We start from the raw sequence: 576,716 nt of genomic DNA on the forward strand, positions 1-576,716 counted from the left end.
AGAGGCAATGACTGACCCAAGGTCACCCAGTGGGCTTCATGGCTGAGTGGGGATTTGAACCCTGGTCTCCCAGGTTCTAGTCCAACACTCTAACCACTATACCACACTGGCTCTCTTTGTGCTGTCCTTGCAACCACCCTATGTGGTATCTTAAGCAGAGAGTGAGCGTGATCCAATCTCGCCCTGTCCCCCCAATATTCTTAGCCACTAACACATTCCTTGCCACGCTTTGTCCACACAGAGGCTTCAAGCGGCAAAGGCCTAAAGGGAAGGTGATGCATCTGATTCACTAGGGAAAGTACTGGTAATCTCCAGCTCTCTTATTCAAGCCACATTGAAATAAATAGATCTGCAAGAGCAGGCCCATGGGGATTATGCTCTAGGTGCTTTAACCGAGGTTCTTTTAAAAATGAATGTATAGTTCAAAGTGGTGTGTTCGTGCCTGTGTTTTCTTTAAAGAACGTTTTGTAGAGAAATTCAGAAGTCACAGCCAAAGCAATTCTTTAAAAGGTTGGGAAAAGCTAAGGAACACTGTTGTTTGTCAAAGTTAGACAAGCCAAAATAGCAAGCATTTGTTCCTTTCAGAATTGCAGCCATCAATATTACTTTCCTCTGTTCCTAAAGCTGGGCTCCATTGGCTGTAAAAAAAAAGTATAGTTTCTTCAAGGAGGCTTGATAAGCTAATGTTTTGTTAAATGTGATCAGCAGGGCAATGTCAGTGAAAAGGAGCGATGCGTGCATATGGGGGAGCGTGCTGCCAAAATAGGTAGCAGGTAGTGCCAAACATCTGGTCTCTGATTCCTCCAAACATAGCTCCATTCACTTGGAAGGTGATATCAAGTATTTATTAAAACACAGAGTGTCTCGAGAGCCCCCGCTTTTCACAGCACCTGAGCGCCCTTTGCTCCTGTGTATTCTCCTTCCTGTATTTGATTGCAAATATGCCGAGCAAAGCAAGAACAATGAAGTGCACTGGTGCTGAATTATTTGTTCAAAGCTTTCTTTCTTTCTTTCTTTCTTTCTTTCTTTCTTTCTTTCTTTCTTTCTTTTGGAAATATGATTTAAATAAAAACCTGCATGGACATGTTTAGGAAAGAATTGTCTTGCAGCCGTTGTGGATTTCAGTAATGCATTTGGTAAATGTAAATGAGCACATTGATATTATCCTTATTCTCATTGTACTGGTTTTCTCAAAAGAAGCAATGCATTGAAATGTTTCACCGGCTCCAGGCAAAAGGAAATTCTTTGATAAGCAAGTTCCTTACGTGCACATAGGTTGCACAGATCTGATTTTTACATGTGTGCTTTTCTACCTATTCATCCACACACAAATACTTTCAACTGAACTCTGTCTCAGCATTCCTGTCTTTACTAGAAGTTGCTGCCTAATGGGATATATTCACCAATCAACTGTGCGCTGTTGTCGCTTTTCATTAATTAGGACATTCCCATCCTCCCTGAATTCCAGAAACCTGAGGTCTACTGTGGGTATGTTCACAGGGGGTCTTGTTGTCTAGGCAGTCCAGGACCTCCATATATGCTGCCCAGGCTTGCACCCCAGGGAGGTCACCTCAGTGCTCGGGGTGCCAGCTTGGCCCCACGATTGTGGGTGCCTGGGGCTGTAGGTGCCATGCAGTGTGCATGACCCTGGCACCAAAATGTGTGGGGGACCAGCCCCTTCATAGGGAATTTTGTGGATGCTCGGGCACCCAGGGCCCCAGCAGCTATGTTGGTGCTGCTAATATACCAGTTTGATTTCAACCCTGGAGGCACATTCCTTTGTCTCTCAAAACAAACAGATGCCAGCAACAATGTATATTGAGATAAAAACCGGTATGTTGCCCAGAAATCCACGTAGGATGAAAAACACCATACAAATATTATAAGTAACTCACAAATGTATTTCTGTTAGACACTGCTTTGCTGTTAATGCTTGGGTGCAAGGCGAAGAGGTAGTAACATCTGTACTGTCCTTAACTTGATTGTAGTTATGTAATTTCCATCATTTCTTTGGAGAAACCTCCTACAGGAAATTAGGACAATCTTACTGGGTTTCACTCCTAAATGTATTTTATTTCAGACCATTGTCTCCTACTTCTTGTACAATATTAAGCAAGTCAATCCATTCCCCCAAGATTGTAGGCATAAGATATCTGTAGAAGGTCACTGCATTATCTCTTAGCCATGTTTATAACCACTTTTCCTCTCTTCTCTATCCTTCCAGTCACCTAATTGCTATTCTGTTCTCTCAGCTTTCTTCAATTTGTCTTCATTTCTCTGATATCGATATGTTCATAGCTGAATACAGTTGTGTGCATGGATTCCACCCCCCCAAAGTTCAATGGGAAGAGGTTATCATCCACTCCATACTTTCATGATGGCATGCTTTTGCTTTGGAGGCCTTAAAATTGCATTGACCTTTGCAGTAGCATTGCAAAGTCATAGATGATTTTGTCTTCCACTATCATCTCTAAATGTTTCTTATTGTCACCACTGATTAACCATATGGGGTCTTGCTTTCTTAGCTTCCTTTACAGACTGGTTTGCTTTTGGCATGAAATTCAAGCTGTAATGCTTCCTGTGTGTGTGAACAGCTCTGCACACTTACTGGAGAGCACTGGTTATTGGTGCCCTTTGGGAGTGGAAGGCAGAGAGCCCATCATCATCATCATCATTAATTTTTTTTACCTGCCCATCACTCAAAGGACCCAGGACGGATCAGAACAATATAAAATGCAACATTAAAAATGGCTTAAAACAAATTGTAATCGTAAGAATAGAGTGGTTTCTAAAAATATGTCTCTCAAGTGTCAAAGACCAAGGGTGTATCTTCACCATACAACACAAACCTGATCAGTTGTAAGTAAGAAGGCAAGCAGGTACGTGGGGCAGCCCAAGGTTGGTGGGGCACTGCCCCATTTGCCCTAGTAGACCAGGGAACTTTGGATGAGCAAGTGGAAGTTGGTTCCACTCACATATGGCTGCTGCTGGAAACAACCCTTTTGTTTTTCAATGATTTGATACATGAGTCTCAGCAAGAATCATTTTAGAAAGGGCATTTCCCCCTCTCTTTCAATATGGTATTTGTCAACTGCACTGGCATTTGTGTAAGTACTAGTACAGGTGGTGATCATTTCACGCAGGAGTTCCATTCCCGCCCTCCAGGTGTAAAAGGAGGTAAAGGACCCCTGGATGATTAAGTCCAGTCAAAGGCAACAATGGGGTGTGGCGCTCATCTCACTTTCAGGCCAAGGGAGCCGGTGTTTGTCCACAGACAGCTTTCAAGGTCACATGGAAGTCAGAGCGCATGGAAATGCTCTTTACCTTCCCACTACAGCAGTACCTAATTATCTACTTGCACTGGTGTGATTTCGAACTGCTAGGTTGGCAGAAGCTGGGACAAGCAATGAGAGCTCACCCCGTTGTGCGGATTTGAACCGCTGACCTTCTGATCGGCAGGCCCAAGAGGCTCAGTGGTTTAGACCACAGTGCCACCTTCGGCAGAGCATGCATAAGCAAACCCTACCCCATTCTACCCCCCCTCTGTTTTGTCCCATTCCACCCCCATTCTACACTCTTCCTGGTCCAGAAAGATCTATGTGTTGGGGATCCTGTGTCAACTGGATGTACCTAAAATGGTTGCCTCCTGTACTAAATTTAAAAGGAGGAAAATCTGATTTATCAGGGGAATGTGTTTAGTTGATGAAAATGCTTTAAATGGATATAAATGACTACAGGTGTAATCCTATATCCACTTGTCTTGGAGTAAGTTCTATTCAACTCATTGATATTTACTTCAGAGAAGACAGTTTTAGGATTGCACATCCTTACTGAAAATCAGTTCCGCATCCCCTTGTCCCAGCCCTGGTCCCTTGTGCTTCACTCTGAAGTGACTTCCCCGGAGTCAGTCTGCTCATCTAGCCAAAAGTTGTTCCTACATACCCTACAGTTTCTTAAGGCAATGGTGTGCTTCTTTTACAGTGGTTATTCAAGCATCCCCATTTCTGACTAGATCAAAACACGCACAAGCTACAGCATTAGGCATATTCCAAACACATCTCAGCCTTCAGACCATCTCTCTGAAATACACATTCTGGATGCAGCTGTCCTTTTATGGTGTGATCAATTGATACCCCTGGCTTTCCTTTCCTCTGTGCATTGGGGACCAGAAGCCATCCGCCAGTCTCTCTTGCATGATTTGTGTATGAATATGAAGCCTTGAATGGCAGAGTGCAGGCTACATATGATTTATCGCTCGCTGACATATATGAATACTGTCAAAGACTGCAAGGACTGCATTTTGATTCTGATGCTGAGGTGTTTGTTTTTTTCCCATGGAGCCTAGGATCTAGACATGTACAAATATTCAAGCAACTGGATGAAATATTAAACTTTACTGGAACATTTCTGCTAACTCCTCACTTGCATTTTCAGCGGCTGTTAGCAGTGCAATTTCAAAAGGGAGCTTTAATTCTTCGGATGTGTTTATTGTACGTGGCATCCATTGTGTTTTGTACTAAATGGTGAATTGTACAAGTGCGTCTCTAAAATTCTGCAGGCCTGTCCACCCATGGGCTTATCTATATCCACATGTGTGAAATTGTAATGATGAATGTGAAGTAGACACAGATTTGGGAGCTAGTTAAATATAATCTATCCTTCTCATTGCCGCTATATAACTGTATCCTCTTACAGTCTGCTCAAGGCATTTCCCCTGAACCAGAACTTACAGTTTAATGAGCGAGGCATTTCCTCTCCAAACTTTTTATACATATGCAAATAGAAATCTGTCCAAATCCTGCCCACACTACATCACACAAGCTTGTCAATGCCTCTGATGACTTATGAACTCTTCTCCCACTCACCACGTAGGAAGGGACACATCTTATACAATAAGCTCAGGCAGAATTGGAGAGTTTTCCGTGATTAGTGGAGTTTTCTTGAACTTTCAAGTCGTGGGAACATCTATCTTTTCTGAAATTTAAAATATAAATTCTATGAAAATAGATGGAATTGGATCACAACACAGAAGCTGAGAGTCAAATGGTAAAGCAATTAAAAAAGGTTTTTAATTATCTATATCCACATGTGTGAAATTGCCATACAACAGATATTTGCTTGCTTATTTGTAGCTTTTTTTAGCAAGTACTAATACATATTTCAAATTCATGCAAATCCACAAGAGACCTGACCCAAAGACCCTTATGTATATCTGTGGGTTGCTGCATGACAGGATATCCTTGCCAAACAGATGCTCATGACTTTCAGCATTGACAGCACTTATTGCCCACTGGTGGAGAGGCAGAGCCCACCCGCATCCTTATACTGGTGTCTGGACTTACAGTACCCTGATGGTATCAATTATGTGTGGTAGTCATTGCACTTGTTCTGTTAGTGCAAGGATTTATGCTTGCACAACAGAACTTCCCCCTCTCCTCCCACCACTGTTTTTCTAGTTTATTTAGTGATATATATATATGTATATATATATATATATATATATATATATATATATATATATATATATGTATGTATATATGTGTGTGTGTATATATATATATATATATATATATATATATGTATGTATGTATGTAAAGGTAAAGGGACCCCTGACCATTAGGTCCAGTCGTGACCGACTCTGGGGTTGCGGCACTCGTCTCGCTTTATTGGCCAAGGGAGCTGGCGTACTGCTTCCGGGTCATGTGGCCAGCATGACTAAGCCGCTTCTGGCGAACCAGAGCAGCGCACAGAAACGCCGTTTACCTTCCCGCTGGAGTGGTACCTATTTATCTACTTGCACTTTGACGTGCTTTCAAACTGCTAGGTTGGCAGGAGCAGGGACCGAGCAACGGGAGCTCACCCCGTCGCGGGGATTTGAACCGCCGAGCTTCTGATCGGCAAGTCCTAGGCTCTGTGGTTTAACCCACAGCCCCACCTGCGTCCATATATATATATATATATATATATATATATATATATCCACTTAATTTAAGAAAAAGCTCTAAGCAGCTTCCATGAAAACATTCACTAAAATGTCTTAAAAATTAGATAAAAACAAAACACAACTTTATCTCAGAAATAGACTGAGCAGTGTATGAAACAACAACTATAAACAGTTAAGAATCAGCGTTCAAGAAAGCACAGAAGCTTTTAAGAGGCATTTGAAGCCCATTTCTGTCTCTGCCACACAAATTACCTGAGGGAAGGCATTCAGGTGGGTGGGCAGTATCACTGAGAAGGCCAGCTTCCGTGCTGTCACCAAGTAAAACTCCTCTGATTGTGGAACAACCAACGGGGTCTCCTCAGAAGGTCACAAAGATTAACTTGGTCTGTAATGAGAGAGGTGGTCTACTGTTTCACTCTCTGTCAAGCTCGGCATGCACTTTTAAAAACGTTAATTTGGTTTACTGTAGCTTGTCAGCATTACATATAACACATGAATTCATTTGTTTGCAATTTCTCCCTAAATTATATGCTCCTAGTAACTTTTCAGCAGTTCCTCTCTCTGTCTGTACCAAATTAGTGTCAGTGTCTTTAATCTCCGTGATAATTGACAGGCAGATGCTTACAAAAGTCCCAGAAAATGCTCCATAATTGAATAGTATCTAGTTATGATACATGTCTTGCTGCACGATGATAGCTTGAAGGTGGGGATATAGAAAGAAAGCAGGGGATTTGGATATAATGCTTCTCAATGAATCACAAACCATCTTTTGCAAATAAGGGATTGGTTTTATGGCAGTCATTGACTTGGCATTTCATATCTTAAAATGTCCCATGCTGCCTCTCAGTAAAAGAAGAGGATAAGAAGGCTGACCCTTTTTCATTGTGCTGAAAGGACAGAGACATCTGAATAAGATGTGATGATCATGAGGATAAAGCAAACAAGTTTCTCCCCGCTCTGTACCAGCATGATAGTGGCTGTCCCAGGGCACTGTGGTCCCTCCTGAGGACATGAGTCCTTGGCAAGTGCCTCACCTGGTTGGCCGGTGCCACCAACCATGGTAACAACAACAACAACATCCTAGGAAGGGAGGCTAAGCTGAGACTACCAGTGAGTGAACTGAGGCTTTAAAAAAGGATAAGGTTATATTCTTCCTCCACTGTTGGAGGTAGTATGCCTGTGAATACCAGTTGGTGGGAATTGCAGATGGAGAGACTCCTCTTGCAGTCAGCTTCCTGTGGGTATCTGGTTGGCCACAGTGAGAACATGATGCTGGACTAGATGGGCCTTTGACCTGATCCAGGAGGCTCTTCCAATGTTCTTATGCATTCACGCTGTGTGGAAGAGCTGATGAATACAGTGGTACCTCGGGTTACAGACGCTTCAGGTTACAGATGCTTCAGGTTACAGACTCCGCTAACCCTAAAATGGTACCTCGGGTTAAGAACTTTGCTTCAGGATGAGAACAGAAATTGTGTGGCAGCAGCGGGAGGCCCCGTTAGCTAAAGTGGTACCTCAGGTTAAGAACAGTTTCAGGTTAAGAACGGACCTCCAGAACGAATTAAGTTCTTAACCCGAGGTACCACTGTATATGGAGGTCTTGGGCCGGCTTGTTACCATAATTCCCCTCCCCTCCACCATGTGTATAGAATATTCTGTTAGTCATGCAACAAGGGCAGTTGGTGGGCTTTCTTGGTGCAATTGGCTAGATTGCTGAGCTCTTTTGACTCTCACATTTCTTAATGTATTGCTGTTCCAAAGATTTTTATAAGCATAAAATTATAATAATATAATTAATAATTATATTAATATTGTTAATAAGTAAGCTAATAGGATGACACCCCCAATTCACAAAGGCTCTTATTACTGGACGGCAATAGCCTCGAAGGTATCATTTCTATAATAAAGTGGATTTGGATGTGGTGCCACAGATCTGAGAGAAGTGGGTTTATTAAACACTGAGAAACTGTATGGGAGACACCCGCACTGATTGGAAAAAAATGGTAATGTATAAAAAGCACAATACCAAGTAGTTAATGTAATAATTATCAATTAAATTAGCATATGCCCTATAGAGATGGATAACAGAGTACTTAGACTAATTTATCGCCAGCCATTTACAAAATTATCTGTATGGCTATTCTCCAAGTGCATGGAAGAAGCTAAAGAAAGAAAGAAAGAAAGAAAGAAAGAAAGAAAGAAAGAAATCTGTGGGAAATATCAAAGGTTGAACATTGCATTTGTAGTGAGTGGACTTTTGTTGTCCATTCGCATAGGTCCACTAATATGAAATTGCAAATTCATTCTCTCTCTCTCTCTCTCTTACAGAGAATCTGATTTGCACTTTGGAAAAGCGATGGTTTAGAGAGAACCTTACTATGTTGTAGTTTTTTCCAGCTGCTTACCTATGTAAGTGTAAAACTGTGGACCAGCAGTAGTAGCTGGAACAGCAATGAATGGAAATGGCATAAGCTTCAATAGCTTGGTGTAGAATTTGATTATGGGAGACCTTTATAAAGCAATCTGATAAAACTTGAGCTCTATTAAATTTTATTTGATTGAGGTCAGGGCTTTTTTTCCAGCTGGAACTTGCCGGAACTCAGTTCTGGCACCTCACAGGTGGGCGCCATTGCCATTATTATAAGAAAACAAGGGAGGCACTCCTGGTGAATTTTGGCGCCTATTTTTCTAGAAAAATAGCACTGAATGAGGTAGCATATAGTGTGTGTGTAAATGTATCTGTATATATCTATTTCCGCATATACTCATACTGGCTCACCAACAACCATAAATACTCCATTGGTACTCCATTCCCTCAATTTGCACTTAGACTAACTTAGTCATGCTCATTAATTTCAGTGGGTCTACTTTGAGTAAAACTGAGGTCTCCTTGCTCAGTCCTACTTTAAACCATATCATTATTTTGTAAATTCAACTTAAATTAATGAAAATAAATATTGCAGATAAGTTTAATTCAGTATGCCTAAACCTAGCCATTTGAAGCTCAACATCAAAAAAACTAAAATTATGGCCACTGGTCCCATCACCTCCTGGCAAACAGAAGGAGAAGAAATGGAGGCAGTGACAGATTTTACCTTCTTGGGCTCCATGATCACAGCAGATGTTGACAGCAGTCACGAAATTAAAACACGCCTGCTTCATGGGAGAAAAGTGATGATAAACCTAGACAGCATCTCAATAAGCAGAGACATCACCTTGTCGACAAAGATCCATATAGTTAAAGCTATGGTTTTCCCAGTAGTGATGTATGGAAGTGAGAGCTGGACCATAAAGGAGGCTGATCACCAGAGAATTGATGCTTTTGAATTGTGGTGCTGGAGGAGACTCTTGAGAGTCCCATGGACTGCAAAAAGATCAAACGTATCCATTCTGAAGGAAATCAGCCCTGAGTGCTCACTGGAAGGACAGATCCTGAAGCTGAGGCTCAAATACTTTGGCCACCTCATGAGAAGAGAAGACTCTCTGGAGAAGACTCTGATGTTGGGAAAGATGGAGGGCACAAGGAGAAGGGGGCGACAGAGATGGTTGGATAGTGTTTTCGAGGTTACCAGCATGAGTTTGACCAAACTGCGGGAGGCAGTGGAGGACAGAGGTGCCTGGCGTGCTCTGGTCCATGGGGTCACGAAGAGTCGGACACGACTAAATGACTAAACAACAACAACAAACTTGATAGTATGGCTCACTGAATTCAGCTGTGCTTACTCCCAGGTAAGAGTGGCTAGGATTGCAAGACAATCTTGGGAATATGCCTAATTGAACTCCATAGGACTTATTTCTGAGTAGACATGTACAGGATTGGACTGTCAGTCTCAGAGGAGAGTTTGGTCAGGCACAGAATATCTACATTCAGTAAGAAAGAAAAGAGCTTTTAATTAGAGCCTTACCTCAAGCTATTGTTGCAAGGAATGATCCACAGGTATCCCCAAATACCCCAAGATGCTGCTGACTTTTGTTGGTACCACTTCAGTTAAGATACACAGTTGTTGATTGGCTGATGGAACCCCAGAGGCAAAATGTTGATTATTAATTGTATTTAATGGCTTAGCAACGTGAGATTCATGCACTTGATATTTGTAGTCTCCAAGTTGTGCTTTAATTTCTGTGTACGCTGAAAAAAATGTCCTTGGAAATGCTTTGACATTTAGTATTGTTGTTATACGGTTTTAAATAGGTGAATGACATCTCATGAAAGTATTTTCAAGAACCCAAAAACATACTTGCAGTAGGGAGAGCTACTCTTTTGACTGTTAAAATAGAGCAAATTCAATTCAATTACCATTTTCATTGTCAAATTACAGTATTGCGTGCCAGTTGTCAGGAATGTAAGAGTAAAGAACTGTCAAACCCTCAGAGAACATTCACAGAGTTTGTGAGAAATTAGATATACTGTAAGTGCAATTATGTTTCCCAACATAGAAGCTCTTCCTTGTTTTCTGGGAGTGGGTCATCTCAGGGATGATTAAAACATTCATTTTCCCCATATAATCTCTCCAGAATAGGGGTTATAGTATGGAAATCTCCTATCTATCAAGTTGCATGCCAGGAGCAACATCCACAGCCATAGTATTACTTGAATCTGTAGATGAGGGGTTACATGTTTTAATGCTTCCTCACATAAAAATATTCCTTGCATGGGGAAGTCTAGAACATCAGGGAGATAGTTTGACGTAAAGCCTTATTCTTGCAATCTTACATGTGCAGGAAATCTGGAAGAGAGAGAGAGAGAGAGAGAGAGAGTACACACATACACATGCACATACATCTATGATACTCCCTGGGAAGGCTGCAGCATGCATTGTTTTTTTACCTTTGAATTGTCTGTTATTGTTGGTGAATTAATTAAATGGAAGATTCCTAGTTCCAGTCAGTGACAGACCTACATTGGGCCCCCCTGAAGTTTGAACTGTTATGGTGGCCCCTTCGCAACCAGTAATGGTAACCAGTGGGTAACCACTGTTATCTTCTTTAATGGGGTTGTTCCACAACAGATTGGGATGCAGGTGGTGCTGTGCGTTAAACCACAGAGCCTAGGGCTTGCCGATCAGAAGGTCGGCAGTTCAAATCCCCGAGATGGGGTGAGCTCCCGCTGCTCGGTCCCTGCTTCTGCCAACCTAGCAGTTCAAAAGCATGTCAAAGTGCAAGTAGATAAACAGGCACCGCTCCAGCGGGAAGGTAAACGGTGTTTCCGTGCACTGCTCGGGTTTGCCAGAAGCGGCTTAGTCATGCTCCCTCGGCCAATAAAGCGAGATGAGCACCGCAACCCCAGAGTCGGTCACGACTGGTCCTAATGGTCAGGGGTCCCTTTACCTTTACCCACCACAAAAGATCACCAGATATCTATATATTTAATTAACCATTACATCTCAGATTTTGATTAAAATTGCCATGCTGGATTATCTCACATGTTAAAGTCAATAAAGTGAATAAGAAATCCCTGCACCTTACAGTTTTCAAGTTATGTGGGGGGATACAAAGAAGGGAAATGTTATGTACATGCATGATTCCTCATAGAATGAAGAAATTGGGACTACTAGACCAAAGTTTTTCAAGCAAGATGGTCTAAAGTTTCTAGAGGCCATCTGGGATTAGGGACCCTGAAGCTTAAACTTCATTAGTTTCATGGGAGATCCAGCTCTGTTCCCATCAGTTTATTTTTGATTCAATCAGGGGTTTTTTCATCTGGAACTCAACAGGACTCAGTTCTGGCACCTCTCAGCTGGGCACCATTCATGGTGAATTCCAGCACCTATTTTTCTAGAAAATAGCACTGGATTTAATGCATTTCCTTTCTATTGGATTGTACCCAATAACTAAGGAAAACTCCATAAGATAGGAGGTCCCCTGCCGCTAGGCATTTTGTCCGCTAGGCATTCTGAAATGACATGTTAATTTTGACTTCCGGGACAATGTGAAATACTGTGATAAAGGTGGTTGTGTGAGGAAACAACAAATGCTGGCAGCAAAGTCAATGGGATAGTGGCAAACCAAGTAATTTGTTTAATTCAAGGAGACATGCAGATAGAGTAACCTGCAATAAAAAGGCACCATGTGGCTTGGATCTATCATATAACATATTGCTTATTTATAGGATTTGTAGTTGCATCATGGCATTTTACACCAAACCGAGCTATGCCTCCAGTTCTTCATCAGTAAAATGGTATGTTGTACCATGTGTGATATAATCAGTGGCTCACCAAAAACTTCATGGTATTTTCATGAAGTTGATCTCACCAGCTTGTTGATGATACACATGTCTTACTTCCAAACTTGATGGGAAGGACATCTCACAGTGGAAACAGGAGTCTGAATGCCATCCTTTGCTGGGGAGATGGTGTAGCTTAAGATTTCCTTAGTGACTTTAATACGTATAAAAAAGCTCGTGGCAATGTTTGGCACTTCTCCCTGGGGACTGTGGTTTAGCAATAGAATCCAGGTCTTGCTTACAGCAGGTTCAGTCCCTGGCACCTCTTGCCAAAAGGATGTCAGGCAGCAATTAAATGAGTTCTGTAGAAGCAATTCCATATCTCTGTAGATGTAATTCCTGGGCAGTCGCTTCCTAGCATAGTAACACGATTAATTTCACATATATCACAATTCCATTTCCAAAGCTGCTAAAGGGCAGGGATGGCAGCAGAGCACATGATTTGCACACAGAAGGGCCCAGGTTCAGTCCTTGATGCCATTGGTTAAAAGAATCCAGTAGCAAATGGTGTGAAAGATCTCTGTCTGAGATCCCAGAGAGCTGCTGGCAGTCAGTGCAGACAACATTGGTCTAGATGGATAGATAGTTTGACCTGGCATAGAGCTTATGTTGACCCTCAAAGCTGGATTCTGCTCATAATCTGGAGAATTTCTCCACCTGAAGCATCCCAAATGTCCTCAGGGATGTTGCCGCATGGAGTCATTGTATAAAGACACAGCCCAGCAGGGCGAAAACCCTACAAGAGGGTGCAAAGCAGATCCAGGAAAATGTGTAGGTGGTCTTTGGCTGGGAAGGGAACATGGCCTGAGACAGAGAAGCCTGGAGGGCTGTGTTTGGCCCCAAATCTGAGGTCCCCTCCCCTTTTAAGGTAATCATCAAGTCTCTCTTCTGTGGAAGCTCTGCGCCAGCTACTCTGTGGTGTGAGCATCATCCAGCAAAAAGTGTATACTTTAGTTATTATTCTTATTCTTATTTAACCCCAATGTTTTGTCTTGTTTTGGGGAAGTTTGCAAAATATAATGGATTTCACTCAAACGCTTGATGCTGCTGCCTAGGCAAGATGCACTCAGTCACTGGACTCTGTTAGGGTAAATTGCTCTTCTTCTACTCAGGCAGTAATTACCATCACATCATGCTTGTTCTGTTTGCTCCGAAGTGTGACTCAGCTAATCATTACTGTTCTCCAGTCATGTCTCTTCCGTCACTTCTCTGGACTGACTACCTGACATCATTGATCTGATAAGTGCTCTGCTGGATCAGGGCCTAAGTATGAGAGTAACTGTAAGGGCATCATTTTACAAGCTCCTGGTGACTTCAAGTAGGCTTTGAGTCAGCCCCATTGATCTCCATGAAGCTACATGTGTGCTTAAATTTATGCACATACTTGAGTGTTTTGTTGGCTTGAAGCCATGCTATCTGCTTACTGGCACTTGAAAGGCTTTTCATTTCCAAAGGAGGATATTTCCAGGGAAATGTGTAAAGGGTATAGTGAAAACTCCGAAGCAGTTTCAGCAAAAAGTTCTAATTCTGTTTTATTTATTAATTGCATTTATATCGTGCTTTCCTCCTGTGGAGCTCAGGTGAGCACACATCATTTCCTTTTAGAAAAAATACAGAAAGGTAGAATAGGATCCTACAAAACGTGCCACAAAATCAATTGTTTAGTAATAGCAACATTAATAAGCTGTGAAAGACACATACAAAATGTCATTCACGAGAAACCAGCAAACTGAAAGCTTACACCTTTTGAATTTTGAGTATACAAGAGCACAAGAAGAGATTGCTGGATCAGGCCAGGGCCCAGCGACCTCCCTGTTGAGTTGTGCAAAGGCAACACTAACAGTAAGGAGGAGGTGGAGGAAGAAGCAGCCAGTTCACCTGCTGGGCTGTTGGTAAGGAGGAAGGCAGATAAGTGGGGTCTGGCTGAGGGCAGACTGAGGTTGGCCGTATAGCGGCCCATTTGTCCAAATGGACCAGCCTTCACTGTCTTAATCAATTTGCTACCAATTGCCTCATTAATGAAAATGACAAATTTCTGCCCTCATTTTGGCAAATTATGTTTTTTCCATCATAACTTGCTATGAGCATAGCCAGGCACTCCAAACGGTCTAGGAGGTGAATAAATGACAACCATAAAAATATGAAAGATCACATAATTTTAGTTCAGTGGTAGAAATGGCATTGCGAAAGTGACTAACATGTTAACGTGGGTTCCCAATTCTTGTGATTTGTTCATGCACTGAACACCTGTATATTCCAAATCTATTGCTCAGTGGAAACTGGTAAATACAGGAGATGGCTTTTCCTTTGTTGGCTGTTAGAACTGCCAAGCTTCTGCCGTATCAACAGGAATAAGCCTTTTGCTTTTGGTGATTCAGCCAAGCCCCTTCAAAGCTTTATTAGAATTTATTAGAATTGGACTGTGTACATAGGAGGACTAGAAAACTGGCAACCTAACCAATATATTAGCTATATATTTAATAAATTATAGCTCAGCAATGCTGAACAGAAATGACTTTAAACATATCGTAAAGTGCAGTGATAAAATATTAACTTTCCCATAATTTTTATATTCTTGTATTTATATTTATTGAGGGCGTGAAAATATCATTTTAATTACGTCTCCAGTGAACATTTTTCAGTGAAAATGTTAAAAGGTCTCCCTTAGTGAAAGAAAATGGACATGCTACTTAATGCACATAACTGCACATTATACCCTTTGTTTGTCCGTTTATGGTGTACATCCTTTACATCCTTTTAAAAGTTGAAAGCATTATGACCCCCAAGAGGAAACTTATTTCCTTGGCCTGGCACTAATCTAGAATACTTCAAATGGATTATTTTATTATTAAGAAGACCCCTGTGAATTGCGATGAGGAGTTTTTAGCTATTTAAAAATCGTAGACTTTTCCTAAGGTCTCTTAAGTGCTTCCGCTGCCTATGAAATATGCAGGCTTTAATGAAAAGCGAGTTTCATTCTAGTCTCATTTCTTACAATAAAAATATATATCAAGGAGAACACTCGCAAGTTCAGGCTTCTTTTCAAAGAAGGTCGAAATGCACAATAAGGTGCAGCTGATTAATTGATTTTGCCACAGCCTATTGAACTCAATGGTTCTTGCTTCTAAGCACACATCTATAGGATTGCCTGCACCATTGGAGAACTAACTAGGGAGGTGTCAACCTTTTTGTGTCCGGACAAACTTTGCTGTTTTCTTTTTGGCGAGATTGTACAGTAGCAGAAAGAGAGTTTGGAGGAACTGGATTCTTTTTCTAAGACCTTTTTTTAAGTGTCATTGTTTTTTGTACTATTGCACTCTTCTCTCAATGGCTCAGAGCAAAGGGTACTGAAAATAAAAATGCATGGAAATGTCAATTACATTTATAAGATTATGGCAAAGCTTGGGAGGGAGATACATCAATAAGGCCAGTTTGCTTTTCTTGAGTGGAAGCCTATTGTGAATAATTGACATGGCCTAGCAGGAAGCAGCTGCTATGATTTCTGCCCCAACGGAAACGATGGAAGGACTGACAGCTGTGCTTTTGAAAGCAACATTTCATAAAAGGAAAAACAGAGAGGACTTTAATTCCTACCATAGCAATTTAGTGCATATGTTAACTTAGACTCTAGGAGCCTGGCTACATGTTACATTTACCATTAGGGATTAGCTCCCTGCAATATGAGACAATTCTACAGGCTCCCCCACTAACAAGCAGAGGAAGTTGGAAGGGATAGTAAACATGCAGCGAAAGGCTACCTTTCTCTATTCATTGCATATCTCCCCTTATTTATCTTCTCTCTTGGAGAAGGGATTGGTGGTGGTGAGGACCAACAGGGAAAATTATCCACTAAGTGAAGCGATAAGGGAAGATAAACAACGTACAGAGAAAAATAACTAGCCGTTTCTTCATTGGTATAAGTAGTGATTTCTATCCCATTTGGCTTTCTGAGCCTGTTGGTGAGAGTCTTCATAACTCTCTCATGGTGGGCACTGAATTGTCATGAAGAGTATAATATGTAGCCAGGCTCTTATTTTATTGGGCTGCATCATATCATACAAATACAAAACCATTCAGGGCCGGACCAAGAAATTTTGACACCTGAGGCAGATTCCAAAATGGTGTTTCTCCCCTGCCCCCCCCCCCGGGAAGAAGGGGTCAGGAAAGATCTACATCAGGAACTGGGAGGGGGGGAGCAGGGAATATTGGCATCGGGATCTTCCTCCCCAGGTGGACCCTACTGCCTGAGGTAGTTGACGCACTTTGCCTCATGGGTGGGCCGGTCCTAAAACGATTCCATGAATCTGTTGTAGTTTTGGCTGCCAGCTCCTGCCAACCTAGCAGTTTGAAAGCACATCAAAGTACAAGTAAATAAATAGGTACCGCTCCAGCGGGAAGGTAAACGGCATTTCTGTGCGCTGCTCTGGTTCGCCAGAAGCAGCTTAGTCATGCTGGCCACAGTATGCTGGCTCCCTCGGCCTGTAAAGTGAGATGAGCACCGCAACCCCAGAGTCATCCGTGACTGGACCTAACAGTCATGGGTCCCTTTACCTTTATGTTGTCAAGGATTAGCTTTGCAAAATTTTGCTTGCAAAAGTACTAGCTTCTTGAGGAGGCTCAGAACAGGCAGTGTCCCATCAGGACCTGGTGGATTGTGGGTAGAGCCTGAAGGTATCTGGTGGGTGAACATCAGGGCCAGCTACAGGTTTGAAGTGTCCCACATTGTGGGGCCCCTTGATGTCCTCAATGTATGTGGGCAACCTCTCCTCTTCCTCCATGGGGTCAGGTAGGTGGTTTTACCATTGCAGGAGCAGTAAGTGTCAGCACTCCTCTTATGAGCATGAGGCATCTACCATTGGGATTTCCTACATAGCATTGCTTCAGGGCATTGTGGGAAATTGAAATGGTGGCTGCCTAGTGCTAATTAGAGCTCCATAAACTGGGGTCCATGGCAGTGCCACCAAGCACCAGCTCATTCTCCTCCTTAAGCTCAGCAGCGGCAGCACTGGTGGGGGAAACAAGGGCATTCCAGGATCAAATCAGAAGCCAGGATGGTTTTCATAATTCTGGGACTGTCCTTGGAAAATCAGGACACTTGGAGAGTTTGTAACCATGTCTACTGAGAAGTAAACCCCATTGAATCCAATGAGGCTGACCCCTAGGTAGGTGGGTTTAGGACTGCAACTATAGTGTGCAGAGGAACTGTGGCCATATGCATACTGACCTGGGAGTAAATTCCATTGAACACAAGGGGACATCTAAGTGTAGGGTTGCATTGCCTGCCACATATTAGCCTATTATAGCCTCTCATTGAGAGGAGCCTACACCAATACGTTACTGCCAGAAACATCACATCTTCATAAAGCCTTTATGAAATGATGGGCCACAACATAAAGTCACTTCACACTAAATCTCCAGAGTAGTTAAACCACTGGCAATATACCCACTCTCTTGTTATTGCGACCACAGCTGACAGACTGTCTTGTAAACTCTGGGAAATATTCATCTGCAAGAAATAATGATTGCTTCATTTGTAAGAGTCACATTATCTACGGAATGCTATTTGTCAAATTTCTATTATCATGTTCTCTAACAGAAATGGGCAATGTAATGAATATATTGTAGTCCAGAAAGCCCCAGGTGACACAGACTTATATAAAAAAGCTTCATAATTTTTCAGTTCAGCTTCGTAATAAGAGATAGAAATGAAAAATTATCTCATTGTTACTGGGAACTGTGTTAGTCTCCAGTTCAGACAGCATCTAATGTAGGACTCCAATCTTCAGAACACAGAAATCTGAAAGTCCTCCAGACAAGTTATGCTAGCAGGTGACATGGCAATAGAGAAGTCCACCCTAACACTAGCAGTATCTTTACTCAACTATCCTTGAACTTTGCTAGTCAGTTACTTTTGTATTGATTCTCAGTCTATCATCTATCTATGCCTGTCTGTCTGTTTACCTATAAACCTATATACTGCTTTTCTTTTCTAAATTTATAAATTCACAAAGCAGTTCACAATATACATAAAACCATTAAAATCAATAAATGGCAGGAAGGAAGGAGCTGAGTGAGGTAACAAGGAGATCTGTACTGTGTGGGTGCACTAGTAGAGCCAATGGCACTCACAGTCATGTGCCAGCATAATGCTGGCTTCCCTAGTGACTCGCTGCTCCGTCTCCCAGTAAGCTGCAGTGATAGTGCATCTCCTAGCTGGCTGCACCTGTCAACATACAAATAATCATAAATTTCAACAGTGACAGCAACCAAACAGAGCCAGTACATAAATAACATTCATGAAATGCCAGTGCAAACAGAAAGGTTTTTAGCTTTTTGTAAAAGCACCCAGTTGTCAGTGGTTTCCTCATCTCCATGGGGAGCTCATTCCACTAAATGGGTGCCACAACTGGAAAGGCCAGTTACCTTGCAACTATCAACGTATTTTTGATCACACCCTGTGGTTAAACCAAGCACAGACCCTTCTGAAGGACAAACTATGGTAGAAAATATTAATAATAATTGCTTAATTGTACATTGAAATGGGAAATGATTCTGTATGTGTATGGAAATGTCCATTGTAGCTAAGTAAGAGCTTTTAGAGTGCCTGACAGGTTGATAATTAACTGTTGATGTATCTCTGCTGCTCTCTCATGTAGTGCTTAACCTTAGATCACACAAGTAAGGTATTCAGTTGCAAATCTCCATTTTGAGGGTATCGTCTTTGTTCTCAAGCCTCCGTAGAAGAAAGGTGTGCTAATGCTTTCTCTAAAGGAGAGAACAGCCTCAGGTTGGAATGCAGCCTAGTGGAGTCTGCGTGTGGATAGAAAGACCTTTGATTTTAGGTCTGTTTGAAGTAATTTAATATTACTAAGAAGATGTACCTATACTTGGACAAGCATATGATTTTATGTAACTATTTGATGTATCCTAATTGTTATAGGTCTGTCTTGGAACAACTTCTGTTAGCAAAGCTTTGAAACCATATTTTTGGTCTGTGCAATATTAATAACCGCAATAAGAAATCCTTGAAAAGAAAGATTCTGACAAAACAGATGAGAGTAGCAATTCTGTAGAAAAATGGGCCACTAACCTACTAATAGTAAATGCCCTTTAGGTGGATGGCTTGCAGATAATTCCATATTAGTTTGCCCTGAAACACAAGGACATCCTGTGAAATAGGGGGTCTGTTCACACTATTCTCTGAGCCACTGCATTTGCCAACTGAGCATATCCAGTCCTGGGTAAAAACAGCTTCAACAAACAACCAGATTTAAAGGACCAGCAAGCAGGCAACACTTGTCATCAACCTTCATGATGGCAATGATTATCTCATATCTTCTGAGGGGAACAGGGGAGTGAATAGTGCACTCCAGCACATTGACAGATAGGCTCAGTTCACACCAACTCTTCTGATGAGGAAATTGCCACCAACATGATGAGACTGGAAGGTGGTTAAAGTGGAGGCATTTGTTGACTGAATGTATCGTGAGAGACTGCAATTTTCACTGAGCATAACAAAGAAGGTAGTGAAGTAAAAAATGGCAAAAATATCATTCATTATCATTAGTATTTGGACTCAGTGGCTACTGCACAAAGGCAGATATGAAGTGGCTATCATATGAGCTTGCCTGCACATTATGATGCTCTCCAAAGGGCTTGCTCTATGTGCCCATGCCGTCTGAAATACAGCAGTAGAGCCTGGTTGGTGGTGGTGCCAATATTGTGGAAGTCCCTCTCCAGGGATGCATAACTTGCTTCCGCCTGGCTGCCCTTTCACTGAGGCTATGGGCTCATCCAAACTTCATTTTCTAGGCAGAGGTTCAGGCTTTAAAGCTCCATGTCCAAATGCTTTTTGTTTGTGTGTGTGTCCCAGTACTTTCCCTGGGAAAACCCGCATTTTACCACTGAATTGCAGCAAATGACAATCCATGAAAAATCCAGTTGCTGTTTGCTGGGCTTCAGTGGTAAAATGTAGGTTTTTTTCAGGAAAAACACCACGGCAAACAAACAAACAAACAAACAAACAAACAAACACAAACAAAGTTCAGACACAGAGCTTTAAAGCATAAACCTGTTCCTAGAAACATGGCAATGCACACTTGGTTATTCACTCAGTGCATTTGTGGGCATATTTGGGGCACGTTGTGTGCATGTTCAGCATAATCCTTTACTTCCAATGTGTGAATCAGACAGTTTTATAAAACAAACAGTCCTTGGATTACAAAGGGGTTTGGTAGATACACTTATTGCCCTGCGGTTTACAGTCCTGGCATGTTATTTACGCAGTTTGGTGGTTTCAAATCACTGCGGCAGTTTCCCTGCCCTTCCAACATTAATAGTAGAATCACTCTTTTTCATCAATGCAGACTCAGAGAGGTTAGATCACAAACTTACTGAAGCACAAAATATATTTTGTGAGGCCTAGGAAAGAGGGATCAATATCTGAAGTGTCTGAAACGAAAAACATGGCTAGCTTTTCCTAAAACATCTTTACTCATAACCAGGGAGTGCTGTTACTCAGTTGTGTGTATATATAACAAATACTGGATGCTTGTGGATGTGAATAATTGATTTTTCATTTTGGGAGAAGCAATGTCAAGTGAGGTTTATACTAACCCCGCTTGTGGCTTCAGCTTTACACATAAACATATTTCAGGAAAGGTGGAGCATAGAGAGTCTCAGACGCCTCTTGCCTTAAATCTCCCCTGTCTGTCTTCAAATAGGCTGCTGCTGCACTAAAGTCATTTTCCTGTTGGAAGGACCCAGGGTTGCTACTAGGGTGTAATTTTAAGAACACAGTTCTGCAAGCAGGGGCTCATTTGTATCCCTGTTATATTCTCCTTCATAATAATATCTCAGCACAGACCTTTTCTGGTTTTTCATTTATCTGTGTTAGTGACAATTGCTACCTCAAAGTATTGGAGAAATGCTGTGGAGAAGAAGTAAACATTGCTGCTGCTGAGCAAGGTGTGTTGTTTGTTGTTTACTCTTCCTCTGTGAAGTTTGCCACCTTTATCTGTACAAAGGAAGGAGCACACATGGCACAATAGCTTTGTTCAAGCTTTGCCTTTTCACAACATAGCCCATTTTTTCTGTGAAAGCAAGGAACATGCTGCAGTGTGATTTTTAGCTAGTTACAACATGCTGTCAGAGCTGGGTGGTCACATGTCCTACTTTATGGAATACAGTCCCCTGTTTGAAGGTGTCCTCTGTTTCAGTCTGTCCAGTCTAAAAATAAAAGAAGTGAGAGCCTGGGCCATCCACACCTGGGCTGAGCAGGCAAACCTGGTCACACTTCCCACTATGGGGAAATGCATTATAGTTCCCTTTTAATTATAGTAATTATTTCTAAATTTGCATCCAGACATATACATTAGCACATGCTAATTCGATGCAAATCAGCATCCCCTTTATTGGCAAGACACTTCCTCCTTTGGGTGATGCGTTGACCCAGCACACATTTCTTTTCCATTTCTTTATTTAATTTCTGTCCCACCCTTCCTTCCAAAAATGCCCAGAATGGCAAACAACAATCAAGAACCCTTCACACATTACATATATTGTGTATGCACCCAGTGCTTTTTTTCTCTAAAAAAAATGTTTAGGGGTACTCTCAATTTCCTACTCATATTGAAATACTGCCCCTCAATGAGGTCAAACTTAGATTCACAAAACGTTTAGGGCTATGCGTTCCCCCAGAAAAAAGGCACTGTATGCACCTAAGGTTTTTAAATGCACATACAAAGTAAAGGGTAGAGCAACTGCAAAATGGTCGCCACCCCCAATTAGTTCTCCAGTTTATGGGCAGCAGCTTTGGGCACCCTTTTTGGCAACCCTTTGGGAAGGCAGTGCAATCTCTCTAGTTTTTTTTGCTGGGAGGGTAGTAGCATTGGCAAGCTGCAGTAGATGCCACAAATCTCTTGTATGGTTTAGTGACTAAAGAGACTGCGCTATAATTCAGGCAGTCCCTGGTTCCAATTTCACCTCTGTCATTAACCCACTAGGCGGCATTTGGTGAACCCACCGAGGCCAGCGTGGTGTAGTGGTTAAGAGCGGTGGACTCATGATCTGGTGAACCGGGTTCGCTTCCCCTCTCCTCCACCTGCAGCTGCTGGGTGACCTTGGGCCAGTCACACTTCTCAGAAATCTCTCAGCCTCACTCACCTCACAGAGTGTTTGTTGTGGGGAAGGAAGGGGAAGGAGATTGTGAGCTGCTTTGAGACTCCTTAGGGTAGAGATAAAGTGATAAATCAAATCCAAACTCCTCCTCCTCCTCTCAAATTCAATCCCCTCGATCTCCAATATGGGGTCATCACGGTCTAAGAATACTGTTGTATCTTACAGAGTTGATGTACTAGATAATACATGATGTGGAGGGCTTTGAACTCTTGGAAGCATTGTATAAATATTGAGAATTATTATCAAATATTAAAGTAACTACAAATGGTGCCTGCACCTAATTTTTGCAGTGTGGCATGTTTATGTTCAGGGTGCCAGATAGCCATTTCCTTCTCCAGGACACTCAGTTTTGTCCCCAATAGTTATCCATTCCCCCCCCCCCCCAAGAGTCAGCCAGCATTCCTTGGGCACTGAGCATAGTTGATCCTCACTGGACTGTTTTGGGGTTTCTCTCCCTTGAGGGTTTTTGCTAGAATAAAATTGTACTTCTGCAACCCTTGGGGTTCCTTCAAGCTTCCTAATAACTCCCTTATAAATGCGGGTGGTGACGTTTTGGCTACACAAGGGCCAACACATCATGACTTGAGTTTGCTCTTTGTATATATATAGCTTCGTGTTTGTGCTGTCACTGAGATGGCATCAGCAGAACTCTTTGAAGGCATCTGTGGGCTTGCACCCTCCATTTCTCCTTCCCCAAATATCCTGGATGCAACATAATTAAGAGGCATTCTGGAGTGGGGTGGGGTGCGGAAAATGGTATCTGTCACATACTGTATACTCTTTATGAAGAATGCTCTGGATGTAGCATTGTTCTGGGGAATTAATCTGGGGAAAAGAATTTGTGTGGAAGTGCCATTTCCTTCCCAGAATGCTCCTTAGTGATGCTACATGCAGGCACTGGGGGAGAAAATGGCAGCCATACATCAGCAGCAGCCTTAAGTTGCTCTCTATCGCTGCTGCCTTCCTGGCAGGAAAAAGAAATTAAATTAAAAAAATTAAGAGACTCTGTTACGGCTGCTGCCTTCCAATGATAAGCCCCTGCCCTCCAAAAATACTTTAAAAAGAAATTTTGCCACCCCACCTTGATTTATCAAGCTAAAAGGTCTTGTTTGAGAATTTTTGCTCAGCTGAATATATGACACAGATACATTGGACAGTGTACAGCTGCAGGTCCTTGTTGCATGTGTATTCAGTGACATACCCGGGTTTATTTTTGTATAATGTGTGAAATGGTGGCCAAACTTCTTTTAAGTGTAATTCCTATACCTAATGGAATCATTGTAACTGTTGTTCTGTACAAGATGGATAGGAATATCTAACAAAACATTCTCTGCGTTCTCACTAAAATACAATTCCTAGGGAAGCCAAGACATTACAGCCACATTTGTAATGCAGACAGACAATGGGTTGCTCCAGCCACTCTGGGTGGCTTCCAATAAATATAAAAGCATAATAAAACATCAAACACTAAAAACTTCCCTACACAGGGCTGCCTTCAGATGTCTTCTAAAAGTTGTATAGTTATTTATCTCCTTGACATCTGATGGGAGGGCATTCCACAGGGTGGGTGCCACCACCGAGAAGGACCTCTGCTTGGTTCTCTGTAAGTTCTCTTCTCGCAGTGAGCGAACAATGCTCAGAATATTGACCAGTAAGTTTAGACAACACTGAGCTAGATTGATTGAATGACCCAACTAGGTTTAAAGTATGTTCCTGTGACAAATTAACTTTGTTAAGTGTTGGAACATCTCCCGCTCCCAAATTTCATACACAGGAAAGGAAGCAGAATAGCTGGATTTCCTTGCCACCACTATTTATTGTGCTCCTAAATGAAATGTGGAATGAAAACCTTGTCAACAAAACAAACCTTCTCCAGGTCCACAAGGTCATTGTGTTTCTCTTCAATTTCCCCCCCAATGGGATGCTTAGAATCATAATGCTGAAGTTGCTTTGGAAATGGCTTGGAAGACTTACCATTTCCAGAAAGACTTGAGGAAAGCAGGAATGGCAAATATTCCTGAATATGTGCAATATGGTATTCATTTTATCTTCAGAATACTGAGTTTTACAAAGAAGCCCATAAACCAATAGACAGGCCCTTATGAAGCAAACAGGCACACCCATTCACATACTATTTCAAAGTATCTGCTGTCGATCTTTAAAAGGCAAAGATGGTAAAGACAACTGGAAGCAACTACAGAACAAACACCCACTGGTTGTATTTGGAGATAATAAAATGTATCTTTTGTTCCAGAAGTCAAGCGCACGCCTTCAGCAATCTGCACCTGGCAAATGTTATTGTTCATAGTCCTTCAGAGAGTCCTTTGAGTATAGAGCCCATTCAAAGCTAACATTTCAATTCGTTGCCCTTTGCTGCATAAATGCAAGTGATTTAAGTGAAAGTCAAACATACACCCACTGGGATTTAATAATGTTTAATTATTATAATTCTCTTAGTGGTGGGCAAAATGGGACAGAACAGCACTCAGAGGAGTCTAGTATTCTCAGAGCAGTTGTACAAATGTGGATAGAAGCAAAATATCAAACCGGTAGACATCCAGCTCTGCAGAGAAATGCACAGTGATTGATGTTCTTGAGGAGAAGAAAAGTAAAGTCATCACATGCCACCCAGGAAGATATTTGTCTGTGGTTTGAATGGCTTACAGGAAAGTGGTGGGTGTTTTTTTTACTGAATTGTATATTTTGCAAAGGAAGATAGGGGTTGAGAATTGTTTGGGCAAGCATATTACTAATAAATTATGATTAAATAATCACATTTTAAGATACCAAAAAAAGTTAAATTGCTTCCTTTCCATTTTTTAAAAAGTAAAAAAAATATACAGTCCCCTCCCACCATCTTCTATGCTGAATGTTGCATCTTTCCCCAAGTACAGTGCTTTCTGCAGTTTCTGAAATGGTCCCACAATTCTTGGAAGACCACACAGTGTAGTCCAGCCCACTATAACACAGGTGCCATACCCTGATCGAAAAACGTGAGCTGCTGTGTGGATGTTTGCAAAATCTAAACGTTTCCATAACTCAGAATGTGAATGCTGACAGTAAGGAACAGAAATCACACATTAGAGACAAGAGTGGTTGGGCTACATTCTGTAGTCCAGCATCGTTCTCTATGTGGCTACTCCCTTAGCACCGATGTACAGAACCAAGAAAATTCAAAATTGCACAGATTTAAGTATCAGGCTGTCTTTGGATTGGTTCACATGGTTAAATTCCCTCACATATACATACACATACAGAAGTACATACTGTATGCCAAAATACAAATGGGAATTAAATGGTACATATAGGGAGATCTTAAGTCATTGCCATGCATAGTTGGTTAACGTCAAGACCACTGCCCTGAGCAATAACCCGAGGTCTGACACTGATCTGGAGGGAGCAGGCTGATCTCTCACTACAATGGCACAGGAAGATAAGATTGGCTAAAAACACTACAAGGTGGGAACAACCACACTGGCTCATTTCATAGAAATTGCATAGAAGTTATCTGCACATTTTGGTTGGTAACTTTCTTTTTAGGTGGCCTGGTACATCTGTACCCCCTGTTCCCGCCATTTGGCAGCCCTGCAAGAAACTAGACAGAATAATAGCTTATATGACACTTAATGTGGCTATCTTGAAATCCAAGGTCGATGAGTTTAGGATGCTTGGCAAGGAAAGAATGTAGGTATAGTGGGCCTATGATTGTGATGATTTACTATTTGTAGTCAAAGTTGTGTTGTCATATGTGCCAAAGAAGGTGAGAAAAGTTGAATAAATGAAACATCTAAAAAGATATAGGCTTATTCACACAGTCAGCAGTGATGGCTGATTCTCCCTCTCTTCCAATTCAGAATTCATCTGTTATTCCTTCACATACATTAATGAAAAACAGATAATCTTATGAAACTGCTTGGCAATAGGTCAAGAACTAGAAAAAATTGTACTTGTTCATGTATCACACAACACATAATAAGCAGTGCTTTTTTCTAAAAAAAATATGTTTAGAGTTACTCTCATATTGACTCAAGAAAATCACTGTTTTATAGTTCAAATCAGTAAAAATAAATACAGTAAATGGACAAAAGTACAAAGATTCACCAAATGTTTAGGGGTATGCATATCCCTTCATCCCCCCAGAAAAAAGCACTGATAATAAGTAACTTTTTTTTACAACTATACACAATCCTTGGGGTGCTTATGTAGCACCCTGCTTGTGGTTAACGCTTAGCTGGAATGAAATATTCAACGCAGCAATAGAGAAATTAAAATAATAATTTATTTGTCAGACAAATAAATGAGAGGCACAGTGGTATATGGTTACCAAGCTCTGGCCTGCCTTCCTGCCCTTATGGCCAGCACTTATATTCCCTCAGCTCAGCCCCCTTGCTCCTCCTTTGGCTGCCTCTGTCCAATCAGCCTGGTTAAAATTCCTATTGGCTGTTTGCTAGAACCAATCATAAAAGATACACCCATTTCCTATTACCTTTTATGGGAGACAAAGAGCTATATTTCCTTCTATTTATAATTGGCAAATAAATAGCCATTAACCTCTACAAGGCACCTTAATTACCAAATAACCTTTTGCCCTAGACTAGGCGCCTTAACTAACATTTCATCTTTTGCCCTATTGCCCTATTCACTCCAAAACAGATGGTGGCTAATTTTATCTTTGGAGGTCATTAAGCAGAGGCTTGACAACCATATATCAGGAGTGCTCCGATGGCGTCTCTCTGTCTGGCAGGGGTCCGGACTCAATGGCCCTCATGGTCTATTCCAACTTCTTCTATGATTCTATGATTCTATGAAATAAGAATCTTACTTTCTAAATCCTTTGCATAATTACATTTAAGCCAATATTTCATACATATAACATATATAGATTTTTAGAAGCAAAGATCTTGTTTAAGTAAAAAGGAACTTAGTAAAAGCTAAGTTCTATAAGTTTTCTAAATTCTCTGAAGCTTCAAAGCAGTTTCACAGAGAGAGAGAGAGAGAGGCCTCTTCCCTTGGCCAGCTGCTGTTTGTATTAGCTCTTGCCCTTTTAACCTTAGGAAGATGTGGCTCAAGTTTAATGGGAGGCACAATAATTATTACTATTTAATTGTGTTTTTGCAACCTTGATTGTCTTCTATCATTTGTATGGTCAGTGTGACCTTTTGTTCCCAGGCTTTAATTTCCTTTTACAACCCTGAGACACTGCTATAAATCAGGGGGCCCTTGATCAAGAAGATAAACAGCTGCCAGAGTATGGTTTCTGCCTGGCATGAGAGATACAAACATTTACAAATATATATTTCTTTAAGGTCATTTTTAGAATACAGGAATCTGATCAAAATATAAGCCTTGATTAAAAATGCAGGCTATGATCAGATGCCTCATTCCCCCCTTTCAAGCTCAAGGACCTTCCCAAGTGTCCTTGATAGCTTGATCTTCATCATATTCCTGAGGTAAAGCTCTGTATAGGGCCATGATATGAGGTAAAGTTTCATTTGAAATCATCTTGCTAATTGTACTTCTAAAACATGAAATGATACATGGCACCATACACAAAACCATTACTACTACCGTCAAGAAAAACAAGCAAGACAATAGTATCCCTTTGAGTCCTGCGACATTTGGTAACCAGTTGGTGAGCCATCCCATATCCCATCCTTCCCATGTTTGTACTGGGACATGTGCTATATTCTCCATCTTTGTGGCCAACACACGGATTGCCTCACCATTATCAGAAATGTTAAAGCAACAGGCATTCCCTGTCAAGTTCAAGACTCCACATAGGCCTCCCTGCCTGGCAAGTACATAATCCATTCCCATTTTCAGCTGCAAAATGGCGGCTCTACTTTCATCCAACTGTTGTGCAATAAGTCTCAAACTCTGGGCCGTTGCATTGGTTACAAGTTCCACTACTGCTTGCAATCGAATTATTCTGTTTAGATTATAAATAGGATCTCGAGCCCCTTGTATGAGCTCATCAGGATTCCAGGAGGCAGGTTCATAATAGGCTATAATGCGCTCTGGTGGCCAATCATCAGTATCGCTCCAACTTTGGGTACTTCCTCCTGCTATATGAGAAATATCAGCGTTTCTTCGTGTACGCTTGGCTGAACTAGTGGGCATAATCCACATTGGTGGTAATACCCATCCCAGGAAACAAGTCCCACTCCATTTGGAAGGGAGTTTCTTGTATGCCCATTCTCCACATATCCACCACAACCATCGGGTCTGAGGTTTTTGGTACGTGGAGTGCATAAGGCGAAATATCAAAAGGGGCATAGAGCTCACAGTGCAGTATGTTAGATTGCCTTTTTCTGTCATAGTTATGTTCCACACCATTTTCCATGCATGAATAAAAGGAGGTGCACAGGGCAAGGTATTCCGAGTTCGATAGGTAGTACCGTTTGCCCAGGTTTGACTATTCTTAATATAATCCCAAGTATAGTGGCAATGAGAAGAGCCTATCATGGTAGAATCAGCTGCCTCTGATGATTTATGTACACAGAATTCCCCTTGTACAGGTATAACTCGTATTGGTTTAGTTGAGTTCCATCCGGGGAAATTCTGTACTTCTGTTTGGTGTGGCATTTCGCTTACCATACCAATGGCATTTAATGGTATTGGTAATAAGGGCATACCTCCCTCTGAATCATCTGGCCCAAGAGAGCAAACAAGGCAATTGGTCCTATTTGTAACATTGGCTACCATCTCAGCTAAGCCTACCCACATATTGTGGTCATGGCGGAATCCATATTTAGCAAATTTGCTCAAATTCAAGGACCCTTCCCCTTCCCAAGGGATCAGGATTAATAATAAAATCATGTTGATGTCTAGTATATGCATTCCTTCCACAAAAGATTACCTTATTGTGATAACAAAAAAATATTAGTCCCAATATAATTCCCCCAGTGACAGAAATGGGGAACCACCAAGACCAAAACATATGTCCCAAGGATCCCCAATGAGTAATATCTCTGATAATTGTTCCACAGGGGGGGGCAGTCAATCAATTGTATAAGAGAATCTTCCCGTTCACAATCGCTGGTTCAGACGCTCCTCAAGCTTCAGGCGTGCGCAGGTCAGCCAGCTTCCAGGTTGTGGCTGCAGCAGGCCGGTCGTCTGATGTTGCCCGTGACCTAGCCCGTTCCCCGTAGGGCTAGATACAGGGGTTTTTGGAGAGAGTCAGTTTTAAAGGATTAGAGGGGTCACCTTTGCACGTCCAACTGCCTTCGGACTTCTTCAAACGGGAGTGATGAATCCAGGGGGTCACCTCAGCTACCTTCACCGCTGTTGGAGTAGAGAGCAAGATGGTGTAAGGTCCACGCCACTTAGGTGCAAGTGGATCGCGTTTCCACTCTTTCACCCATACGCTATCGCCAGCCTGGAACTGATGAATCGGCTCGGCAATGCTGCACGGCGTGCGCTCGAGGGCCCACCTGTTAAGAGAAACAAAAACACGGGAGAGAGATTGCACTTGTCCCTGTGTCACATAGTCTCCTATTTGTTTGAGGTCAGCTGGAATATCCTGAACAAAGGAGGGCGGCCTCCCATACAGGAGCTCAAAAGGTGACAACTTAAGTCTTTTTGTGGGTGCGCACCGAACACGAAACAGTGTTATGGGTAACACATCTACCCATCCCAATCCTGTTTCCTGGGTTAATTTTGCCAATTGGGTTTTCAGAGTCCGATTCATTCTTTCAGTTTTCCCTGAACTCTGAGGCCTATATGCTGCATGCAGTCTCCACTTCACTTGTAGGACTCGACATACTTCTTGTACTACTTGATCAATGAACGCTGGCCCATTATCACTTCCAATGCATCTAGGTAATCCAAACCTTGGGATCAATTCAGTGAGGAGTCTCTTAGTTACCTCTCGCGCCTTTTCAGTTCTGGTGGGAAAAGCTTCAACCCATCCGGTAAGAGTATCTACAAACACAAGGAGATACTTGAATCCCTTAGAAGGGACCAGCTCTGTGAAGTCCACAATTAGGCTTTCCATGGGGACGTATCCCACATGTTGGATTCCAGGAGGTTGTACCGGTCCCTGCCTGGGATTGTTTTTAGCACAAAGAACACATTTCTGGGAAATGCAAGTTGCTAATTGTGATAGGTTAATAATATACAACTTCCGACTGAGACTCTCTCTGGTTGCAGTACCGCCAAGGTGAGTAGATTCATGATAATTTCTTACAATTGTACCTGCTAGGTGATGAGGTACATAAATCCTATTGTCTGGCAGGATCATCCAACCGTCCTTCACAATCGCCCCTTCCTGTTCAGCCCACTTCCTCTCTTCTGGGGTATAGTGAGGTTTAACTTCTTCTGGAACTACCTCTGGTATGAGGGCTGCTATAAATCCTCCCACAGGCTTTTGGGCTGCCTCTCGGGCTGCTTTGTCAGCAGCATGATTTCCTCTGGTTATTGGATCCCTTCCACGTCCATGACCTTTGCAGTGCATTACAGCAATCTGTTCTGGAGCCCATACTGCTTCCAACAGGATTTCTACTTCAGGTCCATATTTCAAGGCCTTCCCGTGGGCTCCTATTAGACCTCTTTCTTTCCATAGAGCTCCATGTGCATGCAGGGTTAAGAAGGCATATTTAGAATCAGTATAGATGTTTGCCTTACATCCGGCTGCCAATTGCAGAGCTCTAGTTAAACCTATAAGTTCAGCCTTTTGTGCTGAGGTGCCAGCAGGCAAAGCTTCAGCTTCCACAACTTCCTCATTGGTGACCACAGCATATCCTGCTCGTCTGGCACCCTCATGCAGGTAACTGCTACCATCAGTATAATATACAACATCTGGATTTTTCAATGGTTCATCTTTCAGATCGGGTCTACTGGAATAAACTTCATCCATTATTTGGAGACAATCATGTGATTCTTCATCATCTACCTCTGGTAGGGGCAGCAAAGTTGCTGGATTGAGCATATTCACTACTCGTAGATGAATCCTGGGATTTTCACACAATAGGCCTTGGTATCTAGCCATCCTTGGGTTTGTTAGCCAATAACTACCCTTATATTCCATAAGTGTCAGAACAGCATGAGGTACATTCACATACATCGTCTGGCCAAAGGTAAATTTATCAGCTTCTTTGACAAGGCTTGCAGTGGCCGCTACTGCCCTTAGGCATGGAGGCCATCCTTTTGCTACTGAGTCCAATTGTTTTGACAAATAAGCTACTGGACGGTTCCAACTTCCTAATCTCTGGGTCAGGACTGCCGCTGCAATCCCATTCTGTTCATGTACATACAGCTGAAAGGGTTTTTCCGAATTAGGCAGTCCAAGGGCTGGGGCCTCCATAAGTCGTTGTTTGATAGCTAAAAAGGCTTGTTGCTGCTCAGGTCCCCATACGAATGGGTCCTTTTCTGCACCTCGAGTGCTTTCATGTAAGGGCTTGGCCAGACTGCTGAAATCAGGTATCCATAGTCTACAAAACCCTGCTGTTCCCAGGAATCCTCTGAGTTGTTTCCTTGTGGTAGGTTCCTTAATAAGGCAAATAGCTTCTTTCCTCTCTGGTCTCAATGCTCGTTGTTGGTGTGAGATGTCAAAGCCCAAATATTTGACCTTTTCTAAACATAACTGTGCCTTTTTCTGGGAAACTCGGTAGCCAGCTTCCCAGAGCAAGTGGAGCAGTTCCTCTGTCCCTTCTTTACAGGTATCAAAATCCTTTGCCGCTAGTATAAGGTCATCTACATATTGCAGAACCACCTTTTCTCCAGGTATTGAGGGGTATCTTGTTAAATCTTTCGCCAAGGCAGTACCAAATAAAGTTGGGGAATTTTTGAATCCCTGGGGCAATCTTGTCCAGGTTAGCTGGCCTTTTGTTCCTGTCAAAGGGTCTTCCCACTGGAAGGCAAATATAGGTTGGCTCTGTGGTGCCAGCCGGCAACAGAAGAATGCATCTTTCAAATCCAATACAGTAAAAAATGTTGCTTCTGGTGGGATCAAACTCAGCAGGGTATATGGGTTTGGTACATTTGGGTGCAAGGTCTCGATAGCCTGGTTTACGAGCCTCAAGTCCTGTACTGGCCTGTATTCATCTGTCCCAGGTTTCCGAACAGGCAAAAGGGGTGTGTTCCATTCTGATTGGCAGGGCTTAAGCAGACCATATTTTAATAGGCGGTCCAAATGTTTCTGGATGCCCTCTGCTGCTCGCCGGGGTAAAGGATATTGTTTTACAGATACAGGGGTAGCCATAGGTTTTAGGGTTACTACAATTGGAGCTATATTCTTAGCCATTCCTGGTGGGCTATTTTCGGCCCATACTCCTGGTGGCACCTGTAGGGTTTGGAGGAGCTTGTTTAATTCTGTATCCAATGTGGGTTGGACTTGCAGGGCTGACATTAGGCGCCATGATTGTTCCTTAGGTACTGAGAGGGTAATTATTCCTGCTGCCTTTGATGGCAGTTTCATTTCTGGACCTTGAGGAGTGAAGGTGATTTGGGCCTGCAATTTGGACAGCATATCTCTACCTAAGAGAGGTATTGGACACTCAGGTATATACAAAAACTGATGGGTTAAACGATGTCCCCCAATCTGGCATTCCAAAGGTTGAAGGAAAGACCTCTTAGCTGACTGACCAGTGGCACTTTTAATGACTACACTTTTGGATGCCTTTTTCTGCAATAGTTCTGGGAGTACTGAGTATTCAGCCCCAGTATCAATCATAAAGTCTATTAAATGGCTCCCTAATTGAATCGTGACCGTGGGCTCCTGGAAGCCTAACTTTATGGAGTCCGGTCGTTCCTAGTCTTGGGTAAAATCCTCCTCTGCCAGTCCAATGAAATTGTCTCTACTCTGTCCTTGTCCAGGTCTCTGATATCTTCCATTTCGGATCATTCCCCGTCCCCGTCCCTGGTTTCTTGGGCCGGAGCCTGGGCCTGGGCCTGGGCGTACTTCTTCCAACCTCAGGGGTTCAGGACACTCCCGCTTCCAATGACCCTCCTTCTTGCAATTCGCACATTGATTCCTTCCCAGTGGTGGATTCCTTCCCCGCCCTCTCCCTCCATTTAAAGGGCGGTAGTCTTGCTTCACTGCTGTGGCTAGCATCACCATCTTTTCCTTCTGCCACTTCTTCTTCTCTTGTTTCTCAGCCTCATCCCTATTCCGATAAACTCGGCGTGCAATGGCCATAATTTGGCTCATCAGCATCCCTTCCCATCCTTCTGATTTCTGAATTTTCTTACGAATATCAGAAGCACACTGGGCCACAAATGTAGCAGTAATCATTCTGCTGTTTTCAGGGGCTTCAGGGTCAAAAGGAGTCCATATACGATAGGCTTCCTGCAGCCTCTCTAAAAAGTCTCCCGGACTCTCATTTGGTTTCTGTTCTACTTCTGAGACTTTAGACATATTAGTGGGCTTCTGGCATGCCCTGCGGATACCTTGCACAAGCGTCTGGCGGTAGGTGGTAAGCCTGGCCAGGTGAATTGCATTGTTTGGATCCCAATTAGGATCTTCCAAAGGAAAGTTATCCTGGAGATGACGGTCAATATTAAAAATATTTCCCACTCTGGCCTGCTCACGCAAATATATCTGTGCCTTTTCAATTATGTCTCTTCTTTCCTCAGTGGTGAACAGAGTATTCAGGAGTTGGCGGCAATCTGTCCAAGTAGGACTATGAGTATTTACTATTGAAGTCACCAAGTCCATCATAGCCTGAGGTTTTTCTGCGAAAGATGGGGTGTGTGTTTTCCAATTCATTAGATCCGTAGTTGTGAATGGAATGTACTGGAGGGTCGAAGTTCGAGGTGGCCGTGGTCCGGGTTGCCCGTTAACCAGCACAGGCTCCTCAAGTGCATCAAATACTCTTCTAAGAGGGGCTACTACGTGACCTTTCTCTTCGCTTTGCTCTAGGGGCCTCAAATCATAGGGGATGGTATCTGTCCCAAGGCGTTCTTTTAGCAGCTTTATACGCCTTGCTGTATTGCTTGCTGACCGATCAAGGTCTTCCTGTAACTTCTGTAATAGTTCTCTAGGATTTGGATGTACAGGGGTTTGGGGTGGGCAATTAGTTGGTCCACTAAAGGAGACTGTAGATGGAGTTCTACTGGGACTCACAGGTGGAATAACCACTTCTGCTTGGGCTTTATTATAGGACTCCAAGGCCTCCTGAAGATATTTATCATAATCTATCAAGGAATCAAGTTCTGTGACTCCACCCCCATTATTCGTTCCACTTTCTTGCCTTGGGGTTACAACTGGTGGAGTATTTGGATTAGGCTCCCTTCGATGTGGAGCATAGGGTGGAGGTGGAAGCACCTCTTCCTCTGGTCCCTCAAAAATGGGTTTGAGTTTATTTGGCAAGATTCCTTTCCTAGCTTCGGCTTTTACAGCCAATAATTTGCATCGTTGGACTTTGCATTCCCTTATCCATGGAGGATTTTTATTTAATGTGCTCAGCCAAGAATCTATATATGAAAATTGTTCTGGGCATCCTCCCGTTTCTTTGGCGATATTAGTCCAAAGTTTGCTTACTAAATTTATATCAAAGGTTCCCTGAGATGGCCATTCAGTATTTTGTTTCGGCCACTCTAATTCACATAACGTTCTCAAGCGCTCTGGCGTCATTTTGACTCCATATGCCCCTGAGAAGGCTTTCTTAAAATTATTTAACATACATTCAAGAGGTGTATTTTCCCCCTTTGAACCCCCAACTCCCATTGTATGGCCCTGTGAAGTATCCACTCAGTCACTTACACACTCGCTTCGTGGGGTTCCTTGCCCAGTGAAGTCGCCTTACTGGGAACCGAAGTACTACCCACTCCACACTCAGGTTGTACTTTCTCACACATACAATGCGCTGGATACTTCACCACACTCTACCTCCCAACCTTTCCCTTTTCCCTACACCAGATCACCATCTGATGTACCCAGTCATGTAGCGTACTCAGTTTCCCCCTTACTGAGACGCAGAAGTTTGATCAAGACTTCTCTTCCTCCCAATTAATTGGAGGGCCAAAACCCCTTTGTGCACTTACCCTTAGCGGATCCCTCTTTATTTCTCTGGTTCCCCCCGGTCCGTCGCCGTCGGTGAGCAGGGTATCAGACAGACGAGACTTCTGCGTTCCCCTGGAAAAAATGTTCCAGTGCGCGCTGGGTAAGCAGTTAGTGGTCCTCCCTCTTGTACCCTGCCCAGTAAGGCGAAGGGGCTGCGTTCCAGCAGACCACTTATCCGAGTCACAGAGGCACCATAAAATGTAGCACCCTGCTTGTGGTTAACGCTTAGCTGGAATGAAATATTCAACGCAGCAATAGAGAAATTAAAATAATAATTTATTTGTCAGACAAATAAATGAGAGGCACAGTGGTATATGGTTACCAAGCTCTGGCCTGCCTTCCTGCCCTTATGGCCAGCACTTATATTCCCTCAGCTCAGCCCCCTTGCTCCTCCTTTGGCTGCCTCTGTCCAATCAGCCTGGTTAAAATTCCTATTGGCTGTTTGCTAGAACCAATCATAAAAGATACACCCATTTCCTATTACCTTTTATGGGAGACAAAGAGCTATATTTCCTTCTATTTATAATTGGCAAATAAATAGCCATTAACCTCTACAAGGCACCTTAATTACCAAATAACCTTTTGCCCTAGACTAGGCGCCTTAACTAACATTTCATCTTTTGCCCTATTGCCCTATTCACTCCAAAACAGATGGTGGCTAATTTTATCTTTGGAGGTCATTAAGCAGAGGCTTGACAACCATATATCAGGAGTGCTCCGATGGCGTCTCTCTGTCTGGCAGGGGTCCGGACTCAATGGCCCTCATGGTCTATTCCAACTTCTTCTATGATTCTATGATTCTATGAAATAAGAATCTTACTTTCTAAATCCTTTGCATAATTACATTTAAGCCAATATTTCATACATATAACATATATAGATTTTTAGAAGCAAAGATCTTGTTTAAGTAAAAAGGAACTTAGTAAAAGCTAAGTTCTATAAGTTTTCTAAATTCTCTGAAGCTTCAAAGCAGTTTCACAGAGAGAGAGAGAGAGAGGCCTCTTCCCTTGGCCAGCTGCTGTTTGTATTAGCTCTTGCCCTTTTAACCTTAGGAAGATGTGGCTCAAGTTTAATGGGAGGCACAATAATTATTACTATTTAATTGTGTTTTTGCAACCTTGATTGTCTTCTATCATTTGTATGGTCAGTGTGACCTTTTGTTCCCAGGCTTTAATTTCCTTTTACAACCCTGAGACACTGCTATAAATCAGGGGGCCCTTGATCAAGAAGATAAACAGCTGCCAGAGTATGGTTTCTGCCTGGCATGAGAGATACAAACATTTACAAATATATATTTCTTTAAGGTCATTTTTAGAATACAGGAATCTGATCAAAATATAAGCCTTGATTAAAAATGCAGGCTATGATCAGATGCCTCACTTAAACCCATTGATTTCATGTGCTTAGCAGCATGAGGCTGTTCGCTTTTCTGCAACCTAACCTGTAGAGTCACAGAGCATGTAGCTTAGAAAAGATTTTAGGTGTGATACTCACCAAAATCATGAATGTAATTGTATCTTCAAAAATTCACCAAATCCCATGTAGTATGCCTAGTGAAGAAGCATTTGCTACTAAGCATTGGTCTTCAACTGGTGGGTTGCGAGCAAAAAGTGTGTCTCCCACCAACAAGGGTGTATTGCACCACTAACCTCACCATCATTGGGTGATATACCAAAAAAAAGAAAAGAAAAGAAAGAAAAGAAAAGAAGAATTACAACAGAGAGAGAAACCAAATGCGAAAGAGCAAGGAACTCATTTGGTCTTCATAACTGTGCAGATGCAGGGATTTCAGCATTACAAGCTGCACCTATCAAAATTTCCTCTTCTGTGCAAATGTCAAAGCTACAGGAGCCCTGTTTGTCATTTTACCTAGTGAGAAAAAGATGGGCATAGAAAATGGCAAGTGGGTTCCATCTTGTAGGCTTTAATTGTCTGTGGGCCCTAGACCTGAAAAACTTGAAAGCGTCTTTCCATGAAGGCATAGTCAGTCAGTCCTTGGCTTCCCCTGTTTCTGTCCTGCGTTTTTTCTATCTTTTACTCTATTCTCACCTCACAATCTCATTTTAGAGCTTGCTAATTAGAAAACATTCAATCCTTTTGTGTTCTACATGGCTTGACACTGCCTTACGCTACCAATTGCTCTGTGAAAGAGAAATGGGAGTGGGCGTTACTTTTCACAAGTGATAATTGAACATGTATTCGTTTCCTTCACGGTGTTAAAGATCAGATGAGTGAAGCTGGTTTCTTTTTTTTTTGACTGACAGGGGTTGTTTTTGCAAAAGAATTCTCCGTGTTCTTGGTTCGGTGTTGTAGGTACAAAACAGAAATGCAGGGAGCAGCATGCAGAAGAAGGTGTCACAGAAGCTTTCGTGCATCCTTCACACAGATAAATCTCACTTATGAACACTGACTCAGCAACTCTACCCATAATCTCCCCTCTCCCTGTCTGCAACATGGCTAACTTGGTGGAACAACCTGGCAAGAGACTGGGGGAATATATTTTTTTTAACTAAACAGACACTTTAGAGTCCCAAAAAATGTTTGTTGGGAGGCATACCCAAACAAGAGCTTCAGAGGTGGTTCATCAAAGTTTAAACATGTGAATAAGAACACTGATTATTAGCATGCAACTCTTTTAGAGTTTGTTATTAAAGCTGTATGGTTGAAAAATCCTCGAACACAGTTTTTTGTTATCATATGCATGCTTTCTAAATCTCAAAAAACCCATGAAATCTGTGTTCAAAGTATAATCATTTCTTGCCATTATAATCGCTTGTAATTATCTATTACAAAATTCAGTAAACAGGAACAGTTTCTCATAAGATCTTCATCATCTTCCTTTTCCACATAGACCTAATTTGTGATTTTTAGTCCACACTGTTTACTGCTACATTCTGAAGCAGTCCCCACCCCCAATGAAGATCTTCTAATAGGCAGGTTCTGGTCAGTTGATTCATTCATTTATGGCAAAAGTCAACCATCCCTACTCCACTGCAATGAATGGGCAAACAACCCACTGAGGAAGATCCAAAATATTCTGACCATGTTAGAAGACCTTCAGAGTGAACAAAAGATAGCCTAAGTGTCTCTTATTTTGTCTGTTCTATGAACTAATGCTTTCCTTTTTCACGAGATGGTTTTTCACTTAGGGAGCCACTGTAGTGACACCTACTGGCAGGTTACAAACATTACATGCATTGTAAGCAATTATTAATGTGTTCCATTCCAGAGATGGAACACTTAAGCCACATATAGGGAACCTTGTTCAGCTCAAGGAACAGATTCTTTTCTAGATATTCTTCTGGGTGCCACATGTCAGTGTTGAGCAGAGCCAGAAACAAAAGTGGGTCTGTTTAGTGGCAAAAATGCACAGAACAAATGCGATCTTTACTTTTGTAGAGTAGGCTAGTTTTGTCACACTCTCGCACCCCCTCTATAAAACCCCTGCTTGGAGGTTTCGTTTACAATTAAGTAGCATACACGTTCTATTGAATAAACAAATATTTCACATCCAGGGAGATAAGAAGCATTATCAGAGTCCAAGAGCACATTCCAGCCAAGCAAAACTACTCAAGGAGGGTGAAAAGCAGGGCTGGTGGGGCGTGTGGTTCAGCAGGGTATATGACTGGGAAAGAGTCCTGAAGGCCAAGCAGAGAGGCCTGGAGGGCTACAAAGGACCTCCAGGCCTAAGGCTCCCCATACCTGGTTTAGGCATAACTCTGTGCCCTAATCCAGGTGATAACATCAGGAAAGAAACTCAGCCGTAGGCAACCATGCTCAATTTCCACATTTGTCTCTTTTTCTGACACGATGAGAGGGCTCTTGCAGTATTTTAATGTTAAAATGCATTAATGGGTTTTGCTCAGGCAGTAAGCCACTTTGATTGCACACTGAGAAGATGCTGTTGAGGTTAATGATTAAATGATTAATTGCAGGAAGCACCTTGCAGTCAAACGCGGCACAGTGACTGAAGGTACAAGAATGAACTTTGTTCTGCCTCAGTTTTGTACTTCAGCACATCATGGGATTGACTGACATTTCTAGTACAGTGGTACCTCGGGTTACAGATGCTTCAGGTTACAGACGCTTCAGGTTACAGACTCCGCTAACACAGAAATAGTACCTTGGGTTAAGAACTTTGCTTCAGGATGAGAACAGAAATGGCGTGGTAGCAGCATGGCGGCACCGAGAGGCTCCATTAGCTAAAGTGGTACCTCAGGTTAAGAACAGTTTCAGGTTAAGAACGGACCTCCAGAATGAATTAAGTTCTTAACCCAAGGTACCACTGTAAAGTCATGACTAGTTGTTAAACAACTGGGTCTTTAACGCAATAAATGCCTGCTATATGTCATATCAATTTAGGAGGTAAATTAACCAGTGTTTCAGTTACAATGAAGAGTCAACCAGCATAAGAGAAGCCATAGTATTTCAGAGGGAGATGGGCCAGAAGTACAGCACAGGGGTCGCATTCTGACGCACCACACACATTGGTGGGGTGTGTGTAAGCCTGCCCCGTTCTGCTCTTTTCTCTTTTCGGGCTGAAAACTGTGTGTGTGGTCACACATAAATGGGGAATAGAATAGCCAAATGAGTGAAAGTTTACTGACTTTCCATGGCACCTCAAAATGTGCCTTAGGTGGGCTGCTGCATATTGCCTAATGGAAGAGCCTATGCATAATCGCTGCTGCATTTGCTGCTTCCATGTAACCCTGTCTTCAGCACACTATGTGGGTTGGTGAGGCCTATTCCACATGGGTTACAGTTGCCTATATTATTACTGCACTGCAGCCAGTTGCCAAATGCAGAGAAAGAGGCTGTGTAACGCTCCCATGAATGGTGATGCAAGGCCCTTTCTAATACCAATCAATACATTGATATATTAACAAACTGACTTTATTCAGAGGAAAAAGGTCTGTATCATGATTTTTTGTTTATTTAATTTATATACCACTTAAGACTTTTAGCAAAAAGAAAATCTCTAGGTGGTTTACAAGTTTTATTAAAATGCTACAAATAAAAATTGCAAACACCAGTGCCAGAATTTAGGAAGACAATGGGAGTGGGGTGAAAATTATTGAACTAATGAGTCTTTTTCACATGATCTTCCAACTGTGTAGTCGGCATGTGTAGAGGGGGAGTGAGACCACACTGCTGTCTTTTCTATGTTTCTTGTAGGCTGCATTTGCCATAGAGACTATGTGCAGACAAGCTATGCTCATGTCGGGATGTGCAAATCTATCCATTCTGATTTCTCTCTGTTCCTCACTTTTCCTATATTAAATTCAGTTTGTGAACTTAAAAAAAGTCACGAAAATTCAGCAGCATTTTAATGTGAATTTCTCTGAATACACACTTATGTATTTTTGCCTAATATACGCATTTTGTAAAGCAGTTTCTTCTGCAATTGGGGTGTTATTTTTACTAATATATTTATTTTTATGGGCATTTTATACCAGTATTTGCATTCTTGTATGGGTTTCTCAGCCGAAGAACTGCATTGCAAAATTCGGAAAAGTGTGAATTTTGCTGCATGGTTCTGATTTGGTTCTCCTATTATTTCAGAAAGTATGAAGTAACTGGGCTTGCTGGTAAATGGGAATTAAATTGAATTAGGACACATATGTAACACAGGTAAGTTCTTAGCAGGTAGGCATGGTCAACATGTGGAGTGCTGTCCCGCTCTCGCTCCACATGGTCATCTGACATGTGAAAAGGATGTTGTGAAAAGTGCCTTGAGGGTTTCACCTGTCAGCAGGGACTAGTAATCTGACACCTGGCTTCACAGGTATTGTGTCATCTGCTGTCTGAGACCAAGCTGAGAGGCGCAATAGGAAAGCAAACAGAGTCCAATGGAAGATAGACTCGAAAGGGGGTAATCTCCAAGGCATTTAAAGATTACTGCCTATATTTTAAATCATATCATTAAAGAGGCCTTTTAAAGGCTAATCCCTTATCCCCATCATGAGCCTGCCAAGAGAACACTTGGGGTTGGGGGCGGAAGTGAATTGCTTTTAAAGAGGCTGTTAAAATATTTTGCAACCATGTTATTTAACAACATTTATAACATCTTAAACAGACTGTCTGTGGTTGCCAGCGAATGGTGCATGTTGCAAAAGAATGCTATTCTTCATGAGCCTAAAGTATCATTGATAGCTGTGTGCATACTACACACATGCACAAAACAAACACAATACTACTCCTCCTCCTCCGAACTTAAAAATGGAAAGTGTAATGCTGGTGGTCAACAAAAGAGGTTCAAAGACTCTCTCAAGGCAAATCTTAAAAAATGTTGTACGAACACCGACAACAGGAAGACACTGTTCTGCAAGCGCTCCAGTTGGAGAACAGCCTTTACCAAAGGTGTCATGGGTTTTGAAGACGTGAGAACTCAGAACGAAAGGGAGAAACATGCTAAGAGGAAGGCATGCTTGGCAAACCCTCACCATGATAAACTCCTGCCCAGAAACCTATGTCCCCACAGTGGAAGGACCTGTGGATTCAGAAATGGCCTCCACAGTCAATTACAGACTCACTGTTAAAACCGTATTTATGGAAGACAATATTATTTGGGTATGAGTGATCGCCAAAGAAGAAGAAGAACTACTGGTATGGGCAGAGAACCATAGCCCAAAGTGGTAAAAGATCTGAAGCTTAAATCTCCAGGAACTATCATTAAGAAAGATCTCAGGAACAATGCTGAGAAAGTGCAATCTTTTTTAAAACAACAACAACAACAACAACAACAACAACACACACAAACATCCAAATTGGTGGCCATTGCAACCTCTTGTGGGGACAAATGCCACAGTTTGTGCAATCTGTGAAGAAGTACTTTGCCCTGAATCTTCCCACATTCAGCTTCTTCAGATGGGCCCGGTTCTAGTATTATCAATATTATCTCCACTCCATGTATAATCTTATACACCTCCCTCATCTCCCCCACCCCTTACTTCCCTTGGTGCTACTATGTTCTGCCATTGCAAACTGCATATCTCACCCAGTGGGTGTAAGGATTATACTTTTAGACAGGAAACATTAGATGAATGTGTAGTGGCAGGGAAAAATGATTAATTAGTCAGGAAACATCCTCTTAAAGCTGCTGACTCAACAGACTTCCCACCAAGCAAAAACCCTAATGTTTTAAATTTCAGCATTTGAAGCTTAATTTCAAGCATTCAGTTCTGGTGTTGTTCGAAGCGGTGTTCCAGTTGTTGACTGCAACTATCCCACTTAAATACAAACTAGTTGGCATCCTATACACCAGCATAGGTGAGGTGGTTGGGCTCAAACTCCCAAATGTGCCAACCAGCATGGTCAAATGGTCAGGGCTGATGGGAGTTGTAGTCCAACAGCATCTACAGAGCCACAGGTTCCTCACCCCTGTATAATAAGCTCATGTTTTGCAGAAGTAGAAAAGATTTTTTTTGGGGGGGGGAGGGGACTTAAAGGGAGAAAACCCCAAAACAGTCCAGTAAGGACTGAGCATGCTTAGTGTGCACATAATGCTGTCAGACTATTGGTGTGATAGTGGAAAACTGGATGATGGTGGAGGAATGGGATTTACTGGAAAGGGCTGGAATCTTGAACATGAGCACTTCACACTGCAATGTCTTGTTGTATGCCCCACTTGTTTTCTTTAATAGCATAGCACTTAAGATGTTTGCTATTATATTCCTGGTCTCTCGTTCCAGCACTGAAATACAAATGGTCATTTGCTAAGTCTTTGCTAATGCCATTGTCTGCATTGAGGTGGTATACTTCTAGATTAGCACAGCTCTGTGCAATAGTTCCTGATGGAACGCTGTGTATTAAACTCTAGTCGTTCTCTAGTAGTTCTGCTTGTGTGTCTGACTGGGGACAGTTAAGGGAGCCTGTAGCCCTTCTGATAACTGCTATCCTTGCAATGTCAATGACATTTTGCTAGTCTTGCTAGTCTGGGAAATTATTACTATTGCTAATTAGTGTTCATGTGATCTAGTCTAAGACATGCATACAACATCTGCATAGATAGGTGACTGCAAGAAGATTCATCGTACTTTAATTAACCCTTTATCTGACAAAATTACCTATACTTGCACAAAAATTTGCATTTTTGTGCTTTAAGTGAAGCAAAAATCACCTATAATATCATTCTTCTAAAGTCAAGACAATAACATTTACAGTCATCTATGGGTGGACACTGTAACCTGGTTGATGTGTGGCCTGGAGGTAACCAATAATATGTTTTAGTATATGTGCTGCCGAAGCGAGCACTCCCAATAATATGTTTTAAAAGAGAGGATACAAAGTCAGAATCAAAGGTATATTGCAGCTGACAAACTGTGTAGGAAAGAGATAAATCACTACTAGTTTTGTTTAGAGAACATAAGAGGACCTGTTTCCCATACTGCAATTTTCATCAGTGGAAGTGTTTCAGCAAGCTGCTGCCACATTAAAATCTGCAATGAGTTAAGCACTGACAGCTACAGCTACTCACAATTTTGAAAAGAGAATGCCAAGAATCCAGAACATTATCCAAATAATCATGCCCGAGTCCCACGTTTACCCTTCTCATAATGTTTATTTGTAACCAATTATAGCCCTGCGAATGAGAGCAATGATGGACAGAGTTGGAGGAAGAGGCATTGCCCCACCCTTTCACCTTTGACTGTTTTCCAGCTCAAAAATCACAAATGCCCCCATGTAGATAGAGTTCCTTTCTTCACATAGGGGGAAATATCTTGGTAATTCTAAGTACTCACAGAGATAAATAGCTCCTTTGTTATGCTATGTTTTCCACCACAGGGGTGATTTGCACCACAGTGAATGGAAAGTGTAAGAAGTGGTCATAATATAGAAATGTTAATGTCTTGAAGAATGACTTAAGAACAAAGTCAGTCTGATTTAATGAAGAAGGGCAGGTATAAATATCTTCAGCAAGGAAATTCTTCCTTCTGTTCTCATCCATTTATTGAAATTGAATCCACCTTGAAACTCAGTTTGTGATGGTAGCCACCAGTCACTAGTCACCCTTAGGTTAACCTTCACACAGGTTGTTGCGATTGTAAAACAGTCCTCTGGTTGCTGTTGGACTCCCAACACCCATCAGCCCAGCCAATGCTCAGGGTTTATGTGAGTTGTGGTCTTGTAATATCACCTTCTGCATCTTCTTTACGGCTGCTTAAGACCTGTGTGACCCAAGGGAAGGCAGACATCAGGAGGTCCAGGCCAGGGAGCTTGTGCCATCAGCCCCCAGATGCCCTAAGAGGACTCGATCAACATTTTATATCATTTATTTGTTTTAGTATATTGAAATTATGAACTGCTCTGGGGGCCTTGGCAGAAAGGCAGTATACAAATCCTCATCTAATTTTAGCTTCTCAACTGCCCTGTTTGGTAGGCGTTGCTGTGAAAGTGACTTGTTTCCCAAATGAAATCCATGGCTGATCAGAGAGAACGTTCTACAGGCATTGTCTTTTTCTGTCCAATACCATAACATAGCTGCTATGTCAAGCTGCTAGAACTAAAACCAGGCACCTTTAGTTCTCTATGTTAGTGCCCCATTTAGGGAACTGCCAGAACTGCAACTTGGAATATCTTCCAGGGTGCAAAGCTGGGTATTTTTTGCGACTGGCACTCTCACCCAGGCAGGCTGTCCATTGGGCCCTTCTTGACAGGAATGAGTGTAGATGCAGGGATTTGTAGACTAGGATCTTACATGAGCCACAAGGCTTTTCTAGCTTTGGTGGTTGTTGGTTCATCTCATGACATCTGCCTATGGCTCAGTCACAATAGGCTTCCACTTAAACTTACTATTTAAAACCTGAGATTTGTTAGATTTGACATAATTAACAAATTTTCACATTTGAATTCAATGTTCATAATTGCAAGACACTTGGCATTCCCCAAATTCTTGCAGTTTTGATTCCCCTGTGCTATTGTGGTAGACACAGGGATCTCCAGTTTGGGGAATGAGTAGAATGGATGCACTCTGAACATTTCTAGTTTCTATCCATAACTGACACTGGAAAATCAAATGAGATCCCAGACTTTAAAGGGGGGGGATACTACACATGTAAAACAAATGCTTCCTAATTATGTTCACATTAATCATTATTATACATTTGTTAATTTATTGGAATTCCTAACCTGCTTCTCAGCTGAACAAAGTGACTTTCAAGCTACTGATCTCCTAAACTAAAAGCAAAACTGGATAATTTAGCATCCAGCCCAGCTGCGCAGAGTGGGAACACTGAAGACTCAGATTCTGTGTGGGTTGTACACAGAAAGGGAATGTAACAGAACCTGACAAGAGATTTAGCGTTAAACAATACAAGAAGACAGGATCTGCATCCACAAGAGCTCACTGAGTCACAGAAGCATTAAAAGGAACACCTAATACAGCCTGACGTATGCAGTATCCTAATTGTTTTTGTCATTTTCTCATACTGCTTTCATGAATAGCTGGTAAGAAAGATTGGAGTTTAGAAGAAGGGAAAAATAAGAGCTAGGCCTGTCAGCAGTGATAGCCCTAATACAGTGGTACCTCGGGTTAAGTACTTAATTCGTTCCAGAGGTCCGTTCTTAACCTGAAACTGTTCTTAATCTGAAGCACCACTTTAGCTAATGGGGCCTCCTGCTGCTGCCGCACCACTGGAGCACGATTTCTGTTCTCATCCTGAAGCAAAGTTCTAAACCTGAGGTACTATTTCTGGTTTAGCGGAGTCTGTAACCTGAAGTGTATGTAACCCGAAGCGTATGTAACCCGAGGTACCACTGCACTATGTAATCCATCTCAACATCCAAGGGCCTCAACACCCAAGATAAGTAGGGTGGTGTCTTCTAGTTTCAGATTACAATTTATTGACAATCTCCCAGAAAACCCCATCCTAATGAGGCCTTTTATGCCAACATTTGCCACAAAGATGGACTACAAGCCATTAGGAATAGCAGACCTGGCTACCAAAGTCTGCCACTTTGTAGTTACTCACAGTTACTTCAGACATGGGTTTAACTTGCATCTTCAGATCAATGGCTCTGTCTTGAACACTTGTACGTGGTTCCAAAATACGCCAACATCTTCATGGCTGACACAGAGCAATGCTTTCTCAGCTCCTGTCTCCAAAAGCCTCTCCTCAGCTTGAGATACATTGATGACATATTTATCATCTAGAGTTATGGACAGGAGATACTTGAGGAGTTTCAACAGTACTTCAATAATTTTCACCCACCATGAACTTGAGCCTAGACCAATCCATGCAAGAGGTTCACTTTCTGGACACATTCGTACAACTATATCATGAACCACCTTATGCAGAAAAAAACTACAGACCACTACATTTGCTGACAAGTTTCCAGTTTCTGCCCAGAACACATGACAGCTGAGGCCTATGAGACTTCTGCATCTGTTCAGATTCATTGAATAGAGATTCACAGCTTAAAAACGTAAGGCATTCCTCAGCATGCCTGGCATTCTCCAAACTACAGTGGCCACCCCATGAAATGAAAGCATCAACAACAGATAATCAGGGCTAGATTTATATGCAGGAACAATTTACTTTAGAGGGGGAAATGACTAGCCACCACTTGTCACTTACAGCTCCTAGCTGGAACCACTCAAATATATTATCATCAATGATCTTCAGCTCAACTTTTCACAGGATTTGGGTCACAGGCCTGTACTTGCTTACAGACAGCACCCCCGCCCCCCGGCCTAAAACACTCACTGGTAATAACAGACCACATAATAGAGATCTGGACAAAGGAACTGGCCAACACTATTACAGGATCTAATAATGTCATCCTCTACATCAGGGATTCAGTTCACCTGCTCATCCATCAATGTGATAAATGTCATTGTCTGCCAGCAGTGCCCTTCTGCATCCTATATAGGAGAAAAAGGCCGGTCTCTACCCAAAAGAATAAATGGACATGGATCTGACATAAAAATGGCAACATCCGAAATCCAGTGGGGGAAAATTTCAACCTTCCAGGACACACTGAAAAGTATTATAAAGTTGCTACCCTAGAACAAAGGCACTTCAAAGGAAGGCTTCAGTATGAAACTGCTGGATTATAGTATATCAAGTGTTTCAGTGCTTTCGTGTATGGATTGAGCTGAGACAAAGAATTTTTAGGATGCTGTATGTGTTAATTGCCTCACCAGTGCCTGGATGCCTGTTTCCTCAAGAACTGTTTTGTGAATTACCACTGTTCAGGATGTAATTATTACTGTACTTTTCTGCATCTTGTTTCCTTCCAACCTCACCTTCTAGACACCCCCAAGTTTGTGTGTGTGTGCACACACCCTCCCGAAAAGAAAGTTTTGAGAACACCATGCACCTGATGAAGTAGATTACTGTTGGTCTTTAAGATACCACTAGATTCCTTGGTTTTGCTGCAAAAGACAAATATAACCACTGTTCTGGAAATTGTATGAGATAATGTACACAGACCTGTGCTCTGAATTAGATTAGAGGCTGTCACTATGAATGAGATACTCTGATCCAGTATGACTAGAATGTTTGAGACCTAGGCTCAAATGTATGGGCTAGTTTGGACTATATTCCCCTAGGTCATTGTTTTCTGTTCTTGGGTTCCCTGTGTTTAGTACCCAGTTTGACTTGATCCAGCTTCACCGTGAGCACCCTGTAGCCCTGTTCTCCTGCCGAGCTTCACTAGTAGGTCTTGGCCAGGGAAGTAATGGAAGTAATTGTGCTAAGATTCTTGACACAGCATTTATTTCTATTGGGATCCAAATGATTTAGCACACAGCCCCAGGAGAATAAGTATGAAAGCATTTCTTTTGGCCAAGTGAAATGCAGGTAAACAGTGAATCAAAGCATTGTAGTAATCTTGAATGGGAACCTGTGATTTCACAGCAGCTGGGGGCAAAAGCTACTGTAAATAAAATAAAATGAGCCATCTTTTGTTTTATACGCTCTTCACACAGGAGCCGAAAGCAAGCTGAGCAAAAAATTACACAGTCTAAAGGAAAATCTAGATGAGTTAATATTACAATAAAATGACTGTGATGATAGTTAAGAATCAGTGGGAAGTTCTTTCAATAATCAATCTGTAATAAAATAAGGCAGAAGGAAATAAAGAGCAATTGACAGGAGCAATTATCAGCGATTGACAGGTGGAAATAAACAGGGAGGGTTCTATAGGTTCATGGGGCCAGATGGCTCTTATGTCTTTGTCATATTATATGGACCTTAGACAAACCTATAGGAAAATGCTGTGAGGATACTGCTGTCTAACAGAAGGCAATGATTATTTTCTTCTTGTTTTGGTTACTGATATTATTTACATGTTTTTTTTTAACAAAACGCTTACCAATAAACAATAGAAACATAAAAATAAAATTACTTTCTCACAAAACAATTAAATCATGAATTCATCACATTTCACCTCATTCAAATATCATTGACAAATGTAATCAATAATAAATTGATTAATTTATTTAAATACTCTTGCCTTCTTAGGTTTCTTAACTGAATCATTACATACTTGGATTATCCATCAGATCTGTCCCTAATACATATTTTTCATAAACTTCTAAATTTCTAAAAGGCAGAGTTTAAATCCAGAAGGTAAAATAACACTAACACAGACCTCTGTGGGTGCCATGGTGCCTGAGTCCAGAATTGGACACGGTATTCCAGGTGTGGTCAGACCAAGGAAGAATAAAGTGGCACTATTAATTCCCTTGATTGGGACACTATACTCATCGGCTCTCTTATCTTCTGCTGTGAGGTAGAATTTTTTTTAAGCAGAGAGGCCCCAGAGCTCAGTCTGTTTTGGAGTTTGGATTGATTCCTAGTGCAGCTAATAAACTGTGCACATTCTCCTTAATTATACTCCGGCCGCTCCATTTCCTCTCATCTGTGAAAGAGATCCTTTGCAGGCCTGTGTTAGGTGCCCTGCCAGGGAGCTGTATATAACCACGTAAAATAAATCACTTATATTACGGGCATACAATAGTCAAGGTTCAATCAGCATGAGAGGCTTTCTAACTCATATGGAAGCCTGGCCCCCCTCACATCTCAGATATGTGGTGGGATTAGGTAGGGGGGAAGCTGTGGTTAGCCTGTGGTGAGGTAAAATCAGTTAATATGTTCAGAAGCATTCTTACTATATCATACATTCCAAGGATGCCTAGTTGCCCTTGCTAATTTGCTCCTACCACCACATTCTCTCACACCCCGAAAAAAAGGAGGGTTCGGGAACCTGTGGCCCTCCAGTGTTGTTGGACTTGGGATGACAAGAATTGCAGATCAACATAATGTTGGCTTAATAATAATAGTAATAGTAATAATAATAATAATAATAATAATAATAATAATAATAATAATTTATTATTTCTACCCCGCCCATCTGACTGGGTTTCCCCAGCCACTCTGGGCAGCTTCCAACTGAATATTAAAAACAATACAGCATCAGACATTAAAAACTTCCCTAAACAGGACCGCCTGCAGTTGTCTTTTAAAAGTAAAATAGTTTTTTATTGCCTCAACATCTGCTGGGAGGGCATTCCACAGGGTGGGTGCCACTACCAAGAAGGCCCTCTGCCTGGTTCCCTGTAACCTCACTTCTCGCAGCGAGGGATCTGCCAGAAGGCCCTCGGTGCTGGACCTCAGTGTCCAGGCTGAATGATGGGGGGTGGAGACGCTCCTTCAGGTATACAGGACCGAGGTCGTTTAGGGTTTTTAATGTCAGCACCAACACTTTGAATTGTGCTCAGAAACGTACTGGGAGCCAATGAAGATCTTTCAGAACTGGTGTTATATGGTCTTGGCGGCCACTCCTAGTTACCAGTCTAGCTGCCGCATTCTGGATTAATTGCAGTTTCCAAGTCACCTTCAAAGGTAGCCCCACGTAGAGCGCATTGCAGTAGTCCAAGCGGGAGATAACTAGAGATAACCCTGGAGTAGAGTTTCTCTTTGGTGAACCAATGCCAAAACTGCACTTAAAGATGTTTGACAAGAGTCACCTAATAGCTGAAATTATAACAATCACATAGATGTAAAACTGTGGAAAGTTGGAGTTGGAGTTAAATAGCAATGGATTGCAAAAAGTGCAGTCTGTGACTTCTGAGCTGCTTCTGTACTGCTTGTTGTCTTCAACCATCCCCAATCTAGGCTGAGAATAAATGTCTAGCTAAATCTGCCCCTAAAATAGTCCATTTGTGCACAAGCCTCAATTCCTTTCATTTGCTTGAAACGCTTCCTGTAATACTCTTTAGTTAGCCTTTCTCACTCAGACTATATGTAGCAAAGGACCCGCTAATCTTCCTCTTGCCCAGCTGATATCAGTTAGTCCCAGAGCAGTAGAGACAGAAAACTGCATTATTTGGGGTTGGCTGGTCAGAAACCTGCCCTTTTAACCCTTTTGGTGACAAATGTGAGATTAGCACAAAAACGTATAGGCAGGACAGTTCCTTCTCCAAACGGGACTGCTTTTAAAAGAAACCTTCTAGACTTTTCTTTGCCATTGCTGCAATTCTGGCGACATATTATTACACTGGAGAAATCGTTTTGAAAGATCTCTCTGTGTGATCTCTTCCTAATAGATGCCATAGCTAAGGGGGTTCCCTCTTGCTAGAGTCGTGTGTGTACTTCATGGCTCATTTGCAGTACCTACAAAAGGGATATCCCCTCCTATTACATTTTAGGCAGCAAGAAACCACCCATTCGTTAACTGGAGAGCTGTGCTTCCTATTCTTTCATTGATCAATGAATCATCGTTCATAATAGCTGCTTGTTCCAGGAACCACAGCCTTCCCATTTGCCACGAATACCCTCCATTCAGAAAGATAATGCTCACTTTTGAGTAGGTCAGAGTTTTCTTTTTTTTTACTGTACAGAAAAACACAGATTGTTTGTCAATAGCTTCATAAGGCTCAAATCTCCACCTGATTGCTGAGGCAATTGAATTTATTTCTTTTTGCCAGTGTGTGACATGATCCTTTTGTTGTTGCTCCTAGCCACAGTTTATGCTTGATTTACAGAAGAAGGGGAGAGGCGGACAGCTTAGACATGAATCCGAAACACTAATCAACAGCTATCATTGACAATATCTCCCCTCTATTATACGTTTGTTTTCCCTACAATAAAATCACTGAATACACGCACACAGATATATCTCATGAGGCTCTCATCATTTTTTCTAACGGGTTTTGAATAACCTTTGGCCATTCTGTAGAAATCCAGCTGAGAAAGAAGAATATAGACACATAGATATTGTAGAATTGTAGAATTGGAAGGAAGCATGAGGGTCACCTAGTCCAACTCCCTCCAATGCAGGCAGGAATCTTTTGCACAACATGGGGCTCAAACCCACAACCCAGAAGCTTACTGAGACTTCCTCCCAGTTTGAGTACAAGACTGCCACTTCAGGAAACCAATAGACCAGGTTATCCTCCGCATCACTGGTTAAGAAGTTTATTCCTGCCTGGGTAGTTCAGAGATTGCAATACACAAGTAACAATCATATTTTACTTACTTACTTACTTACTTACTTACTTACTTACTTACTTACTTACGTAGTGATGCATGGAAGTGAGAGCTGGACCATAAAGAAGGCTGATTGCCGAAGAATTGATGCTTTTGAATTATGGTGCTGGAGGAGACTCTTGAGAGTCCCATGGACTGCAAGAAGATCAAACCTATCCATTCTGAAGGAAATCAGCCCTGAGTGCTCACTGGAAGGACGGATCGTGAAGCTGAGGCTCCAATACTTTGGCCACCTCATAAGAAGAGAAGACTCCCTGGAAAAGACCCTGATGTTGGGAAAGATGGAGGGCACAAGGAGAAGGGGACGACACAGGATGAGATGGTTGGACAGTGTTCTCAAAGCTACTAACATGAGTTTGACCAAGCTGCAGGAGGCAGTGAAAGACAGGAGTGCCTGGTGTGCTCTGGTCCATGGGGTCACGAAGAGTCGGACACGACTAAACAACAACTCACTCACTCACTCACTCATGTACTTACTCCTTAAAAAAAACCTAATACCCTGCCTTTTCTATTTAAAAACTCACAATGTTATTAGACATTTTGTAAAATTGTGGAGTTTCTGCTTTAAATCCACACAAACACATATGTCCTTTATGGCAGCTAGGGATGGATCAATCTACCATGTTTGGTTTTACCTAGTTTCTCATTTCCCCCATGTTATATTTATTTCACCACATTTCTACATCAGTTTCTGATTTTTTAAAAGAGTGATTGGAGATCTCTTGCTGGTGTAGTGGACACAATTCCTATGACAGAAAGAGAAGGCCGTGGGAGAATTGGTAGGGAATATGCCCGGCAGTTGTCAAAGGGCAGTGTGCCCTTGCCCTGGGTATTGGAGAAATGAAACCTGCCACCCAGCTGCTGTCTCTATAAAAATAAAGGCACAAGAGGAAAGCTGACATGTTGTGGTTTTGAATGCCAGTTGTTTGGATAGTTTCGTTTCTAAAGTTAACTTGAAAACTCTTGAGAGCCAATAAATGCAAATACAACAGCAGTAGTTTTTCCTCTCAGGAAAGCAGCACCCCTGTTTCTTTGGATTCTTTGATAGGATAATAGATCATTTTTGCTCTCCAGGTCATTAAGCATGTGAGCAGTGGGTTTTCTAATGCAGCTGTTCTTTAAAAATAATAATACATTTTTTGAGTTTTATAAATAACACACACACACACACACACACACACGGTATTAACTCAATAAAAAGCATCACTTAGAAACTGCAGTGTTAGGTGACATATAAATTCTGAAAAGAAATACATAAAAAAGTTTCGGCTACATATTTGTGAATATACTTTTAAAGAAGCAAACTTTGTGTGAAAATATATGCTTCAACCATGAGCAAAAACTGTGTGTAGGGATGGAGAAAAGTCCTGCTGGATGAGACCAAATGGGTCCATCTACATTCCAGTTACAAAGTGTGTGGTTGACCACGTGCATCTACCAGTAGACATGACTCACTTGTAACATCGGAAGCCAATCAGAACCTTTTCTGTGTCTGTGCATCAGCATCACTTGGAATGCCATTATGTCTCAGGGTCCTGTTTACTTGATAGCTGCTGAATCACAATCGAACATGTGTTTTGCAGTCACAGGTTTCCAACCTCAGGAAGGTGAGGTATCTAAGCTCTTGACTCCACCCCAGGAATTGGGATCAGGAAGAAATATGGGGCACATTTCAATGTGAAATCACCTAAGGGCTTATATCCAATCTTGGCCTTTGCTCTGCTCTTTCCAGGCAGAGGTCTGCACTGCAATGCTCTATATTAGAGCATTTTTTTTAAAAAAATTGCCCTGAGTTTTCCCTTCGAAACCCCACTGCCTAAAACTGAATCAGAGCAAATGTCAATTTGGATTTTCCGCAGATTGACATTTGCTCCAACTGAGCTTTAAAGAGTGGGGTTTTGCAAGGAAAGCTCCGGAGCAAAGGGAAAAAAATTAGGACTCAGACACGGAGCTTTAAATTGCGGACTGTAAGAGTGTGAATAAGCCCCAATCCACACTCCTAGCCATGTGAACCGAAATGCAGCTGTTTGTTTGACATTTGCACTTCCCTGAGTTTAGTGTTGCTGTTCTCCAACCAAAATAATGTGTACAAAAATGTATAGATGAGGGGAAAGTGTGTATGAAAATGTGTCTACTGTGAAAATAGCATATGTAAATGTTATGTTATTGTTAGGTGAAATTGCCTGCATAATTTATATTTTGTTGTTGTTTAGTCATTTAGTCATGAGCCCATGGACCAGAGCACGCCAGGCATTCCTGTCTTCCACTGCCTCCTGCAGCTTGGTCAAACTCATGTTGGTAGCTTCGAGAACACTATCCAACCATCTCGTCCTCTGTCGTCCCCTTCTCCTTGTGCCCTCCATCTTTCCCAACATCAGGGTCTTTTCCAGGGAGTCTTCTCTTCTCATGAGGTGGCCAAAGAATTGGAGCCTCAGCTTCACGATCTGTCCTTCCAGTGAGCACTCCGGGCTGATTTCCTTCAGAATGGATAGGTTTGATCTTCTTGCAGTCCATGGGACTCTCAAGAGTCTCCTCCAGCACCATAATTCAAAAGCATCAATTCTTCGGCAATCAGCCTTCTTTATATTATATTAGAATAAGAAGTGTATATGTAGAGAGAAATGCATACAAAAATGTGTCTCTTGGGAAATATGCACTTTAAATGGCTGTTCAATTTTCATTATATATATATATATATTTAAATAATAAAATTAAAATCCAAGTTGATGTAGAAATGTGGCAAATTCGTCTTAAGATTGAAAAACTGGGTAAAATGGAGCTGGTCGGATTCATTTATCCCTATCTGTATCACTGTTTACACAAGGGAGCACAGTGTTTTGTCACCAGAAAGTGAAATCCAAAGAAAACATGACATCCTGCCTTTCTGCATCCTTTTAAGTGCCTACAAAGAAACTATCCGTAGTCAATGGGGAAAATACAGGAGCAAGCAGTGGCAGGGGCTGTGGTTGGGTGGCAGTGCTCACTTGACCTCTCAGTAGCTGAATCCATGCTGCTTAGAAGGAAGGCGAGAGGAGTCAATTGAGAGTTTGGTGTGGTGCAAACAACCTCCCTTCCATCTTGCCACCATGTCGTCCATTACTAGGAGTGGGAGATAAAGCCCCTCCAGAGTTATTAAAATCGAGTTCCTAAAGTGGAATATAAATAAATAAACCACAACTCTTCAGATAGCAAAGCAGGTGGGAATAGATCTAAGGGAATCTAAATTTCCGAGAGAAACGGTTCTGATGATTGTGACAGCCATTTAATTAGGGGATAAATGCCGAGCCTTCAGTTTAAAAATGTCTTTCCGAAACAGCAGTTTGTAGAACAAGCATTCTTCCTCCCTCAGCAGGGGAGAAACTGTATGCCAATACATTTTGAATTAGGTCATATAATCTCTCAGGTCCAGCTAGTCCACAGAGTCTATTCTGCATAGGCAGTGAGCTGAGTGTTTTACATTTAACTAAAGATCAGCCAATGTGTGTGTGTGGGGGAAACCTTAGCAGTTGGATACATGTTTCAGTAATGAGGTTTATTCTACTACCACTATTTAAAATTACAAAAAGCTTGTGTATACACACACACACACACACACACACACGGTGGATACACACTCACATATCTACACACACACACACACACACACACACACACACACACACACACACAGTGAGATTCAAAGAAGAAGAATGCTAATTTGTTGTTGTTGTTGTTTAGTCGTTTAGTCGTGTCCGACTCTTCGTGACCCCATGGACCAGAGCACGCCAGGCACCTCTGTCCTCCACTACCTCCCGCAGTTTGGTCAAACTCATGCTGGTAACCTCAAAAACACTATCCAATTTATGAACAGCTAGTTGATCCAAATTTTCATAAGTTTTGGGTCAAAATCTATCCAGTATATCCAGTATCGGAGAATCTTTTGGTAAAAACCGTTAAGCTGTTCCCCCAAATACAACTGTTTTTAAATCAAAGTTTTATCGGTTTCTGAAGGACCTACAAGGTAAGGTCCAATACTTGTAGGCCTTAATATCTCAATAGTGACCCAGATACTTTATTCTTTGATTTTTAGGTTGGTTTTTTCATGGTTCCAGTCTGGCCCTTCCCGCTTCCTCAGTTCAAAATCAAGACCAGGTAGGCTGGTGTTTTATTATTCTTTATTTATCAGTATTGAATTTATATCCATCCCGCTTTTCCTCCAAGCAGGTCAAAGTAACATTCATGTTACTTTGCCCCATGTTATCCTCTCAGTAACCCTGTGAGGTAGGTTAGGTTGAGAGACAGTGACTCACTCAAGGTGATACTGTGGGCTTTCTGACAGGGTAAAGTGTTAAAACAGGGATGCTCCAGTCCTAGTACACCCAATAGCCCTCCATCTTATTCCACATTCTGAAAAAAAGGCATATAAGTAGGTAATATAGGGAAGGGAAGTAATCTTTTTCCTTAGGTCTGGAAATTTATGGGAGCCCTTGTTAACAGTTCTGTGTGGCACTTTTAAGATTAACTAGTTCAAGTTGCATTCCTGTACACATTTATCAGGAAACAATCCATATGAAATTCCTTAATAAACATACAAAACCTCCAGCCGCAGATATATTTTCTGATTATTTTTTATTATTTGTTATCATACAGAAATAGGTGTAACTTACAAATATCACACTATTGCATTTTTTTTGTTGTCTCCTCCCTCGACATTACCTATGGCAACGGCTCTTGACTGTTTTGAAAACTCAGATCCCACACACAAAACATACCAGAAAAAGTTGATGAGTTTTATTCATTATTACGACAATATTTGAACATGGGCAGGATTAAGAAATCTCTTTTGGTGCAAAAATAATCAGCAATTAAATTAATGTAAAAATCTTCAAATGGCCAAATCTTCTATAAAGCATTGTTTCAAAAATCAGAAAAGCCAGGAATAATATTATACCTGTGGGCTACAATCCTGCATGTAGTTACAGGCTCTTAGTTCCACAGATCTGTATAGGAAGGGTTCAAGAGCACTGCAAGGATATAAAAGATGACTGGCTATTTTCATTTCTGACAGTAGGCCAATGAACATGAACTTATCATGGGCACTTATCTTCATAATGCTTTTTGAACATTGGTGTGCTACACTTTTTAGAGGTTATGTTTGCCTTTATTAACTAGTTTCACAGGTGGCAGTTTGACACATTTTTTCATTGCCATCAGTGGATGTACTGGATTTTACGGAGTAAGACTTAGAATTGTCAGTCTATTCCTGCTTTATGTCCTTGAATTATACTCGCCCCCTGCATGCTGCTAGTTAATCATTCTTTCTGCCTAAGTTCTGAGCAAGTCGTCTGCCACTCTCTGCCTCTAGTAAAGCAGGTGTGGTGGTGGCTGGTACTAAACCGTTGTCGAACTCTAAAATTTGTATCCAAACTGGTACAAAGTAGACAAGGAGAAAGCTCTTTAGAGAAGGCATTGAAACTCACCATTTAGTGTGTGACAACCACGCACCCAAAATAAATACCATGATACAGAATAGTATGGAAGAGCCCTGTGTGGGGGCTTCATGCAGGTGCAAATTTTGACACTTGCAATATGGGAAAGGCGATAGTCCTAATTGTAAAAGTAGGACAGTAAGTATGATGGACTTAAATCCAGAGGAATCCACACTGAAAGGAAAGATGCTAAGCCAGGCCAGCATAGAAATGATTAGCAAGAGCTATACTTAATGCTGCAATCCTACACAGATGTCACAGGCATTACATAAAAAAAAAGAAACCAAGTCAAAATGTTGATGAGGAGTTTCTGTATTAACCCAGCAAGAGCAATGTATGTGCAGTGATATAGATTTCTGTAGAAGAACCGCCCTTTCAGCTTGATTCTTGCAAATAAATTTTTAAAAACCCACTGGGAAAGAAAACCTTAGTCTCTCCGTTCAGGCCTGAACGCTTGGTGTAGTTTTGTGATTCCATGACACGACCCTCCTCCCAGTTAGCAAGGTTTGCTCCATGGGGAGATCTTGAATGCAGCAAAGTGTGTGCAGCCCCACTGCTGTACACATGGATCTCTGGAGCACAGAGACACTCAGGAATGAGTCTAGCAGAACAAGTGGCAGTTACCCAAGCCCCAAGATGAGAAGATGACATACCTTCCAGAACTTTAAAGCCCAAATCCAGGATGCAATATTCCCGTTTTTTATCATGAGAGCATGACTGCAGTTCCCACCCCCAAAAGTACTTTTTTGGGCACGGCGCCTCAAAGCTCTGCAAGATCATGGCAACCAAAAAGATCGTCGTTATCTTGCAAAAAACCGGGATGTACCTTTCTTCCCAGGATACTTCCAGGGTATGAGATAGACAATCTTAGCCTTGGAGGTTTCTGGTCTTACGCCATATATGTGTATCTCTTTCCAAAAGGCAGTGGAGCACATTGGTGAACTTAATCCTTCAAACTGGGTTTTGGGTGAAAGGTTCAGAACACAAGCAATACAGATACTGTTAGCTGTATTCAGATCTAAAATCTATCAGCAGAGATTATGATGTTGACGTCAGTTAAGGCTGTGCACAGGAACATCTTTATATGTAAGATATATGCGCACTTTTAAATTCAATTCAAATGGTTTTTAAAACAGTGTGGCCCAGTTTTCACAGGCTCAGCAGGAAATCCTCGATGCTTTGACACCATCACCTTTTCTGCCTCAGTGAGCAGAGAAATTGTTCAGTTCTTCATACAGTAACATTTGAAAGATAGAAGCACATCACATTACAATGTAAATGAGGTATTCTGGACCTATTGTTGACAAGAGATATCCAACACAGACCATTTCAAAAGCCTGCCAAGTGGGAACAGGATTCTAGCTGGAAAACATTTTACAAGAGTACAATTGCAAAAAAAATTATAACATTAGAAACCGGTTCCTCCCCCTCGCACTACCAAATTCAATGTTCATTACCTGGAGAGTATTTCAAAATGGCTTTAATTAGGTGCACAAAAAGGGCACAGTGGACAAATTACACATCCTCTTGTAACAGACGAAGTGAACAAATGTTAATTGCTTATACCATGCAACAAATGACTTCTCGCATGGCAGCATATATTAGGTGCAAATAGTGTAATTGCAAATTATTGTTTAACAGCACAAAAAAGGGGAGGAAAGAGGATGAAATGAAATGATAAAATATAAGCTACATCACTCTGATTGTTTCGATACATTATGTCTGGAGACAAAATGATTGATAGTTGTTCACTAATGAATTTTTTGTGTATTTCATGACATAACTAGTGAATTTTGGTTAGATTCAGTGGGTGAAATCCCATATTGGGCATACTCAGAGTACATTAAGTTACTTAAGTTCATTGATTTCAGTGAATATACTCTGAGTATGAGTTAGCTGGCTATCACTCAGGGTGCATGTCTGAATAGAAGGGACACAGCCATGAACCAGTAGCTCTAAAATGTGTGCCGAGCCCCATTTGCTTTCCTGAACAGGGAAAATCCCAGTAAACTTTGTTTTGTATGTAAAAGGAAACAGGCAGCATCAGTTTGTGGTAGAGCTTGATGCTGTGGTCATTGAAGGCCAATGCTCAGTTAAAACCACAGAAGAATATTTGCTTCAGTTCTCCAGTGTATGAATTCTAATTCCACATGAACCACCTTAATATCTTGGGGGAAATACTGTGCTTGTTTCAGTCTCCAAAGAATGGTGTTTACATGCGAATATATTCCTTGCATAATGCCAGTTTTCTTGTGTGAATTTGAAACAACTGTAAACTTTTGGACATAACAATAACAAATAATTCAAATTCAGTTTATTCTTTTTAAAGTCTGGAAATGAAGTATTTCTGTCCAAAATCTGATACAAGTCTCATAGAGGAGAGTGTTGATATTTGCTCTTACATGGTTCCTTTATTTGCACATGGTACTTAAATGCAAAAGCTTAATTGTGAGCATAGATGTGTCTCATATAATATTTTGTTGTTGTGTGAATTACTGATTAGAATTCCGTAGTATGAACTAGGAAACAACTATAACAACAGCTCTTGTTCTCATCCTATCCATGTGCTGAAAATTATTAATGAAAGAGACTTAAGTTGCCCGGAGTGGCTGAAGCAATCCAGTCAGATGGGCGGCATATAAATAATAAAATTATTATACTACTTTTTATTAAGTACATGCTTAACTCTTCCATTGACATGAATGGGACAAAGAGGGCTTGCTTTGGTTGGGACATGACCTTACATGAATATAAGGGATCAATATGCATTTAAAAGCACCATTCCATGATGCAAAGGCCTTTGTATGCTCTGCATATATGGACTGTTATGCACATGAGAAATATGTGCAAAGAATGTGCCACTGAATGGGGAAGCTCCTGAAGGAAAACAATTCTGTGAGGATATCAAGCCTGCAGTGTCTACAAGGAAGAGTTATCTAGCTGTATCTTACCCTTTGACCCTAAACACATATGTTTTCAAGAATTGGTGCACTAGACTGAGCATAAGCAAATCAAACTGCTGAAGTCAATGTTTTTACACACATATATCACACACAAATCAAAGGCAATATTTTACATTATATCTTATAAAACTGTACATTGTAATATTCTGTGTTATGAAAACTACTATTCAGTTATGCGAACGACTGGCTTTGTTTAGTAAATATAAATCAGAGGCAAAAGTGACTGTTACAATTGTTAATTCGACTCAGATTGTATTGTATAGATTTTCAATGGCACTGTAAAAAGAGTTGTCAAAAATACATGTATTTGCCCTCTCCCATCTAATGGTGGTATTGTAACATCTTGTCAAGCTGTCAAACACATCAGTTTCATTTTGTAACTGAAAAGCCCTCATTACAATAACAAAAAGAAAAAAGAAAACATGTATTAGAGAACAAGAAGAAAATAATGTATTTATTATTCTAGGTTGATGTTTCTTTCATATTTATTATTTTCTATCATAGCACAATAAAACATTAATTGTAATTAAACGGAAAACTATGGGAAACACTGTTCTTCATAGCTCTGTAGAGCATCAATATCTATTTTGAGATAAAAGGTAATAACTTCTGGTAGCTAGATGGAAACATTTGCTCCAATTCAGCAAGAGCGATTCATGCACCAGTCCTCTGCTGGATCATGCCCCACACGAGTAAGACGATGTGGTTACCCAGAGAAGAGGGACTGAGATCATGCACAAACCAACAAAACTGGCAGTGGTTGGCTCTGCCATCTTTAGCAATGCTGACCAGTTGTTTGTGATGGGAATTTAGGGATTGATTCCCTTCCTGCTCCCTCTAACAAAGGGGAGGGGAACCTGTCACACTCTAGAAATTGCTGGGCTACAGCTCCCATCATTCCTGACCTTCGGCCATGATGGTTGGGGCTGATGAGAGTTGTAGAACCATAACATCTCTAGGGCCACAGGTTTCCCACCTCTCTTCTGATAGCTATGTAGCACCATGTGAGGATCTGTGGACCAGGGCTTTTGTTATCTCTATGGCTATACCATACAGGAACTGTAGAGGAATTTAAATAAGTGACTGTTTACGTCTCAGCAATCAATTGCTGCTCCTCTCCCTTTCATGTTTGTCAGATATTCACAACACAGTCAAGTCTTAAGCATATGGTAATGAAGTGCATGGGCAATGAAACACTTCTATATGTTTCAAAATAACTTGAGAAGTGTCTCTACGTGTTGCTAACAGTTAAGGCAGCTATACTGATACATTAAACACAGCATATGGTTCTTATATTGCTTTCTACATCCTAAACATTATGAAAGAAAATAAGAGATTTGAACATGCTATGATTTTCCTGACCGCCTCAGAATTTCATCCAATGGTAGATAGCGCTGTACTTTGCTTATAATATATAGTGGCTGATCCCAAAAGATATACTGTGTTATTGACCTATATCTGAAAACCAATTATGCAGTGAAACTCACAAAAAAGATCAAACAAATAGGCAGCCTGTCCATTACTCAATGAGTAAAAAAAAATGGGGAGGGGGGCGTTGCCAACATATTAATTTACAACTTTAACATTCTTAATTGTGTCTGCCACAATAACTTAATCTACTCAGGTTTCCCGTCTTCATCCTTTTATTTTTATTTTTTTTACATCTTGAGTAGATGAGATGTTATCAAGAGCCATCTCCAGATACCGACAGCTACGGAGACGCTTGCTGTTAACCAGTCCCAGACTAATGTTTAGTACTTACACTAACATACCACATAATGCTAGAGTGCACCATTGAGAGAGCCATTAAACTTGGTTTTTACTTGGATAAGGCTGTAGGTATAAATGACAGTGAGCAGAAACTGCCCAGTTACCGCCGCATAACGCAGCTACAACAAAGAGTGCCACACAACTGCAAGGGCTGTAATAATAAAGAGTAAGGAACTTGAAGCTCTGTTTCCCATATTGCTGTCCACTTTATGTTTAGGAGATGATTTTACAGAAGCTGTGGTTGTGGTGTCCACCTTTCTCACAGTTGGCTTCGGTTCATTCCTGTCTTCTGGACCAGCTCCAAGAACATCTGAAGGAGGTAAACACATCAGAATTAAAAAAAGGCAATGTTAGTTTCTTACTTGACACAAAATGTTGAATGCAAAATGAAACCCCGTTATCAATGAGTTAGAAATAAGGCATTCAGCAGAATCTTAAACATGTGCACTGAAAAGCAAGTCTCGCTAGACTCCAGAGAATTTATTTCCTAACAAGCATTCTTAGAATTGCATTTTTAGTGCTAGACTAGGACCTTGGAAAACGGGGTGCAAATCTACACTCAGTCATGAAGCTCAATGGGTGACCTTGGGCCAGCCACAATCTCTTAGTCTAACCTACCTTGCAAGGTTGTTGTGAAATGGGGAAGGGAGATAACCCCTTTGAGCTCCTCAAAGGGTGGGATATAAACACAAGTAACAATTTTTTTAAAAAAATATTAGTCTATCAATGGCTATGTTCCACTTTCACAGTTCAGGCAGCATGCCTCTGGATGGCAATTGCTGAGAGTCTCAGGTGGAGAGAGTGTGGTTCAACTCATGCCTAGGACCCACGTACCTATGGGACCGCCTCTCCTGGTATGCCCCGCGGAGAACCTTAAGGTCCACAAATGACAACATTTTGGAGGTCCCAGGTCGCAAGGTGGTTAGATTGGTCTCAACTAGGGGGCCAGGGCCTTTTCAGTACTGGCCCCGACTTGGTGGAACGCTCTGTCACAAGAGACTAGGGCCCTGCGGGACTTGACATCTTTCCGCAGGACCTGCAAGACAGAGTTGTTCCGCCTGGCCTTTGGTTTGGACTCAGCCTGACCCTTATGTTTCCCCTCCCCTTATGGTCTTGATTTATTGGCTACCTTAAAATGAGGCTGCATTTTAAATTGCATTTTAACCTGTATTTTAAATTGGTCCCCCCCTTTTATGTTTTTACTGTGATTTTATTGGTGTTAGCTGCCCTGAGCCCGGCTCTGGCCAGGGCGGGTGGGGTAAAAATAAAATTTATTATTTATTATGATTATTATTATGCCCTGCTTGTAAGAGTCTCATAGACACTTGGTTAGTGGCTGCAGGAAGTCAAATGCTTGATTAGATAGGCCTATGGTCTGATCTCGCACAAGTCTTCATAGGTTCTTAACGCATGAGGACAAACTTCTGAACAGTGCTTGGCATGAACTAGTTTGGTTAAATTCACTGACTTAGTTCAAAAATATCTGAACAAAACTTGAAAGTATTTCCCATAATTGCCAGGCAATTGCCAGTTTCATTTTGGGGTAGAATTCTGAATGACTAGTTCATCTCAAGTTCTTACTCTTTAGCCTCTTTAGGCCTTTAAGCGGAAATAGCATAATTGCTGGGGAAATGAACCAAACAGTTCCCATTCCGCTCTGTGTGCATGTTTATCTTTTCTTGGTCTTCTTAAGTATATTCTATACATCAGCACAGCAGCTTGTAACATTCTGAATGTTGATTTTTGTTGTGGTTGAGGATCATTTGGATGAACATGAATCAAACAAGTTTGTTTTTGTAAAGGGATAAATGTGAACTGGAATTAGTTCCTTTTTGGAGATATTGAACTTGAAACAGACCTGGTTACTTTTTGAAATGAACTTTCAAAGCTCAGCTTCTGAGCTTTGTGTAAGACAAGACTGTCAGGTCTGTGATCCAAGTGATCTATGTTCTGTTTAAGGTTGTCTTGCTTGATTTGATAGCTGAAGTTCCATGGAGTGCAACCACACCCTATTAAAGGCAGAGGCAAAATATGCACTGATTTCTGGATTGTAGTCAGTCATTAAACCAGTTTTATTTAAACGAGTAAGATCGTCTAGCTAACGGAGTTGTCTTCAGGACTCAAGTCCAAAGTTGACTCATGGAAAAAAGAATAGCTAAAAACGTTACATTTGGGTGATTATTTGTCAGAGTGTATTCATCAACTGTTCAGCCAAAGCTTAATGACAATAATCTCATTTGCTAAAGTTAATAGAGCTTTTCCACACCTGTAAATATTTGAACATTCATCTTTGACAGTTAAATCTGAATAATTTCAGAAGTTTGCTTTCAGCTAATTCAAGTGCCAATCCTCTTTACTTAGAAGTAAGAAACCAAGCTTTCTACAACTTTGAAGCAAGTCCATGTATAACTGAAAAATCATTTGTTGTTCTGAATATAAACCTAACATGATTTCCAAAGTCTAAAGCCATAAATCAGCCATCTTTTAAATCAATGCCTGATAATAATAATAAGCACATTTTGCAAATATGGCAGGATGTCCAATTTGCATGTGGTACTTTCGTGAAATTCAAACTTTGCTTTGCCTGATCGTTTCATTTATTTATTTTTTAAATCAGCTGTGACAAATAAGGCAGTGGATTCTTATATGACATTTCCTTGGTCTGAATCTGACACTTAGTTGGTGCTCCTGGGGATGAGATTTGAAATGATATGACCGAAATTCAGGGAAACGTTATTTAGTGTGACAAAGTGACAGCTCTGCCACAGAGCTGGGGTCAAGCTTTGATAACCAGACAGATTTTGTCAAATAAGCCTGTGCGAAATTTTCAGTAGAAACTTAGGGTGATGATATCAGAATCCTTCAGGAAAAGCTTACATGGAAAACCAGTTCCAATGTACAGTAAGAATTTACTATGCACACTATCATTGGATGATTTTGAAAAGTGATTCAAATATTGCCAAATCAAGTTGATCACCAAGGAATGTTTATTTATGTATACATGTCTTTTCCATGGTTCTTGCAAAGAGTTCAAGTAGCATACATGGCTCTTCCCTCATTTTATCCTCAAAACAGTCCTATGGGGCAGGCTAGGCTTAGGGTTAGTGACTAACAAAGCTTGAAGAAACTGCTCTTTGCAAATTCTGAAATGAACTGACCTGATTCACCCCCGCTGGACTAATGTGGAACAGAAAGTAATTATTGTTCACTTCTCCAATTTTTGTGATATTATTGCAAAGTTTTATGCAGATTTTTGGGGGTGGGGTGGGGGAGAGAAACACAGATGTATATGAAAATGGAACCAGATGGACTTAGGAATGGAACACATGTGAAAAGGACATTGGTCCAGAAATAGACTGATCTACCCATCCCTAATAGTGATTGGCCCAAGATGACCCAGTAAGCTTCATGAGTGGAATTCCTAGCCTGGTATTCTATAACCACTACACCACACTGATTCCAGCACTCTGAGAAAAAAAGAACAGTTCAGCCATTGTAATATTGGTACAGCTTTTACTTCCAGTTCTGTTGAAGAGTACAGGTATTGACATCCCTATTATACAGAATGATATGTAATGATATGTAAGTGGTGGTTCTGTATAAGCTGATTACACACTACAACTGCAAAGATGTAAAGCACAGCAAAGTGTACTTTACACATCCTTACTTGTTAGTTTGGTCACATACTGGACTTAATAAGACAATAAGCTAGAAGATGTATTTCCCACAGGATATGCACTTCTAGAGAATTTTCAGTGTTAAGAGGAAAGTTCTTTTGTGCTTTAGCTGGAATTCCCATTTTATCAACATATTTTCACTGAGCCAGAGACAAACTTGGCTTTGCATTTGTACACAAAACACCCAGGCACCACTGCAATAATGACAACCAACAATTGCTACCTGAAACTGCTTACTAAACTAAAGCATAAATGTGTCATTAAAAAAGAAGACTATCAGTGAAGGGAGAAGGAAGGGTTAAACTCAATATTTTCTGCACCCAAGCTAACTTCTGCAGTTTTGTGGTAAAGCAGCTAGCAAAAACCGCAATTGCTTCAGTTTTGCAAGCCAGAAGCTACTTCTTGTTTTATGCTTTCTGCTTGAGTAATGCAAGAGAAGAGGAACACACAAACAAGAAAGGGAGGGGGGCTTAGCTAGCCATATAGCTGTATGCCATATAAGGTCATAAGCATAACCTTGCCAGCTGATTGAGGGAATTGGGAAGGTGGGTATATGCTCTCAGGTATAAGAATGCTTGTTTACGTGTATTGGTGTGGCCAGTCTTTGGAAAGGATTCCACTGGTTACCTCTGTGTGCAGATCTCAATAAAACTTTTTTCTCTGAAGAGGAACTTCCCTGGTGTGTTTGTTCTCTCCTCGGTCCTGGGGCAAGCGGGCAAAATGAATCCCCAGGAGACTAAGGCTTCATCAGCTCTATTATACAGCTAAAAACCATGTCTTTGGATTTTAGAAATACAGTAGATTCCTGGAAGAGCAAGCTTGTTAGGTGACATAGATTCCAGAAATGGAAATGTAATCTGAGATCACTGTCTGCAGGCCAGTGGCTTTGGAGAACTATCAGTAAACTCTCCCTGCATCATAAGAATGAGTTGATGCTGTGTGTTTCCCTCGGCTTCATCATAACATCAACATTCATTTGGGGAGACTAATGGCTTTGAGAATGTACTTAAGGTTGGCTGCAGGTAATGGCTGCATAAGAGGAAAGGACAACTGCCATCCCATCGTGTCATTGTTGAAAATACAGTTTCAGACTCAGTGCCTTTTCTTTGATATCCTGTACTGGGGCTTACACAAAGGGATGGGGGAAGCAAAAAAACAAAAAACAGAGCGGGCAGGAGCTATTTACGGGGAAAGAACAGAAATATGAGAACACTGAAATAGACATCCTTTTGGCTGCCCTTAAAGTAAATGAATGGAACCTGAAACAAATTACTGCAATGTGGAGTGTACTTGCTCCCTTTTCCATGCATGTCATCCATTATGTTTCATTCTCTCTCCCCTCTGGTTTTCTAGTCCCCCAATATGTTAGTTAGCATTCTGTGACCATTGAGGATATTCAGTCCTCTTTGGACTGCTTCAGTTTGTGCTAAACATTTTCTTGTACAGGCAACGACCAATTTGCACACACCCAATTGCTGCGTTTGCAACATGCATTGTACTGAACCCGAAGTGATTTTAGAAATGGCAAGAAGGGCCTAGAAAGAGCCCTGAAAGGGGAAAAAAGGCACGAAAACAGCCCCTAACAAACTCTGACCATTCAGGCCTGTGGGGAGTTGGGAGTTTGAGGAAGGATGTCTGGAGGGAGCGATTGTGGTGGAGTTAGGCAGAGTTTGGTGTCTGGTAACTGCGACTGGTTTTTTAAAGGTTTTCTCAAGGGGTTCCAGAGGTTTAGAGGGTGTTTGCAGACTTTTTAGATGGTGTTTCAAATGTACATGATTTCACGTAAATATGCGGTACCTTGTACTTGTGCAAACCTTGGCCTGGGCCTGTTGATTTCACCCCACCCCCATGCATTGGCTGTGCCATTTTGGATACATATTGGCACTCCTGCCTGAGTATCAGTAATAGAGGGAATTATTAAGAATAAATCATGAGAAGAGGTGCTTTTCTGACAGCACCTGGGCCCTCTTTCCATCATTGTCATTCTCCCTTTCGACAGCGGTAAAGGCACAATTTCTCCATTGCCTCTTATATCATCTTGGCCTGCTGACTTCAGCTCTCTTGAGCCAGCTGATTAAATAAAGACCTCACTAAGTCAAATCTATCCCCCACTTTCACTTGGCTATATCCAGCATTGTAACTTGATTGGCCTCTATAAATTGGCCAGGTTGGAATGTATTAATTCATTTATTTTCCGTATATTGACTTAACCAAAACATCTGAGGTAAGATTGAATGCTATCAACAAAAGAGCTGTTGGCTTTTAAAAGCCTCCCCCTCAGCACTGACTGCTTAATGCACTACATAACAAGCATTAAATAATACATTAGGAAAATCTGTCTTTAACCTTTCTAAGGAAAGGACTTCAACATTAATTTTCTCGTTCACTGTGGTTTCATAGCAAAGATTATTCCACAGGATGGTATGCATGACTATTTAGAATCGAAAAGTTAGAAGGTTAGATGTGCAAACAGGGCATTTTGTAAATTTCTCTTTAAAAATTAAATACATGGTGTTTGATAAAGTATTGTAATCAGCCAGGGCCATCCTTTCGTTGGAGAAACCTCAGCACAGAGGCTGTGCAATGTTTTATTCATTCTTGATGGGAATTATCTCTGAGATGAAAGTAGAGAAGGAGCTTCCTCTTAAATATTGGACGTACCAAGAGCAAATACCTGGGAGAATGCAATACTGAATCTTAGACACTCCCCATGTGATTAGACGTAACTTGTAAATGCTATCTTTGGCTATAATGCAGTCTCAGTGGCAAGAATGAATTTAGTAAATCTATGTCAATGTATGTGAGAATGTGGGGAAGAGAGAACAAGCAACAATTTCAGGCCCCACCACAGGGATGAGCAAATCTATTTATTTCTAGTTCCTCTCACTTTTACATGTCTTCACCCATAATTCCATTTCATTTATGCATTAATCTGCAATTCTAAAATATCTTCAGAAAATAGGTATTTTAAATTTAACATGTATTTTTAAAATACATGTTTAAATGCATTTTTTTTCTGTTAAAAGTCAACTTTAAATGCATACTTGGATAGTAAACTAATGAGAACTGTGTTGCAAAAGAAATTCCAAATCTGACTGATAGCTAAACTCTAATATATACATTAGATTGAGTGGTGTGGATTGAGTCATTTCATACAGGAATTGTAAAAGGGTGAAGTCTCACCTGAACACACCCACCCACCCACACAAATCTTATATATAAGATTCCTGCCCCACAGGAATCTGCTGCCTGTGTGGGCCACACTTGTCCAAATAACTTGTCCATGCCCTCATATTTCAACAACTGAAAATCATCCAGTAGCCAGGACATAGGCACAAACATCTAGCAGTATCTGGGTCATAGCATTTATGAGCAATTTTACCCTCAAATTCCATAGGAAACATGAGATCGTGTGCCTCCAAGGATTCTGTGATGGTTTGGACAAAAACCCAGGTTCTTTACCTGTAACTGGTGTTCTGCAGTCACACATACGTGTTTCTAGTTTTGGACCTCTAACCTCCCCAGGAAAGAGGAAGACAGTTGTGGAAAGGAGGGCAACACCTGTCCTCTTGAGGGGTGTGTGACCTTCACTAAGAGGGAATCAACTGGATTTTAATCTGCCTGTGTACTCCGAGTTTACAGAAAGATGTTGAATTCGCTTAGGGTGCTTCTATATACCTTCACTCATTATGATGGACCTTTTGCTAGTCAATTAATACATTTAAAAGCATTGGTAAATAATTTCAGAACAAATAAAGACATTTCCAAATAGAATTTGGTATTGCAGTCTTAGCATTATGTAGTATACTACATAATAAAACTCAGCATCTCCTTTATAAAGACAAGTGTTTAGCTAGATATCTGGTATCAGAAAACTTTTCTGACTCAGGATTACACAAAGCATGTGGTTCTCTCATCACCTAGAGATACTGTCAAAGTACTAAGGACAGTCAAGATGTTATCTTAAGCACAGCCAATTATTAAATATATAAAGTCAAAGGAAAGACTTCATCAAAAGTTTAATATAGAGGAAACTGTGCCAAGGTTACAGAAGCTCACGTAACCACATTCAAAAGCAAAAGCCTCAGGATCTAGGGATCACACGGAATTAATTCTTCCACAAATGCTGAGATTCATAAAAAACTTCAGCAGTTCCTAATCTTAAAAGTCAATCATAAAGTAAGGTGGGAATACGCTGGATATGTGTTAAGGATGAAGAAGAACATCTGCCGCAGCTAGTGAAGAACAAACATATAAATGATGGATAAATGAAAGATTTTACCCCTCCACAGCGTCTAGGGATGAGAAATCTGTGGACCATAACAATAGAAATAATATAAAAGTATCCAAATTGGAATTGAGATCCTAGTATCCCAGTTCTAGAATTCACACACAGCCCAGCTGAAACTGACCAGCTCAAGGGTACTTCAGGGATCATATTATCCCATATGAATCTCCTGGAATGTTGAAGCCATAACTTGAATATGATGACAAGAAACAGGGAATAGGGAGTAGCAGCAGCCTCATTGCAGAACCCCTTGCCTAAACAGGCCCACCAAGGAAGTATTCTCATTGTTTTTATGTAGTTGGTGTCAACGTTTCATTTGATTAGCTGTCAACATGAGCACTATTTTAGCTGAATGAATGAATATTTCAGAAGGTATTTGAAGGTCTTCTCTGAAGGCTGTTTCAATCCTATTGCGATCTTTTAGTAGGTCTGTTGGTCTAGTTTTATGTATTTTATTTATCGATATGTGTTTTATACTAACATTATTGTTCTTTATGTAATTTATAGGCTGTCTTGAGTGCTCCTTTGGGGATAGTAGGTGGGTTAAAATACTACTAATAAATCAACAATGTAGTGTTCAGTGCAACCCAAGAGATGAGCATTGCTCACTCTAATCTTTGTTGCAGTTCAGAAACACATGTACACCCATAACCAGAGATGTTACTTGAGATGCTGATGTACATCTACTGGATGAAGATCTAGCTGCCAATTCAGTCAGGGACATACATGCACAGAAGTCTTTTCCTGCATGAACATAGTCCATGCTGGATGGCAGCAATCAAGTGTGGTCTGCCAGAGTTAACAGGAAGAATAGTTATCACTCAAGAGAAGACCTGATTTATCTTTTGCATGCCAGAATTAAAAGACTTTCTTGGAATAACATGCTCATACAACACTTCTTTCATTGCCTGATAGTTCAACTAAGAAGGCGCAACTGTGACTAGTATCACTAAACCTTATGTTCCTAGAGAAGAAAGGTCACCATGACTTATGATCTCTATTCCTTATGCAGCATATGTGCACTTAGCTGACAACCAAGGTGTTCGTATACATAAGGAGTGATGGATCATTATGCTAGACAAACAGACTGGCCCTGTGGGGTTTGAAGAGAGAATCCAATTTTGTTTGGAATACAAGCAAGCAGAGACTAATTACAGACGCCTTGAGCCAACTCAAACATTCACTGGCTGAAGTGGTTTAGAAGGAAACAAAACACCACATCCAAGTTTTGCCTCTGAGGTTTGGACACGACACATAATTTTCATGTCGGGACACTTTTTCCCAACTGAAAACTGAGATAGCGAAGGCCTGTGCGAGCACTTCATGATTTGTGATGGGCCTGTAATTCAGCGGTAGCAGGAGCACAGGCTTGCCTCCACTATTGAGGGGGCCAATGTCTGATGACATGCATCACGTCGCGCAATGTGATGATGTAGCATGTGCCACTGACATAGTGTATGCCACGTCACTGCTCAATACTAAGGGGGAGGGGCAAAGAGCCTCGGCCTCTCCAGCTGGCATGCCTGAGTGGTAGAGTACCTCCCTCCCTTGCAGGCAGAATGTTCCAGGTGCAATCCCCAGCATCCCCAAGTAGGACTGGGAAACACTCATGCCTGAGATCCTAGACAGTCTATTTCAGTCAGTGCAGACAATAGTGACCAAGTCAGTATAAGGCAATTTCCTATGTTCACTTGAGTAACAGTTCACTTGAGTAACACAAGAGAGACTGGGCCAAACTAATGGGCCAGGACATGAAGAAGTTGAGGAGAGCAGCAAAGCATAAATAGTGCATAAAAGGTAAAGCTAAAGGTAACCCTGATAGTTAAGTCCAGTCACAAACAACTCTGGGGTTGCGGCACTCATCTCGCTTTACAGGCCAGGGAAGCCAGCGTATGTCCGCTTCTACAGACAGTTTTTCCGGGTCATGTGGCCAGCATGACTAAGCTGCTTCTGGCGAAGCCAGAGGATGTCGTTTACCTTCCCGCTGGAGTGGTACCTATTTATCTACTTGCATTGCGTGCTTTCAAACTGCTAGGTTGGCAGGAGCTGGGACTGAGCAACGGGAGCTCACCCCATCACAGGGCCTCAAACCGCAACCTTCTGATCGGCAAGTCCAAGCGGCGCAGTGGTTTAAACATATAAGGGCACAAATATTTGAGAACTTGAAATCTGTCACCTTTTCTGGTCTTAGCATCCTCATATAAATTGCAAAATGCTCAAGCCTGTTAGCGTCTTCAAATATTTCCTTCAAAAGTCACATAACTATCTGTGGTCAGAAGTCAGGTATCTGGGTGATTTGCAATAGACTGGAAAGGGTTTCTTTCTGCTAATTGAGTAACAATGGCAACAAAATGACCTTCTTAAATTGCACCACTGAAACAGGGTGGAAGGTCTGTGGACTCAGTTTTAGTACCTGAAACAAATTTCTGAGCTGGATAGCTCAGTTGGTTAGAGCATGGTGCTGACAACACCAAGGTTGCAGGTTCAATCCCCGTATGGAATAGCTGCATTTTCCTGCATTGCAGGGGGTTGGACTAGATGATAATGATAATAATTTTTTATTGATACCCTGCCCTTCCCAGTTCAAAATACCGGGCTCAGAGCAGCTAACAACAAATTTAAAACACTTAACTGATGCAACAAAAACAGTATAAAATACAGTATAAAACGTGAATAACAATAAATTCAAAAATAAATTTAGGGGGAAAATCCATCCAATAAACATTAGATGATCACCAGGGCTAGCTGGCTAAATTAGTCCTATTTGGGTCAGCGAGGAGACCAGGGGAGAATTAGCTGTGGGATCCCAGAGCGGGTAATCTTCATAAAAAGGGGAGAGGGAGGGAAAGAAGGGGAATAAAAGATCAGGCTAAGTTCAAACTGAAAGCCGGGTGGAATAGCTCTGTCTTACAGGCCCTGTGGAAGGAAGTTAAATCCTGCAGGGCCCTGGTCTCATGGGACAGAGCATTCCACCAGGTCGGAGCCATCACTGAGAAGGCCCTGGCCCTGGTGGAGGATAATCTGACTTCCTTAGGGCCCGGGACCTCTAAACTATGATTATTATTCATGGACCTTAAGGTCCTCTGCAGGGCATACCAGGAGAGGCGGTCCCTTAAATATGAGGTCCCTAAGCCACAAAGGTGGTACCCAACACTATGATTCTATTAATTCTCTAATTAATTATTTCAATCCAAATATATATGTTTCACACCTAGTTCCTATTATGGGATCTTTGACTTCTGGCTAAAAACAAAGTAGATCTCACTTGTTTAAAATCTGCCCTACCCTGAACTATATAATCACAGCTGTCACAACAATGACTTTTAGCAGGACATTTATGGAGTAAGTGGCTTGTGAATATGTTATTCCCAAACTTATTTCCTGGGAAATACAATGAATTGATTTCATTGTGGCTTATTTTCAACTTAAATGCATTTAAGGCTAAAGTGTAGGTCTCTAAGGCTGCAGTCTGTGCACACTTACTTGGGAGTAGGCCCACTGAATACAGTGGGAAATTACTTCCAAGTAAGCATGCATAGGATCAGACTGCATGAGTTTGAGCTTTGGCCTTGGCAAGTTATCACAAGGAGAATAAAAAGTCATATGGCATCCATCTCGAGGAAAATGCAAGCATGTTTATAGTGATATTCAGTAAGTTGATGAGCTCTCGTCTGATCAAAGAGACTGTTTTGGTTGACAGCTTTGTGAGAAAATTAAAGAAAAGTGCAACCTGGTGGAACAGGCTCTTAAATTACAGTAGATGCTGCACTACTGTTATTACATTTTTATCACCTTTGGTATCACTAGCTGAAATTGCTTTTACATATCCAAAACAAGGAGCCCTCAAAACAAGGTAATAACCATGAAATGTGCAGTTTTCCAAGAGCACCAAACAATTTCCAAATGATGCATTATCCTGACATCATGACCAATACTAATTATTTTCAAATGTGGCTGTAGCAGACAAATGAGAGAAATGAAAGATTATGCCTCTTAGAATGAAAGTGGAAATTAGAGAACCCTCAAACTGTCATGCCTGTAGAATTCATAATGCAGATCTGGGGTCCTAATGAATTCTTTTCTGCCAAAGAACTGGTTGAGGTAGTCAATTGATATTTATTCATGCAGTAGAATGCATGATTAATAAGCCTGCTTTGGATGCTGCTTCTGCTGGTTGCCAGCACTTTTTGTCTCTGAAATTAAAAACAGGACAGTCCCAAGGCTTGCTTCTGTACTAGTTACTCATTTTTACCAACATATGGAAAGAGCAAGATATAAATATAATAAATACGTAAATATGGACTGGAATGAATGAGAGCTCCCACGGCTAAAGGCAAATAAAAACTAGGGATAGATGAATCAGTTAATTTCTGCTGTGCCACTTCTACATGTGTTCACTCTGCTCCATCCTATTTCCTGATTAATATTTTTAAATAAAAAAATGTGAATAATCACACTTTTTTTTAATACTACATTTCCCCTCAAAATGCACATTTTAAAAGGCATTTGAATGCTTTCCCTTTTTTAAAAAAGTTGAACTGCTTTGCTACGTTCCAATGATCACATTAGTGCATGAGCTGCAGATTGGGTCAGCCTGAACCAGAATGTACAAAGTCTACTGTTATGTACTGAGTTGAATAGGATCCAAACTGCAGCATTCTGATTGGTCCTAGAACAATAGGATCCAAAATGCAGCAGTCTGATTGGTCCTAGAACAATGCAGCACTATGATTGGTTGGCAGGAACCACCCAATCATGCTCCAGATAGAAGTGAATCCACAACCTGATTGGTTTACAGTAGAATTCCGGAATTAGCCAATCATGTGCAGCCCATTGTGTAAATAATGTATATAAAGCAGATGCTTTGAGGGGACTTTCATTCATTCCTCCTCACCACTATGAGCTGAATAAAGAGCATGAAATCACTTTGCGACTCTGAGTATATTTCACCTACATTCCCCATTCTCTTGGCCCATGGGCAAAGTTCACAGCTTGCTTAGGGGCTGTCAACCTTTTGCTTATTCTTACTGGCTCAAACTCCCATCCAGATAATCCAGGAGCAGATAGCCCCTTCACATTTCTAAACATTAATGTCAAGCAAAAGTGTTCAAGTAATAAAAGGGAATATCACTCTGAATAGGGCAGCTTTAGTGAACATTAATATATGGGTTAGAATTTCTTTTGTTAAATATTAGCCATGACTTTCCCCAGTTCTAGGGAGAATATTAGATTTCCCCAAAGTATAAAAAAATCGGAGTCAAAATGGTTCATTCTTCATTAACGGGAACAGAGGGCTGTGCTTATTCTTTTCATTTGCCAGATTACAGCAACTGTGATGTTTCTTTAAAATCACGAAAAGAAGAGCAGCTGACTAAAAAAACCATAATCACACTTCCCTTTTAAACAAATGTTGTGTGAGCTGCAATGATGGCTCTAGATTGATAATTTTCTCACAAAGAAAATCAAGTCCTATTCTTTGGGCTCCCCTTGAAAACTATCCCAAAGCTTTGTTTCTCTAACTTTTTTTTAATAAACAATTTCGTTTATTAAAAAAAAAATCACACAATTTTTACACCCCCAAACCGCAGCATAGCTTAAATGCCAACATTATTTTGTCGGAAGAGAAAGGGGAAGTAACATTGTGTGTCGAGCTCCCCAAGCCACCCTCAAATAAAACACAATTCACACAGAATCTTAGTTTAAGGTTTTTGGCAGAATTTTGACCACAACTTTATTAAAATACAAAAAATGTGAGTGGTTGCTTAGGCATTGGTTGTGACTATCTGTCCCCGCCCCGGGACAGACTGACATCCGCACGCCCGCGAAAGTCAGAAAGGGAAAACAATTTGGGGAGAAAATGGAGCTGGGTGCCAGGTCCTCACCTCTCCCCAAATGCTCCCAAGGGCTCTTGCGTGGCCTGAGCCCCTTGACAGGGGTTCGGACAAGAGCATGGCAAGCCCCTGGATTCCTTTAATGGAATACCCTTGCAGCAGCAACATTGGAGGGGCAGGCACAGCCAACCACATCCCCTCCACCAAGCAAAAATTAACCAATGCCTAACCGCAACCTTACAAGTTGTGACGATTTGCTACGCAGTAGGCAAAAACCAAATGGCAACAGCCAATCAGCCAAATGGACAAAATTTGCCTACCAGGCCCCTGCCCCAAAAGCAGACGACCCCATGACAGGCATAGCAAGGTCAATGCAACAACCCCTTACTCAAGGGCGGGTGGGCGGGTGATCCTATGCGCGCTGCGAAAAGAGGAAGCTCAACGCTGCACGCAGGGAACATAAAGCTAATAGGCTGTCAATCAGGAATAGCAACATTAAAATCTCCCAACAACATAGAGGAGCCCAATCGCAAACGTGGCCATCTAATCTTACCCGCCCAGCAACAGAGGGATGACTTGCTAGATCCCCCCCCCCCCCGCAACACGTGCTCTCCATGAAGGAGAATATGCTTTAACTTAAAAGGTATACATAAAATAAGATGGAAAGAAAATCTACAACAGGGATGGATGACAAAAAACAAAAAACAGGGACAAAACTGAGGATGAAGCAAACCGTGGATCAAAGATCAAAAATAGTGTGACCCTATGGTCCCTGTGAAAGTGTCACAGGGACCATAGAATTTCACATATCTCCCTTTCTGTCCTCAGAACCTTCATCCCTGAAGCTTGCCTACTAGATAAACGTAAAAAACAAAAGCATTTCCTGTTTCCTCTCTTTGGGCCCTGCCTGCATTCTGGAGGGGGGGAGAGCCCCTGGCCCTCTCTCACTTGGCCCACCTTGCCTGTGGGCTGTGGCTCTGCCTGCCGCTAGCATGTGACTCCAGTTTAGGTGGCCCAGAAGGAAATGCAGCTTTTGGGGTGAAAAAAGGTCAATTATCCCACACTGACTTGGGAATAAGTCCCATTGAACTCAATGGGGCTTAGTTTTGAGTAGACACACATGAGATTCCACTGCTAATGACTGAAGCCCTGGTAACTAGAAACTTCCCATATTTAGCTCTGCCAAGTGCTTTTTTCCTAAAAAAAATGTTTAGGGGTACTCTCATTTTCCTACTCATATTGAAATACTACCCCTCAATGAGGCCAAACTTAGATTCACATAATGTTTTAGGGATATGCGTACCCCTGCGTACCCCCAGAAAAAAAGCACTGGTTCTGCCCAAACTGATTTCAGTTTGGTACAGCATCTTCAGCAACAGGAATATCCCACCCTTTGACAACTAATGATTTTGAACTTCTCTCCCCGCTCTCTTCTGATGTCACCTCCCCAATATAGCAGGAGTGGGGAACCTCGGGTCGAGGGCCCAAACAATGTTGTTCAGCCCTCTCTACCTATGACTCTCCCCAGGCTACACTCTTCTCTGAGTGCTTTTGTGTGGCTGGATGGAAAAATGTGTATGTGTGTAGAAAGAACCTCTGACTTTTGTGTGGGTGGATTACAGCCTAATGTACAAGGCTGCATTCCCTGCTGTCCCGTCTTGTGCCTCTGGCCCAGCCTACCACACTGGCATGCGGCCCATCAAACAGTTATCAGTAAGAAAATGTGGCCCTCAAACTGAAAAAGGTTCTCTGCCTTTGCAATACAGTGGTACCTCTGGTTGCGAACGGGATCCGTTCTGGAGGCCCGTTCGAAACATGAAAAGAGCTCAACCCGCAGCAGCGTGTCTGCGCACACGCGGGTTGTGATTTGCTGCTTCTGCGCATGCGCATGACATTATTTTGCACTTCTGTGCATGTGCGAGCGGCGAAACCCGGAAGTAACCCTTTCTGGTACTTCCGGGTCGCCACGGGACGTAACCTGAAAGAACGTAACATGAAGCGGACGCAACATGAGGTATGACTGTACAGGGCCTCTGCTATCCCCAGTTACTGCAGTTGTTAGCTGCACAAACAAAACTACAAATACAAAAGAATGGGGTCAGTTGTCTTCAGGAAAGCAGTGTGCAGAACTTATGCATCATTTACAATGCTGTATTTTCCTCTCGTTCGACATAACTGAAAGCAGTTTCATTGTATGCCTATGCTGAATATTATATCTTCTTTGAGGTGGCATTGCAAGACAGCCTGCCTGTTTTTTTTTTAATGTTTCCACTGATATACAACTGCCAGAGCAAAGGATGGTGATTTTCATGAGGAACAATAAAATCCTATTGCTGGCGGGCGGGGAAGCAAGCAAAGAAAAGAAAGCAAACCGACATAGATAACTGTTGTGTGATAAAAACGCCAGTTTATTTCTTTTGGAACAAATAATTGGAAGACACAACCAAGAGGCAGATAATATGCCAAACTAGGCATGCATGCACACACACACACACACACACACACACACACACACACGCACACATTAAGAGTTTCTGTTTGTATTGTACAAAGCCTGTTTGAAGAACATCCTAAAATGAACGGGTCCAGAAGAAAGAATGCAGGCTTAGGGTGTGTTGAAACATCTGTTTTTCTGTTTATAACACAGGTTACCTAAAGTTTTGGATTTTAGATGTGTAAAGCCTGAATGGTGTATCTTGCACAAACATGAGAGTATATATTGTAAACCAGTAGGCGTTACGGCAAAACTTGACACACAACTTGGGAGTCCTCGTAAAACATAAAGTTTCTAGTCCCTGTAATGTAAATTTCATTGTAACCAAGGAAGCAATTAAAGATAGCAATATAAACAAACTCCCAGCATTGCTGCAATCCCTAGTTAAGGCTCAAAATTCTGTTCTTCACAAGGAAAGGCAATGACCCTAATCTAGAGTGCACTTGGCCACTCAGAAAGTCCATTAAATTTAACGAGCATTTGCGGGATGCCAGGAATGCAGGAGTGGCTTCTGTGGCTACACAGAAATGACTGCTACTAGCTTCAAAGGCCAGGTATCCCTGCCACTCTGAGTTCTTAGAAGTGATTGCAGGCAGAGCACTGGAGACATCTGCTAAATATCACTCCACAGCTAGGAGATGCAATTAAGAAGGAAAAATATTAGTAATAATTTAAAATGCTACGGCTGTTGACTTCATCCAGATGATCTCATTAGCTCTGGGCCAAAATAACAGGCTTCCCTTCAGCTGAAGTGGGGTGAACTGCACTTGGGTGTTTGCTATGAACACATTTTCCCCTTGATTTTTTGTTGCATAATGCAATAGGTCATCTTATGGAAACGGTTTTGACTGGGGAAGACACCCTGCTTCACTCAATTTCCTCTCCTGTGTTCTTCGGTATTTGAGGGTTAGAGACCAAAATTTACATTTGATGTAAATTAATCCCTTGCAGATAATAATCGTAGAGGAAAAGAAGGGTCAGCAAGTTTAACCTCATTTATAAACTTTTCACGGTTATCATTTCAGTTAAATACAGTTCTGAAGAGACTCCAAGTGCCAATTATTTGTGAAACATATTCTGTCACAAAAAATAAACAAACTTTCAGGATCATTGAACTCTTCTAGCTTAAAAAAAGCAGCAAAGAAGCACAAAGAACATCAAATCTTGCGCATAATTGACAGTGTAGGTTTTTGTGGTAAAGGATATCATAATTGCTGCTCAGTCAGGCCCAGGGTTAACTAGTCTAGTATTTTGTTTCCATATGTAGCTGGTCAGATGTTTACAACAAGCTCTGAAACAGAGCATGATCCATTGTATTCTCCCCTGCAATTGCCTCTGAAAATTAGAACTTGGAGTCACCTTATATAATTGAATGGCACTAGATTCAAGACAGAAAAAGAGTTATTGACAGAATTTACCGCCATGTGGCATTGGCCACAAATTTAGATGGCTTTAAAGGGCAGAGGGGGGAGGCTAAGACAATTGCATGCAATACGACGGCAAGAGGTCTTGGCTGGGGACAGGCATTATGAACATATTACATGGGTCCTTTGGCACTTTCACTGGCTTCCAGTTTCCTTCTGGGCCCAATAAAGCCTTTTATGGCTTGGTATCTTGGTACCTGAAGGAATACCTCTTCCCATATGCACCTAGCTGTGTATAGGGATCAGGGAGAAGGAGGGATCAGTTCATTTTGATGGTTGGTTAGATTTCCAGTGTGGCTTTATCTCTTCACATGTGTAAAATGAGTTGTGTAGGACCATGTTTTACTCTGTTGTTCTCCTTTGACTTTTAGTGTGAATCTGTATTAATGGTAAATTTTAAAATTATTTGATTTAACTTATTGTACATCACCTAGAGAATCTATATCATGAGTGGTCAGGGACTGGACATCAGAGGAGGAATGGTGGGGCCGCCTCCCCCTCCTGATCCTTCCCGAGGAGGACAGTATAGATTTACAAACGTGGTTTGCAGTGGGTCACAGCTCAGAGATAGAAGAGGGGCAAATCTGGGAGATAATGGGAGAAGCAGAGCAGGAGCAGCTGGCTGACACATTATCACTAGAGAGCATTCCAGACCCACCTTCTCCCAGGACCCAGCAAGCAGTGAAAGTAGGAGAGCAGAGAGTTCAGAGGCAATTGTCCCTAAGCAGACACCGTAAGGGGGTAGGTGGGGCTGTTGACGGATGAGAAGGGAAGGGGGGAGGAGCATACTTGGAGCAACGCCATTAATGAGAGACAACGTAAGAACTTCTTGTCTATCTATTACTGGCAGCCAGCTGTGGGGCGGGGGGGGGGGCGGGATTGGATTCCCTGAAGCTTGACATGAGCCAGCAAAGAAGCAAGCAAACAAAGACTGATCTGTCAATGGCCAGTAGTTCTGATGGTTAAATGGAATCACTGTCGGCCACGGGGGGCAAGACTGGGGCGGGGGGCTGTCACTTTCATGCCTTACTGGAGGCCTTTGTGGAAGCATCTGTTTGGCCACTGTGGGAATAATAATAATAATAATAATAATAATAATAATAATAATAATAATAAATAAATTTTATTTATACCCCACCCTCCCTGGCCAGAGCCGGGCTCAGGGCAGCTAACACCAGTAAAATTACAGTAAAAACATAATAGGGAAAAAACCAATTTAAAATACAGGTTAAAATGCAATTTAAAATGCAGCCTCATTTTAAAAGTAGCCCATAGATCAAAACCATAAGGGGAGGGAAACATAAGGGTCAGACTGAGTCCAAACCAAAGGCTAGGCGGAACAGCTCTGTCTTGCAGGCCCTGTGGAAAGATGTCAAGTCCCACAGGGCCCTAGTCTCTTGTGACAGAGCGTTCCACCAGTCGGGGCCAGTACTGAAAAGGCCCTGGGCCTAGTTGAGACCAATCTAACCACCTTGCGACCTGGGACCTCCAAAATGCTGTGATTTGTGGACCTTAATGTCCTCCATGGGGCATACCAGGAGAGGTGGTCCTGTAGGTACGTGGGTCCTAGGCCGCATAGGTCTTTAAAGGTCAAAACCAGCACCTTAAACCTGACCCTGTACTCCACCGGGAGTCAGTGCAGTTGGTAAAGCACTGGATGAATGTGATCCCGTGGCAAGGACCCCGTAAGGAGCCTCGCCGCGGCATTCTGCACCCGCTGGAGTTTCTGGGAAGAAAAATGCTAGACTGCATGGACCTTTGATCTGATCCAGCATGGCTCTTATGTTCTTCAGCTTTCTAGACCACATTTATATTAAGGATTTACATGGGGGAAACACCACATCTGAACTCTCTATTGTATCCGTTAAATGAGATGGCAGAAATATTAACCATTAAGTCAAAATAAGAGCTTGCTCCCTAAGTATGGATTGTGGTCACCTTCAGAGAGAGGGATATGAAATGATCAAAGAAAACTTCAGGGGGATAATATTTTTGCATAAGCCATTTCAGTGCTTGAGATAAACAAGTGAAAAGAAAGCATCAAGCAGAATCGAGAAGGCTCCGGCACAAGACATTTAGCTGCAATTTTTCTCAGGCATTGGCAAATATTCAGCGTACATCCCCCCCCCCATTTCACGTTGACAGGTTTATCCAGCCAACCAGAACCTTAGCTCTATCACAGTTGACAGTTATTGACGGCAGGCTTGATTAGCACCATCAGTCTGTTGAATATCTGTATTGAAAAGAGAGCATTTCATGTAGACACACCAAACTGGTTAGAAACATTATCTTATTAATAGCATGCTGTGAAACCAATGAACGCTTATCTCATCCAGCCGGATGAAGAATACCCACATTGACACAGATGTAATGGAGGTAAACAAGCAAGAATGAAAAATAAACTTTCAGAATGCTTCGCAGAATAAACCTGCATGCAATACACTGCTATGTTGAACAAGTTGGTGTTCTTGAACAATGTTTAGTTGTGCCCATGACAGGTGTGTCAGGGGAAAAACTCATTTGGGGAAACACTAAAGTGTGGAGGGTAGACCAGGCCTCTGAGAAACCTATCTACCTCTCTGCTGGTTCTCAGTGGGTAGATCTGCTAGCCATCTATAGATGTACCTGCCATCTTTCTTCTCACCTCTGAAACCTTCAGTTGTTTTCCTGACTCCTTTCGCCTCCTCCAGCCCTTAACTAATTGCATTGCTCCTTCCATGAGCTTCACCTTCCTTCTCCTTGTTCCAAAACAAAGCTCCTAAAAATGGCCAGGTTAACAACAGTGGACTACACTAGAAGGGAAATACACAATTTCCCTTCAGCAAAATGGGCATAGCAACACTGGGCTACTTTGTAGGGCTGCCATAACCCACATTCTCTTAACCATAGTCCTGTCCCCTACAATATGGTAAAATAATGATGGACTTTATCTGCATTGGCATTTTTAATTTTTTTATGAACTCAGAAGAATTCCCCCTCCTGTGAAAGAAGACCTGAGTTATAAAGATCATGAATACCTATCTTATGTCTACTTTTTATTTTATTTTTGCAACAGTAATCCCCAATCACAGCTTCTCTAAAATCCTGACTACCTAAATTGTTTGGTTTTTTTAATGGGGCTTCAATCACTTCATCAAGCAGAAAAGGCCTGACACCAAACCAAGAGTCTAGATAATCGTTATTTCACTCCAGCCCTCTCTTTATTTAATTGGCTAGATCTTCTCCCATGAATGTCAGTCATTGCTATGACACTGAAAGCTGGAAACAGGCTAATTTATCAGAAATGGAACGAGAATAGTGCCTGCACATTTCCCCTCATATCTCAGGTTCTACAGCTTATGGTCCAACCAGGAGGGCAGCTTAAAATCAGAGAATTGTAGAACTGGAGGGATCCCAAGGGTCATCTAGTTCAACCCCTTGCAACGCAGAAATATCAACACGCAGTCCCCCTTCCAATTTGAAATCACACTGGGCCCTGCTTAGCTTTGCAAATGTGCTAACAGACTGTCCCCCATTGCACCAGCATGCTTGCTTGTTCATGATGGTAAACCATGGTTAGCCATACTGTTATGTGTGAATGTGGCCAGTATAACAAAATTGTCATTGGGTTGTGGCAGTGAAGACATCATAATATTTGGGGACAAGGCTTTCTGCAATTCTATGCTCATGGCTAAAGTCTTGAGGTATGACACTGACAACAGCAAATTCCCCCCCCCCCCCAGCTCTGTATGCAAAGGGAGATGTTGGGTGCCTAAATCCCACAGAAGCAAATCAGAGTTAGGCTTCAATCCTAAATTCAATGACCCACTTCAGGTTTGGTTTTGGTTTAGAGATTGTTTGTGGATGCAAAGTTGATGTGACTGCACCCAAAATGGTTTGTTAGGAAATGTAAGTATAGAATGATGTTTCTCCTAACATTGTTCCGAGATAGAAGATGACGCTGTGCCTTTAATATCTTTAAATTCAATCAGTGATTGATTACTAATTCCCATGTATTAGATAGAGGAAAGCCATAAGGAACTTTACAAGACCTGACAATCTGCTGTGCTGGGTGCTGCCCTTGTGTTTTATTATGCAAAGTGCATGAACGGACAACTCAAGACATAAATTATGCAAATATCTATTAAGAGACTTTGAAAAATGCAGATTACTCACCAAATACATGGAACAAAAAAAGAAAAGTTAGCTGGCTTGTGAACTTGGGGGTAAAGTTCCATACGCTCTGAAGTCTATTCTACCCCTAGGAATGCCACATTAATACAACCCTGGAATTTATGTTGCAGAAATTAGCTGCTATGAACTGCTAAAGAGACTAATGGCATAGCTGAATTCTCCACAACATCTGCTCTAGTGAGTCTCTCACTGCCCATAAAAGCAGCCTAAAATATTTTAAAATTAATCAATTAATTAAACTTAAATAACAAGCCTGGTGTCGGGAGAAGACACTTCCCAGGAGAGGATGAGCACAAGCTCTTCTCTGTAGAGTAGGAAGGGGAACCTGTGGCCTTGCTGGACTCCAGTTCCCATCAGCCCCAACCAGCATGGCTAATGGGAGTTGCAGTCCTGCAGTGTCTAAAAGGCTGCAGGTTCCTTACCCCTGCTGTAGGGTTATGTGGAGTCATTGGGTAAATGCAAGCTCGTCCCAGAAGCACCTAGATAACTGAAAAGGCTTCTAGGTAAACTCTCATTCCCACAAGGGCAACAATTCACACCCTGCTCTCTTTGCTACAACGTGGGGCTCTTTCCAGTATACTATAGAAAATAATCTCCCAAACCTGTGGTAGTCTCTTGTCTAGTGACCCACTTAAAGCTGGAGCCAGCCATGGGCAATTATATACCTTCTAAGACTTTTAAAACAAACAGAAATGGACAAATTAGAAGTGATATTTGTGGTCGTAGCTAGCACAAGGATGTGGTCCTCCAGGAGTTGGACTGCAACTCCCATAATCCCTGAGTTTTTTCTTTGCTGGTTGGGGTGGAGTTGCAGCAACCCATGGACAGCCACAGGTTCCCCATCTCTAGGGTCATAGAAGTATGAGCAGTAGTAGGTATGTTGTATGATTAGCAAGTCTGGAGATACTGGGTGTAGCCACCTGGAAAAAGTGTCATAAAACACATGCTTATTTTAATAGCTCACTCAAAATGAAGGAAGACATTTTATTAGTTTCATGATTCATTGAGCAAACTGGTGTTTTATTAGCCTCAGAGAAAGGTGAGGGAAGAGGCAATTTGATATCTAAGACTTTCCAAGCCTGATGAACTTTGCTGTCAAGGCTGCTCTCTTATAGGTATGCCAAGCTGTCTGGCATGATAAAAGAGATGCAGCTTTCTCAGTCCTTCCAGACTGATCGACTGATAAGGCAGGAAACCAAATTTGGCTGAGAGCAGAGCAAACTAATGAATTGTTAAGAGTGGGTCTGCATGCATTATGGATATGAGCAAATAAACTGTTGCTCAGTTACTAGGTTGATAGTAAAAGTTGTAAAAGAAAGACTTGGCCGTTTTATTAGATCAGTCCTCACTCCCAATTTGGGGTTATCTTTGGATGTGTGATATAGCTCTAAGAAATCTTTACTTAGAGAAACAGCTCTGTGCAAGAAAATGAAGGGAATGTTCTTCACCCACTCTGTGGATGTCAAAGCAACAGGTAAAATATCCTCATTAAGCCCACCCCATGGAATTGAGGCAGTTAGTTGCTATTATGTTAAGATTAATTCTCCTGGTATTGACAGGAAAAAAAGAATGAAAGTTGTTTCCTTGTGCTTTATTATACGGAGAGCATCAATTGACCTCTGAAAAGACAAATTATGTCAATATCTATTAAGGGACTTTGTAAAATGTAGATTATTCATAGAAAGTACAATAAATTGTCCGGTTAGCCAGTTTTTAGACATCATAGTCAGGTTAGAAAAATTGTATGCCAGAAAAAAGAATTAAGTGAGGGTGTGAACTAATCCATATGGACTAGAGATAATTGGTTTAAACTCAAATTGTTGGCTATTATAGCCATACGTGTCTTGCCATTTTCTGCATGGCATTTTGAGTTTAAAATGGAAGAGATAAAATATTCTTGATCCCAATCTGATTGTAAGAAATGCATTATTGGGATTTAAAAACTTACTAGACCATTTCTTATATTAACACATCTTTTGGTAGTATGGCCTTCCATTTATACTTTTAAAATGTATCCTGGGTTTACGGGAATTAAACAGTTTAGTTTATAGCTAAAAGAATAGAGACAAATCACTTAACTTTGCATTGAACTGTCCTAATTATTGGTGATAGTTTTTAAGCTGTCTCCTTCTGAGACCTCAGCAGCAATTTCTGGGGGGCTTGCACTTGCTGATTGGCCTTGGAAGTGCTTTTTGTTGTAATTTCCTGCTCTGTGTTGGGAGATTATTCATTAGCTAGGTCTTTTGATTTGGACAGTTAGGTCCTAACTAGATGTAAGAACAATTGCACACAGTGTTTGAGTTGGATGGAAAATTATAGGACTTCCTTCCCCAACCTGGTGCTCACCAATGTTGTTGGACTATAATTCCCACAAGCCACAGCCAGCGTGGTCAAGGACCAGGGATGATGAGAGTTGTAGTCCAACACCTGGAGGCACTAGGATGAGGGACGAACTAGGGCTGGCCTAAGAGGCAGAGGACAAACAGCTGATTGGAATGTCAGTTGAATCTTAATGGGAAACAGGATGCAGCCCCTGAGAGATACTCTGACAGGTGGCCTGAGCCCGATTGCTCCTTTGCAAGTGTGGTTGCATGCCTAGGTTCCCATACACCAGGCCAGGAAAATGCTGAATGCACTACAGAAGACTAGGCATTCTATTTGGACTAACCCTCACATATGGCTTTGTGCATCTGTAAAAAAAACCTAAGCAAAAAAAGAAGTTATTTCTCACTGCTAACTGCGACTTCTATATCAGTGTGAATGACAAAGATAAAACGTTTTATACCTTCCATTTGTCTCTTATCTTCACAGCTATTGTACTAGGAACACCTTTACTGGTTCTTTAATGTGAGAAGTGAAACGTAAATGGATTAGAATGCAGCTCCTGCTTCTGGATCTTATTCATTTAAATTATTTTGTCCCAGATGAAACAAGAAGGATAATTGTGCTAGGAGTACAGGAATACCACTAATCAGTTACATCAGAGAGAATCATACCATCAAGATAGGTGTCAAAACAAGCCAAAAAGCAAAAGCAAAAGATGTTAGGGAAGGTATTATTACTAACAGCAGTATATGAGAATATCCCTCTGAGGCAGCACCCTGCCTAGGGAGTGGCCAGAAGCAGCACAGCCTGCAATATTGCAAAGGAAGGGCTTTAGCTCAGCGGCAGGAGCACAGCCATAAAAGACCTTCTGCCTAAGATGATGGCAAACCACTGCCAGTCACGAGTAGACAACAAAGTAAGGCTATTGGGATTAATGTTTGGACAAAGCACAAGGCATTATAACAGGAATGCAGAAACACAGAAAACGGCCTTCTGTCTCCATAAGGCATCTCCATCAGACCTTTCCAGCTCAGTATCGTCTACACTGCCTGGAAGTGGTTCTCCAGGGTTTCAGATGCAAGTCTTTAGCAGCCATACCTGGAGATGGCTAGAGACTGTGTGGAGGTAACGCTCCGCTTTGCGAAGGCAAACCTTGCAACCAGACATGCAACAGTACGTCAAGGAGCATTGCGCCTGCTCTTCCTGACCTTTTGCCTTCTTGGCTAGAAAACAGGGTTTCCCCCCTGACCGTTTGTATTCTCACAGATTTGTTTACTAGACATAATGCTTGGCTGGAACATGACCGGGGATGCAGACGTAATCAAGTATCAGGGAACATTTTAGGGAAACACCTGCTGACATGTGTATTTGCTAATGCTAGAAATGTGCTTAGATGGAAATACGTCATGTTCAGAGTGGTTTCACTCCTGCTTCCAATTGTTGACTTCTGCTAATAAAAGGAGCCTCGACAGAGCTAGCTGGCAGCTTGCTTGGAGCATGCTTGCCAGCTTGCTCCTGAAGAGCTCACCTGCATCCAACCTCCTGTCGTCCTCGTTATTCCTACAGACTGAACTTGGGGTATTCTGCACGCCATAGCATTTTACCTCTGGTCAGGGTAGACTGAAGGCCTGGCTAGACAACAATGAAATCGAATATATTCCATGTATATGCTTTTGTCTCTCAACTATGGCCATGGTGGGAGGGGGCATGTAATCAGGGTCATGATACACAGAGAGGGATGTATTCTAACCATTTCTCCAAACAATGTGGACTCAATAGAAATTACTCCCCGCCTTCTTAAGCCTAGGAGTAAAGCTGTCATTTGGGGCTAGTTGTAGCCTCTCTTCCAGGGAAACAGCAACTCAGGGTGTGCATGGATGTGACTTTTACAGGACCTGCGCAGTTGGGGATATAAGTTTAATCCCTTCTTTATGCACGGCCCCAATCCTGATTACCCCTGGCAAGGCAAAATGGAGGCACTGCCCAGTTACCGTATTGGACTGAATATAAGCCACACTCCCCCCCATTCTGATTGTGAAAAATTAAATTGTGGCTTATATTGTGACCTTATGGTATCGCTGATGAAACAGCTGCCCAGGAGGGCCATTGGGGGTGGGGGACAATGGTGCGCCGCCTGTGACTCCCAAGCCTCCCCTGACCTGTCAAAACAAGGGGGAAGGGGGAGAGGCCACCGACAAAGCCCCCGTTCAGGACGGTAGAGGTGGGAGGTGGACCGCACCCACAAATAAGCCTTGACTTTTAAAGGTGCAGCTTTATTTGCGGGTGCATCTTATATTCGGGCAAATACAGTATTTAGTTTCAGTCTTTCTACAGTGCTTTTATCCAAAACAACTGAAATAATGCGTACAGTGGTACCTCGGGTTACAGACGCTTCAGGTTATAGACGTTTCAGGTTACAGACTCCGCTAACCCAGAAATAGTACCTTGGGTTAAGAACTTTGCTTCAGGATGAGAACAGAAATCACGCAGCAGTGGCATGACAGCAGCGGGAGGCCCCATTAGCTAAAGTGGTGCTTCAGGTTAAGAACAGTTTCAGGTTAAGAACGGACCTCCAGAACGAATTAAGTTCTTAATCAGAGGTACCACTGTACTATGTTTTGGCCCTGATTTCTTATAGTATTGCTTTAAGGTGTGTGTGTGGGGGGGGTTAATTTGGAATCATGCCTCTTTGTCTTCTGCATCATTGCCACGATCCATTGATCACTGCTTTGTACTGTTTTGCTATACAGTTACTTCTGTGTAATGATAACCTGCAATTCACATGCAGCTAATCATGTACAATAGCTATGGTGGAGTGTATTTTGTGGTATGGAAATGGGGTCATGGGCGGCGGTGATCGACGTGTGCAGATTGTACTGTAGGTTTCCTGCTTCCATGGAAGTGCATTCCATGTAAGGAAGTGCAATGTGTGAAGCTACTCTCAGAGAGAGGGAGAGGGAATTTGTGTTTCCAAGTCAGCTGGCCCAGAGTCTTCCAGCTCTGCGCTTCCTGAAAACTTCCCCAGGGGATGGTGCAGGCAATATCAGCTGCTCTGTATTTGCAGGAAATATTTTTCTCTTTAATCTCTGCATAACAGACTTTCTCACCTATGTATCCCCTGACGGAAAAGCTACGCAGCCGCAGCCGCTACTCGCTGACATTTCCAACAGTTAACTCGTAATAACTCAGTAAGAGCAGGGAGGGAAATGTACAGAAACACCTATGCTTCTCAGTGAGGAAAATGGCATAAAATGACTAATGTTTCCACTTCTTATATTAAACATTTTTTCCTACTATGGGAATCCAATCCAGATTACAGTTTCCTGTATAGCCAGTGGGTTCTTGTGGATAGAGTCTAATCCCCACTCAGCCATGAAGCTCAGGGGGCAAACTTGGACCAGTCACCATCTCTCAGCTCAACTGACCTCATTGGCTTGTTGTGAGGATAAAATGAGGACAGGAAGAACCATGTACACCATCTTGACCACTTTGGGAATATATAAATGTAAAACATACATAAATATGAGAGTGCCTTTTATCAAATGTAGCAGTGATGGCTTTATAGGCATCACGAACTACTCCATGAAGTAGCAGTCAATGTTTGTAAAAGGCTCCACCTGCCTCCTTCACCTTCTAGTAAGGTAAAGGTAAAGGGACCCCTGACAATTAAGTCTGGTCGTGAGTGACTCTGGGGTTGCAGCGCTAATCTCGCTTTACAGGCCGAGGGAGCCTGTGTTTGTCCGCTTTCGCAGGCGGTTTTTCCGGGTCATGTGGCCAGCATGACTAAGCCGCTTCTGGGGAAACCAGAGCAGCACATGGAAATGCCGTTTACCTTCCCACCGGAGCGGTACCTATTTATCTACTTGCACTTTTGGGGCGTGCTTTCGAACTGCTAGGTTGGCAGGAGCAGGGACTGAGCAACGGGAGCTCACCCCATCGGATTCAAACAGCCGGCCTTTCGATCAGCAAGCCCAGGCGGCACAGTGGTTTAACCCACAGCACCACCCGTGTCTTCCCCAGCTTCTAGTAGTGCTAAACAAATCTGCAAAGGTGTTATCAGAGTGTCCAATTGCTAACATTATAGTAAAATTAAGATTTTTCTGGCTAGAAGTTACAACACACCACAATCACAGGAAGTATGTGACATTTGGACCTTGTGGTGTTAGTGATTTTCTTTCTGAAGAACTCACAGAAACAAATTTGCAATGTCAGACAAGGGCATTAGTCATCTGTTGTCTTCTCAGGGGCATATATATCTTTTCCTTTAGTTGTTTATTTTTATTTTCCTCCTTTTCTCTAAAAATTCCTTCCCCTGCTGCAGAATAACAGATGCCAGGAACGTCACTTTGAATCTAGGTTAATTTGCTAGGAGATTACTTGCTACAATTAAGCACTTTTTTCTTTGGCCAGAAAGTTTTTACCATTTACCATCAAGCCAAATTGCACTGACATGTCTCTGCCACAAGCTTGTAGGAAATATTCCTAGATTTACCCTAGGTAACGCTGAAAGGACAATTTAGTTCACAGTTCTGAAGGGAGTCTGCAAAATTAAAACAGATGGGGGGAGTTATTTTGGGTTTGCTTTGGATACCCATGAGAAAATTCCCAGACTTTGCAGGAAGTCTGTATTCCACGATCAGAGATGTGACTCCTTTTAACCAGGTTTGAGATGCTCTGAATAACTTTGAATGTTCCTTGAAGCCATGTGTAATTGAAAGCAAAGGTTTGCTTGTAATTCCTTTAAAAAACAACAAGCAAGAAAAGGCAGAGGTAAAAAGAGGAAGTGAGGCAATTAAGGCTGCAATCTTATACAGTTAACTGGGTGTAATTTCCATTGAAGTCAATGGGGCTTCTGGGGAGGCAGGTAAAGGATATGCTTTTGCTGTATTAACATAGTGTCACAAATGTGCTAGTTACTTTATAGAACATAAATGTGGCATGGCCCAGAGGACTTGTGTTCCACATTAAATAGACAAATCAGGAAAGGGGGAAGCTGCCTTATACCGAGTCAGACCACTGGTCCATTTAGCTCAGTATTTTCTACGCTGACTGACAGGACCTTTCCAGAACTTGTGACAGGAGTCTCTTCTGGCCATACTTGGAGCTGCTAGGGACTGAACTTGGGCCCTTCTGCATGCAATTTCTACTACTGAAATAAGACCAAAAGATAAATATTATCATTGACCTTAGCTCATTTAAAATATGTGAAAGTGAAACAGATGATGGAACCAACACACTCCTTACAGAGTATTGAGCTCTGGGGCACAACATATTACTTGAACATTCATATATATACCGTGGTACCTCGGGTTACATACGCTTCAGGTTACATACACTTCAGGTTACACACTCCACTAACCCAGAAATAGTACTTCAGGTTAAGAACTTTGCTTCAGGATAAGAACAGAAATCGTGCTCCGGTGGCGCGGCGGCAGCAGGAGGCCCCGTTAGCTAAAGTGGTGCTTCAGGTTAAGAACAGTTTCAGGTTAAGTACGGACCTCCGGAATGAATTAAGTACTTAACCCGAGGTACCACTGTGTGTGTGTGTGTGTATACACACACACACACACACACACACAGTCATACCTTGGGCCTCTGGTTGAATGCGCTTCAGGTTGAGTGCATTTGAGTTGCGCTCCGCGGCAACCTGGAAGTAACGGAGCGCGTTACTTCCGGGTTTCGCCGCTTGCGCAGACACTCAAAATGACGTCACGCGCATGTGCAGGAGTGACGAAAAGCGACGCGTGTGTGCACAGACGTGCTGTCCCTAGTTATGTTTGCTTCTAGATGGGAACGGGGCTTGGAATGGATCCTGTTCTTATCTAGAGGTACCACTGTATATGTATATATGTGTGTGCATGTGTGTGTGCGCGCCACTGGAAAAAGTATAGCTAGCAACATATAACAACATGATGATATTAGCAGATTTATTTTCAAATCTTTGCCTGACAATTCATTCCTTGAAATCTCTCTCTCCCCCCCCACTTGCCCCTAACCTTCCTTGCAAGGGGGAGGAGGGAAATTGACATTAGGGAAGTCTGGGGACATTAGTAACTTAAATGCCAGGCATGGTTGTCTTTTTACATTTAATGATGTGTTTTTGGCAAATGCTGTAAATAAAATCTAATGCTCTGACCTTAAACAAGCTTCAGTGCTTCCCAGGTAAGTTTGCTTAGTTTCAAGATCTACATCTAGCTGATTAAGTTAATATATATGAGCCTTAGTTTACATAAACTGCCTTTAGCATATGGATTGTTTATAATTATGTCCTGGTAACAGCATTTAAGCTGCTGCGATTAAAAATGTAAGCTTGTTTTATAGCTACTGAAATTTATTTCTTTTAATGGTGCTTGTGTTTAGATCATTTTTTTAAAAGGCCTGTCAGAAAATAAAACCAAAGCAAGCAATAAAGTCAGAATGAAACACTGGAGAAAAATTGTGTGCCCCAACTAGAGTCTCTAATTCAATTTGGGCACATTCTAAGGCACAGCAGTTAAGTAAGCTTCAGATGAAATGAGCGTTGCAGAGATTCCCCCCCCCCCGCAAAAAGGTCAGTATTCAGCACATCAATTGTCTCTGTAGGTTTAGGTTGGCTGTGCAAATCAATTTCCTTTTGTCTTTGTACAATCATAATATTTTTTTTTACACACAGTGATATTAGCACCTTGTTCCCAAGTTCCAGTCTGTTACCCTCACAATCTGACCAGGCTCCCACAAGGCACTTGTCTGGATACAGGTGCAACCAACAGAGAGTGGCAAGAAGGCCATGATCCACATCTTTGTAGGAATGCCTTTGTTTCTTAAGCCCTGCTCAAACACATTTAGATGACTTATCAACGCAAAGCCTGCTCAGATATGCGCTGGGTCTGTTCTCCACTTACTGCTCTTGGAAGTTCTTTCTGAAGAACTTAATCTTAAATGCATGAAGCACCTTTTACACGTGCCACATGATTTACAGACATAGTATAAAACAGTGAAAAATAATTTTTAAAACAGTACAAAAAATTAACTTAAGACAGGTGTTTATTTTGTATTGGTTTTTATACTTCAGGCAGAGACCTTTTCATCAAGCTGGAAAAGCTTGTCAAAACCAAGGTGTCTTCAAGTTGTTTCTGAAATGTGCAGATAGTGGGAGCCTGTCATATATCGACAGGGATGTGGTTCCACAGAACGGGGCAGGTACACTGAAAACCCTGCTCTTGAGTTACTGTGGACCATGCTTCTGATATTTTAAAGTTATTTAATATGCTAGTCATTTAGTTTGTTGTTGTATTTCAATCACTGGGAAGGGGGAGAAGTGTTTTCTGCCTCAGGTGCCAAAATAACTCGTCTGGCCTTGAGAACTGCATACCTTCAACTGGGGTGAGGGCTTTTGATGCTCTACCTCAGGCAACAAAACGTCCTGGGCCCAGCCCTGTAATTAAAGAATGTGCCTGGAGGAAGGAGTCCCATTAATTTCAATTAGTATAAAAAGCACAGCAAGATCCAGCTGAAAACAATTTGTAAAACTTTATGATCCTGATTTAATGGTTGCTGTTGTTGTTTTTGTTGTTGTTAACTATAAGTCTTTAAAAGCACGGAATGGCATGCCATTTCTACGCCTGTTCAGTAGCTAAGTCTAAGCTAGAACATGCTATTTTGCTCCTGCTGTCCAGAACCGAGTGAGACTGGCTATTATGCAACTACTTTTCCATGTTATTAAGCACATGTTCCCTTTTGAACGGTATATTCAATAACAGATGGTGCCTCAAAGGCTCATTTCAGTGATGAGGCCAAGCCACAGCATCTCTCCACAAGGAGCCAAAGGAATGTACATATGGCATTGCGTCACTCTTTAGGGCAGTGGCACACCTTTTTTCACAGCTGGTGGCTGGGATTTGCATGCATAACATCCTATATGAAGCTGCCTTGTACTAAGTCAGATCATCGCCCCATCCGCTTCCGTAGACTGGCTAGCAGTGGCTCTCTAGGGTAGGTCTTCCCTGGACATTCACGGTAGAATGTAGAATGCTCTACTGCTTGGCCTGGGCTCCATCCCGTAACTGGAAGCACATGAGAGAGGTTTCTGCAGCCCATCAGGGAACACTCAAACTGTTGGCAAATAAATTATGAATGTTCATGATAAAAACGAAACAAAACAGAAGGGACGTTAATGCAATATGTTACAGCCTGTTGCAGATCAGGAAACAATGGGCAGAGAAGTCCCTCTGAGGAACTTGTGCTGCATTGCAGACAGGGATCCATGTTATTTGGGCAACAAGGAGGTAAGATCTCCTGCCTAGAAAGTGTCATTGGATAGTTAAGATAGGCTTGGGAACCAATGGTTCCCAACCTTTTTTTGGCCATGCCCCACCCAAGCATCCCTAAAATCCTGACACCCCCAGTGACATACAGCAGTACCTCGGGTTATATATGCTTCAGGTTACAGACGCTTCAGGTTACAGACTCCGCTAACCCAGAAATAGTGCTTCAGGTTAAGAACTTTGCTTCAGGATGAGAACAGAAATCATGCTCCAGCGGCGCGGCAGCAGCAGGAGGCCCCATTAACTAAAGTGGTGCTTCAGGTTAAGAACAGTTTCAGGTTAAGAACAGACCTCCAGAACAAATTAAGTTCTTAACCCGAGGTAAAGATAAAGGTAAAGGGACCCCTGACCATTAGGTCCAGTCGCGGACGACTCTGGGGTTGCGGTGCTCATCTCACTTTACGGGCTGAGGGAGCCGGTGTTTGTCCGCAGACAGCTTCCGGGTCATGTGGCCAGCATGACTAAGCCACTTCTGGTGAACCAGAGCAGCACACGGAAACGCTGTTTACCTTCCCACCAGAGCGGTACCTATTTATCTACTTGCACTTTGACGTGCTTTTGAACTGCTAGCTTGGTAGGAGCTGGGACTGAACAACGGGAGGTCACCCCGTCACAGGGATTCGAACTACCGACGTTCCGATCGGCAAGCCCTAGGCTCAGTGGTTTAGACCGCAGCGCCACCCGCGTCCCACATTGAGAGTTGTTAGGAGATTTCTCTTCCATTCACAGAGCTACAGTTACCATATTTCCATGGGAAGGGGGATTGGTTCTTAAACCACTCTGGCAATCGTAGCTTTATGAGAGGAATAGGGGTCCCCTAATAGAGCCAGTGTGGTGTAGTGGTTAAGAGCGGTAGTCACGTAATCTGGGTAACCGGGTTCGCGTCTCCGCTCCTCCACATGCAGCTGCTGGATGACCTTGGGCCAGTCATACTTCTTTGAAGTCTCTCAGCCCCACTCACCTCACAGAGTGTTTGTTGTGGGGGAGGAAGGGAAAGGAGAATGTTAGCCGCTTTGAGACTCCTTAAAGGGAGTGAAAGGCGGGATATCAAATCCAAACTCTTCTTCTTCTTCTTCTTCTTCTAATGCTCAGCACGCTTCACAAACTACAGCTCCCAGGATTTTTTTGCCCAGGGGGGGGGGCGGGGGGAGAGTCATAACTGTTAAAAGTGGTATAATAGTGCTTTAAATGTTTGGTTTGGATGTGACCCAGACTAGCACCAGTGATGGGACTTTTGATTCTAGCAGGCAGAAGCAACCTTATCCTGCCTTGTCTCCTGGGCTGCCCAGCTTGTTACACAACAAGAGCAAGTGAGATGACAAGTATGTGAAAGGAGGGGCTTCAGTGTGAACATGCCCTGCTGAAATATGGCAGTCCCAATTTAAACTAGGCACGTGGAAGCTACATTGGGCCTTGCAGCTCACCTGTACCACTGTCATGCTATTCTTGGTAATATCATTACCCTCAAACAAAAACATCCCCTAATTGTGAGAAAGAGGGTTTAGTAATTCAGAGCAGGGCTCCCATAGACACTAAGAAGAACTTTCCTTAGTAGTAAATGGTGCTAGTTCCTGTAAGTGGTTACAGGAACCACTCCTCTCTTCATCACGTTGTGAGTTTCCATGCTCCCCTTGGGAGCACCTGAGGGGGCAGGGAATCTCACAGTGCAGCTATGTTGCATCATGCAGATTGTGTTGCCAAGGGACACAGTGGAGGCTGCTAAGTTGGGATGCTTGTTGTAAGGATGGGGTTGAAAGGGCCAAATATTTTTTAAAAAAGAGTGCCCAGATTTCAGTTGAGAAAGAAGCTTGATTCTCCAACACTGTACTGTTCCAACATGCCACCTCAACCTTGGAGTGTGCTAAGAGTAATGCACAATTGTCATATGCACTCAGCTAAATTGGTAAAGAAAAAGTGTTGTATATGTGTTGTATATGCATTATAACATTGTGGCACCAAATGGCGCTGTGGAGTTCTCATACAAAGTTTACAACACATTTAACAGAAACGCTTCTTTGGTGTGTCTAGATCCATCGTTCCCAACATGGGGCACATGCCCCACAGTGGGGCAATTTGAGAATGAGTTATTAACAGTGAATGGCCTTTTAGGCTTCCTCCACATGAATAGGAGTTCACTTTTTGAATAATAAGAATTATACAGTGGTACCTCGGGTTAAGAACATGGGTGGCGCTGTGGGTTAAACCACAGAGCCTAGGACTTGCCGATCAGAAGGTCGGCGGTTCGAATCCCTGCGATGGCGTGAGCTCCCGTTGCTTGGCCCCTGCTCCTGCCAACCTAGCAGTTCGAAAGCACGAAAAAGTGCAAGTAGATAAATAGGTACTACTCCGGCGGGAAGGTAAACGGCGTTTCCGTGCCCTGCTCTGGTTCGCCAGAAGCGGCTTAGTCATGCTGGCTATATGACCTGGAAGCTGTACGCTGGCTCCCTCGGCCATTAAAGCGAGATGAACGACGCAACCCCAGAGTCGGTCACGACTGGACCTAATGGTCAGGGGTCCTTTTACCTTTACCTCAGGTTAAGAACTTAATTCGTTCTGGAGGTCTGTTCTTAACCTGAAGCACCACTTTAGCTAATGGGGCCTCCTGCTGCTTAACAGTAGAATGTTAACAGTAGATCAGTTCTTTTCTATCCACAACACACATTATTTGCCATGCTTCGTGTGCATACAGTGAGATGGAATGGTACAGCACTGGAAGCAACAGGTCAGAATGGGATGGAGTGGACTTATATCTATGTATCATTGAAGCGAAACCTGGAAAGAATTGGCTGCTCAGCCCAACTGTATTAATTCCTCAGGTTTTATCACTTAATATTGTTACTCCTAATGCAGGAGACCACAGATGGTCCACAAGTTTTATCCAGGTGGTCCACAGCATGCCTGTAGACATACAATTTAAAACATGCGGCATCTACATAGTGCTTTAAAATGGCTACAACATACAGAAAAAATATTGTGGTCCATCAAGATCCTCAGCAATTTTCAAGTGCTCCATGGGGCAAAGAGTTTGAGGACCAGTGTCCTGATGTTTTACCTGCTTCCAAAGGGACCTAATATCCCCATCAATAGTGTGGATGTCCAGTCACGTTTTGTAGCTAGAGAAAGGTTGCAGAACATCACCACCTGTATCTCCATCCAAAGAAACAGGAGGTTGAATTTCTCGTGCCTTTAGAGACTGTGATATTGCTTCTACTATATTATGCATTGTCCTGTAATTGCTGACAACGAGAACAGGCAGGTACTTGTGAATATAATTACCATTTGATAACAGGGATTATATTTTGCCCTTTATCTACAGTTTCTCTCTAGAGCAAACCAGGTTGGATGAGTAGTATTCATTTGGAATGAACTTATCAGTGTTTTGCCCCGACACCAATTGTTCCCTCTGTAGCTCCTTTTCATTTTAAACGGAACAATGATTCACATTAGAAGTAGCAATAATTCCGTCGCTACACCCTGGAGATTAAAGGGACGTGATTCGTGTTGCAGTCAGAGAACACGAGGTACACTTTGCTAATTGCCGATTACCAAAACAGTGCAGGCATGATCCGTAAACGGGAAATAGCATTAGCATCAATACTACATCAATAGAGAAAATGAAACGGCAAACAGAGCTACAGCTGTAGCTGATGAGCCCCACTGTGACATTCATTATTTATTGCAGCAATGAGAGTTTGATTTTATTAAAATAGCTCAGTCGGCTCCTTTGCTTTTCTGGTATACTATATATATATATATATACATATATATATACATATATATATATATATATGTATGTATGTATCTGGGGGGAAAGGAAAGGAGCAAAATACACAGGGAATGCACCCACCATGCACAAAAACACACCATAACAAGGCTATTCCTTGAATAGTCCAGGCCTGCATCTCCTTAAGCATGTTGGCTTAATGTCATGAGAAACAATGGAGTGCACCTCCAGGGGTTAAGTCAAACCATTGCATTGGCAGCACCAAAGTGACCTCCTCGGGGCACATGCCTGGACAGTGTGTATGGAAGTCTCTTGTTGTCAAGGAAAACAAGGAAAATCAGAGCAATACATTGGCCCTGCCCCACTTAATCAATCACAAGATGTGGCGGGTGCACGCTATTTGATGGCAATCCCCATCAACTTTGAGTTGTTGCAAAGATACTTGAATCAGGAAACTCTACCCAAAAGGAAAGCCAGGCAGTTTCTGATCCCGTGAACTGGCCCTACCAGCCCATTCACATCTTATATTCCCCTCCTTATTTTCTCTTTCGTGCAGCTCATGCAAGGGGCCCACTTGTGTGAGTCATGTAATATACAACCTGGGAATTGATGTATGGCAGCAGCAATTTTCTTGATTTATTAGGCCCAGTTTGGAGCTCTTCTTATCACAGAGGCTGCCGCTGTTCGGTCGCGTTAGTTCCTGGCTGCACTGCTAACCCAAAGTGATTGCTCGCCTGAGCACTGGAACACATATAAGTGGCACAAAACCACAAAATGGCTCCCCCCCCCCAACAGGGAAGAAGGGGTGTGTGAAGATCTACTTTGGGAATAATAATAATAATAATAATAATAATAATAATAATAATAATAAAAAATTATTTATATCCCGCCCTCCCCAGCCGAAGCTGGGCTCAGGGCGGCTAACAACAATAAAACAATACAAAAGTACAACACAAACAACACTCTAAAACCATTCATTATAAAATTAATTAAATTCAAGCCAAGGGCCACCATTGGGCCAGAGCTCTGCGAAGATTGCCGAGGGAGGGAGTCAGGCTGTGTCCTGGCCAAAGGCCTGGCGGAACAGCTCTGTCTTGCAGGCCCTGCGGAAAGATGTCAAGTCCCGCAGGGCCCTAGTCTCTTGTGACAGAGTGTTCCACCAGGTCGGAGCCACAGTCAAAAAAGCCCTGGCTCTAGTTGAGGCCAGCCTAACTTCTCTGTGGCATGGGACCTTCAAGATGTTTTTATTTGAAGACCGTAAGTTTCTCTGTGGGGCATACCAGGAGAGGCGGTCCCGTAGGTACGAGGGTCCTAGGCCGTATAGGGCTTTAAAGGTTAAAACCAGCACAAGGAGGGGATCCAATCAACCTTACCTGGTGGTTAAAGTGGGAAGCAAAGCCTGTTGCAGGAGGGAAAGCAGCCCACTCTGAATCATGCTGGGTGGGTGCAAAACCATGTCCTCCCTGGGGTGGGAGGAGACCAGCAGAGCCTCCTATTCACCGAGAAGCTGTTGTGGATGTGGCATTGGGCGAGGGCTGCTGAGGAGGTGGCACATCAGGCTTCCAAGGAGTGTGCCACAGCTGTTGCTGCCACCATGGCAGCAGCAGTAGGTAATGCATTCCTTGGAGGTCAAAAATGCTGCCCCTATGCATCCTGCCACCTGAAGCAGTCATTTCCCCTTGCCTCAGTTGACCAGCCCTGATACTAACCCCTAAATAGAACATAAAAAAGGTTAAAGGATCCCTGACAGTTAAGTCCAGTCGCAGACGACTCTGAGGTTGTGGCACTCATCTCGCTTTACAGGCTGAGGCAGCCGGCGTTTGTCCGCAGACAGCTTTCCGGGTCATGTGGCCAGCATGACTAAGCCGCTTCTGGCGAACCCGAGCAGCGCACGGAAACACCGTTTACCTTCCTGCCGGAGCGGTACCTATTTATCTACTTGAACTTTGACGTGCTTTTGAACTGCTAGGTTGGCAGGAGCAGGGACCGAGCAACGGGAGCTCACCCCAACGCGGGGATTCAAACCACCGACCTTTCGATTGGGAAGCCCAAGAGGCTCAGTGGTTTAGACTACAGCGCCACCCGCATCCCAAAATAGAACATACCCTACCAAAAATACAGCTGTGTTTGTAAAACACCTGCTCCTCCAAACCCTCAAGGTATATATTAGAGATGGTAAAGAGTGTCAAAAAGCTAACCTTCTCATGACTGCCCTCCCTTTTCAGTCAAGAGAGAATGAGGTCTTTTCAAATAGGAAGAGAGAGATGGCATGCCATAATTTGTACTTTTCATTTGTAATCTGCTGAGCTAAATGAATGGTAATCATGATCTGAGTGTGTTGCTGTTGAAGAGTAGACTGCCCACAAGATTGTTCTGTGTGCTGCATTAGGCACAAATGGGAATTTGGAAATGAAAGCAGATTATACATGACTACTGTTTCTGCAGAAAAATGGACTGGTCCTGGATACGTGTGTAATCAAAGCCTGGATAACTTTCTGAAGCTCCATCCTCTCGTGGTGGGGATAAGATGTTTAAAGTGCAGACCTTGTGATTGAAGCTTTTCATTCCAGCACTGTTTAGTTATGTCTTCTCACTTTTAGTATGTGTGAGTATGAGCTTGCAAGGTCAATGAGAGAAAGAATTGGGGTCGTCTGTAGGGGCTTCTGGCCCAGGGATTTCTGCCTTGTTGGGTTCCACCTCAACAGGCTCTGTGTGACTAGGTCCTGGAGGAGTGTCAGGGTCAGTGTCTGATGCCTCCATAACCCACACCAGGGGACCCCAGGGCTCCCTATAGCTTTGGGATGCCTCCTCTTTTAAACCTATTTCTTCATTACTTCTGAAGGTATACCCTTGTGCAACTGAGAGTTTGAATAAGAGCAGCAACAGAGCCTCTGGGCATGACACCCTCTTCTTAGACTTTTGGGTGGTACCCAATATGTGTTTTGCTATTGCTATACAGCAAGCTCACAACTTACGTGGGGGTTACGTTCTGGGAATCACACCAAAAGCCAAAATCACATATAGTCAAAACCCATTGGGTTCAATGGTGAGGGGGATTGCCAATGTCATTTCCCCCAGAACACCATCCCTCCACTATTAATTAATTATTGCCACACATGTAAAGTTGAATGTGCACAGGTTAAATGCATGTTAAGTTGCAGGCTTACCGTATTTCTTTGTTTAAGAATGTGTTGTTCCTATATTTAGTACACATGAGACCTGCCAGCTTAAATATCTTATCTGTCGAATAGTAATTATTGTACCAGAAACAGAGATATCTCAATAAACCAGAAGTCTCATGTATCTGACTGTTGCATAACATTTCAAAGAAGAAGTAAATATAAAGCAGTGGAGATGACTTTTGGAAATAAACTTACAGGGTTGATGGAAACTAAAAATGGTTAAACCGTTTTGGGGAAGAATGCAGAGATTCTTGCTCTTGTCTACCCACTCATTTAAATTAGCCATATTTGGCCATTATCATCTTTGTGACCGGGTCCTCTACACACCCTGGCATCCATATGCTGAGAAAAGAAGGGAGACTTCTCTACACATATAAGCTTCCCCCATGATTTAGATTCTAAAGTTTAGAACCTTGTAATGAATATAGAGCAGGATCCAGTGTATGTCCGCAGACAGTTTTTCCGGGTCATGTGGCCAGCATGACTAAAACCAGAGCAGTGCACAGAAATGCTGTTTACCTTCCCACCAGAGCAGTACCTATTTATCTACCTGTACTTTGATGTGCTTTCGAACTGCTAGGTTGGCAGGAGCTGGGACCAAGCAACGGGAGCTCACCCCGTTGCGGGGATTCAAACCGCCGACCTTCTGATTGGCAAGCCCTAGGCTCAGTGGTTTAGGCCACCCGCGTCCCAACTTCGGATTACAGTGTGCATATTCTCCTGGGTTCTCAAGTCAGTTTTGAGGACTACTAAGCAGTCCCCTGTTTTGATATTTTAAATTGAATAATGCAAATAAACATTTCCCCTGTTTTTACTCTCTGAACAAGAAAGCAGTAGCAGGGGAAGTTATCTCTTTGTAAACTTCACCAGCATTATAAACTTGGAAGAACAAATTATTGGACTGTATCATTTGTTTTGAAATTTACCGATAAGCTGGACAACATACACAGTACATGGCTCAACAGATTGCCTTTGCTATTGCTTTGGTTTTTAGAAGGCTACACACATAGCTTAAGCAGACAAGTATGCAGGGGAAGGCAGAACTATTTATGTGACCTAAATTAAAGTAGAAATGCAGCCTCATTTCAAAAGGTTCTGCTGAAGACCCCAATAATCGTTTCTGTATCAGTTACCTTTTGTCTAAATGTATCCTTTGACATTTAACTGCACGGCATGGCGCAAAATAATCTACAGTTACTTGAAAAGCCTTCTGATAAGGAAAAGTTATCTCGGATTCCTAGCACTGTCCTTGTCTCTAGAATTGTTAAAGGCCTATACAGCGTGTTTGTCTCATTCTGGTAAAAACACATGAGAGAATGGTTTAGTGAAGATTAATTGCATTCCTTTTGACGTGGGATTCTTCACTAAATGTGTTTGTTCCCATCATTCTGTCTTACCAAAATGACAAGTCTTCTGATAAACATGCAGACTTTGTATAATTCATCAGGAATTTAAACAAACACTGTCTCAAACTTCTAATTCCCTCCCCTTTAACCCCACAGGCATGCTCAAAAATAACAGCTTCTGACATGAAAACGCAAGGCCATTTGGGGGGACGTTGAGCTTCAATAAAGCTCTTTGGAAACATAGACATCTTTAATACGCACAGCCGCAGAAAAGCAGAGTGCATCTGGGTTTAATGGCTGAGTCCATGACTAAAGGACAAGAGACTGTGGTTTATATGACCTATCCATTTGTTTATCAGAATATATAACGGGCTAATTTTACAATTGTAATGGTAAGGAGGAGATGGAGATTGGGTAGGGTGAAGGTCAGCTGGAATCAAGTGAACAATGGTGGCTGAGATAGCAGCAGAGCATTAATTTAAGCACAAGACTTACACATCAGTACTGTTGAGCCTCTCTTCATTCAGAGAATGCTGAAGATTGTTTGTAGAACTGCTTGTGATTCAGATTCATCACCACCAGGGTTGGGATTAAGGAGGAACCTGTAGGGGAGCTCTTTGTGAAGCTCACAAGCCCCATTCCATCTCCCCCTATTTTTCATATCATGTTTTTCCCCCATATCCCTTTTTAAAAGCCATCACAAAACGTATGGTGATACCTACCTATAATGTGATGCATTCCTTCTCAGAACACAAGTACAGTATTCCAAAGCACACCCAAAACTACAATGTGAGCAGGCCTCTCTGTTTAATTCAATGGAATCACTTCCATTACTCCCAACAAAAGTAATCAACCAGGGCAGCCAAGCCTGCTTTGAAACCAGATTGAAAGAAGTCTAGATAGTCAGTTTTCTGCAAGCATGCCTGAAGCTGGGTCCCACCCCGTTTTGAGCTCCTATACACATTTTTGCAAACAGTCTTCCCTAATATAATGCATTTCTGCATGTAATTTTCACTTATATATACATTTTTATGTACACTTTCCCGTAAGATACACATTTTTTTTGTTAAGATTTCTGCATCACAAAATTTAGAGAAGTGCAGATTTCAAAGAATAACTGTTGTTTTTTGTTGGCATACTGTTTTGGGAAGTGTAAATTGGGTAAGGTAAAGGGACCCCTGACCATTACGTCCAGTCGTGACCAACTCTGGGGTTGCGGCGCTCATCTCGCTTTATTGGCTGAGGGAGCCGGCGTACAGCTTCCAGGTCATGTGCCCAGCATGACTAAGCCGCTTCTGGCGAACCAGAGCAGCGCACGGAAATGCCGTTTACCTTCCTGCTGAAGCGGTACCTATTTATCTACTTGCACTTTGACGTGCTTTCGAACTGCTAGGTTGGCAGGAGCAGGGACCGAGCAACGGGAGCTCAGCCCGTGGCAGATTCAAACCGTTGACCTTCTGATCGGCAAGTCTAGGCTCTGTGGTTTAACCCACAGCGCCACCCGTGTCCCGTAAATTGGGTAGGTTTACATTAAATCTGAATCTCACTGCCATTCCTATTGTCATCCTGTGATGACTGCTTTCGTAACTTGCATTATTGTTAAGGAATACTTGCTAATATTGTTTCTGGGAAATTCATACCCACAAAGATATAGCTCATTAGGCTCCTCGCAGTCTTTTTGTCTACATTTCTTGAATACTTTGTATATCATTTGAAAGCCCAGGGAATGCAGCCTTATGAACCTTAACCATTATTGTTGGCATAAAATTATTTTCAAGATCTAAAGCAGAGTAGAGGACTACTGCAATTCAGCTCACTTTACACAGTCAATACCATGAAAAATGTCATTCTTGTTTTAGCAAATGGCAGCAGATATGCAATACAAGGAGCAGAAACACTAATATAGAAATCAATATCTATTACAGTTTAAATCACATTTTGGTCCTTTAGCAATCCTTTAAAAGCTATTGCTGATCCTGTTTGTATTAGAAATCATTTCAGTACCTTTCAGGATTTTAATTCTTTCACTAAAAAAATTACCACTTAAAAGCACACTCACCCACGTTATGTGATCATTCCCCTGTCCTCACCCTCCAAACACAACACAACAAACAAATATGAAATCATTGCTTTTGCTACATTCCTAAGGTTTAGCAGATAAGCCTATTGTGAGTGACCACTGGTATGCAGACCCCCACTCAAAGGTTATGATTTCACATAGTTTTTGTTAGGGTTCAGTCCTGCCCAGACCATCTCAGGTGAGCAGCAAGGTAATCCGGACTCTCCAGCAGCTCTCAACACTATCAATGATCCTAAGAGCCACTGAATCTGGACACCCCCCGCTGCAGAGCTGAACGTCACCACAACAGCTGCTTGGGTTCCTGGTGGGCTCTAAGCCCCACACATCTCATCCAGTTTCACAGGAGCAGAGGAGATAGCGGCCCAGGCTGGAGCTTCAGAGCCAGTCTTGAAATGCTCAGTCAGCTGTCCATGGGGCTGCTGAGGGAAGGATATGGAGACATTTACTTGAATTAGAGAAGGAAGGGGCGGAGTCTCCCAGTGGCGTAGCATGGGTTGTCAGCACCCGGGGCAAGGCAAGTAATCTGCGCCCTCTAGCCCATGGATTTGCGCCCCCTAACCCGTGGATTTGCGCCCCCTAACCCTAACCCCCAGATGTTGCGCCCGGTGCGGCCGGCCCCCCCTGCACCCCCCACGCTACGCCACTGGAGTCTCCAGCACCTATATAAGCTCCCGGTTTAATCTACCTCATTGCTAAAACAGCAGCTCTCACCTAAGCCTCAGCCTTCCTCACCAGGAGGAAGCAAACACTTTTATTGTCAATTAGCACCATTCCTGTTTGAAATGTCAACTGCAGACCTGATGGAAACCCTGGAGTCCAACAGGAATGTTTTCCAGTCAGCTACCATGAATATAAGACTGAAGACAATTCCTAAATTTCTAGAATGCACAGTCTCAATTGTACATTAATATTTTGCTTTTTCTGGTATAACCCAGACTAAAAGCCAATTCTAGCACCATTTTTGAACAAATAAGCTAATCTTTTATGTGTTGTGTTGTGGGTTTTTAGGGGCTAGTAAAATGTAGGAAACATTTATGCTAAATTTTATCATGAGCTTTCCAACTTGACTTCCTGAGGTTTTGACTGTACCCATTAATAAGAATGCCTTCAAGAAACATTAGCAAATAATATCCAATTAAAACAAAAAGACCGGTTAATAGATTGTATACATCAACCAGTGCAATAAACCTCTTATGATTGATTATGTGTTTTTAATTCTTATAATCTCCATGACGTTAAATTAATCATTACTATGGAAGCGTATTAATATAGGACTCTAGTGACATATCTCTGCTGTTCAGTATGCCTTGAGGAATCGTAAAAAATGATTATTAAAACAACCAGAGCTGGCTCAGATCATAAGCACACTGTGATGAAAAGAAGATGAGCTTCACATTGGGAAGAAAGATATTCTTTAAAATGCATATTAATATTTATTAGAAAATTACATTTACTTTAAGTCTGTAAGCAGTGGAAGCCAAAAATACAGCAATATGCAAATACAGTGTTGCCCTACCATAAACAAACAGGCTAGCCCCACTTAAGTCAATCAATTGTATTTCCAAAAGAGCTCCAGATGTAACCATTTGGTAGCTGTGCTATTTAATTTGGGTTTGATCCAGTGAAGTAGAGCCCAGCCTACCCCCTCCTGTCCTGGCAAGCCCTCTCAGGAAATCAGGCGTTAAAGGTGTGTCTTCCATTTTCTGTGGCCAAGCTAGAAGCGGCAAGCTAAACAGGCATGAGGTATAGGTGGCCTGCACAGGCCTCCCATTCCCAGGAATGATCTGGGGTTATATCTGTGAATATACACCAAGAACGGGAAAACAGAACTCTGTTGTGTCCTTTGGGGGATCCCTCCATGCTCAGAGGCTGAAGTTGCAGTAGACGGGCTCGATTCCTTTGTGTAGTGAAATGATACCTTTCACTAATGAATATATCCGAAATAACAAATAAATATTATCTGATGGCTCCGAGTATGTGAGCAGTTGGTGTTTGCTCTGTTTTTTATCTAACCAGAATTTGTTTACCGTTTACAAACACACTGGTGTTAAACTAATATTAGAAATACGTGTAGGCAGCGAGCCACCTGCTGTTTTCAGGTACTGCTTCCTTCCAATTAATTACCCACAATGTTTTTTGAGCTCATGAGTTACTGTGGTTATGGGAAGGTCCAATGTGACAAGCTCTTTCAGAGTCTCAGGCTGGGGAGGCAAGAGGGAAAGATTTGGCCAAAATTGCTTTCGTAACTTAGAGTACACATAATAGTTTTAGGAATATGGAACAGCCCCCGCCTCATTTTATTCCTAGTGTTTAGACCAGTGGTTCTCAACCGGTGGGCTGCGGACCCCAAGGGCTCTGTGTAATCCACCCTGGGGATCCATGGCCCCATTCACATAACAAAAGCTACCATAGAGATAGCAATATTTTGCAAATTAGGAGGTCCCTGGCTTGGCTTTTGAAAACAGGGGGTCTGCAGTACTTAGTTAATTGGGAACCACTGGTTTAGACCATTACACAGAATTATGAAGAGCAAAATTACTGAGCACTTTCCCAATCCAGGGAATTTAACAAGAAACAACTGGTCACGAACGACAGCTTCCTACCCACACTCACTATGGGGCTCTGCTCTGGACATGCTAATGATCTATTAGGAAGAGAGCATGTAGTGATGTTACTGCTCCTATTTGTAATTACCTTGTTAGGTGATTTCTAGTAACACTCGGTTGTATTATGAATCATTTCCCTAAGGAGTTCTTCTCTAGGTTGGAAAGGAAAATGAGATGCAGCACATGAGATGAATGTGTGAGAAGTCCTGCCACATCCTACCAAATGCCTATCTAGTGCAGCCTTCTGCTCCCACAGTGGCCGACCCAAAGCCTATGGGAAGCGCACAAAGCATGAGCGTGATAGACCACATGCATGGGCAGAGAGACTGGCAAAACATAGTAGCACACAGTGCTATTAGAGAAGGCAGCATGTGCAGTACTAGCCTATGTCCCAGTCAAGTCTGCACTAGAACTAAAATGCTTGGGAAGTGGCATTAAGGCTGATTTACAAGAGGCAATATGTAGGCTTACAATGGCTGATGGGAAGGATATAACATTTAACTGCATCTCTAATTCCAATTCCATTCCCACTGGTTCAACTTCTGACTGATGTGACTGACCTCTCACATAGGCAAAAGCTGTCGTGTATAGGCTTGTCTAGGTGATAGAAAACCCTGCAGAGTCATGTGCACAAAGCATGGGGCCTGTTGTCACAGTCTGCTGAATACATGTAGACTAGGTCAATGTGCTTGCTACCACAACCCAGTGCTTTTTTTCTGCGCATACTAAAGGGTACGCAGTACCGGCACCTTTTTTTCCCTAGAAGAAAAGCACCCCCACAACCCTGCTCCACCCTTGCACATCCAGTAAGCCCAGATTTCTTTTCTTGAAAAGGGGCTGCAAAGTCTTTGTATTTCTAGAGGCAAACTACCTTGGTGGCCAATCTGTGGCTACAGTATCTGGATTGTCTAGACCAGTGATATTCAACTCTTTCCAGGGTTGAGGAACGACTGTATCCTGTTGTGACATCCTGCAAAACCCCAACCTCCTCTTACTGTTGCCCCCTGTTGTTTATTTAACAATTATAAAATGCCACCCCTCGAACATATACAAAGTAAAAACCACGAAGAATATTGGTAGTAAGAAATCTATTTCATTATTACAAAACTTCATGGAATCCTGGGGGAGGGGGGAGTTCACAAAACCCAAGGGTTCCATGGAGCCCTGGTTGAAAGACATTGATGGGTTGTCTCCAATGGTACCACTCTGCTGATGGCAAGGAAGTAATTGCCCATGATTCTTCCTTCTTCCACCCTAAGCCTCCCATACTCATAAATTTGCTCCAGAGGATTGGGAAACCCTTCAGAAGAAGAAGAAGAAAAAGAAGAGTTTGGATTTGATATCCCGCTTTATCACTACCCGAAGGAGTCTCAAAGTGGCTAACATTCTCCTTTCCCTTCCTCCCCCACAACAAACACCCTGTGAGGTGAGTGGGGCTGAGAGACTTCAAAGAAGTGTGACTGGCCCAAGGTTACCCAGCAGCTGCATGTGGAGGAGCAGAGACGCGAACCCGGTTCCCCAGATTACGAGTCTACCACTCTTAACCACTACACCACACTGGCTCTCAGAGTATGTTTAGGGGAAACGGGTGGGGTGAGGAGGAATAACTGAAAATGGCTTCTCTCCTCATTCTGATGCTTGAAGGCTTATTGCCAGGTGCCAGCTGAGTGACCTCACTGAATACAACCTTTAAAGCTACCATATTTTTCGCCCTATAGGACACATTTCCCCCCCTCCAAAAATGAAGGGGAAATGTGTGTTCGTCCTATGGGGCGAATGCAGGTACCGGCCCCTCTTGCTCTCCAGGCTTCAGGAAGCTCTGCGCAGCCCTCGGGAGCCCGCGTGAAGTCGCGCTGGGCTCCCGACGGTTGCGCAGAGGTGCCTGCAGCCCCGGGCTTCGGCCAGCTCCGCGCAGCCATCCGGAGCCCGGTGCGAAGTCGCGCTGGACTCCCAACGGCTGCGCGGAGGTGTCTGCAGCCCCGGGCTACGGCCAGCTCCATGCAGCCATCCGGAGCCCGGCGCGAAGTCGCGCTGGGCTCCCGACAGTTGCGCGGAGCTGCCTGCATTCCGAAGCCTGGGACGCACTGAAGAGCGCGCCCGGGCTTCGCGCACCTCTCCGCCAGCTCGGCCTTCCCCCACGCTAGCCCCACGCCGGGGGAGGGGGGGAATAATTATTTTTCCTTTATTTCCCCCCCAAAAACCTAGGTGCGTCCTATGGAGTGGTGCGCCCTATGGGGCAAAAAATACAGTAATATTCACACCAAACATGTAGGTAACTGGAGCCTACATTATCATAATAGGTCAACATCTGTTTTTGATGTCTGACTGACACTCCAGTGTTCAGAAAGTCTTTAGGTAGACCTTTGTCTAGCACTGGCCCAAATACATTTTCACAGCTCCCAAGGTTTGCAGTAATGTTCAACTAGGATGGCACATGCTACTAATTTCCAGTTGGGGTGTGTGTGTGCTTATCATTATTTGTGATGAGTTAGCCAAGTGGCAGAACTGCAGCCTGTGCACATTGCCTACAATCCCATTTGCCACAGAATGGCCCAGTGGGAACCAGACCTCACTCACCCCTTGTATAGAGCATTTCCTGTGTGCAAAATAAGCCTCCACGATCTGTTCAGCTGTGCTTTTGGGCTCTCATGCAGATTTGTCCAGGCAATCATGGCTAATGACTGAACTGTAGTATTCCTACCATCACCAAAGCTCCGTTCAGCTTTTCTGCATCCACCAAAACCTACTTGTGGAGAAAGAGACAGCAAGGCTGTTTGCTTCTGCCTCCAACCTTGTACATGACGTTAGCCCCACCCCTGGACATCTATGATTTATTTTATCTTACTTACTGAATTTATATACCGCCCTTTACCCTGGGGTCCAATGCGGTTCACAGGATAAAATCAAGATATAAAACCACAAAATACATAATAAAAATAAAAACAACAATCCAATAGCCCCCTCAAAAAACTTAAAAGGGTGTCAATCAGATCAACCAAATGTTTGGTTAAAAAGGAAGCTTTTTCCTGGTGACTAAAGGTGTATAATGAAGGTGAACCTCCCCGGGGACAGCATTCCACAGATGGGGAGTCACTGCAGAGAAGGCCCGTTCGCGGGTTGCCACCCTCCGGACCTCTTGAGGAGGAGGCACACAAAGGAGGGCCTCAGAAGATGATCTCAGGGTCTGGGAAGGTTCATATGAAAAGAGGCGGTCCTTGAGGTATCGCGGTCCTGAGCCGTTTAAGGCTTTATAGCTTAAAAGCAGCACTTTGAATTGGGCATGATGCATTGGATGTCTGCAAACAGAAAGCCTATGTTTGAGCAGCTGCTCAGATGTCAGATCTTTCCATGCAAATGTCCGTATCAAAGGAAGGATATCTGCTGGGTGGGGTGAGCTGCCTCCTTCTCCGTGAGTACGCTCCGTGCTTGAAGGATGTCTATGGTAGCGATGACATTACTACAGTTCTGTTGTTCGCCATGATCACCTGAGTGAATATACTTTCAAGCGCACAAGCACTGCAGGCCTGATACTGACTGCTACTGCAGGCCTATTCCCCTCTCAGGAAATACTGAATACAAGGGATTAGCCAGGTCACAGAACGCAGCGTGACAGGAAGTCTGATCAAGGAGACAGACACATCTGCTTAATGAGCGTGCTCTATGAGAGGAGATGCCAATACCCTGTGCAGCAGGCAACCGAGAAGAGATACGCAGGTATTGATTGGCGCCTTCAGGGGGTGAGGAGAAGCCTGATTATAGTTCTCATGAGAACATAGGCTGCATGTCGTCTTTGAATGGGCAGGAGCTGCCAATAATAACCTTCTCCTGATGCCAGCAGCACAGATTCCACCCCACCCCAGTGCAGCACTGCAAAAGTGACAAAGGCTTTTCCACAGCATTTTGTGGTGTGTGTGTTTTTTTTAAAGCCGTGTTAAAAACGGATCATTTAAATTAAATCCCAATTCCACATTTTGTGGCAGGTGGGCCTTTGTGCAAAAGAAACAAGAAGGAAAATGCCAGGGTGACTCCTCATCACCAGAGCTGCCTGTTAAGAAACGCAGAAGCTACCTCTTCCTGACGTCTTAAATGCCACTTAGTCACAATGTGTGATATTCCCTCCTTGCATGTGAAATAAACAGATTGAGCAGCTACAGACATTTTGTACTACACACACACACACACACTTCAGTTCTTGAAAGAATAGGGCAGTGATTCCAAGTATGTAGGAAGGAAAGGAGGACAAAGCCCTCTTCGCACAGTAATAATAGCTTTCACAATCAGACTTAAAATAACCACAACGTTATTTTTTGTAAGCAAAACACCACTAATGCAATACTTGTTTTATAAACAGAACTACAAGGCAGACACGCTGCGTGAGCATTTCTGTATACAGCTTCCATATTCCATCCCTCTCACCACTACTGAGTTTTCTGTGACGGTGCAGAGATCAGAAGACATTGTGGTGCCAAAGATGCAGTCACTGTCAAAGGACAGTAAGAAAGCTTCCTAGAGAGGCATTACATTACATAAATACTAAATTAACACCGCTGTCATCACCATGCTTTGGATATAGTAAAGCTTTCCATGTTCACTCAGGTTTCAAAATGTAGGGGAATTACAGCTGTTAAGGCCACACCCTTAACAGACGTATTATCAAGGCACACCATGTTGATATGGTATGGTATCCTATCCTATGGTTAGTTCCAGCTTCACCAATACCTTGTGCGTGGTAGAGTGATGGAGTTCCCTGTGTACACATGGCCTCAATGCAACTGAAGCTACCACTACACATTACAAACACAAGTCAATTTCTTATTGTAATGGTGAAATGCGAGTCAGCCACCTCACCTTTAGCAGCAGAGAGAATTGTGCTTTATAATTGATATCTAACTCTTTTAATAACTTAAGTAGTCCAAATGGTTGGAGGCGTAAGACAGACACAGGACAGATTTCTAGCACACTGGAAGTTTCCCCCAATACAGTAAAAAATAGTGCTGGTGACAACAGATCATCAAGGGCAAAGGAAACCATTTGCATCAAGACACAACAGAATCAGTGTAAATAATGATCAAATAAGACAAAAGGAAAATGTATTAAAAATCACCAAATAAAACATGATACAGTTGTAAACTTAATCATGCGAAGCTAATCATTTAGTTCTGAGACTGAATAAAAGAAGATATTTTGAGAAACATGTTATTAAACCACTTTGTGAATAAACAAAATATATCACAAGTGCTCACTGGAAGGACAGATCGTGAAGCTGAGGCTCCAATACTTTGGCCACCTCATGAGAAGAGAAGACTCCATGGAAAAGACCCTGATGTTGGGAAAGATGGAGGGCACAAGGAGAAGGAGACGACAGAGGATGAGATGGTTGGAAAGTGTCTTCGAAGCTACAAACATGAGTCTGACGAAACTGCGGGAGGCAGTGGAAGACAGAAGTGCCTGGCGTGCTCTGGTCCATGGGGTCACAAAGAGTCGGACACGACTAAACGACAACAACAACAACAAGGGCACATTGCACAACGAATCAAGATAAGGTAGTGGTGGAACTATTAAAGTGTTTAGCCTAGGACTTTTTTCCATAAAGAGGTATGTATTGATAGGGGAAGGTTCCAGTCATGTTCTTAGTTCAAAATTATATATGGAAGCATTGAACCTGTATATACATATTTTACATTAATATAATCCACTATATAAATATATATATTTCACAGTATGAACTGACATTTGACATGGAGATTATTATCTTGGGAAATGATGTAAGTGAGGTACTGATCAGTAATCTTTTATTAGCTGCAATTTCTGGCACACTTTTTTTAAAAAAAGTAAGAGCTGTTTTTGATATTTGAGCCTCGGTTGCTAACTTTTTAAAATTATACTGTTTTTACTGCTAGCATATTTACTGCACTTGTTTTAAGGTGTGATTTATTTATTTATTTTTGGTAAGATGCCTTGAGTCTGATTTTCTCTTAGAAAGCCATCATACAAATATCAAATTTCAAATGAAATATCTCACTTGCTAAGCAGAAGATCAGGTTTTTCCTCCAGTGATACAAGTCAGAGCTCAGCTAGGTGTGTTTGTTGCTGTTTCATGCTACTGTGATTCCCCTTCACTTTGCCTTTGATGCCAAATGTATTTTGTTAGAAAGGAAGCAATACCAGATACGAAATATGCATGCCATACTGCAATATTTGAAATGATGAAGAAGCGACTTAAGATAAGGAGGAACAGCAGCATTTTTAACGTTAGCAATTATTTTTCCTGGATTTGACTGTAAGATAATAGAATTGCTGGGGACTTTCCAGGTGGAAGCAGCAAAAGGGCGTGGGAAATACAGAAGGCATTGGAATTACAGTGGAGTAGAACAAGGTTTCGGACTAATGTCTCTGTACTTCAGGGACAGAGGAACACTGCCAGCAAGGGGGATAAAGATGTTTGTGGTTTGGTGGGGTCAGAAAGAGTGCAATAATGTTCACAAGTCCTTTGACCTCCACTGGGAAGGTGAACAACAGTGGAGATGACTTAAGTCGCTAAACAACTTGAAATCCTGCTGCCATTTAATAAACCCATTTGGCAAAGCAACACAGTGGTTTCCTTAATTCATGGCAAGCTTTGTTATGGATGACTGTCACAGATATGAAAATATGTCAGAACTTGACATACGTTTTGGGTACGGCTGTTCCAGTGATTTCAGCTGCAGGGTTTGTTTGTGTGTTTCTTTGCTATTTCCAGGGAAGAGGTGCAAAAGCAATCGCCCTAAGAAGTGGAGAAGATAAACAAGATTTTCTGGTGAAATTTTAAGGTCAGTCACTAACTTTAATAATTTGTGTTACAAGGTGGCTGAGGGCTGTGTGTGTTCTTGCCTTGAACTTCAAAAATAATAATATTCACACTGCTCTCTGGTCCTCTGCAGCTTTCCCTGGGAAGGTTGTTTCCTGGAATACCTCTGGGAGGTAATAATCATGTAATCTAATATACAAAGTAATGATGTAAAATCATGATGTAGCGTATTCCAAGAAATGAAATGGTTGGGGGAGTTGTAGATCGCTAGAAAATATTATGATTTTTTTTAATTAAAAAAAGAGGAGTTAAAAGCAACCCCCCCAGCACCCTTCAGTGATCTTGTCACATTAATGTAAGTGAGCAACCTTGAATTTCAGCAAGATTATCCATTTTCCAAGAAAGAGACAGGAAAAAAACGTCTGCTTCTTTCAAGGGGCAAAAATTTCAATAAAATATACAGGTGGGATTTGGAACAGGATTAGTTCAGAGAGCAAAACAAATATTAACAATAGAGAAAAACTACCAGAAAAGGTACTTCTTGCTACGACTCTGTCAGTTGTTATGATCTACATCCATTCTTTGCAATAGGAGCAAGTTCTTCCCCTGGGTTTTTATCCCTTTTCATTTATGTTCAGTTCTCAACCAGAATTCAACTTTAAATCTCCCTATGTAACACATGCCACCTCTGCCACCACTATCTGATGTGAAAAATATGATGAAGAATCCAGCATGATATTTCATTCTTTGGAAGTTAAGGTACAATTTTATATTTACAGAAAACCAATAATTATAAAGACACAATAAAAAGGACATTCTAAGGTATTAATAGTCACTCGGACTGTGGCCCTAAAAGAGCAACTTGAGAATGCTCACTGACGTACTCTTTTGCATTAAGCATTATCTCTGATAGTAACCAATTTGCTAAATAGAAGCCTTAATGATTCAGTAAATTGTAACAGTTCCTATCATTACACGCTGGCATTTATGAGACACATATTGATGTATTTTTGCTTCCCAGTGTGTTAGAGATACCTGCCTGCTAATATTATTCATGCTCAAATGTGACTCATGAATAACAGTTAACAATCACAACATCACTGATTAGGGGCAATTCACAATTTGCAGCATTTGCCTTCTTTATGCCAATTAACCCAAACAAAATCATACAGTAAAGCAAGGCAGCTTTCCTAGCATACATGCTAAGGGGAAAAAAATGTATTGAGTTCCGGGGTGGCTAACCTATGACTCTCCAGATGATGTAATCCAGACCAAATTATCCCTGACCATTCCTGGCCATGCTGGTTGGGAATGATTGGAGTTGCAGTCCAACAACATCTGGAAGACTATGGGTTAGCCAGGTCTTGCATTTTTTACTTGTCACTAAATATTTCAAAAATAAAGATGTTTGGTTCAAAAATGTTGCAAGGATACTGAAAGTATCGCACACAAAAATAAAAAACCAGCATGATAATGCAGCAAATCAAATAATAAGACCTGATGGTAAGCATATGAGTCTGTACCAAATTAATATCTGGCAGATTCATGAAGTGTAATGAATTTTGTCATGCTACCAGAATTTTCAGATAAGGATTTGGCACAGCTGAAACCACAGTACTTGCCATGCATTCCATTGCTTAATTAAATTTTTATAGACAAATCTAATTTTTCCGCACACCATCTTTTGTTATGTTATACTTCCAAATCACCATTGCTGACATTGGCTAACTGGAGACTAGTAGGTATTTAATAGGAATGAAGATGGATGAATAACTAGGAAGCATAACTATCTGAAATGACTGCATAGAAGAGCTATATTTATCTTGAAATTCAGTGACTGGGCAGTTCTTTTATTCCTAGGAAATCTCCTCTCTGGCAGAATGAATCAGCTGCTGGGAAGAACCATAAGTCTCAAACTATCGAGTTGTTCAAGTAGTGCGCAATAAAGAGACAAAAATTGAAAATAAAGCACATGGTATCCTAGAATATATTTGCCTTTTGCTCTGGATAGATTTTCATGGAAATCTTTGAAATCTGTTAAAAGCATGCCACCTATATGAATGCTGGTGGACATATCACAATGCAAATACAGATAGATAAACCCAAGGATTTTAGGTAGCTATCATGCAAACCATTCAACATGAAATACAGACAACCGCATATAGAAAGCTGCACCTTCGGTTGCTGCCTTCAAACCCTTACCAGAGAGTAAAATTCCCCTAAATAGTCCTACACAACTTCAGAGTAGTCCCATAAGATTGCCAGGGACTGGCAGTGCTCTGATGAGTACATAGCTGTCAACTTTAAGATTTGAAAATAAGTGATCAGCAGCCTCGAAAATAAGGGACCAGCAGCCTCACCTGTCCCGGGGGCTGTCTACGGGATATCTAACAATCTGGGATAGCAGCGGGAAATACTGGAATAAGGGAATTTCCCGGGGGGGGGGGAATGGGAAGGTTGACAGCTATGGATGAGTGTGTGGCAGAGGCAGGAGACCAGGGGATAGTTCCAGAAGAGGAGGCCAGTAATTTATGGGGTTTTGTGAGAAAGGGGCCAGGGTTATGATCATAGCCATCAGAGACAGAGATGGATGCACAGAGCACATTGGAGGAAGTTGTTGTTCAGGTGAGGGATGGGCCAGACTATTCCTCACCACCCCTGCCCCACTGTCTCCTACAACCAGAAGGGGCTTGAAGAGGGAAGCAGCAGCAATGGCCTCAGGTTGTGCACACACACACATCAGATAAGGGTACATAAGCTGGAGGGGCATAGTCCCACTGTTCCACAGGGCACAGACCTGGGGACTATCAGGCGTGCACCTTTCTTGTCTGGGGGTGCCTAAGATAGAAATTCACTTTATTAATCTCTCATGTCTCATTATAATTTAATCTGAGACCCAGATCATTTTTCTTTAGGATTGTTTTTCAGCCTCTGCAGTGAGGGATCATTTACCTATATGACATTTCATTTCATTTTTACAATTGTAATCAGCAAACTAATGGAATTATTTTAGAGAGCGTGGATTCAGGAGCACCTGTAACAGAAGTAGCACTTGGTTTGCTGACGGCATTAAAAGAGGTGAGTGTGTGTGATAATTTTAGCAAATTGTGGTAGAAATTCTCCAGATTAAATTGGAAAGCCATCAGAGCCGAACATGTGGCAAATTCAACTCATGAAACAATAGTGAAACAGAAAAGAGAGCATCCTCTAATCCCTAATTGTTAGTTACTACCAGGGATTTTGGGACGTGGGTGGCACTGTGGGTTAAACCCCAGAGCCTAAGACTTGCCGATCAGAAGGTCAGCAGTTCGAATTCTCGTGACGGAGTGAGCTCCCTGCTCCTGCCAACCTAGCAGTTCGAAAGCACGTCAAAGTGCAAGTAGATAAATAGGTACCACTCTGGCGGGAAGGTAAACGGCGTTTCCGTGCGCTGCTCTGGTTTGCCAGAAGCGGCTTAGTCATGCTGGCCAAATGACCCGGAAGCTGTACGCCGGCTCCCTCGGCCAATAAAGCGAGATGAGCACCCCAACCCCAGAGTCAGCCACGACTGGACCTAATGGTCAGGGGTCCCTTTAACTTACCAGGATTTCAAGAAGGCATGAGAGGGGTTGCAGGACTATGGAAAGCCAGGAGACAGTTAAAAGGGTGCTGCTGTATTAGATTCAGAACCAGAAAGGTCCAGACGATGAGTTTTCTATTCTGTCAAGACTCTAGATCCTTTAGAATGAAAGTTAGGACACAAAATGTGCAGGCACTATTCAAAGCGACTGTAAGAGTTGTTAGCCAACTGAGTGACGTCACACCTGTGAATGACAACTGTCAAGAGTCATACAAACCCAAGCAAAGACCACCCCTCAAATGGTTTCAAAAGGACCCAGGAGGTACCTTCTCTAGGCAAATGAGACATTTCAAGCTGGTTTCACTCTTGAGTTTTCTCTGTAGATTCATTTTGAAAGAGCTTCCTGCTTCATTTTGCTTTTTTTTTTGTCTTCCCTAGCAGGGGAGTGATTGTTGAGTGATAATCGAGAAAATGAGGGTGTTAGTGTACTTGTGGCTGGGTGGTAGGTTGCCCACCCAAAAGCAAAAGGTAGCTACAAAGATAGGCTCTTTACAGTGCCGGTATAATTTTATGCAAAAAATAATAATGCTATTTTTCTTCTGAGTATGTGCACATTAAGAATTAATATAACATTAACATTGTATTGCAGGGCGGCAGCCTTGTGGACGAGAAACTGCAGGTTACATCTAAGTAGTCTAGTGCTGTTATACTAACATTTGTAGGTGTGGGGACTGAGGGACAGAGAGAGGCAGAGCAGGACATGAAAACCTGTAGTGCACTCCAATATTGTTATTCAACTATTTGTAGTGTTTTGTTGTTTTTTAAGGGGGAAATTGTTGGTTGGGACTGTAGGTTGGGATTATTGCAGCAATAACATGGGTGGTGGTTGGAGGAGATTAATTGCTTTCCTATCCATGGACTAAAAATAAGGCGATTCTTGGGATGGGGGTTGTTGTTGTTGCTGTGGCTATAAATACTTAAATGGGTATATTCATTTCAAAGGCTGACATCGTTTATGTTCAAATAAAAGAAAGAGAAAAAGAAAAGGGTGGCTGTTTGACCTGTGCCAATGCCATTGCTGTAGTTATTATGAGGTATAAATAATAAATAATCACAACAAATGTTCTTAGAACGCACTGCTTGCTTTAGAAACAATTCATCCAAGCATGGATAACTGAACCTTAGTTGCTGTGAATCTTAAATCTCTTCTGACTGATCTGCCCCTCCGCCCACCTGCCAATGCCATCTGAAATTACGTCTTGCACTGACTATAGTATTGTCAGCCCAGGATCAATTGATGTAAGCTCTATAGTGACAACACTGGTTTACAACTCATGATCTAGGGTTGGTGCTTGGGGTGACCAGGTCTGTTGTCCCTTTAAGCAGGCAGGAATTCATCTGGTTAAGCCTTTTCTAGTATAAAAATATTATTATGGGGAAACTTATTTGTTGTGGTAGCCCCTCATTTATTTTTTGGCCCTCTATCCTTCCTGCCAATGATAATAGGAATTTGAATGTGACACAAAATCTATGCAAATGCCAAGCAAATTTACTTCATTTTCTGGTGGACACAATCCATGTATCATGGATGAAGTCTATGTATGTACATAGTTATATGTATGTACATACATATAAGCCCTTCTATTGGCAAATGGTGTCTGGCTGCTGCATGGCTCATCACAGGGGGGAAGAGCTATCAAGCGTTGACCCAAGATGGCCAGGAATGGAAGGATATTCAGCAACTGGCAATGAGGACTGGGGCTGGTTTGGTGGGGGTTAACTCTCCTGGTGTAGTGCCCTTCTTCAGTCATTGGACTACAACTCCCATCAGCACCATCAACTGATGAGGCAGTTGTCGCAACAGAGAGGCGCTGCCCTCAACCTTGGCTTATATATCTCCCCTACTGGGAGACAGTGGAGCAGGAGAGGTAGGTGCAGGAGTGGAAACACCCTCCCCAAATCTGCTCTGTTTCTGCCTCTCATCTCCCAGGGGTTATAGGTTCCCCCAGGCAGGGGTGTACGAAGGGGGGTGCAGTGGGGGTGGGCTGCACTGGGTGCCATCCTAGAGGGGGTGTGACAAAATCCCCGCTGGGTGGATCGCGCTGCCGTGCCACGATCACCCCCTGCCAGATCACACAGCTGCATCGCAATCGGGCCCCCTGGTGGGATCATGTCACTGTGCTGCAAGCGGACCCCCTGGGAGGATCACACTACCATGCCACGATCGGACCCCCCCACAAGGATTGCCCCGCTTGCCCTGTGGGCGGATCGCCCCACCCTGCTGCTTCGGATGCAGGAGCAGCTAGCTCCGCCACTGCCCCCAGTTCACTGATCCTTTCTTCCAAGTCAGTCTCCAACACCCGCTTCACCCAGTGCCCGCTCATCTGTATCCAGCCACCACTCCTCAGGGTCCAGTCAGTCCCTGACAATGGCGCTGACAACAGCCAAGGATGATGGGAATTGTAGTTCAGCAACATTTGGAAGCCTTCATGCCGGCTAACTCTGCAGTAGGAAAGGACATAAGGTGAGCCTACGATGGAGCAAGGCAGACATTATTAAAGATATAAGGAAAGCCATGAAAGAAAAGGAGGAAGTGGCTGGAGGAACAAAGAATACAAGGCTCTTCTAGGTACAAGGAGGACCATGAAGATCAGAGTAGGAAAGGTTAAAAAAAAAGAAAAGTTGACAGCAGACAACGATCTTCTGCAGAGTGGAGGAAACCAAAGGAGGCACAAAGGAACAGCAGTGGAGAATTGCAGTATGGGAGATGGAGAAGTGAAGAGCTTTAAGATCGTAGAAACTGATGTGGACCAACAGGGAGGTGACGTAAGGAGTTTGGTAAATGATCATAGCCATGAAAGAGAGAAATGACCATGGCTGCCCTTCTAATCAGCATTTCATATGTGCTCTTCTCTTCTCACTGCCCTTGTTTGACTGGAAATAGAATTATCAGCATGGGTCTAGCATTCTTATAACCAGTCACATGAGGCAGTGGAATAATTGACTAAAAAGCTTAGCCTTTCTTTATTAGACTTCAAACAAATTAGAATTCAAGTGTCTGTGCGGGCCCATACTGGAAATATTTCTAACCCAGAGAATAATGAATTAACAGTCTAATAATTTAATTAGAAAACCCGATGAGTCATTGGAGTGAAGAGGGCTGAAAAACAGCTGGACCTTAAATATAATGGCCTTTTCTATCTGGTTGTTCATCAGAGGTCACACATGAAGCTTTAAATGAAAGCCCTAAAGAAATCCTACACACCACATACAACTGGCCATCAGATACTTTCCCTAGTAACTCACCAAGGGTTAGAGCTTTGTTTGCTAGAAACTTGCTTGAGTGTGAGTGTGTGTGTGTGTGTGTGTTTATCTATATTATATATATATTAATTTATAGGGAAACACATATGACTATAGAGGTCTACCTAGGGCTGTTTTAAGTATTAAACTTCTGTTTTATACACTCTGGTTCCGAATTCTTGAAGGGAGTTGGGCCTCAGTCGGCAATAGTTTCTGTGGAACATCCCTACAGAACCACCCTCTGAATTAATTTTTGAGTCAGATATAGAAGATGGAGGCTGTGTTCACCAAGGAAGAAGCATATTAAAGGTTTTTTTCCCTTGGTTAACACTGTGGTGCAGTACTTCTCCCCTGACAAAGCCCACCTGGTCAGACTCAAACATTTTCTGAAGCTTTTCTTGTAGTGTCTTTGCCAGAATTCTGCCCACACACCTGCTGTGAGCATTAATGAAGGACACCAGCCTAACCCCTGCAGGTCTATTACGCTTGTCAGCTTTATGAATTAATTGTTACAGCGGGGATCTGGCTCGTAAAGTCTTCTAGGATCAAAGGGTCCAGCTGCTTATAGTGGCTACAGAATTTACACCAGCTCTGGTCCTTTCCAGGAGAGCTGCCCTTACTAGCTCTCTCTTAGAGAAAGCTCAGCTTCCACTTTTGTGACTGGATTATTCATGTATTTCTTTACCATCCAAGTGCAGCGGTTTGATACCGTTCATGAAGTCCCCAGTCACTGTTGGCTTACAAAGAGGATGAGACACATGGTTTTTGATGAAAGTCCATGAAAGCCTGGCTTATTTCTTTTGGATCCTTACTTACCGTTTCCCTGGGTAGAATCTTTGTATATCGAATTACAAATAAAGAAAGTAGGGCTGTTGCAGAATACTCAATTTAAGTCTTCTCTAAAGCTCCATCATATTATGGTACAGCCCAGCAATGCCAGAAAAAAGGTTGCAATTTGATTATTAAATGTTTTCTGAAAGCATGATGGATTTTCCTTTGAGGCTTTTTGATAGGCTCTTTCCTTGTACATTTCTTACACATGGCGAGTTCTTCATCCCCCCAACTCACTACCACTACAAAGCCTTTGATGCTCCACTGTCTGGTCTTGTTTGTTCTGATTATGCAACCTACCCCACAGAGTTCACCTACCCTCGAGACTTTTGTCTCTTCCTCTGCCCACCTTCTTCTTTCTTCCTTCTCTTTCACCCCTCGGTCTCTTTCCTAGTTTTTCAGTCTTGGTGTCAAGCATGCTTAAAACTACTTCATCCTCAATAAAGTACCATTGAACCGTATCCAGTTCTGTGAAGTTTGCACGCAACAACTCTGCAAAGGTAAGTGCTTGCCATGCTCTTTGTCTTTTAAACTCTGCCACCACTTTCCTATCTACTGAGCAGTCTAATGCAATTACAGCACAGTCCTGCTGCTACTCATCTGTTCCATTGTGTGGATTCTTTTAGAAAGAACACAGGAAAAGTCCACATTTAAATTCTGTGCATTTGTTATGCACTTTTGACTTTATAAACAGACTTTTCAATGTTTTTCAACATATTTGAATGTAAAATATGGATTGCGCACACATCTTTAATGCATGACATTTACATTTTTGGCCCAGTATACCTGAAGGAGCATCTCTACCCCCATCGTTCAGCCCAGACACTCAGGTCCAGCTCCGAGGGCCTTCTGGCGGTTCCCTCACTGTGAGAAGCAAAGCTACAGGGAACCAGGCAGAGGGCCTTCTCGGTTGTGGCGCCCGCCCTGTGGAAGCCCTTCCCATCAGATGTCAAGGAAATAAACAGCTATTTGACTTTTAGAAAACATCTGAAGGCAGCCCTGTTTAGGTAAGTTTTAAATGTCTGATGTTTTATTGTATTTTAAATATTTTGCTGGAAGGCGCCCAGAGTGGCTGGAGAAACCCAGCCAGATGGACAGGGTATAAACAATAAATTATTATTATTATTATTATTATTATTATTATTATTATTATTATTCACTGAAACTTCATTTTAAAATCTGGCGAAGTTGCATTCCAGTCTTACTAGGTGTTGTGTTCCAACCCACAGGCACATTTGGGAGCATAGGATTAGATCAGCTCCTGCAAAAAGCAGACCAAATTCCTTCCCAATCCTACAATCTACTCTTACCCAGAAGTCCAAACTTGCAGGAGCATCCACTACCCCTGTCCACTGTCATCAAAAACTCCACAGATGCCACTCTACAAGATTCAGCCCATGCTTCCCTTACCTCCCTGCTCCCAGTTCAAGGTTGGGGAGCCTTTTTCAATCCATGGGCCCCATTTCCTTCTGGGCAATTTTCTAAGGGCCACCTGCTGTGGTGGGAGCTAGAGGCCAAGGTATACAGTAGGTTAGTTTCTAGACACACTCACACAACCCTCTTCATTCAGACAATCGAGAGGCTCAAGGGACATATCCCAGCCTGCCAAATGCAGGGTCACTGAGGTGTCAGTGAGGGCTGTGCCTTGGGGAGAATTCCAAGGGTCAGATAAAGAGTGCTTGAATGCATATTCAGTCTCCCGGCCTGAAATTCCCTGCCACTGCTTTAGGCCAATGGATGTAGGGTAAAACAAAGCAACTTGGGCAAGTGGAAGATTACTTTTTGGGTTCTTAAAGCAGGCAGCCAATTCCTAATATCCAATCTAGAAATACTTTATTAAGTTAAAAAAAAGGAGAGTCCAGAGAGCAATCAAACAAGGTGCAAGATGAAAAATAAAGGTATTTCTACCAAGCCCATGGACGCGGTGGCGCTGTGGGTAAAACCTCAGTGCCTAGGGCTTGCCGATCGCATGGTCGGCAGTTCGAATCCCCGCGGCGGGATGAGCTCCCGTCTTTCGGTCCCAGCTCCTGCCCACCTAGCAGTTCGAAAGCACCCTTAAGTGCAAGTAGATAAATAGGTACCGCTTTATAGCGGGAAGGTAAACGGCATTTCCGTGTGCTGCACCGGTGCTGGCTCGCCAGAGCAGCTTCGTCACGCTGGCCACGTGACCCGGAAGTGTCTCCGGACAGCGCTGGCCCCCGGCCTCTTAAGTGAGATGGGCGCACAACCCTAGAGTCGGACACGACTGGCCCATACGGGCAGGGGTACCTTTACCAAGCCCATACTGAGCAACTAGCAAGCAAAGTTCCCAAAACTTTCATGCAAAACAGCAAGAGTCTTCATGGGTGTCTGGAAGAGGAGAATTTCAGAGAAAAATCCAACACCACTAATTTCCATCTAATGAAACTTGGACCCTGCTGGGTTGACTACGTTCAACATGTATGCACACAAATGACAGTTACCGTGTTTCATCTCAGGGAAAACAAAATAAAAATGTGTTAAACTGAGGGGATTCTCTTCCTTTCCTGCCAGACAGATATAACAAAGGAAACCTCATCCTGTGGATTTGGTAAAAAGGTATGTGCACTGACAGTTTCTCTAAAATGAAGAAGCTACTCTCTCAACAGGCTTAGGGATTCTTAAAGGGCAGCTCTGTTAGGTCTCCAGCTTATTCTTCACAACCTCAAGGTTCCTAATACACTCAACTGAAATCTGAAACTGCTCTCAGTAGCAGGTAAAATAGTAATAGTGGCAAATTTTGGAGGAGACATGGACATGACACTTGAAACTCTGCTGAGGCAAAATTCTGTAGCATTCTGGAACATTTTGTTTCTCTTGTCCCCAGTTAAATTTGAGTGAAAGGGAAGGAAGAGCTGTGGGTTTGGTTTCAACAGTGGAGACTGATAACAACAATACAGTTGATCAGAAGAACACCTGATAGAACAAATTATTATTTTATATAGGGAGAAGGGAAGCCTGGACTACACATGAAAATCATTCTGCAATGGTGCCTTCCCAACATGAACCAATCCAATAATTAAACTGTTTGAGAATTTATTAATGTAAGGAAAAATCCCACAACTGCTTAGTTATGTAGATTATATGCACTCAGAAATCTCTGTTGGAAAAGTGCCCATCATGTATTAAAAACCTAAAATATTGTTTTGCATTCTCAACATTAATACGGAGGGGCTGCCACAGTGCACAATGCCAAGGGGGACAATTGTTGTGTAACGCATTCAACAACAGGATTAAATATGCTTTGAAAATTAGCATCGGGAATCAAGACTGGAATTTTGATCTTCGTGTTATTTCTAGATTAAATTTCACATTTTCCCTTCAAATGGCTCCTGCAATTGTTTTGATTTGAATTATATGTACAAGTTAAATTATTCATTGCATACGCAAGTAGTAAAATGCATTCTTTTCTCCTGAATGCATATAAAGTGCATCTTTTTATGTCATTTGAAATAAATATTAGGGAACTAGATGCAATATAACAGCTGGAAAAGCTTCTTCGTTTTCAAACAACTTTTACGCTGAAAGTTTGATTTCTTTTATAACTCTTGTTGGGTCTCTCCCTGCACATGCACAATTTAGGAAACAGTCCCTGTTTAAGGAAAAATCAAAATGTGGACATGAAAAAACAATGACATCCACATGACGAAAGCCTTCTTATTTATATGCTGTTTGCATGGTTCCTACCCACTAACCTAGAAAAATAAATAGCATCCTAAAGCACTCAGGGAGAAGAACAGCAAAATGCCATTAACTGAAAGAAACCCTAACAGCTGCCTTGAGAGACATTCTGGTATCCATTACCTTCCTCTCATCCAGTGCAATTCTTGTTGGTTGTAATTAGGTGCACTTCAGATTTATGCAAGAGTGCTTTCCAGGACAAGAGCACATCCTCATTCTTGTGTAGATGGTGCAGCCAATATACGCACCACCAAATTAGGATGGGCCTTCTCGACCCCAGTAGATACTTTATGATTGTACAGTTCCTTGAGTAGAAAGGCAGCCATCTGGCTCCCCAGAATATCGAAAGCCAGGATGCTTTCAGCTGAGTATTTTCAGCTTCATGACGACTTAAAAACATAGAGCAAGAAATGTTACTGCTGAAGCTTTGTTGAAAGGAATGAATGCGAGCTGTGGCAGAGCAATGGGCTCTTGCAGAACTTCCCAGTGGAATGCGTCCTCATTATATTGCAGCTGTAATGTAGCCTATCCACAGAATCCAGCAATATAGTAGAGTAAGAGCCAATTATCAGTTTTGACAAAAAAAGACGCACTATGATGCTACTCAGTAGTTCAGTCTTCTTGGAAAAAATGGTTCTCTCCTCTGGAGTGCCATGAAGATTTGAGCTTCATCTTCCACAAAGACTATGGGATTCAGCTGCTGTTTGTGGAAGTGAATGGGGATGCCAAACTCATCACGATCTGTGTCTGTGCCACTTTTAAATGTAACAAACTTTCAACTGGGTTATTTCCTCATAATAAGGAAGCTACATTTCATCCAGAGGCTGCATCATAAACCAGGATGTCAGAGCTCTATTCGCAGATTTTTCTTTTATGAGCTCCCAGCGCCAAATTCAGCACTAGGAGGCAACATGGGCTTGGCAACCTATGCCAAGGCAGACATTGGCTCACTATGAAAGCTTAGCAAGAGAGGTAAATTCACCTTTGTTGCTTCATAAAAGAGAATTAGATGTCAACTTCTAATTGCCAGTTAATCAATGTGTTGCAAAATAAATGAACTATATTAATTCCACTTAGCTCTGGTACAATTTAAAATAGCATGGAAATTATATGCTCATTTTTCCCAGTGAGCTCAGCAGTTGCAGTCCATATCAAGAAGAAACGATTTGCCCAGAACCCTTTATTTCAACATAATCACAAGCCCACAGTAGACTATGAAATGGAATATAAAGAACTGAAACTGGGTGATGACTTACTTTCCCAGTGTATTTTATATTACCAGGATTCCTGCGCAATAATAGATTGCTGAAAAGATTTAATGCACACCAACTCTTTTTTTAAAGAGCTGCCCTGTTTGTTTGCTGTCACATGACCTTTTATTGCAGTTTGAACATGTAAATCTTCCATTTATACTGTGCTGTCAACTCCCTTTGATGAAGCACTGTTATATAAATGTATTTCTTTAGACTGTTGTCCTACATTATCTCAAGGACGTTTCCATTATTTTTGTAACTTTATTGTGGTTAAATTCAAATGAGACCCCCAACTCAACCTATTCTTCAAAGTGCATGATTATCACACATATGATCATGTTTTGTTTCCATATGCTGTAACACCAACTGACCCTTTCGGGTGGTACTTTTGGAAAACCAGCACAAATCACAGTGAATCAGATCTCTTATAGTTAAAAAGAGAGATGGAGAGATAGATTGGTGGAACTCTGCATTTCTATCTTTGTTGATCACACGTGATACAACTAACTGGATAGTTAGACCTAAACCCCATGCATTCAAATGAGGGATTAATAATATAACACACCCCCACTTATAGCAGGGGCATGTTGGCTCCCACCACCTTTCTCAAAAAGGAGTTGTGAGAGTGGCTCTTAAAGCCAGGGGGTTGAGAAGACCAAGTGCGTTCTGATGGCCTACTGGGAGTGGGGTAGGTGCGGCTCTATAAGCCAGCTCCTTTCTGAGCTCATCCTTATGCTTTTACTGTACCCATCCTTCCTACCTATATGCAGTGTAGGCTTTTGCTAGTTGCCTGCTAGAAGGGGCTGAGTAGGATTTTCTCCTCCTTGGCCAATTTCACATTGCTTGATAGAATTAGATTGACAGTTGGAAGTGGTACAACTTGGTTGTTCTTTGGGCCATGAGTCTGGGCAGGTGAGGAAGTTGGGAAGAGAAACATTAGGTATACTGAGGCATTACTGGATAAAGGGGACCCATTTGGGACTTCCTAGTACATTGTGCCTGGTGAGACTGAGGCCCAACATGTGCATTTCAGGGAAACATTTGTCTCTTGAGTTTTCTTTGAAGGTGTGGGGACAACACCATGCATTTCTGCATATTCCATTACGCATATGTCCTGATGTGCTCAGTGTAGCTTACTCCATGGTGCACATGGTTCTACTGATGTGCAGCATACTGCTACTACTAGTGTTACTACTACTAGGATGTACCCAACAGTGTACATAAGGAAGAAGAGTAGAACTTCCTCTTCCTTTCCTTCTCTATGCACCCCCGAAATCTACTCCAGAGGGTTGAGGGACCATTTGGAACAGACTGGGGGGTGGGTGCAGGGGAGGAGATGAAGGGAGAAGTTCTGTTATGTGAGTGGACACCTGTCTTAGGTATGGGGGAGAAATCTAGTTCACTTGGCATTTACATGTGACTCTACGTAATTCACACTTCATGGAAGGATATGCAGCCTGAAAACTCAGCTATCCTTTGAAATTCACACTTCTCTGAATTATGCAATGCACTTCTCCAACCAAATAATGTGTGTGATGATGTGTATATGTGTGTATTATTGGAAAGGTGTGCTTAACAATGCATATAGGAGTGAAAACAGAGAAATTGAGAGTAACAGAATTCACAGCTTCGTCCATCCCAGCATTGGCTACAAGCCCATAATAATGATTTAAACGTTTTTTGAGCTAGAAAATTGATTTCCACAGAAAACAAAAGTAAAGTTATGCCTTCAATTTCAGAGGAACTAACTTTCCATTGCCTGAGGTGAGAAAACAGCAAGCATGCTTCCCTTAATATACATGCCGCATACATTAGCTCCAACTGCTTAAAAAAGGGGTGGGATGCTTGTACTTTCCATGTAACACACTTTTTGCCAGCTAGGTAGTGTTTGGGTGTGGTAGAAGTGACAATTGCCTCAGGCTTCTCCACTCTAGACAGTCAAATAGAGGCAGCATTTGAATGATTTAAATGAGGAGTGTAAGTTAGGTTTGCCCTTCCTGCTGTTTCATTATATTTCAGTAATAAATCATCGTTAAACTCATGTACATTCTTCCTTTTCACTCACCAGCTTTTACTTAGACAACTCCTTCTTTATAAAGATAAAACTTCTACTTAAGGCAATACTGAAATATTGTGCCAGAAAAACAGTGAGAACTTGCTTTGCCTAGGATTATAAGATCAAAATTAAAGCAGAACAGGGAGGAGGAGGAGAAAGAGGGCACAACCCTTGAGCAGTAGCGTCTAAAATGTGTTTGAAAGTGTATGCGAACTCTGAAGCAAGCAATAATCCTTTAGGAACCTCAGAGAATTCCAGCAGTCTTTCCTTATCAGGGCAAAACCCTCCCAACAATAATCCTACAATGTAATCAGTCTGTAGGCTAATGGTTGTAATGGTTGATGCTCAGGAGTAAGAGCAAAGAAGCCTTCCATCCTGTTTGTAGACTTTCTGGGGTAATCTGGGTAATCTGTAGGAACTGGGCTGCTGGACTAGATGAACCTTTCATCTGATCAAGGAGGATTCTTTTTTAAAATCCATGTATATGTGACATTTGCATGCTGTTCCATAGCAAAGTTCTCTAATGATCTTATCATTATGAGCCCAGAACATGAATGAGCCCAAAACATGACTGGGCTGTTCGACAGTGGAATTTGCTGCCAAGGAGTGTGGTGGAGTCTCCTTCTTTGGAGGTCTTTAAGCAAAGGCTTGACAACCATATGTCAGGAGTGCTCTGATGGTGTTTCCTGCTTGGCAGGGGGTTGGACTCGATGGCCCTTGTGGTCTCTTCCAACTCTATGATTCTATGATTCTATGAAAAGGGTATGTGGTACTTGTGTATCTCACCAACCCACCTTCTGCTTTATGTGAATGTTGCGCAAGTACATTCATGCAATCTAAGAATGCACAAAACCCCTTCCGTCAGGTGTCAACATGCTGTTCAGCAGTGGAAAGGGCAGGGCAGGGCAGTAAAACACAGGAACAAGGGTTGTTTGTTTTTAAACCAGGGAAGATTGCATTTTGAGTTCCCCAATTGCAAATCTGCTCATATAACTAATTAAGTCCAAAATTGAAAGTATGAAAGACTGGAAGCCAAGGATGCATCCTTGCCATCGATTCCAGAGGTAGGCAGTGGTGGACTTTGGGCTCTCAAATTTCAGTGGCACCTTGTGTGATGCTAAAATTCTGCGCCACTTGCCTCTCCGGCTCCATTTTATGGCATTGTTTCAATGTGCACTGGGCATGCCACCCTAAGACCGCCTCTGAGGTGGGTAGCTAGAAGCAAACTCCGATCTGCAACATTCAGTTGCATCACAAATTTCCTCATCTTTTTACCTTGTAGTGTTTGTTTCTCAGCACTCCCTTGCAGCACTAAAATGGGCTGCCCTAGTAGTGCAAAGCCGGGGTTGGGCAGAAATCATCTCTTCTGCTCAGCATGCCTGATAGCACATAAATAAAACATCCTCTGTGTGGGCCTTGCCCCTTGTGAATTGTCTGATCTCCCCCCACTTAAGATATGAATACGATGTCTTAATTTAGGCTATTGCAAATCCTCTCTGCAAAGGTCTGTAAAATGCAAATGCAAGCCCTTTAATTCAGTGGTTTTACCACTGTGAAACGGAACACTATGAATTACATCCCTTTATGAATGGAAACAATAATGAGCTGTCGCCAAAGGCCTCATTTTCATGCAAACAATGTGGAGGATAGCTTATTGCAGAGATATGTGTGTGTGTGTATATTGGCTCCAGTCCAAAGACACCCATTCATAGTAGCACAGAATCACTGTCCAATAGACAGTTGGCCACACTTTCCACTCTATTAAAGTGGGGTGCTGCCCTCTGGTTCTGATCCATCACTCAGAAAGAGATGTGCAATCTTGATCCCTAGATGCAGGGATCCACCTGTCAGAATTTCACTTGCAACATTGGTGTGCGCACACATGCGTGTGTGCCTGTCTGTGTATCCGTTGCAGGATCCACACTGGCTTTCTTATGCGGATTGTTCTGATTGGATCTAGGTTGATGTTTCTGTGTCTGCTTGTTCCACTGAAATAGCATCCAGTTTCATAAGAAAGATCATCTTGTTAGGAGGTTCTAGAAGGGAAGCTCAGCTATAGTGCAGGGTCAGGCCTGCACAGGGCTTGTCTGAGGCCTGGGGTGGGAATCTTGTTAGAATAAAGTTATAAACAGCCGGTCCCCAGCAGCAGTCCCCTAGTTGCCTTAGCTCTCTGAAACCCGGGGCAAGTGTACCCAGCTATAACCTGCCCCCCTCTGCACGCGCCTGTCTGAGATGGTCATCCTCTTCCATTGATCATGCATCTTTGGAAGGGATGCACAGGAAGCAGTGAGGGAAGAAGGGGGCATTCATCTAGGCAGCCAGATCAGCTGAATCAACCCAGCTGTTCAACAGAGTGAAAGATCCCTCTCACATTCTTCATAACAGAGATTATGTCAAAGAACCCTTTGGACAGACTGCCTAAGGTATAATGTAGCCTTTTGTTTGTTACAGGTACTTGTGTGATAGGGGGGAAGTGGTACTTATTCACCTAGTCATGTTTCATGCAGTAGCTAGCTAGTCTACTTCCACACTATTGTAGTCCATGACAAAATGATGTTTTACAAGTCCACACATTCGGTTAGTCCAGCCTGAGAAAGTTAGATGGATATGTAGTGTATGCAATACCCAGCACAACACAACAGTAAATGGTGAAATGTATCCCAAACTTTCTGTATATGTATTCCAGGACAGAAAACAGAGCCCAAGATATCCCCCAAAAGTGAAGGATGTAAATCAATAACATGGGATGTAGCCAAGGTTCATTTTATTCAGAGTGGATCCACTGAAATTAATAGCCATGACTAACTTAGGTCCATTAATTTCATTGGGTCTACTCTTAGTTGCATGCAACTCCACATTCTTAGCTGTGACAGAGGAGGGCACCTGCCATTGGGATCAAAACTTTCTTTTATCCAAAAGCCCCTGTGGGACTTCATAGCTAAGAAGGCTGCAGCAGAATGAAGTTTACAAGGAGGAAAAAAACAAATTAAAGGGGACACCAGTTTTATCTGTACAAGATGAGGTTCGCATATAAGATTCTCTCATCTCACACAAACATGTTCACACAAACACAACACATGTATCTGGAGTGCTCAAATCAATCCTACATGAGTTGTGGGGATGGATGAATAACACACCTTTATGGGCTGCAAGGTTTAAAATAATATTTAAAAACACATGTACTCAAAAAACCCCAAAAGAATGTGCCAGTGTGGCCAAATGAGTATTATTTTACTTATTATAACTGCAGGTACTATAGAGGCAGTATTTTATGACATTAAATCAAACCACAATGCAACTTGAAATATACAGTAAGTACCACCTAGAAATAGTATGTTTTTGTTCACTGGAATTTTTGTTATATACATCAAGAAGCTTTTACTCTTGACTAGCTCAACCAAGGCAGCTCTTTAAAAAAAACTGTGCACGCACAAAATGGAACAAGGCTTTTAGTGCTTTACAGCTGTCTACATGGGGGCATATCTATAATTTCTCTCACACTATGTTGCCTTCTTGGTTCTTTGCTTGTTTAAAAGCAGTATGTCTCCTAACCTGTAGATTGTAATTCCAGAGCTAAGCAACAAAAATGCTCTTGAAATACATTATCTTTGTAGGTGAGCAACCAAAGCTTTTAAATAACTCTGACATGTGTTACTTGCAAGAGAACAACACGTTTTCCCCTATACCTTCCCTGGAGCTCCTTTGGGAGAAAGGGTGGGATATAAGTTGAATAAATAATAATAATGCATATGTAAGGATCAATAGTGTTGACTGTCATGTCTTCAGGACTTCATATAGTAAAAAAAAGAAAACTAAATGAAAACAGAGTCAGTTTCAGGAGCTACATATTATTATTATTATTATTATTATTGTTATTGTTATTATTATTATTATTATTATTTGTATACTGCCCTTCACCTTAAGATCTCAGAATGGTTCACAGCGTAAAAATACAATATAAGTCATGTGAAAAGAAGAAAATTCTCATATCTATTTAATTTGAGGAACTGGAACGATGGTACCCACAGGAGCAGACCTTGGTAATATGCCGCCCTGTGCAAGGCCAACATTTGACACCCTCCCCACAGCACTCACAGTGCTGGCTTCAGTAGGGTAAATAAGGTGCCAGACTTTGGGAAGGAGGAAGGAGGACTCTAGGACCTTGTCAGAACCCTCACACCTCCTTCCTGAAGCCAGGCAAGTGCTTACCAGGCTTTGAGAAGCCACCCGCCTCAGTTGTGTACCCAGTGCCCCTCCACAGCTTGCACTGTCCTAAATCCACCTCTGGTACCTATTCCCTATGACTACACTGTTCACATCCCTGTGAAAGTCTCTCCATTTGGTAATCTTAGCCAACCACAAACCATCTAGTCCAGAACAATCTCACAGAAGCCAGTAGCTCTAAGTAGACAGGCTGAAGAATTAATTGAAAGAACCCAAGAGACATGTGGTTTGAGAATTACACCTGAGAATAATCAGGCACTAATCAATTTTGTTCAGTAGAATTGTACGACAGATGATAAAAGTATGACCCTTGTCTTACAAGGCCTTTATCAGGATTCTAGATGCCTTAGCAGTGGTAAAAATCTACATTATAGAAATACAAATGGCTTTCAAAACACAATGTAGTTATGTACTTGTTCCAAAATAAGGGATAATAATAATAATAATAATAATAATAATAATAATAATAATAATAATAATAATATAATATTACTTATACCCTGCCCATCTGGCTGGGTCGTCCAAGCCACTCTGGGCGGCTCCCAACATAATAGTAAAAACACGATAAAAGATTAACGATTAAAAACTTCCCTAAACAGAGCTGCTTTCAGATGTCTTCTAAAAGTCAGATAGTTGTTTATTTCCTTGACATCTGATGGGAAGGGCGTTCCACAGGGCTGGTGCCACTACTGAGAAGGCCCTCTGCCTGCTTCCCTGTAACCTAACTTCTCACTGTGAGGGAACAGCCAGAAGGCCCTCGGAGCTGGACCTCAGTGTCTGGGCTGAACGGTGGGGATGGAGACACTCCTTCAGGTATACTGGGCCGAGCCTTTCATAAGAGCAATTTGTTTTCTCCTTTCTACCTGCTGTTCCAGATGCCAGAATGCAAACCAATGGGTTAAATTACATGTAAGGAGATTCCAACCAAACATTAGGAAGAACTTTCTGATGGTAAGATCTGTTTGAGAGTGGAACAGACCACCTCCGAGGATGGTGGAGTCTCCTTCATTGGAGGTTTTTAAACAAAAGTTGGTTGACCATCTGTCAGTGATTCCTTAGCTGTGATTCCTGCATTGTAGGGAGTTAGACTAAGTCCCTTCCAATTCAACAATTCTAAGTTCTATTATTCTATCAATGAGTAGAATGTCCAAATACAACTTATGTGGCAGTAAAGTACCATATTGTTAAGTGAGTGTGGTATGTAGCAAATACCTGATTCACACATCAAATCATTGCAGAAAGGACAGTGGTGGCAGCCGTCATATGAATCAATTCAAAGCAGCATACATATGGCAGCCATACAATTATCTCAAACAATCCCCTGAATCAAAAGGAAAGTGCATATGCTGCATTAAACAAGGAGTAAAGCCCAAAGTAAAATATTCACAGGTGCTAAAAACATGCTCATCAAAACAGAAAAAGATAGAAATTATAGTGTCACATCCCAACCTGATTAAAAGCAGCGATCACATTTGCTTTCAGATGGATTTAGAAATTGGGTAGTTCTATTAAACAGATATTTGCATAAGCCTGTAAGGTTTTATACAAATCCTACAGAAAGAGAAGGTTTTTTTGGTTTTGTTTTTTAAAAAATAAACCTTCTTTAAAGCGAAGCCTGCAAATTATTTAGCCCCGGTTTCAAAACTGTGGTTTCAGTGGATACAAATAAAAGATGACACAACAGCAAGATACAACTGTGTCACATTATCCACAACTTTCCAGGATGTCAGCAAAATAACAATAGGAGGAACCTTCTATCAGAAGCCAGAGGTTATTTTGCTATCTGGAAACCATCTTGAAGGTTTAGGACTGGTTCTTCCCAGTGACTGAATCCATGCAGAGCGCTTGTGAACAGATATCTATTAAGAAGATGCTCACTGTGGTCCACAGGATATTTTATAATAAGCTATTTCAAAGCTGCTGTGTCAAATCCTGTTCTTGTGGGCCAGCTGATATCAAACTACCTTAAAGGTATAAATGATCTGAAGTTTGCATTCACTAGAACATTTTCCTAATATAATCTACAATGTCAAAGAAACAGAGTATTAATCTGTCCTCCTCCATGATATGCCACTTCAACGATAGCATCAGTTGGCATACCAAGCTACAGACAAGTGCAATCAAAATCTCAGGTGAGGTTAGATTTATGCTTTAACATCTATCAGGAAGGAGTGCAAATGCTTGATTTACCTTTGCCTACATGGTGCAAGTCATTCTCAAGTTTATGACTTTATTGTTCTAGCCAAAGATCATGACAAATTTGTATTAGGCTATAGTATTAATAAAATAATACAGAACATACATCCGTAACATAAAAATCCATAATCTAAAGAAGGAAAACTTTCCCAAGTTCCCTTATGCGTCTCTGACAGCTCCAATTCTAAAACTATTTGCCTTTAAAAAATCCAATTTGCCAACATTTATGATGTAAGAGAGAGACACCAAAGACACCAACAAACTCAAATTCAGCTTGATTTCAGATTAAACCTCTGAGTCACAACCATTTATAGCAATTTTACCTAACTCAATTTTCCTGGTTGTTGTTTTGCAGCCAGTGCATAGAGGGTCACTGTGTGTACTACAAAGCTATTGGTATTATTGTCACTCAAAAGAAACCAAAGCATTTCTGCCAGGGTGTGCCTGCTTGCTTGCGTGAACAAAGGTTTTAGAAAGTGATCTCTTGGACAAGGGGCAGGCTAACAGATAATGAGTGATGTCTTCCACCGGAGGTTGACCACAAATACCAAGTCTGTTTCTGTATGGGACCTTGTTGTAGTGACCATCCAAGATTGCAGTTGGCATCACTTGGAAATGCAGCTCAATAAAGTCATTTCTTAAGGAAACTGGTGAGAGTTTGGTCAGATAAAGAGCTCTAAGATGCTTTGTTCTCAAGTGTGGATACCAAAGGAAAAGTTGGTGTTTCTAATTACTTGTAGGTCCTTTCTGGATTCTATCAAGAAGAGTCAATCCCTTAGTTGACACTAATTCAAAGGCAACACAGAGCTCAATCCTGGAAAATAATAATAGTTTAATACATATTGACAAGCTTCTTTCCAGAGTTGGTTATGACCCAATTCCACATAGCACAGCAGAGGAAAGAAGAAGAAGAAGAGTTTGGATTTGATATCCCGCTTTATCACTACCGGAAGGAGTCTCAAAGCGGCTAACATTCTCCTTTCCCTTCCTCCCCCACAACAAACACTCTGTGAGGTGAGTGGGGCTGAGAGACTTCAGAGAAGTGTGACTAGCCCAAGGTCACCCAGCAGCTGCATGTGGAGGAGCGGGGAAGCGAACCCGGTTCACCAGATTACGAGTCTACCACTCTTAACCACTACACCACACTGGCAGAGGAAAGGCATCAATAGGCTTAATAGCAATTTTAAAAATATACTTTAAACTGAGCTCAGTCCACTCTGGTCTTAATTGTTGGCTACCCAGATTCTGTATGAAGAAGAGCTGCTATTCTTGATGGTTTATTTCAAAAAATAAACAAATCATTCTGCAGTTTCCAAAACTTGAATGAAGTTCAAATCCCAGATTTGAACACCACAGAGCATTTGAGTAAATACTTTGCCAGCAAATATCTTCATGGCAGGTTCAATCAGCTGCCCTCTTTATTGTAATAGAAATTCATCAATGCCCCAATGGTTTTCTGTGTTTTGACTTTCACTGCTCCATATGACACTTCCAAGAGAGGGTTTCACATGTATGTAAATGAGTGAGTTTGTTCTATAGCTTGCTGATCTAAGCATCTAGGACTGTGTTTGCCAAAAATCATAATCTCAGTCTTAGAGTAATTTATAGATAGGCTTTCCTGTTTACAGTATGTGCTGAACACCTTCAAGCAAGTCATTATCAACACTAGCCATTTATTTGCATGTCACTTTCCCACGAGATTGTGCCCAAAGCAGTTGGCAACATGTCAAATGAGCAACAAATAAATAACAATCAATACATAAATGCAGAACAAAAGCATAAATCCATATAACTTTAAATAAGACATTACAATAAACTCACATGATGCAAAACAAAACAGGAAAGAGAATAAAACTGAACACAGAAATAAAAGCACACAACGTCCAAGTCCAAATGGATTGCCAAAATCTTTCAGAGTGTTCCATAATAATTTTATTGGCTTCCTTGCCACCTGTCAAATCTTATCATGGTTTCTTCCACTGCATTAATCTTAAGGTATATCTTGAGGGCTTCTTTCCATACTGTTAAGGTGACAGCATACAAGTGGAGGTGTGGGAAACATGTCCAGAAAAGGAAGGGACTGAAACCCGTGTAGGTACTGCAATTATTCACAGTATCCAAGGGGAGAGGCTGTAAGGGGCCATCACAAGTGCATGGGGACTTCAGAGACTGTAGAACAGTGGTGCAGAATCTGTTGTCCACTTGCATGTTCCTGGACTCCAGCTCCCATCGGCCACAGCCAGCAAAGGTCAGGGATGATGGGGGTTATAGTCCAGCAACATCTTCTAGAGAGTCACAACCTCCCCATCCCCGCTGCAGAAATTGGTTGCACTGCGTGAGTGCATCTCATCCTTGAAATAAACACTGCTATGATGGATCTGTCCCTTCAGAAGGGATTTAACTGGAAAAAGAACCAACAATTATAGATAGGAAGCAAATGCAATGTGAGGAAGAGAGCAGAAATCTGCTCACATACTCTGTGCCTTATCTCACAAGTGACGAAAAGTTTTAAGGCAATATTGCATATCACACAGCAGATTATTTACCGGTAAGTAATGCTTCATTTGGGCTGAAAATAATTTGTTTGTTTATATTACTCATTTTTGCAGCATGCTACAACATCAGCTTTTGTGGTGTAGTGGTTAAGAGTCTCGTAATCTGGGGAACCGGGTTCGCGTCCCCGCTCCTCTACATGCAGCTGCTGGGTGACCTTGGGCTAGTCACACTTCTCTGAAGTCTCTCAGCCCCACTCACCTCACAGAGTGTTTGTTGTGGGGGAGGAAGGGAAAGGAGAATGTTAGCCGATTTGAGACTCCTTCGGGTAGTGATAAAGCAGTATATCAAATCCAAACTCTTCTTCTTTTTCTTCTTCTTTGCAGAGACACCTGAAAGGATTTTTGTGTCTCTTCTGTTTACCTATCTGGACCTAGCAATGTAATTATGGCTTGGCTGAGCATCTAATTCCATCCCAGCCTGGTCTTGCTGCTACTCAGTCATAGGTCTGCTCCATCCCATTGCATACCATCACATGCCATTCCATTTCATTCAGTCTCATTGTATGCATTTCGTGCATGCTTTAAAATAATAAAAATAGGAATTTTCAGGGTATTCACCAGCAAAATACGCATTTTGCATGCATCATTTATATAAAATATGTATTTTATGTGTACTTTTATACACAAAAATGCAAAATCCAGAGAAGTGAGCCACCAGACTGGGAGTTTCATTCTGATCTGCAAGCAGTTTTGGGAGAGTTGGAGCCAGTTATGAAAAGCAGACCAAAAAAATCTCCCTCACACCCCCCAGTTATAAGGCTGTCTTGCTGTTCTGCAAGTGCTGATTTCCTTGCCATGTCTGTTTTCAGCCAACATCTATGCCCTTACTATGGGGCCGCCATTGCTGCCATCCACCACTTACTTGCTCAGGAGCAACTGCTACTTTTTCCATCCAAGAGGACATATCGCTGATTACAAGGCTGTCCTAAACCAATCACATTGCATTATCCCATGGGAGCAAGTTACTCCACTTGTTGATCCATTTATGCCTTGAAGCACAAAGATTAATAGCCTTGGCTGACGTTAACGGTGGTGCCTGCAAGGGACATCTTTGCTTCGCTTCCATTTATTTTACCTGACAATATCGAATTTCTTATTTGTTCCAGACAGCTCATTTGAGTGGAGCCATACTTTTTTTGTGAAAGGTATTAATGCTCTCAGTAACTACATATTTCAAATCCTTCTGCCTACTTTCCAGCCTGATGTTCCAAAGAGGTGAAGGCTGTTATGATGGATTCTTTGTCTCAGAAATCTGCAGCTTAGAAGAAGGAATCTAACTTTCCGGAGGCCACACGAGATTTCCTATCATTTAATGATAAGGAGTAACTGTCCCCGATTCAAGGAGAGAAGCAGCTAAGTTGGCATCATGCTAGGTAACTACCTATGTCTGGACCAGTAAGAAACAGTGATGAAGTATAGGAAGCAAGGGCATGAAACCCTAACTAGAGGACCTGCACTTCCCAGATGGAATGACATCTTCCATCATCCCAGAATTTCCCTCTGGTTTTCTCATATACTTTGGCAACTCTGGACCCCTGACAGTTAAGTCCAGTCTCAGATGACTCTGGGGTTGCAGCGCTCATCTCGCTTTACAGGCTGAGGGAGCCGGCGTTTGTCTGCAGGCAGTTTTTCCTGGTCATGTGGCCAGCATCACTAAGCTGCTTCTGGGGCAACGGAACACCCAAACCAGAGCAGTGCACAGAAACAGTGTTTACCTTCCTGCCGGAACAGTTCCTATTTATCTACTTGCACTTTGACGTGCTTTCGAACTGCTAGGTTGGCAGTAGCAGGGGCTGAGCAATGGGAGCTCACCCCGTCGCGGGGATTCGAACCGTCGACCTTCCGATCAGCAAGCTCTAGGCTCAGTGGTTTAGATCACAGCACCATCCTCATCCCTATTATGTTATGTTACCAAAATGTAATTTGTAAGGCTAAACCAATTGGCATAAGACCTTGGTAGTTTGGTCCCAAGTCCCTGTCTGCAAAGCCTGGGTTTCACTGCATACATTACTGTGAATTGAAGTCATGCTACAAAGTGGCAGGATTGTGTTGGCATCCACACATACACTAGTTTATTAAGGTTGCCTTCACAGTTTTCTTTACATTCTTCCCTCACCGTCCCACACAAGGACAGAATGGAGCATGTGCAAGGGACACAAACAATATCTTGACACTGGTTGGCCCCACCTATTTTTCAGAGCCTTTTCCTCAGTGCAGCTACTCACCCACCATCCTAGGTTGATAGTGAAGGCTGAGGCAGGTGCCAAGGGAGAATTTTTTGGGTGTCCCTAAATTGACACTTTTCATTTACTACTCACTGTTGTTATTTTCAATTGTGGGTGATGTTACTTTATCTCTTTAGGGTGGGCAGTATGGGCCACAGATGTGAAGTGAAGATGATTTGGTGAACTGCTCGAGTCATTTGCGGGGTGAATGGGTGCTAACCCAGCCTCCTTCTTATTCCTGGCTGGCTTGAGAGAATGGGAGCACACTTTGGCCCAGAAAATCCATTAGTTGAATGCTGACCAGAAGTTATAGATAGGGCATGCACAGATTCCTTGGCCTGGCTTTATGGGAGGGTGTTTATGACAGATGTTGATCCACTCTGCTGGGTCGGTACCTTGAGTCAGATGGAGGCAAAGTAGATTAGTTCAATAGTGGCCATACTTGTCCTTGTTTGCTATTGCCTTGCTGCAGATTCTGATTTGAATGAATAACGGGACTTATTCAAATAAGTTTCTGTGTTGTGGCATCAGTCTGGTGGGGAGGAGGGGAGATGGCATGGTAAGCAGTGCTCCATTCCCCCCAATTATTCATTTATATGTTGTACATAGCAATATTTATTCGTTACTTAGAAGGTGAAATGGTTTGAAAGATGGATGGATGTTAATTAAGGAAGCCACACTCTGGACAAGTTCCAAGAGCCTTCCAATGACCAATTATGGAAATGAAATCATAAAAAAAAAATTCCTGCCATCTAATTTTTTCTTGTCAGAAGTTGGGTGGCCGGCCGAAAAAGATGCCTCAAGTAAGACATGATAGTCCAAAGTAACTCAGCCATGCTGCCCTCCCATTGGTCAGGTTGCATGAAGTAGGATGATGTTTCTTCCTCCATGAAGGAGGGGCAAAGCACTCTCCTGCACAAAAGCACACGGGGAGTCAGAATCTGATTGGCTTTGTGGTATGTGACATCATGTTCATTACATAACTGGCTGTGAGAGTTCAGGGAAGTAAAGAAGATGGGGAAATGGCCCTGAAACACAGAGGAGAGGGAGGAAAACTACTGTGAACACTAACAAACAGAAGTGATAAGAGGCACAGAATGATTTGGGGAGATTGGAAACATTTTTGGAAACACAAGAGAGGCGGGATATAAGAACCCGGCTGGATCAGACTAATGGCCCAACTAATCCATCAACCTGAACTCACAGTAGCCCACCAGATGCCTATGGGAAAGCCCACAAGCAACAGTGATCTCTCTACTTATGATCTCCCAGTAACTGGAATTCAGAGGCATACTGCCTCTGACAGTGGAGTCAGAATATAGCCATTTTGGCTAGTAGCCCATGATAGTCTTATCCTCCATGAATTTGTCTAATCCTCTTTCCAAGCCATCAAACTTGGTGGCTATCTCTACATCTTGTGGGACTGTATTCCACAGTTTAACTATGTGCTGAGTGAAGAGATAATTCCTTTTGTCTTTTGTGAGCCTTCCAACAATTGCCTTCATTGAAAGTCCCTAACAGTCCCCTTTTAGTCCCCCAAATGTTTGTGAATGAACATTTTGCACTGGTCTAGTTAAAACATTATGAGAACGGCAGTTCACAGAGTTCACTGAATCATGGGGCACCTCCAAAATTAGGAAATGCTGCTAAGGTCAATTTGATGGGACTTTACCAAATGCAACCCCCCCCCCCCGTATATTATGATTATTTCTTTTTCCACCCTTCATAATTTCATTATTCATAAGGCAATTGGAACCTTAGGAATATTCCGCTTTGCTGCTTCAAAGCAAAAAAGTGCCATAAAATAGTGAAGCCTCTTCAGAGTACATAAGGTGGTAATTCAAAACAGCCTGAAGATAACACAAGGTTGGCTTGAAAAGCAATAGCACAAAAATGAAAAATGAGAAGTGAACACACTGTTTATTTCATACGTTTAACTCAAAAAACGAGGTTCACACCTTAGACTGTAAATATATGTGTATTCATGAGGGGCTTACTCTTGAAACTACAGGCCTGCAGCCGTTTTAAATTACAAAGCAGTGGCATATATTGAGGGACAGGTGAAAGAATGTGAGGTTTCAACAGAATGAACTCATTCTGCTCCACCAAAATGTCAGTGTGAATCAGTAAAGCTTCTGCAATTCTCTACTGTCATGTTCTAATCAGCTAAGGGGAAGTTAAAAAAACAGTCCACTCTCATACTAATTCAAAGAGCTGCAACACAGGCAATGTGCTAGGCCCACCACACCATCAGAAGGTCTCTTATTCAGAAACAGAATGATGCGCTGCTGTTTTTATGTTGTTGTTTTTTGACCCTCAGTGGGTCAAAACCTTCCCTCATCAGGTGTAGAACCCAGTATACAGTCTGTTAGGGAAAGTCTCTGAGGGAGCAAGGACAAAGCACCATCCTTTCACTGCCTTGGATGAAAGTGCCTTGGAAGATAAAAGAAGGCAAAAACATACCCCCTTCCTTTCCCTAGGGATCTCCCTTTAATAACATAGCAGGTATAGCACCTACCAGAAGGCCGTGAGTGCTGTGCCTATTTTGTAGATGCTTCCATCCTCGTTGGAAGAAACTGTTCTGGGCTAGTTTTCTGTCCTCCTTTTTTGGTGATCACTTGTAGCCAGGTAAGATTGTCTTCCATAAATACGGTTTTAACAATGAGTCTGTAAGTGACTATGGAGGCCAATTCTGGATCCACACGTCCTTCCACAGTGGGGACATTGGTTTTTGGGCAGGAGTTGATCACGGTGTGGATTTGCCAAGCGTGCCTTCCTCCTAGCACATTTCTCCCTTGCGTCCTGAGTTCAAGTGTCTTCAAAGCCCATGACACCTTTGGTAAAGGCTGTTCTCCAACTGGAGCGCTTGCAGGCCAGTGTTTCCCAGTTGTCAGTGTTTATAGTACTTTTTTTATATTTGTCTTGAGACAGTCTTTAAGCCTCTTTTGTTGACCACCTGCATTACGCTTTCCAATTTTAAGTTCAGAATAGAGTAGTTGCTTTGGAAGACAATCATCAGGCATCAGGACAACATGACCAGTCCAATGAAGTTGATGTTGAGGAAACATTGCTTCAACACTGGTGATCTTTTTCTGTTTTCTGTAAGGGGAAGATCTGCCTTATTCAAGCTGTTTTCCTTGGCATTCATGCTGCATGAGACATTCAACTGCTGAAAGTGCTGTCATTGCCACTGGCCAGTGTAATTGGCCATTCCCCTCCTGACATAGAGTTGAGCTCATGGGGCATTCTGTTTCAGCTTAGAAGGGAACACTGAATCCTCCATGGCAGGACATCTTCACTACCACTTGAAGTGGTGACAAATCTTTTGTTTTCCTTGTAAAATAGAACAACTTGGCCCCCTCATCTTTAAAGCTAAGCCCATACCTGCCTGAAAATGACAAGACTTTCTCCCATCCCCTGAAAGTCCTCATATCCCCTCTTAGGTCTTTGCCAGAGCTAAAGTACTCTGGTGTAGAGCTAAATTGCGAGGAGGATTGGAGAGTCAAACAACAAACTGAGACATTCAAACTACAGATTTGGAGATCCCAGTTTCGGAAAATATTCAAAACATGACAGGGGGGATCTCTCTCTTTCTCTGGATACACACTTCTACTATAGTTCAGCGTAGTGGGCTGAATACATGTGAATAGTACCACAACAGCAGCAAGAGTACTTATTGCAAAGTACTGGAAGACACAAGATCTACCCACCCGGGAAGAATGGCAGATGAAGGTGATGGACTACATGGAACTGGCGGAAATGACTGGCAGAATCCGAGACCAGGGAGAAGAGTCGGTGGAGGAAGATTGGAAGAAATTTAAAGACTATTTACAGAAACATTGTAAAATTAATGAATGTTAGAAGGATGTTGGAATGATGTTATGTGACTTTAGCAGGAAGGATATAAAGGATTTGGGAAAAACTGACTGTTAATTGGTGAAAGGAGGGAAAGTAAAGCTACATTATACTAAGATAAATTACAGGACTAAAATTTGAAAAGATGGAAAGGATTTGCTGAAATAGATAATCGATCTAGAATACAAAAAAGGGAGGTGTGAGGAGGTCAAGGAAATAAGCTAATGAAAGATAAGTAATGGGAAGATTTGTTGTATTTTTCTTTGTTTTTTCTTTACTGTTTAATGGATTTTATTTTTCTGTTTTTTTCCTTTGTATTTTTTCCTTTTTTCTTTACCTATTGTGATGTGTTGTATTGTTTTTTGTTTAAAATGATGTTTGTTACTTTTTCTTTTTGTACCCCTTAAAACTTTAATAAATATTTTTTTAAAAAAAAAGAATACATGTGAATAGTAGCCCAGAAATACGAACGAGCACATGTTATGCTTGCAAAACATTTCCAGCTCATTCCCATTCAAAAGAAGCTCAGTTAACAAAGGTAGGGACTGAGCAGGTTCTCACTGGCATATTGGAAAGGCTCTATCATTCCAAGTAGGCAAAACTGAGCTAGAGAGGTCAGTAGTGTGACTCAATATATGGGAACCCAGAGCCCATTTGGCATTCTGAAGTCTCTGAGAGAGTAAACATTTCCCAATCTTTCCCCTTAAAATAGTGCTAAAAAATGCATCAAACTCATCCTGTTTGCAGGTGATGCAGTAAAGCACCAATGGGTGTCAACAGTATTTGATAAAGACATGAAAGAAACATTCATGATGTCGAGGCTGCATTCACACCTTTGCCTCTCCCAGATGTATACTCAAAGTTAGCACATCACAGTAATGTCAATGGTCCTATTCAGGCACCATGTCTGAATATGGAATATAAACATTTGTAGGGGCTGCCAGGCAGAGAACTCAGACATGCCAACCTACCTTCAATATCCCTTCATGTGCTAGCCAGAGGGAGAATGGGCAATTCAAAGGCCACAAAATGCTTCCAATGAGTACTTTATAAAAATGCAGAGAAAACCCTGAAGCTGGTTAAGTTTCCCTGTAAGTCAAGGTGAACCAGTGCATTATTGTTCCTTTGGAAATCTGCCCAGTTTTCCTAAAATGCAACATGGAGCCAGGAAAATGCATTGCTTTAGAAAGTGACTTCAGATACGATAAAACTTGGCACTCAGAAATGGGTATACTGAACATAAAAGTGTCATGCAGCCGAGTTCATAGTATGTGAATAGTCACTGGGTCAGCAAGGCTATTTAAATAACGAGAATGCACTGTAAAGGGCACATATAAGACCTCTCCCTACAATCCACTCACTACATAAGAAATCTATATTTGCTTCTATTTTGTTGTGCATCATTGTCCATTTGCCCCTTGAGATTGCACTTCAAGATTGGATTGATGAAGAAAATTGTGTTCCGGGGTGATCACATTTTCTCAGCAAAGTATAATGTGTTGTATCTTGGGAAACTGACACACACTAGGAGTTGTGAGAGTGACCTGGCCCTGGAGGGTTCAGTGTATGTGTGAAGCAATTAGTGAAGAGCAACACAACCTTCCCCTAGTATCTGTGCGACATTTATTTAAGAAACTTTTTTTTTTGAAAGATGGAGCACACATGGTCCTTGCTGGACAACTTCAGCTCTCACTGAGCAAAGCCAGAAATACCACACCATTTCATGGTCCTTTTGTTTAGCAGGATCTAGGAACACAAGAAAGTGCCTTAAGACAGGCCAATTGGTCAGTCTAGCTCAGTATTCTCTACAGCAGGTGGCAATGGCTCTCTGGGATGGAGTTTCTCTCAGCTCTACCAAGAGATGCTAGAGCAGGCATAGGCAAACTTGGCCCTCCAGATGTTTTAGGACTACAACGCCCATCATCCCTAGCTAACAGGACCAATGGTCAGGGATGATGGGAATTGTAGTCTCAAAACATCTGGAGGGCCAAGTTTGCCTATGCCTGTGCTAGAGATTGAGGCTGGGACCTTCTGTATGCAATGCAGATGCTCTTCTGCTGTGCAAGAGACCCACTTGTGTGAGTAGTGCAATATATAACCTGGGAATTTATATTTGGCAGCAGCAATTTCCTTGATTTATTCGGCACAGTTTGGTGGTCCCCTTATAAAAACTGTATTGTCTACACTGCCTGGGATTTCTCCCAACCCTACAAAGAGATGCAAGGGATTGAACCTTGAACCTCCTGCATGCAGAACATACTTTCCACTTCTAATCTATGACTCTTCCCCACATGCCCATGTGTTTTCTAGTTCTTTGGAAGGGGTTGACTTGTCTTGTCCTGTCCGTCTAGCAAGCTTAAGAGAATGTGATAAACAGAACTTTATATTCTCCCTGCTTGCCTTATGTACAGATGAGATACTATGTTATTGTCACTGGAAAATGTGAGTGACTCTACAGAGAGGCCCTAAGTTCTATTCAACCAAGAGAGCTGCCATTTTTTTGCAGCAGCAGATGTTCTGTTCTTTATTATGCTGCTATTTCGCTATCTTGCTGCCATATAAAGGAGGAAGAAAAACAGGTTCTACTTAGGGACATCTATTGTTACAACATATATGCTGCAGCAAAGGCCATTAAAAAGAGATTTGCCCCCCTAACTGAATGGGGGGGGCAGATTCCTGTTTACAACAGGAAGGCCATAACAAAACCTTAAAACTGGGGTTGTCTTTGTTCTTCCTGTTTTCTGCTTGTGATAAATTGAAAAACAAATTGGGCATTTGCTGTACTGTTTGATCAGATTTTTAGGTTGCAGTGGAGTAGTGGGGAACCCAGTAGCCAAGCTAGAGATTAAATTGAGTGAAAAGGAGGGAGGAGCTCCAATTAACAGTGGGTGGAAGTCCTCATTTCTTAAAGTGGCACCATGGATGATTGGAGTCATAGAGGTTTCAAGTTCCTATGATTAATCTTCCCCATAGTTAATGGAAGTGCTCTAGTGCTAAATTCATGCACCAAAGGTTTTCTAGTTTGGGTCTTATTATAGACAGACATCTGTCTGATTGGTATAGATCAGCACACTATACACCTGACTAATTTCACTCTCATCCATTAAATATTTGCAACAATTGGGTATTTCCATATCCCTTCCCCACACTTTTGGGAGGCCATTTCACTTCACTTCCATTCATCTTCATTAACTTAAATTACTACAATAAAAGGAAAGTTATAGGAAAATCTCATTTGTACTAGGCAGATTAAACTTGCATCAATTTAAATTTGCTGCAATAATCAGTTCCTTATGATGGTGCTGTACTCTGGGGCCTTCGGCAGGTTTAGGAATGTTGTGAGTTGGGTCAGGAAAAAATGGTGGAGTTGGAAGGAAGTGCTGTTGACTAGAGAATTTGGTATGTTGCTGATGCAAGTTTGAAATAATCAAAAAGATGGAAACTCTTGAAGAGACAAAGAGGACAGCAAGAAGAGGACATCTCAGATATATTGATGACACCTGACATTTGGAAAGTAGAGCAGCAGGGTGTAAATATAGAGTTGTCTGTGGTGAAATATATTCTTTATTATTCATTTTGATCCCTAGCTTGTCCTGCCCCATCTCAACCCTGCTTTAAAGGGGGGAAATGGGCATTAGGCTGCTGTCAGCAAGAACTCAGCCCCACAGAAGCTCTTGAAGCTAGATCTTAAGAGTGTCAGGTAGGGTTACTGCTTTGTAGCTGGTATCACCTAATGCCAATCAAAGGAGTAAAGTACAATGAAACCAGCCAAACTATCAAGTCACAATCCTTGACAACAATAGTCATGTGGTACTCCATGACTCCTGTGTAAAAGCTTGCAGGCTAGACTTGCTCACACCTTTGAGAGCAAGAGTTCTGTTGCTCCTGTGAGAGAATACTATCACTTTGGACTCCAACTTGACAGGACAAGAGAGAGCACATCATTTACACTGCATAGATTGACAGCACAGATTGATTCAGATGTTATGGAAAAGTAGAGCTGTGTGTCATCAGCATACTGATGGCACCACGCTCCAAAATTCCTAATGATAACTCCCAGTGGCTTCATATAGATGTTAAATAGCATTGGAGACAAAGTCGTCCCCATAGGGCAGTTGCTAGGGTGTCGAAGAGCACTCCCCTAATGCTACTTTCTTGACTTGACCATGCTGTTATACCATCATCTTTACTATTTGATCCCTGACTGGCTGAGATCATACAATTCCTGCAGCCAAGCTGGCGCCAACTGTACTGTTTTGCTTTCCTTTGGACTACACCAGCAAGGCCAACAGGGGGGTCTTGTTGTCTGGGCAGTCCAGGACTTCCATATACACTGCACCCAGGCTTGTGTCCCAGAGAGATCACTGCGGTGCTGCTAAAACAGCAAAACCAACACAGGAGCTAGCAGTTATAAGAGCAACCAGTTTGGCATAAAGTACAAGCATTATGTTTGCCTTTGTTGGTGGGAGAGATCATTGTGTCTTCCTGGTGCCCCCAGTCAATAAGCTGCTGACCCACCACTGTCTGCCTGCTTCAATGGGTGCTTGGAACTCAGAGTATCACTCGACAAGCAGACTGAACCACTGTACCAGGCAACAAAGACAAGAAACAAACCTCCTTGTGCCTAGCAAGCTAGAATGTCAGAACCATGTCTGCTGGCTGTCAACTTCTCATGGAAGACGGCTATCACAGAAAATATGTCTTTTCGTATTGGTCTCTACAGCCACAACAGTTGCCCTAACGCTCCAATGGTTCGAGTTTACCCCAGTGGTACACTCTTCCATTGTTTCTCGAGACAGACAGATGCCAGCAACAAAATACAATGAAAAATAAGTACAGAAAGCAACAGCACTTGCATATTTGGACTGAGGCTACAAATTGCAACAGAAATGCTGCAAATTATTATGGGAAACCAGTTTATATAGAACTCCTTAAGTATTAACAATGCACTTTCCATAATGACAGTAGCCTGAATGGCTTTTGCAAAGTCACTATTCTCCATAGTATCTAAATTCACAGGTATAAAGAGTACCGTATGTTGAAACCCAGGCTGAGCCCCTGAAAGAAGGCTATAAATTAACAAATGTCCAATTTCATAATAGCAATAACATCCAGGAAACCTACTAGTGTATTAAAACAGAAGGTCTTATTGGCTAACATAGAATCGATACAACATTATGAAATGGCAGATGTTAATGTTATAGCTTTGTGTAAATATATGTACTTTTATTAATTTTACAAAAGAAACACTATTGCCTGTTTCAATATATCTGTTCTGATTCGTAACTGTATCTCTTCAAATGTTCAAATGCACAGAGGCAAACAAAAAGTTCAACAAAATGTATTTTGCTACAATTTTGCTAGTTTGTACTGCTTTAATTGACATGTGTTTACATTTCTTTAAAAAGATAAAAATGGAAATATGCAAAAGTATTTATGTTGTAATCCTAAACACACTCTTATGGCAAAAAGCACCTGCGGCAATCAAGGGGGCATACTTCTAAATAAATGTGTTTAGAGCTGAGATGTCAAACCATATGCAGAATAACTGTAATGTGCCTTTCCTAAAAGGTGCCTGCAGTACTTCAGGCTAATGAATCAATCTTTAATAATATTAATGTCAAAATGTAATTTTAGAAGCAAGGTGGGAGTGCCTCTCTGGCTCATCCATTAGTATTTTTCCTTGCTGAATATTACTTAAGAACCTAGCAGTCACACAGCTGATGTGGGGTATTTAACAGCATTAGCACTGCCAAATTTCTCTAATTTCTTTTCAGTATAAATCTCCTTAAGTGTCTACATCTTAACACTTCAGAAGACTAAAGACCTTGCATCCTGAGACTTTAATGGAAAACATTAACAGGCAGCGTGATATCTTCTGTTGTTACTGCACCTTGTACATCAACCTCAAGAGTAATTATATTATTATTTATTAAATTTGTATATTGCCCTTCATCTGAAGATCACAGGGCAGTTTACAACATAAAAATAAAAAACGAGAACTCGAAAAACGTAACAAAAAACAAACATACCAATAATCCCCAATCACATTTAAAAGTCAATAGATCATTTAATAAGCCAAAGGTCTGGTTATATAGAAACATTTTTACTTAGCACCTAAACATATGTAATGAAGGTACCAGGCAAGCCTCACAAGGGACAGCATTCCACAAATAGGGAGCCACCACAGAAAAAGCCTGTTCTCATGTCACTGCCCTCCAGACTTCTCATGAAGAAGGGCCTCAGAGGATGACTGCAGGGTCTGGGTCAGTAAATATGGAGATAGGTGGCCCTTGAGGTATTGTGGTCCTGAGGCTTTATAGGTCAAAACCAGCACTTTGAATTGGGCCCAGAAACTGATTGGCAACCAGTGCAGTCAGGCCAGGATCAGAGTTATATGCTCAAACCATTTTGCCCCACTGAACAAGCTGGCCCCTAAGTGCCTCAGTCTTATCTGGAGTGAGCTTCAGTTTGTTGGCTCTCATCCAGACCATTACTGAGGCAAGACAATGTCTCATCCACTGCCACACCTGCAGATATAATGGAGAATTAGAGCTGTGTGTCATCAGCATACTTACTTCAAAACTCCAGATGACCTCACTCAGTGGTTTCATGTAGATGTTAAACAGCAGAGGGGATAAAACTCAACCCTGATGAAACCCACATTGAAGGCTCCACAGGGCCAAAAAGTATTACCCTCTGGAAATGACCATCCAAGTAGGACTGGAACTACTGCAAAGGGGTGCAACCCAACCCCAACTTGGACAGCCAGAAGGATATGATAGTTGACGATATTGAAAGCTGCTGAGAGGTTGAGGAAAAAATTAACAGGGACACATTTCTCCTGTTTCTTTCCTGACAGAGGTCATCATACAGGGTGACAAAAGCAGTTTCTGTGCCAAAACTGGGCCTAGAATATTTTATATCAGACAAGTGTCTATTAACTAATGTTTAGATTACCCAACCACATTGGCAGTAGCCAGTTCCATGGGTTTTCCCATAGAACAGTTACCTCTTCTGTTCCTGAGGTGCTGGAACTCTGCAGATGCCCTGAAACTTCATGATTTCTTTAGCTTCACTCAGGTGACTGTGAAATTAGTGTACCCTTGGTGTAAACACAACACAGAGAGCAACTCTTGGCATATTACTACTGCTACTGCTACTATTTATTATATTTCTCACTCACCCTTCACTATGAGGCCCCAGGTAGGACACAACAAATAAAAAATATAATATTTTAAAAAAATACTGAAACATATCTCAGGTGTCGAAGACCAGGCTATAGAGATGCATCTTCAGCATCTGATGATAACAGTCTTTCATTTATTGGGGGCTTAAGTTATTTAAGGTTTTAAACACTAATGTGAATTAGGCCCAGAGATCTCACAAGGTTGTTGTGAAGAGAAATGGCATATCGTTCAACCACAGCCATAATACATGTTACAAATAGCAGCAGAACCATCCATAAGTAAATATAGTAGTCTTTTAAGCTAGTTTCTTTTACCAGCACTGTGTGGGGAATTTTTAATTTTATGATTTGCTATTTAACAAGATGCAGAGAGTTTGCACATGGTTAGCCAATAGTTTAGTACTTTACATAAATGCTTTACAAATGGTGACAGTAATTACAATTCCAGCAAATGGTTATTATCTGTCTCTTTGAAATTTTCCAGACTAAATAGAAATTTCATGCATACTGAGTACATTTGCACTAGTTCAATTCTCTCTTTCCTCCCCCCCTCAAAAATGCTTTATAAGGTAAGAATAATATTAATTTCAAATTACTATTCAAATATTATATGCACCCATTCATCACAAGTTGCATTTTAAAGGAAGTGAGGTTGCACTGTAAGCACATTCAGTGTTTGCATAATCCCTTGGAGAAATTTATCCCACCAATTTGTTTTTTGCATATTTCTTACAAACCTTCATTTGATGTAATCTGTGCATTGATTTCCCCCCTGAAACATGTCTATGTATTCATTTGCACACATTTTAATGTTTATCTTTGCCAATAAGCACTTTTTATCACTTGCAATATTTTTCTTTACACATTTTGCAAAATAAGTCTTGCTACCGAGCTGCAGTTTATAAAAGTAAGTCACCACGAGTACAAAGTACTACACAAGTTTTTATTTTACGAAAAATAAAAATGGCATGGCAAATTTGCTAACCCACTTTAAAGGAATGATTGGGCTGTGAAGCTCAGATGACTGTACTCTGTGTACTAAAACACACCGACTCTTTCACTCCTATGTGAGCTGAGATGACTCATCTTTAGCATCCAATGTGGCATCTCCCACTAGACCCATCTCAGTTATGCATCAAGTGCAGGACTGAAAAACAGGCATGCCTCTATTCGAGGGGGCTGTTGGGAGAGAAAATGTTGTAGTGGGGGATGCTAAGTTGTCACCATTGTGGAAGTAAGAGTCAACTGCCAAATCCAGTTAGCTTTTGTACATGGAATGTGTCATGTGTCATCTGTCCTTTGCCCTAGGTAGCAAAATGTCTTGGGCCATGTAAGAATGGCAGAGGACAGGAAAATCTGGGCTCTCAGGTTTTTTGGTAGTTTTCTTAGCTTTGACCTTGAGAGAATGAACCAGACATCCCACAGATCCCTGGCTGCAAGTCTCCGATTCTCATTTCCCTGCCTTGTTGTGTTGTACCTTGCCGGAACTCCCTGCGATAATGACCTTGGGCTGTTGCTTGACTTTGTCTCAAGGTCACATTTGGATCTAGACCAATTCTGTTTCTTGACCTTGGTTTGTTTGGACTGTGCTGCATCTGCCACCCTGCCCTCATCAGAGAGTATTTTTCGTGAAGGCTCACATTCTTCTGTAACTGGGATACAAGCCCCAGAGGGCATCTCCTGGAGCATGGGCAGGAAAACTAAAAGTCTCAGCCCTTTTGCTGGGTTCTGGTTACAGATAAATTGTAGGTTCTGCCAAGGAAGTAGTGGGGTCTAGGCCAGGCGTAAAATGCCTTTGTTAGTAGGAAGGGATTTATAGATCAATGACATTTTATTTGAGAGGTGTGGGCTACTTGATTGTTTTTCCTCTTATCTGCAAGGCTGTTGTAAAAAGACACAGGCTTTGGGGTAGATTATATGAGTTTTCTATCCTCACATTCATTATTATTTTTTTATGATGTGCAATAAAAATATTCTAGCTGTTTCTGGCAACAGACCAAAATGTCGTAACAGTATAGTTTCCTGATTGTGTGCTTTTTCTGTGGCTAACAGCTCATCTTTAAACTATGCTGCAAACTCAATTTGTTTATCGTGCATGCCATAAAGATACAGCATAAAATGCAATCCAAGTTTTTAAAGAGACCAAGGGTGGGGTCCACAAAAAACCGTGCAGGCAGGTATCTGAAACTCTGCAAAATCCAGGCATCTTGAGTTTCTGTGCAACACCTACTACCGCTACAAGCCCACAGAGCAGCTGGAGTTAGGTGCCTTTTGTGGGAGCCACAGATATGCAGCTCATTGCTGGCATGTAGAATATAATAACAGAACACTGGAGTTGGAGGGGACCCAAGGGTCATCTAGTCTAACCCCCTGCAGTATAGGAATCTCAACTAAAGCATCCATAACAGATGGTCATCCAACCTCTGCTTAAAAAAACTCCATCACTTCCTGAGGGAGATGCACTTATTAGGGATGTTCCCAAAATTTTTGTCATCATTAGAATGGAATGCAGGGAAAAGCAACTCATGTTAACAATAAAGGAGTGGGATGAAGATAATTGGCTCATCCTTAGGCCTAAGAGCAACTAAAATGGCAGCATTGCAACAGTGGCAGAGCTAGCTGCTCCGGCACCTGGAGTGGTGGGGGTGGGGCTAGGCACCCATGGGGGCGGGGCTAGGTGCCCGTGGGGGCCAGGTGAGCATCCCAGGCGTGCGCCACCTGTGTTGAGCGTCCCAGGGGGGCGGCACAGTGATGTCACCCCCCCAGGGGCGACACCCGGGGTGGATCACACCCACCGCACTCACCTTCCTCCGCCAGTGCATTGCAAGGAACTCAGGTATAACTGGGTTTGGTCAGACTTGAGCTGCTTTTGTTGGTGCCAAGGAAAAGAAGGGAGTAGTACAGCACAACAGTTTGTGGTCAGTGTCCTAATGTTCAAAGCATCAAAGATTCTGGTCTGAGGCCACATACTTCAGATAATTTCAACAGCTGTTATCTCAAGTATAAGAATATGGGGCCAGCTCAAGACATTTTACCGCCTCAAGCAAAGGACCAGATGGTGATCTCCCTACTTCATGTGATTTCTAAATGACTGGACCAACAGTGACATCTTAGTTCGACAATGCATCCTCTATTGCACCTGAGGTCCGCAGGCTACCTTATAGAGTGTAGGGCAGACACACAGCTCTGTCCTCCAACACCTTGCTGCCATTTCCTCTCCCCCTCCCCAAGCATTTGCTTCCTAAGATGGCCATTTCGCCTATCTCTGACAAATAATAAAGCCAGCCTTACAGATATAAGCAGCAGATCATTCTCGTAAAACAATGAACATGGACTATTATAGTATGAGGTTCATTTCACTTGCTCACACAAGAGTAATGGCTTAAAATTACCATTCATACCAATATTTGTTATGGTGATGCCCACTAATCGCAACGCAAAGCTGAACACCACAGAAGCGTATTGAGAAGCCTGGTACTGAAATTACTGGGATAAAACATCTTTCTGTTAAAATTAAAAGATAAATCCCCATTGACCTCATCACAGTCAGCTTTCTCACAACGTACTATGCAAAATAGACTTAAATATTCATGTACTGAAAAACAATGTGAAAACAAAACCTTACTTGGCTGGTGAAAATAAATCCGCACAATAATAGCAATTTTTGGCATGTTGATGCCATGAATCTGTAAAAAGCTAGCCTTCTGAAAAGTGATAAACAGAGCTTTACACAAAATAAGCACTTCACAGCTCATGAGCTATACATATTGCTCAATAACTGATCTGCTTTGTTTACATGTGGGGTTGGGCAGAGTATTCCCCCCTGCCTGTGATTGGTTTAGAAATTCTGATATCACAGAAGGCATAGGCAGGTCAGGGAGATCTTTTTTTGCGAGGCTGGGGGCAACCATAGAATTCTAAGGGCCATGGAAGTATCATTACCTCCATGCACATTGGGTGGGTTCTCCTGGATCCATGCAGCAAACAGTTATCATCCACCGAGAAGACCCCCAAAGTTCTATTTTCAAGAGTGAAGATCCAGAACATGGAAAGCAAAATACAGGCTGTGGGTTTGGTTTTTTCCCTCCCTGTGAATCCATTGGTTTCAATTCAGCTACTTCCAGCTTACAAATTAAATGATTATCAATATCTGATATAACCCTCCTTATCTGCCAACTGAGAAGAGCAATTCTGTGAAAAGGGGGCTAAACTTCTCCTTTTTTTGAGAGTGCTTAATGTTTTTTAAGGAACTAATTGGAAGGAAATTAAGGATCAATTATTACTTGTGTATGCTTCCAAGAACATCATTGCTTAACATTCATGCCACAAAGTTATTGTATCACTGAAAACACCTGGACACAACTTCAAATACATGCTTAAGATGGAAGAGCTGCAAGAAATAATACCCTATACAGTGGTACCTCTTGTTACGTACTTAATTCGTTCTGGAGGTCTGTTCTTAACCTGAAACTGTTCTTAACCTGAAGCACCATTTTAGCTAATGGGGCCTCCCGCTGCTTCCGTGCCATCGCCGCGCGATTTCTGTTCTCACCCTGAAGCAAAATTCTTAACCCAAGGTACTATTTCTGGGTTAGCGGAGTCTGTAACCTGAAGTGTATGTAACCTGAAGCGTATGTAACCCGAGGTACCACTGTACTGTTCAATAGTTGAAATATCTATTACATTTACAGTTCTCACAGTTGAAAGCTTTCTATATTCATTTGTTTTTAAAGCCCAAATCTAGGGGTACACATTTCATTCTGCGTAGAAAAGCTAACCAGGTACTATTTGCTTGGTTCTTTTTTTTTAACCCCACAACCCACCCTTCCCCCATGTGCCTTGATCAAGAAAAATATGCTACACTTTCAGGAAGCACAACATCAGGAAATGGGAATTTATTTACCTGAAATGAAAAACAGATTGTAGACTTCAGGGATATATCCATTTGGAAGATGAACAAACTGTAGAGTTGACACTGGGCACTTGGGTATAACAAAGAAAGAATTTATCTTCAGTTTTGAGATGTAATTCAATCAAAGTGTCTTCCCTGCAGGCTTTTTTTATGTCCCCGCATGATTCCCACATGATTTCAGTTTTATTGGCCAATAGGAACAAACTCAGGAAACAGAAACAAAATAGTTCAGAGGACTGGGGCAAATGAACAGTGAAGACGCGCCGGTGTTACATGTCTCAAATCAATTACGATGGAATTGAATTCTGAAGGCCCAGTCAGATGAAAGCAGTTTCAGCTTTCGAGACTGGAGACTCATAGACCCACCCTAACTATGTTCATTGGGGAGTTTTGTTTATGACAAAGGCAGTGGTGTAGTGGTAAATATTGACACACAGGAACTTACCATGGCAGCCTCATCCCCAGAGCCGCATCTCGAAGGAGCTTCAAAAGATGCAAGGAGCTGTGCTATTCCACTGACATATTTTTGTATCAGCTGACAATGAGAGACTTCTAAGTTGGGGTTGTGGCCAACTTAGAGTAAACCCACTGAAATTACTTAATATTGTCTATTAACTTCAGTGGTTGCAGGGAGAAGAGAACAGGTTCAATTTTCCACCCTTCGACATCTCTGATGCTCCATCAAACTGGCTAACAGAATGCTGGGGGGTTAAGACAGATGTAATTCCCCCACAGATTTTAATTTACCTTTTGAGAATGATAGTTTTAGTTTGCCTTTTAGCTTTAAGATAAACTTGCCATGGCAATGATCTTCTATGAATTTTGAACTTGACAGCCACCTAAGCAAAATTAAATCTTTCTGAATTAAAAATAACTCTGAAAAGTATGATGGCGGCATTATTTTGAACAGTTCATTTCACTGCCGTGAAGGAATGTTGATCCAAACTGAAATGTTTCCATTTCTCAATATAGTACCAGAATTTTCATCGCAAGTTTTCATTTTCCCATGACAAACCACTGATGGCAATATTTTTCCAAGCAGAAAATGGAAGGCTTTTTGTTGCGACTTCTGCAAAATAATTCAGTGGACTCAGAGATAATTGATTCATGCCAAGAGGGAATTTGGCTGTTTATGGTTTGTTAGATTATTTTAATATTGAGTTTGAATTTCACATCTTTTGCTTATTGACTTCTATTAAATTTCTATGCCTCATTGGTACTGTTCCCTACTGTTCTATACAAAGCTCTATGGGAAAGTAACTTTTTTATTCTGCAAATGTATGTAGGCTGGCAGGGGTGTAGAATCCAGGACTCAGAAATGAGCAAGCATCCATTTATAATGCTTACAAGCTACTGTTTTAAAATACTAAAATCACCTATCACTATAGTTATGTACCTAGTACTGTATACGGGATGAAAAACATTTGCTGCAGTGATGAAAATCGATCTTTAAAACATGTTGCTTATTAATCCTCCCTATATTTCCTGCCTTTTTCTATCACAGAACCCAAGAAGGTAAACATGTGTTTCTCAGGCAACAACCCAACCAGGCACTAACCAAAGCCAGAACTACTTACTTTCAGCACAATGGCAGCCTTGTGTTCAAGAGCTCCTGTGTTCCACATCTTCCTATCTGTGTGGGCAACAGCTGCCATGGAAGCCAGAGCTGGAGATGCCACAGGACTAGCAAGGTGCCAGCAGCAGTTGAAGCAACTAATACTTCTAGAGCAGGGATGGGGAACCTGTAGCACTCCAACTGTGGATGTGTCATTCATCAGCCTCAGTCAGCACTGACAATGATTCACTGACTCCTATCAGGGATGATAGGAGTTGTAGTCCAGTGATGACCAAACTTGCCCCTCCAGCTGTTTTGGGACTATAATTCCCATCATCCCTGACCACTGGTCCTGTCAGCTAGGGATGATGGGAGTTGTAGTCCTAAAACAGCTGGCGGGCCAAGTTTGGCCATCACTGTTGTAGTCCAACAACATCTGGAGACATCTGCTGGTATGCACTATTACTGCAGTGTACAAGGATCAAACCATTGTATATGAACTCAGACATCTCTCACGTGTGTGATGTGAGGACACCTTCCTGCAAGATGGATTATCCACCTCATGAAGCAAGCATAGTGACTCAGACCTGACAGAGCACTCTGAAGCCTGGGTGCTACCAAGTAATAGATATGTCTACTGGATTAACGTGGGATGCTGTGGTTGCCACTGCTTGTGCTGTAACATCTGTAGCAGGGGGCAGGATTGAGAAGTTAGACTGCAAGCCAGGCCCATGCAGCTTGTCTAAGGCCTGGGGTGGTGGAATCTTGTTAGAATAAGGTAAAAGGTAAGGCTAAAGGACCCCTGGGTGGCTAAGTCCAGTCAAAAGTGACTATGGGGTTGTGGTGCTCATCTTGCTTTCAGGCTGAGGGAGCCAGCGTTTGTCCGCAGACAGCTTTCCGGGTCATGTGGCCAGCATGACTAAACCACTTCTGGCACAATGGAACACCGTGACAGAAACCAGAGCGCACGGAAACGCCGTTTACCTTTCCGCAACAGCGGTACCTATTTATCTACTTGCACTGGTGTGCTTTCAAACTGTTAGGTTGGCAGGAGCTGGGACAGAGCAAAGGGTGCTCATTCCATCGCTGGGATTCAAACTGCTGACCTTCTGATCAGCAAGCCCAAGTGCCTCAGTGGTTTAGAGCACAGTGCCACCTGCATCCACTTTTCAGAATAAAGTTATAAACTCAAACAAAGAAGCAGTTTGTCCCTAGCAGGCCCCCTCCCCAACTAGCTTAGCCCTCCGAGGCCTGCCGCAAGGGTACCCAACTGCCCCCCCCTTCTGAACGGGCCTACTGCAAGCTGTCTATGTAGAGCCCTGCCCTGTTATGCCTGTTCAGTCAAGAAACAGAGTGCATTGCGCAAGTTAGATTTGGGTATCAGCCACAATAGTGTAACATAGGTCTGGGCAAATCTGTCCCTTTTGGTTTAATTCAGTTTCTCATTTTCCCAATCTCAAGTTCAATACTCCACATTTCTTCATTGTCAGAAATTTAGTGCATGATTTCTCTAAAATCCACATTTTTATTCCTCCAAATATAAAGCTTTGTTGTGTACTGCTTTTGCTAATATGCACATTTTTCTTCACCCTTTTCCCCAATATAATTTTTTGTATGCATTACTTGGTTGGAGAACTACATTGCAAAATTCAGAGAAGTGTGAATTCTGAAGGATAGCTGCGTTTTAGCTCATGTATAGTTTTGTAAAGTACAAATTAGGTAGTTTCACGTTGAAAGGCTAACCAAACCAAATTTACCTCCCATCCCTAGCATGGCATCCCTTCGTTAATGCTGCAATGGACTGGGTACGATACGCCGTTTTGTCATTTTATTTCTGTCATTTCCTTCCCGGCTTTCATTTGTGCGCCATCCTCAGCAGCTCTGCTAAGCCATTTGATTTCCCATAAACTGTGAAGAAAGTCGGCCCACTGTGTTGATAATGGGTCTTGATTAAGCTGTAGCTGGGACAGACAGTAATCCTTCCACGCAAGAACCTAAGGCACCAAATAAGTTGGATGTCAAGGACGTTTTAAGCTAAAGTAGGCCATTAAGCTCTTCCTGAACAGAATGAACCATTTACAGTGGTACAACACTGAAATCATTTGTAAGGATTGTAAAGATGGAATCGGAAACAAAACACCTCATGAAACACAGGATACCGGGGGAGGGGGGGAGAGGCTGCACTTTCAGAATGATGTGAGATGTGAAGAATTCAGATGACAGGAGCAGAGAGGGAAAATATTGAGAAAATTCAGTAATATGGTCATCTGCTAGGAGGTGGGAGACCTGTGGAGATGAAGATCTAGTACCTCTGGCACGTTGCCAGCAGACGTTCTACCCTTGGAATATTGATGAAATAATCATCGCTTAAAAAATAATATCACCAGCTGTACAATTACATATTTAGATACATGCAAGCTTTAGCGCAACCTGAGAACGCGACACATGGGGCAGGAAGACTGATTAAGATGGCAATTTATACAGCACATTGGTGTGGAGCAGCAGCATAGAAATGTTAGCAGATAAGAACATAATGAGGGCTAAAAGGTTCTTGACATGTGAAAACGGCGCCTAGTGATAGCATTTGTGCTCAATGAGAGAAATACATTAGTTCTGAACAGCTGTTGAGATGTGATAGAAATCAAGCAGGGAGATGTCATTAAAATATATATTAAATCATCTGCCTATCAGTGCAGAGGGGGAAATAATATATACTCATAGCAAGCTCATTCTCTGAATGTAAGTCCTTCTGGAGATGAAATAGTACCACATGTATGCACAGGAAGTAAGTCAGGTGGGGGTTGCAGTAATACAATTTTAAAAAACTCTAATGGGGAAGAAAACACAAAACCACAAAGTAAGGGTTAAACACACTCAGTTAGCACAGACTGCTGCAGGGACAGGACAGAAAACTGGGAATGGGAGTGAAAGGCAATATCCTGAAAAAGGGCTTGGCTTGTAGGGTTGAATCCTGTAGAGGAGCTCTTCACACTACACAGGTGCCACTTCTTTCCTTCTTGGCAATTACATGCATGCAAGGCAGCTTTTAATCCTTGTTTTTATTTATAGATAAAAACGATTCATCAAGTCCCCACATTTCTGACTTGTAACTATGGTTTAATAAGAAAGGAGGGGGAAAGTCCTAGAGTGTGCAGAATCCCCAGAGCAAATGTCACTACACTTTTATTTCTGACTCCCTTGAAAATCCTCAGATCTTCCAGCTTGACAAAGAACTCCAAATGAACCACAACATTTCATTTTAGCTGAAACCAACGGCTGGGTTGTAAAACATCACTAGCGGGTCCGTTTGTCTTTTGTTTGAAGTGAAGCAGCCACACAACAGGGAAAGGGAGCAGTGGCAACTGTCCTGGTAGGTAGGACTGCAGGGGCTGCTCACTTCCCGTTAGGCCTGGCTGGCTGACCAGACTCGACAGCAGCCGCTAGGATTATGAGACCAGGCTATATGGAAAGAGGGCCTCGTATAGGCCTCCGCCTCAAGTCTTGCAAAATGTCACGTGAGATTTCCTGAGCGCTAGTGGCATCTTTGACACAGGTTCGGTGAAGTCCTGTGGGACTTGGGCGAAGCCACACAAAGCTTCTCTGCAGCATGTGCAGTTGCATGTTGAGCTCCCCAAGCCACCCCAATAAAAACACAATTCACGCAGAATTTTAAAGATTTTTTGGCATAATTTTGGCCACAACTTTATTAAAATACAAAAAATGTGAGTGGTTGCTTAGGCATTGGTTGTGACTATCTGACCCCGCATGGGGACAGACTGACATTTGCACGCCCGAGATAGTCAGAAAGGGAAAACATTTTGGGGAGAAAGATGGAGCTGGGAACCATGCCCTCACCTCTCCCCAAATGCTCCCAGGGGCTCTTGCGTGGCCCTAGCCCCTTGACAGGGCTTTGGACAAAAGCATGGTGAGCCCTTGGATTCCTTTAATGGAATACCCTTGCAGCAGCAGCATTGGAGGGGCAGGCACAGCCAATCCATGCCCCTCCACCAACCAATTCATAAAACCAATGCCTAACCGCAACCTTACAAGTTGTGACGATTTGCTACGCAGTAGGCAAAAACCAAATGGCAACAGCCAATCAGCCAAATGGACAAAATTCCTACCAGGTCCCTGCCCCAAGAGCAGACAACCCCATGACAGGCATAGCAAGGTCAAGTGAACAACCCTGAAAATAGGGAGGGTGGGCGGTTGATCCAATGCACGTAGTAAAAAGAGGAAGCTCAACGCTGCACACAGGGAATATAAATCTTCTGGCTGTCAATCACAAAATGGCAACATCAAATTCTCTCCAACGACAAGAGAAGCCCAATCGCAACAGTGGCCAACTATCTTCACCCGCCCAGCAAAAGTGGGATGTCTTGTTAGACCCCACCGCAACACGTGCTCTCCATGAAGGAGAACACTCTTAAGTAGCTGGTGGAATGTGATGGGACTCAGGATGGCAGAATGGAGTGACAGCGGCAGCAGTTCCACCACTTTACCTCAGGTGGCGAAAAGACTCTCCTCCCTGCAAGAGAGGGGAGTGGTTGTGGCCGGGAGCCGGACTCCGCCTCAAGCAGGGGGCGTTTGCCCCCTGCCTCCCACTCACCTGGCTGGCGCCCACGCCCTCGGCCAGGCACCCAACCAGGTGCCTTCAAGGGTGTGTGTACTGCAGCCTAAATTGTTGCGGCGCCAGCCTCCAGCCCTCACTTTTTGTCGTCCCGTCGCGAGTCACCCACCCTCCACTCCCTTAGAGCAGGGCTTCCAGTTTTCTTTTGGCCTTGCTATGGACCTTAGGTTGGTCGCCCTGGTTGTCCGGGGGGCCTGGTAGGAATTTTTCCATTTGGCATTAGGCTTTTTGGTTTTTTCGCCTACCTCGTAGCAATCGTCACAACTTTCGTGGTATTGGTGGGTAGGTTAGGCATTGGAATAATGTGTTGTGGTGTCGAAGGGCTAGGTGTGGCCATCGCCTGCGCCTTCAATTTTTGGGTATTCCGTTAAAGGAATCCGGCGGTCGTGTATTCTGTCCGATGCCTGCTTGGCGGGAGGCCATGGCACAACCCTCGGTGACATCAGGGGAGAGCTTATAGTTGGATTAGCATCAACAGGCTCCACCTACTGGTGAATAAACCCCCTTTGTTTTTTAGACTCACCCCTCTCCGAGTGGGTGGAGTCAGCTGACGTAATCCAATGCCTAAGCCAATACCTTTTCACTTGCTGTAATCGATAAAGTTGTGGCCTTTTCTTGCCCATTAACCTTATATCATGTGTCCTTGTGTTTCATTCCACTGCGCGGGGTTCGGGTCCTCGAACCACAAGGAGGCACATTTCACAGAGAGCGAAAATATCCAGGAAAAGGGGCCCCCGATTTGGCTCAGCAGGACTATTACCAAACATTTATTTACTGCCTAGAAAGCCTGACAAATTGTGGAATACTTGAGAATGTGTTTAGCTCTGCTAGGTGGATTCGTATTGAATACGCTCATGTGGGTCTGTAGATGTAATTAAATACATTGTGCTTAAATATTTAAATGGGTTTTTTAAGAGCTAATAATAGCTTTTGCTATAAAAATGCTTATTTGCAATTATACTAAACAAAACACTGGATATTTTTTTTTAAAAAAACAACTTTTAATGGAAGAGTTTAAGGAACGCAGTTAATAATACGTTGAAGTTTCGTGGTTTTAAGAAAAATGCTCAGTAGGTGGAGTTTGCCAGAAGCATGAACATTTGCTGACCTGTCCATTAATTTTGGAACCAGTTTGATGGTAAAACTGGATTTGTGGGCCGTTGATTAAGAGGCTGTCAGTGAATCAACCTTGCTGGTCCCACTTTGACCCTGGAGATGTGAACATGAAAACAATGCCCTCGAGAATGTACCTAGTGCTTTCCATTACCATTGCATTACTGCAGCTAGCCTTAAAACATTAGGGTGCTGGGTTTCTAGGAAAATGGCTATTTCTTCCAGGTTGCACTTCTCTCCTCTCATTTCAAATGTTTATGAAGTTTCTGGTCGTGGTTCACACAAAAGATTTCTGTCACTACGGTGAATAGGAGGTCAGAGACTCTCCTGCATGTGTGTAGAATCAAGGAAGATGACGACTGCAGTAATAAATGGTGGCTATTCAAGACACCTGAGCTCTGGCAACTGCCCAGTCCAGCCCAACTCAATGATGACATCGGCCAGGACTGTGAGAACCTGCATAGGTTGTGCTTCCATTACAGAGTATATCTTCCTGGGTTTGCTTATTATTTTACAATTTTGCTTGCGCATCTTTAAGGTCTGAAAACATCTCCGGCAGTTCACTTTCTCTCTTGCTCATCCCCCCATAAAATCAGGCGCAAACTGTAGGCTGGCTCTGCCTGGGACAGGCGTGCAGTGCTGCCATGGCTGGTGCACCACAACTGAGAAGGGCAGGCAGCAGCAATGCCACAACTCTCCTCTCTCCGTCCCAGGCTGCCCCCTGCTACGCCACTGGCAACGCTGGACTTTTTGCCCTGTATTCATCCCTTTCCTTTACAGTGGTACCTCGGGTTAAGTACTTAATTCGTTCCGGAGGTCTGTTCTTAACCTGAAACTGTTCTTAACCTGAAGAACCACTTTAGCTAATGGGGCCTCCTGCTGCTGCCGCGCCGCCGGAGCCCAATTTCTGTTCTTATCCTGAAGCAAAGTTCTTAACCTGAAGCACTATTTCTGGGTTAGCAGAGTGTGTAACCTGAAACGTATGTAACCTGAAGCGTATGTAACCTGAGGTACTACTGTACTCTGAAAACTTGTCAATCCATGGTGGTGTCACCATTTAGACCAACATGGTGTTACCAGGTGGCCAATCCCCCCCCAAAAGAGGGCAGTTAAGTAGCAGAAGCATAAAAGAAATGGTAAAAAATAAATTCCAGCTACCCAAAAGGAGGTACATTTATTGTCATTCAATTTGTTCCGTTGAACGCAATGCAGTACTCATTTCTTTCTATAATATGCTTGGAACATTTGCTCATTGACTACTAAATATTTTATCCACTGTAGAGAAAGCTACACAGGATCCAAACAATGAAAGGAACTCATCCACTTGATGCTTTAGCACGCGCTTCTTTAAATACTGGCTATTATTTAAGGGGAAGTGTCTCATATCACACTGAATTGCTTGGAGAAGCTTAATTGTAAGATACGCAAGGAATTATCACTTTTTGCTAACTGAACATAGCATATGCATGTAATGAATCGTTCTCCATTTCCTCTTCCCCTCAACATCTGGGCACTATTTACCCTGCCCCCATCCCACCCCCCAAATGAGGGGAATTTTGGAAGTGGAGGGCACACCATCTTGCCAAATCAGGTGAGACTATTTACCTTAGGGGCAGACACGTCCTCCTCTTTTTATCTTTGTAATGCTACTGCTTGTGAGGTGGGCAGGTAACTTCTCCCCTTCCCCACCACATTCCCTTCAACTCTTAAAGTCACAGTGATGGGAGCTTTTTGCACTGTGTGCAGCTGCTTTCCTCCACTTCCAGTATCTGGAGCCATGACATTTGCTTAAAGAACCAGGAGAAGCTGGAATCAGCAGAGAGGGCGCATGACTGCAAAAGCTTTTCATTCCCTGCAACTAAAATAAATGCCCCCTCTAAAACGAATCCAAGCAATTTGATTCCATCCCCCACATCTTTGTAAACAATTGACCTTCCTTTCCAGTTAACCCTATTCAGATGGCCATGGCAATTTGGGGGTGGCCAATCACGAACAAACATTCTATGTGCTAGCACTGCCGCACCAAATTCTGCATTAGATTAGAGTGGCTGCTAAGAGAGGGCAGACAGAAAGCTCAAACTAGTGCTAACAATATAAATGGAACAATTATTCTGGGTATGTCTCAAGCTGTGAAATACACACATCCACACTATGGTACCAATTTAAATAGACCAAGGTTTACGGCATTATACAAAACTGACAATGGATTGAAATTACTAGGATTCTGAAAAATCATACTACTGTAAAAGCAAAGGAGCCCTTTAATTAGATGACTCCCACTCTCTCTCTTAATTGCATCGGAATATGCAAAACAGATTTACAGCTAGCGGCCTAAACACATAACACTACTTTAGAGTTAATTACAAAATACCATTATAATTTTTTTCAAGGTGGAATTGCTGCTGTTAATGCTATAAATATAAAGCATGTGCAACACTTTATATGAACTATATGTTTGGAATATATGGTTTCTACCAAATAATTTCATCACTAGTTATGAAAAAACATTTTTCTCCCTTTCTCACTTCCATCTGTGGCAATATCAGGGGGAGGGGGGCATGCAGATTTCACATATTGTGTAGATGAGCCAACTATTGGACAAGTTTTCTATGCTTTTCATTTTACATTACTGAGTGTCTGAGAGACAATAGAGCCTTGGTAGATTCTGGCACAGCTATAGCATTCAAATAGTTTAATAGTCAATTAAAAAATACTTAGTAGCACCTGGCTGCTGTTTAATTTGCACCGCTTTGAAGAGAAAACATGTTACTTAAAGCACTTAACAAGTCTAAAATCCTGGCTGGAAAACACAGGAAGGAAAACATTGCACAGGGTTTTCTAGAATGCACATTAACGTAGAAACAATGGCTTTAAATTAGAAGTCACCACTGCAGTATGGCCTAAGGCGAAGAACCTATAATCACGGATGAAACATAGCTCCTATCCTATAAAGCAGCACACTGCCTTAGGCTTAGACGTTTACTCCATCAACATTATCCATAACGCATGCCCTGCCCCGCAAACAACTCACCATTCCTTTACAGAAACACCAGAGAAGACAATGAACTGTGGATGAGCAGACAAGCAATACACCTTTAGTAAAATACCATAATCAAATGGCAAAACTTTGGTTCAAGTGCTATGCTTGCTTATTTCAACTATGTTCAAGTCAAAAGAACTAGCAGTTGTTATTTTAAAATTTGTGGAGCCACGGTACTATCCAAGAAAGGCTTAAGTCACAGTGGTTGTGTGGTTAGACTTCACGCTGAACCATGGCTTAGTGCTACGTGAAGGAGCCTAGCTTCCTCCTGGGCATGCGTGCTTACCATTCGTGCGGCTGAAAGAAGCAGTTTGGAAGCGTCATGCCTTCCTGCCGTGCCCAAACTAGTTCCAGCACGCCCGATTCACAGCCCGTGGTTTGAAGCTGGCTTGTTTTGAATCTCACAGCTAATGTTAAGCAACAATAGCTGGCTCACACAACACAAGAAGATGCTAAAATGGAAGAAAAATGTTTTTGAAGGCCACATAAGAAGATGGGGCAGTAGTGGTGGCAGGGAGTCCAGGAGGAGATTAGGTTCGTTCCCATAGCATCAAATCATTGTTTTGCACAGAAACGGGGAGCCTGCGGCTCTCCAGATGTTGCTGCACTACACCACCCACCCATTGGTCATGTTGGAGTCTTAGCAACATCTGGAAGGCTACAGGTTACCTATCCAAGGGTTAGTGTAGTACCTGGATGAGATAAAAGTCAAACACAGCTTAGTGAATCTATGCAAAACTATTGGACCTACCTTTCGTGAGGCTCCTCTCACCAGATCCTTGACATCCGTCCTCATCATCACATTCTCCGCTGGATCCCACCTCTTCATTCATTCCATTCCCACTGCCGCCGTCCCTGATAGCCATTCTTTCCGACTTTAAGTTTGTTTTCTCCGTCGCCCCCTAAAACGTAAAATAAAATGTTGGCTATCGTTTTAGTGATTTTCTACAGTTCGGTCTTCAGAGGAAAGGTGCTGGGGGCTTCCTTATTTCATTGGCCCGTTTCCCCATTGGAAGCCACGTTCTTGCAATTTCATATCAGCCCATATCAAACAGCACAGAGTCACCGAATGGAAGGTGGGACGTTATTGAAGAGCTCATAAATGAGACCCTGGGCATTTGAGGTCCTGGAACGCACATATGGCTGAGTGAAATCTCCAACGTCAATCTTTCACTTTACAGCATCTTTCACTTGCAGCTTCTTTGATGTTAGGTTGAGCAGGGGGCTGTCATTTTTCAACCACTTCCTTTCCCCACTTTCCTGAAGTCAGTAATTGCATTGGCTAGGAGCTGGAATATGACACAATGAATGTTCAGTGAAAACCCCCAGGGATAAGGCTAGCTATAGAAGTGGCTCATAAGAACAGAATAAGGACCCTACTGGATCATAACAAAAACCTATCCGGTCCAGTATCCTGGTCCCATAACAGACAACCAGATTCCTATGGGAGTGGAAGAGCACTCTTCCTGCTTGCGTTCCCCAGCAACTGGTATTCAGAGACCTACCGCCTTGGATCCTGGAGGTAATACAACCATCACTACTACTAGTAGGCATTAGCAACCTTATTCACCATTCTTTTAAAGCTGTTCAAGTTGCTGGCCATCACATAAAACCGAATTCTGGAGCCTAAACATACACTATATGTACTTCCTTTTGGTCCTTTTTACAGGACACACACCACCATCTTGAGGTCAAAGACTTATGGGAAAACTGCCACATATGTTGATTTTTACTTGTTTTCCTCAAGTAGAGATTCTGGACTCTAAAGCCTCAAGGCTCCTGTACTGCTGCAGGATGCACCACATACACAAAAATTCTTTTTGGGAGGAGGGGTAGTAGTAGAGGCAGGCTGACTATCAGAATGCTGGAAGGCTACTGATGGGACCATAGTAGTCCTCTTTTTTTTTTTTTGTTCTTTTGTTTGCCAAGACCTCCCTCCTTAAGCTGGAGGCAGAGGAAATGAAGATCGGGTTGCAAAGAAAGACTTCTGGGTATTTTTCTTAGGACAGGGTGAGGAACTACATAGTGCTGCTCCAGATGTTGTTAGACTATAGTTCCCAGGCAATATAGGCCGATGTTGGTGCTGATGGGAGTTGGAGTTCAACACTGACCCTTGGAGTCCCTCTCAACTCTACAATACAATCATACAGAGGGCCACAATGCAATCAACCTATTTGCAATCAGTATAACATTTTTTTTTTGTTATGCAAATATCAGCCAGAGAGAAGTATTGGGACCACGGCAGGTAGGGAGGGAGAATTTAGCTCTTCCTCTTCTATAGTTCTGACAAGCCTTTCTGAAGCTGTTGTTTGCTTTTCAAGGCCTCCACTAGTGCAAGTGGGATGAAAAGCATAAACATCACTGAAAATTTTGAGGGGTTTTTTTCTACCTTTAGTCTCAAAACTTCAGCTTCCCTTTGTATGATCATTTACAACAATCATCATTTTGCTGGGGCTGCTTTCATTTTCAATGGTTTGAAACGTCAGTATTGTATAGCTGTTCTAGTTACGGGGTGTATAGCAGGAATTAGAAAGGATTATCAGTTTTCCCCATAACATCTCCTCCCCCTTTTTTCATCAAAAGAGACTGTGTAGTTACTAAATACTCCCCCTCCCACTGTTCATTTTTTTATTATTATTACTCCTAGGTGACCCACTAGCTGTCTCCCTGAAGACTGGACAATGGTGAACACTGCAAGAAATGGACAATTGCTTTCTTATGCTCACAGCATTCAAACAATGGAGGAGGTAGGTGGTAAGACTAGACGCATACTGAGTATGTTGACATATACTTACATTACACACCATTCAGTGATTTATCACAATCTTTCATGGGAGGCAACAAAAGCATGTATCATCAACAAATGCTCCTTTCTTTTGGAGAAACACAGGGTAATTATTCAGCCCTATTGCAAGAAGTTCACGGTGTCACACTTTTTACAGATGGGCATCAGAGACATGATTTGTGTCCACATGACAATATCCAATTGTAGTTCAGTTTTATTTTTAAACAAGCAGCTTGATGTTCATCATTACTATTATTCATTATCTGAAAGCCTGATGTCATTCCGACATGGTAGAACGAGCTTGCTTTTAAAAGTCTTTTTATACATGATGAAGGATTGCTTCATTGTCTCATAGATTTCTGTTGTGTTTTGGCTGTAAGATAACTAGACACAGTCAGCTTTCTACGGCCTTCCTGTTGAATAAATGCTTATGTTTTACGGAGCCAATGTATAATTAAATACAGGCTTATATGACTGCTTGCCACTGAAAGAAGTCATATTTACTCTCTATGAAAGGCAGAAAATCCTGTTAAGAGTTATTCAGCACTAATAGCTCATTTCTGGCCATGGCAAGAGGCTGATTCTGACTATGCTCCCTACTGAATTCAATGGGACATATTTTCATGTCATTCCACATAGTCTGGCAATTTGAATGGGCTTCGCGTAATAACTGGCAATTTGTGTGCATCGCGTAATAACTGAGCACAGCTGCTTTTCTTGTGCAATTTTTTTACTGCGCTCTTTTCAGGAGAAGAAAACCAGTTTTGTCCCACCTCTGCAACCTGTTTTGTAGTGCTGGTATTGCATTAATTCTAATAACCATCTCATACTGTATGGAAATGCTCCCAGCCTGCCTGTTTAGTTTGACAAGATCAACTGTACTACCACATACAGATTTTACCTCCCAACCTGTAACTTCCTTTTTGCTCTGATCACCTTCACCTGCAGAGTTCAAAATGTTTCACTTTCTCTACTGAGATTTCTGAAAGGTTTCTGGCAAAAGGGATAAGCAAGTTAAGCTTTGCAAGAACAAAACCATTTAGTAAAAGGTTCCATATGCTGATTCCTCTGTTGGATCAAGAGCTGTAAGCGCAAATGAGATGCTAGGAAAGACATCCAATGCAATTCTAGCCCGTGTGGTATCTTGAAGACAGGATACGTTTCCCTACTTGCTGTCTCAGGCCTTACTGTGTATGACTTTGCGCGGAACCACAACGCACCCATCATTTAGGAAAACTCTGAGAGGGTATGCCAAACAACACTGTAGGATTGGAAATGAAGAACAATCATATGGAAGAAGATCTGGGAGCTTGCCAGCATACCTTAAGGGCTAGTTTATTGTCTGTCCTTCTGTGAAAGGATACAGGATTACACCCAGAGACCACAGCTTCAGTTTCTTAACCCTACACTGTTAGAAACAGGGACCATGACAACAACCTAAGTGTGTCTGTTTTCTAGTGTAAAAAGGAGACAGAAGTGAAACTTTACTAATCAAGCCAAAATTGAATTGATATATGGGGCTGGATAGAATGCACACAACCTGCAGATAAATATAAATATGAACAGAACTTATCTAATTTACTCCTTCCCCCCTCATATAGTGTTAGATTTATTCTAGCAAGCCAGAAGGATACGGTGTAACAACATTAATGACCCTTACAGAGAAGATTCATAGTAATAAAAGTAATCCATCATCAATTCCTGAACCCAGCTCTCCACAGCCTTGTCTGATATGCTTTCCACTATGCCACACTTGTCTTACAAGGATCCCATTCAAATAAAGCTGACTAATAGTGCGTGCTTGGAATATAGAGGCCTGAATTCTGTACGGCAATTGCATTCCAAAATGCCTCTTCACTTGATTGTTGTGGTAACCTTCAGCAAACCTTTGCATTCAAATCCCCCCAGTAGGCAATCACTGCAAAACAACAGAAACATCCAGAACTGTCCTGCTTCCCCCCACTTTAATCATCTACAAAGATTGAGAGTGGAATCCTGGCTCTCACTTGCTGTTGCTTTCCTGAAGGCCAGAAAGACATTTGGCATGGATCATTTACTAACCAAAAGCATGATCTTTCAGCAAGACTTTGGCAGTTAATTTCCTTTTTTAATATGCCGTAGCAAATTATGTATTGGCGTCTAATGGGATGAGCAAATGCCATTGCTGACTTTTGCACAAATGATGCAATAAAGCGTCCTTATGCAAATGACTTAAAAGTGTGATCTTTGCTTAGAGACATATAGGAAGCAACCTTAGCCAATTTGTCTGTATCATTTGTCTATCGACCTGGTATACAGTACAGTACAAGTACTCTGACCAGCAGTGGCTGCCTGGATCTCAAGTACAGTGGTACCTTGGGTTAAGTACTTAATTTGTTCCGGAGGTGCGTACTTAACCTGAAACTGTTCTTAACCTGAAGCACCACTTTAGCTAATGGGGCCTCCTGCTGCTGCTGCGCCGCCAGAGAATGATTTCTGTTCTCATCCTGAAGCAAAAATCCTGAAGCACTATTTCTGGGTTAGTAGAGTATGTAACCAGAAGCATGTGTAACCTGAAGCATATGTAACCTGAGGTACCACTGTATATCATCTTTTGAAAACAGATATGCTAGGGATCTGGGGCTCTCTATATGCCAAGTCTGTGCTCTACCACTGAGTTATAGCCGCTACCCTGACATGCTAATAGTTTCTTGACATTAATTTCAATAGACTTCTAATACAGTTAAATAACATTCTCTTAATATGTTTGGATTTCTTTTTTCAATTTTTAAATAAAATTGTACTTTGAATAGTTTCGGTATTCTCAGTAAAGCCCATGGCATGCATTGTTCTAAAAACCATTCATGCCATTCCCCATCTAATTCTTTTTATCATTTCATGGTTTAAGGCTGCAATCCTAGGCATGCTTGCCAGGAAGTAAGGCCCACTGAACTCTGCAGGGACTTAAATTTGAGTAAACATGCATTTGTTCTGGCTGTTAATCTTTTCATCATCTTTCGGACTTTCAAGTCTTTTACTTCACAGGTTCTGTACCTATAATGTGAAGATATTTTAGAAGCAAGGGATCAAACAAAAGAAAGTTTTAGAAGCAAGGGATCAAATAAAAGCTAGTCATCTATGCCAGCTTTAGTGCCTACAGGATTCCTAAAGCTGTGTTTTAGCCTGGATTTCTATATAGCACATGGCTATTTTAAATGGATGCCTTCCTGGAATGATGGGCAATATTATCAAAATTATATTAAGGAAACTAAATATTTTCAGGGTTGTTTTTTTAAGTAAACAAGTACCGTAACTGTGTATTATCATAACCATCATCATCTTTATTATATTTTAATTTTTATCTTTATTACTCATCCTTCACCAGCAGGTCTGGAGGGGGGGGGTTTACTATCAACTCCACCTCCTCCAGCCCAAGGACGTTGTGTGGGGCCTTTCAGAGGAGAAAAGGGGGGAGATGGTAGCTTTGGGCACCAATGAATGTTTCGTGTTTGAAAGATGGGATTGAAATACTAATAAATTAGTAGGGATAGAGAAGAAATTTTGTTTGTTTGGCACCTTAATGCAAATCTGCACAATTCACATTCCTGAAACAGTATAGAAACAAAAAATGCACCTATCCTCTAATTCACACTTTTCCAAATTTTGTACTGCAAGAAATTATGTACAACAATGTGAATATTATGGAGAAGTGTGCATAAAAACACATATATTAGTGAAAAGTGTACACAAAAGATTGTTATTGTCTTCCACATGTGACTCAGGGTGATATACAAAATATACTGAAACAGTATATTTAAAAAGCAATACAAAATGGACACCCATGGCAGTCCGCTAAATGCATTATGGGGAAAACCACTTGCAAAAATTCACGTATTCTGCAAAAACGCATCCCAAAATGTACATATTTGGAGAAATGCTGACAAATTTTTAGGAAGGGTTTTTATACAAAAATAACAATCCAATGCGGAAATCTAGTTAACCAAACTCAAAATGGGGAGAAAAAAAATATAACTGAGGTACACCAGCACTGAAAGATTTGTCCATCTGCAACAGTCAGCCAGCAGTTCACTGCCATATAAATGTCCTCATTACACCTTAGCGGTGGGTTGTGTTTTTATTTATTTATTTTGCACTTCTGCAAATCTCATGGTTTCCCTAGGTATGCTGATACCTCCCCCTCTGGTACACAGGTGGTATGAAGTTGGCTACATAAGTGATGGTACTCTCCCTCTGAAGAACAGATATAGTGGAATAGTCTCCATGGTGACATGCAGTATATCTGTGAGTATCAGAGACTGGGGGTATACAATGAGGAAGATGGTTGCTTCCCTGCCCAGTTGTGTACTTCCTGGAAGACCTTTGGTCCGATCTAGCAGGACTGTTACTTATTTTGAAAATTTATACGTTGCTTCATCTTCGGTGAACCCAATCACAACAAATCACTGAAACAAGCCAATAAGCTACTAATCACTTCTTATACTCTTACCAAATTCATCAGAAAACTTTTTACGCAGTGTGGTTTTCAGCAGGGCTGTGCAGATATGAGGGAAAACTCTTTCCGAGATAAATTTGTGGAATTAATGACTGATCAGCATGAACCTGTGATAGAACTGTCCTGCTTAAACATTTGCACCTGCCAGCTTTGAGGCTAGTAATAACAGGGCAAGAACATTCTGTTTGATCAGACCTAGGAAGTGTGAAATGAGACGTGTCTGCAATCCGGAAGCTTGTCTCACTCCATCAGCCCTTGAATGGCACCATTTTGAGGAAGCATGTTCTGATGGGTTAAGCGAATAAACAGTGCTCCCCCCAAATTGTCAGATAGACGTGAACAAAACCCTTTTTTTCCTGCTTTGTACTCCGACAGCAATTACCTTGCTTGTTTGCTAAAGGAAATGTTCATGACATGCTCTAGTGCATGTTAATTCTGTTTCATGTTGTCAGATAATTATTTGTTTCCAAGCTCTGCATTAGTTTGGATTATTCTCATGACAACATGAAAAGTTTGACATTTCTCCATGAAGACTGGAGAACATTCTCGCCATTTATAACAGCAAGGTCTCAGGCAGTGTCAAATTAGTAAAATCACATACATAGTTATATGCAAAGCTACTAAGAAAATGGATGACTTTACTTGAACCCTCCAATAGTGAGAATATAAATTATATTTAAAGAATATGATCAAACAAATTAGCACTGAGCTAACTTCTTTGGTCTTGATCTGAAAAAAATAAATCCCAAACTACCTAGTTTATTTGGCTACTGTAGGTTTGAGTTGCATATATACGTCGGATTACAGACGCTTCAGGTTACAGACTACAGAAATAGTACCTTGGGTTAAGAACTTTGCTTCAGGATGAGAACAGAAATCGCACGGTGGCGGCGCAGCGGCAGTGGGAGGCCCCATTAGCTAAAGTGGTACCTCAGGTTAAGAACAGTTTCAGGTTAAGAACGGACCTCCAGAACGAATTAAGTTCTTAACCCGAGGTACCACTGTATAGGTATAACTCTATCCTGTTTCTACACAATTTATCAGTGAAACAGGGTTGATGTGTACATTATGATTGGCTTTTTCCTTTCTTTTTACAGCTCATGTATGAGGAATATAACATGAAGAGTATAATGCAGAAACCAACAGAGCACTGCAACATCTGTCAAGGTGGTTGGAGGTCCAACTGAACATCCCTGATAATGGAAATGGGTGCTGCAGTTGACATAACAGTTCTTGTGCAAACTGAGAAAAGAGAAAATGAGAAGGCAACTATAACATGATTCAATGGTTGCAGAATCCCTTTTAATTCACACCTTCCTCATGCCCATGGAAGGGACAGACCACAGCTGTTGGGGCCACACCCTACGGGCATTGAATTCTACGTTTCCGAGCACAATTCAAAGTGTTGGTGTTGACCTTTAAAGCCTTAAACAGCCTTGGCACAGTATACCTGAAGGAGCATCTCCACCTCCATTGTTCGGCCCGGATGCTGAGGTCCAGCACCAAGGGCCTTCTGGTGGTTCCCTCACTGCAAGAAGCAAAGCTACAGGGAACCAGGCAGAGGGCCTTCTCAGTAGTGGCACCTGCCCTGTGGAACGCCCTCCCATCAGATGTCAAAGAGATAAAAACTACCTGATATTTAGAAGATATCTGAAGACAACCCTGTTCAGGGAAGTTTTTAATGTGTGACATTTTAATGTATTTTTAATCTTTGTTGGAAGCCACCCAGAGTGGCTGGGGAGACCCAGCCAGATGGGCAGGGTATGAATGAATGAATGAATGAATGAATGAATAAATAAATAAATAAATAAATAAATAAATACTACTCGCTCCACCGCTGGTATCTGTGCTTTCAGTGGGACATATGAAAAGGGGAACCTAAGTGCATTCAGCTATATGTGTATAGATGCCTCTTTTCAGACATCTTGTCAGATAGAAGTGAACAAAACCCTTACTGAATGTACCAATCAGGGCGAGCCCAGCAGGGCCCCTCCCCCTATTTACATGGTGGGATTGCACAAAAGAGCAACACAGATTTTCCAAATCAAGCATTTTTAGCACCCAGAGGCACCAAATGTGTGCATTTGTCTCTGCTGCGCAAGTGCCTACCCACACCCTCTTCAGAGCCAAAGAATGTACAGTCAAGGCATCTCCCAAATCAAAGTGAATAGAGAGGAGAGGCTGTTGCTTGTGAAACTGTCTATGAGCCTTAGAGTGAGTGGGGGGGTGGGTGAATCTGTCCATTCTGGTTTCTCTCAGTTTCCCATCCTTCCAGTCTTAAATTCAGTTTTCCATGTTTCCACATCAGTTTGTGTGGGTATTTTTTAAAATCCTTGCCAAAATTCACCAGTGAGTTTATTCTAATATACATATGTTTGTATGCAATTGTGCCTATTAGACACATTTTTTTTGCAAAGCTATTTACCCTAGTAAAATGCATTTTTGTATGTTGTGTTCATAAATGCATGCATTCTTATGCACACTGCAGCGCAGTACATGCTTTTTTGCACCCATGGTTTCTCTGGAAAAGTGCACTGAGAAATATGGAGAAGTATGAAATTTGAAGGATGGCTGGGTTTCAGTTTATGTATTGTTTCAGAAAGTGACAACTAGGTCAGTTCACCTCTAAAAGCAAACTGAATGAAATTTCTCCTCCATCCCTAATATTAGTGAGTAATACTGTTGGTCCATATAGCCAAGTACTGTGCATTATGCCTGGCAAAGGATCCAAACCATTATGCACATGTATATCCCAGCCCTGCTGCCAGAAGTCCTTTCACAACGCAATCCCAACCATGGTTAATCAGAAGTAAGTAAGTAGGGTTGCAATGGTAGCCTAAAATGCTGGAGATTGAAGCTGTGCCATTATGCACACAAAGTATGCATTCTTCGACCAGGATAGATAGATGATAGATGATCGATAGATAGATAGATAGATGATAGATAGATGATAGATAGATAAATAGATGATAGATAGATAGATATAAATATATATATAGTATATAAAGTCTGCAACTGTAAACACACATCTAAATTGTGCATGTTTACATATTGCCACATTTTACTGGTACTAAAAATGCCGGATTGTACAAAATTATCATGCTACATACTTAATATGTAGATGAAAGTTTAATATCTAGCTAATATGCAGGGATATATTATTGTAAGCAGAAAAATTAGTCAGTATGAGCACATTCAGGGCAGGCACAGCTATCCTGCAATTCCCCCCCCCCAAGACAACCTTACTCTAGTAGGAACAACAACAACAACAAAACATGTTCAGTTCTATGAAATAGCTGTGTTTGTGGGGAAAGTATGATAGGTTGCTGTTGGAATGATTTTTTTAAATAAGCAGTTTATTAAAATGGAGAAATAATGCAGTCTTAATCATCACTGCAATTAAAACAAATTTACATTATTTATCCCATTTATTTAAATATCCACAAATATCACATTATACACGAACACTACAGATGGATACACAGCTTGTATGGGAAATCACGATTATTTGTTAAAACAAAGGATCATTTATGCAAACAAGATGAAGACTTCTATGCAGTTAGCTTGTCAGAAATATTAATGATCCACTTGTATGTTAGGCTGCCTTGATTTAGCCTCAGGCGATTCTCTCACAGCTACTCATTAAATACCAAGAAAGAGACGGCACACAGAGATTATGTGTTAATTTTTTTAAAAACAGTACTTCATATTTCTATTGTTCTCCTGCAAGCAGGGGCGGATTTAGGTTTGATGAGGCCCTAAGCTACTGAATGTAATGGGGCCCTTTATATGTCCAGCTGTCCCTTGTCAACAACAAATTGCCACTGTTTTTTGTGTTGAATACATGCTATGTGGTAATTTATGGACCTTATAGGTATCTAAAGCCATTTGCACATGTTGCCATGCAACCAGTCCAGGCAGAATGTAGGCACCCTATATATAGAAATGAGCAAACCAGTGATATTTTAGGGAGTAGACTAGCAGACGGGGCCCATTACTTACATCATAGGAGCTTACACAACACAAAACACAGTTGCTATATGTAGGTTGTATTTTATTTATTTTTTATCTTATATTTTGGAAACGTACATCCAGTTTTTCCCTCTTTAATTCCCCCCCCCCAAGAGAGTGGGGCCCTAAGCTATAGCTTGTTTAGCTTATATGTAAATCCGGCACTGCCTGAAAGTAATAGGCTTCAGCACGGACCTCTATTCTACAACATGCTAAGAACACAGGTGTGTTAAAACATATGTGTCGCTATGGATACATGCCTGACAAGTGCAATTCTATGCATGTTGACTCAGACACAAGTCTCACTGATTTCACTGGGACTTTCTCTCAGGTAAGGGGGGGGTACAGGATAGCGAGTTCAACCATTTTGGTTTCCCGTCTCCAACTACATTATAGGACTTTGCTTAGCTACAGGAAAATGCCACAGCGACTCGTGATTAGTTTGGGCTCCTGGGGGAATAAATGTGTTTCACCCTCATATGTATGAAGCAAGCATTTCTGCCTTGTTTCCACCTGTTTCCCCAGGGTCAGTGGAACACTGGATTTCTTGGGCCTATTATGAGATGGTTTTTCCAAAGCGTGTTCACCTTCATGCAGAGCACGTGTTGTGGTGGGGTCTGGCAAGCCACCCCTCTGTTGCTGGGTGGGTCGTTTAGATGGCCATCTGCAGTGATTGGGCTGTTTGGGTTACTGGGGAAATTTTGATGCTGCCAATTAGTGGGATGGACCAAAGGTTTTATATTCAGGGCACGCAGCACTTACTGTGCTCTTTTGCTGTGTGCATCGGATCACCCACTCACCCTCCCTAATTTAGGGCTCTTGCGTTGACCTTGCTATGCCTGTCATGGGGTCGTCTGCTTTTGGGGCAGGGGCCTGGTAGGAATTTTGTCCATTTGGCTGGTGCCATTTGGTTTTTGCCTACTGCGTAGCAAATTGTCATAACTTGTAAGGTTGTGGTTAGGCATTGGTTAAAAAATTGGTTGGTGGAGGGGGTGCTTGCCCCTCCAATGCTGCTGCTGCTGCAAGGGAATTCCGTTAAAGGAATCCAGGGGCTTGCCATCCTTTCGTCCAAATCCCTGGTTGGGGCTTGGGCCGCGCAAGCCCCTGGGAGCATGCGGGGAGAGGTGAGGGTCTGATTCCCAGCTCCATCTTTCTCCCCAACATGTTTTCCCTTTCTGACTATCTCAGGCGTGCGAATGTCAGTTCTGTCCCGGGGCGGGGACAGATAGTCGGAACCAATGCCTAAGCAGCCACTCACATTTATGTACTTAAATAAAGTTGTGGCCAAAATTATGCCAAAAACCTTAAACAAGTATGCAACAACAGCAGCAAGAATACTTCTTGCCAAGTACTGGAAGACACAAGATCTACCCACCGTGGAGGAATGGCAGACGCAAGTGATCGACTACATGGAGATGGCTGAAATGACTGGCAGAATCCGTGATCAGGGAGAAGATTTGATTGAACAGGATTGGAAAAAGTTTAAGGACTATTTACAAAAATATTGCAAAATCTTTGAGTGTTAATATGATGTGGGAAGTGAAGGTAACAGGGTTTGTGTGACTTGGTTAAATGTGAATTAAAAGAAGAATGTTAAAAAGGATAGGGGGTTATGAACGGAACATTATTATGTCATAGTATATAAGATGAGGTATGGATTAAAATAATGGAAAATCGGGACATAATAATTAGAAGAATATAAAATTAAGTATGGTTTAAATAAGGTTTTGAATTTGCTGAATTGGATTGGAATAAAGAGGAACACAAAAAAGGGGGATGTGAGGAGGTCAAGACAGAGGGGTATGGAACTTTATAAATTTAAGAAAAAGGGTTTTTCTTTTTTCTTTTTTTCTATTTTTTTTTCCTGCTATATATTTTTGTTTTTCTGTTGTATTTGTTTTTTATATGAACTTTATGTATGGAAATGATACATTTTGAAATGATGAATCTTTTGTTTTGTAAAATCTTAATAAACATTTATTTAAAAAAAAACAAAAACCTTAAACAAAAATTCTATGTGAATTGTGATTTATTTGGGGATGGCTTGGGGGAGCTCGACACGCAACACATCCAGCCTTTGCATTTACCTGCACTATGGATGGAGGCCGAGGCAGTGGGAGCAGCATGGTCATTGCATCACTGCATATGCATTGCTACTACATTAAGAGCGTGTTCCATAAGGTTACTGAAGCACATAACAATTACAAAAAACCAACACTCACTGCAGATATTGTATTCTTATGCTAATTAAATGTTGTAAAAGCAAACAAACAAGGATAGGAAGCACACTCTGACACACTTTCCCTTTCATTCTTCAGGTTTAATTAAGGAACCTAGAATAATTCTTGCTGCCCTGGCTATCAAAAGAATAAAATGCATGAATGTTATTGGAATTAACTTTTATTTATTTTTTTAAAAAGATATTTATTGAGGTTTTACAAAGACATAGGTTATTGGAATTAACTTTTAAACATTATTACATTAGCAATAAGATTTTTTATTTTTATTTTTTAAAAGGAGTTACCATGAAGAACAATGACTTAATCATTTTCTTCACTCTAATATTGGTTTATTTATGGATTGCCATTTACATTTCTCTCAAGGCTATTTACAAGGCAATCTTGGATATATTTTCAGGGCAAATGGATGCTTATTCCCATGCACTGTTCCATGTAGTATTGAGTGAGAAGTAGTTCAAACATTTGAGTCCTTCTACCAATCAATTTGTTCAAATGGTGATGGTGTGTAAACTGCCAACCTCACCCTACACACGAGACAAACACTAGAAATATTTCTCTACCGGACAAATTCCCAGTGCATAAATTAGTTTAATCCCTATGCTAGGCCTTGCATGGATAAAATCACGTGGAGGACAATTATTACTGCCTGCTGAACCCTCTGAGCAGTTACTGAACACTTGAACCTTCAGAAGCTCTGTTTATCATTGTCCAGTCCTCCTATTCTCTGTTCCAGTTGGCAGCAACACACTAGACTTTGATAGGGTAAGGAATCTCCTGGTTGTACTACTATTTACATATATACCCAGGGGGAGCAAATCTAGGGATACCCATAACAAAAAGGAAAAGTCACATGGCCGAGAGCTCCATTTCAAAATACAGAGAAATGCAACTTTCAAAGCATGGCTGTATTCTGCTTCGTGGTTTCAGAAAGTGTGAATTACATAGGTTCGCCTGAAATGTGAACTGAATCAAATTTCAAGTTAGCTCAATACCTCTCCATGCAGCACATGGATTCAGGGAGGGCCCATGCCAACATCATGAGCCTTCTTTAAGAGGTCTGCTTTGCAAACCATCAACAAATGTCATCTTGATACTTGGAAGCTGCCCATCCTGAAATTTTGCACCACTGTAGGCCACTTAGCATTTGCATAATTTAATTAATCTTAATGCCTAAAAATGTGACATTTGCCCTTTACATAACATTGAATCAGACACTGCAATAAAAACAGAAGTGGCAGATGGTGGAAGCACTGGCTTATTTAAAATGTACTGGGAGGTTATCCTACATATTTTCTACTCCATTCCTGCAAAATAGTTAGGCCTCTAGCCAAGTATGCCAACTTTCATCCTTGCCTTGTGTTCCAAGACAACCTACCGGCTTTCTGGCTCCATCTGGTTCTTTCGCCCCACCATTTTCTTTCTCCACTCTTTCCTCTAGCTCTTTTGAACCTACATCACACATTTGATTCAGTAAATTCAGTCAACACTGCGCCTATTTTTCTGGCTCTGGATCTGCTTGGACTTGTCTCAAGACTCAGATCTGCATATATATGCAACCTGGATCTTACAAGTTGTCCAACTGAGTTCATAAACAGCAGCAGGGACTTGCAAATTATTGTGTGTGTGTGGGGGGGGGGAAATGTTTCTCTCAGCATGAGGGGCTACAGTGATGGCACAGGGTTTCAAGCAAATCCTGTTTGCCTGCTTCAAGACCATATATTAAAATAAAAATGTCATTTGCTGTCATTTCCCTATTGGAGTGCTCCAGTTACTTCATCATTCAATATATGGATACACGGAGAGATAGGCAGATTAAACAGATATTACATTGTCTATACAGCAGTTAATGAATCAGTGTATGCACAGACTAATTCTGCTCATTATGTACCTCAGGGTTTTCTTGCTGCTCTAATATGACAGCTTTTCTTCTAGAGGAATTATACTAAGATGCACATGTGCGTTATGTATTCTATTCTATTTTTATTTTTTATTTTGCTAGGGAAGCTGATAATGTGGAACCTTAATAAAAGACCTTCTGGTGTCAAGTTTTATCATTTGGAAGGTTTGGATTAATATGAAATGCACAGCTGAGGTACCTGTGGTCTGAAGTGCTTGAGAGACTCTTTTAATTGCCGCAATCTGTTGTTCCTCTCAGATCTATTTGGAAAGGTGTTCAGCAAGGCATGTGTTTTGCTGATGAGCTGCTCTACGTCTTGTAAAGCAGTAATATTTTGGCTTGTGTCAGATGTTGGCACTGCTGATACTTAAATGTTTAAGAAGAGGAAATGAAAGGATGAAGACTGAATGTTAAAGAGAGAGGCAGAGATATGTTAATGGATACTTGAAGTAATAGTGTGTGATAGGTTAAGTTGTTCTTCTCTTCTGTTGTGTTCCTTACAATAATCAGAACACGGAAATCAGCCGATAGGGAAGTATCGGCGTAAACATGATTCTAACAGAACACAGCAGTCCAAGTGAACTGCATCTCTACATCATGCCTGCTTGTTTTCATTGGCAATGGTGTTTTGTTTTGCTAGACTCCCCAAAATGGCCAACTTTGGTTCAAATTAAGTACTCTTTTAAAAAATAATTGCAGTGCATTAGAAGTAAGCTGGATGCATGATCCTTTATTGTGAAGTTATTCACCTTTGGAATTAAATATATGTATTAATCTTTTATTACATATATTTCCCTTGTTTGAATTGTTGGATAGCTACATGAATCAATAGTGCACAAAGCTGCATTACCATTTTGATTTTTGTGTGGTTTTATTGTATTGTAATCGTTGCATTGATATTTTCTATTAATTCTTAAAATATAAATAAATAACTAAAAATTTCTATAGGGCCTACAGCACTTGCCTTTTGCCTGCTCAAATTCTAGGTTTCCTTGTCAGATGTTGTTTATGAATGAGTCATGGAAACAACTCACAGGACTACCTAGTCTCAACTATTTTTTATTATTGTGCATCTTATGGAGCATCTTACCATTTTAATTTTAACATATAATTTTACGCACATCGCATAACATTTACATGTAACTAAGCACACTGCATACCCATAAACATTGTTTAATTCTGAAATAAATAATGATTGTGCAGCACTGCCCAATTGTCTTTCCCAACGTTATTAGGGATGAAAAATGTTAAAATCATATAACAACTACTGCCAAATGTTAATCCAATGGCGATCCCAGTGCAGGGTTGAATTCATTGCTCCTGGATGTACCCTAGGCAACACTGCTAGCTGAAGTAAAAGCTACTTGCAGCCTTAAAACTAGATTCTGGAGGATCATCCATATATCATTGCCTTCACAACAAGATGTTTCAGGTTGCTAAGCTTACCTATCTTCCTGTTTCTTGACAGACATGATGGAAAGGGCAATGCAAGGTGACAGCTAATGTTCTTTTTCAAACCTGCACTGAATATTTTGAAACTTCTGATAAGTATTTAATTTAGAATACCCCCATACTACCCCCCCACTGTATTTGATTGAACTTTTGCAGCTGTTTGGCATCTGTGAAATAGAAAGAATATAATAAAGGTCTGCTAATTTGAAAAGAAGAAGAAAAAGGATGCGGTTCTGGTAAGTATTCTGGGAAAGACATATTTAGTAACGCTAATAGAAACCTTCCACATCTCTGTTGAGATGTAATGCTGGTTTCTCACAATTACAGTTCTACTCTAATTCAGTTGTTCTTCTTATGATCTGTACACACATTTTAGCAACACTTCCAGGCATATTTTAATTCTTATTTGCAACGTTAGCTCTTCAGATTAAAATTAGACTATGCATAGAAAGAAGAGCCGTTTTCAATCGGCAAACTGATGTCTCCATAAAAGAAACCAAAATGTTGTCTACAAATATACCCCTCTGCTTCATTCCAGGGATCTTGTTAACACTGTACATTTGGGCAACACATTTCCAGTGCAAGCTCAAAATCTTCATAGAACATTTTCAAACCTTTGATCATTGAAGGGTGTCATGTGGCTTCAGACCACAGGCAGTAACCTTCTTTCACTGTTCCAAACTATTTTCAGCAAGTAGTTATACAAGGCTTAAACACCAGCAGAGCAATGATGGTGCAATGCCAGTACCCTATTCCTGGTTATTAGTGAGAACAATCTTCTGCACTCACATACCTGCCAAATTGTCTCTCCAAACTGGTGGTAAGGATTAAGTGGGAAATAGGGCGTGAGACAATATGATCATGTGGACAATATTAATGCCACCACAAATAAGAACATACTGCTGAGCTGAAATTTGGGGGCTATGCCCATTATATCTGAAGGAGCGTCTCCACCCCCATCGTTCTGCCTGGACACTGAGGTCCAGTGCCGAGGGCCTTCTGGCGGTTCCCTCGCTGCGAGAAGCCAAGTTACAGGGAACCAGGCAGAGGGCCTTCTCAGTAGTGGCACCTGCCCTGTGGAACGCCCTCCCACCAGATGTCAAAGAGAACAACAACTACCAGACTTTTAGAAGACATCTGAAGGCAGCCCTGTTTAGGGAAGCTTTTAATGTTTGATGTATTACGGTATTTTAATATTTTGTTGGAAGCCACCCAGAGTGGCTGGGGAATCCCAGCGAGATGGGTGGAATATAAATAATATTTATTATTTACCTCAGCTTGCACCTCAGCTTGCACCATGCCTAGAAACAAGGCTGTCTTTACCCAGGGGTGCAAGGGGTGCGGGGCACCCGGGCGTCGAATTCTGGGGGGCATCAGGTGCCCGCTGCTGAAGCCGCCTAAGCTCTTAACTGCGATCGGCTTTAAGATCCGTTCTCTTTTGCGGAAGAGCTGTGGAACCAATGTATCTGGTGCCGCCCCATAGTGGTATGTTTCATTTTCACATGATCGCAAAAATGGAAGGCGGAGCTACTGCTGCCACTTTTTTTTTATAGTTAGTGGATTTTGCTTTCCCCCTCCTTAAAAGCTGAACAGCTTAGACTTGTGCCCCTAAAAAAAGCTGAACAACTTTGGGCGCGCTGGGCGGATCTTTGCACCCCAGCGGCACATATGCTAAAGACAGCCCTGCCTAGAAATCACAGGTCCAAGAGGTTTCTTGCTTGTCCTATGTTTTTGAGGCACAGATCTAAGAAGTTTTCCATTTGCCCCGCTGCTTTTCTGAGGAAAATGCAATCTTTACTGCTGAATCGGACATTTACACATTCATATACTCTGTCCTCCATTTGACACTCCAGCAAGGCAAAAAAGACTTGCGAGGGGTAAAAGCAGGGCCAGTGAGGGGTATAGTCTGGGGAGATGAGAGTTACCAGGGCCAGAGAGAGAGGCATGAAGAGCTACATCTGGCCCCTGGGCTTCAAGTTCCCTACCAGTGACTACACTGATCAGGAACAGAAAATAAATTGGGTTAGAATAATAATTGTTTTCAAGGTGTGACTTAGTTTTTCTGTGGTGTTAGGAACAGTCTGAGCATTTTTTCTGCATTCAAAGAGCTCTGTTTGTGTCAGGATTTCTCCTGTCCATCACTTATAAATAAACAGGCAGCCCTGCTTAGGGAAGTTTTTAATATTTAATGCTGTATTGTTTTTAACATTCGATTGGGAGCCACCCAGAGTGGCTGGGGAAACTCAGAAACTGGGCGGGGTATAAATAATAATTTATTATTATTATTACTATTATTATTATTTAAGTTTCCACTGCTGACCTGTGTTCAAGTATATGACAAATTATGGCGAGTAGTGGCTGAAAAGGCAACTTGCACAGCAACAAAGGACACAAAATGAAATTCTCCCAGGCAACAATAAGATATGATCAGTATTTTCCCCATTGCTGAATGAATAATTCCACTAGCTACTAGACTTAAAAGTTTCCCTTTCCCAAAGAACCTGAAGCCAGCCCTCTAGGTTAATTAGCTTATTTGCAGCTTTTGGAAATGAGCCCCTTCAAGCAGAAAGGAGAATTATCAATATGGCTTAGACAAATGATCAAGTGTGCCGATACAGACGTAGCCAGCACCCTTTAAGTATAAGTCATTCCACCAGCACTCTGTGCCCTGGCCTTATCGCTGGAGACTGTCTTGGCAATACCTTCCACACTCGTGTCAGAATTACGTATGCTAATGCTATGCCTTCTTTTTAACTCTTCTTTGACTTTTACATAACCTTAAACATGGTCTCATTTCATCAAGGGCACACAAAATCCACTTTCCCCAGGATCAGTGGAAGTTTATCTTGTGCTCTTAGCAGGCACAACTCAAAGCTGTACGCAAAACGTTGCTCTGTTCTGTGCAGGAGACATGCCATTTTCCAGGGTGCTGATAACTAATACAAGACATCTAAAATATCCCAGATTTAGGATTATTAAGTACGTACCAGCCTCCTTGGGCCTGCCCATAAAAAGCAATTCTAGGATGAGAGGCTAAGATGGCACCCACTATTTCCAGGAACTCATCTGGTTGTGAGAATTTTTTGGATGAGCTGAGAGTTTGTTTCGACCCTGGGTGAGAACTGGAGACTGTCAGGGAGGGTGTGTCATAAGGAAAATCACCTGATACTGATTTTTATATATTAGTAACTTTGTATTCAGGTATTTTTTTAAAAATGTAGCCATGTTTTGTTGTAATATTGTGTTTTAAATTGTCTGTTGTTGCTTCAGTTTTTCTACACTGCTTAGATATATTTTTAATATACAGTGGTACCTCGGGTTACATACGCTTCAGGTCACAGACTCCACTAACCCAGAAATAGTGCTTCAGGTTAAGAACTTTGCTTCAGGATGAGAATAGAAATCGTGCTCCGGCGGCCCGGCAGCAACAGGAGGCCCCATTAGCTAAAGTGGTGCGTCAGGTTAAGAACAGTTTCAGGTTAAGAACGGGCCTCCAGAACGAATTAAGTACTTAACCCGAGGTACCACTGTATTAAGTGGTATAGAAATTAAATAAATGATCAATCAACTAAGTCCCACTAAACCCAGCAGAGCTTACTGTTGGAGTAAACTTGTTTAGCTTTGCAGTGCCTATGCAAAAAAAGAGAACTACTATGGAACGAACAGGGGCTATATTTCATCCTTATTGTGGGGGAGAGCCCACCCCATACATAATCTTTCAGGCACAAAGCTTATTGAACACAGCATATCTTTCCAAAGAAAAGCAACCACCTTTTGATTTATACTAGTAATATCATGTCCTCCCTGCATGAAATTCAAAGTACAAGATAATGTGCAATGCATCTCAGGAATAATGAAGGGAACCCCTGGTTAACTGGTTGTGTTTCAATAATACATGCAAGGACGAATAAAAGAAACTCAGGTGTGATTTTCCAGTTCCTCTTTTTGTATGGTTAAGAATGGGAAAGTCATCACCAGCAATTATTGTTGATTTATTTGCTTGATCCTCACCCTCTGAGTGGTTGCTCCCTTTAGTATCCACACTTACAGTGCAAATGTATGGAAAAGGGAGGAGGGAACCTTTGTGTATACAGATTTCCTGCTCTTTATCGAGGCAAATTGATTTATGCTAGAACCTTCATTTTGTTTCTATGGCATTCATCTTGGTTCCAATGTGCCCCAGTTCCATTTTGCACAACCCCCCCCCACCTGGTGCATTAATTCTGAATATGTTGGTGAGATATAAACATGAGGTGTTTCCTTAAGGCCACCAATGCTTTCCTGTTTGTGTCTCCAGGCTTTGTGAAGGAAACAAAGCAACATCTTTGAATTAAAAGCTCCAGAAGAACTGATTACCCTCTGGTCTTCTCCAAAACAAAAGCACACTGTTAAACTTCACCAGTTACTGATATATATTGGCCTGATATTTATTACAACATCGAAAACTAGGTTAATGAGCCATATGACCACTTTTGCACTCTACAGAAGTTGGTAATTAAAGTGCCTTTATTCTTCAGATTGTGAGAGGGTGAGTAGAAAATCAAGAAGAGTTCCCTTGGGGAAGCAAGAATGTTTTAATCGTTCTCACATCCCTAACAGGGGGGAAGATGTCATAGTAAAAGAGACTTTACTCTTCTCTAAGCAACCAGAGGGGTTGACCTGGAAAGCAAGGGACTAATCAGAAAAATAATTTTTAGAAAAGCGATGTTCAAATAATCGTTCCATTTGACTAATTTTGCATTGAATCTCTAACAAGATTACAGTTTCTGAGACAATGAGTGCTCTACAAAAAGTAGTCCTCATATTCTGGATCACAGGCCTGGCACCAGCGATCAGGTAAGTTGAGTATTGGCTCATCATCCTGACCCAATCATTCACCACAGCAGTGTGCTGCTGCTCCTTTTGAATGAGGGTAAAGTTCAGCTCTCTTCTACAGTGCATACCCTCTATTTTCATTTACCCTCAAAGCAATGTACCAGTCTATAGATATACAGGTTTTATAGATCTATGGGCTGGGACATAGCATTCTGCTTAATTTATTGGCAGGCAACCACCACAGCTGGCTGTCAAGCTTGCCTCACATTCAGAAGTGTCATGCAAGACCTCAATTTATAATCCTCAATTTGCTTCTGAGAAATTAAGGATCCCGCTTGTACTTCTTTTGGTTTCACATCAGCTTTCTCCTTTTCCTCCACCATTTGTCCGACCAAGATATGTTCCTGTGCCAAATCCTGAATTGTTTCTGTATTGGTACTCACTTTTTGACTCAAATTAGTCATTTTCTGTTCTAAGTTGTCAATTTTAAAGATCGTGTCATCTGTCTTTTTATGGAGCTGTTCCAGCGAGTAGTTTATAATACAGTCACAATAGCTTCTCCTATCAACATTTTGAATGGTCCAAGGTCAGTCTCTGGTTCTCAGAATGCTTATCTTGCAGCTGGAGATCTCCCTGTTACACTCCTGTAACAGTTTCACATGCTCCCTCTAGAGGGAAACAGTCTCCACTTGTATCAATTCTTTCAAGCACGACTCGAGCAAATAACAATAGTTTCAATTTTCGGTTACTTTCCCCTCCATTTTTAAATGCAGAAGAGGACAATGGAAACAGTACCTTTCTTATTTTAGCTAGCTGTCAAATCTGTTCTGTCAATGAACGTTCCCTGAACGTCATCTGGCAGCCCTTTTCCAGGTTCAGAGCAGTGGCAATTTGATTTTGACTCTCTCCTGCAGGCACACTAGATCCAAAACTTCCCCCCTCTTCTCCTGCTTCCAAGAGGGGTTATATATTTTTGTCCAGTGGAAATTTAATCCTTTGTCAAAAGCTTTCAAAGACTTTAGCTTGTAGCGTCTTTGCTTCAATCTATTTACAAAAGCAGAAGGCGGACTTCCTGTTTAGAATTTTCCCGCTTCGGTGCCAAATTAAAGTATTTCAAGATCCAATTTTCTGTTCTACTCACGGGTAGTCGTTTAAAATCCAATTGTCCACAGGAAAAAGTCAGCGCTCTCCGGCAACAGCAATGCGGCTTCACTCCGTGAAAGAAGCGGTCGATTCAAAGCACCGCGCCATTCACCCCACGTCGCTCCGGATCCCCAAAACAGGGTTTCCCCGCGAGTAGGGGAGGCGCAAAGGGTGCCAGCCGAATCCCAAGTTCACAGGCTTCTCCCGCCTGTGATTTCTATGGGTCTCCGCCTTCACCGTGGCGGTCAGACCCTGATTTTCACGGAGCAAGTTCCTCCTGATTGGAGGAGCTCTTCCATTTCCGGAGGCGCCAACCCGGAAGTCCCCAGGGCCCGGGCCTTTTCATTGATGGCTCCGACCTGGTGGAATGCTCTGTCCCATGAGACTAGGGCCCTTCAGGATTTAACCTCCTTCCGTCGGGCCTGTAAGACAGAGCTATTCTGCCTGGCCTTTAATTTGAATTTAGGCTGATCTTTTATTTCCCTTCCCTTCCCTCCCCCTCCCCTTTTATGAAGATCACCTGCTCTGAAACCCCACAGCTAATTCTCCTCTGGTCTCCTCACTGGCCCAAGTAGAACCAATTCAGCCAGCTAGCCCTGGGGATTATCTAATGCTTATTTCCCCTAAGTTGATTTTTGAATTTTATTGTTATTTGTGTTTTTATGCTGTATTTTATACTGCTTTTATAATTAAGTGTTTTAAATTTGTTGTTAGCCGCCCTGAGCCCGGTTTTTGAACCGGGAAGGGCTGGGTATAAATAAAAATTTATTATTATTATTATTCAACCTCCTCACACTCCAAGCAGGGCCAGTCCAAGAGAGTTTGCTGTGTGAGGCAAAGGACAAGATTCCACAGACAGATTTCCCATTCCACAAACAGAAGCCATCTGGACTGAACTGTGGTGATGGGATAGTGCAGCAGGTTGGTTTAGGGTGAAAGGAGAGACTGTGTGGCAACAGAAGGGAATGGCAAGGTGGGCTTAGTAGGACTAGCAGGGGGCTATTGCTGCTGTCCCCTAGCATCTGCCTCCTGATGGGTTGTCCCCCCTGTCTAATAGTAGGGCTGGCCCTGCCCCCAGCCATTGGTGCTATCCACCATGACCGCCAATTATATGTTTGGCAAGCAAAGGCACAGAGACTGTTGCACATAGCAGCATGTGTGCTGGCCTCTGCTGCTGATAAAGGTTTTGAGCGTGTGCCCACACCCATAATATGAAGTTATTTAGCAAGCTGCCGAGGGTCTCTAAATATTAAACATGCTTTACAGCGAGATATTTCACCAGCTGCCATACAGCTCTAAGTTTTAAATATTTCAAGAGCTTCCCTGCATAGCTGTTGAATGCCTACGTTTTAACTCTTTGTGAGGTTTTCCTTGAGCAAACTTCATCAGAACTCAGGGCGCAGTTGGAATAAAGCAAAAATTTCATTATGGCTTGCACATCTCAGCCTGCTCGGCTGGTATAATGAAGCAATGTCTAATAAGATGCGGAACAAAAGACATTTTGAAGTGCAGGCGGTGGGCAAGTCAGATAAGCAGAGATAAAGTCTTTTTGGAAACAGTGATCAATACTTATAAACAAACATTCCTAACTTATAAATCATAAAAATAATAGTCAGCTTTTTTGTGTGTGTTGGCATGTTACAATCTACATTCATTTTTATGTGCCCTGATTGATAGAACTCAACAATATTAAGAGTCATTCACATAAACTGGTATATTATGTAGAATCTTGCTTATTTCTGTTCCTCTTAGGGAGGGGCTGAAGTCTCTCACACCCAGCATGAAACCCATTAACGTTTTTTATTTACTCACAAGATGCTGGGGGGAGAGACAGAAACATTGCCCTCAGTCTAATTTGCCTCTATGACAATGTCACATAGACATGATTAGGTTATCTTTTGATGATTTGTGAAGCCAACCAAGAGTTTGGGGTGTGGGGAGGCTACCGCTGAAGATGGTTCAGAAACATCAGCTGGTGCAGAATTGAACAAACAGGTTGCTCACCGGGACAAGAGGGTTTGAGCATATTATAGTGAATGGTTTCTAACACATTAATTAAATCAGGTCCCATCTGCTCTATACATTTAAAGCAGGACAGTGGTACCTCAGGTTAGGAACTTAATTCATTCTGGAGGTCCATTCTTAACCTGAAACTGTTCTTAACCTGAGGTACCACTTTAGCTAATGGGGCCTCCTGCTGCCACTGTGCCGCTGCTGTGTGATTTCTGTTCTCATTCTGAAGCAAAGTTCTTAACCCAAGGTACTATTTCTGGGTTAGCGGAGTCTGTAACCTGAAGCGTCTGTAACCCGAGGTACCACTGTATCATACCACTTTAAAGAGTCCTGGCTCCCCCAAGGAATCCTGGGAAATGTGGTTTGTTGCTGGGAGACCCCCTAATCCCCTCAGAGAGCTACAATTTCCAGATTAACCTGCAAAGAAGTTTTTGATGGTCAAAAACATTCTGAATTGTAGCTCCCTGAGGGGAATGGGGTCTCCTAAACATATACTCCAAATGGGGCCTGATACAGAACTCCACTTTCGAGAAAGAAATTTTGTTGAGAAGAATTTTGGAAGCATCCCTAATACATGCACATTAAGGTTCTATTCATTTGAAGTGATTGACTGCATGTAGGACAGGAGTGGAGACAGTGGATTTAATCCTTCTCCCTGTTACACACATCCAGCCTACACCATGCTCACTATATGAAAAGGACTCTTGTAGAAGCCCTACATGGATCTTATGGCATAACTAGTGGAGAATCTGTTGGTTCGATTCTCCCAACATCCCTCGTAAAATGGAACTTACAAATATCTGCCTACAGAGGACTGGGCTGTGAGTCTCACAATCCTAGGATATTTTCACCACCACTTTCCCATCATTCCTTCTGCTTAATTCCATTTCAGGGCTTATGCACTGGTTGGTTAGTCATGCTATATCAGCCTATTATCAAGACATAGAAATTTCTGCAAAGAGGAAGAAAAATCAAATCAATGTTGCCGACTTGAGAAATAAGACTCTCTGCAGCAGGCGCAGATCTTCCCTCAAGTAATTCAAATATATAAAACCCAATTTATGCTTATGAAGTATAGTAGCAATACTAAAATATTGGCAAACGGATCAAGGAAAGACTCTGTCATTGTTAAAAATATATATTTATATGGTACTATAAAGGAGACGTTATTTGCCAGTGCAGATATCACCCGTCTCTCTCTTATGGAACAGTTTAGGGAAATGGGTTATAGATATCTGTTTTTCTCCTTTTTTCACTTTTGGCATCCTGCTTGTGCTAAAGGAAGAGGCAATATTATTACATTGCTTCATGCGGTCTGTTTATTCATTTCCATGCTGAGGAACAGGAGAATATGATAGGCAAGAAATATATTTCTTTCTCTGCCCAATAATCCTGTGGGATCCATCTTGCCTCTCTTTGAAATAAGCATTTGGCCAGGTCTAATATGGCTGGAAAAGGCCCAGTTAGAGTCTAGATTTAAGGTCAGACAAAGACAAAGACACAAATACACACACACACAAATACACACACACACAGACACACAGAGAGAAGAGGTATTCACAATGGGAGTCCAAGGTGGAAAATGCTTATATGAGGACCATATGATTTTTCAGCCCCCAGGAGAATGACTGTATGTGTCACAGAAAACCCCCCTGAAAATTCACAAATTTTATATTGCGTGGGAAGAGTACCCAGGATGCAATCAGAAACATTATCAGCACCCAGCCACCGAATGGGAGCTTCATCCAGTAGGCTTACCCAGTGGCACCTGAGAGCTTTTGTATGGAGCCAAGTACTTGACCAGGTCAAACCTGCCACCATTTTAAGTTTTCCATGACAGGATGTCATGGAGTATTGAACATTAGGTGCTCAAGGGAATGCATGTTGAAAAACTTATACTTCGCCAAACCTTTATTAGGCATCACAAGTACAGGCCATCATAAAACATTCATATATAACATTTTTAAATATATACAAATAAACAGCCATGTAAACTATGTAATAACTTGGATTTCCATTAGCTTCTTTCAGCTAAATAGTGCCATTCACCACTCTAAGAGATACTATTGACAAAAACTTAGCCACTCTTGCAGTTACTTCCGGGTTAATGCCAGACAGATAGAACCTGATATTTCCATTGTGCATGTTGAGAAACTAATACTGGTGGATTCAGTTCCTCACTCCTGTATTACACACTATCTGGGACTAAGGACCATTGAACTCAACAGGAATTACTTGTTTTAGTGGATATGGATAGGAATGCACAGAAGTGCGGCCCTAAAGTAAACTTGTTTAGGATTCAGCTGTAAATGTAATTTAGTACCTTTCTTCTTTTACAGCTTTTTACTTGTTTTTACTATAGATCATAATTCCTTGGAAAGATTTTTGGTGGGTAGAGGTGCTGGAATCCCTTCCTAGAAGATATTCCATTTCAATAAAAGAAATATTGCTGCAAAGCACATTGCAATTTCACAGCAATAAAGATGGGTCAATTGGAGTCATTTAGATTTGCAGCATCCACTGTTTCAATACCTTACGAGAGAATGTATTGGCTTAGAAAACGGCAGTCTTCCTTAATTTAGCATTCACAGTAGAAGCTAAATTACAGAATGTCAACTTGAAAGTACTAAACAAAGCGTTTGCCATTCTTGGGAGTCAAAAATGCCATGTTTGACATCAAAATTTCAAAAGCAGTAATGACATTTTTCACAAATATGACAATTTTTTTAAAAAAGGCTTTGAAAAACATGCATTAACTCCTGTACTTATTAATAAGTGACGCAGTTCTAAGCTCACAAAATTTGGCAGAGAGCGCAGAGTGGGGCAATAACTTGCCATTCATATTTATTGCCACGGGCCTGTGTCTCATTCTGAAAGCAGTGGGAAAGGAATTCACAAAAGCTTTTTATTTGTTCCTCACAATCCATGTGTGCCTAAATGAGAGGTGAGCCATGCTGTCAGGAGCCAGAATCAGGGGAAGGTCAGCAATAAAAAACCCACTGGTGTCAGTGAAGTTAACTCATTATTCAAAGAAACCAAAACAGTGCAGGCATAGTGAACCCAGCAACTCGTCCTAGTAGGAATGAAGCAGCTGTACCTTCCAACCATAGCTGTCAACTTTTCCCTTTTTTTAAGGGAAATTCCCTTATTCCGAATAGGATTCCTTGAATGAAAAGGGAAAAGTTGACAGCTGTGCTTCCAACAGCGGCCCAATTCCCTCTTCTCCAGATTTCCCCCACAAGCAATCAGAGACTGTGTCTGTGTGCAACCAATCTTTCCTCTGTTCTTTTCATTTCTCTATGTGTTCTAGGAGACCAGGGGAAAGGGAAGTTGGTCACAGCAGGAGGGGAGGACTCCCTGGATTTTTCAAGTAACATGACTCCTTTCTGTTTCCTGGCCCACCTCTGAATGAGGACTGCTCTCTGCCCCATCTTCTTCCTGCTCACAAATCCCTGTCGCCTCTTCAGCTTTCAACACCTCCTCCACCCCCTCTTCTCCCTCTGACTGCTCATCGCCATCCCACCACCAGTACCCTGGCTCTGAGCCTTCTTCCCCTGGAGGTTCTCTTGGGGCTTCCCCCAGCTGGTGCCTCCCACCACTCCTTCACATTCAGCCAGGCTTTTTCAGCCACTGCTTCATCAGCAGAGCTTTGTCTTCATTTCGCAGATAGGGAAACAAGATACTTCTGCGTCTTCAAAATTTGTGAATATATTACTTCAAGGATGGCCAACCTTTCAACATTAGGGCTAGCATTCTTTAGACAAGGAAAGCTTAGGTTTAGTGTGGCATGCAACAGTCTTTCTGGAGTGAAAACTATTGAAAGACCTAGCCCAGATTCAAAGAAGCTGTTATACACACAGTGGGACAAGGAGGGGTTTTGCTTGTGAAAGGAAATATTTGAAACTAGTGGATTGGTGCTCATTCCCCCAAATGAGCATTTGTACTCATTAATTGAAAATGGGGTCCTAGATAAAATAGGTTCGCCACCATTAATGAATCAGATCACTTGAAATTCATAAAAGCAAATAGGGCACACACTTTATTGTGCCATTATGAGTAATGGAACAAAGCACATATATGCTGCAGCCATCCATCTCCTCAATATCTTTATTCAAGACATTTCAAATTGGTTGTGCCATTTCAAAATTGGGTTTTGCCAGGTCCTTCCAAGCTTGCAATGAAACTATCTTTTCTGCCGTTATTAGGAGAAAGGAAGAGAGAAAGGAAATGGAAACTAGTAAGAATTCTTATGCCCCCTAATTTTAACACATAACCTATGAGGATTGGACAAAAAGGAGTTAACGAGTGTGGGGATTTAGCTAATCAATATTTTACAAGTATTTGGAAGTGGCTTGAGGTAGGGATTGTGAAAAGCCACCAAAGTAAGCCTATGAAAATTCCATTATTGTATTTAAAAGTGTGATTTGAAACTAACTACCTAACCATCAGACAGGCCAAGAAGGTGAGAATTTAAAGCTGACACCACTGCTAGGCAGATTGATCAAAAACTGGGAAAAAAATCCCCAAGACCAAATTAGAACACTTAATGAGGATTAGGCTGTGATTAGAAATTGGAGTGAGGGGGTGGATGATGGGCTTTGCACTTTAAGCAACAGAAAACTGGAATCCATAAAAGATATAGACTACAGTTACTGACTCCTCAGAATGGAATGTTGCCCTCTGTAAACCAGACACTCGTTATGTCAAACAAGCCAATATAACCCTGGGATTGAATGGGCTTTGTTGTGTGAACCTAGTACAAGGCTGGAGTTGCAGGAGCAGGTTGGTACACAGGTGTCAGAGACCGGCAGGGCTCAGAGGCCAACCCAGGAGAGAGGGCCAGCAATTTATGAGGTTATATGCCACCTGAAATGCAGAAGTCAGGTATCACAGATTGGTTGGACGCAGAGGAATGGTGGGAGGAACCAGCTGGGGAACCCCTAAGGCAGTGATGGCCAAACTTGGCCCTCCTGCTGTTTGAGGACTACAACTCCCATCATCCCTAGCTAGCAGGACCAGTGGTCAGGGATGATGGGAATTGTACTCCCAAAACAGCTGGAGAGCCAAGTTTGGCCATCACGGCCCTAAGGGAAGAGGGCTCAGTGCTAGGCGACTGGAGGCGAGACAATGATGAGTGGTCAGAGGGAGAAGGGGGGTGTGTGTCAGAAGCTGAAGAGGCAACAGGGCTTAGTGAGCAGGGGGAGTCTGTTGCAGAGAGAAGTCCAGAATCAGGAACAGAAACTGAAGCAGGAGAAGAGGGAGGCAAAGATGAGTCCAACTGGTGAACAGGCATAGCTTTCTCCCCCTCCTGCTGTAACAATTAAACTACTAGATGATCCTCAGGGTTCCCTCCAACCCTACAATTCTATGATTCCACTGACCGTTTGCCCTCCTTGGGGGACAAAGCTAACAATAAATATCTTGGATTTCAGAGGTTAATATGTCATTTCTTGCAGCAGGTGCTAATCTTGGTTTTGCTCCTGGCAGCATTTAGCTTTATAGTCAATATATCTTCTTGTTCTTCTCAATGTGAGTCAATATCTTCTTAATATTTCATGATATAGCTAACTGTTGAGCACCAAATAAATTTGCTTCTTGAGGCTCAGAGAAGCAAATAGGTGGTATTACAAACTACCTGTGAAAATATAGGGCACAACACATATTTCCATTGTATCCCAAATTATATCTTGGTGTTGCACATTATAAATAGGGAGCTATGCCCTAAATTCTATGTCTTCAGGAAATTATCTATGCACAAAGTCAGCTATGCAACAATTAATGTCTCTATGATCATGACCTGAACTTGCTAAAAGTCCGTTATTTATGCATGTAATATTGTACTTCCAATTTATTCTAGGAAGTTAATATTCCTTTGACCTTGAGTTCTTTGATTAATTTCTACTGGCCAGACAAATGATGAAGCTCAAATTAAACAGAACCACTGTACTAAAGTGGTTAATAACTTATGTTGGGGAGGGGACAGGGGCAAGAAGGCTTGTGGGCTTCATGGTTTTATATATTATATATATATATATATATATATATATATATATATATATATATATATATATTCTCCAGAAAAACCACCAACATTGAGCAAAAGTTGGGGTGCACCACATATTCCGAAATCAATTCAAAGTAAAAAATTTGGAGCTCAAAGATCTTGAGGTAAGACTAAGGAAAGTTCTTAAGGTAGTGGGTTGTGAATCCCTAAAAAAGCACAGCAGAGAATTATGAATGAATTAATGAAATGGCTATATTACAGCATTGTTTACCATGGATGTAGCTTTCTGAGAAGACTTCCTTCAAGCCTATGATTCTCTGCAAGTAGCCTCTGGTAAACACCCAGCGAAGGGAGAACTTCTTAGATCATGTCTTTTCCTCCAAATTTGGCCAGTCACCTCCTAATACTTAACAAACTATTCCCAGGGTAAGCTTTGGAAAATAAGCATCTGGGGCAAGGGCATTTAAGAACAGCAGTAACAGAAAGGAAAGTCTTGGATGGTATGTAGTATTGAAAATATCCATGTTTTTCCCCAGGGGCAGAAGCATTTGTTGCTTAATGAGTCCCATTACAAAAAATGATGCTTTAGTATTGGGCTGAAGGTACTTTGATTATGAAAGCACAAACAAAGCAAGACAGAGATCAATTGGCTTAGCATGTTACTAAATGGATGTGCTATGTTTTGTACATCTGGTTTTGAGGGACAACATCTTTGACAAAGCAGCAACTTAAAAGCAAAACTGTGCAATATTGTCAGCTTCTTTAAAAAAAGTCTGCAGGCAGCAGATTGATATATTCCAGACTGAGTATTCATTTTGCAGATACATGCAACTGTCATGTATTGAGGAAGAAAGTACAGTGGTACCTCAAGTTAAGTACTTAATTCGTTCCACAGGTCTGTTCTTAACCTGAAGCACCACTTTAGCTAATGGGGCCTCCCGCTGCTGCTGCGTCGCCGGAGCACGATTTCTGTTCTCATCCTGAAGCAAAGTTCTTAACCCGAGGTAATATTTCTGGGTTAGCGGAGTCTGTAACCTGAAGTGTATGTAACCTGAAGCGTATGTAACCCGAGGTACCACTGTACTGGGCATAGTTGAATTATTAGTCTATTTCCAAACTGTGTCAGTTTCACATGTGTTCACACTTAAATTTGTTTCATCCAATTTTAGCATTTGCAAATTTCTTTTTAAAATTCTACACAAATATTCACTTTTAAATACTTAATGTATTTTCTCTCAAAACACACACTTTAAAAACTGTGTTTGGTTGTTGTTGTTTTTTGAGCCAATAACTGTGTTGGCACATTTGGGAAGTACAAAAGCAATTAGATGACTTAGGTTCCGACCCACACAGGTCAGTTTGTACTTTCATGACCAATAAATTACCCAAGCAAGGCTACTAGGCTTCCAACTACAGTACACTCGTACCTTGGATCTCAAACAACTTGCAAGATGAATGTTTTGGGTTCCGAATGCTGCAAACGCAAAAGTGATTGTCCCGGTTTGTGAATGTTCTTTGGAACCCGAACATCCGTCACAACTTCCGCGGCTTCCGATTGACTGCAGGACCTTCCTGCAGCCAATCGGAAATCGCTCCTTGGTTTCCGAACCATTTTGGAAGTCGAACGGACTTCTGGAATGGATTACGTTTGACTTCCAAGGTACTACTGCATTTAAAAGAGAAACAAGGCCCATTGTTATCATGAACTTAAATGTCAAAGTTCTTAAATCTGAGGGTTGAGGGAAAATTAGTAAATGCAATTGCCAAAGTCGGGGGGCGGGGGGGCGGAGAGGACATCACCTTTCCCTAAACTGGTATGCTCCAGTTGTTTTGGACTAAAATTCCCACAAATCCTAACCAACATAGGAGTGTAGTCCAAAACATCTGGAGGGCACCAGGCAGGGGAAGGTTGAATTACACAACCTGAGAAGACAGATTATAACAGCATCCATAGAAACACTGTATGAGGTAAACCATTGCGCCAGAATTAGGACATAAACTTAAAAGTGATGTCCATTATTAAGGATTCATTCATATACCCTCATAAATATGGAGAAGGAATGAACAGAATCTTAACCTTACCCTTCCCATTTCATTCTCATGCTCCATTGTTTCCCCCTTTTTCAACTGGGCACTTGTTTCCCCTATAGTGAATAGAGATCTCCATTAAGTGGAAAGCTGCAGAATTTTAATGAATTGCAAAATATAGCTAATTATGAGGGGGGAAAGCATCCTTTGCACTTTCTCATGCAAATTAGATAAATTAATTGGTGTTCAGGGACTCTCTCTCCCTCTCTCTTTTTTAATGCATTAAGACCTTGGGGGGAACAGTGTGGGTGTGGGAAGGGGGTTGACATTTCAGGATCATGTTCGCAGTAAGTAAATAAATACAAACAGAAAAGGACATTTTTAATATGTTAGACAATTCTTATTTAGACCCCTGGGAAGCTTATTTGTTCTTAAAACAAACAAACCCAATTCATTCCATTTACAAATTGCTCATGTTGACAGATAAGGGCCTAGACACCCTCCCTTACAGAAGAAGAAGAAGAAGAAGAAGAAGAAGAAGAAGAAGAAGAAGAAGAAGAAGAAGAAGAAGAAGAAGAATTTGATATTCCTCTTTATCACTACCCAAAGGAGTCTCAAAGCGGCTAACATTCTCCTTTCCCTTCCTCCCCCACAACAAACACTCTGTGAGGTGAGTGGGGCTGAGAGACTTCAGAGAAGTGTGACTAGCCCAAGGTCACCCAGCAGCTGCATATGGAGGAGCGGAGATGCGAACCCGGTTCACCAGATTACGAGACTACCGCTCTTAACCACTACACCACACTGGCTCACCACAGAAGACAGCTGCTGACCCCCTGCCAATGTTGTCAGGGCTACCAGCTGCTGATAGGGGGTCAGCAGGACCATGCCCAAAACAAATATTACTTTTTTTAAAGGTTCATTCTAAAAATGGGTAGCATTTTTAAAATGGGTAGCATGTGGGAGGGAACACCAGGGAGCTCTTTGCTTTGGGACCACCTCTACGCTGTATCCACTTGCATTTACAGGTGAGGTGAAAACCAGAGTCACAGGTGAGAAAATTGAACATTGTATCAAGAATCACGGGCTTCTCTTCTCAACCTTTGTGCAAGCAATGGAACCAGTCTGTGGTTACATGCATACTATACATTTAAAGAACTCTTGAACAGTCATGTCTTCCCCCAAAGATTCCTGGGAACTGTAGTCTGTTAAGACTGATGTCACAGACCTACACTTCCCAGCCTTCTTAAACTACAGTTTCCAGGACTGTTGAAGTGGCATAAGAGTAGGAACATGGCTGATGCGTCTTCTGTTCAAGACTCATCTCAGCATCTAAAGAATGCTGGAGGCTGGTTAATATATTGCCCTCAAACTAATATATTAGCATTTAATGGCCCAGATACTAGGTGTAAGAGTACCATGAATGCATTATTATTATTTAACTATATGACTTTTAGAAGACATCTGAAGGCAGACCATACAGGGAAGTTTTTAGTGGTTGATGTTTTATTGTGTTTTTAATGTTTTGTTGGGAGCTGCCCAGAGTGACTGGGGCAACATACAAATACAGTGGTACCTTGGGTTAAGTACTTAATTCATTCCAGAGGTCCGTTCTTAACCTGAAACTGTTCTTAAGCTGAAGCACCACTTTAGCTAATGGGGCCTCCTGCTGCCACTGCGCCGCCACTGTGCGATTTCTGTTCTCATCCTGAAGCAAAGTTCTTAACCCAAGATACTATTTCTGGGTTAGCGGAGTAACCTGTAACCTGTAGCCTACGCTTCTGTAACCTGAAGCATATGCAACCTGAGGTACCACTGTAATAAAATTATTCTTATTCTTATCATCATCATCCACCATACCAAACTCTCTTCTTATGCTGTGATCCAAAATTATTTTCTTTTACCTCTCCACGTATACCTATGCAGCTCAGCACAGTTAAGAGGGTGCTTAACTACAATGTGATTTGGCGTCCTTTAATAAATTTCAGAAAGCGGGGCCCATTTATTTGCTGGATGAAATCTTATACATTGTATCTGCCCGTTTCTCTTGAGGAATTCTATAATCAATGACAGCAAGGACTCAAGCGCCCCATGGGTAATGTTCATATTTGCATTCAGGAAAACAGTAGCTTCTTTATATCTTAGCAAGAGAGCAGTGTGGGAAACGGCGCAAGAGCTGTGGCTCCTTGTGATTCAAAAGAGAGAAGAACAAGCCCACTAGCAATAAAGGCCTCTGTATTGTATTTCTTTCCATACATATAACTGTGAGGAGTCAAGGCTGAGGAGCTCAGAATCACACATGAAAGCACACCCCTTGTTTCTTATGGCTTATGAGAGGGTTGAAATCTGGGCAAACCAAGTGTGTGAGATCAGAATAAGGACTTTATGCTTTCCAGATGCTATTCTGATTAACTAATTCACTAATTAATCTTCATAGCATCCCCCACAAGGCAAGCACTGGAGGGGCCTTTTTCACATCTCAGGGAACAAGGAGAGCAAACTGTCAAGATGTCAAAAAAAAAAAAAGTCCAACATTTAAGGGAAAGAAAACCTTAAAATGAAAAATGAACATGAAAGTGATGGAAGAATGATAAATGCTACATTTTTATCAAGGTAACACAGTTCAAAGCAATGCAAACCACTGATGATATTAACTGAAGAGAAGAGAGAACGCCCTACGGATATTACAGCTGGCTTCAAAAAACTGATTGATTTGAAAGGTGCATTTAAAAGAAAAACCACACAAAATTGACTGACATGGAGGAGATCCCCCCCCCATGACAAACTGTGAATCATGAGTAGGTTGCACTGCGGTAATGACAAAGAAAACCTAAAGGAATGATGGTGCAACTCTGATGGAAACCATTAGCTAGCATACTGAGCCCTTGAATATACTTGCAAACCAGGCACCCTGACCTAGAGGGTGCTTACACTCTTGCAAGCTTGAATAATGTCATTAACTACAAAGATCTAAGCTACTACATCCTTGACAGTGAACCAGAGTTCTGGTGCATATACGGGACTGGGTGCAGAAAATTCATGAAAATTCACCTGCACTTTACAGTTTATATGCAGTTTTGACTAATGTACACATTTTTAGAGTAATTTCCCCTAATATACTGCATTTTTGTATTTTATGCTCACTAAAATATTCATTTTTACAAATACTTTCTCCTAATAAGGCATTTATTAAGGCACCCCCCCCAAAGTGCAAGTAGATAAATAGGTACCGCTCCGGCGGGAAGGTAAACAGCATTTCCATGCTCTGCTCTGGTTTCACCAGAAGCGGCTTAATCATGCTGGCCACATGACCCAGAAAAACTGTCTGCGGACAAACGCCGGCTCCCTCGGCCTGTAAAGTGAGATGAGCGCCGCAATCCCAGAGTCGTCAGCGACTGGACTTAACTGTCAGGGGGTCCTTTACCTTTTTATCAGCTTAAAACAATAAGGAAGAACATAGTCCGCCAAAAGAGCATGCTTCTGTTTGGCACATATAGAGGCCGAAAATACATCATATTTAAATAGTACTACCTTCCTCAAGATCAAGGTTTTCAATAATGTCATTGACAGGGCCGGCTGAAGCCATATTGCTGCCTGGGACAAAACCCAGGATGGCGCCTCTTCTCCCAGTTTGACATAGGGAAGCCAACAATGAATCTTTAACACTGGCAATGCATCCCCCACAACACCTGAGGACAGCAAGCTGGTTTAGAGAGTGTAGGTCAGAGGAACAGGCAGCTCAGTCTGCTTCATGCCCAACAGCATCTGCCACCTGAGGTGCCTGCCTCATTCTGCCTAATAGTAAGGCCGTCCCCGATTCTTGACCTCCAAATACCATAGCACCAAATAGCTATCCAGGATTGCTTTTCTGTGTGTGCTTCTTTAAATGTGCACATCTCTAATCTTCAGTGATTTGGTTATAGATGGCCTTACTTTAACTGAAGGGCGAGTGCCACCCTTTGCACAGAACACGTCAATCTTAAATGCCAGGCGAGCTTCCCTCGGCTATAATCAATCATAATGCTGTTGATTAAAAAGGTGCGTTGTTTCAGACCTCAGGCATGCACTACTGGGGTCAGTGTCATTGACTATAGTGGAAGCAGGATCAGTCCATCAGAGAAAATTAAACCATCCCAGGAATGATTATTACAAAGCTGATGTTGATTAAAGGAAACACCACAAAATTGCTTAGGTTTTGAATTTAAAATCATAACCTCTGGGGGAGCATATGAATGTCAAACAGATTATCCCGCAAGATGGGAATTTATGACAAATGTAATTCTCTCACTCAAAGTGTGCCCTCTTTGCAGGAGAAAAAATAATTGCAAGCCTTTTTGACTGTTAACAGAAAAGCTGCTCTGGAATCCAATGTGCTCCAGAGCAGGCCTCGAGTCATTTAAGCACCGTGGCAACATCCTAGAGAAAGCTAATTGGTATCTGCTGTTCATTGTTACTCCTCTGAAGAGGATTCTTGCTGTAGCACAGAAAGTGGGTTGATGCCCAACAGCATATCTACCTCATACTGCTGTTGTGCGGATTATAAAATTAATCACTGCAAAGTGCTTTGAACATGCAAAGCACTCTATAAATGGCAAGTTATAATCTTCTCCAATGAGAAAAAAGCCCAGGAGGTGAGAATTTTAAGCCTAGACAAAAATGTTGCAACTAATTAATGTTCCCAGACAAAGTTTATTGAGCACTGCATACTTTTGGCTAGACAGAAGATCAGTGTCCACCCCCTACCATCACAGCATTTGCTAAAATGAAATGTTAAAAGTCCTGACTTTCACTCCTTCAAGTGAGGCAAATGGATTTACTGCTACCACCAAGACAGCGGGCCTACGCAAATGTCTTGATCAAAAGCTCCATGGGACTCTGGAGTTACGCGCCTCCTGGTACAAGCAACAGCTTCACGTCCCCTTCAGTGAAAGGAAGAAGAGAGAGTACAATAGGAATGATCGTGTGCAGCCGTCCTCAACAATAAAATGAGGAACTCTGCTTTGTATGCATGACAGATTATGAGAGTACCTGGACTTGAGCAATAATAGGATTTGGGGTTTGCTTGCTTTTGGTACAGTGCTATACAATCAGTGAATCAATTCAGGAAACTCCCCTTGGTGTTGCAATATGTAGACTGGCCTCCAACATTTCTCCATTTTCCTATTTTATGCCAACCTTTTCCTCCTGAACCCCAGGCCTACCTGGCACTCAGCATGTCAACTCCCCAGTCCAGGGTCAATTCACATGTCCAAAGTCCAAACCAAAGCACAGCACAGTCCTACAGAGTTCCTGGAGCATCCAGGCTGAGGTTCATCAACACGGGCACTTGAGCAGACACAGCACCTGTGTTCTGCTGCCCTTTTATACTTTGCATGCTGATTGCAGGATCTGGGCTTGATGAGGCAAGTGACCCTCACCTGTCCCAAGCCTACTTCAGCTGAGGAATCACACCCTTCCTTCTAGAGACAGCAAGCCCCACCTGGCCAGCTAGGGAGCTGGGTTGTGGGCCCTAGCCTGCCTTAGCCTCCTGGAGCACCCTGCCCGCAGTGTCAGGAGTTCAGCCTACACTCAAGTAGGACTCTGGCAGAGACACATGCCCGACTGGCATGTTCCCTCCCTCCTGGTTGATTGTTCAGGAGCTTCATAAGCATTCTTCAGCTCGAACATCACAGCGACCGATGCCAACCGACACCGGCACACTTAGGGATCCAAAGAGTTTGCTCATCATGCGTGACAGACCTCAGCGACTCAGCATTTTGGCTAATCTACTTTATTTACATATATCACACACGGAGCACTGCAACATGGCTCCCTCTCTCTCTAGTATCAGACAGCAAAGAGAGAAAGACAAAGGACAATAGTCCCACTTCACGGAACACAGTAACACAACCATCCTGTCTCCGTCACTTCCCACTCTGTGGAGTCAAAACACATATCGTCATGTGAAAGACAACAATCCCATGAATGCAGTCATGGAGTAGGAATTCTAGCATGCAGTTCCCTATGCCTCAGAGCCCGCCGTGTTCATGGAGGCAGGGGCCCCTCTGGCTCTGGTGATGGGTCCTGCTGCTCTGGTTCCTGTGCACTGAACCCCATCCCCTCAACATCCTACATCACTCTGTGAGTACTTCCTACACCAACCTCTTCTTCCCCATCCCCAGCTTGCCCCAGTGTGTCTCAGTTCCAGCTACACCCCTTGCCGGGATCAACTTCTTCCGCTTCCCATTGTGCTGCCAGCAGTTCATGACACTTTTCAGCAGTGCTGGCTCAGGAGGGAAAGGGCTTTGGCTGGATCTTAAGCCCATTCAGCATGGTCACATCACCTGGGAACCCAGAAAAAATTAAGCCATCCAAAGGGTGGTGTAACTCAAACTTTGTTTTAAAGGATCATTTCCCCTCTGCCAGGCTGATGTCTATTCAGCTAGCAGTAGCCTCACTCCTAAATGGTCTTTGGAGCTGGGATACTTCATGCTGGGATAATTTAAATGCTAGCTTCCCATACTTAGTATTGTTTCCTTAGTGTCTCACCCAAGAGGAATAGTTTTAGCTTTTTCTTTATAGCTTTCTACTACGTTTCAGTACAATGCAACTGAGTGTTCAGAAGTATAAGGGGGGAGGGAGGAACAGATGGAGCTCGATCTTTTGTGGTGCCTCCATAGCTGCCGTTTTTTGAAGGCTATGGTGGAAGGAAGATTTGGCTAAAATTGGAAGGAGGAAAGAGGCTGCATGGCTATCTGTCAGGGATTCTGTAGTTTTGAATCCTGCATTAACAGGCCTTAGACTAGATGATGTTGGGATCTCTTACAACTCTACAGTTCTAGGAAGATGTGGGGCTTGGGGATCTCATCTTTTCTCCAATAGGTCAAGCCTTTCCCAATGGTGTCATCTGTGACTCAGCGGAAGTGTTCATCCAAGCCCTGGCCATGCTAGACAAAATGTCCCAGTCTCACTGTTTGCTTGACATGTACCACTTTCGAGACATGCCATCTCTCCCAGGGAACAGCAACAACAACCTGGCACTACTCTTGAAATTTTCATATCCCTTTGTTACTGTAAAAACTCATCACTCAAGAGAATTTATTCCCATAGATAATCGAGATCCTCAAGTTGATCCCCATTACACTTAAAATGAAAGATGTATATAAACTGGTATGCCTGCCCCAGTACAATAATTATTTCCAAGCCTCAAAACAGACATCTCTTTTGAAGGTTTGCAATAACCTGAATGCTTCTTGTTTTTTCATTTACTATATGCACCTGACTCATATTGTTACCTGGCCCACGTCCAGGAGCTGAAACAGAAGCAGAGGTGCCAAAGCACCAAAGAAGTGCTTGTTCTCACATGATAGCTATCATAATTTTGTAGATTCAAAAGAGAGAAAGCAATCAGATGCACACACCCCAAAGGTGCTTGCTTGTTTTCCTAGAGTCATGGGAATTTACAAGTCCATTAATCACAGCTGGAGGCAGAAAAGAACTACAGGCTTCCCTCATTCTGCCTTGGCTCACTTTCATTTGCCTGATTATAAGATTTCCCCCTCAATCTCTTTTATGACTTTCATTTTGTCTTTAGTCACAAGGACTCTAATTATAAGCAGACTTTAGCACCCCCCACCCACCCATTCATATATAGTTGTGGTGATAGTTTTAACGATTTTAGTGAAAACTATCAGTTTCATGTTTTGAAGTGAGTGTGTGTGTTGTGTGCGCGCGCCTGTAAATCCTGGGAGACCTGCTCTCTGCCTTGTAGATGTTTTCCCACCTGGCCTGGGAGAGTGGAGCCCTGACTTGACTCCAGCTACAAAAGCTGAGGTTGCGGAACCAACTTCAGGGTTGGGTGTTTCAGCTTTTTCATTGGCTGGGTATTGTTGTTTTTGTTGGTTATTTGTGTCTTTGTTTTAGGTTTTGTTGTGATTTATATGCAAATTGTTCAGTTTGGTTGTGTATTCTTTAATACTTTAGGGTTTACGACTACTTTTGTTATGTTGTAGTTATGTATTTTTTCATGTTTTCTGGCGTGCTCTGGTCCATGGGGTCACGAAGAGTCGGACACGACTAAACAACTAAACAACAACAACAACAACAACAAAGCTGCCTTGAGCATGGTTTGAACAGTGGAAAGGCAGCATACAAATAAAATTATGTATGTATGTTTAGGTATAGCAGCTTCTGCAGTTTCTATATCTAATAAGTATGCATAGTTAAACTTTGTGGCATGGGTAACAAGGATAATCACATTTCTACATAGTTTTAGATGTGCAATTGTATATGGATTCCATTTGCACATGATTGCTGTCTTGGACACAGAGGCAAGTGGTGTCCCCCCAACCATGCCAGCCCTTCCAAGCCACAGCCCTTGCCCATGATCTGAACACAGATTCTTCCTGTGCTCTATGTCCACTTCCTTCCACCTCCCCTTTGTAAATGAATGAAAGCAGACAGTGCCTTTTCACAAGTGTTCCGCCTGCTTCCAAAACCCATCTAACGCTAGTAAGAAAGCATACCTAATATTTAAATTTACAGATGCCAGTCAGTTTACAGATGCCAGTAATCATATTTGCCCCTCCAGACGCTTTAAGGACAAAGCCAAAGAATGAGAGAGGTGAAAAGGTAGGAAGCCAGTTCTAGCTAAGTGTTTGTTTTTTAAACATAATAATGTGTGCACACGGTAAGAGCTGTGATTGCTGAATAAGGCATTAACTTCTGAAAAGAAAGGTTAAACCAATTCTCAAGGCAAAAAGTGGAGCAGAAAGCCAGAGGTGCAATCAACCCTTGAATATTATTTAAGTATATACCACATTTGTATCCTGGTCTTTCTTCAAGGAGCTCAGGGCTATGCATCAATTTATTTTGTTCTCACTGTATTGTTATATAGCACCATAAGAACATAAGAGTGCTGCTGGATCCAAGCAAAGCACTGTTTTCACAGTGGCTAACCAGTTGCTTTTGGGAAACTCGCAAGCAGGACATGAGTGCAATAGCATCTGCCTGCTCATGAACCCCTGTGACTGATACTCAATGCATACTGCTCCTTGTAGCACAGAACTAATATAGCACAGAGGTAATCACAACTAGCAGCCATGGAAAGCCTGGCCCACCATGAATGGGTCTAATCTCAAGTTGAAACCAACCAAGTTGGTGGCCATCACTAATCTTGTGGCAGCACATTCTATTGTTTGAGTTGTGTGAAAGCAGTGCTTCATTTTGGCAGTCCTGAATCTCCCAACCAGCTGAACTGGATAGCCACCATCGGTGTACGTGAGACACAAAGGCAGGATGAACCAACCCTTGCCCCCTAGAGGAAGGGAAGAAGTGAGAATATGAAGATAAAGGGGATAAACCATATGGGCCATGGATAAAAGGCGGGTTTTGAGGAGGGACTTGAAGGAAGGGGAGAGGTGGCAATACATACATATTAATGTAGGCAGTTCCCCAATTAGGAGGCAGCAGAATGGTTAGAGTCATTTAAGGAAGCAGGATATCATTGGTCAGGTGAGGGTAATGGGGGAGTCACAGGTGGAGATAGAACAAGAATCAAAATATAGGGCACAACACCACCAAGAGATTGATTAGGCTGGAGACAGACTGGCTGGGCTACCCCTGCTCCCTGATTTTCAATCAGCACAAAATTAAAGTCAGATATCCTCCAAAATGTTTGCTGTGGCAACTTCTTCTTTTTTAAGTCATGGGGTGGGGAAATAAAAGCACGCATCCTTCTAAAGTAGTTTGCAGCTTGTAGGATGACGTAAGTGGACAAGTACCCCTTCTACTCTGATTGGCACTGGTCTGTTATACAGTGGTACCTTGGGTTAAGAACTTAATTCATTCTGGAGGTCTGTTCTTAACTTGAAACTGTTCTTAACCTGAAGCACCACTTTGGCTAATGGGGCCTCCCACAGCTGCCACCACACAATTTCTGTTATCATCCTGAAGCAAAGTTCTTAACCCGAGGTACTATTTCCGGGTTAGTAGAGTCTGTAACCTGAAGCATCTGTAACCCGAGGTACCACTGTAGTAACCATAGTCATGGGAAGAGGCACCTAATAAATGCTACAGCAGGACAAGAACAGCATAGAATAGAATCAAAACTTTATCTGTGTCAGTGTACAGGCATCACAGTTCCTCCATAAACCCCCCAAACATTTAAAGAATTCCAATTATAAACAAGCTGAGAGCTTCTTTGCTCTTATTGAGCCTCAATGGAGTCCTCATTTACCCCTTAAAAATGGGGCACACTAGCAAGACTACCCCCTTCATCTACAGCAGCTTGTTTTGTACTATAGCAGCCTCAGCTGGCATTGGTTACTGACAACTGTATTTATAGTCCCAAACACCAGAAGATGTGGAAGACTGCACTACACCAATGGCCGACAACTTTCAGAAGGATGTGCGTTCTCCATCTCCATTGCTAAAACCCACTTACCCCCCTGATTCTTTGAAAGTAGCAAACTAGAGTGTAGGTGTCTTTTCCCTGGAGACATAAGTGGAGAAATAATATCATAATATCATCCTAGTGATGTTTGACTGGTGCTAATGAGAATATATACAGGATATATGCAGAACATTTACCATCTGGGAATGCCTAACAGATTCTTGTATGTGACCCACAGGAAGAAGGCAAAGGAATGGTATTTCATGCTGTATTGAATCAGGGTGGCTGGATTCTGCAATTCCTTCAGCCCCCCGACCCCAACAATTTCTGCATGGCAACCTAATGACAGATATGAAAATATCAGAGAGAGACTAAAAATTAGGAGGTGAAATACAAATGAAGTTGAGCGGTACTCTGAAAACAGCTTTTGCAAATTTAATTTGGGTAATAAAAATCAATCTGATGTAACCTATCAGGGAGTATAACAGGTTGTTGCAGAAAATCTCAAGATTTTTAATTTTTCTGCTTGTGGCCTTCTTTAATTCTGGGGCTTTCTAGTACTTTAATATTAATAGAGACTATGCACAGTTGTTAGCTGTGATATTTTTAAATTGTTCCTGAAAGAACAACTGTCTTATGAGGTTGATAGAGGGGGCTCTAATGGGCTAAAATGCCTTTCATATATGAGGAATGATTAATTCTGAATGATCACATCCAAATAGACAATATGCAATAGACAGATGTCAACTCTGTGATTCAACCCTCAATTATACAATTTTACAGTTTATAATTTAATGATGTGTTCGGTAATAAAGTGAATAGTGCAAGATTAAATTAATGTTGAATGTGACATCTGATATAAATGACACTCCTGAGCTCTTAATTTATACTCACCAGAAACCCTGAATATCTGTAATTTGTAGCACAGCAAGGCTTATGGCATCATCTTCTAGAAACTAGTCAGTAAACAGGGGATGGTTCACAACTTCAGGGCTGGCAGATGGGCACATTCCATTAGTGCACCATGTCTCCTTTCCCAGAAATTGATTCTTGGAGTGTTTCATATAAAGATGAAGCTACCATAAATCTTAATGTTTCGCACAATACATCTGATACAAATTCTGGCAGAGTCAAAATAAATAGCCCATCGGTAAAGAGAATTGGCCTTGACTGTGTTGGGCACAAAGTAGTCTGGTTATGCCTAATAAGAAAATAAAAAATGAACCCAAGTTTGGTTTCATGGCATCCTTGTCCTGAAAGCAAACCTCTGCCAACATACTAGGGCACAGAAGGGTTTATATAAAGCCAGAGAGCAAGAGAGGGAGAAATACAGATATGCCAAGTTGATTCTGATATGCTTTGGATTATTTAACCTCCACCTCACTCTCCCTTTCAAGAGACATTGTTCCCAGGTGGAGTCTTCTCAGCCAGACAGCCTACTGGGCCAAAGCTGATTAACTTCAGAAATATAACTGCATCACTTATCTTCACTCAATTCTCTGGACCAATTTACAAGGTAAGAAACCCTGAGCTATTAAATTTTGGTATTTACTTTGGTTTGGTATTTACAGCTCTATTACGATACCAGATATTAAAGGAGGATACACTGTGAGCCCTTTAGTTCATTATGTGAAATTTACAACACCATATATTAATCAGTTTTATGGCTGGCTGATGAATTGCCTGATGCTGATGCCTTCATTCACACCCACAGTTTTCAGGCTAATATTTAATGCATCACACAGGGGATCAGCCTTGGTACCACTAAAATCTACAGTCCCAGGCTATCTGCAGTATTCTAGACATATTTCTTGGGCTCCTTGACTCTTTGATAAAGTTACTATTCATGGAGCCCTAAAAGTATGACGCTGGATGGCTTTTCTTATTCTTCAAAGTTGCACTAGAGATTTCACATAAATGTTTTTGATCACTTCTCTTAGTTTAAAGCATACCGTCTGTTTTAAAGCAATATATGCATTCACTATTTAGTAGCCATAGAGTTTATTTATAAATTTTCAGTAAATGGATCCATTATAGTTCCTGAATTTTTAAAATTAAGACTGTGCCATGAAATGAATGAGAAGTCTACAGAGCTATTTTTTTTAAAGATATTTATTGAGGTTTTCAAATTTAATACAATAAAAAAGAATCAAAAAGAAAAAAGCAAAAAAGTTTAAAAACACATAAAGTTCACAATACTTATTTTTCAATAACATATTTCCCTGACCTCCTCACACCTCCCCTTCTTGTATTCCAATTCAAATTGTTAGTTCAGCAAATCCTTATCCGTAATTTTTAACCTATTTCTATTTAGTTCATTTTAAAAAACCAATTTTGCCTTATCCAAACTTAAACATCAATACTTATACATCAATACTCATTCTTAAAACATTTTTTCTAAAGTCGACTCAAATTCCCTTCCGCGAATTCCCCAATTTTCATACAAATAACCAAACAAAATAAAAACAGAACATATTATGCTTATGTACCCTTTGGATTCCCAAACCCCACCCCCCCTTTCCCGGTTTCAGTCCCCAACAAATGTCCATCAGTCTTTATCTACTATCAGCCTGGAGATCTCACATCCGAGGCTCTTAATTCTCTCTCAATTCCTCTCTGCCGGTTTTTTTGATAGTCCTTAATATTGAACACCAAATCTCGGAGAAGCTCTGACCCCACAGGATCCATGTTTCTTCCAGCCAGACCTCCATACTTAAAAGTGGAGCCCAAATCTTGTTTCTTACTCCTTTCAAGTCCAAATGTCCCCAAAGCTCCAACTTCCACCTTAAGCAGATTTGTAATCCTTAGGTCTTCAGATCTCCACATAAGGAGATCTCTCCATTTTTCAATCTCCAATTCAAACCAGATTTTCCACATCAAGTTCTTATTTTCCTTTGTTGCCATTGTGTCAGGCCTCAAGCTCTCCTTTGTCATCTGCAATATTACAGCTCCTCCTTCCTTTTCTTCAGGGACAACATATATCTCCTTCTCCCAATTCTCAAAGCTCTCAAGTTTCTCTTTTTGTCCAGTTGAATAGACTTCCTGATTCAAATCCTTATCAAATTCAGTGATGTTGTTTACTGTTAAGTCCAGAGTTGTAACATTTGTAGCCAAAACATCAATTTGGCCTTGTAACTTTCCCAAGAGAACAAATACTCTGTCCAATTCAGCCTGAATTTTCCCTCCTCCAGCCATTCTTGTAATGTCCCAAAACCCCCTCTAGAGGGGTTTTGGTTCCTTAATATTCCTTCCAGCTCAAATCCAAAAATCAAGTTAGTTTGTATCAGCTCTTCCTTGTTTTCAACAAATTATAACCAAATTGTAACAAATATAACCAGCAGAAGCAACAGAAACAAAGTTCTCTTTTTCCATCTTGACAGCTAATTTGACAGCTGTCAAACTCTTCAATACCTCATCAACAGGCTCTCTCGCGGAGCACTCCCGGGTCCGGGGGGGTGGCACTTCAGCTCCCAAAATTAGCTCTTTATCCTCCAGTAAGATTTCTTATACTGCCAAACCGTGAAATTAAAGTCTTTTACCAAAGTAGGAAACAAGAAGTTCTCTTGACCTTAGTTAGCAGGTCCTTGCTTTAAATTATTTACAAGGAGGAGAGGCGGACTTCCTGTTTGCACCTTCCCCGATCGTGCCTAATTCAAAAAAAAAAATTTTCTTCACAGTTCCAATTTCCGTACTACTCACGGGTTGTTACTTTAAAGTCCAATTGCTCACAAGAAGAGGTCAGCGCTCTCCGACCATGGCAGTGCGGCTTCACTCCGCAGGAGAAGCAGTCGACTCTCAGCACCGCGCCGCTCACCCCGTCCCCCGTTCCGAAGCCTTTAAAAAGGCTCCTTCGCAGGTCGGGGGCGCAAATGGTGCCCTCCGAGTCACCAGGTTCACAGGCTTCACCGCCTGTGATTTTTAAGGGTCCCCGCGTCGCCGCAGCGGCAATACCCGATCCTGCGGAGCCGATTCCCTCCGGAGCTCAGAGGGAGTCCGCCATTAGTCGATGGCGCTAACCCGGAAGTCCTCGAGAAGTCTACAGACCTAAATTAAGACCTGTCATATCTAAAAGTAACAAACTTTTAAGAATAAGCTGGATGCACTGGCTCTGTTCAAATAATATACAATTTAAATGGTCATACCTTATTATTATTATTATTAGCTATGTAGTACTTGGCTTTCCAATCCAGAGGTTATGGTAGCTGTGTTGTTGTTTTTTCCTTCCAGTAGCACCTTAAAGACCAACTAAGTTAGTTCTTGGTATGAGCTTTCGTGTGCATGCACACTTCTTCAGATACACACTGAAGAAGTGTGCATGCACACGAAAGCTCATACCAAGAACTAACTTAGTTGGTCTTTAAGGTGCTACTGGATGGAAAAAAAGTTTTTGTTTTGACTATGGCAGACCAACACGGCTACCTTTCTGTAACTGTGTTGTTGTTGTTGTTGTTGTTGTTGTTGTTGTTGTTGTTGTTGTTGTTGTTGTTGTTGTTATATACTGCCCTATACCTGGGGGTCTGTTTGGTAGTTTTTCAGTTTACTACACAATGGACAATTATTGTCAAATCCAAATACAGAAAAAAAACCTTATAACTCCTAACAGATGTATTCTAACCAAAAATCAAGCCATATGAGAAGTAAACTATTTCACATTTTAAAACAAGCCATGAAAAGGGTTTTACAATAAAACACCAGTTACAACTATTTTATTATGCTATGCAAGTTTTAAAAATGAAATTGAAATTAATATTTCATTGACCAAAATCCATTAATATTAGCATTCTTAGATGTTTGTGGAGTATTCTATTGCTTCAAAAATTGCTGGTTCAGTAGAAGGAAGACTTTTTAAAGTGTTCTCTTTTGTTAAGATTCAGTCCTCAGCACCATGGACAGAGATGCAGGTTTCATGTTTTCAAAGCCTTGAGGTACACTCAGAAGAAACTTTCAAAACTGCAGTCTACCTTATACTCAGAAATTCAGACCACCAAGTCAAAGATTTGGCAACCACCCATCCTGCAACCACACAAAACAACTAAGATCCTCTTCCGCTCTTCTAAGCCACTTCAGACTATAAACTGGCATCACTCTCTAGAACAGAGTGAGTGTGTGCCTGACCCCCATGTGATCTCCATATGTAAAATCACACATATGTACACTTCAGTCACAAAGTCAACACCCGCCCCCCACAAGTATGCAGGAATCACCCATACTGGGTATTTCATAGATAAGCCATCTTTGGATATGCCATTTCATTCTGCTCCATGGAGAAGATGAAGGAGATAATCTTTTATTATTCCAATTTATTATTCCCCTCACTAAAATTTAATAATTTCCTCCTCTCCCCCAAATAACAACAGAAAATGACCCTCATCTCCATGTTTTGTGAATGGGGCTGTGCACAGGATACTTTCAACTTGGCTTTCATGATGACTCTTATTTAAGCACTCTCCATGCACTCTGCTAGCTCTGACCTTGCTAACTTAACATTTGACCTTGCTGCTTTCACTTTGTTGCGTCTAAGTCCTCAACCCTTCCATGTCTTTTGCTTGGGAAAGCAGGGCTGGGTGGGGGGGGGCAGGGTTTGCTAGCAGCAGAAGCAGGGTTTGCAGGAACACCATTAGGCATCAAGCCCAGCTTGAAGGGATCTGGATCCTAATCTAATTGGGACCACGCTTTTTGAACAAGGTTGAACTTTAACTATCATTTACTCCAAACTCTTGCACTGTCACTGCAAAAACATAGCAAGCAGCCTTATATTGAGTCATACCATTGGTCCATCTAGCTCAGGACTGTCTACACTGCCAGTCAGTGACATTCCAGGTTTTCGGGCAGAAGTCTTTCCCAGCCGCACCTGGAGATGCCAAGGATAGAATCTGGGCCCTTCTGCAGGCAAGCAGATGCTCTACCATTGAGAAGAAGAAGAGTTTGGATCTGATATCCCGCTTTATCACTACCCGAAGGAGTCTCAAAGCGGCTAACAATCTCCTTTCCCTTCCTCCCCTACAACAAACACCCTGTGAGGTGAGTGAGGCTGAGAGACTTCAAAGAAGTGTGACTAGCCCAAGGTCATCCAGCAGCTGCATGTGGAGGAGTGGGGAATCAAACCCGGTTCCCCAGATTACCAGTCTATCGCTCTTAACCACTACACCACACTGGCTCTCCATTGAGCCAATGAAGCTACGGTAGGATTGCGGTGGGAGGGCTTGGTGGGGCTGAGAGCAGCAAGTGGGAACTGTACACAGAAAAGCTAAAGTGGTCCATATCCCAAACTGATGAAGCAACATTTCCCCTCTTATTGTTTTCCCGATATTCAGGTGGACTATAAATTTGGGAGGCAGAAGGCAGGACTGTTTTATCTGAATTCAGATGCATTCAATAGAGTGTGCAAATTTGCTAGTCTGTGAGCTGCTCAAATGATACCAAAAGCACAAGTGACACAACTTGATAAGCATCATAACGTGGTGTCCGCGGAAGGTGATATTTTGCAATAATAAAGAGATTTGGTCCCCTGTTCGTAATTACCATACCTTCAAAAAGAGGCTCAAGCCCCACAGAGGAGCAAACTACATGTTTAGGACTTCATCCATGAACAATTCCACCATCAAGGCCAAATTCTGCCACTTACCATTTATCATTCGCTTTGATTAGGTTATCTTTCTCAAATGTCACATCAAATACAGCGTTACTGCAGTGAAGCACAAATCATGCTTTTCTATATTATCCAATTATTACCTTGCTTGTCTGCCAGATCACTCCCATAAATATGCCTTTTTGACAAATTCCACTGAGGAACGTTTCACATATAAAAGACCAAACAAATTAGGGTAACAGAACACCAAAATGACATTGAATACACTCTCATAGCAGAATGCTTCATATTCATGGAAATGTCTTGGTAATATTAAATTGTTATAAAACAAAAGGCCAATGATACTTCTGGATACGCAGGATCCATCAGCCGCCGCCTCCATCAACTGTGCACAACAGAGTCTATTTTGCGTCCCCCACAGTCTTTATCATCCAGGAGGACAGGAGAAGGACAGGACTCGAGGCAGGTTAAATAAACTGTTATGTGACCCGCATGGCATACCTCGCCTATTCCTGCTAAGCATGGTGCATACTAATCTGATTTAACTGGTTTTTATAGAAGATGGTGTTTATTTATAAAAGTATTTATACACTGCCCTCCCGCAAAACATCAGGTGCATATATATATATATATATGCATACACACACACACACACACACACAGTGGTACCTCGGGTTACATACGCTTCAGGTTACATACACTTCAAGTTACAGACTCCACTAACCCAGAAATATTACCTCAGGTTAAGAACTTTGCTTCAGGATGAGAACAGAAATCGTGCTCCGGAAGCGTGGTGGCAGCAGCAGGCCCCATTAGCTAAAGTGGTGCTTCAGGTTAAGAACAGTTTCAGGTTAAGAACAGACCTCCGGAACGAATTAAGTATGTAACCAGAGGTACCACTGTATATGCATGCAGATCATTAAAATGGTTGGATGCTCAAGGAAAATTTTAAACAGCTGCATAGGCATGTTGGCATAAAAGAAAGGTATTCAAGTGCCACATGAAAGTCATGAGTGATGATCCTCGAAGAATCTCTGCTACAAGAGTGTTCCACAGCATAGCACTGGCAACACTGAATGCCCAACCTCTGACTGAGGCCAGCCTCTGTTGCTTTTAAAAATCCAATTTGTTTCCAGCTCTAATTCTAGGTGCTCAACATTAGTGTTTATAGCCCCAGACAACTTGGCCCATCCCTGCCAGGTAGGATTGGTATGGAGTCCCTTTTTCTGTCTTCTCTTTTTTTTTTTACATGATGGCGTATGTGCTGCAAGGTGAACTGATGATCAAGGCTGCAAGGTCCAGAATTAATCTAAGGAAATGGAGATGGTGAGTGACTGCAGCCTGGCCAGCATTTCACAGCACACCCACCATTGAGTGAGAAGAAAAGGTGAGTGCTGACGTTGTTGCGACTGGCATCTGTCCTCCTGGGCCCTGACATTTGCCTGACCGTGATGGATGTAAACGCTGGACCAGTTCACAACTTATTTAAATAATGCACATTTTCAATCTTTCATCGGGGACATCAGCTAGAGCCATTTCTATGTAATGAAATCCTATTTTAACCTTGGCTAAAATTGGGGAGGGTGGCAGCAGAAAGTAAACAAGACTTTGAAAAGCAAGCATAGCTACTTTAAGATGCAGTTTTGGGTATCACCAACTACAAACGGGGAAAATTCCAAGCAAGAGCAAACTATATCATCAGCCATGCCCACAGCAGGTGTTGATGCTACCAGGAAAGTGGGAACACCTGCATGTTAATTTGGGGGCCTGGATGAGCTCCTGTAATGAATTTTGTAACCTGGCAGATGAAGCTGATGTATGTGACTTCAGGATTCCCAGGGTAAAATACACCTGCATTTTCCAGGAGCACTTTCAGTTGTGGACAGTGTAGGCCACTGCCACACATGGATGTGGCCTCAAGAGTTGCTTTTGCTGCTGCAATTGACATAGCAGCTTCTCCACCTCCATGTTTCAGACCACATGCAAGTAGGATTACCTGGGTCTCCGAACATCTCACTTGCCCTACACATGGCTTCCTTGTTATTAACCATTATCTGGTCCTTTGCACAAGATACAGATATCAAAGTACCTTTGCTTGAAAAACAAGCTGATTGTAGATTGAATATGTTGAGCGTTCTCCACGAGCACTTTCAGCAACAGCTAAAAAATGGCCCTCCTTTCTTCAGGAATGTGGAAAGGGGCAAAAGTGTGTGCGCTCATTTGGAGTGAGGGCAATGCTCTGTAAGCAGCATTGATCTCACTCTCAGTTGGCTGTTCTTACCCTGACTGGCATTTTCATGCAGCCAGATCTGATTGGCTATCATCTTATATTGGCTGAGATCATTCTAGGAAGGAGAGGAAGCCCCCAAATAAAAGACACTGTTTGCGGAGAAGGGAAGCTGGGTGAAAACAGTCAGGAAGGTACATTTAGTAGTGTAAACGTTTGGAGCAGCCTTTCTTAACCTATGGGTCCCCAGATGTTGTTGAATTACCACTCCCATCACCCCTAGCTAGCAAGGCCAGAGCTCAGGGATGATGGGAGTTGTAGTCCAACAACATCTGGGGACCCACAGGTTGAGAACTGCTGATTTAAAGGAACTCCAGAACTAAAACAGGTCAATATTTAAGATCTGAAATGCTGCTTCTGCCTGACCTACTTAGGATGCATTCAAAGGGTTAGAGTAACCAAGATATCCACCCTCTGTTTTCCTTAAAGATGAGCCATCCTTTCTTAAAGAAGTATGCAAAGCTCATCCTTGACTGACTCTCTCTCTCTCTCTCTCTCTCTCTCTCTCTCTCTCTCTCTCTTCATGGTCAGGTTTTTCAAACATAATCTAAAGATGAAGTAAGGAGCTTTGATGGAAGGAATCTGATCAATTATTCCTCTGATGCCTGCTCTTCTGACCCTTTTTCTCTCCTTTAGAGACTGTGCTATAAAAGCCAGGGAGCTTGTCTGACCTTTCTTTGCACTTACATCATAGTCATTCCCCCCTAAAAAGAATACATGATTTATTACATGCATATAAATGGCATCTCACTGCTTCACAGCTTCCAGTATCTTTGTACAATGCAATTACAGTTAGCATAATTCTTCAAGAATAGCTGAATGGACAAAGCATGATGACCAATTTTATTTGAAACAGTCACAAAAGCGATAGGGCTGAATATAGCTAAATATTTGGCTATCCTAACATGGTCCACAAAAATCATCTGGCTAACACAGGAGGGCCATATTTCCAAAAGCTGAACCACTGGGCATGAAAGTGAGCAACTACAGAGGCTTGTATATAGTTCTGTTTGATAGGTCGTGCCCACTGCCTGATTGGATGGTAAGGACCCTGGTTTGGTAAGGACCTATTACATCCCTGCTATGTCAGGCTTTTGCCCAGACAATGGTTCTGTGCTTTGTTGTCAACCTGTTTGAAGTCTTGGACTGTATCAGCTTTATGCAACCTGGTGCCCTGCAGATGTTTTGAACTTCAGCTCCCACCATTCTTGCCCAGTGGCCATGCTGGGTGGGGCTGATGGGAGTTGGAGTCCAAAAACATTTGAACAGCCACAGGTTCCCCATCCCTGGGCAATATAGAATGACCTTCATGACCTTCAGCTTTATTTCTGCATCTTATGTAGGGGTTTTGTTCTTGGCCCCAGCACGCATTGGCGGGGCATATATAAGCACCCTGCCCCATTTATTTTGCCCCAACCCCATTATGCACTCCAAAAGGATCTGCGTATCGGCGATCGCACATCAATTGGACGTATCTAAAATGCTCACTGCCTGTATATGTATATGTGTGTGTGTGGAGAGAGAGAGAGAGAGAGACTTCTAATGGAAAACAATAGCACTCTTTTTCCAATTTGGCTCATGTTGTTACTATGACTCAATATATGATTCTGATTTATTAAGATTAATTTTCCCTAATGAAAACAAAACAAAACATATATAACGGCCCATCTGGGTAAATAATTCTTGAAAGTGCTTGGAAGAGAAATGGCACCTGCATATCCAGAGACACAGCACATGAATCATAACCAGGCCTTTTAGGGTTATATATGTGCCAGCACGAAAAAATAAGAGACGTACAATTTACATAGTGATTCAGAACTTTTGTTTCAGAATGTTACATTCGTGTTTAATTATTTTACATGATCTATGTCTTTGGCAGAAACCCTCCTGCTGTTTTTAACGCTGAAGCACATTAGTAATCCTAAGTTTAATTATATCTGAAGTTGCTATATTTTCCTACAAACCAAACGGAACATCTGTAATTCTCAGGTACATAAAATTCCACTGACTGCTCTAGAAGGTGTAGACATTAAATACATTTTAGACCAGCTGTTAATTTAGAGTCTAAAGAGCTTTTAGATAATGCATCCATGGAAAAGAAACATGCATGTGTGTCTATAGATTTGTTTCCCTGTTGATGACAAATCTGTCTGGTATTGCAAAATATTATAAGATGTACATCTTTATCCAGAATTTCCCAAGTGGTTAGGTGACCCTTTGTGGGATGTTGCAGTTTGGCAGGGAGCAAGTCAAGAAATAATAAATGAACTGAGAGTGGCAGCTTTACCCCCCCTGATGGTTGGACCAAGCCTGTCATAGCTCTTCCATTTACCCAACATGTCCCTGGGGAAAAACACACTCCAATGGGGCAATAACAAAGGGAGGCACACCAGTTTTGTTTGAAAAGGAAAAAGCAAGTGCAAACACTGGTCCACCCTCCCTTCTGTCTTGTTCCTGTGTACCCAACAGGTCTTGGGGCATTCTGGAGTCTCTGCCCTAGATTCTCTCCTCCATGGGGATCTACCAGTAGGGTTGTTCAGCCTCGCTCCAATTCATGTACATTTTGGTCCCCGTGAGCCAATTGATGGATGGCTGCTCCTTATCTTCATCCATGGGAATAAAAATCTCAGCTACATAACAGCCCTGATTTCTTTATCGTTTTTATGATGCACAATATATATGTGCAGATTCAGAGAGATGTAATTCATTTTGTAATAATGCTTCTAAATACACGTCATATACTTGCATACAAATCAAATGACTTCATTCCTGTACTGGCAATAATCCCCCTGGTTACAATTAGTGCTAAAATGTTCATGGGGAACCTTCCTAGAAGGCAGACACACAAATTATTTCCCATTTCATAGTAATTAACATAGAGATTGAAGACGAGATGACTTTAAACTACATAGCTTCAATTCTCTAAGAAATAGTGGGGGCTTATAGTAAAAGGACAATGTGATAAATTATAGGTGTGGGACCATATTGTAGAAGGGGCAGGTTAAAGGCTTCAGGGTCTGTGATATCCGGGGGATGGATGGACCAGAAAAGCAAAGTGTAGTTACTCATGATTTCTTGAGCTTTCTATATAAATGCAGGATCAGACCCTAACTCCACCTGCTCTTTCCTGGCAGCACAACCACAATTTCCCAGTTGGTGCATCCCTATAGCCCTCTTCCCCAAGGCTTCAGAGCTTGAGGAGTGGAAGATCCAGGTCTTGTGATACCCTGGGGCCACTCCTAATGGCCAGGTCCTCCCAAATCCTAGTCCAATAGAGTTGGGAAAACCAGATAGGCACTTCTTAGGAGTCCCTCTGCCTCCCAACAGATAGGGGGAGAAGGTCCTGTAGAAGTGCCAAGAGGTGTTCTCTGCTCCTCTATCTCCAGGAAGCCCCTTTCCACACCTCTCATGTTTATGCTTCTGAAGCCTTCATTAGGCCTTGGGCTGGTGGTAGCAGCTGCTCCCTGCCTTGCTTCTTCCTGTACTGACTGAGCAGCAGCAGTCTTGGCTCCTGGATAGGTGAACTGGGGCCGCCTTGAAAGGAAAGTCACAGCAAAAGCTGTTCTACTCAAGACAGTGCACGGCAAATCCTCACAACAGTCAGATTATCCAGATAAACAACATCTAGTTGTACAGAATAAAGCTTTAGTTTTAGCTTCTTGCTACAAACTGATGATGTGCATACAACTAGTTTTGTTTTTGATAGACTTTCTCACTGTCTTTAAAGAGCAGTATTTTGAACTGAAGTCCAACAGGACAACTTCCTATGGCAGGGAGGGAGGACCTGGGACCTTTGGTGTGTTCTTAGACTCCAGCTCTTATCATCCCTGACTGCTGGTCTTTCCATCTTAGGCTGATGGGAGGAGGACTCCAACAACATCTGGACACTCACAGGTTCCTATCCCTGACTTTGGACTTATCTTCACACTAGGGATGAAATGATCAGTCTATTTCTGCTGTGTTGATTTCACACGTTCATTTGTAACACATGTCACTCTATCCTACTTCCACACTAATCTGCCTTTAAAAAAATCTGCATGAAAATTCATATTCAAATAGGCATTTTAATGCATTTTCTCACAAATAGGATCTATAAATTAATTTTCTTCCAAAAAAAGTACAGTGAAGTAAACATTTCTCAATATATTGTGAAACAATGCATTTTCGCCTTTTTTTGTTTAGTTGAGAACAGCACTGTAATATGTAGAAAATTGCAAAATCTGAATAATATTGACATTTTGGCCCACACATTAGTTTGAGAGGGAGGGATCGGGTGACTTCACATTGGAATTTGCCACGTTCAGATTCCTCAAGCATCCTTCCTCCACATGCAAGTTCTCCCATATTTTAAATCTTAGTAAAATGAACCCCAGGCTGCCTAGCTAGACCAATGGTGGTCTAGGACATAACTGTCAACTTTTCCTTTTTCTCATGAGAAATCCTATTCGGAATAAGGGAATTTCCCTTAAAAAAAGGGAACGTTGACAGCTATGGTCTAGGAACACATGACTATCTTAGAAGGCACGACTGAAAGTGAGAGTGGCTGTGTTATTTATTCTAAATTAAAATAAACTGGCTCAGAATATACACACACATCTTGGCGTGATTTCTCCAGTATAGTTTATACATCATTCTTAAGGAACCAAAATACAATAAAACGAGATGCAGGGAAACCCAAATATAAGCTTGGTCTCTGAAGATTTTTTAAATGAGTCACTTCAGTTTGAAGCAGCACATGATCATAACAAGAACCAAAGTGATCTCAAGACTGATGGCACTGAAGCCTGCAGGGCACGTTAGCAGAGAGACTGCCTACAGATCTAATTAAAATGCACCCAGGAATAAAGTAAGAGGAGGAATCTTTTCTGCCTAATTGGTAAGAGAGGAACTTACTCTGCTAAACTGCTGATGTAATTGGAAATGCCACATACTGGTTTAGCTGGACACAGTGATCAAGCAGACATTATTCTTTGCAGTGGCCGTGGAAATGGCTGTGTCACTTGTGGGGGTTAATGAAAGCGCAATCCTGAATGCAAACTTCTTCAAGTCATGAAACAAAGGCAACTGCTTTGCGCGTGGCAAAGCACACTTCTGACAGGGACTGGCATGGACATGACTTATTTACTTTGCACTGCTTTCATATAGCCTTGTTTTAGTAGTCTGTAATGGCCCATGCCCTGCAGAAGTAATTGTTCATCAAGGGCTCCTCCACTGTTCTTGGAGAAGTGATTGTTGAAGGTGATGAGGTGATTTAGAAATGAAAACCTCTGGTCAAATTAAAAACTTAAATATAGGGTCCCCAACTATGCCATCTTACTGTAAATAAAAAAACAGGTTCAATTTCATGGGCTGTTCTAGAGAAAGAGAGCAGGAGGTATGGGTGATTCCTGAATTCAGTGCCTAGAGGTAACAATGGGCTGGATGAAGGCCAATAAAATGCAGCTTAATCCAGACAAGACAGAAGTGCTTCAACTTTAGGAGAGCAGCCAATCTATTTTGAATAGGGTTTCCTTGAAGAAAGGTTCAGAGCCTAGGAGCACTCCAGGGTCCAAATAGCAGCTAAGGAGCCCCCTACTTGAATACATAGTAATTCTATCAGCCAATAAATAGCATTGCAACTTTGCTTTCATAATACGAATGTTGATAACAACAAAAAATGTATAGTGCTTTCACGTGTTCCAAGTGCTTCACATGGATTTTCTAATTATAGCCCTGTAAAGTTAAGGGACACGGGTGGCGCTGTGGGTTAAACCACACAGCCTTGGGCTTGCCGATCAGAAGGTCGGCGGTTCGAATCCCAGCCACGGGGTGAGCTCCTGTTGCTCGGTCCCTGCTCCTGCCAACCTAGCAGTTTGAAAGCACGTCAAAGTGCAAGTAGGTAAATAGGTACTGCTCCAGCAGGAAGGTAAACGGTGTTTCCGTGCACTGCTCTGGTTCGCCAGAAGCAGCTTAGTCATGCTGGCCACGTGACCTGGAAGCTGTACGCCGGCTCCCTCGGCCAATAAAGCAAGATGAGCGCCGCAACCCCAGAGTCGGCCACAACTGGACCTAATGGTCAGGGGTCCCTTTACCTTTACCTTTAAAGTTAAGTCAGTATTATCTCTCATTTTGCAGATGGGGTGGGGACTGAGGCAGAGAGACAGAGAAAGCAGCTCACTTTAATCCAGCTAGCGAGTTCATGGCAGAAGTGAGATTTGAACCACAGACTTCAGGGTTTGTACTTGAATAGCTTAGCCTGCTATGCTACACCAATGCCACATTCAACCATTAACCACAAGAGAGGGGAATATATTGTTCTTCCAAAACTGTTGAACTATCTTCAAAAACTGGGGGTATATGCCAGTATACGTCAAGTGTTTAATGGGGCTTCCTTCCCAGGTAAATGTGTACAAGGGTTGCAGCCATAATCATCTTCTGAGTGTGAGCTTTTTATTCATAAATTAATCCAACCTTAGATAAACACCCTAAGAAAACGGCAACACATGTTTGATGTTATGCTGAAAGCGTTAGAGAGAAATTTAACAACTTCTTTGATGCTTTGATCTCTGAAGAAATCTCACTAAAATTATGATCAAAGTAATTTATATTACTTAACAACAAATCATCTTAAGGCAATAATAAGCATTCTGTTTAATCCACGCAGTCAATTACCCACTACAAATCTCCATCTGTTGGGGGGAAGGACTTCACTTAAGGATCATTTTCTCTTAAAGGTCAACAGAAAGTCACAGAAAGAATCTCTCCTGCAAGGAGGTAACAAGTATTGGCGGCCATGATATATTGCACAGGATGTCATGTCATTTGTGGAATTTTTGTTTTGCGAAGAGAAGGTGCAGTTCTTAGTATACTAGTGCTGAAGAGACGAAATACAAAGAGTTACACAAGGGTCACTCAATGGCTTGGACCCAATGGGATGTCTGACGTTTTCCCACTTGTACGATAGGTCCCTATGTCATACTACAAGCAATCTTGGAAACTCCACTCATTTTTTTTTAATAAAAAAAAGGTTTACTGTGCGGCATGAGGTGGTTGTTGGTGCTTTGCCCACACTCCCCTGGCCATACAAAATTAATCATGTTGTTCTTTGTCATCACGAAGAACTCCTAGATGACCCTGTCTTACATCTCACAACTGGAAGAAAAAGTAGCTAATTTGAGCCATGGTTTTGCATGATATACACTATTCCTTTCCACACTAATCAGCGCAATCAATATTACAGCCAGTAGCAGTTGTCAAAAGTTATACCTATTCTCTAATGGTGAATGATTAGGGAGGAGATGCTACTCTGTCATTACAAACTCTGCAGATGCCATTATCCACGTTTCCTCAAATTGGACAAGAAAATATGCTTACATTAAATGAAAATCGATTGCTGTTAAATGTGGTAGGTAGCGCTGGCTAATTTGGATTGACACCATCTATGCGACTTGCAAAGCAGTGGATTGGAGGAAGAGTATTATGTAGCCATAATATATTCAGCACTGACTAGCTGAAGTTCTGTGTAGACAGCCATGCATAACCCACAGAGCTCAAGTGAATCACTTAAGCAGGCGCCCATTCATCATGTTTTTGGCATACCTACTGGCAGACTATCTTTTTCTTCTGGATTGGGAAAATTAAGAATCACTTTCAGCAAAACTTTACTGGCTACTTGTAGTGCCACAGGATCCAACGTGGCCCTGCTGTAATTCATGCAAGGTATTTCAGGTTGTTGTTTTTTAGGGCAATGAGCCTTTATAAACTTAGTGCAATTTTATAGAAACCTGCTCAGAAGTTAGAGAGTGATAAATGCAAAACTACTGGAATTATGGGTCATAAGCAACTGTGGGAATTTGTCATGGCTGGATGCAGCCTTGCCTGGTCAGCTGACATACACCAGGACATATTTAATTCTTTGCAGAATCCAGGTTCGTCAATATGTACAAGCTTCTTATAATTACTACAAATTTCTGTTTCAATTCCATATTTCCTTTTAGGTTGAATGTGAAACTTGAGTACTTACCTGATTAAATTGTTGCAGTTTAGCAATTAAGTTGCTGACGTGTGGGTCCATTCCTCTGACTTTCAATTCTGGGTTATTAATTTGTGCCTTCATCCCATTGGTAACCACTCTGCTTGTATAACTGCAATAGAAAAGGAAAGGAAGGCTTAACATTCAGGTAAACGTCCTTTACTTTTTAGATTCAGTAAACACTTTGGAAGAGTCTACCAAGCTAAATACATATAACTCCAGGAGAGTCATGACTAATATCCTGATTTTGTGTGTGTGTGTGTGTGAACAACAGACTTAAGAAGGAGCAGCACAGTTTCCGTAATCAGGTATGCAGCACCCTGAACCTGCATTTATCTAAAGACACCTCCCCTGCAAAAACAAAACACCAACAACCCAGAATATACAGTAGGATAATGCTTTTATTACAACTAAAAAGAGCAAGCAAGCTTTTCAGTTCTTCAGAATCTTGTCAGACTGAAGATTTCTGAAGAACCTGAAAATTTGCCCACCATTTTGCTACCTTTTGATTGATCCTAATAAAGCTACTGCCCTACTTTTTTATTTGTATTTTTTTATATAGAGCTGAATACTGGAATACTCAGTATAGGCAAAAGGAGGTACTTCTTCACCTAGCGCATTGTAAAACTTGCACTGCAACTTGGATGGCTTTGAACGTAGGCTAAAGAAGTTCATTGAGACTAAAGCTATCAATGGCTACTGGTCATGATGGCTGTGTACAACCTCCAGTAATGTCAAAAACAAAGCAGAAAATTGCATGATTATTTACATATTATCGACCCAAAAATCAGCAATAGTAATTACTGCTCATATGCACTCGTGTGAGTTTCATTCTTGACATGAAAATTGTGGCGATTTTGACTCCTATTTCCACTTATGGCAGAATTCTCTAACATCCCTAGTTAGAAGACAATTTGCAGACTCATATATATATATATATATAGAGAGAGAGAGAGAGAGAGAGAGAGAGAAAATTCAAAGCATCCGTAAACCCTCAGCTCAGAAATTCTCTCATTGATACATACTATAAATTGCTTTGATTGTAAATTATATTCTTTCATTAAATGAACTCATTTGATAAGATTCATCAGATGGTTGTGATCCTGTTCACCACATGCAGTGACCAACTCTTTTTCTAATTATGACCAAATACCTGAGACAGGTATTGTGTGCCCTTAACTTCTGTGACACCAGGGAGAAAAAAATGGTAAGAAATAGAAAAGGAAATAATGAGCCAATTAACAAGATATAAATTTCAGCTTGTTTGGTGAACAAGTGGTTGAAAGTGTGGCCTGTGCACAGTCAGCCTTGCCCGTATGCCCAGAAACATAGAAGCCATTAATTCAACAGATAACAGAGCACACCAAAAATGCTTGGCATGCCGGCTCCCTTTAATTCATGGAGAATAAATAGGTTTTAATCCAGGGAGGGCTGCAAATCATAATATTTGTTGGGCATTGATCATCATAACTCATCATTTTCTAGCACACATTGGAGAGCAGGCTTCTGTGAAGTTTAACAGCGCAACCTGCTCAAAAATAAATCTGACTGGGGCTCCTAAAGAATTGCAGTCTAAATAAAATAACTTCCTGGCTCTTTGCAATTACCTTGGCTGCAATCCTGATTATCCTGGGTACAGAATGCAGGGTGCAGAGTGATTTTATTAAAAGCCAGTATAGCTCACCCTTCTCTCACCATCTACCTTGGCACCCAAACACGAGTGGCTCTCCACAAAGCCCAGATGTTCATTTCAAGGAAAGTTCCTCCACCTTACACTTGATTTATTTATCACACTTAAATCCCACCTTTCTTCCATATATCCCAAGGAGGCGCACATGGGATTCTCAAGCCTGCTTAGTTTCAACGAGGACCATAGGCCTTCGGGTCATAGCCCAGGTACCGCACCTCCTTCTCAAGGTTCCAACACTCAGGCTACTCTCAGTGGAAGAAGCACTAAGTCATATTAAGGTGTTAAGGAGGAGCTGCTTGCCGAATGTGAGCCACAGAGGCCTTCTTCTTGAAGCGACTGCTTGGGCCATAACTGAGCATACACTGAAAAAAGCTGAGGCCAAGTGCTCAGGTGGAGCAGAAGAAGAAGAAGAAGAAGAAGAAGAAGAAGAAGAAGAAGAAGAAGAAGAAGAGTAGTAGTAGTAGTAGTAGTAGTAGTAGTAGTTTGGATTTGATATCCCACTTTATCACTACCCAAAGGAGTCTCAAAGCGGCTAACATTCTCCTTTCACTTCCTCCACCACAACAAACACTCTGTGAGGTGAGTGGGGCTGAGAGACTTCAGAGAAGTGTGACTGGCCCAAGGTCATCCAGCAGCTGCATATGGAAGAGTGGAGACGCGAACCCGGTTCACCAGATTACGAGTCTACCGCTCTTAACCACTACACCATACTGGCACCAAGAGTAGCAAGAGAGGACTACACAGATCTTTAATGCAGGGACAAGGAACTCTCTTTTTTTTCCTATTTAAGGCCACATTTCCTCAGGGGTAATCTATTGGGGGCTGGGTAGATCCAGAAACAAACATGGGTGGGGCCAGAGCCAAAGGTAGGTGGAGCTGACAGCATCACACCAGCCCATCTCCCTCTGTTGGTGCCTTCCTCCCCCTCCATCCATTCTGCCCCACTTGTCCATCGCCATTAATACAAGTCAGTCCTGATTGCCTGCAGGGGGCTTTTCACCTTCCTTCCATTGCTCCACCAACTTCCATCCCTTGTTCGCTACTTCTCTCCCCCATCCCACAGTTCGCAGCAAGGCTTTCCCCTGGGATGAAGAAGAAGAGTTTGGATTTGATATCCCGCTTTATCACTACCCTACGGAGTCTCAAAGTGGCTAACAATCTCCTTTCCCTTCCTCCCCCACAACAAACACTCTGTGAGGTGAGTGGGGCTGAGAGACTCCAAAGAAGTGTGACTAGCCCAAGGTCACACAGCAGCTGCATGTGGAAGAGCAGGGAATCGAACCCGGTTCACCAGAGTACGAGTCCACTGCTCTTAACCACTACACCACACTGTAGCAGCCACATCTCTCTCTCTCCTCAGAGGGAGGCCTGGAGAACAAGAGTGGACCTGGAGTATCCAGAGGGCAGCATGAGGAAGCCAACCTGCATCATGTGCACAGAACCACCAGGGCTGCAGTCATAGTATGCAGCGCTGGGTTGTGACCATGCCCAGGCCTAAGAACATGTGACTGAAACAGCCTTGTTTCCTTGCTTACCCCTTCACCTCCATTCTCGCCCTTTTGTTTCCCCTGTGCCTAACTGTAGATTGTATATGGGTGTTTCCTTAAAACTGCTGCAGCGCAAACGAGTCCTTTTTTTATCACCCCTTCCAAATGTTCTCACAATATTTAATGGGTTAAGTAATCTATCTGAGCATCATATTCATAAAACAGAATCACAGGCTTTTTCTTTTTATCTTTTTAAGCACAACTAAATAAGAGGCAATGTCCTTAAGTGCCTATTGAAGAGGATTCACTAATTTTCCAAATCAATGAACCTGTGAGGGATTTTCAGTATTTGACGGTACAAATCTCACCCTAATTTAATTATGTAACTTTTGCTAGATCAGCACCACCTTTCGCAAAATACTTAGGTTATGCCATATTGAATGTCTTCATATAAATTACTTGTGGTTGGCTGAGCCAAAATCTGAAAGGAAGAAAGAAAAATCAAGTGCTTTTTCTTTGTTTTGTAGGGGTCATTCCTAACGTTTGTTATTCCTGCTTGGTGTTAAAGAAGTAAAGAAGAGTATTCAATGCTTTTTATTCTTTAAAAAGGAGAGAGGGAGAAGCAGCTGGCAAAGGTGAAATATTAGGGAACCTAAGGGGGAGTTTGTCATGACAAACCTAGACAGCATCTTAAAAAGCAGAGACATCACCTTGCCAACAAAGGTCCTATAGTTAAAGCTATGGTTTCCCCAGTAGTGATGTATGGAAGTGAGAGCTGGACCATAAAGAAGGCTGATTGCCGAAGAATTGATGCTTTTGAATTATGGTGCTGGAGGAGACTCTTGAGAGTCCCATGGACTGCAAGAAGATCAAACCTATCCATTCTTAAGGAAATCAGCCCTGAGTGCTCACTGGAAGGACAGATCCTGAAGCTGAGGCTCCAATACTTTGGCCACCTCATGAGAAGAGAAGACTCCCTGGAAAAGACCCTGATTTTGGGAAAGATGGAGGGCACAAGGAGAAGGGGACGACAGAGGATGAGATGGTTGGACAGTGTTCTCGAAGCTACCAGCATGAGTTTGATCAAACTGCGGGAGGCAGTGGAAGACAGGAGTGCCTGGCATGCTCTGGTCCATGGGGTCACGAAGAGTCAGACACGACTAAACAACTAAACAACAACAAAGTGGGAGTTTATTTGTCAGACACTTGTACTTTGAGGAGATGAACTATAATTTAGCAATGTAAAAGGGAAGAGTCATTCTCAGACAATTAATTTAGCATACTGATACCGCAATGATTAAAGTTGGTTATCAAAACTGTTTCATAATATGCATTCCAGGGAGGGTTGCACTCTTTGTTTCTCTCTGACACACCCACCCCTTAAAAAATCTGATTGCCACTGTTCCTTCCATTATCACTGTAATTATTTATGATGCCTAATATGCATGCACAGGTTGGTGAATTTGATAAGTTGGTTCCTTCAGTCATCTGTGATCATCTGTTCATAATTCTACACAATATACAAGATTTTTAAACATAGTTTTAGGAAAGGGTAAGCTGTGTACAGCTGAAGGGAAAGTGGAAATTTTGCAAAGAAAGGAAAGGGCAAATCCTGTGTATAGAAGTGTATGTATGAGAGACGGTGGATGCTGCATATTTTTTCTCTGGTGACATTGGTTGCTTTTCCTTATTCCAACACAGCAGTGAACATTTAAAGAACATAAAGAGCACAAACTACTGGATCAGACCAAGCAAGTCTGTAATCCTGTTTCCTACAGTGGCCAACCAGATGCCTAGAGGAAGCCCTTAAGCAACAGGACTCTTCCAGTTGTGTTTCCCCACAACTGGTATAAAATGCAGTATAACATTAAGGACATTTCTGAACCACTGGATTTCGAAAGTATTACTCTGCTCAGGTTCTGAGATTTTTTTATGTCTCCTTTTAGTTATTTAGGGCACAATCCAACCACATGCTCATCTACAGGTGAAAGGGGATCCACATAGGGATCAATGGAGCCTCTTTCCCCTCCCTCAGCCTTTGCCATAGGCCTTTGGACAGACACTCACACATGCCAACAGAATCGCCATTATCAGCTACAGGAAGCCTAAACATTTCTCCCGTATATATTATATATCCCATGTATATTGACTGGGAAATGTGTATAATTTTCTCTTCATGAAAGAATGATGTGCACATTCTTCATGAGGCCTGGTGAATGCGTACAATGGCTGGTTATTGTGCACATTAACTGTACAACTTCCATTCCTCTTCACATATACACCTCCTATCTCCAGTCCTCCAGAGGGCAGCATGTGTGAGGGGAGAGATCATGCCCACTTTAACCTTGAAGGTCCAGGAGTGCAAACATATATTTAATATAAATTAGAATAAAATACACAGATTTCATCTATTTTCTTTGTATATGTATTTTTAATGATTCCATCGGCAAAGGAGACATATACAAAGTGGAACTAAGCAAGGTCAAGACACAATCCACTTCTCACATGTGGGATGGAACATGCCAATTGCAAATGGAAGCATCAAATACCCATATGCTCCTGTGTATACAGCACAGATTAACCCTACTGGATCCCTATCAATCAAAATGGAAAACTACATTATACGAAAAGCTAAAAGGCTTGGGGTTTTCGCCACAGGCACTGATAGTCGCAGTTTATGGGAAAGCCGGAGCAACAATTCGTCAACGAATCTGGGACGTAGAATTTCAGTGTCACGTGAGTGAGATGAATAAGCACCCAGCAATCAAAGACAACGGGAGAGGTTTTATCCCAGCAATATATATGTCAAAATTACAAATATCTAAATACAGACAATCGTTCACCTTTGCGAGATTCATTGTGCTGCCATCTGCCTTATTGCAGGGCAGATAGGTGGGTAAACTGTATGCGGAGCAAATCTGCCCCTGCGGCCTGACAGAGGTGGAAACCATCTCTCATGTCTTGCTCATGTCTTGCTCATGTCGTTTTTATGAGGATATACGCTCAGTCTTTATTACCCCTGTTATACATAAAATTCCAAGTGGGTCTGAACCTCAATGCTTAAAATCCCTCATAGAGGTAAGGGATCCAAAGATCATGCTAAAGGTGGCCAAATTTTGTGTGGCTGCCAAAAAACTCAGAGAACAAGCTGTGCTATTACAAAGACTAAGGCCTCAGATGCAAACTCTAGATAATATTTTAGAGACTAAGACCTAAACCACATTTCTAATGGCTGTCATATTCATATTGTTTATTGTCATAGTCAATTGTTAATTCAAACATAATTCTATTGTGTTTTATGTTCGCTTAGTACGGTATGTGAATCTGGTCTGGGACCGTAATAAATTTCATTCATATACAGCAGAGCAAAATCCTAACTTTGTCTTCTCAGAAGTAAATCCTGTTGAATTCAGTGGGGCTTATTCCCAGGTAATTGGGGTTAGAGTTGTAGCCCGAGAGACTTGCGATGAGCCCCAGTTCCCTACCACATGAAATACATGTGCAAAAGAGCTGCCAGTCACTGTAAATAGGCTATTACATCAACCCTTACTCCACAAATAGCCTGACTACTTACTTCCAAGAAATGAATTTTAAGATTTGCATCACAAAAGCCTTTGATTAGTTTTATTAAGTCTCTTGATTAATTGCCTCAGTGCCATTTTTTAAAAAAGCAACAACTAAGCCTACGAACAGAGCAATTTGAGGCATGGGTATATTTCAGCATGAACTCCAAGTATGTGGTTTTGTTTGAATCAGGATCATCTAGAGCAGGGGGCAGCAAACTTTTTCAGCAGGGGGCCAGTCCACTGTCCCTCAGACCTTGTGGGGGGCCAGACTATATTTTGGGAAAAAAGAAAAAGAACGAATTCCTATGGCCCACAAATAACTCAGAGATGCATTTTAAATAAAAGCACACATTCTACTCATGTAAAAACACACTGATTCCCGGACTGTCCATGGGCCGGATTTAGAAGGCGATTGGGCCAGATCTGACCCCCAGGCCTTAGTTTGCCTACCCATGATCTTGAGAACAGCATAATTTCTTTCAAGCTGCCTGCTCTTTCAAAAGGTACTGAAAAAGACTACCCATCCTTTTCCCTACACATATGCAGATTCACCTACTTAAATCCCCTTTTTGTGTGTGGAGGCACCGCTATTGACTGGAAAGGGAGAGACTGCTCTGGAATCAGTAATTTGAAAACTGCTATCCTGCGATATGTATAATTAGGGATCTAAGATAACAGCACTGAAGTATGCATAGGAAAAAGCTGAAGTGAAGCAGTGCAGTATCAAAATGCAAGTATAAAATGGTGGCTTTATATATACATATAAAATATTGAGCAAAACTCAAAGAAGCGACACAACTAATTTTCAGAGAAATATAAGACAAAAGGGAAAGGGAAGGCAAAACACACACACACACCTTTAAAACCACGTATTTGGCATCACAGCTGACAGAAATGTTCCAATATTTGAGTGTACACAATTCAGATGTGGAACTGACTTCAGAGTTCTAATAATGAAATTTAATTGCAATATTCTAAATGCTCACCCAACACATACAGCCAAACATGTTATAAAGTTTCTTGCAGCTACTGAAAAGGGTATCATTGTGTGGTGCTTAAATTCTGCTTAGCTTTATGACACATAAATGTCTGCATCTGATGAAGTGACTGTCAAAGCATTTGCTGGTTTGTTTGTTTTTTAAGACGTTAAGGTGTTCTGTTGGTTTTTTCTGCATTCGATGTTCTGTTGATTGACCAGCCTGGCTTCCCCTCTAGATGAAAATGTTTGAGCAATTAAGCATGGAATGCTCAGACAGAGAGATACTAGTGGGGCAGATTTTATAGCTCTTATGAGAAAATGAAGATCCCATTACAGCAGGTTGATAGGACAAGCATAAAGGATGTTCAAGGGTTTCATGTGGTCCACATTTTAAAGCTAACTAGCTTGATTCACACTTTCTGGACTGTAGTCCAGACAGTAATCGTTTGGTTTAGGGCATCTTTGAATCTGGGATACAGTTTTCGGCTTTTTTTTAAAAAAGAACCAAAATATGCATAAGAATGTATACACAAATGCATATTTTAGGATAAAATGCATAGAAAAAGGCACTGTTTTTACAGTAAAAGGCATACTAAAACTCCATAAATTTAAATACAGTTTAAAAATAATACAGTGGTACCTCGGGTTAAGAACTTAATTCATTCTGGAGGTCCGTTCTTAACCTGAAACTGTTCTTAACCTGAAGCACCACTTTAGCTAATGGGGCCTCCCACTGCCGCCACGCTGCTGGAGCATGATTTCTGTTCTCATCCTGAAGCAAAGTTCTTAACCTGAGGTACTATTTCTGGGTTAGCGGAGTCTGTAACCTGAGGCATCTGTAACCTGAAGCGTCTGTAACCCAAGGTACCACTGTAATCGCAAGAGGTTGCAGAAATGGAGCAAAAATAGACCGATCTACCTAACCCCAGTAGACATAAGGGGAACAGGTTCATTTTATATATTAAAAAACCTGCCGGATAAATGTTGAAATTACACACTACCGATAACGTATAATATACCGTTATAAATTCAGTCCTTTTAGGGAAGGACTGTAAGCTTAGTGACAGAGGTAAAAGGCAAAAAGGTCACATGCTTTGCATGCAAAAGGTCCCAGGTTCAATTCCTGGCATCTCCAGGCAGGGCTTGATATCATGGAGAGCTCAACCAGTCAGTGTTGTCAGTACAGTGGTACCTTGGTTGTCGAACGGCTTGGCTCCCAAATGCTACAAACCTGGAAGTGAGTGTTCTGGTCTGCGAATGTTTTTCAGAAGCCGAATGTCTGATGCAGCTTCCATGGCAGGAAGCTCCTGAAGCCAATTGGAATACGCATCTTGGTTTTTGAACTGTTTCAGAGGTCGAACGGACTCTCAGAACGGATTAAATTTGAGAACCAAGGTACCACTGTACTGGATTAGACAGAACACTAGTCGGACGCAGTATAAGGCAGCTTTGTATGTCATCCTGCTCCCATGAACTGCCTGTGCATCTATTTGGCCACTCTTGGATGTGCTCAGCTGGCTGGACGTCTGCTTGATCAGCAAGACAATCCTTATGTTGGGTGCCTGAAGCCACCAGGTCAAGCTGCAGTCAGCAGAAATAACAGATTTCATTGGAGATCCCTAAGTAGCCAGAGGTCAGCTTTTAAGTTCACCTACTGGGAATGCAGAGCATGCTGAGCGGTATCATTATTCTTCAGGTCATTTCTCATTAAGGAGCAGGAATTCCATCCTGTCCATCTTAGCCTCCATCCATTAGAGGTTTCTGTGTTGGCTTTTGCCCTGGCCATGAATGTAATTATTATCAAAAATTAATAGGCTCCAGGTACACGTGGACAATCAGCAATGCAAGGATCTGTAATCTTATTTCTCCAAAGAATTCTGGAAACCCTTAATGAAAGCTCATGAAGTAAATACAAGAAACTGCTTGTAGTGTGTGGGGTGGGGGCGCACGGAAACAAATGTAATCAATGTTTTGATGAGTGTCCATTTTGAAAAGAGCAGTGTGTTGCCCACATCCAAAGAGAAAGTGAAGAACAATGAGGAAACTGGAGATGGTTATATGAGCTTTGTGTCAAACTTAAGCATAGTAGGGGATCAAAGTTGTCTACACAGGGAAGGACAGGCAAGTTCAAACCTGCCTCCTGTAGAAATGGAATAAAGCAAATATATCTGAGACGTAGAGGCTGCGCTTTGTTAATACTGCACTGAAACACTTCTCTTGACAATCAGGCATCTATCAAGATGTTAACTGTGTTGCAGCTGATGAGAAATAGGTTTCCATCATCGCCATCAGCCAGCCAAATCACCGATCTGCTTCAAGCACAGGACTCAGGAGTCTGCAATCTGATCTCTGCAGACCTGTGCGGAGCCTCACTGTCTTTATGAAATTTCATAAAAGTGTAAGCACCCATCCTAATGGAGCCGAATGCAGGAGCCCTATGCCACCTCTAGTAATGTCTGCAACAAGGCTAAGCACTGTAATGCCATAAGCTCCCCCCCTCCATAATTCAGCCCCCTCTCCCTAAGTTTAGTAATATTTGGGCACCATTATCTACAGAATCAGGAGATGTGCAAATATGGCAAACTGGATCAAGCAAGGTGAAATTTCAGCTGAACAGCAACTGAGCTTTCGCTCTCTTTATCCAGTGGGAAAACCTTTACCAATCCAGTAATTTCTAGGGCTCCTCCTGTTTACTGAACATTTATCCAGATTTGATTGCTCAAAGCTTATGTGATAGTCACCGAGCGTTCATTCCAATTTGTTTGTGGGGAGGTTGCAAGACTATGAGCATTCATCCTCTTTTGTTTGCTTGGGGGTTATATGTCTTCCCTTCTATCTACCATTATCCCATACTTTTTCCCATCACTTTCCTAGCCACTAAAATGTTTTTTTTTTTTTAAAAAATAAAGTTATGCTAGAGGGATAGAGCACTTCAGTGCACCTTAATAGCACAAACTTACATTTATGATATATAACTGGATCCTTCCTGTAAAATACTGACAGTCTGGAGGCAAACCAAGACATAACACACCTAATCATAGAATTGCAGAGTTGGAAGGGATCCCTAAGGGCCATCTAGTCCAACCCCCTGCAATGCAGGAATCTCAGCTAAAGCTGTCAGAACCATGGGATGGAAAGCCAGCTGGCTTGGCCCTAGCTGGAGCATCTCCCTTCTCAGCCCTGCCACTGCAGAGATCCATCAGTCATCCTCCTCCAACATGCGTTCGCGACTCATGCTGCTGTGCATTCAAGAGCACACATTACTCAGCAGAGTAAACACACAACAGATCAGGCTCGAGGCGTGGATACTATACTAAACTACGCGTTTATTATGCATAAATCAGGACAAAGAAAAACATGGCCTCTCTCCTTGTCGTTCTTCTTGGAGAGAGAGAAAACAAACGCAATACAGAGCGGATGTTCTGCTCACGGGACTCCAGCAATCTGTGCTGGAATATAAACAGACATGTGGCATGTAACAATCCCACATATCTGCAGCAAAGGTGGAATGGAATTCCCAACAAAAGCATCCAAAACAGATGGTCATCCAACCTCTGCTTAAAAACCTCCAAGAAAGGAGAGTCCACAACTTCCTGGGCGAGCCCATTCCGCTGTCGAACAGCTCTTACTGTCAGAAAGTTCTTCCTGATGTTTAGCTGAAATTTCCTTTCTTGCAACTCGCAGCCAGTGGTTCGAGTCCTACCCTCACAAGCTTGTTCCTTCTGAAGATCCTTCAGGATATTTGAACTGGGACTGATCCTAAGAATTCCTTTATGCAAAGCATGTGCTCTGCCACTGAGCCATCGTCTCGTAATAAAAGAGATTCTGACCTTTGGTTCAATCCATTTGTGGCGTTTCATGTCTTCATTCTGCGATGCAGGAGCAAAGCAGCTTATCTGTGAACCTTGCAGCTGCTTTCACATAGTATACAGCAGCAAATCAGGACACCGTAGGCAATCCAAGTCGCCTCACGTGGTTGTACCCTTCATGCACAGCACTGCAAAACATGCATTTGTCCAGTGGACATAGCACATCTTTAAAGGTGCACATCAATCTTTGAATATCTAATCTTTAAAAAAGGAAAGATAATGTGTAAAGCAGCCCTGGGTGGCAGGGTGAAGACAGGAATTCCTAATGGTTCCTCCTTTGCTAGGCTGAATCTTGCCAACAAAAGAGAATTCATTCAGGACTTCCTTCTGTTCAATTGTTCTCACTAAGGACTCAAGACTCAAAGTGCCCTCTCTCTGATAAGCAGCAGTAATTAATCTCCCAGCTGTACAGTAAAAGAGTAGAAATGAAAAGTCTTTTATTGGCATTCTCATTATTTAATGATAATTAGGCCCTGGAGTGCCATAACTGCCCCCAATTTTTATTTTACAAATAGCAGTCAGAGTCATTGCTCTTCCTACAGCTGTCTTAAAAATCTGTTGCCAACCCCCAATTGAATAGGATATAATAATAAAAAAATAGGCAAGGGCACAGCAGTGGTTCATGCTATGCAGAAACACGCATGATCCAGGGACACACAAACATTTTACTATTTTCAGTTAAATTCTCTTCCCTGCAGATCTCATAGTTTCACTTGCAGAGGACAGCTCAAAACTCCTATATGGTGTCCTGGGCCCCACTGCCAGCACTGAGCTAATATCTGACCATCAAAGGATGGGAAATGGTCAAGATGACATAAACGACTTCATGTCACCACCCTAACACATTCTGAGTCCTCCAACAAGAGATCGACAATTATTTAAATGCACAGTGAGGACAAAACTCTGAAGTCCTCCCCTTACTGGTTCTTCCTGTCCGGGAGTTAAGCCAATCCCTTTTACCTGGACAATATCAGAACGCTGCATCTGGCTGAATGATGGCGGAAAGGTTAGTTACAGAAAGTAATACATACCAAGGCGCCACAACACTATTAATCCTCAGGATCTGCTCTTGGGGAAAAACTGGCTTCTGCTTCTACACTGGTCCTCTTCTAAAATTACCTTGTATATTCAGAGCATAAAGAGAAAGGGGCAAAAGGAACCACAGAAATGAAGATAAGATATTTTATTTAGCAAAAGGGAACCAGTCCCAGGGTGGTGGTGGAGAAGGAGAAGAAACCATAGTGAATGCTTTCTGAGCATGCATGGAGTAATTCATGACAGTCAGGAGCAAGCCCAAATCCTTGCATGGTGGCTGGTGATGGCAGATGCAGGGCTTTTTCTCAACTGGAACTCAGCAGAACTAGGTTCTCTAAGGTGGGCTCCATTGCCATTGTAAGGGAACAAGGGAGGTGTTCATGGTGAGTTCCAACACCTCTTTTTCCAGAAAAATATCACTGGGTGGAGGGGTAATGAGGACAGCATGGTTTGGTTGTGCTCAAAGAGCTAAAGCAGGCATAGGCAAACTTGGCTCTCCAGATGTTTTGAGACTACTATTCCCATCATCCCTGACCACTGGTCCTGCTAGCTAGGGATGATGGGAGTTGTAGTCCCAAAACATCTGGAGGGGCAAGTTTGCCTATGCCTATGCCTGAGCTGGAAGTGAGAGCTGGACCATAAAGAAGGCTGATCGCCGAAGAATTGATGCTTTTGAATTATGGTGCTGGAGGAGACTCTTGAGAGTCCCATGGACTGCAAGAAGATCAAACGCATCCATTCTTAAGGAAATTAGCCCTGAGTGCTCACTGGAAGGACAGATTGTGAAGCTGAGGCTTCAGTACTTTGGCCACCTCATGAGAAGAGAAGACTCCCTGGAAAAGACCCTGATTTTGGAAAAGATTGAGGGCACAAGGAGAAGGGGACGACAGAGGATGAGATGGTTGTACAGTGTTCTCGAAGCTACAAACATGAGTCTGACCAAACTGCGGGAAGACAGGAGTGGAAGACAGGAGTGCCTGGCATGCTCTGGGGTCACGAAGAGTCGGACACGACTAAACGACTAAACAACAACAATGCCTGAGCTAAAGCAAAACAAAACCTCCACTCTGCAATAAAGATGAGCAAGTTCAACTGGTCATTCAACTGGTTTATTCATTCTGATTTGTTCTCAGGGAGGTTTGATGACGTAGCATCAAAGCAAGTGCTATTTCACACTTTCCAGTACATTTTCCTGTCACTTTCCTTAAAGGAAATGGTTTCTTCTGCAAGGCTTCCTAAACAACTGTTATGCAAAATCTGAATCTGCCAGTCTGTGATTAAATCCCACCTCAATATAGTCTGGAGACAGAAACAGTTAAAAAAAATATATGAAACCAGTATTGTCATCCTAAAATAACTCACTTTCATTTTCTGAGTTGATCTGAGATGCGGAAAATAAACCCAGCCTTTCCTCCCCCAAACAGTATTTCTCCTTCTCCTTAAAGCCTTGCCTTGATGAGAAAGAATGGCGGGTACACAGCCCTGGCATTCAGGACTACATAGTAAAGCAATACTTTGAGAGCGACAGTATTTGGGTGAGCTATTTCCTCTGACCATTTGCTTTCGATTTATTTTATTTTAATTTTTTTAAAACATTACTTTATGGTCAGTCCTGTTCTTAAAAGCAAGGGAACATGCCTCTTGATAGAATGGGCGCAGAAGCTAAGTGGCTCTCACAGAAGTGTCCTCATACGAGAACAAAAGCAGAGCTGAATTCAGGAAATAAGCCTTTATCGGATTAGCATCCAGCATCCAGCAAACATCAGTTTAGCACACCTAGGCCCTAATTAGGATGCCAAAGAAACCTGCGTTAGTAGCCTTCGCTTCATATACTTCTGTCATTGCCGGAACAGCTCTATTATCACGATCCTTTGACCTTTTGCCAATAAATTGGTATTTCTACTAAATGACATACTTTTTAAAAAATGTAGAAAAGGGATAAACAATGGCTTTTTATTTCCATTGTAAAAGAACGTGAAATAATTTCCTGCCATTTCTATGCACTCTTTGACATACCAATCACAAAGGGGGTTCATTCACATTTCAGTTTTCCTACAATTTCTGTAATGGTGCAGCCATTGTTAAGAGCACAATTAACAGCAGACCACCATTAGGAGATAAGTGGTACAGTTCCAAAATGCATCCAAGGCAAAACGTTTTTCTAATCTCTCTCACTCACTTGTGTAAAAAATATAGGAGGATTTCTTCTTGGTCTCCTCATTCTGAGATGATACTCTCAATATGATCATGTTACTGTATTTTGAATTGACTTTTTTTAAAAAGCTTTTATATGTCCATTAATATAACTGAATTGTAAGAAATCTCAACAGATATCTGGGGCCGTTTCTGGGAAGGCACCAAAAAAGTCCAGTTGTTGCAGTCTGAAAAACAATAATAAAACTATATATATATTTAAAGTAGCTGATTCTAATCGAGGGGTGGTAGACAGAAATCTCCTTGCATAATGGAGTCTAATGCACCAGTTTAAACAAACAATATTTGTTGAATAAATTGCTCTTCTGTTAAACGCTGCTGTGAATATTTAGAATTACGCTGAACCTCGAGCTCCCCCTAGTGCTGAATAGCTTAATAACCAGTATGACCACTACATTTTCTTTCTCAGAAGAGACTGTGTGACCAACAGTCTCTTTTTCATAGGGGACATTCTTTTTGATGCTGGAAACAGAAAGGAGCGTGAATAGTTGCGTGGGGTAACTCAGGCTCCTTAGAGAGCATGGAGAAAGCTAAGTGTGCATCAATGAACCTGCAGTCAATCTTAGTCACAGCTAGAAGTGGGATGGGAAAAGGACTACTGAACAGGTAAAACAAGAGAGGAAAACCTTTCCTTGCATGCTGAGGCAGAGGTAGATAACCTGGTGCCATCGCAGTGTTGTTGGACTTCAACTACCGTCATTCCCAGCCAACATGGCCAATGGTCAGTAGGTCAACAACATCTGGAGGCGAGCACATAGCCTACCCCTGAGTAGAGGAATGGAAGTGGCGCTGTGGTCTAAACCACTGAGTCTCTTGGGCTTGCCGATCAGAAGGTCAGCGGTTCGAATCCGCACAATGGGGTAAGCTACTGTTGCTCTGTCCCAGCTCCTGCCTACCTAGCAGTTCAAGAGCATACCAGTGAAAGTAGATAAATAGGTACTGCTGTGGAAGGAAGGTAAATGGTGTTTCTGTGCACTCCGGCTTCCATCACGGTGTTCTGTTGCACCAGTAATGGTTTAGTCACGCTGGCGACATGGCCCAGAAAGCTGTCCGTGGACAAACACCGGCTCCCTCGGCCTGAAAGCGAGATGAGCGCTGCAACCCCATAATCGCCTTTGACTGGACTTAACAGTCCAGGGGTCCTTTACGTTTACCTTTTTTTTTTTTTACAGGAATGCATTCAAATCTTCACTCTCCACATCTTTCCATAGACATGCCCACACCTGAACCATTTTCTTTTCAGTGGTAATTCAGTCTGAAGGGCAGAGGCAAGTAAACAGTTGTGCTCCACATGCAAGAATTCAACTAGTGATTAATTTCACAGTTATTTCTCACTAGTGTGGTACCTCCAATGTCTATTTCAATACAGCACATGTCTTCTCAAGAAATTGCCATTCACTGATAGGTCAGACAGGGCCTCTCAAATGTCTATTCCCCCCATTGAAGATAAATACTGTCTGTGCCTTTCGGATGTTAGCCTCTCCAAAACAAAGGCAATCAAATGTAATTTAGCTAGCAAAATATCCAGTGACTTTTTCTTTAAACAGATAGAAGAAAATGGTGCAATGATAAGGCTGTAATGCTGATGCACTATGGAAGCAAACATGGCCAAAGAATCTGTATTTCCTTCTCAGGAAATGAGGACTTTACAGCAGAAAAAAAAAGAAAGATAACTTGTATTTGGTGGAGATGGTAACATTGTGTTTTTGCTGATGGCAATACAAATGCAGGCATTCTATATTCTAGTTCGTTGAAGCAAGCAGATTTCTGACTGTCCAGCTACAATTCGTGTACAGGTGTACCTTGGAAGTCAAACGGAATCCATTCCGGAAGTCCGTTTGACTTCCAAAATGTTCAGAAACCAAAGCACAGCTTCTGATTGGCTGCAGGAAGCCACGGAAGACCTGTTGGACGTTCAGCTTCCAAAAATAGTTCGAAAACCAGAACACTGACTTCTGGGTTTCAATTGTTCGGGAGCCAATTTGTTTGGGAGCCAAGGCATTTGAGATCCAAGGTACAACTGTAATCTGTAAAATATTTGTACAATTTTAATACTACAGCAGGAGTGGGAATATCCCCCTTTCAATGTACTTGAGTGTTGCATTCCCATGGGGGAAATCTCTCAAGGATTATATGGCAGTGGTGGGTGGAGTCAGACTTACACGGTCATGCCAAAAACCAGACTCCCACCTCAGACCTCAGATAAACTGCCCTAGAGCATGGAATCATGTGGGCTGGATGAGTCCTCCTGATTCAAGCTTTGACTGCACAGCAAGGCAGTCATTCAACACCTTAATTTATCAGTTTGATAGTTAGCATGCGGTGAAGGTGGGAAAAGACGTCTGACAAACTCAGCTGCATGTTGGCCTGTGAGCAGAGCAAGTGATGATCAGTCACTGCCAGATTGGCTAGCAAGGTTAAGGATTCCTTCAAGCCACAGAATGAAGTTCCTGTAAGCATACAAGCTCCTGAGACAAAGTTTTAACTGCTGCTGCTGCTGGGAGATAAGTATTTGCCGATACTTTGGGAAGAAAGAGGCAGCTTTTCATTACAGGGTGGAGTGGGAAAATATACTGAGGAAGCCACCGCAAAGCAAATCCCAGAGGTTTCTCCCTGCCCCATTTGGCCCCTGACTCAAGTGTTCAGTACAGAGTGGGTGGATCGGGGGCAGCGGCGGGAAGACACTATTGATTTTTTGCTATGGGGACATATGAGAGTAAAGCAAAGAGAAAAAAAAAATTATCTGAACAACTATGGTACTTGCAAACCACATGATTAAATTGACAGGTCTGTGCCGATGGAGGGAAAGAGTTGGTTTGTTAAGGGCTAGAAATGAGAATTTATTAAGTGCATGTAGACAACTCCCTGGTATACTCATTAAAGGTAGGACGAAGCTCCCTTAATGCCTTGCTGGAGGGTGCTGGGCTATTTCTAATCTGAAGAAACGCCATACAAAAGAGATGATAACCTGAAAAAGATTTGCCACTGTTCCTCTTATTTAGCATTCTCTCTTATTGTTTCCTTCAGTTATGAGCTTTGCTCTGCTAACAATTGCAGGCCGTGATAAGGTGGAGGCCTGCTCCCAGCTGATCTGTTGGCTCATAACGCAATCTCACTCATGAACAATCCCCAAAAGACAATCCATCAAAGGGAGAGTAAGCATTCCCCTCCTTTCCTGAGGGCACAGCCACGGTTTTATTAAAAATGGAGGAGGGGAGATACTGGTGGAATTTGCTTTGGAGAGGCTTCCTCACTGTTTTCTGTAGCAATTGAAAGAAAATCCTTCCTCTCCCCCACCCACTTCACTCCAGGAAAGTGGGAAATACTCAGAGTAGACCCACTAAAGTCAACCGACACAACCAACTTAAGTTTATACATTTCTGTGCCTACTAAGACTTAGCTGAATACAACCCTTTGAAAGGTGATGCATCATAATGAGGATGTCACTATTGGTACAGATGTTGCATTTCATGCCAAAATGCAAACACAGCAGTGCAGCATCCCATCAAAAGCATCCTGGAGATGCCATTCCCAGAGATTCCCATCCAGGTGATTTTTTCAGTGCAACCAAGTCCCACTTTTTTATGAACCAATTTACTCTCTTCCAGCCTTGCGCCTCTTCCTAGCTCCACAGCTGGAGACAGAAATTATCGTAGTTTAATGTTGTGTAGCATCTGTATAACTATGAATTAATCATTGTCAGAAAAGAATAAAGATAATTAGTTTCATCCTCTGTGGCTTTTTTACTTGGTAATTGTCCAAGCAGGGACCTGTGCCTTTCATAGAGTCAGCAGATCCACAGTGTTGAAATGTCATTATTCAGTTTCTCTCTTGCGCACAGAAAATAATATTTAAAATTTTTGATAAGATGTGTGAGCAGGCTTGGAAATTAATTGAATCATCCACATTTTATTCGTTTAGCTGAATGATATTCTGTGGCAACAGTCAGATTATTTAAATGCTATGTGGTAAACACAAGAAACATTCAAACTTCAAGGTAAGTCCTGGCGAATTCTTGACTTCAATAATAAAAAAGCCACTAACAATCCATGTTTGGCTGCAAGAAATAAACCCATGACAAAAGGAAGCCTATATCCATGTACTCTACAGACCTGGTGCCTGTCATGAACTGGCAGAACAACAGGGAAGAGCAAGAGGATACTGGCGAGAGGTATAGCCGGGACTGGGACACACCATGGCAAACAGGGCATGGGGAAAGAAATAATCACAGGGTGAAGGAGGAGGAGGAAGGGACAGGGTGCAGTGCACAGGAACCAGGGCAGTAGGACCCATCACCAGAGGGGGCCCTGAACCCACAAACACAGCAGGCTCTGAGGCCATGGGAGCAGCAGGAATAGCACTCTGGGAGGCTGAGGCAGGCAAAGGCCCACAGGTAGGGTTCACTAGCTCTGGGAGGAGGGGTGTGATTCCTCAGCTGGAGTAGGCTTGGGAAAGGTGATGGTTGTGTGCCTTGTCAAGCCCAGATGCCGTAATTAGCATGCAAAGTATTAAAGGGCAGCAGAGCTCAAATGGCCATGTTGATGGACCATGGCTTGGATGTTCCTGCGCCTCTACAGGACTGTCTTTTTGGTTTGACTTTGGACTGTATTCTGACTGCTGGACTTCTGACTTGGCTACTCAGATTGACCCTGGACTGTGTTTCCTGACCTCTGTATTTTGCTTTTTACTGGTATGGCTTGACCCCTAGACCTGGACTTTGGATTTGACATAATGACTTGCTGCCAGGCAGGCCATGGGTTTGGTACAGTGCCCTTTAGATGTTGGTGGATTCCAATCCCACCAGCCTCGGACTTCTGTATGGCGAACAATAAGGGAATATGGCACTTGTAGGCCAGAACTTGTAGGCCAGGTTTGCTTGGAACACCACTGCTGGCATGTTGTTCCTAGAGAGTTGACCACAAGGAAATACAGCCCTTGAGCTGAAAAGCGTTCCCCACCCGTGACGTTAACTAAGCCATTCTAATTTATATGTAACAATATAATGGTGCATTTCCTCTATACAGTAAATGCAAATTGGAACTTAAAATGTGAGACCAAGTTTTGCAATGCTGATTTCCCAGTTGGAAGAAAGGAGAAACATACCCATGAAATTTCTTTTTTACTTTTTACTTTTCTATGATTACTCCCTCCCCCCCCCCTTATTACCCAACTTACACCTATTCAGGCATTACAGAACCCGTATAGAGCAACAGCAGAGAAGGTGCAGAGACCACATGAAATAGCTACTCCCCATGGTTTCAGGGCCTATGGCGCCAACTTCTTCAGGGTGACAGCACTAGCAGGAAGGATTCCATGCAATCCAGCACTCCAATGGTGCAGGGTTCCAGTTCGTATGGAAGCCACCTCCCTGCAGATGTTCATGCTGTGTGCCCAGGCCCAGAGGGCAGGGCTGGTCAAGGCATTTGACACCAGAAATGTAGCTTCTTTATTTGACCTTGCTCTATTGCAGGACTACATGGGATCTGTTTGGGATACAAATTTGGCGGTGGGGATTATTTCAGTTCCAAACTTTGTTTGTTCTGCCTTTTTCTGTTTCAGCACTCTTCACAAATTCAGCAATACTTGAGAGAGGAAACAAATGGGGGAGAAAATGAGATTCTGTAGCAGTGATTTCAATGGCATGTTTTTGTAGGTCCCTGTTGTATACTCCCAGTTACAGCTCCCTTCCTCTAATTGAAAAGCAGTGTCTTAACTTATAGTAATAACAACCAGACAAATTTATGTTGTCCATGTTTAAACAGGCTCTTTGAAACTATTTTATTCTGGTCATCAGCTTTTTCTAGTCAAAACCACGGATGCTAATGATATATATATTATATTGTTCATTCGTACTTTGTTTTTCCTCTCTAAGTTTTAGGGGGTATGTGTGGGGCTGGAGAGTAGAACAGAGAAACCAGAAGCTCTACTGTGCAATCTGATTTCCACTGTACAATTGGATGGACATCATTAGTGTTGGTCACAAATATTATCTAATAGAGTATATGCAACTATAAGAATAAACAAACTATACTACTACTACTACTAATACTAATAATGCAGACAATAACATCTGCAGATAGCTATAAAATTATGAGGAAAAAATTGCTTCTTTACTAAAAATGGGAGCTTCCCACAAGCTGAGGAAGTAGCTCCACGTGCTGTATTCTCCCTTCTATAATGTATAGATCAACATTTTTACTTCTTTACCTGACTAACTTAATTGACTCCAGATGAATGAATCCTGATTTACAATGGAACCAATGAAGAAAGAATTGGGCCACAGGCCATTGCACAATCAGTAATAAAGATAAGGCTGATCATAATGTGTTCTTTTCCGGCTTATTGGTTCTACTTACTATTAACACATTTAATTGAGAATTGCTGATAGAAGATTAATGGCAGTGTTTTGATCTAGAATGAATTCATGCACCCACAGTACTCAGGAATTGGTGGTCACGGCTGTATTCTAGAAATAAAAAACACAATTTAAGTTAATTTAAAAGCCTGGTGCTAAACAGGCAATTTGTATGAAGGTGTCGTGAGTAAAGGTAGAATCACTTAGCTGAGCAGAAAATACAAAGATGAGGTACAACTGGCATTGGTTTGGCATCCAGGCCTCTCTTCTCTATTCAGATCTCCTTCATGTGTCAGTTTCCCTAAACAGAAGTATGCACATATGAAGGAAATAGTGCAAAGGTGTCATGGCCAACTCTCTGGGTAGCAAGTTCATGCCCTGAGGTTGGTAGGAAACTGAACAAAACCCTCGAAGGCACCAGACTTCAATGGCACTTTCAACCTTGGGACTAGTTTACTTGAAGAAGCACTGCATCCCATGTATGCTGACTTAATGCTTCAGTCTGTGGAACTTTTGCAAGTGCCACATAATGCTTCTTCCATTAGGAAGGCATTGATTCTTCAGACTGGCAGCAGACTAAAGTATCCTGACCACTTATATTAATAAGACATCGTCACTATATTGTTTTTGTGACTTCTATTTTAGACAAGTCTACCCAGATGTGCAATGTTAACATGTATTATTATTATTATTATTATTATTATTATTATTATTAACTGCTGCTGGTGCACTTTTGCCCATAGTACTCCTACGTATAGATGTCCCAAGGATGTCAGCTCTTTCCAGAATGCCCACATGTGGCTAACCAATTTCTGGCAAAATACCTCAGTACCTGTCCCTGACACATGAGAGATATATTTTAGGACCCACCCTACTCTCTTGAATGGAAATGTCTTAACTGGTTTGAATATTGAATTTTTCAGTTGTTGCAACCCAACCTGGATCCGTATGGGAAAGGGTAGGTAACAAACAATTAATCACCATCATCTTCAGATTCATCCAAGGCCTACTGGCAGGCTGAGGGTCAGTTACATTAGCAGCATCTCTTACATTACTCAGTATATTGAAGAAAAATGCTACACGGTCAATGGAATTCCAGGCAAAGACCTGCTTATAAAGTTGCCTTCCTTGAGAAGGTTTCTGTTACCAGGTCAGATTGTTTGTCCACTGACTGGCAGTTTCTTTGCAGGTAGAGGTCTTTCCTATAACTTGCTGTTGTAAAGGTAACGGTAAAGGGACCCCTGACCATTAGGTCCAGTCGTGGCTGACTCTGGGGTTGCGGCGCTCATCTTGCTTTATTGGCCAAGGGAGCCGGCATACAGCTTCCGGGTCACGTGGCCAGCATGACTAAGCCACTTCTGGCAAACCAGAGCAGCACATGGAAACGCCGTTTACCTTCCCGCCGGAGCGGTACCTATTTATCTACTTGCACTGTGTGCTTTCGAACTGCTAGGTTGGCAGGAGCAGGGACCGAGCAACGGGAGCTCACCCCGTGGCGGGGATTCAAACCACCAACCTTCTGATCGGCAAGTCCTAGGCTCTGTGGTTTAACCCACAGCGCCACCCACGTCCCAACTTGCTGTTGAGAGCCTTCTAAATGGAGATACTGGGAGTTGAGCTTGGAAGTTTCTGCTGGCAGTGCTTATGCTCTGCCATGGAGTTACAACCAGTGGTTTTTTTTTCTGGGGATACTCAAGAGTAAGCAGTACCAGCACCTTTTCTCTAGAAGAAAAGCGCTGGTTACAACCCCTTGTGAAGTTTTCATGCATAATGCCTCACCTTCAAATAACCTCACTTTATTTTTCACTTAGGAATCTCCCAATGCAAACTTTGCCAAGCATACACCGCAAAGGAACTGATGGTCTTTCTCTGGTCATTGCACTTCCTAACATTTGAAAACCTTCCCCTATCTGAGATCCCATCCAAATCCAATAATTATAGCAAACTTTAACTAATCAAGCGTTCAAGGGGAAAAATAGTAGAAGATTATAATTATTCTTCAGACAGGCACTTAATCTACTCTCCCTCTCAGTGGGCTGCCAGAGCTCTTGAAGAAACAATAATCGACAAAGATGAACTGCCTTCAAGCTCCGAGCCAGGATTCTGCCAGGCAGACGAGAGTTATTTGCTCGACTCATGGGCTTCCTGGGACCATCTGGTTAGTCACTGTGCAAAATAGCAGGCAGAACTCAATGTCCCTTTGGTCTGATCTAGGAAGGCTCTTCTTCTGTTCTTGTAGAACAAGAGTGGCTCAACTGTGGCCCTCCAAATACTGTTAAACTCCCATCAGCTCCAGCCAACATGGCCAGTAAGAGCATATGCTGAACCTCCTGGATCAGGCTAATGGCCCATCTAGTCCAGCATCCTGTTCTAATCCTCTTCTAAAGCCATCCAAGATCCAGCTCTGAAGGCCTTCTGGTGGTTCCCTCACTGCGAGAAGTGAGGTTACATCGAACCAGGCAGAGGGCCTCCTTGGTAGTGGCACCCATCCTGAGAATGCGCTCCTATCAGATGTCAAGGAAATAAAGAGCCATACAACTTTTAGAAGATATCTGAAGGCAGCCCTGTAAACAGAATTTTTTAATGTCTGATATTTTACTGAGTTTGTTTTAATTTGTTGGAAGCTGCCCAGAGTGGCTGGGATAACCCAGTCAGATGGGTAGCATATAACTAATTTATGATGATGATGGTGATGTTGGTGGCCATCACTGCCTACTGTGGGAGCATATGCCATAGTTTAAATGTGTGCTGCATCAATAAGTACTTTTTTACTCATCCTAAATCTTCCAACATTCCACTTCATTAGTTGCTCACAAGTTCTAGTGTTAGAACTTTCACCGTGCTATGCATAATTTTATCAACTTCTCAGGGAACTTCCCTTCTTTAGGGAAGTTTTTAATGTTTGATGTTTTATTGTGTTTTTAATATCCTGTTGGAAGCTGCCCAGAGTGACTGGGGAGGCCTGGCCAGATGGGCGGGGTATAAAGAATAAAATTTATTTTTAAATTTTATTTTATTTTATTTTATTAATAAGAGCCTTTTCTGAAAACTAAAAAGTCCCAAATGCTGTACCCTTTCCTCATGATCAAGGGTGATGGGAGCTGAAGTGCACTAACATCTGGAGAGTCACAGGTTAGCCACCCCAGAGGTAGGAGATACATCTAACTCTCTGCTACAGAAAAATAGCTTCCTTTTCGTACTCTCAGCCTTAAGACTCTTACCAGATCCAGATGGGTTGACCAACAACTGTTTCCCCCCTCTCCTCCTCATCTACGCACTTTTAATTATCTAATCTGATGGGAAACTCAAAAGCTTGTACCCTAATTTGTGACATTTTAAAGTCCAATAAAGGTATGGCCCTAATGTGGATTTGTTTTTCCTTTCTGGGCCAATGTTTTATGTAAGCTGCCTAGTTTATGTAAACAAAACAAGGGTGCTTTAATTTTCTGAGAGATTTTATTTTATATTTTTTTCATAGAAAACCGCAAATACTTGACAACAAAATTGTATCTAAGTCCCAAACACTGCCAAAACAAACTTGAGACCCGAGGATACTCGTTCATGTTTAGCAGCAATGTGTGCATTTGAAAGCATTTTAAAACTTACAATTGAGGATTTCCTCATACTTCAAAGAGAACAGCCAAGCCAATGAGTTGTGTTTGGAATTAAATGTCTCCAAAAGAAATCTGATGATTGGCAAAGAGAGGGGTGAAGCTGACAGCCAAAAAAATTCTGGGATTGTTTCAAAGTCGTCATATAGCACTTGGATTAAGAGTCCCTCTCAGGAATGGCTCTGTCACTGTTGATTAGCTTCTCAATATGATCCCTTTTATTACAGAAAAAGCCTAGTTAAACCTTGCTTTTGGTACATTTTCTTCTTAGTGCTTCCAGGATTTTAACTGCACTACTAGACTCTGATCATCTCCACATTGCACAATTATTATTCTACAGTACATGAAAATATGGAACATCACAAAAAGTCATTTGTCCAGTTTATCTCATGCATCCAGATTATCTATGGGGTTTCTTTTTCTTTTTTAGCAACATTGAATCATAGCTGTTCTGCTTTAAACTGGGAGTAGAATAGCACCTTCCAGACTGCTAAGAAACCCCAATAATCTTCTGTATTTAGTTCCACATATGATACAATAATCTTTATTGTCATTGTCCCATACAGAACAACGAAATTGAAAATCTACATCAGACATTCAGAAACCGACAAGCCTGCTATCCCAGCTATCCCAGTCTGGTTAGCACCCTAAAAAAACTCTGATACCCCATAATTAAATACAATTAAATTCCTCAGCTCCACAGTTGTTGTTGTTGTTGCTGGAGGGGTTATTGGGACCATTGTGGGGGGGGGGCAAAGGGTTAAATCCCTTCCCTCTCACTAAACTCCTGATCAGGGGAAGAGGTAGACTCAATTCCTCAAGAAGAGAGAATGATTTATATAGGCAGTGTTGTTGGTTTTTTCCTAGGGTAGGCAGTACCAGAACCCTTTTTTCTGGAAGAAAAGTACTGGTTAAAAATATGGAACTTACTGTAACAACTTCATGGTGAGTACTGGCACCTTTCTAGAAGAAAAGCACTGAGAATAGATGAGTGATGGACCATGGACACTGTCTTAAAAAATGAAAGTTGCATTTTCTGAGCTCTGAATCTGACCAATGAAAAGAGGGTTTATGTGAGGTTAAGTTCTGCCAGGCTCAGCTCACGGGCTGGACCATTGCTGAGCCAGGATGGGGGATTATCAGCACATCTTCAGCTAAACTGAGGTTGGGGATTTATGTCAGCCGAACCAGAGATCTGCCACATCCTAATTCACTCATCCCTACAGATCTAGAGTTAGGATTGCACCCTAAGTCAGGGTCTACAATGAATATGACTTAATTGGATACAACTCACTAGTGTGTGAAAGCAAACAAGTTTAAGCGAAAAGAACATTTCACACTTGTTGAACCTGCAAGTTTGTCATTTCTGGTTTTAACATGTTCAGTTATTCAGGAATAACAATGATGACTCATTCATGCAAGATAAACCAGGGTTTCCAAATGATGGTCTCATACAAATGAGTAAAGCAATAAACTGTTCCAAAAATATCCTTCTGATTTGTTTTTTTCAACAAGCTTTTAAACATGTATATCATTAAGCTTTGGTTTTTTTTAGTGTAACTGAACTAAATCGTATTCCAAATATAGTTGGATATGGACCATAAGCAAAAAGTTAATTATCTAATAATTAATAAATGCACCTCTAACAAAAATGTAGCAACTAAATTACAGATATGGTAAATTACATATTTAGATAAATACATAGCAACCAAGTCTGTTTATTTTTCATGTCACTAAGAAAAGAAATACAAATAAGGCATGCAACAGCTAAATTTAAAAGTAAATAATGAAATCAGCATGTGTACTGGCTGCTGTAACCTACAAGAGTGCACCCTCCCCAAGAAATATATGGGGGAGGGGCACACAATAAGGAAATGATATTCAACCCAACCTCTGAAGGGCTTTCAAGTATCGAGCCATTTTTACAGAGTGGTATAATCCAGTATATAAATTTCACAATACGTTTTCCATACTAAACAAATATGCATTGACTCACCTAATTGTGATTTGCTGTCGTACCCATGGACATGATGAAATGAGGCACAGGGCTTCAACATTCCTCTTTGCAGAAATCAATAGGCCTATGTACTTGAGGGATACCCATGTAGAAGCAGACTTCCTTCCACCCCATCTTCACTATTTGGTCCAGACTTCCCTTAATATCCCACACAGAATCTGCTGCTACCATCCATAGAGAAAAGGATTCTTCTTCTATTTACTCAGTTGTGTATCTTAGAATATTGACCGCCCCCATTTAACAACTAACAGAACTCCTGGGCTACCTCTCCCCATCTCATTCTCTCTCTCTCTCTCTCTCAACTGGATCATTCTCTCTGCTTTTCTTAACCAACTCTTTCTGTCTGACTCCACCAACAAGTCCATCGCACCCCGCTGCTGTGAATCATCCTTCTATGCGTTAATATGTTCTATCAGGTCATTTGTGCTTGCCTTACATCGCAGCAGTCATTGAAGAGAGCAATGTGCTGCTTAGCAGAGCTGAGGCTCTGTATCTCAGCCACTTGCCTGCCCCTCAGAGCTGGTGCATCACATGGGGCTGATCCTCGATGGCAGCAGCCTTTCTTCCTGCTCACCCACTCTCCAGCAGCCGCTATGAGCTGCCTAAGGGAGAGCCCATGGAGAGGTGACAGGATGTTCCCTTTCTGACACTGTTGCTCGGGATAAGCTCATCCTCCTCCCTGAGCTTGACAGCAGCAGCACTGGCAGAGAAAACAGGGACATTCCAGGATCAAATCAGAAGCCAGGGTGGTTTTCATAATTTCGGGACTGTCACTGTAAAATCGGGACACTTGGAGGCTATGTGACTAGTCACACTGGCTCTCTGGCTCCCCTTTGCCCACCCACTCCTTAGAGCAGGGGTCAGCAAACTTTTTCATCAGGGGCCTGGTCCACTGTCCCTCAGACCTTATGGGGAGCCGGACTATATTTTTTGGGGCGAAACAACGAATTCCTAAGCCCCACAAACAACCCAGAGATGCATTTTAAATAAAAGCACACATTCTACTCCTGTAAAAACACCAGGCAGGTCCCACAAATAACCCAGAGATGCATTTTAAATAAAAGGACACATTCTACTCATGTAAAAACACGCTGATTCCCAGACCGTCCACAGGCCGGAATGAGAAGGCAATTGGGCCGCATCTGGCCCCCGAGCCTTCGTTTGCCTACCCATGCCTTAGAGAAAAGAGTGGAATGTATCTGAATGAAAAAAACCAGAGATTTCTTCCAAGTCTGCCAAACAGGAGCTCTGCTTGGAAGCCATCTCCCTTTCCTAACATACCAGAGGCCTAGAATGCCAGCTTCGCTGTTTAATGAAGTGGCTGTTCAAATGAGGTCTGCCTGTGGATTCTGAAGCAAGTTGCTGCTGCTAAGGAATACGCAATGAGCTCTAACCCCTGGTGGAACAATTTCTAGACTACATATTTCCTTTTACAGGAAATGACAGTCAAGAGAAGACTTTATATATGAAGGGGAAACAGGTCAGTGATAATTTCAAGAGAGAGCTGAAGGCTATAGGACATGACTCTTGCACACGAGAGATGGAGAGTTAATTATATTTAATCAATGATCACTCCAAACATACAAATGGATTTGAAAGATAAGGACCTGAGTAATTTGAGGAGTCTGAAACAATTCATGTTGCAAGAGGAAATTAAAAAGCCAGGGTGACACATTATTTTAAAATGTTAAACCCAATCTACATTCCTACAGAGAGAATCTGCACATTCAAAATAGAGTTCAGGGCATGTATCTCAAAGTGCACATTTCTGTAGCAGGATATTTGCCAGGCAAAATACAATAAACAAACATACATATCTCAGCAATTTTTGACAGGAAAAGATATAATGACGGGGCATCTTGTTTCTTAATGAAATGACTGTGGGCAGAAAGGGCTTTGGAAACAAAATTAATGGATGGGTAACACAGGATCATAGGAAGCAAACCAGTGCTTGTCCATCATTTCACAAAGAGGGCTGCTGGCAAATCACATGGGCACAACCACCACTCCTCACATATGCTGCCCGACTTTGGGGTGGGAAGGGCAAAAATCCAAGTGGCAAGATTTTGACAAAGGACCGATACCTAATCTAAAATTTCTTAAATGCTACTATGACTGAAGGACAATGTGGATATTCACTATTTAGGTCATTATGGGTTACACCCCGAAGCAAATGTAATACTTTTCACTGTGCTGCTAAAACTGTCCTACTGTAGCCATGATCACACATACAACATAAACACCACTATGGAAGCTATTATTATGTGTTTTACAAAGGTGCAACATTCACTTCCTTGTCCAGAGGAAAAATTGTGGGCAGAGAAGGTGAAAATTACTTTGAAACCCACAAGTCATAATGTCACTCCTTGCAGTGAAAGCATTTTTCCTTCTGCAATGCTTGCATCAAGCTGCTAATTCTTGCTGCCCGAGTCCAAAAATTATTTTGCACATCCAATTTTACTTGTTTGTTTACAGTATCCAGCATTATTGAGCATTATCACTTTTGATTGACAGTGATTATATGTGCACTGGGACTCACGAGAGTAAAGAAGAAAGAGGTTCTTCCTCGCACCAGAATATAATCCCAGCTACCAGTCCCTTCCCCAAATCTGGAATGAGAGACTAGGGTTTCAATGAGGTGCCTGCGCTCCTTTTATCACTAAGAAGAAAACACGAGCAAAGTTTTTGTAGGGACTCAGTCAGCTCCACCCCCTGGGTGTGCCTACCCTTAAGCCCACTTGCCATTGGTCAGTCAGGAGTCCAATAACACCAGGAGGGCGTCACACTGGCTATTTTTACTCTGGCAGGTTACACTACATTGGTTCTACAGAATTTAGAGTTCATAAAGCCCATGTCATAATGTCATGAATAGAGCAGACGGGCAAACCCTGATTACCTTGAACTACAACAGAAACTGTCTCTCCGAGCTTTTCCAGAGAATTTGCAGACAGTGGTCAAGAAAAGCTCAGCCATTTCCTGATGGAGCTCACGGAGTTAAAAAATGATTCCCCACCATTAAGAATTAAGCCATTAAAAATCAAGGAGAAAAAAGCCTTTTTATGCAAGGTAAACATAATAAGTTCTTCCAGTCTCCACAGCTATCCTATTGTGCACCTGTTTTTAATTTTTTTTAATTATAGCAAAATTCTGGAACTGGTGAGCTTATTAAGCTCTCAGTGGGGCTGCCCATCATTAGAGAAGATGCCAATACAAACAGTCAGAAGAATAACAAAATTATCTCAAGATGCATTTCAGTTTTACTACCTAATAAAATGAGACGGGGATGAGGTTTGGCTGAAAATCACAGGTTTTATGTGAAAATGAGAAACTCCATTCCAATTCAGAATATGTACTGGAATGTTGAACTGCAAAGGCGACAATTTTGATGCACATAAAAATGGACTAAGCTTGTTTCTCCTACTCTGAAGGGTAGGACCCAAAGCAATGGATTCAAGTTACAAGAGAGCAGATACAGCTACTGGTGCAATGGGACACCAAGACGAGTGCCAGAGCGCACAGAAACACCATTTACTTTCCCACCATAGTGGTACCTATTTATCTACTTGCACTGGTGTACTTTCGAACTGCTAGGTTGGCAGAAGCTGGGACAGAGCAGAGGAGAGACTTTTAATTTTGTTCTGTGTGTATCGCAATGTTTTTCGTTGCTATGGCCGACGGTTGATGCAAACAAAGTTTCATTCATTCACTCATTCTTTTGGGACAGAGCAATGGGAGCTCACCCTGTCGCTCAGATTCAAACTGCCGACCTTCCGATTGGCAAGCTCAAGAGGCTCAGTGGTTTACGCAAGGTAACCCATGTCAGTGGGACCCATGTCCCAAATACTGGGAACATGCATATGCAAGTTTGAATGAACACAGTATCTTTTCTATATGCATATTCACAGAAACTGAGTTTGGCCACTCCTATGCTGTTAGGAAACTGTAATAAAACACCAGGAATAACCTGTACACAACACACAAACATGCACACATAGGTTTTCCCTGAGGGGTGATCCAGTTATGTTAATGCGTTAAGTTGATCTACTCATTGGCGATGTATTTTATACTTGTCTTATGAATGTAATTGTATTGTTGGTCTTATTTTTACATTTTTCACAATGTTAGTAGTACAGACATTTCTGCAAATCAATAATCAATAAATGTGTGTGTATAAAACTTACTTTCACATACTAAGCATATGGAAACCACAACAAAATGAAAAGCAAATGAGGTTTCCATGTACGCCTGATGCAGTCACCCTAAAGAACTGCAGATGCCAAAGTGAAAAAGAAGAAATGATGCAGCACATTTTAAGTACTCAAAGCACTTAATCCCCAGTATTCCTTACACTACTACTATCACCCTCATACTGCAGGACGGAAAGGTAGAAGCCAAGAGAATACCGGTTCCTTAAAGTGTCCTAGTGAGTTTATATCACAGCTGACATAAGATTGGAAGCAGAAATTCATTTACATTCGACTGAATGTAACATCTCCAGATATCAGTGCAGACCTATTTTCTTGTGCAAGATTTGTTCATTCTATAAAACCATTTAAACAAAATGTTCCAATTGCTTTCAGTTTTGTATAAGAACTGTAAGCAAACAGCACAGTTTAGATTCAGCAACAAGGAAAAGTATGTTCAGGGGTTTTTGTGTGTGTGAGAGAAAGTGTATTTTTGCGAAAAACAATTTTTCACTTTTCCTGTTTTTGTGCTTGTCAAATCTGTCCCTGCAGTTGTACCTCAGATTGTGTGTCATTATCAGTTTGGAAACTTCATTTCCCCATCTAGCCAGAATATCTGAAGGGAGTTCTCATTAGTAGCATGAGGCTTGCTGATTTCTCCCTTTGTCAGATCTCACTCGCTTCCTTCTTAGAGTTACAGAAATTACTTTTCTTTTGGGAACCGGCACATTATTAGCAACATATCATGCATAAAAGATTTTTTGATGAAATGGGATATTGCCTGCAGCATCCTTTTATTAAAAGGCTTAACCCTGCAGTATTCAGGTGTGTTAATAAAATACTACCCCGTAATTACACACACACACTTACGACTTCACAGTGTCTTTAATCTGCTGTAACGGCAAACAATTTCCAGTGACTAGAAGTATCTAAAATCTGAAAAGTATCCCATCTGTTGCTCTACAAAAGTTATTTACAGCAAACCCATGATTTTTTTTTTTTGCTTTAAAAAATGGACACTGAGAAAAAAGTGTTTTTGCTGAATTTTAAAGGAGGGGAGAGATTTTATCATTCAGAAGAAAATAAAGGAAATTGTAATCTAGTATAAAATGAAAGAAAAGCTATTCTTGTGATAGTGGCAGTGTCCCACCAAAGGTCTCAGAGTCCAGTTTCTTTTACAGATGGCCCAGTGCCAAGAACTCATGAATGTTAGCCAGATGTCTTCAACAAATGGTTTTAATGACAAAGCTCATATGACTATCACTTGACAAATTCCCACTGGGCATGCCTCACATTACACCCATGATGTAAATACTGTTAAGTCACATTTTACAGACATAGGGAAGGGAGGGGATGCAGACTAGCAAATTTTAGTGATTTAAGGCAAGGTGATGCAGCAGAGGGCCAAACCAGATGAGACATTAAAGGTACAATATAAATTACGTCAGCCTGAGTTAAGCTGTCGTAAAATATGCCAGATCCAAATGCTGTTCAGGAGCAGAGCTACTGCTGGTTGGGTTGGCCTAAACCTGCTGGTGTTCTCTGCTCTTTCACATGAGTGTTTAACCTTAGGCCACATGATTAAGGTATTCAATTGCAAATCACCATTTTGAGGGGAGTTGCTTTTGTCTTTTGTTCCCAACTATTTGGATACACCACTGATTTGTTTTTGTACCTGTTTTGAAGCTTTGAATAATATTTATGATTCTGGACATTTTTTATTTTAAAAGGGGTCAGTTATTATGCATCCAATTGCTTCAGGCTGTGCAATATTTAATTTAATTTAATATCCACACTACGCATCCAGTTGGCCATGGTGAAAACAGGATTATGGACTAGATAGGCCACTTCTGATCCAGTAGGATATGCATAAAGAAAGAAAAGTATTGTGCCTTTTAATGCAACACTGTTTCCCAGAAAGGATCCATTTTTGTGTAGTTAGTGCCAAGAGCAGTGATTCATGCCTTCCTGTAAGAAAAGGTGTGGATTGGGTTGCTGGCTGATGAAGACAGGGCAATAAAAAGCTTGGTGAGATCGCAATGCCATTTTTACCTGGCAATATATCGCCGCAGGTGGGGCTTACCTGACGGCTGGCAGCTCACCTTCCTTCTCTGGCCAAGTAGATGAGCTGTCTCCTTCCTCCATGTGCTGGACGCCTGAGGTTGCGGGAACAGTCACAGCTTCACCCTGGGGCCTCACAGGGCTGGGACTCCTCCCTCCACGCACTGGGCGCTGGCGGCAGCTTCACCCCATTGCTGCTTCCTTTTCAACATTGTGATGTATATATCGCAAAGTTTAGCTGGTGATACATCACTATGTTGAAAACCTAGTCCTAGGTAAAGGTAAAGGGACCCCTGGCATTAGGTCCAGTCGTGGCCGACTCTGGGGTTGTGGCACTCATCTCGCTTTATTGGCTGAGGGAGCCAGCGTACAGCTTCCGGGTCATGTGGCCAGCATGACCAAGCCGCTTCTGGCGAACCAGAGCAGTGCACGGAAACACCTTACCGCCGGAGCGGTACCTATTTATCTACTTGCACTTTGACATGCTTTTGAACTGCTAGCACATTTGAACAAAATCTATGCCATCTTTTTGTGATCTGCATACCGCATCTAAATTTGTAGTAAACACCCTGTTTGGGGAAGGGCAAGGTTTAATTCTTAATGCACAAGGTGAGATTTTCCACAGTTTCTCCCCCCCAAAAAAATCCTAAGTGCTTGTTCTTTTATCCCATGATTTATAAGCTACATCTCCCTCACAGGTGTCACTGTTAAATAAAAATAATGGAAATGTTTGCAAGGCCTCTTTGAGCGAAACGATCTATTACAAATCGACAGAGATGTGATGGAACAGAATGGCAAACATCTGTGCTGTTCTTGTGTCGCTGGGTGCAGCGCGGCTTACTCTGTGCCTGGCTTCCTCCTTGCCATCAGCATTTATAGAGTGGGAAAGGACCAGCAGGGTTCCTAAAAAAAAATCACTCAGCAGAATCCCAGCTGGAACTCCTAATACCCCTGCCTTTGAGAATGTGATTCTGCTAGCCAACAATTTAACAATAGAATTATGGTGTTCTTTTCTTATGTGTTAGCACAAAGGGGGTTTTCAGATGTGCGGCAAAGAGCTATCAGGCAGCATATTCTCCGCTTCAGGAGAGTCACAAACAACGATGAAAGAAACTGAGCTAAGGATGCTTTTAAAATCCAAAGTGCATTCAAGCAAACAGATGCATCAAACCCCGTCATCACTTCCCTAAGCTACTAGCTTGCGCCTTTGAAATCTGAGCATTTAGCAGATAACAATTCTGCCATTTATACAAGTCCTCTGCTATAATATCCATTGTCCATTGCTGCACAAAAGGAAGAACAGAACGGCTTTGCCGGATCAGACCAAAGGTCTGTCTAGGGACTCGCAAGCGCTCGGCAAGTGATTCAGAAAGTTCCTTTAAGCAAATATGCATCGTGATTTCCTCTCCAGGAGACACGTTGCTTTTGAAACTTTCAGAAGCAGCTTGTTCAAAGAGAAGGGGGGTGGGCAGAAACCGTTCGCTCTTAGACTTTGCTCCTAAGCTCCCTATATAAGACCAGCCAATGTCTCTTACAAGGCATTTTATCTGTACAAGCCTGTGTCCTATGACCCAGCTGCAGCCAAATGGGCAGATCCAAAGATGCAAAATCTTCCTTCTTTCTGTATATACCAGCCATGCACTGGATGCCACTGGGCATAGGTATGCTGACTGAGATGCACAGGCACTGATGTGGTTCCCCAGAGGTGCCTATGTATGGCCATACAGAGGACTTTTCCCAAATATTGCATCCAACAAGCACAATACAATCCTTAGCATCTATATGCATCATAAATTTACTGACACCCTCCCACTCATATCTAACTGAAGGTGGGAATGTTTACAGGGGTCAGCAAACTTTTTCAGCAGGGGGCCGGTCCACTGTCCCTCAGACCTTGTGGGAGGCCGGATTATATTTTGAAAAAAATGAACGAATTCCTATGCCCCACAAATAACCCAGAGATGCATTTTAAATAAAAACACACATTCTACTCATGTAAAAACACTAGGCAGGCCCCACAAATAACCCAGAGATGCATTTTTTTAAAAAAGGAAACGTTCTACTCATGTAAAAACACGCTGATTCCCAGACCGTCCGTGGGCTGGATTGAGAAGGCGATTGGACCACATCCAGCCCCTGAGCCTTAGTTTGCCTACGCATGGTACATACCCTAACTGGTTCCACTGCGAGTGGTTTTCCACAAAGGCAGCATCACTCAAGAGCACATCATCTTGTTGCACATCGCTTTGTGTGAATGAGTATCTCTAAATTGGAGTCATCATTTCTACGACTGCTGTGCTGAAAATTTACCTGCACCCCCACAAAGCATCTGCATCCCCCCAAACATTAATGACAGGCCTGGCCAATTGCATTTGTCAGAGGGGAAAACATTCAGTGCAATTCTCAGGGGAAGGATGCAGGTTCTTCTGCTCTGCTTCCTACATTTGAGGTGACCAAGGGGTGTATTGGAGTACCCTTTCTTTCATACTGCAAATCATCTCTCAAATGGTCTGCCCTCTGCCTGTGTCTCCTGAAAACTCTGTTACAACCTAGAGTGTCCTATGCAGGAAGTGCAGGCAGGCAGGGAGGCTACCTCATATATGACAGCTGCTTGTTATTATTTCTCTAAGTAAAGCCTCTTTACTTACAAAGAGATCATTGCAGAAAACAAAGTGAGCACACCAATCTTCGATCATCAATAGCTGAACTACTACCAGCGTCCCATACTTCAGCTGAAACCCAGGGAACAAAATCATGTGGCTACTCCTCCCATGAGGACTCTTCAGAGCAGGATGCTCAAGAAGTCAGGGAGGCAGCAGAGCTTGATAAATTTAAAGGAAAGGAAAGCACCCACCAACCGACAGCTACTTTGCACTGATAATTCTGCACTCATTGGAATTACAGAGACATTCCACAGTGCCCTGAAGATAAGGCAGAAAAAGGGAAACCTCTTTCACAAGTGAAGAAAACTTTCAGAAATTGAAGGGCAGGTTTTGGGACACAGCTTATTTTACCTATCGTGGTCTGTCCCTTTTTGTAGTATCAGTTCAATTAGTGTAAACCCTGTGGATGAGGATTCCATGTTATAAGACCGTCTCCTTGTTTACCATCAATAAAAGAAACCCAAAAAGTGCTATAACCTCACACAGTGACAGAATTATTGCAGTTAGTCCTCACATTCCTTCTGAACTTTTACTTCTGTCTTTCATTTTTCAGGCTGTGGCCTACAGTCACTGGACACTTTATTAAGACTGAACCTGTTCTCCTCAAAAATGCAAGAACAAAACTCTAAGTGTCAATGCAGTTACATTGGTATCAGTTGCCTTTATTCCATTGACAAGGATTCAGAAAGGCAGTATGAAATGCAGCAAAGATAGTTCGCACTTTATGGAAATAATATTATACATGCTTCAACTGCAACATGCACCTGTTGGGTGGAACATATGAAGAGATTTATGTTCAGCTTGCCATAACTTATGAAGGAATGAGGCTGGAAAGGGAATACTCTTCTGCTGAGAAACTTGATCTGTCCCAGATCAGATTCCAGTAATGAATGAAGTTTTAGTCAATTTAATGGTCTATTACTTTTGAATTTCTCATGTTCAAACAGGACTTTTCTTACAGTTGATTGAAGGAATGAAATAAAAACATAATATGTCATTATTATTTTCCCTTTCTAATAAGCTGGTGAACTAATTCAGTTGGAACATGCTGATTCCAGCTACACAAAACTTCTTTTTAGTAACCAAATGAGATGTGTAATCCTTAATAAGGGCTAAGATAATTGCATTACAACTGTTGGCACAGTTCAAAAATGGGGATTAGGGGAGATCGAGAGAGAGTGAGAGAGAAGAGAGCGAAACATTTTGCCATCTGGAGCAGTGACTTCCAGTGTCTAGAAATTCGAGTCACTCAAAATCAGTTATGTCTCCATTTAAAACAATATAATACAGGATGAAGTAGAGTATAAAATGTAGGATGCAGAATATTTTAAATATTTTAATGGATGATGCATTTAAAAATATCAGTCACTAGCAGCCCTGTTTCCTGTCATTGCTTGAGAATTCTAATGTGTTTTTTTTTAAAAAAACCACGCTATTCCAATCATTCATTTTAACTGAGTATATCTATACGCATAATCCTTTTTGAGTGCAGGTAGCTCTCTCCACCGAAACAAAGAGCTACAGGATAACAAACAGGATAGTTGTATTTGCTGAGAACTTTGTGTGTGCATCAAGATCACACAGAACTCTGAACCAGGGCGAATGATTATTCCTACTTTTATAGGGATAACTGAATTACAGTGGTACCTCGGGTTAAGTACTTAATTCGTTCTGGAGGTCCGTACTTAACCTGAAACTGTTCTTAACCTGAAGCACCACTTTAGCTCATGGGGCCTCCCGCTGCTGCCACGCCGCCGGAGCACGATTTCTGTTCTCAACCTGAAGCAAAGTTCTTAACCTGAAGCACTATTTCTGGGTTAGCGGAGTATGTAACCTGAAGCGTATGTAACCTGAGGTACCACTGTACAGTTATGAAGATGGGAGCAGAAAACAGCTTTTGAAAGTCCATGGGCAGGAGCACATACACAATGAGATTTAAATGTGGTCAACTTTGGCTGGACCAGGTCCAAAACACGTTTGCTTATTTATCCAGTGCATTTTTAGACTGACCTTTCAGCATTCTTTACACAAATAAAATAGAACAGTAAGATATGCAATGAATGAAATGAAACCAGAGGATAAAGCTAGCAGCAGAGATCTCATCACAATTAAAAGTTTAAAAAACGGAAAAGTAAAAAGAAGAAGAGGAGGAAGCTTTGCTCTGGGCTGGAAAGGCTGCAAAGTCAATGTCAGGTGATCCTCCCTGGAGATTTCTGCATTTCCTTTCCTTCTGATGTTACTGCTTACAATTCTCTCTCCCATACCAGGCAGGTCACTCTTAAGGTTTACATTGTTCCTCTCGCTGCAGTATGCTGCTCTGCTCACTGGGGAACAGCTGAGAGGTGAAAAGAAGGCTGGAAAAAAATCAACCTTTCATCTGGACTCCTCTTTTTCCTGCTGCTTAGTTGATCAGTGAGAGGGGATACCGTGGTTCGTGTAAGATTAGACAGCGGGCCAAAAGCAGCTCAGGGAGCACAAATTGCACACGTCTGAACAAGAAATGGGGTGGGGGAAGCATGTTTCATGGAGACTGTGCATACCGACTATAGAATGTACAAAAATCAGCCAAATATGATGACTGGAGAAAGTACAAAGTTCAGTTGATACATGCACATTTCATAAGGTCTGTTAGATTGTGCATAATGACCATAGAATGTGCAAAGTTTAGTCAAGAGACTTTATACATTTCTCAGAGACTTTAATTTCTGTAACAAGCAATTGTAACAAATGATATCAATATGCATAAACAAATCAGATCTACAAAATCCTGTCCTCTCATCTGGCACTATAGCGAGGTAAAAATAACCCAGTCCCAAAACTTGGTATTCAAAGAAATCCCACGGCTGCTGACAATGCCTGCACATTTCCTATACATTAAAAAAAGGAACAATTTATGGGTCTGAAATAATTCAGTGATCAGGTATTTGGATGGTATTTCCATTATGCTGGACCTGGAATACTTTGCTCTATCGCCTTAAAATATAGCTCTCTGAAGAATTCAAAGTGAGACATAGCAGACTCACTGTAAGGAAAAAGGGATAGGGATCAGAAGGAAACCATAGACGACCAACTTAGGATCAGAACAGACATGCTCTTTTAAAATGACTTAAGCCACTCAGGGACATATCTGTCAATAGAACCACATACACACTCGTGTAGCCATCTGCTATCAATTTTTCAGGAATGCTTACAGCTGTACCAAGGAACAGGACTTACTATATATGCTTCCCACTGCCTGCATGATATTGCAACATCTAATTTATCCTAAGAGACCTACATATCTCTGTCCATGTCAGACTGCAGTCACAAATGCATAGTTTATAGCCCACTACTGGAGCAGTGTATCAGCCAAATTAAGCCTTCCCCTTAGAATCTCTGTGGCTATTCCAGGCAGATGATGCTCAAAGATGGGACCTACAGTTATGGCTGAGCCGAGAGTGGCTTGTGCTACCTCACACAAAACTATACCATCTTCCTTAGCAAGCATGTTCTGTAATGCTGTCTTCAGGTATACTGTACTTTTCCGTCTAACCCCCCCCCCCAATTTTTAAGAAAATGAGGGGAGATGTCCCAAAGTTGTTAAGCTTCTCCCTCTACGCAGCTGCGGCCAGGAAACACTCCCTAGATCATTTCCCGCATGCAGCGGCATCGGGGGAACTTGTATTCCCGCCAGCCAGATGGTTGGTGGAGCACAACTTCCCCCAGTGCCGCTGCGTGCAGGAAACAATCTAGGGAGTGTTTGCCATGCGCAGCGGCATTGGGAGAAGCCAGCCAGCTGGTTGGCTGGAGCGCAACTTACCCCAATGCTGCTGTGTGCGGGATATGATCTAGGGAGTGTTTCCCGCGTACAGCGGCATCAGGGGAAGTTGCGCTCCAGCCAGCCAGCTGGCTGGCGGCGCGCAGCTTCTCCCCCCCCCCCATGCAGCTGCGGGGAGAAAATACTCCCTAGATCGTTTCCCGCTTGCTGGAGCATCAGGGGAAGTTGCGCTCCCACCAACCGGCTGGCTACCCGTGTATTGGATGATGCTAGTTTTTTTGACATGATTTTTAGTAAAAAAACTCCTTGTCTAATACACGAAAAAATACGGTTCTTGGTGCCAGAAGATTTTATAAAGAGTTTGGATTTGATATCCCGCTTTATCACTACCTGAAGGAGTCTCAAAGCGGCTAACATTCTCCTTTCCCTTCCTCCCCCACAACAAACACTCTGTGAGGTGAGTGAGGTGAGAGACTTCAAAGAAGTGTGACTAGCCCAAGGTCACCCAGCAGCTGCATGTGGAGGAGCGGAGACGCGAACCTGGTCCACCAGATTATGAGTCTACCGCTCTTAACCACTACACCACACTGGCTCTCATCTTATACATCTATAAGAGTAATTCTCAGTAGCAGATTGCTCTCCCTTCACTTACGCAGAAGCTACAAGGTACAAGAACATTACCAGGTTACAACCTTTGCCAATTTACTTGTCACCGGAGAGGCAAGGATAGGTATCTTACTGCACTCAAATGCACTACAGACTAGCTCCATCAGTTTCCAGGGATTTCCTTGCTGTAGGGGCACCATTCCCACTGCTCGTTCTAGATCCTTAAATATGCGGTGCACTGCATGAGTAGCCAGGATACAGTATTCTGTTCAGCAGTGGAGAAAGCAAGGCTACAGATCTGCATGTTCATTAACCCTCCTGACCACTGAAGCCCACAGGAGTTGAACTATCCATTCATTCAACAGCACTTGTAGGCTACTTTTCAACCATAATGGCTATCCAAATAAGTTCTCAGCTACAGCAGATTCATAAGAGGACAGTATTGTCCTCTTTTTCTCCTCTGTCTTTGGAAAACCAGATGCATATTGCTCTTCCCCTCAAAGGAAGTGATAGCAAAGCAAGTTTGGGGGGGGGGGGGAGATATTCTTCAAAGTCCTCTTTCCAGTTCATCAAGTGTCCAAGCTGTAGATGCAATGTTGCTGCTGCCCTAGGCAGGGAATATCAACAGCTCCCACCCCTTACAACTTTATGTGGCTACTGGGAGCACTTGAGGGCCTGTGATGTAAAGCATCTTCTGACACACCCTGCTGTTCCCTCACTAGGTCTTCAGCAGTGGCCAACAAGCAGATTCAACAAGGATGTCCAAACAAACAGTCCAAAATAGCTTTTTAAGGTTCCAGAGCCCAGTGGGAAAGTGCAGTGTCACTACTGCAAGCTGGTGGGCAAGAAGATGTGACGCTCTTGGGCCTATCAGAGTGTCAACTATGAGAAGCTTCCTAACCCAGTCAATAGCACAGGCCAGGCTTTGATTACAGGCTCTATGAGTGATCACTCTCAGTTATTTACCAACCCCCAATACACCTCATTCTTCAATGCTAATGATGATTTTATACAATGAAAACTGTTATGAAACTGCCTAAGTCTGCCAATTCAGATGGAACAACCAACTATGGTTTGACCAAACTTAGGAACTGACTGAACTGGAGTGCATGGGGAAGAAGGAGGCAGAGAGGACATTACCATAACACTCAGCCATGGTTTGGTTTTATATATGAGCCATCTCCGTGTTAGATGAAACATCGAAAGGTCTTTCCCAAAACAAATGGCCCTGTTTAATACAAACTGACTGTGAAGCCACAAACAAACACCTAAATTGCATGCAAACAAGAAAATACTAAGCACGTCTCCAAGTAGACTGTGGTAAATATGTCAATAACAGCAATTATGCGCACAGTGGAATGGCTAAGCTGATTGGATAAATGCTTTACCAAGTACATGAAAAGCACAGAATAATTTGGATGAGTAGTTTATTTCATTTCAGTTCTCATACTGTTATACTGAAGTCAGAAATTATTTCCAAACGGAGTTGAAATAACTACCTGTGAGCTGGTATGTAGAGCAGACCCGCCATTGTAAAAATATCCGAGGAATTTTGATGTGCCATTGATCTTTGTTAGTTCACTTCTACTAACTGACATGCTTTCCTCCTTTTGGGTTTATTTTTAAAATGCCAGTACTGAAATTCCTTTGAAATTCAAATTCATTTGTCCATTTGGATTTGGATTTACACAACAATACATCTTTCAAAGTAGATGTGTGTGAGGGGGGAGGAAGACAAGACAAATAGGGGTTTATCCCCACACAAGGAAGCAATGTCAAGTAGACTGAAACCATGGTAACCGTCAATTTAAACAATTTAAAGGAAAATGAATTGGTGCAACAGTCTCTCAACCATTTATGTCTTATCACCATTGTAAATAACATACTTCATATTTTAATGTGAGTTTCATTTCAGTGAAGGAAGCCACTGTCTATTATTTTAACCAGATATTCATGATCTACACTCAACAGTTCCCACAGGAAGTAAATCTATGCGAGAAGGGGAGTAAAAAGTGGAAATGTAGAGTTGAAGAATTTCTCTTCCAATAATACAGGCCAAATGTTGCCAGCAAGAGCAAATATTTTGGGTCCCTTTTTTAGAATAAAAATCAACTATAGATTTGCATGGCAGGAGGAATGACAGAAATATTGTGCTCCATTGTCATTTGAGCAACTGGAGCCTAATGAAACGCAGCAAAACTCTGAAAAGTAGGTTTGCCAAAGAAAATAACTTCCAAAAGTTTTAGAGCAGACTGTTAAGATGTACATCTGCAGCTATAAGTTCCAATGTGGGGAGAGCAGCGAAAGATCACATTATGTGTTACAATGTTGGTGGAATAAGTCAGACTTCCCTAGAGATTCAAAGGAAATAAATTAGTGACAGTTAAAAATGCATTTGTATTCTAATATCCGCAGAAATTAACTATAACAGTAAAAGTGGAAACAGCTCTTTACACCAGCCATTAATCTTTGCCTTTAATCATTTTCTATGGGCTATCTTGCTCATCAAAGGCATTTCTGCAATCACGTACTTCTAAGTGCCAAACTGCACATGACATCAATCGTATGAATGCAAGAGGCGTTCCAAAGAGTGCATAGAAATGGCTGGAAATCATTACACATTCTTCGAACATAGGCATAAGAAGTCATAGTTTCTCTTTTTCCTACATAAAAAAGAAAGGCATATAGGAGAAATATTATCAACGTCTCAAGTGACCCACCAATTTATTGCCAGAAGCTCAAGTGTCCTTACAATGGTCAGGGCCATTCTGGCAATGACAGAAGCGTATGAAACAAAGGCTAAGAATGCCTGTCGGCTTGGCATCAGAGTTAGGGCCTAGGTATGCTAAGCTGACAAAAGACCTTCAGGTAGTGGCAACAGGTTATGGAAAAGGCATTTGAATGCTAAATGTTCCAGGTTCAACTCCTGGCATCTCTAGGTAGGGCTGAGAAGGACTCCCTGTCTGAAACCCTGAGAAGATGTTGCAAGTTACTGTTGACAAAGTCATTTCCTTTCCCCAGGGAAATGAAGTTGTGGGCTGGCTCTTCTGCGTCATAGGGAGTCCTTGGCTGTGTCACTCCTGAAGGAGCGTCTCCACCCCCATCACTCTACCCGGACACTGAGGCCCAGCACCGAGGGCCTTCTGGTGGTTCCCTCACTGCGAGAAGCCAAGTTACAGGGAACCAGGCAGAGGGCCTTCTTGGCAGTGGCACCTGCCCTGTGGAACACCCTCCTACCAGATGTCAAAGAGAAAAACAACTACCAGACTTTTAGAAGACATCTGAAGGCAGCCCTGTTTAGGGAAGCTTTTAATGTTTGATAGATTACTGTATTTAAATATTTTGTTGGAAGCCGCCCAGAGTGGCTTGGGAAGCCCAGCCAGATGGGCAGGGTATAAATAATAAATTATTATTATTGGGCCAACCAATCCGTCATTTAAGCTGCTTGTGGCGGAAACTCGGCCCCTTTTGGTTCCTCCTCACACAGTTCTACCACACTCCCTCCCTATAATTAGGCTCTCAATCCTTTGACCTAACTACGGACCTCAGGATCTGAGCCTTTAGAGAGGAGATCATCCAGAGGCTCCAGCACCCTGAAGCCCCTGCCGCCCTACAGCCACAGTGCCACCCTGCAACCCCCTACCATGTATTAAAACATCAGCGGTGGTCATCATGTAACACTTGCCAGGAGTCCACGCACTGGTTGACGGAAGTGGACTGCCACACAACCATGGGCTTTCTACACAGGTAGTGTTTCTTTTAACCATCTGTGTATAAGGTGACCCCCAATTTTTGAAAACAAAACCCATCACCTCATACATGGAAAAATATGGTAAAAGTCTGGAAGAACTTTCTGATGGTAGGAGCTATTCTTGCAGAAGGTTGAGGACTCTCATTCATTGGAGGTATTTAAGCAGATGTTGTGATTGCCACCTGTCAGTGATGCTTAAGTTGAGATTCCTGCATTGAAAGTTTTGGACCAGATAGTGCCTGGGTCCCTTCAAACTATAATTCTATGATTCTATTACAAAGCAAAATATGCTGTTCATATTATAAGTTCTGAACGTACATCTTAATATCTGGATGAAATAATGTTTTTAACTGTAACTCTTTTTAAAATGTTTCAACTCTTCTAGATTTATTTATTTTTAATTGTGGATGTGTCTGCCACCCTGGGCTCTTTTGGAAGAAGAGTATAATAATAGTAATAATCCATATTCTTGTAATTAAAATCAGGGCTTTTTTCTAGCCAGAACTCGCCAGGACTCAGTTCCAGCACCTCTCAGGTGGATGCCATTGCCGTTACAAAAGAGAAAGGAAGGCGTTCCTGTGAGTTCCGGCACCTCTTTTGCTAGAAAAATAGCACTAATTAAAATTAACAAAAGATTTAAATGGTTTCCAATCATTCTAACTAATTTTTATCCAGACATTCCTTGCTCAAATTTCTGTTACTGTGTATTACTAGATGGTGAAGTCATACAGCAGATGTTTAAATTAGGCATTTTGATTTAGACAAGTCTAAAATAGCATCTTTCATATGCAACATAATGCAGGAAAAAAGAAAAGTCTTTTGTACTCAAGAATTCAGGAAAGCTTTGTATTGTGAAGTTGCTGGAAAGATGTGCCTGACAAGTCATTTTCTTTTTTCTTTATTTCTTTCTTTTTGTAATGAATTGCTGTTCTATATTTAACAGCAATTTTGCAAATAAATTGCTATTCTTTCAGTTCATGGTGAATATACACATTGCCAGAAACAAACAGATTCTCAGACCGGCCTACTAATAAATCCTATATTTAGTGTTGCTACATATATGGCTCTCAAGATTTGGATGCCAGGAAACATGGCTTACCTGTGGTCAGTTTTCCACATCCTGATGTAATGTTTAGAGGCTCTTGCTGCCTGAAACAGCCTCATTGTGTTGCAAGCAACCATGACTTCGTCCGTGGCCAGTAGGAGCATTGTGTGAGGTCATGGCCACTTACGATGTGATGAGGCTGATCTGTGTAAATAGGAACCCCTGCACTTTATAGCTTCAAATGGGGAGGTAGAAAAGTCATCATAAATATGTCAATTTGCACAGCACTGCCATGGTCAGGCCAAGTTGCGCTGAATTCTGAACTCAGTTGCAGTTTGCATGTGTATTTTGGCTTCAGATGCCTTGCAAAGACGTTTGAAGTATAATACAGCTAATTCAAAACAAAATCGGCTATACTTTCTTCATAGGCATTTGACTGTGCAGCTGAGCACTGCGCTGAGTGCTGCTTTAAGGGATCAGTGTCCTGCTAGTGTCCTGAAATCCAGCAGTCCTTTCAAGGCACATAACTGACATACGTCCCTAATTCCTCCTTTGAATGAACACTTCAGCACCACATTTGCAGCTAACCATAAATCTTTGCATATTTAATATGAATATCACACACACCTGACATTGGAAAGGCACACAGTTGGAAGTCCACAAAGAAATTCAGGCAGTATAGTAATAAAACTTGGACCAAGGATGCCATTGGTTTTATTTAGTTAGTTACAGATTCTTAATCACCCTTCATCCATTTGTACAAAATAAACCTTGAGGATCACTCATAGTGGCTGGCTTATGCTTGTATTCTTGAGCGTCTCACTAGGGTTTATTTATGCATTTGATATTTATATTGTTTCTCACCCACGGTCCACCACTGCCTATGGCTTCCCTTCTCCGCCCCCGCCCATGGCAATTAGGTTTAGGGAGGAAATCTCACATTCATGAGATAAGGACTATTTCTACCCCTTGCTCCTAATTTCTGTGCAGAAGTGATTGGGGGGCAGATGGAGATAGAAGGGTTAACCCTCCTCATGTGCAGTGATCCCCAGACTGACACACACACACACACACACACACACACAAACAAACACGGTAATTATTTTTTGGAGGGGAAAGGTCCCATTCCTAAAAACCTCTGGATTCAGATATGGTAGAAACCTTTTTTTAAAAAAAATGCCCTTTTTATTTTACATTTGAATAGATTTCAAACTAAGCTCATTGTCAATAATAAAAAGTAGGCGTACAGACCCATGAAATAATTCACATCAGCCTATGAGGAGGTGATAGGAAAATTGCATCTATAAGATAGACATCTCTTTGTACCTTCTACAAGTCTGTTTTCAATCATTTGCCTCTGCAGGCGATAAGAAACTTTTGGGTCTTTTGCCAAATCACAATGTGTGGCCGCCATATGAAACAAGCTAATGCAGCCTGCTTGGAAATTAAGAGGAAGCCTGGTTTAAAGTTGGAAGGGGAAGTATGTATGTACTTGCCTGATACTGAAAAAAGTATTTTTTAATAAAAAAAACACCACCACCTTATATTCTCACTGAGGTCCTGGGAGGCAAGAATCCACTTTGCATTTCTACTTATGAAAGAAGAAACTAGCAACATACAAAGGACTAGGGCTCTGAATCACATATAAGTTGGTGGTATTTTAGCTGGTATTTCAACATATGAGACTGCATCCTGGACTGCTAAAACACACAGTACTTAACTACATGGTTGTAGCTAGGGCCAGCACAGGCCAAGTGTAGCTAGGGGCCAAGTGTCCCAGCAAAGTCTGATGCTGATGCTGGACCAGTACAACTCATGGTGGCCGCTAGATCTGTCAGACACCTGTTAGAATGTTTTTCGTTTCTTGCTGCAGGGTTAATTGTTATTCCTAACATATACAATCACTTTGAATTTTGTGATTTTGCAATTTTATATATTTTTATTCATTTATCCTATTTTTACTGCATGTTTCTTTTGTATTAGAAGTGTTGTTTTTATCTGTTAATGCTTTGTTATCAAAGAAGGCTGCATGCCCCTCTTCGAAATTCCTCATGCCAGATTTGGTGATGATATCTCGAGGAGGCCAAACTCACGCCAAAAAACCTGGCAAAGTCATGACAAAATCACATTTCAGTCTGCCATCTTGATTCAAAATGGTGTCTGGCATCCAAACATTGGCGAAGACCACTGGCCCCACCTCAGGAACCTTCATGCTAAGTTTGGTGGTGCTAATTTGAGAGGAGGAGAAGAAGAAGAAGAAGAAGAAGAAGAGTTTGGATTTGATATCCCGCCTTTCACTCCCCTTCAGGAGTCTCAAAGCAGCTAACATTCTCCTTCCCTTTCTCCCCCACAACAAACACTCTGTGAGGTGAGTGGGGCTGAGAGACTTCAAAGAAGTATGACTAGCCCAAGGTCACCCAGCAGCTGCATGTGGAGGAGCGGAGACGCGAACCTGGTTCCCCAGATTACGAGACTACTGCTCTTAACCACTACACCGCACTGGCTCTCAAAGGAGGCTAAACTTACGCCAAAAAAATGGACAAAGTCATGCTGAAGTCATATTTCAGTCCACCATTTTGATTCAAAATGACACCTGGTGTCCAAATGGTGACAAAGCCTGCTGCCCCACCTCAGGAATCCTTGTGCCACATTTATTTCAAAAGGTAGCTGAACCTCTGCCAAGAGGCATGTCAGAAAACAGGTAAAGTCAATCCAGTCACATTTTGTCCACCATCTTGATTCAGAATGGCAGCCTGTGTTCACATGTCAATGAAGAGCCCCTTCCTCCACACACTTTGGTTATCCTCACACCAAGTTTGGTGATGATATCTTGAGAGGTGTCCAAATGTGTACAGAACAAACTACTTCTCAAAATACTGAACAGCCGATGAACCATTTGTGTTTTGTATCTATGACTTACACTTTAAACAAATGACAAACATGAACGGTATTAACCGGTTTGCATTCTTACAACAGAGAAGAAATGGTTTTTATATTCCATGAAATATATTTGTAGATGCACAGCCATCAAGTTGATGTTTGAAAAATGCAAGCTTATTCACGTTCATTCTGCAAGTCATGCCTCATCCAGCCACGTCTGCACAGAGGGAATATTTTCTTTCCTTTGCTCTTTAGGAGCAAGAACAGATTCCTGAAATCTGACAGGGCCATATTTATCCAAAAGTGGCTTTTAATTTTAGCTGCAATCAGATATTCAGACTCTAGCACCAGCACAAAGCTCATAGGAATATGCATGGCTTGTACCACTGGGGTACCATTGGGAGTGGGAATGAAGGAGTCACTAAAGCACAAGGCATACCATGAGCCAACTTCTCATAGCACCTTGATAATGTTTTGCCATGTTGCAGTAATTTTCAGGTATTTCAGAGGGAACGCCTTTAAATTTAAATGTCAAGGAGCACACAGACTTTCACCCCACAACTCCTGTGGGCTGCAAAAGATATTATTATTATTATTATTATTATTATTATTATTATTATTATTATTATTATACCGCCCTATACCCCCCAGGGGGTATGTCTCAGGGCAGTTCACAGAATTAAACCAAGATGTAAAACCACAAAATATCTAATAAAAACAAAAACAACCCAATAGCCCCCCCCAAAAAAACACATTTTAAAAGGGCATAGGATATAAATCAGATCAAAGGCCTGGTTAAAAAGGAACTTTTTGCCTAGCACCCAAAGGTATATAATGAAGGTGCCAGGCAAACTTCCCTGGGGAGAGCATTCCACAGATGGGGAGCCACTGCAGAGAAGGCCTGTTCTCGTGTTGCCACCCTTCGGACCACCCTCTCAATAGGAACATGTGAAGCCGTCATATACTGAGTCAGAGCATTGGTCCCAAAAATTCATCATTCATGCACTGACTGATGGCTGCTGTCCAGGGGTTTCACTCCCGGCCCTAGCTGGAGACGCCAGAGATCGCACCTGAAACCTTTTGCATGTTTACCACTGAGCTCAAGCCACAATTTCCCTTATTAGACCTCACTGAAAACCATCTATGGCTTTTTAAACTGGCGAGCACTGTTTTTACTTGTTATTATGGGATGTATTTCTGTGATTTTAGATTGCAAACTGTCCTGTGATCTTTGGGTGAAGCTTGGCATAGAAATTTAATAAAGAATAATCCTCAAGGAATCCGTATAATCTCCTTCTAACACCACCTAACCTGATGGCCATCACATCCATGGGTTAACTATGTGAGGTGTGAAGAAATCCTTCCTTTTGTCTGTCCTGAACTCCCCGTAATTCAGCTATGAAATTGAAAGTTAGTCCTTTTTAGGCATGCAGCCAGGAAACGAGTATTGACTACTATCTAAGAGAGCTTTGCTGGGAGGTGGTCAGGCAAAGCCACTTCCGAGCTGGAGAGGAGGTGGGGTTGCAGGCCCACTCCCTCCCACTCACGCAGGGGCTGGCTCTTAGCCCCCGCAAGAAGAGGGAATCCCCGGGCGTGCCTACGACCCGGCCCGCCAATCGGCGGGCTGGGGAGGCGTGGCCTAGCCCATTTAAGGCCAGGGCGCCCGGGGACCGCCCTCTTTGCCCCGTACCAGCTGCCCGGTACCTTGCCATAAAGTGCCATTGTGCATTATCCTTTATATATATATATTTTTTAAATATTTTTTATTAAACAGTTTTTATAATCACACAAACATAACATAAAAACAGCAAATACATAAACAAACAAAAACAAAAACAAAACAAAAAACAAGTATCATTTCATATCTTAATTTCATATACCTTTCTTCCCCGACTTCCTCATGCTTCCCTTTTCTGTATTCCAGATTCTAATCAATTATTCAGCAAATCTTCCCTTATTTTACTTTAATTTTAAGTTAATCTTCCTAATTCTCCTTGTCTTAACCATTACTAATAGTAACCATTTACTTTCCAGTCCAACATCATTCTAACTTTCATTAATTTTGTAATATTTCTTTAGATAGTCCTTGAACTTTTTCCATTCTTCTTCCGCTGCTTCTCTTCCCTGGTTTCGGATTCTGCTCGTCATTTCTGCCAAGCCCATATAGTCCATCACCTTCATCTGCCATTCTTCCAGTGTGGGTAGATCCTGTGTCTTCCAGTACTTTGCGATGAGTATTCTAGCTGCTGTTGTAGCATACATGAAGAAAGTTATATCCGTCTTTAACACCCCTTGGCCGACAATGCCCAAGAGAAAGGCCTCTGGTTTCTTAGGGAAGGTATATTTAAATACCTTTTTAAGTTCATTATAGATCATTTCCCAGAATGCCTTAATCTTCGGGCACGTCCACCAAAGGTGAAAAAATGTACCTTCCCTTTCTTTACATTTCCAACATTTATTATCAGGCAAATGGTAAACCTTTGCAAGCTTGACTGGGGTTATGTACCACCTATAAATCATTTTCATAATATTTTCTCTTAAGGCATTACATGCCGTGAATTTCATCCCGGTAGTCCACAACTTTTCCCAATCAGCAAACAAAATATTATGACCAATGTCCTGAGCCCATTTAATCATAGTTGATTTAACCGTTTCATCTTGTGTATTCCATTTCAGCAGCAAATTGTACATTTTTGACAAATTCTTAGTACTGGATTCTAACAATTCAGTCTCCAATTTTGATTTTTCCACCTGGAAACCAATTTTACTGTCCAATTTAAACACTTCATTTATTTGGTGATAGTGCAGCCAATCTCTCACCTTCCCTTTTAATTTCTCAAAACTCTGCAATCTCAGTTTGTCCCCTTCCTTTTCCAGAATTTCCCAATATCTTGGCCACTTCGACTCCATATTTAACTTTTTAACTGCCTTAGCTTCCATTGGCGACAGCCACCTTGGGGTTTTGTTTTCCAGCAAATCTTTATATCTGACCCAGACATTTAATAGTGCTTTTCTGACAATATGGTTTTTAAAACTTTTATGTGCTTTAACCTTGTCATACCACAAATATGCATGCCACCCAAAAATATTGTTAAAACCTTCCAAATCCAAAATGTCTGTATTTTCAAGAAGTAGCCAATCTTTTAGCCAGCAGAAAGCTGCCGCTTCATAGTACAGTTTAAAGTCTGGCAGGGCAAACCCCCCTCTTTCCTTTGAATCCGTTAATATCTTAAATTTAATTCTGGGCTTCTTGCCCTGCCAGACAAATTTAGATATATCTTTTTGCCACTTCTTGAAACAGTCCATTTTATCCATTATTTGTAATGCTTGGAACAAAAACAACATTCTTGGCAATACATTCATTTTTATAACTGCAATTCGACCTAACAAGGAAAGCTTCAAGTTTGACCAAATTTCCAAATCTTTTTTCACTTCTGTCCAAGTTTTTTCATAATTATCTTTAAATAGGTTCACATTCTTAGCTGTCATATTTATACCCAAATATTTCACTTTTTTAACCACAGTCAACCCCGTCTCATTCTGAAACCTTTCTTTTTCAACCTGTGTTAAATTTTTCTCCAATACCTTAGTCTTTAACTTATTCAATTTAAATCCTGCCATTTGACCAAACTCTTGAATTATTTCCAAAACTCTTTTCGTGCTAGCTTCTGGCTCTTGTAATGTAAGTACTAGGTCATCTGCAAATGCTCTCAGTTTGTATTGTTTAGCTCCGACCTGGATCCCTTTAACCAGCTGGTCCCTCCTAATCATATTAAGCAAAACCTCCAGGACCGATATAAAAAGTAGTGGGGAGATAGGGCACCCCTGACGTGTCCCTTTTTCAATCTTGAACTCTTCTGTAACCACATTATTTACAATTAATTTTGCTTTCTGTTCAGAGTATATTGCACCTATACCATTTTCAAACCCTTGGCCTACCCCCATCCCCCGGAGGTTCTTCAACATAAAACTCCAAGATATGTTGTCAAAGGCTTTCTCGGCGTCCACAAATATCAAAACAGCCTTAGTGTTTATATTCACTTCCAACTTCTCCAAAATGTCAATTATATTCCTTACGTTGTCCGACAAATGCCTTTTCGGGAGAAAGCCCGCTTGGTCCCCATGAATCTCCTCCATCAGAACTCTTTTCAATCTCTTTGCTAAAATATCAGCAAAGATTTTGTAATCCACATTTAGTAACGAGATGGGTCGGTAGTTCTTAAGTTGGGTCTTTTCAGTCTCTGTCTTTGGTATAAGTGTGATGTAGGCCTCCCTCCACGTATCGGGTGCCTTCCTCCCCTCCATGATCTCGTTGCAGACTTCCTTCAAAGGTTGTATCAACCCTTCCTTCAAAACTTTGTAATATTTGGAAGTCAGTCCATCCGGTCCAGGTGATTTGCCCAACGTCATGCTTTGAATGGCATCTTCTATTTCCTGTGCTGATATCTCCTGGTTCAAAATTGTCTTACTTTCCTGCGAAATCTTTTTCAGCCCATTTTTCTCGAGGAATTGTTGTATGTCCATTTCTTTCTGCGGCCCTTGTGTATACAGTTGTCTAAAGTAGCTCTGAAAACAGTTCCTAATTTCCACTGGGTTACATATGTTCTTTCCCTCCACTTCTATATTTGTTACCGTGTTGAGTTTTTGTCTCTTCTTTATTTGCCAAGCCAATAACTTGCCACATTTATCTGCAGATTCAAAAGTCTTCTGTCTCATTTGTTTAATTTTCCATTCTATTTCTTGATTCATCAGTTCCATATATTGTGTTTGATACAATTTAATTTCTCTTAAAATCTCTTGCGATTTTGGCTTCAATCTTAGTTTCCTTTCCCCTTCTTTTATCTTTTCCAAGATTTTCTCTTTCCTCTCATTTTGCTTTCTTTTCTTTAATGTATTTTGTTGTATCAAAAACCCTCTCATCACGGCTTTACTTGCGTCCCATACTATTCTTTTTTCTACTTTAGTCCTTAAGTTGATTTCAAAATAATCTTTCAGAGTTTTTTGGGCCTTCTTACAAATCTCCTCGTCTCTAAATAAGGTGTCATTCATTCTCCATCTGAAGGAGCCAGTTGTTGTTTGCTTCATCACCATCTTTACTGCGTTATGGTCGGAGAAGGTTTTTGGGCAGATTTCCACTTTCTTTATGTTCGACGCCATACTGCTAGTCACCCAAATTTGGTCAATCCTTGTCCATGTCATTTTGGCTTCAGAAAAGAAGGTTCCCTCTCTTTCTAATGGGTGTTTTGTTCTCCAAATGTCAATCAAGTCCATGTTGTCAGTCATTTCAAAAAAAGTTTTTGGTAGTCTTCCGTCTTTTGTGACTACCTGTCTTTGTGCTTTATCCATATTTGTTGAAACTACTCCATTCATGTCACCCATCATAATTAAATTGTAATCCATATAATCCATCAAAATCTCATGCAACTTCTTAAAGAATTCAGCTTTCCCTTCATTTGGTGCATAGATTCCCACTATCAAAAACTTTTCTCCTTGAAATTGAATTTCAATTGCCAAATATCTTCCTTGGTCGTCTTTAAAAATTTGTTTCGGTTGCAAATTTTCCTTTGCATAGATCACCACTCCTCTCTTTTTAACTCTGTCTGAAGATATAAATTCTTGTCCCAATCTTTTATTTATTAATAATTTTCTATGTGCTCTTGTCACATGAGTCTCTTGTAAGCAAATCAAGTCCAATTGGTCTTTCTTTAAAGCATGAAATATATTTTTTCTTTTTCTGGGAATGTTTAAACCGTTACAGTTCCAGGTTAGAAGTTGCAGAGCCATGATGGGGTTATTTACTTCCTCCTACAGCTCCCAGTTGTTGTTCGTCTTTTGTCGGTGGTTCCGTGTCCGTATCTAGTGGTCCCTTGCTTGAAGGGTGTCCTTGTCCTGGAAACGTCTCTTTCTGTAGGTCTTCTTCGTGTTCTCCTAAGAACTTGTCTTTATCACTCACTGTCTTTATTCTTCTTTTCTTCCCCTTGTATTTAAAAGACAAGCCTTGGGGAAACTCCCACCTGAATGGTATGTAGTTCCTTTTCAGGAGTGTCACCAAGTCCTTGTATGGACCTCTTGCATCCAAAATACTTTTGGGAATGTCTTTAAAAATCTCAATATGAAAATCTTCAATTTGAAGGGTTGTTTGATAATGCAGGTTCAGTATTTTGTCTCTCTCCTCCTTTGATCTTAAAGTTATTAAGCAGTCTCTGGGTCTGTTCTTCCTCTGCCTTGTTCCCAGTCTGAATGCACTCTCAATCTTAAATTTTTCTTTATCCAGCTCCTGCTTCCAAAAGTCAGAAAATTCTTTTGTCAAGTAGTCCACCAAGTTGTCTCCTTCCTTTTCCGGCACAAGTCTAATCCTTAGGTTCCTCTCCTTGCGTTGCATATCCTGCATAGAAAGTGCCAGCTCGTACTCATCTAGTTTCCTGTACACCGGTGGAAATTTTTCCTCGGCAGCAGTTGCAATTTCTTTAGCTTCCTCCGCTATCTTTCGTGTTGTAGATGAATCTTCAAGTAGTTTCCCAATTGCTTCTGCTTTTAGAGTTCACTTTGTTCCCAAGGTCAGTTATACTTTTTGTATTTAAATCGATTTTCCCAGAGATTTCTTCAATTTTCTTATTTGTTTCAGCGCCTTGCTTTTTTAATTCCTCCAAAGAATCATTTATTTTCCCCAATGCCTTAGCAAATGCTTCTTCTGAAGACATTATTTTCACTTTTGCCTTTGAGACAGCTGCAGTTCCAGAGGCTCCTGATACAGAAGCCCTTCTTTGCATAGAAAGATCGACTTTGTATTGTCTACCAGATCTCAAGGTTGTGTGCATTATCCTTTATAACAACTCTTTTGAAGGATGTACAATGCTAAGATGATGGATGGAAGAGGGAAGAAGTGCTTATTTTCCCCTTCTGCTGATTTCCTGCTAAAAAGGCCACCTTCTTTTACCCCTGCTGGGAAGAAGACACAGGCACCCATATCTTTTCAGCAGTGACAGTCAAAACAGATGGAAGGGGAGGATATTTTAAGCAGAAAAACAGTATGGGGGAGAGAGACCTTAGAAGCCCCTCTGCATGCACCTCCCAGGCCTTCCTTTTAAATTTTAATTTCTCCGGTGCTCAACAGCACACAAAAATGAAAAGATTTGCAGAAGAATTCAAAATGTGCAGTTCCACCCTGAGAGCAGGTCCTTGGAAACGCTGAACTCCCTCTAACAGCTGCACATTACAGGGCAATTGCGGTAATAATTGACAAACTGTCTTCCAGGGAAGTTTGTCCGCTATTTCTGCTCTCATTGAGAAACCCTTGATAAGCCTCCAAGGAACCCTAGGAGCACACTTGGAAAAACACTGCCTGACTGAAATGTGCAACCATTCACCCCCTCCCCAAAGCATCGAAGTTTGAAGCTGGCTCTTTTTAAAAGCACCTGTCAATGCTTCTGGAAGAGGTTAAGTACTGTGATTATCTCTCTCCGACTTCCCCGTGCCAGCAATAACACAACACCAGCACCAGCGCAATGTCTGAAGAGGGAGGGGGGCAGCAGAACACTCAAAATATCACCCCAGCATTACAGGAAAAGCATGCAGGCATTAGAAAACAGGCCTCCAAAAATAGATCAATTGGTTTCAAGTATCAAAAATGTTTTCTTTTATGCCAGATGTGTATCTGAATTATTTGCAAACAGACAAAGCCTTTTCTCTTCTAGGAAGGTTCCTCAAGTTGCTGAGCTGCTAAGACCTTTTCATTTAATCAAACTCATCAGGGTTGTTTTTTTAAATACTGAAATGCTTTATCTTGCTCTTGGTTTTAATATATGGAATTTGTTTTTTGTAGTCTGAACTATTTTTATTGCAACCTGAATTGCCTCTTTGCATTTTATGATTTGCCTGTAAGTTGCTTTGAGAATTACTTATAGAGAAAAGTGAGGTATGATTCCCCACCCCAGCTTCCCAAAATAAATGTCATGTACAGCTCACAGCCCAGCACAGGAAATATTCAGAGAAACTTTCACCATCCATTTAACTATTTGTGATAAATAGTGCAAAGGTCTTGCTGCACCCCAAATGTCTGCAAGTCTCAGTGAAATGTGTTTCTTTAAAATCTGGTCACTTTTCAAATGTTACAGCTGGTAATAAAGGCAAAATGCTAGGTGGGCATATGAGGAGAGGCCATAGCTTAGCTACACAAATTCTACATGCAGAAGTTCCTGGAATCTGCAGTTCAAAGAATCAGGCAGAAAGTGTTAGGAAAAGCATCTGTCCAACACAATATTGAGCTAGATGAACACATTTCCTAAGTTTTTTTAAATGCAAGCATGAAGGTAACATATCTCCCCAGTGTTTATGTTCAGCAGTAGACAAGCAAAATTTCCCAAAAGAGATTGTCATTTAATACGATGCAAAGAGAATCACAAATAAGATGCAAACAGAATCACAAATAACCATTTTGAACCAAACGTGAATATAGGTGCTTATAACAATACAAAGGGAGGTGGGATTCTACAAATATTCTCAAAGACAAAAAGTTTCAGGCAAAATACAAGTGCCGAAAGAAGCCCAACCACAGGCAGATCGCACAGCTGTTAAATTGCGATCAGCAACACTTGAGCAGCTTGCTCATCCAAAGCAATTTCCTTGTGGGCTAGTAACAACATCACAACTGGCAACACAACTGGCTCAAAGGAGAGATGAGACTGAAGGGGAGCGGAGGGAAAGAGAATTATGCATCATCGCAGAGCCCAGGTGGCAAAGCTGACAGAAAAATAGCTCTAAAGACCTGAGGATATCCATGCCCGGATGCAGTGCTTTTTTTCTGCGGATACATAGGGGTACACGGAACAGGCACCTCCCCCCCAAAAATGTTAAAATTGTGGCACTTACTGTAACAAATTGATGGTGAGTACTTGTACCTAGGAACCAGCAACCTACACTATGCTACTATGTGGTAGTACCCTTGCATATACAGTGGTACCTTGGGTTACAGAAGCCTCAGGTTACAGACGCTTCAGGTTACAGACTCCACTAACTCAGAAATAGTACCTCGGGTTAAGAACTTTGCTTCAGGATGAGAACAGAAATCACGTGGCAGCGGCACGGGAGGCCCCATTAGCTAAAGTGGTATCTCAGGTTAAGAACAGTTTCAGGTCAAGAACGGACCTCCAGAATGAATTAACTTCTTAACCTGAGGTACCACTGTACCATTTCCACCATTTAAAATTAGCCACAGTTCCAGGGCTAGATTAAGGCCTTTAGAGGCCCTAAGCACTTATTGGGTGCCCCCATATATATCTAATTCAAAATATAAACAATAATAAACCGTAAAAACATTATTTTTTGAAATGAAATGAAATATACAGTACAAAGGAAAATGTTTATTTTTGCATACTTCCACTTTATTAATATTTGGTATTTTTTTCTCCTTTTTCTAATTTCTGCGGTGCCCCCCTTCCTTCCCCGTGCTTATTTTGCTTAATGCTTAATCCAGTCCTGCACAGTTTCACGTCTCCAGAAGGTGGCAGGAGCTCAGCCATACAGCCTTGATGAGGGAGCCTGTTGTGGAGGCACCCAGTTGCACCACTCTCAGAATTTTGCACCTGGGACCACTGCCCCTCTGGCCCTGCCATGCTACACCACCACTGCCACAAATTCCATTGCATGGCATTGCAATGAAAAAATCCCACAACAGGATTGCAAATAGATTTCCCCCACTGGAAATAATTAACATGGAAATGAGCACCAAACTGTGAAAGATCACATAAATTGCAAAAATTCACAGGTAAGGAAATGTCAGGAAGACAGAATGAAGTACCATCTGAATGCAACCCTTAACTATCTTGACAGGTACTCAGATTCCTGTACTCAAATTCAGTAAAGCAGATTGGGAACCTCTGCACATTTACTCACAGTCTGAAAGTCAGTTTCCCACACACAGATGAGTCTCTGAGATGATCCCCCTTCTCTTTGCACCAGGTATGAAGGGTCCTTGGCAAAGCGCCCTTGGGTCGGACCTCCTCCTCCATTGGTGGGCCTTGATGAACTTCCTGTCAGTGGTGGGTGGAAGCAGCAGAGTGCTGGGCAGCTGCGAGCCACCATTTAAATTTCCCACAATGCCCTGGAACACATTGCATCAGGAGCATTTGGCAGGAATGAAAATGCTGTCTCCCAGACTTAGCTGTTGAGGATTTTTATTTTAAGGGACACCCAGGGAAGGCATGAGCTGAGGGCCCTGGCAGCTGCCTAAGGAGTACCAGCACACTGATGTGGAGCCTGTTTGCACATCAAGGCAACAGCATTTAACAGCAGGCTACATGAAGAACACAGCCATTTCAGACTGTGAACGCCATGCATATCACACCCTTACACATACAACTCCCAGTGGCTTGGCAACTGCACTTGTGGATTAAGAATGTAACCTGGGTGAACAGGAGGCAACACTGCCAGGGTTTACATGCCCTCGTAGCATACAGCTGACTGAGCCCCAGAGAGCTGAATAATCCACAGAAGCTGCTAGGTGGCATTGCACTACAGGAAAGGAAAGAATCAGCAGGCTGCTGTTCTCCCCATATCCTCTACAGAGTGATGATTAAAGAACAAACCTCTTCTTTTGTTCTTTCATCCTTTGCAGGGTTTATTTGGAATTAAACATCTTGTTGGCATTGGCCCTGTTTCCTTCAATTCATTGCTGTTTCATTCAATTCACCAATGCCGGTCACCAGGGTAGCTTTCTCATTTCATTGAGCTGAGATAAGTCTAGTGCTGTTGTTTGGGTTGTGAAGGCATAAAATGTAACTGTAGTCAGGTTTTTAATTTGGATCTGGGTGCCCTTTCAACAGCTAAAGCCGTTCCTTGGCTTCAATTAGCTAATGAGGCTTTTGCCGTCATGAATCAGCTTCTGAGCTACATCAGGCAACTGGCAGAAATAGCAAAGGTGGGTTGTACCTGCCCACATTCATCCTGTAAAAGAGCCATTGAGGGAAAAATGGGATGCAGTGCAGGGAAATTGTTCTTAGGATCTTCTGTGGGGAGCTGGAACTAGGAGTACAGGGGGAAGATCTGTATCTGTTATTAAATCACATGGCAAATGCTTTTGAATTTCTCCCCATTCATTTCACCATTTATAACTTGATATTTTGCTCCATGCAGCAGGAACCCTTAAACCTGGCTAAGGTTCTGTGCTGATAGTGGTACCTCAGGTTAAGTACTTAATTCGTTCCGGAGGTCCGTTCTTAACCTGAAACTGTTCTTCACCTGAAGCACCACTTTAGCTAATGGGGCCTCCCGCTGCCACTGCGCCACCAGAGCACGATTTCTGTTCTCATCCTGAAGCAAAGTTCTTAACCCGACGTACTATTTCTGGGTTAGCGGAGTCTGTAACCTGAAGCGTATGTAACCTGAAGCGTATGTAACCCAAGGTACCACTGTATATGTGACAAAAACCCAGCCCTAGAGCAGCCATCCCCTTCTTATATTTTCTTTGGATGGTACAGATGGGTTTTTCATAAGCATAAATGTTTGCATGTTGCAAGAAACAGACTACCTCAGAGCACAATAATTTATTAGATTTACATTCTGCCTTCCAATGTGACATATGGAGTAAACATTTTCCTGCACAAAAAGAACTCATGATGAAGATTTAAGTGCCCAGATAGTTTTCTTTTTGAAACCCCAAAAGAGTCTGGGACAAAACAATATCCCAATCAATGTATCCATTTTTTGTCAATGGATACGTTAACATTGGCATCCCAGCCAATGTTAATGTATTCCATTAGGTTTTATTTCTTTAAAGGGGGGAATTCTCTGCATTTGTGTGCCTTCTTTGGAAGATATTTGCTAGCTGTGCAAATTTTGCTTTTCAGATGACCAATGATTATTTGTAAGAGAGGAAGACTATAGGATGCATTTTAAAATTGTTTCATCCCAGCAAGATTTTGCTTGGTTTTTAGTGTGTTGTTTACTTTGAAAACATTTTGATGACCGTGGCAAACTAGAAACATTCAAAATACATTCCATGTTCCTCTCCCCCCCCCTTACAATCCACTGTGACTTGGTTTCTGAGGTAATGTATGCTGTAGGCTCAAGGAAACCACAATAATTCCTACAGCTGCACTCCTCCCTTTGATTTTGACATCAAACTTAATCAGCTCTTAAAAAAATAAAATCTCACAAACCCAAGCTATTGTTTTCATGTTATTCAAAAGTAGTTCTAAGATGATTCAGCTCCTAAGCATTCACATACCCTTCCCATGTAAAGTATGGGCCATGCAAAAGCAATTGGGCATCTCCATTGTGCTGTCATCAAAGTTCATTCAAAAATATTTGCCAGTGTCTGTATTGCACTGACTGATTGGACCTGGGAAGCTATCCTCCCCCTAAGTGCCTCTTCCTAGCACATCTGGAGGTCATATACAACAGAGAAAAACTCAGAAGAGGGAACCCAACCATGCACTGAACACGGGTTGAGTTTATGGTGGAAATAAGATTTAAATCAAAGCCTACTCTAAGCCACAACACTACATTAAGCTCTCCTGCTTAAGGTAACAAGATCTAAATATTTAGAGTGGAAAAGGTTGAAATACAAACGTTCCTTCCCATAAACTCTGTATTTTTCTTTTAAATTATTACTATTATTATGGCTTCAAAACCAGTCTCCCAGCTGCTTCTTTCACAGTAGCAGCTGCCACTCCTGATTTAATACAAAATTCTAATTCAATACACGAATTTGTTCTGCAAAACTTAAACCACCCTATTTAATGACTGACATATTTTTATTATTTATAAATATTCTATCGTAATATTTAATGTCATGTTTATGTGGTGCATTATTTATAAAGTCTACATTTGTTTTTCCTAAAGAGCTAAGTATCAATTAGTGGATGCCATAAATAAATATTACTCACCTTGCAGACAACTTCTTGAAATGCAAGAAGGGGTAGGGAAATTAAAACCAGGACCCTTGCCAGTGTGTATGCTTGAGGAATCTCAGGGCTGAGTTTACAAGCAACTCATCCAACCGGATTAACATGGATGATCTACTTTCTGATTCACTACAGTGGTACCTCGGGTTACAGACGCTTCAGGTTACAGACTCCGCTAACCCAGAAATAGTATCTCAGGTTAAGAACTTTGCTTCAGGGTGAGAACAGAAATCACGTGGTGGCAGCGGGAGGCCCCATTAGCTAAAGTGGTACCTCAGGTTAATAACAGTTTCAGGTTAAGAATGGACCTCCAGAACGAATTGAGTTCTTAACCAGATGTAATTCTGAATCCTGTATTGGATTCAGAATTACATCTACCAAATGCTACCAAACCCTCCACAGAGAATGCAGAAAACTGATGTTTTTTTAAGGGAGCAAAGGGTCCTCACGCTGCAAGCTTTGATTAAGCACTCAGTGTGCAGAACAGGTTCTAAAAGATGCCAAATCCCTCTAGTTCTCAGGTTAGGGCCCCAATCCAGATCAGTAGCTCAGTGCTGCTAATTTGTGAAAATAAGACCCTGCACTCAAATGCAGTACTACATAGCTAAGGTCATGCATAGCTTGGCCCAGACTGGACATTACTGGAGGAAGAATGGTGGACTAGATACCCCTTGGGTCAGATTCAATCTATATTGGCTCTTTATACAGTCCTATCCCCCTCATTTTTTTCATTTTTGGCTTTGCCTGAAACATGCTGTTATATTGTTTTCAGTGCTTTTTCACTAGGTGTCACTTTAGTGCTACTTGGATAGCACTAAACCAGCGGTACTTGGATAGCACTAAAGCAGCGGTACTTGGATAGCACTAAACCAGCGGTACTTGGATAGCACTAAAGCAGCGGTACTTGAAAACCTTGAACCCTAAAAGCAACTCTTCACAGATCCTCTAGCAGCATTCCCTCCAGATGTTTCACAGGAGATAATGGGCTGATCCAGGATAATTCAGAGTGCAATCGTGTAATTTATAGTACAATTCTGTTATCCAGTCAGCATCTTTACAGCAGAGGTGAGAAACCTCAAGTCTGGTGGCCAATTCTGTCATCAAACCCTTACTATCCAGCTCATGGGCAGCAGCATAGCGTTGTTTGCTGGTGCCCGGGGTGTTTGCCTGGTGGGGCAGGGTGTGGAGAGCGAACAGAACCCACTGCACTAGCTTAGCCCTTGCCACCCACGCTGCTGGGCAAATGCGTATGGAGGGTTCATGGAGCCTGCTGTGCCTGCCCAGCCCTCACCACAAGAGCCAAATGGGGCCATGCTGTGCCACCTGGCCACCCACCCACCAATGCGGGAAGGAGCCTGGCTGGCCACCGCAGCCCATGGTGGTTGAATCTCCTCAATGCTGGTTGGGTGGCCATTCCGCAAGGGGGACAGGGGCACGGCAGCATGGACAGGCCAGGCTCTGGGGTCCAGAGACCCTGGCAGCAGGCAGGGTGGAAAGTGGATCCCTGCGTTTGTACCCCCTCAAAATTGTGCACCCAGGGCTGTGCCCCTGCCCCCCACTACACCCCTCCTCGTAGGGCTCTCCTTGTGCCATACCCCATCTCCCCAGGCTACAACTCACAAGCCCTGCTCTGCACCATCCTTGAGAGCTTTTGTTCAGACAGAACAGGTCCTTGGACTCTCCCTTGCCTGGATGGAGGTATATGTTTTTGCATAAACCTCTGACTTTTGCTTGGCTGGAATGTAGCTTACTGTACAAAAGATAAGAATCAATTGTACCACCTTTAATCCTTGGTTTTTAATCAAAAGGCCTCAGCAAAATGCATCCCATCTCACTCTCCCCCAGCCAAATCACCTTTCATGAAAGAGACTTTTCTCTTGGTGAGACGCAGCTTCCTGCTAAGGTGAAAAGAACAATAAACGAATCTGAAGCAAACAAGCCTGCAAAGAATTCCTTAAGGATCTGTAAACAGAACACACAGCAAGAAAGCACACATAGAGAGTGCCAAGTACCAAGACTCAAAAGCTTTCCCCGCTGCGATGCCATCAGGGACAGAGATGATCTTTGCAAAAGTTGTGAAGGTCGCATAGTGTTTGCTACATTTATGTGGCTTATTTTATTGTGTTGGTACAGATTTGGAATCACACCAAGCCAAGAACAGTTTCAGCATGAACTTTCAAGACACAGTAATCATCCAGGTTGTTTTGTCCTACCCAGTGCCAGTACAGACACAGCATGACCTCTCAACTAGGGATAAGGAATGGGGTATCATGCTTGCTCCTCCAGAAGAGCACCAAGCATCTGAGTGAGCAGCTGGTTGAGGCCCTGTCACTCAGCAGGGTCCATCTGCCCTGGGTTCTTGCTTTAAAAATAAATAAATCAGGGCTGACCCTACATTGGGGAAGTGCAGGAAATGAGAATGTTGCTGACATTCAACCACCCAATTCTGTGTAGATCACTTGGAAAGCTGTCATTGCCGCCAGTGAATCTGTCAAGATCCACTGACAGAGGAGGGAGCCCAATCCTCCTTTGCTTCAATTTCCCTACCCTTCTGCTTCTGGATTAAACCAGAGTTAAGAGTTAGGTCTGCTTTAACTTTAAGTATGGTCAATATTAATCTGGTTCTCTTTTCGTTTGCTAGTCCATTGTGGCTTCAAATAACGGTCCATCAATAGCCATGCTTAAGGGATAGGCCATGTTGTTTCCTAGATGGTCTCTGCCGATGAACAATTTAAAGGGGCATGTTTACAGTCACTGACCCCTCTTCAGAACTATGGTTGACTGATTTGAGCCAGATGTAATTGTTGCTTATTTCTAGTAACATGTAGATTTTCAAACGTTTGTGAGCTACAGGGGTCCAATACCTATCACCACTTTGTTGTTGTTTAGTCGTTTAGTCGTGTCTGACTCTTTGTGACCCCATGGACCAGAGCACGCCAGGCACTCCTGTCTTTCACTGCCTCCCACAGTTTGGTCAAACTCATGCTGGTAGCTTCGAGAACACTATCCAACCATCTCGTCCTCTGTCCTCCCCTTCTCCTTGTGCCCTCCATCTTTCCCAACATCAGGGTCTTTTCCAGGGAGTCTTCTCTTCTCATGAGGTGGCCAAAGTATTGGAGCCTCAGCTTCAGGATCTGTCCTTACAGTGAGCACTCACCACTTTACTTAAGGTTTAACACTTCTGTTATAGCATTTTTTTAAAAAATATGCTGAATGTAGCCAAGAATCCAGGGCTGTCTGTGGAATCCCTGCCCAAGGAATACTACTTCTGCAATGGGGTTGTCCCCCTTCCACTCCCCCCATCCTTGAAATTAGCTGGAGAACTCTCTAAACAGTACACATGGGGAGGAGATGGAGCATCAACACTTGCGCAGATGGAAAGATTGGACGAGTGCAGCATTCAATTCCACCCCTTGTCAGAATTGCAAAATAATGTGCAAAGTAGCAATGGTAGAATGGATTAAAAAGATCAGAGTGGCGAGGAACCACAGTCAAATGTTTGTTCTCATCAAGCCTCTACACCAGAAATAATCAACACACAGACTGACCTCCACATGGCAGGTAAAATGTTCTTTCTAGCTCCAGTGCTATGATCCAAGAGGACTGGTAATGGCATGGCACCCAATATTAGATATTTAATCAACTATCAGAAGTTATATTGTACCTCTGTAAGGCAGTACAAACTAGGAAGGAATTAAGTGTCACCTACCCAAGCCAGAAAGGCCTGGTGACAGACTCAGAATGACAATTATGTATGTAAGTGCTTTTGCCCAGTCCTCAACACACCGGTTGAAAGAAACTGACCTATATAAAGGGTTTTGTCCCAGTCCAGTAAGAAACAATCAGTATGCAGAAACAAATTCCCTCCATTGTGTCCACTCAGAGAGAGAACATCCCTCTCACAGTTACCTTTCTACAACGTCCTCTCCGTTCCAGCAAGTCGAACTGTCTTTCATCACAAGATCACCATCACAGAGTCTTTCAGTTAAAGAGGCATAGAGTGTTCTGGATCGTTTCATGTAGTTGATGAATTCCCTAGAAATGAAAAACATAACGTTTGCAATGCAACACCAACAGGAGCACATTTAACATTCTAGGCAACTTCGTAATCTTAATCCGATGTTCATTCTTAAACTTCTGCCCAGCTCTGTCTAACTATTCTACTGAGTTAGCAATACATGAGCAAACGCATGTACTGAAATCCCAAAGGGTCATTCTTGTATGAATAGCAACTTGGTATGTGTGTGAAAGAGAGTAGTGGCAAAGCAGAGGAGAGGGTGATGCCTTCCCTTCCCTACCACTTTCCCCATTGAAAAGTTCCTGCTTCAAGTCAATTCCCTCAGTCACTAAGTTCCAAACCAAACCTTCCCCATTTTCAGGTGTGTCCTAGACAACACAGAAAAGACCCAGGTGGTGGTTACAGCAAGGTTTTTGCCTTTGGAATGGTTAATATTTCTGCTGAAGAGCCATCTAACGAAATTCTAAGAGTAGAGTCTAGTGTAGATTTGTATAAGATACCACCTATCAAAAATCTAGGCATCCTAGTACTTCTTTCATTTAAATTATGGTGCCCCAAACTTGGATCTCCAGCTGTTTTGGGATTACATCTCCCATCATCCCTAGCTAGAAGGACCAATGGTCAAGGATGACTGGGATTGTAATCCAAAAACAGTTGGAGACCCAAGTTTGAGAAACCCTGATTTTAATTCTAACATCAAGGAGAGAAACAACTGAATACTAGTTGCTGGAAACTTCAGGAGGAAAGAGTCCTCTTGGCCACTGTGAGAACAGGATGCCAGACTAAATGGGCCATTGACCTGGTGTCACGGAGCCAGCAGGGAAGGCTCCGGAGTTGGAGGAGGGAGAGAGCGGAGAGCCGGTAGAAGAGGCAGGATGGAGAGAGGGTGGAGCAGAAGGGGAGGCCACTCAGGCAGAGGCAAGTCTCCCTGATGTTAGAGAACAGCAACACCCCTCTACCAGCTCAGGCACGGAGGGAGAGGGAACACCAGTTCCGTCAGCCCAGGACAGGAGGGGGTTAAAACACAGAGAACAACGCAGACATTTGGGATTGTCCAAGCTGCTTTGCTGGAGGAGGAGCAGGAAGTTCCCACTCCTGCGATCTGCTATGGACCATTCGGACGTTTGAAGTGATGCTCTGTACCTTGTAAATAGTGTACAATAAAAACTGTAAATACAACTCTGATTGAGCAGGTGGATTTATTGCAAAGGGCTTATCAAACCTATCGCACCTGGTCTAGCAGTTTTTTTAATATTCTTATGTAACTGACTATTTCCAGAACACAAAAGTCCTAGGTATTTTCCAGACGCCTAGCCCTTACCATGAAGACAACAGCATTCTTAGCATACAGAGGATAATCCAGTCTCTGTGTGCCTCAATCTCACCATAGCTGCAAGAGGATTTCCATACCACTGACCTCATCTTGAGCCACTCTCCCTCCCTACAGGTCCAGGTGCAAGAACTACTGGACACGTAGGAGGAGGAGTTGGATCATGCACACAAGTGCAATTCTTGCATTTTCTCCAGATACAGATAAAAGGCCAATTCTAGCTTAGGAATGGCAGGCAAAAGTGAGATTTTAGTAGTGAAAAGTCTGCATGTTAGGATAGGAATGTACAAACTCCCTTTAAATACTGAACACAAAATTGAAATGCATGCTTTGTTTTGGAGAGTGAGATATAAATTTTCAGTATAGAAACAAAAAGGCTTGACTGAAAAATATGATTGAAACTTCAGAAGCTAAGAAGTATTGAAATTTCATTGTCTATGTTACCCATTGTCTATAAAATAGAGCAAGGAGAACATTTTCTGGTATGTCTTTAAACAGTAGACACCTTATTTTAAAATGATATCTGAGCCAAAAGTTTCAGTATTTCCCCCCTCTTAATAACACGGTCCTTCTAGATGGTTGCATTTGAGTTAAGAAATTAATATTAGAGGCATTTTATGGTAATGCTGAACAAAACCTTGTACTCTTCAAACGAAAGCAAGAGCCTTGAGGTTTGGACAGCTCATTTAAAATGAAGAGACAAAAACATGTCAGCTTCTTTTCATTCTTACCGGGCCATTTTTTTCAAACTTCTGGATTTGTCATTCTTTGAAGCTTTCAGAGGCAGAGAACTGGAGTGGGCCAGGGAGAATAGTCAGAAGGCGGGGAGGAGGAGTGGGGAAGCAGGAATTCAGGCAAAGAAAGAAAAAGAAATGAGAAACAAAAAGTAATAAATTATTTGAAAGAAAAGATAATCAAGAACATGCACAGGATTAAACCAGAGAAGCACAAATGCAAATAAAAAAATATGCTCCAGCAAATAAAATATGCTTCAACCTATATATTAAAATATAATAATAAAGGCACAGTCCACCCACAGTTTAGTTCTGGGTAGATTGTGCTCTGTGCTTGAGGATTTGAACTTTACTCTAAAACATGTTAAAAGAAATTTATCCTTTTTTTTTAATGGATACCATTACAAAATGAAGGTTCAAAATGCTGAAAATAAATCTCCTGAATTTATCTCCAAATGTCACATTAAGAAAAGTTATTGCATACATGTGAGAACAGAGCAGGACAAATGATTTGTAGATGAGAAGAAGCACATGTGAAAGTGCTTGAGATGGAAAAGCATTCCTTCTCAGGGGAACAAAACACTTATTTCCACAGGGAAAAGAAACAAAGAAAAGATCATTGCCCCTTCAGGGATATTGGAAGGGTAGGGTTAAGTGAGTAAATAAATCCATATCTGCTTGTTTTAGTTTATATCCTTTGCGAAGTGATGTAGCTCAGTGGAAGAGAACCTGCTTTGTATGCAAAAGGTCTCAGGTTCATTCCCAGGTGTATCCAGGTGAATTTTTGGAGAAAATATCTCTGTCTGAAACCTTGGAGAACCCCTACCCATCTCTGTAAACAATACTGAGGCAGATGGACCAATGTTTGTATATATTCCTTATATTCCTATGAAATCCCTATAAAGGAGTTTGGATTTGATATCCCGCCTTTCACTCCCTTTAAGGAGTCTCAAAGCGGCTAGCATTCTCCTTTCCCTTCCTCCCTCACAACAAACACTCTGTGAGGTGAGTGGGGCTGAGAGACTTCAAAAAAGTGTGACTAGCCCAAGGTCACCTAGCAGCTGCATGTGGAGGAGCGGAGACGCGAACCCAGTTCACCAGATTACGAGTCTACAGCTCTTAACCACTACACCACACTGGCTCTTAAGGGCTTCATTTGAGTTACAAGAACCTTCCTGAAACTTTAGATCACTGACATATTTTAACTCAGAAGGTCCTATGGGAAATCTTATGAAATGTGGGTGTTTGTAATGGTCTAGTGTATGTCCTTATATTGTTTAAGTTTAAAATAGAGCACCACAGGTAGTAGAAATACAGTAAAATCTTGACATCCTATTACCTCAGCTGTTTCCTTCTTCAATTAAAGTGCCAACCACTCTGCTTTTAAAAAGAGTGCATTTACAGACTGTGTTTAGTAGCAGAATTTATTAATGTGGATCCCAGATAGGATAGCCAATACCATCTATATGTAGGCTCCTTGTATGAGTGACTGCTCCTGCGATCCTAAAATGTTTCAGTACTGCTCATTTTGAGACTTCCAAGTTTAAAGAAAATTGTATTTCCAGGGTCCGTTCATTTCTGAGTTGTGTTTGGTAAAGAAAAACAAAAGAATACCACTAACATCTGCTGAATAGGCATAGCATCGCATGTACATGCAGAGATAAGAAGAACTGAAATACCATGCAGTTTTTGAGCAAGCTTTAGTCATGCCAGCGTCATCCACAAACAAGTTTCACAAAGTTCAAAAGATACGGGAAGAGGAAAATAAATTTAGATGGCGATAAAACAGAACACCATTACTTTGAGCAAACATCAGCTACAGGAAACAGAGTGGGGGGGAATGGGGTGGAAGGAAGAAATGCTTACCAATCTGGAATAGATTACATCACAATCTTGGTAGAAAAAGAAGGCTGTTCTAATATTTTATTCTATAGTTGTATGCTGGTCACCAGTTAGTCATTAGGACTGCCTACAGTGTCGGCTGATTTCAGCCCCAACTGGAATTTGTAGCTGCTCAACTATTTTATGTTACTCTAGATCTTGAATTTGCAAATGAGCATTCACAAGAGTTTGTTGCATTAAAAGGGAACTGCTTACAGGAACTTTGCAATAAAGGACATCATGTTGCTTGTTAAGGTATCTGAAGTTGGTTGGAGTATATTAGTCTAATAAGCTACAAATTAACACCTGAATTTCTGCACGAACTCATTATCATTTTAGACGGGTCTGATTCAGAGTTAGAATGAAGTAAGGCTGCTCACATGGGCTTTAGTGGTATACTGGTAATTGATATATTATTACCTCCAAACAGCTGAAGAACAATTTATTGTGCATTCAGGTATTCTTTTATCTGCTTGAATGCTAGAGACAAATAAGGCGTTTTGGTGCAGATTATATTGCTCTGCTCAGAAAATTCATATGACTATTTCTGGATTCCCTTATGGGTTAAATTAACCTGTTATGGAATAACAAAAAAACATAATAGGGGACCAGAGAATCTGCCTTATGTCTCAATTAATCAACTATTTCCATTAGTGAACAAAAGAGCAGAACTCAGTTCTAGGAATTGTTGGATCCATCCCAACAATGGCATATGGGTAAATGCTTCTTACTCACCAGCTATGATGTTAACATTTGGCCATATACCGCTGCAGGGCAAAGCACAACCTACTCTTTCTCTTCAGTTAGTTTGTAACAGTAAGCAAGTACTCAAGGTAAAGGTAAAGGGACCCCTGACTGTTAAGTCCAGTCGTGGACAACTCTGGGGTTGCAGCGCTCATCTCCCTTTAATGGCTGAGGGAGCTGGCGTTTGTCCGTGGACAGCTTCCGGGTCATGTGGCCAGCATGACTAAGTCGCCTCTGGTGAACCAGAGCAGTGCACAGAAATACCGTTTACCTTCCCGCCGGAGCTGTACCTATTTATCTACTTGCACTTTGGCATGCTTTTGAACTGCTAGGTTGGCAGGAGCTAGGCAGAGCAATGGGAGCTCACCCCGTCGTGGGGATTTGAACTGCCGACCTTCTGATTGGCAAGCCCTAGGATCTGTGGTTTAGACCACAGCGCCACCCACTTGCAAAGTACCGGTACATAATATTTACTAATACCAGGAGTGTGGAGCCTATAGCTCTCCAGAAGTTGTTGGCCTCCAATTTCCATCAGTCGCAGTCAGTATGGTCCATGGTTAGGGATGATGGGAGTTGTAGCCCTCCGTATGTTTTGAACTACAAGTTCCCCATGTGTAACTTGAAGCATTTAATCTAGATTTCTAAATAGGACCAGTTTTATATAAACATGCTTAGTGAATGGAAGTGAGTATTGGAAAGCACAATTCTGGCTTCAGAAGTATTGGATTGTTTCTTTTTTTATTTTTTAAAAATGGTGCATTTTGGGGAAACTCCAGTTTCAAATTAATGAGGAAAAATTGTTGCATCAGGGTTACCTCCTTTTACTGCTTAGAGTATTTGAGTGTGTCATTGTCAGAGCCTGTGTCTCAGTTACTTCCTTTGCGTGAAGTATGTTGTCTGGTAAAGGTCTCACTTCTTTTTCTTCAGGCTGTCCACACACTTTATCTACCTGTAATAAAAAGGAGGGAGAGATAATGATTACATGGTAAGAACTAGCAGGCATGCTTAGCATCAAAGCTCCAACGGTGGAGAATCTACATGAGAAGGACCATGGGATGGAGATGGAGTATCAGGCTAGCCATGCATCTGTTCAATTGTGTATTTATATGCATTATCTCTATGTGTCGTCCATATGAGGACACACATCCACCAGTGGTTTGTCTGCAACAAAAAAACAAGCACTTGCATGCGGCATGTGCAATGTAGGAATTGCAAGAGGCAATGACTGCATTTCCCTCAGATTGCGCAACACCTTTATCAGAGAGGGGTTTGTGTGAGTTGTAGGACCAGCTCCTACATGTAGCCATGGTGTGAAATGACCCTAAAGCAGGCATAGGCAAACTCGGCCCTCCAGATGTTTTGAGACTACAATTCCCATCATCCCAGACCACTGGTCCTGTTAGCTAGGGATGATGGGAGTTGTAGTCCCAAAACATCTGGAGGGCCGAGTTTGCCTATGCCTGCCCTAAAGGGTTGAATACAGATAGTACAGCAGTGACGAAATCTTTCCAATTCACTGTAAAGGAGCATACTTATATTTCCAGAATACTTCTGAAACTTAATAAGCTATTAAAATTTAGTATCAAAATAGAAAGTTGAAGTAGAGCAGTATTATAACAAACTATGTAATAACAACAACAACAACAACTATTATTATTGTTGTTGTTGTTAATTTATTTATTTATTTATACCCCGCCCATCTGGCTGGGTTTCCCCAGCTACTCTGGGCAGCTTCCATCAAAACATTAAAATACAATAATTCAACAAATATTAAAAACTTCCCTAAACAGGGCTGCCTTCAAATGTCTTCTAAAAGTCAAATAGTTGCTTATTTCCTTGACATCTGATGGGAGGGCAGGCACCACTACGAAGAAGGCCCTCTGCCTGGTTCCCTGTAACCTCACTTCTCGCAATGAGGGAACCACCAGAAGGCCCTCGCAGCTGGACCTCAGTGTCCAGGCAGAATGATGGGGGTGAAGAAACTCCTTCAGGTATACTGGGCCGAGGCCATTTAGGGCTTTAAAGGTCAGCACCAACACTGTGAATTGTGCCCGGAAACATACTGGGAACCAATGTAGGTCTTTCAGGACCAGTGTTATGTTGTCTCGGTGGCTGCTCCCAGTCACTAGTCTAGCTGCCTCATTCTGGATTAGTTGTAGTTTCTGGGTCACCTTCAAAGGTAGCCCCAAATTGAGCATTATGTTCTGGCTTGCAAGAGCAATCCTTTCATATCCATCACCTAGGGTTTTGAGATATCAGCCATGTGGGCTGGGGGAGGTACTCTTTTTTTAAAAGTGATTTTGATGTTGCAGTGGCACGCCTTTAGAAGTCCTGCAAGTTGTGCTAAGAATGCAAATGAATAAACATCATCATATACAGTGGTACCTTGGGATAAGTACTTAATTTGTTCTGGAGGTCCGTTCTTAACCTGAAACTGTTCTTAACCTGAAGCACCACTTTAGCTAATGGGGCCTCCTGCTGCTGCGACGCTGCTGGAGCATGATTTCTGTTCTCATCCTGAAGCAAAGTTCTTAACCCGAGGTACTATTTCTGGGTTAATGGAGTCTGTAACCTGAAGCGTATTTAACCTGAAGTGTATGTAACCCCAGGTACCACTGTATATCATGTATCAAAAATCAGGAATTTCAGGGGACCCCCAAGGCTTGATGAAGTACTGAAAAAACTGCTTGGAGAGAAATGGAAAATTGTGTGGGAGGCAAAACAAAACCAAAGTATTCAGTGCCTGCAATGATTCTATCTAGCTGAAAGGATGGAAGGCACCTGCAATTCAGTTAAAATTAAATACAAAACAAAAAAATAAAGCAATAAACAATGCAGCAATTCTAAAACTAAAGGCCAATGACAACCCCAATGAATACATTACACAACATGAACTGAATGGAAATGATCAGTAACACAAATGATTACAATTAAAGCTTAGCCAAGCCCTATTGCTACATACTAATTTGTTTACTTCTGCTTTTTTAGTTGAATTGCATGTGATTCCTTGAAACGCACATGACTAGTCCGTAAATTATTTATTATAAACACTTCAGTGTGCTGTTTTCTTCTTCGTATAACTTTCACAATAATAATGGTAATGTTATAAGGAGGTATGAAGCAGAAAGATCCCACTGTCCAAAAAGAAATACTTAATAATTTCTTAGAGATTATGGTGATGGACAACTCTCACCATCCCTGGCAGCTGGCCAGGCCTGATCTGGAAGGCCATAGGTTCCCTATTCCTCTGCCTTATCTTCCAAATAACATATAATTAAGAGTTGCAGAAACATTAGCTGAAACAAACAGAATGAGAGTTTTAGCTGGCTGACCTATTAATTAAATCTTGCAGCTGTACATTTTGCAGTGTGTTACTGAAATGATATACTACTGACCCCCCTTTTTATAATAATGATCAATAATTTGGCACCCACAGAGATGTGAATTCTAGTGTTGTGCATACACACCCCTTCTGATTTAGCTCCTGAGATATGGGACCTGATTTAACATCTCGTATTGGACCCAATCTAACCTGGGATGACCTGAACCAATCCAGGCCCCAACTTAAATTGGGGACCTTGCAAAGCACTCTAGTTTTTAACCTTAAAACTGGCATGGGGGGGCCCCAAAAAGGAGTCAAAAACAGGAACTCTCTCCTGCACTGTTTCCTTCTCCCCCCTCCAGACTGCATGTTTAATCAACGTTTTAAACACTAATTAAACATGTGGTCAGCTGTGGGCAGGGGGAAGTCACCAACCATGTATTTCTTTAGGGTTTAAAACCATGATTAAAGAGGTCCCTCCCCCAATTTAAATGAATAATGGTATGGAAATATTTCAAATAAATAAAGTGAGTGCAATGTATGAATAATAAAAGTGATAACTAATGGTGAAGTCTAAAGGTGAATGCAGCATTCCTATCATGGAATATTGTTTGACAGCACCATATATTTTCCTTGGTTATTTTGTTTCCCAATAGCTGGTTGATAACAGGTAAGTGTAGCCTATCAGTCTCAGTGGTACACCTGCCTTTCTTAATTCAAGAAGTTTACATACATGAAGCATTGTGCAATTATTACAAATAACCACCATTTCAACAGCTTCACACCAAAAAGGAGAAAAAAGATCCCCTCATTTGTCCTTTGAATTCTCATAGCTTGAGAGACCCAACATATTCAGATCATATTTAATATGTCTATAATCAAATACCTTCTAAACCTGGAAATCTCTTATCTCCCTAAATCTTCAGATCCTTTACTCTCTGCTCAGAGACATCTCCGATTTCTGAAAGGGAGGCATTTTTCAGGGGCGAATCTAGCTTGCAGAGAGTTGAAAAGGTATTTTAAATTATTGCAGACATTTTGCAAATACTCAATGTAATTCCAGGCGTGGTGTATTAAAAAAATAAATAAATCCCAGCAATGTGGCAATATGATCTTTTGAACTGAATCATTGCTTCGTGTGACCTGAAGAGGCTTAAAAGGATAATGGCTATCTGTGCAAAGATACCCTTAAGATCAAGTACTAATCATTCTTGACTGTCAACTCCTACCTTGTTAGCGGTGACGTTTGGCTTTGGATATTGACAATCAGCAAAGGTTTGTGCCTAAGGGTATAATTACCATAGTCCAGTAAATAAAAGGGGAATCTATTGGGAATCAATCCAATAAATCCTTTTAAAAGCTCTCAAAAATATTAGGTAACTCTTTAGAAAGATAGCATAAGAAGAAATCAATTTAAAAGATTTCCATTTTAATTCAATTTCCATTTTGGAAATTAATTATATTAGGCCAGAGATGTGCTGGGAGCTCATGTTCTCTTAGCTGGAATTAAAAAAAAAAATATTATCAAAGTATGGCTGAAGCTTTTTTCTTTCTTTCTAAGTCATGTCCTCTTGTAAAACACACATAAAGAAACATGAGAACAGTCTTCACAATACTGAGTAAAATAGTATTTAATCTAAACATGGCTAATAGAAAGCATGCACAACCAAAGCTCTTTAATTTAAAAAGGTTTTAAAAATCTATAGCTTTTCCCTATACAGGGAGAAGTCAGCCAAAACATTTTTATTTTTTTGGCAGGCATTTGTGGGTATTGTTTTCCAAATAGGATTTTGATCCCTACAGTCTGATTTAACTTTTTTAAATGATGTTTTAATGTGACTGTGATTATTTTTGTTTCCTTATTATAAAAATGTACAAATGTATGTTTGCTGCTTGAAGATTTTAACGGAAGGCTGGGGTAAAAATCCTGAAATTAATACATCCCACATATTTTACTTGGCACATTCTTCTGTGAATCATTTAATTTTGCAACACGGTATTTTGAAGCTGTGAAGTTGGATGAGAGGTAAATAAAATATTAACCGCTGTTGGTATTATGACTCTGTCTGGTTGTACACTACTCCATCCCACAACAAGATTTTTTTGCCTTACTCACTGCCTCATCACTTCCCCCAGCAGACATAGACCAATTTACAAGGTCAGTTGAGCTGAGTTTCTCTCTCATGACTTTGAGCCAGAATACGAAACCAGGATCAGAATTGGTTTTCGTATCCTGGTTTTACAAGATTAAACCACAGCTTCCCCGTTCATTTGCTATGGAAAGAAATGGCTTTGCAAATCCTAGAAGTTGTCTGTTATGGCATACAAGAGGAGGGAGGGGTTGTGGAAGCACAATGCTTGCATTAGACCAAAATAGTTATGCCTGAACTAACTCAGTATCGCTCTGTTACTTGATAGCTTGCCTAAACTGGCAGGTACCTCATTCAAACAACAGGAAAGCTTAATTGGCCAGCCAAGAAATCACATGCTAGCTATACTTATCAGTCTTCAACATGTCCAGCAAATGGCTTATTCCCAATTTGCCCATTTGAAAACCTAAATATCTAAGCGTGTAATTTGCCTATGACTCACACCCATTGTCATGAGGCTGCTTCAGAAGCAGACAGAGAGGTGACAATGATAATATTATTTTTACCTTAACTCTAATTCAAATGCATTTTTATTCATATGCACCTATTTTTTATTGTGTTTCATTATTTTATAACAATATTTTGTTATCTGTGGCATGGGTGAAGATGAAAATACTCCCTTACGATTAAGTCCTTATCTTCACAAGACACTGACTTACCGCTTGAGTAAACTACAGCCCAATTTAGAAAAATCTGAGACGTTTTAACTGCATTTATGTACACATTAGGTGCTCAGTTGATGACATATATGGTATTCAGTAGCAGTGTGCCTGTCTATGTTAACTGCAATAACTTATTGATTTGACCCAAAGGTCAGCATTTAGGAAACAAGAAAGATGACACCTTCTCTTTTCTTCTGAAGAACTTGTGGACTATGAATGCAGGCAATCTGTCCCTTCCTGTCATCATGCCATAAAATGTCATCCCTCCCTCCCCACTCTCTAAGTATGGATGCAAACAAAACCATCACAAGTCATCACATAAGGCTTTTAAACACCATTCAGTTCCCATGTGAATTGAAAACTACTTCATTTTGATTGAATTTCCCAGTCAATGCAGCTTATATTCTTAAACTATAGATTTCTTACTGTTTCTGAAATACATATACCCTTTGAAACCTTCTGCTGTCCACACCTTTCAACTCTGTCCCTTGTCACTCTCTACTGGAAGGCTGGTTAGTACTAATAGGAATATTTTAGGTAGCATTTCTACTGTTGCAGATGAAAATCTCCATTTTTTCAATAATTAAATTATCTTATGCTAGATTTCAGCCTCCAATGACTTGTGAAAGTATTCTCCACTTTTTAAATACTTCAAGCAATAGTCAAGTAATGATTTGGCATGACAACTTTTTTAAAATAAAAAAGGTACTTTCCCCACTAGGAACAAGCGAGTCATCACACAGACAATTAAATCTGGCTATGCAAAGATGCCCCTGGAGTGTCTGCCCAGCTCTGAACCTGCTGTTGCCTTCCCCATTTGTGACAGCAATGTTGCTGCTGCTGGTTATTGCCATAATAATAATATCATAATAATTTATTATTTATACCCCCCAAAAAAATCTGGCTGCATTTCCCCAGCCACTCCGGGCAGCTTCCAACAAAAGATTAAAAATACATTAAAACATCGGTCATTAAAAACTTCCCTAAACAGGGCTGCCTTCAGATGTTTTCTTAAGGTCAGGTAGTTGTTTATTTCTTTGACATCTGATGGGAGGGCATTCCACAGGGTGGGCACCACTACCAAGAAGGCAACATGCCTGGTTCCCTGTAACTTGCCTTCTCGCAGTAAGGGAACCACCAGAAGGCCCTTGGCTCTGGATCACAGTGTCCACATTGAACAATAGGAGTGGAGACGGTCCTTTGGGTATACTTGGCCGAGGCCATTTAGGGCTTTAAAGATCAGCACCAACACTTTGAATTGTGCTCACACCTGCCTCTGCCTCACTGTGTGAGCCACTGCTGAGTCAGTGTGAGGCCTCAGTGGCATGAATTAGGAAGTGTGAGGGTTCAGCCACTATGCTTGTGCTGCTGGCACACTACCGCGAGCTAAGCCATGGCTTGGCTTAGTGCTGCATCCAAACTCAGAAAGGAGTCAAACTCTTCTCAACATTCTGTGTACAGAGTTGGTATATTATGTGCTGATGCAGAACAGGCTTTCTCTGTTGTGGCACCCTGAATATAGAATGCTCTCTTCTTGGAAGTCTAGCTGGTACCAACTGTGGCATCTTTATAGCAGCAGCTTGAAGCCCATTTATTTTCCAAAGCTTTCTGCGACTGAAATAATTATTATGGAACCATCCCACAGCATTCAGTTTTTACCTGGGTTATATTACTGGTGTCTATCTGCTCGGTGTTTAGCATATTATTGAGACATGCTTTGCATATTTGATTTCATATGTTTGTAACCCACACTGGGGTTGGCAAAAAAGAGGGGTGAAGTAGAAATTTCCTAAATAAATATATAATATATTTAGAAACTGGTATTACCTGTTCCTGACTCCCTAACCCCCACCTTCAGTTGCTTCTACAGATTACTCTATGTATGCAAAGAGTCTCAACTAGCATAAATTCCAGGATAATTTAATTTTTTACCAGCTGGAAATACTGGCTCTTTGCTTGAATTAATACTAAAAAGCAATATACCACTAAAATGAATCATTCATCCCTATGCTGATGCACTTACACAAATGCACAAGCATAATATGCTGTTATCTGAATTACATTACTATAATATAGTTCACTATATAAATTAACTTAACAAGAACCAAGAGTGATTAGATCATGAATCTTAAATATTCTCATTCCGCAACAGCAGCACTAAGAGAAGATTGTCTCCATTCCGATCCTTTACTGATCTGCGGGCTTCACTTTCCAGCTTCCATACAGCCTTAGAGAGGCATGTTTCTCCTGGTGGGATGAGAGCGAGAACAGGGATATCCTAGCTAGCTCTCTCTGCCCTGTCCACCCCCACTACCTTCCATGAACTGGAAGGCAACCTTCTGCAGTGGGGAGAATGTTGTACTCATGGAAGCAGCACCACATGGTTTAAAGCTCTGTGTGATATCAGCTCTATATTGTGTAGAGAGCCTCTACAAGTATACAGGGTTCTTGCTCCAGACGTTTGCCCTCCCATGTGTGAAAGGCGAAGTTGGGAGGGCACAAATCTAGCAAACAATCTGGAACAAAAAGGGACGGACAGGTAAGAAACAGACAGTCAGGGTTTTATCAAGATTAGGATGACAGGAGACAAGGGAGTTTGGTAGTGGGTCTTTCAAGACTCTGGACAGAGCCCAGAAAGCGGACAACAACTTGTTCTGACTAGTGCTACTTCTCAACTGAGCTATTTTATAGTCCCTAAGCCTGACCACATGTCACAGGCTCCACCCACTTGCTGAGCAGCATGGAGACCTACATGTTTGGTCTTGAGTCTAGAATGAGCTTGTGCTGGGCAAGCTGCCTGTGTTTGTGTCTCAGCTCCATGGAGTATGAGCCTCTTAGAGGCGAATATGCTTGACTCTTGCTGGCTCAGGCCCAGTGCCTCCTCAATCAGTACCTCAGCCTCTGTGTTCAAGCTACTGCTGGACTCTGAGGTCATGACCAAAGGCAGTAGGACCAAGCAACAGGGAAACAACAGAAGTGGCAGAGATGGGTAGTGTTTCTCTGGTTTCCCTCATGTGATTCTATGGACATGGGAAGAACAGCTAGGATTTCTAGTTTCAAATGAATTTCTGAAACAAGAACTCCTCAGCACAGCTTCCAGTTGCTTGACATTATTTGAATCCGTTTCCTATCCAAATTATTAGAGCACATGTGTTTTAAGTGTTTGATATCATTGTGCTTAGTATTCTATCAAGCTTCTTTGTGTGAGGTGTTCTACTGACACATCCCTGCACTACTACAGGTTGGTAAAACAATACCAAAATCTAAAATAAAATATTGATGCAACCATATGTACAAACCACAAGATTTGTTTTCTGTGGTTTTCTTATCTATACACACAACTGCGCATGTGAATCAATAAAATGCTTCACAAAAAGTATTGTTATGCAAACATATATATGGCTGAAATGAAAGCAGCAACAAAAGGAACATGAACAAAAATTGGATTTTTATTGTTTTAAAGGAAATAATCAAGATTTCTAATGCATTTGACTTCACTTTAGAAATAAGGCCAGGTAATTCAGAACTCCAAACTTGAGGGAGGAAAATGTGATTTGGATAATGTCAGAACATCCCTCAAAAGGATTCCATGGAATTTTCTTTCCAAGACTCAAGGAATTATTGATTACTTGAAACTGAACAAAATCACAACTCATGTGAAAGTTCTAGAGATGAATAGATATTTAACTACCCATATTTTATATGCCCATCACAAACAGTCTTAAAGCATTACAACCTACCTAAGTTGATAGGTTGTAGGTTTGTCCTGTCCTGTTATCTAGTGCCTCTGATACATATGTATTAAGAATATTCCTGGAAACTTTCCTACTGCAAATAAATGATATGCATATTCATTTCATGCCCACAATAACAGACCGATGCATTTTAAGAGTGTCACAACAATCTGTAGCCTGTTGGATCTATGAAGATGTCTGACCTTCCAGAAATGGGCATGGAATTCTTGGCTTGTTGAGGAAGTAGACAGTGTGGCTGTGACATTTTCAACTACTGCAGTCCATTTCTGTTTGTCATGAGATAATCACAAGTCATCATCTCATGCCCAGGGTGGGTGAGACTGTTGTGTGACTGCATATAATATAGGAGTTTGCAGAAATCACATAAAATAACTTTACTTTCATTTTGGCATGAGAGGAGCAGCTCTCTCCAATAAATGACATTTCCTTTTCATTAAGCTGCAGAAAGGTGCCTTTTCTTTTCTTTTTTTTTAAAAAAAAGATAGCAAGAGTATGAATATTGTGTTACAATCCTTTGTACGCTGCCCGCCTTCCAACATGAAACCTTTAAAGCAAAGTGTAAGCATCTAGAAGTTATCCCACAATATGGGGACTGAAGAAACCACAGGATTCTGTGAGTTAAATTTGTTTTCAGAGAGCTTCAGGTCATCCTTTCTGACAATATTAACTTTCAGTGGAATGTTTTTCAGTGTATACCTTCCACCACTGCCACAAAGAGAGTTATCTGCTTTAAAAAATGAATAAGGGAGAGTGACAGAGACAGGGTAAAGTAGTTCTGAATCTAAAGCTCTTCAACAAAGCTTTTAGCTAGTTCATTGACCTGAAGTGAGATACCAGCAATGAGCAGTTGTAGAACATTTGGGTACAAGTGTCAACTTACACTATCTTACACTATCTCTTTTGGCTATTCCACATCAAACAGAAAGCAACTCTGATTTGTCTTCACAGGCCATTATTATGTTTCTCATTTTCCTACAGACCCACAAAAAACCTACATAAAAAGGAAGTGCAGATAAGCAAAACTGTGTCATATGGACCCAGTTGCACATGGACCTGCCTTTAAAAATGGTTTGCACTTAGTTCAGAAACTTTGCCCAACTTTGCCCACCCCCAAAACCCTTTTGTGTCCGGATTTTCACTTTTTTGAAATATGGCAATCCTACATACTATGCCAGAACGTTAGCTCCACTGGCTCAAAGTCTGTTGCTGCATAAAAAATAAAGTGTTCGTTTTAAGCTAGAAGGGAAATATTAACAGCTTAGGACCAGGCTACAAGGAGCATCATCTAGTTTCCTATTGTGCTCCCTGAACACTTAAGATGCTCTTTCGAGCTGCTGTTGCAGGTGCTTCTGCAAAGTAAAGTGAGATGGGTGTCTGCCAAAGCAGATCTTCCTAAATTGGCTGAAAACCTTTTTATTCACCCTGATTTTTCAAATCTGGTTTCTTTTTATGCTTTCTCTGTTATAAGAAAATTCTGTCTTTTATTGTTTGTTTTAATTGTTTGTTTTAATTATTGTATTGTATATTTGGGTACTTTGGGTACTATATTTGGGTATTGTACATTTGGGTATTATTGTATATTGGGTATATTGTATATTTGGGTACTATATTTGGGTATTGTATATTTTAACACTGTTTCATTTGCAGGTCACCCAGGGAATATTTCTTGATGGCAGCTGTATCATTTTTTATTATTTCATTCATTCATTCATTGAATTTATGTACCGCCCTATACATAAAGGTCTCAAGACAGCTCACAGAACAAAAGCAGAATATAAAACCACAAAATAGATAATCAAAATAAAAACAACAACCCAATAACCTCCCCCCCAAAAACCCCCCACATTTTAAAAGGGCATAGGATGTCAATCAAATCAATCAAAGGCTTGGTTAAAAAGGAACGTTTTTGCTTGGTGTCTGAAGGTGTATAATGAAGGTGCCAAGCGAACTTCTCTGGGGAGAGCGTTCCACAGATGGGGAGCCACTGCAGAGAAGGCCCATTCTCGTGTTGCCACCCTTCGGACCTCTTGCGGAGGAGGCACACGAAGGAGGGTCTCAGAAGATGATTGCAGTGTCCACGTTGGTTCACATGGGGAGAACTGGTCCTTGAGGTATTATGGTCCCTTTAAAAAGAATCACTAAAAGTGATTCACTTTCACACAGGTGAAAAAACTTTCAAATGTGGTTGGACTACAACTCCCATTATCCATTACCATTGGTCATGCTGGCTGGGCCTGATGGAAGCTGAAAGCATCTGAAAAGCCACAAATTCTTTCAGACCGGGTTTAAAAGGAGCATAATGTCCAATGGCTCTGGTAAATGGCAGCCATACACCCTGATCTTGGCCATATTTACTCAAAATAAGTTTTGATGAGTTTCCATGAATTTACTCCCAGCCCATGTAAGTATGCTTGGGTTGCAGTCATGGGTGCCTAAGGCCAGAATGTAAGGGCTCTTGGGTAAGCAAAGTATATTTTTCCTCAGCATATATATTGCAATGGTAGCAATATTTTTTAAAACCCTAAGAAATATTTTAATATAGAATCCTTGTAATAATTGAAAAGAAGAGTAAATGTAAAACATGCCAAGCCTTGTTATTTTTTAAGTCTGAATTGCCTTTGGGGTAGCAAATGAAAACTCAGAAATGTAAAATATGAAAGTAATAAAACACACAATTGCTCAGAACTTGATAATGATCTTTTTTGGGGGGAAATCTGTGGATTTCTGGTGACCTTTGATGATGAATCTGAGCGCTGCATTTAGTTGAATGTATTTGAAATGAAACCTAAAATAAAAACAGCTGTTGGAAGAACATGCATGACAAACCTTTTCATTGGGAAAAAATGCTGCTTTGGAGCTATTTTGTTTTGGCTTATTCTAACTAGACTGGCATTCAGTGAATTTGATTCAATACCAGACCATTTACAGTAGCTGTTAGTGGCATCCAGTAAAGCCAACTGGATTGTCAAACATCTCAAAATGACATTGTCAGAGCCAATTCAACCCAAGCAAGACTTATATTCCCCAATAAGTTTGGAGTGCATTTTTAAAAATGCCATTTAGCTGTGTTGGCTCCCTAAAATGCCATTTAGCTGTGTTGGAGCCTAGGAGTTATGCAGTGGTTATAGACAGACAGTGTTTTCACCAATAACAATCCTTGCTATTCAAAGAGCAGAGACAACTCTGAGCCACTAAAGCTCTCTTCAGAAATTACAGTGGTACCTCGGGTTACATACGCTTCAGGTTACAGACTCTGCTAACCCAGAAATAGTACCTCAGGTTAAGAACTTTGCTTCAGGATGAGAACAGAAATCGCGCGGCAGCAGCGCAGCCGCAGTGGGAGGCTCCATTAGCTAAAGTGGTGCCTCAGGTTAAGAACAGTTTCAGGTTAAGAACGGACCTCCAGAACGAATTAAGTTCTTAACCTGAGGTACCACTGTAATTCAAAGAATGCACAGAGGGAAACAGGGCTGTGCAAGTTGGCCCCACCCACTCAGTCTTCTGGCTCCACCTCCAGACTTTCACACATTGAGCAGAAGGTCTGAGGAGGGAACTGAACCACATTCAGCTGGACATATGCAGGTTGTCTCTTTAGACCAAGAATGGGATAGTGCTATGTAGAAGTGGGCTCCAGGTGAACCTTGGAAGATGTGAGCAAGCTTTGAAGAAGGAGAGAGTTGACTTTATTAGATTCAGAGATGAGGAGGATGCTTACAATTGATTTCCAGTGCTGGAAATATCTAAATAACCTGACTAGAATGTGCTCTGACATCCTATAATTAGGATGAATTAGAGAATCCCAACAAAAATGGAAAAGGAAGCAGAAACTGCTGTGGTCTGGAACAGAAATCAGTCAAATGACTATGACTGGTCTTCATTCATATCACTGCCTTTTCAGTCAACAACTGATACCTACTGATTTTCCCCCACATTATCTTGACATTTCTTTTACACCGAAATGAATGTAAAATATGTAAGTTATGGAAATGGTGGCACAAGTGACTTAACTTATGTTAAATAGTGGACAGAAAGCTAAATGTCATGGTATTTGGCAGAAACCAAACTGCAGCAGAGCAGAAGCAGCACTGATTGGAAAGAATACAGATCAGAATAGAAAACGCTGCCTCCTTACACCCCCAGCTCAATATTTTAATGGGGGGGTGGGGTGGGGGGAGATCAGCAGCATAATGTGTCCTTTTGAAAACAAAACAAGTTTCTTTTCTGCAACCTTTTCGGTTTTAACAAAAACCTGAAACATCTGAGTGGTACATTTATAGTTTCTTGGATGACAGCTCCAAATTTAAACATTCCTTTGTTCAGGGCCTGTACAGAATCTTCCTTCAGCCCATATATCACTACCCCATTTCAGGAATTTATGGCACACGAAGATAGACTGTAGGGATTGCACAAATTACCTGAAATGCTTCCTTATGAGAACAATGAAAGAAAACTGCTATAAGGCCAAATCTTAAAGCAAGCACAACAGGGCAGCTGAATAATTGTGCCAGCGTTATTTTAACAACAGTAGTTACCCTTTTTTATTCAATATTTGCCCTGAAATGGACATTTCTGCATTGCTCAATAGCTGACTCAAATTCCTGGCCCCACAGTTGGCCTATAGTCGAGAACCCCTGGAAATCTCCTCCCTCCACAGTTACTGATAGTAAAAAAAGAGTTTCACTTGGTGCCTGCAATTGCCATAAGTGGAGAATCGGCTAGGTTTAAAGATGGATTAAAATTCTACTCTCCACACACGCTGTAGTCCCAATCCAGATCATGCCAGGATGCTTCCTTTTGCGTATGAAAAAGCACATATATAGCTAGAGGCTATGAATTAAACTGAATGTGTTTGACGCTGAATGTGTTTGACACTGAAGGCTCATTCACACTTGCATTTGTCTCTCTGCTTCCCCCAGGAAAAACTGCTCTTTACCACTGAATCAAACCAAATGTCAAGTCGGGCTTTCCACACATTTACATTTGCTACGATCCAGTGGTAAAGAGCAGGTTTTCCCAGGGAAAGTGGCAAGGCAAGTGGGAAGCATCTCAGGCCAGTGGCTAGAAAGTACGGGACAAGCAGAAAACTCTTCGACCCGCGCTTTCTAGACAAGCGATGAGCCCCAGGCCAATGGGATTGTGCCTGTTTCACTAGTATTGACAAGATGGCGCTTTCAAGTATCAGAACATGACTGCCCAAAGCAGGTCTCCTGAAGGTATTTCTAAGAGATTGGGCTTCTCCATTGGGATTTTGGACTTTTTTTTCTAGCTGTGCAATTGTTTAAATCTAGGCATGCACTTTTTTCAAACCTACCGTATTTTTCCATGTATAACAGACCACCATGTATAAGACCCACCCCTATTTTTGGGAACTCAAACTTAAGGAAATGGAGGGAGATTGCCCAGAGTTGTTCAGCGTTTTTTGTGAGGGATGGTTGAGCTTTTTTTAGGGGGGATATTGCCGTGAAAATTGCTCACCCTTCTAACCTGCGCTACCGCGCACACGCCCAAAAACCACCTATCAGCTGTTCCCTCACCGCCATAAGCCGCTAATCACCCCATTGATGCAGCAACAGCAAATAGACACCAGCCCTTGTCGCAGCCACCAGTAACACCACTGACAATCTCTAGCTAGCGGAACCAACCAATCCCACATCACCAATATGCACTGATCATTTTTTAATATTTTTTTTGGGGGGGGAACATCATCTAATACACAGAAAGGTATGGTATCTTCTGATCCCTCAGATATGGGCTCCCATTTCCTCCTTCATAACAGTCACAGCAGCCCTTGCCTGACACATACACTGGAACTGGAACAGGAATGTTTTGGAATGCAGAAATTTCTCGAGCAAACAAGGAGGTTGTAGCATTTTATTATCAAATTCACTGGACCATGTTTTCCTATTTGTTTCACTCAGTGTTGGCAAGCATCTTTCCAAGAAGTTAACACGGGATGTTCCTCATTTTCTGCTTTTCAGTTTAGCTGAGCATCTGAATATCTGGGAACCTCACCACAGCCCAGCAGAGAGCAAGACAAAGACTTGTCATTAACACAACAGCGGGAGACATACATCAAAGACTTGCAAAATATGGCCACTCATTTCCATCCACCTTGGCCCCAAAACAAAATGCTAAAGCAGTTCCAAATGTTTGAATCTGCTCTCTAGCGTGGAAAGCAAAACAACAACCAAGAAGAGTCTTCCTCTTGCTACAGTCTAAACACTGCCCATTTCTGACTAGACTGTGCACTGTGTTGCCTTTGCAGGCTTATCAGATCCAAATGGCACATGATAGTGGCAATTATGCAAAAACCATCTCAAGAAAATCTTCACTGTTATGCATCTTGGATTTATGAGCTCCCAATTGTAGATCAAGTGAGGTCATAAATCCCGCATGTTTATAAATAAAGTAATGGTACCCTTTAGTGAGCTATGTTTTTGAATTTACAAGCTTCAGTTTCTCCCTTAGGTCCCATTGCAATTTCTGTCCAGGAGTGTAATCCTGATTACAGATGGGCATCACGCTTCTATAAACTTGATGCTGGCAAAAGTATTCTCTTGGCAGACCTCGGCGCCTTGTTCTGATCCAACCATAAAGCTTTATGAAGAACATTGTGTTAAAATGGAATGGTGTGATGACAACTTGCATTCTCAGGGGGTGGGGAATGGATGTAGAAGAGTAATATAAAAAATATAGGAAAATGCTACATGTCTTCTCCTAAAATAATCCTGAAAACCATTCCACTAAGAGAACAAGAAATGTGTTAGAGATGTCCAGGCTTCTTAGGGTCACCTGATGAGCATAAATTATTATTACAGCTTTTTAAATTTTGGAATAAGTGTGCTTTAAGATTGTGAAGCCCTTTGGGGGATAAAGCTGACAAGATTGTTGCCATCTGCCCTGAGCACATGAGACAGGGCCTATCAATACATAATGAAATGTTTAGTGGAATGCTAAAACCCAAAGTAAATATTCTACCATTGTCGCTAAACAAAGCCTAATATTGCACTGAGAAATAAGAATTATCATTTTCTATAGATAAAATGCTGAGATGGGTAAAGCCATAGGAATAAAAATATTTTGAAGGCTGGTTATGTGACTTTCCACCTTTCTTTGCTACATTACACAACTATCCAAGATAATATATATATATATAAATCAGAGATGAGCCAAAATTTCTCAGAAGATTTTTTTTCTGAAAAAAATTCTGAGATTTTTCTTTTTTCTCACCTCCCCAAAAGAAGGTCATTATGCCTAATTTTTTTCTAATATTCTCTATCATATTTTTTTTTGCAGCAGCCACCATTTCTTCCTCTTTACACACACACACACACACACAGAGAGAGAGAGAGAGAGAGAGAGAGAGAGAGAGAGAGAGAGAGAGTACCCTGGAATGGCATTAGGCCTGGGGTACTGGAGGATGCAAAATTGTGGTCAGGGTGCAGGCATCAGTGCACCAGCAAAAGCCCTCAAACAAAACACCATCTTGGGGAGGGGAGGGGAAGAAAGAAGCTGTCTACTACCATTGCTGCTGGTGAGTCTCATCCCTGATAAACTGCTAGAGAAGTTCTCCTCACCATGGAGAAATCTGGTGTCCTCACAGAAGCATGAAGGACCTTGAGGGACAACTTGTACACCACTCTAATATAAATAGACGAAGCAAACTTGAAAGTGCAAACAGAAAGGAAACAAGGCCTGTTTTGGAAAATTTAGCAAAAGTGTCTTAAGTGTGAAATAAACAAGCTCATATCTCCTCAGAGGCATGACGTATTCAAGGAACTTGTTTTTCAAACATTTTGTTTGAGTTTCTTCAAAAAGCACCTTGACTTGGGTATGTGGTGTGGGTAGTAGGCTTCCTTTCAGATATTTTGCCAGTTTTTGTCATCTTAAAACATTTCCAAAACAATATGCTTCTGTACATCTGGAGCCTAATGTGCAAATCAAAGAACACAAATACTAGTGTAAGAATCAATGGGACTACAACAGCACAGTCAATGAAGTCAATAAAGCTACATCACTGAGCCTTTTTCTTAGTTCCATTTAGGTAATTCACCTCAATTATTTCAGTGGGAGTGGATGAGTCATCATTTTATAGAAGGTCACTCAGGGCAGACTAGCTTCTCACATTACCTTGGGGGGGGGGCACAATTCATGATATCCATTATAGTCATGGTGACATGCTGGATTGGCTCATCGAAAGCACTGGGGTGGAAGGGGGGGAGACTATCGTGTTAAATGGCCGTGTGTGTGTGTGTGTGTGTTTATTCAACAGCAGCAGCAACAACAACAGTAGTCTTATGTTTATCAGACCTACATGTATAAAAAGTCCCAAGCAAGTGAAAACAAAGCATGAATATTGCAAGCTATCTGACAGATCCCCAGTGCTCATGAGCAGGAACACAGCCAAAGGCAATACCAAGAGAACGAGCATATGAAATGTCAGTAATTAATAACAGCAGAAGGACCTGGGAAGGAATGCAAAGCACGGCTGAAAAACTATCAGTAGCGAATTTTTCTCTGCAAGCCCCATCAGAATGAGTGGGAGTTGTAGAAGACACAGTTGAGTTTGTGCGGCACTCCTACCCAGGCAGAGGGCCTTCTCAGTAGTCGTACCCGCCCTGTGGAACGCCCTCCCATCAGATGTGAAGGAAATAAACAACTATCTGACTTTTTGGAGACATCTGAAGGCAGCCCTGTTTAGGGAAGTTTTTAAAGTTTGATGACTTATCATGTTTTTAATATTTTGTTGGGGGCCACCCAGAGTGGCTGAGGAAACCTAGCCAGATGGGCGGGGTATAAATAATTGATGATGATGATGATGATGATGATGATTCCCATGTCAATAAGGTCTTATCCACACTTAACTTTCCTCCCCACTTTTGAAGCAGTCTACTCCAAGGGAGTCCATTCCACTGTTGAACAGCTCCTACTGTAAGAAAGTTTTTCATAGTGTTTAATGGGAATCTCCTTTCTTGTAACTTGAAGCCATTGGTTTGGGTCCTACCCTTCGGAGCAGGATAAAACAAGCTTGCTCCGTCTTCCATCTTCCATATGATATTTGATATGATATATGATATTTGACAGCTTTCATGCATCCCTTGTTAGCTGTTTACGCCTTCTTTTCCCTCCCTCCACAGTAGGGAGTTCCTCACACTTTCAAAATAACAGGTATGGAGGTTTATAAATAAATCCCGAAACTGAGTTTTAAAAGAAGCTAAAGAGAATAAAGGCAGCTTTGGAAATCCTGCATGGGCAATAAATTCCCCAATGTCGTAAATGAATCCAAGGTCCCAGAAGACATAATCCTAGGAAACAATGGATTTCTCACGTCCAAATGAGTAAGCAGACTGTTCAAATTTTAGAAGCAGCAAGGGACATACGCAACAGTATTTCTATATAGATCGTATATCTTCAGGTCTTTGGGGGCCTCTATTCTACTAAAGACCCTTATCGTACTAAGGCAGGAGTGTTTCAGGTAGTCTAGTACGTGAAATATACTGCCTGAATGAAGTATTCATAGAATTGTTTTTGTTAAAAAGAGAATTACACTTTAGGGCCAAACTAGAGGGTACATGGGAGGTGCATGAATCAGTCTCCAGGTGTGTGTGTGTTTAAAATAAAAAGCAGCTGTGGAGGTTGCAGTCAGAAAGATTAGGAGGCAGGATACTTACCCTCTCTGCCATTTGCCTGCCCCAAATTCCCCCCTTCCACGTGCTCAAACTACTTGGTGGTGAAAATGGCAAGACCCCTATAGCTTTTCCCATGCAGCTGGGGAAGTAGGGGAGGCAATTCTGAACCTGCCCACCTGCCTTTCTCCACTTCTGACTGCTGCCTCAGAATCTGCTTTTTCATTTTTTTTTAAAAAAAAACAAACCTGAGGAACAATTCGCATATCCCCCATGTACTGTCTAGTTTCACCCTTAATCCAACACTCAAAATATTATTATAAAAGGTGAAAAGGCGGGGAATGCAGTGGTGGGCTGGATGAGAGCTAATAAACTCAGAGCTGTTAGGAGACCTATCACAGAGCGACATTTCCCAAACCCTTAACAAACTATAATTTCCAGGATTTCTTGAAAGAAGCCATGACTCTTAAAGTGGTATGAGAGTGATTTAAATGTGCAATGTGAATAAGACCACTTTATTAAAACTTTATTAAAACTGTGCTACCTGTCTCCTAATTTTTTCAGGATGAACTGGTATGCTGGATTTTGAAGCTCCCTAGTTATCCCATTAGTAGCATAATATTCAAGCCCTAAGGAAGAAGCAAATGTGACAAAAGAAAGCAAGACCTGATGGATACAGGCATTCATCAGAAATGGATCCTGCAAGGCCAACAGAAAAGAATGACTAAAAATAAAAAAGCTCTTGGGAAAATGAACATCTATACTTTGCCAAATCTGGAAAAGATATTTGTCATAAGAATCTCTTCAATAATATACTCCATTTCCTCTGCTGCCATAGCAGGTCATCATGCTGCAGCTGTAGATGTTCACAAGTACCAATCTGTACACAGTGTTGTTATAACAATTTTTAGGTCTATATATATATATATATATATATATATATATATATATATATATATATATATAAATATAAATAATATGTGTGTGTGTAATAAATGTTCATAATTGTACCAAACAAACACATATATAAATATATAAACCACATGTCCAAAACCCACAGGAAAAGTTCTAAAGCCATTTTGACTCTTTCAGTCACCTCAAATATTTCTCTACAAGGTCGAAGGAAATGCAAAAACTTCCCCTTGTCCCCGTCCTCACAAATCCTGCCTTAAGGTCACATTTAAGGTGTGAATAGGGTGAGCCTGTGACCTGGCTCAGGAATTAAGTATTATCATTACAAAAGAATGGCCAGGCTCCGCAGGTAATCCAGTCAAGTGACCATTAACAGGTAACCTGGCAGACAGGGTAAAAACAACACACTCAGATTTCTGTTGTAGACGATCTTTTCTGTGATGTAAGTGTGATGTATCTGGGGGGGGTGTCTTGGGCTACACCCCTTCTGTGATGTATGTATGATGTTTTTGGGGGTGGTCTTGGACTCCAGGGAGGGGAAATTTAAAATGTCTATATAAGGGCTTGTACACATGGCTCTGGATCCTCCTCCTCTCTCCTGTGTGTGGGGGAGCACCCTGTTGCAACAGTTAATAAAGATCAGGCTTAGTAGCTGCTTTGCTTCTCAATATTCTCTGGTTGGTCTCTGTTATTTTCTCCTACTGATAGAGAAGCTACAAAATGGGCTCTTGGGTTACCCCATAAGGGGAAAGGAGCAAGTTAGTTTTTTTTACTCATATCAATGGTTTTTTGTTTGTTTGTTTGTTCACAATTTGCACTGAGGATGAGCACTAGCTTCGTATGGAAGTCTTGCCTTCCTATTACACAAATGGGGCTGGGGTAGCCAACGTGATGTTCTCTAGATGTCGCTGGAATACAATTCCCAGCAGCTCCAACATAGATGGCCAATGGTCAGGGATGATGGGAGTTGCACACTCCCCCAAGAGGAACAAGACCTTTGCCAGGGGCATTAGCCTTGCACAGGCCACTCGTTTTGCACCTCTGCTGCCATGGGGAAGGTCTGCGGCCGAGAGACAGAGCAACAGCAGGTCCAGGGGGCTCTCGTTTGTGGGCATACTTCTGACATGTGGGTCCTTGATAGGTGCCTGACCATGCTGCCCCTTGGTGCTGGCTATAATGGTAGAGCTTGTAACTTGTTGACACTCCCTTAGTATCAAGGACTTGGCAATTTGAGGACTTGCCCTGGGTAGCTCCTTAGTCGTTTAATTTCAGGGTCTTGGGTGCTCTTTCTATCAAACAATTCCTCATTCCTGGTACCTATTCTTGGACCCAGAAACATTACACTGGCCCTCCTTGTTTGCACTTTGTTTACAACACTTGACTGGTATAGTCACAAAAGTAAAGATGGGCTGTGTACACAGCATACATTTAAAGTAACCCCCTCCCCCCAAGAATCCTGGAAACTGTAATTTCCCACTTGCAGAGATAAAGTTCTTGGCACCCTTAACAGACTACAATTCTCAGGATTCTTGCTGGGAAGGGATGTGTTTTGCATGTGTTTTCAATGTATGATAGGTACACAGCCATAGGATACTCCCGCTCAGTAAAGTGCTAATTTAGGACTAAAGGACACAACTAATTAATAAGTGTTAAAAGTCATGATTGAAAACTAATTGCTGCACCACAAATGTGATAAAATCTGAGTTTTTCTAGGTAGACCTTTAAAAGGCTGTACAAATATAGAACAGCAGAATTCAAATCAGGAAGAGGAAGGCAGCACATTTAGAAAAAAACTCACTGTGGCAGAGGAACAAAAATAACTGGCACCTCTAGTGATATTTTTCCTATATCCCCTGCTCTTCTTTGTGCACATGGAACAAGTCAGAAACCATTATATAGTTTTGTTTGAACTCTATACAAATACTGAAGAGAATAGGGAGAATTTCTGACTCAGAAATTGGATAGTCACAGCTTGAAATGTACATAAATTACAAAAAATGTTTTTCATGGAGAACATTGCAGATAGTAGCTTGAAACTCAAATGAATTAAAAATATATATAGAAATGTACTTCAAAATTGTCTAAGGGTTTGGGGTAGTTTCTTTATTGATCTGTATCCTTCTAAAGCTTCTTGATAGACCATGAAGCATGTTTGAAATTCTTTGTGTGAACAAATACATTTTGTAGTCTATTCATAGACTGTTTCGATTGAGATTCCCAATCATAGCTCCCTGCCCTTAAGATCTGAAACAAGATGAAAGCTAAACCTTGAGCTGACATTATCCACGCAACCTGAGGACAGATTTACTGCGCTTTCTCCCTATATATAATGGTGGCTGATAAGGGATTTAAATGGACCTCTGCCGTTTAAGAGGCTTCATGCATTACACAACATCAAGAAACTGTGAGTGGCTCACAATTCCAATAGTCATACTTCCTGTGTGACTGCAAATGGCACCACAACAAGGTAGGAAAAATACACACATACACAATGAAAATTGGCAATGGTATAGGTCCATTTGTGCTTCTAACACCTTGAGTCTATAGACAATAGAGGTTTTAGAAGTGGGCTGTATTCCGGTGAAGTGAATTAACTCTGCATTTCCATCAAAGGAAGCCCAATCTCCAGCGTTCTACTTTATTTTTTCCCTTAAATTAAAAGCAGCTCTGCCAGAGCACTATAAATTCCCTCGCACAGATGCAACTGGCAACTTTGCTATGCAGTTTTCAATGAATGCTGAAGACGCACCTTTTAGCCCTGGCTTTTGAAACCTGAGATATGTATTTTTAGGACCCACACTATTTTTGTGCTTCTAAGTTGTTTCACACTATTTTTAACATTGTGTGTTAATTGCCCTATGTAATAAATTAGTAGAAGCAGGAGGAGGAGCAGGAGCATGAACCAAACCTAATTTCCCCCTCCCCTAGGACAGGCCCAGGAGCTGAGCAATTCCAGGCCAAAGATATCCTTAAACAGCAGTGGCTATAAAATATGGGTGTTATAGGGATGTTATACAGGGTTTATCACACACACTGGATGTAATCAGAAAACAAGGAGGTGACAGAGAAGGGGTGATGGAATTGTCAGCAGCTGCGGTGAAAGGTTGAAGAGGCAGGTGAAAGAGGTCAGATGGGAAAAGATAAGCAGAGATAATAAGAAAACAAATACGGGGTGCAGAAGATGGTTCATGTACAGAAACCTTTATCAAGAGTGACAGAGAACTCTATTATCTTGCATAATAGCTTCTCCAGGGAAGTGCCAGGAGACCACTTCTCGAAATGTTTAAAGCTACACAGGACGCAGCAGAAACAGAAATGACTCGTTTTAGAAACCTATCAATGGTTTTTAAATGACAAGACGGTATCTGCATAATGAAGGAGACAAATCGCTTTCTTCAATTATCTCCACTTCTATTATCTGCCTATGATATCCAGAATAACATAGTGTTATGCGTTTCTTGCTTCCCAACTGGTGAGAGGTTCCAGGGGCAGCACTACAAAGTTGTTTCCTTTGGCTGAGAGAACATGGGATCTTGATTGTAACAATTTGCTACACTTTGATCAGGAGTAGGCAACCTAAGGCCCATGGATGCGGCCCAATCGCCTTCTAAATCTGGCCCATGGACAGTCTGGGAATCAGCGTGTTTTTACATGAGTAGAATGTGTGCTTTTATTTAAAATGCATCTCTGGGTTATTTGTGGGGCATAGGAATTCGTTCTTTCCCCCCCAAAAAAATTATAGTCCGGCCCACCACATGGTCTGAGGGACGGTGGACTGGCCCACAGCTGAAAAAGGATGCTGACCCTTGCGTTTGACATTCCCATGGCAGGTAGCAAACTGAAACGAATTGGGCTCATTCGTTTAGTTTCTGATTTAGTTCTAAAACGAGCACACACTCCTCATACACACAAAAATTACTCCATGTTACATTGGTGCTAGAATGGGGGAGGTGAACATGATGCCTTACATATGTTTTGGACTATACAGTGGTACCTTGGGTTAAGTACTTAATTCGTTCCAGAGGTTCGTTCTTAACCTGAAACTGTTCTCAACCTGAAGCACCACTTTAGCTAATGGGGCCTCCCGCTGCCACCGGGCCGCCGGAGCACAATTTCTGTTCTCATCCTGAAGCAAAGTTCTTAACCTGAGGTAATATTTCTGGCTTAGCGGAGTCTGTAACCTGAAGTGTATGTAACCCGAGGTACCACTGTGGCTCCTTTCAGCCCCATCCTCAATCCATTGACCGAGGATGATGGGAGGTGTAGTCCAAACATGTGGAGGAATCTGTGCTGGGTACCACCGTGCTAGAAGCACAGAATAAGGGTGACTGCACTGACAGAAATATCATTCAGGGAGGTCAGCTTTAAAACCAGTTTCGCTTCATTTGACAAGTTCATTTAAGTGTGCTCCACAATATAAGCAACAACATATTTGGTATATTGAGCAGCAAATATAAACATTGGCAACCAAGGAGTTAAGAAGGTCCAAAAGCAGCAAGAGAATTAGCTGTTGCTAAAACAATTTTATGGTCTTTTCCACTTGACTGGAGGTAGTTTGTATGGCTGACTAGAATCTATTCAATGCTGTCAAACATCTAACACTCCCATAGCTAGGCGCCTTACAATGAATAACAAGCAGTCTAGCTGCCAATATGCTGGGGCTGCATTTTTCATCAGGGACTGGACCCTAACCCAGCAACACTCTAAATTCATTGTTTGATGCCTTGTTAATTTATGAGACCAACAATTTGCTGCAACAGACAGAAGTGCCAACTGAAATTCACTGGCTTACAGCCAACTAGGCCATACTCAGAGTAGACCTACTAAAAACAATGGTCCGTTGACTTCAATGGGTCTACTCCAAGTAGAACAAACACTGGCGTGTGTTATTTATATTATTTCCTTCTATTTTTGAGCCCACCATTCATTGTAAACAAGCCCAGCATTGGTTATAATGTAAAATCAACAGAAAACAAATTAACGACACAAAATACATTCTCTAAATAGAATCAAAACACTTTTAAACATCAGATAAAAATTTACTCAGACGTAATTATGCAGCAGCTGGGAGACGCTATAGCAAGCCACAGCAAAAATCCCAAACGCAGAATCCATTAGATACTCTAAACTTTCTGTTTGCATTTCGTTTGCCACTTGGCAGGCTGGAAAGGGATAGGGTGGGGGAGACATCTCACAAACAGTGCACTACATGTTCCTGGGAAACCTGGTGCTAAATCATCAGGTAAGAGCACCAGGAAGGAAGCACTCAGCCACCCATGTGATATAGGCCTTTTTGTTTTGGAGAATATTTATTTTGACAATCAAGTGACTTAAGGTCCAAGGGCAACACTGCTTCTTGTGTCCTGAATGGAGCCGGAAGGTAATAGTTTACCAGCCAAGATGATTTCCAGTGCATGCTGGGAATCCCCATCAGCAGGAGGAAAAGTATCTTTAATGGACTGGCCCTGCATCAAGCCTTCGACCAACATCCCTGGATTTTCTCAGCGCAGGGCTAGCCAAGGGAAAAAATGGCACATGGCCAAAGAATGCAACCGAAACACTCCAAGGAGAATGCATGCTGGAGTTCCGTTGCTAGCATATAATTCATTAAAACTATTATTTTCTCTAGCTGCAAATTCACGATGGATTGCGCTATTTTATTTGTAGCACCTCAAGAGTGATTGGCTACTACACTACTTGCTGACAGCACATGGTGATTATCTGAACTCTGTGAGCTTCAGGGAAAGAAGCGACTAAGCTTTGTTCTCAGCGTTCTCCCGAACTGTCCAGGAGTACTTTACAACGCTGTTCGGCCCACTTAATAAAGCTGTTCATTACCAGCTGGCAAGTACTGTGAATTCACTCTAAACAAAGTTACGTTCTTCACAGGGTGGCTATTTCCGTTTCAGATTTGGAAGATTTGCTGCGCATTAGTCTAAGGTTGTATGACCTGTCTGAAATTTCCAAGTACTCGAGCTATTCACCTTAGGATTTAGCAACTGACAATGCAATTTTGCTCTTGGAATTGCATCTTCCATTCTAGGTGCTCTCAAGAAACCACCTGAATTACCATCCTAGTCAGAACTGAGACTCTGAAAAACTCAGATTACCTTGTTTCTGGGAAAGATGTACAGGGCAGTGGACAGGGTCCTTGATTCACATGGAGGAAAGCCTGCTTAAATCCTTGCTCAGCCATAAACCAGACATGTCCAAAGTCTGTTTCGGGGGCCTAATGAGGCCCACCGGTCAGTTTAATCTGGCCCCTGTGGCAGTTTATTTCCTGGGGTAAAATCCTAAAAAACCCCTCAATAACTTCAATCCTTTGGTCGGCCCTCACAGCCCTTCACTTCATCAAATCTTGCCCTCTTTGAAAAAAGTTCGGACACCACTGGAATAAACCATTTTTGGGTGACCTTGAGCAAATAAATGTTAACCAAATCTGTATCATAGGGTTGTTATGTAGATGTCCATGCATCTTTAAGTGCTAAAAGAGGGGGTGACCAACCTGTAGCTCTTCAGACATTGCTGGACCACAACTCTTATTATCCTAATTAATTGTCATAATGGCCACGCTGGCTGGGGCTGATGGGAGATGGAGCTGAACAACACCTGGAATGCCACGGGTTACCTACCTCTGTGCTAAATAAATAAAGCTGAACTACTGATCAGTCTCAGACAGGTTTGGTGGATAGCTACATTTGTCAAACTTAAGCTTAGGACTTAGGCTGGGTCTCAAGCCCTTTCAGCTCCGTCACGTGACCCAGTAACCCAGTATAAGTTGAGGCGGCAAAAAAGGGTGGTGAAACATTTATTCTAAAGGCTTGTTTTCCTTCAGCCAGTCTTAGGCTGGTTCAGACAGCTGTAACCCTGCTCCTGAATGGAGTTTGTATCTGGAGTAATTTACGCTATCTTAACTTAAACTGGAATAATTTATGCTGGCTTCCCCTATTTAGGATTGTTGATGTATACTTTTTTATAAATGCTGATAGATGCCTGACCAACATTTCTTGGCACACCTCAAAAGAAGGCAACCTTCTGAAGCAGCTCCTTTGAAAGGGAAAGGAAAGAAGAACCTAGAAAAGGGATGGGACCTCTTTTTCTCCAGATGTTGTTGATCAGGACTGATAGTAATGACCCCACGCCACCTGGAAAAACAAAAGGTCCGCATCCCTGACATAAGGAGTTCAGAATCATGGCAGTGGTGAGATTGCTCCTGCTGACTCGCAAAACTGCACCAGGCCTCCTAATGCTGACCATCCCTACATTCATTTGGTTATGCAAGCATTTTGTTCTCACATCCAGTTATCTTCACTGGTGGCAATGGTAGGATTTGGGAGAAGGCTTTGTTATGGTCTTGACTTGATTCCCACAGTCCTCTTCTGCTGTCTGCTAATGCTATTGTCAGGTATGAAGAATATTAGAGGATAAAGATAGGGAGAAATATTATCATCTGTGCTTTTTTTGTGATGGTAGTCTTTCTTTTCTTTCCATGGTAGCCATTTTGTGCTGGCACCCATGACACTTTTATCAAGATATGAATACCAGCAGCTGAGTTTTTATAAAGAAAAATGCACTGATTTATAATAGTATAATATTTCATTAAAAAAGATACTCTGCATTGCCATAATAAATATCATCTATCTTACTTAATATCTTACTTAATTTTGAGTACTGTATCTCCTTAAGCTTCAAGAAATCCAAGCAAAGAATTACTATTCATACCACTTCTTAAAATTAACATATTTTAATAAAATGACTGAAAAGTCCATCTACTATATTATTTCTCCCTGCTGTAATTGGATGCAATATATTATTGATAATTTTGAATTGCTAGCCCGTCAGATGCCAAAGTATAGCAGACGTCTCCAGTGCAATTAATTTTTATTTTGTATATTTGTCAAGATCAATACTTATGGCTCGGCTTTCATTCTCGCAAAGTCATCTTAATCCCACTCTGCAAGGGTGTAATTCACTTTCTGTCCAGAGCTGATTGGCAGAGCCAAGCTATAATGAAGCCTCTGAACAAATGAACATGGAAATCTTGAAGGGATAATGGGACTCTCTTGGAGGCTAGTCTTTCAGTGAATTCATGGAGGGAGGGAATTGGAATGCCCTGCTCTCAGACTTTATGAATTTAACTGAAGGCAGAGTCAGGGCCGAGATGCATTCAACTATATAAGCATAACATGTGTGGCACCTGTAAGGATCACTGAGGACTTTGTTTTTTGCAGGGTCTCCTATATATGGCTATAACCTCTGCATATACACCATACAACTGGTATGAGTATAGGCTCTCTTCAGATCTTTGCCTGGACTAATTAGAGCTGAGCTAAAATTAGCTGGAAGACAATTTTCTGAGAATATTACTTAGATTTTTCTCACCTCGCCATAGAAAATGCCACTTTGCAAATTCTTCTCCAAATATTGTCCAACTTTTGGGAGAGTGGCGGCAGCAGCTGCCATTTCCCAACTAGAGGATTGTGGGAAATTGTGGCCAGTCCACCAACACAGTTTCAGCCACTTGTGGATGGAGATGGTGGGGCTTAGGAAAGAAAGAAAGAGCAACTGCCATTCCTAATAGTGAGCCCCAGCCCTGAGAAACTGTTGGGAGAATTTCTACTCCTCCTGGAGAAACGTAATGAAAAGTCACACACACACCAAATTCTTTCAAATTGGGTGGGTTTTGATAGGCCATTTCAGCACACCTCTAGAACATATAGAAGTTATGAGCTGGGCAAGAGATAGGGATGCTTGAAGAACTTTATCTTTGCAATTCTAAGTGAGGTCATCCTTACCTCCCAGACTAATGCACAGATCGTATCTTCCCAAACATATAAATAAATCAAATGACACTTTGAAAAGTGTATTTTGACAGAAAGTATTTTAATCATATATACTTAAACAGCGCTTTTCTGCAGTCGTGAGGATTTAACACATTGGGAGACAGAGTGTGAAAATGGACAGAATGCATGTAACATGTGCAAAAGTGACATAGAGTGGAAAGAAGAACCTAAGAAGAGACTACTAGATCAGGCCAATGGCCCATCTAGTTTAGCATCCTGTTCCCACAGTGGCCAACCAGATGTCTGTGGGAAACCAGGAAGCCAAATGCAAGCCCGAGAGCACTCTACCCTCCAGTGGCGTTGAGCAGCTGATATTCAGAAACATTACAGGCTCCAACAGTGGAGGCAGAGCACAGCCACCATGGCTAGCAGCCATTGATAACCTCATTCCCCATGAATATACTGATTTGCCAATCTTTCGTGCAAGATAGTGAGTGTAATCCCAGTCAGTTTCCCTCAGAGTGATTTCTGAATGTCTTAAAGCGATGGTTAGGTACACATATCCTTAACATCGATAACCCCAAATCAAATGAATATACAGAATATATGTTTAATGTCAGAAATCCTAGTCAGTTTTAGTGACAGTTCATTTAGATGATTAAAAGCATTGTCTTAAATGAGTGGGTAAATCATTCTGATGAATCTTTAATAAGCTGAAGCGTTCTGAATTTTGACATATCTTGAACAACTACTTCTGAAACTTAGCAGACCATTTGAATCACTAATTTTGGTCCCTAACTGGATAAGTGAAAAGTTCATAAAATGGGGGGGGGGATGCTGATGCAAAGTTTTTACAAATCAGCTCATTTAAAGGTTCAGGAAAACACAAGTTACAAACATTATTGCAGCTAAAATACATCATTTTAAGAAGCCACAACCTAAATGAAAGCCTCAAAAATGCAATTTCGTTATTCTGAGACAATTCAACAAAATGCACAAAGGAAATTTAGGATCCCTTTCCAGTATTTTCCCATCTCTAGGAATGGCTCCCCACCATCCCGTCTGAAGCCTGTAAGTTAGCCAAATGCCTCTTTGGAAAGTATGGGAGAGAAGGAGCATGGGGCCAGAGGCAAGAGATGGACTGGTAGTCAGGCAAATAAGAAGCAAAAGGCCAGAGGCCATTCCCCTGGCAGAAAAGTACATGGCGGTGGAGGGTTGAAGAGGGTGGAAGCAGAAGTGAAATCAAAGGCAACTAGGGTCATGATCCAAGGCAGTCATTAGGAAAAAGAGGCAAAAGTCCTCATGTCCAAGACAAGTTGCTTGGACTAATAAACTGACTTTCCCTTAAGGGCATTATAGGGCCAAGTGTATCCTGATAGGTGTGGGGAGTCAGGTGATGTTATGCAGACAAGTAGATGAATTAACTTATTTCCAGCTGGAACCAGAAGGACTTTGTGTTCCTTGAAACCGAGTCTACCTGACCTCCTGAGGCTCTAGCATGAAGACTTTCTCTAGCCTGGTCCTTTTCCTTGACCACTGCTTTAGATGTTCACTTTGGGCTGCCTTAGACTACATACCTGCTTCTGGATCTCCTGCCCTTTTGTTGCGGCCTTGAATCTAGACTTCTGCCTTACATTGACTACACACCTTTATCTGGCCCCAGTGATCCTGTTTTGCTGCTCTAGAGCTTGACTTTGAGCTACACACCTCCTTCTCACCAGATTCCAAGGTTCTGACATCTGATTGCCTAGAAAGCTTTGCCCCACTGAGGTCTGGCAAGTTCAGAGGCAGTGAAACATCACTTTTTATTGGAGCAAATGTATTGGACCTTCATGAGTTTCTTATTGAGACTCAAATGTTCTGACTGGGACAGCCCCACCCAAGCAAGCTGACCCAATCTAATGCACATCCCTAATTCTGACCAATGACAACCATTCTGGAGTTTTAGAAATACCATGATAAAAGAAATGCAATTCTATTATTCATCTGCTTTGTGTGAGAGAAATAAACATCCCACTGTATGACGGTACTTTACTCAAAGGTCTGCAACTGGTTTCTTCTCAGTTACTTCCATCCCTACTTTACGTCTGCTATTGTTTTAAAAGAGACATCACCTTGCCAACAAAGGTCCATATAGTAAAAGCTATGATTTTCCCAGTAGTGATATATGGAAGTCAGAGCTGGACCATCAAGAAGGCTGATCGCCAAAGAATTGATGCTTTTGAATTATGGTGCTGGAGGAGACTCTTGAGAGTCCCATGGACTGCAAGAAGATCAAACCTCTCCATTCTTAAGGAAATCAGCCCTGAGTGCTCACTGGAAGGACAGATCCTGAAGTTGAGGCTCCAATACTTTGGCCACCTCATGAGAAGAGAAGATTCCCTGGAAAAGACCCTGATGTTGGGAAAGATGGAGGGCACAAGGAGAAGGGGACGACAGAGGACGAGATGGTTGGACAGTGTTCTCGAAGCTACCAGCATGAGTTTGACCAAACTGCAGGAGGAAGTGGAAGACAGAAGTGCCTGGTGTGCTCTGGTCCATGGGGTCACAAAGAGTCAGACACGATTAAACAACTAAACAACAACAACAACAACATTGTTTTAAAACACTACTTTCCCCCTCTCAGTGTTCCTCTCTTCTTACTCCCATGCCATAAACATTTCTCCATTTTCTCTCCCCTACCTCACCCTTACTTCATGCAGTTCCGGGATTGTGATGTGGCACTGCAAATCATCCAGGAGTGACGACAGCCTTGGATTTTTATGCACATAGAAAGAAGATTATGATGCAGATAGGACAGAACATGTCTTGATTCTTTTACACCAATTATACATATAATTTACACATGTATAATTTTGATGACAGTGCATGATTGCCTCAGACATACGTGAGTGCTTAATTTAAAAAACCCAAGTGCGAGCGAAGCTCAGTTCAATTGGAACTGTCAAATTCCATGTATAATTCCATTTAAAATGGACTCTTCCTCCCTCCCTAGACAGGGAAGAGAACAATCAAAAAATAAAAAAATAAAACCAGATGGAGAATATTACATCAGTGCTCCAGCATCTGTAAGCTCCCTTGTCTTCCATGCAGAATTGAAAGTTTTGACTTTAAAGCCCCAAAAGTTTTAAGATTAACATGCAATAGAGATCAAATGCTTCTATGTGTCCTGTCACAATCTCCTAAAATCCAGAGCCGAGATCATCAAGAATACCCTCCGAATGATACCTTTGAATGATACTGAGCTAACTTTGGAGAGTTTGAGTTAGGCCTGATGAGCTGTTGGAGATTTCCCCCCCCCCTTTAATCCAATTTATTTTTATTCCGTGTAAATGTAGTCTCTAAACAGGACCTGGAGTGAACCAGCATGGATTTAAGGTGTATAGGCAAAGTCACTGAGAGAGACTGCATGCTAGCTTGACTCAGGAGCAGAATACTCTTAAGTGGAGCTACCACTCGCTCTCCTCCACAGCCATCTCCTTTTAGTTTTGCTCAACACAGTTCAAAAGCTTTACAACTGACTCTGTCCAATGCTGAAGAATGTTTATACATCTACTGGGAATAGAGCAGCTAGATTGCTGAGGCTGATGACATAATTATGTCAACCACAAAGAATTCTGGGATTACAGCTGTAAAGAAATGGGTCTGAAACCCTTTCTGAGAACATTCAATTTGGATGGGTGGAAGAACTAATGACTCCATTAAAACAGAAGTAATGCCGTCTATATATAAACTTGCTTATGCAGGATTTAAGGAAGCAAACAAACAATGCTGTTATTTGGAGTCAGTGTTTCGTGACCATCAGCTAGGCTAGAAAACTTGTCTCCAAGTCTGTCAACACAAAAATGTTAACAGCAGTAAATTTACCACTTGAAAAGCAAAGCAAAAGAAATGCCAAGGAATGATAACATAGCATCTATATCTAGGGAGGTTCTGCTTTTTTGGAAAAAGTGGATCACTGGAATTCCTACAGTGGGCCCCACCAGTACTGTGTTCACTCTGTCCATTCAGCTCCTACTTTGCTTTCCTTCTTAATCCCATCTCTAGTGGTTTTAACCTGTAAAATACCTGTCAATCTTCATTCAAACTCTGTGAGCTAAATCATTGTTATTATAGACTGAAGTGAAGCAATGAATTGCCAATGGCAGCCCAGTGAACTAGAGGCTGAGCAGGGATATGAAGCCCATCTACAGACACAAACTCTGTCTCATGAACTACACTCTTGCTGCTTCTTTCCTTGTTCCTCTGCTTAGAAACTAGTCACTGTCTCGTGACTGAATCAGGAGAGGCAACGACTGCCTTTCTTGCTGGACCCATATCCATAGCTGTCAACTTTCAGATTTGAAAATAAGGGAGCAGCAGCCTCGAAAATAAGGGATCAGCATCCTCACCTGTCCCGGGGACAGTCTATGGGATATCTAACAATCCGGGATAGCAGTGGGAAGCAGTGGGAAACGGCACTGGAATAAGGGAATTTCCCGCAAAAAAAAGGGAAGGTTGACAGCTATGCCCATATCTGCCATGCTTTACTCAGGTGTTCATAATCTTGAGGTCAGACCACTGTCAGACATTGTAGACAAAGCTGTCCCTGAAGACCGAACTAGCATGCAACGTCCCAGCTAGTTGTTGGTATTCCCAAAATGTAACCCCGTATAGCCTTCTTTGTACAAGACAAGGTGCAGCAGCTTCATCCATAGCTTCATCCTTAAGATCAACAAAGCCCTCTAGGCTACCCTACTTGGCCCTCAAGACTCTCCTCAAATGGCAACTCTGCTGCTCCATGCCCTCTCTGAGAACTTTTGCTTGGCTGGAATGTGTCCTTGAACTGTGATAATAGCTTTTATAAGTCTGGATGGAGAGGGGTGTGTGGAGAAATGTCTGATTCTCAGGAGGCTGCAATGTAGAAAGGTAAGAGTTTCCCCTGTTGCCCCACCTAATTTTACCTCTGGACGTACCCACTACTGCCATATGGCCCCCAAAACATTGCCTGTTCTTCATAGCCCATTGCAGAATTCCAAGATTGTTTTGGTTAAAGCAATCATTTCAAGAACATCTCCTATTAGCTGGTCGAGAAACCTGAAGCCAGACGCTGATCATTTGCTACACTCTTTCCTCTGGGCCTGTGACTCCCTATTTTCTATTTCAAAGTGAATGCCTCTCTCCTTTCCACTGCAACAACTTGTCTAAAGGGATCGAGGCTTCTTACATTCCCTCATCTCATACTTTGTTTGTCTGTCCTCAGATCCCTTCACCCCAAACAGCTGGTCGTTCCACACACTTTATGGGAGTGCAGCTTGCTGTTCAACTAAAAGGCAGCTGGAAATATTTTATATAGTGGGTGTTGTTTGTGGTGGAGGGGGGTGGAGAGTGATAGAGAGATTCTTGTTCTTCAGGCATTGCCTTGATTTGTGCTTAAATCAGTCAATAATGCGAACTGGTCAGAAGACACGAACTACTTTTTCTTTTCTACATTATTTCCCACACTATCAACATTTTTACACATGCCACAGCTTACACGAGAAGGGCTCAAATGCACTTTGAAATGCGAAAATGGTCTTATTAGTTTAGTGGGGGGGGGGGAATTGTCATCCATTCCTGAGCCTTTGGGAAAGGGCAAGATAATAAAACAATAGAACAAATGAAAAAAGGTGGACTAAGGTGTGTACTGCCGCAGAATAAAAAAACGAGGTGAGACACTATAACTCCATAGCACAGAGGAAGAGAAGTAAAAGTCTCAAAAAGCGATGGCAAGGGTCAACAAGCTAAGTCAACCTATCTGGCACCACAGAGCATGGGGGATTTCTTCCAGTAGGACACACAAATTAAGATTCTAGCCGACAAAACATAAAATAATGGCTGTGATTGCTGAGGTTGCAGACTGTAGAGGACCTACATTAGCTGAAGTAGTTGGGTAGAAGCCAGCGTCATTGAACAAATGGCATGGCACACTAAAGAGAAATGCACTGAGCCCAAGAGTGGTTTAATATCTTAATGGCAACCTTTCACACATACCACAAGCAGGTATTAAAACAATCTCCCTTGACTTCAATGGGAAAGATATTTCTGCAGTTCAACATAAAGCGCGTCTCCCCTTTTCCCCCCTTTGCCTGCAAGTGTGGTGAGCACTTCTGCTAAGTACAGTAAATGCTTTACTTAACCTTTTTCCCCAACAAAGTAAAAATAGCCAACTTTCCATTATTCACTGCCAAGTTCTCAATTAGCAAAAAAGGAATTCTTTATGTTAATGCATAGCCTTTGCCTAGCTATTTCAAAAATGTTAACAGTTTCCTAAAAAGTGAGCACGGCTGTTAATGAAAGCTGCCTCAGGGTAAATGAAAGCTACCAGCCTGGGTTGTTTTCTTTATTTGAAGATGTTTTCCATAACTACCATATTTCTCGTTGAATTATACCAGGTGCACAGTTGGTTGCAAAAGTGGATTTCATGGAAGAAAGGCACACAATTCCTGAAGCAGGAATGGAAATATATTAAAATACTTCTGAAAGATAAGTATTTTAATATATATATATATATATATTTGGTGCTGTCGACGGTGACCCTTTGCTGGCGGAGGAGCTTAACCTCTTCTTTGCTCGCTTCGAGAAGGAGCCACCTGAGACGCCGGTATTACAGCCACCAGCCCATAGGGGCCCCTCATTCACGGTAGAGGAGCATGAGGTGAGAAAGGTATTGAGGATGGTGAATCCGAGGAAGGCGGCTGGACCTGATGGCATCACTGGAAAGGTGTTGAAGGGCTGTGCGGATCAGCTGGCGAGGGTCTTTACTAAGATCTTCAACAAGTCCTTACACCAGTCTATTGTCCCACCCTGCCTGAAGTCGTCAACTATTGTCCCTCTGCCTAAAAAATCCACAATCAGTAGTTTGAACGACTACAGACCAGTTGCACTGACTCCAATCATCATGAAGTGTTTTGAGAAACTGATGCGCCGTCATATTATTTCCTGTCTTCCATCAACTTTTGACAACTACCAGTTTGCATACAGGGCAAATAGATCCACAGAGGACGCTATCACCACCACTCTCCATGCTGCTCTGTCCCATCTGGAGCAGCCGGGGAGTTATGTGAGGCTGCTGTTTGTGGACTTTAGCTCAGCTTTTAACACTATCCTCCCCCATAGACTGGTGTCCAAGCTAGAGGCGATTGGACTCTCCAACTCCACCTGTCTCTGGGTTTTGGATTTTTTGTCAGAACGTTCTCAGAGGGTTAGAGTAGGGTCACATATGTCCACAGCCCTTAGCCTTAACACCGGCTCACCACAGGGTTGTGTGTTGAGTCCCCTGCTCTATGCTCTCTATACGTATGACTGTACAGCCACCTATTCCAGCAACAAAATCATCAAGTTTGCTGATGACACTACGGTGGTAGGGCTCATTTCAGGAGGGGATGAGTCCGCCTATCGGGACGAGGTGGAGCGGCTCTGTGTTTGGTGTGGAGAGAACAATCTGGCTCTTAATACGGCTAAGACCAAGGAATTAGTGGTGGATTACAGGAAAAAAAAGGCGGACATTCAGCCCTTGCATATCAATGGGGAACGGGTGGAGAGGGTGGCGGAATTCAGGTTTTTGGGAGTAACTATCGATCAGGGCATGACTTGGAGCGCAAACACCACTGCTCTGGTGAAGAAGGCCCAGCAGAGAATTTATTTCCTCAGACTTTTAAAGAAGAACAATCTGAGTGAGAGACTGCTGGTGTCCTTCTACCGAGGCTCCATAGAGAGCATTCTTACATACTGTATTTGTGCTTGGTTCTCCAGTTGTACAGCTAGGGAGAGGAAGGTGCTCCAGAAGGTCATAACCACAGCACAAAGGATTATTGGTCAACCTCTCCCATCTTTGGAAGAATTGTACGGTTCCCGTTGTCTTAGGAAAGCAAACAACATCCTGCAGGATTCATCTCACCCGGGATACAGTCTGTTTGCACTACTGCCTTCTGGCAGGAGATATAGAAACATCAAGTCAAGGACAAATAGACTGAAAAACAGTTTTTACCCGAGAGCTGTGGCCCTTTTGAATGCTGTAACTCGATAGTGTGACCTGGGAGATTGATGGGTGTGGGTGTGGCTGGAATGTGGTTTGTTGGTTGTTGTTGTTGTTTTGCTTTTGTTGTTTTTAAGGGATGGCATCCAATTTCGTTGCACTTGTGCAATGTTGCACGTGTGTAATGACAATAAAGAATCTATCTATCTATCTATATTTAAAAATGCTAAAACTGAATAGAATGGAATTATGTGTAAAGACATGGGGAAATGGCTTAAATGGACAGATCTGCTCGTTTCTTAATTTAACTTAAATGTTAAACCAGCTATTCTATTCTGTGGGTACCAGTTTTTTCAACACCCCTTGCAAACCAGACAACTTATGAATTTAGCTCTTGGATTCTGCCAGCTGAAAGCTGTAAAATTATTTGGTCACAGTGACGAGCTGTTCAAGGCATACTCTCCAAGCCATGGCATAGGGAAAAGGCTGCCTCTCCTTGCTCCTGAGAGCTCTCAGAATGTGACAAGCTTCTTGGCTAGCTAGATGCAGCCAGCATCATGAGCTGAATTTAGCTTTTGACTCATCACTGCAAAGCAGCCTCGGTTAGAAATGAATTGCAGATTTATAGATTGTAGAATTGAAAGGGACCAAGAGGGTCATCTAGTCCAACCCCCTGCAATGCTTGAACCCACAACCCTGAGATTATGAGTCTCATGCTCTATCATCTGTGCTATCCCAGGCTAATGCTTTTCTAAAGTATTAATTCAGAGGGCTGTATCAAATTCTGACCTTGGATCTTTGTGTACAGCAGTGGACATGAGTGGGTGAGCCCTGAGTCCAACAGATAACATAAACATTGGGTCTAATGCACTAAGTTATGAATATTAAGAAGTGCCCTACAGGATCAAACCCAAGACTTATCTGTTCCAGCACTGGGATTCCTACAATGGCCAACCAGAAGGCTCTGGGAAGCCCACAGCAGGCTGTGAGGTGAACAGTATTTGCACAGTGTTGCTCCTGAACAATTGATGTCCCTGGAGAATATAGCCATTAATATCCAATGATAGCATTCTCAACCGTGAGTTTGTTTAATTCCCTTTTAAACCCATTTGTGTTGGTGATCAGTGCCACATCTGGTGGCAGAGAATGCCAAATTTTAACCGTGTGTGTGAGAGAGAGAGACAGAGAGAGAGAGAGAGAGAGAGAGAGAGAGAGAACTTCATTTTGTGTGACATGAATCAAAGTTAACAGTTAACTGAAGCTAACTAGGATAAGTTAAAATTTGTTAGGGGCTCAATCCCCCCCCAACCCATTAGATCAGAGGTAGGCAATATTTTGAGTTCCCACCTTGTGGGCCAACTCTGAGCCAGCTCAGGCTTTTAAAATAAGATTAAATCTCAGTCTATTATAGTGCGGTGGCTGGAGTGCCAGACTAGGATTTGTGATACCCAGCTTCAGATCCTCACTCAGCCACAAAGAACGCTGAGTGACCATGGCCTCAACCATTCAGCTGCGGCTGCCTCACATAGAGGGAAGAACCATGTATGTTACTGTGACTTCTTTGGAAGGAAGGTAGGATAATAATATACTAAATAAACACATACTGGTAGTATCTTTGCAAACTAAAGTGAGGGGTTTTTTATGAAAAGAAACAATGAAGCAGAGTATAAGTATTATGAAATAAATATGCTCTCTCTCTGAACTAGGAAATGGTTACATCTGACATGCCAGGTGGTGCAATAGGCACTGTGTCTGGCTGTTAACCAGAAGGTTGGTGGTTTGAGTCTTCCCAGGGCAGGATTCTTGCACTGCAGCGGGCTGGACTGTTCGGGGTCAAGTTTCGTCCGGGGGGTCCGGCACACTTCCCTTCGCAGCTCTGCTCTTCCCCCCGGGACCTTTGACTCAGCAGAGTAAACACAGCAGCAGCAGAAGCAGGAACGTTCTGTCGTGTGGTAATAACTCAGGCTGAAACACAGCAGTCTCCTTATCTTTAAAGTCTTTATTCCTTAGCAAAACACAACAGCTATAAATCTCCTGCCTGGAGACAGTTCACCCATCTTGCTTGCTCAACGGAGCAAACACGCAGACTGAAAAAACACAGAGAAACCACTCCCTTTCCGTGTTCTATGCCCGCCCTCAGAATGTGAGGCGTCATCACTCAGAACTCTTAACCCTGTAAGTTCTGAGCCTCTCCTATCACCCCCTCTCGAATCACGTTCTGAGAGGACCTCTGAGTGTTCAACACCTTCCCCATTGCCTTCCGCCCCTTCCTGGCATCGTTGTTAGGCACCTGTTGAACCTCACGAACCTCAGGTTCGCACTGTGCGAAACCAACCCATGCATTTGTGACCTGAAACCTCTCAGGTGGAATTCCCTTTGTAGCCCGCGATGACCGCCTGGGCACAAACTGGGGTGCTCCTTTTGACCCACTGGGGCCAGCATGTGCGTCTTCCTCATCAGAAGACTCCCCCTCTGACTTGACACTTCTGTGAGCTTTCTCCATTATGCGCACAGGAGATGAGGGCTCACTCTTGGACACTCTGCCACGCCACTCTCCTGAGGAGAAGTCACCTTGTGACGTATCCCCCTCTGGCGAAAGAAACCCTTTAGAGCAGACCCAGTGACCTCTGAACCTCGGTCACATTTGAACCCTTGCACCTTGGTGGAGAACCTCTGTTCCACCTCTGCAACCCAAACTTTGATCAGTTGCGCTGCTACCTCCTTAGCTTTCAGCGTGAAAGCCCATGCGTTCCTAGTATAATCATCTGTCAGCACCATCAGCCACTTGGCCTTGCCCAGACTTGGCTGTGGCATACCTAAAAGGTCTGCATGCACAAGCTCAAAAGGCCTTGTGGTTACTCTCTCTACCCTGGGATGGCTAAATCCCTTGTTTCTGGCTTTCCTGCAAGCCTTGCAATTCAAAGGTTTACCACATTCTTTTACCTTGCAACCTTTGGTGCACTCTGATAACATCTGGACGTCCTCACAGGACCCATGTGACATTCTCTTGTGCCACACGCAAGCACACGACACATGAGTGTGGTCAGTGGCTTTCCCAGCATTCCCCTCACCCTCGAGAGGTGATTCCAGAACAAAGAGGTTGTTCTGATTTTTCTCAACACTTACGAGCTCCTTCCCATCTCTGGAAATTGTACAAACATCTTTTTCAAAACTCACAGAATATCCCTCCTGTAAAAGGCACGGTACAGATAGCAGGCAATGTTTTATCTCAGGGAGAACATAAACCTTCAATTCAGCCTGTAAGAAAGAGACAAACATGTTAGAAACATGGGTTACACGTCCCTGTGAACCTGTAGCAAATCTAACTGTTTTCTCAGTTGAAACAGCCTTGCAGTTCCACATTTGTCCATCAGGTGGCGCTGTTACCAAATGGGCATTCGCAGCCGAGTCAACAACCCAACGTAGGACTCTCCCCCCTCTGGAGTTGTCCTTCTTTGTTGCCTTAGCAACTGACTTCCTGCTCCCCCCGACCTTGGGGCGTTCGCTGCAGGTGGTGTTTTCCACAATAGCCATCGAAGCAGTCAGCTGATAAGCTTTCTCACGCCTGCCTGCGCTGTTGCCATGGAAACCCGATTGGTTCCCATGGGAAATGTCCTTGGGACTTTCCTGCCCTTTGTCTCGCTGTGGACAGCTTCGGCGCAGGTGCTCCGGAGAACCGCAAACAAAACAGCAACGAATGGAAAACTTTTCAAACTTGCCTTTGGACGTCAGTGCCCCCCCAACCTTTCCAGCAGCCCTCCTCCTCGAGGCTTTTCTGCTGTTGGGAAAATGGCTTTTGGCTTCTGCTGTGGTTTCTCTGCAAACCCCCTCCAGCTCCTGCCAAACAGCCTGGGCACTCTCAAGACCCTTGGACCGGCCTTTCTGGCCTGCACCCCCAAACTCTGGTGCAAAGCTCCTCTCTTCTCTCAGCTGTTCTCCAGCACGCAGCTCACGTATTGGGGCATTCTGGCAGCCCTCCAACACAGTCCCAGCCCCCTCTGGGCCTTCTGGGCATTCCTCAGCCCCTCCTTGACTCTCTGGGCGTTCCCCAGCTTCTGTGCAGCATCTGGCCCCCTCTGGGCGTCCCTCAGGCTGGCGTCTAGCCCCCTCTGGTCTGGCTCCCACTCTCTTCAGTGCCTGCCAACCGACCCAGGGCTCCTTCCCGTCTGCCTCTTCAAAAGGGATTGACGACTCCTGGCTGTCTGCCATCTCTCCCCGGGGGCCCAGCATACTTACAGGTACCTCCCGGTCCGGCAGATCTCAGCTCCTCCCAGCGAACTCCTGGCTGGCACCAGCTACTCCTTAGCTGGCCTTTGGCTGCTGCTCAGCCTCTTTGCCTGCAGTTCACTCCCCAGCGTCTCATCAGCTGGCCTCTGGCTGCAGTCCTCTCACACGCACGAACGTTGCTTATCTTTATTGCTGATCGCCATAACCTGTTCGGGGTCAAGTTTCGTCCGGGGGGTCCGGCACACTTCCCTTCGCAGCTCTGCTCTTCCCCCCGGGACCTTTGACTCAGCAGAGTAAACACAGCAGCAGCAGAAGCAGGAACGTTCTGTCGTGTGGTAATAACTCAGGCTGAAACACAGCAGTCTCCTTATCTTTAAAGTCTTTATTCCTTAGCAAAACACAACAGCTATAAATCTCCTGCCTGGAGACAGTTCACCCATCTTGCTTGCTCAACGGAGCAAACACGCAGACTGAAAAAACACAGAGAAACCACTCCCTTTCCGTGTTCTATGCCCGCCCTCAGAATGTGAGGCGTCATCACTCAGAACTCTTAACCCTGTAAGTTCTGAGCCTCTCCTATCATGGACAAGATGACCCTCAGGGTCCCGTCCAACTCTATGATTCTCTTACTTCTATCATTGTTCTTTCAGCCGCAAGTCTATAGTAGAATATTGTCTATAGTAAAATATCATCCGGGTAGACCAACGGCAGTTTCCATCTTAATTTCTTTCTCTATCCCTTTGAGTCTTTTCCATATCCCAAACCAACAGAATAACCAAAGTTATGCAATGAAATTACCCTGTCCAAAGCCATGTGATTTATTTATATTTGCATTCTTCCAGATTAGCCTAATCCTTGTTTTGAGTCCAGTTGCCATGTTGCTATGTTGACAGTCATGCTGCACTTCATGTAAGAATAGCCAGCTGCCTCCTATAATTTCTGACCTATACTTCAATCTTTCATATAGGACTTTTCAGTTTATGGGCTCATGTATTATATATTGGCAATGTGGTTTTAAAAACAACAACAGCATGGTGGGGAAAAAAATGAATATCACACTGGAACAGTCTTATTTCTCAGGTAAAAATATTCTATAGAGCAAAAGTACATTTTCTATTTTGAGCGCTATCCTCATTTCCAGAACTGAGTTTCTGAAATCTTGATAGCTGGAATTAAAAGAACGTGTTTCACCTAAAAAAAAACTTTGGGCAAATGTCTTAAATGGTGGGGGGAGGGGAGGGGAATCACTCATGAAACAATCCCTCAGTGTGCCAATGGAAAGTTCTGGAAGTAAAGAGTTGAATCCAACAAATTTGTCCTGTTAGGCTTCTGCTTCTGCGATGGAACTTCCCCCCTCTCCCCTCCCTTCACACACCCCAAATCTGTTCTGCGTTTCCCAAAACAGTCTGGAGCAGATTTGGGAAGCGCACAGAGGATGCACAGGAAGAGGAGAGAGAAAAATAGTTTCATTGCACAAGGAGAAGCCCTTGGATGGGACAATCCCTTGGATGCAACCCAAGTTATCTACTTTAAGTAGTGACTGGTGATAAATATGAGTTTCTGTTACAGCTGTCAGCATACATTTTAGCTATTTATTTGCCATAAAAACAGTTGAGCAAATAAATAACTTTGTATATTGGATGCTTTTATATTGTAAACCGCCCTGTGAATGTTGGATGAAGAGTGTTATATTACCAGTATCTCAATGTAGGCACCTTTTTACATATACTGAAGGAAATGCAAAATAGCTTAACATTTAATATACAAAAGCTACTACTAATTGCTAGAAGAAATATTATTGTATTTGCCATTCTCCATTACAGTGAAACACTAGAAGCAAAAGAGAGAGCTTGACAATTACATAGTCATGCACTTAACATGCAGCTCGTTGATTAACATCCTGCTGCTCATGGTCACTTGATATTTTACTATTCACTTTATTGTTGATGGTTGACTTTTTCTTAAACTATTGTTCATGAGGTCATTAGGATGTGATTATAGGGGTTAATGTTTTTGTTTGCCATTATTCTTTTTATGTTTGTGTTTTTAATACTGTAAAATATATTTTTACATTTGTGTATGTGTGTGTGTGGTATTTCTTTTGTAAATGAAAAGCGGTATTAAAAATATATATGATCCATCAATCAAATCTAGGCCTTCCTTGGCCTTCTCACTGAACTCCAGTTTTTTCTGTGGAACCATAATGACTTCTAACATTCTGATTTACATATACTCCTCCTCAAGAAGTCTCTTCATTTCCTTTTGAAAGATTCCTCCTTGGGAGCTTTTTACCAATTGCCTAATATTGATAAGCATGTGAGAAAGGAAGAAGGCCCCATCAACAACTGATATTTGCCTAAGCAGTAGTAAACAATAGTTAGAGACAATGCACATACCAAAGGTTAAAAGTAGCAGCAGGAAGTTGAAAACAAATCTGAACACAATACTTACAGTTGCAGACAGGTGGGGTCCATTCAGCTGGGCATGCAAGATGGCGTCATTGATTGAATTCCGGATACCCAAAAGTGCCGCTTCTAGATCATGCGATCCAGCCATTTCGTTAGTGAGATACTCCAGGGTGTAGATATATTCCCTCCACTGAGAGTCCAGTTCAGATATGCTGGCAAAACAGCCCCTCATGACATTGAGACAATATCCTTCACAGGGTCTGATCAGAGTCAGACCTTGGCAATGTGGGCAATACTGCATCTTCACTAGGGCTCTGCTGCATTCCTTTGTCAACGTGGCATGTTCAGTAGCATTCAGCACTTCAATGCCTATACCCAGGGCCTGATTGAATGTCCTGCTTGCCCAAAGAGACTTTTCCAACTTTGTAACTGCTTCTTTAGAACAGAGTCCAAATGGATTTATATCTTGCCGCGTTAGCCGCAGGCACTCTGTATACTCCTCTGACAGACTCACCATGCCGGGGTTGATTAGGCGGCTGTAAACCAAAGGGAAGAGGCTGTCGAAGAACCGGAAAAGGACACTTTCCACTGTGGTCTGAGCGCCCAAGAGGTAGAGAGAGATGTCTGTAAAGAGCTCTTTGACAGGCTCTGCTGCTTCCTTTGACATGGATCTGTAGACAGTCTCAAATAGAGAAGTCGTATGGTTCTCAGCAAAGCGAAGCAAGGACTCAAAGGCCGCTGCAGGAAGAAGAAAAAAGAAACCTTAAAAAGGTGAAGAGAAAAATTGGCTCTTCCTTATCTCAGATCAACAACATGGATTATAAAATTATGCACTTAGTATATTATTACTCGGGTAGTTTCAGATTATTGCACTCAAAGGCAGAGATCCCAATGATTTCAGCTGGTTTTTCAAGATGGTTCAACAGTTGCTTGATGCACCCTACTCATGTGTCATTCATGTGCAAGGGATAAGCATGTGGATCAGGGGAGTGCGTTTAGCCCTTCCCCAACACCATGTCTTCTTTCATGTGGTTGTGTACAAAAGAAAGCCCAGCGTATGAGCTCCAAACTCATCAGTAAGGTCTAGGACACACACACAGCTCAGGCAGTGAGCCTTCCTAACACACAACCAGGCACAACATGTGGTTAATGTAAGAAGTTGACATGTTGGAGCAAGGCTGAAAGTGCAGCCAGCACGCCACATGCTTCTAACATGAATAACAGAAGATCAGGCAGTGAAATCTTGGAATGGCTAGAAAGGCTCCCTTGCAAGTGGAATACTGGGAGCATAACGTTAAGCCAGCACGATTCAAGACACTTATCACAATGGTAGAGTGCATGCTTCTCATGCAAACAGTCCCAGCTTCAATCCCTGTCATCTCCAGGCCAGTCAGTGTAGACAATATCAAGATAGTTGGACCCATGATCTGACTTGAAATAAGGCAGCTTTCTGTGTTCCTGATCATGTTCTTTCCCTAGACATTTTCAGAACCGTCAGTGGCAGGCTATTCCAAGAATAAAATGTCACACATCTGATGGAGATTCACATTGCCTGGGGGAAAATATCTATATAGACCCAAAAGTAATTTCTGAAATAGTCCTCAGTCACGTATCTATGTGGGTGTCTGGAGCAGTTAATTGATCAAGTGGGAAAATGGCTGTTTTCTCCATCACTTTGGGCATTGTTTTTTCAAAACACAAGCATGAGCACAAGGCTGACACTTGGCAACTCTACTGCCGCCCATGCAAACATCTCTAATACAGAAAACAATAGATATCTAAGTGATTCCAATGAAGTCACCTTGCAACCTGCACCACGCACTTACAATTAAATCCCCTCTACACATAACAGACGCGGGTGGCTCTGTGGGTTAAACCACTGAGCCTAGGACTTGCCAATCAGAAGGTCGGTGGTTCGAATCCCCACGACAGGGTGAGCTCCCATTGCTCGGTCCCTGCTCCTGCCAACCTAGCAGTTCGAAAGCATGTCAAAGTGCAAGTAGATAAATAGGTACCGCTCCGGCGGGAAGGTAAACGGCGTTTCCGTGCGCTGCTCTGGTTCGCCAGAAGCGGCTTAGTCATGCTGGCCACATGACCCGGAAGCTGTACGCCGGCTCCCTTGGCCAATAAAGCGAGATGAGCACCGCAACCCCAGAGTCGGTCACGACTGGACCTAATGGTCAGGGGTCCCTTTACCTTTACATATAACAGAAGTTAAGAGAAGGGAGAAGTGGTGCAAAGGCAGAGGGAATGGATGAGCAGAAACATGGCTGCTTTGTTTCCTGCTGAATTATGGGATTTAAAGTTATAGGTACCAAGTGTTCAGCCGGCAGTGTGGCATGCTATACCATTGATGAGAATGACCACAAATAAAGAATGTCACAGCATGCCAAGTCTGCCAGCTGAATATTGTTACAAAACTTCAAAGCAGCACTAACCATTGCTACTTTCATAACCCTTATGAGACTATAGTAATTTACAACGCTGAATGGTACCAAAATCCAAAGAGCCCTACCAAAAAAAACCCCCAAGAACCTCCAGAAAAACACAGATTCAAAAAACTCCATTCCCACACAGAGCCTTGGCTCGCCCATTTTCAACTTCAGACAGGCTTTTACAACCAAGCTGTAAAATTCTGAAAATGGGGTTTATAATGGAAAGACTGACACTGTGATAACTGTAATATCGTTAACAACACCGCTCTGCTCCAATAAAACAGTTGGTATTTGCCAAGACATCTCTATTTAAATTTTCCCCCAGTCTAAGCGAAGTCCAAAAACGTTTTATTTGACAGGGGAGGAAAGCAAGCTAATCATTTAAGGCAAATATGTCAATAAAATAAAAATAAAATTCACCAAAGTCTGAGCACTCCATCATATATACCCATCACATTCATCTTCCAGCTGTCATTTTCAAATATACTTAATAGAGACATGGGTTTGTTTGTTTTTTGACAGATACAAAGAAAGCATCACATTCTATGTTACAACTAATTCTGCACCTTCAGACTGTCAACACCAGGCATTATTTCAACCCACAGAACTTAAATAAGGATGATCCTAAATAAAGAATTGGTCAGGAACACGTGGAAGAAATGGGAGGATACCAGTGCAATGAATGGTTTACACATGTATGTAGGTGAATCAATTTATGACTGTATGTGTGAACTGTCACAGAAAGACTTGGAGTGATAGTTACCATGTCTCTGCAGCGCCCAGAGTCAGTGAGTGAGAAAAGTATGCCTCTGCTCAAATATTTCAATTTATTTGTTTCCCCTGACAATCTGTATACCACATACTTACAGTTTCTGTAAGTAGTGTACAGAAAAGCTCACTTCAATGGAGCTAAAAATGAGTGGACTGCATTAAATCAGAAATCAATTTTCTAGCTATTTAGCTAGTTATCTCCTTACCAAAAGAGAATTCCAGGACTACTGAAAGGGTTTTCCAATAGTACTTCTATGAATTCTCTCTTGTAAAATCTCCCCTTCTTACAACTTTGTGTGGAAGGTGAAAAAAGAAAAGAGCTCAGTGTGGCAAAGCTCATATGGAGCAGTGATGAGGCAGTGAATTAATTTAATGCAAATATTGTTTGCATTAAGTTAGAATTAATACAAACAACATTCATAGGCCCATTATTAATATTTGGGACATATTGGTTGGTCCAATTAAAGGTATTTATTTTCTAAGTAAGGATTATTCTCTGAGGATCTTTGTTGCTATCTATGGGAACCTCCAATCACATACTTTTTTCTCCTATAAAAAGATTATTATTACCATTATTATTTTATTTATTAAATTTGTATACCACCCTTCATCCAAAGATCACATTATGAGGCAAAAGTGAAAGGAAAATATCAACAAGCAGAAATTTTCAGCCATGTTATATATTGTTTTGTGCCATCAGAGGAAATAGTTTCTATTCTTCTAAACTATAAATTGAGGGAACTAAAATGAAATTGCAACATGTTTTGGAGAAGACAAGATTTACTCTTAAGCATGTGTACATACTTCAGAAAGCACCCCCTATTTGTTTGTAATAAGAAAAATGAGAACAGCCACATATTCACCATCTGTAGTCCTAAAGGCATTTTGTTTTTTCCATAGTTACAAGGCACCAAGAAACAGTTTCAGACAATCAAATTACTGGAATGATATTTCCATCCCTCTAATTAGGTATAATGGTGCTATGTGCAGATAAATAACTTCTGTCACATACAAAAGAATTCCGCTCTGATTTGTACAAAGGAGGCAACTTGCCATCTTGTTTTGGAGTTTTATTAATGATGCACTTTCAATATAGCTCCCAGAAACCTTGATAAGCAATTTATCAAACCAACAATCAACCTTGTTAGAAACAGAGGATTTCAGCTTTCATTGGCGAATGTAGAAACCCTTACAGCCATTGAAGAATGGCAAAATCACATGTATAAAATGACTAAACTGTGCACTTCTTTTAATTGGAAGGCCCTAAGATGTGCCCCCCCCGGACTTTTAATTATTAGACAGACTGTGCCCCATGGCCGACTCAAAATGTACACATTCCAACAACTGATAGTGCCAGCTTCTCTCAGTGCAGCACCTTAATCATAGCGAGGGATGAGTGAACATGTTGATTTTGGTTTCTCTCAGTTTCTTGTTTTTCCAATCTTAAATTCAGTTCTCAACATCAGCTTGTGGTTTGTCTTTTTTAGCTGGAGAGCTGCACTGTGAATTTCAGAGAAGTGTGAATGGTTATGCTTTGGTTTGTGAATTGTTATGAAAAGTGCAGATTCAGTAAATTCGCCTTCAAATGTGAACTGAATCAAATTTCTTCTTCAGCCTTAGACAGAACATTATATGATGTGATGAAACAAGAAGTCTCAGATTAAAATCTCGCTTCTGTCACCAAATGACTAAGCAATGATTGAGATCTTTTGGTCTCAATCCCCTATCTAAACTACTGAGATAATAAGGCTGATGTAATGTAATGCTGAGATAATGTAAATGATTTTATAAGGATTACTAATATTTCTTTTGAACGGTCAAAATAAACTACATAAATTTTATTCTGCATGCGTGTGTGTATTTCCTGCTGCTATTGGCTAAGTTATATATAAACTACACACTGGAAATCAAACAGTTCTTCTGGAAATACACTTTTCCATGAAAGGAATCTTATCTTTACAGCAAATGACTTTCCTCACCACAAGAAAGGTGGATTGCAGCCAAGTAGCTATAACAAGATGAAACCCACTTGGTGTTCTTCAAAAACAAAAGGAAACCAAAGGCAAAACCCTGCCCACAGACACATAGTTTAGGTCAGATGAAAGAAAGTTGGAATGGAAGGGAAGAAAATGTGAATTGTCAACTTTTGAGCTATGAAAAGAGAATCAAGAAACAATGAATAACCAAGAGGAATTTTTAGAAGAGTCTTGAGCGGGGAAGAGAAAATCAATTATTTTATTTATTATTTATTAAATTTATATCGTGTCCTCCTTCCCAAAGAAGCCCAGGCTGGAAAACACACAAGCAATAAAAAAATAATCTAAAAACCACTGCAGTGCAGATGCGGACTGGGAAGGATCTCAACTTAAAAGGCTTGTTGTAAAAGGAAGGTCTTCAGTAGGTGCCAAAACAACAACAGAGATTGCATGTGTCTGATATTCAGGGGGAGGGAATTCCAAAGGGCAGGGACCACAACATAAAATGCTCAATTCCTACATTGTGTGGAAATGACTTCCTGATAAGATGGTATCTGCAGGAGGCCCTTAATTGCAGAGTGCAATGATTGACTGCGTATATCAGGGGTGAGATGTTCTTTTAGGTATCACAGTATCAAGCTGTACAGGGGTTTATGCACCCAAACCAGCACCATGAACTTAGCCCAACAGCTAATTGACTGCCAGTGGACAAATATTAGGCAGGAGATAATGCCATATGAGACGCCCAGGGCCTACATGGTCTGTTGTGCTTTGTCTCCAGTTCTTTAGTATCTAACTTGTCACTGAAGTTCCCTTGAGTACACTCCCAAATTAATTTTGCTCACACTGTTTGTACAGTATACATATATAACGCGGCCAGGTGATCTTCCCTCCAGGCACTGACCACGAAACCCAGCAAGTTTGATCTAGCATATGCCATCAGACTATGGTATTTTATAGATATTATCTTGCAACTGTTTCCACTGGAGTAAATGCTAATATTTTCTCTGCTAATGCAAATAAAATGTTTTGCAAGACATCAGAGATCCACTCACAACAAAATACAACAAAATTTGGGAGACTTTTGGACCTTGAGTCTAATTTGTTTTCATTTGAATCATTTGGCTGTCTCTTTAACTTAAAACAGCTCAGGGCCACAATACCTCAATGATCACCTCTCTCCATATGAGCCAACCTGGACCCTGAAATCTGAGGCCCTTTTTCATATGCCCCCTCCATGAAAGGTCCAGAGGGGGGCAACAGGAGAACAGGCCTTTTCTGCAGTGGCTCCCCGTTTGTGGAATGTGCTTCCCAGGGAAGCTTGCCTGGCACCATCACTATACAGTGGTACCTCGGGTTAAGTACTTAATTCGTTCTGGAGGTCCGTTCTTAACCTGAAGCACCACTTTAGCTAAGTTCTTAACCTGAAGCACACTTCCGCTGCCACCGTGCCACCAGAGCACGATTTCTGTTCTCATCCTGAAGCAAAGTTTTTAACCCGAGGTACTATTTCTGGGTTAGTGGAGTCTGTAACCTGAAGCGTCTGTAACCTGAAGCGTATGTAACCCGAGGTACCACTGTATATACATAGGCACCAGGCAAAACCATCTGTGGCCTTTTAGTAGTGAGTGGGGCGTTTCTAATGTATTCCCCCACCCTGCTTGTTTTTAATTTCTCTAATGGGTTTTTGTTTGGTTGATTGTAAGTTGCTTCAGGTTGCCTTGGGCAAACAAAATGTTTTAATAATAATAATAATAATAATAATAATAATAATAATAATAATACAGTCATACCTTGGGTTACGGACGCTTCAGGTTGCGTTTTTTCGGGTTACGGACTGCCAAAACCCAGATGTACCGGAACGGATTACTTCCAGGTTTCCGCAGTCATGCATGCACAAAGCGCTAAATCGCGCTTTGCGCATGCGCAGAAGTGCCAAATCGCAACCCACGCATGCGCAGACGTGCAGTTGCGGGTTGCGAACGTGCATCCCGCATGGATCACGTTCGCAACCCGCGCGTCCACAATTATAATAATAATAATAATAACGGGAGAAATTAGCAGAGGTGCGCAACTTTTTCCTTTTGGAATGTAATATAAATATAAGAGGCTTTAAAGCCTTAGCCAAGCCTTTGAATTTTTAAAATATACATTCACACTGCTGAATATTTCATGAAAACAGGTCAAAGTCATCCTCCAAGGAGAGAATCCTGTTTAAACATTTTATCATGTGCTCACAGCATGCTTGACATCGCAGCTGATGTTGCGTCTGTGATGCCCAAACACAGCTGATCAAACACAGCTCACCTCTGGAAACTTCATGTCTCAACTGCTGGTCTTTTAAAATGAGCTTCTGGAGATGAGCCAAGTCATTACAAGATTCCACACTCTCTTTGACTATGCATTGGAGGTAGAGGGAACCTCCATGCTGAGCAGATAATGAGTTTGTACCTTGGGGAACTCAGCTGACTTCCAACATTAGCAGACAATAAAATTGAAACAATGCCTAATGCATGATGCAGAAAAGATTACCCCCAAATTACATACTTGTCTCCCACATAGCATGCTTATTCAGATTATTCAGAATACTTTAGCACAAAACATCACATTCTGATGAGATGGAGTCATTATGATAGAATGGGAAGGGGGAGCCTCTGCGTCAGAGTCCTTGCCTCAGCTAGGATGTAAATGGATTGAAGCGAGATTTATTTTGCCCTAAAAGGGGATAAAACTAGGCGTGTGTTTTGATTTTAGGTTTTCCGTTACCTAACTCCACTTGCTTTACACCTGTACAGATCAGAACCAGATGCCCAGCATTTCAGAAACCCAACTTTATAATATCCACAGCCCTGGGAAAGTGTAGTAGAAGATAAGAGAAAGGGCCCCTGGGTCAGGAAGAAAGTGTTATCATAAAGTCTACATATGACTTCCATATGATGTATGTAAAGAAAAGGGGAAACCATGCTTCAGTGGAGAAAGTAGATCTTGGCTCTGTTTGCATCAGGGGTTGGGAGCCTGTCACATCCCAGATGCTGCTGGAACATAACTCTCAGCATCCTTGACCGCGGCCCTTGATGGCTAAGTCTGACAGTCCAACACCTGGAGGGCCAAAGATTCCCCACCCCTGGTCTGCATGAAAAGAGTAGCTTCATAAAGTCTGTAGGAAGATGTAGCTTTTTAGATGTGGGGTGAGTTTTCCCAAGCATGCTGAGTGAAAAGTATTTTCCAAGAATACAATGGCAAATAACATGGGTAATCACAGTAGCCAGGAAACTCAGTATCTGCTGAAGGAAAGGGAACTGCAGTGATATGTGCAGCCACATAGGAAAAGAGACCCACAGTTTGATGGGATTAAAATCACATTAGCTGTCTATGTTTTCTCAGACTTAAAAAGGAGAGGGGGTAACAGTGATAAAGAAACCTACACCTGTCTACCTAGGTAGGTGGGCACAGGATTGCAACTTAAAGTACAGTATGCTAAAAGAAGAAGAAAACACTATATATTTAAGGAATGTCCTCTGAAGTGGGAAGTGGTGGTTTTAATTAGGTTTCTACCTTTGAATTTCAGAAATACAGGTGTCCTGGATTATGGGAGGGCAGGTGAAGAGACAGAATACTCAATGTCAGGTGCAACTCAGCACCTGTAGTTTAGTGTCTTTTCAGACCCTGAAACTGGGATCTGATACAATACCGTCTTCCTAGCTGGACCAGTAATATACTCTCTGGTTAGCAGCACTAACAATGTTAGAGACAGTGAAAACAAACATGTGCTCTTTGTTTCTTCACTGGGTTTTTTCTTAGTGAGAATGTGAGCATGTGAATATGCATCTCTATGCTCTTACAGAGAAGGAAAATGCGTGTGTGTGTGTGTGTGTGTGTGTACACACACTGTGCATGAGTTTAAATATGTGCATGTTATTATATACGTCTCATGCTGGTAATATGAAAATTGGCATGTTATTCTTCAATCTTTAAATTTAGCTATAGAAAGAACAAATATGTCCCAAATGTAAAAGCAGTATCAGGGCAAAAAAAAAAGAAAACAGAGCAAGCACCCTGATATTTTAAATCTCAGACTACACAGTGACTTTGAAAGAAGATGCAATGCCCAAAGACTATATTAATTACCGAAAAGAAAACAGAAAAAGAAAAGAAATAAGCGAGCACATTGATGTATTTGTTAAACATTTTCATTTCCCATAAAACCTCAAGACTACATTCTTTCCAGCTTTGTGACTGCTGACAGCAACAGATTTAAAACAAAGCAGGATTTTATTTTCACAATCCTCTCTTGTTATTATAGCTTACTATTGTAATACCCTTTAACATTAGCAGACCCTACTGTATGGTGCAGTTGCATGGAACTAGCAGGCAGCACAAGGTTGTTTTAAAGAACTGGGCAGAACGGCTTGAATGAAAATGCTCAGAACTAGGTGTCTTTCCAAACTCTTGGTCTACCAGAGTGGTTCACCAGAAAAAAATAGAGATCTGAGCTTGGCAAAGTAGGACCATTAAAGAAACACTTGGCACTGTTGACATTTTGATTTAGTAGCAGTATGGTACTTCATGGTACTTCACACACTATTGAATGAAATATGCTATGGAATTACAACTGCACTTGCCTTGGTTTTTTGGTTTTAATGAGAGAAATACAGTTGGTTGGAGTGTGTCCTTCTGTTTATTTCAAGAGAGACACTCTGGCTATAGTTGTCCATGCTCTGGTTGTGCTCACAGGATACTGCAGGAAGTAGGGGACGCAAGAATCCCTCAAACACTGGGAATGGGTTTAAATGACCTCACCTTTATGGGTTACAGCACTCAAAGTTCAGCATGGCTTAGGGTAGGAATGGTACAGTGGACAACCTAACTATGTGGTCACTCAGCTCATATGCTGGAAGCCAAGCTTGGGACCACTACAGTATGGACTGATACTGTGGCCCACCATCAACAACCTGGGAGAGTTGAGGGCATGCTAGCCTCCAAGCTAGGCATAATGCATTTTTGAACATTGTTTTCACTAACATCCATGGTGTCAGGCATACGTCCTCCTAATATATGTTCTCTCTCTCTTTACACATACTTATTTGCAGAACCACATCACGAAATTTGGAGAACTGCAAGTTTGGAAAGATCTTTCGGTTAGCCTGAAGAAATCACTCCCCTATTCCTATTTGAAAAGTAATGTGGGTAGCAAGTGGGGAAACAGCCTCTTCTGCGGTGCTGCCCTACACAGGTAACACCTTCTTCCCCAGAGAGGTTTGCTACTTTAGAAAGGTGGTGGATTAAAGCAATTCTTTTCTCCTGAACTTTTAAACTAAAAGAACAAGGGTGATGTTTTATAACCACATCAAAGTTTTTTTATGTTGTTGGATTTTATTGCTGCTTTTATCTTGTTTCATCTTGTTTGGCTTGTTTTATAATTCTGCTATTGCATTTTATGCTTTTTCTTTTTGTATTCTGCTTTACTTTTCTCTGTATCCTTGCCTTCTGAATTTATATTACTAAAATTGAAAGGCGGGGTGTTTATTTATCCAAACAAATACCGTATAAAAACAAAGAATGAAATACATAAAGAATGTTTTCTCATGGAAAACATTCTCATGGAAGATGAGCAGTGTTTGGGACATGGTACCTAAAGAGCAGGGAGTCCTTAGGAAGTCCAGCCCTCTGTGTATTTACTTGAAGACAAGGCCCCAGGCCTTGAGTGGGACATATTCCCAACTGAGCACATAGAACCACAAATTAAAGAAACAAATTGTCTTACCAACTTGATGTGTTTCCATGTAGTCTCTGTAGCAGTCTCTCTGTACAGCCTTTTATAATTGTGGTGGCCACTCGCAAATGTGTAGTGAGACTGCAATATTAATAATCTATGACGAGAAGGCTGGGGTTTCCCATAACAGGTTTGATTTAGTGATTTTAGCCTTACTTTGTGCCTCTCTATCCCCAGTGTCATTACCAAAACCATATTCTCAGACCTTTATCAGCTGAATGAATCCAGGACTAGTATAAAATATTTCCCATCTGATGAAGCCAATTTTGTGTCTAATTCCAGCCTGCTGCTGCATCAAAGTCAATTGACCGCGTAAGTGTCAGGAATCCAAATCTAGTGCTGGCATTGAGGCAGTGAGATTTGTTGTTCAGCAGAGATGTGAATGTGTGTGGGCTCGTCCATGTCAAAACATTCTCAGGCATAGTAATGCTAGGGAACAAAAAGGTCAGTGAAACTTGTGACTGGCTGACTTGGACTTCCAGGAGTGTGTGGGACTACAATTCTCCACCATGTGCCTCTTTTGGCACCCTTCAAATACCTGACCAATCGTGCATCTGTAAGTAAACAGTTGTATTACAAAGTCACTGCAAGTCTCCATTAGTCTCTTTCAGGAAAGAAATTGACGCGGCAAAATTGCTGTGAGCGTGTCCTAAGGCAGAAGGGGAGAAGAAAGCAATTCCCAGAGAACTAGCCCCCTTCCTTCCTTCTAGTCCTGTGATGAAATTTTCTCCCATTTTTCCCAGCGCATTTTCAATTCATGGAATAAGAAACTGCATTACAATTACCAAAAGAAATTTGTTTGGTGAAATGGTAACGGCTGGGGTATAGAGTTGTTATTGTCCTTACGTACTTTCAAGATGTGTGAAGTGTATCTGCAAGTAATACTTATTGGGTGCCTGTCCTCCAAAACCCCATGACATCCTTGGCTGGATTATCCTGTAAGTACACTTTGGTGGAGGGACGCGGGCGGCGCTGTGGTCTAAACCACTGAGCCTAGGGCCTGCCGATTGGAAGGTCAGCGGTTTGAATCCCCATGACGGGGTGAGCTCCCGTTACTCGGTCCCTGCTCCTGCCAACCTAGCAGTTCAAAAGCACGTCAAAATGCAAGTAGATAAATAGGTATCGCTCCGACGGTAAGGTAAACGGCGTTTCCGTGCGCTGCTCTGGTTTTGCCAGAAGCGGCGTAGTCATGCTGGCCACATGACCCGGAAAAACTGTCTGCGGCCAAATGTCGGCTCCCTCGGCCAGTAAAGCAAGATGAGTGCCGCAACCCCAGAGTCATTCGTGACTGGACTTATCTGTCAGGAGTTCTTTACCTTTACCTTTTTACACTTTGGTGGGGAGACTATCTCTTCTTCTTTGGTGATCACTCGTGGCCGAGTAAGATTGTCTTTCATGAACTTGGTCTTAACAGTGTGTCCTGCTGAGAGCCTGAGGGCCCTGCTCCTGCCTCTCTCCACCTGGCATAGGGCAGGGGCTGACGTCTTTAACCTATATCCTGTGCCCTTTTAAAATGTGTTGGGGAGATTATTGGCTTGTTGGTGTTCTTATTTGATTATGTATTTTGTGGTTTTATATTCTAATTTTATCCTGTGAACTGCCCTGAGACCTGCGGGTATAGGGTGGTATAGAAGTTCAAATAAGAATAAGAATAAGAATAAGAATGTCCATAAGTATATGTATGCGACAACAGCAGCAAGAGTACTTTTAGCAAAGTACTGGAAGACACAAGAACTACCCACACTGGAAGAATGGCAGACGAAGGTGATTGACTACATGGGACTGGCTGAGATGACCGGCAGAATCCGTGACCAAGGGAAAGAGACGGTGGAAGAAGATTGGAAGAAATTTAAAGTTTATCTTAAGAACTGTTGTAAAATTAATGAGTGTTAAAATGTTTTGAGTAATGCAAAATAGAATTGCAGCGATAAACAACTGGACATGAGAAAAAGGATTTAAAGGAAGTGTTATAAGTAATTAAAATCAGGGGTTGCTGGAAAGATTTAAAACAGGGATGCAGAAAAAGGAGGTATGGGGAAGTCGCTGAAAGAAGGCTTAAGGAAAAGAAGGTTAAGAAATTATACGTGTTTATATGTTTGTTTGTTTATGTATTGTTTTGTATTGTCTTTTAATATGTGTTGAAAAATTAATAAAAAATTTATTAAAAAAAAAAAGAATGTCCATAAGTAACTGTGGAGGCCAATTCTGGATCCACACGTCCTTCCACAGTGGGGACTACTCTGCACCTGGCAGGTATGTATGGTGTGATGGGAAGCACCTCAGCACAAAAATTTGTTAGCAGATATGCTTGTGCATCTATACACATGTGCACATGTTCAAAGAACCATTAATTTGGGCAGCACCTTTTCCCCCTAAAAAAAATGTTTAGGGGTATTCTCATTTTCTTAGTCATATTGAAATACTGCCCCTCAATAAGGCCAAACTTAGATTCACAAAATATTTAGGGGTATGTGTATCCCTGCATCCCCCCAGAAAAAAGCACTGAATTTGGGGGTCTTTACTGCAGACAATTGAATGCCACAGACATTTTTGCAAATGATAGGATTACCTGAGAGAGTTGCTGTATATTATCTGTCCTGGAAAAGTTAGCAGGGTATTAAACATTTAAAATAATTTCAAAAATTAAGACAGCAGAGAAATTGAATTCACATTTTCTAGAGATAAAAAAATATTGAGCAGAATGGTTTTTAAAGTTAAGTAATAGCCTGCATATATAAAATAGAAAGACTTGCACCACAGAAATAATCAAGCACCATTGGTTTTTATTTATCTATAGTTAAATTTATAGCCTGCTTTCCCCCTCTGGTGGAGATGCTCAGAGCAGCCAACAAAACATATTTTTAAAAACCTGTAATATCTATTTTAAAAACATCAGCACCACAACACTAAAGATAGCATGAAGAAATACTAAAACCAGCATTTAAAAAACCACTAAAACCAGTGTTAAGAACATTTAAAACAGCATTTAAAACCAAGAGAGCCAGGACTAGCACTTAATCTACAGAGCAGTAAAATGACTTGCTTAAAAAGCAATGTCTTCAAAATGCTGGCAGTACCCAGTTTTAGGCCTCAGGAGCCCTGGGCAAACAGCTTCCCTCTCCTGCATGCCCTGCCAGGAGGGCTTGATCTCAACGTGGTTTCTTGGTTTCCTGGTTTGTTAATGTACATTTAAGGTAGATCTACCCAGATCAGCTGTGACTGGGAACTCTGGCTAAGTACAAGGCAGGATCTTTATGCCCAAGTCAGCAAGCAGTGAGCCAAGAGGAGGGGAAAGAGTTCCCAGAAGTGGCGGTTAGGCACTGGAATCTGTTGTTGGTGTATGGAAGGGCAAGGTGTGGCCATCGCCTACCCCTTCCTTTATGGGTATTCCGTTAAAGGAATCCAGCGGTCGTGTATCCTGTCCAATGCCCTGCTGTGGCTAAGGGCCATGGCACGACCCCCGGTGACATCAGGGGAGAGCTAACAGTTGTATTTGCATCAACAGGCTCCCCCTACTGGTGGTTAACCCTTGTTAGACTCACCCCTCCCTGAGGGGTGGAGTCAAACTTTGTGGTTTTTTCCAATGCCTAAGCCAATACCTCTCACATGCTGTAATTAATAAAGCTGTGGCCTTTTGTAGCCCATTAACCTTAAATACTGTGTCCATGTGTCTTTCTTGTCCACAAGCGTGGGGGGAGGGTCCTCGAATCACAAGTGGCGGACCTTGGGGTCTCAAATTTCAGCAATGCCATCTGCAACACCAAAATTCACTGCCCCCTACCTCTTCCATTCTACATCATAGTTGCGGTGCCCCTACAACGCCCCTGAGACTCTGTGCCCAGTGCAACCAAACAATTCATGCTTCCCTAAATCCCTCTCTGTTCCTAGTCCTGACGCCCATTCCTGTTGTTTTAAACAGTGGCTTATGAATCCTCAAACAATTACCTGAACCAGGCCATCAACTTAGAAGTACTCTATGTGTTTAAAAACCAAACCACATGGAATAGCCTCATAAATGACTGGCTGCCCCACATGTCAGAAAACTCTCAGCAGATGGAAAACTATCATGTCATGGAGAAAACACTGAGCTTTCGGTGTGCACTTGGGGGTAACCTGAATTTAGTTACTAAATTGAACATATACTGGTGGTTTAAAAAATTCTTTGTTCCTGTTCTACTTTTATCTTCCAGTGTTTCTGCAGCTACATATGCTGGCTATGGTAGGTTATATAAACAAATAACTGATTCTGTTTATTATTCTCTATACTGTGTTTCAGCATAATTGTATATTATTTCATATACTGTAATTGGATAGCAGTGTTTATTCTTGTAAAAGTGAGCAGCTTAAAGCAAATTTGTAGGAGCAGAAAAAAGGCTGGAGTCCAGATGTGGCTCAATCTATGGCATGCAAGGTTTCTTCTATTGATGGGAGAGAGAGAGAGAGAGAGAGAGAGAGAGAGAGAGAGAGAGAGAAAGAAAGAAAGAAAGAAAGAAAGAAAGAAAGAAAGGAAGGAAGGAAGGAGAAAATGTTAGTGCAGCGCTTGCTAACTGGCTGTGGTTCCACGTGCAGGCCGGGGCTGATGGGAGTTGTAAAAACATCTTTAGGGCACCAAGTTGGCAAAGGCCGTGTTAGTATATAACTTCTGCAACAGGCAGAAACTTATCTCCTAGAGGGAGTGTGAATATAGACTGAATTCGAAGGTTCAGAAAATGAAATTTCCATGCATCCAGATGACCCTGCTGTGCATAAAATTCTTAGAGGCAGGACAGTATTTTTAGCTGATTTGGGTTTGGGACATTGATGGAAGAGTGAAAAACAAATGTATTTAAAGATTAAGGAACAGCAGGGCAAATTTTCACCGAAGGGGATTCAGCTGGAACTCACTGGAGCTCAGTTCTAGCACCTCTCATCTGGACGCCATTGCCGTTCTAGGAGAATGAGGGAGGTGTTCATGGTGAGTTCCGGCAGCTCTTTTTCTAGAAAAGTAGCACCCCCCTTCAGAGGGGCCAACCAATTCAACCTGGAAATTGTATCCAATTCAGTGAAAAAATTTAAAAGTTAGAAAAATATGTCAAGGTTCCCTGCACCAAATAAATCCTACAGTTTGGCTGGTCCCAGAAGAGCTCTGTTGCCTTCAAATTTCTGATTTCCCGCTATAGTCAATAGGCGAGAAACAGGCCTTTGGACTTAAGAGATATAATGCGGTCCTGAATAACAAGCCCAATCAGAAAGACAGTGGATCCCAAACAGCTCAAGTTGTTTCGTAACGCTACAAATACAATGTGAAGCCTGTGACTGGTGCACACCACTAGGAAGCTAGCAGTGCATAAGGGAAACAGGAATGCGATGAAATAGAAGGGGCAGCCTGGCAAAAATATAATGGAGCAGCCTGATTAACAGATCTGCTGGATCTTAAACCCACTCATTCCAGAAGATCTAACCTTAGGATTGTTCCCTATGTTGGTGGGGACAAATGAGTGAATTTCACCCCACTCTTTCGCAAAGGGGGCTTGGCTGGCATCCACTTCATCATCTTTTAGCCATCAAATTAAGACCTTCTTTAAAATCCCCTTAGGAATTTTAATGATTTCTTACTTTGAAATAGTATTGGGAGAATCCTATGTCTTAAAACAATAGAAGGAAAGTTCTTACTTTTCTGCTTCAACTGCAATTAAAAACAAAACAAAAAACCGTGCCAAATGCTGTTGCTTATAATTTTTAATTGGTTTACTGCGTCGATTGTTATTGTTTTGTTTTCAATTACATTGTAAATGGTGGTGGGGTAAATATTCTGAAGGGCACCATAAATAGAAATTTTAAAAAATTCATTGGTTCTGTGCACACCAAACACTTGTCCCGCTATGAGTACAGGATATCCAGCAGGATATTATGCATTTAGCTATCCACTGTATTTATCAGTTACTTTTTACGGTAAATAAAAACCCCATCAAAGCTACTTGACCCCTCCCCGAAAAAACATATAAAAAAATTTAAAACCAGAGAAAATGTAAAACACTCATTTCTCAAAACCCTTCCCTCTGCGAAAGCATCATAGACACATACAGATGTATGGGTAAATGTTCCACATTGCATTGTGTGCCCAAAGAATGATGGGCCACTATAGAAAACATGCCTGAAGTTAAAATGGGTTGCTGTATTACCAAACCTTGCTTTGGTTCCCAGCATCTACTGGCATCCATTCATATAAACATACCTCCCTGCGAGTGAACCTTCAGACAATTTTAACATTGAGACTGTAGAGAGCACAGTCTAACTGCAACAATGCACTTTTAAGAACATTTCAGAAATGCTGCCAAAAAGCTCAGCAAGGAATTTCAAGTTGGCAGCGCTGGGTTTAAGCATGTTAAGGGAGTTAAAACATTAATGCTGCTCTTGCTATAATACAACATGTAAAAACAATGAGATTATAAATATGGCATCATCACTGGGATACGCTACAAAACAATTGCCTCATTTGCTGTATGTTACTATGACAATTCTTCACCAGCAAGCATAGGCTGCCATAAATGTCAGCATGGCAAGGTGTCAGTGATGCTAATGTACCTCGATTCCTCATTAACCACTGAGAAATCTGGATCTTTCAGGACACACACAACTTTTTACAAGTAGTTACTTCAGAATACATGATGACAGCATGCAGTGTTCCAGTGTTTAACAGTATACAGGAAACTGGGTACTTGCATGCAGTTTCAGAAAGAAAGAAAGAAAGAAAGAAAGAAAGAAAGAAAGAAAGAAAGAAAGAAAGAACCCATTTCAGAAAGGAGTGTGTGCGTGTTTAACTCAAATGTGCACATTGCTAAAGAAAATTGTAGTCATCATGTTTGCAACGTCTACATGATGTGGAAAGGTTGCAGCATTTGGGGTCTTTTAGTTTAGAGAGAAGTCAAGTAAGAGGTGACCTGATAGGTAAAGGTAAAGGGACCCCTGACCATTAGGTCCAGTCATGGCCGACTCTGGGGTTGCAGCACTCATCTCGCTTTATTGGCCGAGGGAGCCGGCGTACAGCTTCTGGGTCATGTGGCCAGCATGACTAAGCCGCTTCTGGAGAAGTCAGAGCAGCTCACGAAAACAGAGTTTACTTTCCCACTGGAGCGGTACCTATTTATCTACTTGCACTTTGACGTGCTTTTGAACTGCTAGGTTGGCAGAAGCAGGGACCGAGCAACGGGAGCTCACCCCGTTGCGGGGACTCGAACTGCCAACCTTCTGATCGGCAAGTCCTAGGCTCTGTGGTTTAACCCACAGCGCCACCCTCATCCCAGGTGACCTGATAGAAGTGCATAAAAGAATGCATGACATGGAGAAAGTGTATAGAAAAGTTTTCTCCATCTTTCATAACACTAGAACACGTGGATATCCCATGAAGCTGAATTCATTGGACAGATAAAAGAAAGCCAGTCTTACATAGTGCAAGGTTAAACTATGGAACTTGCTCTCAACAGAAGGCAGTGATGGCCACCAGCTTGGATGGCTTTAGAAGAGGATTAGACAAATTCATAGAGGATAAGGCTATTGAACTGAAGGATGGGAGAGGGCTCTTGTGCTAAGGTCCTGCTTGCAGGCTTCCTATGGGCACACTGAACTCTAGGCTGATCCAGCAGGCTGTTCTTAGGTCCGGATCTCAAAATACAACACTCTGGCCTGGTTTATAAATGGCGTCTGTATATGAATGTGTGAGGTTGGGATGGGGAAAACAGTCATCTTGTCGTCCGTGTCACTTTTACATCGTTCCATTTCAGCATTAATCTGTGACTGTGGAAATTAATTTCAAATGGTCTAAGTAAAGGTTAGTTGAATGCACAACTCCTTACTTTGCCTTTATGTTCTATTGTTCTGTTTGCTGACTCAACATTTCCCCCCTAGTTCCTTGTTTCCATCAGTGTCATCAGTCTCTGAATGAAACTGCCTCTCTTACTAGTCTTGTTCCACAGCAGTCAAATGTTGCATCCTGGCCATCTTACTACAAGAAGTATAACCCTGTGAAGCATTGGATACTTTTCTTCTCCCCCTGAAAAGCCCCTACCCAACAAAGGGACACAACTCATAGAGTGCATGACATGGATGTTCACACAAGCATAGACTCTGCCCATGCAAATATGACCATGCCTTTATTGGCAGGGACTGATCACATGACCATAAGGCCTATGCTTGTGTGCTCTACATATGATGGGGCACTGGCATAAATAAAACTGAGCTATGTTTATTACATTTTCTTCTTACATATATGGGTGACACTAGAACTGTGAGTGAAATGACCATGACTTTTACTATGTCCAAATTTTACAGGGTTTTTCTGTACTCATAGTAAATATGGAGCACACAGTACAGTGGTACCTTGGTTTATGAACTTAATCTATTCCGAAGTCCGTTCTTAAACCAGAGCATTCTTAAACCAAGGTGTACTTTCGCATAGCAACAGGGGACTCAATTTACAAATGGAACACACTCAACAGGAAGCGGAACATGTTCTGCTTCCAAGGCAAAGTTCACAAACCAAAACACCTACTTCTGGGTTTGCAGCGTTCTTAATCCAAGTTGTTCATAAACTAAGCTGTTCTTAAACCAAGGTAACACTGTATGTCAAACAAATGGCGTAAGTAAGTCTCTGAGTTCAATGGGACTTACTCTCATGTAAGTGGACACAGCATCTTACACTCAGGATCTAACCCTATGCCCACTTGTCTTGAAGTAAGTCTAGATAGATGATAGATAGATATAGTTTTGTATATACAAACAGCTTCTAAACCACTAATATGAAAGATCTTCAGGATTTTCCCTACAACAATGCCTGTTTTCCCATGAGTATGTTAGCAACTCTCCCAACAATTTCCTGTATATTAAAGCTTACATGCATAATGCATATTGCAGATTTCAGACTTAAAAAAAATCCAAACATTTATTTAAAATGACATATAATTGCACACTCCAGGAGACTTGAGGATAACAAATTCTCAGTGCTAATGAATGTTCATCCCTCTTCTAGACAGAGTGAGAATGGAGATACGAGCACATTTCAATATTGCACATGGCATGCTGTACTTTGTATAGAGAACAAATTGGAAAAAATGACATTTTGCAAATCTTCCTGCTTTCCCAGAGAACAATTTCCCCCTAATTTTGAATGGGAATCCTGATAAGTGGAAGTTTGAATGAACAAATGAACCTATATTTTTTATTATTTATTATATTTGGAGACCACCCTTCAGCAAGAGTTCTCCAGGCGGTGAACCCTTGAGAATAAAATACAAAATATGCAATATATTAATGCATCCCTGTACACACAATCTCAATCAATCAAGATGGCATTGTAAATTGATCAAGGTGGCATTTTTTGAGTAAAGGCGGTTTATCATAATTGGATACCCCTCCCTCCCACAATGCATATTTACTGTAATCCCATATCCAGTAGTTAATGCACAGATCTCTTTGAAATCAGTAAGATTTAATAAGGTATAAGTGATGGCAGGATTTCACCAACACAGTATACAAGCTTTATTAAGCCATTTCTGGATATGAGCAAGTACAGTTTTAACTGTGTCTTCAGAAAACAGGAGAGGAGATTGATTTGACTCAGCCATTTGTGGGCAAAAGACACAGGCAACACATGAATGAACTACAACACATTCACTCCATCGTGAAGAAATATCATGATGGGAAATACTCCAAGTACCCAAAGCAAAAAATCCCAGATGCCAAAAATTTGCTTGTGCTACCTTCAGGCAACTAAAAGCTGTGGAAAGAAAGAAAGAAAGAAAGAAAGAAAGAAAGAAAGAAAGACAACTACACATGCTGCCAGATATTAATAGCAGTGTGGAACAGATGCCACTGTTGTGCAGGGGGCATTTAATGTTGGCAGAATGTTGCAGCTGAAAACAGATTGCAGATCACACACATTTGAGCTAGGAGAGAGATCATTGGGTTTTCCAGATGCACTACAAACTGCTCTCCGCTGCCCACTTCACAGAATGGCAATAACGATGGATGCAGAGGGCTATGTTTCGTTACAGTTGCATGTGGGTAACAGGAGCAACAGGGATGAAGGATGCTTCTCCAATGCAGTGCCATAGGACTGCCTAATTCATGCCAAGCCGGCCTCTGTCATGAATCTGCATTACATATTCATATTATTTTCTGGCAGAGTGACATTCTCCAGTTGGCAGTAACTTTGGGGCAAAGTATTTCATTTACATGCCTCAAGTGGGTTGCAAGCTATTAGGAAAGGGGAAAGGCATGGGTTGAGTTTGAAAAAGGAATTATTTTATTCTCTCTCTCTCTCTCCCCGCCCCCCCGGTCCCATCAAGATATAGCAATAGAGGAATATGATCTTGCGGAGATGCAAGGCTTTCTAAAGACTTCTGGGAACCTTTTCATTAACAGGGCAGCAAGCAGATGAAAGTCTCTGGAGACACACTGCTTGACCCTTTGATTATAGAGTTCAACTGGCAGTAAGGAAAGTAATAAGCTTGTTCCAGGAGGTCATGAACCATTTCATGATTTCCAGCTGAATTGGTTAGGTGGTCCATCACTGACCCGTTCCCAAACTCTAAGAGGAAAAGTAAAAACAAAAGAAGGCTCTGAACTTAATAAGGCCTCCCTCTCTGCACTCTGTTTATTTTGTCAATGCACAATATCCAGATACTTTTGAAATCTGTCTGAGAATTGGGGGGCGGGGAAAACAAATGTGGCCAAGGACGACAGTTATTCTTTTTTCTATAAAACTCTCAACAGCTTATAAAAAAGGGGAGTAAGTGCACATTTATCAACAAGCAAAATCTGAAGAATCCCATCTTTTCTGTAGAGAGCAGCAATAAGGCAATTCTGTGGGCCCCCCCAGAATTGAGAGCCATCTAACTCAGGACTGCCAGCTGGCTTGGAAAGCAAAACACCAAGTGCCCCATATGCCAAGATTCCACCTCCCAACTGCATGGAGAGGGAAAGGATCATCACTCACTCTGTCAGCCAAGTACTGAATGGGGCAATTTCCACGGTTGCTATGTTTCTAATTTCATCAAAATAGAAGGCCAAAAAGGCTCAGTGTTGTCTCTTGTGGTTCAGAGTGGGCTAATAGGAACTGTATTCCTGACACTTTCAAGGCCACTACAGTCGTACCTTGGAAGTCAAACGGAATCCGTTCCAGAAGTCCGTTCGACTTCCAAAACGTTCAGAAACCGAAGTGTGGCTTCTGATTGGCTGCAGGAGCTTTTGAGATCCAAGGTACGACTGTAGTTTCAACATACCACCCTTTCCTTCCCAATGCTTGCTTTGCAGCAGGCCAAACCAACACCATTAAAAGATTCGTTCATTCTGTTTCCATTGTTTTTTATTCCAAGACCCTGATCCAACCACTGATATAAGTGAATGGAAACTTCAACAAGAATGGGAGATTTTTTTATATCTGGGTTACAGTGCACTTGAGACAATGAACTCTCTCTTGCTGCTGTTTAGGTTAAAAGCAAGCATAACATTTGGAAATCTAATCAAATTGTTACAAAAATGAGAATAGTTCAAACAGTTGTGCCAAATAGCATGCTGCCATCTATGTCTAACCTGTGCTTTCTGATACCTGTTCTGGTTAAGGCAAACTCAAGGATCCTCTGTCAAAATTGGGCTCAGGAACTGACTGGGAGCAACTGCGCATGATAAAGTACTGACATAATCTGCTCAGTCCCAGCCACTACTCTTGCAGCCATACTGTGCTTTAACTGCCATTTCCAGACTGTTTTCAAAGGCAGCCTCATATGCAATGACATAAATGGGAGGCTACAAGGGTAAGAATCACCTAGTGAGCACAACTATAAAGGCAACTGTGTGGAAAATACTTCACATACTGCAGGTATGAATTGTTTTGCACCAGCAGAACGTTACTGGGTAAGAGAATGCAGAAGCAGGTTGCTAGTAGATTGCATGGTCTGCTACACAATGAGTTTTGTCTACTTGTAACTGTTGTGTTGTATTTCTCTGTTGTGCAACATTGAAACACACCCTCAGTCAAAGAATGTTGGATACAGTCCGGGGAGATTTGAGAACTATGTACCTAAGAATGGGTAGGGAAACTGTTACTGGTCACAGCAATCACACAAAAGAGAAGCACACACATGTCTTCTAGATCTAAATCAATCAAAAATATATGTTCTTCATTATTTCCTGCTTTGGCTTGCTAAGAATTATAACAGTGTGATTCAGAGAAGTTTCTAAGTCTCCAGCACTCTTGCAGGTGGAGCCAGCATTGAGACTCCTTTTTTTCACCTGAAGCAGCAGCAGCAGCAACAGTAGTCAAAATGGCACCGTGTCCATCATCTCACCCTTCCCTCTTGACTGGATTTCATTTTTACATATGCCACACAGAGGCAGAAACCCAAGGTGGGAAAATGGTTTCATCATTATACTCTGCTCCAGCTTTGTTCATCATCAGGTCGGTTCTGAATATAGGCTTTATAGAAAACCCTTAATCGAAAGAGTAGCACACTTTCTGAAAAGCCACTGTAATCACAGCCTAGAAGGATCACACCCACTGGCCCCACTCTACATACTGATCTAGACAGACCTCAGCACATTGATTGGGGCTTTCAAGTGAGGTCTATGGATATACAGTGGTACCTCGGGTTACATACGCTTCAGGTTACATACGCTTCAGGTTACACACTCCACTAACCCAGAAATGGTGCTTCAGGTTAAGAACTTTGCTTCAGGATGAGAACAGAAATTGTGCTCCAGTGGCGCAGCAGCAGCAGCAGGAGGCCCCATTAGTTAAAGTGGTGCTTCAGGTTAAGAACAGTTTCAGGTTAAGCACGGACCTCCGGAACGAATTACGGTAAGTACTTAACCCGAGGTACCACTGTACCTCGAGGTACCGAGGTACCATTTTGTGGGGTAGAAACAGCGCAGAGAGAGAGAGAGAGAGCACACAGGTGAACGCAGATTGTAGGCATGTAAACTCTGTGCGGAAGGTTCGGTCAAGGTGTGGGGTTGTGAGCAAAACAATCAGGCATGATCCTGTTCTCTCCTTCATGCACTGACTATCCCTACCTTCATGCTCTTCACAGGAGTTAGGATGAATGGGCAGTGATTCAAATGGCTTGAATACATCTGGATATAGTCCAAAAATATCAGTCTTGTTTAAAAAGAAAACAACAACACATTATTTTGATTAATTTCCATTAAAGATACATGTCAACAAGTACATGTACTTGAAGCAAAACAGGGAAATGGGCTGAACAAAAAAATGGGCCAATGAAACAAGGGCAATTATACCAGGATATAGGTATGTAGCTGCAGGAAAACACAGGTAGAAGTCTCTCTGATCAGCAATGTGTTCAATAAAGCATTAATCACTCTCAGTCAACATCCACTGTTGTCCTCCTTATTGAAGCTTGACCCTTCAGTGCATGCCAAACTAGAGGAGGCCAGCAAACTTATGCCGGGGTAAACAATGCTGGTTTAGCTTATCACCAAACTCCATTACTGTAGAGACATACTGCCAACTGAACCTTTCCAAGTCTGGCAGAGGGAAAACAGCAGAAGACTCAGCCAGAAGCCTGCCTATTCCAAACTCCACTCATCCCAGTGGCTCTTGGGTTTGGATTGCTCCCTTAATGCATTTACATATATTGCTTCAATATACACTTTTGCTACCTAACCCTTGTGACTACAAGAAGGTGGGAACCTCCAGCTTCAAACACTTTAATAGTCCAGTTGACTTATACAGTTGCAACACTTGGAGTATTTAGTTGGAAGCATGTTCCATTGGGATAAGTGAATAAACAGTAAAGATAAGTGACTTGGCAAAAAAAACCTTAATTAATTTGGTTCTAGAGCGGATCAGCATTTTTAAAAGCTTCACAAAATGTGCGTGTCTGGTTTTCTCCATTATTTTCAGCACAATGTTCATGCTGGTGTAATATCATCCAAAATTCCTCACCCCAACAGATATTTAACGAGACAGCCCTGCTACGCTCCATTTGGATGTTGTAATGCATATAACTGGAACACACCTGAGAAAGCAAACCCAGACCTGCCAACATTACTCTCTGGGTATATTCCATAGCTGTGGCAGGTCTGCTCTGCTTGTGCAAGTTCAGGGTCAAGTGCATATAACACTGCATTACAAACCCAGCAGTGGAGAAGAGTCGTATTCAGATGATGAATAACCTAAAACTTGCTAGACTGACCATTTCTATTTACCCCCAAAAGCCTTGCAAAGCAGATTCAGCTGAAGGATAGTACGTTCCTCAGGTTTGTTCAATAATCTTCATAACTAAGAATCAGGGTGTCACAGTATCCATACATTGTTTTTCAGAAGCCAGAATATTGGGAAAGAACATCATATTCCCTTTAATTAAATAAATGAGATCTATAATGTTAAGAAAAGTTAATAAATTTGATTATAATTATAATATTGTTTTTGAATAATGATATTGGAAAACTGCTACATCCAATTACAAGGAAATTCAGTTGGGAAGGATTAGAGGAAGTCAAGCAATAAGTTTATGATGTTGGAAGTTTAACTAATTAATCAATTTGTATTGTTTATATTTCTTTGTTATTATTTGTTGTATTTGTTTTATTTATTTCTTGTTCTTTTTTATTTTTGTTTCATTTGTTTTACAGTATGTGTTATATGTGTAAGAAACTCAATAAACATTATTGGGGGGGGGGAGAACATCATATTCCCTCACATATTCCACCCTACAACATAGAGAACCTTTTCAGTAGTGGCACCTTAGCTATGAAATACCCTCCTCAGAAAGATAAACTGTTTTATGTCATCTCTGCGGCAAAAAAGTCCCTGCCCTGCCTTTACAGATTTTTGTTTTAATTATTATTTATTGCGTTTTACTATTGACTTGTTTGTAGGGTTGGGGGCTAAATTTCACTCAGTTCACATTTAAAGACAAATCTACCCAATTCACAGCTTCCAAGACCATCTGTAAACTGAGACACCACCATCCTTTAATATTCACACTTCTCTGAATCTGACAATGCAGTTCTCCAACCAAGTCATGTATGCAAAAACGCTTATTCTGGGGTAAATTATGCATACAAACACATTTATTACTAAAAGTGATATCTGAATGTGACAATGCCGTTCTGAATCTGACAATGCAGTTCTCCAGCCAAGTCATGTATGCAAAAACGCTTATTCTGGGGTAAATTATGCATACAAACACATTTATTACTAAAAGTGATATACAAAAATGCATGGTATTAGGGGAAATTATTTGCAAAATTGTGTTTAATAGGGAAGATTGTAGACAAGAATATGCATATTAAGAAAACTTCACACTTAAAAGACTCGTTCCTGCTGCAATGCAAACTGATATGGAAGTGTGGAGAAGCAGATTTATATAGGGGGGAAATAAGAAACTGAAAAAACCCCAAAATTAATTGATTCACCCATCCCTACTTATTTGTAGATTGCACAGGAAATACTGATGGGCTGCTTATATACATTAAACAATAAATAAGAGGCTATTCTGTTCAAGAAATTTGTGTCTTTGCATTGTACCAGTAAAATGTGAATAGATGGGGAAAGTTTGGATATCTCCCTTGATAGCAAAAACTAATAATCTGAGAACTAAAAAGAGAGAAGAGATCAACAAGATACCTTTGTGGCAAATTGGAACTCTTTTTATTGAGGGCAGTAGAAAGAACTTATTACTCCCACAAACAAAAGCTGGGTTTTCAATGTTTTGAGACAGAAAGATAGTCTTATAATGACGGATATGTAATATGAATAGGTAATTTGATGGTTGTATCTAGGTGAAAGGTATGAAAAAAATGTTCTTTGTTTGTTATATATTGTATGTGGCAAGAAATAATTTCTTTTTAATTTAGTAGCTGCATGAAAACTGCAGAGGGGAAGAGAAGACAAGGAAGTTCTGTTGCACAAGCCGAAGTCTGCTATGCCAGTAGAACAGCAGTGCTGGATCTATCCCAGGTTAGTTTCAGCTGCAAAAGTGGCATGAACCAGGCAGAGGGCCTTCTCGATAGTGGCACCCGCCCTGTGGAACGTCCTCCCATCAGATGTCAAGGAAATAAACAACTACCTGACTTTTAGAAGACACCTGAAGGCAGCCCTGTTTAGGGAAGTTTTTAACGTTTGATGTTTTATTGTGCTTTTAATTTTCTGTTGGGAGACACCCAGAGGGGCTGGAGAAACCCAGCCAGATGGGCAGGGTATAAATAATAAATTATCATAGTGATTATGATCATAATTCACCTTCATTATATTCTTGGAGATATACTTAAGGATACAACAATGTTGGAAGCATAGGAGCCACCTCCTAAAGGCCGAGGTCCCTTTGCCTTCCCAATAAAACATTTGAGCCCCCACCCCACCGCAAAGTTTATGTACATTGTCGTTCAAATGGCATATGTGCACTGCATCTTGTGATCGATTATATGGGGCTGGGCTTACCTGCCTCCTCCAATATTTTATTCAAGCTGCCACCCCTGGTTGGGAGTCTGTGGCAGCATCCACCCCACAGGAAACATTAATCAATACCTAAATTAATCTGCTGATACTTGTAACAAAATAGGGAATTTGTTGATTAATCTGTTCCCAAACTTACATTAGAAGAGTCAGCAGGGTTGGTGTAGGTCTCGCTTATATTAATGGGGGGAGGAAAAGTGAAAAGTGGACCAAATGAGTTCCGCTCCCAATCCCATATATGTTCCCTGCATAAAGGTAAAGGTAAAGGGACCCCTGAGCAGTCCAGTCGCGGACGACTCTGGGGTTGCAGCACTAATCTCGCTTTATTGGCTGAGGGAGCCGGCGTACAGCTTCTGGGTTATGTGGCCAGCATGACTAAGCCACTTCTGGCGAACCAGAGCAGCGCACAGAAATGCAGTTTACCTTCCCACCGGAGCGGTACCTATTTATCTGCTTGCACTTTGACATGCTTTTGAACTGCTAGGTTGGCAGGAGCAGGGACAGAGCAACAGGAGCTCACTCCATCGTGGGGATTTGAACCACCGACCTTCTGATCAGCAAGCCTAGGCTCAGTGGTTTAGCCCACAGCGCCACCCACGTCCCTGCATAGTTATATCTACATAACAAAGAATGGTCTGGATTGTTCTAAATTTCTATTGAAAAGCTACTCAGTCAGTAATGAACTACCTGCTTTTCAATTACTTTAGCCGTCTGTAAAAAAAAACCCTAACTCTCCTAATACTTTGTTTTATTTTAAATGTGTTTAGGCTGCCTTTATGAGCAACACTCAGGACGACTTACACAACAGCAGTTCCGAAAATAATAAAAATAGAATACTGTACAAACCCTCCCATTCAACTCACAAATCAGCAATACGAACACATCTAGTATAAAGATGAAACACAATATTCTTCTTTGATGTTGTGTGCTATGGAGTCGACTCCTATGATAGGCTTTTATGGCACCACTTGGCTGAGAAGAGTATGGATACCTCTTCCCAATTCTTTTTTGGGTGGGGGTTAGGGTATGTCAACCATGCCCTATCCAAATTACAAGGGTTACAGTCTTGTTCCTTGCTCATAGGGATATATTTATACCAAGTTGCTAGCACGATTCCACCTTCTTCAAATAGCTTAAAGCAGCCCACAAATAACAAAATTAGCTCCACAGTGCAGCAGCTAAGCGTCTGCATGTGTACTGCACAAAGATAGGGAGCAGAAGGATTGCGCATAGGTGGTTTGAGGTTGAACACTGTAATTGGGTCGGGGGGGGAGAAGTAACTTCAACTGCTTAGTTATTTAGAAATCAAGAGGCTTTGAGACCCTGTAGTTATTCACTGCACACTCTGTGATGGGGCGATTCTGTGTCACTACCTTTTGAATTCTAGAGAGGCCCTTAGCACTCTAGAGCATGTGAACATGATATTGAGCTCCAATACTGAATTCCTATATGAGAGCCACATGCATAAGCTATTGAAATGTGGGAGGGGAGAGGGAGGGGGAAATAACAGGCGCTTTTTCACTGCTCACTATAAGCTTTTACAAGCACTCACACTAAACAATCACAAAGCCATTAACCCTTTGCAAGTGGTTTGCAACAGGTCTGTGTTTCTTGGGAAGAAGCAATAAAAAGGTAAAGGTACCCCTGCCCGTACGGGCCAGTCTTGACAGACTCTAGGGTTGTGCGCCCATCTCACTCAAGAGGCCGGGGGCCAGCGCTGTCTGGAGACACTTCCGGGTCACGTGGCCAGCGTGACATCGGTGCTCTGGCGAGCCAGAGCCGCACACGGAAACACCGTTTACCTTCCCGCTAGTAAGCGGTCCCTATTTATCTACTTGCACCCGGAGGTGCTTTCGAACTGCTAGGTTGGCAGGCGCTGGGACCGAGCAACGGGAGCGCAGCCCGCCGCGGGGATTCGAACCGCCGACCTTTCGATCGGCAAGCCCTAGGCACTGAGGCTTTTACCCACAGCGCCACCCGCGTCCCAAGGAAGAAGCAATAGGAAGTTTTAAAATCACTTATACACACAGAAAATTTGCATGAATACACACACACACACACACACACACACACACGTACGTTATATTCTACAGGTGGGAACTACTGTGTGATTTCCTGCATGTAAGTGCGCTCTGTGTATAAAAGAGCACAATGTGGACATCCTCAGGCTGTGAAAGATTCCACCAATGCTGCATATAATTAAGAGCTGCCACTATATATATGTGTGTGTGTGTGCGCGCGCGCTATTTTAACGTAGCTGGAAAGAATTTTTGGGGGATTCCTTACTCTCTTTTACTGAACAAAGAATAATCTACTATACACATAAAGTACTAACCTAGAAAGAATCAGGTTATCTGGACCAAAATGCAGTTACCGATCCTCAATGGCACTCAGTACCAGAGGCTTTCTGAAGAAGTAAATGGGTTATCCCTGCAATTGATCTTGTCAGAAGAAAATATCAGTATATCCCCCTGTTCCTTGTTTTCAGAGGCCTCTCTGGGCCTGTCTCAGCCAAGCTCTGAATCAATCTGGTCTTGTATTTCAGTCCAGTCCTCATGCTACTCCACCTCCTAGTTTCTTTATGTTGCTTTGCCTTGCCTATTTCATCGCTCATGTCATCAAGGTCTAGAGCAATCTCTACTACAAAAATTATGTCTCTCCATTCCCTCCCCTCTTTACTGTCCAATATTTTCAATTAAAACACAATCCTGGAATGAGTAACTCTTCACCATTTTCTGTTCAGAGATGACTGGGGAGATATGGTTTGACTATCAGACTCCTATTAAAATACAACAGATCTACTGTAGGTAAAAGAGATGTGAAGGGTTTTCATAATTTTATAGGAAGAAAAAGAGTGGCAGTTATACTAAGCTGCAACACTCCAGAGGGCAATCCTTAGCTGCAACATAATGCAAAAGAACAAAAGCAAAAGCTGCAACATAAGACAACATAAGGCATGTTATACACTTTATTAGTAAAAGCAAACAATAACCCCAGCAGTGTTTAAGGGGGAATCTACATAACAACAGCTTGATACTTCATTTTCACTACAATCTCATTCAAGCTAGCAAAGGCACACAGAGATAAACACAGAGCAAAGCTTCACGGTTAAATCTAGCACCCAATTTTCCTTCACTCATTTATTCTCATCAACAACCATTCACATCACCTCTGAAAATCAAATACTCTTGTAACCCAGCAATGTTTGCTTAATAATCAATCTCTTCTAAATAAAAGTGTGTAAGAAAGATGCTGATTGCTTACGCCAGTAGTGTCTGGTCCTTCAGTCCTGAATTATTACCTCAGGTGTAAGATCCATTTATTTCAATGGAAATTACTTTCCAGTAAGTATGCTTAGGATTACAGCACAGTTAGCCTTTATCCTTCAACAGCACAGATCAGCCCCTATGTGTCAATAACACAAATTAAACATGAATTTGGGAGCCATGCCACAATGCAAAACAGGCAAGAAAGCAAAGAGAAGTGCTTTCTAACCTCGTTTAGAAACACACTGAAATTGTGGACTTTGTTTTAATGGGTGCCTTCACAAGAGGCAATTATTTCAAGTCCTTCTGTATATAAAAAAGGAGGATTCAAAATGCTTTATTTGATACAATCTTAAAAAGCACCCATACATGTTGGAAGCACTTCTCTGATACAGGAAAACCTTCAGTGGGGAGAATGTTCCACAGGGCAAGGGCTGCTTTGCTGTGGTATAAACCACTGAGCCTCTTGGCAATCGGAAGGTCAGCAGTTCAAGTCCCCGTGACGGGGTGAGCTCCCATTGCTCTGTCCCTGCTCCTGCCAACCTAGCTGTTTGAAAGCATGCCAGTGCAAGTAGATAAATATGTACCACTGCGGTGGGAAGGTAAACGGCGTGTCTGTGGGCTCTGGCACACATCACGGTGTCCTGTTCTGCCAGAAGCTGCTCAGTCATGCTGGCCACATGACATGGAAAGCTGTCTGTGGACAAACACTGGCTCTCTTGGCCTGAAGTGAGATGAGCATCGCAACCCATAGTCAAGTTTGACTGAACTTAACCACCCAGGTTAAGTTTTTTGTTGTTTAATCGTTTAGTTGTGTCCGACTCTTCGTGACCCCACGCCAGGCACTCCTATCTTCCACTGCCTCCCGCAGTTTGGCCGGCAGGGAGGGAGGGAGAGGAGCTGCTTCCTTTGAAATTTAAGGGACATCATTTAAGGGACATTTAAGGGACATCCATCAATAAGGGACAGCAGCGGGACATGGCACCGGAATAAGGGACTGTCCCTTCAAATAAGGGACACTTGACAGCTATGCCTTAAAGGTCAGCACCAACATTTTGAATTGTGCTTGGAAACATACTGGGAGCCAGTGTAGAAGACCACAGTGAATGGGCAAAAATATAGAGAAGGAGAAGTCAATCCTGCAAATATCCTAGTCTGAAGGAAAGATGGGAAAGAAATTCAGTTCAGTTCACATTCAATGCATGCAGCACTCATCCTGTTCTGCTGCAGTCCATCTTCTATTACTCACTGTCTACCATAGCAAAATTACATCACTTAGATAATTTATGTGTTTAATTATGCAAATTACATAAATTATGCTGCCATTATCCTCTTCCATCTCATTAATTTCAATACAAAGGAAACAGAACGCTAAGAACAGGGAAAATGTAATCAATTACATATCATTTGCAGACCAAAAGCAACAACAACTGCAAATATCAATGGTATTCAGAAGATTGATTTTCATTCCAGACATGGGACCAATAACAAACACTGGCAATTTCCACTCCCATTTCTATTTTTGTCAAAATGCTCCAGGATCTCTATTGGGGAGTCATGTACACTTCCTTGGGCTCTTTGAAGTAAGGGTGGAATAAAAAAATGTAACACATAAATGTTATGCCCTTACCAGAAATTTTCTCATCTCCCTATAAATATGACAAGTGCTCTGAACTTTTCTTTCTTGCAGTCCTATTCCCTTAAGGAAAGTTCTTCAACATATGGGAATAAAAGACAATGTGTGTTCTTTTTACCATTAAGCTTAGCTGCCCTAAAAAAGGAGGAATAATGCAATAAAAGGAGGGCTAAAACAATAAAGTGTGAAGCATGAAAGATTCATCATAGGTGTCAAGGAAAATAATTTGTAATCCCAGTGTTTTCTCTAGCTTTGGTGTTTCTCAAACATATTTCAGTCTTTATCCTTTCTTTTTGTGATTGAGAAGAAAAAGGGTAATATGAATTCAAAAAACTTTGAAATGGAAAGTGCTATGTTTAGTTTTAAATACCATCTAAAATAAACACAGCCAACCATGTCATAGTGTTCTAAGAAGTTAAATGATTTATGACTCAGACTGAAATTTCATTCAGAATATATAACATACCATCTCATCCCTCAGCTCTTTGAACATGGACATAATATTTCTTGTAATACCTCCAAGTTGTTGTTGTTGGGGTGTGTGTGTGTGTGTTTGTTTAAAAAGCTCAAGCTCCCAATACGTTTCCAAGCACAATTCAAAGTGTTGGTGCTGACCTTTAAAGCCCTAAATGGCCTCGGCCCAGTATACCTGAAGGAGTGTCTCCACCCAGCACTGAGGGCCTTCTGGTGGTTCCCTCCCTGCGAGATGTGAGGTTACAGGGAACCAGGCAGAAGGCCTTCTCGGTGGTTGCACCCTCCCTGTGGAATGTCCTTCCATCAGATGTCAAGGAAATAAACAACGATCTGACTTTTAGAAGACATCTGAAGGCAGACGTTTTTAATGTTTGATATTTTATTCTGTTTTTAATCTGTTGGGAGCTGCCCAGAGTGGCTGAGGAAACCCAGCCGGATGGGTGGGGTATAAATAAATTATTATTATTATTATTGAGAGAGAAGCACCTTTATTATTTCTGAAGAAGCAATATAAAGCCATATTTATGTCCCTCTTGAGTGCTTTGTTCCAGTTCTCCCACCTACCACTTCAACCCTCTATAGACAAGCAGCATAGCCTACTCAACATGCCAGAGGCCACATCTCTGGAAACCCAAGAGACCCCATGTGACGGCTTCACATCAAACAACAAGGGCTAAACACCAAACGTTGATGCAATTGAAAGCAGTAAGTGGGACACTGAGCCCACCTCGCAGCTGAAATGGGGGCACCACCCTTGCGGTGGACAAAATATTATTAAGCAATGGAAGGCAATGTCTCGTGTGGTCTCAAGACAGACAGGAAAGCGAGAGGGTGGTGCCTTTTTAGAAGAAACCTCAGCCGATTTTACAACATTAGGCAAAAATCTTGCCTGGGAACTAGCTATTCACAGCTGTATATATATATATATCAGCATGCGGCCATCCCAGAGTCTCTGGACAATTCCCACTGACATTAACTGACGCTAAGAGCTTCATAGGTACAGAACACATCTGTTTGGACTATATTATATGATCAGTGGAGGGGAGGGAACTAAGGAACAAAGGTAATTACAGTGGTACAGACGCTTCAGGTTACAGACGCTTCAGGTTACAGACTCCGCTAGCCCAGAAATAGTACCTCCGGTTAAGAACTTTGCTTCAGGATGAGAACAGAAATCGTGCGGCAGTGGCGCAGTGGCAGTGGGAGGCCCCATTAGCTAAAGTGGAACCTCAGGTTAAGAACAGTTTCAGGTTAAGAATAGACCTCCAGAACGAATTAAGTTCTTAACCTGAGGTACCACTGTACTGAAAGTTCTTGCAGTAATCGATTGCCGGTGCTTCTATGCCTTGCATGAGGTAGCAGTGTAATAAACTATATCTGAAATGCATACGAAGTATTCATTTCTTCTTTTCTTCACAAGTAAACTGTAAGCTGCCCTAAATTAATAAAACCTCTCACAGATAAACCGAAGATTATCATCTTCAATACTGCTTCCAAAATAAAATAATAAAAACAGGAAGACAATGGTAACTCTCCCTATATTGTGACAAATTAAACCCAACTGTCTCTTAGAAATGTGAAAAAAGTTGGCAGAGATGTAGAAGATAGACTTCTGGGTAGGGAGGAAAAATCTCCAAGTCCCAAACAGAGAAGCACAAAAGGCTTAAAGTTAATTTGTCTGCATGCTGCAAATCTCCATCAAAGAGAAATGCAAGGAGGGTTTATGGTATGCATTAAACAGCTCCTTAGAAGTAGTTGTGTAGCAAAGCAGCTAAAAGACATGTATTAATTAGAGTACGAGTTACAATGTACTCAATACTTCTAAAAGTGCAAATAAAGCAGAGTGTATTACAGACATCAAGGTCTTTTTCTAACTCATGCAGGTTTCATCCTCAGCCCAAGGTCTTATCAGTACGTTAAATTATTCCGAGCATGCTCACATCTGCCAGCACATAGATCACACACCTCACCATCCCCCACCCCATACACTACAGCACTCCTTGCCTCTTAAGGCATTAAAGATGAAACCCAATCATAAAAAGCACATGTGTCAGATTTTACTATCATTCACTTGATTTTAATACTAATCACTCAGATCTCTACATTGAGTTGTGGATGTATTTTTTATGACTCCATTTGGCTTACGGGACACAGTTGTTCACTAATCTTAATCCCCTGCCTGTGAAAGAAACCATCATTCAGCTAGGCCCCAGTAATGGGATGATGTAACACTTCATTTTCTTAGTTATCTGCTTCTACGCTGCTCTTCACCACCTGGTTAAGTGTGCAACATATTAAAATACACAAATATACATTTCTAAAACCCATTAAAACGTCAGTACAAAAGGAGCTCAGCATAAACTAAAATGACAGAGAATAACATAAGACACCAATGGCTACCATTACAATTATGACACAGTGACCACATTCACACCATAAAGTAAAAGCACTGTGATCCCACTTCAAAAAGTCATGGCTTCCTTCAAAGTATTCTGGCAGCTGTAGTTTGTTAAGGGCGCTGTGAGTTGTTCGGAGACCTCTAGATTGTTCCCAGAGCTACAATTCCTGGAGTGATCTAGCAATCAATCCCTCTTCATGGAGAACTCTGGCATTTGTGGCTCCATGAGGGACATAGGGAGTGGGACCTCCCAACAACTCCCAGTGCCCTTAACAAACTACAGCTCCCAGAAATATTTGTGGAAAGCATGACTGTTTAAGGTGGCATCATTATGCTTCAGGTGTATGGTGTGGATTGGCTCTGCTGAGTTACCATAGGGGCATACAAAGTTGCCTTGCAGGAGGCTGGAATATTATCCCAGTCTCACACAGTCTCATACACAGAATGGCAGCTGCCCTCTGGGATCTCCAGTAAAGGTCTCTCACATTAGCTGCTTCTTTTAACAGGAGATGACAGGGAGTGAAGCTTCTGCATGCCAAGTCTGGCTATTTTCAGGCTCCACTCCAAGTGTGTGGCAGGTCTGTTTCCCCTTATCAATGAGTCCCCTTATATCCCAACAGCCTAGAGTGGCTGGGGCAACCCAGTCAGATGGGTGGATTCAAAAGCATCTTCTTCATCATCTTCATCATCCCAAACCAAAGAATAAAACCACCTGTAGCAGCAGTTCTCAACTTGTAGGTCCCCATATGTTGTTGGACTACAACTCCCATCCTCCCTGAGCTCTGGTCTTGCTAGCTAGGGGTGATGGAAGTTGTAGTCCAACAACATCTGGGGAGCCACAGGTTGAGAAAGGCTGAATTCTGGAGGTTTCAGAAGCCCAAATGGATTCACCTAGAAGTTGAGCATTTAACATTGCTCATCCCATGCTGTGGAATATTCGTCCACCAGAGATTCAGCAGGCATCCTTGCTATGAATTTCAGGCATCTCTTGGTGACTTTTTTTTTTATCCTGCCAGGCCTAGGTAGTTTTTAAAACTATTCCCAAAATGAGCCCATCATCTTTATGGTTATTCTGCACTGTTTGCATGGTATTTCATGTTTTATTGTACTTGAAAATTTGTTGGACACCGCCTTGCAAACCCCCAGTCTATAAATATTTTTTATAAAGAAACACATAAGTGATGTCAGTACACATGCGGTTGGGATTAGGCAGCAGGGCTCCCAGCAGGAGAAGAAGTGGTCAAAGTTGACAAAAGCAACCAGCTTAGACATTGTTTGGTCTAAGCTGGTGGCATAATCTTTTCTATTAATTATTAGAACAGACTGGATTAACCAAGCAAGCTGGGCTACGCCATTCACAAATGCAGCGGAAGGTGCTATAATATCAGCACCTCTTTTAATTTTGACAGTGACAGGTTGACTAAATGAGTGGGCCTGCTTCATAAATATATACTGCATAAAACAGCCAGCGTTTTAACATCATTCACACAGCACTACAGACCTCTTAGACTGCAGGAGTTCTACAGACATCCGTAATTCACCTTACAGTACTTGCTGTGCAACTCCACAGGAGCATATGGATTGCTCAAATCTGGGAAATCTTTCACCCTAAAAAACCTGAAGTGTGTGTGTGTGTGTGTGTGTGTGTGTGTGTGTGTCCTTTCTTCTGTGGATTATTTTGTTCAACTGTTTGCACTAAGTGAATACAGACCTGGGAGGACACCCTCAAGATATATACTGCAAGGGGCTTCGGAACTCAGTTTCCTTTTCATTTAATTCTTGCTGGGTTTGGCTGAGTGCATGGCAACTCAGGAAGGGAGGATCAGATCAAAAAATCTAATCAAAGGAATAAGAGGTACAAGAAACCATATTAGTCTGTAGTGCCAGGAAAAAAATGTCAGCGTAATCCAGGGACCAATTCATGGTAAGACAAGAGGCAGGTTAAATAAAAGTGTCCGTTAGATTACACAGAGCTACAAACAGGGAGCATTTTCCCATATGGAGAGAGGCTCAGAACTCACAGGGTTAAGAGTTCTGAGTGACGTCTCACATTTTGAGGCGGGGTTTAGAACACTGAGGGGAGTGGTTTACTGTGTTCTGTGTGTGTGTGTGTGTTTGCTCCGTGGAGAGAGCAGCAAGATGTGCGCTCTGTCGCTGGGAAATTTATAGCTGTTGTGTTTTGCTAAGGAATAAAGACTTTAAAGATAAGGAGACTGCTGCGTTTCAGCCTGAATTATTACCACACGACAGAACGTTCCTGCTTCTATTCCGCTGTGTTTACGTGCTGCTGAGTCAAAGGTCCCTGGGGGACGAGCAGAGCCGCGCAGAGAAGTGTGCCGGACGCCATTGGGCCCCATAGGTTATGGTTGATCAGCAATTAAGATAAGCAACGTTCGTGCGTGTGGGGGAAGTCGGCTGAGGAGCAGCCAAAGGCCAGCTAAGGAGTAGCTGGTGCCAGCCAGGAGTTCGCTGGGAGGAGCTGAGATCTGCCGGACCGGGAGGCACTACCGCTACCTGTAAGTAGGCTGGGCCCCGGGAGAACATGGCAGACAGCCAGAAGTCGTCAATCCCTTTCGATAAGGTGGACGGGAGCAAGCCCTGGGGAGACTGGCAGGCACTGAAGAAAGCAGTGGGAGCCAGGCCAGAGGGGGCTGAGAATTGCTCTGAGGAAGCACCAGGCCCAGGAGGGGCTGAGAGCTACTCAAAGGAGGCACCAAGCCCAAGAGGGGCTGAGGGACGCCCAGAAGGCCCAGAGGGGGCTGGGACTGTGTTGGAGGGCTGCCGGAATGCCCCTACATATGAGCTGCGTGCTGGAGAGCGGCTGAGAGAAGAGGAGAGAATTGCAGTGGCTATCTCTTCCACTGAGAACTTTGCACCAGAGAATGGGGGTGCAGGCCATTCCAAGGGTCTTGAGAGTGCCCAGGCTGTTTGGCAGGAGCTGGAGGGAGTTTGCAAAGAAACCACAGCAGAAGCCAAAGGCCATTTCCCCAACAGCAGAAAAGCCTCAAGGAGTGCTGCTGGAAAGGTTGGGGGGGCAGAGAAGACCAAAGGCAAGTTTGCAAAGTTTTCCACTCGGCGATGTTTTGTTTGTGCTTCTTCTGAACACCTGCGTCGCAGCTGCCCACAGAGAGCGAGGGAGACAGGGCAGGATGTTTCCAAGGTTGCTTCCCATGGGAACCAGCCGGGTTTCCATGACAACAGGCCCTGCAGAGCAGGCAGGCGTGGGAAACCGCAGAAAGTACGAGCTCCAGAGAAGGGAGGAAACGCTTATCAGCTGACTGCATCAATGGCAGTTTTGGAGAACACCTGCAACGAAGGCCCCAAGGTCGGGGGCAGCAGGAAGTCGGTTGCTAAGGCAACAAAGAAGGTCAACTCCAGAGTGCTACGTTGGGTTGTGGACTCGGCTGCTAATGGCCATCTGGTCACAGCGCCACCTGATGGACAAATGTGGAACTGCAAGGCTGTTTCAACTGAGAAAACAGTTAAATTTGCTACTGGTTCACAGGGACATGTAACCCATTTTGCTAATCTGTTTGTCTCTTTCTTGCAGGCTGAATTGAAGGTCTATTTCGTGCCTGAGATAAAACATTGCCTGTTATCTGTACCTTGCCTTTTACAGGAGGGATATTCAGTGAGTTTTGAGAAAAATGTTTGTACAATTTCCAGAGGTGGGAAACGGCTAATAAGTGTTGAGAGAAATCAGAACAACCTCTTTGTTCTGGAAACACCTCTGGAGGGTGAGGGGAGTACTGGGAAAGCCACTGATCACACTCATGTGTCGTGTGCTTGCGTGTGGCACAAGAGAATGTCACATGGGTCCTGTGAGGACATTCAGATGTTATCAGAGTGCACCAAAGGGTGCTGGGTAAAAGAATGTGGTCAACCTTTGAATTGCAGAGCTTGCAGAAAAGCAAGGAACAAGGGATTTAATCATCCCAGGGTGGAGAGAGTAACCACAAAGCCTTTTGAGCTTGTGCATGCAGACCTTTTTGATATGCCACAGCCAAGTCTGGGCAAGGCCAAGTGGCTGATGGTGCTGACAGATGATTATACGCGGAACGCATGGGCATTCACGCTGAAAACTAAGGAGGAGGCAACACAACTGATCAAAGATTGGGTTGCAGAGGTGGAACTAAGGTTCTCCACCAAGGTGCAGGGGTTCAAGTGTGACCGAAGTTCAGAGGTCACTGGGTCTGCTCTAAAGGGTTTCTTTCGCCAGAGGGGGATACGTCACAAGGTGACTTCTCCTCAGGAGGGTGGCGTGGCAGAGCTTAGGAGTAAAGCTCTGGTTCGAGCATCCGAGATTCTACTGGATGACTCTGGTTTGCCTCAAAGTTTTTTGGGGGAGGCGGTAAAGACAGCCAATTTCACGATGATCAGGTGCTACAATGCAGTGGTAGGTGACACCCCGTATTTCCTGCTTCATCGGCAGAAGCCGCTTGTGCATTTCTTTCGCACTTTTGGTAGCAGAGCCATGGTGCCTGTACCAAAGTTTCTGCAGCAGGAGGGTGGCCCAAGGTACCAGGAAATGATCTTCTGTGGATATGAGCCTGCGACAAAAGGGTGGAGACCAGGTCCCTGAACAGAGTAGGGCATCTCCACAGGTTGTTAAGAGAGAGTCCAAGAGTGAGCCCTCATCTCCTGTGCGCATAATGGAGAAAGCTCACAGACGTGTCAAGTCAGAGGGGGAGTCTTCTGATGAGGAAGACGCACATGCTGGCCCCAGTGGGTCAAAAGAAGCACCCCAGTTTGTGCCCAGGCGGTCATCGCGGGCTACAAAGGGAATTCCACCTGAGAGGTTTCAGGTCACAAATGCGTGGGTTGGTTTCGCACAGTGCGAACCTGAGGTTTGTGAGGTTCAACAGGTGCCTAACAATGATGCCAGGAAGGGGCGGAAGGCAATGGGAAAGGTGTTGAACACTCAGAAGTCCTCTCAAAATATGATTCGAGAGGGGGTATGGAGAGAGGCTCAGAACTCACAGGGTTAAGAGTTCTGAGTGACGTCTCACATTTTGAGGCGGGGTTTAGAACACTGAGGGGAGTGGTTTACTGTGTTCTGTGTGTGTGTGTGTTTGCTCCGTGGAGAGAGCAGCAAGATGTGCGCTCTGTCGCCGGGAAATTTATAGCTGTTGTGTTTTGCTAAGGAATAAAGACTTTAAAGATAAGGAGACTGCTGCGTTTCAGCGTGAATTATTACCACACGACAGAACGTTCCTGCTTCTATTCCGCTGTGTTTACGTGCTGCTGAGTCAAAGGTCCCTGGGGGACGAGCAGAGCCGCGCAGAGAAGTGTGCCGGACGCCACTGGGCCCCATATCCCATACCAAAGACTCTCATCAAGCCCCCATACCTATTACAAATTAGTAAAGGCTCTTAATATAAGAGCCATTCTGCAAATGTCAGACCAATAGTCTAGCATCCTCGTTCCCAACATGGCTAGTATACACCACACATTCAAGCTCTTGTCTCATTGCTTATTCCCTTTCCTGGAAATGCCAGTTTTTGCCATGTCACATCATGACTCTAGAGTAAAAGATTGGATGTGTTTATTGGGTGTAGCCATTGACAGGCTTATCCTTCATTAACATGTCTAGTTCCCTTTGTCTGTCATATTCTATATTCATGTTATCAACAGCTCAAAGGGATCCTCACCAGCATGTGGAATGACAGGAACCTTCACATTCATGCTTCTATACTAGAAAAAAATCCATCTACTCACCACACATAGAGATTTAGCTTCTAGAGACTTTGAGGAACCAATTGAAAACCAGCAAAATGAATGACAATGCTAACAACTCAGAATAGTAAAATGCTAGCATGACGCCTTGGGCTCCTTCAGAAGGAAGGGCAAGATAGAAATTCAATAAATTCCTATGAGGAAGCAAATAGGAATCGGAATTGAACAGCATCTTGTTTGTTTTGAGAATCTACCACTTCTTTTTTTTCTTTTTCTAACTGTTGCTTCAAAACTTGGCCTTTTGTGAATATATTGCAGTAAATCAGATAGGCTCAGAGAAAACGTCAAAATATATAATTGATTCAAGAAATGAGGGGGAAGAAGCAAGCAGAACAACCAGCCTAAACCAAAAATCACTGAAGACAAAAATCTGTGAACAGCTACAAGGACAGAATTTTTTACATAAAAAAGAGAAGGGGTGATAAAGGGCTGGAACATATTGAAGATCTTGAAGAAATATAGATTCAGTAATAGCAACTACTGGGGCCGGGTGCACAAAGCCACACAGTTCCAATGCATTCTTATGTCTTCATACCCTTTAACATTTCCCCAAGACTTTTCCCTGCTGTTCTGATCATTTCCATGTCGTGCCTCTACTCAGAAATGAAATATCGAGCATGTAACACTACGCCCTTTCATAAAGGGAGAAAACACTATTTTTCCTACTGTTCAAATACTTGAACTGCACTTTTGTAAAACTACCATATGAAATGCACGCTAAACGGTGATGCTAATTCAATGTTTGTGAAGAGAGCCAGTGCAATTATATGGCAAGCCACGGAGTGCAGGATTAAATTGTGCAAATGTTGTAGCATTAGCATTAAATCCTTTCTTGTTTGATCCTACACATAATTTCTTGGAAACTGAAGTTCTGTTCCTTTAAGTTGGTGGTTCACGGTTCCTACATGAATCAGGCTAGCCTCTAGCTTATTGGAAATCAGAGACAAAGTCCCACAGATCTGTGTGCCTGCGTGTATGTAGACATACTTCGCAAAAGATCAGACACAAGGTGTGTGAACTCTGGAGAAAGTCTGCAGCACTTTGACAGATGTGTGCCTCACACCTGAACTTTAAGTTGATGTTACACACCTGTGTGCCCCAGGCCACTTTGGGGCTAACTGCCAGAAAACAGGAGTATGGAACTGTAACTTCCAAAGGAGACATAGGCTGCAAAAGAATTCAAAAAGAATTATGAGGCACCCAAATCTGCGCTGAATTCTGTGTCAGCTGAAACCTGACACAGAACCTGTCAGGAGTGCTCTGATGGTGTTTCCTGCTTGGCAGGGGGTTGGACTCGATGGCCCTTGTGGTCTCTTCTAACACTATGATTCTATGATTCTATGAAACCTACTAAGAAAAGCTCACATTGCTGGAGATAATTGGTCTGCCCCATGAGCCCAAAGCCAGGCTAGCGTAGAGGTCTGGATCTGGGAGAACAAGGTTCAAATCCTCCCTCAGCCATTAAGCTCACTGGATGACTTGGACTAGTCGTGGTCTTTCAAATTTGTAGCAGATTGTGCACAGACCCTCTTAGTGTCTCTATTTTCCAGGGATAGTCCTGGATTTACAGAAGCCATCCTAGTTTCTGAATTGATCCCAGAACAGACCACTTTTCCTTAGGACGTCCCTATTTTCATCAGAGAAATGTTGGAGGATATGGAGTTATGTGGCCCTCGAGCCAAGTATACAACCTTTTTGAAGTCATCGGAAGGCAGCCCTGTATAGGGAAATTTTATAATGTTTAATGTTTTATTCTGTTTTTATACATGTTGGAAGCTACCCAGAGTGGCTAGGGCAACCCAGTCAGATGGGTGGGGTATAAATAATAAAAATTATTATTATTATTATTGAATAGAACATCCCTATTTTCATTGGAGAAATGTTGGAGGGTATGTATACATCATACCAGGTGTGAGGCTCTCTTCCTGGTCCTTTAGGACTCTCCTCACACAGAGAACTGAACCCCCTGTTTCCACCTTGCACTTTCCTTGAGGTATTTTTGTTTTGTTTTGTTTTTTGCCTAACTAGAAGGTGCCCTGGAACTCTATTAATGCCTTGTGCATACTTACATACAGAATAGAGAAAGATCTGAGAGGAAATTAGCCTCCTGTTAGCAACATCTGTTGCTTTTACCTCTGGCCCCTCCCACCACTGGCATGCGGCCCCCAGAGGATTGCCCAGAACAGAATGCATCCCTCAAGCAAAGAAATAGGTTCCCCACACCCCCTATATTGGATTTTCAGGGAATGTCATCTCTGCTAATTCTGAAAAGAGAATACACAGGTGAGAAATGGCAGCAGCGTTTAAAATGAGTGATTAATGAACTGTTCGTTATGGCTCTTTTGCAACCGGAACAAGTTGAGAAAAGCTGTTAAACACAGTCAGTCTCGAACCATGAAAAATACATGCCAAATCTTGCTATCTAAAAATGTTCATGTCTGCATGAGGAACGGATGTTTCCTTCTCGTGCCTGGATCGATAAAATAAGCGACAACGGTAGAAGCCATCATTTTAATGACAGTGCCCTTCCCAAATGCAATTGTACACGGTGGCTGATAATCTCTGCTAAGCCTCAGACACCTTTCCACGTAAGGAACAGCCCATTAATCTAGAAGTACTTGCTCCCATTTGAGAAGTAGCACATGCAGGAAGAACTGACAGAGCCTGTTTATCAACGTCTTTAAACAATTCATCTATAATTACTGATTTGCTGACCCATAACTTAATCATGTTGGAAGCCATGAATCTCTCACAGCCAAGCATGACTTGCTAGTCCCACAGCTCTGAGAGTTATGAAACTTGAGCTGCATTTAATCACACCTACGCTTTTGCTCAGGGATCACGGTAGATATGTCCTCTCCCTCACTGTAACTTTTTATAACGTAAAGCTTTTTGTTATTATGACAATGAGCCATATGGGTCATTAAGACTTGAACGTGTATGTATTTCCTGTACACCAACTTCAATAATTTAGAGCCCTGGTCTTCACTATAGGTTTGCTGTTCTCAGAAAGCGCAACATCTCTGTGGCTGCAATCTTATACCTGCTTACCTGAGCCAAGTCCTACTTAATTCAGCAGATATGCTGCAAGGGTAGTATTCAGGTTTTGCTCAAGAGTAGGCCCACTTATATTAATGGACGTTACTAAGTTAGAGTCATTCATTTTAATAGACATGCTCTGAGTATAACTTTGTTGAATAGCTGTTATTCCCGCACTGCAAGGGAATAGATGAGCCATGGGGTCCTTCCAACTCCATGCAGTCAGGCCTGGATCCAATATAGAACTTGTTGTTGTTGTTTAGTTGTGCCCAACTCTTCATGACCCCATGGACCAGAGCACGCCAGGCACTCCTGTCTTCCACTGCCTCCCGCAGTTTGGTCAAACTCATGCTGGTAGCTTCGAGAACACTGTCCAACCATCTCGTCCTCTGTCGTCCCCTTCTCCTTGTGCCCTCCATCTTTCCCAACATCAGGTCTTTTCCAGGAAGTCTTCTCTTCTCATGAGGTAGCCAAAGTATTGGAGCCTCAGCTTCACGATCTGTCCTTCCAGTGAGCACTCAGGGCTGATTTCCTTCAGAATGGAGAGGTTTGATCTTCTTGCAGTCCATGGGACTCTCAAGAGTCTCCTCCAGCACCATAATTCAAAAGCATCAATAATATAGAACTAATGAACCTTAAACTTCAGGGTCTCTAATCCCAGAGGGGCCCCAGAAGCGACTTTAGGTCATGTTGCTTTTTAAAAAATGGGTCTGGTAGAACCCAATTTGAGTCGCACAACTCAAATTGATCAACTTTTCGTTGTATATCTTTCAACAATCCCAAAATCTGAGAATCAGTAGCACTGATGTTATAAAGCTTGTTGTAAACATCATTGAAGAAGATAACAGTGGCTACCCAGATCTCGTTTTTGGATGTGAAGGGACCCTCCCTCATAACAGTTCAAGTTTCAGGGCTCCAAAAATGTAGGTCCAACCATCGCATACAGTTCTATGATTCTATGAATACCAATTAAGGTTCACTCTCCCATTGTCACCCATGGTTTCCTGAGACATATGGAAGCCAACAACTGTAGCAATCCTATGCAAGCTTACTGAGTAAGTCCCACTGAAATTAGTTTTGTTTACTTCTGACTAGCTCTGTTCTCGACATTTCCACATTTCCACATCATTCTGTGGCAATGTAGAGAATTGTTATCATTTTCAAGTACTCATAAGAATTCATTAGCATTTTAGTGCAAATTTCTCCTAATACACAATTTTGCCTATGACAGACATTTTAACAAAGCAATGTTCCCTAATATAATGCATTTTTATTCTTTTTTATATTACTCAATTTGGTTTGGACAAGGGGTAGGCAACCTAAGGCCAAGGAGCCGGATCTGGCCCAATTGCCTTCTCAATCTGGCCCGCGGGCAGTCCGGGAATAAGTGTGTTTTTACATGAGTAGAATGTGTCCTTTTATTTAAAATGCATCTTTGGGTTATTTGTATTTGTATGGCATAGGAATTTGTTCATATTTTTTTTCCAAAATATAGTCCGGCCCACCACATGGTCTGAGGGAAGGTGGACCGGCCCCCTGCTGAAAAAGGTTGCTGACCCCTGGTCTGGACCAATGCTACAACAGGGATGGGACTAATGGCAGGTCTCTGCAAGCCTGGTACTCCTCTGAGAGCTGGAGAAAAATTAAAATAAAGGAAACACAGCCATGGCTTGACAGAAGTCAGTGGTGATGAGGCCCTGGAACCCCAGGAGTGGCTTGATCACATCTAGCATTAACAGTGGATGACATCAACATACAGCTGATTTGATCTGACATTTGGACAGCATCACAAAGCCAAATAAAAGAAATGAAGCTTTGGCCGCACCTAAATATGCTTCTTCGCAACTCTACCTAGCCAATAAAGATTTACCTATATGAAGATGTCACAAAGCCGATTCAGGGTAAGGGCAATGCTACCTACCCTCACTCTGAATGGGAGACATTAATTGGATGAATACTTAACAGGGCAGGTAGTGGTGCATTTTTATCTACAACTAAGTCAAAAAACATTTCTGAATGGGGTATTTTAGTAAGCTGTAACTCCTTAGTGCAAGCACCACACACACACTTTCTTTCACCTGCAATATTATTAGTACTAGGATAAAGATTCTAAAGTAAGGTATGTGGCTAATTAGCCCTGTCACAATTTTTTCTTTTTGCATTCCAATATATATTAAGTTTTCTGTTTTACTGCACATCAAATTCGCTGAACCAAACAATAAACTTAAAATAAACTGTAAAATCTTTTTATGTCACCATAAATGAAATCTGTTTCATGTCACATATGAGGGATCTGCCCTCCATCCCTACTTGTCTTTCTGTGTGTGGTATTCTATAACTTTTTACTGTCTGGTTGTTGCTTAAACGCTCCCCATGCGAGACCAGAGAGCCAACTCTATGGCTTAAAAAAGAAAAGTTTTCCTATGTATATTCCATGGGCTGTTTTTAATCTTATTTTATCTGTAATTCGACTTGGCACTGCATTTGGAAAAGCAGTGCAGAAATTCTGAATGAATAGTGAGCCGCGTGCTCCCCTTTCTCCTGAAACCATGTGGAAATGCAGGGAAGCCAAGGCTACATTTGTGCCCAGTTCATGTGAAACTGCAGGGCTGGCTTTGAGAACTGATGAGGGTATTCATTGCAAAGCAACTGCCCATGTCGTTCCATGCTATCTCATTCTGTGTTTTAAATACAAATTTAAGTAAGATGGACCTGCTTAAATATACTGAGGGCTATGCTACACTTTGCACTAAGCATTCAGTTGGCAATTATGCATCCCCCCCCTTCACAAATAAATAGTGTGGGCCATTGATCAGAACCAGTATTACTGGGGAGGCTGGAATTTAACCCTTTGCTCTCCGCAGTCCTGCTCTGCATCTCTCCCCTCCTGCAGCTGCTATTGACTCCAGGAACAGAACTGCCAGTGGTGCCTACAGCTCCACTCATCTGCCTTTAATAACAGACCAGGCATGCAGAAATCAAGCAAGCTGAAGGTTTTTCCACCTGTTTATCATGCCAGAGAAAGCTTCACTTTCTAAATTTTTGGGAAGTGGTGTCGGGATGCAGCTAAAGTCTCAGGAATAGTCCCAGTAAAACGAGAGTAAATAAAGGCAGGCCCTGAAATGATCACACTGTTGTTATGATGATAAAGTCTGTATGAGGTTTCTTTAGTGAGAGATAAAAAAAAATAAGAGATATTCACTGTAGAACAATGGCAATGGAGTTGGAGTAGATGGAAGTCTCTAATATGGATGGGCTTAAATAAGTAATAAGACTGGTCAGAAAATTAGTAATTAGGGTTTCATATCTACAAATGGCATCCCTTAAAATGAGAACTTCCGTAACTTCTGACATTTTACATTTGGATTTTGAAGGTGCATTAAAATATGCAGTCGCATGTTGTATTTATCTTGGTAATGAGCTGCTAAATGATATTTGCCTCTCATTACGGTAAAGGATAATGAACTTTCAAGTTCCAAACTGCAACGAGACACTGATTTCCTCCCAAGTGCTGCCAGCAATGACCTAGCTAGATTCTTTAATTATATTAATCTGTAATTCTGGCATAATAATGGAAACCTTTCAAACTGAGATATTACTGCAGTAAGTGTTGTTCTCCATAGAGGGAGGAAACAGAATGATTTTAGCAGGAAATAAAAGGGTTCGAGAGGAGAGTTCAGTGAATCCAATACTGGTTCAAGGGCAATTGAACAGAAGGGGAGAAAACCTCCCTGGTCAGCTCCTCTGATTTTCATATAGTAGCCTGAAGGCTTTAATGGCAAGGATAGAGATAAGGCTAATCACCCCTTAGTGAGTACAGATCAATCTACAGTTAAAGACCAAGAACCTTTACCATAGGCTGTTAAAGAAAGTACCAAGTCTACCAATTCATATCAAAGCAAAAGTAAAAAAAAAAAAGGATGTCCAACAGTTCTGAACAATTACTTAGAGAAAGGCTGAAGTTCTTGAAAAATGCACTATTAAGTCCTACTCGGTGCATGGAACATACTGATGAACTTAAGAAGTTTAAAGGGAGAGCTGTTACATGGTAATCACTTATAAATACACTGTGTACTTTTAACATTACCACTTAAAGAGATTTTAAGTGGTCTACAGTAACTTTTAAATAAGCAAAGGCACATTTATTCCATACAAGTCACAATTTGAAAAACAAAAAAAAATCATTAAATTACTAGTTATGAAATACTTAATGGTGTGTATAAGTGTAACAGTTGCAACCAATAAGTTGATAAAATGGTCTAGACAAATCTAGTGACATGAGCCAAGATGACAAATGTTCAGTATTGGATGAAACTTTTAATAACAGCAAGACCAATAAAGACAATTATGTTTGCATGACTTTCTAGTGTTCAAAGTGCTTTATATGCATAATCTAGTTATAATCCTTACAACTCTGTAAGGTACAGTCAAATTATCTCCCATATTGCAAGCAGGAGGACTGAGTCAGAGAAAGAGGAACTTGCCTAAGGCCTCCTATTAAGTTTATAGCAGGGGAAAGATTTAACTCTTCCTTTACAGCTTCTAAGCCACTAAAGGTAAAGAACCCCTGACAGTTAAGTCCAGTTGCAGACAACTCTGGGGTTGTGGCTCTCATCTCACTTTACTGGCCGAGGGAGCCGACGTTTGTCCGCAGACAGTTTTTCTGGGTCATGTGGCCAGAATGACTAAGCCGCTTCTGGCGAAACCAGAGCAGCACACGGAAACCCCGTTTACCTTCCCACCGGAGCAGTACCTATTTATCTACTTGCACTTTGACGTGCTTTCGAACTGCTATGTTGGCAGGAGCAGGGACCAAGCAACAGGAGCTCACCCTATCACAGGGATTCGAACCACCGACCTTCTGATTGGCAAGCCCAAGAAGCTCAGTGGTTTAGAACACAGTGCCACTCACATCCCTTCTTAGCCACTACTGTTACTCTACTCTATTCTATTTTTATTATTGTACACAGTCTGGGAACCCATTTAGATGAAGAGTGGTTTATTTTTAAAAAAATAATAATAACAGCAACAGCAACCATTGCTATACCAAATCTCTTCCCACTTCCACCCCTTTCCTCTACATCCTGATACCTTACAAAGTGGCTGAGGTTGTTGCTTTCTTTTTGTAGCTACAAAAAAGCCTTGCCGTTCCTTGACGTGGCAGCAGAACTGCTCCAGATGCTCTCCTGGACTGTATGCTCCTGAGAAAAATGCCATGTCATCAAGTAGCAACATTTCCACAGGCATTTTTGGTGGGGAAAAGATGTCCACCTCCACAGGCCACATTTTTGTCTATATATTCCCTTTTTGTGATGGTGTTGACATGATTTGCTAAAGAATTCTTTCAGTCTGGTGAGATGATAAAATGTGCCATGTCTTTAATAACTGAATTATAGGCAAAAATTCCAAAGCACTGAATATTCTTCCTGGAGAAAGCTGTGCCAGTTGAAATATTAAAGGCCTATGTTTAAAGGCGAAGAGCAAGGGGGAAAGTTGGGAAGAAAGGCAACTTAAGATACTAGTACTGTCAGGTTCCAAACTGGTTTTCTCTCTAGGGAAAGTTAATGCAAGCTTTATTCACGTCAATCGCAGATATATTGAGCAAGGATTTTTTTAAGAGTTTGAGCAGCCATATAAAGCTACCTGTTGCTCATCTTGATTACACCTCCGCACAGGAAGGAAACCTGCATGACTCCCTCCAAATGCTGGAAATCTGCATTCTATGCAAAAAAGTCAGAATCAGCATTCCAGCAGGGGCCTTGACATTTACAGTGTAAGACACAAACATTTCAGCAAATACAGATATAATTTCATTAGCAAGAGCACAGATCAGTAGCCACACTCTAGATTTTAAGTCATAACCAAGATAAACCATGTGCAAATAACGCAAAAGGTTTTTACGCAAAAAACCCCCGAAAGGCCATTTCTGAAACTTAATTTCAGTCATCGGGCATGTGGATAAGAGAAAATGAATGTGGCAAAGATGAAGTTCATGACAAGGGCTGGAGCAACATCACTGCCTTCTGAGACTAGCCGCTTGCCGAAATAATCCCAATGGTTATTCCCTCCTAGGGCTGAGAGTAATTTCAGAGGAACTTTTATCAGGACTGCAATGGGGGGAAAGAGCGGCTCCTCTCCACTTCCTGGCACAACATAGACCTGATGCTGCTCACATCATCCTTTTCAAGGTGCTCACAGACCAACTGTTTAATTATCTGTTCTAGGACCTTTCTGGTATAGATGTCAAGCTGACCAGTCAATAGATACCTGAGACATCGTTTCCCCACTTTTTGAAGATAGGAACAAGATTTGCAGACCTCCAGTCCACAGGGACCTCATCTGTTCTCTAAGAATTCTCAAAGATTATAGTTTTCTAATTGTAAAATTGGCTGTAGATGAACCATTGCTTTGGGACTAAAGCCATTTGCAAAGAAGAAACTCTGAAGTATCTGGCTTGGTAGTGGATTAAAGTATATTGACTGTGAGTCCTGGAAGACCTGCTCCCTGCCTTGCAGGCCTTTTGCAACTGGCCTGGAAGGGTGGGGCTCTGACTGACTCCAGCTACAAAAGCTGGGGCTGCTGAATGGACTCTTGGGTTGGGGGTATTGGGGGGGCTTTGTTGTGGTTTCTGCTGTAGGTTTCTAGTAACTTTATTTTAGATCTTGTGATTTATGTGGAAACGGTTCAGTTTGGTTGTGTATTTTAAATGTCTTATTTATTGCCTATGAATACTTATGCTGTGACAAGGGACGCGGGTGGCGGTGTGGGTTAAACCACAGAGCCTAGGACTTGCTGATCAGAAGGTTGGTGGTTCGAATCCCCGCGACGGGGTGAGCTCCCGTTGCTCGGTCCCTGCACCTGCCAACCTAGCAGTTCAAAAGCACATCAAAGTGCAAGTAGATAAATAGGTAATGCTCCGGCGGGAGGGTAAACAGCGTTACCGTGCGCTGCTCTGGTTCGCCAGAAGTGGCTTAGTCATGCTGGCCACATGACCTGGAGGCTGTACACCGGCTCCCTCGGCCAATAAAGTGAGATGAGCACCGCAACCCCGGAGTCGGCCACGACTGGACCTAATGGTCAGGGGTCCCTTTACCTTTTTACTTATGCTGTAGTTATTTATTTTCTTCATGTAGTAAGCCACCTTGAGCATGATTTGAACTGTGGAAAAGTGGCATAAAATTAAAATTATGAAGTATGTAGTAACTGGACTGGCTGAGGATACTGACTAGTGTTCTCTGAGTTCAGACACTATAGCAGAGTTAATGTCTTAAATTAGTTTCTTATGCATTTCTCTCTTCTGTGGTCTGCTGTACTGTTTTGAATAATTATATATTTTTTTAAAGAATATTTATTAAGTTTTCCAATTTTTTAAACAAACAAACAAACAAAACAAACAGAAACATTAAACAAAGGCATAAAATTCATAAACCATACTTTTAAATAACAAATTTCTCAGACCTCCTCATACTTCTCCTTCTTGTATCCCAATTAAGATTATTTGTTCAGCAAATCCTTCATTTAAAGCATTACAGCTTGTAACATTACCTTATTTTTCAAACCCTTTTTCCCCCCATCTATATTCTTATATATCATTGCAGCTAGAAACCTCTCAATTTCAATCCAACACCATCTAACTTTCTTAAATTTTACAATGTTTCTGTAAATAGTCCTTAAATTTTTTCCAATCTTCTTCAGCTGACTCTTCTCCCTGGTCACGGATTCTGCTCGTCAATTCTGCCAGTCCCATGCAGTCGATCAATTTCATCTGCCATTCTTCCAGAGTGGGTAGATCTTGCGTCTTCCAATACTTTGCGATGAGTATCCTTGCTGCTGTTGTAGCACACATAAAAAAAGTTCTGTCCTTCTTTGGCACCACTTGGCCAACCATGCCCAAGAGAAAGGCCTCTGGTTTCTTCAAGAAGGTATATTTAAATACCTTTTTCAATTCATTATATATCATTTCCCAGAAAGCCTTAATCTTTGGGCACGTCCACCAAAGGTGAAAGAATGTACCTTCAGTCTCTTTACATTTCCAACATTTATTATCGGGCAAATGATAGATTTTTGCAAGCTTGACTGGGGTCATGTACCACCTGTATATCATTTTCATAATATTCTCTCTTAAGGCATTGCATGCCGTGAATTTAATCCCGGTGGTCCACAACTGTTCCCAATCAGCAAACATAATATTATGTCCAATGTCTTGTGCCCATTTAATCATTACAGATTTAACCGTCTCATCCTGAGTATTCCATTTCAGCAGCAAGTTATACATTTTTGACAAGGTCTTAGTTTTGGATTCTAGCAATTCTGTTTCCAATTTTGATTTTTCCACCTGGAAACCAACTTTCTTGTCCAAATTATAAACCTCCATTATTTGGTAATAATGAAGCCAATCTCGCACTTTATCTTTCAATTTCTCAAAACTCTGCAGTTTCAATCTGTCCCCTTCTAGTTCCAAGATTTCCCAATATTTTGGCCATTTAGCCTCCATGTTAAGTTTTCTCTGAGCCTTAGCCTCCATTGGTGACAACCACCTTGGAGTTTTATTTTCCAGTAGATCTTTATATCTTCCAGTAGATCTGTTTTGAATAATTATCACTGCAACTAAAGTAAACTTGCTCATTAATATTTGTAAGTGTAATCCCACCTAAGCTGCCACAGAGGTAGAGGCAGCACTGCATAATGACTCAGTATTTGTTCACTTTCCTTTCTTCCAAGGAGCTCAAGGTGGCCTCAGTGATTTGTTTGTTGTTGTTGTTTAGTCATTTAGTCGTGTCCGACTCTTCATGACCCCATGGAGCAGAGCATGCCAGGCACTCTTGTCTTCCACTGCCTCCTGCAGTATGGTCAAACTCATGCTGGTAGCTTCGAGAACACTGTCCAACCATCTTGTCCTCTGTCGCCCCCTTCTCCTTGTGCCCTCCATCTTTCCCAACATCAGTGTCTTTTCCAGGGAGTCTTCTCTTCTCATGAGGTGGCCAAAGTATTGGAGCCTCAGCTTCAGGACCTGTCTTTCCAGTGAGCACTCAGGGCTGATTTCCTTAGGAATGGATGGGTTTGATCTTCTTGCAGTCCATGGGACTCTCAAGAGTCTCCTCCAGCACCATAATTCAAAAGCAGCAATTCTTCGGCGATCAGCCTTCTTTATGGTCCAGCTCTCACTTCCATACACCACTACTTTAACTATGGCTTTAACTATATGGACCTTTGTCGGCAAGGTGATGTCTCTGCTTTTTAAGATGCTGTCTAGGTTTGTCATTGCATTTCTCCCAAAAGAATTTTTTTACCCACGCTCATTTGATCCTTTATAGTCACACATAAACCCTGTGGACTAGGTCAGGCTAAAAGATGAGGAATTGCAACCTGGGGACTCAGCTATATTAGTAAAGAAAATGCATTTTATATGTGTTATAACACTGTGACACCAGATGGTACTGTGGAGCTCTGTCTTTTGCCAACATGATTTCCCACTTTGAGGTTTACCATGTGTCTTCCTGAGACACTTTTTGATGTGTCTAGATCCACCCAGAGTCTTTTGGATCCTGGTCTAACCCAGGGGTCGGCAAACTATGACCTGTGGGCCAGATAAGGCCCGAGGGGGTTGTTAAACGCCTGCTTGGTCAGTCCCCGCACAGAGCTAAACCGGCGCAGCATTTCGGTTTAGCTCTGCGCGGGGACTGACTTCTAGGACGCAGCCACAGCTCCTGCAGCCAATAGGAAGCCACAGCCACCTCCCCCCCCCCATGGCTCCGAAAGCCAGCAGGGAAAGAGTGATGGGTGTGTGCGCATGCGTGCAGGTGCTCTCGCACATAGGCGATCCGGCCCACCGGCGGAAAAGTTTGCAGACCCCTGCTCTAACCACTAGACCTGTATCTCTTAGTGCATGGCATACTGGCCAGACAAAACCATTACCATTTAAGTATTTAAAAAATACAAAACAGGATTGAAAATGAATGCAAATGAAAAGGCATAAAGCTTTAGAACAAACTTTTTCTTTAAAACCCACATAAGAGCATTCTGATAAACTGTATGGCCCAAGGACTATTTTGTTCAGACAGATTATAAAGTTAGATAAAACCATCTACTGCTGCAAGTGACGGCAAGGAAATTAACAGGTTTAGCTACAGCTAGGAGTCTTAAGTTAAGATTTATGTCAGCCTTCCAGGAATAAATTATTATCTGCTTCACTCTTCTCTAACTTCCATGAGGTGTAACTCCATAAAACTTAATCAAAATGCTCCCAATTCACAACAAAGTATAATAATCTACTCTACTAAAAAATGATGGGTTTTAGGAACAACCCTTGCAATTTCTGACTTCTTTCAAGTCTACCCATTTCTGAACCTCTTTTATCTTTGACATTCACTACCTAATTTTGAACTGATAACTATCATCAGACTTAGATAAGTAGTTTCTCCTTTCTTTTCTTTATAGGTTGGAATTCTTTTTGAAAGAAAATGGAAAACCTTTTTACGGAAAAAATAACACCAGCAGATGAGGCTTTTTTGCAGCAGATAACCATCATGCTGATCTTCTGGCCACGGAATATCATCTGTACCTGATATTAAGACACAGGAGTGAGAAGAAAAAAAGAAGTGAAGAGAAGAGAAGTATAAAGTTGGCATTCCCAAACTAATTTAAAGTTGCTTTTGTTTATTTTTTCTTAACATTTTATATTCATTACTAAATAAAATGTAACAAGCACTGACACATGCGATTCCCCATTACCAGGGCAAGTATGTGGTGCAATGGCAAGGGATAGGGCTTTCTCAGTGGTGGCCCCATACCTTTGGAAAAACCACCTTTATAAGATGCATCTGACACCAACATCGTTCACCTATTGCTACCAACTGAAAGGCCTTTGGTCAATGTTCAGAAATGCCCATTGTTATTAGTTATATCAGCAGCTATACGTTTCTATTTTGGGGAATGTTTACAGTAATCTGACTTTTCATATTTCGCATTGATTTTATGTGTAACCTAGCCCCCTGGAATTGTGTGATGAATGCTGCACTTGTAAAGAAAATAAATAAATAAATAAATAAATAAATAAAGTCTTTAGTTCCTCAAAATTCTACCTGTGCAAGTGCTCCAGGTTAAGATTACATGCAGGTCCCGCTTTCCCAACATAATGGGAAATCATAATGCATAATGTGCGGGTGATTTCCATTATTTCCTATGCTTTCTTTGTCCATGCTTTCTGCCTGAAACTGATGCAGCCAAACAGCAAAAGCCAAACATATGAAAAACTAATTCATTCAATCTCCCTCCCTCCATGGTTTCTGCCTGAAATGGCTGTTGCCAACCAGCAAAACAGAAACAAGGAAGAAAGTGGGCAAACTCCAGCTGTTCAGATATTTGAATCAGACGTTTGTGTAGTGAGGTTTAGGTATAATTCTTTGTGTTCAGATAAGTGAGATTTCAGATAACGAGCATTCCAATAGCAGGACCTGCATGTATGAACCTCAGTAGGCAGAATGTGTTGATCTATAGAGTATCAATGGCCATATATATGTAAATAATGTACTAGACATATAATAGATGTAACATCTAAAGAATTTGGCAAACACAAACACAGGTGTTGTATATCAGGGATGTCCAACAGGTCGATTGCGATTTACTGGTCGATCTTGGGGTGTCCCTGGTCGATCACAGGACCCTGATGTCCCCCCGCAAAAAACAACCCTCAACAACTTTGGCTCATCCTCCCCCCAAAAAAGCTCAAAAACTCTGGTCAATCCAATGAGTAGATCACTGCCAGTGGGAGTAGATTGTAGTCTCTTGGAAGTTGGACGTTCCTGTTGTATATGATACCCAGAATAAAAGTTGCAAACACTTTGACTATTTGCCAGAGACAAGGAAGTGCTAGGGATACATTTGCTCACATATAGTGGGGTGGTAGGTATGTTAAGGATTATTGAAGAGATATTTAACTATGTGCTAAATATCTTATAGGATATGAAATTCAAGTCAATCCACTAACTATACTCTTGGGGATGTTTGAAAGAAAAAGTAAGAAGAGACCATATGGTGAGATGGTCTTGTATCATATGCTAACAGCAGCTTGTATTTCGTTGTTGGAAGTATGGAGAACCTCTCAACTTCCATCATTATATACTAGTACTGTCACAATATGGCCGAAGACATCAAAAATTAACACAACAAATTTACCTATTATAATTATCTTTGTGCTGGTAACATTTAGACAAAGCAGAGTTTCGTAGGTTCTGTTTATACCATGGCCCATTTTGTATATAATATAAACCAAACCATAGCTTTGTGCAAATGTGAGTTGCCTTGGTCCTACTGCTTCTGCATTATCTGGGCTAAACTCAGGTTCATTGTTCATCTCACCCAAAGCACAATGAATAAACGAAGAAAAAACCTTGGATACAGCTTGTAGTTTGTCTGAAGTAAGACAAACCATGAGCTCAGGTTTGAATATACAGTGGTACCTCGGGTTACATGTGCTTCAGGTTACAGACGCTTTAGATTACAGACTCCGCTAACCCAGAAATAGTACCTCAGGTTGAGAACTTTGCTTCAAGACGAGAACAAAAAATCGTGCTCCGGCGGTGCAGCAGCAGCGGGAGGCCCCATTAGCTAAAGCGGTGCTTCAGGTTAAGAACAGTTTCAGGTTAAGAATGGACCTCCGGAACGAATTAAGTACTTAACCCGAGGTACCACTGTAATGCTAGGCTAAACCATGGCATAGCTCTGCAGAATGCTGAAGCAGCAGGAAAGGAGTACAGCAGCTGCAACCTTCAGTTTAAGAACCTGCACCTTTTCTCATCTGCACAAAGCCACGGTTGGGCTCAGCAGTATGTGTGAGCTGGGTCAATACTGGAAACTGACAAGATCAAGAGAAATTGTTACTCAACGTTTGTTAGTTGTGATGTAAAATGAAAGGGTAAACTAAAGTAAGGTAAAGGTAAAGGGACCCCTGACCATTAGGTCCAGTCGCAGACGACTCTGGGGTTGCGGCGCTCATCTCGCTTTATTGGCCGAGGGAGCCGGCGTACAGCTTCCGGGTCATGTGGCCAGCATGACGAAGCCGCTTCTGGCGAACCAGAGCAGCGCACGGAAACGCTGTTTACCCTCCCGCCGGAGCAGTACCTATTTATCTACTTGCACTTTGATGCGCTTTTGAACTGCTAGGTGGGCAGGAGCAGGGACCGAGCAACGGGCACTCACCCTGTCGCGGGGATTCAAACCGCCGACCTTCTGATCGGCAAGCCCTAGGCTCTGTGGTTTAACCCACAGCACCACCCACGTCCCAAACTAAAGTAGATAGCATCAAAACCTCAGACTGACTGATCCATCCTGGCTCAAGTTGTATTTTTTTACAGTGGTACCTCCGTTTACGAACTTAATCCATTCCAAAAGTCCGATCTTAAACCAAAACCCTTCATAAACCGAGGCACGCTTCTCCTAATAAGGCCTCCTGCCGCCGGTGCCCTTCCACTGTTTGGATTCCATTCTTGGACCGAGGTAAAGTTCTCAAACCAAGACACAATTTCCGGTTTTGCGGAGTTTGTAAACCAAACCGTTCTTAAACCGGATTGTTCTTTAACCAAGGTACCACTGTATTTTTGCTTCTGTCATCTGCATTTGATAATTTTATGTAAATAAAAATTTGTAAACTTACAAAAGTATGGATGAATTTAAAAGAGGCGGTAAATTGTGCTGCATTTGCCATTTAACGTCAATGTGCCTTTAATTTCTTCAGCCCCCATGTCTGGGGAAATAATCCTCCTTGGGAATCTAGTTTTTGTGGGCAAAATGGCAAATTGCCAGGAAGAGGCTTCTCTAGCATATTGTCATATTTGGAGTTGAACTAACTGTGATTCACACACTTGACATTTAGCATCTTGTTCCATTTGGCAGCCCAAAGATGCATCGTTTAAAAAAAGAAAGGCCAAACCAGTAGACGTTTAAAAAGTTCTACCTCAAATTTCTTAAAGTTATTTTGTAATGCTGGGGGGGGGAGAATCATTGGTCCCTCTGGTCTAGTGCTTGATTACCTAATTCCTCACAAGGTGAGATGAAGTGGACATAGCTCAGCCTGGCAGGACAGCTTACTCTATGGTATTAACCCCTTCATGAATTAATTAGACTTAAGCATGCTGGTTACATGAAACTGGTTATCCCAAACATTCATGAAGATTGTTCTCACTGCAGAGTCTATGCTCAACACAGTGATGGCAACAATGGTGATGAAGGGGGCAGGTGGAGGAGGGTTTAGGAATTCTTTAGGAATTGCCACAGAGACTAGTTACAGTTCAAAACAGGGTCAAGAACTGTTAACCTCACTTACTTCAGTTGATGTACCCTGATTTAAGTCTTACTACTGTGTAAGGCCTGATGAATCCTGGACATTGTTAACAGAAAGTACTATGATTGCTACAATGGAGAAAACTGCCACTGAAAAAATTGTTGCAGACCCATGTTTCATCATTCAAGCACGTATCTTGAATTGGTCATATAGAGGAAACACCATATGTTGAAAGCACATTTAAAAGCACATGACTTCACCCGAAGAATCCTAGGAACCATAGTTTGTTAAGGGTGCTGGGAATTGTAGCCCTTAAAGGGCAAGCTACAGTTTGCAGGATTCTTCACTGGAAGTTCTGTGCTTTAAAGATATGGTGTGTATACAGCCCAAGCATCTGTAGCTTAAATGTGTGAATCAAATATCAGAATAATGAAACCTTTTAATGGGTAAGATTGTCAGAACAGTTGCAGCCTGTTGATTCAAGCCAGCAAAGTTCAGAGGAATTGGCCACCCTCCAGGTGCCCGGCTTGAATCCTTGTTGACCTCCCTGTCTGCGACTCCCGGCAAGATCAAGGGAGGTCTTCAATCGGCGATCCTCCTCTAACGTGAGAAGAACACACCACTTCTCCCCCTCCCATTGCCAGGGAGGGGAAAGAGACAGACAGAAATATATTTACATGCCTTTATTCCTGTCTTTCCAGCAGTACAGAGAAATCGTGTCTGAACTCTCTCATCACCAACTGCAGAGAGAGAATAACTCCACCCATGTACTTCCAGTACAGGGTCATGTGACACTTTGAGCTAAGATCCGGTGCTCAGTGCACAGAATAGACTGTCCCTTGTTCCCACGGTACAGTCCCATAACATCAACATCCTGTTTTGCATTCCAGCCACCTGGAGCTTGCTTCTGCATTGCTCCTTTTCGTAACCCCCTATTTTTAATGTGCAGGATGAACAAGATACAGACAACATGAAGTACTTCTTCCCTTTGTCCCAAGGAAAGACAAATACCTGTTTCCCCTTATTGTCAATCCACACCCAGACCAGATCAGGGCTTGCAGTTTTGATCTGCTTTACTCAACAAGATAAATGCCCTACTCTTTTATTTCCAAACTACAGTCCCAAATGGGAACTTGTTGGGCTTTCTGGTTTTAAACATTTATTATACTTTCAGTTCATGGCAATGTTTTTATAGGTTCCATCAGTGCTAAAATAATTGCCCTCATCAGAGATGAAAAGCACATTAAACAACAGCCTTCAAAGCTACTTTGCTGTCTGTTATCTATCTGTCTTCTGTTGGTTTCATTATTTGCTTCAATTGGAGCCATTAAGGGTTCCAAAACCACGAACAGAAGCAGAGCAAGAAGCATCATTCTACTGATGTTCATGTCAACTTATATGAGAAAGGAATAAACCAACTCTATGCAAAGCACCAGGAGTACCAGAAAGTATAAGATTTTCTGAAAATGCTTAAGTTTCTGCACCAGGTTCATTAACGTGTAAGCCCGACATTTTGGATCCCCTTCAAACTGATACCAAAGTTTTCTGCTTGTTTTATGTGAATCCCACATTTTGTGTCGCACCCCAAACTGAATAATTCACACAGCAAACTGGAGTTACAAGTTAACACCCCCAAATCCAACATTGTCTGATCCCCTTTGAACTGATGCCAAAGTTTTGTGCTTGTTTTGTGCCATTTTGTGCAGATGCAGAAACAACACCCAGAAAATGCTTACATGCATGCAAACACCTATTCTCCTGTGCAAAACAATATAGAAGATCCCTGGAGGTGAATTGGTGAATGTATAAATCAATGCCTTAACATTTTATTTTATTTTTTAATGGAAGAAGAAGAAGAAGTAGTTCATAATGCCTGTCCCCAGCCAATATCTCTTGCTTTCATATTGTATGCAATTGTCGTACCCTCCCCTGTCTTCCCTTTAAAGCCATCTAAATTAGTGGCTAATAATAATAATAATAATAATAATAATAATAAATTTATGCCCTGCCACTCTGGGCAGCTCCCAACAGAATATTAATAATAATAATAAAGCGATAAAACATTAAAAACTTCCCTAAACAGGGCTGCCTTCAGATGTTTTCTAAAAGTCAGGTAGTTGCTTATTTCCTTGACATCTGGTGGGAGGGCATTCCACAGGGCAGGCATCACTACCAAGAAGGCCCTCTGCCTGGTTCCCTGTAACCTCACTTTTCGCAGGGAGGGAACCGCCAAAAGGCCCTCGGAGGGTTTTTATTACTGTGTAAGAAGGTTTACTGTTTGAGGCGTTTCTTTGTTGCTGTTTGAGGAGATTTTCCTATTCTGTTCAAATAAAAATATACTTTCCCTCATATATTGAATACCAAAGAGCCTTTAAAGAACTTGTAGTGTTAATTGGCAAAAGAACAGTATTAACAAAACTATTTTAGAATTTCTTGAAATATCACAGCCTGTACTTATTTCATCATCAATCTTTATTATGTTCCAGAGACCCAACAAATCATTACAAAGCAATACACAATACTTATTTGTATATTAAATACTTCTGTCCAGAATGCATTTTTAATGAATCCAAAAGATATTGTTTTTATTATTTATTAAATATGTATACTGACCTTCATATGACAAAAAACAGAGTGATTCACAACATAAAATATGTATTAAATCTGCACTAATTCTGTTGTACTTCCAACAATGCATGTTCCAGCCCCAAAAATCAACTAATGTAGAGTTAAGTGCCACTGGAGTATTGTTTTAAGATAATTCTCTTTCAGGTTCACACTAATAAACAGTTTGTTTTGTCTTATCACTGATCTTTATAAGCCTCTCTCGAAACCTCCTTTGGCTGAAGAGCAAGGTAAGAGCGCTTTAAACGAAAACATGGAATTATACTCAGACACTTTTGTCTAATTATGTAATCAAATAAATTGAAGCAGTACGATTCATTAACTTAAAGCTCTTCTAGCTTATTGTTAGGAAGTATATAAAAGTATCTTATTATTTGGCAGGGGTGCCATTTAACTATAGCTGGGAGAAGCGATGGGTGTCCCTGCAGTAATTATTGCTAAAAAATTTACTGTGATGCAAGAAACAAAGCTTTCTGCTAACAATTTTTTAAAAGGTTATGATTTAAATATCAACATTTTTAACACTCCTGTAGTCATTATGAGCTATACCCCCCAACAAATGTTCTTATTTATTTTTCAACTTAATCTTGAATATATTCAAGGCTCTGAGTTTTTCTAGGAATCTTGCTCACTCCATGGTATTCCTGTCCCAAATTAAGCTTTATATCTCGTGGACTGCAAGAAGCTCAAAACCTATCCATTCTGAAGGAAATCAGCCCTGAGTGCTCACTGGAAGGACAGATCCTGAAGCTGAGGCTTCACTACTTTGGCCACCTCATGAGAAGAGTCCCTGGAAAAGACCCTGATGCTGGGAAAGATGGAGGGCACAAGAAGAAGGGGACGACAGAGGACGGGATGGCAGTGTTCTCGAAGCTACCAGCATAAGTTTGACCAAACTGTGGGAAGCAGTGGAAGACAGAAGTGCCTGGCGTGATCTGGTCCATGGGGTCATGAAGAGTCGGACACGACTAAACAACAACAAAAATGCCATTTTCTTTCTCATCAGTTCTTACACCAGCTGCAGCCAAGGAAGTAATCCTGCCAAAAAAGTAACTGACTAGCTCTTGGACTTCCTCCACCAAGTAGCAGATCTATGGTCCCTCATCTTCCAAAAAGGCTCGAAGCAATGGCTGAAATCTGAAATGGGGAACCTCCTTGGGGATATCCCCCATGTGATTTAGAACAGATGTGGGGAACCTTTGGCCCTCCCAAAGGTTGATGAACTACAACACCCATCAGCTCTAGCAAGCATACTATGGGATGTTGGAAGTTGCAGTAAAGCAACTTCTAGAGGGTCAAAGGTCCCCCCAGCCCTGATTTAGAAGCAGGGTTTTGCAGGACTCTATGAGGATCCATGCTCCAGGCTTCACCCTCCAACTTATGGAGGGTGGCAGGGACTGAAACACAAGAGGGTGAAGCTTGCTACTCTTGTTCCCCCCGATCCACTCATGAGGAGCACAGTAATGGGGATTTAGAAAGCAGGATAATCTCAAGAGGTTTTATTCTTCTCCAAAATGTTCAACTCAGTTCTGTGCCTGATAACGCAGGAAGAAGCTTCGCTGATATTACACACCTTACTTCTGGGTCAAGATATTTGGATTGTTTTATCGGTAGCCATTATGTTAATTTTTTTTGGTTACGCGTTTCCGTGCGCTGCTCTGGTTTCTGCTGAGTCATGCTGGCCACATGACCTGGAAGCTGTACGCCGGCTCCCTCAGCCAATATAGCGAGATGAGCGCCACAACCCCAGAGTTGTCCACGACTGGACCTAATGGTCAGGGGTCCCTTTACCTATGCAGAACGCAAGTTGCAATGTTGCAGTGTAGCCACTAAACTGTTCCACATATCTTAAGACTCACTGCATAGTAATAATTGGAAGTTTATAAGGGCAGGTCATGTGGCCAGCATGCCCTTACATCAGGGACAGAAAACCTCTGGTTCTCCAGATGTTTCTCCAGATGTTGTTGGACTATAGCAGCCCTGGTTAATGGTCACTGATGATGGGAGCTGCAACTCAGAAGCACCCTGAGGCCTCAGGTACCCCACCCCTGCAGAACATCTTTCTGCTATATTGAATAATGGCTGGTCTCCAACAATGGTTTCGTACAATTCTGTGAAATAAAAGTTTGGAGAAAGAGAAGCTGCTGGATGAGCAGTATGTGAGCGTCACCATAGAAGGGGTGTTGTAGGACTAAGGTGAATGGATGCTGCATTTGTTTAAGTAATCGTGTTACACTTATAGTACTGAATTGTGGTTTTTGTATGTTATTATATTTTTGTTTTGTAATGTCATTATGAAATTATTATGTTATTGTTTTGCAATGTTATGAAACTGTTTTAGTAGTGTTTGAAATGTTGCAAGCCTCTTTCAGAAGTGTGTCTGTGTGTTTGTAGTGTGTGTGCACAAGGAAAGATAATTGTATTCTCTGCTTAATTTTCCAAAAAAGAAGTATTAAAAGAAAGTATTTTTCTTGCATTTTTTTTAAAAAAACCCTCAAGCTTCTACATTAGAACTGAACATGTAGCTAAATGTGAGGGGGACGCGGGTGGCGCTGTGGGTAAAACCTCAGTGCCTAGGACTTGCCGATCGCATGGTCGGCGGTTCGAATCCCCGCGGCGGGGTGAGCTCCCGTCGTTCGGTCCCAGCTCCTGCCCACCTAGCAGTTCGAAAGCACCCCTAAGTGCAAGTAGATAAATAGGTACCGCTTTATAGCAGGAAGGTAAACGGTGTTTCCGTGTGCTGTGCTGGTGCTGGCTCGCCACACTGGCCACGTGACCCGGAAGTGTCTCCGGACAGTGCTGGCCCCCGGCCTCTTAAGTGAGATGGGCGCACAACCCTAGAGTCGGACACGACTGGCCCGTATGGGCAGGGGTACCTTTACCTTAGCTAAATGTGAGGGTGGGGGAGGGGGAAGTTGTAAAGGCCTGACAAACACATTCATCTATTTATTTTGCAACATATTAAATTGTGTCAGTGAAGTGAGAAGTAACGGCATCCACCCACACCAGCCCTTCAATGCTTAGTTCATTACCTATGGCTACTTTTATTGAGCTAGCCAACAACAATAATAATCTTCTGCATTAAATGGTCCATCTAGAAATGGCCGGAGGGGACAGGCTGCAATTTCATGAAAATAATAAAGTCCTAACCAAATTTACCAATTATCCATATTTCTGTTGGATGTGAAGACAAGGTCAATAATACACTTGAGGGTATAACTTAAGTGTACTTTATCTATTTTTACAAAAGCCATATATTTTATAAAGTCTTGTTTCTATTGTGCCTCTTTTTTTACTTCTTTTTTTCTTTTGCTGAGGTACCAATATCTGTTAAAAGAAATATGAAATCTTCCTTTGTGGAAAATATACTAAGCTTAAGTGGCTGAAGGAGCCCATGGCTTCAAATGCTGCAGACAAGCCACCATTTTTCATGGTGGGTTCATGCATCCCTTAACTGCCATAGGAAGTTTCACCTCAAGCAATTTTTGAAGCAAATTTGGATGTTCTAACATGGACAAACAATCCGAGAAATATTAAGAGAAAGTGGTGCTATGGGTTAAACCACAGAGCCTAGGACTTGCCGATCAGAAGGTTGGCTGTTTGAATCCCCATGACGGGGTGAGCTCCTGTTGCTCGGTCCCTGCTCCTGCCAACCTAGCAGTTCGAAAGCACATCAAAGTGCAAGTAGATAAATAGGTACTGCTCCAGCAGGAAGGTAAACGGTGTTTCCGTGCGCTGCTCTGGTTCGCCAGAAGCGGCTTAGTCATGCTGCCAAGGAGTGTGGTGGAATTTGCTGCCAAGGAGTGTGGTGGAGTCTCCTTCTTTGGAGGTCTTTAAGCGGAGGCTTGACAACCATATGTCAGGAGTGCTCTGATGGTGTTTCCTGCTTGGCAGGGGGTTGGACTCGATGGCCCTTGTGGTCTCTTCCAGCTCTATGATTCTATGATTCTATGATTCTATGATTCTATGCTGGCCACATGACCCGGAAGCTGAACACTGGCTCCCTCGGCCAATAAAGCGAGATGAGTGTCGCAACCCCAGTCGGTCACGACTGGACCTAACGGTCAGGGGTCCCTTTACCTTTACCTAACATGGACAAACAATCTGAGAAATTTTAAGAGAAACAAAATAGGTTTCAGAAATCAGTAAAAATGGGGGAGGGGGGAGGGAGAGAGAAATTTGGGAAGGTTGAAAACTTTCAAGATGCCTTACAAAAAAGCTCATTGGTCATCTAGCTCACAATTGCCAACAGAGCTTTCCAGGGTTTCATCCAACCGGATTTTCTTCCAGCCATATCTGGAGTGCTGGGGAACTTGAGATCTTGTGTTCTTCTGCTGAGCTATAACCCATTAGTATTGGACTACTACGTCTGAAGAAAACTTACTGCATAAAGTAAATTTTCTGCATAAAGAAAACTTACTGCATAAAGAATTCTGCCAGTTTGATAAAATGGGCCAGGGATATTGGACATAATATACAATTTGATGATTGGATAAAACTTTGGAAGGATGGTATTAAATTTACTGCATGCACTGCATTAAAGGAAAATGTTATGAAAATGATATATAGATGGTACATTACACCAGTAAAATTAGCAAAAATGTACAAAACATGTAAGAAATGTTGGAAATGTAAAGAAAAGGATGGTACATTCTTCCATATGTGGTGGGAATGTAAGAAAGTGAAAAGCTTCTGGGAGCTGATATATAACGAGTTGAAAAAAATGTTGAAATATACATTTGTTAAGAAACCAGAGGCTTTTCTCTTAGGAATAATGGGAAATGAAATAAATAGAAAGGATTATAAAATTTTCCTGTATGCAGTGACAGCGGCAAGAATATTATTGGCCCAGAATTGGAAACAAGAACAGATACCAACGTTGGAGGAATGGAGAACAAAGCTGATGGACTATGCAGAACTTGATAAACTGACAGGGAAGATCAGATATCAGCGAGATCAAAGTTTCATCGAGGACTGGAAAAAATTAGCAGATTATTGGGAATGTATAAGTGATAACGAAATAACGTTAGTGGCACTAAAAGAAGCTCTGTAATAGACTAAGAAATATTGCAAAAAAGCAGAATATAAGATGGGGGTAAGCATAAAGGTAATATAGAAATTGGGAAATGTGTATCAAAAAATCAGAATTCGAATGATTCTCAGAGAAGCTGAAGGAAGTCAAAAAATTGGAAATGTATTGCAATTTGTTAATGTGAAATGGTGTATGGAAAAACTAATAAAATATATTTTAAAAAAAAAAAGAATTCTGCCAGTCAGCCAAACTAGGTAGTTTGACAAGTTAAGTGATGCAACTCAACCACAGATGAAATGGACTGGCCAGCAGGCAGCTTGCAGTGAACTATGTAACTGGGAAATAATGGGATGGTATCCACAGAGCTATAACCAATTAGATGAATGCAATTATGATTTAATGAGGTATTCTTTCACATTTAAGAATCCATATTAGGTTTACAATGTGGTCACTTAGGAAAGCCAATGATCATGTAATGCCCCCTTTGAGCATGATTTATGCCACATATCTGCTTCACAAAATTGTGGAAGTCAGGCTTTCATCTCTAGGATGTTATTTAGCATCTTAAAGATGATAAAGTCCCTGGAGTATAAAATGTGTCTACAATTATGTGAATATTTGGGCTGCCTCTTCGGTTGTTTTTTATTTTAAAAACACAAAAGTCTAGGAACAGAACACTGTTAAGGGAGAAGCATGTTGTAATTGACCCATTTTTGTGAAATCAAACTGAATACTGCTATAATCAGATTTATTTGTTTGAATCCATTAAATTATAAACCTTTCCATATGTCTGTACTGTATGAAGGATAGGGATAGCAACTCATCTTAGTGGCCTTCTTTTCCATCAATTTCTACATTTGCAGTGCCTTTCCCATCCATATTTTTTCAGCCAAGTCCATGACACTGCAGATAATGCAATGTGTATGGACCCTGGGAGCAACTGAGTGCCTTTGAAAAACTGGGAAGCTGGAATGCACAAGTGGTAACAGATGACCCATTGGGGAAACACTGGCATATGCTCATAAAGGAACATGCAACAACTAACCTTGGGGTTTCAGATTTCTGTGACACCGAAATTCGACGCGCACACCTCTTGCCTTCCATTCAACACAATAGTTGTGGCACCTCCAAGACTCCAGGCCCAGTGCAACCAAACCGGTAGTGCCACCCTAAATCTGCCACTGAACTAACCATCCTGCTACATTTTGTTTCTGTGTTGCTGCATCAACCTGCAAAGCTATTTTACTCATTGCCCACTATTTTGTGCAAATCAATACCTTAAATCATAGTGCATTGTGTGATTCAAGTATATGAGGAAATATTCTTTCTTTCTTTCTTGTCCACTGCAGTAACCTCTGTGGCACACAATGGTCTCCAGTAAAGTTCCCCGAAGGGTCAGTTCTTTGAACACACGTAACATATTAGTTCATGAGTACACGTGTAGCAAAGCTGGTAACAGGAGAGGGTGGTTTAAATCAGGAAAATGTCACAGGAAAGGGTTGAACCTCCTCTCCCAGTGTTACCAGCCTCATTGAGCCATAGGACTATTTGGGTTTTTCTCGAAACAAACAAAAACATGCAGGAATGTCTGTTCAAAGATACCACATCTTGCCTTAAGATGTAATTAGATGATCAGTTTATATTTACATGTCTGCAACTTCTGCACTCAAAACATGGTGTGATTTCCATGCTGCTGTAAGCTCTGAAAATTCTGTGGCTTCCATGGCCAACATACTTTCAGTAATCTATCTTGCAGTAATCTACCTTACTCAAAGTATAGGCAGCTCTAGCTCTTAATTTGTGTATTTTGTTTTAGAAACTGATTGTAAAATGAAACAATATTAACAGCAGGAAATTGTCGTGAAATTGAAGTCCATGCTTTTGATAGGCCTGCGACCACAAGAACATTTTGCAATTACAAAGTGCTACCAACAACAGAGCTAAATCTGTTATTTCTGCATCTTAAAACTACTGCTTCCCCTCCTCTCTAATCCCTAGTATAGGAACTTGGGGAAAACACCCATAGTGAGCTCGGGAGAGCAATATGAAGAGATGAAGCATGCTGCTTGACTTTTGGATCAAGGATTTCTATCCTGATTAATATGGAAAGGTCAGTCTTAATTTAAACCTCGGCAAACCGCACATGAGCCTTCTGTCAATGAACTGCATTTCATAGCAACCCCAAAATAATCTTATTTGCATAGCCAAGAGGATAGCTGATATCATTTTAGGCGTTCCGAGGTCAAGTGTGCTCAGGTTGCAGACCGAAGCAGAAGCTTAACAGGCCATTTGTTCATAAAGGAATACTAACATTTACTAATGCTGCCTGGCGTATCTTAAGAATTCTCTTTATTTCTATGTTGAAGATATTAAAGAGGTCAGAACTTCAGGAAAAGCTAGACAAAAACCCCAATTTGATAGGTAGCTGAAGTAAAGGGTTTAATTTACAGAAATAGATCAAGCTTGTTCCATCAAAATACAGAGTATAGGGAAAACTAGCAAAGCATAAGTATCCAAATACATTGTTTGGAGTTATACCAACAAGGATTTATAGTAGGGATGATGAGATTATGAAACTAAAACAATCAGATTTTTTTTAAAAAAAATCTAATGCGGGTGGGGAGTGCTGTAATAAGAGCTGACTTTTTTTATTAATATTTTAAGCCAATTCAGTTTACTGCTCCTTTAAAAGCTTGGGCACAACTAAGCCAAAGTTAAGCAGTTCAAAAATGGATTTCAGCGGCAGAATTAAGCATGCACAGACCAGTGAATGAGAATTTAAAGTGGCTAGTTTTGCCTGGATGGTGTCTTTTATTCTAATCAGAGTTTGATTTTATATATAAACTTCCTATGTATTGTGCACACCCATAACAATATGCAGCAGTCGACAAACAAGCAAATATAAACAAAAAAGCAAAATGATAGACTTCAGTCTAAGGAATTGTAACAGGTCTGCCAAATTCTACAAAGATTCTACAGAAACTCATTTATAGCAAGAGCCCTCCACTCTTTCCCTTTAGTGATATTGCCCAGTATATCAGAATTACATTATTTCCTACCGTGATTCATTAAACTGATGTATCAGTTCACTGGAATGAAGTTTTAGTATATCCTAGATATCCTTCCCACATAATCAAACCTTAACCCTCTCCATCCCAGAGTAGAGTAAGAAAGAGATGGATGAAAAAGAAGAAGCAGACGAGACAATTTTTCCCTGGGTCATGCTCCTCAGGTGGAAAGACAAATCATCTTGGAAGCTTCTTCAACCACTTTGCCTGCTCCCCAGTCTCCAGGTGCTAGGAGAATCCCCCACCCCAAAGTCTTTTCCAACATCGGAAAGAGATACTGGAGGGTATAATAAAGTAAAAGGAGAACTGAATGCAGCAATGGGACAGCTTAGATGCTTGGTTTAAAATTAGATACCTAAAAAAACCAAAATATTTTTAGTAAGTTGCTGACAAGTAATTCACTAATTAAATTTTTTTATCTTCAAGCATAATATCTAACACAACTGCAGAAATACGCATAGGCTGCCAACATTTTTGCTCCTGGATTCCACACCTGCAAGCACCCTTAGGGCACAAGCACAGTCTTTCTAGAAGCCTGCTGATCACACTAAGCTTCCAAGTCAGATGTAAGTCCATTTTCAACATCTGCTTCAGAACGTCACAACTCAGCTCAACCCACCTCTCTCAGGTATGGTTCATTTATAATAATCTTCTACACTCCGGTTTCAATATTTCAGGGAAACAAAAGTTCAAAATAAAGATCCAGGCAACACATGAAGATATTATTAGTCTTTTTCCACATTTAATATATTAATGACTTCTCCTTTTGGGGGTCAATACAGTGGTACCTCTGGTTATGAACTTAATTTGTTCTGGAGGTCCGTTCTTAACCTGTTCTTAACCTGAGGTACCACTTTAGCTAATGGGGCTTCCCGCTGCCACCACACTGCTGGCACGCGATTTCTGTTCTCATCCTGAGGTAAAGTTCTTAACCCGAGGTACTACTTCCGGGTTAGCAGAGTCTGTAACACGAGGTGTTTGTAACCTGAGGTACCACTGTATTCTCAATTAGAAACAGGTAGTTGCTTTATACAGAGCCATGCCAGTTGTCCACCAAGCTGAGTTCTGCATCAGGAGTAATGGATACGATTCTCTTCCACTGTTGTTGGGGCCACAAATGCCATCATTCCTAAATATTGTCAATGTTGGCTGGTGCTGAAGGGGGTTCAGCAAAATCTGAAGGATTTCAGATTTTGAAGGATTTCAGGCCACACCTGGTTTACACTGTTTTGCAGCAACTCTCTAGAGTTTCAGACAGGAGTCCAGCACTGTCTAGAGATAGCAGGGATTGAACTGGAGACCATCTGCATGCAAATCATCTGCTCTGGGACTGAGCTATGGGCCTTCCAAGGAAAAAACAGTCTTGCATAGGATTTTGTGGCAGTTGTCCCCCACCCATATCTCAAGCTTTGTCTGTTCCAATGTGTTTTTTTTACTTTAGAAGAGGAGTGGCAGTTGAATTTCCAAGCCTCACTGCAAAGGTGGCACAAGGGCCAATAAAGTAAGGCACATCCGTGAACAAGTATCAACTTTAAAGGACACTCAACTTTTCCCTAAATGCTCCCCAAGAAAATTTATAGAGACTAAACTAATTCAAAATTAAGCTGGAGAGAGCTCAGCAATTGCAATCTCTATGTGAGGAAGCATTTGTGCCAAAGGCCACAGGCCAGACTTATGCTCAATAAGTCAATATGGAGAAGAGCTATACTTAGTAGGATTACACATGCGAAAAGGCAGGCTGTAACCAATTCTCTGAGCAAGAGACCTAGCATTTAGGAATCATGACAACCTATTTTGAAACAGCAGTTTTACCTCTCAATCATCACACAGCAAGTAATAGAAACCACAGCTGAGATCTCTCGGCTTTTAAATAGCTCATTGATTTTGGATTGAATCCATTCACAGCACTGTGCTTGAACCTCATTTTGTAATTAACTACAAACTGGGATGGATACTTTCAATCAAAGCCTGTGTGGCTTTCAGCACGTCACTGCAAATCAGCATTGCTAATCAAACCTTCCCCTGTGTATCCCAGACATTTTTCTGAAGTTGTTTGTACGAGCATAATCGGGATGAGGTTACCTGCCTCTGTATAAACCTTTAAGATCACTTAGATTATCTGACAAAATTCTACTCATGGAACTGCACCCTACAGAATATCACAGGAAGGTGACCCCCAAAATGGATATTTTCAGCTTTTCCTCCTTTATTATGGAATGCTCTCCACCCTGCTGTACGTAAAACAGCTTCAGATGTATTGTAAAAACTTATTTTGTCCAGGCTTTCCTTGATTCATAAGAACAAACCCTGCTTATGTCTGAATCCCCTTGATCCTTTTCACATGTGGTGCTAGTAAGCCAGGTGTCCCCCCATCTTATATTTGTGCATCTGGTTCTTCCTGCCTAAGTGTAGTATCTTACATTTGTCCCCACTGAAATTCATTTTGTTAGTTTGGACCCAGTTCTCCAATGTGTTAAGGTCATCTTGAATCATGATTCTGTCTTCTCTGGCATTAGCAATCCCTCCCAGTTTAGTGTCATCTGCAGTTCTGATGAACAACCCCCTCAATTCCTTCATCCAAGTCGTTTATAAAAACACTGAATAACAATGGGCCCAGAACAGAACCCTTTGGCACCCCACTTGTCCATTTTCCCCAGGATGATGAGAAACCATTAGTTTTCCCCCAAATAATTCTGGGAAACATTTGTTAAGGGTGTTGAACTTTGATAGGAGACCTCTATTTCCCTCACAGAGCTACAATTCTCCGAGTTCCCTGTGAAAAGGGCTTAATTGTTAAATCGAAGTGCTGTGAACGTGTGGTTAGTGGGACAACCACTTAGCTAGACCATGCCTGGGGAAGCAGAAATAGTGTTGACAAAATTGCTTTTAAAACTAAGAAACATTCAGCAATTATAATGTTTGTGGTAAGGGACAGCCATCATACACTGTGGGCTCACGATATCAGTACTTAGCAATTCTAGCAGAAGGATATTGTGTGGGGTGGAATACAATGTGATCTACTGAAGAGGCAGCAGGGAATCTCTGGTTACTCATACTTTTGCTTTTTTATATATATTGATTTATTGACTTTTTTATATACATTTTTATTTACTTTTTTATATATATTGATTTATTTTCCTACCTGACAAGTCTGTTTATGCCGTGAACTACAACATCTCAGCCTTCTGAATAGAGGGACGCCTGTTTGCTGGCACTCATTTGAAGTCATGGCTGGCCAATGACAGACTAGGATACTGTCAGGAATCATTCACCAGTGGAATTCCTTCAATTGTTAGAGTGAAGTGTGCATTCACACACAGACACACACTCCATCTGCTCCTCTTGGTGCAATCTGGAGGACTGTGTGGAGGAATCAGAACAATATGAAGCACTAGCAAGCAGTGCCAACAATTCATTTCCTTGCTTGTCAGAGAAATGACAAGGATTCTGTGACAGGGCTACATTGCTCTTTACTCCACCAAATAGGAAAGAAGAAAAATCCAGAATTATAAGTAGGGTCTGGCTTAGGCTTGCAAGAAGCTCAGAAAGTGTTTCAGGCATTGTGTGTTTCATACCACACCAGTTCAATCATCATCACTAGGAAGCTTATAATTCCTCTGTCCTTTAAGAACAAATGAACCAGAAGAGAAATGCTCCAAATCAAATCAAAATCCAATTTGTCTCAAACAGTTGAGTTTAAAACAAACCATTTCTTCACATCCCCTAATACCTGTTAATTCACCGACTGAAGCCTGGGATAGGTTTCAAAGAACCATGTCCTGCATATCCCTAGAGAAAACGGCAGCAGAATGAATAAATTACCAGTATTTGGATTCTCATTACCTTAAATTACCCTCAGCGTAAAAATGACAGGAGTAGAGCCAGCTCCCCCCCTCTCTCTCTCGTTTTGCACGCAGCACCTGTTACCACTTCATTCAAAGTGTTTGGAGGGGAGACTTCTCTTTAGTTTCTGTGAGTGGCAAAGCTTTACTCTCACACTTACACCGTTGATATTTCTTCCCATTGAAATTGTTTGTTTCGATGGGAAGAAATATCAACGGTGTGAGTGTGAGAGTAAAGCTTTGCCGCTCACATGTGTGCCATTTGAACCCATCAAGAATAAATAGAAATTTACTTTGTTCTTGGGAATTTCCCTCAGGAGGGAAGACAGCAAGTGGGACTGAGGTGCAGTGTCGCCCAATGCTGCCCTAACCTTAACCTTGGAAGTCCGTTCAACTTCCAAAATGTTCAGAAACCAAAGCGCAGCTTCTGATTGGCTTCAGGAAGCTCCAAAGAACGTTCGCAAACCAGAACACTCACTTCCGGGTTTGCGGGAGCCAAAACGTCCGAGTACCAAGGTGTCCAGGATCCAAGATATGACTGTACAAGAAAAACCGCATTCATACTACACAGCTAAGGCACAATTGCTCTTAAAGGAGCAGAAGGCTTTTCAGCTGAAGAGGAGGGGAAAAGAGCAGTTCATAAATGCCCTATGTCAAACAAGTAGTAGCAAACAAATTATAAGCAAGAGTCCTCCCCTTCTTAAATCCTCCTATCCAAGGCAACCAGGCAGGTGAGTAGAAACTAGAGGGGGCTCCCAAACTGAATAAATGAAATAGCATCCCTTAAGCAAAAAGGAATACAGGTTCTGCTTTCGACTCGAGTTCTGACAATATTAACAAGCACCTCTGGCATTGTGAAGTGGCGCCACTTATTGGAGCAGGACTTCCCAGTGAAAATCTATGTTTCCCATTAAAGACTTTAAAGAAACTTGGAATCAGAGTTTTCTTTTTTAAAAAAACAGCACCACTTGTCACATTTCAGATCTTCCCTTGACAGTCGAGCCTCCCGGTCTGCTCCTGCCTCTTCATTGCAGATGAGAAGCATCGGAATTTAGGACAAATTTCACCAGCCTTTCCTGCTGCTGTTCCCACCCCACCCCGCTCCTTTGTGATTTGGTGACTAGAAGGGAAGAAGGGGAGGGAAACGGAGCAGAGAAGGGTGGGGGGCTGGCAATGAGCCATCGCAAGCTGAGCTGAAAGCTGAAAGCTCACAGGGTGGTTTTGCTCACCTTGCAATGACTTGGAGTTTCTGAACTGGGGGAATACTGTATTTTTTTATTAAGAAAAAACCTGCAAGATAGGCTGCCGTTGCTAGTAATATACAACGGCTGTTTTGAAGATATTGATAATGAACCCAAATAGATGGGAGGAACGTTGTTGCTGGCATAAGCCCTCTTCCCTGTATCAAGAGGTGTACATCAGCGAGCAGCACACCCTTCACTGTTAAAGGCAGTTGACACAGCAACTAGTAAAAGCAAGTCAAAACTAAAAATATTTTTAGAATGCAACTGATTTATTAAGTGTGTGCCCCAGCAATGGTTTGCTAATATTGCAAATCTTTTTATTAAAACAGAGAATTCGGCGGCAGCACTAAGCCTAACCACATGTATGAAATGGGCAGGATGCCAAGAACAACAATATCTATGTGCAGATGTGATGAATTTAATGTAGCCTTATATACTAATCATTATATGCGAATCTGGCAGCTGTTAAAATTATCCCATTTCAGCTCTAATGGCAAGACTATTGAAATAACCTCCAAAATATAGCTTAAAAACTAAGTCCTTATAGGTGAAAGTATTAAAAAAGGTGTTTGTAAGTCCGCGTTTTTCTAAGAAAAGTATTATGTCAAACTATTTTAATAGAGGTCGGCTGGCAATTGCACTTTCCTTTAAGGTTTTTAAGCCGGTACCCAAGTCTCTCAATTAACACTCTTACAGCAGAGTCCTTAGAGCACTACCTTTCATTCACTTCAGCAGGACAGAAGAGTATTGCAAGAATCAACCTATTGGTCCACCGCGATTAATTACACAGGATTGAGCCATCCCACAGAGAGGAGGATATCCATTTCTTTGTTTATTTAAAATGGAATTCTCAAGATGCTGAGCACAGAGCTCAGATTGGATTCAAAAGCAGCAGCCAAATTAAGCCAGGGTTATGCACCAGTGGAAATCCCAATGTCAAATTAATGCTTGCCTTCAGAATTCTGTAATCTTGGGCAATGTTTCAGCTTTACTTTTGGATGAACACTGTGCAGGCTTAGCTATCTTACACAGGGCAGATTGTTTTGACCATTTAACCCATTGAGATATTTCATTATTTGGCTCTTAAGCCAGCTCATTTAATCTCCTTGCGCTTGGGCCGCATACACACAATACATTTAAAGCACAAAGGATCCTGGGAACTGTAGCTCACCCTTAAGAAACTACAGTTCCTGTGCTCCTTTGGGAGAAGTCACATGCTTTAAATGTATGGTGTGGACACGGCCCAAGGAAGTTAATAACAACATGCTTCAAGGACACAAAACACAAGTTGCCAAGAGCACACAGTTCATCACTAAAGGAACTGTCACTTTCCAAATCATTAAAATAAATAAATCAAGGAGCTGCCTCTGTCCAAAGATATTCTGGCCTGGACTTTGTTGGACTGACATCAAATGGGTGGGAAGTATCCACTGAAACTATCATATTGCCCTTGGCACCCAGTGGTTGTGTCTTCCTGTTTCAGATCTCTTGTCACATCTTTGGATGAGCCAGTCCCATTGCCTGAATATCAAAGGGAGGGACACACTCGCTTGACCAGATCAGACCAGGCTTGCCTGGTGGACAACAGGGCTTTGTTGTTGCTTGTATTTAAATTCACAGTCATGCTTTTTAAGACGGTCTTTGGGGTACTATGATTATTTGAGTTTTTAAGGCAGGGTTAGAGAACCACTATCCACGGGCCAAATTCTGCCTGCCAGGCTTCTCCACTCAGCCCACAAGGCCTTTTCCCCTAAACCACAAAATCATATGTGGCATCAGGTATGGGGCAGGTACTGAGCTCCTGGCTGCATTTTAGGAAACGGTGATTTTTAATTCTTGAATGGTGAGCTGGGTGGGACAGAAAATCTCTATATAAAGAAATAAATCTACCAGGCTGCATTTTTTAAAGTGATATATTATCCAACTGAAGACCATAAAACAACACTGAACAAATTTGGCAGGTTTTGTTTCATTTTTAAAAAGTGCTGCAGTAGGACATTACTTTTAATGAGAATATTTGTATCTATAGAATGTTAGACGCCAAAAAGAAAAGAAAGAAATCAAAGAGTGGCTCATTTGTTCCTGAAAATATTGCATATTGTTCAGATTTCGAATTGACTGATTTGATATTCAGCCCATTCTTCAATGGTTCCAAGCAGCAGAAGTCTAATGAAAAAAAGCGAATGAAGCTTATGTCCTCTGACCAGTCTGAGGCATGCAGCCTTTAATGTTTTATAATGATACCATGCAACAATAAACCAAACTCAATGCAGGGAAAACTATTTCAGGATAAAAAAAATCCGAAAGGCGCCCCTGCTTGAGCAACAGAATGTTTATACAGTGTCATCTGAAGAAAAGATTTAGAGAGCCTTTTGAAACCTCACACAAACCCAAGCGAACAAATGAGCCTTTGAGGCTTTTAAGAGGCCAAAGCTGAAAATTCTGGCGTGTTCTCACCTAAGGTGGACAAAGCAAGTTTATAACCACTCACAATACAATAATTTAGGTAGCCATTTCTGGAAAACGCTTGTAAATCCAAGCTACTTTGAAATGTCTAATGACTGATTTCACTCAGTCAAGCAATAAAGCGGCTTGGCTGACCTCAGGGCCTGACAGGTTAATCTATTCTGACCTTTGCTTTATTCTATAATGATGCTGAAAGATCACTTGAATAACTCACTGTCATTCAACAATGGCTCCATATTTCCCCTTCGGCACAGCAGAGGGCTCAAATGTGACTTGGTGCCAGATTTTCAAAACCGTGTGGGATACTAAGGCCTTTTCCTTCAAGACTGTGAAATAGAACAAATTGCTCCCCCGCCCTTTCTCCTGTCACAGTGTCCAACAGCAAAAGCACATTTCTGCCATCCAAATAGAAATTCTATTACAAAATATACTATTAACGCTGGAGAAAAACAGGACAGAGAGAGCTGTTGCCTCAATCATGTCCGTCTTCCTTACATAGCTTCACACCAGCATTTCTTAATTTCCAGTATCGGTAAGGAAATATTAGAACACATATTTGCGCAAATCGGGCCGGGGGGGGAGGTGAACAATGATGCCCTATTAGTTTATGTAGAAAAAGAGGTGTATAAATCCAATTATTTCTTTTAAAATGGCTAAAATGCACACACACGATATATATATATAACCATCATTAAAAACCAAGATAACACCAACAAAACATTTAAAAACAAAATACTTAAAACTATTATCATGCGTCTGGATAGGCTTGATGAAACAGACATTATTTTAGCTCATCAGGTACCCAAAACAGTAAAGTGAAGGTGTGTGCCTAATGTCAATAGGCAATGAGTACCAGAGCAAAGGTACTACTGCATTAAAAGTAATGACTCATTGAAAATGGTTCTCTATGATCCTGCTTCCCATGCCTCCTGTTTTGGGCAGATTGGTGCAGCTCATATCTGGATGCACTTCTGTCCAAAAATCAACAGTCCGGCATGTGTCATAATACCAGCAGTTGCAATAAAATGGTTTGGTTTAGTGAAGTTAACTGAAGCAGTTGATAAATCTTGGAACTACACCTGAAAAAAGTTTCCATAACTGCCAGGTAAACTGAATGGGAATTAAGTTCCTGGCACCACCGTCATATTCGCCACAACTTTCCTCTACCACCTTCTCTTTCTATAAGGTATACTGCCCTGAGCCAGGTTTCTGGTAGATTTTTCTAAACTCCCATTGGTTCCTGCTGCCACTACAGATTCTATGTACCTGAATATCTTCCCACCGCAATTGTAGCCAGCCAGGAGGCATGTGCGCATGGTATAACATTTATATTATATTATGTTATATTATAAACAGAAATAATAAAAGGTTTTACGTGGTACCTTGGTTCTCCAACGCCAAAAACCTGGAAGTAAGTGTTTCGGTTTTCAAATGTTTTTCAGAAGCTGAACATCTGATGTGGCTGTCGACTATTGTTTCTGGGGCGCCTGCACCAATGAGAAGCTGCGCCTTGGTTTTCAAACATTTCACAAGTCAAACGGACTTCCGGAACAGATTAAGTTTGGTGCTTTTGTCTTTGCTATTTATTTTGCATTTTTGAGGCTTTTTTGGTTAATTTGTTTTTGTGACTGTGTGGAACCCAGTTCAGCTACTGATTGATTGATTGATTGTGTGACTGTGGAAATGGATAAAAGCCCCCCCCCATCCAAACAATTACTATCATCAGTGCACTTAAGAAAAAAAACTAATTTTAATTTTTATCATCTACAATACTGTCTTATTTAGTTTATAGTACAGTACATTGATTATTGCTTTCATTTTATGGCTCAATGGTCTCATTAGATAGTAAAATTCATGTTAAATTGCTCTTTTAGGGGTTGTTTTTAAAAGTCTGGAATGGATTAATCCATTTTGCATTACTTTCTATTGGAAAGTGCACCTTGGTTTTGGAATGCTTTGGTTTTGGAATGGACTTCTGGAACAGATTAAGTTTGAGAACCAAGGTACCACTGTATTATCACTCAGAGTACAGAAACATATGGCTTGAGTTTTGCACTTTCTTCCTAGTTACTTTGGTTCATATAAACAATGACAAAGAACAATGCTGACCGCTACTCTATCCAAATAACCCTGCCACCGTCCAAGCACACTCTTTCCCCAACCCCAATGGCTCATAACTCTCGACTGACCCTCTCAACTGTCTCCCACTAGTATTCAAACTCCTTTTCAAAATTTTACCCAATCGCCACTCATGTCTAACATCCCCCACACACTCTTCCCAACCACTTACCACAATTCACATCCAGTGGTACCTTGGTTCTCAAATTTTACAAGAACGTTTTGGGAGTCCATTCAACTTCCGAAACATTTGAAAACCAAGGCGTGGCTTCCGATTGGCTGCAGGAGCTTCCTGCACTCAAGCGGATGCCACGTCAGACATTCGGTTTCTGAAAAACGTTCGAAAACCAGAACACTTACTTCTGGGTTTTTGGCGTTCGGGAGCCAAAACGTTCAAGTACCAAGGCGTTCAAGAACCAAGCTATGACTGTAATATACTTACCGTATTTTTCGCCCTATAGGACGCACTTTTTCCCCTCCAAAAATGAAGGGGAAATGTGTGTGCGTCCTATGGGGCGAATGCAGGCTTTCCCGGGCTTCCTGCAGCTCTGCGCCACCCTCCCGATCCTGGCGCGAAGCCGCGCGGGGCTCCGGAGGGTGGCGCGGAGCTGCCTGCGCTCCAGGGCTTCCTGCAGCTCTGCGCCACCCTCCCGATCCCGGCGCGAAGCCACGCGGGGCTCCGGAGGGTGGCGCAGAGCTGCCTGCGCTCCAGGGCTTCCTGCAGCTCTGCGCCACCCTCTGGATCCTGGCACTAAGCTGCGTGGGGCTCCGGAGGGTAGCGCAGAGCTGCCTGCATTCTGAAGCCTGGTGCGTGCTGAAGAGCGCCCCCGGGCTTCGCGCACCTCTCCGCAAGCCTGGGGAGACCTGCGCGGCTCCCTAGGCTTGCGGATAGCAGGCTGTTCTGGGGGCTTGGGTCGGGGGAAGCTCGGGCTTCCCCCACACCTGCCCCGTGCCTGAGGAGGGAAAAAAAATTCTTTATTTCCCCCCCCCCAAAAAAAAATTTAGGTGCGTCCTATGGGGCGGTGCGTCCTATGGGGCGAAAAATACGGTACCTACATTTAACACATATTACTCTAATGTTATTACATATACACAGCATCACCGTGTTGCTTTCATACCCTGATTGTAAGCTTCCTAGAAACATGTGGCTGGCCATGACTGGAATGTGGCTGCTTGACTAGATGGTCCATTGGTCGAGCCAGCAAGCATGTTCTTATGCATTTATTGGCACAGGGAAGAAGTTGCTTCACAGTTTTCTTAATATTCCTACCTTGAAAAGCTGTGATGTGACCGACAATCATATATTTTAGTTCAAAATTTAGAGTCTGGATGTTCTCCATCCTTTCTCTCCGAACTGCTGCTTGATAGCTTTCTTCCATCTTTCTAGTGCAACATGTTTGCACTTTGTGCTGGCAGATCTGTAAGTTGGAATCTGTTGCAAGAAAAGAATAAATTAAAAACAAACATCCTCAGTGAGAACATCAACAAACAGCGCCAAATATATTTCTAACAAGCAAAGTGATGCAGCTCGTAAGAAGTAAAATGTCCAGCCCTTCTGTACACTTCAAGGGCCCAGCGTCTGACCGCATTATGACTGCATCAACTAAATTAAGGAAACGCCATCATATCCAGGATTACATGTGCTGCAGCCTCTGTTCAAAAAGGAGCCTAATTCAGGCACATCATTTGTGGGTGCATCCCAACAACCTGTTGATCAAGCATCCATCCTGCTTTGCTTGTAGTAAGATTAGATTACTTTGGCAATTCAATGAGCTTTCATTGTGGTTTGCTTGGAGGTGAGGAGGCTAGATGATGCTGTATCAAGGAAGCGTTATTCCACACTTTGTTGGGATGCTACTGAATCCCTCCTGAAAATAGCAATCACCCTGAAGCTCCCTGTGTGTCCTCTTTACTATCAAGGCAAAAGCAATAGTCCTTTGAGCTGTGTATTCAATTGGTCTGCAACATGTGTTGAGTGTGAGCATGTGAGTTGTACACACAATTTCAGGCCTGGCGAACTCGGCCTCTGTTGACTTTAGTATGCACTGAAATTAAGCCAATTTCCATGGCTTTTTGAATGCCTTTGAAGATACAGGAGTTGTGAACTGGCCTACAGAAGGGGTGAAGGGACAGAATGAGCCACCTGCCCCTTAGTACAGCGGCACAATAACCTCCACACAGCCAAAATGTGCTACAGTCAAGTCAAGGACTGCCACTTTTGCAGAAACACCAGAGGCTGCATCTGCATGTTTGAGAAGAATGGGATCAGCTCACTAGTTTCACCTGAATACTTAGCACCACATCTTACAAATATGTATACCTGGGAGCTGTTTAGTCTGTTCGTTCTTCTTCAAAACAGAAGCCTAGGAAGAAATCCTACCAACAATTGCTGCAGTTTAGAGCCTAGTTCTTTTTCTGCCCAGTGGTACCAACTTGAATAAAATATTGGGGGGGGGGGCATATAAGCCCAACTCTGCATAATTGATCACAAGACATGATGCGCACACACCATTTGAATGGCAATGCCCATAAACTTTTTTTGGGGGGAGTCAATTATTTTATTGGGGGGCCAAAGGGACCTCAGCAACTAGGAGTTGTCTCCTAGGTTTCTACCTATGTTACTTCTTTCATAAGTGAAGCTACTAGCTTGACAATACAGGCCTATTTCTGCCACAGAATCTTAAATTCATATCTACATATGATATGAGCAGGGTTAATGAAATATATTTTTATTTTCCTGCTTCAGAAATCACTATAAGTCCCCTGCTAAAAGCTTATATTCAAACCCCCTGTCTATGCCCATTTTATAATTTTGGCTTGGGATTTCTGCAGGTGTTATTACCTACAAATCATACACTGGGTTTGATGAAAATATTTCTCTTCAGGAAAATGATTCATCTTCATAGCAAAACAGAAGAAACAGCCACAGAGACCTTAGCAGCCATTGGTGGCCAAGATTCTTTGCCCCATTAGTTTTCTGAACAAACAGACAGACGGTTGAAGAGAATGTCTGCAGATCCAGGGCCAAAAGGCTACAAAGATTGTTCCTAAAGAGAAACAGCACAAATCCTCTGAATGCCAAGAGAACACCATGCAGAACACAAAGTATTTAAAGCAAAACATAAAGCAAGTCGCAGTCTCACTAGGAAGCCTTTATGTTGGTATACTGTGAGCTCAGAAATTTCATTTTTCTCAATACTAGCTTTGGGATGGAATCTTTAATTACCAAAAAAGAAACCCACACCACCCTAATCTAGGTTTTGGTACTCAACTTTGGCTGCTGAGAATAGTTAATGCAGCTTTGTACAGTCCCAAAATCTTAAATAACTCTAAAGAGAGCATTAAAAAAAATTCACACTAGCTGATCTTAATGCAAAGCATACCCCCATCAAATAGGCATGGGGGGGGGGAGTAAGAGCTCAGACAGTGTGGCAACTTAAGGGCACACTGCACTGCAGCACCAGAGAATGCATACCAGATTTCAGAGGGTGCATCTGCATGCCAGCTTCCCAGGCTGATGGGTCAGTGCCATTTAATGACCCACCTTCTTGAATGCCCCCTTTATGGGGCCCAATGAAACTATCCAAACAGCAGTCCTGCTAACCTGAAGAAGAAACTTGACAATAGTAGTCTTCCCTCAGGCAGACACTCATTTCATGAGGCAATGGATTCCACACAGAATCTCAAAACACACAACGATGCTGAAGTCAGATAACCAAAGTCAGCCACAGCTGGGATGCAAAGCCACTCAATATGGAACTTGTTTGAATTTTAAAAAAAAAAAAAACCCAGCCTAATGCATGCAGTATTTTTTTAAAAAATAATAATACAGTTTTATTGGAAATACCACTGAAAAATGATATTACAATCTTTGAGTCACACCACATAAAAAATCATAGTGGAACTTCAGAGTTATAAATAATTCTATTCCCCAATAGTCGCAGATCAGACAGACAACAAGAATTCCCCAGGAAATCAAGTTAAAGTTTACTGGATAATTATAAGCACACATGGTGGAGCCTTATGCCCTGTAACAGAAAAAGAACCAAGGCCTCACGGCCCTTTCCAGGAGGAGGAGGAACACAGGAAAGTGTGTAAATGAAACCAAAATCATTTAAGCGGTGCTTTTTTCCATAAAAAAATGTTTAGGGGTACTCTCATTTTCCTACTCATATTGAAACACTGCCCCTCAATGAGGACAAACTTAGATTAACAAAATGTTTAGGGGTATGCGTACCCCTGCATCCCCCCAGAAAAAAAGCACTGCATTTAAGCTAGGGCAGTATTCTCTGCGCTGACTGGTTACAGCTCTCTATGGTTTCAGTCAAGATCCTTTATCAGCTCTTCCTGGGGCATGGTGGGATAATGGTAAGCAATGGTGACTCCGCTCCTTCCCAACTGGGACCTACTGTATCCAGGACCTAGGAGAAGCAGCAGGAAGGAGAACCATGGAGCAGGAGAACCATTTCGGCAGTTCAGGCATGGGGTGGGGAGGCTGCCACTAGGACTGCACACTCAGAAAAATGTTGGGCCTCCTTTAACAACTCCCTCCTCTCAGCTGCAATGGTACAGTGGTACCTCGGGTTACATACGCTTCAGGTTACATACTCCGCTAACCCAGAAATAGTACCTTGGGTTAAGAACTTTGCATCAGGATGAGAACAGAAACCGTGCTCCGGTGGTGCGGCGGCAGCAGGAGGCCCCATTAACCAAAGTGGTGCTTCAGGTTAAGAACAGTTTCAGGTTAAGAACGGACCTCCGGAACAAATTAAGTACTTAACCCGAGGTACCACTGTATTTAAGATTTTCAGCCCCAGTAGGGCGAAAAAGAGGAGATAGCAGAGAAGAATGTGAAGCGTTTCTTAAACAAGAAAAATATATCTGGCGTTAACTGGTTTGTAAATTAAGTGAGTATATAGAATTGGCACAATTATGGTAACTTCAATTCTAAGATATCAATCAAATCAAAAGTTAAGAATGGAGTGGAAGTATTTCAAAGATTATACGTCAAAATATTGTTCTAAAAATGACATGCTAATAGGCTTAGAATAAAAAAAGTAAGCAATAACAAAACCAATAAAGAAAGAAGGAAAAATCAGAATTTAACAAAAATAATTTATTATAGAATGCAAGGGGGGGGAAAGGTAGAAAGAAATATAAAGAAGTTGAATTGCTGTGGAGGGAAGTAGAGGGTGGGTTGTGGGTTTTAAAATTAAGTGTATAATTATGCAGCTGTTGTAATTTAGATATTATATTTTATGTGAAGGGAATCATTGGGAATTTAAGTTTCAATAAAGATCTTTGAAAAAACAAAATAAATAAAAAAAAGAAAAATATATCTGGGTATACTGTAGCATTCCCTATAAGTGTTTAGGAAATTCTAATGGATAGTAAACTGAACATGAGTCAACCATATGACGTCATGGCCCAAGGCCAAGATTCAGCTGTGGCCACAGTTAACATTACATAAGTAAGACTTTGAAAGATCACTCAGTGCTACTGGTATGCATTTATTTTTATTTCCAACTTACATCCTTCTCGAACTCCGATAGAAAGGATTCAGTTGGAAAGTTAAAGGTAAAGGTACCCCTGCCCGTACGGGCCAGTCTTGACAGACTCTGGGGTTGTGCGCCCATCTCACTCAAGAGGCCGGGGGCCAGCGCTGTCCGGAGACACTTCCGGGTCACGTGGCCAGTGTGACAAAGCTGCATCTGGCGAGCCAGCGCAGCACACGGAAATGCCGTTTACCTTCCTGCCAGTAAGCGGTCCCTATTTATCTACTTGCACCCGAGGGTGCTTTCGAACTGCTAGGTTGGCAGGCGCTGGGACCGAGCAACGGGAGCGCACCCCGCCGCGGGGATTCGAACCGCCAACCTTTCAATCGGCAAGCCCTAGGCGCTGAGGCTTTTACCCACAGCGCCACCCGCGTCCCCTCAGTTGGAAAGTTACGGAGATGCTAAAAGTTCGACAGCAAATCACACAGAGAAAGAATGTAAGAAGTGGGTATGCTTAGCCTAGAAAGAGTTGAATGAAGGGGGATATGTTAACATTGTAAGATTAAAAGGTTATAAAGAAGAGCGAAGGGTTTTTTTCCTTCTCCTTGAGTACTTTCTTCTTCTTTCTTTGGTGATCACTCGTAGCCAAGTAAGATTGTCTCCCATAAACACGGTTTTAACAATGAGTCCATAAGTGATTGTGGAGACCAACTCTGGATCCACACATCCTTCCACAGTGGGGACATTGGTTTCCTGGTGGGAGTTGATCACGGTGTGGATTTGCCAAGCGTGCCTTCCTCTTAGCACGTTTCTCCCTTGCGTCCTGGGTTTGAGTGTCTTCAAAGCCCATGACAAGAATGATACAAGGAGATACTGTAAATATTTACACAATAAAGTTCTGTGTGCATTGAGACATTCAGAAAATGCTGCGAGAGAGACAGATCTCTGCTCCAATGATCTTACAGTCTAAATTTTGCATGAGTGGGTACATGGAAGAGTAAAAGTTAACAGGAGGGTCGGAGATTCACCACTCCTGCCTTATGCCAGCAGTCACGAAATTAAAAGACGCCTGCTTCTTGGGAGAAAAGCAATGACAAACCTAGACAGCATCTTATAAAGCAGAGACATCACCTTGCCAACAAAGGTCCGTATAGTTAAAGCTATGGTTTTCCCAGTAGTGATGTATGGAAGTGAGAGCTGGACCATAAAGAAGGCTGATTGCCGAAGAATTGATGCTTTTGAATTATGGTGCTGGAGGAGACTCTTGAGAGTCCCATGGACTGCAAAAAGATCAAACCTATCCATTCTTAAGGAAATCAGCCCTGAGTGCTCACTGGAAGGACAGATCGTGAAGCTGAGGCTCCAATACTTTGGCCACCTCATGAGAAGAGAAGACTCCCTGGAAAAGACCCTGATGTTGGGAAAGATTGAGGGCACAAGGAGAAGGGGACGACAGAGGACGAGATGGTTGGACAGTGTTCTCAAAGCTACCAGCATGAGTTTGACCAAACTGCGGGAGGCAGTGGAAGACAGGAGTGCCTGGTGTGCTCTGGTCCATGGGGTCACGAAGAGTTGGACAAGACTAAATGACTAAACAACAACATTGTGGCTTTCTACCATCTTAGGCAGAAGTCTTTCCCAACACTGCCATGCAATATCATATTTCTAACTGAAGATGCCAGCGGTAGAACAATATATGCACCTGAGAGGGCCAGATGTACAATTCTGCCCCAGAGGGATTCCATCGAGCGGCTGGGGATTGAGCCTGACTCGGTCATATTTGGAGACTACAAAATTTACAAACAAATTAAGGTTTCAGTTGTGCCATATGCTCAGCCATCCGTATAGACTAGCTCCATATCTTTGCTGCCATCCAGAAATTCCACAGTATGTTGTTCCAGAATCAGTATGTTTCCCCCCTCTGGGGAGATGAAACTGAATCCCACTGCTTTAGGGTTGCCCTTAAAAATTATCAAGGATGGAGATTTATTATGCTTCCATGGGAAATGCAGGCGGTTCTGCTTCTCTTGAGTCACATTTTTGTCTGATTTAGCAAGAAGCTAGGCTGGAATTTGACACTTCCATTGATTTGTCAATATTCTTGTTGCCGTCTTGTTGTAGTCCCTGTAGTACTAGCTGTGCCAAGCAAATTAAAGAAACAATATTTTAATGCTGCAAAAACAAAGTTGTTTTCTTTGTCAACAACAGAGATTTTGCTTGCGTTTTTTATGCAGTTTTGCCTACAACATGATTCCTTCTTTTGCCCCTCCTTATGCATCAGTATTTAAGAGCTAATTCATGTGATACATTTTGTCTGCATTGAATGCTCCCAGGGTTTTCCCAGAGACACATTTATTAATAAGGATTTTGTGGGCTATCAAGCCTCATATAACCAACATGCTTAACCCTAATTAAAGCATGAAGGGGTTAAGACCATAGAGTAAACTGTCCTGCCAGGCTTAGCTAGGTCACTCCTCTTCACCTTGGAAAAAAGGGTCACCAGATTCTTTGTTCTCCATGTGAACCCTACCAGTAAGGAAGTCTCAGCTGGATGTCCAGACTTAGACCACATGGCTTATGCAAGCCATCTTTGTGTTTCTATACAAATCATTTTTAAAAATTTACCATTTTGGAACCTAAATTATACTGCCAGACTTCTCTTGCTGCTGTATGGAAACGCACATGAATCTGATCTTTGAAGAGTTTGTAAGTAAGCCATTTTTTAACATACTAAACATGTGGGAGTTTTTTTCTATACTTCAACTGGTTATTGTTTGAAATAAATATATACATTTTCTATTCTAAGGGAAGCAGGGAACTTTGTTTTTTTTATAAGATATTTATTAGAGTTTTCAATTTTATACAAACAAAAAGAAAAAAGAAAAAAGAAAAAAATATTAAAAACACTTAAAGTTCACAACTTATTTTTCAATGACATATTTCCCTGACCTCCTCATACCTCCCCTTCTTGTATTCCAGTTCAAATTATTTGTACAGCAAATCCTTATCTCAAAGCATTACAGCTAAAAAACACCTTATTTTCTATCCAACATCTTAAGTTATTGTAGCTTAAACTTTTACTTATAGAAAACCATTTTTCATATTCTTTTATACCATTACAGCTAGAAACCACTTAATTTCAATCCAACATCATTCAACATTCATTAATATTACAATATTTCTGTAAGTAGTCCTTAAATTTCTTCCAATCTTCTTCCACCGACTCTTCTCCCTGGTCACGGATTCTGCCAGTCATTTCTGCCAATCCCATACAGTCAATCAACTTCATCTGCCATTCTTCCAGAGTGGGTGGATCTTGCGTCTTCCAGTACTTTGCAATAAGTATTCTTGCTGCTGTTGTAGCATACATAAAGAAAGTTCTATCCTTTTTTGACACCAACTGGCCGACCATGCCCAAGAGAAAGGCCTCTGGTTTCTTCAAGAAGGTATATTTAAATACCTTTTTCAATTCGTTATAGATCATTTCCCAGAAAGCCTTAATCCTAGGGCACGTCCACCAAAGGTGAAAAAATGTACCTTCATTTTCTGGGGTCATGTACCACCTGTATATCATTTTCATAATATTTTCTCTTAAGGCATTGCATGCCGTAAATTTCATCCCAGTGGTCCACAACTGTTCCCAGTCAGCAAACATAATGTTATGTCCAACATCTTGTGCCCATTTAATCATAGCAGATTTGACCGTCTCATCCTGAGTGTTCCATTTCAACAGCAAGTTATACATTTTTGACAAAATCTTAGTTTTGGGTTCTAACAGTTCTGTTTCCAATTTAGATTTATCCACCTGGAAGCCAATTTTCTTATCCAAATTATAAGCCTCCATTATCTGAAAATAATGAAGCCAGTCTTGCACTTTGTTTTTTAATTTCTCAAAACTCTGCAGTTTCAGTCTATCTCCTTCTTGTTCCAAAATTTCCCAATATTTCGGCCATTTGGCCTCCATATTGAGCTTCTTCTGAGCTTTTGCTTCCATTGGGGTTTTATTTTCCAATAAATCCTTATATCTAATCCAAACATTAAACAATGCTTTCCTAACAATATGATTTTTAAATGCTTTATGTGCTTTAACCTTGTCATACCACAAATATGCATGCCACCCAAAAACGTTGTTAAAACCTTCTAAATCCAAAATGTCTGTGTTCTCAAGAAGCAGCCAGTCTTTCAGCCAGCAGAACGCTGCTGATTCATAATAAAGTTTAAAGTCTGGCAGGGCAAATCCACCCCTTTCCTTTGCATCAGTTAATATCTTAAATTTTATTCTGGGCTTCTTGCCCTGCCAGACAAATTTAGAAATGTCTTTCTGCCACTTCTTGAAACAGTCCATCTTGTCCACAATTTGCAATGTTTGAAACAAAAACAACATTCTAGGCAATACATTCATCTTTATAGCTGCAATTCGACCCAACAAGGAAAGCTTCAAATTTGACCAAATTTCTAAATCTTTTTTCACTTCCATCCAACATTTTTCATAGTTATCTTTAAACAAATTCCCATTTTTAGCTGTCATGTTAATCCCCAGGTATTTCACTTTCTTAACAACAGTTAAACCTGTTTCATTCTGAAACTTCTCTCTTTCAGTCAATGTTAAGTTTTTCTCTAAAACCCTAGTTTTTGACTTGTTCAATTTAAATCCTGCCACCTGACCAAATTCTTGAATTAGTTCTAAAACTCTTTTAGTACTAGATTCTGGCTCCTGTAACGTCAAAACTAGGTCATCTGCAAATGCTCTCAGTTTATACTGTTTAGCTCCGACCTGTATACCTTTAACCATCCGGTCCCTTCTAATCATGTTCAGCAGGACCTCCAGGACCGATATAAAAAGCAATGGGGAAATTGGGCATCCCTGTTGTGTCCCTTTTTCTATCTTAAATTGTTCCGTAACCACATTATTTACAATTAATTTAGCCTTTTGTTCAGAATATATTGCACCTATACCATTCTCAAAACCTTGGCCTACCCCCATACCCTGTAAGTTCTTTTTCATAAAACTCCAAGAAATATTGTCAAAAGCTTTCTCCGCATCCACAAATATCAGGACTGCTTTAGTGTTTATATTCACTTCTAACTTTTCCAAAATGTCAGTTATGTTCCTCAAATTATCAGATAAATGTCTTCCCGGTAGAAAGCCCGCTTGGTCCTTATGAATCTCTTCAATCAATACTTTTTTCAGTCTCTTAGCCAGAATATCAGCAAAAATTTTGTAATCCACATTTAATAAGGATATGGGACTGTAGTTCTTAAGTTGAGTCTTTTCAGTTTCCGTTTTCGGTATTAGTGTAATATAAGCCTCTTTCCACGATTCTGGTGCCCTTTTCCCTTCCAAAATTTCATTGCAGACTTCCTTCAAAGGTTGTAATAACCACTCTTTCAAAGATCTATAATATCTGGAAGTCAGCCCATCCGGTCCTGGAGACTTGCCTAATTGCATATTTTGAATGGCACCTTCTATCTCCTGGTCAGATATTTTGCAGTTCAACATTAGTTTGCTTTCTTGTGAGATTTTTTGTAATCCATTTGTTTTCAAAAAACGATCAATGTCCATTTCATTCTGTGGCCCTTGTGCATATAGTTGTTTGAAGTACTTCTGGAAGCAATTTCTAATCTCATTTGGATTATGTATGTCTTTTCCTTCTACTTCCAAATTTGTGATGGTATTTAATTTTTGTCTTTTTTTCAGTTGCCAAGCCAATAGTTTCCCACATTTATTCACTGATTCAAATGTCTTCTGTCTCATTTGTTTAATTTTCCATTCTATTTCCTGATTCATCAATTCCATATATTGTACTTGATAAAGTTTTATTTCTCTCAAGATCTCCTGCGACTTTGGCTTTACTCTCAATTTTTTCTCCTCTTCTTTTATTTTCTCCAAAATTTTATCTTTTTTCTCATTTCGACTTCTATTCTTTATTGCATTCTGTTGTATCAAGAACCCTCTCATCACAGCTTTACTTGCATCCCAGATTACTCTTTTTTCAACATTTGTTGACATATTTATTTCAAAATAGTCTCTCAAAGTTTTTTGGGCCTTCTTATATACTTCTTCATCTTTAAATAGGGTGTCATTCATCCTCCATCTAAAGGTGCCGGTTGTTGTTTGCTTCATCTCCATCTTTACAGCGTTATGGTCAGAGCAAGTTTTGGGGCAGATTTCGACTCTTTTTATCTTTGGTGCCATTCCTCTAGTAATCCAAATCTGGTCAATTCTAGTCCATGTCATCTTAGCTTCAGAGAAAAAAGTTCCCTCTCTCCCCAGGGGGTTCTTAGTTCTCCAGATGGCAATCAAGTCCATATTGTCAGTCATTTCAAAGAAAGTTTTTGGTAGTCTACCATCTTTGGTGACTACCTGTTTTTGTGCCTTGTCCATGTTTGTAGATACGACTCCATTCATATCCCCCATCAGGATTATATTATAGTCCATATAGTCCAAAAGGGTCTCATGCAACTTCTTAAAAAATTCAGATTTCCCCTCGTTCGGTGCATACACCCCTACAATCAAAAGGGAAGCAGGGAACTTTGGAAGCAAGAGGGTATAGCTCTAACAGCTTATATTTCCATGTTTTACTTTGCTGCATATTTTGTGATTTTAAATCTCTGCTGGAGTTCTGTCACCAAAGAGTGCTTGCCCCAAACCTGGATCTAGGTATCCAGGGAATTCTCCTATTTTACCAGAACCTAAAATTTTCCTCTTTTAACCAAAACACAGAAATACACAGACTCTGGAGGAGAATGTCAACTGGTTTCTACTGCTCACAGTGGTAAGTTCAGGCTACTACAGCAATGATAGGAATTGCCCTGAGACACACCAGCTGTACTCATGGAGAAGTGGCCTCATTTAAGCTTTAAAATGGTTTCAGCCTAAGCTGTTTGATGGACCCCCTGCACCCATATCAGCCTGTCTGGACACTGGGATATGCAACAAAAGGCCTCCTTGTTTGTCCAGCTCCTAGATCAGTGAGATTGGTGGCTGAAAGGGAGGAGATGGCCCTTCTGTGATGATTTCAGGTAAAGGAAAAGGTAAAGAATTCCCTCCCAGCAGATCTGCAGCAGGCTGCCATGCTTCCAGCTTTTCAGAAAGCTTTAAAGGCATTTCCTACGAGCCTATTATTGATTCACGTCCTCTGGCTTTAGCTGCAGGTTGCTCATGGTGTGAAAAGTGATTTATCTGGCTGGCTGAGTTAAGTTTATTGGTTTTTACCTTAGCAGGAGAAATAAGGTTTCAGGGTTATTTTGTTCCATTGATATTTTGTAAATACAACACTAAAACACCGTGGATGGCCAAGCACTCTTCAGAAAGGTGAGCTGAAAATATTTTAAAATAAAGAAATGAAAATGGTATTTAATGAATTGGACTAAAATCAATCCAGTCCTACAGCGTGTTTCCAGCTATGAAAACTGCCCATTGCCATCCACAGATTAGTTGTAATGACAAAGAAAGCTATAAATTTCACTCAGGGATTTGCCCAAGAAGTATTCCTGGATACCATGTCTCAGTTGCATAACATATTGCCTTCAGGGCTGAGTTGCTATAGCCCCATTTGTAAGATCTTCACAGAGTGTGAATGAGCATGTGAAGTTCTGCCCACTGCATTCCTATCCAATTCACTGTGGGTGACTATGTAAAATGGGGGCCACCTTTACTCATGAAAGCGCCCCCGCTGTAAACCCAGCGTAATTTGGGTTCTAAATAACATCGTTGCCCTTCACAAGTAGGTACCCTGCTTCTCACAGACTCTTTCCATGTCAAGGCGAGTGATGGAGAAGGCAGGAGTAGGAAAAGAGAAAATAGATTAGCACACTCAACCCTGCTTGCTGCTGCTGTGTAGCTTTATAGTCTCACAGCAAGCGTTTGAGCTTAAGGCCACAATTTATTGAGGTCTTCAGCAGCTTCCAAGCAGGACTGATCATGTTCTCATTGACTTGGTTTCCCCTGCACAAAAGAAGTGCCTTGTTTTATTCATGGCTAAGGAGGCTAAAAATGAAGATTGTTATGATGCCCTTCATAGAAATCTATTCTGTATAGGAATGAGGTCACACTCTCAATTGATTTTTAAGTTAGCTCTTTGTTGAAATTTATATTATATAGAATAAAAGGACACATTGGAAAGGCCTTGACTGGCTCTGTGTGTCTACGTATACCTAATGGATAGCTCAATGGAGATCCTGACTTCAGTGGGCCTTGGGATTGCATCTTAAGGCACCTCATTTTGAATACACATACCCTACAAGCGTCCTGGAAAAAAAGGGACATCCTGTTACTCACGCAAGACCACAGCGGCCATTTTGGGCGCCATGATTTCATGCTGAGCTCTTGCCCCCCCCAAAAAAAAGTGCTTTCCACCCTGAAAAAAAGAACTAGGGGAGGCAGTGATCTCATGCAGTGCCCCCAAACTCATGGTTTCTGGGTGCCATGCAAGCACACCCCAGAAAAAGCACATTTTTAGGGCTCAGAGATCTCACATAGGTCACATGACCCACATGGGAGGGAAGACTCATCTCCCGGTTTTTAGGACCCTAAACGTTGGTGGGTATGAAGACGTACTCATTTGGAGGAAGTCAGATTGAAGGTTTATCCACACTTACCTTTCACTCCATGGTTTCCAAGCATGAATCCGAGCTCAAAAGCAAGCATGTTGTTGTTGTTGTTGTTGTTACTCTGGATTTTTCCCTGTGAAAACCTGTTCCTTTGCACTCAATTGGAGCAAACTACAATTTGGGTTTCCAGATTTCTGTTTGCTTTCATTGAGCTTTAAAGAGCGGGTTTCCGTGGGGAAAGCTCCAGAGCAAAAAAAGGGAGGGCTCTCAGATTTAAAGCACGGACTGTGCCAGAAGTGAGAATAAGCCCCGAGTAATTACACCCCCTCCAAAAAAATAACAAAAAACCCAGCTTGCAATTTCACACAGATACTTGCTCATCCTGCGTCAGGTTTACAGAAAACAAAAGGGAAGGGCTATTCACAGGGCAAACCCAACTGGAAGGTACTTGGAAGGGTGGCAAAAGATAAGAAAAGAATCAGCAGCAAAATAACCCTGTCAAAGCCCCTGTGCATTTTTGTATGAGGATGGATGATTTGAGAGAAAACTAAATGATATCAACAAAACTGCTGGCCTTGGATAGTGTCATAGCACTTTATCTTCTGAAATGCACAAGATTCCTAGGCAAACACTATTTCTTTTCTAACCTTTACAACAGAGGCAGGCCATAAATCCCATGAAGGTCTACAAAGTCATGACATCAGTGCTGAAGAGTTCCATAACCTGGCTGTATTTTGGCACATACAAGCACCAGCCTTTAAATTGTCCCTGTGTTAGTGGTCTATAAAACAGTCAGTACTCTAGTATCTGAATTTAGACCTAACGCATAACAACTTTACACTTTTATATGCAATACCTCTGTGCAATATATAGATAGGAATGCATCTAAACTTCTCCTAGTTTTCCACTGGAGAAATTGGAGGGTGGGGGTTAAGTAAGTTGGACCGACAAACTTAAATGGACACTGTTGTACTCTCTTGCTGGCTGCTGTTCCCCAGAATGCGTGTGGATGTAGCCTCACCCTGGAAGCATCCTGGGGGGAAGTAGAGGTTACTGTTTTCCCCAGAATGCCCCAAAATGATGTTATGACCAGGACATTCAACAGGGAGAGTAATGACAGCTAATGAGAGCAGATCCATTGACTATACAGTGGTACCTCGGGTTAAGTACTTACCGTATTTTTTGCTCTATAAGACTCACTTTTTCCCTCCTGAAAAGTAAGGGGAAATGTGTGTGCGTCTTCTGGAGCGAATGCAGGCTGCACAGCTATCTCAGAAGCCAGAACAGCAAGAGGGATTGCTGCTTTCACTGCGCAGCGATCCCTCTTGCTGTTCTGGCTTCTGAGATTCAGAATATATTTTTTCTTGTTTTCCTTCTCCGAAAACTAGGCGCGTCTTGTGGTCTGGTGCGTCTTATAGAGCGAAAAATACGGTGATTCGTTCTGGAGGTCCGTTCTTAACCTGAAACTGTTCTTAACCTGAAGCACCACTTTAGCTAACGGGATCTCCTGCTGACGCCACGCTGCCGGAGCATGATTTCTGTTCTCATCCTGAGCCAAAGTTCTTAACCCGAGGTACTATTTCTGGGTTAGCGGAGTTTGTAACCTGAAGCGTATGTAACCTGAAGCGTCTGTAACCCGAGGTACCACTGTACAAAGTATCCTGCACCACCACCCACTCAGAAACTCTCCCTAATCTTCTCAACCAATTTGACTGTTCCGCCAAGTCACCACCTGGTGTGAGCCGTCCCCGCCCCCTTTTGCCCTGCCCACGTATTTCAAGCCAAAATCTCAAGCTGTTAATGGTGCAGTTTTGCTAGAATGTACAGTTTCTTCATCTGTGTCCTCCCTCACCTCTATACACTATGAAGCCCCCCCCCCAAATAAATAGCCCAGTCTTGATGAAATAATATTTTCATATCAGGATTACACACACACACACACAAAGACTAGTCTGACGTGAGGTGGGCTAATTGGTCAGCTGTCAAATTTCTCATTTTCCCAGTCTTAAGTTTAGTACTGTACACTTCTGCATCAGTTTGCAATTTAAAAAGTCCTCATGCAAATGTGGTAGTGTTTCAGTGTAAATTTCTCCTAAAATTTGCATTTTTGCAAGCAATTTTCCCTAATGTAATGCATTTTATATTTTCTCCAACATATGCCTTTTTAAGCACCTTACCCCCTAATATTTTTGCATGTTGATTGGTTGGAAAATTGCAGCACAAAACCTGGAGAAGTCTCAATTTCTAAGAATAGCTGTTTTTTAAAATTCGTTCATTGTGTCAGAAAGTGCGAACCAGCTAGGCATTAAAATCCTAACCAAACCAAATTTCTTTCCATCACTATTTCTGACTCAGCAGGGCTTTGCTTATGTGCTTATGGTGAGATCTTGTTCCCAGCTCCATCCTACAGGGAATGAGTATCATCTGGATATCAGCCTTGGGGTGAATTACCTCCACCGTAGTTATCTAAAGCACAGAGAATGTTCTTTCTAATTTGTTGTCTTAGTAAATACATCCATACCAGCAACTGGGATGAGGCTGGCCTATGTGGATGCTCCAGGTGAAGAGGAATTAAACATATATGAAGAGGTAAGTTTCATCACACAAACAGCATTTGCACCAGTTTTCACCATGAAGCCAGAAATATGTTTGCTAACTCTTCACAACACAGGGAAGGGGCAGCGCCTATAGATATCATATCTGAATTGAGCAATACCAATCTGGAATGGTATGTTTAAAGGTTGACAGTACAATGCTATTGTTAGCATAGCTTGTGTGATTGGATAACCTCCAGCCTCCTAAATCCTAAAAATACACAAATTCCTGAAGGGAGTGGGATGTTGAAAAGGAATGGGATGTTCAGTCATACTGAAATGTTTTGACTGCCACAGCCAATAGCTCTGTTTATGCAGGTCAAAATTTATCATGCATCACCATTTGCTCCCATGGAAATGGACTAAAAATAAGGAAATTTGATCGGCTTCTTGGGTGGACTTTAGAAAGTGCACTTAGTGCAAACATGGGTGTGTAAACACAAGCTTTCTTCTTGCTTTGGTATGCCCACTTAGCCCCCACTAGCATTAATGGGAATTATGCATGCATAATGAATGGGGAGACTAGACCCTGCATGAATAGGGCTCTTGTTAGTATAATGAATACATTTAACCACTAATGTTTAGAGATATGCTGGACTATCTAGCTTAAGTCATTTTCTGAACAAAGCTACCATGACCAACCAATACGGTCCAATTTAGAAATTATCTCTTACTTTCTGTCAGGACTTTGATGGATTCTAGACTCCAAGGGAAGACTTTTACTTGTATTCTCCCAAAAGAATAAGCAAAATGGATTCTCAAAATACATTTGTGGAACAAAATTGTACAAAAGGAGTTGGGACAGGAGCCAGGGGGGAAAGTTAATAAAAAGAAATATAAGACCAAAACCAAAGTCTGACCCATCCTTTAGGTAGGTGTCTGGTTGAGGTATTACTGGAGTAACCAAAGTACATTGCATGTATCTCCGAAAATCTTAAAATAGAATTTGGAAAAATAATTCTACCACTGTCATCTGCAAAGAGACATGGCATATCACTGTGTTGTAGCTTTACCACAAGTCTGGCTGGGTAATCTGCTCTGTGAATTTTCCACAGGAAAAACAAAGAAACATCTTTATATAAGACTAAATAGAATTAATTTGGCACCACCACTGAAAAGTGATCTCCTCCCAGAAGCAGCAAAATAGATGCCATTTTTATTTAACTTAGATGTGACAGATGGGATGCACTTGTGCTACATATAAACCAAGTTTGCAGTGTTGCTGCTTGGCCAGATATTATTTGATAAATGCTCACTCACTGGTTGGTGTTATACAACACAAAGGTTAATGGCATGTGATGTCCTCAAAGAACTCCTGCATATACCACAAAACTAAACCAGGCTCTCTTGCATTTCAGCAAAACTCGTAAGAGTTTGACTGGTAGCACACCTGACCTCTAATAAGTCGACACCTCTTTAAATGAATAAAAAACTACTGTTATGGAAACCTGGTGTTACTTCTCACAGTCATATACCACTATAACCCACAATGAAACTGGCTGGCAGAAGATTCAGAACCAACAGAAGGAAGTACACAACACATAGTTAACTTGTGGTATTTACTGCAACAAGGTGCAGTGACAGCCACTAGTTTAGATGGCTTTACAATGGGATCACAGTCATGGAGAGTAAGTAGATCAATGGCTACTAGGCATTATGGATACATGCTATCTCCAGGATCAGAAACAACATGTCTCTGAATACCAATCACCAGGGAATAACAGCAGGAGAGGGTTATTGTCTTCACGCCTTGCTTATGAGGCTTCCTAGAGACATCTGGCTGGGCATCGTGGAAAACAAAGGTGAGTTAGACAGGCAAGGCTCGAAGGGATGGTAGCAAAAGCTGTTCACCTCCATCCAGAGTTGGAATGACTATAAAATTAACTTGTCCTACCTTTCTTTTCCCTCATGCTTTAACAACCAAAGCTAGCAAACTCTTCCAGCTTCTAAAGAGAACCAGCAAAGGCTTACAGCAGAACAATTCCATGTGACGTGCTACCTAGGCAGCCAAAGCCATCCAAGAGGAAGTCACAAAGGTCCTATTTCTAATCCTTGGCACCATTTGAAGCTACATAGCTTCACCCACAAATAGAATGAAACCCTGAGATGAGGAGAGGGTGGGCTGTAATATCTGGATTAGCACTGTGCTGATGTGCGGGTGTGGGGTTTCGTAGCTGACCATTCGCTTCAGTGCATGGAGAGAACATCGGGATTCCTTTTGGAAGCTGTCCAAACAATGTGCCTTAAAGACAGACAGTGATTAGAAAATGCCGTCACTTTCACCTTGAAGAATCTGTGCTTTACTTTGTTGCCTGATGCCAGAAGGGGTGACATCAGCATCCAGGTGTTAAGGTGTACTTGTACAAGGAGCTTCTTATGCCTTTGCTTTGGGATCTTTTTATTATTATTTATTTATTTGCTTTTCTATTACACGTTCTCTGCTGATAAACTACATACATAATACCTTCTACATATAATAATAATAATAATAATAATAATAATAATAATAATAATTATTATTTTATTTATTTATACCCCACCCTTCCCAATTCAAAAGCCGGGCTCAGGGCAGCTAACAACAAATTTAAAGCACTTAATTGTAAAAGCAGCATAAAATACAGTATAAAAACATGAATAACAATAAAATTCAAAGTTCAGAAATCAATTTAGGGGAAATCCATCTAATAAGCATTAGATTATCAGCAGGGCTGCCTGGCTGAATTAGTCCTACTTGGGCCAGCGAGGAGGCCAGGGGAGAATTAGCTGTGGGGTCTCAGAGCAGGTATACTAATACAATAAAAACAAAACAAAAATCTGCTTATGTACTTCCCTTCCACTCCTTCCATGGTTTCTTATCTAATCCCTTCCAAACCGCATCTTCTTGCTTCTCTAATTTTTTCCATTCTTCCTCTCTTTACCTCTTGTGATAACTTACACTGCTGAACTGCTCACATCCTGCTAGGTTAATTATCTTGTTATGATTTTTCATCTATTCTATATATAACTTCCATTCTCCCTTAAGTTTTCAGTCATCTCAATTTCTTTTTCTATTAGTCATAGCCGCTAATTCCACATATTCCAACAATTTATGATGCCGCTCATCTTTTGTTGAAACAGCATCCGTTTTCCACTTTTGTACAAGTAAAATCTGAGCAGCGGTAGTGGCATTCAGGAGGAATATCTCTGGGCTTTTAGGGAAAGATCTTTTAAACTTTTTTAAAGCTCATTATAAATTGTTTCCCAATACAGTGGGACCTTGGGTTAAGAACTTAATTTGTTCCAGAGGTTCATTCTTAACCTGAAACTGTTCTTAACCTGAGGTACCACTTTAGCTAATGGGGCCTCCCACTGCCTCTGCGCCGCCGCTGCACGATTTCTGTTCTCATCCTGAAGCAAAGTTCTTAACCCAAGGTACTACTTCCGGGTTAGCAGAGCCTGTAACCTGAAGCGTCTGTAACCCAAGGTACCACTGTATTCTTTAATCACACTGCAGGACCACCACATGGTAAAATGTTCCTACTGTGTTTTTTTCACACTTCCAGCATTTATCACTCCGCGATTTCAACATCTTTGTCAACGTATTTGGTGTTGAGTACCACCTGTGAACCATCTTCAGATGATTTCCCTTTAAAGTATAGCATGCCATGAATTTCAGGGTGTTCGTCCATAGCTGTTCCCATTAAGTTTAAATCAATATTATGTCCCACACCTGTAGCCTACCTTGCTTTGGGATCTTAAGCACTTAGGACCAGGGGAAAGTTGTGAAGAGGCAGGAGTGGTTTGATATGGGAATATTCCACATCAGTACCGTTCCTTGGGAGGTGTGGAGTTTGCTATCCTTTCTAGTGCCAAGAGGTGATCCTTTGAAAATCAATTCTGGGAGAGAAATATGGAATGAACGTAGGTCCATGTTTTGGGAATTACCGGTAAATGGTTTGAAAGAGCATATGTAGTCTTTGAGACCTGGACCACTTGCAGATCACCAAAGAGGAAACGCAATAGTTACTATAATTTAAATAGAAATACAATACATCTCATCATAGTGGAGGAGGACCGTGGCCAGGATTTGCTCAGTCCCCTGTCCAGCTGCTGTTGATGGGAAATGTCAAAGCCACTTTTGTCCCTTCAGTTACAGGACTGGGCTCCATAAAGTGTGACACATATGTGTCTACGCAGGGTTGCTTCATACATTATATCTTTTATAAATTATTATACATGGCTGGTAACTGTGTATGATAAATTAGCATTTCAATCAACCCACCCACACAATGAATTCCCATTAGATATGACTAGTTCAACATGGGAAGCAGCTTCCATGCTGCTCGGAAGACAGTCAAACTGTTCCCCTGATATAGTCCCTGTCCATAATCATGGATGCAGGACAGAGATAAGATCTGAACTCACATTCCTTAGATCAAAATTCAGTTTTCCATAACTGAACTTGAGCAGGAAATCAGACCATTATCACACAGAAACAGAAGGACTGAGGAACCGGGCACAAATTATTTTTACCACCAGAGATTTGGCTGTTGACAAGTCAATTTTTATTTTGTTTTGCCCCTATAAATCTGCACACTAGGCTGAAAACTGATATAATAAGTGTACCAAAGTGTTAACCACCACATAGGTGTTTATCAGGAGGAGCAGGGTGAGTGTGGTTCTTGGAGTGTGGCCCAAGAACCACACTCACCCTAGGCCATCCTCCATGCTGGTGGTAGGTGTGGCCACCCCATATTTTCTCAGGCACCCGCAAACACACACACACACACATGAAGGGGACAGCTCCCCTCTCTTGGCTGATCCATACAAATCAGCTGAGAAGACTTCTCATCCCTTGGCCACTCATCAGATTCGTCTGGTGGCCAGAGAGGGCACTATTTGCATCTCCATCAGGGTCTGGGCTCTACTGAATCCAGTATCCTGTCTATTCCCCCCTCACCCATTTTGTCATCATCACTGAAACTGGTGGGATTTTTGGAGGTGAGGGGGAATCAGGACTTCAGTCTGAAAATTAGCCTCCTCTGCTCTCTTTCATACATTCATGAAATAAGAGCAACCAGATAAAACTGAATTCTGTATATTTGTTCATAACAAATCTTGAAAAGGATCATTTTCAAAAATAAAGCATTGATACATTTTACCTGTGGCTTTGCACCACCATGATATTATGCCAGTTCTACATGATTAATAATAAAAAAGCTCCTCCTAATTTCAATTAACTTTACTAATTTACAGTGCAACCATCATAGCAATGCCTTATTAGCACTGACTTTGAATAAAAATCCATTACGTTAGCAAAGAGCCAGAGAGTCTTATTGTACCACTGCAAGCGGAAAGAAGATAGGAATTTCTGGATAAATAGCATTTCCAGTTATGTTCGACAGATGTATGTTTATCCATGAAGCACAACTGTAGGAAAATAAATCCAGGAAGGAAGACTAAAAACAGCCTGCAAAACCCATATCGTTCTATCACTAAGATCTTCAGTAAAGCAACATTCATAGCCAATACAGCAGGGGTGGGAAATGTGTGGCACTCCAGATGTTTCTCCAACTCCCATCAGCCCCAGCCAGAATGGCCAATTGTCAGTGAAGATGGGCCAGCAACACCTGGTATGCACACAGGTTCACCATTCCAGCAAAACATGATCAGAACCATTGGATCTTATTGTGACAATGATATTGTTTATCCCAAAACATAAGCTTTGTTGTGGAGTCCAATTGCCTCCCCTGTATTGGACAGAAGTGCTTAGCTTTTCTTCTTCTTTTTAAAAGTACTCTAAAGGTGCATAACCCTTTGGATTGCTTCCCTGATATACAACTTAAAAATAGTTCTAAGGATCCAGCTCTTCAAAGCTGCCCTTTATCATCTGGAACAAAGCACTGTAATCTTATCTTTGCAACCTGCCACAATCACAGGTTTTCCAGATAAGTGGTCTAGTAATAGGCAACAAAATACCTACTTGATCTGAGCCTAAGATCACCAGTTGCTGCTAGATGAAAGAGTTACTGGTTTTTCTCTTCTGCAACTTATTTTATTTTAATCTTAGACTAAATTAATACATATCTCATACAACAAACTACAGCAAATAAAAAAGGCTGAATATGATCATTATACTTGTCCCAAAACATCACTAAAAAACCCTTCTCATTCAGAAATCTGTTCGACATATTTAGTTGTGCTCTCCTATAGTACAGTGTCCAGGGCTCCGGAATGGATCCCGGACGCTCAGCTCAGTGAGGTACCACTGTATGTTAATTTGACCACAGTGACAATAGACCAAGTTTTTTCAATCCATTCCAAACAAGCAGGGGCTATACTCTTCTTCCAAGTGTTCTCTATAACTTGGAAGGAAGCTTCTGTATCAACGGCACTCTATCCAACTGAATATATTTTGACAGGTGCTCTTCTGACAATGTCACAAAACTATCTATCCTGATCCCCTCTAGAGGCCCTCATAATTGCAAATTATTCTTTCTTAGTTCATGGGTTATTTCCTCATACTTAGCTGTATTCATTTCTACATCTATCTCTAATACTCTATTCCTTGTTTATAATTCTCTAGGTATATTTTCTAATTCTGTTTGTGCTTTTTCCATATTTGCCATTTTTTATTGTATGTTTCCATTCTATTATCAATTATTCCACCTTTTTCTCCCACCCTAAAGTTTTATTAGCCATCACTTCTAATTGTTCTTATATTTTAATATCATGATTTTCCTTTTTTAATCAAATTCAGAGATAAAAACATTCTGAGTTTTATCTTTAACAGCAATCCAAATTTCCAATTTTCTGTCCTTTAAATTTTGTCCTTCTTATACTTTTTCTTCCAGAAGGGTCACTTCTTTTGTGTACAGCTTATGATTATTGTCTATTGTGACCCCATTTGGACCTTCTCTTTCTTGCCGTTTAACGTTCCAAGGACCTATATTCTGTTATTTTAATTCATTTCCCCTGATACTCCATTCACATTTAGGGGCTTCATACATATCATATATGTGTGTGTCTTATTATTGTAAGCGCTTTTCTCTTATAAACCAGGTATATTTTTCTTATTAGGACACTCTCATCCTCAGTACTTATCTCTACTGTTAAGTTGTGGGCGAACATAGCAGACGACACAGCGATTCCTCCAGAGCAGCTCTTTATTTGTAAGCTGGACAGACTGAACAGCAAATAGCTCAGCCGGCCTGCTTTTATAGGCAGCCGGCTGTCAACATTGTAGCAACAACAACCCAGGGTTTCCCCGCCTAAAATAACTGACGTGGACCTGAGTGAAAACTATCTACAGTATCCCCCTGCTGGCCCAGGGTGAGAACTTCAGTACATAACATCTACCTTATGCTTGAACTTTTGCTACCACTATCTCAATTAATTCTCAAATATCTCATAGTCATTAAATTTTCTGCATCATATGCATTTATTAGATAGTTCATCCTTCAAATCCACCCACCATCCATTTCAGTTCAATCCAATTATAATTTGTATCCCCATCAACATAATTTATTCCAATCATAGTTCTTACAAGTCATTACATTGCCAAAATTCATTAGGTAAATCAACTTATGTATTTCTTCAATAATCACGATTTAATTCTTCACTTGATTCAGTTTTGAATTAGTTTCACGATAATTGGTTCAGTTGCCAAATTAAGCCAAGCAATCCTGCCTGTGTGTTCTTATCATAAACATATTACTATATATGGCTCAACTCATTTAGCTACCTAGTGTTAAAACTGTTGCAATTTGTCTTTTTTTTCTTAATTTTCTTTACAGAGTGCAGCTGCTCCTTCCATCCTCTTAGCTAAGCCGAGTCACTACTTTGCTGCTTGCCAAAGGAGCCTGCCAAAGTTCCTCTAGTGGTGGCAACAGAGGTCTCTGCACCTTGGGGGCTCCTCAACTTTTATAGGCAAGATCCTGATATATTTTTATAGGCGAGATCAAAATCTCGCTCCTCGTCCCTCAAATTTGTGGAATCAGGGAAACTTCCACAGTGGCAGAAGAGTACTCACAGTGGTTGGGCAGGAGTTGCTGGTGTGAATCTAGCTGTCCTCCTTTTCATTCCATTCCCAGCTTCTCCTGGCAGATGTTCAGCTGTTTATATGCCCACCAGGTCTCAATGTATCTCGCCTATGTCTTGTTCAAAACCTCAGCCCTCCTCCCTCGGGCCTCTTCCACAATTTATTAATTCATTGGAAACTGCTTAAGATGAGGGCTTAAGGTGTGGTGACACTGATATTTATCAATTATTTTCAACTGAATGTAATGCAAACCCACTCTCTCAGGTTCATAATTATAATGTTAATCTACTAGTAAATATTTGCATTCTTCATTTTTCATGTAAGATGCTTTTGTTGGTCTAAGTAGTAAAATAAAATGCTTCGTTCTGGTTTACTTTGTTTCATTTCTGCTTCTATTTAAAATTCTGAGCAGAATCTGCTCCTACTCACCTGCCCCATCCATTGCTCGTGAATCACTGGGCCCTGCGTTAGTTTGCTGAAACATGAAGAAAGGGACCTGGAGGTCTCCATCTGTTGGTGGTAATTCTATCCATGCAAATGTATAAAAACGGACAGCACACAAGAGAAGCCATTAAAGTAGACAGATAGTCCCAGGTTTGAGACTTATGCTCAGAAGACGACAGAGGAGAAATCTCCCCACTAGGAATAAGTCCTATATACTTTCCTCCAGAATGGAGGAAAAACCAAAGTGAATACTTTGATTCTAAGAATGTTGTAGTCAAAAGACCAGAGAAAGACTAGGGAAGGCAAATCCTGATAGACAGCAATGAAAGGTAGGGTTGCTTAAACAGGAATTTAGCAGCACCTGTACTTTACGGTGCAGATTTGATAATGCAGGCTGTCTACGCACCAAACACTGAAAACACATTCCTCCTCTCAAATATACCCGGAAGCTGTAGTTTACATCTTACAATTACCAGCATCCTTAACAAAATATACTTCCCCAAGTTTGGGGGGGGGATACTTTCGATGTGCTTTAAATGTATGGTTCGTACATGTCGTAATGATGATCAAGCGCTGGGCTGCTGCTATACAGATTCTCTAAACATCTGGTGCTAAGATAGCATCATGTCTTTCCGGACACTCAGAGCCAAAACTGACTTGAGAGGTGAGGGATCTGTGATCAGGTTTCCTAAAGGTTAAAAAGCAAAACATAAAAATTAGCCACCAGTGACTAATTTTGATCAAAGAAATGGCACTAGGAAACAGATTTTCCCCCCCAGGCAATTTTCCAGATCTAAATACTCCTCTATGTATATGTGTATATATGTATATGTGTGTGTATGTGTATATACACACACACACCTCAAAGCTACTATTCTGGGAGCAGAAAACAATGGCGTGTATTAAAATTCACTTGGTAAGTATCTCTAAATTCTTCCATTCCCTTGACTTTGCCAGGCCACCCTCATAACCTTCCATCATCATGTGAGTCCTTCCTGTAGTAGCTTTGTAGAAAGTAGCCACATTTGCATAAGACAATAACTTTAGCTTAGTAAGCCATATCATGCATGAACTGTGTACTAATGCACGTTGTGCTACTGCTCCAGCTCTGCTACTCCCATGATCTGAACTGGTAAACAAGACAGGAAGAAGATATCTTAGCATTGCTTCTGAACACAGAGTTGCCATTTGTTTTGCCCTAACAAACCAGGATGTGTAAAGCAACAACAAGCCATAGTTTAAGGCTGGCTAGTGAGCCTGGCTTGCTAGAGAGAAGCAAAACATGATCACAGGTTGAGATGTAACAGTAAGGGCTCCTCCAGATATTCTATTTACTGAGCCTTCATCTGCATTTGCTTGCACAAAGCTTACATGGAAGATAGATTATATCCTGCCTTTGTTGAGCATTTGTTTCTATTTGTTTGTGGAGCCATTATATGACAAAAAGCGTTCATCCTGCTTTGCTTGTCTAGTGTCCCATTAATCATTCACTCATCCCACACTTTTCAATATATTTCCCAGTCCCTTTCCAAACCACAAGAAGTCTGATCCTTTCTTAAAATAGATTTGTTATACTAAGGTGACAGAGTGCTTTAATCCACTTGAATTGTACAAACCTAAAGTTACAGTATGCACTTGACTCTTATGCTTACCTGCTCTTGCCAGGGGAGGAGCAGAGCAGAAGTGATTGCTTATTAAAGCAAGAAGTCTATTGACTCTTAACCCCAAGTTAAAAATTAGCACACCAAGAAGAGATTGACAAATTTCCTTAAGGTTTCACAGAACTTGAGAATCAAATTACGTTTTAAAAAAGGATAATAACTATAAAGTGCTTTACAGAATGATCTAATTAGGATGATTATTGTTGCCACTTACAGTGGTACCTTGGTTCTCAAACGGCTTGGCTCCCGAACAAATCAGCTCCCAAACAAACCCGGAAAAAAGTGAGTAAGTGTTCCGGTTTGCGAACGTTTTTCGGAAGCCGAACGTACAACATGGCTTCTGCTTGACTGCAGGAAGTTCCTGCAGCCAATTGGAAGCCGTGCCTTGGTTTTTGAACAGTTTCAGGAGTTGAACGGACTCGCGGAATGGATTAAGTTCGAGAACCAAGGTACCACTGTACTATAAAAACATTCCTTGTAACCTCATAGGTAAACAGTTGACTTTCATGAAATTTTGGTGACAATCTAGCAGCCTTTGGAGGATTTGTTTTAAAGTGAAAGAATCAATCAACAGCCAATGAAAATGAGAAGGCCATCAGTAAAACCTACTAAGTGAGTTCACTGTCTCCACACCATGCATAGTTTAGTCCTAAAAACCCGAAACCCTTCCATCAGTTCCAGAGCAAGGTGTTGGATCCAGATTAGCAGAATTAAATCTCATAGAAATTAATGAGGCTAGTTTTCTTAATTTCCATGGGAACTAAATGCAACTAACTTTACCTCGATCCCAATCATAAAGTTCAGGCTTTCCCCACAAATCTCAATCCTTAACAAATATATCCCAGTATACAATGTTGTTGTAGGTAAGTCAGTCCCTGCACCTTCAGAATAACTCTGTTTCATGGTGATGTTCTGAAGAGTAGCTGTCAAGAATTGGGCCATTTATCTACCAAAGGCCAGTTATTGCTGAGGAACATCCAAGCAGTGTTAATCAATCAGATATCCCATTACCCAAGACTCAGCAGGAAAGTATAACAGATTCAATGAATTTTTCAATCAAGAGATTTTGGGCAACTAGACTTACGTTATACACTCATGACATAAGCCTGAATTCCAAGGCCCTTGCCTTATTGATGAGCAATCAAGATTAAATGTCAGAGACACCTGAATTTAAATCATAGTTCAGAAGATAAAAGTTTTAATCGCTTGTCCTGATGGGATAAAGGTTTTTCCAGAGATAGCAAAAGTAAGTGCACAGCACATCTGGCCTATGACAGAATTATAACTTTGACAGAATGCTGCTGTGCAGAGAAAGTGCCTCATCTCTATAAAATATACTTTTCATTTTTAAAAAGAGCTAAGTAGGACAATCAAGCATATGAAACGTTCTATAAAAATAAGAAGATTTGATAGATAAACCACAGAGAGTCTGCTCAGCCAAAATCCAGCGCAGCTCAGAGCTAATACAAGGAGGAAGTTACAATAGGGGAGTTGACAACAAATATTAGATAAATTGAAATTTAGGATGATTTGTATCAGTTACCGCAATTCAAAGTATATTAATTCAAAAGGCTTTGTGTACTATGCTATGGATACATGTGCTGTGGGGGGGGGAGTTGATTTTTAAAATAAAAATAAGTCATAATTTACAAGCTTTCTAAGTGACTGAAAAAAATGTGCCATTTCTTTGAAGATTGACTTAAAAATTTATCATGCTATCCGTCCAGAATTCCTGCTGTTGTCTCTTGCCATATCTGCAAGTGCTACCCTGAGGCCTTCTTTTTAAAAGTCTTTATCAAGCCTTTATAGCATCTGAGTAAATAATCTCACCCACCAAGTATTGTGTCCAGGCTCTGGGCATATCAATAAAATCCATGTCACCCCAGCATATCAATATTGCTACATGTTAATTATACATTCCCGGCAAAAACCAATTATCACTCACCATATTCGTATTAGCGCATTACCGGGGTGGGGTGGGAATTACAAACATACGGCCCACAAGAACTTCTGCACCAACAGAACAGAACAAATAGGACATCCAGCTTTCCAAGACAAAAGACGTCACTTCTCCACAGGAGTTTTGAGTTAAGCTCAGGCAACAGTATGAGCCATTTAATTTCTGAATCCAACAGGAAAAAATCTATAAATAAGAAGTAGCATCATAATATAAAATATACCCTATTGTTTATTAATGACCTCAGTTTACGTAACTAAATCATCAGAACTATCTGTGGTGCACAGACTGCAACTCACACCCTCATTTATCAGCCAGCGATGTTAGATTTGCAAATGTGCTGTCCAGATGTTAATGCAAGGCACCTACATTAAAAAAAACACTGATAAAAAATGAACTTCTAACATATTGGTTGGAAAAATATTGCTCACTTGGTACAATGTGTTTAACACAAAGGTAAGCATTCTGAACTGAGCATTTATTTCCTCCCAACAGCCATTTTAGCCTCATAAATATCCTGTGAGGCACATCACCCAAGAGCCTCATTTAAGTATATTGTATTTAATTATGGGGTATCAAGAGTTTTTAGGGGGTTAACCAGGCTGGGATAGCTGGGATAGCATGCTTGTTGGTTTTTGAATGTCTGATGTAGATTTTTTTCAATTTCGTTGTTCTGTATGGGACTGTGACAATAAAGATTATCGTATCGTAAACCAACACCACCCAGAGAGTTTCAGAGTGGAGCAGGCATTTTGAACCTGTAATCCTGAAAACACAGGGATTTTAAACCCGTGGTTCCTGAATTGTGATGGAGTTGCTAGACCAGAATGCTTCTGAGCCCAAGCCTGAGGCAGACAAGATGGCTCCCCCTCTCCATTCCACATACAGAAGGTGACTGGACTGGCAATTGGATTCTGTGGACAGAATCTTGTTCTCCAGCAGCTGGAGGGAAGCTGGTAAGCTTAAGGGCCATATTGCACACATTTCTTCAAGGGAAGTGAATGGCTTGGGGGCCCTCTGCCTCCGGTCTCTGCTTCTTGAGCTGGTTGTCTCACTCTGCCTAATAGCTTGGGCCAGGCCTGCTCCGAATGCTCAGACCCCAAGATACAGTAAACAGAGTGTTGTATCCAGTGGTTGCCCTTCCCCTGGAGAAAGATAGACATTGGATAATACCCAGTCTGAAAGGAATGTACAAAAAGGTGATATGCAGCAGTCTGATTCCTATTGTTCTAGGACCAATCAGACAGCTGCATTCTGAATCCTATTGCTCTAGGACCAATCAGACTGCTGCATTCTGAATCCTATTGTTCTAGGACCAATCAGTCTGCTGCATTTTGGATCCTATTCAACACAGTACATAACAGTTGTGTGACTTGTTTGGCCACACCGGGTGCTGGCACCACAGGGGGCACCACAACAATGGTATTGAATGGAGCACAAGAGGCAGGGGTGCCAATTGTAAAGTCACACAGGGTACCATGGAAATTTGAGAGCCCCAAATCCGCCACTACCCGGAGAGTCCAAGAATGTGTCTAAACCCTGAAACTTCAAGCCAGTTCCTGAGATCTAGAAAACTTAATGTTAAACTAACCTTCCTTTTAATTTAGATCAAAGGCATTTGAAATAAATAACATTTGTTTGCCAAGACACCCTTGAAAACAGCTGCCATTTGCATTCTCACCAGCTTCTAGGCCAGAGCCACACGCCCTTAATATGCTCTCAGCATAACTGGGCACATTTTGAGAGATAGGCAATTCTGTAGCTTCATAGGATTCAAGATCACATGGGACCATTGGACCTATCAGGGGAGGGGAACCTGTGGCGCTCCAGATGTTATTGTATTGCTACTCCAATCGCCCACAACCACTGGCAACGCTGACTGGGACTTAGTTGGAGTTCAACAACATCTGAAAGGCCACAGGTTCCCTCACCTTTGCTTTTATATAGATGAATATGCATCTTATTAAGAATGTCATCAATAAGAACAGAACATTTCCAAATAAATGGATTTGCAACATTTCACATTCTGGCAACCCTTCTCCAAGAATCAGAATACAGTAGGTGCATTATATCATACAGTCCAATATCCTCATCTCTCCACAGGAAAGAATGTGGAGGTTATTAGACAATTACTTAGGCAGACATAATTGGCTTATTCCAGCTGAAGATCTGGCTCCTGACTCTACACAGCTTTGAGATATTAAAAAATAATTTAAAAACAAAAAAAGATTAGCACAAGACAAGTTCCAGGCAGGCCTGCAAATATGCATATCAGATTTTTCCAAGGCAGTGCTCTATTTTCTGCAGATTCTCTGATTCTTATAACATCATTTCACCCCCTACTGAGCACCTTCATTCGTCATAAGATTTATTCCCTTCTACTTCTCTGCTATTCCCCACCCCCACCCGCATTGCTGTGGGTGGGAAGAACTGTGTGTACTGTTTTCTACTTTACCCACCCTCAATTTCTCCTTGCAACAAGCTTCTTGCTGCGTGAGCATATTAATGTTGCCATATTTGCAGGAAAATGTTTACAGCATGAGCTTTCAGTTTGAAAACAATGGGCCCCGTTTAAACTCTTGTGAAATCAATAGGAAGTTTGTGTACCACATTTGTTGCTAAGTTAATGGCGTGGCCTTGTCATTATGTCCTTCAGTTGTCTTCCCATCATTTCTTGACTGAGGGCCAACCTAAATGTTACAAGGCAGATGCGTGCCAGTCATCCCACATGCATCTTTTTTATAAAAAAAACCCAAAAGCTGCCGCCGACTGCTTCTATTTGCAATGGAGGAACTGCTTAGCCCTTCCTCTCCCCACAGACAAAATCCCACATCCACCCCACAGATGAAAAAGCATACAAGCACCTATCGCATTGCACCTTTAATAAATCCGTAGGCGCAGTAAGGAACATGCAGGCGCTTTCATGTTTTAATCAATATATACTTTTGATTTCTTTATGCAGCCCATCAAGATAAAATTCATATATACTCCTGAAGTCTCCTATTAGGATTTGAGAAACTGCTTAAAAATGTAAGGCAGACCCTGTTAGATCAGGTCAAAGGCAGGGAAGTTTCCATCAGTTTCTTGACGTGGTCTATCAATATAAGATTCATACATGCTTCATAGCAAGGGGGGAAACCCCACGACCACCACCAAATTAAGAACTTACAGAAAGGGTTTCAGACTCAATTAAGAAGGCATAGGATAAAAGGCACGGCTGCCTAACAAATATTAAGAGCATGAGAAACACTTAATGCGCAGTGCTGAGGATCAATATCACCTTTTCGTACATTCCTTCCTCTCCTTAATTAAAGAGCATGTCAGCCAAAGTTTAAAAGCATATTAACTTTTCACACCTGTAGCTGTTTGTTGTTTTCTGGGAAAGAAGCTTGTTATTTTCAAGGGAGTAGCATGCCTCTAACGAGGCAGGAAGAAAACAAGATTCCTCTGAAAAGCCTCAACATTTGTAAAGCGTGGAAGACTGGCCAACCATAACTGTTGAAAAGGTTCACGGATAGGTTCCCGCTTGCACCACGGCTGTACCCAGAAAAGGGTGGAAGATCAAATACCCGCAGAGCAGAATCGGGTTTTTGTGTGCAAAAAGGTGAACAAAGAACAGTAGCTTGTGAACCAGATAAGTTGTGCAGAAGAGGAAATCCGAGCACGTCTAGCTTGTCATGCCAGCTATGCCTGATGGCATTCCTTCTTCGACACAGCTATTAAAGGTGCATCTATTTGACCTGCTTTTTCACCTGGCTACCCTCATTCAGCCCATGCTTCACACCACAAACTTCACAGAGCACTAATCCAGCCACTATCACAGATAACCCTCAAACAGGTTCCAAATTCCACCACAGCCATAAAGGCTGACCCCTGTGGTACAAGACGGACCCAGCCATAAGCGCATCCATAATAAGGGACAATGCCTGATTATTATTATTATTATTATTATTATTATTATTATTATTATCTTGAAAAAATAGAGTTAGGGAGACCAGGATAAGGGAGGCTTAGCAAGCACACTCCCACCTCTGCCTTCAGAACACAGCCCTTATTTTCCAGTGTTTTCTCTACAATATTTGGAGCAGTGCAGCAAAACAGAAACAAATGGATTCTCCCCTCCCCACCTCCAATAACCTACTAAGAGTTCCTTTATTTCTGTAACCACAGGAAAAACGTGACACTCTATAGTGGTTTTTAAAAGCCTAGCGTAATTCAGAGTTCTGCTGTCTCTCCAGCTTCTGCAAAACAGAAAGCCACAGTAGGTGGGTCCTTTCTGGGGGGTCTGAAGCATATGGGGACTTCTTATTTCACGAGCGCCATCCAAAAGAATTGTGAAGTGGCAGACAGGAAGAGAAGCGAGTAGGAAAGCTGGCTCCTGCCTGATATTCATCTGCCAAAGGAAGCAGCACACATCTTGGTCTCCACTTGGGGGGGGAAAGAAAGAAAGACTTCTTTTTGCACATTAATTTTTGGAGACTGAAAACAGCAACTGTGATCATCACCATCAATTCATGTAGTGCCATCAAGAGGCATGGGTGATTTACAGAGTACAAGAGGACATGTTTCTGCCCAAAAGACTATAATGTGACACAGGGGAGAGAAAAAGAGGAATGGGGATGGGGGGGGTGAGAGTAAATAGGGAAGCCACATTTGCTGTCTATGCATTTGCACAGGTGTAAGTGGGACGCGGGTGGCACTGTGGGTTAAACCACAGAGCCTAGGACTTGCCGATCAGAAGGTCGGCGGTTCAAATCCCTGCGACGGGGTGAGCTCCCATTGCTCGGTCCCTGCTCCTGCCAACCTAGCAGTTCGAAAGCATGTCAAAGTGCAAGTAGATAAGTAGGTACTGCTCCAGCGGGAAGGTAAACGGTGTTTCCGTGCGCTGCTCTGGTTCGCCAGAAGCGGCTTAGTCATGCTGGTCACATGACCCGGAAGCTGTACGCCGGCTCCCTCAGCCAATAAAGCGAGATGAGCGCCGCAACCCCAGAGTTGGTCATGACTGGACCTAATGGTCAGGGGTCCCTTTACCCTAAGTACATATTGGAGACACTATGTTAGGGTGGCTCTCTTCTGGTCCTCCAGAGGTTACTGGACTCATCGGAAGGAGTACAGGACTCTGTCTTACATCTGGAGGCACTAAGGATTCAATTTGGTACTTATTGCCCCTGAAGCAGATACCCTATGGCCCTTCCCCCAGCCCGCATGGTCAATAGCCAGAGATGGTAGGAGTTACAGTCCAGCAACATCTGCAGGGTCCCAGTGAGTCACCTCTGGACAATAAAAGGCTCCATGGAAAATGTGGGTTTTAAAGAGGAATTGGAAGCACGTAAGACAAACGGCATTAGACAAGTGTGTGTGTGTGTGTGTGTGTGTGTGTGTGTGTGTGTGTTCTAGAGGGTAGGCCCAAGCCAAAGGAGCCACAAAAGGTCAGAGTCCTTTGGACAGCTGAGGAGGGAAGAGCTGAAGGAGTGGAGGTCAGCAGAGAGATATGAGAGCAGATAAATATGACATAGTTTCAGAGGCCTTTGAAAAGAAGGACGATGAGTGCTGGATGCATTAGGAGATGAGAATAGAGATTTAAAGAGAGGTGTCATATGGTCAGAGTTATCAGAGAGGTGGATGGTTTTGACAGCAGAAAGCTAGAGAAAGATGGGGGGGCATCACGCAGTAGTCAGGGCAAGAGAGGAAGAGGGCATGAACCAGAGTATTTGCAGGAGAGGAAAGGCTGTGTATTTGTTGTGCTGCAAAGTTAAGGAGAAGCAACATGGCCTTGGCAACAGAAGTACGGTAGATAATGGAATCAAGGGCAGTTATCATGTTTTGAGGGACAAACAGCCAACTTCTTAAGTCAGGGAGCAGTGGGAGGTAGAGAGAAGTATATGCTTTTAACTGCCGGTATTTGTCAGCAGTGTATTTATAAACTTAGCATTTGTATGTCGATCAATATACCTGAAGCAAATCTGAAGCAGCCTCTTTAATCTTGAGTTATAAAGTAACTTTTCCTGTAAAGTTTCCTGTAAGGTCAACAAAGCATAAAACCTCCTAATCCCAGTGGTTATTCCAGGGCAAACAGAAAGGCACTCTGCATATGCTCAAAGGCATTGTGTCATTTTCCCATCACGTATTCCCGGGCTGAGACATGATTGGCATCATAAAAGGTCTAATATATAAAATAAATGCCTACAACAATGCTGCCAGAAACGGGGGCGGGGGGGAAGCGGGGAGAAAGGAAAAATAACTCAAGACATACTATAAAAGCAGCATTCTAGCCCTGCATACTTTTTATTACAGGATTTAAGAATCCCTCTGAGACACTTTGACAAAAACACTAAAAGTGCAATCCTATGCATGTCTGCTCAGAAGTAAGCCCACTCAGTTCAATGGAAGTTATGCTATGTACATATTAGTAGCTTAAAATGCAATGAGAAATTGGTCAGGTAGCCTCAGGGGCTAGAAGTGCTTTTTACCAACTGTGACTGATCTGGCAAATATGCCTATTCCTGGACCGGGAAAGCCTGGTCTGTGTTGGTTACTTTAAGACTGTATGTAGGCTTCCTTTGCACTTGATCTGGAAGCTGCAGTTAGTGCAGAATGCTGCAGCATGGTTGCTGACAGGTGTGAGGCCTTGTCAGCACATAACACCTGTGCTTAGAGGTCTGCCCTGGTTGTCGATTTGCCACTGGGCCAGGTATATTTGTATATAAAGCCCTCAACAACTGGGGACCAGTTCATGAGATCACTTTACTCCACCATTTGTTCGCTTGACCGCTTTGATCGGCAGAATTGGTGCTACTTCAGCTGCTGCATAATACCCATTCTGGCATCTGAAAGAAATTGGTCATTTAGTGTGGCAGTACCTACACTTTGCAACTCCCTGCCTTTTGAGCTCAAGCCGGCACTTTCACTTTACTATTTTCAGCGCCCGTTAAAAGCATTATTGTTTAGATGAGCCTACCCAGATGCTGGGATAATTTTAATCTGTTTTAGTATTTTATATTTTGTATGTTTTAAGGTAGGGTTGTAAAATTCCTCTGGATTTTATTGTGCTATATTTTTGTAAACTGTTTTGAAGTGTGTTTTTTGTTTTTCACAATCAAGCAGTGTATACATTTTATGAAAGAAAAAAAGAAAACAAAAATGCCAAGACTTTGGGTGGAAAGAAGCAGAAGTCCCAGCAAAGGAAGAATGGATACAAAAACTTATGGCATATGCAGAAACGGCGAAACTTACCAGAAGAATAAGAAATCAAGATAACAAACATTTTATAAAAGAATGGAAATGGCTTAATGAATATATATACAGATAAATTGCAAACAGATAAAAACATTGGCAGGATTATTGTAATAACCTGCAGTTTCATAAGAATATATATTTAAAGTACATAATGAAATGACCATATTAATGAATTGGGATATGCAGAAGATATTTTTTAAAAAATTTTTTGAAGGAACCACAAAAAGAGGGGGAAGGAAGTCAAACTCTGAAATGTTAAATTGATTGTAAAATTAATGAACTGTATAAACTTGAAATGTGTAGATAAAATTTTTTTTAAAAAAAATAAGACTTTGGGTGGTGACACTTGTTGTTCAACATAGGCAAGCACAAAACAAACAACATGCAAATAGAAGACCAATATAACACAATGAAAGAGGTTGCATTAGGGAACAAAAAAGACTAGAACATTAATTGGTTTGTGGGGCTCTCAGTGGCATCTTGTCCAGCAAGATCAACAAAAGGAAAAAGGATGTACAAAGCCACAATTTTTATATTTACTGGAGAGATGGAGGCAGAACGAGAGGTCAAGGATATGCATTAGCACTCCCCTCAAGATGTCCACCTCATGTTTCCAGCACTGTGCTTAATGTATCTTATTCTCTCCAAGGAGCACAAAGCACTATTTCAGCCTTTTAAAGGAAAAGACCAAAATTACACAGGAGAGACACGATTGCATCTCGCAATGTCTTTTTTTTAAAAAAAAACCAACAAAACTTTGAAGCAGTGATAGGGTTCTCTCCTTAACCCAGGAATCGGCAAACTAAGGTCCGCAGGCTGGATCAGGCCCAATAGCCTTCAGGATCCACCCCGCGGACTGTCCGTGGATCGGTGTGGGGATTCTGTTTGTTCAGGCTGTGCCATTTCCCTCCCCGCGCCATTCCATTCCCCTCCCCTCTTCCTAGTTTCTCCCCGCCCTGCCTAGAGGAGGAAGGGGGCTGGGCTGAGCTGGCTGAGCGCCATTTTAAGCAACCCCTCTCCAGAGCCAGCCCTTTCGCGCCACTCATCTTCCCTCTGCCATCGCTGCTGCCACCCTGGTGCTCCTGTGGGCCAGAGAGTGGAGCGAACGAGCTCTCTCTGCCTATCTACGAGAAGCAGCAGCAGCGGTGAGGGTGGTGACGGCAGCAGCCCCAGGGAAGGTGAGTGCAGCGGCTGGGGCTGGGGCTGGGGCGAGGACTACTTGCCCCCCTCGCCTCTTCTTCCAGCTCCACACACCCCCTGGTGCCCCTTCTCTGGTCCACCACAAGGTCTGAGGGACAGTGGACCTGCTCGCAGCAAAAAAAATTTACCAACCCCTGGCTTAACCCTTTGCTCGCTGTACCATTCACCTTCAGTCCTCACTGTTGTCAGGAGGTCCATGCAGAGCTACAGGTACCTGTATTTCCCCACCATCCATGGGTCAAATAGCAGCCAGGGAGGGTCCAAATTTTGTTCAGGAATCCTGCAAGGAAGGAAAGCTTAAAACAATCCCCTGCCCCCAACACTACCACCACTCCCTGAATACAAATACTTCAATCCAACTTGAAGCCTCCTGTCGTGACTGCTTTAAATTGAAAAACTTGAAACGTTGAGAAATCTAGTCATTGATCACTTGCATCATTTGGCATGAGGGTTAGACTCAGAGATAATGATTCACACAAGTCCAGCAAGCAAACTTGATACTGGATATCAGAACATCAACTTCCTGCAAGCTAAAGTAGAAGTCTCATTACTGCACCACAGTGTGTTGGTTGACATTATCCAAGGCACAGGTGTACAGGCGCTGATCAGAATACAGTAAGAGTCTCAGCACACATAACATTAACAGCAACAGACTGCAAATTTGCCCCGTTGCTCTGGTTGCCTCCCCCTCAACATGCTTGAGAAGACAGAAACGTTTCCACAATTCTATCAGAATAAATCTCTAATTGTCACTAAATTTCAAGGCTCTTAGGTAAGAAGTTGCCGCAGAAGACAAATGGTCTGCTCAAGTCAATATATCCAGCCCAAGACAATAGCAAGCAACAGATGCTTCAGAGTAGAAGAGGCAAAGCGAGTATTTTAATCATGTGTCGAACACCTTAATGACTTCCTGAACAAGAGCAATTTGGGTGGGGTGGAGAATACATCTTATGAGCATTCGGACAATAACATTTGGAGCAAAGGCAGCCTTCCATGACCCCACTAGTGAGCCCAGCATAAAAAGTTGGTTGCAGGAGTGTCACAGGTACCTATTGGATAGTACCTGTGACATCTCAGTGAAGAGCATTCCCCTTCCCCTCTAGTCACTATCAGACCATTTAAAAGATTTTGAGCACTGCACAGAAGTACTCGAGCATGAAAGGCTTATGCAATCCTACAAAACGAAAAGGATATGACAGTAGGGCTGCAATCCTATACTCACTCACCTGGGAGAAAGCTTAATTGAAAACAATGGAACTTGGGTGGCATAGATAGCTTTACCGTGCAGTCCTATTCTCTCAATCTGGAAACCATGTCCCACCATTCTGTGAGGGACTGTGCATGCATGTGTGAGAGTGAGTGTGCCATGCACACATATTTAGAAGCTATCTCCATCCCCCTCGCTTCTGCATTGGGCTGCATCTAGTCCAGTTCATGCTTTCTGCACCATATTTATGCGAGAGTGACCCCAAAACTACCACCTATCTCATGTCCAGGAACAGAGCAATCCTACAGTAAGCTGACTACCCCTTTGCATTGGTGGAATAAAGTACCATACAACATATTGTCCAGTCTCTGCTGAAGAAATCAACACCTGCTAAATGAAGGGGGCCTGGGGAGGGAAGCAAAACTTCCCCAGGGGTCACTGTTAATTGAAGTATTAAAAAGTTCTTTCATATAAGAAACTTTGGGATGGAATGGGGGAGGCCATTCCTGTCTTCAGATTCCACTCCCATAAAATAAATTTAAGAAGAGAGGGAATAATACACTAATGAATAGTACATGACGCAGTATCAATTTCAGCAAAAGCTGTGTTTGATATATGTACAGACAATTACTGTAGTGAAAGGCAGAGCTGCTACTTTTAATTACAAGAAAAGTTTCCTTTTGACTTCCCTGCAAAATGTGCTTTATTGTGGTCCACCTGTGACCGAACTAAAACTGATGCTATAAAAATTTTTCCACTTTGCATGAGTCTTGCAACAAAGTGGTCTGGGTTAAATTCTTTCTTGGCGTAGCTCCAAGAACTTGGTAGGCTTGCACCTAGAGATCTTTTGCATCTGCAGTTTCTAAACTGCCTGTTAGGAGAGATATTCTCTCTCTCTCTCTCTCTCTTCTTGGACCAAATGATCCCGGCAATCTAATTTGCGGCTGCAATAGATTCATTTTTCTACGCCTGGTGAAAAGATTTGCTAACAACCTGGCTCTGGGCACAGAGACTGACCAGCGCGGTGCTTGGCTACAATAGGAGCTATATTAAGTTCCTAGGAAGTACAGAACAGGGAGCAGACAGACGGGGTACATATTCAGTTAGACTGCTATTGTGCCTCTGGCTTGAGTCACCCTCCCTCCCATTAACCTGATTTACAGGAAGACTATTTTTCATTTCTGTGAGTTCTGGACAATACTCAAATTATTGGAGGGAAGTGTGGGGGGGCGGCTTTAATGAAATCAGCATGCCCTACAACACAGCATGCCCTACAACATCCTCCGCCCAACACACACATTTTAGCCAAATTGTGCTCCCCGGTAGCCTTATACAACACAGCAGCTAAGGGGGTTGGGGGTTTCCTGCCTAAGCCTTGCCTACATTCCCATAGGGCCAAATACAGGGAAGCCCTGTGTTGTTGTACATTTAGAACTCAATACAACAGCAAGCTAGCATTTCCAGGGTGCTGCTCTGAACAGGCAGCATTCATGGAATTGAAGAGCTGGAAGGGCCCCGAGGGTCATCTAGTCCAACCCCCTGCGATGTAGGAATCTCAGCTGAAGCATCAATGAAGGCTTTGATGGCCTGCACATTTGGGGCAGCGGCCCATGGCACAGAGCCACAGAAGGGGCCACTGGATGGACCAGCTGGTCTGAAAGCTAGCAGCCCGCAAAAGGTTTGGCAGGGTCCGCTCTGTGCCACACAAACCATCCCATCTCACTCAGACTTAAAAGGAAAGTGGTGCAATGGAACGGCCACTCCTCTGCCCCGACTCCAAAGTAGACAAAAGTGAGTGGTGGCTGCATGGAGCATTCATCTCTGGCTGCAGTCATTCACCCACCAACTCACTTTGGAAGCTCTGCCACCCCGGTCAGGAAATGCAGGTGAGCCAGAAGAAGTGGCACTGGGCCCAGCCTTGGCCCACTTACCCTCTCTCTTTCAGGATCCATGGTGGGGAGGTGTAGGCCTTGCAGGAGCAGCTACTGTCTCCACTCACTTCTCTGGGTAGGGCTGGACATTGCTGGGGGGTTGGGTTAAATGACCCTTTGGTTCCTTCCAATTCTATGAAAAACCTCACGCCCACTGGGTCACCCTCTAAGGTGGCACAGGCAGCACCCACCTGCCACAGCACCAGACAGAGTGTAGGTGAGCAAGCGAGAAGTTGGGTCCTCATGCAAGAAACATCTGCCTGGTTCTCCTGTCCACTCACCAGTGCACAACCTTCCCTAGCAGGCTGCCACTAACAAGGGAGCAGGTAAGAGATTTCCAGAGAGGGAGGCAGGTGGCAGTTAGTTCTTGAAGCCATTGCTGGCCTCATCCAACCGTGCAGGAGCAGAATGGTGGAGAAGACAGGGCAAATGATGGTTGCAAAGAGCAGCAATGCACTACTTCTTTTCACCAGCCTGCTGTCTCCCTCAGAGGTTTAACTTAGAACTCTTTCTCTCCTTGGTCAACAGGGCGGGAAGGATTGAGCCTAGCAGGGTCATCCTGAGTAAGTGAGTGAGTCACTGCCTCCACTTGGTAGCACAGCGGTGAGGACTCAACTTGCTGTATCCAGTCCCCACTGCTGCACACCCAGAAGTAAACAAGCAAAAAATGAGGTACCTTGCACAAATTCCCTGCTTTTACTCTCTGTACAGACGCGGGTGGTGCTGTGGTCTAAACCATTGAGCCTAGGGCTTGCCGATCAGAAGGTCAGCGGTTTAAATCCCCGCGACAGAGTGAGCTTCCGTTGCTCGGTCCCTGCTCCTGCCAACCTAGCAGTTCGAAAGCATGTCAAGTGCAAGTAGATAAATAGATACCACTCCAGCGGGAAGGTAAATGGCGTTTCCGAGTGATGCTCTGGTTTTGCCAGAAGCGGCTTAGTCATGCTGGCCACATGGCTGGTAAAAACTGTCTGCAGACAAACGTTGGCTCCCTCGGCCAGTAAAGCGGGATGAGCGCCGCAACCCCAGAGTCATTCTTAACTGTCAGGGGTCCTTTACCTTTACACCCGGGTTGTGTGCATACCCTACATTTAAAGCACATCCACCCACCCATCCAAAAATCGTGGGAACTGTAGCTGACCCCCCACTGTACTATAATTCCCAACACCCATACAAACTACAGTTCCCAAGGTTCTTGGGGACAGACACCTGCACTCTCTCAGTCTCTATCTCTCTGCGGTGCCACAGCTCTCAATCCTGCCCCTCCCACCAGCAATCAGCCAGCCACCTCTGCCCACCTGCTTGCCCTCATGTTCTTATCAGTACGAGGATTGTGTTGGAGGGGTGTGCATCCCAACAGACGGGTCACCAAGAGCCCCCAGTCCCCACCACCCACAACCTCCAGGGTCAAAGTGGGGGGAATCAGAAGAATTTCCAGGGAATTGCCACGACCTCCTCTCTAAGCGATGCGTCCGGGCAACAGCTCAGCCTGAGCAAACCAAGTTGCAGCAGACGTTCGGAGCAGCCCCGGGGGCCGTTCTGCCCATTGACCTGCCGCCGCGTCCATTTCAACTCTCTCGGCTTCCCCCACCCGCTCTAGCACCTCTTCCCGAGCCGCCTTGCTCTGTCAAAAGGCGGCTCTTGTAACCATTCCCAGGTGCCCTAAGCAGGGCAAGGAACCGGGGTTAAGCGCGTCACAACCCCCACCCCCACGGGGAAGCCTTGGGAGACCGCTGGTCTAAAGGGGAAGCGTGTGTGGGTACTGACCGGCTGTGGGAACATCGGGCACCAGCTTGAGGGGGCCGATCTGGCGGATCTGAAACGCCGTCCTCACTTCGTGGCAGCTGGGATTCTTGACTCCGGAGACCCCGCCGCACAGCCCGGCCGCCGCCGTCGCCAGCAGCAGGAGCCCGAAGCGTCGCCGGCACAAGAAGACCCCAGGGCTCCTGTCACCGGCCATTTCCACATTCCCCACCAGGGACGGAGATAAGCCAGGGACGCCCAGCACGCCCCAGAAAAAGTCAATCGGAACCAACACTGGGTGGACGCGCGCGGGGTGGGGAGAAAAGGAATCGGGTGGAAATGGGTGGCACCGCCGCCGCCGAGCAAGCTGTGAGCAAAGTTGCACTGGGCAAAGTTGCGAGTTGAGGGAGGCGGGTGGGCGGTGGAGTGAGATTTAAAAGGAAGGAGCCCCGCTGGAGACGGTGCGCTGCACGCTGCCTGCCGAACGCGGAGAGCGGCAACGTTCCAGCCTCCGAACGCTGAGAGCCTGCGAACGTGGGGGTTTCCCTTTCCTTTCCCCACTCGGCGTTCGAACCGTGGAACGCTCGCAAAGGCGGTCCAGCCCGGGGAAAACGCTAACGTTCGAAACGTGCCCTCCTCCTCCTCTTCGTCCTCCAAGCGGCTCTACCTCCAATGAACGCGTCTGGCGGGAGGTGGTCGTGGTCCTGGCGGCCCAGCCCTCCTCGCACAGTAGGGTATGTCTGTGAAAAGGGGGAGAGGCAGATCTCGCTCATTGGCTTGTTGCTATAATTAGGCTCCTTTAAATAAATAAATAATCCCCACTTTAAGGAGAGAGAGAGGGAAAAAAAACCTTGAGGAAATCTCCTTTAAAGCCGCACACTGACGCAGCAAGATCCCGTGCGTGCAAAGTCGCCGAGGAACGATACTCCGCTGTAACGCAGGGGGGGTGCGGGGGGGGGAGAGGTTTATATACAGTAGTTGGGTGCCAGGGAACTTTTCCAAGGACTGCGGGACAGGCTTTGCTTGGCACTAGCTGTGAGCCGTAGCCCGTGAACGGAAGTCCCAGCATCAGATTATATACTGCGGGGCATCCGATTTTTGAAAAGTGCGACCCAGTTAGGTGCACATGCGTGACTTTTCAAAGAAAAGACCTAAATCGCGCCGTGGGAGGTTGCGTCAAGTTTGTGCACGTGTGCCGTCTTCGGCTTTGAAACGGCTTGGGTGTCACATCGGCTTCTGTGGGTTGTAACAGCAGCTTGCTTTGCAAAATATATCCTTTCTCTCCATGCCTGGAAAAGCTCCAGTGATGCCAATATATATAGGGAAAGCTGTTGTCAAAGAAAGCAAGAAACCCTAAAGAATGAAAACAAACCTGGCCGTCCTAGATTATTAAGTCTACAAGACACGTTCTTCAGGGAGACATCGCTGAAGAAAGCAAGTGCTTCCATGCAACTGCACTTCCGAACAGAATAATTGACAATGCAGCTAGATCAGACCAACGCCCTATTTAATCCAGAATCGCGTTTCCCTTGGTGACAAGCAGATGCCTATGGGAAGCCCACAACAGGACAGAAGAGCAAAAGTTTCTCCCCTCCCCATTGTCCTCCAGTTACTGGTATTCAGAGGCATGCTAACTCTGATCGCTGGACAAGGTCCCTTCTAACTCTGAAAAATCCTACAATTCCATGCTTGCTCAGAAATATGACTCACTTTATTCTCTGGAACTTACCCCCACGTCAGCAGGCGTAATATTGCTGCCTTATGCATGCACCCAAACACACCATTAGGGTTGCCACCTTTTTATTTTTAGCAAAGATCATGTGCCTTTTAACAGCTGCTCAAGAGGCATAATTCAACAGGTGTATCTTTTCCTGAGCTGAAGTAGTGATGAAAAAAGCTTCACATGTTGAATTTCTGCCATATGTGCCTCTATGAAGACTTGGGAGCTCTGCCACGGGCAGGGGGCTGGATGGAGGAAGAAAAAACTTCAGTGCACACCAATCATATGCAGAGCTTAATTTGAAGCAGGGCTCAGCTCCTGTCATTATTTTCAGTACAGTACCAGAAAGCAGCAAAACTGCTGCTTTTTAACAACAAAGCGGCCACCACCAACCTGGTGCCCCTCAGATGCTGTTGGACTACAACTCCCATCAGCCCCAGCCAGCACAGCATCTGACCCTGATGAAATTATGCTAGAATTGTTCAGGATCAGAAATAGTCCTAAGAAAGAGCAATTTCCATGGTCTTTCTTGAACTTAACCATGCCATGGTCTACAGATTATAAACAAAAAGCACAGGCTGTCATGCTAGTCAATTTAGTGGGTGGAGAAAGAGCTTGAAAATCCAGAATAAGATGATGCCCTTACTAAGACCAATGAAAAAGCTCCAGAATACTGATCCAGCTTCTAACATCTGGTAGGATGTAAAACAAAAAGGTGGGGGAGAAGAGACAAGAAGCAGGGAGTGGGACAGTTCCTTCCCAAGTCTGCAGTTTATAACGATCTTGTGCTGGAATGCAGGAGGAGCTTTGCAAACATAATTGGATTAGCTGCTCAAGTGTAAAACAGGTTGTAAAATGTATCTAGGGCTAAACGGACCAAAAAGGTATTTAAAGGGGGGGGCATCTCATCAATATTTTTAGAATATATACAATATATTTTGTTGCTGTTTTTTTTAGAATGTAAACAAGAATGTAGCAGAGAATCATAGATTTGTAGAATTGGAAGGGGCCCATCTATAAACCATTGTTTGCCACCAATCAGGGGGAGACAGCCAGGGCCAACCCAATGCATTTCACTGCCTGAGGTGAAAGGGAGAATGGCAACCCCTACCATTCCACATACAAAAAGCTGGACAGGCTTGCTTATTAATGTTACTTTAACACTGGTGATGGGCACTGGCGGACAAAGCTGGGGGTGGGGGGAGCGGCCGACCCTGGGTGCCACATCTAGGGGGGTGACAACCCCCCCATGAGGATCTTCACAACAGCGCTCCTCCCACACCGGGGATCTCGTGCACCCCTGGTGGGCGTTGTGCGCACCCACCGATCCTGCTTCCTTCCTTTCCCCTTCCCTTCCTCCTCCGTTATTTACTCACCTGTCTCCTTGCTGTCCTCTCCCCTGCTTGCCTACCTGTGAGCGCCCGGGTGGTGCGCCACTGCTGGCAAGCCTCCCAGGACACTCGAAGGCAGGCAGGCAGGCAGGGAAGAGGATGGGAAGGAGGCAGGCAAGTAAATAATGGAGGGGGGAGAGAAGAGGAGAGGAAGGAAGCAGGATTGGTGGGTGCGCAAGGCTCCCTCCATGCCCTGCGCCCCCGCTCCCTTCAGCAGTGTCCCCACCCTGAGCAGCGCGGGCATATGCTCCACCACTGGTAATGGGATAGCATTCTTCAAGGACACCAAGCTAGTTTAGGTGGCATGGGACAGCTTGAATAAAGCACACAGCTCTGTTTCTGATAACTCATCACCCCTCCCAGCATTTGCCACCTGAGGCAGCCAACTCACTCCACCCAACTGTAGAGCCACCCTGGAAATGACGCACAATCAGGTCAGTTTTCACCTCCAGACTCAAAGAATCCATTGCACGCCCTAATTTCAGCATGTTGCTGTTAGGCTATAGGAAGACAGCTTTATAAGCCGTGGTGATGTTCTGATTTTTGAACAATTCTATCTCCGTCTGGAAATTCTATGCTCCCCAGCTTGCCTATGTAAACTCAGCTGTGATTGAAAACTCTTTGTATAAATGCAAATGTGCCTCAGGGAAGCAGTACTGATAAGCAGAGAATAGGTTTGACTGTCTCTCTTCTTGCCCTGGACATGAGAAGGCCACGTAGTGAGCATGTTCTGGGATTTCATAATAAAACTATTGGCTAGGTAATTCTAATGTTCAAAGGGCTTGGCTGCTATTTCTTGGTTCAAACTCTGAGAGGTGAAAAATAAGCAAACACTAAGTCTCTGTATGAAGCCATGCTACTGCTGGTGTTGGAGCTGTGAGAGGCTTCTGGAAAGATATCTGAGAGAAGAAACAGAAAAACAAGCAAAATAGCTCATATCGAAAGTCCAGTGCGCACGGCAAACTCCTGTAGAAACAGCCTTATCTGATCTGTCTCTCATCCCAGTAATGCTTACTGATGCTTAGCACCAGAGTATCTGCCATCAGTGGAAGAATTTTTGCCCTCCCACCAGAAACATTTGGTAAGGGCCAAAATTCCTCCAGAGTTTTCTGAGAATTTATTTTTTACTCTATATATTTATTTGTTCAACTTTGATACCACCTTTTATCATATCAAAATCCCAGGATAGTTTACCTCCCCCAACCCACAAAAGGGTGAACCATGTGGCCAAATATTACCCACCATTGTTTTGTGGTGGCTGCCACAGTGTGAAGGACGCAAAATGATGGCCAGTTCCACTTCCTGTGGCAACAAGAGCAGCAAAGTGGGGAGGGAAGGACATGCAATTACGAAGGAGCCCTGTCACAAGAAACACCTCCCTCTGGATAATATTTAGTGGGTAGAGGTGATAAATGCTGTATTGCAGAACATCTGGGGAAGGCTCAAGGAGAGGGTTCCTTCAAATACAGGGCTGCCCACTCGCAAGTAAGACACATGACCATCCTTTCTTGGCCCATGTTGATACATCTGCCCATTAGATGCCTTCAGCTTCTCGAAACACACAGGCCAATCAATTTCCTGGCAAAACATCAACAGTGTAAGATGACTGCTTTTATATATATATTAAAAAATCCATTGTCTCCAAGAAATAACTACCACCTGTAGTAGCAAAGGAATATTAGTAATGTCAGTTCCTCTCAGTCATGTAAACCTTGTAGTGCATTTACTGTCAGTTCCCACCAAGTGAAACATCATAATTAAGTCCTGCTGGCCATGAAATCTATTTCTGTACCGGTTGTAGTTTGAGGTTGTCTATAAGCCTCTAGTTATAAAACAGTCCTGCGCCTAAAATGATACACCAATAAAGCACATGATTGAGTGACTCCTATTTATAGTCATTAACACCACCAGTCAAGTATTTACAGTGGCCAAGTAAGTTATCTGCACTTTTATTAAGCCTTCATGATTCAGCTGGCTTTACATTCTTAACATTTTGCAAAAAAAAAAAAAAAAGAGTAGTTAACTGTTATTTAAATGTGGCCCTCAATAAGCTCAGAGCTGCTAATCATACTTTAAAAGGGATGCCATATACGATTATCTAGAGAGGGCACTGAAAGTGGCTTTAATGGTGCAGTCCTGGCATGACTACTCACAGACTCTCCAAGCGTCCCTATTTTCCAGGGACGTCCCTGATTTAGAGAAGCTGTCCTGCTTTCTGATTTGATCCTGGAATGTCTCCGTTTTCCTTAGGATGTCCCTATTTTCACTGGAGAAATGTTGGAGGGTATGGAGTTATCCGACCCCCCAAGCCATCTGAAGGCAATCCTGCCTAGGGAACTTTTTTTAAAAAAAATGTTTAATGTTTTACTATGTTTTTATGTATGTTGGAAGCTGCCCAGAGTGGTTGGGGAAACTGAGTAAGATGTGTGGGGTATAAATAGTTAAATTATGGAATGAGACGTCCCTATTTTCATTGGAGAAATGTTGGAGGTTATGTATACAGCAGTAAGTCCCATACAGTTCACTGTAACCTACCGTATTTTTCGCTCTATAACACGCACCCGACCATAACACGCATGTAGTTTTTAGAGGAGGAAAATCCGTAGGCATGTCACCCGTAGGCATTCCCTCCATAACATGCACAGACATTTCCCCTTACTTTCTAGGAGGAAAAAAAGTGAGTGTTATAGTGCAAAAAATACGGTACTCCCTTGTACACATATAGGATTTAAACCTAAAAGTGCTACATGATATGTATTTTTGGTACTTGGTAATTTCTTCTTCTGTTATTAGAATAGCCAGGTGGAAGGGGAAGACAGACCTCCTGCATCTCTAATAGCATAGGCCAGGCTTCCTCAACCTTGGCCTTCCAGATGTTTTTGGCCTACAACTCCCATGATCCCTAGCTAGTAGGACCAGTGATCAGGGATGATGGGAATTGTAGTCTCAAAACATCTGGAGGTTGAGGAAGCCTGGCATAGGCTGTCATGCTAGTCACTTTAGTGGGTGGGGAGGAGGAAGAGCTCCAAAATCCAGAATAAGGCGATTCCCTTACTAAGACAAATGAAAATGTTCCAGAATACTGATCCAGTTTCTAACATCTGGTAGGATGTAAAACAAAAAGGTGTGGGGGGGGAGAGAGACAAGAAACAGGGAGTGGGGCAGTTCCTTCCCAAGTCTGCAGTTTATAACCATCTTGTGCTGGAATGCAGGAGGAGTTTTGCAAACATAATTGGATTAGCTGCTCAAGTGTAAAACAGGTTGTAAAATCTAGGGCTAAACGGACAAGAAAAGTAATTAAAAAAAAGGCATGTCACCAATATTTTTAGAATATATACAGTCTATACACATTTTTGGAATATAAACAAGAATAGGGGATTTTTTCAACAGGTGTAGCTTGTGAGGTGAGCCACACCTGTTGAAAAAAATCCTCTTCCAACTGTTAAAGGGGAAGGAACGCTGCCTTCTACTTGGCACCCTATTTTTTCTAGTTATTGTTTGAACTTTGTAGCCCTCTATAAAACTTTAATAAATAGGCATTTGAAAATATTATCTGAAAATGAGGAGAAAACAAATTAGTACATAGAACCAGTCTATATCTAATGACAGAGATTGTAGACCTGGGGTGTGGCCCACCAGTTTGTGGTTGAAAATGGGAGCTGGCACATCCATCCTATTAAATGTTTGTGTTGACTTTTAATTGCATTTTTATTGCTTCTAATACTTAATTTGTATTGCATTGTATGACAATATTGTATGGGGCATAACAGGGCATCGTAATTTAAGTTCAATGAGACGTTAGCAAGCCTTGCATTGAGTTTTATCTATTGGCTGCCTGTCATCAATGGAGGTATTTGTATGAGCAATATGAAAAGATTTGAGATTTGAGATTTTGAAAATGCAGTGTGTTGCTGGGTTGGAAATGGGTGTGTGCCATGCTAGCATGCGCCAAGAAGGGCCCTCTGCTGGTTGCCCCCCTCCATGTGGAATTTCACAAGACAGGCCTTCCTCAAGCACAATAATGGCCTAGGATTTTTAGTGTCAGGTGGCTATAAGAGAGCAGTGGTGTTCATGGGTGAGGGTAGAAATCAGGAAAGGAGCTTAGCAAACAGAGAGAACAAAAAAACCAGAAATGTAGCTCTCTGCAGCATCAGGTGGTTTTCTACATTTGTTGAAATAGCTCTTTTGAAGAAACCAAAGCAACAGTACAACAGAGACTAGGTTTTATGGAGTCCTGCATACTTGTGGTCTTAAAAAAATAAAAAATAAAAGACACCTGGCTTTGTCAATTTCATCCGTCATTAGATCTGATTTTTAAAACGTTTAAGATTCAATATGTTCGGACCTCAAACAGCAATGAAGTGCCCACCTGCAGCCAATTTTACCTTTGAAAATTCCCATAACTGCAATCAAAAGTATCTGCATTTTTTCTTTAAAGGCTAGCAGTAAAATATATATATGGAAGTACTATTTAAGTACCATGCTTACATTAAAATTTTAGTCTTTTTACTCATTTTAGTCAGGTAAAACAAAATCTGGGTAGGGAAGAAAGTACTTTAGTTCTTTGCTTTCATGAAAACAGCTATGCTAGAAAAACAAGCAGATGAATATTGGATTCAGAGCACTATTGGTTTTATTTTTAAGGTACTTGTGCCTTGGCAGCAAAGCGATGCCCCTCTGCCACACCCCTCCGGTTTCAGGGTGTCAAATGGAAGGTCAGTCTGTCCACACCCCAGCATATGCCCAACTGCTTCTCCTTTTTAAATCAACTTTTCAGCTGCTTTTATTTATGCTGCTCACTTTCCAAAATGTGGAATTGGGACTTCCAGTGCTAATTCTTAAACTCCAAAATCCACTGAACAAATACAAACCTGACAACATCTGGGATCTATTTGTTATTGTTGCACCAATAAGTCTAACAACTGTGAATGTATTGATGGGTTGAAAACTTTTGAATTCAAAATCTCAATATTTGCACAGAATCTGGGATCGATCCACACTTTGGCAAGAGTGAAGATCTTTATTCCTGCTGCTGATGCTGACAGACAGGGTGGGCCAAGGTTGTGTTTGTATTCACAGCAGGGAGATATCTGTAAACCTAGGATTAACAACCGAGTGTTGGTGATTGTTTGACATAGTCATGTTCTTGAAACAGTTGTTTTTGTTTGCAGGCTAAAGATTTAAGTGATCATCTGCCAGATGCCTCAGCTTTAACCATGGTTAGTATTAGCCATGGCTTAGAGTTATGTGCAAATCAGGCCACTGAAACACTATAGGGAATACAAAAGGTGAACAGGGGAGTATAAAGAATTATTGTGACATTTAACATAACAAGCAGTGATCACACCACGCCAGCTTGCAGGGAATTGGACTAGATGACCCTCATGGTCCCTGCCAATTGTACATTTCTATGAACTGCAGGGCAAGAGAGGAACAGGGACTGAGCAGGGGGTGGGGGAAGTAGAGCCAATTCTGAATTAGGACAAATAGGATGGAGCAAACTATACATTACAAATAGATGCATAGTAATATAAGAAAGTAAGAAAGAAAGAAAGAAAGAAAGAAAGAAAGAAAGAAAGAAAGAAAGAAAACAAACCTCAGTGGGTTATAATCCAGATTATAAAGCAGGGGAAATTGAGATTCTTTTCTTTTTTAAATTATGTTTTATTATGTTTTCTATTATAGCCTGGTCACAGAAGATGCAACAAATACATCAATAACAAAGAGAGGGGGGTCAACCTCTTTTTTCCTGACCCTTTCTTTGCCATTTGCCCATTCAAAGTCATCCTCTCCCCCAAGGGAGAGTTGCATGTGATTTCTACCCTACAGAGAAAAACAGCTAGAAGTAGTTGAATTTGAGATACAGTGCTACCTCACGTTAAGTACTTAATTTGTTTCGGAGGTCCATTCTTAACCTGAAGCACCACTTTAGCTAATGGGGCTTCCTGCTGCCACCGCGCTGCCGGAGCACGATTTCTGTTCTCATCCTGAAGCAAAGTTCTTAATTAACATCGAGAGGACCACTAGTTCCCCATATCCATGAAACAGAGTTTCAGACTGGGGAGATTCCCAGCACTAGTTGGAGGTGCCAGGATTCAACCCTGGGACTTTCCAATACAAGACATGTTGCTCTGTCACTGAGTTATACAGCCCAAAACAGTTATACAGTGCTGGAGAGCTTGCGGTCAAAGAGAACAGGGGGAAAGTTCAGAGAGCTGTGATGGAAAGGACCAATTTTGATCTCACTAGTGGCTATTTCAGGTTTACTCCAGGAGCCTTCTGGATTAGGAAAGCCAGACAGGTGGGCTTAGACCCAGTTCTTCAACTGGGAATAAACTGAGGATAAAAACCCCAATGCAGGAAGAAAAGTTCTGATCCCAGGAACATTAGTCCAGGTTTAATATGGACCAATATGGAGCTGGAAGGGACCGCAAGAGTCATCTATCTAGTCCAACCCCCCACAATGCAGGAATCTTTTGCCCATTGTGGGGCTCGAACTCTCGACCCTGAGATTAAGAGTCTCATGCTCTAACCAACTAAGCTATCCTCTGACAGACCTATTTGCCATGGTGTGTGTGTGAAAGATTCTGATCTCTTTTATGACACTGCCCATCTGCGCTACCTCTTTTTTTGAACTAAAGTTACGCAAGAGGGCATTCAGCTTACACAGGATTGGAAGGACAAATGTTTGGGTCCTTGCTCTACACCAGTCGGTGTTGTGGAGTGGCATGGTGGCGGGGAGGAAGGCATGGGGAGAGGGAACCTGGCCCAAATTATCGTGGGTTATTCCATGTTTACATCAGGGTAGGAGAAAATAAAAAAAAAATAAAAAAAAAAAAGAAAGTTCTTAATCCGAGGTATTATTTCTGGGTTAGCGGAGTCTGTAACCTGAAGCGTATGTAACCCGAGGTACCACTGTAGTAGTAGTAGTAGTAGTAGTAGTAGTAGTAGTAGTAGTAGTAATTATGGAAAGTATAAGGGGGGCATTCTCCACTCATTCACCACTGATCACATCCTTTAAAAGGGTGGAAATGTTAAGCATATGCTGCCTGTAACTCCCAGTTTGGCTCATTTACACTGAGTACAAGCCAAACTATAGCTCTTATTTGCAACATGTACACAGTAACTTCATTGGGAATACTTCCCATTCCTACATACTTTATTCAGACAGTGTGCACTAATTTCAATTGGAATTCTGTCAGAGGAGACATAGCAGGATGCATGGGTCTGCTGAATAATTCACTTAATGAATAATGACTTGCTTTAAAGGGTACTTTATTCTAGAAACACCATTCAGCTAGTTATCGTTAATAGTCAATGGCCGGTTCTCTTATTTAATTTAGTGAGCCTTTTGCTTCTTGCATTGCTTCATTCACTATATGTCCACAAACACATGTTTGCCATACAAAAAGCAGACATGTCTGCACATCTTAGCTGGCCAGTCTGTGTTCCTATAACATAGGGGTGGAGATGTGGTCAGATTACAACTCCAATCCGCCTAACCATTAGCAATGCTTGCCAATGTGAGTTGCTTAAGGTCCCAGGGCAGGTTACAATAATTAAAAACACAATATTATAAGCAGTTTAAAACAAAATCCAGGCCACTTCTGCTGTAAGGCATACTTGACTGAAGACACATTTGTCACATCAACATCATTATGCATTTCAGGCATCCGAAAGCCAGATTTTCTGACAAAATGGCATGCAACGGGTTAACCTCTGGAACATGCCCAAGTACCTTGCTATGCTATCACCATCTCTGAAGGTAAATACAGTTTTAAATTGCATTGGTCTGGAAATTGATTTCTCACACTGCAGTCAATTTGAAACGTTGGCAGTGTATACTTGAAGGGCTAGATCTTTTTTTTGCATTTTTGTCTGAAAGGAAAACTGGAACATTTTTGCTTTTACCAGGAAACAGAAAAATCCACAGTTTTAATTTGGAATGGGCTGTGCATCATCTTCATTGATTGTCTCTAAAAGTGCCTGAAGTGCACTAGTGCAGTAGATCTGTGCATGAGTACCACAATGTAGCCAAAATGCCTCATGCGCCAGAAAGCCCATCACATATGCTGTGGCTTCTAAAGGACAAAAATCCAGTTTAGATCTATTGCTGGCAGAAATTATAGCTCTGTCAACTATTTTGTTTGGATTCAACAACAGAGGCTAAAGTGTTCCTAGTAAGCTACATATACCTCATCCATTCCTCCTGCTACTGGCTTGATAATCACCTTTGAAGTTTATTCATTTGCTACATCTACAGTGTTTTCTCCAAGTCCAAGTCCATTAATATATCACAATTCACCAGTGATGCTCGCAACCTTCAATTAACATTTCCAGCAATCTCAGCAGCTGCACTGTTTTCAGGCTTGCCCCCTCCATCTGATGTGCAACCATCCACTCCCTGAAATGACCAAAATCCACAGCCACTTGCTATCTTAAACAGGAGGCAATTCATACTCATTTGCAACACTTTCAATAGAATAGAGTGTGTAGCATATGGTTACCAGACATCCCCATTTCCCGGGGACAGTCCCCGGATTTACAAATTTGTCCCCAGACAAAATCCGTCCCTGGATTTCATTTAATGTCCCTGGATTTATATTTTAAGTGTTGTAGATTTATTAGTAGGGAAAGAATGTTGTGTGATTGGTTCAACGGCACAAGACACATCATATGGGGACGTCTGGCGAGGCAAAATGGTGGGCACCACAGCAGTGAGCAGCTCCTGAAGCCAGCCAGAGCCAACTGCACTACGAGGCTGGCTCCAGGCTGCTGAGACTGCCACTGCCACTGCTGAGGGGGAACTGGGGACACCTGGGGCATCAGCTGGGGGAACCACTGACACACACACCCACACCCCCCCCCCCGCGACCCAAATCAAGCCAGGAGCGAGAGCACCCGGCCAACTGCCCAAAGGTGCTCTGGGACCAGGAAAATCCCAGAGCTGATGCAGGGAGAAGGAGGAGACGAGAAGGAGAAGGAAGAGAGAGAAAGAGGAAGGAGAAAAAAGAGGAGAGCCCCGACCTTGCCGTGCCACTACCACCGCCGCTGAGAAGGAGACGTAGGAGAGCACCAGGAGAGCAAGGACATGTGGCTGAGCCCAGGCCCGCCCCGGCCCGAGCCTACTCCATGGTGGCTAGCACTCCAAGAGAGCAGGCCAGGGTCCAGAGGAAGGCCACGCAACAGAGGAGAGCACAGAAGAGATTACTTCTTAATATAACAACAACAACAACAACTTTTTTTCTCTTTTCAAAAAAAAAAGTGTCCCTGGATTCTTGGAAAAAAATCTGGTAACCTTAGTGTAGCATTAAAACAAAGCTCCTCAGAATCAAACATGGTGGAGGCACCTCATTGTGTCTGATGCACAGGAGTGTGGGGAGGCAGCAGATGGAGGAAGCTAAGGGGTGGTGCAGCTGGCACGGCTTGGCTCTGAGATCTGTTCATAGCCTAGCCTTGGCCTTCCATCAATTGACTTGTTGCTGGCTGGCTACTAATAAGGCAACCAGGAAAGCATATTGAAGACTGCTCATCTGTGGTCCACATCTGGGCTACAGAAAATGGCCTATTCCAAATGTTGGTTCTTCTTTCCTCTCTCCCCACCCCTGCAGTTCTGTTTTTTGTTGGTTTGTACCTTTGCTGTGGATTTTGGGCTCGTCCCTGGTTAATACGGATGGAGTTGGCTTAATTTTTTTTCTCTCTCTCAGCAAATGACCCAGTATGGACATGATTCACCTAACATGACATGCCTGAAGAAACCCCACACAGAGGTCCCCCCCCACCAAAAAAAAGGTTTGTCAGGACAGGAGAATCTCTAGAGCAGCACATGGTGGGAGGGGAACCATTCTGCCTAGAAACCCGATATGTTTGTGCAGACAATGTTTGCAACAGTGCAACTTTGAATTCTACCCTATATTTTCAGATTGGGGGGGGAAACCCTTGAACTTTTAGAACAGCACAGTAAATTCACCTTTATGAAAAAACAACTAATATAAATAAGTAGCAATAGTAATAACAATATTTTAAAAACATACCTGGTAATGCAGTATAATAATAACTGTCTAAGATGTTTGGCATCAGGGAGAGGTCTTTGGAGATAGAGGCCAGCCTGCTATCATAGTTCCTGCAATCTGCTTTCTTCAGTCGTTTCCCATGCGGGCACCTGCAACTGAGTTAACACAGAAGTCCCTGCTCATTAGGTGACAAGCTAAACCTGCTAAAATGACTTCTTCAGCACCACTGTTAAAGGTGCAGGAGACCTGTTCTCTTTTTCACCAGGCTACCCTATTGCCTATGTAGGAAGTAATAAAGTTCTGACCTGTCTCTAACCCAGGCCTGGTCCTTCCTCTTAGGGGAGCCATATTTCCCGCTTTACAACCTGATTTAAAGATAAAGAACCCTAAAAAGGAAGAGTTGGCAAAACTGGAGAAATAAGAGGAGGAACCTTGAAGTTGCAAATCAACACAAGCCAGCTTGTGAGAAGCAGTGCGTTGCTATTTAAATTATAGAAATTATTTGAACCTACATGTGTAGCCCATGCAAGTTTTATGCAAATCGGTTTCCTGTTTTGACTTCAATTTTTGTAATGTGTTCCCTCTTTTTTGGTGATATGGTCGGCTCAGTTGGAGAACAGAGCTGGGTGTGGCCAATGTTGCCCACCCCTAAGCTAGCTGACTATATTAAAGTTTAATATACATAAAATGCTGTGTTTGAATGCGCTGTATTTAAAATTCTTGTAAAAAGAAGTTTACATGAAACAGAAGCTTTTACTATAGCTAATACAGTAAACCCAAGCAGCTATCGTCAGCAGGAAGCTGATACCTGAGAAATCCACATCTCTGTGTTGTGGGAACCCAGCAGAGAGTTCACCAGCTCAGCATGTTGGGAGAAGGAGCTCCCAGCATAAAAGAGAGAGAGAGAAGTTCCAGACTGTGTTAAATGACTTAAAGGAATGGACCACACTGCCTGCTACATGGGTGTGATGTGTTGCTTTGTTATTTCATCATTTAGTAATGTTTATATGTAACTAGTTTTCAGACTCTTCCGCAGTGAAGCTTTGAAACTCATTGTTGGGGTTGAAACCTCATTCTTTTCCACACAAGGTCGAAATCAGGGATTCTACTGAACAACTTTAACTTTCCCTTGACAGGTGAAGGACACTGTCCCTTTAGCAACATGGAAGAAAAAGCCAGTTGATAACATTTGCAAGACAACATCTTTCTTCATGACTCACAAGTGGCTTCTCTACTTCCTTCTTTCCCTGCAACTGGCACATATCAATCTCCTCCAGGGTTTCCCAAACTTGGATCTCCAGCTGTTTTTGGACTACAATTCCCATCACCTCTGACTGCTGGTCCTGTTAGATAGGGATGATGGGAGTTGTAGTCCAAAAACAGCTGGAGATCCAAGCTTGGGAAACCCTGGTTTACACACACACTCTCTTCTCCAACTGATACATTCTTCTACTTTTTGCGTACTGAGCTCCTTTCTTCAGCTGAGCCTGGAAGACTGTTAATGAAGCATCTGGCTAAGGACCTCAACCAAATGTCTCACCTGGTTCTTGAATCACTTCAAGAGTTTTCCCCAACTGCCCATTAGTTTGTATTAAGTGAAATGCAGTACCAAGAGGTATAAAGAGTGCTGGTTTTGGAAGCTGCCTTTTCTCTCAGCTTGTCGTCATTTCCAGACTTCCCATTAATCTTTTCCAATATTAAATAAGCATCTTCAAGCTGTTGAATGGAAATTGGTCAGTCATCTTAAATATTAAATAAATCCCTGGAAGATTTCCCATTAAATATGGGAATGTCTTTGTAATGAATTGGCTAGCCATTTCTTACACAAAACATGAATATTGTCTATCTAACGTCTCTAAATTTTTCTGAATATCAACTGTATTTAAAATTGTTTTGCCAGACTGAGGCTGTGTACACAGTATGCACAATACATTTAAAGTATTCCTCCCAAATAATTCTGAGAACAATGGTTTACCCCTCACAGAGCTACAATTTCAGGCATCCTTAAAGAAACAAGAATTCCCAGGATTCTTTGGGAGAAGTCAAGTGCTTTAAATGTATGTCTACACAGTCTAAGAACAGTTTCCTGGAAGTAAGTACCATGCAACACATTAGGACTTATTTCTGAGTAAATATGCATAGGATGGCATTAGAAAGTTACACTTCTGCATACAGTAACCTGGAAATAATGGCTATTAAACTCAGTAGGGCTTTCTTTCTTCTGAGTAGCATGCATAAGACTATATTGTAAAAGTAACATTCAACATTCTATTTGGTTGTTTGATGTGTTCCTTGCCACATACAGAGAGACACATAAGCAAAAGCTTTGGTTTTTTTAAGCACACACACATTTAGCACCAGTGAAAACCTAAGTGCAGGAAGGCATACTATCAAAAATAGACATGGTATGCTTCTTCATAGATGCTGTTTTCAGATATAGGTGGGGGAGGAATTAATTTGGTCCACTTTTCACAGCAGAACAACCCAATCCAACACTCTTGAACCTGCTTGCAGATCAGAACCCAACTCTCAATCAGATTGTATACCTCTATGGATTTTTCAGTGTAGTTCTGGTGGGCAGAACATGCACATCAATGAGCATATTTTACAGAAAAGGTGTGCACATAATGTGTATTTTATGGATGAATGTGTTGATAAACACTTTAAAAGTGTGTGCAATTTGAACGTGGATTTTTCATGCTTCTCTTCCTCCTCCTCCCCCTGTCCAGTCATCCACTCATAAAGGAATGGAATTGACCTCTGACTCAGTGCCAGTAAGACTGAAATGGGCTCTTTGCTTCCATCACTATTTTCTTTAGTAGTGGAAAGTCAGGGGGAACTTTGATAAGTGTAAAGCCCAAAACAGCATATGGGAAGTCACTCTTGGTGTTATTCCCCCCCTCCCACTAGCTCTTGCCTTTGCCCTTAACAGTAACTTGATCTCCAAAGATTAGCAGGTGATGATGTCTTATCTGCGGGCTGTGACTAGCTTCCCCTGCCAATTCCTCCATATCAACTAGCTCTAAAATGAATAGCTAGTGTTGGTGAGAGATAAAGCTGAAGACAGGCGAACTAATATCAGTGTACTGGAAAGAAGCAAAGATCACCAGTGTTGAAGCAATGATTCTTCAACATCAACTTCGTTGGACTGGTCATGTTGTGCGGGTGCCTGATGAACGTCTTCCAAAGCAACTGCTCTGTTCCGAACTTAAAAATGGAAAGCGTAATGCTGGTGGTCAACAAAACAGGTTTAAAGACTGTCTCAAGGCAAATCTTAAAAAAATGTAGTATAAACGCCAACAATTGGGAAACACTGACCTGTGAGTGCTCCAGTTGGAGACCAGCCTTTACCAAAGGTGTCATGGGCTTTGAAGACACTCGAACTCAGGACGCGAGGGAGAAACGTGCTAGGAAGAAGGTATGCTTGGCAAATGCACACCGTGGTCAACTCCCACCCGGGAACCAATGTCCCCACTGTGGAAGGACATGTGGATCCAGAATTGACCTCCACAGTCACTAATGGACTCATTCTTAAAACCGTGTTTATGGAAGACAATCTTACTCTGCTACAGGTGATCGAAGAAGAAGAAGAAGAAGAAGAAGAAGAAGAAGAAGACGAAAGCTGAAATATAGATGGTGATAAAGGGACCCCTGACCGTTAGGTCCATTCGCGGACGACTCTGGGGTTGCGTGCTCATCTCGCTCTATAGGCCGAGGGAGCCAGCGTTTGTCCGCAGACAGCTTCCAGGTCAAAAGGCCAGCTTCTCGGCCTTTTGGCTAAGATCAAGTGTAGTGTAGTATGACTAAGCTGCTTCTGGTGAACCAGAGCAGTGCACGGAAACGCCGTTTACCTTCCCACCGGAGCGGTACCTATTTATCTACTTGCACTTTGACGTGCTTTCGAACTGCTAGGTTGGCAGGAGCAGAGACTGAGCAACGGGAGCTCACCCCGTCGCGGAGATTCGAACCATGACCTTCTAATCAGCAAGCCCTAGGCTCTGTGGTTTAACCCACAGTGCCACCCACGTCCCTATAGATGGCTATACTCAGCGGCAATTGTCTTTTTGATCCAGGAGCTTCTGTATGGCAGATTCTCTGCAAAGAAATACAAGGCAGGTCTTCCACTTCTTCCGGTGCATTCAGGGAGAAAAGAAAACATATATCCAACACTTGTTGAAGACTTTTGCTACCCTACCCACAGATATTAGGGTTGAATCAGGAAGCACGCTCTCTACCACCAAGCTAAAGGCCCTCCCTTTAAATGCATAAATGATTACTGTTCTATACGGTCTGAGATAGTTCTTTGAAGTGCACATTTTTGCAAGAGTGATTATTCCCCCCACCCCCCTCCACCCAAAAAATACCTCGTCTGTGTATGTTTCCAAAGATGAAATGAGACAGGTTTGGCTTGTAATTTTGTTTGAGGGAATATTTAAGCTAGTGTAATGTCTGCTGCATTCAAACAAATTCACACATTCAAATTATTTTTGTGGGTTGTTGTTTACAAAGGTAGTTTAAGAGTTGTCACAAAGTTGTGGCAAGAACTGTGTCATTGTTTTTTGGTTGGCAGAACAAAATGATCTATTTTTTGTTTTTTGTTTATGGGGGCACTGAAAAAGAAGGATTTTAAAACCATGTGTCAGAATTTGAACTTAATTAAAACTAATTGCCTGCTGTACTTCTAAGTGATGCTACTGGATTTTCAAATAGCTCTTGTTACCATGGGATGGTTTATGTTAATGTCATTCTCCCACATGATGAATCCTGGTTTTGTCTTAATTATACTGTCTCAGTTGTTTATCATTCCTCCTTAGCTTGCAGTGTTAGTCAGAAGGTCAACAGCTTTACAGAGGTCATAGGTGAGGATTAGCAGTTTATTACTGCAGGACAAAATGTATCTGTAGGGTTCAAGATTTGTTGTGAAAAACCTACACAGAAATTTGAATATTATTAATGGGAAAAAATGGTTTCTTCCTCACCATTGTCACAGTTTATTTGTGTCCACTTTTTCCTTGGGAAACCAGCCTCAAAGAGGCTTACAATATCAGAGGAATTTATGCAATAAAATGCATTTTTTTCTAGATTAAACGAATTTGGGGGGTGGGGAAGAGATCCTAAGCGATTATTTAGATCAATCCTTTCCCCAAACTCTGAACTATATTTTGGAAAATTCACTCTGGTTCTATGGGGGCGGGGAGGGGAGAGGATAAGAACAATGTAGTACTGTTTTTGATTGGATAGAGAAAATAAAAGCAAAATTCACTGTCTCTGTATGTGTGTGCTCCCCCCCCCCGCCCAAATAGAGGCACACACATGTAACCAAAAGCCTTTCCATAAAGCCAGCCAAGGAAAGTCACAGCTGCATTCTCCGCCTTTTCATGATACTCCCTTAAGTCTCCTTTTAGCACAATATTGCATCTGTGCATAACAGAGAGGGCAATTAGCCTTGGTGTGTGGGATAGCTCTGCTGCTGCTTGTCCACTCACTTTTTAAATAAATAAATCTGTGTATATGTGTTTCAGCCTAGGAGAAGGAAAATACTCAGCTTCCAAATAATGCTAATCCAGAAGGACCCTCAGAGCTACTTGCCAAATTCTCCCTCTGCTCAAATCAAGTCTTTACCATATCAAAGGTGCAAAAATATATAAAATAAAACAGAAACCCTTCTTTGTCGCTAGTCTGTTCATAATTATGCATAGCAGCTCCCCTGTATCACATATACAGCCCAGCGAGACAACGGCAAGAATCACAGCACACGAATCAAGATGGCTAACCTGATTCGAAAACACCCACCCACCCCACTCACACATGAAAACAAAGTTCACCACAGCCAATCACAAACAGACAACCACACCCTAGGCCAACCCCAACCTCTCTCACCACCAAAGGGACACAAGCGAATGGGAAAGAGAACCTGCACAAGCGACGATGACACAAAACCCCACACATACATTAAGTAGAATAGAAGCATTGCCACCCGACCCCGACCCCACCCACCTCTTTCCCCCTTTTCTTCCTAAGGTAACACTAATGTCTCAAAAAATGAAACTGATCTGTAGAAAAATGTAACTTGAAAAAAGAGACATTGCACATACTTTTGTAAGCCAAGAAATCTTTAATAAAAAATATGGTTTAAAAAATAATAATCATGCATAGCAAACCTGTATGGACAGAGTAAGGAACTACCGTATTTTTCCGCCTATAAGATGCCCCCATGTATAAGACGCCCCCCAATTCTGGGGACTCAGATTTAAGAAAAAGGGGGGAGATGGCCCTGTGCATAAGACACCCCCTAATTTTTGACATTATTTCTTAGGAAAGAAACCTAGTCTTATACACAGAAAAATACGGTAGTTGATAATTTCTGTATCTAATTATTTTTGCTGATAAGGGTTAAGGAGTCTGGGGAGAGAGTAGGCACTGACCCTACAAGCAGCTGGGTAGCAGGCAGGGCAGTCAGTGTTTAGTTAATAGAATTATCGAATTGTATAGCTGGGAGGGATCACAAGGGTCATCCAGTACAACCCCCTGCAGTGCAAGAATCTTTTGCCCAATATGGAGCTCCAACCCACAACCCTGAGATTAAAAGTCTCATGCTCTACCGACTGAGATCAAACTGTTCAATGTTTTTTTCAGATTCAGGTTCTATTTGAAAAACACTGAGAAGATTTGTGTATGGCTGAAAATTACAAGACTAATACGTGAAATGCACAGATGTTTTTGAAATATAATGTTATGGGGGAAATTAGCATTTTCGACAAATGGCAGAGACAGCAAACAAACCAGTAAAAAATATTAGATCAGGGATGTCCAACAGGTCGATCGCGATTTACTGGCCGATAGTGGTGGGTCCTTGGTCGATTGCACCCAATTGTGGGATCCTGTCCCCCCTCAAACTCAACAACTGTGGCTCCCTCAAAAAAGCTCAACAACTTTAGTAGATCACTTTGGTAGATCACTGCCATTTTTTTAATAGTGGGAGTAGATCACAGCCTCTTCAAAGTTGGGCATGCCTGTATTTGACCAATCAGGACTAGGATTACCCCAAAAGCAGCTGAACACCATCTCAAATCTGTTGTGGTCCTTTCTCATGCTCTCCTCATATGGGAATCTGCTGTAGAAGGGCATCAGAAGCTATGGTGGCCATGTTCAGAATGGTGTATGGCCTTGTGCTATGCTTAATGGCCTGTCATGTCACAAGGCATGAAGAGGTGGCCAAGTCAGGCAGGTAGACAACTCCAAATCAACAGTTTGGTCCAACAAGTTCTGAAGCTCATATGAAGCCTTATCCCTCTGGTACCAAACTCTTCTTCTCAGGCCAAGAAGAGGAATATGAAGTAACTTGGGTGGGATCTTCCCTCCATATGTAACAGATAAGGGAGAAGTTTGAAATGGTTTCAGGTGTGGTTGTTGATTTTAAAAATGTTGGGTTGGCATTGGGTATTTCTACTGGGAGTATGTTGATCTTGCTATCCTGCACTTAGTGTGCATGTTTAAATTCTGAAAACAATGATGTATATGTTTTGGATTTTGCTATTAACTCACACTGAGCTTTCATGCTAGGATCGGGTACAAACACAACACATTATATCACAATGCAGTGCAATGAGAGACAGACTGACAGACTGGCAGACTATCAGTGTTGGGTTTTAAGAGAACTCTTAAGACATTTTAAGTTTTAATCCAATTTTGAGGATTTGATGTGCTTTGACTAATTGTTATTGCACAGTTTAAGGGGGCGCAGTGTAGTTTTAATTGGGTGGTTCTTAGGTTTATCTTGTTATCGTCTGTATACCGGCTTGTGGGTTTTGTGCCCAGAAGGGCAGTTTTTGTTTTGTAAAAGTAAGTAAAATAAAATTAAACTATTCACCACTAATGTGTGAAGCTCTCTGACACTGTGTTAGAACACCAACAAACTTAACTTAGAATTTGTTTGCACTGAAAGAAATTAACATCTAGTATCTTGGTTGTATAAGGTAAAGGTCTTCTTTGGTGATCACTCATAGCCGAGTAAGATTGTCTTCCATAAACACGGATTTTAACAATGAGTCCGTAAGTGACTGTGGAGGCCAATTCTGAACCCACACGTCCTTCCACAGTGGGGACATTGGTTCCCGGGTGGGAGTTGATCACGGTGTGGATTTGCCAAGTGTGCCTTCCTCTTAGCATGTTTCTCCCTTGCATTCTGAGTTTGAGTGTCTTCAAAGTCCATGACACCTTTGGTAGATGCTGTTCTCCAACTGGAGCACTCACAGGCCAGTGTTTATACTACATTTTGGTGTTTATACTACATTTTTTTTAGAATTTTGTACTACATGTTGGTGTTTATACTACATTTTTTTAGAATTGCCTTTAAACCCCTGGATGGCTAAGTCCAGTCGAATTCGACTATGGGGTGCCGTGCTCGTCTCTACTTACAGGCCAAGGAAGCCGGCGTTTGTCCACAGTTTTTCCCGGTCATGTAGCCAGCATGACTAAACCGCCTCTGGCACAACGGAATACTGTGACAGAAGCCAGAGCGCATGGAAACACCATTTACCTTCCCACTGCAATGGTACCTATTTGTCTACTTGCACTTTTGAATTTCTAGGTTGGCAGGCGCTGGGACAGAGCAACGGGAGATCACCCCATCATGGGGATTTGAACTGCTGACCTTACGATCGGCAAGCCAAGAGGCCCGGTGGTTTAGACCACAGTCCCACCCACGTCCCTCTCTTGGTTGCATAAAAGGCATGCAAGTATGGATATCCTGGGACACAGATCAGTGTCTTTCAGCACTGCAGAAGGGCTAAGTAACAGGAAACAACTTTCCTCCGATAGTTGAATGAAGAGTAAAAATTAGAGCTGTGGCATGTTGACATTTTTTTTAAAAAAAGAGTATTGGCCCTGCTTTGTTGATATGCAAGATGGTCATTTGTTATGGTCTCCAACATTAACCTGACACAATTTCATTATAATCCCGAAGACAAGAGAAGTTATTTCCTGAAACCGCAGCTACAAAGGGGAACTTGCCTCCCCCCCCCTTGCCATTTGAAAAGAGCAGTAACATATTTCTTATATAGACATCTCAATTCCTGTTCAATTGCCTGGTATATCCCATTGCCTGCGTGTCTCTTTCTTTGACAGAATTTATGAATATAACTTTACTTCAAGAACACTGGGGAAAATACACTGCAGTTAGCCATATTTTTCTGGCAATGGAAAGAAAGTTGATATACTTAAAAAGGATGACTCATACATGCTTCTGAATTTCATTCATCTGAAGGAAAAGAGGTTGCTGATTCTTTATCAAAGGCCAAGATTCTGGATAGTCCTACCTATAATACATCTAGCCGTTATCTAAGACCATTCTTTCTCTCATGCACTTTCACAACCCCTGCCAATGTCAGGTCCCTACCTACCCCTGGCTCACATATAGCCAAGCGTAGACATTGTGCCACTTGGGGGGAACCAGTCACAGAAGCAACTGGAGCTCTATCCTCTTATATTTTACATATTCTGGAAAAATAATAAATTTGCCACGGGGGCGGAGCAGGTATAGCACATGTCTGCATGCACAAATATGCGCATTGGGAAACTGAAAAGAAGGAAATAACACCTGTGTTTTTTGTTTGTAGGTGATAGCCTGGGGAGAGGGGACACCAAGATATTTGCCCATGATCGTATCAAAGATCGTGTATGAATAGCAAAGAGCCATGCAGTGAAACAAACTGCAATTTCAAACCCTGAAGCCACTAAGGTGTATTTCGAACTATTGATAAAGTATTGTAAAACAGTTTTGTGAGTGAATATTTTAGTTAAAAGAACCATACACACAAATATACACCTGCGCCCAAGACCACGTTGCTATCATGGCTTCGAGGGGCCAGGAGCACAGAGAAATGTAGCAAATTGGGTAAGAGAGGGAAAGGTTTGGAGCTCTGACATATGGGAAGGCTCAGACCCCCTTGTAGTGTAACCACACCATGGGTGTGGGGAACAGGATCCAGTTTGGCTAGAAACAAAACAAACCTCAGTTTTTTATTACTTTGAAGGGACCCTTCAATGCCCCATTAAGAGCATTGTCGTCATCTTCTGTGAAAGGAGATTTGTTATTTTCCTTTCCAAATACTGCATCAACTGCAGGTTTACTTTTACTGATTAGAAGTTGGGGGGTGGGGGACGACGACTATGGGTAAAATTCAACGGCAGGCTTTTCCAATTATTCAATCTACACAGGCTTTTCAGCTTGCCAGATGGAACGATCCATCTTCTCTCTCCCCCCCTCCATGCTGTTCTGTGGGTTCACCCACCCTCCCCCGGGCAATTAAAGGAGGGGGGAGTCCCGCTGCACAAATAGAAGTCCTTATGCAAGGATTTAGCTGATGCACCCCACATTAAGTGAATCCCACCTTCTAAATGGAAGATTCTCCTAAAATTATGCTCTTCCCGGCAAAGACATAAGTGCAGCCAATGTAGAGAGGATGATTAACTGTAATCCCAGGGTCTGTCTGAAAGTATTTGTTCATCTTTTTGATCGAAGGCTGTATTAAAGTGCCTATCAATGGGGACTAGATACCAAATAATATTTTCTCTATTAAACATATGCAGTTTTCCCAAGCAGACAATGATCATAAAAAATATATTCTGAGGGTTCTCTATAAAAGTAATTGTTTATGCTGACAGCGGGATAATGCAACACCCCCATTAAGCCTACATGTAATCCTTTCATGAAAATGAAGAATCCTTATGAAATAAATGTTTAATAAACAAGTCAATTAATTAAGGGAATATGTTTAGAATGCCTCAGTGGATTGTCCAGGCCATAAACTAGACGGGGGGGAGGGGGGTATCCGTATTATTTCCCCAATCTTTCAATCTGTTTTAAATCTGCAGTGCCAACATTTTTGTTTTATGCTCCTTTCATGCTACCATTTCAGTGATTTAATTTTTGTGTTTCTATTCTGGAAGCCATCTTTGGCAGTCTTTGTGGGGGACTGAAAAGCGGGGTGGAAATTTTCTTTAAATAATTAAGCATTTCAGCAATGTTGAACGGACCCTAAAAATGTATTTTTAAAGGAATAACCACTGGTAGAGAGGAAGAACAGGTGTGGGACTTTGACTCCTATCAGCCAGCATGACCAATGGGGTCAAGGATGATGGGAGAGGAAATCAAAAATATCTGGAGAAGTCTGCACCACTCTATGTGCCACACTCTCTCTCCTTCTATAGAACACATAACAACCACAGCAAAATTAATATGCCATAGGTGCACATTTACTATTAAACACTTCACACTTAAGATGTCACCAGAACATACATATCAGTGTCTATTAGGCACCAACTGATAGTAAGTTTCAGTTTATCCTCCTCTGCTTCCTGGCATATATCACATTAAGAGATGTATCTCCTTCCCTGCCCCCAAGCCCTAGCGAAAAGAATATATTTAAATTTGTCTTACGAGTACAATTTTGATACCTCTTATTTTAAATCATATCTTACCTTTCAAATATTATCACTGTCTTGATTCATGGGGGAAACTAATGACTCTAATATATTAAACAGAAATATTAATCAAATACACACCACAGAGATTTCACTGGTGGACTACAATTTAAAAGGGTTTCTGCATTGATTCTATAATGTATGACTTTTTGGACTCCTATAGATATTGCTGATGGTTATTTATGGGGTTGCCACATGATTTCTCATCGGGAAAGTCTTATACTTACACAGTACTCATGATCCAGGATCGTATGCTGAACCAGACACATGATGGGGATCCAGGAAATGCCTACCATAATATGAATTTAGAAGAGTCATAGAATTGTAGATTTGGATGGGATCCCAAGAATCATCTAGTCCAACCCACTGCAATGCAGGAATTGTGCCAGCATAGGGGGCAATTTATTTCTTCTCTTCTTCTTCTTTAGTGATCACCTGTAGCCAAGTAAGATTGTCTTCCATAAACACGGTTTTAACAGTGTGTAAGTGACTGTGGAGGCCAATTCTGGATCCACACGTCCTTTCATAGTAGGGACATAGGTTTCTGGGTGGGAGTTGATTATGGTGAGGGTTTGCCAAGTGTGTCTTCTTCTTAGCACTTCCTCTTCCTCTTTTGTCCTGGGTTCAAGCTTCTTCAAAGTCCACGAGACCTTTGGTAAAGGCAGTTTTCCAGTTGGAGCGCTCGCAGGCCAGTGTTTCCCAATTGTTGGTGTTTATACTACATTTTTTAAGATTTGCCTTGAGACAGCCTTTAAACCTCTTTTGTTGACTGCCAACATTATGCTTTCCATTTTTACGTTTGGAATAGAGTAGTTGTTTTGGAAGATGATTAGCCCACTTCATTAAAATAAATTCCAGAGAAGGGATAAACATCAAAGCAAATCACGAACCTGGTGAATAATAGTACAGTAAATATAAATCAAATCACAAAGCAGTTCAGCGAGGGTTTTGCAAATATTAGCATGTACAAACGCAGAGATTCATCATGCTGAAGGGGTTGTGGGCTGGGCAAGTGTGTCCCTCTTCCCAGTGCAGCCTGACTGTTGGCTTCGACTGGAGAAGCTCCACCATCAGCAGAGAAGCAAAGAAGTATCGCCACTTAAGCTTCTCTAGAGCATAGTAGAAACCCCATCAGAGGAAGATGCATCCAGCCTCTGCTTGATTCTTTCAATCATTCTCTGAATTCCTTTATGCCAATCTGTCACAAATAGGAAAGCCTCATTATCACCTCATTCGCTTGCCACAGAAAGGAAAGTCAATCAATCACCCTGGCATTTAGGCAGATGAAATTATCACTCCTGCTGGGGGCAGAGAGAGTCCAGGAGCTGTACATTCAACCTCCACTATACACCCAAGGCTGAAGATAAAACTTTTTGGGAAAAGGGGCTGTGGGGATTCAGGAGAGCTCTGCTTTCCTTACCTGCAGAACACCTTTGCTGCTGCTGCTTCTTCTTCTTCTTCTTCTTCTTCTTCTTCTTCTTCTTCTTCTTCTTCTTCTTCGTCTTTCCACATGTTTATTCATTTTAACAAAATTTATATACTGCTTGATCATACGAAAAACCTCTAAGCAGTTTGCAAAAGCATAAAACCAAACCTTTAAATGATCCAAACCAATTACAACTTGACTGGGACAGCTTATGTTTAAACTGCCAATGTCCCATGCAGGTGGGCCCTTGTCATAGTGGAAAATGGGTTTCTCCTCTTCTGCTGCTCTTACCTACGGGAGAAATTTCTTGTTCCCAAAGGTGGGGCCTTCGGGGCATGGGGATAACACTGGCAATGGTTCCTGGAAGAGCATGCCGTTTTTGGGGCAGGCAAGTATTATGTCCCCCTGAGCACACTTGTGCTATTTGTCATCTTCCCTTTCCAGCCTTCATTTCCACTTTTGAACCAAACAGGCAAAATAACAAAGGAACAAATAGGCAAAGGCATTGCATTTGCACAGAAGGCAAGGAGCGGAGACGAAGAGCGGTGAATGAGCAGCAGAGACTAGTCTGGGGCATTGCCTCGAGAAATGCAAGGAACTCTGTTTCTCATCTCCTCGTATCTGCCACCTGCATGCTAATCCACATTTTCCGAACCCTGCCTTGCTCTTAGCGGTTAACCAAATAGATCTGGAAAGGGTTTTTTACACTTTCCAGCAGGTGTACAATATTATATGCACAGCTGGATTGGGCTGTTACTGAGATTTGGGAGAAAAATAATAATGTGCAGATTCATAAATCACACCAAGTCTGGAGACACTTGCATTTTAGATATTACTGAATATTCAGAATGGTATCTTTCTGGGTAGGATTCTTGTAAGGATACTTCTTCCTTTCTCTTCGACTGGCTTTTGCCCATGTCTCAGTGTCATTTACTATGACTAAAGAAATATATTGTGCAGTACTTCACTTAATGATTTACAGCTATGCTTAACAGTACCATATTTTGGCTCAGAAAAGAAAAATCTGTGCCCCATCCTGTTCCCTTTGTTCCCAGCTTTCCATGCCAGGACTAACATCTCCAGCCCTGAAACCCTATGCAGGGTGTAATGAGATGCAAGTCTTCTCTGCATCCATGGTTACTATTTACTAACAAAACTGATGATGTCAGAAATTTAATTAGGTTGTTTCTTGCAAAGGGATCTTAAACCATGAAATCATTATAGTGTCTAATCTTTTCTTTGTTTAATTTCTATTCCTACTCCCCTCCCTTTAAAAAGAAAGAGAGAGAGAACCCTAAAACACCATTATCTTCTAAGAGAAAAGCAAGAATTCTCAGTGTTTTGCCAGGCATAATATACTAACTGGTTTAAGAGTAATTAACATACACTGTCCCATATACAGCTATTTTTTCATTTTCTAAGCGGCATCAGCCTATGCTGGCAATGTTGTACTTGAGGGGCGTGTCACTGTTTTCATTATAAATCCTTTCTTTGAGGATTTAAATCTTGTCTCTTAAAAAAGTTTGGCTTCCGGCTACAAATTTGACATATGGACTTGAGCCAAAGTTGTTAACTGAATTTTCAACAGGAATGCAAAAGAGCCAAAGGATTTTTGGGTTAGATTGTTCTTTTTTTCTTTTTTACTTGAAACATGTGAAAGACACATGTGTCTCCTGCATGAAGTAGTCATTTTCTCTTCTGAAGTAATCACTCAGGATAGTGTAAGCCTTTCACTGCGGAACATACTGGAAACAGAAAGAAGGCACCAATTTCAAAAAGAAAAGTAACAACTAGCCATTGGATCAACCTGCTGAGGAAGATGGTGGATTGTCCACCTAAAGAGAACAATTAAATTGTTAAGAACATGCATGCATCACAGTTAGGCAGCTTACAGAAACAAGCTTCTCACCAACAATCTCTCCACCTCAATAGATTCCAACAAAAGTGGTGGATAAAACCACAACAAATTATATAGATTGTTATAAAGGAAAGAAACTTTCAGATATTTCCTCCACTTGAATATTAGACAGGCGCCATCTCCTTCCTCTTTCAAAAAACCTTTTAAGTTGAGATCTTTCCCAGTCTGCACCTGTACTGAAATTGTTTTTAAGATGTTTTTATTGTTTTATCACTTGTGCATCACCTGGACTCCTCTGTGAGGAAGGGTGTGAAATAAATCTGATAAATAAATAAAGATAGGGCAGTATGAATGCCCTATAGTATGGAGTTCTACAAGTGATTGCTGCAATGAAGAAACTTTCATGTGTTTGCACCAATAACATATTTCAGATGACCTTAGAACCAGGATACTGGAAGAATAGTCTTCTACATCCGATGCCACCAGAATCAGTCATTTAGGGAGTGAAAGGCAATAACCCTCACTTTGAATCACATCTGGGAATGTGTCAATAGCCAGTAGAATTGATGGAAAGGAGAAGCATGCTCTAGAAACCTAGCCTCGGCCAGCAGCTTAGCTACATCATTCTACACTAGCAACAGTTTCTGGATGGTTTTAAGATGTAGAGCACGATACAGTAATTCAATCCAGTTTCAGATTGAGCCTTGTGAAATAATACACCAGGAATCTGAGCAGATATTTTAATGTACAGTGGGATTTGCTTGGGAACAGGGGATCCTTGTGGAAAATCAAATTAACTGGGCTTCCAGGGAAAAGGCAATAAAGAGGTGAGCACCAACAGCTGGGAATAAACGGGCCACAATTTTTTATTAGAGGAGCAGGGCATAACATGCAAGCTTTTAAGACCAGTGCAGTGGAGAGGGTAGCTAGAATGCTACGAAGAACCTAAGCAGAGCTTTCTAGATCAGGCTGGTGGCCTACCTAATTCAGCATCCTGTTTTCGCAATGGCCAACCAGACGCCCATGGGAAACTCACAAGCACAAGAACACTCTCCCATCCCGTGGTTTCCAGCTACTAGTGTTCAGAAGCATTGCTATCCCTGACCATGGAGGCAGAACATAGCCCTCATGGCTAGTAGAGGGCTGGAGAGCCAGTGTGGTGTAGTGGTTAAGAGCAGTAGTCTCGTAATCTGGGGAACTGGGTTCGCGTCCCCGCTCCTCCACATGCAGCTGCTGGGTGACCTTGGGCTAGTCACACTTCTTTGAAGTCTCTCAGCCCCACTCACCTCACAGGGTGTTTGTTGTGGGGGAGGAAGGGAAAGGAGAATGTTAGCCACATTGAAACTCCTTAAAGGGAGTGAAAGGCGGGATATCAAATCCAAATTCTTCTTCTTCTTCTAGTAGCCACCAATAGCACTATCTGCATGAATCTGTCCAATCCTCTTTTTAAGCCAGTGTTTTGTGTTTTTCTCAAGCTGGTGAGCACCACTGGCCCCTGTGGGAGCGAGTTCCACAGTTTAACCATGTTCTGCACAAAAAGGTACTTTTATGCATCCCGCATCTCCCAGCATTCAGTTTAATGGCATGTCCACGAGTCCTAGTGTTACTGAGATTCCCAGGGACACTGGCATGAGCAGCCAATCCTGACATAAACCGGCTCACACAGAGCTGTATCTCACAAAGCATTCATTCTCCTGGCAGGCAGCAGCAGAGCAAGCCGAACAGGCGCCTGGGGTGGCGCGCGTGCCCTGCGCCCAGGGGCGGGGCCAGCTGCCTGCGGGGCGGGGCAAGTGGGGGCAGGACATTCTGTGGGGCCTCCGAGGAGTCTGCCTGCCTCCTCCTGCTCAGCTGCCCTACAGCTGAGGGGGAGGTGGCGGGTGGACTGTTTGGGGCAGCGAGGAGCCTGCGGGCACCCAAGCCATTGCGTCACTTCCAGGAGAGACATGTGGCTCGGGCACGCTGCAGGCCTTGTGGTGAGTGCCACCAGGCATTTTGTCACACCCCTCAGTGGTGACACCTGGGGCAGCCCGCCCCCATTGCCCCCCTTCCTCCGCCCCTGCTGGCAGGTGCAGGTATGTGTGATACAGTGGACGCTCGGGTTGCGAACGTGATCTATGTGGGATGCACATTCGCAACCTGTAGCGTTCGCAACCATGGGTTGCGATTCGGCACTTCGGCACATGCGTGACTGGCAAAACCTGGAAATAATCCATTCCGGTACTTCCGGGTTTCGGCGGTCTGTAACCAAAAAAACGCAACCTGAAGCATCTGTAACCCGAGGTATGACTGTACTGTGATAGGCTGGCTCTCATTTGGAGCAAAGTGTTCATTCCAAGTGTGATTGCTCAATAAGCAAGTGGTTTGCTCTTGGGGTTTTACCCCCAGTTTGAGTGAGGTGTCTGTGTGTGTGTATGATTTGGGTTTTTTTTAGTTCTGGGAAGGAACTTCTTAAACCTAACAGTTCCAGTAGCCTCCTCTTTGTTCTCAGGGGAAGGGGGGGGAGAGAACATCTGATGAATGAGATGTTTAAAATTCTAATTGATAGGGATATGATCAGACATAAAATTTCTTCCCTAGAGGAGGCAAATCAAAGAAATAACTTCAAAGTTAAATAAGGTAGAAAGCAAACCCAAGAGAGCAAATTGACACGGAGCAACCAGGGGATCCAAAGAATAATTTTTCAGAGAAAAAGGCTTTGAATGTAAAACTGATAAAAGGCATCTTGGCAGAAGACCAGAACAGGCAAATCTTTAAAAGCTAAGCAAGGAACGAGGAGGGTAGTTCAGTTAGAGGTTCCCACCACCGTCCCCAAAACAGAATGTTGCACATGTGCAGATAAGTCCCATCAGCAGAGCATGACAATGTTACAGATAAATCTGCTTTTTCTTTTTTTTTTTTTTAAAAAAAGCAGAATACTTCTTTGAATTGCAACAAGTAAAACAGACCTTGGGTACTATATTAAGACCTATGAGTCATTTGTGAAAGTTTTGAGTTCACTTCTAGGTGAACTTCATGAAAAGAATACCTCCAGGATCCAAAGAGCCATGAACTTCTTACTTACTGTATTTTTCCGTGTATAACACACACACACCCCCCACGTATAAGACACACCCTATTTGGGGGGACTAAAAATTAAGAAAATGGGGGGGAGATTGCCCATAGTTGTTCAGCTTTGTGGGGGGAGGATTACCCAAGCTCACAAGCAGAGTGGAAGGTAAATAGTCCTTCTAGTTGTTGCTCTCTAGCAGCTAGGAATCAGAAGTAGAAATTGGGGGGAACGGCTGCTTTGCTTCAGATTTTAATGCAAAACCCCCTAATTCACGCAAATGATACAGAAACTGAAATGCAGCTATCCTGCAAAATTTGCACTTCTAGAATTTCACGGTGCTGTTTCCCCCAACCAAAAAGTGTGTGTATTTGGGGGAAGCATGTGTTGAAATGTATATATTAGCAAGAATAAGATACTGTACAACAATACCTTTTATTGGGGAAAATTGCTTGCAAAAATATTAGGAAAATAACATAAATTGTATATGTTATGAGAAATTCACATTAAAATGCTGGTGGGTTTTTCATGATAAATGTGGAGGAATGAGAAACTGAAATTGACATGCTGCCCCTGAAACTGTAAGTATATATGTGTTACTATTAAGTGTGTTGCTTCCTGGCACACATCCATGCATGCTCATAGACAACTCTACATAGTATAAGAAATAAACATCCTTCTGTTGTGTTGTTTTCTAAGATAGCAACAGTTGTTTGGGAGTTTAACAGGATTTGACATGCTGCCTGGGCTTGTTACTCCCAAACAGATGCATAAGTGACCACAGCACAGCTGTAAAAGACTCAGATTGCATAGATGCTATACCTGTAAAGCACATTTCCCCCCTCAAAGAATTCTGGGCAGTGTAGTTTAGCCCTCACAGAGTTACAATTTCCAGAAACCCTTAATAAACTTCAGTGCCCAGAATTCTTTGAGCGATGGAAAATGAATCTGTGTTAAAGATACCCCAGGGTGGTTTAAAAAAGAAGAAGACAAAGGTAAAGGACTCCTGGACGGTTAAATCCAGTCAAAGGTGACTATGGGGTTGTGGCGCTCATTTTGCTTTTCAGGCCAAGGGAGTCGGTGTTTGTCCACAGACAATTTTCCGGGTCATGTGGCCAGAATGACTAAACCGCTACTGGCAAATGGAGGACTGTGATGAGTGCCAGAGCACACTGAAATGCCGTTTATCTTCCCGCTGTAGCGGTACCTATTTATCTTCTTGCACTGGTGGTGCAAACAGATAAATACTCAGGGTGGTATTCAAAGCCAGTCCTATGTTGATAAGAACTATTGAAGTTAATAGGCATGACTAACTTAACTTCATTAATTTCAATGGGTCTACTCTGCATAGGATGCAGATGAATTCCACCCTTGTATCAGCTCTTTGTTGCATTCACATTTTGGTTGAACGACTTGCATTCTGTCAAATCATAGAACTCTAAGGAATACTAATGGCGAACGGCTCTGCAGCTCCTGTCCTGTGCACAGTATCCTGTACCTGCAGATGTCAAGAGCAATTTACTGGGTGGGGCAGAGCCACTACTATGCCCATCCACACCCAGGGCAAGTCCAGTCTCTGGCATGAGACCAAATGGGTCCCAAACATGAGGGGAAGGCAGAACTTTAAATGCCAGGTGGAAACCCAATCCATCAGTCTTTCAGCCTGCAATTCAACAAGAGCAAGTGTTGGGTAGTGGTTAGAGTTCTGGATTTGGACTGGGGAAATCCAGGTTCAAATCCCCATCCAGCCTTGAAACTCACCAGGTAAACTTAGGCAAACCCCTCCACCTCAGAGAGTTGTTATGTGGATAAGATATGTGTATGTCTGTGTTTGGGCAAGGGGGAACCATGCATTTGCCCTTGAGATCCTCAGAAGGATATAAACGCAATAAATAAATAAATATGCCTAGTGCTTTGACACAGAGGGCAATTGTTGTATAGCTTAACTGCATAAACTTCCAATTTCCATCCACTATTTATGGACAATGTCTCACTAGCATATTCTTGAAGTTCCGCATGCTTCGCTGGCATGAATGGAGTGAATGACTGACTGTGCAGAATGGAGCTTGTGCCAGCAAAAGAACGAGAAAAGCTCCTGGGTTTGAAGGCACACACCTGATATTTATTGGCAAGAGGAACACTTACAGCAGCTTCCACAGTGCCCACTGAAGGCTCTTGTCTTCCAACAATTCTTTAAAGGATACAGCTTTCCCAGTCTGCATCTGTACTGGAAATGTTTTCAGTACAGTGGTACCTCTGGTTGTGAAAGGGATCCGTTCCGGAGGCCCGTTCGCAACATGAAAAGCCTGCAACCTGAAGTGCCATATCTGCGCAGATGTGCAGCATGATTTGGCACTTGTGCACATGCACGAAGCGTGATTTAGCACTTGTGCGCATGCGCGAGCAGTGAAACCCGGAAGTAACCCTTTCCGGTACTTTTGGGTCACCGCGGGACGCAACCTGAAAAAACGTATCATGAAGCAAACGTAACATGAGGTATTACTTTTTTGTTGTTTCTTTCACTCATTGTTTGCTTTTCCTTTGCATTGAAATGACTGGGCTGGAATGACGTAATGACTAGCTTACTTAAGTTATGTAATTAATTACATACTTTATGCAATTTCAGCAAAGCAGAAAGCAAGACGAACAACATAGCTTTTGGCAGAAGATGAACTGCGTTGGAATAGAAACAATGCAGCATGTGACACATAAGACAATGGAATGGGAAACAATCTCTTTTTGCCTCTGTAGTCAACAACTGGTCCTCTGCCTCATGCAGCAAACTACTTTGTGCTACTCCCAGTTGTTATTACAATGAAGGGCTGCCAGCTCCTGGGGGCTGAGCCCTTTTAGCCCCCCACCATTTGGGGGGGATAGGGCTGAGCCCCCACAATGTCCTAAAAGCATGGAGGTGAAGCATGGAGCCAAGCATGGTGCGGTCTAGTGGCCAGCTCCTTCTCTTCTTCTTGCTACTGTGGAGGGGAAGAGGAGTCAAAGCAGCTTCTTGCTGGTGGTGTTGCCAGGAGGAGGAGAAGTGATCAGCCATTGAAACTGTGCAGCTGCCATGTTGGGCTCCACCCCAGTTCCTCCTGATTTCTGACACTGCTGCACTCATGATGTAATGTGCACAACTTTCCCCCTCATCAGCCTTGCAATCTGGCGCCTCTGTAACAACGTTGCATGACAATGGCTCATGTTGTATTTTAGTCATTTCCTTGCTTACCATATCTCTCTTCTCCCAGATATTTAAGGACACAATCCTGTACACACGTACCTGGGAATAAATCCAATTGAATTCAGTGGAGTTTACTGCTGAGTGGGCATGTATAGGACTGCTATTCAAAGTATGTTATTTTTTTGAGCTACGGGGTGTAAATTCATGCAGAGTTATTTCTTGCAAAGCTAAACTAGCCATCCTTGGCTCTTTGCCGCTGTGATTTTGCTTGTTTTCTCCTTGATGGAAAACACTTCTTTGCTTGGCAAAAAAATAAAAAAAATGAATTTGTCACAACAGGGGAGGGAAAGAGTGTACGGGTTTCAGGTCAAAGATTACATTCTACTCCCCATGAATATATTTTTATAGGCCGGTTGTCACCCATGTGATCAGCTGACCCAAGACCTGCCATGTGGCATGCAGCTCAAAGGGACTGAAAGAGAGAACCTTCTCCAAAACTCCAGGTGGTGGTGGGGAAATGAACAAAATTCCTTCGACTTTGTTTTTATTTTGTTGGCAAAAGAATATTTGAAAGATGTTGAAGGAGGGGCAGTCAAAGAGACCTGGAGCAAAGGTCTAAGACGGCAGCGGTGTGGTTTATTGTCCTTTCTTGCCCCTATGAAATTCCATTCTGTACTAGGATGGGTAAATAAACACCGAATGAGGCAGAGGAGTTAGGAGGGAGGACTGTGAGATCATGCAGAGAAACAAGCGAGAAAGAGAGAGAGAGAGAGAGAGAGAGAGAGAGAGAGAGAGAGTTGGCAGGTAGAAAAGAACAGATAGGCAGTTTCAGGCACAAGAGACCACAATCCTGTAACCACACTGTTCTGGCGCAGGACTAGCAAATGTGTTGCCCTCCAGATATTATTGAATTCCACTCCCATCATCCCTGACCATCATCTATGCTTGCTGGCATTGATGGGAGCTGGAGTGCAGCAACATTTGGAGGGAATCACATTGGCTAGCTCTGTTCTGGGGTCTATTTGTGCTCCTTCCTTGTCCCTGGATGAAATCAGGGCTAATCTCATTAGTGCCCCACATATAGACATATTCATTTTTTTATTAGCCCAGATTGCACTGATGGACAATGACCAGCTTTTCCAAGCTGGATATTCACAACTATAAATTGCCATTTTACTTGCCAAAGCTCAACCCACCTTGCAGATCTTTGAAACAGAAAGTAAAATAATATTTATTGCACAGGACTGCTGGACTTTGGATTTAACTGATTAATTAATTAAAATAGTCCTGACTTAATCCATGTCTGCTGTCAGTAAGACCCAAGATAGAAACATGGAAGCAAAATAAAAATTAGGGAATGCACAGCAAGTGGGGAAAGCCATCTAGCTGTGAGTTCTGCAAGATCTGGGTTCATGCTTCTCTGTCTGGTTTATTTCAGTCTGGTCTGAAGGGACGGAGCCCTGCCTGGGAAGAACTGGTGGTGTAGGTTTTGGGATTATCTGATGAAAGGGAGATGAGTCTAGTATGGAGGATGTCCTAGGCAGGGATGCCAACTTGAGGAAAAGTATTGGGTGGGGGCAGGTAAGCCCCACCCTGCATAATCACATGACACAGCACACACACACCATTTGAATGGCAATGCCCATCAACTTTGGGGAGGCAGCTCCCTCAAATATTTTGGGGGGGGGGGCTGAAGGAACCTCGGCTTCTAGGAGTTGGCTCCTATGGTCCTAGGTGAGAGGCTGAGTGCTAGCAGGTAACGTGGTCCAGGTGAGAGATGAGTTGCTGAGCCTGTTCTGCAGTATCATATGAGCACTAATCCAGAGCATATTTTCTATAGTGTTTATATTTGCTTACATGTAAGATTGGCTTGGGGACGCAGGTGGCGCTGTGGGTTAAACCACAGAGCCTAGGACTTGCTGATCAGAAGGTCGGCAGTTCGAATCCCCGTGACTGGGTGAGCTCCCGTTGCTTGGTCCCTGCTCCTGCCAACCTAGCAGTTCGAAAGCACATCAAAAGTGCAAGTAGATAAATAGGTACTGCCCTGGCGGGAAGGTAAACGGCGTTTCCGTGCGCTGCTCTGGTTCACCAGAAGCAGCTTAGTCATGCTGGCCACATGACCCGGATGCTGTACGCTGGCTTCCTCAGCCAATAAAGTGAGATGAGCGCCGCAACCCCAGAGTCTGCCACGACTGGACCTAATGGTCAGGGGACCCTTTACCTAAGATTGGCTTGTTAAGAAATTGAACTGCATCCTTCTCATATTAATTCTTACAAGCCTGGCTGATGAAGAATTGATCATCAAGATTGGCTGATGAAGCATTGAACGAAACAGATTGGTTATCCGGAAACTCTGTTCTGGTGATATTTGGTGACAGATTATGTATATATCAAACTTTTGAATTATTCTACCGCGACTGGTGAAGAGGATTTAGAGACTTTGGTTGAAATTTCTGATCATTTGTATTAGTCTATAAATAATGTTTAGCGCCATTGTTATTGGCCATTGTGTTGTGTTATATTGTTCAGCTTGGTACAAGGCAAAGCAGGGTTCAGACAGACTGGGGGCAAGGTGGAGCAGGGCTCAGGCTGGATGCAAGGCTCAGACTGTGCTCTAGGAACACAGAGTTTCTTGCTTTACAAGTCTTATGTAGTAGCAGCAGCTGGTTCACCCTAATGGTTAGCCCTTGAAAGCTGGCAGGTACTCTTTTAATTAAAAGGGCCCAGCCCTCTACAAAATTCTTCTACTGCAACAAAATGTGGGAGCCTCAGATCTCATTGGGTCATCTGCAGTGGAGTCCTCCAAGTCTGAGGATGGCATAGCCACATCCTCAGGCTGAAGAGACAGTAGCCCCACAATCTCATCCACGTATTTTCAGGACTAGCCCTACATAACCTTCCTCTTCTGGTTTGGAGTCCCCAGCCCCATCACCTGAAAAAGAGGGAAATGACTCTTGGTCACTGGTACAGTCACAGTTTTTGAGTACTGGACAATTTCTTTCTCATGGACCATGTATGGGGTGTGTGTGTGGAGGTGACTGAAAAGCATATTTTCCTCTGAACATGTTTTCTCCTGCTCTCACGTTGATTGAGATCCACATTTGTATGGTTTTATTGCCTCAGTGTAATGCTGCTGCTTTGATACACACTGAATGTCATTGGCTTAAAATATCACATTTTGATATGGACATCTTTTCTGATACTGATTTCTTAGTGATTTTTTGATAAAATGTCCTTAATGTATGGAAAAACATAAATTAACTGTAAAGTGCATGAGCTTACTAATGTGAAGTAATGTACATTAGCCATCAAAAGATAAATGCTTCTCTTGTACTTATATACTGGAAATTTGCTAACTTTTCTTGTGAACTGATTTGAACATACAGTGGTACCTCGGGTTACAGACACTTCAGGTTACAGATTCCTCTAACCCAAAAATAGAACCTTGGGTTAAGAACTTTGCTTCAGGATGAGAACAGAAATTGCGCAGTGGCGGCAGCAGGAGGCCCCATTAGCTAAAGTGGTACCTCAGGTTAAGAACAGTTTCAGGTTAAGAACGGACCTCCAGGATGAATTAAGTTCTTAACCTGAGGTACCACTGTAAACTGGTATATTAAACCAGTTTGCTGAGGATGCCCCAGTTCATGTAAATTATTATTTTTTATTTGGCATTGTATCCATAGATATGCCAGCAGAGTTCCACTGGCCCAATGGAATTTCTCATTCCTCTCCTCTTGTGCCTCCCCCCAAAATCTGCTTGGGAGGCTCCCCCAACTCTCTGGAGCTCATTTTGAGGATGTGCCGGGAAGTGGGGTAAAGGGGACAGAACTGCATTGTGTGCACAGAAGTCTATTGCACCAGCATTGGATACAGCCCTTTATAGCGTGCTTGATGAATGTGGGGAAAGTGAAAAGAACAAGCCACTTATATTTTGAAATAAGAGTCCTATTTTGCAAGACTCATTAGTCCCCGGTCAGACTGTAATTTCATGGCTAATAAGCTCAGTTCTGTGTTATTTGGACCCTTTCTGCAAAAAAGATCTGAGCATTAAGATATTCTGAGTTAATGAGATTTGGGCTTTTTAAAAAACTGGTGTGTCTCAGTAAGTAGTATGCAAAATGGTTTAATCTGTGTGTAAGTACCATTCCGCATGCACTGGTGATACATTTGGATACACAAAATATTGCCTTGCACTATTAGGGAAAATCACTCAGATCTTCTTGTCCCTTTGTAGCTAAATCATTTCAACGATGCTTTTCAGCAACTCATTTATCTCTAGCTCAAACTAGTGCAGGAGCAAGCACAGTGTCTGAAGCAATAACTATCTGTTGTTGTTGGGTCTCTGCTTCACACTATTGCTGGCTTTTTCATTAGGAGAAAGCAACCTTATTGGTATTCCAAACCTGACCACCGTCAATTAGTGTCTTTTTAGAAAGGGGGTAAACCTTTTTCACTGCCTTGTATTCTCACAGCTCATTTCTCCTCTAAATACCCACAACTTGCAACACGAAAGTTCTTTTAAATAAAGGCAGGAGTTTGGGCAAATAGAATAATGTTTATAAAACTTCCCTTGCTTTATTTTGCTCAGGGTTCTTCGTTTGCTTAGATTTTAGCGCTTAAATGGTTGGATTAATTTGGTTCCCTCTTCTGAGCAGCTGTGAGAGATTGCATCCTGAATACCCCTGCTGCCATATTAATTTTTGTGTGCATGCACTAAACATAGGCACAAAAGTATTAAATCTCTTTTTTAAAAAAATTAAAGTGGTCCGTTTTGAAGGGTGGTACTCCACAAGCGACTCTTTCAGGATGAATAAATCTTTCCCTTCGCTCTACGGTACATTAAGCTGCCAGTGCAGCAGGTGGTAAACTGCCAGATTTTGGCTTTCATTTAACCGAGGACCAAAGCAGAAATATGGAGAAGGTGACGAGAAAATGTCACTGTGTGTAGCAGAAAGAGAGACCCCTTTCAAGCCATTTGCCAGACCTCTTGGTTACCAATGAAACTTCATTTCATGGCTAATAAGCTCAGATAGAAATGTAGGCTCTGTTATGTTTCATTTGAATCCTTGCAGTTTTCACTGTGGAGAACCAAGGTATTTGAGGTTGTTCTTTTGGCTATTGGGTTCTGAAGTCATTGTTGTATAATACTCCCTGCTCCAAATGCTCAAGGATTGCACTAAGGAAGTACATGTGATATACACCTCTTGGGTCACATTTTCTTGTTATGCCTTGGAGCGCTGCCTTCGTACTCCCTAGATTGCAAGCTATCCAGTGTGGGAATCTTCAAGTTGATTTAAGAGGCTATTATCCAAGCTCAGACCTGATTACCCGGCTAAACAGAATGCAGAGTTTCCTAGCTGAGATGGAGGACATGTCTGTCAGGAATAGGGACGCTGGAGAAGAGGGAACGGAAATTGCCAATGTTTGCTTATTTGTTCCTGTTGGCTTTTTGCAGTATGGTAACGCTGCAGAGAGCTTGCTGGGGAGACCATGCATTAAAAAGAAAGGACTCAAAAATAACTTAAATAAGGTTTTAATAAGAAAAACAAAAACTCCTTTTACACTAAGTACATTAACAACCAAACCAGACCCAACCACCAACCCATCCCCCAGGGTAATGGGAGAGCTAGGTGCTGCTCCTTATATACTACACCCAAATGCTGACACACCTTAATCAAATACAACTCAGCAGCACCTGCTACGTTTCACAGCTGTAAAGCTGGGTCTCGTTATCTTACTCTGGCCCTTGCTCTGGCCCCTTAAAGACATACACATCGGGTGCAACAATGATGAACCTTTACATTTAAATAAACCATTCAACATTTCCCCTGCGGTTCATCATTGTGGAACAAAAACATAAAGCATACTTTGTACATGTCTTTCAAAACAGAATGTCCACGTTGTGATGCATCTTTTAACAAAAGCTTAACTGTTTCAAATTTTACGCTTGGTGAATAACACAAATCATAATCTTCACCTGTAATTTGTTGAGAACCCTAGCAACTATCTAGCCTTGTACCTTACAACTTCATTTTTGTCATTCATTTTAACTCTATAAACCCATTTTGAATCAATAAGTCTCATATCTGGGGTTTGTGGTACAAGAGACCAAGTGTTATGCTCTTTTAAAGAAGCTATCTCAGAGTTCATAGCTTTATACCAATTTGCAGCTTGTTGCTTAGGTAATTTCTGAACATCATTGTAGCTTTTTGGCTCAAAAACTGCCTTATTGGCATACACAGTATTAAAATGTTCATCTGCAAAACGTTGTGGCTTCTGTCTCTTTCCATCTGAACGTCTCAGTCCGGAAGGAGAGTCAGACTCCTCAGACTTAATGGGACTAAGTGAACCACTAGTTTCAGGTTGTAAACCATTGTCAGATTGAAGAGATGCCTGTAGGCTAAGCTCACGATCAGAAAACTCAAGAGAATCTAACCTCCCCTTGGGTGCCTGTGACTTTAAATCATCAAACAAATCAGATTCAACAGACTTTTTGTCTTTTTCCATTAATTCAGAAGCACCATTTCCTGCTGCTGCTTCTTCTTCCTCTTCTTCCTCAGTATTATCTATACCATCAGTATCTTGGAAGACAGCAACTCCATTCCAATTTACAGTTTGTATCATGCTTCTGGTAATATGAAATTTGCCAGTTGCTGGTACGTAAATTCTGTATGCCCCCTGCTGGTAGCCCATTAATTTTCCCTGAACACTACGCTCATCCAATTTCTGCTTAGCAGGATAATGCATAATTACATCTGAACCCCAAATGCGTAGGTATTTCAGATTAGGGCGTTTTTTAAACAGCTTCTCATAGGGGGTGACATCTAAACCAGAATGATAACTGCGATTTCTTACATAACAAAACGCATTAAGCGCTTCAGCCCAAAAGTCTTTGGGCAGATTAGCATCGTGCAGATACGTTTTAACCCCTGCCTGTAGGTCACGCTGCACAACTTCAACAAGCCCATTTTGCCAGGGACTTCGGGGGCAAGATAACTCATGAGTAGTCCCCTGCGCTTCCAGGAATTTCTCAAAATCCTCAGAAACAAATTCCCCGCCCCGGTCAGAAAACAGGTTCTTAATTGATTTGTTAAAGTGCGTTTTTACCCAGTTGCAAAAAACTTTGTACTTCTCAAATGCTTGGGACTTCTCAGCTATTGCATAAGTCCAACAATATCTACTATACTGGTCTATCAGAGTAAGCCAGTACTTAGAACCTCCTAATGATGGTGGGAGTGGCCCAACTAAATCACAATGTACACGCTCAAATGGCTCAGTTACTTTCCTATCTGAGCACCTACCCTTGCGTGCAACCTTAATCTTATTCTTGCAACAGGATAGACATTGCATAAAGAATTTACATGGTTTTAAGTTGAGGCCATTAACAATATTCTTTGTCTTAATTACATCAGCAAAATTCAGGTGTCCCAGAATTCTGTGTGCCTCATGGACACACCCGGAATGAGGCCTTACATTCCTCAACCCCTGGCTTGACTGTGCTGCTCTGCAATTTATAGGCGATTGGGAGTAGGTGCGAAAATACAGTCTATATAAACCATCAGATTCCCGGGCATACAATAGACGTTTGTTCCCTTTGAAAAACTCACACATTGACTTTAAGAAACGCACAGTTATGCCTTGACGAGCAAAACACCTTACTGATAATAAATTGTCCACTGACGGGCAGTAAATGCAGTTCGCTATTGTAATGTTTAAAGAGTCAAGTTTAACAGTACCCCTGCCAAGCGACTGCAAGACTTGTGAATTGGCTAAATGTACATTACCAATTTCCTCTTCGAAAGAAATAAACAAGCTTCGATCGTTGCAAATATGCTGAGATGCTCCTGAGACCACAACAAAAGACTTCCACTTGGCACGTTTAAGTCTTTTACGATCTGTTGTCCTAGCATGGAAAACTCGCGGCTCGTTTCTGTCTCTACTATACGATGTCGGCTGCTGGGCTGACAACCGTGACTGACGAACAGAAACAGGCTTGGGAGTACTTTGCTTTCTTTTGGATCTGCAGTCCTTTGCAAAATGTCCTTGTTTATTGCAGAACCAACAACGCTTTGCAGCTTTAAATGCAGTTGTATCACCACAGGTTTGCATATGGCGTTCCTCATTCTTTCTGGAAATAGGAGTGCTTATGGCACAAGCCTCCCTTCTATCCAACTCGCCCATTAATCTTGCCGTTACCCCTTCCACAGTTAATTGTGCTGGTGGAACAGCAGATATCTGGCTAGCTATACCATCAAAGTCCTCATTAAGGGAACATAGAATGATAAAAACATACTGAATATCAGGTATGTCCATGTCCCTTCGAATTAATTCGCCGCGTATTGCCTCCAGACATCTCAAGTGTGCTGCCAAATCACCACCAGGCTGCAACTTCGTCTGGTACAACTGCTTGAAAAATGTCAATGCAGATGCTGACTCTTTTCTAACATGCACTGCTGCAAGACTGTCCCACATTTCTTTGGCAGTTTTCTTATTTCTTATATAGACTACTTGCTGGTCACTGACTGCCAAATTAATTATCGCCCTGGCTTTTGCATCTCCTTTTGACCAAGCATTAGTCACAGGGTCAGGAGGGTCATCAGTTACATAGGTCCATACTTCTCTAGAGGTCAAAAGCGCCTCCACCCGAAAAGACCATAAACTATAGTTCTCATCTGTTAGCTGTGGGAAGACCAGAGCCTTCTCAGCTTCAGGAACCCAGTCAACCATTCTGGAACTCTTCCAGACCCACAGAACTACGCTAACAGGAGAAGGAGTTTTCAAACCTTTCTCAGAGTCCAAAAATATGCAGTCATCCACTCAGCAGCTGGGCCCATAACCAAAGATGTTGGCTTTTTGCAGTATGGTAACGCTGCAGAGAGCTTGCTGGGGAGACCATGCATTAAAAAGAAAGGACTCAAAAATAACTTAAATAAGGTTTTAATAAGAAAAACAAAAACTCCTTTTACACTAAGTACATTAACAACCAAACCAGACCCAACCACCAACCCATCCCCCAGGGTAATGGGAGAGCTAGGTGCTGCTCCTTATATACTACACCCAAATGCTGACACACCTTAATCAAATACAACTCAGCAGCACCTGCTACGTTTCACAGCTGTAAAGCTGGGTCTCGTTATCTTACTCTGGCCCTTGCTCTGGCCCCTTAAAGACATACACATCGGGTGCAACAATGATGAACCTTTACATTTAAATAAACCATTCAACAGTTCCATGTCCCAAATGGAAACCAATCCAGTGAATATGATCAGTGTTCACTGTTGCTTTCAGTCCACAAACAACAAGTAATTAATTACATTTCCCCCCATCCCATCTGCATTGAAATGAGTGGGGTGGAATAACGTAATGACAACAGAATTTACAGAATTTCCCCACAGTGGACAGCGAGATGCACAACATAGGTTTTGGCAAAAGATGAACTGTAGCTGAATGGTGCACTGCTGCATGCAATGAATACAGGTTGGAACAGGAAATGGCGCCTTCTTCTATCTCTAGTCAAGAAATCCGAAGCTTAAGAACGTAAGAAGAGTTGTGCTGGATCCAACTAAGCATTCATCTAGTCCAGACCTTGTTTCCAGTGCAGACCACCTGGAGGCTTCTGGGAAATCTAGAAGCAGGCCATGCAGGCTCAATTTGTCCCTCAGCAACAGGAATTCAGAGGTACAACACCTCTAAACCTGGAAGTTTCTGATCATGACTAATGTGAAATCCATGATTTTATGTAATCCAGCAAAGGAGAACCTGTAGCCTTCAAGGTGTTTGAACTCCCAGCTTGCACCATCCCTGACCATTGGTAATGCTAGTTGCAGTTGGTGGCAGTTGGAGTGCCACAAATTTAAGATCCCCTTCTAAAGCCATCCAGTCCAGCAACTACCTCTATGTTTTGTGGCAGCAAATCCCATCAATTAATTGTGCATTGTGTGATGCTATTGGACAAATATTGTTTGTTTGCTTCTTGCTTCTCTTGGTCAGCCCACAGAGGACTGTGCTTTTCCTTAGTTCAACAGTCTACAGTCTGCACATTTACTTGCATTTCCACATGCAAGCAATTTACCTTCAGTGCCTGATGGCCGCAGCACTGGTGCATCTAAGCATCCTACAAAGGGAGGACCATTAAGGACATCAGCAGTCATTGGGCAGAGATGGAAACAGAGCCAATGGACTGTTGCTGTCTCTTCTTTCTTTCCTTCTGTCTTCCTTCCTTTTTTGCTTCCTTGAGCTGAGCTTAAAGACATTTTTCTCTTTCATTATCTCTGCATTAGACCACCATACAGTGTTTATAGTTGTGATGAGTTGAACTTCGTTTAGGAACAAGTTCTGTGGGTGGAGGCAAATCAATAATTGGAATTCTCTTCATTGTGGATGTGGATCTGTGCTTTTGTTCAACAATATTTTTTTCCATGTAGTTCTTTGGGACTGTCCAGGTATATGGAATTCAATCCCCTCACTCCAACTTTATCTGTCATGCCTTGGCTTTAAGGAATTTGAGACTGTAGCAATTTGGCTCAAAGCCCTCCAGGTTACAAAATGTGAAATGTGCAAACTTTGGCCCTGGATATAGTTCAATAACTTTTGAACTGGGAGCCATACAGAGTTTGATCAATTAGTTAAAGGCAGCTAGATTAATATAGTGGAGTGCTAAAACCCAGGCAATGGGCAATCCCTTGTGGGATCTGAGTGCAAATACTGCTAAATTAAAAATAGTGGAATGTTCTGACTCTATGTGCAATAATTTTTGAATAACTAATTTCTTTAAGACACTGTGCAATCTATCACATCAGAGTGCTTGGTCTTTGACTTCAAGTACTATAAAATATATTTTGGGTATGAAATATCCCTGGAACTGAATGTAATTTATTGTGCTAATGCTGCTAAATTAATGTAGTTGAGTGTTGGGTGATATTTAATTTTAGAGGGAGAAACTCTTTAGAGACAAGATGCGATGTGTCCAATGCTTGGTTATATAGCTTGGCATCAGCTATGTTTATATGTGAAAATTTTACAGATAATATTTTACTGATAAAGTGTTATTCTCTAAGCATTTGTTTGTGTGCTTCCTTTGCATCTAACACACATCTCTCTTGCAGAGGTATAGAACTGTGTCCCTCACCCAGGGGATCACAATAATGAGATGCTATTAATTGGTTTAATATTGTTGTTTTTAGGATTTTATGTTGTTTTACAAAACTAATTTTAAATGTTTATAAACCACACTAAGTGGTGCCTTTCCACCAGATGGGCAAGATAGAAAACTCTGAATGAAACAAAATAATAAATCAAATTAATAAAAGAGGAAAATTGAGAGAAGCACCAAAATTTGAAAATATGTTAAGAGGAAAGAATTAAGCAATTGCCCGATACAAACATTGGCTGTACCATATATGATACATTAAGCGAACAGAAGTAAAAGAAGAAGAGTTTATTGAGGAGGATGCATATCTTGAAAAGAGAATTGACTACCAGCATACTTTTGAGAGACAAAACTGCTTGAAAGTTGGGCGAGACTGGGGGGGGGGTGTAGCAAAGGTCAGCTACAGATAGCACATAATCTGGAACTAATAGCGCAACCATATGTTTACCTAGAAGCAAGTCACACCCGCCCCAGTTTGCAGCACTATTAAAGGTAAAGATAAAGGGACCCCTGACCATTAGGTCCAGTCGTGGCTGACTCTGGGGTTGCGACACTCATCTTGCTTTATTGGCCAAGGGAACTGGCGTACAGCTTCCGGGTCATGTGGCCAGCATGGCGAACCAGAGCAGTGCACGGAAATGCCATTTACGTTCCTGCTGGAGCGGTACCTATTTATCTACTTGCACTTTGACGTGCTTTTGAACTGCTAGGTTGGCAGGAAATTGGCACTGTTAATCTTCTGCAAAAATGAGCAGACTGACATTTTCAGATACTTTCAGGCAGTAGACATAAAGACTGGGGCTAGTATTAAACTACATTTTACTCAAAGTAGACCCACTGAAATTAATGGGCATGACTAAGTTAGCGCTATTAATTTCAATGGGTCTACTGTGAGTGAAACTTAGTTGACTACCACCCTTGGCCTAGACAGGGCCTGTAATGCCAAATATGAGGCTCTGCTACCCTGCCATTGTGCGATACTCTGCCACTCAAGTAACACATGAAGAGGGCTATTGTCTTAGTTCTTTTGCAACCAGAAGTGTCTGTGTCTATTGCAATTACTTATAAGATCAATCTAGATAAGACTGAGTGGTTTGGTATTTACAGTGGGAAACTAATAGCTAAACTATGCAATATCTCAGAGGAGTCACTGAAATGTGCAAACCTTCTGTTTGGCTTATTCATTATCTAGACAAAATGGTAGAAATAAAAAGATTTTTTTTTTAAAAAAAATAGCCCATTGAAGCTAAGATCCTATAGATTCTTATCACGCCACATATTATGAGCTACCGCCTCGTAAGAAATGCATTCGGTTCCACAGCTGGGATGTTCTCAAATGTTCAACACTAGCTCCTATGTTAGTTCATTTATTTCAATGTGACATTTATTTCAATATATACAAGCCAAAGTTATGGACTGAGCTTTCTCTGTATACATTGTACCATTATAATGAACACAGGTCGATTTGGGGGGGGGGGTGACGGAAAAATTGTTTTGCTGGGCAGGTTAGGTCCCCAAGTGTTTTTCTTTTTCTTTTTCCCTGCCAGCAAACAGTTAACGAATGGCAGCCTCTGACTGGCTGGGGTTTCAGGAGAGGATTTGGAGAGACAGTTTAGTATGTTGGGATAGAGGTTGGGAGATAGGGAGTGAGAGGAGAGAGAGTTGGTTCTGGGTAGAAACGTCCACTTTGAGGAATATATCAAAAGCTAGAGAAAGAAGTCTCTGAGCTTAGTGTGAAGGACAGCGTGTGGTGTCTTGTAAGAGTAAGAGGTCAGGATATAACTGGGCGGCTGAGGCTTAGCCAGGAGAAGTAAAAACTGTAGGATACAGTCTACTTTGGTCTCATTCCAGTCAGGAGGGGAGAGATTCTTCTACAAAAAGAGAAGACTCCCAAGCTAGTTAAGATGGGTGTGGTGATCCCTTGGGTCTGTTACTTGGAGTACCTCAGGAGTAGGGTTGTCAAAGGGGTGTACAACTGACAGGAACTACCACCTTGTTTAAGAACCAAAGTATTAAGCGGCAACAGCTGTGCAACAACTGAGAAAGAACTGAAGTGAAATAATCTGAAGTTTCTTATGTTTTACCCACTTTGTGTCATAAACTTCCTTTATTTAATGAAATCATTCTTGTTCATTTGATCAAATCCTCCCTGAGACTCCATATTAAGTTTTCCCTCACACAAGTCCCCCAACAAGATCATCTGGGATAGTTTGTAGGAATTCGTGGAATTTGTGTTCTGTGAGGTGGCTACACTATATTTAAATGATGGTGGGCCCAACAGCACCAGGGGTGAAAGTGCTGTTGCGCCGTCGCAGGGGGTTTAAGGAGATACCAGGAATTTAAGAGGACAACGGAATGGTTCATTGAAAGCTCCATCAATCAAAATCATTTCCAGCACAATCCTATACTCTCCCCCCCAAGGAAATCGCTTTCTGGTGTACAGAGCTTGCCCAGTTGTGTGTGTGTACACAGGAGAGCAGGCTACACTTATCAGCTGGTCAAGGGCAGAGAAAATGAGACCAGGGCTGCATCCACACCATACATTGAAAGGACATGTGTTGCAGTTTCATGCTGAGCAACACTGTGCAGAGCTCAGTGGAGTGGGAGACCAGCCAACCAGAAGAATCTCTGAGGTGCACTTGCCTGGAGGCAGAGGTGGTATCCAAAGTCAGGTCCAGTCCTAGGGTCAGGCAAACAGCAATCCACATGGTCCGATGGTCCAGGGGTCAGGAAATCTGATGATCATGGGGCAAGACTAACAGGAAGCAGCAAGGTAGGGCCAAGAACTACAGGCATTGTTAGCAGCACCTGACTGCTGCTGGAAGCTCCGCTTAAGAAGGCTGAAGCCAGCTGGTTCTCATCAGTGCCTTCTCCTCTGTGTCCTTTGCTAGCTGATCAGCTGCAGGTGGAGTCACTCTGCCTTCTTCCCCTTCAGGCTGCTGTTCAGCAGGCGAAGCTGACTCCTGGCCCAAGACAACATGAATTCCCTCAAAGAATCCTGAGAACTGTAGTTTGGTAACGGTGCTGGGAGTTGTATCTGTGTAAGGGGTAAACTTGTGTTGTCCTGGAATGAAAATGTGGCCCTGTTAGAGATCCAACTAATTTTTACCACTTGTATTGGGCTTACATATCAAGCCCCTCCAAGTGTCCCTATTTTCCAGGGGCGTCCCTGATTTAGAGAAGCTGTCCTGGTTTCTTATTTGATCCCAGAATGTCCCGCTTTTCCTTCGGATGTCCCTATTTTCATTGGAGAAATATTGGAGGATATGCAGTTATCCAACCCCCAAGACATCTGAAAGCAATCCTGTATAGGGAAGTTTTTTTAATGTTTATTTATGTTTTTATATATGTTGGAAGCTGTCCAGAGTGCTGAGGCAACCCAATAAGATGTATGGGGTATAAATAGTAAAATTATCATTATGGAATGGAACGTCCTTATTTTCATCAGAGAAATGTTGGAGGGTATGACATAGAAATGGTTGGTTTGCAATGTTAAGTATGCAGGCATTGTAGGCCAAAGCCAGGCTGTATGCATGCCATTGCAGGCCTAGACCTTAATGCCTCCTGGAGCTCTGGAGCTTCATCTGTATAACAAAAGACAGACAGGGTTCCAAAAACCCTCCAATGATATTTGCTGGTAGCTGGCAGGCAGCCAATCCCTGCGGTGATAGGACAAGTGTTCTGATTTGCTAGTTGCATTATAAGGCAACCTATCACAGGCAGAGGGGTGTTGCCTGGGCCAGCTTAAGGTGTGTGTATACTGGGCTGAGTGCCTTTGTTTTCCATTCTTGTTCTTATTGTTCCAGTAAATCCTTTTGAGCTGAATCTTGGTCTTGGGTCATGCCTGACCCTGCCTACACTTCACTGTAAAATACATACAGAGCTTGCTGGTCTTCTGTGGGTAGGGCGGCATCCAAAGCCCCCATCCCTCCTCTTCCTTTGCACAAATAACTGCAACCACCCAATTGTTCAGCTCACAGTTGTTTATTAAGGACAAGTTGTTAAATCATACTCTTGCCCCCCCCACACTGAATACAATCTAGCAGGTCCTTGTTTGGGCACTGCGTAGGTCTAGTCAGGGGCCTCATCCCTTACCCTGTGGACTGCGCTTTCCCTGCATCTTCTCCCTGGGCCTCCCCTCTGCCCCATCCCTTCCTCATCTGTTCAAAGGATCTCTGAAGTCTCACCATCAATAGTAGTGTCCGTCCCCAGCTATTCCTTATCTCTTTGTGCAGGCCATACTGTAGGTAGGAGAAATGGCATGTCCTGTCTGGTTGCAGTTGCCTCCCTGCCACTCTACACCAGCAAGCCCTGATGACTAGGACCCAGATTCTGCATCCACACAGACAGGAAACACAAGGGGCAGTGCTGTGGTGCTTCAAGGCCCACAGACGTTTTTTCTAGTTTGTTTGTGTGTGTCTGTTTGTATTGCATTATATACACTGGGCATCCCTACTCGATTATAACGTGAAGTTGTTATTAAACACAGAGTATTGAGTACTGAAAATAAGTTTTTTAAGATGTTATGAAAGATTGGAAGGTGGAAAATTGGGTCGTTTTTGCTCCACTTCTATTGCCCTGTACGCATTCGCCTAGGAATGGTTCCAGCACAATACGCACAGCCTGCCTGCTCTTTGCTTTTGAATTAATTGAAGGACAAAGTTGTCAGGCCTCGCGTGAGGTTTTGCAAAGTGTTGACAAGGAATTGAGTGGGCTAGGTTTCCAGCCTATAATGCAGGCCTGTTGTTGCCTGTCTCGCTGCAAGAGATAAAGTTAATTAGCTGCTGACAGCACAAGCAGGCCTTCGAGAGATTACATTCAATTCCGTTTATTTTAAAAATGTGGAACTCACAGTAGCATATCGAGAAAACTGCATGCAGTGAACAAAAGATACTGCAGTAGCAGATGCTGGTTCTTTTTTTCTAGTCGGATCTTATTGATTGCGCCCCTTCCTGATTTGAAGAACAAACGCAAGTAAAGTAAAGAGCAGCATCTGCAGTGTGGTTGGATGTGCTCCCCCTCTGCCGCCAATTTCCCTACTGGCACAGCAACTTAGCACTCGTCCTCACCTCCTTTCATCCTCTGTTTTTTTCCATTCATCCCAATTGATGTCTGTTCTGATTTGGTGGTAAGCGGCAGGTTTTCCAGAGGAAAGCTGCAGAATGAAAGAAAAACCTCTTGGATCTGTGCCTAGAAATCACAGGAGAAACAGGAGTGTGGATGGGCCCTTAGACCATGCAAGGCTAAGTTCAGCCCAAGCTGAGGAGAGGGGAAAGAGCCTGCATTGGCATTGCCAACATTTCCATTTCCACTACAAAGTGCCCAGTGTTATTATGCTGCATGTAGATGTCACGCATAGCCCTGACCTGATGCCAGACTATTGAGTCCTCAGAAAATGAACCAGAACCCTATAGGTTGGGGATCTTGGAGAGCAGGCAGAGCCCCCTGGGTTCAGTACTAGGGTTTTACTACTATTACTACTCATCATCATCATCATCATTTATTTATACTCTGCCCATCTGGCTGGGTTTCCTCAGCCACTTTGGGCAGCTTCCAACTGGATATTAAAAACACCATACAGCATTAAGCATTAAAAAACTTCCCTAAACAGGGCTGCCTTCAGATGTCTTTTAAAAGTAAGATAGTTGCTTATTGCCTTGACATCTGTTGGGAGGGCGTTCCACAGGGCAGGCACCACTACAGAGAAGGCCCTCTGCTTGGTTCTCTGTAACCTCACTTCTCACAGTGAGGGAACCGCCGGAAAGCCCTTGGCACTGGATCACAGTGTCCGGGCTGAATGATGGGGGTGGAGACGCTCCTTCAGGTATACAGGACCAAAGCCGTTTAGTGCTTTAAAGGTCAGCACCAACACTTTGGATTGTGCTCCGAAATGTACTTGAGGGGTCCTCTGGGTTGACAGCTGATGGACAGCCTGTGATGCTGTGAGAGGGTTGGGGTAAAGCTGCCACTGGTCTTCAGGAGTGTCAGCACAAAAGCTTTGGGTCTAGGCCCAAAAGAGATGACATGGTATGCATCTCTAAACCTGGAGTTATTGGTCTACTTGTGAGTGGGGAGGTTGCATGTGACTTGGCAGTCCCTGGTGCTCCTTCACTGCCAGCCAGTGCCCTCCCAATGAGAATGTCAAACATTTTTTGAAAAATCTCCTCTCAGAGCCACACACCCTTTCCTATCCCCTCCCCCCTTTTATGCGTCTATGAATTTACAGAGGCTTGAGGAGGGATTTCTGACAAACTTGTTCCCTGGGCAGCCGGGTCTCTGCACCACTCAGTCAATCCTAATCTAAACCATAGCTATGGCAAAGTCCTTCCTATCTGTCTCTGGGCAGGAAAACAGCAACACGTGACTGACACGTTAATATTTATTATCCTGTTTTTCAGCCCCTGTTTTGTTCCTCTCCCATTTTGTGAGGTTGCACTGACCGGTCTTAGAGCTTTCTGCTGCTGCGGTTGCCAGTCACTTGGCTTCAGTATCTAAGCTGTAGTGGTGATGTTCCTTTAAATGGTCCTCTGGCATTGTGTTCAATAGCACAGAGCTTTGGGATGACAGGGTATACTTTATTAAAAGTGCCAACATTTCCAATAGAATGGAAATCTTCAGGAGCAGAGTGGCAACAAATAAAGCTGTTAAGGGTGGTTTTGACATATGTTGGAAATCCTCTCTAACCTAGTAGAAAAACATTTGCTTTTTCAGTTCCCTAGGAGTCTTCATTGTGGGAGCTCTCATCTTCATTCAGTGAAAACCTGGAATTTCACTGCCCATGGCCAAAGGCTCAGTCTATGGGCCATCCATCATTTTCTAATAGCACTGTAAAAAATAAAATAAAATCAGTTAGTTTGTGTCTAGCAGAACCAATCCTACCAGGGAATCAAAACTTGATCAGCTAAAAGTCGCATAGGGACATAACACACATAATCTTAGTTGGGAGAATCTCATTTGGAATGAAGTTATCTGTCTTCTTGCAAGACAGGTAGCCATGGCCTTTCACCCCTGATAAACTGGGTGCTGGATAGATGCAGTAGTCTGCCCCGGTATATAATTCTGTGAATCTCTGAGATAGTAACTTAGTGGGACATTTTGTTGAAGAACAGGATTTTTTCATGACAGCCCCTTTAGCCACGCTCCCAAAGAGTCCAAAAATGCAGGCAGCTGTTTTGATCCATTAATATAGGAGCTCCTATAGCTAAGGTGAGGAGCAAAAAAACCACACCAGGTTCTGACGTTAGGGAGCCTCAAACAGCATTTATTTGGCTAATAACTGTAAACATGGCATACGGGATTTGCCTGATGAGATTTCTTAAAGTTTTCAAACCTATCTGGAACAACTGTTGACAAGACACAGCAAGTTAAAGTGTGGAAAACTATAAGCTACAAACAGGCATGGGGCAACCCACAGAAGAATATCTCTAGCAAGGAAGACTCAGATACTTCGTAAGGCAATATAGGACTAGGACAACATGGACCATCTCTGCTGGTTCCAGGTGCTATTATCCTCACCATCTGGATTTGGGCCTGATTCACCTGAAAGAACAGTGTGGGCCCATAAGTTGTAAGCAAGCACGGTTTGTGACATTGCACAACATCCTTTACATTGCACAACATGCTTTACATCTGGTAAAGCCTTAGCCTAACCTTCACATTTTCCAGCTTTGTGGCATTTGAGCCAACATGACCCTTAATTCTGAGCTTAAACTGGCAGGGGTTTTTTGCTCATTGAATGTATATGATGCAATAGTACATCTTAACACCAGTTTCATAGATCAACTAACAGTCATAGATTAATGAACTGGCAAAGGGTGGTGTTGTGGTTAACCATTTTGGAATTTGGCTTGCGTGAAGAGGTATGTTGGGTGATGAGGCATAAAAGGTAAAGGTAAAGGTACCCCTGCCCGTACAGGCCAGTCTTGACAGACTCTGGGGTTGTGCGCCCATCTCACTTAAGAGGCCGGGGCCAGCGCTGTCCGGAGACACTTCCGGGTCACGTGGCCAGCGTGACATCGCTGCTCTGGCGAGCCAGAGCTGCACACGGAAACGCCGTTTACCTTCCCGCTAGAAAGCGGTCCCTATTTATCTACTTGCACCCAGAGGTGCTTTCGAACTGCTAGGTTGGCAGGCGCTGGGACCGAGCAACGGGAGCGCACCCCGCCGCGGGGATTCGAACCGCCGACCTTTCGATCGGCAAGCCCTAGGCGCTGAGGCTTTTACCCACAGCGCCACCCGCGTCCCCGTGATGAGGCATGCTTGTTCTTAATTGCTGTTGGAAGCACCCAACTGTTGGTGTCCACCTGATCTCCAGAAGGAAATCATTCCACAAGGTAGGCACCATCTCAAAGAAAGCCTTTGTCTGTACCACTGTGAGGTGGGTATCTGCAAGCTATGGTATAGTTACCAGGTCTCCTTTGTAGATGGTTATCACCTCATTCACTTTCCAGAGTGAAGAGAACCCACATACTCTCATGCTCTGGCATACTACATCAATTTTCCTTGATCTGAAAACTGCTGCTGTGTGCCCCCCCCCCCCCCGCAAACTAACTCTGGCTCTACTACACCACTACTCAGAGCAAGTTATGACTGATGCACCAAATGAGAAGTGTGTATTCTTTGCAGAGGCATAGGTTGCCTCCAGACAGTCAACATTCAAGCACATATCAGAAAAGTTGGTTTGAGTGCTTAAAGTAGATTGAAGTGCTCTGTCACCCTGGCACACAAAGTCCACTTTATTATTATTTTAATTTTTAAAGTACATTTTGCAGTTAAGAAACTGATAGGAAAATGTGAGATGAAGAAAGGATAACTATTCAGTGAAGTTTGGACATGGTTGAACCTCAACATAAGCTATGTGCAAACAAACCAGGATGATTGTCCGATAAACAGATCGTATGGAGGAGCCTAAAGAAAACTATGGAAAAGCAGCATATCTTAGCATATATTAACTGGTTTTGAGTTCATTTGTCTTCTGCTTGTAAATCATGTTACTTCTAAGCTGTACAGCTAATGTAGATTTCAGTAAAGTTTTGGTGATGCGTATTAATAGAATTCCAACTCATGTAGCATTGCATTTGGCAAACTATGTTCTTATGGGAAAGAATGAATGTGTGCTGAATGTGTTGAAAAGTTTGGGAACTTCTGGTAATGGAAATGTTGATACCTCAAGTCAGCAGGCTACAGGGAAGAGTTTGCTGGAGAAGAAAATGAAATTAGAGACACCAGTATCCCAGTCCTAAATATATTTACTTAAAAATCCCACTGCTTTAAGACAAAGTTTCTACAAGAGAAATATGCATAGGAATATAGCATTAATTCAGTAACACTGAACTCACAGCATTGCATCCATTTGTGATTCACTACCCACAGAAATCTCTTTGGTCCAGCAGAGGCTCATAGGAATGGAAAAGAGTGGGAGGCATTTTTGCAACTTCCCCTTTCTCCTGAAGTCCCTGCTTCCCTTTGCTATTCCAAAGGGTCCTTCAACCCTTTGAAACAGACTGGTGGAAGGGCAGATGGAATAAGAAGTCAAGGAAAATCTCCCCCTTTCCACTAACAGAATTATCTCCTGGATCAAAGAGTTTTCCATGAGCAGAGAAGAACTGTTAGATACAACACAGTGGAATTACATAAATGAATGTGTTGAGGATTGGGTTATTGATAACACTTTTTCTTATATACTGAAGGGAATAATTTAAAGGAATTTCTCTGCCTGACGTAAAATATAATGATAAGTATTTCTGCGCTGGATTAATTGATAAATAACATTTCAAGGGGAAGGGGAAACCTCGCAAGGCTACTATCCTATGAGCATACTACCGCCAACGGCAAACATGCATTTCTGTCTCTTCTACCAATCCATAAAAGTTATTTTGCGGGCTGTATTCACATTGTAGTGGGATGCAGGGGGTGGGGTGGGTGAGTAGTCTGAAGGACATCTCAACCATGTGATTGTAAAAAGAGACAGGGTCAAACTGGCAGGACAAGCTTGGCACGTTCCCCTTTGCTGGGAAGATCATTGAAAGAACATGGATGCTGGGTACACATTGCACTTCTGGAGTGTTCACCACTGGGAGAACTGGTGAGATGGGAAAGACAGAGGAGGGTAGATTAACTGGAGAAATGTCAAAATGACTGCCATTACGTCTAGGTAGCCTGTTCCTGCCATCTGCTTCAGGGAGCGGGAACATTTTCCAGCCCAAGGGCCACATATCCATCTGGAAACCTTCCAGGGGCCACATGCCAGTAGTAGACAGGGCCAGAGACAAAGGTGGGTGGAACAATGAATGCAGATATTAACTTTGTACAGTTGGATACTTTATACATACACTCACATAACCCTCTGTGTCCTCCATCCAGACAAACGAGGCATTAACAAAATCAGCCAGGTTAAAAAAAAAAAAGAGTGGAGAAGGGCCAATGAGGGGTGCAGCCATGCCCTGAGAGCAGAGGGCATGGCTTGGGAAGAATTCTGAGGCCAAGAGAGGGAGGGCTTGAGGGCTGCATTTGGTCCCTAGGCCTGAGGTTCCCTACCCCTGATCAGCCAAGGCTGATAAAAATATACAAAAAAGTAGACTCATTGTCTTCCAGATTTGTTCCCATAAGTGAAGTCTTGGTACACTTAATGTTGCAGCACCGCTGAGTAGAAAGGGTTTAAAACGAGAAGAGAATGTTAATGCTGGATGATCCCCACCCTTCTTTTCCTTACTGTATTGTCTCCTTGCTGACACACAGACATCAAGAAGAAATATTCAAGATGAGATCATGTCATAACAATCTCCATCTGACTGTTACCATATGGTATTGGCGGTTTCGTTGGCTCCCACACTAGAAGCAGATTGAATTTCCCAGAAGCTCAGTGGCTCAATTTAAGAATATGAAGCAAAACAAAAAACATTCAAAGTTCAAAGCAGAGGACCTAATTAATTCATATTTTGACATCAGTATAACCAATGGAATGAAACATAAAAAAATGAAATTGGGCGTGTGTGTGAAGGGGGAGAGGAGGTAACTATCCTTGTTCAGTATGAATACAATTCCATACTCAGAGAAGAAGAACATTGACCTCTAAACCCCATACAATCTATCTAATGTTCCCCAACCTGGTACCCTCAAACTGCTTTGGACTAAAACTCCCCATCTACCCAGTCATCATTCTGGCTTGGGCTCTTGAGAACTGTAGTCCAAAACAGCTGAGGAACCTTCTGTACTTGGGTATATTTAGGCCTGGGTATATTTAGGTAGTAGGCAAACCGAGCGAGGTAGGAATCCCATGATTCATAGGCTGGGGCAAATGGCAGTAGAGGCACGAGTAAAGCCATGGTTCCGATGCGATGGATGGAACACAGTGCTCTAGCCAGTATGGTCAGCTCTGAATCGGGTTCTGTTCAGTGATTTCGCTCAGTGTTTCAGCTCAGTGATTCCCCTCAATGAGTGTCTGAATCTGGCTGTGCTCTGATGTCCATCTGATCCCATCGCAGGCCGGAGGCCTGGGCCTTTCAAATATCATTAAGGTTCTAATTCTATGGGGAACCTGCTGGAATATAGCCTGTTCCCTGTTGCACACGTTCAGCCCCAATATGTCATGGACAAGATGCTAGAACAGCAACAAGATCTTGATGAAAGAATGAGGGTAAGAAGCTCACCCCCCTGTCTTTCCCTCATGAGAAGGGGGGGGTGTCCATTTCTATGGGAACTGGAGCATGCTCTGATTGCACTAATTATTTACTTTGAAAAAATAGCTAGAATTCCTTACCCACTATAAGTTTATGCTCCCAACCCATATACCGGTACTGATTTGTTGTTCAAGATGTGAAAGGAAGCAGTTGAACTGACAGTGAGGAAAACTCTATCAGTATTTTGTGGGAGGTATTCAGTTACATAGTGGAAATTTAGGTTTGCACAATTAAAGTGGATTAAAGCACTCTGGAACAACAAGTACACTTTAAAAACATGACTTCTTGGGTTAGGAAAGTGACAGAGAAATGGACTAAATATTTTTGGAATAAATTATTGCTTAGTGGGATCACTGGTTGAAACTGCTACCTCCCAATCTAGCCAAGAGCCCTGAATTAGGCCATATCTGCACTCATTATTATACCACATTAACAGTCACGGGCAGGTATTTAACTAAGCTTTCCTCAGAGGAGACCCATTGAAATTAATTAACATGACTAGGTTAGGTCCATGATTTCAATAAGCCTACTCTGAGAAAAACTTAGTTGAGTATCACCAATGGCTTCTCCCAATGAATCCTGGGAACAGTTAAGGATGCTAAGGGGTGTTAGGAGACCCCTATTCTTTTCACAGAGCTACAGTTCCCAGAGTTTGAGAATTATAGCCCTGTGAGGGAAATAGGCGTCTTCTTACAACTCTCAGCACCCTTAACAAACAAAAGTCCCCAGGTTTCTCTGAGGGAAGCCATGACTTAAAATGGTGTAAGAGTGCTTTAAATGCAACATGCAGGTGTAGCATCAGTGTAACTCATATCTACTAAGTGTAAGCCCAAATCTTTGCTGTTCATTTCACTATCCTTTCCCTCACTCCCTGAACTTGGGTGGCTGCACACCCTCGATCATCAATATTTTTACTATTGCAGGGTTTTAAAAGCACACCATGGTTTATGTTATGTGTTGTCAAAGATATATTTGTCATTCATAAAACAAACACTTGTGTATAATGTTAACTCCTATCTAAATGAGATCGACAATGATTGAGGCATAGATTAAATGTGTGCCAATTCCAGTTCTCAATTATTCAATGCACACATTAAATCTCCTTGCCGCTACACTGCTGTGCCTAGCTTATTAAAAGTATTCTGCTGATCCTTCTGTTACTATGTTATGTGAGTGGAGAAAGATCTTATACAGGATGACAAATAATAGCCTTCCACCTGCAAATTGGGAAACCATGGATTTTATATTTCCTCTCTATGGTGTCCTGTGTCTCTATGAAAAAGGTAATGCCATATGCACCCTTGAGCCTGCAGCAGAGGAAATGCTTCTCTCTTCATTGGGATGGGAGAGAGAGTATGTATGTGCTTTTGATTTAGCTCCAGTGGTGGTAGAAGGAGGGAGGCTGTGCGTACTCATCAGGGGGCTTCTTCATATAGCTAAGAGCCACTGAAATCCAGTATTCTTTGGCCATAGAAATACAGAAACTCCAGGGTGTATTTTGTTTGCTTTGCGGCTTGTATTTCTTTCTCCACTTCGCCAGTCTTGGATGCAAAGTGGTCCAGCCGAGAGTTTATATCCGTCCTGAAATTATTCAGGCTTCTGTTCTCCCCCTTTTGAAGTGTTTGTGAAATGGAGAAGCAACATTCTTTCTGGTTAAATGTTCCCCAAATGCAGAAAACAAACAAAAGCAGAACAGCTTAGATGCTGAACATGGTGTTCAGTGAAAAGGAAGACTCTTGGTGAAGTGCATGAAAGACAAGTAGGAATTCATCCCTTAAAAAAGAAAGGCAAGGGGGTGTGGGAAGAATGCAAGAGCTCGCACTTTGACAGAAAGCTGGCTTCTTTGTAACTGTAAATTGGACAGCGACCTGCCAAAAACATTGGCACAGAGTCTCCTTTACAATCTCCTGGCTTTATTGAGGCTTCTCTCCCCTCTGCCCACAATATCAAACTTCCTCATAACAATTTTTTTTTCATAACTACACCACAGAACAGTTCAGAAAAAGAGCCTGTATTTGCATCTGGAACCTGGATTCCAAGCTAGACTAAGGTTCTTCTTGCAATCCTATCATACAGGCTGCAACAGACTTACTACATGTGCAAGAACAGAATTTGCGTACCATTTTCCAGCGTCACTATTCATCAGCTGCATTTATACAATTGTCTCTGTTTAATAGGCAGAAATATCAACAAGGTTTTTGCCCATGCATGTAGGCCCTTCTCCCTTTGTGGCATAAGCCATCAAACCAGTAAGCTTCTAAACATAGCTTCTCATTTCATCTGAACCCAGAAACTATGGTTAATGGCTTTTGGAACAAGCCAGGATCTTAAACCAACTTCAAACTGTAGCTTAAGAATCTGGCTTGTTCCAAATCTACTAACCATAGTTTCTGGGTTCAGGTGAAAGGAGAAGCTATGGTTAATAAGAGACTTCAAAATGTCATTCCAGCACACAGTGAAGTGAGCACAGAAAGGGTTAATAAACTGTTCTCAACTCAGTTTATTAAGTCAAAGTATGATCATCCAAACTTAGCCATTGTATTCTCTTCTCTATTCAAGAGAAGATGGCCAAAGGCACCTGGAAAAATGCAATTAAAACTGAATTACCTAGAGATTTCAAATGTTTGCATTTTAATCTTATGCTTGGGTGCAGTATTAATTAGGCAACAAACACCACCTTTATGCAGGCTTAGCTTCCCCCCCAAAATACAAAACAGCAACATTATAAGCCCTAAGCATCCCTTGTAGGCAGGGAGCTAATGGAGGTTAACAAAGCTCTGCCAGATTTTCAGCAGGCCAGCAGAATAGAATAAATCAAGATGAAAGGCCTCCTAATCCTTCCACACATGTGACAGTAAATCAGGGACAATTCCATAAAAGTAAGATGAGGTTTTTCTCCCGTGATGTATGCTTCATCACCTGCTCTTTCAGGATAAGTATGTGAGACAACATCAGCACCATTAAGAAGACTCTCATCAGCTACTGCCTAGCAATTCATGTTTAAGTCTCATTTTCTGAAAAGCTTAACACTATAGGACATTAAGCTTAACCTCTCTCAACACTAAAGAGAGATAGAGATAGCAAACCTGAGGGTTGCCACCTGCTCTCCAATAGATCCTGCTCTCCAATAGATCCTGCTCCCCAGTAGATCCTACCAGTGCTTTCTTTCTGGGGGTATGCATGTCCCTATACATTTTGTGAATCTAACAGGAGAAGAAACTAAAAATATAAATAAATAAATAAATAAATTTAGTTTCTTCTCTAGCATGGTGAATTGTCAGTTCCATTGAACAGCACAGTGAATCGTCAATTCGGTTGCTACCTCCGATGGCGGCCTCATTTACTGTCATGGTGTTTTCCGAGTCTCAGACGGAATGAGAGTACCCCTAAACATTTTTTTTTTAGGAAAAAAGCACTGGGTCATACCACTGTCATGACTCACATGATGGGGGCTAGTGGGCCACTTCAAACAGTCATGCCAGCCTGATCTGGACTACCGGTTCACCACTCCTAGTACAGACATACTGAGCTAGGGCTCATCCAGATGTCCTTACATTCATCCTGTTTTGCTGGCACAAAGCTTACATGGAGATTAGATACTATCTCATCTTCACTGAGCATTCACTCTGTTTTGTTTGTGGGGGAGTTACACAGCAATGAACATTCATCCTGCATTCATCCTGACCAGATATATTCTAATGCTTCTACATTTCAGAGTAGTCGAAACAAAAATTAAAAAATCCTTCCAGTAGCACCTTAGAGACCAACTAAATTTGTTATTGGTATGAGCTTTTGTGTGCACACACACTTCTTCAGATACCAGATACTTCTTCAGATTCAGGTATCTGAAGAAGTGTGCATGTACACGAAAGCTCATACCAATAACAAACTTAGTTGGTCTCTAAGGTGCTACTGGAAGGATTTTTTAAATTTTGTTTTGACTACAGCAGACCAACAAGACTACCTACCTATTTCAGAGTAGGCGAGTCTTGCCTTACATAAGGCAATTGACCTCTGTGTCCACTCTTCCTTATCCCAAGGTAATTCCAGTTTAGTTGCTCACTGGAAACTTTGCCTTCTACCCAGGAGCTTCCCAGTCTAAATCCTGATTAGTTCCTAGAAATGGAAGCTCCTCATTCAATTTCTCTCATTGATAGCTAGCAGCTTGGTCTTTTCCCCTCACTTGCTCCCACCTTTACCTATGTTTCTTAGTGCCTCTGCTCTGGTGCACATGACTTTATGCTATATCTTTATGTATCCTCCCACCTCATCTTTATTTCTTCAACCACCCACCTCCCACAGCAGTCTAATTTCCCATTTTGCCTCTTATCTTGGGAGAATCCTACTAGAGTTAGTCCAGCTTAGCCATGGGACCCCCCCAAAAAAGGATGCCCTCAACCTTTTCTTGTTCACATTCTGAAAAACTGAATGAAAGGTAGGCATTAAAATAGTCTTTCAGAAAGCTGGTCTTTAGCATTGCATTTCAAAACATTAATTTTAGGAGTAGGAGAGTGAATGCCATCATCGTAATGAAACCAGGCGAGCTAAAACATTGAGCTTTCTTTGTCTGAGCCCTTGCCTGACCCACTGGAACACTCCCTGGGATGTCATCATACTCTGGTGAAAGAACTATTTGCCTGCAATTGTAATTCATAGATTATGTTTAAGTAGATGAACCACAGACTAATCCAACAATCATCTTCCTGCCAAGAAGAGTAAGGCTTTCCTACATACTCTGTAAATCAAATTGAATATTGGCTCCTGTTACTGATGTTTGTTTAATTACGAATATCGTCAGAACGCATGTGGAATATCTCAAAAATCTCTAAGATGCAAGGGGCAGATCACAGCTAATGGGCTGCTGTAGGGGAAGGCTCCAAGTGGTGGATCAGTGACAGCACTAGGTCCAATTGGTGTTATTAAATGAACACAAAACTAAATGGGTTCCAGATTTAAAACCATGGGGATTTTCCTAAGTGTGCTTAGGATCAGAAAATGTAAGGCAATGGCACATTCCAAAGGAACTGTGGCCTAAGGATGCAGTCCACAAACCACATCCTTTGGGATAATGCTGTATACTTTAATGAAAGTATTCCGCAGTAAAACTTGGTTGATTGCAAGCCTTCCAGATGTTTTATAAAGGGGACCAATTTAGGAAGTCTTGTCTTGGTTCCAAACATACTTTTCTCTCTCCGCCTCTACCTATTACTCCTGGTAGTCACCTCCTGCCCTATAGCTCTTTGTTTCCACTGTATTCAGCCCCAACCCAGACACTTAAGAAGACTTCTAGTTTCACATATACATTCAACATAAGAACATAAGAAGAGCCTGCTGGATCAGGTAAACGGCACATTTAATCCAGCATCCTGTCCTTACAGTGACCAATTGGGTGCCTGCAGGCTTCCAACTGTTCTTCTTCTTCTGTTGTTGTTGTTGTTTATGCAGCTGCTGGAATTCCTTTGTTCTACTCAGTTATTGTCATAATGGAGCTTCTTGCGATTTTGCATTGGATAACGCCTTTTCCTTTCAGTGCCAGAATTCTCCTTTTTGCATATTTCAAAAACTAATCAAGCAAAATCCAAACGGTGGCAGTGTTAGTGGGACTGTCCACCATAGATCCTCTAGGTCCCTATCCATCAGCTGTTGACCAATCCTTGCTTTAACCAATTCTGTTGTGACTTTGCTGGATTGAGTGGGAGAGGGCCATCATCAGCCAGGAATCAGCAGCTTCAACTCAAAAAGTATCAATCTCATTTTCTGAAAACAGTGGAGTTAAAGAAAACTTGGAGACCTTGAGGTTTTCTGGAGCTATGGATACATAATTGTGGCGAAATGGTGAAGAGTGTCCAGGTCTCTGAACCAAGCATGTTGTAACTTAAGAAATGTAGCCATTGGAAAGAAAATATTTCAAGAGGAGTTTTCTATAAATTCCCTTTTACTGCAGCCCTCTACATCTCCCCCTCACCTCCTGCCCCAACCCAGCCCCATACATGCAGGGAAAAATTACTTCTGCGATATAACTGTAGCTACAACAGCATTGAAATATGCCAGCATGTTATCCAAATTTATTCCATTCTCCCCTCCACCTTCATAGCTTGCATTTTTTGCTTCACAGATAATCCTGTTCACAGGATAACCCCCCTAGCATTGTCCCAGAAGTCTTTAACCAAATACAAACTGGGCCCCTTTTGGAGCATTCCACATGATCCATCAGCTAGAAACATGAGCACATACAATCCAGTTTATTACTATTCAAGCATTGCGTCTTTGGATTCTGCATCAGAGCAGAGCAGCTGGGCAAACGAAAGGTCCAATGTTGCCCTTTTAACTTAAATCCCACTTGGTGTACTCCGTTATCACGAGGCTATTAGCATATTTAATAAAATAGTATATGCCATTAAAAATCTTGACATTTACCAGAACTATCCATTAAATTAATAGCACATTGCATCCCTTACATACTGCCAACCTGGCAGGAAAGATCAATAGAATGATTTAGGAAATGTCAACATTTGAATAGGGAATGGTTGCAGGCACCTTTTGATAATTTGTGGATGGGAAGCCATGAGAAAACCAGGCTAATTCGTAGGGTGCTCAGCGGAAGAACAAACCTTGACTTTATTTACACATGATGATTTGGGATGTAATGGCCCATTGTTATGATACCACTTGAGATGACCACTGACATTTGAACACCAAGGAGTGGGGGAACTATTAATTCCCAGTCCTGTCTGCAGAGCTTTTACTACCAACAATCTTGTTGTTCCAGTCTCAGGGACATCATAAGTGATAGAAATGAATAAGCCTCGTAGATGGATAACTTTCTGCGTGAAATGCAACATTTCTTCGCAAGAAGACATTCCAGGCACCAGACCTTCCATCTTGCTTCTTCTACTCAGTAGTGCTAAGAATCTTGCATCATTCCATGATGTGTTTGTGTTTTCCCCTTACATCATTTCCCTTCCAGCTGCCTGATTCAGACTGCAGCCCTATATCTACTTAGCTAGGAGTAAGTCCCATTGTGTCTGAATAGACCTGAATACATGAGTGGTATCCAATGCTGTCATTCCACTTGCACAACAGACTTCCACTTCCATAATGGACATATCCCCTGCAGAACCCTAAAATCGGCTCCAAAATGTTGAGGGATCCTCTAGAGAAGATTTTGGGGGGTGTCTGGGGACACTGGAACACTCTCTGTCATGAGTTAAAGTCATTGCACCATGCAGCATTGGGTAGATCCAATTGTTTTGATTTTGTTTTGGAACTGTGTTGTTTGACGTTATTTAATTACATTGTTGTCACCCACCATGGGACCAAATGCTGAAGAGCAGGTAATAAATTCTCTAAATAAACAAATGTGGCTGATCTGTAATTATCCTGCTTTAAATGTTCCTGGAGCTACAGCTCTAGCATGCTTGTCATTCAGAAGTCGTCTATTTCCTCATCATAAGATTTTGCTGGTGCGGCCTTTCACAAGCACGACGGGAATGGAGATGCACCCATTACTCTTAGGTTATGGAAGTACATAGGAAGTTGCCTTACACAGATTCAGACCATTGGTCCAAGTAGCTCGGTATTCTCTACACTGACTGGCCATGATTCTCCAAGATTTCAGACAGGACTCTTCCTACCCTGCCAGGAGATGCTGAGGAGTCAACCTAGGACCTCTTGCATTCAAAGGAGATGCTCTTCCACTGAGCTGCCATTCCCGCACAAGGCAACTTCAGGAGAACTAGCTCACCCACAATTCTTTTGGTCCTGATAAAGCAATCCAGAATGGACAAGGTGCCCTAACCTAGTAATTCTAGTCGATTTGCACCTTATCTCATGTTCTTCATTGTAGAAGAAAGGCTTCTGCAGATGAATTGCAGATGTGAGCGACATCTTCCAAGTTGCTTTTGTTCCAGATACCATGAAATATACAGTGTTGCATAGACATGAGTTGGAATGCCACATATTAATAACTAGCTATGCTTATTTACTTATAGGAGGAGGGAAAATACTTTCTTTTCTTCCAAGATGCATACTTTTGACATCCACTATTTCAAAGCAATTGAAGAAGACAGTAGGGTTTTTCCAAACTCTTTTTAGCTTGTTCTGTTCAGTGGCAAATTGAGGCTCAAATCCAATTCACACATCCCTGGAAGCAAGCCTCATTGAACTTGATGAAACATGCTCAAGATTGTGCTAGGAATCAAAGCCATCAGTACATATACAGTAGCTATTGTTTCCTCTTCTTCATAATGGTGCACTTAGAAAGTGGTGTGTGGATCCCCAGTGCCTATACAGTGGAACCTCAGGTTAAGAACAGTTTACCTCAGGTTAAGAACAGTTTCAGGTTAAGAACGGACCTCCAGAACAAATTAAGTTCTTAACCTGAGGTACCACTGTATGCAGAAGTTCTTATAAAATAATTCTGTAACAAGTCTGATCTTCTGATAAATCAGTTGAAAGTGTTTATAGAGAGGTAGCAAGCAGCTTAATACAAACACTGTTTGATGGAGCAGCCCAACATACATTTGCAAGCATGGTAGACTTCAAAAGTCTCACACCTTTTATGTGTCTAACCTGAAAATTTCTAGACTAAGTAAATAATCAACATCAATTTCCACATTTGACATGTCTGTGCTGATCTCTGTGACCTTAATGATGGAGCACCTTGCAATGTTTTTATTCCCTAAGGAACACTGGTGATATTTTTGTAGAAGAAACAATGCTGGAAACCTCTTTATCTCTTGGCCATTGGAAGCTACCGTGGAACAATATATTTCTTTCCCATTATTTTAGAAGCATGGGACTGGATGTCAACATTCATGTACCTTGAAATTGAGTGCCTGCAGAATATTTAACACAAAAAGCGGCAGATGCTGAATCCCCAATGCCAGATAGGGATAGTAAAGCCAGGTTATTTGCACACTTTCCTGGTCCCTGAAGCCCATTTCAGCTACCTATATTTCACAGGTAACCACCTGGAAGCACGGGCCAAAGACAAACTTCAAAGAACTCTTTTGTGATAAAACAGCAAGACTCATCTTAGCTCTCTCAGAGACCTTCAGCTGCCGAGGTTAAGCAGATACAGTTGCATTCAGATCTGAAGAATGGGAAGTTGAAACGTATGCAGAGTTTTGCCACTTTCCCCCTCATCTTCAGGTTGGGAATGGACGGCCTTTCTCCCAAGCCGCCTGCCCTGGCCATGCAAAGTTATGTACAAGTTACCTTGGCTAAAAGCCAACTTAAATATTTGGTGCCGAAGATTGCAAACCTGGCCACAATTATTTGTAAGCACATTCCACTATCTGTAAGCATGACCCTTGAGATCATTACAGCTGGGCATAGTAGACTTTCATGGCGGCTGGCTCTTCAGCTCCTATGAATCAGAAACTCCAAAGGAATCTTGCAGAAACTTTAGCTCAACATCAAGAGGACTAGACTGGATGATTCTTCCACCCACAGCAGGCCTTTCATGTGGAGGAGAGCTCTCCCTGTCCACTGCATGCACAGGTTTTACCTTCTCTGGCCCCAATTGTTCCAAGCAGAAATGGCACATCCAAATGTTTATTATATATTTATTATTTACAAGAGTATTTATAAACCTCAAACTCATTAAAAAAAATCAAGGTGTTGCGCAATAAAACTGTTAAAAAATCATGAAACCACAAAATCAAAAAATGTGTTGCAAACATGACTTCTGTACATGAAATCCCAATCACGTTGGGCAAAATTGTGTGACTGATCCCTTGAAAATAATATGCCAGGTATAAATGATCTTAAAGAAACCCTGTTAACTTTGTTAATCAGATAGATCATTGCTCAGTGAATGGGTGGATTATGAATTATCTGTTTAAAATTCTGCTGTTTAGCTGGAAACTAATAATAAGTGACTCTGTCCAATGTTTAAAAATTAAATTGAACTTTGCTAAACTGCAGGTTAATTGGATTGCAATGTAAACAGGAATATCAGAAATGGGATTCAAGCTCAACAGTGTAAAATGTGAGGTTAAGTAGATGAGTGTATTTAATATTTCACAAGTTCTCCTGAATTCAGCTGAAAATGACTGATGTGGGAAGAGGCATGATGGTTTTAGTTGGCCATAATGACTAAAAACTACCCACAAAGCAACTCTTTGAAAGGGAAAAACAAAGTGCATATGATGGAGTATTGGACCAGAAAAGTATTTTTAAATCATATAACCCCCATATCCTCTAACCCAGAAAGCTATGCTTAGTTAGGTCCCCTGTGTGACTTCCACTTGGGGGGGGGGAATGGAAAGAGAACTAATCAAGGAAGGATGATTTCAAGAACGAAACATTTTTATGTAACTTGATGACCCTAGAAAGACCTGCAAAAATTAGGAGCGAGGTGACATATGTAAATAGTGTATCAAGAGTGGATACAGGTGAGGAGACTAACAGTGCTGTGGGTTAAACCACAGATCCTAGGGCTTGCCGATCAGAAGGTCAGTGGTTCGAATCCCTGCGACGGGGTGAGCTCCCATTGCTCGGTCCCTGCTCCTGCCGACCTAGCAGTTTGAAAGGCCGTCAAAGTGCAAGTAGATAAATAGGAACCGCTCCGGCGGGAAGGTAAATGGCGTTTCCATGCGCTGTTCTGGTTCACCAGAAGCAGCTTAGTCATGCTGGCCACATGACCCAGAAGCTGTACGCTGGCTCCCTCGGCCAATAAAGCGAGATGAACACCGCAACCCCAGAGTTGTCCTAATGGTCAGGGGTCCCTTTACCTTTACCTTTAAAAGAAAATATAGACACAATAAAATGTCCTTCCATGTGAGAGACCGGACCAGATAAAACTCTTAAAAGACTCTCTCAGTTTTGTGGGGAGAATTCTTCCATTATCATGACATTCTTCCTGGCTCGTGTGTGTATGTGTGTCAGAGATGCACACATACACCTTCCAGTATGTTTTTAATGAAGAAAAGAGCTTAAGAGAACAGTGGGAAATGAAACTAGGGTATATGGCTGGTTGCCAAAATGTTAGATTTTGAGGCAAAAACTAAGATAATATAGCAACAGCCATATGATAACGAGCAATAGCAATTTCACATGTTCAAGATGTCTGCAATTATTATGCGAATAACTCAATGTATGATCTCACCCCTGAGTCAATTCCCAGGATTTGGCATAGCTTATAGATGTTTTTTTTCTGCCTAGACATGAATCTCACATACCCTTTCATGATCTGTGCCTTAATGTTAACACTGTCATGTCCTCAGACTATAGACAGGATTTCAGTCAGGTATGAAGTTTAAACCAATTTTCCCTGGTAATAAAAGCCTGACAGAAATGGATTCCCTGGTAAATATTCATTATGCAGGAAAAAGAGAAGCCCGCATTTCCTAATGCACCTGGTTTTTACACGGCAGGTGGCCAGCTGCATCCCATTCTGCCAATTTCATCCTGGGGAGTAGTTTATCTCTGAAATCCTGTGTCTTATATGTTGGGGGAAAGCACAGCAAAGCGGCACAAAAATGGGCTTTCTGGCTTTACATATAATTCCACCCAATGAAACGTTTGACCCTTAGCAAATGCATGCCCAAAATTGTATATTTCCAGTTCTAGTCATTTTGCTACGCTTTAACAATTGCTCTCTTTGGTATTGTCAGGATGAATTAACTTCATTCTGTTCTCAGCTTTCCTTCTTGACAATGAGCATTCCCTGGGTTGTATCTAAGTTAGGGTAGACCCACTGAAATTAAGAACCCACAAGTAGTTGTGTTCATTCATTTCCATGGGTCTACTTCAACTATGACCAGAACTATTTTTCTAGAAAAAGAGATGCCAGAACTCACCACGAACAGCTCCCTCGTTCTCTTAGAATGGCAATAGCGCCCACCTGAGAGGTGCCGGAACTGAGTTGAGGGAAAAAACTTTGATTATGACTAATGTTGAATACAACTTCAAGTCCCAAAAGTGGTTTTAATTGGCATTTGATGTTCAGGGGTCATAGGAACTACAGATAGAACCATTGATGACCCTTGTCCTTGATTCTATTCTGCTGCTCAAGTCCCTGCTGGCTTTCCAATAATGGCCACTGATTCGACTGATTCCTTGATTCTCACCAAATGACAACAGGCAAACAATTTTTTATTTTTTTAAAAAAGAGCTGCTATCATTTCCTGTCCGCTCTGCATTTAGCTTCATAAGATTATGCACATTTGTGGTGCAAATGCACCAGCTGAGCCAATCTGGTGGTTCTCCTGCCAATGTATTTTACGATACGGTAATCTCTATTGTCATTGTCCCATACAGAACAACTATCCCAACTATCCCAGCCTAGTTAGCCCCTAAAAACTCTGATACCCCATAACTGAATACAATATACAGTGGTACCTCGGGTTACAGACGCTTCAGGTTACAGACACTTCAGGTTACAGACTCCGCTAACCCAGAAATAGTACCTCGGGTTAAGAACTTTGCTTCAGGATGAGAACAGAAATCATGCTGTGGTGGCGCAGCAGCAGCGGAAGGCCCTATTAGCTAAAGTGGTGCTTCAGGTTAAGAACAGTTTCAGGTTAAGAATGGACCTCCAGAACAAATTAAGTTCTTAACCTGAGGTACCACTGTACTCACATAGAAACTACCTTACACTGCGTTTAAAACCAAAATCGCATTTGGATAAAAACTGTTTCTCGGGTGGCTTGTCCTAGTCTTTATAACCCTGCACCTTCTTCCAGAAGCTGAAAGAGATCATTTCCGGGGTGCGCACTATCCTGCACTATCTCTGCAGCTTTGCACCACTGCCACATCCCTCTCCCTCCAGGAAGCAGCAATACACCTGCTGAGAGGTCAGTTAAGTGCCTCCACTCCACAACGTCATCTGCTATGGAGGTGATGTTCATAATATTTCCCCAATATCTCCTCAAAAAGTTTAATAAAAGTAGTGTAAAGGGTGGCTTGCATGTACCTAGGCAGTAAATCATAGATATATAGAAAGACAGACTAATAGAAAGATAGCTAGATAGAGATGAAGAGCAATGTTTGCTCTTCCTGGAAGCTATTATGAAATAGGCTACAATCAATACCATACATTTAAAGCAGCCTTATATCACTTTAAGAATCATGGCTTCCTCCAAAGAATCCTGGGAACTGTAGGGTGCTGAGAATGATGAGGAGAGCTTCTCACGGAGCTACAATTCCCAGCGCCCTTCATTACCAACTGGGCGCTGAGCTTCACAGCTGGAGCCAAAGTCCAAAGATACGTCCATTCACTTCCAGTAGGCAGCAATATGTGCATTGCAGAACAGGTGACTAGTAAGTGGAATATCGCAGTATTAATCCGGCAGCTGCTTTTCGAAAATCCCTTGGCTGGTTTCAGAGCACTCTGGCAGCTCTGGAAGCTGGGGCATCTGAGCTTCTTTCAGAGCTTGTGGACCACCCAGCTACCATTCTGAAAGTTAGCCCTTTTTAAGGCATCATTTCAAGCTCTTCCAAGTGCTCCAGTTCAAAACCATTCCGCAGGACCACTCAATCCTTTCTCAAAGGGCTCTAGAACCAGTTGTGGGTGGTTTTTAATTCTAAGCCTCTTCACTTGAAGAACTGCACATGGACAGTTGTTATTTTTTTTTATAAAAAAAAACCCACTCTGAAAAGGCAAAGAATAAATTTAGGGTGGATGCTGCATGTCCAGCTCTTAATATATGAGCACATTCCAAGTTCAATATCAATATCCAAGTTCAATAGCTCAGTCGTTAGAGCATGAGACTCTTAAACTCATGGTCCCATGTTGGGCCAAAGATTCCTGCATTGCAGGAGGCTGGACTACATGATCCTTGTGGTCCCTTTCAATTCTATGATTCTGCTTCAAGGTGCTGCTCACACACATTTTATGTGTAGGGACTGTCTCTTTCCAGGCAAATTTGCCCATCTGTCAAGATCAAATGATGTAACCTTCAGGTGAATATGCCTTTATCTTCTCAGGTACCTTTGGTGGGAATGTGTGAGAGCATTTTCTCTGGTGACATCCTGTCTATGGAAGTCACTGCCCCTCAAGTTAACTTCATGTTTATTTATATTCCATGTGCGTTGAAGGCTTTTCTTTTTCATCTTTTGGTTCTGTTACTGTTTTATGATGCATTCTGTATCTCTGGGCTCTTTAAAGCTTCCATCTCTTAAATGGACATCTGTTTTCTTTTCCCTGAGTTTTAATTGTTTTCAATATTTTTATATTGATTTGATGCATCCTGAGCTGCTTTGTGAAGGTCTAACCCTTGAGGAGTAGCATGGAAATATCTGTACAAAAAAAATAAAAATAAAATGTCCTCTTTAAAATGCAGCCTAATTTTTAAAAATGCAGCCTAATCCAATGGTGATGGCAGAAACCAGCCATCATGGTTAGCAGCAACTGAGAGACTTATCCTCCACAAATCTGTCAAATCCTCTTTTAAAGGCACGCAGGTTGGTGGCCATGATAACCTCTTCCAATCCCACAGTTTAACAATGTGCTGTGTGAATAAGTACCGTATTTTTTGCACCATAACACTCACTTTTTTCCTCCTAGAAAGTAAGGGGAAATGTCTGTGCGTGTTATGGAGGAAATGCCTACGGGTGGCATGCCTACGGATTTTCCTCCTCTAAAAACTACGTGCGTGTTATGGTCGGGTGCGTGTTATAGAGCGAAAAATACGGTACCTTCTTTTGACTCTCCCAAAACATTTGGCTTCACCGAATGATCACAAGTTCTAGTTTTATGACAGGGAGAAAAACCACTCCCTGCTTTGGAGACAGTCCCATGACCTCCTTTGAAGTGAAAACTTGCATAAGATTGGTCTGTACATCTGCTGTTGCAAGACTGGATAAATCTCCAGTGAATTTAGCTGCGCATTTTTGCCTTGGTTTCATTTTAAACCCCTCCTTCTTGAACATGGGCAACCTAAAGCGGGCTAGAGCATTCCAGACAAAACCTCTTAAAATAATATTTGAACTTTTCTTATCTGTGCTAGAAATAAATGGCCCAATTCATCCAAGGGTTACATTGCAGTATAGCTGAATAAGTGTTATTTTTGTAAAGGCAGTTCAAAGGTAGAAATGTATGTGTCAAAACTGCCGAAAGCAAGAACCCAACTTTCCTTCTAATGTTCATGTATGTTTGCCTTTTTCTCCCTAGTTATTAGATATGCCTGCTAGCGAAAGAAAGAAAGAAAGAAAGAAAGAAAGAAAGAAAGAAAGAAAGAAAGAAAGAGTGCTTGTTTTCCAAAACCACCTTTCCTACGGACTGGAAAGCATAACCATTGTGTACAGCCCTGCTGTCTGTTGCCATGGAAGTGTGGTCAATGTCAGCCTTATGACTTCACTCTAGGATAGACAGCAGGATACAGGAAACAAGCCCCTAGTTTAAATAAATATGACTTGATTAATAATTAGGGAATATTAAGAAGGACTCGCTATGAGACAATCTGGCAATGGATTTGACATCTCCTAGGGTTCGTCGTTATCCCATGTAGCTTTGGTTTCATTGGGTAGATTTTTCTGAGGACCATATATTTGTTTAGTTTTCAGCTTTAGTCTTACTTTTTCAACAGCCTGAAAGCCCAGCTTGTTAGGATCAGAGGCAGTATTTCATTGCGGATGGGAATGGCAAAGAGTCAGACCTACTGTACGCAATGCATCCTGCATGAACGCTCCCTGCTTCTATTCTTATCGGTTTGCACTGGAAGAACTGTAGGTGTCATGCAAAGCACAGTAGGTTTCCCATCCCTAAAAGTAGTAACCAACATTTGAGCAAAGGTATTGGGTGTCAGTAATGATGATGAGAAAATTTGGCCGGGAAAGAGTCAGATATTGTTGGACACATGTTACCAGCAGTGCTAGTGTGGAAATGAAAGACCCAGACATATGCTTTCTAAAATTATCCATGAAACTAAAACCAAGGGCAACATACTTAAAATATTATTAGAGCCTGCGGGCAGCCTGCAACAGGCCAGCAAAATGCTCTTCCACTGTATCACTGCCTGGAATCTGCCTTTGATATGAAGATTGTATAACTACTGGATTTTGACACCACCTTACCCTCTCCCCCTTTACTGTAATCACGCCTGCCTCCCCTGCATTTTTAACATTGTTGTTGCAATGCTGCTTGACGTGATTTCGGTGGATCGCTTTACAGAGAGAGCGCGCGAGAGTCTATTGGTAGGTAAGCAGGGGCGTCTTACCCATAGACGTTAGCAGTGCAGGGCGCCAGATTTTGGAGGACGCCACAGGCTGAGTGTCTGGGAAGGAGAGTCAGGGCATGTTCCCTCCCCCACTCTGGGGCAGCCCACTCCTCTCCTCTCAGCCGCCCATCGGAGTGCTCTGTGTCCAGCTCAGGGAAGCCCTTTTGCATCCCCTCCTGCCAGGGCTGCCTGGGCGCCTGGCAGGTGCAATCAGGGGTGGGCGTGGGGTGGGGTGGGAGTGTCTCTTCCACCCCTCTCTGACCACGTCGCTGCCTGTGTGCCTCGCTGTGGAGTCTGCGAGCGGAGTAGGGAAGTGCCCTGTGCAATCCTGGCACCGTGCAAGGATGGGGCAGCTGGCAAGCCACTTTATCTGCTTGCTGGCCCTCCTGTCACGTGGACTTCCCTGGATGGGGGCAGGTAAGGGGCACCGGGCGCTTAGAGGGAGGCTGCGCAGGAGGCCGTCTGGGCTGTGATCCGGGTGCCTCTTACTTATGTGCAACGCTGAGCGCGCTTCAGACCATCAGTTGTAAATGAGCCGGACCAAAGTCCACCACCCCATCCCCTGCTTAAAAAAGGTCGACAACTCTGGGAACCGGGGGGACGGACGCCGGAGAGATATTTGCACCACGGTGCCGGATATGCTTAAGATGGCCCTGTAGGTGAGGATAACTCTTGGAATATACGCAGTATACTTTTTAGTGATGGTCCTAATAAAATGGGCTGGAAACTTCAGCTAGTTCCCAAATGTGGCCGCCAGAGTCTTGATTTTGGGGCGAGGTAGCTGGCCACTGTAACACCATTATTGTATCACTTGCTCTGGCTGCTGGTGCATCTCTGAGCCCAATTTCAGAGTTCTGGTTTTCACTTTTTTGGGTGCCCTAAAATAGGCTTGCCAAACATCAGGAAAATTCCTGACACGTCCTGGTTTTTAGGTATAAAAATGGCGTCAGGGGAGATTTTTGCTGAATCGGCAAAATGTCAGGGGGAACACAGCTGTACGGCAATGCGATGGAAAAAGCAGTGGAAACAACTCCAAAATCACTATTTTGGGGGGAGGTTTCCCCAAAATAGCTCAACAATTTTGGTGGGTCTTCCTTAAAAAAGCTCAACAAGTTTGCAGGCCATTTTGAAATATGGCAACTCTACCTAACAGGCACCAGCTGCTGCCTGGCAGGGCTTGCTGGAGTGCAAGGGCCACTGCTGTATCTGCACACAAGCTGTGGTGGAAGATGGGGGAGCAGGAAAATTGCTACCCAAATCTGAAGCTGGCAATCAGACTGAATGCTTAATAAATATCCACCACTGTCTAACCTCCCTGCAAGCATTGTGCAAATGAATCAGGATGATCAATAGTAGTCTGGAAGCAACCCTTGTGGCTTTTTGTTTAATCATGATCATCATCCGGGTAACACATTAGAAGCAACTCCATCGAATATGAGCTTAACCCTTTTAACAGAGCAATCCTATACATGTTTAGTAAGTCCCACAGCATTCACTTGCCCTCCGGGAAGCATGCACAGGACTGCAACCCAAGGCCCTGAAACCTCTGGGTATAGGGCAGTATATAAATTCAATAAATAATAAAATAATAATAGAATCCTGTACCTGGGAGTAAGTCCTGCCCAACACAAAGAAACTTGCTTCTGGAGAGGGTTGTATAGGATTGGACTGTAATCCTGGGAGATCTGTTGGTTGCCCCCAAAAATACACACAAGAAGAACCGTGTGCAAAGCTGCAGGAGGCATCTTTAATAACAAAATATCATTTAACCCCCCCCCAAGCAGCCTTTGTATAGATTTTGCATAAAATTGTTTCAATAAAGGTGAATAACATTGTTGCACGCTGCCCCAATCTCTGAGTGGTTTGAGATTCCAGGGGTTCTAGGCGCATATTCGTGGTTTGTGTTTCCTTTGGAATAAGGTACAGAGGAGATGGTGGTGTCTTTATGGTCTATGGTTTACTTACACATATATACAACCTGATCCTATGGAGGAGGGGTTCACAGCAAAGAGGGCCTTGCTTTGTCCATAGCTGCAGCCTTGGATTCAAACAAGGATCGAGCATTGTTCTGCCTCGCAGGCTTCAGCCTACAGCCTGAATGCAGCTCCTTGCACATCACTCAGCTCCTCTTGTCACATCACTCAGCTCTCCCCTCTCAACTCTGACTTATTTGTTTGTTTGTTTGTTTGTTTGTTTGTTTGTTTGTTTGTACCCCACCCATCTGGCTGGGTTTCCCCAGCCACTCCAGGTGGCTCTCAATAGAACATTATTGCACATCACTGCACATCAAACATTAAAAACTTCCCTAAACAGGGCTGCCTTCAGATGTCTTCTAAAAGTCTGGTAGTTGTTTATTTCCTTGACATCTGACAGGAGGGCATTGCACAGGGCAGGCACCCCTACCGAGAACTCCCTCTGCCTGGTTCCCTGTAACCTCACTTCTCACAGTGAGGGAACCCCCAGAAGGCCCTCGGCACTGGACCTCAGTGTCTGGGCAGAATGATGGGGGTGGAGACTCTCCTTCAGGTATACTGGGCTGAGGCTACTTAGGGCTTTAAAGGTCAGCACCAACACTTTGTATTGTGCTTGGAAATGTGCTCAGAAACTTTTTAAGTACCCACAAGTTGAGGGATGGAGCCCCCACCCATCTGCTGTCTCACACTGAGCTCCTTCCTTTGTTACTTTGATGGTCCATTACCTCACCAGGAAACTAGTCTGGCTATTCTGTGAATTTGAATCCTTGATTTTAACATCTGCTGGATCCACAGATTAGAAGGGTCTTAGCACACAGCCATCCCCTGCCCCAACTCAACTATATAGAGAAGTATCTCCAACCTGGTGCCCTCAAGGCCTGCAACTCCCCTCATCCCTGAAAAGTGGCCAGGCTGGTTGGGGCTGATGGGAGTTGTAGCTCAGAACATCTGGAAGGCACAAGGTTAGGAAAACCTGACATAGTGCAAAGGAGCTCTAAGGACTCTAAGGAAAGAGTTAAGCCTGATACTGATATGCTGCTGTGCGGTAAATATGGCCTCGGGAGTATGATGCTATGGCCTATGCTCCAGGCAGTAGTCGCTGATCCAGCCAGATGTGCAGGGAGAAGAATTGGAATTGAGGAGGTCTTGTGGTAATTGTTGTATTTGTGGCCATTATGACAAAGCTTGCGCTTCGAATTGTTAAATGCAAATATTTGCAGGCCTGCTTCCTGCTTTGGGAAGAAGAGACCTCAATGAGTTAGTGGGTTGTCTTTGGTGAACCTCACACAGCCTTAAAAATCACAATAAACCATATAAGAATTGAACAGTTAAATGCAAATATTTGCTAGGCTACATCCTGCTTTGGGAAGAGGAGAATTCAGCAAGTTAATGGGCTGGATTTGGTGAGTCTAACAGAGCTTTTAAAAGTCATAATAAGCCATTAAGTATTAGATGGGTGTGAGCTCCTCTGGGAAACCAGGAGCCAGGCTGTCTCTCTGAAAAGCTGTTGGATAAGACTTGGGTAAAGAATTCATGTCCAGAGGTACAAGTGGTCACTTCCCTTGTGGTTTTGTGTGTATCAGCTCACCATAGTGTCATTGACGGAGGACACTGGAAGCCAGAGACAAATTTGGACAAGAACTGCAGCAATTCTACAAGTTGTTTGAGCTGACTACAGCTCTCTTCTTATGTCAATCAAGTGGACTTGTAAAGACATGATGTCATATTTGGAGGAAAGGATTAAAGAGTGCAGGCTGCCTTCTCTTCATGGCGTTGTCATGGTGCCCCTGCCGTGCCATTATGTCATGTGAAACTGAGATGTGGTTCTCTCTCTAGGCCAGGGGTGCACAACCTGTGGCCCAAGGCCTGTGTGTGGCCCTTGGCTTAATTTCATGCAGGTGGGGGAATCTGGGAGGGGTGGGAGAGAGAGGAGAGGGAGTTGGGGAACATTGGAGAGAATTCTGAAACAGATAGAGCAAAGGAGGGAGGTGGGGGAGCCCGCTGCAAGTGATCAGTTCCAACTTTTGGCAAGAGTTATGTGTCTCTCCCTTGGCAATCTGTTGTGTAGAAAGGAAGGGAGAAGGAGAGAAAGGAACTGGCCCATGCACTGCGGACTGTAGACTGCACCCATTGGATGGTATCTGATGAAACTGTTGCATTAGCACAAGGAGTTTTAGCTGCAAAATGAAACACCCTCTCCTCTCCCTTTGTGACCCCTAAATCTGTTCTGTGGGTAACCCCAATCCTCTGGAGCAGATTTGCAGGGCGTGCAGGGAACGTGCAGGGAGAGGAGAGGGCGAGGAAGTTCCACTGCGCAGCTAAAACACCTAATGCTAGCAGAACCATTTCATTCGACATTGCCCACTGCTGATGTGTGTCCCTCAACAAATCACTTTGAAGGCTTCAGAAAGAAAAATGGTTCCCCACTGTGCTTTAGGCTTTGCCACAGCCTGGAGGCAAAGAGGGAATAGACGGCAATGGGTAACCAGTGTAGTCAGATAGCCTCAACAGACTTGGATGGTCATGGCAACCTAATAGGCTTAAACTAGTTTTGTCTGGGGCCAATCCAGTTTTTGTTGTTGTTAACTGGTATTGTCATTTCCTGCCCCCTTGCAATGCTCCCAGTGCTCACCCTCCAGTTGTGTTGATACTGCTAGTTCTGATCCTGTATTCCAGGATTTCTCAGACTAGTTTCATGCCAACTTTTTGGAGTTATAGTTTCATGCCAACTTTTTGGAGTTATTGTGTTCTGCTATGACTGCCCATGGCACATGTACCAGCAGCATGGTCTTATTTTGGTGGGAACAGTAAAAAAAATACTACTTTTTGCATTTTCCAGAGGCATCCAGTATGGACTGTAAACAAGGGACTTATTTGTGTGGTATTCTGTACAATATGCCCCATGGACAGCAATTGCATTTGTGGCAAATTCCAGTAGAATGCTGCCTCGCAAACACAAGGAACTGCAATGTAGACCCAGCAGGGTCTGCTAGACAGCATGGAGAGTTGAAAATTAGTATCTGGAGTTTGTTGAATTAAGAGCTGGCTTGGATATTGGGTGCTGTTTCTGAACTAATATTGCTGTGGTAACTGGAAGAAGATCCCCAGTGTTTTTGGACCTTTGTGACACCCGCTTCATCTATATACAGCTGTACCTCGAGTTACATACGCTTCAGTTTACAGACGCTTCTGGTTATAGACTCCGCTAACCCAGAAATATTACCTCGGGTTAAGAACTTTGCTTCAGGATGAGAACAGAAATTGTGCTCCGGCGGCGTGGCGGCAGCAGGAGGCCCCATTAGCTAAAGTGGTGCTTCAGGTTAAGAACAGTTTCAGGTTAAGAATGGACCTCTGGAATGAATTAAGTTCTTAACCCGAGGTACCACTGTATTTGAAAATAAGCAGATCAGTACAAAAGTCACCGAAGTCTCCAGTACTCTCTTCCAAAGGTAATCTTTCTTATTGAGACTTTCCTGGACATCTTGCTTCCTGACAAAGAGGTAGGATGAAATGTGAGTGGTTTCCTTGACAAGCCACTTAACCCATCTGAACCCAAACTCAGATCTGATCTAATAAAACCCTGATTGAAAAATTGAGCCGAATGATATTTACTAGACACTGACATTAGACAGAACTTTTGCATTCAATGCTATTTTTACCTTAGTTTTTATTTATAGCATTTACAATTCCTCTCTTCCTGCTTAGCTGTATATTTTTAATTTATGGTTCCAGTTGCAAGATTCCTAAACAAACTGCACATCTTTGGCTTTCAGCAGGTGCGCTGTGCAATGTTTCATACGACTTAAGAGCTAAGAATCCTTGTTTATTACTTACAGACTACAGAATCCATAGGTGATGCTTCCAGACTTAGTTGGACATTTGCAGAGATTGCATCTCATCTAAAGTCACAGTAACACATGGAGCTGAAGAATTCAGTCTTCCAAAAGCTAACGTTTGTTCCCCTGCAAGTGTGGAGGGGAACTTGCCTTGTGACTAAGCACTGAAATATGTGGGGAGATAATGGATCCTCAAATTCTCTGTGATTGTAGTGATAGCGTGAAATAATTGTATTATGGTATATTGTGAGTGAGCTCCTGCAAGGGTCCCAACCTAGAGTTGTAGCCATAGTTTTTCACAGAAAAACAAAATATATATTTGAGTATGTAAAAGAAAGTTACAGGATATGGCATTACCAATGCAATTTTTTAAATACCGAGAATTATTCAGGGATAACAAAACTCGGTATAACTCAGTCTAAGAAAACTGGCCATTGATTCCTGTTCTGAATATTTTGGTTCTCCCATGTATGTAGGGATGGGTGAATTGGTCAGTTACAGTTTCTCTCAGTTTCTCATTTTTCCAGCCTTAAGTTCAGTCCTTCACATTTCCACATCAGTGTGAGAATTTTTCAGTTCTCGCAAAAATTCATCAGGATTTTAATGCAAAATTCACCAGATATACACATTTTAATATTCAATTTTGTCGAATCTACACAACTTAGCAAAGCAATCCCCCCCCCCAACATAATGCATTGTATTTATTTATTTTTGTCATTTTTACGAATGTATGGATTGTTAGGCACACTTTGTCTTAGGGTACAGTATTCATTTTTCTCAATGTTACATGGCTGGAAAAGGGCACTGCAAAATTCAGGGAAGTGTGAATTTCAATAGCTGAGTTTCAGTTCCCATATAGTTTCAGTAAATGAGACCTAGACATGGTCATCAAGCCCCTGAATGGAACCAGGCTCTTATTGGGTAGGGTAGGGGGTGCTGTGCTGGACTGTAGTTGGTGAGCGCTGTGCCACATGGATGAGGTAAAACTTTGCTTTTTCCATGATATTTGGGGACTATCTTGGAAGATTAGCAGCTCAGGGACTTCTGGTGTCCTACAGCCATATGCAGTAGTCCCTTCAAACATGTCTTCTCTTTCAGTTTCTGAGATGTAGCTGGTTGAGACCACAACCCCCATTGAAGTCTGAGGCAATCCTCTTCCCAACATGTGCCCCCTTTTACGTTCTTGAATTCTGATAAGAATTATCTCTTTCCTTAGAACATGGCATTTAGCTTATACCTTGCTCACACGTGTGTGGTTCATTTTTTTGCCTATGGATATATACATTTTGTTTTCACCCAAGCGTTGTTGTTCAAGGCCATAGGATACTCTCAGAAAGCAAGACAAATGACACCATGTTTGTGCCTGACACTACTCTTTGGTGCCCTCTTCTGGTATGTTCCCTGCAGCACTATCTCAGAGTATGCATTTATGCTTCCACTTTCTAAGATCCAAATTATGGATGATATTCAAGTTATTCTCAGAAAAAGACCCATTAAAATAATGGATGTGTGCGCGCGCACACATATACACACACACACATCTGGACTGCATGATACAAGGTAACAGGAGTCTATAAGCAGAGGTTTGACAACCATATGTCAGGAGTGCTCTGATGGTGTTTCCTGCTTGGCAGGGGGTTGGACTTGATGGCCCTTGTGGTCTCTTCCAACTCTATGATTCTATGATTCTATGAGAGTGAACTGAGTTGAAATGGTTGAATATCCTTTGGGGAGGTAGGTCAGAGGTGGATGATCGCTTTACGTAGAGAAGTCCCAGTTTCAATTCCTGGCAACTCCAGATAGGACTGGGAATGTCCGCCATCTGATACCCCAGAGAATCACTGGAAATCATTGTAGATGATGGACTGACAGAGCTAGATGGACCAGTGCTCGGACTCAACACAAAGTAGCTTCCTATGTTCCCATGTAATATGATTATAAATTAAGTGAAGAAGAAACAAGTTTAGATACTCTGGGATTTGAGGAGCAAGCTGAGCCAGGATGGTGGAATATGATTAGCAATTAAACACTGGAATCCTAAACACACTTGCTAGCCTTGTTCAGTTGATTGAGGCTTGTCTCCATGTAAACCAATTTAGGAAAGTCAAACAAAAATAATTTTAGAAACCCTAGGTCTCAACTGTGCAGCACTAGATAACCTGAAAAGGAAATCTCCTTAACTTTGGCCTGATTTGTTTTCATGATTAAGCTCATAATAAAGCCCTATGTTGTTGAACAAACACATATATCTCATCTTCCCTCCAAAGTGGTGTACATGGTTCTCGCCCTCCACTTTTTCTGTTCACAACAATCCTGTAAGGAAGATTGGCCTGAGAGATTGTGACAGTGCCAAGATCATCTTCATGGCGAAGTGGAGATTTGAACCCTGGTCTCCCAGGGCCTAGGACAACACCCTAACTAACCACTACGCCAAATCTTTGGAAACAAGCATTCTTAGACCTATAGTTTGAAACACCTTGGACCATTGTTAGGCGAGCCAATGTTGTTTGGTGGTCAGTATGTTGGATTAGGAGCAAAAAGATCCTGGTTCAAATAATTCATCTATGCAGCTCAGCTATGTGACCTTGGGCCAATCATTATCTCTCAGCCCAACCTACTTCACAGGGTAGTTGTGAAAATGACATTGTGTATAAGGATAACACAGGGGTTGGATAGAAATGTAACTAATTGCATATTGAATTTCAAGGTGGGGATCCTGAATTCATCTCTTAAGCCAGGGATATGGAATTTGTGGCCCTCCGGATGTTATTGGACTCCAACTCCCATCATCTCTAGCCAGCATGGCCAATAATTAGGGATGATGGGAATTGTGGTCTGGCAACATCTGGATAGCCAAAGGTCCCACACTCCTGTTTAAAACTCATGAGGCAGCTTTGGGTAGAACGTTGTCTTATTTCACCCCTCCATAAGGTGGATCTCAGCTAGCAAGTCTGGCCAGCTACCACCAAATTAATTGCACATGTTCAAGGGTAAAGCTGAGGGTACCATGTACATTGACAACACATCTTTGTTCATATATTTCCCCAACAGACTTTGCTTCCTGTTATTATTAGACTATATGAGAAAAGCTGGCTTGAATGTTAGTGCTGTCATTCATGAGCTACAGTGGGTAGCTGGCACTCTCTACAAGTTCTGATTTTTGAAAAACCAGATTCTTTTCACACATGTAGTAGTTTTACTCTTGCAGTAGTATCATTGCTGATGTATTGGCGGTGCAATTGTTACTGTGCATTGTAATGACTGAAGCTGCCATCCTTGAAAGATTTGTTCTTGAGGCCGTATCGCTGAAATAACAGGGGTGTTACAAGAATAAATAGTTTGAATGTTTCTCACATATCGGGCAGTATGTTGCAATTACCACTAGCGTGGAAAAGCACTAGTATGTTCTCACAGTAATACAGCATTAAAATGCTTTTTTACTATTTAGAACACTGTCATCGACAACTAAATCATTCTTAATGCTTTCTAAGTCACTTATGCACAGTGCAATGGGATATTCAATGCAGCTGTGGAAAGAGGCAAAGTCAGCATCAATACGTGTGTGGAACATTAATAAGTGGATCTCTGTGGAGTTCTATGTGTGGAGTGCCGTTTATATGTTCCAACAAGAAAGTCCAGATTCTATGCCAAGAACAGAGACATTCCACACTCAGAATATATTACTGAATTGGAAATTTGCTGTTTCAGAATAACATGCTTTGTTTCCACAGATTTGGGTGCTCATTTGTTTTCTTCGCCATGGAATGGTGTGGTAACAGAATTGATGTGGGGGGGAAAAGGTTGTGCACACATTACAAACTTAAAATATAGCAAGGTTGTTGTTTTTCTCTCAGTTCAGATCAAAACTGGTTTGCTTGTAGAGATGAAGATTGAGATGACCAGTTAAGATAGGTCAAAAATCCCTCTACACCTTTCTTAGCACTTGGCTTTCATTCCGGGATCCAGACACATCAAAAAAGGTTGGCAAAAGACAGGACTCCACAGCTTCATCTGGTGTCACAGTGTTATAACACATATAAAACATTTTTTTTTCTTTACTAGTGTAGCTCAGTCCTAAGATATTGGAAGAAAAGTCTCCCTCAGTATCAATGTGTTGCTTTTTTTTTTTTTTTAGCCTGATGGGAATGCCTCCCTTTTCTAAATAGGTCTCTTTGCTTTTGCCCCACCTTAATTCATGATTTGTTCTGTAAGTTTTTTCCATGTCCCACCCGCCTAATGTCCTTTTGTTAAGAATCCAACTATTTGCTGTTGTTGGTTCACAACTGGTTTCAGCATCATGTTTATTCCCTCTATGTCCAATGTTCAGAGTGTGGGTGACAATGCTTATACAGTGGTACCTTGGTTTAAGAGCAGTTTAGTTCATGAACAACTTGAATTAAGAACATTGCAAACTCGGAAGTAGGTGTTTTGGTATGTGAACTTTGCCTTGGAATAAGAACAAGTTTTGCTTCCTGTTGAGTGTGTTCCATTTGTAAATCAAGTCCCCCGCTGCTATGGGAAAGGATGCCTTGGTTTAAGAATGCTTTGGTTTAAGAACGGACTTCTGGAATGGATTAAGTTCACAAACCAAGGTACCACTGTATAGCTAAAATGGCAGCACCATGAGAGGAAAGGAGCGGCAGACTTATACGAACTTCCAAGGTTTGCCGAAATACCAAAGGAGGGCTTGTGGGGCTTTGTGGGTTGGGGGAGGAAGGGCATTGTATAAATAATAAAATTATTATTAAATTATTATTAAACAGAAAACAAGGGGAGGGTGAATGGAAGAGAGTAACTGGAATCCTGAACAGGAACATTCCACAGTAGAACCTTTTTTGTTGCAAATCCCACTTGTTACTGAAAGGACATTATTTTCCTTATGTGAAGATATCCTTGCTTCCATGCAAATAAACATGAAAGAAAGAAAAACAACGTCCTGCTCCTCAGAACCCTTCACACTCAACATTCTTGCTTCATAAAGTCTTCCGTTCCTTTCAGAACAACAGTTGAGAGTCTTGGGAAGAAAACCTTATAAAAAGAAATCTGGCCCATTTGGTGCAAGCTGCTCACATTCTCTCCTCCTGCTGTTGCAGTAAACTTTCCTAGCTATGCAAGGAAGGCCCACAGAGACAGTTCAACAGCGAAGGGTGTGTATTTCAGGCAGGGGTGAAATCAAAGCCCGTTACAGAAGTTCACGCGCACACAGTAAGCTGAGAGTGGATTGTTTTCCCCAAATGCCTATTTAATACATTAAAAAGAAAGGAGGCAGGACTTGCATCTAGATAGCAACAGGGTAAGGATGAGGAGTCAAGTTTTAGGAGTAGAAATGGGTCTAAGGATTCAGAAAAATAGAAGAAAATAGTTGAACAGAGTCTACTGTTAATTTTAATTATCCTTTGAATTTTTAAAAATACTTTTTTTAACAGGCTTTTATGGCGAATTTTGATGTTTTGTTTTATGATTTTGTAAACCGAGGTTTTCTTACAGACAAGCAGTACATCAATTTTGTTATATAAATAAATAGATAATTAAAAAACAAATTGAGGTTTTTTTCTATCACTATTATCAAGATATTATTTGGGGACTGAAATCTGACACTATTAGTTTTATCTCAAAATGGAGCAGCGTACACTTTTTAACTAAGAATTCTTCTGGGTAATTAATCCACAGTAGTAGACAATTGAAAGGTTGGTGCCACACACAACAGCAACTTATTAGTAAGTATCAAGTGCCCATGTAGATGTTGTTTCTGTCCAGATGTTGCTGGGCTTCTTTGCTCCCACCATCCCTAACCATTGCCCATGTTTGCTGGGGCTGATGGGAGCTGGAGTACAACAACACTGGATGGGTCACAGATTCTCGCATCTCTAGCATAAAGCACCTCATGTTGAAGAACCTTCTTTATTGCCAAATTCTGTCTTGTAAAACGGCTGGCATCCCAACTGTCATGCCCCTGAGATTTAAAATGCTTGCTCCTGCTTTCCTTTTTTATATCACAAAACGCTTTTGGAACTCCTCGCAGGTTCAAAAGTACCGTATTTTTCACTCCATAAGACACACTTTTTTCCTCCTAAAAAGTAAGGGGAAATGTCTGTGCATCTTATGGAGCGAATGTGTGGTCGATCGCTGGCTCCCTTTCCGGCCCCGCCCCTTTGCCCAGGCATCCATTGTTGAATGTTCTGCAGACGGAGGCTGTTTGTTTCCCTAGCGACATGTGACTGGCTGGTTAGATTATCTGTCTGGAAACTGTAGAAATGGCTCCCTTTCCTTTCCTAAAGAAACGAGGCTTTTCCCCTTTGCAAAAGAAACTGCACAACTTTGAGCTGATCCTCAAAAAAATGGGGCTTTTCCCCTTTGCAAAATTAGCTGCATAACTGTGAGCTGATCCCCCCCTAAAACAGGGCTTTCCCCCTTCCCTCCTCTAAAAACTAGGTGCGTCTTATGGTCATGTGTGTCTTATGGAGCGAAAGATATGGTAATTTTGTCAGTATATGGAAACATCACCGCTGCAGACAGCCAGATTGTTGACACCACATGATGCGCTTATCTGTGGGAAAGAATTTCCCAGGACGTTCACAGGCTGGATAAGTCTTTGTGAAGAGTGTAACTTGAAACCTTCTGTGTGCGCATGTTCAGGAAGTTTGTCAGACTTGCTGGAAGAACTGAACTGAAAGGACGTGTTTTTCTCTAGTGCTGTAATGTCAGAAATAAACATCATGTAAATAGATTTCTGACTTATTTTCTTTCCCCTGCGAAAGCAGGAGGAGGGGTTGTGCATTTTACCCACGCTTGGGAAAATGTCGCCTATCAAAATCTCCCTGGTCTGTCCGAGATATCAGCCAGAGGAGGTTACCGGTAAGCAAGCTCCGAGTACAGTGAGAGGGGCTAGCCTCTATGGAGGGGGCTTGCAAACCAACAAATTTGCAATGCAGTATAGGGATGCTATGTGGATAATGTCACCATATTAAATCACAAGATGTAGCCAGAAGTTTCCTGTTACTGTTCTGCTCTTGTCTGATAGTGATCATCTTTGTAGCCAATGGCTTGTGGACCAGCACCAGTCCATTGACCACCACTTTGAGTAAAGGTAAAGGGACCCCTGACCATTAGATCCAGTCGTGACCGACTCTGGGGTTGCGGCACTCATTTCGCTTTATTGGCCGAGGGAGCTGGCGTACAGCTACCAGGTCATGTGGCCAGCGAACCAGAACAGCACATGGAAACGCCGTTTACCTTCCCGCCAGAGTGGTATTTATCTACTTGCACTTTGACGTGCTTTCAAACTGCTAGGTTGGCAGGAGCTGGGACCGAGCAACGGGAGCTAACCCCATTGCTGGGATTCGAACCGCCGACCTTCTGATCGGCAAGTCCTAGGCTCAGTGGTTTAACCCACAGCGCCACCCGCGTCCCTTACCACTTTGAGTAGTACTGCTCTAAAACTTCCATGGTAGACCTGCTATCCAAGAAACACAAGCCCATAGCCGCCTTAGGTGTGTGGATCTAGTCATGCATTTATTTGGGCCCTTGCTACTATATTTATGTATAGTATGAAACAGATGTGTTTAAATTACCAATATTTAAAGCCATCACATGCCAACCCTTCCCTTCCTGAATTCTGCAAGGATTTGGACTGACCAGAGTTGAGCAGTAGTACTGAATTTGAACAGCCACATGCTTGCATGATTTCGAGCTTCAAAATGCTTATTCCACTATCAATCACAGGATTGAAGGCAGGTTCTAATATTAAAATAATTGAGATTTGATGCGCAGCACATCAAGCGAGGACTGCTAGTCAGAGTCATATTCAAATACAATCTGTAGTTGATTGAAACCAGCAGATGAGAAATCGTTAAGTTGCACAATACAGCATTCAGGACTGAAGCAGGGGAACCTGGAGTCAGTGGCAAGACAATCTGTTTTCTATTTTCTTAGATGCAAACCCACAGCACACACCTTGAAATTCTTTCAGATCCTATCAAGGCCACCCTTGTTGAGCGATGGAGAGGGGATTATGTGTTAAGAGTTTGCTAGGGGATATGGTGAGTGCACTGAAACTTTTGTTTTTATTTTTTGCACTGGGATCTGAGAAAAAAACGTAACGCCAGACATCCCATGTTTAATGCAGGTCTTTACAATGTGAATTGCTCTCAGTCTCCAGTGAGAAATATTTGCCTGTATACTTTGTTCCTCACAGTTAAAATCACAGGGAGCCGACTCCCATACAACATCCCCAGGACATTTCAGTCACGTTGGAATTTGAGTGGGTGGTACAGGAGTTTTTTATTTAAACATTTTAATGTCCAAGCAAAAAGGCACCTAGGGCAGTGACAAATCATTTGAAATTATTTAATGACTGAAATATAATTGAAAACATTTTTCTTTATCATTTGAAAAATATTTCACAAGGCATTTGTTGATTTTTAAATGACTGCTTCCCAAGGCTAAAATATATATTAACTCCCTCCCCCAATCCTTTAACAATTAACTTCCACCAGTTATGTCCATTAAGTGTTCTTGTTGTTTCAAAAAATGCTACTACGTAGTTACTTGTAGTCACTTTATTAAGCTTATTTATTTCTTGCATTTATATCCCACCCATTTCTCAAAGGAGCACAAGGTGATGTGCATTTCATCCTCACAAGAACCCTGTGAGGTAGGTTAGGCTGTGAGGCAGTGACTGGCCCAGGGTCACCCAGTCAGCTTCAAGGATGGTTGGGGATTCAAACCCTGGTCTCCCAGGTTCTAGCCTGACATTGCAACCGTTTCACCAGACCTACAGCCATCCATCAACACATATTCATTCCCAAGCTGGCTTGAAAACACAATAACATTTTAAATTCATTATGTTGGATTGTACTCAATGAAGTTGTCTTGTCTGCACAAAGACTTTCACATGCACAATGGAACTTCCCACGCCCTTATTTATTATTTTTTTCTCTCTGTGCTCCCTGTAACCCCCCCACCCCTGGACAAAGGCTGAAGCAAGAAAACGTTTGATATATAAAGTCAGAATCTGCTCTGGGGAATTGGGGGGTGGGGAACTCAGAACAGAACTAAAGGGCATGCAGGCTGAGGAGAGAGAGGGGAGAAATTTTGTTGCAGAAGCCAAAATCATTATGCAAATAGGTTGACTTTGCTGGATATAGAACCCATGATATTTAAAATCAATATAACATTTATAATCAATCAACCGGCAATAAGTAATAATGTCTGGGTAGGCTTATCTAAACAGAACATTTTGAGTTCAGATAATAGATGCTCCCACGCTAAAAGATCAATCTTTCACAGTGGCAGGACAAATATTATGTGGCACTGGTAAAAGTGTTGGCTCCACAGATCAAAGCATTGGAGTGGGCATATATGGGTTAAGGTGATACTATTGAGATATACCGGTAGATCTTGGGTTTGGTGTTTGCCATGCATATAGATTCTTCCTGTACAATGGGCTGGTGCACCCTTCAATTTTCATCATGGGTGAGGAGTATCTCAATCAAAGGGCATGGAAGCCTGGACCCAGAAACCATACACTCGTTTTGCAGCACAACCCTAAAAGCAGCTCAGATGGTGGGAACAGTAAAAGTGTAGTAAGATGGAAAATATATGTAACAATATTACAGCAGAAGTGTTGTTTGGGCTGCAGAACTGGGTTTGGCAAAACCCTCCATAACAAATAAAACAATTAGGTGTCCTTTTTTTGTTCAGGGACGTTCTCCTATAATACGAATCCTAAGACTGCCACATTAAATTATCGTGAACACAGTGAAAATCATTAGACAATTAAATTCTACTTCTACAGTGTTCAGTTGAGATAAATTAAAATTAAAGACTTAGGTCACCAGTGTTCAGAAATGTTCCCTATATGATGACTCCTTCGATTACTGCATTGAAGTTTCATAACTATAATAGAAATCATTAGGCAATTAAATTCTGGTTCCATGGTGATTTTTTCCAGAGGTTATTGGCCACATAGCTCCTTTTACACCATTAAATGTAGATAGTCAATATTGTTAAGTGCACAGTCACTAGGTTTCAAGGGAATTGGTTTGATTTTGTAATCATACTAACAGCCACTTGAATCAATTTCTACTCTAGAGGACAATTATGCATAGAAAACAAAACATTTTATGTTGTGGCCTCATGGTGATGTTGTAGAGAATTATAAGCAGGAGGTGGAACTATCACATCGATTCTGGTGACCTTCTCAATAATTCAGATGGGCAGTATAATAATATAAGAGAGAAAATGTAGGCAAAATTCTGAGGAGGTTTACTCATCCTTTGTTGCTTCCCGAGAGCCACTGAGATGCAATGGCCTGGTTTGCACATCACAGTAAGCTATAGTCTGGTATAAACTGTAGTTTATTGACAATGTGCAGGGTGCTGGTAGATACCATACAGTCATGCCTGTCTTGCCCCTCCATTTGATTAGCCACAAAACAAACCACAGAGTGCCTGACTTAGCATTTTGTGTTAACCAGGGCTGGTGGTTTATCTCCCAAACAAACCACAAGCAGAATCCAACGTTCTTGGATAACTACTTGTGGTTTGGTTGAGGGAAGCAAACCATGACTGCTGGTTTATGCATAATGCTAAGCCAGCCTGGCAGCAGGTGCAATGGAACAGCAAGCACCAGCACACTGCTTGTTGTGGTAAACCATAATTTATACAGAGTGACTATGGCTTGCCATAACATGCAAACAAGGCCATAAGATATGTAAAAGATAAAATGGTCACTCACCACTAGTTCAGATCCCACAAGTGTGCGAAATTAAGATATTTTTTTTGTACCAACTTGCATTACTTTATACACTGGTACCTCAGGTTAAGTACTCAATTCGTTCCGGAGGTCCGTTCTTAACCTGAAACTGTTCTTAACCTGAAGCACCATTTTAGCTAATGGGGCCTCCTGCTGCTGCCGCGCCGCTGGAGCACGATTTCTGTTCTCATCCTGAAGAAACGTTCTTAACCTGAAGCACTATTTCTGGGTTAGCGGAATCTGTAACATGAAGAGTATGTAACCTGAAGCATATGTAACCTGAGGTACCACTGTACTGTGATTGGGGGGGGGCAGTTCTTCTCAGTTGCTCTCCTCCCAGAAACATCTTTCGTCCCTCAATAAAAACAGCAGCAGCAGCAGCAACAACAAACCAATTAAAAACAATTAACCAACCCCTAGCCCAAAATTCTGTTCAGCTGCCTCAGCTTTTTGTACCTGAAGTCAGTCAGGGCCCTGTCCTCCCAGGCTAGGTAGGAAAAGACCAGCAAGGCTGGGAGCAGGTCTCCCAGGACTCTCTTTAAAGCACTCGTATACTACTTTAACAGTTGTGGGAAATCCTGAGAATTTTAGTGTGTTAAGGATGCTAGGAACTGTGGCTCTGTGAGGTCAGCACCCTTAAAGTACAGTTCCCGTGATTCTTTTGGGAAAGGCATGACTGGTAAAGTGGTATAAGAGTGGAAATTTTGTGCAGATGTGAGCTCAGTTTTCTGTGTGCACTGATCATGTTCAGTCCTCACTGGGGTGTATTTGAGAGCCTCTGCCCCTTTAGACTCCACCCCTTGAAGATGTCCCCCCACCCACATCTGCAAACCTTGGGGTTCACATGAATATTCCATTGCTGTATCTTTTTCTTGTTTTTCAATAGTCCCATTTTGGTGAAATAGCCTTCAAAACTCAGCATCTATTTATTTAGAAAATGGGGAGGGGGGTAACTTCAGCTGATCAATGCCCCTGAACTATGGGCTAGCCCCCCTCCCAGTTTATATGATGGTCATGAGGTTGGATAGTAATTCCATGGTCTGTTAGTTTCAGGAATGGAGATCCTTCCATCAGCATGACATTCATCACTGTGCTGTGTGGCTGTTGCCTAGCCAGCTGAAATACTGGCTTTTCCTCAGAGTAAAGCAGGCAGCCTCAAGTGCTTCGTGAAACTAGTAAAATGCTGTATTTGCTTCATTGGCATTCCATAACATTTTTGGTTCTTAAGAATTTTTCTTGTTATTGCGGTGGCAAATCCCATAGCCTGAAGATGGGGGTCCTATATATATATATACATGATAAAATGTCATCTCATAAGGTTTTTGAAGGAAGCAGACAGGAGGTCATCGGAAGAGGATTGCTGATCCTTGCGTACAATTGGCTTCAAAATTGGTTCTTTTCCCTGGTTGATTTTTTGTGTTGTTTCAGTGGAACTATTCTCATGGCCAAGAATTCCTCTGCTCTAAAAGCACTCCTGTTTATATTTGTGTTTCCAACCTCAATCCTTCCAGTTCCCTGTGGCCTTTAGCATAAGCTACAATTATCTTTCCTCTAGTCAAACAATACAGCTTGTCTAAAGTTTGACTCAGATATCTCCATGTCAGCAGAAGAGAAAGTTGTTCCTATTTGTACATCAGTGCCGTCTCGTGGGATCTTCCCAGTCCCCTTGGGATGTGCCAGGGCTGGGATGCTGGCACCAGTCTGCGGTGAGCCTGGAGCCATGAGGCAAGCCAGGACTGAAGAGCAAATCAGGACCAAAGGGCAAACCAGGAAGGAGGACCAGCCAAAAGTCAAGAGTGAAATATATATATATATTATAATACCTTGGCTTCTTTCACAAGGCAGTTTATTCTGTTTCCCTAACATTTCCCTGTTAATTTTCGCATTATATTTGAGTTTTCACACAACATAAAAGCCACTTATGGGATTCTAGTGTAATCTAGTTGAAATTTAGCTCTCGTTTCAATGTGAATCACCTACAGGGGGAAAAATCAGCCTGCAACTCTATTAACCCAGAAAATTGTGGGAGTCAAGTGATGGTTCTTGGGCATGGTGATTGTATGTAATGTACTAACTGCTATACAGCACTTCCTGGAAATATTTAATTCCAACTTTTTCGGGGCAAAGACTGAAGTGAGAAAATATTTGGTACATAAAATCAGAATCAACTACTTCTCAGAAGGAACAGTTGTATGGATGTAAGAAGATCCTGCTGTATCAGGACAAAAAACATGTAGCCCAACATCCTATTGTTACCGTTGGCTAACCAGATGCCTATGGGAAGCCAGCAAGTGAGCCGGGTGCAAAAGCACTCTTTCTATCTGTGATTCCCAGCAACTGGTGTTCAGAGGCCGACTGCCTCTGACAGTGGAGGTAGAACATCGCTGTCATGGCTAGTAGCCATTGATCAATGTACCCCAGGCCTGAAATTTATTCCAAACGGCAAGAAAGGGGTTGAGTCTGACTACCCTTTCTCCAAAAAGAGCTCAAACCTAAATCAACGGAATTGCAATTGGACAAAACTGGCATGCGTGTCTGCACTGGAGGAATTGCCATGAGGCATGAGCTCCCATGTTTATATGTGCTACGTAGTGATGGACAAACTCACCTCATCTCAGTCAGGAATCAGCATGGTATATTATAAGCTTCCTTGGTGACCTTTTGGGAACAATTCATTTGCTTTGTGAGAATGTCTTCTGATTCATAATGATGGATCAGGTCTTTTAATTGGTCACCTTGTTTTGGCAATAAGCAACTCCATTTTCCAGTGAATTTTCAATTGCCTCTCAAAGTTCCATCCAGTCTTCACCTTTTACAAAGGTAATCATAGACCTGTCTGAGCTGTAATTTGTGTCCATGACTTGGATAAAAATGAATGAATGTTTGAGCCGTAGCTGACAACTCACTGATTGTTCCTGCTCAGGATCTCATTTTACATAAGAATTTGCCTTAAACCAGGTCAAATCATTGGCCCATTGAGCTCAATATCGTCTACACCAGCCTTTCCCAACATGGTACCTTCCAGATGTTTTGGACTACCGCAGCATGCCTAATTCTAAGAGATGATGGGAGTTGTAGTCTAAAACATCTGGAGAGCACCATGTTGGGGAAAGCTGATCTGCACTGTCAGTGTTTCTTCAGAATTTCAGACACAGAGAGAGGTTTTTCCAAATACTAACTAGAGATGCCAAAACAAAATAAAAAAATTCCTTCCAATAGCACCTTAGAGACCAACTAAGTTTGTTATTGGTATGAGCTTTTGTGTGCATGCACACTTCTTCAGATACACTGAAACAGAAGTTACTAGACCCTTATATATAGTGAGAGGGTGGGGAGGGGTATTACTCAGAAGGGTGGTGGGAATGGGTGATTGGCTGATAGGTGTGGTAAACCTATTGGTGACTGTTAATGACTGCAATTGGTCTTACAGGAAAAAGCAAGGGGTGAGATGGCTAAAGATGGCTAAAGAGATGTCAGGGATTGAAGCAGGGATCTTCTGGGTCTTCTCCACACAAAGCATGTGCTCCACCATGAAGCTACGATTCTGACTCCAAGCCAGAGAAGAACTTGTGTGGGAAATCTGCAATTCGCACTGCAGATGCACATTTCAAATTTGCATGTCGATCCAAGGTAATTATGAGCTTCAGTAACATCTCTAAGTTTTTAGCAACAAGAGAGTAGGGGGCATGAAGACAATTTTTCAAAAATGGTTTTATGACTACTATAGAAAGGCTGAAAACAAATACGGATGTTACATGATATGGAATTCAACTTAGGTCATTGTTGTTCACTGAATACTCCTTTACCAAATGCAAAGAATCAGACAGTGACTTTTATCATATGTGGTGGACTTGTGATACAGTAGAAACATTTTGGGAATTGATCTATAATGAACTAAAAAAGATGTTTAGATACACCTTCCCCAAAAAACCAGAAGCATTTTTGCTAGGTTTGATGGGTGAGGAAATTGCGAAGATAGACCAAAGATTATTTATGTACGCCACAGTGGCAGCGAGAACTTTATGGGCCCAAAAGTGGAAGTTACAGGAGGTACCTACCATTGCAGAGTGGCAGGCGAAGATGGTGGACTTTGCAGAACTGGCCAGACTGACTTGCAGGATTTGAGACCAGGACAATCAGAAATTCCAAAGGGACTGGAGTAAATTTATTGTATATTTGAATAATAATTGCAAAAATTTGAAGACACTAGCAGGATTGAAATAAATCCTACAATGTGGACGATAGGTTGAAGATTTAAATTGCGTGATTGGATTTGAAATGGAAAACCTGCTGAAAGGAAGGAGGGAAGTCGTATGCTTGGCAGAGCAGAGAGTTTTTGTGCTTGGTATTGTAATGCTGTAATGCTGAAAATGTTGTTTAAGAAGGAAAATAATAAAAAATATATTTAAATGAATACTCCTTTACCAAAAGTGAAAACCTTCCTAAATGATGGACTGCAACTGACCGTTTTTTGAACATGGACAGTAATTATCAACTCCAAGCACAGCTGTTCAGCATTATGCTGCTAGAGAATTTCTACTTTTCTCTCCATCGCATCCCATCTGAGTTCAATAAATGACAGATTTGGAGGCTAGAGAGCATCATACATATATATTAACATGCTATTGAGCTTCTTCAATGAATAGCATTTAACCATCTGGAAAACCCTTTAAATTACCGATCCATGACAAAAAACGGGCTGATCAAAAATGAAGAAAGGGAAGATTGAATACCTGCAGAGACAGGAAGACATCTTAGGAGGGGGGGAAGCCAATTTGGTGAATGGGGAAACATATTCAGATCTCAGGGATGGGGTACAATAAACATTGCAAAGCCTGCCGAGCAAATTTTAGGTTTGAAACAAGAACAAATTTATTTAAGAAAATAAAAATAATGAGGAGCATCTCAGAAGATAAATTATACTGCCCTTGATGAAACCAGGGGTGGCCAGCTGGCTGTCCCTGAAGCAATTTTGTTCTATATCTTGGCAATGCTTCCAAATTTTAATCACAGTGGTATAAAAAGTTTGATGGCACTTTCACTCATAAGGAAAATAAAGCTGTTTTCAAAAATTATAAAAGATTTATCTACATGTGTGACTTGCAGCATATCATTGCAGGGCACCCTAAACCCCTAATATGTTTGATCCTTTTCATCGTGTGCAGGGCTTCTGCTGATGGGATTTGTTAGGCGAACCCTGCCCTTAATAGTTATGCAGGTGCCTAGAGAGGAGAAAGGCAAAAGGCAACCACATCCTCTGTGCAAATAAGTGTGCAGGTGTGTACACATTTAAAAGCATAAGAGAGCCTGCTGGTTCAGGCCCCTAATTGTGGTTTCCAGCAACTGATATTCGGAAGCATTACTGCCTCTGACTATTTACATGGGTTAAAAAACCAACAATGTGTGACCTTTCAAACATCACCCATTCCCCATATAATTATAACTAATTGCAGTGAAGTGTTGCAGAGTTGCATGCTAAAGAAATATAGTGTGGCCTTTGAGCAACAGCAGCTGCATTTGTGAAAAATACCAGTGCAGAGATGCCTCGCAGATGAAAGGGATTGCACCGCAAACACTTGTGTGCTTCTAATAGGCATCTATAGCCCAACTAGGGTTTTTAGGCACTTTAAAAGGACACGGGTGGTGCTGTGGTCTAAACCATTGAGCCTTGGGCTAGCCGATCAGAAGGTTGGCAGTTCGAATCCCCGCAACGGGGTGAGCTCCCGTTGCTCAGTCCCAGCTCCTGCCAACCTATCAGTTCGAAAGCACGTCAAAGTGCAAGTAGATAAATAGGTACCACTCCGGCGGCAAGGTAAACGGCGTTTCCGTGAGCTGCTCTGGTTTGCCAGAAGCGGCTTAGTCATGCTGGCCACATGATCCAGAAGCTATCTGAAGACAAACGCCAGCTCCCTCGGCCAGTAAAGCGAGATGAGCGCCGCAACCCCAGAGTCGTCCGTGACTAGACTTAACGGCCAGGGGTCCCTTTACCTTTTATATAGCTTTTAAGGGTGTTGTTTCTCACAACGATATAAAGACCATTTTGAATGATCATATCTTAGTTTAATAACCCAAGTTATAAACAAAGCTTTTGTCCACATTCTATATGCAGCCACTTCAATCCTCCCTTTACATGTTGTTGTTGTTGTTTAGTCATTTAGTCGTGTCCGACTCTCCATGACCCCATGGACCAGCGCACGCCAGGCACTCCTGTCTTCCACTGCCTCCTGCAGCTTGATCAAACTCATGTTCGTAGCTTCGAGAACATTGTCTAACCATCTTGTCCTCTGTCATCCCCTTCTCCTTGTGCCCTCAATCTTTCCCGGGGAGCTAAATAAGGAAGGCTATCATTAATTATAGTTTCCCATTTCATCCGAACCAGGAAACTATGGTTAAAAGCTTTAGAGCAAGCCAGGCTATTAAACTTCTGGTCTGAAGTTGGTTTAATATGATCCTGACTTGTTCCAAAGCCATTAAGTGTCGCTTCCCAGCTCAGACTATATGGGAAGCTATAATTAATGGAAGACTTCCTGGTTTGCTAGTTGAATAAAGCAAAGAGGCTTATTGCATGCAGTCCAAAGGCTTGCTGATATTTATCCAAACATACACACAAGAATCCTGATAACTTTACCCCTCACTGAACTATTATTCCTAGAACACTTGACAAACTACAGTTTCCAGGATTCCATGTACTTTAAAATTTGGTGTGTAGCAGCCAGATGAACAGCAAGGAATAGGATGTGCAGGAACAATCAGGTCTGTGTTTGATGTTCCTTAAAAGTTCTAAAGAGTGTTGCCACATTCGTGCCATGCATTTAAAGCACTCTGAAACCACTTTCAGCAGCCATGGCTTTCCCCAAAGAATTCTGGGAGCTGTAGTTTGTTAAGTGTGCAGAGAGCTGTTAGGAGACCCCTATGTCCCTCACACAGCTACAGTTCCCAGAGCGGTTCAATAATATGCGCAGTGTGCATGTAGCCTGTGTTACCGCTCAAGAACCACAGAGAAGAATCCCCATACTACTTACTTCTTTCTTTCAAACTGAAAACCATTTCCCTCCCCCTGTTAAGATACTTTAGCCTCAGGGCCTGACCTTCGATAGTTGATCCCGTCTCTCATCTTTTTCTGGTTAACGGCGGTGGGAAGGGAAGAATGATGTGTTTTGTAGTGTGTGCTTTCAAGCCATGTGGTCACAGTTTCTCCTCTGTAGCCAGTCCTAGTCTGGGCCCAAGTCCTGGAAATCAGGGTCAGACCTTTAAAGGCTTTCCCACCCTCCATGTTTACACTGGTAAGCGTCTCCCAGCTCGGTATTCTGAGAGATACCCGGATTGTTTTCCCCATGTTTATTTATCTAAGCTGATTGACATGACACAGCATAAGAGTAAGTTATGAAATGGTTATGAGGCAATTGCAGGGCACCTCAGCAGGGATCTTGGCCTCATTTGGATTCCCATCCATGTTCCTGCACAGGGGGCAATTTGTCATTGCTGCAAGAAGTTATTGAACCTTTTTTTAACAAATGCAAGCTTTTCTCCTGAGCTAATTCGGGCAGCTAATTGACATTACCTGGGTAATGAGCTTAGGTAATTGTATATTAATCATTCATTATTATTGTTATGACTGTCAATTGATTCGATGTTCGGTATAACTTTTTGAGTTAAATAACTCTGATTTTAATTGTAATGTTTGATCAGCAAGTCACCAGCTATTCAACTAATAAATGCTTCTTGGCTGTTGCATAATGCCTGGTATCAATCAGGGCTATTTAGCTCTATTTTAATGCAAACAAATATGTTCATTAAGTGAGAGCAAAATGAAAATCCTGGAAGATCTGGCTGTAAAAATGAGTTACTAGGTCCAGGTGAACAAGGAAGTTTGCACACTGGGTAAGTCGTACTCAGAGTAGACTCATTAAGTTAATGTGCATAAGTTCAAGGCCACTGATTTCAGTAGGTCTAAAGGTGAAGGTAATGGACCCCTGACCATTAAGTCCAGTCATGGCCGACTCTGGGGTTGCGCGCTCATCTCGCTTTATTGGCTGAGGGAGCTGGTGTACAGCTTCCAGATCATGTGGCCAGCATGACTAAGCATGGAAATGCCATTTACCTTCCCGCAGGAGCGGTACCTATTTATCTACTTGCACTTTGATGTGCTTTTGAACTGCTAGGTTGGCAGGAGCAGGGACCGAGCAACGGGAGCTCACCCCGTCGCGGGGATTCAAACTGCCGACCTTCTGATCGGCAAGTCCTAGGCTCTGTGGTTTAACCCACAGCGCCACCCGTGTCCCTCTTTCAGTAGGTCTACTCTGATTTAAATGGATACAATCAAAACCAGCCTTAGGGTCAAACAATACATGATGGTAAATGTGTCGCTAGACACACACACACACCATGGCAACCACACATCTAGTTCCTCCGTTCCGTTCCGTTCCAGCATACACCGTTATTGTGATGTCACAATGTCCTGCATCTCCCCATCTCCACTGATGCAGAGCAGGGGTAAATAAACACAGGGCAGTGTGATGCCATAGCACCACACTGCAAGATCCCATGCTTTGCATGCAAAAGGTCCCAGGCTCAATCCCTGGCCTGGAAGGTCGTTTGCCTGGAAAGTTGCCACCTGTCAATGCAGACAGTATTGAGCTGGATAGATCAATGGGCCAACAGTCTTAATTCAATTTAAGTCAATTTCCTTTATGCTCCTCAATGTGATGGAAGTTATATATTTGCCCTTATGTCTAATTTAGCCATGATTGACTTATTGATCGTGATTCAGCTGGTTGTACCGAATGCGCTGTTGCTTTCCAGCTGTTCCCTGTCCCAAGACCAAGCTGCATACACCACATAAGTCTTGTGTGTGCTTATAAAAGGCAGTTTGGCAGATGTCAAGCATTCTATAGGACTATTGGTTAGGTTTAGGTTTATCAAATGTATGTATCACTTCTTACTAAAAAAGCAAATTACAATCCACTACTAATAATACCCACTGTTTCTGGCAAAATAACAGGGAAAACAACCTCTGCCTGGCACTGAAACAATGACAAGGGCAGCACCAGGTTAGCTTTCCTGGGAAGAACGTTCTGGAAACAGGGAGCTATTAAAATCCATTTAGGGTTTCTCTTGGTCATATCTCCTATATGGAAGGAAGCTCTATTGAAAGCACTTGGTTTTGTTTCCTTGTAGTGCAGTTAGGACCAGGGCATGGCATACTAAAACTACAGCCAGTGTGGTGTAGTGATTAAGAGCGGTAGTCTCGTAATCTGGTGAACCGGGTTGGCTTCCCCGCTTCTCCACATGCAGCTGCTGGGTGACCTTGGGCCAGTCACACTTCTCTGAAGTCTCTCAGCCCCACTCACTTCACAGAGTGTTTGTTGTGGGGGAGGAAGGGAAAGGAGAATGTTAGCCGCTTTGAGACTCCTTCGGGTAGTGATAAAGCGGGATATCAAATCCAAACTCTTCTTCTTCTACAGTACTATGACTTCAAATAAATTTCAGAGTGAGGATTTGTTCACCCCCACTACATGCCATTTCGAAATGGCTTTGAAATAACAAACAATGCTGAATCCCCCCCCCCCAACAGACTTGAGCCTTCCTTTCTATACAGCTGCACAACCCTGCTCCATGTGGAGACTGGCATTGTACCTGGGTTGGCATTTCCCATTCCAAAGCAACTGCGAGTTGCATCAGCTGCGGTTAGCAAGATGGTCAATCTGCTCCTGAGACTAAACCAAGTAATGAAAAGCAGATAGTCTTCCCATTGTGAAGGTTTTTCATAAGTCTGCCTTTAAGTCACTTACGTCAGACTCAATAGACTGAGCCACACTTATATCTCATGGTTGGTAGGTTCACTCTCCTTGTATTTCCCCCTTAATTTCCCTACTTTTAGAATCTTTCCCAGTAAATTCCTTGTTTGGTTTTTTATAGGTCTTTTGATCATATTTCTTAGAAGATAATTCTTCTGGGTTGTCATAAAGGCTGAGGAGAGTTATTATAGCTGACAAGATGTTCCGCTGGGGACAAATGTTCTTCATTAAGCTGAAGTTCAATTTTCTGCTTATAAACACAACCTTCCTGCAGACTGTGCTTACATGGAAACAACCTTATTTTCATATAGGGGTACCTCTACTTGAGAAGCCCACAGGGTGCTTGGGTGATTTGGCAGTTTTCTCATAAGTGTTTCATTTTTCATATCCTTTTATAATTTTAGAAATATCCCTTCTTCAGATGTTTTCTTTGTTCCTAGTCCTAAACTCTCACATTTCCTTCCATTGAAACCATCCCTGTGGAGGCATGACCAGGCATGAATAGCAGCACCGGACAAAAGAGGAAGAGGGAGTTGCAGAGATGAGTAATAGTGCAGATTTATACAAACAACATCCATAGGTATTTATTTCCTTCTCCAGTAGCAAATGACAGGTTGGGGAGCTGGTGCTCACCGGACCTCAGGTTGCCTGCACTACTGCTGCATTCAAGGGAGGCACAAGGTGATATTGAGATTGGCATGGGGCAAACACACTGGTGGAAGCACCAGATCGGCTCCAGCAGATTGTATCAGCTGGCATTTGGGAAGCACCACACAATGCGCTTTGCAAGACCTGCGCTTAGCACTTCCTTAACACCAGGCATAGGGCTGGCAAAGCTGCTTTCTGCAAGGATCCAGCAGGTTCCACTTATCAGCTGATGGGTGGCGCCGTCAACCCTTCTTTCTGCAGGGAGCGGCTGTTCAGTTGAGCTCCCCACAGGGCATCTGGTGTGAGGGGCCTGTGGTTTGGGGGAAATAGCCTCACAGTCCTAACTGGGACCTGTGTTGTACCAAATTAGTCTGGAGGTTCCTTATTTGTTCATCTTTAAGATGCCTATGGTGTTTGCCCTCCTAGGTGTGTGACATCATACTGGGTCATAAGGAAAGGGTTAACTAAGTGTAAAAAGGATTAACCATTGGAACCCAAGGGGAGGAGTTAGAGTTAGAGTTGTTAAAAAGTCAGTCTGGAGTTAGAGAAGGGAGAGGGAGGATAAGTCTGTGGGTTTGGCTAGTTTGATGTGAGAGAGTGAGAGAATCTGTTAAGAGGAGTCAGTTAAACAGTTGGGATAATCAGTTAGAAGGTATTAGGAAGGTATAGGCCGATAAAGAAACTAAGGCTAAGAAACTGACAAGAAAAATTATCTGAAACCATCAACTTGTTAATGCTTATAAAATAAACTTGTTTATTTGGTTTAATGTTAACAACTGTCTGGACTCAGTGCGTACCCGAGAGAAACGGGTTGGTGGCAGCGATGGAAGCGATTACAGTGGTGGCACAGGGATCAATAGACCGTCAAACGTCCGGGGACCCTGTGTGATCGCCACAATGCCACGAGACTCTTCATTGCTCTTGCATGGATTTGCAAATTTAACATTACCATGCAGGGGTCTACAAAAGGGTCCATGTTCTGTGGGTCATTTTATATCGACAGTTTCTAGTGTAGGAAATGCCAGACCTCCAGAAACAGTATCTATGCACAATTGACTTTGGAGTATCTTCCAGGGAATCACTGTTAGAACCAAACCTTCCAAATATAGCTCTAAAAGACTGACAGGTTGACCGATGAAAGGTTCTTTGAGAGAATGTAATGCATTTTCTCATTCTATCCATTCAAGGAGTAGCCTGTGGGGTCAAACAAGAGATGCTGCTGGGCCATCGCAGCAGGGTTGGAGGGTAAGGAAGAGGGAGATGAGTGGGTGGGCCAAGCAGGCAGTTGGCACAAGTGGGCGGCATAGACATCCCAAGTGAGTGGCATGAGCAACCCAGGTAAGCGACATAGGTGGGTAATCCAGGTGAGCTGCGATGGAATGGTAATGACACAGCAGGACAGCTTCTCAGCAACTATCTTGCTCTGCCACCATTCCTCCTCCTTGCCCTCCACTATTAAGGCAGAAGTGGCATCATCAGAGACAGGCAGGCCATATGAATAGGGATGAGTAGGAGGCCTAAGATGTGGGGCAGTTTGGGTGAGCTGTAAGAGGAGGGGATGACAAGGTCTTAAGGGGGTTAAGGGTGGCAAGTAGAGCCAGCAGGAGTGCAGTCGCTAGTTCTAAATATTCTGTGTTTTGGCAAACCTTGGATTCCTCATAAGCTTGCTGATGCCTGCCTCTCTCTCTCTCTCTCTCTCTCTCTCTCTCTGTGTGTGTGTGTGTGTGTGTGTTACTATTTGACTACATGAGCAATGGCACTCAGAGCCTGGTCATCAGCAGTAGAGGAAATTATTATTTCTCCACAGGTTGGGAGGACTTGTCTGTTAATTCTTAATACAAATATACACCAGATGCTTAAGCACGGGATATAAATGCAGCAGCTGTGATCACTTGAGGCTTCAAGAAAGCAATTGAAGTATTTTTGAGACGTATCCCTGTCTACCTTGGATAAATATTAGCAATTGCAGTCATCCATCTGATTTTCTCATGGTTGTAAAGATGACCATAAGTATGTGAACAATGAGTCAGGGGATGGAAAAGGAGGAAGTTCCTCCATTAGTAAAATAATAGATAAATTACAGGAACTGTCTGCAATGAAATATTTCTGGTTATAATTGAGCAGTGGGAACGAATGGAATAGACTAACTTTCACCAACCTGGGGCTCTCCAGATAATGAACTACAACTCCCATCATCCCTCACTATTGGCTGTGCTGGCTGGGGCTGATGGGAGTTACAATCCTAAACATCTAAAGGGCACCAAGTTGGCAAAGGCTGGTTTAGACTGGTCTAACTTGATAAGAGACAGTTTCCTGTGGCCATGAATAGGACAAAATTGTACCAGGAGCTACCTCCTAGAAAAAAACCACATAGCTGCAGCGGTAAAAGAGACCCTACACTTGCCAAACCATTCATTTTTAGTAGATACTTTGGTATGAAATGAAATGGCCCATTCCCATTCCCCAAATTACCCCCCGTCTTCACATTAATGGGCCAAACACTTTTTCATCCAGGGCTTGAATGCCAGGCCCTACATGATTTGGATTAAGCTTTGCATAAAGGAATAGCTAATTAAAACAACCACCAAGGATAAACATGATGGAATAGGACTATCTTGGGTCATCATCTATTTAAGGCGTGGTACTATCAATATTGGGACGCGGGTGGTGCTGTGGGTTAAACCACAGAGCCTAGGACTTGCCGATCAGAAGGTCGGCGGTTTGAATCCCCGCAATGGGGTGAGCTCCCGTTGCTCGGTCCCAGCTCCCGCCAACCTAGCAGTTCGAAAGCACGAAGTGCAAGTAGATAAATAGGTACCGCTCTGGCGGGAAGGTAAACGGCGTTTCCGTGCGCTGCTCTGGTTCACCAGAAGTGGCTTAGTCTTGCTGGCTACATGACCGGGAAGCTGTACGCTGGCTTCCTCGGCCAATAAAGCGAGATGAGCGCCGCAACCCCAGAGTCGGTCACGACTGGACCTAATAGTCAGGGGTCCCTTTACCTTTACTTACTATCAATATTTACAAGTCTATCATTAAGATCAGTCCAATTCTTTCTAAAACAATTCTTAACAGACCACCAGCAGAATGAGAGCTTGATAACAAGCAGGACAACAAGATGCAAATTAGTATTTAATGAGGCCAAGGGCTGCAGCTCATTTGTAGAGCACATGCTTTGGATGCAGAAGGTCCCAGGTTCAATCTCTGGTTAGGGCTGGAAATGTCCTCTGTCCAAAACCCTGGAGAGCCACTGCCTGTCCGTGTCGACAGTACTGGGCTAGATGGACCCAATGGTATAGCAGTATAAGCTTCAGCTGTCAGTGGTGTCAGAGCAGGCAAAGGGCCGGGTGCCTGATGGTCTCTAGGAGGACCTGGTCTGCTCTGCAGTCAGCTGGAAGCTCTAACCAGCTTCCTGTCTCAGAATTTTCTCACCCTGCAGGAAAGCTGTCACACCTTCAGCTGCAGTTTCCAGCCCAGCAACCCCGTGGCCTATTTATTTCAATGAGCTTGTTAACCAGAAAGCGATCTGAAGAACCATGGATATCTGGAAACGGTTAGGCTTTCAGATGACGCTGTTGGGAATTTAATATAGAAGGAGAGATGCTAGAAATAAAAGAACCTCAAAGCATAGCCAATTTCACTGTGTGAAGGCTAAAAGCAGATGAAAAAATTGCTGGCACAAAAAATATGGAATGATATCATGACAGATGAGGAACTGAGGTAACTGCCAGTGTGTTGCCATGGACTGCTGGATACAGAGGGGTGTTGGGAGCTTCCAGCCGAGGAACCCCCAAGGGAGGAAGATTTAGAGCCAGGGGATTGGTGGTGGGACAGTGAGGAGTGGCCGGAGCGGGAAAAGGGAGCAGAATAGGAGGAGGAGGTGTTGGAAGCTGAACGTAACAGGGTGTAGTGAGGCTATGCAGAGGGCTGTCCAGAATACAAGGCAAAACTGGAGGCTGGAGAGATGGGGGGCCAAGAGGCAGAGTGGAGGCAGGCTATGGAAGAAGCCAGGGACTCTCCCCTTCCTGCTGTGACCAGCTCCCCTCTCCTGAAGAGGGTGGAGCAGAGACAGACAAAGTGGAGAAATCTCAGGTTGCTTGGGAAAGACCTGGGAGAGGAGAAGACTTAGGGAGCTTTGGGAAGGTCCTCGCAACTGCCTCACTAGGCAAGACCTGCTGGGAAGAGTTTGTGGATAGAGCTGTTTTGCTTCTTGGAATAGAGAGTTAACTTCACTGACACTCTGTGAAGTATTGCTGACTTGCTCCCGACTCCCGCCTTGACATCTGTCTAGTGGCTATCCTCTTAGACATTTTGCCATGTTGTTCAGGGTAGAAGGAAAACACAAGCAGTTGCGAAAACTCAGGGTACTGGTAGAAAGTGATGGTTGCAAAACTTGTATAAGGACAAAAACATCCCATCTTCCTTTGCTGCTTACGACATATTTCTATGCTGAGGTGGTGAAATATACTCGGAGTCGAGTGTGAATTTCATGCTGTTTATTCAGCTCATAGTAGCAATGAATGAAACTTTCTCCAAAACGTTTAGCTATATATACATTATTTACACAATGGGCCCCGCGTGATTGGCTAATTCCTGGCTGCTCCTGTAGCCTAATCAGGTTGCAGATTCACTTCATCCAGGAGCCAGATTGGCTGCTCCTGCCAGCCAATCAGGTCACTGATTCACTTCCACCTGGAGGTGGATTGGGTGGCTCCTGCAGACCAGTCAGACTGCTGCATTCTGGATCCTATTGTTCTAGGATTCAGCTCAGTACATAACAGGTGGACAAGCCTTTTTTCTGTTGGGGGCCACATACAGGCAGTGGATGGAATTCAGAACCAATGATAGGTGGGACATCTTTCTCCCTCTATCGCCTGATTTTTCTTTTCTTGCCACCTGCACAAAATTAGGCTGCGGGCTGCAAATTGCCCAACCCTGGTCTATTATATATATATATATTTCTATACTGCCCTATACCCGAAGGTCTCAGGGCGGTTCACATAATATATCAAATACATAAAATCAAAACAAAAGCAACCCAATAAAAAAACCCCCAAAGAGCCAGCATTTTAAAAAGGGTATAGGATCAAGTCAGGCAAAGGCCTGGTTAAAAAGGAACATTTTTGTCTGGTGCCTAAAGGTGTATAGTGAAGGCGCCAGGCGAACTTCCCTGGCGAGAGCATTCCACAGACGGGGAGCCACGGCAGAGAAGGCCTGTTCTCATGTTGGTCTATGGGCTGGATCCAGAGTAAATTAGTTGAACTTAGTTCTCCTTGAATGTAATGGGATATAAGGTTAATCATCAAGAAGACTAACTTGTCACACTGATTTCAATAAAGTCTGTGTTCAAGTAACTTAGACAGGACCCAACCCTATATATGCATTCCTACTCAGATGGACAACATGGAGAAGGGAAGAGGACCATACTCCCTGTCTCCATTCCTCACTACATGTTGATTGGGTCTCCCATCTCGCATCACAAGAATGGCATTGGACTTGCTTCTATGTGGCTGCATCCCATCCTGCTCTAGTGATGGTGACTTCCAGATGGGAAGGAACCAGGTTATGTACTCACACCATGTGATTCTTTAGATGCTACAGTTGCAGGCTGGTATCCATCTGCAATAGTGCTCTGGGAACTTAGCAGTGTGTTCTCAGTCCCTAATTGTAACATTTCTCTCTTTTTTTTTAAAAGATATTTATTGGAATTTTCAAAAAATAAAAAAAACAAAAAATAAAAAAGAACAATCAAAAACTCATAAAGTTTACATTTCTTGCTTTCAATAACCAATTTCCTTGGCTTCCCCACACCTCCCCTTCTTGTATTCCAGTTCCAATTTTTAGCTCAGCAAATTCTTGCCCCCACACTTTACCTTATTTTCGCTAAATCATTTTAATTAACCAATTTTAACTTATAAACCTCAGTCTTTATACATCAATACTTATTCTTAAAAATCTTTTTCTAGATTCGCCCCATCAATTTAATTAACCAATTTTAACTTTAAAACCTCAATCTTTATACGTCAATACTTATTCTTAAAAGTCTTTTTCTAAGGTCGGCCCCAATTCCCTTGCCCGAAATCCCCATTTTTATGTTAGTGGCAAAACCAAATTAATTAAAACAGAATATAGTTATACACCCTTTGGATTCCCAAGGCCCCACCATCCCCTTTTCCCGGTTTCGAACCCCAACAAAAAGTCCATTAGTCCATCTGCAGTCAGCCTGGCGACCTCACGTCCGAGGCTCTCAATTCTCTCTCAATTCCTCTCTGCTGGTTTTTTTGATAGTCCTTTATTTTAAACTACGAATCTCGAAGGAGCTCTGTCCCAATAAGGTTCATGTTTCTTCCAGCTAGGCCTCCATGTTTAAAAATGGAGCCAAGATCTTGTTTCTTACTTCTCTTAAGTCCAAGTGTCCCAAAAGCTCCAGTTTCCACTTTAGCCAGGTTTGTATTCCATATGTCTTCAGATCTCCACCTAGGGAGATCTCTCCATTTTCCATTCTTCAATTCAAACCAAATTTCCATCATCCTGATCTTGTTTTCCTTTATATCCATCTTAACCGGCCTCTGGCTCTCCTCAACCATCTGTGGCATTATAGCTCCTCCTTCTTTTTCCTTCAAATCATCATGTTCCTCTTTCATCACATTTTCAGATTTCTCAAATTTCTTTTCTTGTTCGGCTGCAGAGATTTTTAGGTCAACTGCAAAACTTTCCTGTTCATCTGCAAGAACTTGAGTCAAGTCCCTCCCAGGCTCAGCAACTTTATTTACTGTTCCCTTCAGTATTGTAACGTTTATAGTCAAAACATCAGTCTGTTCCTGCAATTTTCCCAAGATAGAAAAAGTCTTCCCCAGTTCAGCCAGTATTTTTCCACTTACAGCCATTTTTGTAATGTCCTAAACCCCCTCTAGAGGGATTCTAGTTTCTTAATGTCTTCCAGTTCCAACCCAAAAGTCAAGTTAGCCTTTTCTTCTTTATTTTTAACAATTTGTTACCAAATTGTAACGAATATAACCAGCAAAGACAGCAGAAACAAATTTCTCCTTTTTTTCCAACTTTGACAGCTAGTTTGACAGCTATCAAGGTCTTTATGTCTCTTCCGCAGGCTCTCTCACCGATCGCTCCCGGGTCTTGGGGGGGGTGAATTCCGTTTTCAATGTTAGCTCTTATCCTCCAGCACAATCACTTAAATTGCCCCAACGTAGAGTTAATTGCTTTTCTCCACAAAGAAGAAAGGTATTCTCACAACCTTAGTAATAAAATTCTTGCTTTACGATGTTTACAAGGCGGGTAGGCGGACTTCCTCTTTACACCTTACCCGGTCGTGCCTAATTCCCAAAGAAAATTTCCCTTTTAAGTCCAATTTCCGTGTTACTCACGGGTTGTTGCTTTTAATCCAAATGTTCAGAGAAAGAAGTCAGCGCTCTCCGTCCATGGCATGCGGCTTCACTCAGCAGGGGAAGCAGTCGACTCACAGCACCACGCCGCTCTCCGTCCCCCGTTCCAGAGCCTTTAAAAAGGCTCCTTTGCGGGTCGGGGGGGCGCAAATGGTGCCCGCCGAGTCACCAGGTCCACAGGCTTCAGCGCCTGTGGTTTCTGAGGGTCCCCGCGTTGCCGCGGCGGCAGAACCCGACCCCTGCTGAGCCGATTCCCTCCGGAGCTCGGAGGGAATCCGCCATTAGGCGATGGCGCTAACCCAGAAGTTCCCCTAATCGTAACATTTCTCCTAAAAATTTGGTGTTAACCAGCTTTGTTTACTAGCAATGTCTGCTCAAGCTTACTGGAGGAAAATTCAACACTATCAAGCCTTTTCCACTTTCTGTTATGTACCAAGAACTCTACGACTGGGTACCGTAGAGGGTATAATAATATGTTAATGAAAAACGGTATGCTATCTCTCTAAACCAAAGATGGATTTCTTTTGTCAAACATCCAGGTACTTTCCAGGGAGTTATTAGAGATATTTAAGCAGATTTGTTATGGTTTTAAGGTAAAGAGAATTGCTGCAATGAAACAGCAATTTGAAGCAAGGATTTACAAGCTGAAGGGAGTGCAGTCTTGATTTTACAGGAAGGATGATTACAATCTGCTAGCGGTGCAGGCAAAATTTAAGACAAGAAACCTGCCATTGGTTTACTGAAGGCTACTTTTCCCAGAGCTAGAATACACTACTCACATTGTTTTGGCACTTTTTATTCCTCCTATTGTCCCCTGAATGCCAAAGAGTAACAGGCAAAATAGATCAGGCATCACAGATGCTTCAGGGCTCAACCAGGTAGGCTCTGTTGGGAGCTGACACTGACAAGTCTGCTAGGATGTGGCAATAAGTAAAGGTAAAGGGACCCCTGACCATTAGGTCCAGTCATGACCGACTCTGGGGTTGAGGCGCTCATCTCACTTTATTGGCCAAGGAAGCTGGCATACAGCTTCCGGGTCATGTGGCCAGCATGACTAAGCCACTTCTGGCGAATCAGAGCAGCACACGGAAACGCCGTTTACCTTCCCACTGGAGTTGTACCTATTTATCTACTTGCACTTTGACGTGCTTTTGAACTGCTAGGTTGGCAGGAGCAGGGACCAAGCAACGGGTGCTCACCCCGTCATGTGGATTCGAACCGCCAACCTTCTGATCGGCAAGTCCTAGGCTCTATGGTTTAACCCACAGCGCCATCCACGTCCCTTGGATGCGGCAATAGCATGTTCAAAACGGCTATTTATAGCCACCACCATCATGGTGGTTCAATTTGAAGATGAAGCAGAGTGAAAGTATGTAAAGAGTGGGGGGAGTATGGTGGCTGGGTTTACAATACTTCTTTGGAGATACAATAGGATGTTGGTCACACAGCACAAAACAGAACTTGAGCAAAAGTGCCATCAGGGTTACAGCAGTCTTCCGCCAAGTTCATAGCCATTCCTTTCACAAGTTATGCAGTAGGTGGCGCTTGCAGACAGCATAAAACATTTGTTGTCTATGACCATCTCTTGCCCTACAGAAAAGGGGATTTTTTAAATCTGCTTCAGCCGTCATGATCATTCTGCAGGGAAAACACTGATGGGCAGGGGAAAGACATAAAACTCATGTGTTGAGACATTTCGAAACAAAATACGGAATGCACCACCAAAGTACTTTCCGTGTAGGAAGAATCACAAACATCTAAAGCAGCAGCATTGGATTTTTCAGATGATGAGTTGCCTGGATTTATTTTGAGGGCTGCGATTACACTTCTAGCTCCAGATCAGGTTGCCACATCAAAATAGTAACAATCAGCAATCAGCTGGGCTTGGCTCAGCTGCTGGATCCCAGTTGAGATGAGGAAGGAGAGATACACCGGTGTATCTCAGGCTGAACTGAGCCTGGTGGATTTTAGGCTGATGAAAGCCCTGAAAAGGGGGCTTTCTGGGGGTGTGGCAGGACCAGAGAGTGGGGAACCCAGGCTGAATCCTTAGCCAGTTGAGTTTCGGTGTGTGATGCAGCAACCCAGCATAAATTAAGCTGGCAGAAAGGTTGGTGTAACAACTATTTAAAAAGCTTGTTTTCCCTCTGCCAGGCTTAGGGTCAGGCTAGCTTAGACAGCAGTAGCTCCGCTTCTGAACAGAATCTGGATCTGGTGTAACTTCACCTGGGATTAATTTACACTGTCCTGCTTTACACCAGCTGTTTGTATATAGAGTTACTCCCTGATTCTGGATGTGCATGATTATGTGGATCTTTTAGCTTGTACAGATGATTAAGCAATGCGTGCCAACCCTATTTTCCCAACACATTTAAGAATATTTATTTAGTTACTTCCTTGCTGTTTTTTAAAAAGGGGGGGTTATGGGCCCATACACTCATCAATAAATTCTAGGGCATGTCCCAGCTTCAGCCATATTGGGAAATTATCAATAGGATAATATAAAACGATTAAAAAAAATAAAAATCGAACAATTGTGCAATGAATTGAGCAATGAATTGTTCAATTCTCAGGTGTCAAAATAACTCAGCTGTAGATGCTATATCCCTAGAGTGGTGTTGGTGGGGGCGGGGAGGAATCCCTTGCTTTGGCAGCAAAATGTGTTGGGCTGACCCTCTATCCTCCACTCTCTTCCCTTTCCCTATTCCAGCTGTCAACTCACAAATACTACTATCCTGACTGTCATCCCAGGCTCCCATCACCTACCCTCAACATTCTACATGTAGCTGGGGAGTGGCTGGGGAAACCAAGCCAGATGGGTGGGGTATAAATAATAATAATAATAATAATAATAATAATAATAATAATAATAATTATTATTATTATTATTATTATTATTATTATTTTATTACATACCAATCCGCCTTCTCCCCGCCCCAAAGCCCCCAAGCCCAGACCCAAACCCAAACATGGCTCATTACAAAAGAACTGATTTTAGCAATTTTCAGATTATATTGATCATGTTGACGCATGTTGATCATGTTGTGTTGCAGTTATTTTATAAGTGGCTTGGAATTTTTCTCATTCTCTCTCTCTCTCTCTCTCTCTCTCTCTCTCTCAGACACACACACATGAAGAAAAGATAAACTGCTGCCTTCTCTGAGCCATTTGAAAGGATGGGCTCACAATCTAATCATCAGAACAAGACATCTCCCAAGGGCTTCATCGGTGAAAATATCGCTCCTGTTCTCCTGTGCGATTGCAATGTCTTCTCTGTTTTTTTACTCTGCTTTTACAAATTTGCAACTGCATAACTGAGCCCAGTTCATTGCATCGTGCAGATTAATGTGCTTCTCAGCTAATGAAGCTGAAATATTTATAAGTAAACTTTTAAACAAAGAAACTGCTTTGTAGGTGATACCAGGAGGGGGAATACTAAGTTCTTTCAGTGGATGCTGTGCTATTGAATGCTTCAGTGTCTGCATGAGACCATGATCGCTGCATTGCCTGGCTTGCGTTTTCCTGGAATTTCCTATCCTTACTGGGTCGTGGGACAATACACATTGTGATATAGGGACATTGTCCACTGTATGGATTGTGAGCAAGACACCTCACCACTGCTGCTTTCTCCAGATGATCCTTGGGAGACAAGCAAGCGTGTGTGCTTTCAGCATATTGAAAGTGCTAGAGGGTTCAGGAAAGTACAGAAGGTACTGTCTGGACAGGCTCCAACCAGTGTGGAATTTGATTTGGCATGCCTAGTGAGGAATTTACATATATCCTTGCCAAGCAAGCAAAAAGCCGAGTTGAGGCTTCTGCTCAAGAGGTTCAGAATGAAGAAGCAAAATAAAACTGATCAATTGTTCTATGTAAGAGCCATTTTTCACTCATCCCTTGTCTCCTGTTTTTGTTGTGGTTTGCGTTTACCTATGCAACTTTATTTATAACTTCTCAGACTCTCTTTACCTAAAGCCTGTCAATCGTATGTAGGCTACTAATACACTTTTTCGAACTGGAACTGATGTGTGCATTCATGAACACTATACATGATGAAGCTGAAATATAAAATCAAGACAATAGAAAAAGTATAATGAAAACGATTGGAAGTTTTTTATAGAAGACTTTATTGGATAAGACATGATGTTGTATAAATATTTGGCTTTCTTTTTCCATTGACATTTTCTTGCTACTGTTAAACTCTTTTTTGTCCTTCTTTTCTTTTTTCTTTTTTGTGCTAAACTCTGTTGTACTTACCTTTATTGTATGATTGTATTTTAAATTGTATTTTAAATGAATAAAGATGATAAAAAAAAGAAGAAGCAGCTGAATCTTCCCTCTTTTATATTCAACTATACCACTTCATGGATGCACAGGCCCTGAAACAATTGTTCTACTACAAAAAGAAAAGGAAGGAAAACATTGCACCCAACAACTCCTTGGTTATATGGGAACCAACATGGAGCCAGATGTTTTGGCAGATGGGGAGCAATCACCTAGCATCAGCCTCATGTCCCCTCCTTTCCCTTTCCCTGTCACATCTAGAGTTACTCAGCAGGTGTAATGAAAAAGGTATTTAAATATACCTTCCTGAAGAAACCAGAGGCCTTTCTCCTGGGCATAGTCGGCCAATTGGTGCTAAAGAAGGACAGAACTTTCTTTATGTATGCAACAACAGCAGCAAGAATACTTATTGCAAAGTATTGGAAGACACAAGAGTTACCCACCCTGGAAGAGTGGCAGATGAAGGTGATGGATTCTATGGAATTGGCAGAAATGACTGGCAGAATCCGAGACCTGGGAGAAGAGTTGGTGGAAGAAGACTGGAAGAAATTTAAAGACTATCTGCAGAAACACTGTAAAATTAATGAATGTTAAAATGATGTTGGATTGAAAATAAGTGGCATTAGCAACAAAGTTAATAAGAATATGCAAAAATGAATTGATAATGGATGAAAATATAGTTATAATATGTTAAGATATAGAGTTAAGATAAACGAAAGAGGGTAAGGATTTGCTGATTTGATTATTTAAATGGGAATACAAAAAGGGGAGGTGTGAGGAGGCCAAGGAAACAAGCTAATGAGTTTAAAGTTACAAAAAACGGATTTGTTTTTAATTCTTTTTTATCTATTGGTTTTTTGTATTTCGTATTTTTATTCTTCTTTTTTCTTTTTTATGTATTTTTGTATGCTCTCTTTTTTGTATCTTTTTCTTTCTATATGACTTTTTTCTATTTTGTAAACTTATGTTTTTGTAAAATCTCAATAAATATCTTTAAAAAAAAAAAGCAGGTGATGTCATTGTGCTTTCCCACCCATGTTGCGGTTCCATTGGGACTGGAAAACTCGGTCTGAAATTGGAGCATGCATTGAGTAACCCTCCTTGACAAAGAAAGGGCAAAGAATAAGTCAAGAGGCTGTTGATTGTCACATCCCATTTAAAGCAAATTGTTTCTACCAAATAATCCTGGGAACTGTAGTTTGCTTCTCACAGAGTTAGAATTTCCAGCACCCATAACAAACTACCTTTCCCAGGATTGGGGAAGGCGTTTTGCTACAGTCCTGATGGCCAACAAAGGCAGCAGAATCCACTGAAAACGGCCGCGGTTGTAAACTGCCTTGAATCTGCTCGATGTGCAACCACAACACAGTGGATGTTTTCCTGGGTAGATAGTAACCATTCACCTGTTACCGTGGTACCTCGGGTTACATATGCTTCAGGTTACAGACTCTGCTAACCCAGAAATAGTACCTCGGGTTAAGAACTTTGCTTCAGGATGAGAACAGAAATCATGCTCCGGCGGCATGGCAGCAGCAGGAGGCCCCATTAGCTAAAGTGGTGCTTCAGGTTAAGAACAGTTTCAGGTTAAGAACGGACCTCCAGAACGAATTAAGTACTTAACCCGAGGTACCACTGTACATAGTTGGCTGTTGTAACAGACGTAACTCACCAGTGCATACTGATGTAAAATATACCTATCTGAAAAATAAATTATAGTGTGGATTACAGAACTATTTCATGCATCCAGAATCATTTATACATAATATTAAGTACTTCACTTTAGTTGTCACTAAAAAGTTAATTGTGGGGAGCATTACTAAATTGCATTTCTGTTATACTTTCAGCATGTTATGTTTGTGGGGAGCGGGGAGAACCTTTCCCTTAGATGGCAAATAGGTGGATATAAGATTAAGTGATACACCTTGGTGCTTGACTAGCTCCTGTGTCCTACACTGCTGGGAATTCATTCTGGGATATGCTGGTTAATGAGAACTACAGACTACAATGCTAATTCGGTCCCAGTGTTCCCTAGCAGGTGCCTCAGTTGCAGATGCTTTTTGTCAGGCTGCATGAATTGTTTGAGAAGTGAAGGGGAAATTACTTAGGGCTGCATGTGGTGTTGAAACTTGGTCAGCAATCATTGATACAGGGCTCAGAGGGAGGCATATTTTCTTTCAGCTTATGAAAATGAACAACCATGGCTTGCTCTAATGCTTGGAACAAGAGTGGTGGCTACTATAAATCTTTCAGGATAATAGGATGCAGTTCTGATCAAACCCCTGGAGGCAATTTTCTTCCTTAGTTAAGAAGGAGTGTAAGGAAGGTATGAAGAGCTGTGAGGAACAGTGCTGTTGTATATCTTGAGCTTTACATGGCAGCTTCCATGGAATGGGCAGTACAGTGGTACCTCGGGTTACAGACGTTTCAGGTTACAGAGGCTTCAGGCTACAGACTCTGCTAGCCCAGAAATAGTACCTCGGGTTAAGAACTTTGCTTCAGGATGAGAACAGAAATCGTGCAGCGGCAGCGGGAGGCCCCATTAGCTAAAGTGGTACCTCAGGATAAGAACAGTTTCAGATTAAGAACGGACCTCCAGAATGAATTAAGTTCTTAACCTGAGGTACCACTGTACTGCTGGACAGAGCTATTGGCTTTGAAGGTTCTTGGAAGGTTTAACAAACCACGGCAGATAATGGCCCACTTAGTGACCTGCATCTTTAAGACACAAACTGCCACCTAAATCAGGAGCAGAGAACCTTTTTCAGTCTGGGGGTTGGGTGGTGGGTAGAAGCTGTGGCAAAAGTAGGCAGGATCAGTGGCAGTTGGCTCCACTGATGCACCATGCTGACTTTCGGCATCGTCCATCAGCTTGATTTGCCATTCTTCTTTGGTCGAGGTTTCCTCTTCCTTCCGTCTCTGGGCTAGTAGCATCCGAGCGGCCATTGTAGCATATGTGACCAGTTTCCTCTGATCTTTGGGATCGTGGTACCTATAATTCCTAATAAAAAACTTCTGGTTTTTTAGCAAAGGTTATTTTAAACATTTTTTTCATTTCATTATATATCATTTCCCAGAATTTTTTTGTTGCATTACAGTTCCATTTACCTTCTTTTCCTTTACATTTCCAACATATATTGGTACTTGTTCTATACATTTTTGCTAATTTTACTGGGGTTAAGTAGGTCCTCTGCATCTTTCAATAGAATCGTTGTGAAGCGAACCAACAAATCTGCAGCACCTTCTAAGTTGTCTTTGTAGAAGCAGCAAAATGCCTTGGAATTCAATTTCCCTCTTAGCTTTTTTTGCTGTAGACTAAAATCCACGCGGCACCTTTAGCAGCTTAAACAGCACAGAACAGCATGTTCCAACTGTTCCCCCACTCCTGAAATAGTGGTGAAAAAATGAAAGTTATAATCACTTAACTCAAAAGCAATTCCTGCTGCCAGTATCATCATCATCATCATCATCATCATCATTAAAGCCTTCTGGTTGAAAAGATCTACTCTTACAGAGAATAAACTGGAATGTCAGACAATCCAATCCAGAACACCATTAAATACTGCTAGGATTTAAGATGATTTATGACTTACCTCAGACAACCAAGGCAGACATGCTACTACAGGAGTTTAAACTTATATGCATTAAACTTATATGCTTCAGTAGGAACAAACTACTTTAAATTCAAGTACTATGACTGAAACTGAATTATCTGGCTGTCCTAAAAATTAACTCAGATTTTCTGTCCACTCAGCAGAGTCATACACACAGCACTTAACACCAGGTATGGTACACTAGATTACGCAACAATATATTAAAGATGACTGAAGTTGGATCCTGGATTCCATACAAGTGAAATGGCAAAAAATAAAAGAATTCCAAGATTTGCTGTTTTGCACCACTGATATTCTACCACCCAATTCATATTAGCAGCACACTGTAAACATCTCAAGATTAGGATGAAAGAGTCAGATTGGTGTGCTGTGTGAGTGACGTTCCTTCCCTTACAAACAGTCCTCCAGCCTCTTCAAAACAGTACTGCTATTTTCCAGCAATAGAAGCTCATTCAGGATTTTGTGGCTGACTCAAAGCTACAAACGTCCGCTGCTTTGAAAGAAAGAAGGGAAGGTAATTTCTGAAGTTAAAACCAACCCCAATAGTAAGTGGTTTCCAAGGTATCAAATTTCATGCAAAATGTAGATGTTTGCAGGGGGCTTAACAAAAGAGCAGCATTGTACTTTGTAAATAAAAAAGTTTTGCAATTAATAATGTAATGGGTTGTGTTCTGTTCATAAGACAAAAAGGTGTATTTTATGCAGAAAGAAAATATGTAGGTTGAGCCTTTCTATATTTTGATTTTATTATTATTATTATTATTATTATTATTATTATTATTATTATTCATACAGGCTAAACTTCAGACA

The 576,716-nt window shown here is 42.1% G+C and overlaps 2 protein-coding genes across 4 annotated transcripts in view; one reads left to right on the top strand and one right to left on the bottom strand.

The window, feature by feature from the left end:
* Nucleotides 1-58,777: 58,777 nt before the first annotated feature.
* On the bottom strand, nt 58,778-461,241 carry LOC128414531 (glypican-5-like). Of its 2 annotated transcripts, XM_053389946.1 has the most exons (9): nt 460,530-461,241; nt 419,738-419,899; nt 339,881-340,575; nt 296,812-296,945; nt 293,369-293,428; nt 291,199-291,324; nt 226,609-226,729; nt 167,233-167,383; nt 58,778-62,356 (listed from the first exon to the last, which is right to left on the bottom strand). In XM_053389946.1, the coding sequence occupies exons 1-9, from the start codon at nt 460,720-460,722 to the stop codon at nt 62,166-62,168; spliced, it is 1,833 nt and encodes a 610-aa protein (XP_053245921.1). In that variant the 5' UTR covers nt 460,723-461,241; the 3' UTR covers nt 58,778-62,165. The 2 variants fall into 2 exon arrangements, with proteins under 2 accessions (XP_053245921.1, XP_053245922.1); XM_053389947.1 differs by lacking the exon at nt 293,369-293,428 and having other exon boundaries at nt 460,530-461,240.
* A 114,380-nt stretch (nt 461,242-575,621) lies between these two features.
* The window catches only part of OTOS (otospiralin), a 3,274-nt gene continuing 2,179 nt past the window's right edge, over nt 575,622-576,716 (top strand). The window contains exons 1-2 of one of the 2 annotated variants that reach the window (XM_053389954.1): nt 575,622-576,451; nt 576,702-576,716. The exon at nt 576,702-576,716 is cut by the window's right edge and continues 79 nt beyond it. The gene's annotated coding sequence lies outside the window, so the exon portion shown is untranslated. The remainder of the gene's footprint in view (nt 576,452-576,701) is intronic. The other variant, XM_053389955.1, reaches the window with a different exon arrangement.

This window comes from Podarcis raffonei, chromosome 5, assembly GCF_027172205.1.
Source record: "Podarcis raffonei isolate rPodRaf1 chromosome 5, rPodRaf1.pri, whole genome shotgun sequence".
Lineage (NCBI taxonomy): Eukaryota > Metazoa > Chordata > Lepidosauria > Squamata > Lacertidae > Podarcis > Podarcis raffonei.

Excerpts from the sequence above, each read along its gene's own strand:
- LOC128414531 (XM_053389946.1), bottom strand. The coding sequence starts at position 460,722 with ATGGCCGGTGACAGGAGCCCTGGGGTCTTCTTGTGCCGGCGACGCTTC. Across the intron at positions 167,384-226,608 it reads AACTGCAACAATTTAATCAG|GGGGCGACGGAGAAAACAAA; the intron begins GTAAGTACTCAA and ends TTTACGTTTTAG. Across the intron at positions 62,357-167,232 it reads TGAGAGGAGCCTCACGAAAG|ATGTTCTTGGAGCTGGTCCA; the intron begins GTAGGTCCAATA and ends TACCTCCTTCAG.